The sequence below is a fragment of the Lissotriton helveticus genome, chromosome 9 (genome assembly GCF_964261635.1).
Source record: "Lissotriton helveticus chromosome 9, aLisHel1.1, whole genome shotgun sequence".
NCBI lineage: Eukaryota > Metazoa > Chordata > Amphibia > Caudata > Salamandridae > Lissotriton > Lissotriton helveticus.
The window spans coordinates 668,252,873-668,829,588 of record NC_136070.1 but is presented as its reverse complement, the minus strand read 5'-3'; the positions used below and the strand labels follow the sequence as shown (position 1 = coordinate 668,829,588).

The window sequence follows — 576,716 nt, the reverse complement described above, 5'->3', positions numbered from 1 at the left end:
AGTGACATCACTGATGACATCACTGATGACATCTCAAATGACATCACTGATGACATCACTGATGACATCTCAAATGACATCACTGATGACATCACTGATGACATCTCAAATGACATCACTGATGACATCACTGATGACATCTCAAATGACATCACTGATGACATCACTGATGACATCTCATTTGACATTACTGATCACATCACTGATGACATCATTCATGTGATAATACGATGAACCTCTTCAGACTCTAATATAACCTTAGATACACTCAGTGTAAACAGACACTCACAGACTGTCACTCATCCATGGAGTTACTTACACACCTAGTCAGTCATGCAAAGAATCAATCACACCTCCATTTTCACAACTATACAGTTATACACATCTTACTTATTCAAACATATACTAAAACATATTTACTCACTTATACAATCCTGGATACAAGAGCACAATGATCCATACAGCCACTCACACATTCACTGGCTCTTATGCACAGTTATTTATATATGTCAACTCTCACATGTACTGTATTTTACATATGTACTTACTTTGACATGTAGCACTGAGATATCCATTCACTCACCAATACAGTCATGCACACAGTCAACCGCCCATACAGCTGTTTCCACATGCACTTTTGAACCCATACATCTATGCACAGAGTCATACACCTCCCAGCCACCCACACACACACTCAGTCTCCCATACAAATGCTTGGGCAACCAATCAATAACCCATATAGTTACTCATATAGCTACTGATCAACACATGCAGCAGTTTACAGAACAACTGACATAATGATGCACAAATTAAGACAGTTTAGTCACTAACCCATGCATTCAGTGAGACACATTTAATCACTCACTCATACAGTCAGTCACGCACCTACTAAATCCTTCATCCAGACACTTCTACATCTACTCATTCTTCAATATGTAAAACATATTTAAACTTTACAGAAACACACAGTCACTGGATGATGTCATCAGTGATGTCATCAGTGATGTCATTTGAGATGTCATCAGTGATGTCATCAGTGATGTCATTTGAGATGTCATCAGTGATGTCATCAGTGATGTCACTGACCATGTCATGAATGATGTAATATGTGACATGATCAGCAGTGGATTGCGGGTGCGTGATATATAGTTAGTACAACTAACTATATATGGAATTTCATTGGTTTTGTGTGAGTAAAATAAGGTTTTTTAAATGCTAATTGCTAACTATATATGGTCTATAACCTATGGTTTTTTCAGTGAATATATATATATATATATATATATATATATATACAAGAAGAGCTGGTTACATTCCCAACCGGGTTTCTTCAAGTGCACTAAGTGCAAAGCCTGCCGACATGGGGTCAACACTAAAACAGTCAAGTTCCCATTTAGAAAATCTCCCTTTAAAATCAGACAACACTACACGTGTAAAACAGACTTTGCAGTGTACGTTCTTAAATGCTCCTGCAATATAATCTATGTAGGTGGCACCATACACCCAGATCACGTCAGGATCCTGCAACACCTCAGAGCTATCAACAATGACGATTCCACATACCCTGTGGCTCACCACATCAATGCCCACCACAACGGCAAAACTGAGGAACGCACCTACTTTGTACTGGACAGTGTAGCACCAAACCCCAGGGGAGGGAACAGACAACAAAAACTGAGAAGACTTGAGTCTAAATACATCATAGAGCTCAATAGCAAGATCCCATATGGTCTCAATGCTGATGAAGCACTGAGTGTATACCTGTGACACAGCACTTAGGGCCAGATGTAGGTAATTCATATTTACCGACTCTTAAATACCGAATTTTACCGATTCGGTATTTAAGAGTCGGTAAATATGAAGGGGGGAGATGTAGGTATTACAGATTCTGTAAATACCGAATCGTTAGGATTCGGTATTTACCGATTCTGTAATTACAGATTAGGTATTTCCTATTGATTCCTATGGGCTGTGAAGCCCATTGGAATCAATGAGAAATACCGATTCGGTAATTACCGAATCGGTAAATACCGATTTTTGCAAGGGTGCAGGGGGTGTCACTTTGACACCCTCTAGCACCCCAAATACTGTCATGTGTGCCATGTGGCAGACAGACATGCCCTAAGGGCATGTCTGTCTGCCACATGGCACAGGTGTGCATGCACACATGTGCATGCACACCTGGATTCAGTATTTTACCACCCAATTGGATTGGGTGTTAAAATACCGAATCTGTAATGGCTTTGGGACTCTGAAGAGTCCCACCTACATATGAAAGATTCCGAATCGGTAAAAATACTGATTCGGTATTTTACTGATTCGGTAAATTTACCGATTCGGTAAATTTAAGGAATCGGTAAAATATGCCCCCTACATGCCAAATCTTAAATACCGGTCGGTAACGGCCAAAATCGGCCGTTACCGACCAGTATTTTGGCTCCTACATCTGGCCCATAGTTTGCTGCCTCGACATCCCCTATCACACTTTCAGAAACTTACCCATTCTATTGAAAACATCTTGTTTCACCATCTAGGACTTGATCCTTTTTAATCACATAGTGCACTTTTAATTTTAATTCCACTTTCTTTATCACCTTTTTTCACACACATACAACCATGAAACAGTAGATCAACCACGCGCTCTACACAACCCTGCAAGCCGCTTCCAAACTGAGGTACCATCAATTCGACAATAGTGGCTCTCCTCCATGGCATTCTAAACCAGGAAAGTCACAGGATAATTTAGGCATGAGGCAACTAGGCATTTCTCCAACGAGACACGCTTTCAAAGCCCACTTGGGCTAGACCCCCTACCCCCTTCTGGCTACCCCCATCCATTTTTCTCGCACATGCGTTCAATCCAGCTACCGGTTTTCACCTTTGAACCATGATACTTATCTTGGCTTTGATTTAACTTGAGAAAACGGATGCATAACGTACGCTTAGCAAGACACAGCGGGCTTATCACAAATCACGGGATAATTACTTGCGTTAGCACAACGCTGCGTATCCCGAACAAAGCCCTGCCCGACAACAAACGTGCATCATTCTGTACCTTCCGACATCATCTCAGGATGCGTGTGTCTCTATCAGCCCACCATGTACTTACTTTGAAAACATACTCACACAGGAACACCAAGCACACACGATGTGTCTCGATCGGGCTCCACGAGGTTACAGACCGCAGAGCAGCTGAGAGCTTATATACCTCGGAGAGGAACTCTTCCATGTCTAGAACAGCACGTAACAGGGAGCAGCCTAATTGTAACACAATTATGTTCACTGTTCAGACACAGAGTAGCTACACATCGCAAACATTAGCAACATTATAACAAAAGCGTTTTCTATTAGTTGTAAAGATGTATTTACACTGTTTAGAAATATTTATGCTTTATGTTTTACAATGACTTGCATTTTTTAGCGCAACCAACTTTTCTATGTCTATAGTAACATGGTTACCTATGTCACATGGTTGATCTACCACATGTCATAATGCACTAGTATAAATGAGGCTCACTAACATGGTGTAAGCAGATGTAGTGAACAAGGCGGACTTGTCCGCCGAAATGCGTCTGACCGTTTATATTGGTGAATAAAAGCCTTTGATCTTCATCCACGGAGTCGGTGCCTGTTCTTTTTCATGCCAAGTCAGGACTGGAAGCAAACCCCACGTAAATAATAGATCCCCTTTCCTTGGAAATTTGCACAATGCACTTTATTTTTCTTGCTATTTTGCACAGAGAACTTTATTGTACAGTGATCTATTAAGATTGGTTGTATATAGGTGTATTGCAATTTTGCACATGTATTAATATTTATTTTAAATATTTATTGTATTTATTGCGAAATTTTGCACAAATCCATGAATGGGACTATTGTGATGCCGAAATGGGGTTTTAAAACGTACATGAAATTAATGTAAGTGTTGGTGTGTCAAAAAAATCCGGTCTAGGCTGAAGTATTTTCTTTATCTCTATAGGCCTGGAGTCATGTGACCGATCCAGCACTGATGACCGACACAGTGATGTCATGAGTGATGTCACTGACCACGTCATGAGTGATGTAATATGTGACATCATCAGCAGTGCATTGCACGCGCAAGTTATAGTGAGTCCAACTAACTATAACGTGGAAATTTCAATGGTTTTATGCGAGTAAAATTTCCTGGTAACTATAACTGGTGTAAAACCTATGGTTTTTTCGGTGAATTTCATAGGTTTTTTAAATGCTACTTCCTAACTATAACGTGTGTAAAACCTATGTTTTTTTCAGTGAATTTCATAGGTTTTTTAAATGCTACTTCCTAACTATAACGTGTGTAAAACCTATGGTTTTTTCAGTGAATTTTCAAGGTTTTGTAAATGCTAATTCCTAACTATATATGGTCTATAACCTATGGTTTTTTCAGTGAATTTCAATGTTTTTTTAATAGCAAATATCAAAAGCTTTAAAATGTCAAGTACGTGGTAGGTAAATACGTTTTCGTGTTTATGCACGCTGATGTGCTTTGAACGCTGCCCCCCCCTCTTTTCTTTTAGGAGTATTCTCTCTTTGCAGATAGTGAAGGGTAGGTAACGCAGGCCTTTGCCCCCGTTGTAATCCGTTGTGCCTGCTTCCCTCTCCATTTGATTGATTGTTATCCAAGCATTTACTGTTTTGGAATTGGTTCTCTTTGGTTCATTCTCTATTTACAAACAAGCACAGAGTCGCAATACTCTGTTTAGTCTTTGCAGATAGTGAAGGATAGGTAACGCAGGCTTTAGCCCCCGTTGTAATCCGTTGTGCCTATTTTTATCCCTCATTTGATTGATTGTTTGGCCGAACATTGATCGTTCAGAATTGGTTCTCTTTGGGTGGTTCTCTATTCACAAATAAGCACAGAGTCGCAATACTCTGTTTAGTCTTTGCGGATAGTGAAGGATAGGTAGTGCAGACTTTTGTCCCCTTTGTAATCCGTCATGCCTATCTCTGCCCCGTTTATTGGTAGTTGATTCAGCCCGGACCGTTTATTAGAGGTAGATCATCCGACTCCACCGGAGGACACCCCTAATAAAAAGGACATATATATAAAATGCGGACTAGCCGCTGTATCGTACAAGCAAACTATAACATAAAAATCGTTAGAAAAAACAAAAGGAATCAAGCAAAATCAGTAGGCCACTGATGGGATCTCTTTTTGACCTCGCTAAAATAGAAACATTAGGAACAACCCCTCATGAGAAATATGAAACTAGTGAGAGGAACCGAGCTCGACGCCATGATGTCTGCAAGACAGCTCGGCTCCGCCGCCCACCCCGCCCAAAATAACGACAAACCCTATGCAAATATTATAAATATATACAACACACCAGCAAAGTAACAGGGTAAAACGTTTTATTAAATAACTATTTACATGGCAGCCTGCTGCAACATCGATCCAAATGCATGACGCTGTTCCTGTCCCTCCTTGTGCAGCAGGTCTTTAAAGAGGTCCACAATTTGCTCCTCAGTCACATCACTTGAAAGATTCCCCAAGCCAGGCAGGTCCCACACCACTTGAAAGGACCTGCCTGGCCTCGACCAAAATGGCGCCAGTATGGGAGCGACTTGCAACTCCTTATGACGTTCTAGTTACTTAGCCTTGACGTTATGGGGGATGTATGCGGTCTTTGTGCACATAGCGGGCGGGGAAGGGTACTGACTGGGCATACGGACAACCCTATTGATGTCGGTTTTTCATTATTGATTATTGTATTATTAAAGCTTCGAAGTAATGTTACCCATGATACTCGCCCTTGGTGTGCGTATGGACGATTTTATTGTAACTGATCCTGTTATACTTTCGAATAAAAAATCAACCTTCACTGATCCTGCAACCGTTTGTCACGTTTATTTTTTTCAATTCAATGGCTCGCTTGTTACATACTCCTATACCCCTGGCTTTTGACCCTTTCCTACGCGCGGTCTGTACTACCGCCCTCGGGCGATCTATGTAATGAACAGACTACCATTGCCGAGACACAAGGGAATGCATCTCAGAGAGATAAGTCAAGTACGTGGTAGATAAAAACATTTTCGTGTTTATGCACGCTGATGTGCTTTGAACGCTGCCCCCCCTCTTTTCTTTTTCTGCAGGTTACATTGGTATTTCAGCTAAAGTATGGAGAAGACCTAAACCGCACCGTGTTCCACGCGAGGAAAAATAGGCTAGCTCTGTGAGACGGTACATTATATGTACGAGCTATCTCTGGGAGCGTGAAAGATTGTATGGTATGAATGTGCGCATGGGCCCTGATTTGTACGGTATGAATGCGTATGTGTGGCGCACGACTGGGTCAATAAAAGAATGCTTTTTGTATGACTGAGGCGTTGATCGAACGGTTAATGGAATGAGAAAAATAAGCCCGAACATGGTATCCGCATGTGAAGGACGAAAAAGAATATAGCACTTTCCTTACTTAGAAACGACTCTCTCTGCAGCTAGTGAATGGGAGAGTAGCCTACACCAGAAACTTGAAGGGTTATTTCAGCACGACGAACCCGACCCCAACCGATATTCCAAATGTACACCCAAAATAATGCGCACCAGTAAGTCAATTTATGTGCTGACTAAATAAGAGAAGTTAGCTCGGCTTCGCCGCCCACCCTGCCCAAAATAACGACAAACCCTATGCAAATATTATAAATATATACAACACACCAGCAAAGTAACAGGGTAAAACGTTTTATTAAATAACTATTTACATGGCAGCCTGCTGCAACATCGATCCAAATGCATGACGCTGTTCCTGTCGAGGTAGAAGAATAATGGCATAGATTTTCTGTCAATACACACTCATATATGTCTCCTCAACCAATCATATTTGTTCCCGCACAATTTCATATTCAAATTAACATTTCAGTTGGCTATCCTTTCAATATTTTCAAAGTCACATAACGGTCACCCTTCACCCTCTGCCTTCTCTGGCTGTTACCATGGTAACAGCTCAATCTCCACCTAGCTGAAGGCACAGGTCAAAAGTTCATATCTCAACGTTCTAAATCCAAGCAAAAAGGATAATTTCCCTCCAAACACACCTGCCTATCCACTCTTGTTTTACATTTCTTTATTTTCCACGACCAATAGAAGATTTGTTTATAATAAAACTATAACATACAGCGTAGTCTTCAATCTTGAAGTATATCAATTAACCAATCATGTTCAGTTTTCCTTTAACACCAAACCTCACACACTTTTTTTATCGTGACTTTCACCATCTACTTGCCATTCCACTTCACGAACCCATCGGAGTACTACTGCATTTACCTTGAAAATGAAGGTTTGGCTTGTAGGACACAGTTATATTCACTGGAGTGAAAAATATGCTGCAAACAGACGAATTTCTAACCTTGACTTACCAAATGTGCAGATTACGTGGATTGGCCAAAGAGGATTAAGATGTCACCAATTGATACCATTGGTGAAAACTTTTATGTATCTCCCTGAACCTAACCTGATAATTGTGCACTGTGGTGGCAATGATCTAGGCACATTAACAGGGGTAGGTCTGGAAATGCTTCTAAAAGACACCTTTTGTCAATTGATGTTACTTTTTCCTCGAACTGTCTTGGTGTATTCAAATATATGCCAAAGACAAAAATGGAATTGGTCCAATGAACGTTGTCCACAGATTAAGAAAGCAAGGAAACAAGTAAATAAATCTGTTTCTGCTTTCCTCAGAGAATATAACATGGGTTCTATATACAACAACAACCTACGTTTCAACATGGAAGGCATCTATCGGAGAGATGGTGTTCATTTCACGGATGAGGGAAATAGAATTTTCCTCTGTAACATGAGACTCTGCATCGGAACTGACTTATAAGTTCAGCAAAAACTCAATTAACACAAGGGCTCTTTTAAGAGCCACCTTAGATCTAAACACTCAAACTTGTAATTTATCTCCATCTTTCCTTATGTTTTTTGATTGCCGTGCGCGACCGAGTGCGCGCACCTCGTAACTTATTTGCGAAAAAAATGCTACTTTTACACTTTCGTCATCCTTAATAAACCCCTCAAGAAACCTACGAAATCAAACACTCTCCACCCTGCTCCCTTTCCATTCTCACCACTATAGTTTTTCACAGTCTTGTAAATAGGGGTGCGTGACCGAATGCATGCACCCCGCAAATGTTTTCTCCCCAAAAAAAATTGTATTTTCGCGTTCAGGGTCCATACTGTACCCCCTTAGAAAACCTACCCAGCCAGACAATCTCTACCTTCTCCCCTTTCCATGTACTAACCCTTTGTTCTGTATTATATATTCACTCGCACTAACAAAATGGCAGACAACACTTCCTGATTTCCTCCGAATCGTATGTTGACAGACGTTAAACAGCAAATCACAATGCCGCTCGCGCACACCCGAATAGGTGCGCGCACCCGTGCTCGCTTACAGATATATAACTGATTTCAACTTTAATTTTCTCAGCAACTACTGAACGGATTTACACCATTTAAACAAAAGCGTGATCTGCGACCCACACTCTACCTTTCTACCAAATTTCTTATAAATCCATTCAGCCGTTCGAGCTGTAGCCGTGTCTAAACGTCCTATGGAAAATAACATGGGAAAAACACGTTTTGGGACCCCCCTTTCATCTCAGCCCCCACTTCACCAATCCCCCCAAAACTTTCACAGAATGAGCGCAGCGGACCTAGCCATCTTCTTTGAGAAATTCGCAAACATTCGTCCACCAGGGCCAAAGTTATTCCCAATAGAATGTTGCGGATTTCCTATGGAAACTAGGTCCTAACTATAACTACCTACTGGCGACCGCCAGTAGGTAATATATATATATATATATATATTCCAAAAGTTCGCCCAACATGGAAAGGCCCACACAGGAGTGAAGATTTACCGCTTTGTTTTGCATGGAGGTTGTAGCGTGATACAGGATAAGCAGCCAGACAAGTTCAAATAGTCCCAAACACCCGACGCGTTTCGTGCTGGATAGCACTTAATCATGGGTTGTGCAGGCTCGCAGGTTGATGTGAAAACGGCAAATTTGTAGGCAGCTACTTATAGTTCGTATTTCCCGCCCATCTGGGCGTGGCCACCCCGTGGCCTCATGGTTCTTGTAGTGCTCGTGCTTACTCCAGTGAGTTTGCCGCATCACAGCAATGTAATCCAAATTAAAATTGTTTAGTCCCCAGTGGTTGCGTGTGGCTTCAGATCTGCATCACATCACACGTGATAACCACCATACGCAGTCTCCCATCCGTACTGCTGCAACGATTACCGTCACAGCCGGACTGCATACACAGCGGAGCGCTTTCCGCGACCCAGGCGTGGCCGCTATTATAAATTCCAAAAGTTCGCCCAACATGGAAAGGCCCACACAGGAGTGAAGATTTACCGCTTTGTTTTGCATGGAGGTTGTAGCGTGATACAGGATAAGCAGCCAGACAAGTTCAAATAGTCCCAAACACCCGACGCGTTTCGTGCTGGATAGCACTTAATCATGGGTTGTGCAGGCTCGCAGGTTGATGTGAAAACGGCAAATTTGTAGGCAGCTACTTATAGTTCGTATTTCCCGCCCATCTGGGCGTGGCCACCCCGTGGCCTCATGGTTCTTGTAGTGCTCGTGCTTACTCCAGTGAGTTTGCCGAATCACAGCAATGTAATCCAAATTAAAATTGTTTAGTCCCCAGTGGTTGCGTGTGGCTTCAGATCTGCATCACATCACACGTGATAACCACCATACGCAGTCTCCCATCCATACTGCTGCAACGATTACCGTCACAGCCGGACTGCATACACAGCGGAGCGCTTTCCGCGACCCAGGCGTGGCCGCTATTATAAATTCCAAAAGTTCGCCCAACATGGAAAGGCCCACACAGGAGTGAAGATTTACCGCTTTGTTTTGCATGGAGGTTGTAGCGTGATACAGGATAAGCAGCCAGACAAGTTCAAATAGTCCCAAACACCCGACGCGTTTCGTGCTGGATAGCACTTAATCATGGGTTGTGCAGGCTCGCAGGTTGATGTGAAAACGGCAAATTTGTAGGCAGCTACTTATAGTTCGTATTTCCCGCCCATCTGGGCGTGGCCACCCCGTGGCCTCATGGTTCTTGTAGTGCTCGTGCTTACTCCAGTGAGTTTGCCGCATCACAGCAATGTAATCCAAATTAAAATTGTTTAGTCCCCAGTGGTTGCGTGTGGCTTCAGATCTGCATCACATCACACGTGATAACCACCATACGCAGTCTCCCATCCGTACTGCTGCAACGATTACCGTCACAGCCGGACTGCATACACAGCGGAGCGCTTTCCGCGACCCAGGCGTGGCCGCTATTATAAATTCCAAAAGTTCGCCCAACATGGAAAGGCCCACACAGGAGTGAAGATTTACCGCTTTGTTTTGCATGGAGGTTGTAGCGTGATACAGGATAAGCAGCCAGACAAGTTCAAATAGTCCCAAACACCCGACGCGTTTCGTGCTGGATAGCACTTAATCATGGGTTGTGCAGGCTCGCAGGTTGATGTGAAAACGGCAAATTTGTAGGCAGCTACTTATAGTTCGTATTTCCCGCCCATCTGGGCGTGGCCACCCCGTGGCCTCATGGTTCTTGTAGTGCTCGTGCTTACTCCAGTGAGTTTGCCGCATCACAGCAATGTAATCCAAATTAAAATTGTTTAGTCCCCAGTGGTTGCGTGTGGCTTCAGATCTGCATCACATCACACGTGATAACCACCATACGCAGTCTCCCATCCGTACTGCTGCAACGATTACCGTCACAGCCGGACTGCATACACAGCGGAGCGCTTTCCGCGACCCAGGCGTGGCCGCTATTATAAATTCCAAAAGTTCGCCCAACATGGAAAGGCCCACACAGGAGTGAAGATTTACCGCTTTGTTTTGCATGGAGGTTGTAGCGTGATACAGGATAAGCAGCCAGACAAGTTCAAATAGTCCCAAACACCCGACGCGTTTCGTGCTGGATAGCACTTAATCATGGGTTGTGCAGGCTCGCAGGTTGATGTGAAAACGGCAAATTTGTAGGCAGCTACTTATAGTTCGTATTTCCCGCCCATCTGGGCGTGGCCACCCCGTGGCCTCATGGTTCTTGTAGTGCTCGTGCTTACTCCAGTGAGTTTGCCGCATCACAGCAATGTAATCCAAATTAAAATTGTTTAGTCCCCAGTGGTTGCGTGTGGCTTCAGATCTGCATCACATCACACGTGATAACCACCATACGCAGTCTCCCATCCGTACTGCTGCAACGATTACCGTCACAGCCGGACTGCATACACAGCGGAGCGCTTTCCGCGACCCAGGCGTGGCCGCTATTATAAATTCCAAAAGTTCGCCCAACATGGAAAGGCCCACACAGGAGTGAAGATTTACCGCTTTGTTTTGCATGGAGGTTGTAGCGTGATACAGGATAAGCAGCCAGACAAGTTCAAATAGTCCCAAACACCCGACGCGTTTCGTGCTGGATAGCACTTAATCATGGGTTGTGCAGGCTCGCAGGTTGATGTGAAAACGGCAAATTTGTAGGCAGCTACTTATAGTTCGTATTTCCCGCCCATCTGGGCGTGGCCACCCCGTGGCCTCATGGTTCTTGTAGTGCTCGTGCTTACTCCAGTGAGTTTGCCGCATCACAGCAATGTAATCCAAATTAAAATTGTTTAGTCCCCAGTGGTTGCGTGTGGCTTCAGATCTGCATCACATCACACGTGATAACCACCATACGCAGTCTCCCATCCGTACTGCTGCAACGATTACCGTCACAGCCGGACTGCATACACAGCGGAGCGCTTTCCGCGACCCAGGCGTGGCCGCTATTATAAATTCCAAAAGTTCGCCCAACATGGAAAGGCCCACACAGGAGTGAAGATTTACCGCTTTGTTTTGCATGGAGGTTGTAGCGTGATACAGGATAAGCAGCCAGACAAGTTCAAATAGTCCCAAACACCCGACGCGTTTCGTGCTGGATAGCACTTAATCATGGGTTGTGCAGGCTCGCAGGTTGATGTGAAAACGGCAAATTTGTAGGCAGCTACTTATAGTTCGTATTTCCCGCCCATCTGGGCGTGGCCACCCCGTGGCCTCATGGTTCTTGTAGTGCTCGTGCTTACTCCAGTGAGTTTGCCGCATCACAGCAATGTAATCCAAATTAAAATTGTTTAGTCCCCAGTGGTTGCGTGTGGCTTCAGATCTGCATCACATCACACGTGATAACCACCATACGCAGTCTCCCATCCGTACTGCTGCAACGATTACCGTCACAGCCGGACTGCATACACAGCGGAGCGCTTTCCGCGACCCAGGCGTGGCCGCTATTATAAATTCCAAAAGTTCGCCCAACATGGAAAGGCCCACACAGGAGTGAAGATTTACCGCTTTGTTTTGCATGGAGGTTGTAGCGTGATACAGGATAAGCAGCCAGACAAGTTCAAATAGTCCCAAACACCCGACGCGTTTCGTGCTGGATAGCACTTAATCATGGGTTGTGCAGGCTCGCAGGTTGATGTGAAAACGGCAAATTTGTAGGCAGCTACTTATAGTTCGTATTTCCCGCCCATCTGGGCGTGGCCACCCCGTGGCCTCATGGTTCTTGTAGTGCTCGTGCTTACTCCAGTGAGTTTGCCGCATCACAGCAATGTAATCCAAATTAAAATTGTTTAGTCCCCAGTGGTTGCGTGTGGCTTCAGATCTGCATCACATCACACGTGATAACCACCATACGCAGTCTCCCATCCGTACTGCTGCAACGATTACCGTCACAGCCGGACTGCATACACAGCGGAGCGCTTTCCGCGACCCAGGCGTGGCCGCTATTATAAATTCCAAAAGTTCGCCCAACATGGAAAGGCCTACACAGGAGTGAAGATTTACCGCTTTGTTTTGCATGGAGGTTGTAGCGTGATACAGGATAAGCAGCCAGACAAGTTCAAATAGTCCCAAACACCCGACGCGTTTCGTGCTGGATAGCACTTAATCATGGGTTGTGCAGGCTCGCAGGTTGATGTGAAAACGGCAAATTTGTAGGCAGCTACTTATAGTTCGTATTTCCCGCCCATCTGGGCGTGGCCACCCCGTGGCCTCATGGTTCTTGTAGTGCTCGTGCTTACTCCAGTGAGTTTGCCGCATCACAGCAATGTAATCCAAATTAAAATTGTTTAGTCCCCAGTGGTTGCGTGTGGCTTCAGATCTGCATCACATCACACGTGATAACCACCATACGCAGTCTCCCATCCGTACTGCTGCAACGATTACCGTCACAGCCGGACTGCATACACAGCGGAGCGCTTTCCGCGACCCAGGCGTGGCCGCTATCATAAATCGTTGCAGCAGTACGGAGAACTACAAGAACCATGAGGCCACGGGGTGGCCACGCCCAGATGGGCGGGAAATACGAACTATAAGTAGCTGCCTACAAATTTGCCGTTTTCACATCAACCTGCGAGCCTGCACAACCCATGATTAAGTGCTATCCAGCACGAAACGCGTCGGGTGTTTGGGACTATTTGAACTTGTCTGGCTGCTTATCCTGTATCACGCTACAACCTCCATGCAAAATAAAGCGGTAAATCTTCACTCCTGTGTGGGCCTTTCCATGTTGGGCGAACTTTTGGAATTTATAATAGCGGCCACGCCTGGGTCGCGGAAAGCGCTCCGCTGTGTATGCAGTCCGGCTGTGACGGTAATCGTTGCAGCAGTACGGATGGGAGACTGCGTATGGTGGTTATCACGTGTGATGTGATGCAGATCTGAAGCCACACGCAACCACTGGGGACTAAACAATTTTAATTTGGATTACATTGCTGTGATGCGGCAAACTCACTGGAGTAAGCACGAGCACTACAAGAACCATGAGGCCACGGGGTGGCCACGCCCAGATGGGCGGGAAATACGAACTATAAGTAGCTGCCTACAAATTTGCCGTTTTCACATCAACCTGCGAGCCTGCACAACCCATGATTAAGTGCTATCCAGCACGAAACGCGTCGGGTGTTTGGGACTATTTGAACTTGTCTGGCTGCTTATCCTGTATCACGCTACAACCTCCATGCAAAATAAAGCGGTAAATCTTCACTCCTGTGTGGGCCTTTCCATGTTGGGCGAACTTTTGGAATATATATATATATATATATATATATATATATATATATATATATATATATATATGTATATATATATATATATATATATTCACTGAAAAAACCATAGGTTATAGACCATATATAGTTAGGAATTAGCATTTACAAAACCTTATTTTACTCACACAAAACCATTGAAATTCGCATATATAGTTAGTTGTACTAACTATATATCGCGCACCCGCAATCCACTGCTGATCATGTCACATATTACATCATTCATGACATGGTCAGTGACATCACTGATGACATCACTGACGACATCTCAAATGACACCACTGATGACATCACTGATGACACCTCAAATGAAATCACTGATGACATCACTGATGACATCTCATTTGACATTACTGATCACATCACTGATGACATCATTCATGTGATAATACGATGAACCTCTTCAGACTCTAATATAACCTTAGATACACTCAGTGTAAACAGACACTCACAGACTGTCACTCATCCATGGAGTTATTTACCGAAGAAAAGATGGAAGAGGGTATAATTGTGAAAAACAAAATAGATAAGAAAGTGAAAGAAAAAAAAGAGAGTAGAAGAATAATAAACAAGAGTTTCTTAGAGAATGTGAGTGAATGTTCAAAATAAGAAGAAAAATAGTAAAGGATGTGGAATAAGAGGTAGGGATAGAACCGGACTAAAAGAACAATCCTGAGGGAAAGTGTTAAGAAAACAGTGAGCAAAAGTAAATAGGAATAAAACAAGATGTATGATAGTGACTAAGGTTAAAACATGTGGAATAACAGAGAGAAAAAACAGAAAGCAGAAAAGAAGAAGTGACAGAAAAGGAAGGATTGAAACAGCAAAGAAATGTAAATAACATAGGGGCATATTATCAACACAGGCGATAACATTATCGCTGCTTTTATCGGCAGAAAACTGCCGCTAAAGCCGCTAAAGAGCGGCACAAAAGAGGCGCACGGTCATCATAAATCTGTCCCTAACATTTTAAATGATTGATTCAGGATGACGATAAGGTGTGGCCTATCCAGAGGTTTGTTTGAGGTGAGGCCTACTCAGGTTTACAGATGAAATTTAGGCTTGTTAAACAGTACAGAGGAGATAGTACATGTGCAGGCCTACCAATGAAGTGAGTCATGTCCACTACACTCTTGAACAAAGGCCAGACCACCTCTGTGTCCCTGACCAGGCCTAAACCTCATCTGCACAATGTGATTTGTAATGTTAGGAAACACAGGTGATGTAATTGAAAAATATGCAATTTCTTTTCCTCATTTCACAATCACATCAATTGTCTTTCCTTTGCTTAGGTATCTCATTGTGCAGATGTAGTCTACCATATCAAAGAGTACGCAGAAGGTGACCACAGTATGCATCAATTTTGACACTAACATAAGATTCAGCTTCTCCATGCCCCCTACACAGTCCTAAATGTTTACAGTTTAAACTGACAGTATGTTGTTGCAGATGAAGTGAGGCCTATCTTGCAACATGGTGCATCTTTTGCATCACTGCTGCGTCACAAAACTGACGCAAGAGCGGCACAAAAGAGGCGCACGGCCATCATAAATCTGCCCCTAACATTTTAAATGATTGATTCAGGATGACGATAAGGTGTGGCCTATCCAGAGGTTTGTTTGAGGTGAGGCCTACTCAGGGATGCAGATGAAATTTAGGCTTGTTAAAGAGTACAAAGGAGATAATACATGTGCAGCCCTACCAATGAAGTGAGTCATGTTCACTGCACTCTTGAACAAAGGCCAGACCTCCTCTGTCTCCCTGGACACGCCAAAACCTCATCTGCACAATGTGATTTCTAATGTTAGCAAACACAGGTGATGTAATTGAAAAACGTGCAATTTATTTTGCTCATTTCACAATCACATCACTTGTGTTTCCTTTGCTTAGGTATCTCATTGTGCAGATGTAGTCTAGCATATCCAAGAGTACGCAGAAGATGAGGAATGTATGCAACAGAGCAATGTACATTACTCACCTCCCTTGACACTTACAGAAGCCTCAGATTCTCCATGCCTCCTACACAGTTCTAAATATATATCATTACATTCATAGTGACTATGAAACTCTTGCACAACATATTGTGAAACCTTAATGAGTTCAAGAAACGTGTTTTTAAACCGGCAAACAAGGAATATTATTCTCACAGATTCATGGTGGAAACTGAAATATTTATTTAAAGAAACAGACACCAATATGACATTCTCATAAATGTGAAAAGCGTTTTAAAAAAACAAAAAACGATTTTCTGGTCATAATTTGAAAACACAACACAGGTCCTATGTAGAAGCACACCCTGTCAGTACTTAAATTAGCCAAGCACACATGGGGGCGTATTTACAAGGACCATGCACCACGGGGAGATGACTTAAATTGAAATGAGGAAAATAACATCAAAGGGACTCAAAGGCCTTGTAAATATGCCCCAAGCAGCCTATGAAACTCTAGCAGTACGTATCAAGAAACCTAAATGATTTCAAGAAACGTTTTTAAACACATCAAATAAATTAATTATTCAACCACATTCATGAGGAAGTGACTTAAAATACCCTAACACACATTAAAGCGTATTTTTAAGGCCCTAGCACCATTTTTGCATCACTTTTAACATAGCTATGTAACTCAAAGAAACAAAATCTAAATTTGTCAAGCACACATGGGGGCGTATTTACAAGGACCTTGCACCAAGGGTAAATGTCTTAAATTAAAATGGGGAAAATAACATCAAAGGGACTCAAAAGCCTTGTAAATATGCCCCAAGCAACCTATTAACTCTAGCACTACATATGAAGAAACCTACTTGATTTCAGAAAACGTTTTTAAACACATCAAATAAAACAATTAATTACTCACATTCATGGGGAAGTTACTTAAAATGCCCTAACGCACATGAAAGCATATTTTTAAGGCCCTTGCACCATTTTTGCATCACTTTTAACGTGGCTATGTAACTCAAAGAAACAAAATCTATTTGTAAAACACTTGACACAAAGCAACATTTTAAATACACAACTTTCTTCATAATTTTCTCCCTAAAGCATACTATTCTCTATCTAAATTACATGAATCTTTTCTCACCTTAGCAAATACTTTTTGAGTTTCAAAACAGTCTCAGACACACACCAATTTGTCTTCAGCAGAGCAAAAGGTATGCACTCCAGAGGCGGCAACCAACAATGGCACAGAAATGCTGTAATTCATCACACATATCTCTCATGTCACCCAATCAAAACTCTTCCCTCACTTTTTTCAAATCAACACCCTTCCCCCTTCTGCCCTTTCTGCCTTTTTTCCATAGCAACCACCTCCTGAAAGACCTCTCATGTTTACAAGTTCACACAACAATGTTTCAATTGAACTCTGAACTCTCAGTACACCTGCGTATCCAGTGCAATCTTTCATAAAATGATTTTTTCTTGACCATTCAAATTACATCTTTCAAAGAACTCATCCATGCACCCTAACTTTCTGTTTTCAGCAATCAAAATCCACCAATCACTGCTACTGATTAATTACCACAGAAACTCCACAGTTTTTTTCATTACATACTCCTACTGTTCCAACTGCCATTTCATTCCCACACTTCATCTGACTGCAGCAGAACCTCCTCTCACCATGTTTTCTGTCTGGATTATTGGACATAGTTACATCCACTGGGCTCAAAGGTATGCTGGTAACAGAAATTTACACAACCTCAATTTACAAAATGTGGAAATCAACTGGATTGGCCACAGAGGATTAAGATGTCACCAATTGATACCATTGGTGAAAACCTTTTTGCATTTGCCAAAACCTGACCTGTTAATTGTGCACTGTGGAGGAAATGACTTGGGCACTTTGACTGGGGTAGGTCTGGAAATGCTTTTAAAGGACACCTTTGAGCAATTGATGGCACTTTTTCCTCAAACTGCCTTGGTATATTCAAATATATGCCAAAGACAGAAATGAAAGTGGTCCAACCAATAATGTCCACAAATTGAGAAATCGAGGAAGCATGTAAATAAGTCTGTTTCAGCTTACATGAGAGACCATGGAATGGGCTCCATCTACAACAATAACTTGCGTTACTACATGCAAGATATCTACAGAGCAGATGGAGCTCACTTCTCAGATGAAGGGAACAGAATTTTCATCCTGAATTTAAGACTGTGCATTGGTACCTACTTGTAGGTACCTAAATCAGCCACAGGACCCAAAAGCTCTTTTCAGAGCTACCCTACATCTGATCACTCACAATTATTATTTTACTCTAACTTTTTTCACTAATTTTCACCAAAGTACGCTCCCCGGAGCGCTACCCGGTACGCGCACCGGACGCTAACCGTGCGAAAATTTGAAAAAAATTTTTTTTTTCGCACATATGGGCCTCCTCAGCCACCCTCAGAAAACCTAGGGGGTCAGGATACGTCTACCGTGCCCCCTTCTACCCATTCTCAACATTATTTGCCCTCCATCTTGTATCTCAATTCTACCGAAACACAAAATGGAGGACTCCCGTAACGCTGCCGGTTCGCGTACCGGGGCGCGCACCGGGAAGCGCTCGCTCAAAAAAGGTGGGAAAGTAATATACAGAAAAACCACTGGAGACAATTTCACCAAATCTAGATTAGCTCATACTACATACCAATCCCTACCATTTTCACAAATTTGGTTGGAATTCCATTTAGCCATTTAGCCTGTAGACCTCTCTAAATACCCTGAGGTAAATTACTTCGCAAAACACATCTGAATTGTTGGAATTGACAACCAATTAAAATGTTACTTTCATTTTCTACTTTTTTTACCTGACATTTGATTGTTATGTACCTGAATATATATAAAGAAAGAGAGAGAAACACAGCCATTTTGACTACTACTTCCTGAAGTACATCGCAAGAGCATTTTCACTGACAACTTAAACTTGTTTTTAAAAGGTAAGATGTTATTTTGTAAATTTGAAAGGAGAACTATGTCATGCACTTTAAATTAATTTGGGAAAACATTTTTAGATAGTTATATACTGTCCCTCTGTAAGAGTTAGACATTGAGAAAGGCTTGTTTATTATAATTATGGTTTGATTTAGGTTTCTGTGGTATAATTATGAATTTACTTAGGCTTCTTCACAGGCACTTTTTAATAGTACTACTTCACGCCTGAAACCATACAGTGCCCATAGATTACTTCTCTGTTATAAACTCACAAGTACCTGTCTGAACTTAAACCCAAAAGTGCCCTATCTCTACTGATATATTTATTTTTTATGCAAATTTCAGCACAAAAATGGAAGGAGAACAGAACGTTTCCTTTGAAATTGTCCTAGAGATGAACAATGAGGAAATCATTGAACCCATTGACTTGGAATTCATGGATGAATCACGGGACCATGAACTTCTACAATGTGTAGAATCTGTGGATTTGTTAATTCAATATGAGGACGTTTCTGACAGTCAAATGTTGGAAGTTATGTTCAGTCAAAAAGAAGACATTTCGGACAGTCAAATGTTAGACGTTCTATTAAATTTTGAAAAAGAATCAGAAAAATAAATTTATATTTAATAATCAAAAATTGTTCGAGACTTTAATCATTTTTATATGTAATTCATAAACTAGTACCAAATTGATTATAATGTAAAGTCAGACTTATAGTATACTGTGCAACTTTTTTATGTTACATAGTAATTTTGCTCATAGTTACTTCCTTTCTCCAACTATATTATCTCCAATGTGTATTTAACATCTCTTTATCATCTCCTGCCTCCATATTGTTTCTACTTTCCTGACACACTATGGTATGAATTCCATATTCCACAATAACTTCTGAAACAACATGCAAGATATCTACAAAGGAGACGGTGTATATTAATTTTTTGACTCTGCATTGGTACCTACATATTGCTACTTAAATTAAAAAAAACAAAAAAAAAGAAACAACAAAACGAACAATCAATAAACATACAATATTTGAAAAGTCTATCATTCTTTTTTCCTCATAGTACGCTCCCCGGACCGCTTCCCGGTGCGCGTACCGGGCGCTCCCACCGCAAAAAAACGAAAACATTTTTTTTTTTTGCCCCGCGGGGCCCTTTTAAAGCCTCCACATCAAACCTAGGGGGTCAGGGAGGATCTACTATGCCCCCTTATGGTCATTTCCCCCTTTGTTTTCGCCTCCTCTTGTCACTCGATCCTACCGAGAGACAAGATGGCGGCCGCTCCGGACTGTTTAGAATGTTGACAGACACCGGAGAGCCAATCAGCTTCGCTTCGCGAAGTTCCGTTACGATGTCACCAATTGATACCATTGGTGAAAACCTTTTTGCATTTACCAAAACCTGACCTGTTAATTGTGCACTGTGGAGGAAATGACTTGGGCACTTTGACTGGGGTAGGTCTGGAAATGCTTTTAAAGGACACCTTTGAGCAATTGATGGCACTTTTTCCTCAAACTGCCTTGGTATATTCAAATATATGCCAAAGACAGAAATGGAAGTGGTCCAACCAATTTTGTCCACAAATTGAGAAATCGAGGAAGCATGTAAATAAGTCTATTTCAGCTTACATGAGAGACCATGGAATGGGCTCCATCTACAACAATAACTTGCGTTACTACATGCAAGATATCTACAGAGCAGATGGAGTTCACTTCTCAGATGAAGGGAACAGAATTTTCATCCTGAATTTAAGACTGTGATTTGGTACCTACTTGTAGGTACCTAAATCAGCCACAGGACCCAAAAGCTCTTTTCAGAGCTACCCTACATCTGATCACTCACAATTATTATTTTACTCTAACTTTTTTCACTAATTTTCACCAAAGTACGCTCCCCGGAGCGCTACCCGGTACGCGCACCGGACGCTAACCGTGCGAATTTTTTTTCCCGCACATATGGGCCTCCTCAGCCACCCTCAGAAAACCTAGGGGGTCAGGATACGTCTACCGTGCCCCCTTCTACCCATTCTCAACATTATTTGCCCTCCATCTTGTATCTCAATTCTACTGAAACACAAAATGGAGGACTCCCGTAACGCTGCCGGCTCGCGTACCGGGGCGCGCACCGGGAAGCGCTCGCTCATTGCCCTTGCTATTAAAGTGGTGACTGATAATGCTCTCTCTGAACATGAATATGAGTACCTGAATAACACTCACCCTCGCCTACCAACGATCTACACCTTACCCAAGGTACATAAAAGGCTTCACAATCCACCTGGGAGACCCATTATTTCTGGGTGCGGTTCAATTCTCGAGCCACTTTGTAAATTTATTGACATCTTTATCAAACCCATTGCCGAGAACACAGCCTGTTACCTTAGGGATACCATGCAGGTGATTAAGCTGGTAGATGAGAAATTTTTTGATCCCACCCAAGAGCTGCTGGTTACAATGGATATCACCTCCTTGTATACCAACATCCCGCAACATGCAGCTTTGGAAGTTATAAGAATCGTTCTGGAAGACAGAGCTAGACCACATCAAGTCCCTACCGAGTTCATAATAGAACTTCTGGATATCGCCATGAAACGTAATTTCTTCATCTTTGATGGAGAGTACTTCATGCAGATAAATGGCGTAGCCATGGGGGCGAGCTTTGCCCCAAATTTGGCAATTATCTATATGGATTATTTTGAAAACAACTTAGTTCTCTGCGAGAACAATCCACATAGAGAGAAGATTACTTTATGGCGTCGATATATCGACAACGTTTTGCTTATGTGGAAAGGCTCAAAAGAGGATTTATTCACCTTTCATAACTGGCTTAATGGAAAAGATGACAATATCCAGTTCACTATGGAATGTAGTAACCAAGCTATACATTTCTTAGACATCACAATTAAGGAGGATGAGGGTGTTTTACATACTACCCTGTTTAGAAAACCGACAGAAAAGAATACCCTGTTGAGATATTCTAGCCACCACCCCCGCAACCTCAGGGACAATCTCCCTTATGGTCAGTTCCTGAGGTTGCGGAGAAATTGTAGTTGTAAAGTGGATTATTTTACCGAATCTTCCATTTTGATGAGTAGGTTGGTGGAAAGGGGTTATCCTAGAAGTCTGGTAAAGAAAGCCCGTAAAAGAGCTTGGTTTTGCCATAGAGAGGTATTGTTAGAACCCAAAACAAGAACAGAGAATGAGGATGGGAGACTAATATGTGTCACTACGTTTAATACTAGGAGTACTGAGATCAAAAGGATTATTAATAACCATTGGCATTTGGTGGCAGAAGAAACAGGCCTGCCGGATCCCCCAATGCATGCCTTCCGTAAGGGAAGGAGTGTGAGAGACTATGTTGTGCATTCAATGCTACACAAAAAAAGTGCGGAGAATCAGAGTACTCTATGGAACCTCCCCACTGTAGTAGGCCATTTTAAATGTGGATCTTGCAAGGCCTGCACTATGGCTATGGAAATTAAGGCATGTACATATAATGACTACACTCACACCCTCCAAAGCCATACCAACTGTAATACCATGGGGGTAATATATGCCATCTTTTGCCCTTGTGGGTTCATGTATATAGGGCAAACCACCCAGAAGGTGAAAACCCGCATCCTGCAGCACTGCAGCAGGGTACGGTGTAAGGTGCAGGGAGCCCCCCTTGTTGAACACTTTGTCAAATGTAATCATACCCCGGAAAGTCTCAGATGGTGTGTAATTGAGAAAGTTAACCTAAATCCTAGGGGAGGAAATTTTGCACAGTCCATCAGCATCCGTGAATGCAGATTGATGCATTTCTTTAATACTGTAAATAAGGGTCTGAATGAGCAGGAGGAAGTAATGAGGCAAATGGCATTACTGCCAAATGGCTGATTTCTCTCTACCTGTGCCACCCCCAAACTCCCTTCTGAATGAATTTTCATTGGTATGTACCACACTTTCTATAGGGATTTGTCTATAGCTGTAGCGCTCCCCATGTAACTGTTCCTATTACATGCTGCCGCTTGTGACAATATATTGTACTGTTATGTGTTTATTGTATTGTTGTATTCATTGTACTGTCATTTAACATTAAGTGCGACTGTCGTTTTAGATCTGATGACATTCTTTGAAAATGAACTGATGTTGTGAGGGATTTGCACCTGTCCTTGGCAAATTGATGGTTAATTTTGTTGACCCCCGTTTTGTATGTTTTTCATACTATTTTGTCCAAATTCGTGGCTTGAATAGGTCCTGAATGGCGACAGGATTCGATCCCTTGTGTTCTTACATAGGATTAGCGCTTTGCACCAAGGTAGTCCCTCCTTTACCTTTAGTTGCATGCGCCTAACCATTAGTCCTTTGTTTAGCTTCGCACGCCTTGACACACACTAATACTTGTGATTGGCGGCGCACTATCACGTGGTCTCCTCCCGGATGTGAGAATCGGGACTTGTCGGACTTAGACTGCAGCTACGAGCCACTAATTCTAAATACTAAATTTCCTTTGGAGTTAAATACACAGGGACCCACGAAGGAATATAAGGTACAATTACTATTTTCCCTCTGGCCGGGTCCGTTTGCTGACGCCTTACTAACCTTAGTGGCGTCAATTATTGCTAGTGCCTGTAACTACAAGAACTTCATTAGTAGCGGCGGTTGCTCTGTTGGACTCAAACTCGGTTTGTTTATTCCAACACAGGTCCTTGCATACCAGAGCTATGTTTTTCCTCGCTCTCAACTAACCGGTCACATTTCTACTGTTTGACCAGACTAGGGTGAGTTGCACTTATCTCTATTTACTAGACCTGACTGCTTGCTTCCGCATTGTGTCCGGGAATTGATTAGATCTTCTTTTCCCCCCTTTTAGCACGATTGATATCGCCTGCTTGTTTATATACAAACTCACCATTTTGACTTCCAACTGAATATACTAGTCAGAGGTGAGTCGGAATTGGGCTAAACACTCCGTGGTTGGCGTGTTTACAGTGGGGTGACTGCGCCTTTGGAGATGGGCTAACAGTCTCTTCCCCCCGTGTGCTTATTTTTCTGCAGGTGTACCGCCCAACTGATCTGGCCTTGTTACACCGCCACAGTCTTTTCCGTGGTAAAGTACCCAACACCCCCCCTTTTTTAATTTTTTGGTAATATTGAACCCCTTTAGAAGTAATTATAATATATTTATACTTACCTTACAGGTGCTCCCCTTTCCCCGCCCCCTACTTGTCCTGAAGAAGACCCGCAGCAGAGGTCGCGATTTCCCCGTATTGCGCCAGGGTCGAAACGTCGACGATTATGCCCCCTTTTTAATTCTTAAAGCCTATACCATTTCCCCTGTCCCCCTGTATAATAGTGTGTATATACTTTGTATGAGTAGGCTTTACATATGTGCAATGTAAATTAATTTCTTTTCTGCACTGAATTATTCTAAATCCTGTGCCCTAAGCTTTTCCTTTTCATCACCTGAGCACTAATCTTTTCTATTTTCCTTATTGTCAATTTTTATAAATATGTAAATAAACTGCAGTATAAATTGTCTTGGTACTGTTGTGTTGGGTTGTTTTGCATTGATAGCAGTATTAGCTAATAATACATCTCCTTTTTGTTGTTCAGATTAAATCTGACTATCTGCTTAGTGTGAATAATTAACACTTACATTAATTGTTTCTGCCTTTAAAAAATTGTGTCTAGGACCACTTTTTCCATATACATACAATTACCCAGGTCCTGTTGACTTATTGGGTCTACCCCATTGTTTTTCAATGATATCTTGAGCAGGGATTCCTGCGAGGGTTGTTTTCTGTCTATAATTGTTTGTATTATTATATGTTTGTGCATTTGGAAGCTGTCAGGATATGTCAGAGAACGAGACACTGACCTATAGTGAAGATTACATCAAAAACCTAATAGAGGTACAGGGAAGTGGTAGCTTCTTGGGTCGAATAACAACTCCAATCGACTCTACATTAAATGAAAAGGTTAACAAACTAGAAAGGCTTGAAAAAAAGCTCATTAGAACGAGATTACATGGACACTCCCTCACTCAATATCTACAATCAAATGTTATACCAGTAGGCCTGCAGGTTCGTAATGAGCCTGCGATCTTTGTAGATAACCCTAAATTTAAGGGCAAATTCAGCTTTATCTCAAATAACTGTTCGAGACATTGGATGGTCTTAGGGGTGGAGACTGCTTTGGAGGAGGTTGAGCGTTCAATAAAAGAAATAGGAGATCTAAGAAAAGAGATTATAGAAGACTCAGCTCTACTTAATGCTAAGGAAGCTCTAGAGCGTTTGGAGAAAACATTGAAGGAATTTGACATTTTCACTCAATCGACTAAGTTGGACAAGCTATCTAAGGATATTAAATTCTTTCATAAGAAAACTGTTTATCCATACCTTGCAGAGGGTTATTATAACCAGGAATCCCAGGGTAGATATAGTACTAGGGGTAGGGGTGGATATAGGAGGTACAACACCTTTTCCAACTCCTCTGTTAGTAGTGGATCGGATTCTGAGCTACCAACTACCAGTGCATCTGCACAACAAGACCCCCAATCTGATTTTTTAGAGCAGGATCCATGGCAAGAGCATCGTGGCAGAGGCCGCCCCTGGGGTCGCCCCAGGGGACGGGGTCAGACCAACTGGAATCAGGGCCGAGGGCAAACGAATTGGAACCAGGGTCGATCACGATCAGGGAAACAGGTCCAGTTCCGACAGGAATCGCACGGCGAAATACAAACTCGCAAACAACACTACAGGTGGTAGAGCCCCATATCTTGGCTAATCAGACTAGCCCTTTGATTAACCTTTCCAATCATGTCTTGACCAATGATGAACAAAAAATCCTTGAGAAAGGTTTATCTTTTGTCCCAACTAATCTGCCGAATAGTTTCAATTTAAAATTGGAGCTTTGCCAGTTCTTCCGTAAAGTACGCTTGAAACATTTCTTTAATAAAATACCACACCAGCCGGTATTCAACAATACTGGTCTGAGGCCACCTTCCACTTTTACACCTGCCTCTCAGATGATGCCACACAAATTGTTAGCATATGAACAAATTGTGATGGGTGATATCAGAGTCAGAGTCAAAAACACTTTATTCGATTAAATTAAAATCACAAAAGTATGCTATACATTCATAGTTGCTTATTGAAGTATATAGAGAATTTTTTTTTTTTTTAAAATAGCTTAAAAACAAGACACTTTATATACACATACAAAATTTCATATTTACAAATTCATTTACAAAAGTTATAAAAGAATTAAAATATTTATCCTCATACTGCACTGTCTGTGATTTGCTACTCAATTTCATTTATACATTATATAGAATGGAGTATGTTCAGTAATATATTTACAATAATATTTACAGACCTATAATACAATCCTATTTGCAGTGCTACCCCTACTGGGCATACAGTTTTTAACAAAGGCTAGGACAATTGATCGATACCTTCACTCTGTTTCGACGCGACCTGATGGACATGGTGAGAAAGTTTGCCACCCCGTACATGATTAGGGGTGTTTCCATTAACTGTAAAAACAGAAAGGCTGGTTTCACTTGGGTAAACTTATTATCCTTTAATATGGGCTTAATGTATTTCTCTCTTGCAATTCTGAAAAAAGGACAAAAAAAGAAAAAGTGAAGAGAATCCTGATCTGAGAAATCGTCACACTTACAGGGGGCGTTCTCATGTGGTTTACACCATTTATTGTATTCACCCAACAGAAAATGAGACTGATCAAAGCGAAATTTAGTGAGGAGCCACCGATGGAAAGGTTTATTTACTACCGACAGGTATGGTTCCATAGCTAAAGATGTTATTGTCAGAAAATGGGACCTCACGGTTGGCTTCATAATCTCGCGAGTTTCTCTATCGGCTTCTCTTTTCTTTATATATTCCAGTTTTGCCCAGCTGATATCATCCTTTTGTAGGCCTTCAGGATTGGTATACAACTCAGGGCGGCCCAAATATTGTGCTATTTTCTTAATATAGGAAAGCCACTCGATCTCAGCCACACGATCCCGCCCCATACAGTCTTTTATAATCGTGTGGTTCAAGGTTAAATTAGGATTAAGCCAGGTTTTAATCCATGCCCTCAGCGGTGCAAAAGACAACATATCTTCGATGTAACCCACCCCTAATTCCATATGTACTGAATGAGCAGGTGTGGAGTTAGGTAAACCCAGAACATTTCGCAAGAAAATGTTCTCTGCCCTTTGAATTTGGGTTGTGTTCTTATGTCCCCAGATGGAGGCTCCATATCTTGCTATTGCCAGGGTTTTGGCTTTGTATATGGATAATATAGCTTCAGTTGGTTTACCGCCTAGACGTTTTGCAAACCCCAATATAGCAGCAGAAGATCTTTTTACTGCTGCGGTCTTGTTCTGAATTTGTGGTACCCATGTCCCTTTCTCGTCAAACACCACACCTAGATATGTGAAGGTTTTTACCTTAGTAAGTACAGCACCGTTACAGGTCAGGGTTCTGATATTACTTTTTAAACTACCCACAGCCATGACGTGCGATTTTCCTGCATTAATTACTAAATCCAAGTCTTGCATAAAAGCCCCAAAGGTATTAAGGAGAAGTTGAAGACCCCTCGGGGTCCTTGACATCAGCACCGTGTCGTCGGCATATAAGAGTACCGGCGTCACGGAACCACCCATGCAGGGCGCATCTGCAGAGGCAGTTTTCAGCGAGTCACCAAGGGAGTTAATATAAAGGGAGAAGAGCATAGGTGCCAAAATGCACCCTTGGCGCACTCCCCTTCCCGATTTAAAAAAGGAGGTACAATTCCCTTCTTGGGTCATGCGGATAGTTGCCTTTAGATCACAATGGAGTCGCGCCAAAAAATCCACAAGAGCCCGATCCAGTCCCAATTCTAGGAGTATTGTCCACAGCTTTGACCTATTGACTAGATCAAAGGCTGTGGACAAGTCCATGAAGGCCAGGTACATCATCCCCCTTGATGCTACAGTGTATTTGCTAAGAATAAGGTGCAAATTGAGGCATTGGTCTTCTGTACCTCTTGCAGATCTAAACCCATACTGTGCATCACACAAGATGTTTTTGTCGGTTGACCAGGCTGAGATTCTCTCTAGTATTATTTTACCCAAGATTTTAAATGAGGTATCTAGCAGAGATATGGGTCGATAGCATCTAGGGTCCCCCCTTTGGCCCTTCTTGAATATGGGGATGATGACAGCTTGTGACCAAGTAGTTGGAGGTTTTATCTTATCTATACCAACTACATTAAAAACATTAGCAAGAACCACTGACCACATTACTGAGTCTGTTTTGTACATATCAGCGGGTACGCCATCTGGCCCAGGGGCCTTCTGTGATGACATGCCTTCGATAGCACTCTGTACCTCTTTAATGGTAAAACTTAAAAGAGGGGCTTGAATGTCGATTGATGTTAAATTAACAGGGCCTAAGTCAATATTGCTGCCATAAATTTTTTGGAAGTGGTCAAGCCATTCCTTCTCAGAGATATTTAATTCCAATGGCGCATTTTCTTTCCCATTGAACAGCGGTGTATTAACAATGGTCCAGAACTTTGCGCTGTCCCTCAGGGTAGCTTTTTCATATAAATTATCCCACGCCTGTTTCTTGATTTCCTTCTTCCTAGCAAGGATATCTTGATTGTATTGTTTTCTAAGCCTCGCCACCTCCATTCTATCACGGGGAGCCTTTTTGAGTGCTTTCTGGAGTACTCGGTGTGATTTGGAGCATGCCTTGTTGAACCACCCCTCAGCCTTTCTCTCTCTCTTTGTGGCTTTGCATTTTAGGTCATCTGCCACCTGGCGACAGATGGCTTCAAAAGACTCAATGATGTTCCCTTTAAATCTCAAGGGCTCTCTACAAACATTAATATCACTACCCACTTTCTCCTTAAGAGAGTGAAAGAACTCCTCTGGAATAACTTTGCTCCATTTCACTCGTCTCCCTTGCTCTTTTACAGTTATGTCAACAGCAAGATCTACTTCTGGGTTTTTATTGAACAATGATAAAATATTATCCTCCATATTCAACACAACCGGGTTGTGGTCACTATGTATAGTATGTATAGCATTGTAAAATATCACATTCTGCAACATAGCTGGTGAGATAAAAATATAATCTATAATACTGTTACAATCCCTAGCTCTGTAAGTTGGGACCCTTTCTTTGCAGTCAAAAAACTCTGGTTCATAAAGCTCGTTTTCTAGAAGCAGATTTTCTAGGGTTGATCCTTTAACAGAGTGTTCAAAATGTGGGGGTTGGAACATATCTACATTCAAATTATCTATAAAATGACAGTTTTGCTGGCATAGATGTACATTAAAATCTCCCAACAGAATGAAATATATCGACGCGGTTTGACTCTCTTTAAAATCATTCAAAAACTTATTCAGGGAATTGAGACTTTCGATATCACCAGTGCCTTGGGTGGCGTTATAAAAGTTAACGTAAACGCATTTAGATTGATTAGTCAATGTGACTTCCAAGGCTAAAATATTTTGGGATAGACTGTTTATTACTTTTATGGATCCATTCATTTTAACTGACATTAAAAATTGTAAACCTCCTTTGTTTCGACCTGAATTTGAGGCTTGTGCAGCAAGAAAGTAGGATAAATACCCATCTATCCAAAAATCACAGGCCGTATCCCATGTCTCCTGCAACGCTATCACATCATATTTTTTCAGTATAGTCAACCAATTTAAATCTTCCCTTTTAGAGCGGAGACCTGCAATGTTCCAGCTCATTAGGTTAACTATAGAACCCCTAGCAATGCTATTAATAGATGTAGACACGGGGTCAGTAACACTATCGTCAGGTATTAGTCAATCAATCTCCTCCAAATTTGATAGTGCTGAAAACATATTTGATAGCTCCAAGCCCTTACTTAGTTCATGTCCCCGGTTTACATGAGTTATAGGTAACATACCAGTTGTTTGTGTTGCCCAGGGGCTAATACAGTGAATTTTAGTTGAGGGCACATTGTAACTAGCCCTTTCGGGGAGTTTTTTTGGGAATACAGGTGGGGGATAGAAAAAACCTAAGGGTACTGCTCTTATTCTTTCCTCTCTAATCTCAGTTGCATCCCAAAATAGGCGGGATGCCTCATGGGGTCGATTAAAATTAACAATTAGACAATCCCCAGGGAATTTCTTCTTTGTATATCCCACCCAGTCCACACGTCTACCAGTTTGGATGTATTCAGAAATATTGTTAGGGCCAGTGCAATTAGCATTACACCATGATTTTATATTGGCCAGTACTGAGTCATTTGACTCAGTTTCCCCGGGTTGTAAGATGGGAATATTCACCAAAATTGCTACAAAAGGAGTAGCTTCTGGGGGGAGGTGAACTGGTGGTCTCGGGCGAGGTCTTCTTGACCCTGCTTTGTTATGTCCTTCTTGGGTAGATGTCAGGGGCATTGTCTTTGGAGGGCAAGGTTTGGGCGCGGGGTGTAGTTTAGTGCAAGTTTCGCTATCCCCATTCCTCAATCCTTGACCAATCGTTCCTTGTAATGGTACAGGTGGGAGCTGGGGGTTGGCTCGTACAATATTCCCCTGCTCCATAGGGGATTGGGGTAGCCTCATTGAGTTGGTAGGGGATTGTAGGGTAATATTGGGTGCTAAATACCCCTGATGTTTCTCAAAAGAGGTTACAAAATTATTTATCCTGTCACATTTCTTTAAAATATCGGAAACACAATCCCTTAAAGTGTCAATAATATCTGTGGAGATTTGTACAAGTACCCCTTCAAGTTTGTCAACCAGGACCTTCTCCACCATGTCCTTGATAGATGATTCTAGGGCACTCAGTAGGGTATTTTGTTGCTTGCTACTTTGGGGTTCAAGCTCAGATTTCTGGGTGCAGTCCAGAGAGGAATGTACAATTTGGCAATCAGTCCCATTCCCCTCCTCATTTTCTTGTTCCAGTGTATTGTCTGTGACTGCGCCTGACACCCTGGGAATGGGTGCTTTTTTAATCACAATTACCGGGTCCAAAGGGATTGGGTGTGTAGATAGTGTAGGCAAATATTCACTATCCGATGGTAAGGGTTCCAAGCCTAATTCGCGCTCTTTTTCAGCTATTTCCTGATTTAGCTTACCAACAGCTGTAGTCAGGAACGACATAATGTTAGCAGATGCAGGGGTTTTCCGCGCGATTTTTGCCTTAGTTGTACCCCCATTAGCAGAGGTTTGTAGTTTGCGCTTACCCATAGTCCGGTGTGCAGATCTAAGGGGGGATGCCCGTCCCGTCCCCTTTCGTCCCCTGACGGCCACAGACGGCCCGCCCTCTGCCCGGGCTCCGCCCGGCGCTGCCCGCGCGCGTCCCGCGGTGCGGGAGGAGCTCTGCGTTGTTATAGCGCCAGCCGGCGCTGCAGGAGCGTCACAGGAGCGCCGTGGGTCCGGGGCTGCTGGGGGATGTGGTCCCTGGCCTCCGGCGGTGATATTAAGCTGGCCGTTTCCCTCACGGCGGAATGCCTCGACACGCAGGCCGTTTCCCTCACGGCTGACAGGCAGAGTAAGCAATTGTGAACCCCACCGCCCTGCTGGAGCTCCGCGTTGTTATAGCGCCAGCAGGATGGGTGATATAAACAAACTACTGATGGATAAGAAATATGTTAAATATAATGTATCCAAACAGGAACGGACTGCCCTCCAAAATTTGAAGCAAAATCAAGACATAGTGATCAAGCCCGCCGACAAAGGCGGGGCAATTGTGATTCAGAATAGGGAGGACTATACAAAAGAAATTCGAAATCAACTATCGGTGGCTGGAAATTATATGAAACTACCAACAAATCCTACTAAGGACATTGCCCTTGCTATTAAAGTGGTGACTGATAATGCTCTCTCTGAGGGCTTTATCACTAAACATGAATATGAGTACCTGAATAACACTCACCCTCGCCTACCAACGATCTACACCTTACCCAAGGTACATAAAAGGCTTCACAATCCACCTGGGAGACCCATTATTTCTGGGTGCGGTTCAATTCTCGAGTCACTTTGTAAATTTATTGACATCTTTATCAAACCCATTGCCGAGAACACAGCCTGTTACCTTAGGGATACCATGCAGGTGATTAAGCTGGTAGATGAGAAATTTTTTGATCCCACCCAAGAGCTGCTGGTTACAATGGATATCACCTCCTTGTATACCAACATCCCGCAACATGCAGCTTTGGAAGTTATAAGAATCGTTCTGGAAGACAGAGCTAGACCACATCAAGTCCCTACCGAGTTCATAATAGATCTTCTGGATATCGCCATGAAACGTAATTTCTTCATCTTTGATGGAGAGTACTTCATGCAGATAAATGGCGTAGCCATGGGGGCGAGCTTTGCCCCAAATTTGGCAATTATCTATATGGATTATTTTGAAAACAACTTAGTTCTCTGCGAGAACAATCCACATAGAGAGAAGATTACTTTATGGCGTCGATATATCGACGACGTTTTGCTTATGTGGAAAGGCTCAAAAGAGGATTTACTCACCTTTCATAACTGGCTTAATGGAAAAGATGACAATATCCAGTTCACTATGGAATGTAGTAACCAAGCTATACATTTCTTAGACATCACAATTAAGGAGGATGAGGGTGTTTTACATACTACCCTGTTTAGAAAACCGACAGAAAAGAATACCCTGTTGAGATATTCTAGCCACCACCCCCGCAACCTCAGGGACAATCTCCCTTATGGTCAGTTCCTGAGGTTGCGGAGAAATTGTAGTTGTAAAGTGGATTATTTTACCGAATCTTCCATTTTGATGAGTAGGTTGGTGGAAAGGGGTTATCCTAGAAGTCTGGTAAAGAAAGCCCGTAAAAGAGCTTGGTTTTGCCATAGAGAGGTATTGTTAGAACCCAAAACAAGAACAGAGAATGAGGATGGGAGACTAATATGTGTCACTACGTTTAATACTAGGAGTACTGAGATCAAAAGGATTATTAATAACCATTGGCATTTGATGGCAGAAGATACAGGCCTGCCGGATCCCCCAATGCATGCCTTCCGTAAGGGAAGGAGTGTGAGAGACTATGTTGTGCATTCAATGCTACACAAAAAAAGTGCGGAGAATCAGACTACTCTATGGAACCTCCCCACTGTAGTAGGCCATTTTAAATGTGGATCCTGCAAGGCCTGCACTATGGCTATGGAAATTAAGGCATGTACATATAATGACTACACTCACACCCTCCAAAGCCATACCAACTGTAATACCATGGGGGTAATATATGCCATCTTTTGCCCTTGTGGGTTCATGTATATAGGGCAAACCACCCAGAAGGTGAAAACCCGCATCCTGCAGCACTGCAGCAGGGTACGGTGTAAGGTGCAGGGAGCCCCCCTTGTTGAACACTTTGTCAAATTTAATCATACCCCGGAAAGTCTCAGATGGTGTGTAATTGAGAAAGTTAACCTAAATCCTAGGGGAGGAAATTTTGCACAGTCCATCAGCATCCGTGAATGCAGATGGATGCATTTCTTTAATACTGTAAATAAGGGTCTGAATGAGCAGGAGGAAGTAATGAGGCAAATGGCATTACTGCCAAATGGCTGATTTCTCTCTACCTGTGCCACCCCCAAACTCCCTTCTGAATGAATTTTCATTGGTATGTACCACACTTTCTATAGGGATTTGTCTATAGCTGTAGCGCTCCCCATGTAACTGTTCCTATTACATGCTGCCGCTTGTGACAATATATTGTACTGTTATGTATTTATTGTATTGTTGTATTCATTGTACTGTCATTTAACATTAAGTGCGACTGTCGTTTTAGATCTGATGACATTCTTTGAAAATGAACTGATGTTGTGAGGGATTTGCACCTGTCCTTGGCAAATTGATGGTTAATTTTGTTGACCCCCGTTTTGTATGTTTTTCATACTATTTTGTCCAAATTCGTGGCTTGAATAGGTCCTGAATGGCGACAGGATTCGATCCCTTGTGTTCTTACATAGGATTAGCGCTTTGCACCAAAGTAGTCCCTCCTTTACCTTTAGTTGCATGCGCCTAACCATTAGTCCTTTGTTTAGCTTCGCACGCTTTGACACACACTAATAGTTGTGATTGGCGGCGCACTATCACGTGGTCTCCTCCCGGATGTGAGAATCGGGACTTGTCGGACTTAGACTGCAGCTACGAGCCACTAATTCTAAATACTAAATTTCATTTGGAGTTAAATACACAGGGACCCACGAAGGAATATAAGGTACAATTACTATTTTCCCTCTGGCCGGGTCCGTTTGCTGACGCCTTACTAACCTTAGTGGCGTCAATTATTGCTAGTGCCTGTAACTACAAGAACTTCATTAGTAGCGGCGGTTGCTCTGTTGGACTCAAACTCGGTTTGTTTATTCCAACACAGGTCCTTGCATACCAGAGCTATGTTTTTCCTCGCTCTCAACTAACCGGTCACATTTCTACTGTTTGACCAGACTAGGGTGAGTTGCACTTATCTCTATTTACTAGACCTGACTGCTTGCTTCCGCATTGTGTCCGGGGATTGATTAGATCTTCTTTTCCCCCCTTTTAGCACGATTGATATCGCCTGCTTGTTTATATACAAACTCACCATTTTGACTTCCAACTGAATATACTAGTCAGAGGTGAGTCGGAATTGGGCTAAACACTCCGTGGTTGGCGTGTTTACAGTGGGGTGACTGCGCCTTTGGAGATGGGCTAACAGTCTCTTCCCCCCGTGTGCTTATTTTTCTGCAGGTGTACCGCCCAACTGATCTGGCCTTGTTACACCGCCACAGTCTTTTCCGTGGTAAAGTACCCAACACCCCCCCTTTTTGAATTTTTTGGTAATATTGAACCCCTTTAGAAGTAATTATAATATATTTATACTTACCTTACAGGTGCTCCCCTTTCCCCGCCCCCTACTTGTCCTGAAGAAGACCCGCAGCAGAGGTCGCGATTTCCCCGTATTGCGCCAGGGTCGAAACGTCGACGATTATGCCCCCTTTTTAATTCTTAAAGCCTATACCATTTCCCCTGTCCCCCTGTATAATAGTGTGTATATACTTTGTATGGGTGGGCTTTACATATGTGCAATGTAAATTAATTTCTTTTCTGTACTGAATTATTCTAAATCCTGTGCCCTAAGCTTTTCCTTTTCATCACCTGAGCACTAATCTTTTCTATTTTCCTTATTGTCAATTTTTATAAATATGTAAATAAACTGCAGTATAAATTGTCTTGGTACTGTTGTGTTGGGTTGTTTTGCATTGATAGCAGTATTAGCTAATAATACATCTCCTTTTTGTTGTTCAGATTAAATCTGACTATCTGCTTAGTGTGAATAATTAACACTTACATTAATTGTTTCTGCCTTTAAAAAATTGTGTCTAGGACCACTTTTTCCATATACATACAATTACCCAGGTCCTGTTGACTTATTGGGTCTACCCCATTGTTTTTCAATGAGGCTCGCGTACCGGGGCGCGCACCGGGAAGCGCTCGCTCAAAAAAGGTGGGAAAGTAATATACAGAAAAACCACTGGAGACACTTTCACCAAATATAGATTAGCTCATACTACATACCAATCCCTACCATTTTCACAAACTTGGTTGGAATTCCATTTAGCCATTTAGCCTGTAGACCTCTCTAAATACCCTGAGGTAAATTACTTCGCAAAACACATCTGAATTGTTGGAATTGACAACCAATTAAAATGTTACTTTCATTTTCTACTTTTTTTACCTGACATTTGATTGGTTATGTACCTGAATATATATAAAGAAAGAGAGAGAAACACAGCCATTTTGACTACTACTTCCTGAAGTACATCGCAAGAGCATTTTCACTGACAACTTAAACTTGTTTTTAAAAGGTAAGATGTTATTTTGTAAATTTGAAAGGAGAACTATGTCATGCACTTTAAATTAATTTGGGAAAACATTTTTAGATAGTTATATACTGTCCCTCTGTAAGAGTTAGACATTGAGAAAGGCTTGTTTATTATAATTATGGTTTGATTTAGGTTTCTGTGGTATAATTATGAATTTACTTAGGCTTCTTCACAGGCACTTTTTAATAGTACTACTTCACGCCTGAAACCATACAGTGCCCATAGATTACTTCTCTGTTATAAACTCACAAGTACCTGTCTGAACTTAAACCCAAAAGTGTCCTATCTCTACTGATATATTTATTTTTTATGCAAATTTCAGCACAAAAATGGAAGGAGAACAGAACGTTTCCTTTGAAATTGTCCTAGAGATGAACAATGAGGAAATCATTGAACCCATTGACTTGGAATTCATGGATGAATCACGGGACCATGAACTTCTACAATGTGTAGAATCTGTGGATTTGTTAATTCAATATGAGGACGTTTCTGACAGTCAAATGTTGGAAGTTATGTTCAGTCAAAAAGAAGACATTTCGGACAGTCAAATGTTAGACGTTCTATTAAATTTTGAAAAAGAATCAGAAAAATAAATTTCGTTTTTAATAATCAAAAATTGTTCGAGACTTTAATCATTTTTATATGTAATTCATAAACTAGTACCAAATTGATTATAATGTAAAGTCAGACTTATAGTATACTGTGCAACTTTTTTATGTTACATAGTAATTTTGCTCATAGTTACTTCCTTTCTCCAACTATATTATCTCCAATGTGTATTTAACATCTCTTTATCATCTCCTGCCTCCATATTGTTTCTACTTTCCTGACACACTATGGTATGAATTCCATATTCCACAATAACTTCTGAAACAACATGCAAGATATCTACAAAGGAGACGGTGTATATTAATTTTTTGACTCTGCATTGGTACCTACATATTGCTACTTAAATAAAAAAAACAAAAAAAGAAACAACAAAACGAACAATCAATAAACATACAATATTTGAAAAGTCTATCATTCTTTTTTCCTCATAGTACGCTCCCCGGACCGCTTCCCGGTGCGCGTACCGGGCGCTCCCCACGCAAAAAAACGAAAACGTTTTTTTTTTTTTTGCCCCGCTGGGCCCTTTTAAAGCCTCCACATCAAACCTAGGGGGTCAGGGAGGATCTACTATGCCCCCTTATGGTCATTTCCCCCTTTGTTTTCGCCTCCTCTTGTCACTCGATCCTACCGAGAGACAAGATGGCGGCCGCTCCGGACTGTTTAGAATGTTGACAGACACCGGAGAGCCAATCAGCTTCGCTTCGCGAAGTTCCGTTACGATGTCACCAATTAATACCATTGGTGAAAACCTTTTTGCATTTGCCAAAACCTGACCTGTTAATTGTGCACTGTGGAGGAAATGACTTGGGCACTTTGACTGGGGTAGGTCTGGAAATGCTTTTAAAGGACACCTTTGAGCAATTGATGGCACTTTTTCCTCAAACTGCCTTGGTATATTCAAATATATGCCAAAGACAGAAATGGAAGTGGTCCAACCAATTTTGTCCACAAATTGAGAAATCGAGGAAGCATGTAAATAAGTCTGTTTCAGCTTACATGAGAGACCATGGAATGGGCTCCATCTACAACAATAACTTGCGTTACTACATGCAAGATATCTACAGAGCAGATGGAGTTCACTTCTCAGATGAAGGGAACAGAATTTTCATCCTGAATTTAAGACTGTGTATTGGTACCTACTTGTAGGTACCTAAATCAGCCACAGGACCCAAAAGCTCTTTTCAGAGCTACCCTACATCTGATCACTCACAATTATTATTTTACTCTAACTTTTTTCACTAATTTTCACCAAAGTACGCTCCCCGGAGCGCTACCCGGTACGCGCACCGGACGCTAACCGTGCGAAAATTTGAAAAAAATGTTTTTTTTCGCACATATGGGCCTCCTCAGCCACCCTCAGAAAACCTAGGGGGTCAGGATACGTCTACCGTGCCCCCTTCTACCCATTCTCAACATTATTTGCCCTCCATCTTGTATCTCAATTCTACCGAAACACAAAATGGAGGACTCCCGTAACGCTGCCGGCTCGCGTACCGGGGCGCGCACCGGGAAGCGCTCGCTCAAAAAAGGTGGGAAAGTAATATACAGAAAAACCACTGGAGACACTTTCACCAAATATAGATTAGCTCATACTACATACCAATCCCTACCATTTTCACAAATTTGGTTGGAATTCCATTTAGCCATTTAGCCTGTAGACCTCTCTAAATACCCTGAGGTAAATTACTTCGCAAAACACATCTGAATTGTTGGAATTGACAACCAATTAAAATGTTACTTTCATTTTCTACTTTTTTTACCTGACATTTGATTGGTTATGTACCTGAATATATATAAAGAAAGAGAGAGAAACACAGCCATTTTGACTACTACTTCCTGAAGTACATCGCAAGAGCATTTTCACTGACAACTTAAACTTGTTTTTAAAAGGTAAGATGTTATTTTGTAAATTTGAAAGGAGAACTATGTCATGCACTTTAAATTAATTTGGGAAAACATTTTTAGATAGTTATATACTGTCCCTCTGTAAGAGTTAGACATTGAGAAAGGCTTGTTTATTATAATTATGGTTTGATTTAGGTTTCTGTGGTATAATTATGAATTTACTTAGGCTTCTTCACAGGCACTTTTTAATAGTACTACTTCACGCCTGAAACCATACAGTGCCCATAGATTACTTCTCTGTTATAAACTCACAAGTACCTGTCTGAACTTAAACCCAAAAGTGCACTATCTCTACTGATATATTTATTTTTTATGCAAATTTCAGCACAAAAATGGAAGGAGAACAGAACGTTTCCTTTGAAATTGTCCTAGAGATGAACAATGAGGAAATCATTGAACCCATTGACTTGGAATTCATGGATGAATCACGGGACCATGAACTTCTACAATGTGTAGAATCTGTGGATTTGTTAATTCAATATGAGGACGTTTCTGACAGTCAAATGTTGGAAGTTATGTTCAGTCAAAAAGAAGACATTTCGGACAGTCAAATGTTAGACGTTCTATTAAATTTTGAAAAAGAATCAGAAAAATAAATTTATATTTAATAATCAAAAATTGTTCGAGACTTTAATCATTTTTATATGTAATTCATAAACTAGTACCAAATTGATTATAATGTAAAGTCAGACTTATAGTATACTGTGCAACTTTTTTATGTTACATAGTAATTTTGCTCATAGTTACTTCCTTTCTCCAACTATATTATCTCCAATGTGTATTTAACATCTCTTTATCATCTCCTGCCTCCATATTGTTTCTACTTTCCTGACACACTATGGTATGAATTCCATATTCCACAATAACTTCTGAAACAACATGCAAGATATCTACAAAGGAGACGGTGTATATTAATTTTTTGACTCTGCATTGGTACCTACATATTGCTACTTAAATAAAAAAAAAAAAAAAAGAAACAACAAAACGAACAATCAATAAACATGCAATATTTGAAAAGTCTATCATTCTTTTTTCCTCATAGTACGCTCCCCGGACCGCTTCCCGGTGCGCGTACCGGGCGCTCCCCACGCAAAAAAACGAAAACATTTTTTTTTTTTTTTGCCCCGCGGGGCCCTTTTAAAGCCTCCACATCAAACCTAGGGGGTCAGGGAGGATCTACTATGCCCCCTTATGGTCATTTGCCCCTTTGTTTTCGCCTCCTCTTGTCACTCGATCCTACCGAGAGACAAGATGGCGGCCGCTCCGGACTGTTTAGAATGTTGACAGACACCGGAGAGCCAATCAGCTTCGCTTCGCGAAGTTCCGTTACGATGTCACCAATTGATACCATTGGTGAAAACCTTTTTGCATTTGCCAAAACCTGACCTGTTAATTGTGCACTGTGGAGGAAATGACTTGGGCACTTTGACTGGGGTAGGTCTGGAAATGCTTTTAAAGGACACCTTTGAGCAATTGATGGCACTTTTTCCTCAAACTGCCTTGGTATATTCAAATATATGCCAAAGACAGAAATGGAAGTGGTCCAACCAATTTTGTCCACAAATTGAGAAATCGAGGAAGCATGTAAATAAGTCTGTTTCAGCTTACATGAGAGACCATGGAATGGGCTCCATCTACAACAATAACTTGCGTTACTACATGCAAGATATCTACAGAGCAGATGGAGTTCACTTTCTCAGATGAAGGGAACAGAATTTTCATCCTGAATTTAAGACTGTGCATTGGTACCTACTTGTAGGTACCTAAATCAGCCACAGGACCCAAAAGCTCTTTTCAGAGCTACCCTACATCTGATCACTCACAATTAATTTTTTACTCTAACTTTTTTCACTAATTTTCACCAAAGTACGCTCCCCGGAGCGCTACCCGGTACGCGCACCGGACGCTAACCGTGCGAAAATTTGAAAAAAAATGTTTTTTTTTCGCACATATGGGCCTCCTCAGCCACCCTCAGAAAACCTAGGGGGTCAGGATACGTCTACCGTGCCCCCTTCTACCCATTCTCAACATTATTTGCCCTCCATCTTGTATCTCAATTCTACTGAAACACAAAATGGAGGACTCCCGTAACGCTGCCGGCTCGCGTACCGGGGCGCGCACCGGGAAGCGCTCGCTCAAAAAAGGTGGGAAAGTAATATACAGAAAAACCACTGGAGACACTTTCACCAAATATAGATTAGCTGATACTACATACCAATCCCTACCATTTTCACAAATTTGGTTGGAATTCCATTTTGCCATTTAGCCTGTAGAACTCTCTAAATACCCTGAGGTAAATTACTTCACAAAACACATCTGAATTGTTGGAATTGACAACCAATTAAAATGTTACTTTCATTTTCTACTTTTTTTACCTGACATTTGATTGGTTATGTACCTGAATATATATAAAGAAAGAGAGAGAAACACAGCCATTTTGACTACTACTTCCTGAAGTACATCGCAAGAGCATTTTCACTGACAACTTAAACTTGTTTTTAAAAGGTAAGATGTTATTTTGTAAATTTGAAAGGAGAACTATGTCATGCACTTTAAATTAATTTGGGAAAACATTTTAGATAGGTATATACTGTCCCTCTGTAAGAGTTAGACATTGAGAAAGGCTTGTTTATTATAATTATGGTTTGATTTAGGTTTCTGTGGTATAATTATGAATTTACTTAGGCTTCTTCACAGGCACTTTTTAATAGTACTACTTCACGCCTGAAACCATACAGTGCCCATAGATTACTTCTCTGTTATAAACTCACAAGTACCTGTCTGAACCTAAACCCAACAGTGCCCTATCTCTACTGATATATTTATTTTTTATGCAAATTTCTGCACAAAAATGGAAGGAGAATAGAACGTTTCCTTTGACATTGTCCTAGAGATGAACAATGAGGAAATCATTGAACCCATTGACTTGGAATTCATGGATGAATCACGGGACCATGAACTTCTACAATGTGTAGAATCTGTGGATTTGTTAATTCAATATGAGGACGTTTCTGACAGTCAAATGTTGGAAGTTATGTTCAGTCAAAAAGAAGACATTTTGGACAGTCAAATGTTAGACGTTCTATTAAATTTTGAAAAAGAATCAGAAAAATAAATTTATATTTAATAATCAAAAATTGTTCGAGACTTTAATCATTTTTATATGTAATTCATAAACTAGTACCAAATTGATTATAATGTAAAGTCAGACTTATAGTATACTGTGCAACTTTTTTATGTTACATAGTAATTTTGCTCATAGTTACTTCCTTTCTCCAACTATATTATCTCCAATGTGTATTTAACATCTCTTTATCATCTCCTGCCTCCATATTGTTTCTGCTTTCCTGACACACTATGGTATGAATACCATATTCCACAATAACTTCTGAAACAACAAGCAAGATATCTACAAAGGAGACGGTGTATATTCATTTTTTGACTCTGCATTGGTACCTATATATTGCTACTTAAATAAAAATAAAAAAAAAAAGAAACAACAAAACAAACAATCAATAAACATACAATATTTGAAAAGTCTATCATTCTTTTTTCCTCATAGTACGCTCCCCGGACCACTTCCCGGTGCGTGTACCGGGCGCTCCCCACGCAAAAAAAATTAATTTATTTCTTTTTTTGCCCCGCGGGGCCCTTTTAAAGCCTCCACATCAAACCTAGGGGGTCAGGGAGGATCTACTATGCCCCCTTATGGTCATTTCCCCCTTTGTTTTGGCCTCCTCTTGTCACTCGATCCTACCGAGAGACAAGATGGCGGCCGCTCCGGACTGTTTAGAATGTTGACAGACACCGGAGAGCCAATCAGCTTCGCTTCGCGAAGTTCCGTTACGCGTCAGGTACGCGCACCGGGGCGCTAACCGTGGCGCGCTTACAGATATATATATTTTTTTGAACGTTAATTTCTCAAAATCCACTGGAGCACATATCTTGAGACCTAGCAAAGGCACATCGGGCAAACAATATCTACAATTTTGCCAAGTTTCGTGGAAATCCATTCAGCCGTTCGAGCTAAAAGTGAGTCCAACCGCCCTATGGAAAAATGAATGGGAAAAATGCGTTTTGGGACCCCCTTTTTTCTCGGCCCCCCATTGACGAAACCCCCCCAGCCAATTCCGTCCACAAACGCCAAAGTTATTAGACATAGAATTTTCAAAAATCCCGTAGAGAAAAAATCCTAACTATATATACCTACTGGCGACCGCCAGTAGGTAATATATATATATATATATATATATATATATATATATATATATATATATTCACAGAAAAAAACACAGGTTTCATGGATGTTATAGTTAGTTGGACATTTCACTCGTACAAAACCAGAGAATTTCGGCTGTTTTAGTTAGTTGAGCTAACTATAACTCACTCCCCCGCAATGCACTGCTGATGACGTCATATATTACATCATTCATGACATGGTTAGTGACATCACTGATGACTTCACTGATGACATCTCAAATGACATCACTGATGACATCTCCGGGCACCCCGGGACATTGCAGGAGCTGGCCCTGGGGGGTGGTGGTCCCCAGGGCCATCAAGGGCTCCAGAAGGGGATCCGCGTGGCCCCCCTCCATATCTTTGCATAGCCCCGGGGAGGTAGTGGCTCCCGGGGCTGCAGGGGGCATTTGAGACCCCCTGCCCCTATTAAAACAAAGCCCTGGGGAGGTGGTTGTCCCCGGGGCAGTGTGAGGGCCTGCCGACTTATGCAGAACTGGGTGGTGACATGGAATAGGCTTTATACCCTGGGAATGAACATGCCAGGGAAATTCAGTGTGATTTACTGTGTTTTCACTTCATTATTCCCCTTTGGGGATGTGGGGCCCATGGCTAAAATGACTTCCACAAAGCCTACAGATTCCAGACACACACTACAGTCCAGTGTAGCGGATGTGAAAATGAGTATTCTGCAGAGTCCAAAGTCATATTGGAGCTGGGGAGGCAAGATCGAAATCCTTTAGCTCACCTTGTGGTGTGCCTCAGGGGTCCTCCCTAAGCCCTACCCTTTTCAACCTGTACGTAGCACCTTTAGCGGCAATCATAAGGAAAAGTGGTTTCATTCCAGTTTCTTATGCTGACGACACCCAAATAGTGGTGTCCATTGCCAATGATGCTAAAGAGACGGCTGATAAATTCAGGTTCTGCATGACACAAGTCAAGCATTGGATGCAGAGCAATTGCTTGAAACTGAATGGGGACAAAAGTGAAGTAATGCTGCTACGGTCAGATTCAAACATATGGTCGCCGGAGTGGTGGCCAGACAGTCTGGGCAACTGCCCATCCCATGTAAACAAGGTAAAAGACCTGGGTATGACTCTGGACAACAAACTTTTTTTTGACGCTCAGTCTAGCAAATTGGCATCATCAGTCTGGTACATATTGAAAATGATAAGGAAGCTCTTGCCTTATATCCCGTTTGACACCCGGAAAACTGTGGTAACAGCCCTGGCCTTGTCACGGCTAGATTATGGGAACGCCTTGTATGCCGGTGCCCATGCCCAAATTCTAGCAAAACTTCAACGCTTGCAAAATGCAGCAGCAAGGCTGGTGCTGGACGTCCCTAAGCCTGAGCCAATCTCCCACAGACTAAAGTCCCTCCACTGGCTTCCTATCACCAAAAGAGTGACGTCCAAATCGGTCTGCCTGGCCTATAAGGCGCTTCACGGATCTGGCTCTCAGTTTTTGAAAACCCATCTCAAACTGTACGAACCTCCCAGGACTCTTAGATCGAGTCAAGCCAAATTGCTTCAGGTCCCTAAACACAGATTGGCCAGATGGGGAGGAAGAAGCTTCATATTGCAAACAGCCAAGGCCTGGAACCTTCTCCCAATTTCCATCAAAAACAGTCCATCTTTGCTCTCCTTCAGGAAAGAAGTGAAAACATGGCTTTTTACTGCCAGTTAGACCCAGTCCTGTTGAATCCTGAGTCTCCTGAATCTACCCAGCGCCAAAGACGCCCAAGGGCATTCGCGCGCTCTATAAAATTTTAAATCAAATCATATTTGTACTGCTTTTGGGTCGTCCAGAAATGTAATATTTCTCTGAGTCCCTGGCTGGGGTCTGGCCATGGCAGGTTATATTAATGACCTCTCTTCCCAGAGCGAAGATCTTCCCTCCAAGGAGAAATGATAGGTGGAGCTACAAGCCAGTCCATCAACTGCTGTCGCTGGGTGCCAGGCACCAAGCTGAACTGCCAAGTTGAACTACGTGAAGGCAGTGAGGGGGGAAGGAGTTAAGTTTCCGAGGCCATGTGGCCAGAGACACTGAATGATGCCATTTTGACCAAACCCAGAGGCTGACAAGAAGGAGGGAGCAGGGGCAGGGTAGTGACACACAGAGACTTCCAGCCAGCCCCCAACTCAACTTTTAAAAAGTACCTGCACAGGAAGAGACTCTCTCTCTGGAGAGTGGACTGCTGAGGTGGAAGGTGCTGGAGCCTGGCAATGGGCAGTTGGAAGGAGAGCCCCCCTGACTGTCACCCAGGCCCCTAACAGCACCAGAAGATGAGCCCAGGACCGGTGCACAGAAGCAGAGGCCTCTGCGCAGGGAGAAGAGAGGCACAGGGAGCCAGGGAAGACCGCTCCCTGCAGAATGCATCCTCATGAAGACCCGGGGGACGAAGGAGAGTGCTCCCCGTGGCTGGGGGACACAACAAGGAGTGAGAAGATGCAAAAATGGGGCAGATCGGACCACCAGGGGCTGATATATGGCGCCCGGAAGGTAGGCGACCATTGACCCCTGAGAAGACCGACGACGAAGCGCGTGGGGCTACGCCGCCGGTCTCAGAGATGCCCCCAGGGTGGGTCAGTTCCCGGGACTGCCCCCACGGAGAAGTCCGGGGGCCCAGGACCCCATCCCTGGGCCCCGAAGTGCCCCGCCGATGCAGAGCCATTGGGGAGCGTCGTTTCGCTCCCCGTCAGGAGGAGGAGGGGCCCGGGACCCCATCCCCGGGCCTCGAAGTCAGGCAGAAGTAGGAGGGAGTGCCACTGCACTCCCCCGAGGCCAGCGGGAGCTGTGCTGGTCTCCGTGTCTGCCTGCCGGAGCGGGCAGACCAGAACTGAAGGGCCGGTACCCGCGGTCGCACACAAGGGTGCGGGTCAAGCGGGGAGCCGGCGGGGGCAGCCGGGAGTGGGCTCCCCGGAATGCCCTCCAACGTGGAGAGCCACCCCATGAATGTGCAAGTGCTGGGGGAGCTGCTGGAGAAGCGCAGTCTCCCCCCTGCACCAGAGCAAATTCCCACCCCAAGTGTCTTGGGGATTTAAAGGAATCAACCCCTCCAAGGCTCAACCTGCATTTAACACCTTCTGGGCTGGAACTTTTGTTCTTCAGCCGGAGGTGTTTTGCTAATTGCATCAAGTAGTGAAGGGCTGAGTTGGGGATGTCTAGAGAAGGGCATCCCCTGGAGGTGAAGAGGTGTAATTGAACTGAAATGCAGTTACTAATGGGTATTTCTTTTAGAGGGACTGAATTTTACCTGTTTAATGTGGAGTGCTGGTGCAACGTGATGTCATAAGCAAAGTGGCTACAAGTGGCTAGACCCTCTTGTTAGGGTGTCTGACAGTATCTACAACTTAATCCTGTGATCATCTGTGATGCCTTTAGGGGCTATAATTGCAATGCATTTTTAATGATATCCAAAGCCAAATGTGCTGAGCACTGTCATTCTAAAGTGTGCGTAAACATGTATTCTTGCTGCTGCGCTTAGGTGAAGACCCCAGACTATTAGCCCTTAGGATGTAGAGGTGCATACTGTATGGTCAGTAGGAGATGCCTCGTCAGGGTCATGTGTCACCAAGGCAGGTGTAGTCCGTTTAATGCTTGTTGAGGTAATGGGGGGGTCACCACTGGGATGGTGCCAGTGCGCAGGGCCCTCGCTCCAGGTTAAGACCAATTCACTGCATTGGGGGCAAGATGATGTGCATACATGGGAGTGGTGGTACAAGACCCCACCCCCCCTGTGGGAGGGGTGGAGATGGTATGCAATGTCACAAAGTAATTCCATCAGCTGATGTATATTTGTAAATTGGTGTATAGTATTGAGTGGTGTGTGTGTTTAATAGATGTACTCTTACTTTTATAAAGCAGTACACACTGGACAATCAATTATTGAGTGTTATTTTTGCGCACCTGCAAATGGCGATTACTAGCCCACACCACCTCCCTTGAGTAAGCCTCAGACTGCTCTGCAACGCTACCCTCTGAGAGTCGGGCGCTGCCCTAGGGTGTTTGGTTCCCAGTGAAGGACAAATGTGTCATGTTATTTGTGCAGGCCTCACAGATGCTGCCTCATTTTCCAACAAACCCCATCCCCAGAGGTGGAAAAATGTATTATTAGGGTAGGGACCGTGCTACCCCGTCCCAAGCCCGTAGAGGCCCTGGGGAACCCATCCCCTGGGGCCAAAATCCTTTATATTATGGGAGGTGGGCCTCCCTGAACCTTAAGAGACCCTAGGGCACCCCATCTCTTTGTGCCAACTCTTTCACTGTGACCCAGGGAGTCCACTTCGGGGACACACTAGTTTTCCATACCTGCAGGAGCATGGACAAGGAAAGCAAGTGTACTCTGACCCGGTGGGAACTTTGAAAATGCTCCTGCCAGGTGGAGCCCACTTTTGTTTCTTTGCCCCCACCCTTGTAGACAGGGAAACCAGGATTCAGCCTGCCAGGTGGGAGCAAGCACATAAAGCTGCTCCCACCTGACTAGAGCAATGCCAATTCCCATGCAGGGAACTGGATGGGGCCCCGGGGCTCCTCCTATGGCTCCCAATGATATGTTTACTGGTTACCAAGATAGGCACCTGGGCTCCAACTTATAAAGCCCCTGGGGATGGAGTCCCTGGGGCCAATAGTGGCATGGGGAGGGAGCCGCGCGCCTCCTTCCCCTTTATTAAACAAGCATTTGCAATGCAATAGGTTTCGCATTAGGAAATTTTGAGCTATTGATATTGTAAACGACAAATATTTTATTTATGTGTTGATTTTGAAAATAGCGAAATTAATAGCTTTGTCATTTACAATGCCAATATTTTTGACTTTTGAAAACGTGACACCTATAGCATTTGTAATGCAATGTGTTGTATTGACATGACTTAGATGTATTAATAATATTACTAATAGCAATGGCTTTTATTTTTGTTGATAATTAATACTCAAATAAAAGTTATTGTAATTTATAATGGCAATAGCTTAAACTTTTGTAAATAACTTTTGGGAAGATTATGTTCAGTGTATTTTATTGTGATGAAAATCCAAGAACAGCAGTGAAATAGTAACATCTTTTTGTGACATTTGTAATAAAGCTTGAAACATTGAGAGAACATATTAGAACCAGTTGTTGTTGAATGGTTGCACAGAGTGATGCTGTGGCCTTCAGTGTTGCTGAGTGATGCTGTGGCCTTCAGTGGTGCTGAGTGATGCTGTGGCATTCAGTGGTGCTGAGTGATGCTGTGGCATTCAGTGGTGCTGTGGCGTTGAGTGGTGCTGAGTGATGCTGTGGCGTTGAGGGATGCTGTGGCATTGAGTGATGCTGTGTCATTGAGTGATGCTGTGGCGTTGAGTGATGCTGTGGCATTGAGTGGTGCTGTGGTGTTGAGTGGTGCTGTGGTGTTGAGTGGTGCTGTGGTGTTGAGTGGTGCTGTGGCGTTAAGTGGTGCTGTGGCGTTGAGTGGTGCGGAGTGATGCTGTGGCGTTGCGTGATGCTGTGGCATTGAGTGATGCTGTGGCGTTGAGTAATGCTGTGGCGTTGAGTGATGCTGTGGCATTGAGAGATGGTGTGCGCTGAGTGGTGCTGTGGCGTTGAGTGGTGTTGTGGCATTGAGTGGCTGTGTGGCGTTGAGGGGTGCTGTGGCATTCAGTGGTGCCGAATGATGCTGTGGCGCTGAGTGATGCTGTTGCGTTGAGTGATGCTGTGGCGTTGAGTGGTGCTGTGGTGTTGAGTGGTTCTGTGGCATTGAGTGGTTCTGTGGCATTGAGTGGTGCTGTGGCGTTGAGTGGTGCTGAGTGATGCTGTGGTGTTGAGTGATGCTGTGGGAAGGTAATAAGGAGGATAGATAGAGGGTAGGAAAGAGAAAGGAGGGAAGAGGGGTGAAAGAAGGGTTGGCGTGGAGATGCAGAATGATGAGGTGAAAGATCACTAAAGGGGTGTTGGACAGCACACATACCATCTGATGTACATATACATTTCTCTAAAACGTTGTGCCGATTGTTTTACTAGGATGGCTTAGCATATGGGCACTTGACCCAAGAGAGGGGCGCTCATTAAAATCACCTATTATAAGTTATTGGGTAGACCAGCATGCCATTCACTATACATAAGTTCTTTTGAATATTTGGGTGCTACGATACTGCCAAGGTCACAGGTTAACGTAGCCAAAGATATGTTTGTTCAGACAGAACGACTTTGCCATGCACTGTCAACATTGTTTAGCACTGGGCAGCTGCCCATGAAGAACGTGAAATTACATCAAGTCAAGGTAAACTATAGTGCGTGCTAAGAGTGGTTAAAAAAGTGTTGCCAAATCTCATATTCGCGCCATGAGTGAGATCAAGCGTGACTCTGTGAGCAAACAAGCACTTTGAAGCATAACTCAATGTGTGTCTAAGTCTGCAGCTCCCAATTATTACGAGCTACTTTAACTGTCCAAATGTTGTGCGCAACCATGTTAATAATAAGCAGAATTCCCAACACAATTGCATTGTCTGCTTACCGATTTCTGTGACCCATATGAAGCAATCCTCAAGTATTTGCTACGCCTTGTGCTGGCAACCGTCTTCAAAAAAGCAAGGGGATTCATTTGATCTAATCACTACAACATGTTATTAATGCTAGAGGGACCCGTGAGAGACAGGGCTTACCTAGCAAATAGTGGGGGGCTGCTCCTCCAACGTGCCACTGTCCCTGCAGTCGGTGTCCATAGGAGTGTGTTTGAGCGGCCGATAACAAAACAAGCAATGGTGGAAAGCCCCACAGGGTATTTGACATACAGTCAAGCAGTCTGAAAGATAGTGTCTTACTGTATTAATCCAAGTTGGCAAGATATCTTGCACACAACGAACACTGGGTGGCTCAAGCATCTGGCAGGTAAAGCAAGTCGCGGTATCCATTATCTAGCATAATTAATAAACTCCCCAAAAAAGAAGGTTCGTAGCATTGAAAGGCGAGGTTGAGTGTCGGTGGAAAGAGCTGCACAGCGATGGGAGACAGCCTCTGTCTTAACTGTGTGATTACAGTGAGCTGAGAGCCCCCACATACCCAGCCATAGCCGCGAGCTGAAATTGTCTAACTGGTGAAAAGCATCCGCGGGTGAGGGTTGCTTGGAGCAACACGCATGTGCGCTCCACCCAGTGCCTCACACCCTATTGTTGTGGAATCGGCATGGAGGGGGTTGTGAGGCAGGATCGTAGTGTGTGCACAGATTAAAAGCCTAACAAAAGCAAGACACAGGACCCTATGCTTAAGGCATCCCGCATTGCAAACATAAATTTATATATATTTGTTAAATTAACCCGCATTTTAAAAAGAAGATGCGCTGGCGCTATTACGGATGGGCCGCGCTATAAGATAATAAAAACATACAATGTTAAAAGAAACAGTATGTTGTGCGATCTAAACACATATATATATTTTGCTAAATTAACCCGCATTTAAAGCACATCGTGCATGCTTCTAGAGCTTAACAAACAAGAAATCTGATAGGAAAGATGGAGTGAGGAAGAAGGCAAAGATTGGGGGTGAAAGTCCGGAGGGAAAGAAGTAGAGAGAAACGAAAGTAACAGGGTTAATCTTGTAAAACACGCTCTCGGCATTGCTGTGGGGGAGGTGGGGTGGGTGGGCGGGGGAGCAGCAGCCTTTGATGTCTGGTGGTGTGAGAGACAAATGTTGGTGTGCGAGGCTTCCTTTCAAGTTGGGTGGGGGGGCGGGGGAGCTGGGGAGCAAGCGAGTGGGAGGGAAAGAGCATATGGGGTGTGAGTGAGGCCAAGCGCGCGCACCTGGCGAAGCGTCACGCTTCAGTAGACAACATGCATTGGGAGGAATCCGCTTGTTCAAGAGTGTTGTTTCCCCTACAATAGTTCAGAGCAATAAATAGCTCGACCTAAAAAGTAGGCTCCGGGGGATGGATCTGAAAATGTGTGCGAAAGGTGATATAAGGGGTCAGGGTCGAGGTACTCTGACCCCATGTTTGAGAAATAAAGGTGTTAATGACAGGTTATGTGTCCAGTATGTTTTATTAAATTATGGACTATATTCACGAAGACCACCGGGCCAGCCCCTGAGCCGTGAATATTAGAAATAATAAAAAAGATATATATTTATTCACACACTCACCCTCAGTTTTACTTAAACACTCACACACCCACTCACAGACACTCATGTACCTGCTGACACACCCGTTCAGAGACTTGTACACCCATTTAAAGTTTTACTGCACCACAAACACAGCCACTTACAGACCTACTCAAAGAGTCACCCACCCACTCTTAGACCATTGTAGAGACTCATGCACTCAGTGACTCACAAACCCAAACACTCAGTAAGAAAGTCACTCAGACACTGCTGCACCTACTCAGAGATCCTTTCAGAGACTGATGCAGCCAGTCACAGATTCACTCAGAGAGTCAGACACCCACTCGCATTCCTACTCAGACATTGCCGCGCCCATTTACAGACCCACTCAGGGCCCTATGCAACCACTCGGAGACCTACTCAGAGACTCATACACTAATCTGAGATGTCATGAGTGATGTCACTGACTTTGTCATGAGTGATGTAATATGTGAAGTCGTAAGCAGTGCATTGCAGGGGTGTAAGTTATAGCTAGCTCAGGTAACTATGACTGCTGACTTTCTATGGTATTGTACGAGTGAAATCTGAGCCTAACTATAATGTCCCTGTGACCTTTGTTTTTTTCAGTGTATTATACATATATATATATATATATATATATATATATATATATATATATATATATATATATATATATCGTTCAATCTGTGTTTGGGCAGATATGACCCAGGGACCCCCAGTATGCAAGGGGAATTAGTCTCCCCTCTGCGAACGCGCCAGTGGCCTGCGTTGCTGAGAGGTGTAAAAAGGGGCATAGCCTCATTACACCTCTGTGCAATGCAGCCCCCTGGCGCATACTGGAGGTTCCAGGTGGGCTAGTTGGCCCCCAGGGACCCCTAGTATGCAAGGGGAATTAGTTCCCCCTCTTCAAACATGCACGGGGGCTGCGTTGCAGAGAGGTGTAAAAAAGGGTGTGGCCTCATTACACCTCTCTGCAATGCAGCCCCCTGGCGCATACTGGAGGCTCCTGGTGGGCTAGTTGGCCCCCAGGGACCCCCAGTATGCAAGGGGAATTAGTTTCCGCTCTGCAAACGCGGCAGGGGGCTGCGTTGCAGAGAGGTGTAACAAGGGGCATATCCTCATTACACCTTTGCAATGCAGCCCCCTGGCGCATACTGGAGGTTCCAGGTGGACTAGTTGGCCCCCAGGGGCCCCCAGTATGCAAGGGGAATTAGTTCCTCCTCGTCAAACATGCACGGGGGCTGCGTTGCAGAGAGGTGTAAAAAGGGGCGTGGCTTCATTACACCTCTCTGCAATGCAGTCCCCTGGCGCATACTGGAGATTCCTGGTGGGCTTTCAGGTCTTATATAGTTAGGAATTAGCATTAAAAAAACCTTTGAAATGCATTGAAAAAAACATAGGTTTCAGGCCTTATGTAGTTAGGAATTAGCATTTAAAAAACCTATGAAATTCACTGAAAAAACCATAGGTTTCACACCAGTTATAGTTAGGAATTAGCATTTAAAAAACCTATTAAATTCACTGAAAAAACCATAGGTTTGACACCAGTTATAGTTAGCTGGAAATTTTACTGACATAAAACCATTGAAATTCCCACGTTATAGTTAGTTGGACTCACTATAACTTGCGCGCCTGCAATGCACTGCTGATGATGTCACATATTACATCACTCATGACATGGTCAGTGACATCACTCATGACATCACTGATGACACCATCCAGTGAATGTGTGTCTTTCTGAAAAATAAATATGTTTTATATATGTATATGTAAAGGTCGATGGAAGAATAAATGTTTAAATAAGTGTCTTAATGGATGTTTTTTAAAAAAAAATTGTTCCCCTCCCCCGCAGGCCCAGGGACCGCCAACCCTTCGGGTCGCGCGGCCCCCCTCCTGAAGCCCTTGATGGCCCTGGGGACCACCGCCTCCCAGGGCCGGCTCCTGCAGTGTCTCGGGTACCTACCCCCGGGACACTGCTTTTTGCTATGGTAGGGCGGAGCGTCGAGGTTCCCACTTTACAACAGCAAAACGCTTTCCTATCTACCTACACCCACACTCACACATGCAAATAAACTATCAAACATCCATTACTTGCATATTCAGCTATACACACACCACTATACTTACTTATACAGAAACGTACATATACTTACTCTCTCAAACAATCACTTATAGAAACACATACTTATTTATACAGGAACTCTTCTCAACTCTCACTCTCACATATACTCACTTATATACATCAATACTCACATATACTAGTTTTAAACATATGTAGTTAGTCATAAAGACACTATTGAAACAGTCATTCACTCACTAACACACCCATACACACACTCATTCGCCCATACAGTCCTGCACACAAACAGTGAGTCACTCATTCATGCATCTATACGCTAAGTAATATCCCCCACCGAACTATATAGACACTCATACTGATATTCAAAAAACAAAGTAATAACCCATAAACACACTCATGTAGCTACTCACCAACCCATGCAGCCACTTATACACAAAATGAGACACTGATACAGATATTTAAATATTTAAACATTACTCGTTAATACATGTATTCTCTAAGAAAACTTAATAAGTCAATTATACAATCAATTTTACAAAAAAAACATCCATTTACAGACTTATTTACCCATTTATTCTTCCATCGATATATGTTCTTGATTGAGGACTGGGAGAGGTGGTCAACACAGATTGGAAGAATGAGATAGGGGGTCACCTAGAGTGGTGAGAGGTGAAGGTTTGAGTGAGGCTGGTGTACAATGGTGGAGCGGTAGTTGCTCTACTATCATAGTTTCTGTACTTGCCTTGGTCTCAGATGGCACATGACTGATGGGGTGCTGAAGCCACCATGAGTGCTGGGGATGGGGGAGCCCCTAAGTCAGACTGCTTGATATATGTATCACATAGTGATGAATATGCTATCAGAGACCGCGTAGTTTATTTTGAAGAATACCACGGCAGTGAACCAGGAAATGAATGCCAACAAGTTTTTGAACAAGACTCACTGCTGATAAAAGACAGCGACCAGAACATCACTTCTACCGAGCAACCCAGAAAGCGCACAACTTTGTAGAGTTTGATGAATTTCTGTGCTGATAGTTTCATTAAAAACAGGATTTTATTAAAAACACTGAGGTGCATAATGGTTCTATTTCTACTCTTCAAGCAGTGAATAGGAGTAAGCGTTTCCATAGCAACAGCACAGAAATACCCATAATACTCCAAACCTCAAGAATGCTGCTTCAATTATTCTGTTGAACATCGCATTTTACACATTAAACAAGCACTCCTCAAATTTACCTATTGTAGTTAAGCCCTTAAATAAATAGTGCAACTAAAAATATCTGTTCTCTTTCTACTCCTGCAAGGTTAAACCTGCATTCTTGATAATTGAACCTTGAAATTAATTTCTCTCAAGGTTTCCAAAAAAATGTTTGTTAACTTAAAAAAGAATTAGAATATTTTATAACGTTGCAAAACGTTTGCTAAAAAAGAGAAATTACCATTCCAATCTGAAACAAAATAAATATCCTACACATATCTCAAAGCATGAATAAACACTGAGGTGGGCAACACTGTATGGGATAACTTGAGCATGTGCCTTTAATGAAAACCCAATTATCGTCAAACTGTATGAAAATAATTGTTTAAGTCAAGAAGACCAGAGGCTCAAAGTTCAGCGCAATCCTTGTTAGTAAAGACCAGGGGTGATATGTTCAAGGACTGGCAAAAACTACTGCCAACGTTAGTTAACGTTAGTTAGCGGCAGTTTTCTTACCACTGCGTACCGCTGAAAATTATTGCCATGTTAGCGACATATTTACAAGCCGTCGCTACATGGAGATAGCTTCAGGGATTGGCGGCGAAAACTGCAGCTAACATTAGCTCGATGGCGATAGGAATTCTGGCATTAGTGGTATGAAAATAATTGTTTAAGTCAAGACCAGAGGCTTACAGTTCAGCGCAATCCTTATTAGTAAGGACCAGGTACAAGGACTGGTAAAAACTATCGCTAACGTTAGCTCGATGGCGATAGGAATTCCGGCGTTAGCAGGCGAAAACCACCGAAAGGCCCATTAGCGGCAGAAAAACGCACGTTAGTAAGCCCAACGTGATTTTTATTTCCTCTAATGGAAAAAATAGCCTATCTGTTAACCTCCAATAGAAAAAAGGAAAAACAAAATAATGAAATTCAGAATGGAGCAGCAGGGCCAAGTGAAGCACACATCAACAGTCCCCTCAAGCCACCCAACATCCACGATCACCAGGATGAGAGCCTGGATGCCTTGCTGGACCTGCGCCTGGAGCCTGTATGCCTCGCTGGACCTGAGCCTGGATGCCTCACTGGACCTAAGCCTGGAGCGTGGATGCCTTGCTGGCCCTGCGTCTGGAGCCTGTAGTGGGATGCGTAGGAGCTGTGGAGTCGATGAGCTGTGGCGGTTGACGTTGAGGTGCAGCGATCACCCGTACCTGGTAGTGAAGTCTGGGCGGTCGCATGGAGACACACGTTGCTAACCTGTGTGAGAAGACCGCCTTGCGCCCCTTGGAGCTGTGAATGGTAGAGACGCTCCTGCCCACCAACGTAGGGAGGTTTGCATCGCATACTACGATCTACCACCGGGGTGCACGGAGGGGATTTCCAATGGTGGGCGGTGCCTCTCTGCATCACAGGCCGGATGATGTTGCACTGGCTGGACGCTGTGGAGGGTGAGGCCCCTGAGCTGAGCCAAACTTGTGTGACGAGAGCGCTGCAACTTCATGCCTAAGGGGGCCCTGCTGCATCAACTGCATCGGGAGGTTCATCAGTGAACTTAGCGGCGACTGCTGTACCCAGACTTGTGAAATACCACCTGCTCAGGCTCCTGCTGGCTGAGTCACAGATTTGGAGAGAGTTTAGCGGATTGCGCCACAGTGTCAATGTCCAGGTAAGAAGAAGGTGGGATGCGTAGCGGAGGAGGTCCGATGGTTGAGTCGCCCAGGCCTAGCACCTGTAGATGATGCACCCCCAGTAGCGGCTCATCCGCTATGGCGGAAGAGTGTCACCCCACTGCTTTCAAGCAGTGCAAGAAGAGGAACAATCATCACTTGATGATAACTTCCTGATGTAATCGTGCCATGTTTCCTTTGCTGGCGGGAGGGTGGGTAGGGATGCACAGAGCAGGGCAGGGTGGGAGTGGCATGCCCACTCAAGTGCGCAGGGACAGTTTAGTCGGCCAGCTCAGGCCACCCAATGCAGTCACGTGCACTGTCCTGTTCGCATTGCAGGCTGCATTACAGCCTGCATGGAGAACATGCCCACACCTCCAGCCCCTGGCTGAACGCCTCGTCCCGGCGCCAATGACCAATCCCAATGCCGCATTGCAGTGTTGTGATTGGCTTAGGGAGGGAACCTGGCTGCCTACTTCCTGTTCCTGGAAGCAGACTCAGGAGAGCGGGAGCAATGAAGACACGGGACGCGGCCTCGAGGTAAGATTTCTCTGATTTAAATTTCTACAACACCCTTTTACAGAGGGCGACCTTCCTGTACATTAACAATCTTCTCTCAATGCAGACACCCTTGCACTATGGTGCAAGGGTACCTACATTAGTGCTAGGATGCTAAATTTAGCGCCAGCGCAGGGGGAAATGCAGGGCTGAACCATATTGTTGTAAATATGGCACAGCCCTGCGTTTCAGAAGTGGTGGAACACGGCGTTAAGCCAGGGAGGCTAACCCCGCACTTCGCCACATCATAGTAAATATGCACACTGGTTTAGGACTGATTGTTGGGAGCTTTGCTCCAAGTCCTAGGGCAGCTGGTGATCACTGGACAGTTTTCAAGTAGGTAACTGTTGTTTACCAGCAGTGAACTCTGCCTTGGATGCTACTGTGCTGTTAAAATGTGCCACAGCCTCTTATTGGACCTCAACTCTTTTAGGATTTTGAGGCCGAGAAATCAGTCTCAGGGTTAGGGGTTCAGAGCTCAAAAGAAAACAACACTGCCAAACAATACTGAAAGGAGGTCAGAGTCTAGCTATTACTTTAGTTTCAGATAAAAAAAACAAAACGAGGTAATGTGCTACATGGAGTCAGTTAGTTCTGCAAGGGCATACTAACTGCTTAAGGTGTGCAATACGACACATTACATAACATATGGTTATGTATTTGCACTTTTGAATAATAGAACAACAAAAGCGATAATAGAAAAACATAATTCGAAAAATCCTAGTACCATCTAGGACAAAGATGCTTCCCCAGATTATATTTTTGTATAACCACCTTTAGGCCCAAGTGGCATTTGACTCTTTCTTGTCTGGCAACAATGAGTTCATTTAAGTTGTTTTTCAGTTATATTGTCAGATGTTCCCAGTGCTCAGAAGGCAATATTCAATGAACAGTTTGTTTAGATCGCGTCATGGAGCAGAAAAGACAATTTTTAAGTTCACGGGACAGCACCTTTATTATGTTATTGATTTTACCCTTTGGGTTCTGCTGCATCTTTCTTTTGTCTTTGACAGGTCGGGGCAGTGGATTCCTTTGAAGCATTTTTCCCCCATGTGATAGGATTCAGAAGAAATTGTCAGATGATTTTGTTTCTTCCTTGAGAACAGATCCCATCAACTTAAGATGGGTTATAAACCTAAACGTAAATACACGGTGACGGACCAATCGGATAGCACTTCACTCTCTCCCTGCTGCCTTATCAGGATTGTCGTGCACAACACTCCGGCACCTGTCACCTTTTAGTGCCTCTGGTTACAAATTCTCAAAGCGTTTCAAACAAATGGAGGTGCACCGAAATTTCCAAGTTGTTTTTCTTTCTTTAACACCGTCTACATAAGTTCATTAGTTGAAAAACAATGCACGTTGATACACTCCAGACAAAATACAAAAAAGGGAAAAAGAAATAAATAAATACACGACAGATGACAAATTAAATAAGTACACATATATATTATATTTGCTGGTAGATTTATTTATTATTTAGTGAAACATGTTTTTAAAAAAAAAAAAAGTTAAAAAGATCATTAGAGATAAGAAGATAGAGCACCTCTAAGATAAAGTGCTTTAGAAAACTTAAGATCATAGATAAAGTCTAGACCTTGTATAGGAGAGAGGATATACACAGACAGTTGAAAAAAGGGAGGTTTCAATGTCCACCAAGAGTAGAGGTTGAACCATCAATACTAATTCCTCACCTTAAAAGCTAGTGAAAGAGTATATATATATATATACTTATATATCTCTTGCTATGGTAATAGCACTCAATGATCCCTGAAATACAGAGATCGTCTCCAGACAATGTTTGATAATAGACCTGAGCAAAGAGAAGGATAGCTAATGGGATCACTTGATGATATATATCAATGATTTTCAATAGAAAATTCACAGTGCCAATAAATCTCACCTAATAAATCCTATCATTAACAAATTTCGTAGAAGCAAGTAATATATAATAGCAATCGTTCGTAATCTAGAGTGACCCCGGCTTACGGCAATATCGGCACCTAAAGGAGGAGAGCAAGACTTGCATTCATTGTAACAAACCACAAAATTACACTAACCATGTTATGCAAAATTGAACTTAATAGGCCCAATGATAACATGCCTCACTTTCAATAGTGTAAACCCAGATGTAACTATAGTTAATCCTTGTTTGACGCAAAATTCGTAAATTGGGATTATGTTTCCAGCATCAAGTGTAGCAATCACCTATGTAAGCAAAATTTATAAGTAGATTTTAGAGGGGCATGGTAAGTTGGAACCTAATAACTAATGCCTAATCTTTCCTTCAAATTTTAACTGAATTTCCGATTCACCACTGGCTGCATAATCCTAAATGGTGTGACAAACAACAAATATATATTTAAACAACAATTAAACTTAAGAATTGAACCATCCGATTTGGGACAACATACTTGGATTAACAATAAAATGGCAAAATAAATCACTAGTGAGATAATGTTCACCATAGTTGTACCAGAGAAAATATTACCCCACACAGTTGCACAGATTCAAGTCACTACTTTTAAATAATTATAGATGGGGTTTGAGAAGCTTCAGGCCCATAAGCAGAGGGGATTGCAAGCATTCACACCTATTAGTAGAGTGTTATTCTGCATTGCCAGATATCACAAAGAATTATTTTTTTACACTACACTTACAAACACACAGAATCGAGTCACTGCTTTTTAGTAAACATAGAGGTCGGTTGAAAGGCTTCGAACCCATTAGCAGAGTACTGTAACGGAGTGCTAATCTTCAATGCCAGAAAGGCACCAACAGTCAAACCTGTGTTAAGTGGTACTCTTTATCAGAAGACTGACAACACTCTCTTACTTTATACAAATAAGCTCACCGCTAAATCAAATTATCAGAAGAAATCAAAAGAAATCGAAAAAACAAAGTGGGAAGCAATTTTAACCCCTTGAACGTGTCTGGAATTCCCCCGCGGTGAAAGCAGCTCAGATTCCTGGAGAAACAATGGAGGCAAGTGCCCTCCACCGATAATTTGGCCACGCTTCGTTCAGCAAGATCCAAGTACCACAAGCACATCTTCCTTGGGAAAGCGTCGCACTTCAAAACCCTCCTTGACTAAGCCAAAAATAGACCCAAAAAACTATTCGATTTCATCAAGGTTCCTAACCGCTCTCCCCCAACCTCCATGTTGGAGGATTCTACAAAGAAAGCAGCGGATTTCGCTATATTCTTTGATGAAAAAGTGAAATCACTTGTGTATCAGGTAGCTCATCCTACCCCTCCACAGGAGCGCAAATCCTCAGCCATTTGGCAGAACTTTGACCCCATATCTGAAGATGTCCTTCTCAAGTGCATCCTCGAAACAAAGCCCTCCAACCATTCTCTGGACCACATCCCCAGTGCCATTGCCATTGACTTCTATACCTCTCCCTCTGTCAAGGCTCCCTTCCTGTCTCCTTTAAAATTTGGCAGGTCACCCCTCTGCTTAAAAAATCCACTGCTGATGCGAATGACCTCAACAACTTCCGCCCCATCACTAACCTACCCTTTCTTGCGAAGATCACAGAAAGATGTGTAGCGAAACAACTCTCTCGGCATATCAAGGACAATGATCTTCTTGACAATTGTCAGTCCGGCTTCATCCAAAACTGCAGCACTGAAACAGCCCTACTGCAAGTGGTTGATGACGCGCTGAGGATACTCGATTCGGGGGGGTCCTGTCTTCTAATTCTCCTTGACCTTTCTGCAGCCTTTGACACTGTCAATCACAAGACCCTCCTCAACACTCTTCAACAGAGATTGGGCATGGAGGGCACTGTGCTTAAATGGTTTGCTTCTTCCTCTCAGATAGATCCCAAATGATCAAAATAGCGAACAGTCTTTCATCTCCTGTGGCGGTTGGTCAAGGTGTTCCTCAAGGCTCTATACTTGCACCCACATTGTTCAACCTCTATTTAGAACCACTGGGAAATCTCCTAAGTAAATCCGGGATCCACTATCATCTCTATGCAGATGACATATAAATCTACCTCAAGGTTGCCTCCACTCACGATCTCTCCATCCTAAACTCTACTCTCGACTCCATTCAAAACTGGATGTCAACTCATCCACTGATTCTGAATCCCTCCAAAACTGAATTCCTCCTCCTCTCCTCCTCACTCTCTCCTCCCCTGGTTCAATCATGGATGGGTCAGATGAATCTACTTAACAATAAACCCATCATTTTCAACAGCGCAAAATCCCTTAGTGTCATACTCGACAAAAAACGCAATCTAATCTCCCACATCAATTCCATTGCAAAGTCTGCTCGATACCATCTGCGCCTTCTTTGGGGAATTCGTCGCTTTTTCTCCGGAGCAGGACATTAAAACTCTGGTGTAATCGCTGGTCCTCTCCAGACTGGACAACTGCAATTCTCTTCTTACTGGCCTCCCCAAATCCCACTTGTCCCCCTTAGATCTGTTCTCCATTCAGCAGCTCGTTTCATTTATAGGGCCAAAAGAAGCGACCACATCACACCGATGTTATCCACCCTCCGCTGGCTTCCCATCGAGGCTAGAGCTATCTACAAGACTGCCTGTATCACCCACAAAGCCTTGCACTCCTCCTCTCCTCGCTACCTGATGAATAAACTGAAGCTCTCTGGAGGCTCTAGACCATCACGTAATGCAGAAAATCTACTGCTTGAACCTCCCACTTTCAAGAAGGAAAGATTGATGGTCCAATCCTTTTCAGGCAACGCGGTGAGAATCTGGAACTCACTTCCGCCTCAGCTCCGGACACCACCTCCTCCCAAGCCTTCAAACCGGACCTCAAAGTTCTCCTCCTCCAAAGACACTTCCAAAAGTAATTCACGCCCTCTCAATTATCTGAAGGAAGACTTCCCATTACTGAAAACTCTATTCTCCATGACTATGGAAGTGCCTTCCCAGTGTGTTCTTGTGGTTGGAGTGTTTGCCATTTATTGCAGTATTATCCTTGTACCTGTGTTAAGTACTCTTTTGTAACATGCACACACCACTTTCCTCTTGTAACACACTGTTTGCTACCTCTCACATGTTGTTTGCCTTTGATACTTGCACAAGTGTCAACATTGCCTACGTAACGTTTGTTCTTGTGCCTGAGTGTCTAGTATAAATTGCAGTATTTTACCTCTAATTGTGCGTTGTTTTCTCTCGTAACCTGCACACTTGTCACTTTTTCCTCCTGTAGCACTGTTTGTTACCTCATGTATTTTGTTTGCTCACAATTGTCACTTTTACCTCATGTAACTTAACGTCTGCTTTTGTAAGTTATTCACCTGTAATTTTCTGTTCCTATTGTGAAGCTCTCTGACGCCTTCGGGTAAAGTCCGCGCTATATAAAAACACATAAATAAAACAAGATACACCTGATCTGGGGAGACAGCGTCCCCCTCTGCCTGCGTCATAAAACGGCCGACGATCTAAGTATTAAACCACGTCATGAAACAGAGTTATTTATCCGCCATATTGGAATGTATTTAAACTTATGGGAGTCTTTACTGCTTGTGTCAAAAATCAGCCGACAGTCTAAATGTTTAGCCATATCATGAAACAGAAATGCGTAGCCACTTTAATAGAATGTATTTCAACTTATAGGAGTCTTTACTACTCATGTCATAGATCGGCCGACGATCTAAATGTTAAAACACTTCATGAAACAGAGATGTATAGCTGCCATATTGTAATGTTTTTAAACTTATGGGAGTCTTTACTATTGATGTCACAATCTACACATTAAGACCGTTACGGTAATACAAAGCTGAAATACGTGATTCAAATTTAAATTCCCGACGTGATTACTCATTATTCCAAGCTATTCGACTGCTCGTCAGTCAGCCAAATATCGGAGTGTTATTAACTCCTAGGATTTAATTCCTTTCATAGGTACCTTGTAATCCAATTATTGGGTATGGTAGTTTTCTTGTTGAGGAACAAAATGCGTTGTCTGTTTCTGTGCACCTTTTTTGTCAATTTTGAAATTAAAGACGAAAAGAAAGAAAAACAACTTGGACTTTTTTGTATTATGTTCAGTGCACCTCCATTTGTTTACAAAACTTAAGATGGGTTATTTTACCCAAGAGGATGCCTTTTTTAGGGGTCGCCTGAGCCAATGCGCTTGCGCATTGCTCCGGCGAGATTATAGTAAGCGGAAAAGAAAAGTCTACCAAAACAGCTGCGGATCGCATACAGTTCATGTGATCTATGCACGTGCACACCATCGCCAGCCACATAACACACCACATTTGTCTGTGCCTCGGCATCAGACTTCAAAGGCTGCCGCTCCCCCACCCCCCCCGCGTGCACATCGCGCACTACCATTTGTCTGTGCCTCGGCAGTATGACTTCAAAGGCTGCCTCTCCCCTGCCCCCGCATCAGACTTCAAAGGAATGTGCTTCCGCTCCAGCTCCCCCGCCCCCCCGCCACAGCAATGCCGAGAGCTTGTTTCTGGACGAAAGTAAGAGCCTACTGTGCTTGATTACAGTAGCCTTGCTCCTCAAATGCTGTTGCTGTGTTGCCATCTCTCCAGGGACACTCAGCTTGAAAATACTCGACTTGCTAGCTGCAATGCTACATCCGCTATGCTTTGCCTCTAGACATGTTAAACCCTCGCAGACTGTGCTGACTCTGGCCCTCATGATTCTGAAACTGACCCACGCAGTCTCTTCTCTCTGTCTTATGATGTCTGCCCTGCTACCATTTACTTCCGACCCTCACCCTCACACACCCTCACACACCCTCACACCCTCTCACCCTTACTCACCCTCACAACCTCACCCACCCTCACACATCCTCACTAACCGTCACTCACCCTCACCCACCCTCACTCACCCTCACACCCTCACCCCCCTCAACCTTACATCGCTTTCACCCTCAATCACCCTCACCCCCTCACACCCCCACACCCTCACACACCACCTCACCCTCACACACCCTCACCCTCACCCCATCACCCTCACCCCGTCACCCTCACCCTCCCTCACCCTCACACCCCATCACCCTCACACACCCTCACACACCTTCACTCACCCTCACACCCTCACCCACCCTCACACACCCTCACTCACCCTCACACCCTCACCCTCACAACACTCTCACCCTCACTCACCCTCACCCCCTCACACCCCCACACACCCTCTCACTCACCACCACATCACTGAGGAACACCACCGCATCACTCAGGGACACAACCACATCACTCAGATACACCAATCAGGGGCACCACCACATCACTCAGGGACACCACCACATCACTCAGGAACACCACCACATCACTCAGGGACACCACCACATCACTCAGGAACACCACCACATCACTCAGGGGCACCACTCAGGGGCCCCACCACATCACTCAGTGACACCACCACATCACTCAGGGACACCACCACATCACTCAGGAACACCGCCACATCACTCAGGAACACCACCTCATCCCTAAGGAACACCACCACATCACTCGGGGACACCACCACATCACTCAGGGGCACCGCCACATCACTCAGGGGTACCACCACATCGCTCAGGGACACCGCCACATCACTCAGGGACAACATCACATCACTCGGGACACCACCACATCACTCAGGGACACCACCACATCACTCGGGGACACCACCACATCACTCTGGGACACCACCACATCACTCAGGAACCCCACCACATCACTCAGGGGCACCACCACATCACTCAGGGAAACCCCACATCACTCAGGAACACCACCACATCACTCAGGAACACCACCACATCACTCGGGGACACCACCACATCACTCGGGGACACCACCACATCACTCGGGGACACCAACACATCACCCAGGAACACCACCACATCACTCATGGGCATCACCACATCACTCAAGGGCACCACCACATCACTCAGGGACACCACCACATCACTCAGGAACACCACCACATCACTCAGGAACACCACCACATCACTCAGGGACACCACCACATCACTCGGGGGCACCACTCAGGGACACCAACACATCACTCGGGGACACCACCATATCACTCAGGGGCACCACCACATCACTCAGGGACACCACCACATCACTCAGGGACACCACCACATCACTCGGGGACACCACTACATCACTCGGGAAACACCCACACATCACTCAGGGATACCACCACATCACTCGGGGTCACCACCACATCACTCTGGGACACCACCACATCACTCAGGAACACCACCACATCACTCAGGGGCACCACCACATCACTCAGGGACACCACCACATTACTCAGGGACACCACCACATCACTCAGGAACACCCCCACATCACTCGGTGACACCACCACATCACTCGGGGACACCACCACATCACTCGGGGACACCACCACATCACTCAGGAACCCCACCACATCACTCAAGAACACCACCACATCACTCAGGGGCACTACCACATCACTCAGGGGTACCACCACATCACTCAGGGACACCACCACATCACTCAGGAACACCGCCACATCACTCAGGAACACCACCACATCACTCAGGGACATCACCACATCACTCAGGGGCACCACTCAGGGACACCACCACATCACTCAGGGACACCCCCACACCACTCAGGGACACCACCGCATCACTCAGGGACACCACCACATCACTGGGGGATACCACCACATCACTCGGGGACACCACCGCATAACTCGGGGACACCACCACATCACTCGGGGACACCACCACATCACTCAGGAACACCACCACATCACTCAGGAACACCACCAAATTACTCGGGGACACCACCACACCACTCAGGGACACCACCACATCACTCAGGGACACCACCACATCACTCAGGAACACCACCACATCACTCGGGGACACCACCACATCACTCAGGAACACCGCCACATCACTCAGGGACACCACCACATCACTCAGGGGCACCGCCACATCACTCAGGGGTACCACCACATCGCTCAGGGACACCACCACATCACTCAGGGACACCATCACATCACTCGGGACACCACCACATCACTCAGGGACACCACCACATCACTCGGGGACACCACCACATCACTCTGGGACACCACCACATCACTCAAGAACCCCACCACATCACTCAGGGGCACCACCACATCACTCAGGGAAACCCCACATCACTCAGGAACACCACCACATCACTCAGGAACACCACCACATCACTCGGGGACACCACCACATCACTCGGGGACACCACCACATCACTCGGGGACACCACCACATCACCCAGGAACACCACCATATCACTCATGGGCATCACCACATCACTCAAGGGCACCACCACATCACTCAGGAACACCACCACATCACTCAGGAACACCACCACATCACTCAGGGACACCACCACATCACTCGGGGGCACCACTCAGGGACACCAACACATCACTCGGGGACACCACCACATCACTCAGGGGCACCACCACATCACTCAGGGACACCACCACATCACTCAGGGACACCACCACATCACTCGGGGACACCACTACATCACTCGGGAAACACCCACACATCACTCGGGGACACCACCACATCACTCAGGAACACCACCACATCACTCAGGAACACCACCACATCACTCAGGGGCACCACCACATCACTCAGGAACACCACCACATCATTCAGGGACACCACCACATCACTCAGGAACACCACCACATAACTCAGGGGCACCACCACATCACTCGGGGACACCACCACATCACTCAGGAACACCACCACATCACTCAGGGGCACCACCACATCACTCAGGGGCACCACCACATCGCTCAGGGACACCACCACATCACTCAGGAACACCACCACATCACTCAGGAACACCACCACATCACTCAGGGACACGACCAAATTACTCGGGGACACCACCACACCACTCAGGGACACCACCACATCACTCAGGGACACCACCACATCACTCAGGGACACCACCACATCACTCAGGAACACCACCACATCACTCGGGGACACCACCACATCACTCAGGAACATCGCCACATCACTCAGGGACACCACCACATCACTCAGGAACACCACCACATCACTCGGGGACACCACCACATCACTCGGGGACACCACCACACCACTCAGGGACACCACCACATCACTCGGGGACACCACCACATCACTCAGGAACACCACCACATCACTCGGGGACACCACCACATCACTCAGGGACACCACCACATCACTCGGGAAACACCCACACATCACTCAGGGATACCACCACATCACTCGGGGACACCACCGCATCACTCTGGGACACCACCACATCACTCAGAAAAACCACCACATCACTCAGGGGCACCACCACATCACTCAGGGACACCGCCACATTACTCAGGGACACCACCACATCACTCGGAACACCACCACATCACTCGGGGACGTACCACATCACGCGGGGACACCACCACATCACTCGGGACACCACCACATCACTCAGGAACCCCACCACATCACTCAAGAACACCACCACATCACTCAGGGGCACTACCACATCACTCAGGGGCACCACCACATCACTCAGGGACACCACCACATCACTCAGGAACACCACCACATCACTCAGGAACACCACCACATCACTCTGGGACACCACCACATCACTCAGGGGCAACACTCAGGGACACCACCACATCACTCAGGGACACCCCCACATCACTCAGGGACACCACCACATCACTCAGGGACACCACCACATCACTGGCGGACACCACCACATCACTCGGGGACACCACCGCATAACTCGGGGACACCACCACATCAATCGGGGACACCACCACATCACTCAGGAACACCACCACATCACTCAGGAACACCACCACATCACTCAGGGGCATCACCACATCACTCAGGAACACCACCACATCAATCAGGGACACCACCACATCACTCAGGAAAACCACCACATCACTCAGGGGCACCACCACATCACTCGGGGACACCACCACATCACTCAGGAACACCACCACATCACTCAGGGGCACCACCACATCACTCGGGGGCACCACCACATCGCTCAGGGACACCACCACATCACTCAGAAACACCACCACATCACTCAGGAACACCACCACATCACTCAGGGACACCACCACATCACTCAGGGGCACCACTCAGGGACACCACCACATCACTCAGGGACACCACCACATCACTCAGGAACACCACCACATCACTCGGGGACACCACCACATCACTCGGGGACACCACCACATCACTCAGGGACTCCACCACATCACTCAGGGACACCACCACATCACTCAGGAACACCACCACATCACTCAGGAACACCACCACATCACTCAGGGACACCACCACATCACTCAGGAACACCACCACATCACTCGGGGACACCACCACATCACTCGGGGACACCACCACACCACTCAGGGACACCACCACATCACTCGGGGACACCACCACATCACTCAGGAACCCCACCACATCACTCAAGAACACCACCACATCACTCAGGGGCACTACCACATCACTCAGGGGTACCACCACATCACTCAGGGACACCACCACATCACTCAGGAACACCACCACATCACTCAGGAACACCACCACATCACTCAGGGACATCACCACATCACTCAGGGGCACCACTCAGGGACACCCCCACATCACTCAGGGACACCACCGCATCACTCAGGGACACCACCACATCACTGGGGGATACCACCACATCACTCGGGGACACCACCGCATAACTCGGGGACACCACCACATCACTCGGGGACACCACCACATCACTCAGGAACACCACCAAATTACTCGGGGACACCACCACACCACTCAGGGACACCACCACATCACTCAGGGACACCACCACATCACTCAGGAACACCACCACATCACTCGGGGACACCACCACATCACTCAGGAACACCGCCACATCACTCAGGGACACCACCACATCACTCAGGGGCACCGCCACATCACTCAGGGGTACCACCACATCGCTCAGGGACACCGCCACATCACTCAGGGACACCATCACATCACTCGGGACACCACCACATCACTCAGGGACACCACCACATCACTCGGGGACACCACCACATCACTCTGGGACACCACCACATCACTCAGGAACCCCACCACATCACTCAGGGGCACCACCACATCACTCAGGGAAACCCCACATCACTCAGGAACACCACCACATCACTCAGGAACACCACCACATCACTCGGTGACACCACCACATCACTCGGGGACACCACCACATCACTCGGGGACACCACCACATCACCCAGGAACACCACCACATCACTCATGGGCATCACCACATCACTCAAGGGCACCACCACATCACTCAGGAACACCACCACATCACTCAGGAACACCACCACATCACTCAGGGACACCACCACATCACTCGGGGGCACCACTCAGGGACACCAACTCATCACTCGGGGACACCACCACATCACTCAGGGGCACCACCACATCACTCAGGGACACCACCACATCACTCAGGGACACCACCACATCACTCGGGGACACCACTACATCACTCGGGAAACACCCACACATCACTCAGGGATACCACCACATCACTCGGGGACACCACCACATCACTCTGGGACACCACCACATCACTCAGGAACACCACCACATCACTCAGGGGCACCACCACATCACTCAGGGACACCACCACATTACTCAGGGACACCACCACATCACTCAGGAACACCACCACATCACTCGGGGACACCACCACATCACTCGGGGACACCACCACATCACTCGGGGACACCACCACATCACTCAGGAACCCCACCACATCCCTCAAGAACACCACCACATCACTCAGGGGCACTACCACATCACTCAGGGGTACCACCACATCACTCAGGGACACCACCACATCACTCAGGAACACCACCACATCACTCAGGAACACGACCACATCACTCAGGGACACCACCACATCACTCAGGGGCACCACTCAGGGACACCACCACATCACTCAGGGACACCCCCACATCACTCAGGGACACCACCGCATCACTCAGGGACACCACCACATCACTGGGGGATACCACCACATCACTCGGGGACACCACCGCATAACTCGGGGACACCACCACATCACTCGGGGACACCACCACATCACTCAGGAACACCACCACATCACTCAGGAACACCACCACATCACTCAGGGGCACCACCACATCACTCAGGAACACCACCACATCATTCAGGGACACCACCACATCACTCAGGAACACCACCACATAACTCAGAGGCACCACCACATCACTCGGGGACACCACCACATCACTCAGGAACACCACCACATCACTCAGGGGCACCACCACATCACTCAGGGGTACCACCACATCGCTCAGGGACACCACCACATCACTCAGGAACACCACCACATCACTCAGGAACACCACCACATCACTCAGAGAAACCACCAAATTACTCGGGGACACCACCACACCACTCAGGGACACCACCACATCACTCAGGGACACCACCACATCACTCAGGGACACCACCACATCACTCAGGAACACCACCACATCACTCGGGGACACCACCACATCACTCAGGAACACCGCCACATCACTCAGGGACACCACCACATCACTCAGGAACACCACCACATCACTCGGGGACACCACCACATCACTCGGGGACACCACCACACCACTCAGGGACACCACCACATCACTCGGGGACACCACCACATCACTCAGGAACACCACCACATCACTCGGGGACACCACCACATCACTCAGGGACACCACCACATCACTCGGGAAACACCCACACATCACTCAGGGATACCACCACATCACTCGGGGACACCACCGCATCACTCTGGGACACCACCACATCACTCAGAAAAACCACCACATCACTCAGGGGCACCACCACATCACTCAGGGACACCGCCACATTACTCAGGGACACCACCACATCACTCAGGAACACCACCACATCACTCGGGGACGCAACCACATCACACGGGGACACCACCACATCACTCGGGGACACCACCACATCACTCAGGAACCCCACCACATCACTCAAGAACACCACCACATCACTCAGGGGCACTACCACATCACTCAGGGGCACCACCACATCACTCAGGGACACCACCATATCACTCAGGAACACCACCACATCACTCAGGAACACCACCACATCACTCTGGGACACCACCACATCACTCAGGGGCAACACTCAGGGACACCACCACATCACTCAGGGACACCCCCACATCACTCAGGGACACCACCACATCACTCAGGGACACCACCACATCACTGGCGGACACCACCACATCACTCGGGGACACCACCGCATAACTTGGGGACACCACCACATCAATCGGGGACACCACCACATCACTCAGGAACACCACCACATCACTCAGGAACACCACCACATCACTCAGGGGCATCACCACATCACTCAGGAACACCACCACATCACTCAGGGACACCACCACATCACTCAGGAAAACCACCACATCACTCAGGGGCACCACCACATCACTCGGGGACACCACCACATCACTCAGGAACACCACCACATCACTCAGGGGCACCACCACATCACTCAGGGGCACCACCACATCGCTCAGGGACACCACCACATCACTCAGAAACACCACCACATCACTCAGGAACACCACCACATCACTCAGGGACACCACCACATCACTCAGGGGCACCACTCAGGGACACCACCACATCACTCAGGGACACCACCACATCACTCAGGAACACCAGCACATCACTCGGGGACACCACCACATCACTCGGGGACACCACCACATCACTCAGGGACTCCACCACATCACTCAGGGACACCACCACATCACTCAGGAACACCACCACATCACTCAGGAACACCACCACATCACTCAGGGACACCACCACATCACTCAGGGGCACCACCACATCGCTCAGGGACACCACCACATCACTCAGGGGCACCACCACATCGCTCGGGGACACCACCACATCACTCAGGAACACCACCACATCACTCAGGGGCACCACCACATCACTCAGGGACACCGCCACATTACTCAGGGACACCACCACATCACTCAGGAACACCACCACATCACTCGGGGACGCAACCACATCACACGGGGACACCACCACATCACTCGGGGACACCACCGCATCACTCAGGAACCCCACCACATCACTCAAGAACACCACCACATCACTCAGGGGCACTACCACATCACTCAGGGGCACCACCACATCACTCAGGGACACCACCACATCACTCAGGAACACCACCACATCACTCAGGAACACCACCACATCACTCTGGGACACCACCACATCACTCAGGGGCAACACTCAGGGACACCACCACATCACTCAGGGACACCCCCACATCACTCAGGGACACCACCACATCACTCAGGGACACCACCACATCACTGGCGGACACCACCACATCACTCGGGGACACCACCGCATAACTTGGGGACACCACCACATCAATCGGGGACACCACCACATCACTCAGGAACACCACCACATCACTCAGGAACACCACCACATCACTCATGGGCATCACCACATCACTCAGGAACACCACCACATCACTCAGGGACACCACCACATCACTCAGGAAAACCACCACATCACTCAGGGGCACCACCACATCACTCGGGGACACCACCACATCACTCAGGAACACCACCACATCACTCAGGGGCACCACCACATCACTCAGGGGCACCACCACATCGCTCAGGGACACCACCACATCACTCAGAAACACCACCACATCACTCAGGAACACCACCACATCACTCAGGGACACCACCACATCACTCAGGGGCACCACTCAGGGACACCACCACATCACTCAGGGACACCACCACATCACTCAGGAACACCAGCACATCACTCGGGGACACCACCACATCACTCGGGGACACCACCACATCACTCAGGGACTCCACCACATCACTCAGGGACACCACCACATCACTCAGGAACACCACCACATCACTCAGGAACACCACCACATCACTCAGGGACACCACCACATCACTCAGGGGCACCACCACATCGCTCAGGGACACCACCACATCACTCAGGGGCACCACCACATCGCTCGGGGACACCACCACATCACTCAGGAACACCACCACATCACTCAGGGGCACCACCACATCACTCAGGGGCACCACCACATCGCTCAGGGACACCACCACATCACTCAGAAACACCACCACATCACTCAGGAACACCACCACATCACTCAGGGACACCACCACATCACTCAGGGGCACCACTCAGGGACACCACCACATCACTCAGGGACACCACCACATCACTCAGGAACACCAGCACATCACTCGGGGACACCACCACATCACTCGGGGACACCACCACATCACTCAGGGACTCCACCACATCACTCAGGGACACCACCACATCACTCAGGAACACCACCACATCACTCAGGAACACCACCACATCACTCAGGGACACCACCACATCACTCAGGAACACCACCACATCACTCGGGGACACCACCACATCACTCGGGGACACCACCACACCACTCAGGGACACCACCACATCACTCGGGGACACCACCACATCACTCAGGGACACCACCACATCACTCGGGAAACACCCACACATCACTCAGGGATACCACCACATCACTCGGGGACACCACCGCATCACTCTGGGACACCACCACATCACTCAGAAAAACCACCACATCACTCAGGGGCACCACCACATCACTCAGGGACACCGCCACATTACTCAGGGACACCACCACATCACTCAGGAACACCACCACATCACTCGGGGACGTACCACATCACGCGGGGACACCACCACATCACTCGGGACACCACCACATCACTCAGGAACCCCACCACATCACTCAAGAACACCACCACATCACTCAGGGGCACTACCACATCACTCAGGGGCACCACCACATCACTCAGGGACACCACCACATCACTCAGGAACACCACCACATCACTCAGGAACACCACCACATCACTCTGGGACACCACCACATCACTCAGGGGCAACACTCAGGGACACCACCACATCACTCAGGGACACCCCCACATCACTCAGGGACACCACCACATCACTCAGGGACACCACCACATCACTGGCGGACACCACCACATCACTCGGGGACACCACCGCATAACTCGGGGACACCACCACATCAATCGGGGACACCACCACATCACTCAGGAACACCACCACATCACTCAGGAACACCACCACATCACTCAGGGGCATCACCACATCACTCAGGAACACCACCACATCACTCAGGGACACCACCACATCACTCAGGAAAACCACCACATCACTCAGGGGCACCACCACATCACTCGGGGACACCACCACATCACTCAGGAACACCACCACATCACTCAGGGGCACCACCACATCACTCGGGGGCACCACCACATCGCTCAGGGACACCACCACATCACTCAGAAACACCACCACATCACTCAGGAACACCACCACATCACTCAGGGACACCACCACATCACTCAGGGGCACCACTCAGGGACACCACCACATCACTCAGGGACACCACCACATCACTCAGGAACACCACCACATCACTCGGGGACACCACCACATCACTCGGGGACACCACCACATCACTCAGGGACTCCACCACATCACTCAGGGACACCACCACATCACTCAGGAACACCACCACATCACTCAGGAACACCACCACATCACTCAGGGACACCACCACATCACTCAGGAACACCACCACATCACTCGGGGACACCACCACATCACTCGGGGACACCACCACACCACTCAGGGACACCACCACATCACTCGGGGACACCACCACATCACTCAGGAACCCCACCACATCACTCAAGAACACCACCACATCACTCAGGGGCACTACCACATCACTCAGGGGTACCACCACATCACTCAGGGACACCACCACATCACTCAGGAACACCACCACATCACTCAGGAACACCACCACATCACTCAGGGACATCACCACATCACTCAGGGGCACCACTCAGGGACACCACCACATCACTCAGGGACACCCCCACATCACTCAGGGACACCACCGCATCACTCAGGGACACCACCACATCACTGGGGGATACCACCACATCACTCGGGGACACCACCGCATAACTCGGGGACACCACCACATCACTCGGGGACACCACCACATCACTCAGGAACACCACCAAATTACTCGGGGACACCACCACACCACTCAGGGACACCACCACATCACTCAGGGACACCACCACATCACTCAGGAACACCACCACATCACTCGGGGATACCACCACATCACTCAGGAACACCGCCACATCACTCAGGGACACCACCACATCACTCAGGGGCACCGCCACATCACTCAGGGGTACCACCACATCGCTCAGGGACACCGCCACATCACTCAGGGACACCATCACATCACTCGGGACACCACCACATCACCCAGGGACACCACCACATCACTCGGGGACACCACCACATCACTCTGGGACACCACCACATCACTCAGGAACCCCACCACATCACTCAGGGGCACCACCACATCACTCAGGGAAACCCCACATCACTCAGGAACACCACCACATCACTCAGGAACACCACCACATCACTCAGGGGCACCACCACATCACTCAGGGACACCACCACATTACTCAGGGACACCACCACATCACTCAGGAACACCACCACATCACTCGGGGACACCACCACATCACTCGGGGACACCACCACATCACTCGGGGACACCACCACATCACTCAGGAACCCCACCACATCCCTCAAGAACACCACCACATCACTCAGGGGCACTACCACATCACTCAGGGGTACCACCACATCACTCAGGGACACCACCACATCACTCAGGAACACCACCACATCACTCAGGAACACCACCACATCACTCAGGGACACCACCACATCACTCAGGGGCACCACTCAGGGACACCACCACATCACTCAGGGACACCCCCACATCACTCAGGGACACCACCGCATCACTCAGGGACACCACCACATCACTGGGGGATACCACCACATCACTCGGGGACACCACCGCATAACTCGGGGACACCACCACATCACTCGGGGACACCACCACATCACTCAGGAACACCACCACATCACTCAGGAACACCACCACATCACTCAGGGGCACCACCACATCACTCAGGAACACCACCACATCATTCAGGGACACCACCACATCACTCAGGAACACCACCACATAACTCAGGGGCACCACCACATCACTTGGGGACACCACCACATCACTCAGGAACACCACCACATCACTCAGGGGCACCACCACATCACTCAGGGGTACCACCACATCGCTCAGGGACACCACCACATCACTCAGGAACACCACCACATCACTCAGGAACACCACCACATCACTCAGAGACACCACCAAATTACTCGGGGACACCACCACACCACTCAGGGACACCACCACATCACTCAGGGACACCACCACATCACTCAGGGACACCACCACATCACTCAGGAACACCACCACATCACTCGGGGACACCACCACATCACTCAGGAACACCGCCACATCACTCAGGGACACCACCACATCACTCAGGAACACCACCACATCACTCGGGGACACCACCACATCACTCGGGGACACCACCACACCACTCAGGGACACCACCACATCACTCGGGGACACCACCACATCACTCAGGAACACCACCACATCACTCGGGGACACCACCACATCACTCAGGGACACCACCACATCACTCGGGAAACACCCACACATCACTCAGGGATACCACCACATCACTCGGGGACACCACCGCATCACTCTGGGACACCACCACATCACTCAGAAAAACCACCACATCACTCAGGGGCACCACCACATCACTCAGGGACACCGCCACATTACTCAGGGACACCACCACATCACTCAGGAACACCACCACATCACTCGGGGACGCAACCACATCACACAGGGACACCACCACATCACTCGGGGACACCACCACATCACTCAGGAACCCCACCACATCACTCAAGAACACCACCACATCACTCAGGGGCACTACCACATCACTCAGGGGCACCACCACATCACTCAGGGACACCACCACATCACTCAGGAACACCACCACATCACTCAGGAACACCACCACATCACTCTGGGACACCACCACATCACTCAGGGGCAACACTCAGGGACACCACCACATCACTCAGGGACACCCCCACATCACTCAGGGACACCACCACATCACTCAGGGACACCACCACATCACTGGCGGACACCACCACATCACTCGGGGACACCACCGCATAACTTGGGGACACCACCACATCAATCGGGGACACCACCACATCACTCAGGAACACCACCACATCACTCAGGAACACCGCCACATCACTCAGGGGCATCACCACATCACTCAGGAACACCACCACATCACTCAGGGACACCACCACATCACTCAGGAAAACCACCACATCACTCAGGGGCACCACCACATCACTCGGGGACACCACCACATCACTCAGGAACACCACCACATCACTCAGGGGCACCACCACATCACTCAGGGGCACCACCACATCGCTCAGGGACACCACCACATCACTCAGAAACACCACCACATCACTCAGGAACACCACCACATCACTCAGGGACACCACCACATCACTCAGGGGCACCACTCAGGGACACCACCACATCACTCAGGGACACCACCACATCACTCAGGAACACCAGCACATCACTCGGGGACACCACCACATCACTCGGGGACACCACCACATCACTCAGGGACTCCACCACATCACTCAGGGACACCACCACATCACTCAGGAACACCACCACATCACTCAGGAACACCACCACATCACTCAGGGACACCACCACATCACTCAGGAACACCACCACATCACTCGGGGACACCACCACATCACTCGGGGACACCACCACACCACTCAGGGACACCACCACATCACTCGGGGACACCACCACATCACTCAGGAACACCACCACATCACTCAGGGGCACCACCACATCACTCGGGGGCACCAACACATCACTCAGTGACACCACCACATCACTCGGGGACACTACCACATCACTCGGGGACACCACCACATCACTCAGGGACACCACCACATCACTCAGGGGCACCACCACATCACTCGGGGACACGACCACTACACTCGGGGACACCACCACATCACTCAGGGACACCACCACATCACTCAGGAACACCAGCACATCACTCGGGGACACCACCACATCACTCGGGGACACCACCACATCACTCAGGAACACCACCACATCACTCGGGGACACCACCACATCACTCAGGAAAACCACCACATCACTCAGGGGCACCACCACATCACTCGGGGACACCACCACATCACTCAGGAACACCACCACATCACTCAGGGGCACCACCACATCACTCAGGGGCACCACCACATCGCTCAGGGACACCACCACATCACTCAGGGGCACCACCACATCACTCGGGGGCACCACCACATCGCTCAGGGACACCACCACATCACTCAGAAACACCACCACATCACTCAGGAACACCACCACATCACTCAGGGACACCACCACATCACTCAGGGGCACCACTCAGGGACACCACCACATCACTCAGGGACACCACCACATCACTCAGGAACACCACCACATCACTCGGGGACACCACCACATCACTCGGGGACACCACCACATCACTCAGGGACTCCACCACATCACTCAGGGACACCACCACATCACTCAGGAACACCACCACATCACTCAGGAACACCACCACATCACTCAGGGACACCACCACATCACTCAGGAACACCACCACATCACTCGGGGACACCACCACATCACTCGGGGACACCACCACACCACTCAGGGACACCACCACATCACTCGGGGACACCACCACATCACTCAGGAACCCCACCACATCACTCAAGAACACCACCACATCACTCAGGGGCACTACCACATCACTCAGGGGTACCACCACATCACTCAGGGACACCACCACATCACTCAGGAACACCACCACATCACTCAGGAACACCACCACATCACTCAGGGACATCACCACATCACTCAGGGGCACCACTCAGGGACACCACCACATCACTCAGGGACACCCCCACATCACTCAGGGACACCACCGCATCACTCAGGGACACCACCACATCACTGGGGGATACCACCACATCACTCGGGGACACCACCGCATAACTCGGGGACACCACCACATCACTCGGGGACACCACCACATCACTCAGGAACACCACCAAATTACTCGGGGACACCACCACACCACTCAGGGACACCACCACATCACTCAGGGACACCACCACATCACTCAGGAACACCACCACATCACTCGGGGATACCACCACATCACTCAGGAACACCGCCACATCACTCAGGGACACCACCACATCACTCAGGGGCACCGCCACATCACTCAGGGGTACCACCACATCGCTCAGGGACACCGCCACATCACTCAGGGACACCATCACATCACTCGGGACACCACCACATCACCCAGGGACACCACCACATCACTCGGGGACACCACCACATCACTCTGGGACACCACCACATCACTCAGGAACCCCACCACATCACTCAGGGGCACCACCACATCACTCAGGGAAACCCCACATCACTCAGGAACACCACCACATCACTCAGGAACACCACCACATCACTCAGGGGCACCACCACATCACTCAGGGACACCACCACATTACTCAGGGACACCACCACATCACTCAGGAACACCACCACATCACTCGGGGACACCACCACATCACTCGGGGACACCACCACATCACTCGGGGACACCACCACATCACTCAGGAACCCCACCACATCCCTCAAGAACACCACCACATCACTCAGGGGCACTACCACATCACTCAGGGGTACCACCACATCACTCAGGGACACCACCACATCACTCAGGAACACCACCACATCACTCAGGAACACCACCACATCACTCAGGGACACCACCACATCACTCAGGGGCACCACTCAGGGACACCACCACATCACTCAGGGACACCCCCACATCACTCAGGGACACCACCGCATCACTCAGGGACACCACCACATCACTGGGGGATACCACCACATCACTCGGGGACACCACCGCATAACTCGGGGACACCACCACATCACTCGGGGACACCACCACATCACTCAGGAACACCACCACATCACTCAGGAACACCACCACATCACTCAGGGGCACCACCACATCACTCAGGAACACCACCACATCATTCAGGGACACCACCACATCACTCAGGAACACCACCACATAACTCAGGGGCACCACCACATCACTTGGGGACACCACCACATCACTCAGGAACACCACCACATCACTCAGGGGCACCACCACATCACTCAGGGGTACCACCACATCGCTCAGGGACACCACCACATCACTCAGGAACACCACCACATCACTCAGGAACACCACCACATCACTCAGAGACACCACCAAATTACTCGGGGACACCACCACACCACTCAGGGACACCACCACATCACTCAGGGACACCACCACATCACTCAGGGACACCACCACATCACTCAGGAACACCACCACATCACTCGGGGACACCACCACATCACTCAGGAACACCGCCACATCACTCAGGGACACCACCACATCACTCAGGAACACCACCACATCACTCGGGGACACCACCACATCACTCGGGGACACCACCACACCACTCAGGGACACCACCACATCACTCGGGGACACCACCACATCACTCAGGAACACCACCACATCACTCGGGGACACCACCACATCACTCAGGGACACCACCACATCACTCGGGAAACACCCACACATCACTCAGGGATACCACCACATCACTCGGGGACACCACCGCATCACTCTGGGACACCACCACATCACTCAGAAAAACCACCACATCACTCAGGGGCACCACCACATCACTCAGGGACACCGCCACATTACTCAGGGACACCACCACATCACTCAGGAACACCACCACATCACTCGGGGACGCAACCACATCACACAGGGACACCACCACATCACTCGGGGACACCACCACATCACTCAGGAACCCCACCACATCACTCAAGAACACCACCACATCACTCAGGGGCACTACCACATCACTCAGGGGCACCACCACATCACTCAGGGACACCATCACATCACTCAGGAACACCACCACATCACTCAGGAACACCACCACATCACTCTGGGACACCACCACATCACTCAGGGGCAACACTCAGGGACACCACCACATCACTCAGGGACACCCCCACATCACTCAGGGACACCACCACATCACTCAGGGACACCACCACATCACTGGCGGACACCACCACATCACTCGGGGACACCACCGCATAACTTGGGGACACCACCACATCAATCGGGGACACCACCACATCACTCAGGAACACCACCACATCACTCAGGAACACCGCCACATCACTCAGGGGCATCACCACATCACTCAGGAACACCACCACATCACTCAGGGACACCACCACATCACTCAGGAAAACCACCACATCACTCAGGGGCACCACCACATCACTCGGGGACACCACCACATCACTCAGGAACACCACCACATCACTCAGGGGCACCACCACATCACTCAGGGGCACCACCACATCGCTCAGGGACACCACCACATCACTCAGAAACACCACCACATCACTCAGGAACACCACCACATCACTCAGGGACACCACCACATCACTCAGGGGCACCACTCAGGGACACCACCACATCACTCAGGGACACCACCACATCACTCAGGAACACCAGCACATCACTCGGGGACACCACCACATCACTCGGGGACACCACCACATCACTCAGGGACTCCACCACATCACTCAGGGACACCACCACATCACTCAGGAACACCACCACATCACTCAGGAACACCACCACATCACTCAGGGACACCACCACATCACTCAGGAACACCACCACATCACTCGGGGACACCACCACATCACTCGGGGACACCACCACACCACTCAGGGACACCACCACATCACTCGGGGACACCACCACATCACTCAGGAACACCACCACATCACTCAGGGGCACCACCACGTCACTCGGGGGCACCAACACATCACTCAGTGACACCACCACATCACTCGGGGACACTACCACATCACTCGGGGACACCACCACATCACTCAGGGACACCACCACATCACTCAGGGGCACCACCACATCACTCGGGGACACCACCACTACACTCGGGGACACCACCACATCACTCAGGGACACCACCACATCACTCAGGAACACCAGCACATCACTCGGGGACACCACCACATCACTCGGGGACACCACCACATCACTCAGGAACACCACCACATCACTCGGGGACACCACCACATCACTCAGGAAAACCACCACATCACTCAGGGGCACCACCACATCACTCGGGGACACCACCACATCACTCAGGAACACCACCACATCACTCAGGGGCACCACCACATCACTCAGGGGCACCACCACATCGCTCAGGGACACCACCACATCACTCAGAAACACCACCACATCACTCAGGAACACCACCACATCACTCAGGGACACCACCACATCACTCAGGGGCACCACTCAGGGACACCACCACATCACTCAGGGACACCACCACATCACTCAGGAACACCAGCACATCACTCGGGGACACCACCACATCACTCGGGGACACCACCACATCACTCAGGGACTCCACCACATCACTCAGGGACACCACCACATCACTCAGGAACACCACCACATCACTCAGGAACACCACCACATCACTCAGGGACACCACCACATCACTCAGGAACACCACCACATCACTCGGGGACACCACCACATCACTCGGGGACACCACCACACCACTCAGGGACACCACCACATCACTCGGGGACACCACCACATCACTCAGGAACACCACCACATCACTCAGGGGCACGACCACATCACTCGGGGGCACCAACACATCACTCAGTGACACCACCACATCACTCGGGGACACTACCACATCACTCGGGGACACCACCACATCACTCAGGGACACCACCACATCACTCAGGGGCACCACCACATCACTCGGGGACACCACCACTACACTCGGGGACACCACCACATCACTCAGGGACGGTAAACATCCTTTACAACGCAACTTTTACCACGCAGTGCCTTTACAACGCAACTTTTACAACGCAAACCATTACAACGCATTGCGCTGGGGGGCGCTCTAGGATAGGGAATAGGTTTAATGTACTATCCAACACCTTCCCTACTATCCACGGGGACTGGAGTTGGAATAGTAAATTAAACTATTCACTATCCAGCACCCCAAAGCACTATGCGTTGTAATGGTATGCGTTGTAAAACTTGCGATGTAAAGGTAGGCGTTGTAAAAGTATGCGTTGTAACGTCATACATCCCTCAGGGACACCACCACATCACTCAGGAACACCACCACTTCACTCAGGAACACCACCAAATCACTCAGGGACACCACCACATCACTCAGGAACACCACCACATCACTCGGGGACCCCACCACATCACTCAGGAACACCACCACATCATTCAGGGACACCACCACATCAATCAGGAACACCACCACATAACTCAGGGGCACCACCACATCACTCGGGGACACCACCACATCACTCAGGAACACCACCACATCACTCAGGGGCACCACCACATCACTCAGGGGTACCACCACATCGCTCAGGGACACCACCACATCACTCAGGAACACCACCACATCACTCAGGAACACCACCACATCACTCAGAGACACCACCAAATTACTCGGGGACACCACCACACCACTCAGGGACACCACCACATCACTCAGGGACACCACCACATCACTCAGGGACACCACCACATCACTCAGGAACACCACCACATCACTCGGGGACACCACCACATCACTCAGGAACACCGCCACATCACTCAGGGACACCACCACATCACTCAGGAACACCACCACATCACTCGGGGACACCACCACATCACTCGGGGACACCACCACACCACTCAGGGACACCACCACATCACTCGGGGACACCACCACATCACTCAGGAACACCACCACATCACTCGGGGACACCACCACATCACTCAGGGACACCACCACATCACTCGGGAAACACCCACACATCACTCAGGGATACCACCACATCACTCGGGGACACCACCGCATCACTCTGGGACACCACCACATCACTCAGAAAAACCACCACATCACTCAGGGGCACCACCACATCACTCAGGGACACCGCCACATTACTCAGGGACACCACCACATCACTCAGGAACACCACCACATCACTCGGGGACGCAACCACATCACGCGGGGACACCACCACATCACTCGGGGACACCACCACATCACTCAGGAACCCCACCACATCACTCAAGAACACCACCACATCACTCAGGGGCACTACCACATCACTCAGGGGCACCACCACATCACTCAGGGACACCACCACATCACTCAGGAACACCACCACATCACTCAGGAACACCACCACATCACTCTGGGACACCACCACATCACTCAGGGGCAACACTCAGGGACACCACCACATCACTCAGGGACACCCCCACATCACTCAGGGACACCACCACATCACTCAGGGACACCACCACATCACTGGCGGACACCACCACATCACTCGGGGACACCACCGCATAACTTGGGGACACCACCACATCAATCGGGGACACCACCACATCACTCAGGAACACCACCACATCACTCAGGAACACCACCACATCACTCAGGGGCATCACCACATCACTCAGGAACACCACCACATCACTCAGGGACACCACCACATCACTCAGGAAAACCACCACATCACTCAGGGGCACCACCACATCACTCGGGGACACCACCACATCACTCAGGAACACCACCACATCACTCAGGGGCACCACCACATCACTCAGGGGCACCACCACATCGCTCAGGGACACCACCACATCACTCAGAAACACCACCACATCACTCAGGAACACCACCACATCACTCAGGGACACCACCACATCACTCAGGGGCACCACTCAGGGACACCACCACATCACTCAGGGACACCACCACATCACTCAGGAACACCAGCACATCACTCGGGGACACCACCACATCACTCGGGGACACCACCACATCACTCAGGGACTCCACCACATCACTCAGGGACACCACCACATCACTCAGGAACACCACCACATCACTCAGGAACACCACCACATCACTCAGGGACACCACCACATCACTCAGGAACACCACCACATCACTCGGGGACACCACCACATCACTCGGGGACACCACCACACCACTCAGGGACACCACCACATCACTCAGGGACACCACCACATCACTCAGGAACACCACCACATCACTCAGGGGCACCACCACATCACTCGGGGGCACCAACACATCACTCAGTGACACCACCACATCACTCGGGGACACTACCACATCACTCGGGGACACCACCACATCACTCAGGGACACCACCACATCACTCAGGGGCACCACCACATCACTCGGGGACACCACCACTACACTCGGGGACACCACCACATCACTCAGGGACACCACCACATCACTCAGGAACACCAGCACATCACTCGGGGACACCACCACATCACTCGGGGACACCACCACATCACTCAGGAACACCACCACATCACTCGGGGACATCACCACATCACTCAGGAAAACCACCACATCACTCAGGGGCACCACCACATCACTCGGGGACACCACCACATCACTCAGGAACACCACCACATCACTCAGGGGCACCACCACATCACTCAGGGGCACCACCACATCGCTCAGGGACACAACCACATCACTCAGAAACACCACCACATCACTCAGGAACACCACCACATCACTCAGGGACACCACCACATCACTCAGGGGCACCACTCAGGGACACCACCACATCACTCAGGGACACCACCACATCACTCAGGAACACCAGCACATCACTCGGGGACACCACCACATCACTCGGGGACACCACCACATCACTCAGGGACTCCACCACATCACTCAGGGACACCACCACATCACTCAGGAACACCACCACATCACTCAGGAACACCACCACATCACTCAGGGACACCACCACATCACTCAGGAACACCACCACATCACTCGGGGACACCACCACATCACTCGGGGACACCACCATACCACTCAGGGACACCACCACATCACTCGGGGACACCACCACATCACTCAGGAACACCACCACATCACTCAGGGGCACCACCACATCACTCGGGGGCACCAACACATCACTCAGTGACACCACCACATCACTCGGGGACACTACCACATCACTCGGGGACACCACCACATCACTCAGGGACACCACCACATCACTCAGGGGCACCACCACATCACTCGGGGACACCACCACTACACTCGGGGACACCACCACATCACTCAGGGACGGTAAACATCCTTTACAACGCAACTTTTACCAAGCAGTGCCTTTACAATGCAACTTTTACAACGCAAACCATTACAACGCATTGCGCTGGGGGGCGCTCTAGGATAGGGAATAGGTTTAATGTACTATCCAACACCTTCCCTACTATCCACTGGGACTGGAGTTGGAATAGTAAATTAAACTATTCACTATCCAGCACCCCAAAGCACTATGCGTTGTAATGGTATGCGTTGTAAAACTTGCGATGTAAAGGTAGGCGTTGTAAAAGTATGCGTTGTAACGTCATACATCCCTCAGGGACACCACCACATCACTCAGGAACACCACCACTTCACTCAGGAACACCACCAAATCACTCAGGGACACCACCACATCACTCAGGAACACCACCACATCACTCGGGGACACCACCACATCACTCAGGAACACCACCACATCACTCAGGAACACCACCACATCACTCAGGGGCACCACCACATCACTCAGGAACACCACCACATCATTCAGGGACACCACCACATCAATCAGGAACACCACCACATAACTCAGGGGCACCACCACATCACTCGGGGACACCACCACATCACTCAGGAACACCACCACATCACTCAGGGGCACCACCACATCACTCAGGGGTACCACCACATCGCTCAGGGACACCACCACATCACTCAGGAACACCACCACATCACTCAGGAACACCACCACATCACTCAGAGACACCACCAAATTACTCGGGGACACCACCACACCATTCAGGGACACCACCACATCACTCAGGGACACCACCACATCACTCAGGGACACCACCACATCACTCAGGAACACCACCACATCACTCGGGGACACCACCACATCACTCAGGAACACCGCCACATCACTCAGGGACACCACCACATCACTCAGGAACACCACCACATCACTCGGGGACACCACCACATCACTCGGGGACACCACCACACCACTCAGGGACACCACCACATCACTCGGGGACACCACCACATCACTCAGGAACACCACCACATCACTCGGGGACACCACCACATCACTCAGGGACACCACCACATCACTCGGGAAACACCCACACATCACTCAGGGATACCACCACATCACTCGGGGACACCACCGCATCACTCTGGGACACCACCACATCACTCAGAAAAACCACCACATCACTCAGGGGCACCACCACATCACTCAGGGACACCGCCACATTACTCAGGGACACCACCACATCACTCAGGAACACCACCACATCACTCGGGGACGCAACCACATCACGCGGGGACACCACCACATCACTCGGGGACACCACCACATCACTCAGGAACCCCACCACATCACTCAAGAACACCACCACATCACTCAGGGGCACTACCACATCACTCAGGGGCACCACCACATCACTCAGGGACACCACCACATCAGTCAGGAACACCACCACATCACTCAGGAACACCACCACATCACTCTGGGACACCACCACATCACTCAGGGGCAACACTCAGGGACACCACCACATCACTCAGGGACACCCCCACATCACTCAGGGACACCACCACATCACTCAGGGACACCACCACATCACTGGCGGACACCACCACATCACTCGGGGACACCACCGCATAACTTGGGGACACCACCACATCAATCGGGGACACCACCACATCACTCAGGAACACCACCACATCACTCAGGAACACCACCACATCACTCAGGGGCATCACCACATCACTCAGGAACACCACCACATCACTCAGGGACACCACCACATCACTCAGGAAAACCACCACATCACTCAGGGGCACCACCACATCACTCGGGGACACCACCACATCACTCAGGAACACCACCACATCACTCAGAAACACCACCACATCACTCAGGAACACCACCACATCACTCAGGGACACCACCACATCACTCAGGGGCACCACTCAGGGACACCACCACATCACTCAGGGACACCACCACATCACTCAGGAACACCAGCACATCACTCGGGGACACCACCACATCACTCGGGGACACCACCACATCACTCAGGGACTCCACCACATCACTCAGGGACACCACCACATCACTCAGGAACACCACCACATCACTCAGGGACACCACCACATCACTCAGGAACACCACCACATCACTCGGGGACACCACCACATCACTCGGGGACACCACCACACCACTCAGGGACACCACCACATCACTCGGGGACACCACCACATCACTCAGGAACACCACCACATCACTCAGGGGCACCACCACATCACTCGGGGGCACCAACACATCACTCAGTGACACCACCACATCACTCGGGGACACTACCACATCACTCGGGGACACCACCACATCACTCAGGGACACCACCACATCACTCAGGGGCACCACCACATCACTCGGGGACACCACCACTACACTCGGGGACACCACCACATCACTCAGGGACACCACCACATCACTCAGGAACACCAGCACATCACTCGGGGACACCACCACATCACTCGGGGACACCACCACATCACTCAGGAACACCACCACATCACTCGGGGACACCACCACATCACTCAGGAAAACCACCACATCACTCAGGGGCACCACCACATCACTCGGGGACACCACCACATCACTCAGGAACACCACCACATCACTCAGGGGCACCACCACATCACTCAGGGGCACCACCACATCGCTCAGGGACACCACCACATCACTCAGAAACACCACCACATCACTCAGGAACACCACCACATCACTCAGGGACACCACCACATCACTCAGGGGCACCACTCAGGGACACCACCACATCACTCAGGGACACCACCACATCACTCAGGAACACCAGCACATCACTCGGGGACACCACCACATCACTCGGGGACACCACCACATCACTCAGGGACTCCACCACATCACTCAGTGACACCACCACATCACTCAGGAACACCACCACATCACTCAGGAACACCACCACATCACTCAGGGACACCACCACATCACTCAGGAACACCACCACATCACTCGGGGACACCACCACATCACTCGGGGACACCACCACACCACTCAGGGACACCACCACATCACTCGGGGACACCACCACATCACTCAGGAACACCACCACATCACTCAGGGGCACCACCACATCACTCGGGGGCACCAACACATCACTCAGTGACACCACCACATCACTCGGGGACACTACCACATCACTCGGGGACACCACCACATCACTCAGGGACACCACCACATCACTCAGGGGCACCACCACATCACTCGGGGACACCACCACTACACTCGGGGACACCACCACATCACTCAGGGACGGTAAACATCCTTTACAACGCAACTTTTACCACGCAGTGCCTTTACAACGCAACTTTTACAACATAAACCATTACAACGCATTGCGCTGGGGGGCGCTCTAGGATAGGGAATAGGTTTAATGTACTATCCAACACCTTCCCTACTATCCACGGGGACTGGAGTTGGAATAGTAAATTAAACTATTCACTATCCAGCACCCCAAAGCACTATGCGTTGTAATGGTATGCGTTGTAAAACTTGCGATGTAAAGGTAGGCGTTGTAAAAGTATGCGTTGTAACGTCATACATCCCTCAGGGACACCACCACATCACTCAGGAACACCACCACTTCACTCAGGAACACCACCAAATCACTCAGGGACACCACCACATCACTCGGGGACACCACCACATCACTCTAATACACCACCACATCACTCAGCCCAACCACATCATCACTCAGCACCACAACATCACTGTCCTTGTTTACCACCAACAAGCATTGCCATAGCAAATAGGACTCGCATTAGGAAAGTGTAAGCTATTGGCTTTGTGAATAAAAATGCTATTAATTTATATATTTTCAAAGCCAACACATATAAAAAAAAAATGTAATTTACAATACCAATAGCTCACACTTTCCTAATGCGAGACCTATTGCATTGCAAATGATTGTTTCCTGTGGTGTCCCTCTGTGCTCTTGTCCCTTCAATATTTAACATTTGTTTCTTCCCTGTTTGGTCCGTTCAACCACAACCAGCTATTGGGTCGGTCCACTGCCAACAAGACCCACATTTACACCAGTCAGCAGTATCGCCTTGTAAACATCTAGATGACGGCCAACTCTTTCAACGTAACAACTCGAAAGCAGAATTATTTTCAGACTGAGGGTAGAATAGCATTAGCCTCTCTTACATTTGTCAAACATTTTACCTAAACTTTGATGTGTCTTAGAAGCTGAAAAATCTGCCCATACTTTCTGATTCTCCATCGACCCTCCAACTAGTTTCAATAGTCAGTAGTTGTTTATACTATTGGATTGAATTGAAATATTTCCTTCTCTAACTAATTAACAGTGCAAAGTGGCAGCAAAGTCAGAAGTTAACGTGTGCCTCTACCATTGAAACATCCTTCACTCAAGCCTTACAAAAGATCACATCAGGATGTAAATGTAAATGTAAATGTATTGCGACTTATATAGCGCACGTATCACCCGAAGGTATCAAGGCGCTTGCTTAGGGAACCCGTCCTGGTATTCCCCTGTGAGATACCCCGGCAGGGTATCCACAAGGTGAAAGCCAGGCATCCCGCCGCGAGGGGCCGTAGTGGAGATTAAGCAAGCTATTGCCCAGAGTCGCAGAGTGTGACCCCGTGAGTCGAGTAGGCACCAGAGCGAGAATTGTCGAGTCCGTGGAATTTTGAGCCCGAGACCCGCCGAGGCGGGGAATCGAACCCTGGTCCACGGCTGATCTCAGCTTCCGGGTCTGCCGCCTCTAACCACTGAGCCACGCTTCTCCACCTGCAAAGTTAAAAAAAATGCAGGCCTTATAGGCTACAGAATTGTTGGTACTAGATCATATTATTTTTAAGGTAGGCCGCTTGAACTATAAGTGCCTGCATGACCTTGCTTATATTTATATGCCCCTTAAAATAAGTAGTACCTATCTTCTTGCAACGTACGAAGCAAGAATGAAGACCTTCAGAAAATTCTTTAGTTTGATCTCTGCAGTAAAGGTGGTCAAGCTTTTTTTGTCCAAAACCCCACATTTTGGAACTCTGCCCCAGTGGAAGTTAGACATCCCCCTTTCCTAGAAGGGAAATTAAAAATATAAAAACCGAGATGTTTAAATGACAGCTGCATGTAAGACCAGTGCCAACAGAACCCGTTGAATGGTATGGGGCTTACTAGTGTAATCAGTCTTTTAGTCAATGCTGCAGAATTTGTGTTTGGAAACATCCTAACACTTACCAACACGTGCCAAGCAAATAAAATCACTGGTGCTCTTATTTTATGATCGTAAAGGTGGACAATGGAATTTGGTTAACAGTCGTTTAAAGTCAACGGTTAAAACACTGCCAGTCTACAAGAGTCTTGGTGAGAGAATGCGGCCTAACGGCTAGGGCGGTCGACCTTGGAACTGGGGAGCCGGGTTCCAGTCTCTGCAGGGACAGCAAACATCCTGTGATTCTGGGCAAATGACATAGGGCTCATTTATGAGGCCCCTTGCACTGCCAGAATTTCACTTTTTGTGATGTTCTGTGGCGCAGGAGTCTGCTCCATATTTACGAGGCAGCACTACGCCACTTTTTTTAGCTTAATGCTGTCTCGTAAATATTGTTCCCTTTAACGCAGTTTTCTGCGTTAAAGGGATGTACAATTGGTGGTGCTGGGGGCGTTTCCAGCAACACCCATGGCTTTTTAACACTGCTCTGATTCATGAGAAATTGTAACCCTGAGGCGGCGCCAAAAACTTACGCCTCCCCAAGGATTCTGCAGCACACATAGAAAGAGGAAAAAGCCTCTTGTGAGTGTTATTCCTTCCTACACAAAAATAATCATCCCGCATTTCAGGCACCCTTGCACGATGGTGCAAAGGTGCCTGTGTTGGCGCATGGCAACACATTGTGTGCCGGCGCATGGGAAAAGGGAAAGAATGCGCTGTATCTGATAGATATGATGCATTCCTACTCTTTTCCATTGCCGTAGGGCAGTGCAGCAGGAAGGCCTGCACCAATACCCCATGGCAAAACCTCATAAATGAGGCCCTTAATTTCCCCATGCCAAACAAAAAATTGAATGCGTCCTTCTGTAAAGCAACTGCTGCTCATGTCAAGCGCTCTGATACCCTCAGGTCTAGTTTGCGCTATATAAAACTCCCCCCCAAAAAACAGAGGTGGTAGAGCTGGGAGCTGCCATTGTCCACTGAAGATTGCTCCGCGGACTCTGACCTGATTGTCCAACTTCTCATTTTGGAGTAGCCCTGAATAGTGTGGCAGATGACCTTGGGTGGTCCTTTCTTCTTGAGCAGGCCCTCACACAGGTCTATGTCAGCAATTGCTTTAGGTCTGGTCCTTCAAGTCAGCAGACCTAAAGCCGCTCTTGTCTGCTGTTTTCAGATCAATCGTCTTCATCTTTAATCAGTTCTGCAATCCTATGCATAGTCCTCCCTTGAGGGTCAAGCATGCAGGGTCCTGTAATTTGCAAATGCCTTTCTCAATGCAGTTGTAGAGTGCTGGTTCAGGGATGTAGAGAACATAAAAGAGGCAGAGAAAGAAACCTTAGCTGGGGAAACTGGGTATTTGAGGTTGTAGGCAATGACAACACCTGAGAATTACAGTTTCTAAGGGAGAGAGCAAAAAGGCCTTCTCTCATGTCATAGGAGCATGTCCTTCAGAAAGAAGTCAGACCTACTGGTAACTGAAAACCCAGCCTTCAAACCACACTCAGAGGGAGAAGGGTCCCAGGAATGGGACCTTATTTAATTTTAGCAAAAGAGTCAGGGTGTGCCGTGCGCACAGGCACTGGCATATCTCCCGGGGAGATTTTTCCTTGTTTGTGATAGCCAACATCAAGTTGGCAAGCGCGAGCAAGGAAAATCAACCTCCTGGTGAGATTTCTCAATGCGGGGGGGGTCAGGTTTATCATTGCGAGTGGTCGTGAATGCGCTAGACCGCCTTGCGTTGAGAAACAGCCCGTTTGCGTTGAGAAAGCTGCCGCTCAAGTAAAAATCTACTTGAGCGGCAGAAAAGTAAAGCAGGGACCGCTTCCGCTGTGCATGGTGCCGTTCGCGATGACTGCACAGTGCCGACATGAATCCGGCACTGTGCAATCACCGTGAATGGCCGTTATCTATAGTACTCTGCCGCTTGCAGAGCTCTACGTAGTGCGGCGGAGTTTTTTTGCACTACGCGGAGTACAGCATAGTGCAACTCCGCGGCCCTTCGGTATAACCCTTTAGCCTCCTCTTTCTAATTCTTTCTCCAGTGACGTTGTAGAGCTGCATTTCACTTTCACAGTTCTCAGATTTTCAGAATACCATGAAGCCAACGGTTACACCCAGAAAGATGTTTTAATCTGAAGTGGCGCAACTGTGTCCAGGGAGCTAGATAACCAGTCATTAAATAGAGATATGTAGTCCAAAACAACAATGAAGCATTTAGAGAGGAGTCTGTAAGGAAAATGAGAACTTTGGTTGAGTGACCATATACCAGGGTCTCATGAAATAGTCTGGAGGTTTCTGAGCGGGAAGATTAGATACTGGTTAAATCCTAATACCAAATGGAACCAGAAAATTATCTGCCCAGGTAACCGATACAGGGAGCAGATCAAACAGGAATCAAGAGAGGAGAAAATAGAGTTCAAAATATGTCCTACCCGATGAGTAGGCTGAAAACATTTTGTTTCAGACCTAAAACCTTAAGCGTGTTAGTGAGTTCTAGCATACCTTTAATACTCTTTTATCTAAATGAAAGTTAAAGTCTCCCAGCAAAAGGAAGTTAGAAGATTTCAGAATGAGTTGGGACAAATTGTTGACCACATTGGTCACAAAATTAGTCTCAACTTCAGGGTGTCTTTATATCAGGGCCCCTGTCGTCCAGTTATTGGATTTTGTGCTTTAGTTTGGCCACCAAGGTCCTCCAATGTTGTTGAACGTGTCTAACAGAGTCGGTGATCATCACCCCTTTGGTTGAATCAGACAGGACTTCCGATTCGGGCTCCCATAAAGAAGCTGCATTGGTCCAAGTAGTTAAGCATCCTTGCTATAATGGTGGAGGTGAGGCCCCAGGAGAGAGTTTCTGAGCTGCGGGCTTGTGTGGCTGTACAATGATTAAGCATTTCAAGCGCTCCTCAGCCAGCACCTATGTCAAAAGTAATTTGCAAAAGAATTGTTCTGGGTAGAGTTTCTTCTACCTCTTTCGGGATATCCACTATGCAGATGTTGGTGCCTCATGCTCTTTCTTCTGTATCCTCCACTCTGTTCTCCAGCTACCTCACTCAGTCAACCAGACAGGTCATTGGGGAGTGTGAGCCTACACTGAGTCATCAGCATCCAAAATCCAGACTTCCTCTAAAGCAACCAAATCCACTACATTGTAAAGATTGTGGCACAGTAGGGACACATGCGCTTTTACTTCCCCATTTTCCAGTGATCAACATGTTGCCTAGATAGTATGCAGTATAGCCTGTGGGTAGACCTCTGTTGAGTCTGAAGACGTTTTGCTCTGGGAACACGACAAAGGATTTTTGATGTGAGCCATCAAGCTTATTGGATCTATAAATCAACAGACAGAATACAGCCTAGAAACACAAACACACTCTCCTTCAGCAGCTGGGTCAGCTCGGGCAATGCCTTGGGTAATTGTTTTATTTTGGGCTAAGCTGTTAAGAACTAGGGGCATATTAGCAAGGTCCTGCGATAATTATATATCAGCGCTTTTAGTGCGAGGATAATTATCGCAGGCTAACACTGGATTCTTTATCGAAGATAGCATGCTATCAGCAAGGCTTATCTCCCAAACGATAGGAATCCATGCGTTAGCTGGAAAACAGTGTGATTATTGCTGGAAATCCAGCAATAATCACACTGCTACCAGTGAATCCTTGCTGATAGGGCAGGGTGATCTTAGCCATGTAATCCACCTCCCATTGGATTACATGGCTAAATCAGGTCACAAGCAGGCGTTAGGAAAGTAGCGTTAACTGGTTAGCGCTGCTTTTCTTAACACTATGCTTGTTAGCGTGCAGCTTGATAATTGGAGAAATGACGGTTAGCGACATTTCTCCAGTTATTTTGGTACGGAACGCCCACTTTACATCTCATTAGAGATGCAAAGCTGGGCGTTGTTGAAAGAGGCACTAAATCAGCCAAACACGCGATAGCGTGTCTTTGCTGATAAGGCGATAAAATTATCGCCGCATTTCGGCCTTGGAAATATGCCCCCAAGTGTCCCTGGAAGTTATATAGGTCTGGAGGTGCGGCATCATTGCCTTATCTTTCACCATGCTCTTACCGGGGAAACTAGCAGGGCACCCCACAGGGGGGTTGTGCACAGGGTCATCTGGATGTTCACACGCAGTCAGTTCCACCACATACCACTCCCCTACTGGACATGTTGCAGGAGTACCTCTCATCCCTCCCTGCAGTCTTCTGGAGAAGCGATGCTCAGAATTGCTTGCAAATCTTAGTGAGGTGTGTCTCAGTTTGATCGTCTCATGTCCGGCCCAGTCCTCGCACTGCCACAGTGCACAGTGCTCTATTTGCACCCTCAAACTCTGCCCCCACTCCAGAGGGGAATGGTCACCAGTATCTGTCCAGCATGAGGCACAGTATCCATAGTCCAAGGTCAGTCCCTCAATATGCCACTGTTTTGGACAACCTCAATAGCTGGGAGAGGACACAAGTGGTGGTCCCATCTCCCAGATGCAGTGATCAGGGCACAAGGTCCCAAAGAGCAGTAGGGGAGCCTCCACATTCACCAGTTCCAATCTACCATGTGCCACACAGGACACGTACTATGTGCCTAGCACCACAGGTGACTCCAAGGATGATGTCTCACTTAAGCCTGCTGTTGCGATCTGCACGAGCATCTCCAGCTCCTCTTTGGACAGCAGCAGCACTCTCTGCTCTTTTTGTATGTACAGGCCAGTGCAATGGGCCCGCCTGGTGGTGCAGTCTCAAACATGTTGCATGTCCAGTAGTCTGATAGGCTCGGACATGGCACACACCAGGCTCCATTATTTGGCTCAGGCCCCAGCCTCCACACCTCCCCCGGCCATGCTTCAACAGCCTACCGCATCTTCCTGATCCACTATGGGACACAAGCAGCCAGTGCAGCCTCAATGATCACCAAAGGGTCAGCGGAAGGTGGGGAGACTTGGTCAGTAGTTCCTCCGTTTAGCTGTTCCTGATGTAGTTAGATTGGGTTAATAGACGTAGAATGAGGATATACTTTTTATGAATCTCACTCCCAACACCTTCCAACCCTCAAACCTTCTCTACCAGTCGTTCCTTAATTCTACGTTCAATTTCTTCCCATTCTATACACAATTCCAGTGCTCCATGCTCCAGGCAGACAGTGGAGGATCCTTGAGAAACTCTTCTATTGATTTGGATGGGACCTTTCTAAACCCTGAGTTTGTCAGTATAGTATTGATTAACTGCAAAAACTGTGCTTTGCTTAGCATGTAATTGAGAACATAATTTGAGTAAGACCAGGGCTTTGATACGTTTAATGGAACTCTAGGGGATTCATTTTGTGTGAGATATCAATAACATCGTAAGTTGACATTAGCTCTGGTAAATGAATAATGGTCTGCCTTCTAAATAAGGCCCAAGACCCAGGCATGTCCACATTTGTTCGGGTGAGACTAAATCCCCACAAAAACAACATGCAAGAAATATTCTCTCAGTGTGATTCTTAACTTCATTACATTTTCTGGCTTACTGATTACAGGACCATAGTGTGATAGTACAGAAAATGCCACTTTGTAAGCACACATATGTGAAACAGTCCATCTACCCTTTTCATCTAGGTCACGATCTTCAAACTAGGATGCCTCTTCAAGATGATAAGAGTACCTTGCTCAGTTGTTGAGATGCACAAACGTACACTCTACTCTATCCATTTATATTTCTGTTTCCATTTCAGGCCTACTGGCTCTTCCTTAGCAATGTGGGACACTAATGGAACAATTATTTTGTAATTTGGTGAGTTTTAAACACTGAAAGCAAGGAATTGCATTTTTATTTATTATTAGGCCATTGACATTTAGGGCCAGTTTTATCATTATTTGATACAGCACATCACAGCAAAACTACTTGCTGGGCTGAGGTAAATGGAGAGGGTAGGAATGCACCATATTTACCAAGATATGGCACATTACAGCTCTCTCCCTGCGCTAGTGGGGAAGCTGGGATTTTTATCTAGATTGTTTTACCCATCTCTAGAATCCCAAACCAGGTCGACTGGACCTTTTACCCTGTTCTAGAAGTTTAAAGGGAAGATTTCACAACAATAACTTTGAACAGCTTTACAATCAAATCCAAATTAAACTCAAATGACCACTGACTACGAACTGAAATTTCAAAGATTTATTACAAAGCCAAAAATTGTTGAACATACAAACATCTCAGCAAGAGGTTTTCAGAAAATAGACTGCCACTAATACAAACATAATTCTACGCAGGATTCTTAGACGACTAAAAATAAAAAGCAAAGTCAATATAAGTAACATCAGGCAACCGAGAACAGTGCCTGCTTGAAGTTTAGACTGCATGGTAAGTCTGTCCCTACTCTATTGTAAAGTGGCATCCCTACTTAACATTCCCTTCAGACCAGAGGAAAGGTGTCAGCAGTGAAGACTTCCAAATAAGTACATTCACTTTCTTTAGGCAGATAGTCTAACTATCGAGCTCGTTCTAGGAGGCTCCTTCTTACACCCCACTCTGCCCTAAGTTCCCCAACTCTCTCCACAGTTACCTACATCCTGCTCTGTCAATCTCTTAACAAAATCTGCCCTCCACCCTCGGGTGCTGTCCCTAATACAAAATCCCCAAAACAGTCGACACGCTCAGAGGTACGCCCCTCTGGCAGGTACAGATCTTCAGACTTTTCCAGCATGGCACCTTTCCATCAAGCATCCGTTTGTGTGTCCTTGGGTCACAGGCACCTTCCTCGCTAAATGCTGCACTCCCAAATTCTTTGGCAGCTCCTCTGCACTTGCGCCTACCATCCTAACTCCTAAACAATGGACTCTTCTACCTAATGAGTCTTGTGGCCTTGCACCTGCAAGCTGAAACACATGGGAACATCTCTGCGAACATTCGAAGTTACAATTTAATATTTGCTGAGGACAGCTTCTTTCCCGATGAGAGAAAATCATTCCTTCTCGACTAAAGCTAACAAAAGAATATACAGTTAGGCCTCTACTAGCTTCAACATGTCCCAGGCCCTTGCACGTTTAAAATACATTTCTAACATGACATGACAGTACATTTCATCACTTTTAAACGTTAATTTTGCAAGAAATATCTCTTTCACATTAAACCTATGTTAATCCACTCACTATTAATTCATTAAGGCACATCATTACTGATACGACATTTCACCTATGATTACATTTCTACGTTATGCAAACATTATATTTCTGATTAAGGCACGACATTAGTCTATGATTAATAAACACACCACTTCATATTGCACTGATCCCCGGCCTACTGTTACATTTCTAATTTCATTAGTAAGATCCTCTAAATATGTGGGTGCTGACTACTCGGGATTATGGTGCATCCCTACAATTTTCAAAAATAACTTGGCGCTCTCTTAATCGCGCACTATATGCTGCCTAGCCAAAGCAGGAACCTTTTTGCCATGGTGCAAGGGTGTCTGAGTTGAAAGCAAGATTGTTTTTGTGCAGGAAGAGACACCTTCCTCCACAAAAACAATCCTTAGAGGCTTTTTCCTCTTTCTAAGTGTGCAGCAGAATGCTTCACACTTAGAAAGAGGAAACAATGAGGAGAAGTAAAGATATTTCTCTTTGTTGCTTCTTTATGGGGAAGGTGTACCATTTTGATGCATTCCCAGGTTTACCAGTTTTGGTTAATCTGGGAATGTGCCAAAAAGACTGGGTGGATACTTGGGAACACCCACGCTCTACCTATGTAGCACTTTCCTGGTGCAGAGTAACACAAGGCAGCAACCTGCGTTGCCTTGCATTATTTCAGATTTACCAAGCAACGCAGGGCCATGCAAGGTGGCCTTGCATGCTTTGGTAAATCTGACTTAAGGATTGTATTTCCCTTGCGACCCTCTGAGTGACCCAAGGACAACGCAATTGAAAGGGCCTGGGCCTATTGGTTCAATTCTCCTCCGATGTCAGTCCTTGATGGTTCTTTTAAACTGCATGAAAGCGTAAAGCGGAGAAAGATTTGTGAACCAATTTAAGATACTGTGCAACCCTATTTTGGCCACACACTAACTCAGATCGACAACCAAATAAAGATTAGTCAAGTTTCATTGCAAATTCAAAAATAGTTGGACATATGCAAATCTCAGCATGAGAGTAAAAAAACATAAAGGAAACAAAAGAAATCCAAATCTCCTGAAGAGATTTACTCGGTGCAGCAAGAAAAGAACAACAATTTCTATGACTATTAGGCATGTAATCAGAAGGCAAAAGTTATGGTCCCCCTGCATCTGCACTTTGTGGGAGAAAAGCATTTAATTCTACCTTGCTCTACTTTAACTCTATAAATGAAATCCTAATTTAGTATTTAAGCAAAAGTTCAAAAGTGAAAAGGTGTCAGTGGTTAGAGTCGTCCTAAAAAGTCAATCCATCAGCACATGGGTCAGCAGCATAAAGCCACATGCAGGAAAGTAGTACGCTAGCACTCAGGTGCTTTCTGTTGGACAGGCAAGATGGAAATGGGCAGCTGTCCCTCTCTTCAAAGCATCATATATTTAAAATTGTATTCAGTAAATGTCCTACAATGCTTTTCTCTCACATATTCTACAGTAGGCTCAGCCACAAAAGTTTCCATTACGTTGATTCCTTTCACTGCCTTTTCCATGCACGCCCCTCTGCAACAGTTTGTCCTTGGTCTCTTCCCCTTTCCCCTGCTTGAACGTAGCTCCCTTCACCTTATCTTCACCAGGCCAAGCTAATTGTAACTCCTTCATTCCTCAACTATCTAATAGAAACAATACCCTTACTCTTCACTAACAGAGCATTTGTCCACCTGCAATGCAAAAGCATGGAAACAAATAACATACTACAAATTTTGCATGGGAATCTAAGCATTAGTTTTAGAAATTAGAAAATTTCAAATGTACTGTCGATTCAGGCCTACAACTTAGGCAAAAATAATGAATGTACCATGGTATTTACGGTTAGCATTTCCATTAACTCATTAGCATGTTCAAAAGAAACATTCCCTAAACTATAGTAGTGTGTCTGTTTCAAATACATCATGGGCCAAATAAACACTGAAGATACATTTAGCGGGTCAATGTGTCACATCACTAATGAGCCCAATATAAGTGTATCACATCATTTATACATATTCAGTGCAATTCTGTGAATCATTTGTTAAGCTTCACATTGAATTGTGTTAATTTCCCAAGAACATGTTAATTGGTTCACATTTCCGCTTACATTTAATTAAACCTATTATACTGAATAATATGTGAGTGCACACTACATTACTCTCTTAATAGGTACCCCGTGTAGGATATGTATTTCTGCCCTATCACAGTCCTTCGATAAATCTGGGTCTTGGGGTCATGTTTTGAGGATACCATTGTTGTTTGCTTATATCAACTCTTTATTCCCTATGCTTTTATTGACTCGTCACATTTTCTTAGACTAGTCTTGTTTGCCCCTCCATCCTTGCCTCAAACCTGCCCCCTCTCATGACTCTGTTTCACCCCAGTGGCCCCACTTTCTCTGCAGTTACAGCCAGAGCCTGCTCCCTCATCTGCCCCCTCCCTACTCTGAAAACACTGGAATGCACATTGTGATATTCCTTAAGAGAAGCTACTGTAAGGGATCTGAAGGATGGCGCCCTAGACACACATCCGGCTCCATATCATTACAGCTAGTATTTTGAGAAAGAAACGCAAAGGAAAAAAGTAGTAGAGTCCATTCAGATTAGCTTTACAGGGGGGCATATTATCAAGGACCGGTGTTAAAATGATCGCCGTTTTATCGGCAGGAAACTGCCGATAAAACGTCGATAATGGGCTTGATAATACGCCCTTGTTAATTCCCATAGAAGCTCACACGCCGATAAAACGGCAATATTTTAACACGGGTCCTTGATAATATGCCCCAGAGTTCTTATGAACAAGCTTTCGGTACCTGTATCCAGAAGTCCTGTGTTTCTCTTGTCTCTTGCAGAACACAAGTAGTATGTTTCGATTAGATATTGGGAAGAAGGACCCAGGTACCCCTAGCTTCATAAAGGCAGGAATTAGCATCTTTATTTCATTTAGTAATATGGAGATGCCAAATGCTAATTCAGGGAAAACTGAAAAGGTGTTTCCCTTTGAGGTTGTTATGTGTTGTTTTTAGCCAGGCATCAGCTCTAGTCTGGTGTACAAAAACACACAATAGTAGCCAGCTGTGAATCAAACATGCCAGCTCTTCTTCCACAGGATTTAGCATCAGTGGCTAACAGTGAATCATACACACCCACATCAGCTCTCCTTGGTGTGTTTGATTCATGGCTGGCTATTGGTGCATGTTCTTCCACACAATATTAGAGCTGATGGATGGCCAAAATACAACGTAGGACTCTGCCATTGTGGGGCATATTTAACCAGTGTTAATTAATCAAATCTGGTCCATTTCTCCCCCCACCAGGGAATGAGCTCAGACTTCACAAATGCAATTAGTCCTGTTGCCAGACAACCGCCTAACCTCCGGCGGGTTCAGTCCGGGCCCGTTGCTCTCATCCTGCTTTCCGGCAGTCCGGCCCTGTGCGGGCGGACGCGCTTCTTGGCTCCTGCCGCGCCGGACCGCTCCGGTCGGCCTGCGAGGGTTCCCGACCGACCAGGGGAGCCGCCCGTGAGCACCGGAGACCCGGGGTGCAGCGATCGTTGTTGGATGTTCTTGGGAACCCGGGTGATGCCTTTCGGGGGGTTTCCTCGGCCTTCCGCGGGAGTCGTAGCCTAGATCGCGGTGAGTACTTCTGTCCTTATGATTCCCCCCACTCGTGGTCTCCCGCGGTCGGAGGGGGGTCGCTGGCTGCTGAATCAGGCTCAGTTCGGCCGTGTCCCGCTTCTCCGCCCTTGTTGCTGCGGGGGACACTGTCGGATGGGGTGACCGGCCTTCCCGCGCTTATTCGCTCTTTGTCCCGCCAACCGGGATCTCAGCAGCACGGTGACCGTCCGGGCATGGATTCCCTTCTGTTGCTTGTCCGTCCTCTTCAAAATGCTCTATCGGGTGTTGTGGTGCTCCCCCGCTCCTGAAGACAGAAGCATACCTGGGGAGAGCCCAGCTTATATCCCCCATTGCGCTCTTCACATTGCAGGGGATTGTTCCTCATTGGGCCATTCGTAAGGCACGGGGGCACCCATTGGCTAGGGGGTTGGCGCCGTTCTCGGCTGCTGCGGGGGAGGGGCGGGTGCTTTCTCGCTCTGGGGGCACTTTTGGCACCAAGAGAAAAACTGGTTCTGGGTGGTGCGGGGGCCCAGCGTTGGTTATGGCGCCGGCCTCCTATGCCCCTGTTGGGGGCTGCCTCTGCTAATTAGTCCTGAGGAAGGTCTTGTGACCAAGGAGGTCTCCCTCCGAAACGCGTCGAGTGAACAGGCTGTGAAAATAAACACGCCGGAAAGAATTTAGTGGCTCGGACATCGTTTTTTCTGGAAAGTATATTAACGATTTGTTTATATTTGAAGATGAAGGATCACAAGAAAACAACAGCCAGCCAGGAGATTTGTTTATATATATATATCATTGAAAAAACCATAGGTTTCACACATGTTATAGTTAGCTGGACATTTCACTCATACAAAACCATTGAAATTCCCCCGTTATAGTTAGTTCAGCTAACTATATCTCGCGCGCCCGCAATGCACTGCTGATGACGTCACATATCACATCACTCATGACATTGTCAGTGACATCACTCATGACATCACTGATAACATCTCAAATGACATCACTGATGACAGCTCTGATGACACCATCCTTGTGAAAGAGTGGCAGACCTCCTCTCAGCGTAATATAACCTTTGATACACACATTCGAAAATAGAAACTAAAATGTTCAAAAAAATGGAGATACCAATACCAGTTACAACAACCTATTCAGTAATTCCACCATCTATATACACATCCACTCATTCACCAACAGTTCTATATAGTCACTCATATATGTACTCACTCATCATATGTACTGACACACCTATACATCCTGTTACACACCGACAGTCATCCATAGAGTTACTCCCACACATACTCACACATCCAAATAAACTATCGAATATCTATTTATTTGCATATACAGCTATACACACACTACCACACTTACTTCTACGGAAACTTACACATACTTACTCTCTTAAATAATCACTAGTAGAAACACATACTTATTTAAACAGGAACTCTTCCAATCTTTCACTCTCACATATACTCACTTATATACATCAATACTCACACATACTAGATTAAAACATATGTAGTTACTCATAAATATACTATTGAGACAGTCATTCACTCAGTAACACACCCATACACACACTCATCCACCCATACAGTCCTGCACACACGCTGTCTTCAAACACATACAAACAGTGAGTCAGTCATTCATGCACCTAAGCCCTAAGTAATACCCCCACCAAACCATACAGACACTCATACTGATACTCAAAAAAACAACTAATAACCCATATACACACTCATGTAGCTACTCACCAACCCATGCAGCCACGTATACACAAAGTGAGACACTGATTTACATATTTAAATATTTAAACATTACTCGCTAATATATGTATTCACTAAGATAAACTTAATAAGTCAGTTAACCAATCAATTTTTTTAAAAAAAACCCATCCATTTAGACACTTATTTACCCATTTATTTTTCCATCGACCTTTAGATATACATATATAAAACATATTTATTTTTCAGAAAGACACACATTCACTGGATGGTGTCATCAGTGATGTCATCAGTGATGTCATTTGAGATGTCATCAGTGATGTCATGAGTGATGTCACTGACCATGTCATGAGTGATGTAATATGTGACATCATTAGCAGTGCATTGCGGGCGCGCGAGTTATAGTTAGCTGAACTAACTATAACGGGGGAATTTCAATGGTTTTCTATGAGTGAAATGTCCAGCTAACTATAACATGTGTGAAACCTATGTTTTTTTCAATGAATTTGCAAGGTTTTTTAAATGCTAATTCCTAACTATAACGTGTGTGAAACCTATGTTTTTTTCAGTGAATTTGCAAGGTTTTTTAAATGCTAATTCCTAACTATAACGTGTGTGAAACCTATGGTTTTTTCAGTGAATATATATATATATATATATATATATATCAATCTGCCTTGAAGACTGAGTGGATGTATAAGTGCCTGAATGGAGGGTTTAGTAGCAATGTGATTGATTGTTTCAGTGACTAATTTAAAGTGTCTCATTAAATATATGGGATAGTGATTAAACTGTGTGTATACCTGTATCACTCTATCTCTTGTTGTGTAAACTACTACATAAGTTGGTTACTAGCTATGTGAAAGTCTATATTAGTTATTAATTAATTAAGTGAGTATTTGTATGGGTTAGTGAATGTGTGTGTGGTTGAGTGGGAGGTGTGTGACTGTCCAAAGATGTGAAAATAGTTGATTTACTAGGTATATGAGGGTAAGACTGTATGTGGAAACAGTTGTTTGGGTGAGTGAATCTCTTTATGGGTATGGTGATGAGTAAATATATTTCTCAATGATACATGTCTAACAAACTAGAAATATAAAAGGCAGTGTATGTGACAGTTGTATATAAATAAGTATACATAAGACTCAGTGATTGTATGATTGACTATCAAAAACTGTATACTTGTAATAGTAATTTTATAACACACTAAGTATGAGTTACTATCTATACGAATAAATAAAGTGGTGTTTGTATAAGTGTGTAGCTTAGTAAATGTAAGTATGATCAATTGTTTGCATAAGTGAGTAGAATGACTGCATAAGTGAATAGGATGTATGCTGGTGTGTAATGTCGATGTAGGTGTATAAGTATATTTAATAGTGTTCTATTGATCATTGACAGCATGTATGAGTGAATCTATAGGTAAGTGTTTAGATGTAGGAATCACTTAGTGGGTTTTTAGAAACTGGTATTGGTGTGTAAATGGTTTCAAATATGGTACTCTGTATTTTACAGTGAGTGATGAAAGGTTATACTTGTGTATGATGAGGTGTATCAGATTATCACGTGGATGATGTCATCAGTGATGTCATTTGAGATGTCATCAGTGATGTCACTGACCATGTCATGAATGATGCAATATGTGACATCATCAGCAGTGCATTGCGAGCGCACAAGTTATAGTTAGCAGAACTAAATATAACGGAGGAATTTCTATGGTTTTGTATGAGTAAAATGCCAATTAACTATAACACCCGTGAAACCTATGTTTTTTTCTGTGACTTTCTCAGTTTTTTTAAAATGCTAATTTCTAACTATAACGTCTCTGAAACCTATGGTTTTTTCAGTGACTTTCAAAGGTTTTTTAAATGATAATTATAAGTGTGATAGTAGTTATACCTATTTTTTTGTACTGATTTTCTACAGTTTTTTAGCTGTTTATTTATAAATATTTTATTCATTAAATAACATTATATATTTTTCTGAAAATTGCAAAAAAATATTTTAAAAAAATTCAAACTGAAATATTGATTCATTTTTTTGTTTTCATTTTTTATTTTAATATATTTATATTATTTCCTTTTTTTTAAAAAAGTTCCCAAATTTTTTTCGGAGTCGCGCACTCAAAGCGTACACATCACGGTGGGAGCGTGGATTCTAGACGCCATTTTAGAAAAGTCGTGAAGGATCCGCGTACAGTGTGCGAAGGCTGCGTGTTTTTCAGTTACATCATATGCATTTAATATTAGGTGATGTGCGCGATTGGTATGCGACCAGCCGCGACTCCTGCTACCGCGCATTCGCGACACATGCGCATTACGGTACGAGACGCTTGCACAGTGGCGGGTCCCGCGTGATGTCATATACATGCTGGGGCACGCTGGGTGCGCAACTCCCGCACAAAAAAAATTATGTTTCAAAATTATATGTATGTGTCTTTAATATACATAATAGGGCAAGAGATTATCTAAGATATTCATAAAAATAATATATTTGTACTGAAAATAAAATATTATTTTAAATATATTTTCGAGAAGTCGGGTGCGTGCATCGTGAGCGCAGAGAACCAGGTCAGCAGAGCTGCTGTAGAGCCAGAGAAACCAGATCAGCAGAGCCGCTGTAAAATCAGAGACCCAGGTCAGCAGAGCTGCTGTTGAGCCAGAGAAACCAGGTCAGCAGAGCTGCTTAAGAGGGAGAGAACCAGGTCAGCAGCACTGCTTTAGAGCCAGAGAACCAGGTCAGCAGAGCTGCTCTAGAGCCAGAGAACCAGGTCAGCAGAGCTGCTCTAGAGCCAGAGAACCAGGTCAGCAGAGCTGCTTTAGAGCCATAGAACCAGGTCAGCAGAGCTGCTCTAGAGGCAGAGAACCAGGTCAGTAGAACTGCTTTAGATCCAGAGAACCAGGTCAGCAGAGCTGCTTTAGAGCCAGAGAACCAGGTCAGCAGAGCCGCTCTGGAGCCAGAGAACCAAGTCAGCAGAGCTGCTTTAGAGCCAGAGAACCAGGTCAGCAGAGCTGCTCTAGAGCCAGAGAACCAGGTCAGCAGAGCTGCTTTAGAGCCATAGAACCAGGTCAGCAGAGCTGCTCTAGAGGCAGAGAACCAGGTCAGTAGAACTGCTTTAGATCCAGAGAACCAGGTCAGCAGAGCTGCTTTAGAGCCAGAGAACCAGGTCAGCAGAGCCGCTCTGGAGCCAGAGAACCAAGTCAGCAGAGCTGCTTTAGAGCCAGAGAACCAGGTCAGCAGAGCTGCTCTAGAGGCTGAGAACCAGGTCAACAGAGCTGCTTTAGGGGGAGAAAACCAGCTCAGTAGAGCTGCTTTGGAGCCAGAGAACCAGGTCAGCAGAGCTGCTCTAGAGCCAGAGAAGCCAGGTCAGCAGAGCTGCTTTAGAGGGAGTGAACCAGGTCAGCAGAGCTGCTTTAGAGCCATAGACCAAGGTCAGCAGAGCTGCTCTAGAGGCAGAGAACCAGGTCAGCAGAGCTGATTTAGAGGGAGAGAACCAGGTCAGCAGAGCTGCTCTAGAGCCAGAGAATCAGGTCAGCAGAGCTGCTCTAGAGCCATAGAACCAGGTCAGCAGAGCTGCTTTTGAGCCAGAGAACCAGGTCAGCAGAGATGCTCTAGAGCCTAAGAACCAGGTCATCAGAGCTGCTCTAGAGCCAGAGAACCAGGTCAGCAGAGCTGCTGTAGAGCCAGAGAAACCAGGTCAGTAGAGCTGCTTTAGAGCGAGAGAACCAAGCCAGCAGAGCTGCTTTAGAGGGAGAGAACCAGGTCAGCAGAGCTGCTTTAGAGCCAAGGGACCAAGTCAGCAGAGCTGCTCTAGAGCCAGAGAACAAGTTCAGCAGAACTGCTTTAGAGCCAGAGAACCAGGTCAAAATAATTACAAAAAGGGGGTGGTGATGGACAGAGTATCTGAGTTAATCAGAACACTCCTACCCAGTCAACAGATCAGGGCTTGATCCATCACTGTTTTTTAGCTCACTGCACCATCCCAGTTCAGAACCTGGCTATATGCAAATTAGTCTGTCCCTGGCCCAGTGCATCATGGGAACAGGGCAGACCAAACTACCAAGCCAATTCTTCACTGGAAAGGGAACAAGCTTCCGGGGACCGGTTTCTGGCATTACAGCCATCGTCGGCCCGGCTTGCTTGAATCCTGATGGTGCAATGAGCAAGGGACTCATGTCTGAGCATACCCTTCCACACTCATGGTGGCCAAAATAATTACAAAAAGGGGGTGGTGATGGACAGAGTATCTGAGTTAATCAGAACACTCCTACCCAGTCAACAGATCAGGGCTTGATCCATCACCGTTTTTTAGCTCACTGCACCATCCCAGTTCAGAACCTGGCTATATGCAAATTAGTCTGTCCCTGGCCCAGTGCATCATGGGAACAGGGCAGACCAAACTACCAAGCAAATTCTTCAATGGAAAGGAAACAAGCTTCAGAGAACCAGGTCAGCAGAGCTGCTTTAGAGCCAGAGAACCAGGTCAGCAGAGCTGCTCTAGAGACTACGAACTAGGTCAGCGGAGCTGCTCTAGAGCCAGAGAACCAGGTCAGCAGAGCTGCTGTAGAGCCAGAGAAACCAGGTCAGCAGAGCTGATTTAGAAGGAGAGAACCAGGTCAGCAGAGCTGCTTTAGAGCCATAGACCAAGGTCAGCAGAGCTGCTCTAGAGGCAGAGAACCAGGTCAGCAGAGCTGATTTAGAGGGAGAGAACCAGGTCAGCAGAGCTGCTTTTGAGCCAGAGAACCAGGTCAGCAGAGATGCTCTAGAGCCTAAGAACCAGGTCATCAGAGCTGCTCTAGAGCCAGAGAACCAGGTCAGCAGAGCTGCTGTAGAGCCAGAAAAACCAGGTCAGTAGAGCTGCTTTAGAGCGAGAGAACCAAGCCAGCAGAGCTGCTTTAGAGGGAGAGAACCAGGTCAGCAGAGCTGCTTTAGAGCCAAGGGACCAAGTCAGCAGAGCTGCTCTAGAGCCAGAGAACAAGTTCAGCAGAACTGCTTTAGAGCCAGAGAACCAGGTCAGCAGAGCTGCTTTAGAGCCAGAGAACCAGGTCAGCAGAGCTGCTCTAGAGACTACGAACTAGGTCAGCGGAGCTGCTCTAGAGCCAGAGAATCAGGTCAGCAGAGCTGCTGTAGAGCCAGAGAAACCAGGTCAGCAGAGCTGATTTAGAAGGAGAGAACCAGGTCAGCAGAGCTGCTTTAGAGCCAGAGAACCTGGCCAGCAAATCTGCTTTAGAGCCAGAGAACCAGGTCAGCAGAGCTGCTTTAGAGCCAGAGAACCAGGCCAGCAGAGCTGCTTTAGAGCCAGAGAACCAGATCAGCAGATCTGCTTTAGAGCCAGAGAACCGGGTCAGCAGAGCTGCTTTAGAGCCAGAGAACCAGGTCAGCTGAGCTGTTCTAGAGCTCAGAACCAGGCCAGCAGAGCTGCTCTAGAGCCAGAGAACCAGGTCAGCAGAGCTGCTGTAGAGCCAGAGAAACCAGGTCAGTAGAGCTGCTTTAGAGGGAGAGAACCAGGTCAGCAGAGCTGCTCTAGAGGGAGAGAACCAGGTCAGCAGAGCTGCTCTAGAGCCAGAGAACCATGTCAGCAGAACTGCTTTAGATCCATAGAACCGGGTCAGCAGAGCTGCTTTAGAGCCAGAGAACCAGATCAGCAGAGCTGCTCTATAGCCTAAGAACTGGGTCTGCTGAGCTGCTCTAGAGCCAGAGAACCAGGTCAGCAGACCTGCTGTAGAGCCAGAGAAACCAGGTCAGCAGAGCTGCTTTAGAGGGAGAGAACCAGGTCAGCAGAGCTGCTTTAGAGCCAGAGAAACAGGCTAGCAGAGCTGCTTTAGAGCCAGAGAACCAGGTCCGCAGAGCTGCTCTAGCTGACACTGACTGACTGACTGACTGACACTGACTGATTGACACTGACTGACACTGATTGACTGACACTGACACCGACTGACACTGACTGACACTGATTGACTGACACTGACTAACTGACACTGACTGTCACTGATTGACGGACACTGACTGACTGACACTGACTGACTGACACTGATTGACTGACACTGACTGAATGACACTGACTGACACTGATTGACTGACACTGACACTGACTGACTGACACTGACTGACACTGACTGACACTGACTGACTACTCTTAACTACTCTACTACTCACTCTCTACTACTCTCTACTACTCACTCTCTACTACTCTACTAATCTCTACTACTCACTCTCTACTACTCACTCTTTACTACTTTCTACTACTCACTCTCTACTACTCACTCTCTACTACTCTCTCTCTATTACTCTCTACTATTCACTCTCTACTACTCACTCTCTACTACTCTCTAGTACTCTCTCTCTACTACTCACTCTCTACTACTCTACTACTCACTCTACTACTCTACTACTCTACTACTCACTCTCTACTACTCTCTACTACTCTCTCACTAGTACTCACTCTCTACTACTCACTCTCTACTATATACTCTCTACTACTCACTCTTTACTACTCTCTACTACTCACTCGCTACTACTCTCTACTACTCACTCTCTACTACGCTCTACTACTACTCTCTACTACTCACTCTCTACTACTACTCACAACTACTCTCTACTACTCTACACCACACCACATCTACTACTCTAATACTCACTCTCTACTACTCTCTACTACTCACTCTCTACTACTCTCTTTACCACTCTCTACTACTCGCTCTCTACTATTCACTCTCTACTACTCACTCTCTAATACTCTCTACTACTCACTCTCCACTACTCAATCTCTACTACTCGCTCCCTACTACTCACTCTATAGTACTCTACTGCTCTCTACTACTCTCTCTACTACTCGCTCTCTACTACTAGCTCTCTACTACTAGCTCGCTACTACTCTCTAGTACTCTCTACCACTCACTCTCTTCTACTCTACTACTCACTCTCTACTACTCTCTCTCTACTACTCACTCTACTACTCTCTACTACTCACTCTCTACTACTCTCTCTACTACTCGCTCTCTACTACTCACTCTCTACTACTCACTCTCTACTACTCGCTCTCTACTACTCTCTACTAGTCAGTCTCCACTACACACTCTCTACTACTCGCTCTCTACTACTCTCTACTACTCACTCTCTACTACTCTCTCTACTTCTCACTCTCTACTACTCACTCTCTACTACACATTCTACTACTTACTCTGTACTACTCTCTACTACTCACTCTACTACTCACTCTCTACTACTCCCTACTACTCACTCTACTACTCACTCTCTACTACTCACTCTCTACTACTCCACTACTCTCTACTACTTATTCTCTAATGCTCTACTACTCTCGCTACTACTCACTCTCTACTACTCTCTACTACTCACGCTCTACTACTCTCTCACTCTACTACTCATTCTACTACTTACTCTCTACTACTCACTCTCTACTACTCTCTTCTACTATTCTCTACTACTCACTCTAATATTCACTCTCTACTACTCTACTACTCACTCTACTACTCTCTACTACTCACTCTCTGGTACTCTCTCTACTACTCTCCACTACCCTCTACTACTCACTCTCTACTCTCTAATACTCACTCTATACTCTCTACCTCTCTCTCGACTACTCTCTACCTCTACCTCTCTACCTCTACACCTCTACCTCTACACCTCTACCTCTCTACCTCTACCTCTCTACCTCTCTCTACCTCTCTCTACACGCACACATATGCACATATATATATATGCATATGCATTTACATATATGTATGTGTGTGTATATATATATATATATATATATACACACATATATAAACATATATATAAAATGCATATCTATATAAATACAAATATAAATGCATGCATACATATACATATACGCATACAAATGCATGTTATGTACATGAAAGTTTGAAAAACACTAATACAAGCAAAGCTAAAAAGCCACCTAATTACAAACAGAATTGCTTTAACTTAAACGAGGGCGAAATCTATTGCATTTTCAATGCTTGCTTACTTTGGTACCATCAAGAAGGCATTCAGATGTGTGACACATTTGCCATAAATTCGGAATGTTAGCACTCTAGTTGCTCATTAGATCACTGTAGTAAAGATACTGCTCACCAGGGAAGTCAGCTGCTGGTATTCAAAGTGCATGTTTCAGTCTGCATGTCAGAATTTTTTAATGAAATAGAAGAGGATTTGAGAAGTCAAAATGTGCCCTAATTTTTCTCTCTGCAGCACTAATCATAATTTCTGTGGCAAAATGAACCCCCTCATTTTGTTTCTTTGCAAATTAAATGTTTTAAGTGTTACCACTTTATTCCAATCAAGATGGCTTCAGGTGTGCCATACTTTTGTCATAAGTAAGACTGTTAGCATTCTAGTTATTCTTTAGAACACTCTGGGACATTCTGTCATTGGGCTATATTTGGGCTACATCTGGCTGATATTTGTGCTACATTTGGGCTCTTTTGTCTCTGGTGGCCATCTTGGGAGTCGTATTTGTTATGAAGTTTCCTAATTTCCTCATTTACTACAGTCTCCTCTGTAGGAAATACTTTTTTACTTTGATTCCATCAAGGAGGCATTCAGATGTGTCACACATTTGCCATAAATTCAGAATGTTAGCGCTCTAGTTGCTTATTAGATCACTGTAGTAAAGCTACTGCTCACCAGGGAAGTCTGCTGCTGGTGTTTCAGTCTGCATGTCAGAATTTCTTAATGAAATAGAAGAGGATTTGAGAAGTCACTCAAAATGTGCCCTAATTTTTCTTTCTGCAGCACTAATCATATTTTCCATGGCAAAATGAACCCCCTGATGTTGTTCCTTTTTATATTAAATGTTTTAAGAGTTACCACTTTATTCAAATCAAGATGGCTTCAGGTGTGCCATACCTTTGTCATAAGTAGGACTGTTAGCGCTCTAGTTGCTCTTTAGAACACTCTGGGAAGCTGCAGTAGAACACAAAGGAATCAACTGACAGTCTCTGCTCTTGTTGGATGTACATGTTTTACTGTGAATGTCAGACTTCATTCTCACATGGCTGAGAAATATAATGTGAATTTACAGAAAATATGCTCTCAGTTTAGCTTACAGATCACCTTCCAAACCTCTGTGGGAAAAGCATGAGAAAATAGTTTTCTCTAAAACATGATTCATGATATCCCAGCAGAAGGCTTTTTTACATGTTAAAATCACCTTAGAACACACCACAATTCCTAAAATTAGTATGGTACTATCAACAAATGATTTATAATGTAACTAAAGTCTTAAAACCTTCTATTAACTGCAATGCTTTTTAATGAGGTGCTATCATGTATATTGGTCCCAAGATGGCTGCCAACAATGTCTGGTTTGGAGTGTTGACAGACAGTTGACAGCCAATCAGCATGCAGCTCGTGCTCGGAATGCTAGATATATATATTTTTTTCTTTTGATTTTCTCAGGAACTACTAGAGGGATTTACACCATTTAAGCAAAAGCGTGATCTGCGAATCAGACTCTACCATTTTGCCAAATTTCTTGTAATTCCTTTTAGCAGTTCGGGCTGTAGTCGTGTCTAATCGTCCTATGGAAAATAACATGGGGAAAACACATTTTGAGACCCCCCTTTTTTCTTAGCCCCCACTTGACAAATCCCCTCAAAACTTTCAGGGAAGGAGCGGGCCATCTTCTTTGAGAAATTCGCGAAGATTCGTCCACCGGCGCCAAAGTTATTCCAAATAGAATGTTATGGATTTCCTATGGAAACTAGGTCCTAACTATAACTACCTACTGGCGACCGCCAGTAGGTAATATATATATATATATATATATATATATATATATATATATATATATATATATATATATATATATATATATATACATACATACATACATACATATATTCACTGAAAAAACCATAGGTTTCAGGCCTTATATAGTTAGGAATTAGCATTTAAAAAACCTTTAAAATTCACTCCAAAAACTATAAGTTTTAGGGGTGTTATAGTTAGCTGGACATTTCACTCATACAAAACCATTGAAATTGCTCCTATATAGTTAGTTGTACTAACTATATTTCGCGCACCCGCAATCCACTGCTGATGATGTCACATATTACATCATTCATGACATGATCAGTGACATCACTGATGACATCTCAAATGACATCACTGATGACATCACTGATGACATCATCCAGTGAATGTGGTTTGCTTCGTTATTTAAATATGCAATATATATATAGCAATTTGCATTGAAGAATGAGTGGATATATAAAAATACATATTTGGATGGTGGATTTAGTAGCAGTGTAATTGACTGTTTACTTGACCAATTTATAGTGTCTCACTAAAAATAGTGGATAGTGACTAAACTGTTTGAATATCTGTATCACTTTGCCAGTTGTTGTGTAAACTGGTTCTCCAGTTGGTTACTAGCTATGTGAAAGTCTGTATTAGTTATTGATTAGTTAACTGAGTATTTGTATGGGAGAGTGAATGGGTGTGTGGTTCGGTGGGGGGGGGTGTGACTGCCCAAAGATGTGTGAATAGTTGATTCACAAGATATATGAAGTTAAAACTACATGTTCTAACAGTTGTTTGGGTGAGTGAATAACTTTATGGGTGTGGTGATGAGCAAATATATTTCTCAATGGTACATGTCCAACAAACTAGAAAAATAAAAGGCAGTGTATGTGTCAGTTGTTGTATATTAATAAGTACACATAAGACTCAATGATTGTGTGAGTGACTGTATGGATAACTTTATACTTGTAATAATGATTTTATAATTCACTAAGTATGACTTACTATCTAAATGAATAGATGAAGTTGTGTTTGTATAAGTGTGTAGCTAAGTAAATATGTAAGTATGATCCATTGTTTGCATAAGTGAGTAGGATGACTTCATATGTGAATAGGATGTGTGCTGGTGTGTAATGTCGATTTAGGTGTATAAATATTTTTGATAGTGTTCTATTGTTCATTGACGTTATATATAAAGTGAAATGATGCCTTGGTCGCTAATACTAAATTTTAATTAAATAGGTGAGATAGTTGAGTTATCTGACCTAACAACAAAATCAATTGCCAAGAGAAGCATCTATTTTTGTATTTATAAAATTTCCCACCTCCACAGAGAGAACACCAAATATTATTTTCCTTCTTGTTTTTCACTTTAATTGAAAAAGAAATTAGCATTAAATAGGGGCTTATATAATTTGTAAGGCCACCTACTATAAACAAACACAACAACATATATATTTACATATTACTATTTACATAAACATATACAAAACACATATATATATACATAAATCTGAAAGCTGTATCCTTATTCAAATGTCATAGCCCAATTTTTTACAAAAAAAGGATGTTTGTTATATGTACGAACTCCACATTCCTTTCGAAGTAAGCTCCCCCAGACCTAACACAAGAAGTATAAATAGTCCATATCTATTTTAGGCTATCTCCAATCCTTTTACTCCTTGTAACTGATACTTTTACACAATCAATAATTTGGCTGGGGTCTTCTTCAAACAAAGTGTCGACGCGGTTCAGCCATCATAATTCTGGCCTCATCAGGACTAGGGCTAATAGATAGTTCAGTCTTCGAAGCTATATATTCTTGACCCAGTATGGTCTGGTAATTTTCGTAACTTCAGCACCAAAAGAAACTGTATGTTTAACGGAGGTGAACTCTTCAAAATACAAAACACGACGTCTTTCCTTATTAACGGGGATGGTGCTTAAATAACACTCTTTATTCCAGCCTTTCGGTTTTCCTTCGAGTTTTTGAAGGTCGCCGCCGTTCTATAAAATAGAAACATTATCCGCCAAGAGCAGAATTGCTCGGTTCGTTCACGCTGGCGTCATTCACCCGGCTTGCACCACTCGCATAATGCGGAAGGCCTCTCTCTTTGCTGAACAACTTGTTGTTGTGTTTGTTTATAGTAGGTGGCCTTACAAATTATATAAGCCCCTATTTAATGCTAATTTCTTTTTCAATTAAAGTGAAAAACAAGAAGGAAAATAATATTTGGTGTTCTCTCTGTGGAGGTGGGAAATTTTATAAATACAAAAATAGATGCTTCTCTTGGCAATTGATTTTGTTGTTAGGTCAGATAACTAAACTATCTCACCTATTTAATTAAAATGTAGTATTAGCGACCAAGGCATCATTTCACTTTATATATAACGTTATTTACCCAGATGCCTGCGGCTTACCGGGTTCACCCTGAATTTGAATGCTATTGTTCATTGACAGCATTTATGAGTGAATCTACAGGTAAGTGATTAGATGTGTGTATACATCTATGAATCACTGAGTGTGTTTTTAGATACTTTTATTGCTGTAACAATGGATTCAAATATGATACTCTGTATTTTACAAAGAGTGATGAAAAATTTTACTAGTGTATGAAAAGGTGTATGTGATTGTCACGTGGATGATGTCATCAGTGATGTCATCAGTGATGTCATTTGAGATGTCATCAGTGATGTCACTGACCATGTCATGAATGATGTAATATGTGACATCATCAGCAGTGGATTGCGGGTGCGCGAAATATAGTTAGTACAACTAACTATATAGGAGCAATTTCAATGGTTTTGTATGAGTGAAATGTCCAGCTAACTATAACACCCCTAAAACTTATAGTTTTTTGAGTGAATTTTAAAGGTTTTTTAAATGCTAATTCCTAACTGTATAAGGCCTGAAACCTATGGTTTTTTCAGTGAATTTCAAAGGTTTTTTAAATGCTAATTCCTAACTATATAAGGCCTGAAACCTATGGTTTTTTCAGTGAATTTCAAAGGTTTTTTAAATGCTAATTCCTAACTATATAAGGCCTGAAACCTATGTTTTTTTCAGTGAATTTGCAAGGTTTTTTAAATACTAATTCCTAACTATATAAGGCCTGAAACCTATGTTTTTTTCAGTGAATTTCAAAGGTTTTTTTAATGCTAATTACTAACTATATAAGACCTGAAAGCCCACCAGGAATCTCCAGTATGCGCCAGGTGCATGCACTGCAGAGTGGTGTAATGAAGCCACGCCCCTTTTTACACATCTCTGCAACGCAGCCCCCGTGCATGTTTGAAGAGGGGGAACTAATTCCCCTTGCATACTGGGGGCCCCTGGGGGCCAACTAGCCCACCTTGAACCTCCAGTATGCGCCAGGGGGCTGCATTGCAGTGGTGTAATGAGGCTATGCCCCTTGTTACACCTCTCTGCAACGCAGCCCCCTGGCGCGTTTGCAGAGGGGGAACTAATTCCCCTTGCATACTGGGGGTACCTGGGGGCCAACCAGCCCACCAGGAGCCTCCAGTATGCGCCAGGGGGCTGCATTGCAGAGAGGTGTAATGAGACCACACCCTTTTTTACACCTCTCTGCAACGCAGCCCCCGTGCATGTTTGAAGAGGGGGAACTAGGTGCCCTTGCATACTGGGAGTCCCTGGAGGCCAACTAGCCCACCTGGAACCTCCAGTATGCGCCAGGGGGCTGCATCGCACAGAGGTGTACTGAGGCTATGCCTCTTTTTACACCTCTCTGCAACGCAGGCCACTGGCGCGTTTGCAGAGGGGGGACTAATTCCCCTTGCATACTGGGGGTCCCTGGGTCATATCTACTGCCCTAATGCCGAAATTCCGAACGATTGAAAATGACTTTTCTTGAGAAACATTTGGATTTGGATTATCATGTCTTATACTTTGAAATTTTTGAAAGACTGACGTTGAGGATGCTATCAATTACTCAAGTCTGCCCGAATTGTGTGGGTAAAATTGATACCTAGTCACTTTGAATAAGAATGTACTTACGTCTCGTCTAACATTTGGAAGAAATATCTAGTTATATGACAACAGGATACCGACATAACTTGAAGGAAATAAGAACGCCCTGAAGAAGTTCTGTTGTACAGAACGAAACGCGTCAGCTGGCTGTGGTACATAAACGTAAGGAAAATAAAAGCATTTGAATATACACCAAGATTCAGCGCTTCAATAAGGACTCTAAGTGATATGATTTGATTGGGCTTATTGTGCAAGTGGTGCTGTGCCAAACTTTGGAATATTCTCCACTACTCTCTACTACTTACTCTCTACTACTCCACTACTCTCTAATACTCACTCTCTACTACTCATTCTCTACTACTCTACTACTCTCTACTACTCTCTCTCTGCTACTCACTCGCTACTACTCACTATCTACTACTCTACTACTCACTCTCTACTACTCTCTACTCTCTACTACTCACTCTCTACTACTCTCTCTACTACTCACTCTTTACTACTCACTATCTACTACTCTCTACTACTCACTCTCTATTTCTCACTCTCTACTACTCTCTACTACTCACTCTCTACTACTCACTCTCTACTACTCTCTCTCTACTACTCTCTACTACTCACTCTACAACTCACTCTCTACTACTATCTACTATTCTCTCTCTCTGCTTCTCACTCTCTACTACTCTCTACTACTCACTCTTTACTACTCTCTACTACTCACTCTCTACTGCTCTCTACTACTCACTCTACTACTTACTCTCTACTACTCTCTACTACTACTCTCTACTACTCACTCTCTACTACTCACTCTCTACTACTCTCTACTACTCACTCTACTATTTACTCTACTACTCTCTACTACTCACTCTCTGCTACTCTCTCTACTGCTCTCTACTACTCTCTACTACTCACTCTCTACTCTATTACTCACTCTCTTCTCTCTACCTCTCTCTACTTCTTTCTGTACTAGTCTCTACCTCTCTACCTTTACCTCTCTACCTCTACCTCTCTACCTCTACACCTCTACCTCTCTACCTCTCTCTACACGCACACATATACACATATATATATGCATATATATGCATATGCATTTATGTATGTGTATATATATATATATATATCCAGCTCCTCCAAACGCCATGGGCGGGGCACTACGTGGTCGGGTGCATACATATATAAACATATATAATCTGCATATCTATATAAATACAAATATAAATGCATGCATACATATACATATATGCATACATATGCATGTTATTTACATGAAAGTTTTAAAAACAAATAAAAGCAAAGCTAAAAAGCCACCTCATTACAAACAGAATGGCTTTAACTTAAACGAGGGCGAGATCTATTGCATTGTCACTGCTTGTTTACTTTGGTTCCATCCAGAAGGCATTCAGATGTGTCACACATTTGCCATAAATTCTGAATGTTAGCACTCTAGTTGCTCATTAGATCACTGTAGTAAAGCTACTGCTCACCAGGGAAGTCTGCTGCAAATCATACTTTCTATTTCTATGGCAAAATGAACCCCCTCATTTTGTTCTTTTTTAAATTAAATGTTTTCAGACTTACCACTTCATTCCAATCAAGATGGCTTCTGGTGTGCCATACTTTTGTCATTAGTAAGACTGTTAGTGCTCTAGTTGTTCTTTAGAACACTCTGGGACATTCTGTCATTGGGCTATACTTGGGCTACATCTGGGTGGTATTTGGGCTACATTTGGGCTCTTTTGTCTCTGGTGGCCATCTTGGGAGACTGCATGTCAGAATTTTTTAATGAAATAGAAGAGGATTTGGGAAGTCACTCAAAATGTGCCCTAATTTTTCTTTCTGCAGCACTAATCATACTTTCTATGGCAAAATATACCCCCTCATTTTGTTCCTTTTTAAATTAAATATTTTAAGAGTTACCACTTTATTCCAATCAAGATGGCTTCAGGTGTGCCATACCTTTGTAATAAGTAGGACTGTTAGCGCTCTAGTTGTTCTTTAGAACACTCTAGGAGGCTGCAGTAGAACACAAAGGAATCAACTGACAGTCTCTGTCCTTGTTGGTTGTACATGTTTTACTGAGAATGTCAGACTTCATTCTCACATGACTGAGAAAGATAATGTGAATTTACAGAAAATATGCTTTCAGTTTAGCTTATAGATCCCCTTCCAAACCACTGTGGGAAAAGCATGAGATAATAGTTTTCTTTCAAACATGATTCATGATATCCCAGCAGAAGGCTTTTTCACATGGTAAAATCACCTAAGAATACACCACAATTCCTAAAATGAGTATGGTACAATCAACAAATGATTTATAATGTAACTAAAGTCCTAAAACCCTCTAGTAACTACAATGCTTTTTAATGATGTGCTATCATGTATATTGGTCCCAAGATGGCTGCCAACACTTCTTGGATGAAGTGCTGACAGCCAATCAGATCTCACAATGAGATGTGTGGTTAGGCTCCGCCCATATATATATGTGTTTTTGAAGTTATTTTCATAAAAACCACTGGAGCAATTTTCACCAAATATAGCAAAGGCACTTCTGCGTACCAGTCCCTACAATTTTGCCAAGTTTGGTGTAATTCCGTTCAGCGGTTCGGGCTGTAGCCTTGTCAGAACGTCCTATGAAAATTAACATGGGGAAACACGTTTTGGGACCCCCCTTTTTTCTCAGCCCCCACTTCACCAATCTCCCCGAAACTTTCCGGGAAGGAGCGCAGCGGAGCTGGCCAAAGTTTTGGAAAATTACACGCAAATTCCTCAACCGGCACCAAAGTTATTCCCAATAGAATGTTGCGGATTTCCTATGGTAGCTAGGTCCTAACTATATATACCTACTGGCTATCGCCAGTAGGTAATGTGTATATATATATATATATATATATTCACTGAAAAAACCATAGGTTTTACACCAGTTATAGTTAGGAATTAGCATTTAAAAAACCTATTAAATTCACTGAAAAAACCATAGGTTTCACATCAGTTATAGTTAGCTGGAAGTTTTACTCGCATAAAACCATTGAAATTCCCACGTTATAGTTAGTTGGACTCACTATAACTTGCGCGTGCAATGCACTGCTGATGACGTCACATATTACATCACTCATGACATGGTCAGTGACATCACTCATGACATCACTGATGACACCATCCAGTGAATGTGTGTCTTTCTGAAAAATAAATATTAGTGAGTAATGTTTAAATATTTAAATATATGTATTAATGTTTCACTTTGTGTATAAGTGGCTGCATGGGTTGGTGAGTAGCTACATGTGTAGGTATATGGGTTTTTAGATGTTTTTCTTAGTATCAGTATAAGTGTTTGTATGGTTTGGTGGGGGTATTACTTAGCACATAGATGCATAAATGACTGACTCTCTGTTTTTATGTGTTTTGAATACAGCATATGTGCAGGACTGTATGGGTGGATGAGTGTGTATATGTGTATGTTAGTGAGTGAATGACTGTCTCACTAGTGTCTTTATAAGTAACTACATATGTTTTAATCTAGTATATGTGAATATTGATGTATATAAGTGAGTATATGTGAGAGTGAGGGATTGTAAGAGTTCCTGTTTAAATAAGTATGTGTTTCTATAAGTGATTGTTTAAGAGAGTAAGTATGTGTAAGTTTCCTTAGAAGTAAAGTGGTAGTGTGTGTATAGCTGTATATGCAAATAAATGGATGTTTAATAGTTTATTTGCATGTGTGAATATGTGTGAGAGTATCTTTTGGATGACTGTCGTTGTGTAACAGGATATATAGGTGTATCACTATATATGATAAGTGAGTATATGTATGAGTGACTACATAGAACTGTTGGTGAATGAGTGGATGTGTATATAGATGGTGGAATTACTGAATTGGTTGTTGTAACTGGTATGGGTATCTCCACTTAAAAAAAAAAATTGTTTCTATTTTTGAATATGTGTTTCAAAGTTTACATTCCAGTGAAAGGAGGTCTGTCACTTTGTCACAAGGATGGTGTCATCAGTGATGTCATGAGTGATGTCACTGACCATGTCATGAGTGATGTAATATGTGACGTCATCAGCAGTGCATTGCACGTGCAAGTTATAGTGAGTCCAACTAACTATAACGTGGGAATTTCAATGGTTTTATGCGAGTTAAACTTCCAGCTAACTATAACTGGTGTGAAACCTATGGTTTTTTCAGTGAATTTAATAGGTTTTTTAAATGCTAATTCCTAACTATAACTGGTGTAAAACCTATGGTTTTTTCACTGAATGTCATAGGTTTTTTAAATGCTAATTGCTAACTATAACTGGTGTGAAACCTATGGTTTTTTCAGTGAATTTCAATGGTTTTTTAATAGCAAATCTCTATAGGTATAAAAAGTAAAAAAATTGTAATGAATTTTATATTGTATAATTATGTAATATTTTATTTTTTTGCCCTGGAGCGCTCCCGGGGCGCGTACCGGTGAACGCACTGGTAAGCGCAATGTTGTGGCGCGCCCCGGGGCCCGTACCAGTGAGCGTCCGGTTAGCGCTATTCTCGCGAACGAAAACAACATCGTGACGTTTCGCGGAAACGCGTGATGCGTCATATGACGCACTGCGTAAGCGCACCCGGAAGCACGCGAGTGCATACGATCGCGCATCGTCCTGATGCGCTTACGCTACGCGCCCCCGGGCGCGCCCCGGGGCACGACTACGGGCGCGCCCCGGAGCGCACCCCGGGGCACGTAGCGTAAGCGCGTCGGGTCATGTGACCTGAAAATAAAACTTTTTATTGGTTAATTTTACTTTCAGTTTCCTAATGATGTAAGGCCAGGTCATGTGACCTAAAAATAACACTTTTCATTGGTTCAGAACAGTTGTCTTTTTTCCTCATTCTACTTTTGTGCTTTGAGAGAGGTAGACCTGCAGTTATTTCAGTAGAAAATGGCTACATTAGCTGCAGCTGCTGGAGCTTCTGGACCACCACCACCACCACAAGGACCACCACAACTTCACAGTGGTGGAGATGAAGAAGAGGAGGAAGATGAGGAGGAGGAGGAGAGGAGATTCGTCCGAGAGGACAACATTACATACAAACCTAAAGAGCACATCATCTGGCAGTTTTTTTCAATCCCCAAGGACAAGAAAAAAGTAAATGCGCCTAAGGCAACCTGCTTAATATGTCATCAGGAGCTGTCAAGGGGGAATCCCAACAAAAAATACTCCTTTGGCAACCACACGATGATCAGGCATATGCGACGCAGGCATCCAAATAACTATGCAAGGGCAGAGCTCAGGGAACTGGCTAGAAACCCTGTCCAATCTTCTGCCAGCACCTCCCAAACTAATGTTCCCACCCCATCGGGACCGGAAGTTAGGGAGATATGCTCCACCATACAACCAAAATTTTCCAATTTTAAAATGGTTTGTGTTTTTTGTGGACAAACGATATGCTATGGAGAGCAAAGCATCACACTTATTAACCGTGCTTGGGATAACCACAAGTGCCCAAGAAAATATTAATTTTTTCCGCCTTTTTTTTTGCTCCTGTTGAGCCCTTTAGAATTCCCTGTTTTTTGTTTCTCCCCTTAAAAAATACAAAAAACATATAAAACTGTTCAGAAAAGTAAAAAAAAGTAAAAAATGTTCAAAAAAACAATAAAAAAATATAAAACAACAAAAAGAATAAAAAAACAGTTCTTTTTAGAACTACCTTTAATTTATAAAAATAAATCTATATTTTTGAAGAATCTCTCTCAATCTTTTTTTTCAAGGGTACGCGTACCGGTACGTGCACCGGGGCGCGCACCGCGGCGCGCAACCAAAAAAAAAAATAAAGAAAGAGTGAGCATGAGGGAAGAACACAGAGACAGTAATGTTAATTGAAAAAAGAGCTACAGGGAGCAACACAGAGGGATTGTTTATTACATAGTAAAAAACAGAGAAGATGTAATAGGGTGTAAGTCAGAAAAGGAAAATGAATAAGGGAGCGAAAGAAGGGAAGAGAGAAAAAGAAGACTAAAGTAGAGGTACTGGTAGAATGTGAGTGGGTGTTGAAAATAAAAGGAAGGACAGTAAAGAATGGGGAATGAGGGGTAGTGACGGAACCGGAATAAATGAACAATGGTGAGGGAGGGTGAGAAAAGAGCAGCGAGTGTAAGTAAAGAGGAGTGAAAGAGGGTGGATAAAAGTGAATAAGGTTAAGACATGGGGAGTGACAGAGAGAAAAGAGAGAGAGAGTAAAGGAAGGAGTGACTGAAAGAGGCTGAGTGAAACAGGAAAGAAAGGTAATTAAGGCAGTGAGGGTGACTTATAGGGAGTCAGTGGGTGTAGGTGGGGGTGTGGGTGTGTAAGGTGTGTGTATGGGTGTGTGGGTTGTTTGGGTGTGGGTGGAGGTGTGGGTGTGTGAGATATGTGTGGGGGGGTGTGGGTGTGGGGGGTATATGTGTGGAGTGTGTGTGTGTGTGGGATGTGTGAGTGTGTGTGTGTGTCAGGAGTGTGTGTGTGGCTGTGTGTGTGTGTGTGAGGTGTGTGTGTGGTGTGTGTCTGGGGTGTATGTCAGAGATGTGTGTGTGTGTTGTGGGGGGGAGGTGTGTGTGTAGGAGTGAAGTAAATGATTAAGGGAAAGAGAATGAGTGAGTGAGCAAAGGAAGGGAACAGAGGGTAAAGGAAGTAAAGAATGAGTACTGAAAAAAATTGAATGTAGGAGGGGAATAAGGAAAGGAGAGTAAACATGGAGAATATGAATAAGTAAGGGAAGCAGAGTAAAGAAACAGGACTGAGGTAGGTTGAGAAAATAGTAGTGAGGTTAAAGCAAAGGGTGATGACAAAGTAAATTTTTTTAGTCACACTTACCATATAATAAATGTAACTTTAATTACATTTTTTTACTACATTTTGTATCTGTAAAGAGAGAAGAAAAAATAAGTTACAATTAGTAAAATATGTATTTAAAATTAAAGATACAAATGAAGAGGTTAAAAATCACAACAGTGTATTTAGAAATAAAGTAAGGTAGAAGGACAAAAAGAGAGAAAAAGAAATAGAAGGAGAGCAAATTACTAAGAGTAAGGCATATAGATTCATTGACAGAAAGGAAGAGAAGAAGAGAAAAATGAACTGAAGTTAAGAAAGATACTAAAAGAATATGAGTTAGCAAAACTAAATCAGGAAACAGTAGTAAGTAAAAAGATAATGACTGAGAGGGAAAGGAGTCTAATAAAGGATGCATTTAGAAGAATGAGGAATGGAAGATAACTGAGAGTCAGTGAAGAAGAGTCATAGTGTGAAGGGATGAAGGGAGAGAGGATAATATAGAAGGATTGAGGAAAAATGAGTGAGGAAGTTACTAGACAGAGAGACTAAGGGAAGGACTGAGTGAAGTGGAGTTCAATGAGTGAGGAAAGAAAAATGAGTAAGGGAGCAAAAGAAAGAAAGAGAGGAGAAGAGGACTAAAGCAGTGGTACTGAGAGAAAGTGATTCAGTGATGAAAGTAAAGAGAAGGACACTGAAACATAGGAAATGAGGGGTAGTAATGAAACCGGACTAAAAGATATAGGTTGATGAACGATGAGAGAGGAGCAGTGAAGTTGTTGTAAGAGAAATGATAGAAGGTAGATAAACACAAGTGAACATAACACAAGGAGAGTGAGGGACTGAGGACATAGAGGTAGTGAACGGAAAATAGAGAGAAGAGGTCAAAAGAAAGGAGAAAACAAAGATAAGCGAGGGAGAGTGGATGATTTATAGTGATAGAGTGCGACAATACTGGTGAGTGAGTAAAGAGGAATTACTAAAAGAGCAAAGGAGGAAAACACGGAAAAGGAAAGTAAAGCAGACAGACTGAAAGCTGAATAGTTATGCAAGGGAGAGAGGGAATGCAGACAGTTGAAATGAGAATGAGGGGTTGTGAAAGAAGTGGACTAAAAGAATGGGGTTGAAAGAGAGTGAAAGAAAGACATTATAAGTGAGTAAAAAGAGCTGAAAGAGGGTGGAAAAAGGAAAGTGAGTGTGAGACAATGGGAATATATTTTAAATTACAGAATACAAACTATAGATTAACTTGTACAACATGTTACATAGTTTATTTTTGCTGTTCTCAGAATATATTGAATTTCACTTAAAAAAGTGAGTTCAAACTACTCATCATATGACAGCGGGGAAAAAAACACAATCAAAAAGATTGTGTTTTTAAAAAAAACATCTAAACTTCAAAATAACAAATGTACACTAATCTTTGATTCACTTACTTTTCCTTTAGGCCAAATAGTATATCATGAAGGTCCTTTTCGTTGGAAAGTACTCTGCTGTTCTCTAAAAATTCCATTTCATCGACTTTCTAGAAAAAAACCTTGAAGAACATCTGAAATATTTTAATTATTTTCATATACTCCTTCTGTTCAGTCATAACTATTTGCTCATTCCTTCACCATTCCTTAAGGCCAAATAGTGTCAGATGTATCAGTATATTTTCAAATTAATTAAAACAAACTCTAAAATTACCGTTTTTCCGACGTTCTGAAAGAAAGGCTCAAACAACATTTTCACAATATTTAAATTTTCGTAATTCATCATTTCCTATAATACTGATATCACTTAGTATGAGATCCACTTACAGTACCTATATGACAACTCAATTTTTTATATTATCTTGATCACTTTTACTCAGAATATAATTTTAAACAGCAAACTAACCTTTATTAACTGCTCCCGTCTTCATAGGCCAATTACCTTTACTTAAATTTTAGTTCTAAAAACACTAGAGGCAAAAGGCAAACGTTGTTTGAAAGTCAAATGAGTGTCATTACAAAGGGTCCAACCTTTACAACTTTTTAAATAGCATGTGTAATGCCCTGATGTTGTTGAAGGACCGTCATGATAAATAATAGCTACAGTTGCAAAGGTTCTTCCTGAAATTGATAATTGAGAAGCCACGAAATTTTTAATAGAAGTTGTCAATTTACTTCCATCAGGTCTACATCGTTGGAACATTAAAATCACATATTTACCAGAAGTTTGTAAAAATAATGTGGACAGCATTGCAGACTTACATTGGGTACACACCATATTGTGATCAGCTGCTTTAACTAGATTATTAAAAGGCACTGATTTGCAGTCTGGTAAACTCAAATATATAAATCTTTCAGTGTCTATTCTAGTACTACTTGATAAAGTACAGTTACCACAGTCATGCTGCCATTGATAAGATTTTTATATCTACTCCTTCATCTTCCAATACATCAAACATATACATTAAAAATTCCTGACAATCCTGCTGAATATTCTGTGAAAATTGATTTTGACCAGAACATATGTCTAGAAGATTTCGAATTTCTGAAACACTTTCTATTTTTGCCCTATCACTGCTACATTTCCCAAACACAGAATTCAATAAACAGCAGAATGTTTGATCCCGATTTTCAACAATCTGTTCTTGTAGATTTTGAAGAAAAACAACAACATTAACCACTACATTAGCATAGCAGTTGACACCAGAACTGTTTTCAAACTGAAATCCAACAACATCTTCAACAGAATCCTTTTTATTTCTGCTTACAATTACAGTTTCATCTACTTTTTGTCTTTTTGCTACTACCTCACTGCAATTATTCTCATTTCTTCTTTTTCGGCCTACCACACGTTTTTCAAACAGAGGATATTGAGGCAAATGTGGAGCATACTCTCTTCTTAACCTATTGTATTCTTTAACACAATCTAGATCAGCACAAATCTTTGTTTCATCACACTCAATCAAGTACAATCCTGATAAAGTTCTGACTCGTGATAATGCCACATATGCCATACCCTCTTTAAACACAGAACTTCCAATGTTCACTAAAGCACTATCTACACTTAAACTTTGAGATTTGTGAATTGTCACTGCATATGCCAAACAAACAGGAAACTGTTTTCGGCGAACATATAAGTCTTTCACAAGCAAAAATCTAGCTGAACAACGACAAATTTGTTCTATTTCGTCAATGCCATCAAATTTAATTTTTAAAATTTCAATTCCATCTCTATTTTTGTAATTCACCAAACCAACAACATTACCCATTGATCCATTTACCAGACCTCTTTCAACATTTAAATTCCTTCTCAAAATAATAGGACAATTTAAACACACATTCAGAGTCTTTTCAAAACCAGCAGTTTTAGATATAGTCTTCTCTAATGAATCCAATTTTGATTTTCAAATTTTCTGACAAAATAATTGTTGCTCCCATATGCTCTATTTTATCTATAGCTTCCAGTTTCACTATCTCTTCATTTTCTAACTTTAATATTTTGTTGTTGAACATGGAACATTCTTTCAGAGTTGGCATCAAACATATGCCAGATTTCTTCTCGTTAATTTTCCTAAAAATATTCTCTGGAAGAATCTTTTCATTTGGGTTCAAATTTGAAATTATTCGTCCATGTAAAGCTTCTTTTCCATGCTGACTTATTTTTCAGATTCTTACATCTTGTAGAATATTTTTATAATCTTCATCCTTTGCCTGCCGCATATTTTGCAGTAGTTCTGCATATTTGAAATTTAACCAAATATTAACGTTTCCAATGCTTCCTAGGCACTTCCTGGTATCTTCATGCGTGACCATTTTAAACACTGGGTGTCCTTTCACTGGAGTCAACTGCAGTAGATCACCAAAAACAATATTGTGTTTTCCTCCGAATAACACATCATACTCTGTTCTAAGAATTTCTTGCATTCTCAAATGTACAAAAGCAAGCATTAGATTTGAGACCATGCTTACTTCATTAATGATAAGAAGTTTAATTTTCTTCAGGACTCTGGAAACTTCGGAACACGCATCTCCAGATAGCTTGTGGTATTGCAATTGGTTATCATGCTCCACTGGCAGCATCAGTAAATGATGTAAAGTAATCCCTTTAATATTATGTGCTGCCAGCCCAGTTGGAGCAGTAACAACACAAGACAGCGGTGATTCAGTCCTTTTCTGCAGATAAGTTGCAATTGCTTTAATCAGAAAACTTTTTCCAGTTCCCGCTTCTCCACTCACGTACAGTTGGACAGGCTTAAATTATGTACATGAGCACTCTTTCTTCTCATGACTGAATCCATGTTCAACCTGTTCTGTGACTTCGTCATATATCTGTTTCTGCTCAAGGTTTAATTGTTTCACCAAATCTTCTAAATTAATTACATCCTCTTGAGCTTGCTCCATAGCTCTTTCCACCTCATCCATGGCAGTTACAGCTTCATTTTGGATAATTGGTCCTCCTAGTTGATCCTGACTCAATGAAGCAGAACTCTGACTGTCTTGAGAACTGTCTCTCGCAATCTCTGCAGCAATTGTTGCTTCTTGCTCTATTTCTTCATTCAACATTTGCAGATAATTTGCAAAAACAGGACATTCTATGGTATCCTTCGTTGCATTAAAAGAATCTTCATAACAGAGAAAATCTCCAAGTAGTTCTTCTTGTGTACGCCATGGTTTAAAGAGTTGCAAAAGAGCCAATAGTAAAATTCTCTTTTGTCTGGATTTTCACAACTCAATTTTCGGTGATTAATCAAATGACCTTTTCTCTGTTTCACTAGACATCCTTCACATCCAATGACAGCATATATTCCATTATTGATATCTTCTCTGATGTTCCTCTTATAAATATATCTTTGCAGAACTTCATAGAGACAAGCGTTCTCAAGGTAAGGACTTCTATTTGGATAGTATGTATCCAACATGTTTGTCTTCAAAATATCTGTACTTTCTGGTTCTTTCTCCGCCAAATACTCTATTTCCTGTACAGATTTCAAAACTCGGTTTTGTGTTGCAGCAAGACCTAGACTCACCCAAATGATGGTTCTAGATTTTGCATATAGACTTGCTGATGACAATCGATCGGAACATTCATATGCTCCAATTTCTCGATGTGACAACATCTTTAGACTGTAACTGTATAATTTCTTGCTTAGACTCTTTTCATGTGAAATGTCTTCCCACATTTCCTTCAGTTCTGTCTTTTCTTTTTTTGTGATGTAAGACGTCACATATCGAGCCACAGCAATAGAGTTGTCAGCAACGAACTGCATATCCATGTTAGCATTCCACATGGACAAAATCGCTGGGTTGTAGTCGTTGATGTACTTGGACTCTTCGTTTCTTTTTAAATTGTATGTATTTTTGGGTGATTTCCTCGTAACAGTATGTCGCAGAGAAGACATCAAATTATTTACTCTTCCTTTAGAAATCACTGGTCGTGGAAATGCGAAACGACATTTTGTGTAGAACTTGTCCTTGTTTCTGAATTTTCGACGACAGTACTTTCCACAACGATGTGATTGAAAGCGTAAAACTTGTTGCCTTAAACTGTTTTCTTCGGTAGTTTTCGGAACAGCACATGTTGAATACTCTTCAATGAACCTCATCACTGTCTCATCCGAATCTGTTCTAAATTTGGGGGCATCTTTAATCCACAACAACATATGTACGTGAGGAGCACCTCTCGCTTGATACTCCTTTCTCCAAAAGAAATCCAAAACCTCTCCAAGGGGAGGATTTTTTTTGTTGGTAATAAAAGACATCATAGCTTCAAATCTATGATTGAAATATCTGCATACATTCACTGGATCCAAAGAACACAGTTCTCCAGCAGTTTTGAATTCTATATTTTGTATATTTGCATTTGCCTCTCGTAGAAATTGAAGTAAATCGTCCCATGCATACTCGGCACAGCTAAGAGTGAGGAACCATGTAGGAGTTCCTAAGTTTCTTAGCATACATTTCAATTCCCCATGACGACGGTACCAATACTCATTTGTGCCACGCAGACATGCCATGAGATTGATTAGATGAGATTCCAAAATATTGTCTTGCAGATTGACTTTCTCCATAAAGTCCCTCGCCAAAACATTTTGCAGATGTGCTCCACTTTTCAGTATATGGTTCACTGCATAAGAAAGCCCAGACAAGTCACTTTCATACAGTAGATGAAACAAATATGGGATGCATTGACGAAACCTTGGATCTTCAGCATATAATCTTAAAGTCTGGTATTCAGATGCTGGAATTTGAAGTGGTCGATCATCATATCGTCCACCTCGACCTGTTGGAAATAGCTGTGGAAAACAAGGAGCTTCCAAACTTTCTTCCCATACACTAATGGGACTTCCTTTTGCTGATTTCATTTGAAACAAGTCAATTGCATTCCCCATTACTTCTTTGGAATGCAAAGGATGAACAGTATAATGTTCATATATTTCTTCACTTCTAAACACATCAACTTTTTCAATTTGGCCAGCTGAACAATCACTGTCTTCATCTGCAGCTGTTTCCCCTGCTCCAACACATACATGTTTGTAGTACTCATTGTCTTTTACCAAATACAACGTTGCCTTTTTGACTTTCCTAACATCCACTAAATCTTGCCAGATGTTCTTACTCTTTGTCGGAACCCCATTAACTAGAACAACCAGAGGTTCCTCTTGCACTTTCTCTACACCAATTGTATCAATATTTTTCTTGAAATCTAGAGGCAAATAAACAACTCTTCCCTTTAATCCTCTCTGTAAATCCGAAGGAGGCAATTTCCCTATCTTAGGCTCCATGCGAACAATTGCCTGAAAAGGATGGACACATTGAATCAGAATAGACTCATAGGTATTTAAATCCATAAATTCAGTAGGAATGTCTACCAACTCCAGATTATTAAGAACAGCTCTAGCAGGCATTCTGTTTTGATTTAATTTATCATAACAATACTTACAAATACGCTGATCAGAACTCAAATCAAAAGAATTCTCCACCCACAAATAAGTGGCAAAATCCTTCCACTCATAATTATTTATCTTTTCACTTTTTACGTATAAATCAACTAATCTAATTTGATGCTTATAATGAGTTTGTCGACAACACACACAAGTAAAATTCGGCCTTTCACTTGATTTCACCTTAAACCTGGTAATTTCCTGGTCAAACTTTTCTGTACTTGAAATCTGTACATTGTCTTCCACATTACCTTGAATTTCTGTGTCAATATCTACACTGTCCTCTTTTTCACCAAAATAACAAATCTCAATTTCTTCACAAATCTTCTTCACATCTAATTCAGTTCCATGCAAAAGAGCACTGTTTAATTGTTTAAGCTTAAGTGCTGGACTTTTTGCATAATATAACATTCTCACTAATTTCCTCATTTTGGTATGATGCACTGCTAACATCCTAAAATGATGAAAAACACTCTGACAGACTTTTCTAGAAAGACAAGCCAGTGAATGCCCTTGCAAACCTGTGTTTTCTCACACTCTACAAGGATCTAAGTCTTGCAACATCTTCATTTTCTGTTTTAGAGTTTTCTTACTATATGTACGTAAGAAATTACAAAACAAATCGATTGATTCCTGTCGCACACTACAAATACTACTACACTTCCAAGTGTACACTGGACCCTTAGTACGTCTCCCTAGAACTTCATCAGTTAACACCTCTTCTGGTTCTCCAGGCACACGTTTCTCTTTTTCAATCAGACAACCGTCTTTCACCTCATATGCTCGACCACTGGTGTCAACTGCATGCACTAAATCATTCTCCTGAAAGTAACTTTCCTCATTAAAAATGGCTCACAACTTGAACTGTGCATCCATTCTCCAGAAAAAACTTTACAAAAATTAGTCCGATTAATTACTCTTTTCCATTTACTGTTTGAATTGAAAACATCAATTGTCTTGTTAAGTGTTCTAATTCTATTGATTATTAAAAGAAATAATGTTTTCTTAACTTCAAAAGCCTGATCAACAATCTTCTCTACACTTTTCTTTTTCTTATAAAAAGCAGATCTCTGTTTACCTTTTTTAATATTTTTTAACAAATTTAAAACCACCCTATTGCGAAACATTCGTTTACGAATGTCCCTAAATTGATTTTGCCTTCTATTCCTATACATATTATTGTCTCCTGCTGCAGTAGTAACATTTTTTGGGAATCTCTCCTTCCTCTTCAAAATTGCTCTCTCCTTCTCTTTTTCTACATACTGTCCAACATTTATTTTGGATCTACATATGTTCCGTAAGAAAGACTTAGTTGTCTTACCAGGAGCTTTTTTCCTGTTTTTTGAAGTATTTGTTGAAGGAGACTGCTTTAATTCCGTTGCTGTTTTTTTTTTTCTGCTTACAATCTTTTCGTCTCCTTTCCCTTGAGGGCATTTTTTCTTATTTTTTAAATTTTGATTTAAATCTGTGGAAAACAAAAAAAATAGAAAAATCATTATAGACCACTATTAACAAAGAACAAAACAATGACAATAAGCAAACAATATAAACACTATAATACTTCTACATATGACCTTATCTCTGTTTTTTAAATATAATTCTTAAAAAATATTTCGGGCACATGAATTACTTTTTACGTTATTAACAAGGATTAGATAGTATCTGCGTATTTAAAAAAACATATTTGCACATTTCACAATCATATCACCTGTGTTTCCTCAGATAAGTAAGCAGATTGTACACATGAGGTAAGGACTGTCCTGGGGAACATAGGTGGTGAGGCCGGTGTCTAAGAGTCCACTGGACTGCACTTCATGAAGCCTATCACCTACTGCACTCTTACACACAGCCCTCACCTCCTTTCCACCTCTGGATAGACCTCTCTTCCACTACACTCCTCAACACAGGCATCACCTCCTATGCACCCATGGACAATCCTCACCTTATCTGCAACCCAGAATAGACCTCAACTCATCTGCACCTTTAGACAGGCCTCAGTTCATTTACACCCCTGAACACACCTCATCTCATCTGCACCCTGTTACCATCAATTATACTCAATGTATTGAGGCCTGTCAAAGGGGCACAGATTAGATCATTCTTGTCTAAATTTCAGAGGAGGTAAGTCCTCTCCATTGCACTCATGGACACAGGCCTCAACTCCGTTGCACCCCTGGACATGCCTCACCTCATCTGCACAATCCACTTCCTAATTTGAGGGAACACAGGTGATTAATTGTGAAAGGTTCAAATATTTTTATGTAATCATGCACACACTATTTATTCCTTCTCAAAAATGTAAAAGCCATTCATTTGCCCCAAAATCGTTTTTTGAATAACATTTTAGAAACAGAGCACAGGTCCTATGTACAAGCATTCAACTTCACTACTGAAACCTCACTATTTCACGAAATAAAAATCCTCTATCTTGCAAATGTAGATACCAATCATTATCAAAAAGCATGACACAAACCAACAGCAAAGAAGCTCAGAGCCTCATTTATAAGGCCCTGCGTCAGTTTTGCGCTGGTGATTCGTCACTTTTTGTGTCGCATCGGCAGCATAAAACATGTGCCTTGTTGCGCCATATTTAAAAAATGACACATCTAGGTAGATGCGTCACTTTTTAAACCCCTGCGCCACATTATACCTGCGTCAGGTATAATGTATGCAGAGGTGGCGTTCCCCCGTAAAAAACCTCGTAATAGTGACGCAGTGAAATCTATGAGATTTCACTGCGCCACGTTTAGGACGCTGTTATGTCAAAATCTTGCGCCAGCCTCACAGCAGGCGTAAGACTGACGCAAACCCTTTCACATGGGGCTTTCCCCATTTGAAAAAGACACATTGCTGGAGTTGGGTCACTTTTGTGACACACTCCAGCAATGCGTCACTTTTGCGCTTACAGATACGTCAGAAATACTCACTTATCTATAACTCCTTGCGACATGATGCGTCATATATTAATTATGACGCATCATTGGTGTTGCAAAGAGTGCACAGTGGAAACTGACGCATCTCTGTTTTCATAAATAAGGCCCTCAGTGTGCATCCTAATCTGAGGTAACACAGGTGACATGATTGTGAAAGCTTCAAATATTTTTATGTAATCATGCACACACTATTTATTCCTTCTCAAAAATGTAAAAGCCATTCACTTGCCCCAAAATCGTTTTTTGAATAACATTTTAGAAACACAGCGCAGGTCCTATGTACAAGCATTCCATTTCAGTTCTGAAAACTCACTATTTTACAAAATACATTTCCTCTCTATTGCAAACATTCCTACCAGGCATTACCCAAAAAATTACACAAACCAACAGCAAAACCTCACTATTTCACAAAATAAAAATCCTCTATCTTGCAAATGTAGATACCAAGCATTATCAAAAAGCATGACACAAACCAACAGCAAAGAAGCTCAGAGCCTCATTTATAAGGCCCTGCGTCAGTTTTCGCTGGTGATGCGTCACTTTTTGTGACGCATCGGCAGCATAAAACATGTACTTTGTTGCGCCATAATTAAAAAATGACACATCTAGGTAGATGCGTCACTTTTTAAACCCCTGCGCCACAATATACCTGCGTCAGGTATAATGTATGCAGAGGTGGCGTTCCCCCGTAAAAAACCTCGTAATAGTGACGCAGTGAAATCTATGAGATTTCACTGCGTCACTTTTAGGACGCTGTTATGTCAAAATCTTGCACCTGCCTCACAGCAGGCATAAGACTGACGCAAACCCTTTCACATGGGGCTTTCCCCATTTGAAAAGATGCATTGCTGGAGTTGCGTCACTTTTGTGACACACTCCAGCAATGCGTCACTTTTGCGCTTACAGATACATCAGAAATACTCACTTATCTGTAACTCCTTGCGACATGATGCGTCATATATTAAATATGACGCATCATTGGTGTCGCAAGGAGTGCACAGTGAAAACTGACGCATCGCTGTTTTCATAAATAAGGCCCTCAGTGTGCTTCCTAATCTGAGGTAACACAGGTGACATAATTGTGAAAGCTTCAAATATTTTTATGTTATCATGCACACACTATTTATTCCTTCTCAAAAATGTAAAAGCCATTCATTTGCCCCAAAATCGTTTTTTGAATAACATTTTAGAAACACAGCGCAGGTCCTATGTACAAGCATTCCATTTCAGTTCTGAAAATTCACTATTTTACAAAATACATTTCCTCTCTATTGCAAACATTCCTACCAGGCATTACCCAAAAAATTACACAAACCAACAGCAAAACCTCACTATTTCACAAAATAAAAATCCTCTATCTTGCAAATGTAGATACCAAGCATTATCAAAAAGCATGACACAAACCAACAGCAAAGAAGCTCAGAGCCTCATTTATAAGGCCCTGCGTCAGTTTTGCGCTGGTGATGCGTCACTTTTTGTGACGCATCGGCAGCATAAAACATGTGCCTTGTTGCGCCATATTTAAAAAATGACACATCTAGGTAGATGCGTCACTTTTTAAACCCCTGCGCCACATTATACCTGCGTCAGGTATAATGTATGCAGAGGTGGCGTTCCCCCATAAAAAACCTCGTAATAGTGACGCAGTGAAATCTATGAGATTTCACTGCGTCACTTTTAGGACGCTGTTATGTCAAAATCTTGCACATGCCTCACAGCAGGCATAAGACTGACGCAAACCCTTTCACATGGGGCTTTCCCCATTTGAAAAGACGCATTGCTGGAGTTGCGTCACTTTTGTGACACACTCCAGCAATGCGTCACTTTTGCGCTTACAGATACATCAGAAATACTCACTTATCTGTAACTCCTTGCGACATGATGCGTCATATATTAAATATGATGCATCATTGGTGTCGCAAGGAGTGCACAGTGAAAACTGACGCATCGCTGTTTTCATAAATAAGGCCCTCAGTGTGCATCCTAATCTGATGTAACACAGGTGACATGATTGTGAAAGCTTCAAATATTTTTATGTAATCATGCACACACTATTTATTCCTTCTCAAAAATTTAAAAGCCATTCATTTGCCCCAAAATCGTTTTTTGAATAACATTTTAGAAACACAGCGCAGGTCCTATGTACAAGCATTCCACTTCAGTTCTGAAAACTCACTATTTTACAAAATACATTTCCTCTCTATTGCAAACATTCCTACCAGGCATTACCCAAAAAAATTCACAAACCAACAGCAAAGAAGCTCATTCTGCTTCCTAATCTGAGGTAACACAGGTGATTAATTGTGAAAGGTTCAAATATTTTTATGTAATCATGCACACACTATTTATTCCTTCTCAAAAATGTAAAACCATTAATTTGCTCCAAAATCGTTTTTTGAATAACATTTTAGAAACACAGCGCAGGTCCTATGTACAATCATTCCATTTCAGTTCTGAAAACTCGCTATTTTACAAACATACATTTCCTCTCTATTGCAAACATTCCTACCAGGCATTACCAAAAAATTACACAAACCAACAGCAAAGAAGCTCATTCTGCTTCCTAATCTGAGGTAACACAAGTGACATGATTGTGAAAGGTTCAAATATTTTTATGTAATCATGCACACACTATTTTTTCCTTCTCAAAAATGTAAAACCATAGATTTACCCCAAAATCGTTTTTTGAATAACATTTTAGAAACACAGCGCAGGTCCTATGTACAAGCATTCCATTTCAGTTCTGAAAACTCACTATTTTACAAAATACATTTCCTCTCTATTGCAAACATTCCTACCAGGCATTACCCAAAAAATTACACAAACCAACAGCAAAACCTCACTATTTCACAAAATAAAAATCCTCTATCTTGCAAATGTAGATACCAAGCATTATCAAAAAGCATGACACAAACCAACAGCAAAGAAGCTCAGAGCCTCATTTATAAGGCCCTGCGTCAGTTTTCGCTGGTGATGCGTCACTTTTTGTGACGCATCGGCAGCATAAAACATGTACCTTGTTGCGCCATAATTAAAAAATGACACATCTAGGTAGATGCGTCACTTTTTAAACCCCTGCGCCACATTATACCTGCGTCAGGTATAATGTATGCAGAGGTGGCGTTCCCCCGTAAAAAACCTCGTAATAGTGACGCAGTGAAATCTATGAGATTTCACTGCGTCACTTTTAGGACGCTGTTATGTCAAAATCTGGCACCTGCCTCACAGCAGGCATAAGACTGACGCAAACCCTTTCACATGGGGCTTTCCCCATTTGAAAAGATGCATTGCTCGAGTTGCGTCACTTTTGTGACACACTCCAGCAATGCGTCACTTTTGCGCTTACAGATACATCAGAAATACTCACTTATCTGTAACTCCTTGCGACATGATGCGTCATATATTAAATATGACGCATCATTGGTGTCGCAAGGAGTGCACAGTGAAAACTGACGCATCGCTGTTTTCATAAATAAGGCCCTCAGTGTGCTTCCTAATCTGAGGTAACACAGGTGACATAATTGTGAAAGCTTCAAATATTTTTATGTTATCATGCACACACTATTTATTCCTTCTCAAAAATGTAAAAGCCATTCATTTGCCCCAAAATCGTTTTTTGAATAACATTTTAGAAACACAGCGCAGGTCCTATGTACAAGCATTCCATTTCAGTTCTGAAAATTCACTATTTTACAAAATACATTTCCTCTCTATTGCAAACATTCCTACCAGGCATTACCCAAAAAATGACACAAACCAACAGCAAAACCTCACTATTTCACAAAATAAAAATCCTCTATCTTGCAAATGTAGATACCAAGCATTATCAAAAAGCATGACACAAACCAACAGCAAAGAAGCTCAGAGCCTCATTTATAAGGCCCTGCGTCAGTTTTGCGCTGGTGATGCGTCACTTTTTGTGACGCATCGGCAGCATAAAACATGTGCCTTGTTGCGCCATATTTAAAAAATGACACATCTAGGTAGATGCGTCACTTTTTAAACCCCTGCGCCACATTATACCTGCGTCAGGTATAATGTATGCAGAGGTGGCGTTCCCCCATAAAAAACCTCGTAATAGTGACGCAGTGAAATCTATGAGATTTCACTGCGTCACTTTTAGGACGCTGTTATGTCAAAATCTTGCACATGCCTCACAGCAGGCATAAGACTGACGCAAACCCTTTCACATGGGGCTTTCCCCATTTGAAAAGACGCATTGCTGGAGTTGCGTCACTTTTGTGACACACTCCAGCAATGCGTCACTTTTGCGCTTACAGATACATCAGAAATACTCACTTATCTGTAACTCCTTGCGACATGATGCGTCATATATTAAATATGACGCATCATTGGTGTCGCAAGGAGTGCACAGTGAAAACTGACGCATCGCTGTTTTCATAAATAAGGCCCTCAGTGTGCATCCTAATCTGATGTAACACAGGTGACATGATTGTGAAAGCTTCAAATATTTTTATGTAATCATGCACACACTATTTATTCCTTCTCAAAAATGTAAAAGCCATTCATTTGCCCCAAAATCGTTTTTTGAATAACATTTTAGAAACACAGCGCAGGTCCTATGTACAAGCATTCCACTTCAGTTCTGAAAACTCACTATTTTACAAAATACATTTCCTCTCTATTGCAAACATTCCTACCAGGCATTACCCAAAAAATTTCACAAACCAACAGCAAAGAAGCTTATTCTGCTTCCTAATCTGAGGTAACACAGGTGATTAATTGTGAAAGGTTCAAATATTTTTATGTAATCATGCACACACTATTTTTTCCTTCTCAAAAATGTAAAACCATAGATTTACCCCAAAATCGTTTTTTGAATAACATTTTAGAAACACAGCGCAGGTCCTATGTACAAGCATTCCATTTCAGTTCTGAAAACTCACTATTTTACAAAATACATTTCCTCTCTATTGCAAATATTGATACCATGCATTTTCAAAAAGCATCACACAAACCAACAGCAAAGAAGCTCAATGTGCTTTTTAATCTGAACTCTCTATCTATATTGAATGAATCATAACGCACCTTTACAAATGCTTTAGGAGATTGAGAACAGTGTCAGATACACACACCAATATTTCTTTAGCAGAGCAAAAGGCATGTACTCCATGCACTGCAACCATGAATGGCACAGAAAACCTCTAATTCTACACACATATTCCTCATGGTAACCAATCAAAACTCTTCCCTCTCTATTTTCAAATCAACACCCTTCCCCCCTCAGCCCTTTCTAGCTGTTACCATAGCAACTCCCTCCTCACTGAGCTCTCAGGGTTAAAAGTTTATTCTACAATGTTGCAAATGAACTCAGCAAGGATGTTTGACCTATCAATAAACCAGCTTATCAGGTGCAATCTTTCTTTTAATTACTTTTTCTTGACCATTCAAATGACTTCTTTCACAGAACACAACCATGCACCCTAACTTTCACTTTTCAACTATCTGAATCCACCAATCATTGCTTGTGATTCAAGAGCACTGAAACTCCACATTTTTTTTTGCAAACTCCTACTGTTCCAACTGCCATTTCATTCCTACACTTCATCTGACTACACCAGAACCTCCTCTCACCATGTACTCTGTCTGGATTATTGGACATAGCTGCATTCACTGGGCTCAAAGGTATGCAGCTGTCAGAAATTTTCACAACCTTGATTTACCAAATGTGCACATAAAATGGATTGGCCAAAGAGAATTGAGATGTCATCAATTGATACCATTGGCGAAAACCTTTCACCATCTGCCACACCCTGACCTTATAATTTTGCACTGTGGTGGAAATGACCTAGGCACTTTGACTGGGGTAGGTCTGGAAATGGTTTTAAAGGACACCTTTGGGCAATTGATGACACTTTTTCCACAAACTGCCTTGGTATATTCCAATATATGTCAAAGACAGAAATGGAAGTGGTCCAACCAATTTTGTCCACAGATTGAGAAAGCAAGGAAACATGTGAATAAATCTGTTTCTGCTTACATGAGAGACTATGGAATGGGTTCAATATACAACAACAACTTGCGTTACAACATGCAAGATATCTACAGAGGAGATGGTGAGCACTTCTCAGATGAGGGGAATAGAATATTCCTCCTGAATTTAAGATTGTGCATTGGAACCTACTTGTAGGTACCTAAATCACCCCAGAACCCAAAAGCTCTTTTCAGGGCTACCCTACATCTGATCACTCACAATGATTATTTTACTCTAACTTTTTTCACTAATTTTCACCAAAGTACGCTTCCCGGTACGCTCCCCGGTGCGCGTACCGGGCGCTCCCCCCGCGAATTTTTTTTTTCTTTTTTGGCCTATATGGGCCTCCTAAGCTCCCCTCAGAAAACCTAGGGGGTCAGGGGGTGTCTACTGTGTCCCCTTTTACCCATTCCCAATGTTGTTTGTCCTCCATCTTGTGTCTCAAATCTACGGAAACACAAGATGGAGGACTCCCGTTGCGCTGCCGGTACGCGTACCGGGGCACGCACCGGGAAGCGCTCCCCAAAATTTTTGAATGTTGATTTACATAAAAACCACTGGAGAGACTTTCACCAAATATAGAATAGGCCCTACTACATACCAGTACCTACCATTTCCCCAAATTTGGTGGAATTCCACTGAGCCATTTGCCCTGTAGCCCTGTCTAAATATCCTGAGGTAAATTACATGACAAAAACACATATGAACAGTTAGGATTTACAACCAATTAAAATGTTACTTTCATTTTCAACTTTTTTTTCCTCACATTTGATTGGTTATGTACATAAATATATATGAAAAATGAGAGGGAAACACAGCCATTTTGACTACACCTACCTGAGGTACATCTTGAAACAATTTTCTCCATTTATCTTCATCACCTTTCAATAAGGTAAGTTGTTAATTTGTAAGGGGCACTTTAAGTTAATTTGTAAAAACATTTTCTGATAGTTATTTACTGTCCCTCTGTTATAGTTATAGATTGAGATAGGCTCCTCTGTTATATTTATGGATTGACTTAGGCTTCTCTGTTATAATTATGAATTTACTTAGACTTCTTCACATGCACTTTTTTATATTTCTACTTCCTGCCTGATACCATACACTGCCCAAAGTTAACTTCACTGTTAAAAAATCAGAACTACCTGTCTGAACTTAAAGCCAACAGTGCCCTAACTCTACTGATATAGTTATTTTTTATGCAATTTACAGCAAAAAAATGGAAGGGGAGCAAGAAAACATCAATGTTTCTTTCGAGATTACATATGAGGAGATTCTTAATGAAGATTTTTTTGAAGAAGATTTTATGGATCAGTTTTTGGATCAACAATTTATTGAATGTTTACAAGATATTGAAACATGCATTTTTTGAGGAGATTCCAGATGATCTAATGCTGGAAGTTTTATTGAACTATGAAAATTCTAACCAATACATTTTTATTTAATAATTAAAAATTGTTTGAGACATTATTCATTTTTATATCTAATTCATGAAGTACTACCAAAATGATTATGTTTATATTATAGTATAAAGTGAAACTTACAGTATACTGTGCAATTTTAAAACGTCATAAGGGAGCAGGGTAGACTACCCATGATCCCCTAGGTCTTCTCAGGGAGTACTTAAAGGATCTGTTTCTGCTTTCCTGACAGACTATGGTATGGATTCCATATACCACAATAACTTCTATAACAACATGCAAGATATCTACAGAAAAAAAGGTGTACATTGAATTTAAGACTCTGCATTGGTACCTACATGTTGGTACTTAAATCACCCACACAACACAACAACTCTATTCAGAGCTACCCCACCTCTAAGCACTTTAAATTATTATTTTACTGTTTCACTGAGTTTTCCCCATGTGTGGGGGGGAGGTGTGTGTGGGGGATGTGTGGGTTGTGTCTGTGAGGTGTGTGTGTGTGGGGGGGGGGTGAGGTGTGTAGGTGTGTGTAGGTGTGTGGGGTGTGTGGGTGTGGGTGCGGGTGTGGGTGTGTAAGGTGTATGTGTGGGTGTGGGTGTGTGGGGTGTTTGAGTGTAGGTGGAGGTGTGGGTGTGTGAGGTGTGTGTGGGGGATGTGTGGGTGTGGGGGGTATGTGTGTAGGATGTGTGTGTATGTGTGGGATGTGTGGGTGTGTCTGTGAGGTGTGTGTGTGTGTGTGTGGGGGGGGGAGGGGAGGTGCGTGTGTGGGATGTGTGGGGTGTGTCTGTGAGGTGTCTGTGTGTGTGTGTGTGGGGGGGTGAGGTGTGTGTGACTGTGGGTGTGTGGGGTGTGTGGGTGTGCGTGTGAATGTGTAAGGTGTCGGTGTGGGGGTGTGGGGTGTTTGGGTGTGGGTGGAGGTGTGCGTGTGTGAGGTGTGTGTGGGGAGTGTGTGGGTGTGGGGGTGTGGGGTTGTGTGCATGTGGGTGTGTGTGGGACATACTTGTAGGTACCTAAATCAGCCACAGAACTCAAAAGCTCTTTTGAGCTACCATACCTCTAATCACTCAAAATGATTATTTTACTCTAACTTTTTTCACTAATTTTCACCAAAGTACGCTCCCCGGTACGCTCCCCGGTGCACGTACCGGGCGCTCCCGCGGCGAAAATCACAAAAAAGAAAAATGTGTTTGCCCCGCGGAGCCTTTTATGGCCCCCACATCAAACCTAGAGGGTCAGGGGGGTCTACCCTGCCCCCTTTTGGTCATTTCCCCCTTTGTTTTTTGCCACCTCTTGTGTCTCGATCCTACCGAGACACAAGATGGCGGCTGCTCCGGACTGTTTGGAATGTTGACAGACACCCGAGAGCCAATCAGCTTTCCGCGCGCGAACTCGCGTTACTCGCGGTGCGCGTCCGGAGCGCTCCCCGGTGCGCGTACCAGGGCGCGGCTATAGATATATATATTTTCTAAACCCAAATTACTCAAAATCCACTGGAGCACATATCTTCAGACATAGCAAAGGCACATCGGGCTACCAGTCCCTACAATTTTGCCAAGTTTGGTGAAAATCCATTCAGCCGTTCGAGCTAAAAGTGAGTCCAACCGCCCTATGGAAATTAACATGGGAAAACACGTTTTGGGACCCCCCTTTTATCTCGGCCCCCGCTTAACAAATCCCCCCCAAACTTTCAGGGAAGGACCGGAGCGCCGCGAGGCAAATTTGAGGAAAACTTCAGGCAGATTCCTCAACCGGCGCCAAAGTTATTCCCAATAGAATGTTGCAATTTCCCTATGGAAAACAATCCTAACTATAACTACCTACTGGCGACCAGCAAGTCTGGAGAGAGAGCGTGAAGACGCAGCAGAAGCGCTGTTTAGCAATCTACAGCAGAGCGTTTCAAATGCTACCGCGGTTATCAGCCAGCCCGGCGGTTTGCAACAGGATGCCAAACAGTTACTTAAAATGCTTGAGAAAAAGACCAAATCAGAGATTACGAAGTGGTGGGAACATAAATCGCTCACCAAGTACGTGGAGGCAGGGAGAGTTCCACGTGGTTTACGAATAATGTTGGCGCCAAGTTTCGAAGACCCCAATCCAGCTATGTTAAGGGAATGGGGAGAAGTGAATTTGGATGCTTCAATGAATTTGGTGAAAGTCCTCATCAAATATGCAGTCATCGACCGGGAAAAGCTACTGGAGGAAATAAAAGGTCTGGACGAGCAACTGGAGAAAATTACTGATCCTGACACTAAACAGATGATAACAGCTGTGCGCAAAGAGATAAGTGAACGGCTCCGCAAGCATGAAGAGCGTATAAAAATTAGGAAAGTACACAAGTTTGCAAGAGACTTAAAAGACTATGAAACAGGTCAAGTATATACCTTCTCTCGCAAATTTGATAGAGCCAAGCAATCGAAAATGACACAACAAACTAACGCTACTGGTGTAATGAGCAGAGCTAGTCCACCAGAAGAGAGTAATGAGAACTCCGATGCTGAGGCAATCTCTTTGGCCAGTACATCAAGCACCTCGCTATCTGAGACCGGAAGTACAGATGGAAGACAAGGGGGTAGAATATTAAACCTTGGCGAGGAGATGGATTTTTTAGTGGAGGATCGGCTGCAAACATTGCGCCCCCGATTACGAAAGAATTACAACGCAAAAAGCGGAACGCAAAGCGCCATGCCAGACGCAAGAAACGAAAAGCCTCAACAGCAGCAGCAAAAAAAGAAGAAGCAATGGTACAACAAAAGGAAATAGGGCAGGATTGTACTATAACAAACTTGTCAGATGTTGTGCTATCAACGGCTGAAAAACAATTATTAGCTCTTGGATTGAACTTTTGCCCGGAGAGCACTTTCAATTATACTAACACCAGGGCGGATGTTTTTCGGTTTATTCGTAAATTGAAATTGAAAAAGTTTTTTTCTTCGAAACAAACACCAAAGAATAAGGAAGGCAATGTCAACCCAGCTACTAAACCTGCAGGAAACTCTACAACTCCAGCAGCCCGGGATGCCAGGTTGCTATTAACCCTCTGTGATTTGGGAGAATCTGGGAATCCATTACATAGCGCCAATGATGGAGCAATTATGAACACACAACGTGAGCTGTACAATGTCGATATCTGCCAGAAGGGAGCCGGTGACAGTCCATTTAAACCGGTAAGCACGTTTTTGCCTGTCATGCCCAAAGATGCGGTAGACATTTATCATGAATGTGTTATTGAAGATTTAAAAAAGTTACATTGCTCGGCACAGGCACAAACACATAAAAACAATGCAGTTGTAAATCAGTACAATATGTTAATGAAAAAGTTGAGTCAAAACCATGAAGTGGTGGTCAATAAATCCGACAAAGGCGGAAATATTGTTTTATGGCGGAAGAAAGATTATGTTGGTGAGGCCATGAGACAACTAAACGATGCCAATTGTTATGTGAGATCGAATGGTATGGCATACAAAAAAGCGAAGGATGAACTTAAAAAGATGCTATTATCATACAAAAGAAATAACTTTATTTCACAAACAGAATTTGACTTTTTACATATTGAGCACCCAATGATACCTATATTGTACTTGATTCCAAAAATACATAAACAGAAAGTCCCAACACCGGGCCGACCAATAATATCGGCAATCAATAGTATTGCTGAAAACATCTCCCGTTACATTGATTTCTTTTTACAGGACATTGTTAAAAGCCTACCGAGTTACCTGAAAGACACGGGCGACTTTTTGAACAAATTGGACTCAATCCATTGGCAAGATAATTGGTGTCTGATGACTCTTGACATCCAGTCTTTATATACCTCAATTGACCACTCTAAGGGTCTGGAAGCGATCAGACAATATTTAGGATTAAAATCATGTGAATATTACAGCCATAACAAGATGTTGTGTGAATTAATACACTGGTGCTTGCATAATAATTTTTTCATGTTTGCTAAAGAAGTTTGGAAACAGGTCCGGGGTGTGGCAATGGGATCATGCTTCTCCCCCAGCTACGCGTGTTTACACGTGGGCTGGTGGGAGGGGCATGGTCTCATTGAAACACCAGGATTTGAACATGTTAAATACTGGAAACGATTCATTGATGACGTGTTCTGCATATGGGAGTGGAATGGACAAAGCGCCTTTAAATTTGTTGATGCTCTTAATATGAACCAGGAAAATCTTTTCTTCACCTCCAATGTTAGCACAGTACAGGCAGATTTTTTAGACGTCCATATAACCATTATCAACAATATGGTGACAACATCGCTATTCCGGAAACCTACGGCCGGAAATAGTATATTACATGCCAGTAGTAAACATCCTCAACATGTGATTGCAAATGTTCCTTATGGAGAATTACTGCGTGTTAAAAGAATAAGCAGTACTCCTGAGATTTTTGAACAAGAGGCTAAGAACACCATTTCCAGACTCAAAGCTAGAGGATACAATGATAAAATTTTGAACAGTGCACTGAGACGTAGCCGTGAAAGATCCAGGGAGTCTCTATTAGAATCTCAAGCACTTGATTCAGAAATGAATAGTAACACTCCTCGCTTAATTCTGCCCTATAGCAAACAGGAAAGACAAATCAGGTCTATTGTAAAGAAACATTGGCCTATCCTTATGACCGATGGTTTCTTCAGTGATACATTGCCAACTACACCCACTATTACCTATAAAAAATCTAAGAGCATGCACAACAGTTTGGTGAAAACTAGTCCTGAGCTAGGTGGTGGCAGCATCTGGCTCAAACAAAAAGAAGGTTTTTTCAAATGCTCCTCATGTAGGGCGTGCACATTTGGTATCAATACGACGCACTACAATACACCATTCAGTCCAATCAGTAAAGCTATCCGGGGTAATTACAATTGCCACAGTGATTTTGCGATATATGTCCTGACATGCACCTGTGGTCTACGGTACATAGGGAGTACCAAACTGCAGGTGCATGTCAGGATTTTGCAACACTTACGGGCAATAGTCAATAATTACAATACATACCCGGTAGCTCGCCACTTCAGATCAACACACAACAATGATCTGACCAATTTGACATATTTTGTCATAGATGTGGTGGCCCCTCTCAAACGGGGAGGGGATAGAGAAAAATTACTGAGGAAGAAAGAAACAGAATATATAGTGGGGCTTGATAGCAAATACCCGAATGGACTTAACACCACTGAAGATTTACATAATTTTTTATAAACTGTAATATTGTATTATTCAGCATATATGTGTGTCATCAGTTACATTATTGGTGGATTTAGTACAAACCCATATGTTTTTCTCATTTAATTTTAAAGGACTTCCAGAATCAAATCTACGCATGAAATTTTGAACATCTGATTGGCTCAAGTTGTCCCAACGGGTGAATCAGTAGAAAATTCAACCAAGATGAATTATATAGCTGATATTATTGATCCGTTATTGGCATACTCCCAGATAAGAACGTTGTATATATTGATGAGTAATAACTTTTTGTGAAAAAGAGCTTTTTTCTTCACTTTTTCACAATATCACATATATAATTATTCATGGTAGAAAACAAATTTTCTTTTATTCACTTAGGACTAGGTAGACACTATGGGCACTTAAAGGATTGTTTGCGAAAACATAAATAATCGCATTATCATATACAGTTACTGAAATCATCTATAGATGTTAGTATCTAAGATCTGGTATAAAGTTATGAAATTTATTGTGAGAAAATTTTTGATTAAATTATATATAGCTACATTATATGTAATTATTGTAAATAAGATTTTTGTATATTTATTTGTATATACATTGTTTCATTCTATTGGTTGGATTTGTTCAACAATGATTTCATTCTCAGTACTTTATCGTTCAATACTCTATATGATTGAAGGAAAAGAAAAAAACTGTGCATTCATGCAGTTATATTGTTTTATGTGCCCTTATCATTAATATTGTTTTTATGGGTGTGCACCTATGTGGTGTATAGATGAGTATTTCATCTATGTTTATTCACCATGTGACTCACTAAAGAGGTGGAGCATCACGTAAAGAAAAAAAGTATTTAATTGCTAGCTGACCAGGTGTATGGTGTGTGATCAAGGGCACAAGTTGCTCGTAACGCGTCGCCTGAGAGGTTGAATAAAATCTCCCTTACTGCAGCCTTGGGTCCGTGTCTTCATTACAGGAAGCTGATGGTATGAAGATTGCGTTATATATATATATATATATATATATATATATATATATATATATATATATAGATATATATATATATATATATATATATATATATATATATATATATATATGAAATCACAAAGTTTGCCCTAAAGCTTGGGAGGTCACGCGGCTTGGAATTTCCCATCCGCATACTCGTCATTCTCCCCGCATGGTGCCTCAATTTAGTGTTCTTGCCTGACGCGTTTCGATGCTTTTGCATCTCATCAGAGGCAGCTTCAATTCACAGTCGAGATCGGCCCTCTTTTATTTCCATTTTTGCATGCATGTGTTTTCTATTTACCCAGAGTGGGTTTTGCCGTTCGAGCACATATTCTAATGCATGCTGGGAACTTGAGTCACTTCGTTTCATGCTTAAGTTCTAAAAGAGCTTTCATCGTTATCCCTGAGTGGGTTCCCACTGTGATTTCATGTTAAGCGGCAGCCCCCGTCGCGGGAGGAGCACCATCTCTCAACCGAGAAAAAGAGAGGCTGGGCCAACGAACTTTTCTATGGCCGAACAGCGTTTGGGGTTCGTCTGAATGAAACTCTCCACATCGTGCTGAATTCTACAAAGAATAATATAGAGCTTTAATGACTTCACAGTGGGAACCCACTCAGGGATAACGATGAAAGCTCTCTTAGAACTTAAGCATGAAACGAAGTGACTCAAGTTCCCAGCATGCATTAGAATATGTGCTCGAACGGCAAAACCCACTCTGGGTAAATAGAAAACACATGCATGCAAAAATGGAAATAAAAGAGGGCCGATCTCGACTGTGAATTGAAGCTGCCTCTGATGAGATGCAAAAGCATCGAAACGCGTCAGGCAAGAACACTAAATTGAGGCACCATGCGGGGAGAATGACGAGTATGCCGGATGGGAAATTCCAAGCCGCGTGACCTCCCAAGCTTTAGGGCAAACTTTGTGATTTCATGTTAAGCGGCGGCCCCCGTCGCGGGAGGAGCACCATCTCTCAACCGAGAAAAAGAGAGGCTGGGCCAACGAACTTTTCTATGGCCGAACAGCGTTTGGGGTTCGTCTGAATGAAACTCTCCACATCGTGCTGAATTCTACAAAGAATAATATAGAGATTCAATGACTTCACAGTGGGAACCCACTCAGGGATAACGATGAAAGCCCTCTTAGAACTTAAGCATGAAACGAAGTGACTCAAGTTCCCAGCATGCATTAGAATATGTGCTCGAACGGCAAAACCCACTCTGGGTAAATAGAAAACACATGCATGCAAAAATGGAAATAAAAGAGGGCCGATCTCGACTGTGAATTGAAGCTGCCTCTGATGAGATGCAAAAGCATCGAAACGCGTCAGGCAAGAACACTAAATTGAGGCACCATGCGGGGAGAATGACGAGTATGCCGGATGGGAAATTCCAAGCCGCGTGACCTCCCAAGCTTTAGGGCAAACTTTGTGATTTCATATATATATATATATATATATATATATATATATATATATATATATATATATATATATATATATATATATATATATATATATATACGTATATCTGGACTAAGCATACTTTGTTGTATGGTTTTATGAATGACACCTTTGTTGCCCATTGACTTCAGTTGATTCTCTTACCCAAGCTCACAAGGGGGTACTGGGTTGCTCACTATCTATGGGAGTGCTGGTGTTGAATCCTTCAGTCCCGCCGTGCAGCTAATGTGTAGGTTGACTTGTTTTGACATAGTTTTACATTCTTCAAATTTTCTTCCTATAGATTTTAGCCTGAAGTTGCATTACCAATGTCTTCCAACTGATTTACAAGGCCCTCACCTATCCAAAGGCCTCTGCAACAGATTCAATATGTCTGTCACATAATCTACCTTGTAATTGAGGGGATCAAGGTTTCCATTATGTTTCACCTGTGAGCATTTATCTTCTTCACGTTAATATGGCTCTCAGTAAATCGTTTGTGGAGGACCTGGACTGATTCTTATTTGGGTAAGCAAGTTTACGCTCTTGATTGCTGCTGTATTCACTGTTTCATCAGAATCTCCCTTGCTTACATTTTTTTTCGTTAAGCTCGGACCATTTCCAAAGCTTATCTGTACTAATTCTCTTAAGACTAAGGACTAGGGGTCTCATTTACAAGGAACTGACGCATCTACATTGATGCGTCTGTTTCCTTGCGCCAGCGCCAAATGTCCACCATGGATGTGCCGTATTTACAATATAGTGCTCCATGGCACAAGGATTAACAGATGCGTCAAAAAGTCTGACAGAAAGTCTGACACATCTGTTGGCAGAAAAGTGACGCATTTCTAGAGTTGCTCATGAAAGTGACACAATTGCAGCACTGCGCCACAACAGATAGGTGAGTCCTATTCAAAAAGCCCAGCGTCATTCCTTACACCTGATCTCAGCAGGCGTAGGGATTTTGACACAGTGAAGGCATGGAGTGACGCAGTGAAATGTTGTAATTTTTACTGCATCAGTACTACATGGCTTTTTGCGTTGGAATGGCCACGCTGCATACATTATACCTGACGCAGGTATAATGTTGCGCAAGGCTTTACAACGTGATCCTTCTCCCTAGATTCGTCACGTTGTAAAGGGGCTGCAACGTGGCGCATTGTTTACGCTACCGCTGCATCACAAAAAGGGACACAACAGTGGCGCAAAAGTGTCGGATGGGGCTTGTAAATCTGCCCCTAGGTGCTTTCATGTAGTGGTATGTCATAGTATGAAGTCCACAGGAGGCATGTAGTGGTTCCAGAAAGTATCTTTATTCATGAAGTAGTTACAGAGGTGAAGAAGTTGGTAGCCAAGGTGGTAGGTGGGCCAGTAAGTAAGATGGTATGAAGGCCCCACCAGGAGCAGCTTCCTTCAGCTCAGCCAGGAGTCAACTGACTCAAACGAGTCACCCCTCATTCTGTGACATCATTCAATATTCTAAATGTCCCCAGACTGAACAAAGAGAGAAGACAGGGTGGAAAGGAAGAAGACAACAAAAGACCATACAACATATCTTCTTTCTTTACAAGGAAAAAGAAAAGAAGAAGTAAGATCAAAGTACAATATAAAAAACAATGTAAAACGTAATAATAAATAATACGTAGCATGCAGAAATGCAATAATGCAATAACATTACACAATGAATATGCAAAAACAGTAGCAAATCAGAATAATGAAGAAACACTATAAACAGTCAGAATGCACTACTACAATCAAGGAACAATTGAAGCAAAACAAAGGCACAAACACAATTCCCCTTTATCACGAGGGGAAAGTAAAACCAAGAGAACATGTGCCGAAAACAAGAAGTGACAAAACACACACCGGACTTGTATGCCTGACGTTAAGGCAAACCCCACGTAAAGTGAAATGGAGAAAACAGCGAACCAGCTCTGCAAACAAAAGGGACCATAACACAGAACGAGAAAGAATGTAAGTATGTGTAATGTAGAACATAGGCAATCCGAAAAGAACAGCGTAAAAGCTGAAATGTACACCTACACATCGCAGAGAAATATAATGTGAATGTAAAGAAGAAATAGAATAAAACATATCATGAATGAACACCTGACGTCTCAGGTAAGGCAACAGACCAGTGGCCAGAAGCGCACAGTGAACCAACACTGTAAAAAGAAAAAGTATCTAAATGCAGCTGTAGAAAACTAAGAATGTAGAGCGTAGACAAGTTAATCAGAACATAAAATGAACGCCTACATAACCTCACTCACAGTATATAGAATGTAGGCAAGTTAAAAAGAACGTAAAGAGTGAAAAAAATGACAGGAGAAAACCTGTGAAAGAAAAGGGTAAAAGCCCCACACATGTGAAAATTACGCAAGAAGTCTAAAAAACGTAAAAACTCCATAAACAGCCAGAATACCTATAACTGAAAAGGGTGGAAACCCCACTCATTGTAACATATCCACCCGTAAATAACTATAAATTTAATGCAAATTAACAAAATGAGATGAAAATAATTGCACATGAAATAAATGACAAGAAAAGTACAATATATCACACACAAAAAATAATGTACTGTAGACTACACGCTGTGAAGAATAAAAGAAACAAATTAAAATAAATAAAGTAGTCACCATAGACATTTGAATGAAGGGAGGAAAAAAAACAGCTCTGTAGAAATCTCCATGGAAAATGAAAAGAAGATCACACAGTACCTTGTAGGAGAAAGCCTTTTTTTTTTCAAGGTAAACAAAATAAATAAATCATGAACCAGCAAACACTGATGGGCGAACTCCCACCCGTGTAATAAATCCAGACATAGAGCAATGACAGAAGATAATGATAAGCATCCGAAGTTCCAATTATCGAAGTCAGGAAAGTAAACAGACTCCCAAATGCTGTAGAGCTAAGCACTGGCATGTGAACACAAATATCGAAGTTTGCAGGTTAAAGAAGAAACACTGTGCATGAAATAGAAGTTGAGAAAAGTACACACTCAAAAGTACTCATAGTACTGCTGCCGAGTATGCACAGGACGTGATTGGCAAGAAGACAGGAAGACGGGCGCTTCCAATGCAGTATAGTGCACCCGCCAGCCACAAGATGGTGGCACGCACGATGACGCCGTGCCGGGTAAGCTTGCATAACTTAATGTGCAGCAATAATGACAGAAGGAAAGAACGTCAGAGAAGTAAGAATTTTGGTAACATCAGAAGGAGGCAGAGGAGCTTCACGTGACACAATTCCAAGACAAGGTGAGAGCGCTCTGGCCATGGTCTCGCGAAATGCAGGGAATTCAAATGCCGCAGAAAGAAACGGCAAACGCCCGGCACTTCGCCACATCCCCAAAAGACATCCATCATTGTAAGCGGTGCGCAGCAAATACCACAATAGGCTCCCTCAAAGCGCACGGTCAAACACAGACTTTGACAGTGCCAACACAACATAAAATAAAATTAGCAATGCTCATTAAGCACACAGTCAAATAACACTTCGCTTGAATGAGATGGAAAACTGCACAAATGTCGGTATAAATGTTCAAGCAAGTTAAAAGTTTTGAAATTGAATAACTGTAGTCAGTTCAGTCAAATAAAGCGCTGCTGCTCACGAAATGCTGAAAAAACGCTCAGGCAAAAACTGCAGGATACAGGTTTAAGGTAAAGGAGAATCTGGCATGCCCGAGTAGAGGCTGAAAGGTATCTTTTGATCACAAAAACACAGCTGAAAAAAAAATTGAAGTGTCACACGGTTAGGCTGGAAAAGATACACAACTCACCAAGCTTGAGAAAGAAACTTGCATGCCCAGGTTGAGGCTGACCGGTAGAAATGGTCACTGGTGGGGCTAGGGCTGCTAGGAAGTAAGACGTAGATGTTACAAGCTTGGGTTCTTAGATGAAGTTGCAGTATTGTAGGTTTCTTAGTTGCTGTAGAAGAATTTCTTGAAGAGTAAGTCCAATGAATTTGAAATCACGCAGGGTTTGAAGACCAGATCGTCGCCAAAATATCGTAGTATGAAGTCCACAGGAGGCAAGTAGTGGTTCCAGAAAGTATCTTTATTCATGAAGTAGTTACAGAGGTGAAGAAATTGGAAGCCAAGGTGGTATGTAGGCCAGTAAGTAAGATGGTATGAAGGCCCCACCAGGAGAAGCTTCCTTCAGCTCAGCCAGGAGTCAACTGACTCAAGTGAGTCACCCCACATTCTGTGACATCATTCAACATGTTTTTTTTAACGTAAAGTTTTAGTCTTTCAGACTGTCAGTTTGTCTCACTCTGACTCATTGAGGAGCCATCGTTGCATATGCCAGTAGATCTTGTCTTTCCGTTGATCAAATAGGGAGAAGTGGTAGACTGTTCAGGTGAAGATCAATATCAGTGTTTTTGTTTGCTAGAAATTGTTATTGCTTTATAAGCTGGACCAGTGACCAGCAATGTTGTGGGTTTATTTTGGCTTGTCTCTTGAATTGTCTTCATCCTCTATACTTGCTGCAACATACTATCCACAAAATCAACTGCTTTTCTCAAATTGGGACTATCCCGAATACTTTTTTGCCTCTCTCTTAATTTTTTCCCAATAGTGAGAGGAGTAACTGGCACTAATAAGGTGGAACCGCTTGTAGCCACCCTTCTGGACTTAAATATTGCTTGAGGTCTAGTGGCCTATTGGGCAAAATATGTACTACAGTTTCACTGTATGCATGCATTGGTTCTCTGGGCCAGAATATGTTTTATGAGACTGTTGTCTTTCTAATGCTTTAATAACTGTTATTTCATCCCCATTCAAAGTTATCTGCTTTATGTTTAATAAAATTATATTAACTTGTTATTATTATTTTATTTATTCCTGTCGTGACAGCATGGAGGTGGGGCGGGGCTGCTCTGCTCACAGAGCAGGGCAGAGTAGGAGTGTTGGGCACACTGAAGTGTGTATGATACTATGGCCGGCTGTCTCGTGCTGGCCAGTCATTCTCACTAAGCATGTTCTACACTCAGGCTGCATTACAACCTGTGTGGAGAACATGCCCTGGCCCCCAGTCACAGTCTGAGCGCCGAACTACAGCACTCAGACCAATCACAATGCTGCATTGCAGTGTTGGGATTGGCTCAGGGGGGCCTGGCTGCTTCCTGTTCGGCGGACACAGAGTAGAGACGACGTGGGACAGAGCAGCAAGGAGGTAGGTGTCTTTTTTTTTTTACACTCCCCTTACACCCTCGCCCCCTGCCCCGCCACCTCAGATCCATGCCGGCCAACACTGCCTTGTCTCTGTCTTCTATAGTTCACATCTCCGCCTCACCCCAGCTCTTAACATTTCTTAGCATCACTGTGCCACTTCAGAGCATTACCTCGCTGCTCTGCTCAATTGACACTTCCTTGTTCCGTCATGAGCTTTACTTCCTACTTCTATGTCTCTAGGCCTCTATACCTACTCCTACTCCTAGGTGTAACTATCCACTTTTTGCTAGTTATCATTTTCGAGTGAAGATTTACACCTAGGTGTAAACTCAAGAGTCTCCCACCCCTTCAAATCAGAGACTGCAGCCTCAAGCATTAGCATTTATGAGTGTAAAGGTACTTCTAGTAACTTTTTCACAAGTTGGTGCAGACATCCGCTGCAGAGACTTGGGAAAAGTATACAGAAAATGATTTAATTTTATAAAACCTCCAAAAAAGTTGTTAAAATATTTTAATGTATAATAGAATTGTTAAATTAAAATATTAATCATTAACATAGAACTAGTAAAATAAAATGTTACAGTGCAATGACTTATCAAAACAAATGTGTATTAATTAATAAAACCTTCAGTGTATGTTGAGGAAAATGATACTTGCCCAGTACACATCTGTTTGAGGCATGTAGTGCTGTAGATTCACATGCTGTGCATACTCCTGCCATGTAGTGTTGGGTCTGAATGTGTGCAAATTGTGTTTGTTTGAAGAAGTCTTAGATGACATGAGATTCAGTAATTTTTCCTCTTGCTAGTAATGCACATGGACATTGAGGATATTGTTAAACTGTTTTCCCAGTAAGGTGGGTGAGAATGAAATGTGAAGTGAAGTGATGTATACAGAGATATGCAAAAGAGGATAAGAAACTGCAACAACCACAGGTGTCTGTGGAGGTGGGTAGGTGCATATGAATCTACAGCACTACATGCCACAAACAAATGTCTACTAGGTAAGTAAGATTTGCCATTCGAGGCATGTGTGACTGAAAATGCACATGCTATACATAGACTTTAAAGCAGTCCTCCAAAAGCTGTGACTAACCTGTGGGTGTTGCAGTACTTTGGAAAAGTGTGCAAAGTACTGCCTGGCCAAAGCTGGCTTGTTGGTGGGCTAGGACATCAACACAATAGTGTTTCATAAAGGAGTGTGGTGTGGACCAGGTAGCTATTGTGCAGATGTCAGCTAATTGAGCATTCCCCAAGATGGCCATGAAGGCTCCTTTTTTGCGAGTAGAGTGGGCTCTACGAGGGACAGGTAAGTGTCTTTTGGTTTCTGCGTAACAGGCCTGCATACGTTTGACAGCATTTGTACAGCGCAGCATTGTCACCCCTAGGAGTATCTAGGCGCTGAAGGAAGAAATCTAGGGTTAGTATGAAGGACAACCCTATCCTTGTGTACTTGGAGGAATGTTTCTTCTAGGTTTAGTGCCTGGAGCTTACTGACAAACTGTTAGGAAGTGAAAGCAATGAAAAAGGCCACCTTCTAGGAGAGGAATTGTGAGTACTATATTGAGATTCAATGACAGAGCTGGTGGTGTCTGTTCAGTAGCGGCTCCTCCGCTGAGGTGGAGGGGCTGAGGAGTGCCGCATCACTCCTCACTGAGTGACCAATTAAAAATGGAAAAATAAAATAATAACTTAACATTATTATCATTTTGTTTAAATATTCTGGCTTGTTTGGAAGTGGGGAGGGGCTAGGCTGTGTAGAGGTTGGGGGAGGAGTGGTAGGCACTTCCTAAGTGCTCATGACCTTTTGGCCGGCGTCTCGGGCTAGCTAAATTGTCATGAACACTTTGCATGTTCTCCACCCAGGCTGCATTACACCCTGGGTGGAGAACATGCCCAGGTTCCCATTCCCCTCTGAGGGCAGGCCAATCACACACTGCATTGCAGAATTGTGATTGGCTCAGGGAAGCTTCGGCGCTTCCAGCTTCCGCAGAAGCCAGCAAGAGGACGGAGAAGACTGTTGCATCCAGGTAAGTGTTTTTTTGTAATTTATTTTTTATTCCTTCCCACCTCCACCTCCACTCCCCTCTCCCCCTGCCCCACACGCCCGTTCAGTAGCAGCCACTACTGGGTCCGTGGAGGGTTTATTTTGAAATGGGATATGCCTTTGCTATTCAGTAGGTAAGCAGGAACAGCTGCTAGATGGAGCAGAATGGAAGTGAATGCTAGGCAGCAAGTTTGAAGATGTAACATGTAGCAGACAATGTTTTCTACTGTAGCCGTGAGTGGTTTAATATATTTTGAGTGACAGTAGTGAGAAAATCGTTTCCATTTTTCCGCATAACATGCCTGAGTAGTGGGTATATACACTTTCTTCAGGATGGCTGTGCATTCTGGAGGAAACTTGAGGTACCCGAATTCTAAAGATTCCAGGAGCCAGCTTGCTAGGTTCAGCAACTTGGTGTCTGGGTGCTATATATCTCATGGTTCTGCATAGGAAGGTTCGGCCTGTGCATCTTATGCAGGGCCACCCCAGTGAGAGTTCTGGTAATGCTGTGAACCACAGCTGGTGGGCACAGCTGGGGGCCACTAGAATAAGGGTGGGGGATGTCTGCCACAGCCTCCTAAACACAAATGGAAGAAGTGGGAGAGGCAGAAAAGCATTGACAAATATCCCTGACCCTTACATCCATAGTGAATTGCCTTTAGATTGTGGCTGTGGGAACCGGGACGCATTGTTTAGGCATTTTGCATTTTCTGTGGTTGCGAAGAGGTCTATCTGAGGAAAACCCCATTTCTGGAAGTACTGGTGAAGGACTTGTGGGTGGAGTTCCCACTCGTGGCCTTGTTGCCACATTCTTCTGAGAAGATTGACAAAGTCGTTATAACTCCTGCTAGGTACTCCGCTAGTAGGTGGATTTGGTGTCAGAGAGCTCTGCGCCAGATGTGCTCTGCTAACTGAAAAAGCTGTGGAGAACGAGTACCCCCTCTTTCTGGAGATAAAATGTGACTGTTGTGTTGTTGTCTGGACAACAACGACTTTGCCTATGAAAGGGGAAAGTAAACCTTTCAGTGCATGGTGAATGGCTAGGAGTCCTAACTACTGGATGTGTCGTCCCTGGTGTTTCAACTCCTAGTGGCCTTGGACACATTCTTTAGATGTGCTCCCAATCCTGAGAGGAAGGCATTCATTGTGGTGGTCTCCTGTGTAACTGGGTAGAAAAAAGGCCACCTCTGAAACAGGTTTTTGATGTTCCACTATTGCAGAGTGATAAGTGCGGCGGCTGACCAACACTAGATTTTCCATTGACGTTCCAGGGGACCATTGTTGCCCTAAGCATCCCTGAAAAGGACTCATGTGCAGTCTTGCGTGAGGTAGTATAGCAATACAGGATGCCATCATGCCTACAAGGCGTGTGACGGTCCTGGCCATAACTTGGCTGTTTGGTTGAAAGAGCGAAAGGAGTGTTTTAGTGCACGGTTGGGTTAGGCCATCTGAAGTACTGAGATTAGGATTGCGCCTCAGTAAGGATGAACTTGTTGGAATTGGAGGTGGGATTATTTGACATTGATGGTTAACCGACACCCGTGTAGGAGGTTTAGGGTGGTTTGAGTGTGTTGCGGCATAGTTTGCGAGTGGCACTCTTGATAAGCTAGTTGTCCAGATAAGGAAAGACTGGAATGCCCTGCTCATGTAAGTGTGCAGCTACTACTACTGCTCGACACTTTGTGAACACTCAGGGAGCGGTAGTGATCCCAAATGGGAGTACCTTGAACTGATAATGTTTTCGATTTGATTTAAAACTCAATTTCAGTCACAGATCATAAAAGTAAAAAGTGCAATACATAAGCCCAATTAAGAGTACAGTTAATAACGAGGCACAACATTTAAAATACAATGTGGGCTCACTTAACTGACAAACTGGCACATGCATTAACCAAAATTGCCCTCGGTAAAATAGCGAATTGGTAAAACAGGCCGTTACCGAACTCAAAACATCATTTCCCAATGCATCAACCCCAATACCAAATAAACAAAAGAATCGCAAAATAACCCATGCAGTAAATTACCGAATTGCAAAATAGCAATTTGAAAATACCGATAAATGCAATTGCTCCCGGAAATAGCCATTCACAATTAAATAATCGCAACGGAATGCATCAAATTTCGCAAATACCGAAAATCCCCAAATTCGCGATTTAGCATGAGTAGAATAAGGGGAATCTCAACCAGGAGGTTGTGGAAAAAGGGCAAGCAGGTCAGATCGATTACCCCTTTTCAAGGATTGCCCGGCGATAGCCGCCTCTCACCTTACTCAAGGTTACCAAATGAAGAGGCAGGCGCTGGAGACTGGAAGGCAAGAAACAGGAGTTTATTCCGACGGAGCAGAACACGTCAAATCAGACAACAGGGTATCTTCTCGAGGTGCTCTACCCGCATCTCTGAGGCCTGGCCTCTTATACACAAGTTTATGGCTTTATTACATTCATGACATCCGTGGTATTGCTTTGAAGTACGAAAAAGGCATCTTTGGAATCCCCGGTTCAGGCCCGTTCTCGCACATATCTATAGTAGGGGTCCCCACCCAAATCTCAGCATGATGGCTATCGCGCAGCGGGACATTCCGCTGGGAACAGGAATGCGGGCGATCGGTCTGATCTAGGGGTGTGAAGGCATTGATTAATCCCCGCTCCTTTGATGTGAGGCGAGGTCCTACTGTAGGGGGCAATAAACTGCATCTGTTGGGCTAGGTGATGACCTGGGATCAGGCCGGACAATCGGGCAGGGAGGAAGAGGTTATCAAAAGGGCCTGTTCTATGAATGAGATGAAAGAGTGAGGGGGTTCAGCAAGGGATGTGGCTCGGAGGCAGGGTCTCGCTGGAGGTGCGTTTATGGCCCAGGCAGGAGAGACCGGGGGCTGTCGGTGCGCGGGGGATGCTTGCGAGGCCGGGGGGTGAGGGGGAGAGACGCGCTGGCTATTGGCAGTGGGCAGAGAGAACATGGTTTTCAAAAAAATGGCTGCTGCTGCAAGTGTGCGTGAGTCTGAAAGGGGACAAGATGGTGCCGATAATGTTGACATCGCAAACCAGATTTTAACAGTCCTCCCTTTTCAACATATCTAGCCATTTTGTCTAGTCGATATCGATCTTCATTAAATCCTTAACCTCGACATCGTACAATGCTCTCATGCGTTCCTTGTCAAAGTCCAGAGTCTTTGGGCAGATACAGTTTGCACATAGTGAGCACAAAGGCGGCAGGCATTGAATTCCTAGGCAGAACCCACATAACACAACAATGGGTATCAGTATAATTGTAAACAACCTCCACCCCCAGTTCTTTACAGTACTCCAGAACCATCCGCCAAGCGACCATTCTTCTTGTTCCTGGTGGACTCCTGAGGAAAGTCTGTGGAGATATTCAATGGCTTTGTACACTGAGGGTGAATTGTCCGGTATATAGGTGCAGCAGCTAGACCCTATGATGCGGCATGCCCCTCCACGATCTGCTAGAACCACATCTAGAACAAGGCGGTTCTGAAGGGAAGCTCGGCCGTGTTATTTGTGAGGATGCCAGCTGTAATGTTCATGGTTGTTTCAACTGCCTGGGTCAAATGTCGGATGGCACGGCTGTTTGCCATTGGACCCCAGAGTGGAACAAGTCCCTTCCAGGAACTGTGCTCCGGCAGAGTCGGCTTGTTCAATGTCTCTCTCTCGTTTTTGTCGGTGGTGGTTTGCAGATGCCACATAGGTCGGAGGAAGGATGAAGGCAGTGTAGCAGGTACCTCCCCAGCCTTTTGGGAGCCAGGTGTAGGCGTTCGTACCGCAGACAAAGTACATGTTTGGAGAAGTGACAAAAGAGGGTGGGTCAGTAGTGTCCAAGGTTCTGGTGATATTGCAGGCACTGTGACCTACAAATTGTGTCCCAAGGCCTTCGATGCATACAAGGCCCGAGACATTGACAACAGATAGGGCCACAGTCAGGGTGGCTGCTGTTCGTTTCCGGAGGTAGGAGAAGGTAGGTCTGGCCGGATTGTTGAACACCTGCATTTCGACACGTTCTTTGGCTGGGATGTCCAAGTGAACAGAGGTGTTGGACATCAGTGGGCAAAAGGGTGCAGCCGCTTTTTTTGTTTCGTTCAGCCAGACCCCTTGATAAAAGTGTGACATGGTTTCGCTGGAGATTGTCTTATCTCTGTAGCTCTCTTGCAGGAGAATCAACCAGGCGAGGCAGGAGCCATGAACAGAGAATGGTGAGGGGATAAAAGGGATGGAATGTCCAGTGGCATGCGGAAGCAACCCGCAGATCCAGCAGTTGGTGGCATTGGCGGCAAGGTTGTGCTGGTGCAAAAGTTGTACGAAGGAGTTATTCCAAAACTCCTTACGTCTTTCTCGGAGTTGAGGTGAGAGAGAGATCAGGTGGTGTTCCTTCACGGTGACAGGTAGTACAGTGGCTAGAAGTGTCTCGTGTGCTGGTGAGGTTTCTTCCAAGATCCAGAGGGTGGTCATGAGGAGGAGGCAGAAGAGAAGGGTAACAAAGAAGGCAATAGTCTTTGAACTGTGCATTTTGTCAGTCTTTGGGTTTCTGTAGTGGGTCTTTGGATATCCGGTCGCTTCCACCATCTTCAAGTCGGGTGCTTCCATCATCTTCGTATCGGGCGCTTCCATCATCTTCAAGGGGGCTCGGTAGTGGGCAGAACCACAAACTTCATTTGGCTTCTCTCCTGGCGACCTTAGTAGCGTTAGGCCACCGCTCTGAGAATATAAACTTAGTCAGTGGTCTATTTAGCCGAAGCTCCCTCCTTTCGTTGCAGGTTGTACCCTTCTCTGGATGGCACAGTGGGGTCGGGATATGTTGCCAGTTCAAGCGCGTCTGTTTCCGGGTAGCAGCTCAGGGATGGTCAATCTTTGTTCAGGAGCTCTTCTTGCGTGGTCACGCCTTCGGTTGTTGTCAGATTCGACGAGATCTTCTTGCAGTGGTGTGCGTGCAGCCAATTGCGCTTTCCCTCCACTCGAAGAGCTGTTCGGGTGGTGATCAAAACTTGCCTGGGGCCCGTCCAGCGGGGTTCCAGACTCTTCTCCCGCTGGAAGTTCCGAATTAGGACGAAATCTCCAGGCTGGATGGTATGTCCGGGGCCCCTGGAAGCATCGGGGATGGCCTGCAGCACCTGATGATGAATAACAGACAGCGTTTTAGTTAGGTTATACAGATAGTCAGACATTAGGACGTCCGGGACATCGTGAATAGATGTCGGTTTGGATGCAGACCAGATACTCATGGGTCGGCCAAAAACGACCTCGTAAGGGGTCAAGTGGTGTTTGGTGGGGGTGGAACGCATTGACAGCAATGCCAGGGGAAGAGCGCCCGGCCATTTTAGTCCTGTGGTAGCCACTATTTTTGCCAGTTTTAGTTTCAATGTGGCGTTGTGTCGCTCGACCAGTCCAGCAGATTGGGGGTGAAAGACTGCGTGGAATTTCTGTCGTACCCCCAGCCCCTTTAGGATAAGCTGGATAACCTCGGCTACGAAATGGGGGCCATTGTCACTCCATAAAATACGACAAAGGCCGTAGCGAGGGAAGAACTCTTTCAGTAGTACTTTTGCAGTGGCAGTGTTGTCACGCGTCGGGTAGGCTTCCACCCATTTGCTAAAAGCGCATACAACAACAAGTACATACTTCAGTCCTTGACATCTCTCTAACTGGATATAGTCCATCTGTAGGACTTCAAATGGATGGTTGGGGACCCCAAACCCTCCCCGGGGTACGACAGTTCCTTTCCCAGGGTTGTGTTGCAGGCAGACTAGACATTGCTGGACTAATCGTTTGGCTGAGTCTGCAATTCTATCGTTATGCCAAACTCGGGAGACAAGTTCGGTCATAGGGGCAGATCCTATGTGTGCAGGGGAATGAGCCATAGTCAGTATGGGGATCAGATACGAGTTGGGTAGCAACCATTTGTTTGTGTCTTTTGTCCGCCAGCAGCCTTCATCGTCTTTTAATCCCACCCGTGCCCATTCAGTCAATTCGTGTGGTGAGCTGGCCATTTGGATGTCCCTAATGGTTTCCCTAGCGTCCGTCCATTTTTCTGCTTGTGACCTAGTCACGTACATGTGAGTCGTCGTCCTATTCTCAGCTGTGGTTCGGGCAGTGATGTCGGCCAGTGCATTTCCCTGTCCAATGATGTCTGTCACCTTTTTGTGTGCTTGGCATTTGATTACGGCAAGTCGTTTGGGGAGGAGAACCGCTTCAGTCAGAGCGGAGACTAGATCTCCGTGCAGGATGGGCATGCCATGAGATGTCAGAAATCCCCTCTCCTTCCATAAGAGCCCAAAATGATGAACCACCCCGAAGGCATACTGGCTGTCCGTGTAAATGTTTGCTGTCGTCCCCTTTGCTAGGATACATGCTCGTGTGAGGGCAATCAGTTCTGCTGCCTGTGCGGATCGTTGCGTGATGCGGGCGGTTTCAACTACAGTTCGGGCTGTGGCAACTGCATAGGCAGCTGAGGTGGTGCCATCGGGGAGTTTAATGCAAGAGCCGTCTACCCATAGCTCTCCGTCAGGGTTTGGCAAGGCAGTGTCTCGGAGGTCAACTCTACTCCTAGTCTGTTCGTCCGTGAGGGTCACACAGTCATGTATAGGGGGGACATTTGGGTCATTTTCGGGCAGAGGCAACAAGGTGGCTGGGTTCAGCGTGGTGCATCTTTTCAGCGTGATGTGGGGTGCAAGCAGAGTCAGTTCGTATCCAGTCAGTCGTGCGCTAGTCAGGTGTTGCGTCTTAGTCTGGTTCAGGAGGGTGTCAACAGCATGGGGCACTAATACCGTGAGGGAATTCGAGAGTACGATCCCCTCACTTTGTCGGATAGAGACAGCAGCGGCAGCTACGGCTCGAAGGCAGGCAGGCAAGGCTCTCGCTACGGGGTCAAGAGTGGCAGAGAAATAGGCACATGGTCGTTGCTTGGGGCCGATGGTTTGAGTCAGGACAGACAAAGCGCATCCCTCCCTTTCGTGAGTGTTGAGAGAGAAGGGTTTGGTATAATCGGGGGTTCCTAGGACTGGTGCAGAACAAAGGGCGTCTCGAAGTTCTTTGAAGGAGGATTGACATTCGGGGGTCCAAGGGAGCGGGAAGGGGACATCTTTAGCTAGTAGAGAAAGCAGTGGCTTTACAATGAGGCTGAAGTTTGGCAACCACTGCCGGCAGAAGGAGGTGAGGCCTACCAGGGAGCGTACTTGTTTCTGGGTCTTTGGGACAGGGGTTTTTAGAATGGCCTGAATTCGATCGGGTGTAAGCTTTCTCCCGTCTTTGGACAAGAGGTGGCCTAGGTAGGTGACCTGGGGTTGGCAGAATTGCAACTTCTTCTTGGAGACTTTGTGGCCATTTTCCGCAAGGAAGTGCAGGAGTTGGACAGTGGTAGTGACTGCAAGTGGAGTGGTGTCGGCCGCCAAAAGGATATCATCGACGTATTGTATCAACACCACTCCATCCGGCAGCTGAACGGTGTCCAGCTGTCTCTTGAGGGCCTGGCTATAGATGCTGGGACTTTCTGTGTAACCTTGGGGAGCTCTACAAAATCTATATGAGCGGGATTGTAACGTGAAGCCGAAAAGGTAGCGGCTGTCTGGGTGGATGGGGATGGAGAAGAATGCATTCTTGAGATCGATTACAGTGAAGGTGGTGGCTGTGCGAGGAATCAGGGTCAGAATGGTGGTGATATCCGAGACTACGGGGTACTGAGGTACAACCACTTTGTTGACCTCTCGAAGGTCGATGATGAAGCGGTACGCTTTCTCATCTCCCTCACCCTGCTTCTTTACAATGGGTAGGATAGGGCTGTTGCAAATATTGCTGACTACTTCCTCTACCACTCCTGCCTCTACCAAGGACTGAATTATCTTTACCAATGCCTTCTCACCTTCGGGCGATATCCGATACTGTGGGAGTTTTGGGAGTATCGCATCTTGGCGAACAGTTATGTGCACAGGGTCAATCATCATGCGTCCTACGTCAGCGTCAGTTTTGGCCCACAGATACAGAGGTAGAGAGTTGAGTAAGGATGAGTCAGCATCAGAGATGGAGAACATGTGTCGTAAGGGATAAGGTCTGAGCAGAGTCGAGTTATCGTACAGAATGACTCGAACTCCGTCCTGTGAACACCTAATAGTAGCTCGGAAATGCTTCAGTAAGTCAAGTCCCATAATGGCATCGGGGGTGTTGGAGGAAAGCAGAAACGTCATGTCAGTGGGGTTACTGTCCAAGTCGAAGGAGATCGGCGCGGACAAGGGATTAGTGGAGGGCGTTCCATCAAAACCTATTGATGTTATGTGTGAGCCAGACAAGGGTGCCCTTGGAATCAGTCGTTTAGATAACGCACTACGTGTCGCGCCAGTGTCTACCAGAAATGGAGACTTCGCACCTAGGACCTTAGCGGTGACATAAGGACCTTGCTGGTCAACATAGAGCTCGACTGGATCCCTCCCTTGCCCTTGGCAGTCCTATGCGAAGTCGCGGGCATCGTCACAGTCAGCCTGCTGGCATTGGTTCTGTCGGGGGCGGTCAAAAGTGTTCGGTCTGCCTGGTCTGTCATTGCTAGCTCCGTTTGTGTGCCCTCGTCCCTGTCCTCTATTTTTCGGCCCATCCGCTACGTCTTTTGTGTCTCTATTTTTGTACATTTCTAACAGGACCGGACACTGCGACTTCCAAATCCCTTGCAGAACGCACACTGGTTGTCGTCAATGTCTGTCTGTCCAGCATAGGGCGCGGGGTACGGTCTTTAGGGGGTGGATTTCTAGGGGCAGTCGACTGGTAGTGTCCTTTGTACGGTTCCCTACCTATCGCTCCTTGCAATTGAGCGATCATTACTCGTTCTTTCAAGTCCTTTTTCTTTCTCTCAGTCGCTTTGTCGTTCTCATTCTTTTGTCATTCGTAGTATTGAGCCATCTGAAGGATAGCCGCGGGTTTGGAGGCAGCCCAACTACTTTCACTAGTCTGCAGTTTCTGCGAGACTTCTGGAGTCAGGCCCTTTACGTAATTCTGGACGAATAAGTGATGTCTGGTTGCAAAGGTCATGTCCTGGCCGCTGTAATCGGAGAACACCGTTACGAACCTGGAAAAGTATTCTGATACGTCTTCCTGGGGTTTCTGGCAGCAGGCCGTTACTATCGACCAGTCCACCTTCTTTTTCTGGGACTATGGTTTTGAGTTTTTGTACGATTTTGTCTGGCAGGTCTAGAATTGATTTCAAAGGTTTCTGTCCGGGCTCTCATTGCTTGTCTATGCCATCGAGTTGTAACCAGGTATGTCCGAACAGCTCAAGGTGGTCGACTTTCCGGATTAGCTTCCACACATCAGCTGGTAGACATAGCCCGAAAAACAAGTCGATGTCCGCTAGGGTCATAATCGTCGACCCCAAGGCGGTTCCTAATTCTGTTTAGAAGGCAGTGGGGTTCTTTCGTAGATCAGGCAAGGACTTTCGAAAAGTCAGGATGTCTTGCCGATCCCAGGGTTGGTAGACCCAGTTGTACATTACCCTCCCCCTCGCATCTTGGTGGTTAATATCATCGTGTGTTCCCTGTCCTCGTGAGGGGACCCAATAAGGAGCCGCTTCTCTTATCGGCATCATGGTGTTAGTTCCCTCGGTTTGAGGTACAGTCGCTACAGGGGTCGTGGTGCTAGCTTCTAATCTTTGTTCAGTGAGGTGGCGGGAGACTTCAAGCGTGCGCATGAAGAGGTCCGTCACATCACACTCACTTTCGTCTCCAATGTCGACTTTTCTATACAGAGTCGTTAGGCTTTCAGGACCTTTGGCTTGGTACCGATCTTCATAAGCATTAAGGGTGTGGTAACAGAAACGTGTAACAAAGTGTCGTTTGTGGTTATTGGCATACGAATTGCATATATCTGTTACGTAATCTTCGCTTTCTTTCCGTTCCACTAGCGTCTTTACGATTTTATCAATCCCTGCTCGTTCATTCTTACTCAATCGATTTAATCTAGCGGAGTCTTTCTTCTCAGTGTCGGGGTCATCTACTGTTGCTGCTTGCGCTGCGCTGAGTACAAGGGGCTCGGCCGGCGCGGAGGCCGTGAGGACCGAGGCTCTGGTACCGCTCTCATCTGTGCTTGGGGGTTGCGTGCGTTGCACTAGGGGTTGGGAAGGGGCGTATGGAGGGGGCATGTAGATGATCGGGGGACCTAGCAGTAGATCATCGTTCGCTCGCTGCTTCGAAGGTAGCTCAGGGTAAAGCGTGGCGGGCGTTCTAACGTGACATTGGCTTGATGTTTCAGATTCTTGTTTTAGTTTAGCTTCCTCTCTTTCTTTTATTTCTTCTTTCAACTTGTTCGCAGCTAAATGAGCTGCTATTCGTAATTCTTTTTCTAGTCTGACTCCATTCCTTTTCTTTCGCTGTTCTGTTTCTTTGCACCACATGTCAGAACTATCAAGCATAGTGGGCGTTGTTTTATGGTTACGAAGGGCTGTTTCCAGCATGCTTATTTTAGTATCATCGAAGGATCCTATCAGTGGCCACTGACTTTCCTGATCCTTTTTAGTATATTTATGCCATAACTTACTATAAGCTACGGCGACTAGTCCATACTTTAAAAACATATCCTTATTAGGGGTGCCTTCCAGAGGAGCCGGATGATCCACCTCTAATAAGCGGTCCGGGCTGAACCAACTACTGAACAATGGGGAGAAGATAGGCATGACGGGTTACAACGGGGACAAAAGTCTGCATTACCTATCCTTCACTACTTTGCGAAGACTAGGCAGAATATTTCTATTCTACAGTATTCGCAAATAGGGAATACCCAAAGAGAGAACTAATTCCAAACAGTCAATGTTCGGACAAACAATCAATCAATCAAATGAGGAATAAAATAGGCGCGACGGGTCACAACAGGGGCAAAAGCCTGCGCTACCTACCCTTCACTATCTGCAAAGAGAGAGGGAAATTCCTGTTCCTCCCCGTTTGTAGGCAGAGAAGATCCTTTCAGAGAACCAATTTCGAACAGTTAATGCTCGAACAAACAATCAATCAATGGAGAGGGAAGTAGGCGCGACGGGTTACAACGGGGGCAAAAGCCTGCGCTACCTACCCTTCACTATCTGCAAAGGGAGAATACTCCTATCCTTCCCCTTTTGTAGACAGAGAATCTCTCAGAACCAAACAATCAAATGCGTAATACTAGTATTTTCCAAGACAATCAAACAATCAATTCGCAATTCGTCGTGTTACATGACCTTACCCGGATCGCATGGACAGTTTCTCGTCTTCCGCTTCCAGCGCCTGATCGTCCTCTATTCTCCGTAATTGCTGTGGCACTCCTGATGGTTCCCAGTCAGGACCGTAGATCACTCGAGAGAGGTCTGTTCGGAACCGGTGAAGTTCGGATGATCGGCTGCCAGACGAGGGTCTATCGGGCAGGAGCTCTTTCCCGATCGTTGCAGTCGTTCACACTGTCGTTGGGACCTCTCCCACTGGATCCACGTGTCGCTGATGGGCCCCACGTTTGGGACGCCAATTGTGGAAAAAGGGCAAGCAGGTCAGATCGATTACCCCTTTTCAAGGATTGCCCGGTGATAGCAGCCTCTCACCCAACTCAAGGTTACCAAATGAAGAGGCAGGCGCTGGAGACTGGAAGGCAAGAAACAGGAGTTTATTCCGACGGAGCAGAACACGTCAAATCAGACAACAGGGTATCTTCTCGAGGTGCTCTACCCGCATCTCTGAGGCCTGGCCTCTTATACACAAGTTTATGGCTTTATTACATTCATGACATCCGTGGTATTGCTTTGAAGTACGAAAAAGGCATCTTTGGAATCCCCGGTTCAGGCCCGTTCTCGCACATATCTACAGTAGGGGTCCCCACCCAAATCTCAGCATGATGGCTATCGCGCAGCTGGACATTCCGCTGGGAACAGGAATGCGAGCGATCAGTCGGATCTAGGGGTGTGAAGGCGAGCTCCTACTGTAGGGGGCAATAAACTGCATCTGTTGGGCTAGGTGATGGCCTGGGATCAGGCCGGACAATTGGGCAGGGAGGAAGAGGTTATCAAAAGGGCCTGTTCTATGAATGAGATGAAAGAGTGAGGGGGTTCAGCACGGGATGTGGCTCGGAGGCAGGGTCGCGCTGGAGGTGCGTTTATGGCCCAGGCAGGAGAGACCGGGGGCTGTCGGTGCGCGGGGGATGCTTGCGAGGCCGGGGGGTGAGGGGGAGAGACGCGCTGGCTATTGGTAGTGGGCAGAGAGAACATGGTTTTCAAAAAAATGGCTGCTGCTTCAAGTGTGCGTGAGTCTGAAAGGGGACAAGATGGCGCCGATAATGTTGACATCGCAAACCAGATTTTAACAAGGTAAAGTTGAAGAAAGGAAAAAAAAAAAACATGTGGATACAATCAGAAACCCTTCAAAAATGCCACAGGAGATCCCGTATGTTAACCAAAATGGCTGCCCTCTACGTGCTTGCAAGGAGGATGAGAATTAATGCAGCAGCACAGCGCAAGAGAAGGATCCAGGAGAGGGTATTCAGGGTGCGCATCACATTGCTGGGCCAAAATGAGGACGAAATCTATGACAAGTACAGACTGAATCGTGCCATGATCATGCGCCTAATTGCTGACCTGGAACAACTACTGCAGCAACAGACCCGTAGGACCAATGCCATCCCTGCACATGTACAGGTCCTATGCAGCCTGCACCTGCTGGCGTCTGGAAGTTTCCAGGGGGTCGTAGCGGTTGCCAGTGGCGTATCACAAAGCGCACTTTCACGCTTCTTCAGCAAATTCATTGATGCCATGCTGACAATGATACATACCCACATCACCTTCCCCACAAGCCCACAGCAGTTGAACCGGACCAAACAGGACTTCTACTAGGTGGCACAATTTCCCCATGTCATAGGATGCATTGACTGCACGCATGTCCCCATCTGTCTCACCTCAGCCAACGAGTACATATTCCGCAACCGGAAGTCCTATCAATCGAAAAACATGCAGGTCGTGTTCAATGCCAAGCACATCATTACGGACATTGTAGCGCAATTTCCCGGGAGCACACACAACGCCTACATATTCAGACACAGTGGCATCCACAGTCGTCTGCTCAACAGTGAATTCGGAGAGGGACACCTATTTGGTACATACATATACCTATTTTTTACGCCATCATCACGTATGTAATTGTATTCATGCCGCTAACCCTTTGCTCCCCACCCTGTAGGTGACAGCGCATATGCCTTGCGTGAATATCTCTTCACTCCCTACCTCAACCCAGCAACACCTCTGGAGCAGCGCTACAACGCAGCCCATATCAGTACCAGGAATGTGGTAGAGCGAATATTTGGTATCTTTATAAGTCGCTTCCGGATCCTACACAAGACGGGAGGTGCATTGCAGTATAATCCTGTAACCTGCTGCAGGATAATAGCAGTGTGTGCCATGCTGCACAACATTGCTACAAGAAGGGGGATACCAATAGAGGTGAACAGAGATGACAACTTTCATGATGAACAACCCCCCGCACAACACCGACAGGCACATGTGCCAAACACAGCTGAAGGTCAAAGGAGGCGGACATACATCACACAACATCACTTCAGAGGCAGGTAAGAATGAACCATCACAATATATTCTGGGGTGCCAATGTTTAGTTCACAGGAGCACTTGTCATAGTAAATATAAATATTACGGCAACATGACGGTGACTCAACACATTGTGAAAGATACATATCCGTTGGCATCACGGGTGTACGACCATGATATGTAAGTGGGCCATGGTTACATCACCATATAGCAGGTAGTACATGTCTATTTGCGCTTTCCACATAACCCCAGCCTCCTGTTGCGTGACTGCTCTACATCACCACGATGTGTGTCGGTGGCTGTAGAGCTACGCGAACTGCGCCTCCTGTTACTGGTCTTCGGCACAGAGATGCTGCTCATGCTCGCGGTGGCCTCACTTCCCTCCTCCCCTCCCAAGTTGCTGACACTAAATGTGCCAAACTGCAGATGTTCTACTGCAGTGGTCACCTGGCCTAAGGCCTTCGCTACATCACCGCAGTAATGACCCAGGTCTATCTGCAGTGACACTGATCTGCGTGACAATACAGTAGTGCTGTTGCAGAGCTTGGTGATGGCCCTAGTCGATGCAGAAGAACAGAGCAAGTTCTGATGATGCCTCCTGCGCTCGCTGTGTTGTCCTGCTAGGACGGCATGGGTAAGCTCCTGTAGGCACTGCTTGATGTCACAATTCCCCTCTGCTATAACTGTGGTCAGTTGACGCACAGCGTCTGTCATTGTACACATGTTTTTTGCCAATTTGGAGATGTTCAGGTTCATTGTTCCCATATGTCTCCCCCACAGGCGCTGAACACGCAGCATCTGGGACTCTACCCCATATTAGACGTGTGTAGGCTGTTCGGATCCCCCAGCAAGTCTGCCCATGGGCTTGCGCCGCTTTCTGACTCGGCCACGTGCTGGTGTTGGAGCTGGCGGAGTGACACGTGACTGGCGGGGAACACTTGTGGGTGCTGGGCTCTGCTCCGTCTCCATTACCTACAGGGAGGGGTCATGTGCCCTGCGTCTTGGTGGTGTTGTCGGTAGTGGTGGTGATGGTGTTGATGTCGCGGGTGGCGGTGGTGGTGTGGATTGACGTCCCTGCAGAGTCTCTCCATTGGTGTCTGCGGGTGTTTCGGATATGATGAGGGGTTCGCTGTCATCAGAGTCCACCGGAGATGCATCTGTGTGTGAAACAGTGCATTGTTATTTTATGTTTTACTTTATCTGTTTATCAGTTCGCATACTTTGAATATGATAAATGACATATTTAGATGGACTGTTAGACCTGTGCTGCTGGTCTCATTTCTTGGCATTGGTGATCATACATGCACACTTGGCTGACATGACTACAACTCCCATAATGCACCACTTCTGTGAGGGTATATGTGTTATGCACTTCTTCCTGAACACTGTGATTAGCCTGGGGGGATGGGCATGGATATACAATATGCAGCGTATCAGTACAGGCACGCATCTTACCTTGTTCTATGGTCGCTGAGCCGGAAGTATCCATTTGGGTGACTCCCACAACTGCCTCTGGCTCAATAGTTCCCTCAACGAGGTCCTCTAGGGCTGTGTTGGCAGGTACTCTGGATGGCCCACCTCCTGTGCCAGCTGCTTCCTTCACCCTTTCCGCAATGCGCTCCTTTGTCCTTTTCCTGAGGTCATACCACCTCTTTTTAAGATCGTCAATGCTGCTATGCGTGACTCCTACCGCATTTACCCTCTCCTTGATGCGCAGCCAGATCTTGCTCTTCTCTGCTTCGGGCACATTGAGTGACAGGTTTCCAAAAACGTTGTCATGCTTGCTGCTCACCCCCTCTATCAAATGTTCCAGTTCCCTATCAGAGAACTTTCTCTTCCTCTTTCTGGGCGTGTCTGAGGGTTGGGGTGCATTCTTGTCCATTCTGGATAGCTGTGGTGTCGCTGGGTTGTGAGGGTGAAGTCTCTCAGCTCAGCTCCTGTGCTCTGCCCCCTCCTCTGAGCTCCTCAGGGCACTGAATGAAGCATGGGCTAGATGACTTCCTGGTTGTGATGTCATCAGCCTGCTTCCAAAGCGACCCATTTTTTGCGAATTCGCTAATACAGAAATCCCTAATACCGAATTCGGTAATGGCTAATTCGGTAATTGCTAATCATTATTTTGAGGACTCGCTAGCGTGTTTTCGGTGTTTCTTAGCGATTTTTACCGAATCGCTATTAAATACCGAATCTATGATGCATCCCGGAAAACAAATCCTTATTTGCGATTCCTTATTTATCGCTAATAAGGACTCGTTTTTCCGAATTTTGATGCAAGGCCCCAAAATGACAAATGACATAAAATTATAAAACTATGGGTTAATATAAAAATTAAAATAATCATACGTCAGCTATAAAAATATTCTCAATGTTAAGAATGACACATTAAATTTACATAGGTACTAACATTTAGACACTATGCATGGAGTAAGAAACAATACCCAGATCTGCAAGATTGTGCTACAGAGAGTTATTCTCAGTCAGTAAGGGGTGAGAGCGAGACAGCTTTGCGCCAGATCAGCCTCTCTATACCTCTCTATAAACTTAGCAATCAAAAACACAATGGTGGACGAGGAATAAACCCTGCAAATTCTCAGGGCACCCTTAATCAGGTGCCTATCAAGCATACAGAGAGGACGATCCAGCACTTACTCTGCTTCGACTAGACGGGACAAAAAAGCAGCAGATAACCATGTTTCCATGCACTCATTGCATGCAGGGCAGAAGTTGCTTCCCAGAGCCACTTTTCTACTTGGAAGTGAATTAAGCTAAAGGAAGGGTGCCCAATCTAAACCTTATGTAAAGGGCTATAGTATGGGAGGGTCAATCTGGTCCATGTAGGCCTCAAAAGCCGGAAATGACTTGAACCCAATGAAATGATCACTATAGAATCCTGGGCTTAGCTGGTTTATCATCTTCAACTCCTCGTGATCCCAATAAAGAGACTTCCACTTTTTGGCAGAGAAAGATGTAATGGCTGCAGTTTCTACCCAGAGTTCTTGCATCCCAAGGGAATGGAGTGACTGTTTAATATAACACAGTAATGGCGACAAGACCTCACGTTTTTACCTACCCAAGATGTCACTCAAACACGCCCTGTACTTTGACAACTCGGGAACAGACCAGGCACGTAACCAATACAGTAGGGGCTTACACAGCACCAGGGAGGAGATAGAGTGAATATCTATATCTTGCTTAAAGAGGTGAGGTAGTTTGAGCGTCATCCTAAAAATAAAATGTTCAGCTATGCTCACTGCACTTATTTCACTATGCACCCCGAGTTCTGCACAGTTGGCAAGGCTGCTACAACCTTGGCTCTCCAGACTTCTAGCAGTGGAGAAATGGGATGGAAAAAGGTCTTTCTAGTGAATCTTATGATAGCAGCAGCCCTGTGGTTTAAGCATGAGTGAACTCCAGGAAACTTGACTGTTCCAAGAGTTGGAAGTAGAAAGTCGGATTCCAAGATAATCAAAATTGAGGACTCACTCTAGTTCAAACCCCTCTAGGGTTAGTGCCCCTCTGTAACCCCTATGGTTTTAGATGTATTGATAGTCAGGCCAGAGGTAATACAGAATAATTGAAACCTTAAAATGAGAGCCATTATGCCCACTGTTTTTTTAGATCAGCAACGTATCGTCTGCGAACAATAACGCTAGGATTTTGGTACCCCTGAGGATCGGGGTGTCATTTTCGCAGTCCATAAGGAAATCGACACAGCTGCTGATAAAGAGAAGAAATAGGGTGGGAGCTAGGACACAGCCTGCTAACCCCCCTGTCAACCCCCAAGATGATCAGCATTTTCCCCATGTACTTCCCAACTGATTTCAGTGAAGTTATCGCAATGGAGTCTGGTAATGATGTCATACAAGAGGACAGGTAATCCTAGAGGCTTGAGGGTGAACCAAAGTTGAATCCTATGCTGACCATCTTCCATTTTATAAGCTGAAGCCTGAAAGTCTGTGGTTCAGACATAAGGTCCTTTTTAAAAATAGGACTAATCTCTACACCTTTCCAGGTAGCAGGGATTGCAGCACCCAGCATTATAGCGTTAGCTGGACGATTAAGATAGGGTTCCTAAACAGCTGTTTCAGAGGTGAATAAATCCGACAGAATTCTATCCAACCTTGGGGCCTTGCCAGACTTTTGGGAATGAATAGCTAAAAGGATTTCTTCTAGGGTGAAGAAGCCCGTAGCATCTCCTAAAGCTTGGCTTGTGGAGGTCAAATCATACATTATAGAAAAGACAGTTGATGGGGTAACTATATCAGAGGGAAGTAAAGAAGAAAAGGGACAAGGTCACTGTAAAGGGAATGGAAGTGATTAACCTAATCTTGCGGGAGAATGTTGACTTCAGGCCTTGATCTAGACATCTTAGCTCCATGAGCATTTGCCACACTAGCCCCCCTTTCCCTCCGGCAGTCAAGATGTCCCTCATTCCAAAGGGCTGTATCCCATTAAATTTGTGCAGTTTTATGGTTTGTTTGTAGAAGGCTCTTGCAGGCAGGATGAATTCAGAGGAGCCTGTTTTTAGGGTAACTAGAAACCTTTTAGCCTCCCTACAGTTTTTATTAAACCAAGTAGGATCTACAGCAGGGGGATTACTCTTGCAGGAAAGAGGCTTGGTAAAATAGCAAATTTTTAGTTACTCAAACTGCTTATTGTGTATTTCCATAATATAATCAGGGTCTGACTCAAGAGAGGAAAAGCAAAATTGTGATAACATCTTGAAATAATTGAGCACTAACTCTCTCATTGTTGGCCACTTGTAACCACCTAACCTTCCTCCTATTATTATTGATTGTTAGGTTGCCACTTAACTGTATTTGTTTTTGAGAAACACTATCAGAGTCCCCGCGAAAGGTAAGGGCTAGGGGGAAATGGTTGCTTTTGAAGCGAGATAGAACTTCCATATCTATACTACTATTATAAAGGAAGAACTTTGAACCTTTGAGGCGGGTAAACTCGGGAACCACAGCGCCAATCCACACACCCGATACATCGTTGTAATCATCAGGGTGTGCAGATGGACATAGGCTATATAAACGTAATAAATATAAGTTATTTAAAAAATTTACCGAGAAAAAAAAGTAGTTCCTTGGAAGAAGCGCCGGCCGCGACGTGCGTGCCCGACGTGAGGAGCGCGGGGAGAAGCGGCGTCCAGGAGCGTGAGGAGGACCGGCGGACATGGCGTGGGGAGGAGCGGTGAGGAGCAGTGAGGAGAGGCGGACAGGCGGTGAGGAGCGGCGGACAGGCGGTGAGGAGCGGCGGACAGGCAGGGAGGAGCAGTGAGCGGCAGATGAGGTAGGTTATTTATTTATTTAGGAGCGGTGAGCGGCGGAAAAATGAAGCAAAAATGAAAATCGTGAGCAAGAGGAAGCAAACGGAGCATTACAAAAGTGAACCAAACGCTGCATTACTGGAGGAAAAAGTTACGTGTGCAGGTTACAAAAGCCTACATCGTGAGCAAGAGGAAGCAAACGGAGCGTTATAATAATAATAATAATAAAATTCCTTTATAATAGTAGTATAGATTCCTAGCAGCCCGTCCCGACGTTGTCCGGGGATGAAGTAGAATGTCTGTAATGGTCCTAATAGACAAAGCAAATTTATTTCAAAATTTCACGGTATACCAAATTTTTTGTTTCATGTGAGTCTGGACGGAGAATAAATTGCGTATCTGTGCATGTGTGAAACAGCAGTCTGTTTAATTTGTAGTTTTCCTGTTTTCCCGCTACTACACTGACTCGCTTCAGCACCCGCCTGAGCCCCTAAGCAATATGGAGTCGCGAGCGTGTTTGTGTGGCACAAAGCACACACCTACAACGACGGCCACGCCCACAAGCCAGTACTGTGAATGCTTGGTTTTGTGTGTGTGAAACAGCAGTCTGTTTAATTTTTAGTTTTCCTGTTTTCCCGCTGCTACGCTGACTCGCTTCAGCACCTGCCTGAGCCCCGGAGCGTGTTTGTGTGCTACAAAGCACATGCCCACAACCACAGCCATGCCCATAAGGCAGTACTGTTGCACACGCCCACACTGATGGCCACGCCCACAAGGCAGTACTGTGAACGCTTGCTTTTGACAGATGCCACGCATGCAGCTTGGTTTTGTCGAATGCCGCGCCCCGCCCACAAGGGACTACTTTGCCCCTAACCCTCTTTCACCCTTCTAATGTATATGGTGGGCTTCTGCACAGCCTATGTCCATCTACTGAAACTGTCCTTTCCAATGCTGTATTGGGTGTTGTGATTGGCGCTGTGGTTCCTGAGCGTACCCGCCTCAAAGGTTTGGGTTCTCTTTTTATTATATTAGTATGGATAGTATAGATTTTCTATTGGAATGTTGCAGTACCAATGGTTTGCCATGCGTGGTCCAGTTACATATCTTTTGACACCTTCATGGCTTGAGCTACTTTAGAAGAGTAGCTTGTGAATAGCAATGGTCATACTCATTTCTGAGTGTGTGTTTGTGTATTAGCATGTCCTTCCCTACACCCCACCTTATATTTCCCTAAACTCCGACTAATTGGTGTATGATATTCCCCATTTTTCCACCATCCCCCAGTCTCTCTCACATTTACTAATGAAATATAAATCTACCCGTGTAGAGATATCTGCCACCATGGCAAAGATCTCTGTTCAGAAAAGATAGGAGAGGCAGAGGTTTCTGGCTGCAGTGTTGTGAATTACAGGTGAGTAGTACTACTGTAATACTACTTTACATACTACAAAATGCACTTGGTAAATTGGGCCCATTGTGTCCGACACATTTGTCAAATACACTTCCATATTTGAAAAGAAAGCGTGGTTGCTACCACACAATGCAACTTTGGCCTGTAAAGTATTCAGGTGCTGATATTTACAAACATCCCAGTGAATTATTCTCTATGGGTTGTGAGCATCTAAGTTAGAGTGCAGTTGATAATGTCAAATTTGGAATTACATCTGTAGGGGGATTTGATAATGTGGTTGCTGTGATAAGGTCCTGGGTTAAACAGCTGATGAGGTGGGAGCAGAACAGTTGAAGCGGAAGGACTGGTATTGGTGTTCTGGGAGGCTGCGGTGTGCTGAGCTGGAGAGGGTGAGACTGAGGGGGGTGTCAGTGTCATCTGTAGAGTCCAGAAAGAAGGAAAGGACTGGAGTCAAGCTATCCTGGCTGAAGACGGCTGATAGCCAGAAAACGGTCCTAGGATGCTTGATTCCGGTCCAGGAAAGACATGGCTTGGCAGTTCGGGCTGGACTGTTCCCATGAGGCACAGGGTCAAGACTGATTTGCATATGGCCATGTCTGAACTGGGGTGGCTTGGTGAGCAAAATAACGATGGATTAAACCCAGATCTGTGACTGGGGGTGAATGGTTTGCCATTGTGCAGCATTCCGTCCATCATCTTGTGTGTTTTGCTGTTCACCCTATGTGGGAAGGGTATGCCCAGACGTGGGTCCCTTGCTCACTGAGCCACTGGAGTCAAGCTATCCTGGCTGAAGACGGCTGATAGCCAGAAACCGGTCCTAGGATGCTTGATTCCGGTCCAGGAAAGACATGGCTTGGCAGTTCGGGCTGGATTGTTCCCATGAGGCACAGGGCCCAGACTGATTTGCATATGGCCATGTCTGAACTGGGGTGGCTTGGTGAGCAAAATAACGATGGATTAAACCCAGATCTGTGACTGGGGTGAATGGTTTGCCATTGTGCAACATTCCGTCCATCATCTTGTGTGTTTTGCTGTTCACTCTATGTGGGAAGGGTATGCCCAGAAGTGGGTCCCTTGCTCACTAAGCCACTGGAGTCAAGCTATCCTGGCTGAAGACGGCTGATAGCCAGAAACCGGTCCTAGGATGCTTGATTCCGGTCCAGGAAAGACATGGCTTGGCAGTTCGGGCTGGACTGTTCCCATGAGGCACAGGGTCAAGACTGATTTGCATATGGCCATGGTCGAACTGGGGTGGCTTGGTGAGCAAAATAACGATGGATTAAACCCAGATCTGTTACTGGGGGTGAATGGTTTGCCATTGTGCAACATTCCGTCCATCATCTTGTGTGTTTTGCTGTTCACCCTACGTGAAGGCAGGCATGGTAGACAGGACAATGTTAAGAGTGTTGCTTTTGATGTGTGTCAGGCATAAGATGTGAAGTTTGATGTTGGCTGTGGTTAGAGCTGAGGAGTGTATTATTCAAGATCTTCGTTATGGCATCCACAGGGAGGTTGAAGTCTCTAAGGATATTTGTTTTGAAATAGTGGATTGACACTGAGGTGATGAGATAAAAAATGTAATAAATGAAGTTAGGGCTGGATCCTCCTTCTCTGTTGGAGGCGAAATGTGTCTATTTGAGTTCACAATAGTGAAAAGTGGCATGGGAAACATTTGAGACACTTGATTGGGGATTGTTTCTACCAAATACATGGCCAAGTGGTTTTGTGAGTGACTGCACTGCCACATCTTATCCCGTGTGAATGATCAGCATGGTGGATGCTGCAACTTGATGAGAAACAATGTGCGTGGTGTACAGTGAGTGATCGTAAGGTGGGTGTGAATGTAATTGTTGTGAATAGCTGTGCGAGTAAAATGATGCAGGTGGATGTTTCTGTCTGTTTTAACAGTGGCAATTGTTCAGATGTACGCAAGAGAATGCATGTGGTGCTTATTCATCTAAGATGCGGGATTTTTGTTTTTCTCCCACCTGGCCTGTTAGGCATGTGGGGCAAACAGGAAGTTGCTCTGTCTTAATCTGCCCTTATCTACTAATGCCTGAGTGAGGACACCCTTTGGGTGCAATTTGAAGAGCTGAGACAGTAAGAAGGTTCCTGACTTCTGATTGTCCTGTGGGAGGGCGGAGGGCCTAGGTTAAATGACCTGCCTACTCTGGAGGAGCACTGGGAGTGGATGAGAACATGGGGGTTTTGCTGGGTTTTTCAGTTTTTCTGCTGACAGGAAGAATGTTGTTGGCCCCTGATTTCCTGGCAGATGATTACATGATCCACCTTCTCTGCTGGTATGCTGAAAAAGTGCAAGAGGGTTTTTTAAGTCTCAGCTCTAGACGGCGCACATGAGATGTCTCTAACCGAGACATGCTGTATCGACTCTGTTGAGTTTCATCATTCCACTTGCACACTCTTGCTTTTAATTGGTGCTTTTTTGTGGGTCATTTCAACTCTGTGTCTTTTGGGTGGTAAAACTGTGCCAATTGTCCTGCCTTTGCTGTTTTTGTTTCCGCCAATGGCAACTGGTCCTTTCACATGTTTTCTTTCTCCTGCAAGAATTTATGTTGTTTTCGCCGGACTCCTTTGTTAGTTTGGCTTGGCAGGGGATTTTGGAAGATGTGTTTTAGGGTTGGTGAATCGACTGCAAGCATATGCAGGCTTTACAAGAATTGCAGGCTATAAAGCCCAGGCCATCTAGAAGTGTTCAGCTGATGGGGGTAAGGAGTATCTGTTTGGTACTCATCAGGATGCAGATGAATGTAAACATCGGTCAGCAAACAGTTTTAAAGACAGATATATCCCTGTGTAACTGACAAATGCTCACCATCCTTCTTACTTACGTGGGAATGGAGTTTTGAGACGAAACAAAAGCATCTGTGAACTTTTGATACAATTTATCAATGATTATTTTAAGATAATACATTTCAGTATATTGTTTGTGCAAAGGTCTATTTAAATTATCAATGTCCATGTAAGCTTGTTATTTAGCCTACTACAAAAAGTGCCTTATTTATAAGGGCTCCCAGTTTACGCTTTTACTCCGAGAGACTTTGTTGTTCTGAATGGGAAGGCAGGAGCTCCCAACAGTGCTGCACAATCTGTTCACTTCCCATGAGCCTGCTGCACCTACAGGGAAAGTGTAAAACATTAGCCATTTGGCTAATGTCACGTGGCACTGAAGCTGTTGACAAAAAATTAAACCACCAGTGAAGCAAAATATGACTGAAAACGTACTCCTGATGTATAAGCAACATGTGGCTGCGTGGGGATAGGTTTCAAATGTATTTTGAGGTCAAAGAACCTCTTTAAATTTGTAGAAAAAGTACATTTTAAGTATGTAACGCAGATTTTCCACTATTTATCAAGGATGGGTTCAGAGCCGCCATGGATCTGTGCTATAAATAATTTTTGCATTTAACCAATCATAATTGTGGTGTGAGATGCAGAAAATCCCCAGAGGATTCAAGTGCATCCCAATGCATTACCCATTATGTGCCAGTCATTTTAGAATATGATTGTGTTAATCACACAGAAAGAGAAAAGTGGTTTAGGGTCTAAGGGCCTGATTCTTAAAGTCGTTGGGGACCTTAACTGATCTTGGGCGCACACAAATCTCATTCAACTTACACCACATAACTGACTTGTGCATACCTGCAAACTCCCACATTTTGAAGCCAAAATGGCTTTATTTTAATAGTCTCCCGTTTGAAATCGCCTCTGATTCAATGTATGACAATTAGGAAAATGCATTCCCACAATTGCTTTTTCAAAACCTCCCACTTTTGTCTTGTAAAATCTTGGCATGTGTGTGTTGTGCATTGTGTTGTCTATGACCTGAACACGTTTACTCAGATTTAAATGGATAAAAATCACTCGCAAAGCCAATAGGTCTCGGCAATCCGAGAGCTGTAGGCGTGGGCAATGTTAATGCATTTGTGTATATCAATACCAAGAGCCCCAAAGCCGTACACAAATACATTTACATTGCCCACGCCTATAGCTCTCAGATTGCCGAGACCTATCGGCTTTTCCAATGCTTGGTTAACTTTCTGTTGGTCGGGAAGTGGGTTCCCACCTTTGGTAGGGGTGCAGCAGGAGGGCCTAGGTGACAAATATACTCTCTTGTACAGATTACAGCAGCCAGAGGCCAGCGTAATACAGTAATTCAGAGTACAATGGGAATTTTCCAGAACTTTGCAGGTCAATTAGTAAAATGCTCCACTTGATTACTCGCTGCTTTGCCACACACAAGATCATTATATGGTAATCAATGCACAAAGATGTTACTCTAAAGCCTAAGAACACACTTGTTCAAATTTAGATACTCACTCACATGCATGTAGATACCAACACATATATGAAGTACAATAGTTAAAATAAAGTGCTATAGTGAGGTGAGTGGGGGCTGGGTCTATACTACCATTCAGCCGGCTGTAGGTGGAAGATGTGAATCTTTTACCTGTGTTCAAAAGTGCTTCGTAGCACGGCTGGACTGAGAATGCAAATCAGCCCAAGCCATTAAGTTGAACCGGTCCCAGGTGGGGTTGCTGGTGAGAAACACGGCTACTACTTTTGTTATTTTGTTACAGGGGTCAGATATTGCAGTTTTGCTGCAAAACCGGCCCCCAATAACAAAGCAAGCATTGGCATAGCCAATAGGTCTCGGCAATCCGAGAGTTAATGGCGTTGTTAATGACAATGTCTTTTACCCATGTGTTATTGAGTGGAATGGATGTATGTGGTGTAGAGTAGAATTATGTAGGTTGGATTTGAATTGTTTGTTGTGCAATTGTGTGGCATGGAACTGTGTGGTGTTGAGTGGAGTTACATGTAGTGGGATTATATGGCATGGTGTGCAGTGGAAATATGTGGATAGTAATTATGTGGTACTGAGTGTACAGGAATTATGTGGAGTGGTATTATGTGTCATGGAGTGTAATTATATGTATAGGTATTGAAATGTGAAATGTGAAATGTGTAAAGTATGATGTGCATGCGTGCAAAATATTGTAATTGTAATTGCATTTATATAGCACTTATTTATTTATTTTATTTATTTATTTTATGCGATTTTTAGAGCGCGCAAATACCCGTGAGGGTGTCTCGGCGCTAATGATACTGAACTCACTCTTGAGCTATGGACGGGGTTAAGATGAAAACAGCCAGGTTTTAAGATTCTTTCTGAAATATAGTAGCGAAGGGGCAGTTTTAATATGGAGTGGTAGTGTGTTCCACAGTTTAGCAGTTCCTGTGGTAAAACATCTGTCTCCCCAGTTGGTCCTTCTTGTCCGTGGAACCATCAGTAAGTGGGCTGAAGATGATCGTAAGGTTCTGGCATGTACCAGGGGACGGAGAGCTGTTTTTAAGAACTGTGGGCCAGGGTTATTGATAGCTTTATAGGCTATGCATAGAGCCTTGAATTTGATCCGACTCCGTACGGGGAGCCAGTGTAGCTCTCTGATGTAGGAGGAAGTGGGAGTAAATTTGGGGATGGCCAAAAGGATTCTGGCTGCGGCATTCTGTACCGTCTGTAATTTGCTGAGGACCTTTTCTTGGGCATTCAGAAAAAGGGTGTTACAATAATCTGTTCTTGAGAACACCAAGGAGCTGACTAGGGTTTTGCCCGCAGACGGCGGTAAGTATGGCAGTAGTTTTTTAATCCTTTTTAGTATATAGAAGGAAGAGGATTCCACAGCGTTGGCGTGTTGAGAAAAAGTCATCTTGGTGTCAAAGATTACTCCCAGATTGCGTACCTTGGCTACTGGTTGGGGGGGATTTCCCAGCTGGGATGGCCACCACTGAGGGGACCAGATGGGCTGCAAGTTCCCGAATGTCATCACCTCCGTCTTGTCGGAGTTTAGTTTAAGACAATTTGATGACATCCAGGAACTTATTGCCTTCATTCCCTCCTGGAAGTTGGCTGCGACTAGAATACCATCGTTGTGTACTGATAACACTAGTTGGGTGTCATCTACATAGGTTGTAAGGGCGATTCCATAAGATTTTATTACCCTCGCTAAGTACGATACATAGATGTTAAAAAGCGTCGGACTTAGCGAGGAGCCCTGTGGTACTCCGCAAGGTAGAGAAAAGGTCTGGGAGGTGTAGTTGCCCATCTTAACTGTCTGGGGGCGGTTGGCCAGGAATGAGGTGTTGAAGTTCTTTTTAGCATGTAGCACACTAAATGTTTAAACTTTATAACAAACAATGGCAACACCAAAGTCCCAAGATGAAACAGACAACCACCACCCTAAAGTAAGTACATCATGTGATGCTTTATAGTCAATTTTTGAGAAAAACTCAAAACCACCGAACACACGGAGACATATCAAAAACGTACTGCTGTACTACAGCGCCATACTACTAGCACATGTGTATTATACAAATACTCATAGCACTTCGAAAATGTGCTGTATATAAAAATGTTTGTATGCCTCCTATAAACTGTCCACTGCATATCAATTCAGTGCTGAGGTACCTATTAAGCGAGGAAACAGCCTGGCGCGTCTATGAAAGCATTGAGATGTTCGACTCCCTGTGAAGACCTCCATTACAGGCACAGCCAAACCCTTGTGAGCCCCAGAGGGCGTGGGCAACTGTGAGCAGGCAAACAGCCCAAGCAGAGAGTACGCAACTGGTGCACGCACAGGCAGAAGCAGCACGTGCCACAGCCACTGGGCTGAGGCAGTAGAAATAGAAACAGAACAAGCATTGGCATAGCCAATAGGTCTTGCCTTTGGGACCTTATAAGTATTTAATTCTGGAGCACAATATCCTTGGTGCAACATCAACTGTTGCATGGCTAAACACTTATAATGTCCCAAAAGCGAGACCTATTGGCTATGCCAATTCTTGTTCATTTTTATCTTGCGTTAACTTGTCCCGGCTGCCCCAGGAGGTTGCGCAGACTATGGGCATGACTGTAACTCATATGTAGATACTGCATGTCTTGGTTCGAGATAGTGCAAGCGCACCTTTTAGAGCAGAGACCTAAAAAGGAGGACATTGGATCACCAGACCCTAACACTGAATGGTACTTCTTTTGTAGCAGATCTGTACATTGTGCTCAGGCAAAATGTTGTGACTCAAGAGTTAGGTGGTCCAATGTCTTTATTGGGCTGGCTCATTGCCTTTGCTGTATGAAGTGGTGGGTAGAAATCTAATATAAATAACACTTAAACAGATCAAAATGTTCATAATAAAAAGGGCTGCTTGAAAGATCCTATTTATATTTTTGGAGAACACACGAGGTCTTGGCTAGCACCCGAACTAAAAATTGGTAGAACTGGCATGAATTGTTTCAGTGGTATAACTCTAGATCTCATAGTAGTGCATTTCCCTAAACAAAATTCATAATGTAAACATTGTAAAGCATTAGCACCGTGTGGTAATGGTCTAACAGCGATACCCTGTGATTTGTGTAGTTACAAATAAATCAATAATGATTTTAACTTGTGAACGTTTCTTTTTTTTCAAAGTGGTGGTGAAATGATGTAGATGTTAACATAGGAGTTAAAATGGTTAGACTGCAAAAGGGAAATACGTTGTAAAACTAAAGCCTGTTCAGAGAGTATTATGTGTTGACCTTTTGCACATGTACACACCAAAATAGGAATGCAAATAATGTTCAAATGTAATAACAAATGTGAATGAATGAATGAATGAATGACTTTTATTTGTGCGGTTAATCAAAACCATTACAAAACGCATCATATTTTAAAAGAACGGGATAAAAACCACTTTTAGAAATGTAAAACAATAAATATTTGTTCGAAAAATTATTAAAAACCACCATCTGTTTTTGTTTATAAAATAAGACAGACATTTGAAAAAGACCTGTTATGGGCAAAGCAAGTCAAACGTTCAGTATTGTCCAAGCCTCCACAACCCGGGCCCAGCTTTCTACGGTACTCCAGAGGGTGCTCATGACTCGGCATGTGGAGAGTTGCCCATAGTGTGCGAGTGTGGTACACAAATTTCCCAATGCTCGCCATGTGCTTTACAATGTCCAAAGTATAAAGTTGTTGGACTGCCTCTTTTGCTGTATGGGTGTCCAGTTGAAGAGTGATTGGTCTAAGATAAGTTCTACAAGCTGGCTGAAGGGCTGTACAGCAAAATAGAATGTGGGCCAAGGATTCTCGTTTGTAAGTGCAGAAGCTGCACTCCCTAATACTCGGCCTTGGGTTCACGGTTGGATATAGTTCTTTTAAAGGAAGAGGGTGTAATCTGGCAGCTAAGATCCCGTGTAAGGCTTGCCTCCCCACGGCCTGCCTAAGGTGGTGTTTCTGGCTGGACTGTGTGTGTGGGAGACTTTGGGTCTCATGAAAGCCTCTTGCTGCCAGGGATTCCATGTCCAAAGTGCGAGAGCATAGCCGCAATTGCTTTTTTATTGTCGCCTTAATGATAGCATAGTTGGTTAAACTGGGGTCCCAATTCTCTGTGGCAAGCTGCAGATGCTCTTTGGCTGAGGCAAGACAGGCAGACCATAGGTTGCTGGTTTGTAGGAAAATAAATTTTAAAACAGCCTTCATAGAGTTTATGGGGGCTGCCGTTGTTAAGAAAAAGTATTTCAAGAGAGTCGCCAGCTCCTCTAGGTTTTGTTGTTTGAGATGAAAATCCAAATGAATTAAGGTGTTCCTGGTGCAAGCTGATAGACGGAATATCTTTTTGTAGGCGGTGCATTCAATTTTTTCCAGGTCTTGCACAAATTTCCCTGGAAACGCCTGTTGCGCGTAATTGCAGGACAGTAAACGTTTGGCCCACAGGACTCTTTGTAAGGCCATTGTTGTAGGCTATCCAGAGTCGCGTTTAATTTGCAAAGTGCATAGGTGACCATTTTCCCATTCAGCTGCAGTTTGTTGAGGTGCACCTGTGGGTGGCCTGATTCGCTGATCCAAACCCCCAGGTAGTTATAAGATTGGACACAGTCCAGTATCAGCATGCCCAACAGCCACTTTGCCACCTTTTGTTTTGGGTAATGCCCAAAAATTACTATTTTGGACTTCGTTGAATTAGCGACCAGCTTGTTCTGAGCATTGTATACCGAAAGGGCCGTAAGCGCTTTTTGAAGACCTATTTTAGTATGGTCAAGAAGAACCAGATCATTGGCATACTGCAGCAGCTGTATCTTTGTGAGGCCCATCCTGGGCGTGGCTAGTGAGGCTCCATACAGTGCCCAACCCATATCCGCAATATACAGATTAAAGAGTATCGGGCCAGGACACATCCCTGCTTTAGCCCGCAGGTCCGTAGTAAGTTTCCCTGTAGCGGACTGACTGGTGAGTTTGACCCTTACCCAGGTACGCAAGTATAGTGATTTAATAGCTTGTAATAGGGGTGGACTGATGATCCAGCGAGCCAGTTTCTGCCAAAGGATGGATCGGTCTACACCATCGAAGGCCGCAGAGTAGTCAATGAAGCAAGCAAAAAGCGGCAGGGTGCAATGGGACACCGCTTGATGGGCTAGATATGACAGGGCAACAATGTTATCCACAGTTGAGGCCGCTGGTCTAAACCCAGTCTGATAAAAGGGCAGAAATCCTTGCGCCTTAACCTAATTCCGCCAAAAGTAAGCTTGCATAGGCCTTGCCCTTGATTTCCAGGAGGGCGATTGTAAGAGAGTAGGGTCTGCTTTCCTATGGTCACCCCATTTTTTTGCTTTTTGCTTCACTGGTTTTTTACTTAATGTGGCTGTGGGCCTGCTAATCAGACCCACAGCCCTGCTGTTCTCTCTCTAAATTTCACACCATGTACTTTAGGTACATCACCAATTGGGATTTGGGTCACTCTTGTGAGTCCCTGTACAGTGTACTATAGGTACCCAGGGCATAGGTGCACCCAAGGCTACCAGGGGCTGCAGCATATCTTTTGCCACCCCTGACTGGCCATCCAAACTGACACAACTGGCTGATCACTCAGCTGGGGCAAGGTCGTGTAATCACCCCTTGCTTAGGTATAGTATTCCTATATCTAACCTTATATCTAGACACCTATAAGTCACTCCTATGGCAGGCCTTAACAATCCTGGAGGCAGAGTGCTTGGTGTTATGTGAGATTGTGCTCTAGCATGAGCGGAGCCTGTCTGCAGCTTTCGGAACCATGTCCTTATAGCTGTTCTGGGATAATGCCATACCATATACTCTTAAGTGCATTATGAACCTCTTTGGTTTGGCTTTATCAAAACATGTTGTGTAAGGTGTCATACGCTTTGGAATACTACCCCCTCGCCAGTTCTGGCGACGGGGGTAGCATTCCACCCTTCTAGAGGGAGAAGACATGTTACTTCAATTAATCCCGGTTAAAGTTAACCAGAGCCTCAGCATCACAAAATGGATGCTGCTGCCACAGACACAAGTCTGGCCTCCTGCTGCTGGGAGTCCTTCCAGCGAGGGAGGCTTGGACAATAGGTTTCCTGTCTTGGGAGGTGCTGGCACCACCCCAGACAGGCTATAGTGTATTGGGGCAGGGAGGGCTGAATGAAATGAGACACTGCCTGGGGCACACAAGGTGTCCCATGCATAGTCCAGTTCAAACCGGTGCTGGGGCACCCCAGCCCCAGCTCTGGTGCGAAACTGGACAAAGGGAAAGGGGTGTAACCACCCCCTTCCTGGGTCCCACCCATAGGACGTAGCAGGTAATCCAGCCCCTTAATTTGGTATATAGGTCGGAGCTGAGTCCCAAGACTTTAGATTTATCCTGACTGAAACTCTGATACGAAACTCTGAACCTTCAACATCCTACTCGGCGTAGAAGACTGAAGAATCTCCCTTGTGGTCAAGGAGTGACCACTCTGCACAAGCAGGCACCATCAAGCGATCAACAGTTTGCTTTGTCAACGCTTCTGCCGGTGCCCGAGCACAGAGCCTGACAAGACTCAGACTTCCAGACTTCCTTCAGCCCGATCCACAGCCACAGCAAAGCTGAGACCCGTGGACGCGAAGCGAGACGTGGGACCGGCCATCTTAGAAAGCCAGCGAATTGCTTTCCGTGCAACTTCTGAGGCACCATCGAAGTTGTGCATTGGGGGTTGAGAAGCTCCAGCCCCGAGCACCAACTGCACCGAAGATCAGCCCTCCACACTCCACGAGTTCTGCGTGGGGCCCAACTGCCAAGCCATGCCTTCCCTGGACCGGAAACAAGCTTCCGAGGACCGGTTTCTGGCATTGCAGCTGTCTTCAGCTCGGCTTGCTTGAATCCAGTGGCAAAGTGAGCAAGGGACTCACGTCTGAGCATACCCTGCCACACTTATGGTGGCCAAAAGCGGTACAAAAGGGTGTGGTGATGAACGGAGCATCTGAACCAATCAAACACTCACACCCAGTCAAAAGATCTGGGTTTAATCCATCACCGTTCTTTAGCCCACTCTGCCACCCCAGTTCAGACATGGCTATATGCAAATCAGTCTGACCTTGTGCCTCATGGGAACAGTCCAATCCGGAAGCCGACACCGCCGACAGCTAGACCCTTTGTGGGACAGTCCGTATCCAGCTCCTGGTTGTTGTCGATACCTCCTGGTCCACGCGGCTGCAGAGGCAAGCTATATGACATCACCTGATTGCTTCACAACATCGCCTGGTTCCTTCCTGGTTCCATCCTGGTCACTGGCTAGTGACCCAGACTCTGTACCCTCTGCTTTCAGGTACTCTTCATCCTCGATCCGCCCTTGGATCATCCCGGACACTTCTCTCCTGGTCGCCTGCAGCATCTTTCTCCAAGGCTCCATAGGAATCAGCGACGAAACCTGACACACCTATGCATCCGCTTCCTGTGGGTGAGGTAACACGAGTATTTCGGTACTCCTGTGGGTATTGACTATCCTAGTGTCCTAGTTTCAAGTAGCTTTTCCCTCGTCCATCCGGAAGTGCCCTAAAAGAATTAGTTTCCATTTCTTTCGTTCCCATTCTAATTCTCTGGTAACTTGCGTGCGTGTAAAGACACTGCACACACATCTCGTGGGCCTCCTGCTCTCTAGCCATTGGTAGTACAGTGTAGCCCCAGCGATTCTCCAGGCCCTAGGCCTTTCCTTTGTTCGTGATGTGGTTCTTATACCACTGTTTTAGTATATGGTTCGAAGTGCCCCTAGGGCATTACTGTATTTTGTGCAATCTATTGTATTTTAATTAAGTATCTTGTATTGTGCTGGTGCCTCTGACCTCATAAAGAGTACAGAGGATTGTGTTAGAAATAAATACATATATATTTTGATATACAACCCGTGTGGTGTCCTTTCACTTGGTATTAAGGGGATTGCATAAGGTAAAACAGCTGGCTTCACATGCCCTCTTGAGTTTAGCCTAAGACTGCTTTGTCCATGCTACCACTAGGATAGCTGGTCTATAAGGTTGACTTTACAACCATCACCATAAGGGTTGTTTGGACTGGTGCAAGGTGCTCACTGGAATAGTGAACATCATATACCAGGCCAACTTCTCACAGCGATCATTCGGTAGTTCCCAGGGTCAGTGTTTGGCCCTTTTTTATATATTGGTTGCACCAGTGAACCCCTCCAAGAGTTTGGGACATCCCCCAGTAGCCTACATTCTGCATATAATTGCACCAAGGTGTCTGACCAGAAGTCTGTATCATTCCTAAAAAGGGAACCTGGGAGACCACTAGGGCCGGGGGCTCAGTTCTGTCATATCTTTTTTAGAATTAAACGGACCTCCCCTTTGCTTGGGAAAGTTGAAGCGGCTGGAGGGACTGCTGGCTCTGCTAGGGTGTTTCCATGTCCCTTTCCAGATGTTAACGCACTGTTCTGCGGGGTGCCATTCGAGTCATCGGTATGCAGTCTTTTAACATGGGTTATCCATGTAGCTGCATCAAGAGGATTCTCTCTGTTTGAGGTCCCATGGAATAGTTGATTTAGATATCGCCAGAATTCTTAGGATTTACACAGTACCAATTGTCCAAACATTTTCAGCCATTTTGCCTCAGTATGTTCAGGTTTTGCCTTCCAAACCTGTTGTGAATGATTTTTAGCGGCTGATTTGAGTTTCTTTTTGGCAGTCTCTGACCTAGTTTTTTGATAGTGCCTTCGTTTGGCCTTTAAGTATTTAGCGCATTGCTTTACCACTGGAACTTGACCCAGGACGTATGTTGGATTTCGGGGGTTGCTGTATGTGGTGTTTCCCCGCAGCAGTGTGGCCAGTGCATATGCAAGTTTGTCCCACTTCCCTATACGACCACAATTATTGGGGCTGGTCTTCCATCTGACCCATGATGTTTTCCATAAGGCAAGTTCATTGGTTGTCTTTGCCCCCCATTTAATCCTTCTAAGGAGCCTATACTGGTCTTCACCCTGGGATGCTCCGATGCACGGGACAGTATAGTGGATGTCTGTTCTGGTGGTAAAGTTCAGAGTTAAGGCGGCATGGTCACTTTCTCTCCGTGGAAGCACTTCGAAGTTTAGCATGTATTTTTGTAGCCTCTCACCTAGTAGCACATCGTCTATGGTGGTCTGGTTGCTGTAAGTGGGTGTGTAAGATACCCATGGCTTGACCTTTGTAGCTAGGAAGTGCGTGGTGGCCAGGTTGTATGCCCGCATACAGGCGTTAAATCTCCCAGTGCTCCCAACAGAAATACTTCCCGGCACATCCTCTCCTATTTTATGCATGTTTAGTATCCCCAGGGATGATAGGTTCCATAGAAGCAAACTGTGTGAGCAAAGACTCAATCTGTGCAATCAGTTGAGTAAGCTTGTGCTTTGGGGCCGGCCCATGGGGGTTGTAATATACATTGATTAAGAGAAGGGATAGGGGGCCCTTGCCCAGATTAAGAGACCTTTCAAGATCCCAGACAGGAACATGTCAGAGTCGTTCTTTAACTCGGTGAAGTGGACTTTCAAGGCATGTTTGATGTATATGGAGATGCCCCCGCAGGGCTCCCGAATATAGTGCCTTTGATTGCAGGTTTGAAGTATTCCACATAGCCTCCTATTGGAATGGACGTGGTTGACCACATTTCTAGAGCGCAGAATAGATCAGCCCCTGCAAGTAGCATGATCGCCGAAGTACTTTGCAGAACCTTTGTCATCCCTGCGACATTCCAGGTCATTATGTTTAGTGGTTGGATGTTGGCAGAAAAGGGCCTGGGCTGAGCAAGGCTGTTCCTTGGGACGAGCCAGGCCTTTGTCAAGCCGGACCCCTCACTTGATGGGGCCCTGAGTTTTGTTGGCCAAGTTGCAGCGACCTACCCCCAACAGGCTGAATTTGGAGAGGGTGGGGAGCAAAAGGGGGTGGGGGTTTTCGATGTGGATTGACCTGTCCCCCCCCAAGGCCCATTGACCGTGCACTGAATATTCAAGTTAGCTTGTGCAAGGGAGCCCTCCCCTCCTCGGATCCCCTTCAATATGCTAACCATTGGGGGTTCTTTGTGGGTACCTGAAGGATATATGGATACTTTTCCTGTTCCAACTTCTGCACTTCAATCCCCCATTTGGCAAATTGTTCTTTTTCCATGAGGACTCTGTCAGCAATGTCTGTGTTGGCACAGGTTACAATGGTTTGTTCTTTCCCTGTGTGTGAAGGCAGGGAGGCAAATTGGACCCTGACAATATCCCCGGTTGAGATCTGGGAGAGTGGCTGTGTATGTTGGAGGAGGGTCAAAATATTTGTTCTATTAAGAGAATCATGATTGTCCTTTGGTATAGCTTAGAATCATACTCGTTTTTGAGGAATTGGCCTCTCCCAAGGTTCCCGTGGGGGACCTTGTTGACCCAGTGATGAAAAGAGGACATTGTGTAGTGAGATTTGTGTCCACGTGGGTGGATCTGGGCTGGGGGGCTTGCAGGGAGAATGGGTGGGGGTCAAATTCCATTCCTTGATTTGAGACACAGTTCTGGTGGAATCGACATTAGGCTGATAGAGTTGAACTACTGGTGGTCCTTGAACATTACCCGGGTAGGTTGTTAAAATTCCTCTGTGCCTGGTGTTATTCTGGGTACTAGTGGAGGAGGTTGGAATCAGGCTGTTAGGTTGATGGAAATGTCCCATTGGTTGTTAGACAGCCTCCATGTCTGATGTGATTCTCGCTATTGGTGGGGGAGGTTGGCGTCCAGCCCTTAGGCTGGTGGAAATGTAGTGTTAGTTGGCCTTGTACATTTCCAGGGCGGGTTGTTAAGTGTCCTCCATCCCTAATATAGTTCTGGCTGACATTCAGGGTTGTGGTAGGAGGAATTGAAGTCCTGGTATGGGACCCGATGGTTCCAGAGTTCCCGTTCAACCGTCGTTCTGCTGGATCGGTGCTTTGTGCACCCGGCATCCCATCATTAATGTTGTTTAAGTTGGAGGGGGCTGGCTGTCTGTGCAACTCCAATGTTGGCGCAAGCCTACTGTGTCAGGCACCCCCCCTACGTGTGGCTACTCGACTTCTTAGGACCATCCCCTGCGGCTGCAATCTCTACTAAGGGCTGGTTAATGGTTTGTGTGTTCAATTAAATTAGGGCAGGTGAGGGCTTGCCGTTAGGCTTCTTGCAGAGTATTGGAAAAAGAGGCTGATTTTGTCCCAGCTCAGTTGTCCGATTGACTGCTGGATTTATTTGTTCTGTGGCCATTATATTGTGCTGGCAATTTCTGAGCGCTAGACTCCTGACTTGCTTCTTTTGTTTTTTGAGGCCTTTCTTCTCTCTTCGTGTTATTGGCGGGGCGACCTGGGCAACTTCCGACCGATTAGTGGCACCTTCCTACCGATTAGTGGACCCTAAATTGATGGAGGTGGTGTCCCCTGTAGTTTTGCTCAACCCCGTTGAGCCTTCTAAATATCTCAGAGGGGAGAGCTGAGTGGCCGATGTTGGTCGCTGATGTGATTGTATGGGCTCCGGAATTTTAGGCAACTGGGGTGTGGGTGCTGGTATACTGCTCCGTGTTAGCTGCGACTAGGCGTGTACTAATACTGAGGTTTAGTTCTTCCACCAGCAAGGAGAGTACCGTCGGGAGCGAAGCCAGTTTGTCTATTAGTACGGGACATTGGCAATCGGGGGGAGGAGAGGAAAGAAGAAAGTTGTCCCTATTTGCGGCCAACTTATCTATTTTTTTGTCCATCTCTACCATTTTCGTTGCCATGATTTGCAGGGTGTCCATTTGCAGCTTGAATTTCTCTAACTGCCATGTTAGCACATCGATGGCAGTAGAGAGGGATGTGCTGACTGATCTTAGCAAGTTGTCCTGAGAGCATGAGAGCTCAAAAGGCAGGAGCGGTGGTGATCTGTATAAGGAGTCCCTTGTCCCCGGATCGCACTCAGGACATGATTCTATAGAGATGCGTGATCCACATTTGCTAGTATGGGCTACAATACCTGGAGTTGGGGCGGCATTGGCTGTGTCTTCTTTAGGCATTAGGCAAGTAATCGTCTGGATTTTTTAAATGTTATGCGGACTGCAGTAGCCGGTCAGAGTCATCCCAGATGTTCCCGGGTACAAGCCCTCTTCCTGATTTGCTGCCTGTTTTGCTATGTGTAGATCAAATAAAGCTGGAGAGGCTCCCAAGTTGTGGCAAGACAGAGATCTTTCCGTCCGCCCTATGAGCAGTGTAGATGAAAGACGATGAGAGGATGATTTTGTCCCCATTGATGGGGGGATGGATCTGTTGACCCTTCACCTGTTATTGTACTGACCCTGGGGGATTTGTCTTTTGCAATTATGGCTCCAGGAGATGTTTTAGCTGTAGAAAGCTCTGGGCCCTTAGGAGCATCTTCCTCGTCATATATGAGTATGGAGGATGTTCTGTCAATGGAGAGGTCTACACGCTCTGAGGGCTGATCATTCCAGTGTCCAGCATCCAAGTGTGTCCACTCTAGGCTGCCGCTATTGAGATGGGATCCTTGGTCCTTGCCCAGCTGCTCAGGTCATAAGTATTCCCACTCTTGGTGTGGTCCTTTAGCTGGGCCTTCGGCCAATCGGGGCCCCCCTTAGCGCCCTTGTTGGTGGACATAACCACAGCTGTGGCTACAGCTCTCCTGAAAGGGGGTGGAGGTGAGGCAGAGGGGCAATGAGGTGGGCAAGGGGGCACTCAGATGGAGTCTGCTGGCTATATCTGCGGGGGCCACGTGATTAAGGCCAATGGTTGGGAGGCGGATGGGAGGTGAGGGCCGATAAATGCGAGCGGGGGGATTTGATGTCCCAGGCGGAGAGAAATGAGGCGGAGAGGAGGCAAGCCGCACGGGACCGACACCGTACGGAAAAAGATTCCAGGCCGGGTGGCAGGGAAGCAAGAGCAGGGCTAGCTGGGACACCTCTGCAACACTCCTGGGAACTTCACTATGTGGCTGCCACTAAGGTTGGCCGCCTCTCGCTTGGAAGCTTCACACTAGCCTGTCTCTAGCGTCCTGCCGCACCACTCTCCTGGACTCTCAGGCTCTCAAGCAGGAGGGGCGGCTGGGAGGAGGCAGAGGCAAAACAAGATGAAAGGAGAGAGCCCAGGAACTTCTGGAGCATCAGAATTATGGGGCTTGCAATCAAATCCCCTTACCATTTTGAATGGCGGTAAGGACCCACAAATGGAAGTTCCAGGCTGGGCACAGCAAGGAGGAGAATTCCAGGCAAGCGCAGCGGGTGGGCCAACACAGCGGTCCGCGTCACACGCTGCTGGCCGTTCCCGTTTCTGAAGCCTCCGGCCGCTTCTGCTGGGTGGCGGGCTCGAGCTCGCAGGGAGGCAGATTGGGAGCCGCCGCTCAGACATGAGTCCCTTGCTCATTGCACCATCAGGATTCAAGCAAGCCGGGCCGAAGACGGCTGTAATGCCAGAAACCGGTCCCCGGAAGCTTGTTTCCTTTCCAGTGAAGAATTGGCTTGGTAGTTTGGTCTGCCCTGTTCCCATGATGCACTGGGCCAGGGACAGACTAATTTGCATATAGCCAGGTTCTGAACTGGGATGGTGCAGTGAGCTAAAAAACGGTGATGGATCAAGCCCTGATCTGTTGACTGGGTAGGAGTGTTCTGATTAACTCAGATACTCTGTCCATCACCACCCCCTTTTTGTAATTATTTTGGCCACCATGAGTGTGGAAGGGTATGCTCAGACATGAGTCCCTTGCTCATTGCACCATCAGGATTCAAGCAAGCCGGGCCGAAGACGGCTGTAATGCCAGAAACCGGTCCCCGGAAGCTTGTTTCCTTTCCAGTGAAGAATTGGCTTGGTAGTTTGGTCTGCCCTGTTCCCATGATGCACTGGGCCAGGGACAGACTAATTTGCATATAGCCAGGTTCTGAACTGGGATGGTGCAGTGAGCTAAAAAACGGTGATGGATCAAGCCCTGATCTGTTGACTGGGTAGGAGTGTTCTGATTAACTCAGATACTCTGTCCATCACCACCCCCTTTTTGTAATTATTTTGGCCACCATGAGTGTGGAAGGGTATGCTCAGACATGAGTCCCTTGCTCATTGCACCATCAGGATTCAAGCAAGCCGGGCCGAAGACGGCTGTAATGCCAGAAACCGGTCCCCGGAAGCTTGTTTCCTTTCCAGTGAAGAATTGGCTTGGTAGTTTGGTCTGCCCTGTTCCCATGATGCACTGGGCCAGGGACAGACTAATTTGCATATAGCCAGGTTCTGAACTGGGATGGTGCAGTGAGCTAAAAAACGGTGATGGATCAAGCCCTGATCTGTTGACTGGGTAGGAGTGTTCTGATTAACTCAGATACTCTGTCCATCACCACCCCCTTTTTGTAATTATTTTGGCCACCATGAGTGTGGAAGGGTATGCTCAGACATGAGTCCCTTGCTCATTGCACCATCAGGATTCAAGCAAGCCGGGCCGAAGACGGCTGTAATGCCAGAAACCGGTCCCCGGAAGTTTGTTTCCTTTCCAGTGAAGAATTGGCTTGGTAGTTTGGTCTGCCCTGTTCCCATGATGCACTTGGCCAGGGACAGACTAATTTGCATATAGCCAGGTTCTGAACTGGGATGGTGCAGTGAGCTAAAAAACGGTGATGGATCAAGCCCTGATCTGTTGACTGGGTAGGAGTGTTCTGATTAACTCAGATACTCTGTCCATCACCACCCCCTTTTTGTAATTATTTTGGCCACCATAAGTGTGGAAGGGTATGCTCAGACATGAGTCCCTTGCTCATTGCACCATCAGGATTCAAGCAAGCCGGGCCGAAGACGGCTGTAATGCCAGAAACCGGTCCCCGGAAGCTTGTTTCCTTTCCAGTGAAGAATTGGCTTGGTAGTTTGGTCTGCCCTGTTCCCATGATGCACTGGGCCAGGGACAGACTAATTTGCATGTAGCCAGGTTCTGAACTGGGATGGTGCAGTGAGCTAAAAAACGGTGATGGATCAAGCCCTGATCTGTTGACTGGGTAGGAGTGTTCTGATTAACTCAGATACTCTGTCCATCACCACCCCCTTTTTGTAATTATTTTGGCCACCATGAGTGTGGAAGGGTATGCTCAGACATGAGTCCCTTGCTCATTGCACCATCAGGATTCAAGCAAGCCGGGCCGAAGACGGCTGTAATGCCAGAAACCGGTCCCCAGAAGCTTGTTTCCTTTCCAGTGAAGAATTGGCTTGGTAGTTTGGTCTGCCCTGTTCCCATGATGCACTGGGCCAGGGACAGACTAATTTGCATATAGCCAGGTTCTGAACTGGGATGGTGCAGTGAGCTAAAAAACGGTGATGGATCAAGCCCTGATCTGTTGACTGGGTAGGAGTGTTCTGATTAACTCAGATACTCTGTCCATCACCACCCCCTTTTTGTAATTATTTTGGCCACCATGAGTGTGGAAGGGTATGCTCAGACATGAGTCCCTTGCTCATTGCACCATCAGGATTCAAGCAAGCTGGGCCGAAGACGGCTGTAATGCCAGAAACCGGTCCCCGGAAGCTTGTTTCCTTTCCAGTGAAGAATTGGCTTGGTAGTTTGGTCTGCCCTGTTCCCATGATGCACTGGGCCAGGGACAGACTAATTTGCATATAGCCAGGTTCTGAACTGGGATGTTGCAGTGAGCTAAAAAACGGTGATGGATCAAGCCCTGATCTGTTGACTGGGTAGGAGTGTTCTGATTAACTCAGATACTCTGTCCATCACCACCCCCTTTTTGTAATTATTTTGGCCACCATGAGTGTGGAAGGGTATGCTCAGACATGAGTCCCTTGCTCATTGCACCATCAGGATTCAAGCAAGCCGGGCCGAAGACGGCTGTAATGCCAGAAACCGGTCCCCGGAAGCTTGTTTCCTTTCCAGTGAAGAATTGGCTTGGTAGTTTGGTCTGCCCTGTTCCCATGATGCACTGGGCCAGGGACAGACTAATTTGCATATAGCCAGGTTCTGAACTGGGATGGTGCAGTGAGCTAAAAAACGGTGATGGATCAAGCCCTGATCTGTTGACTGGGTAGGAGTGTTCTGATTAACTCAGATACTCTGTCCATCACCACCCCCTTTTTGCTCCAACTTCACGGCACCCCAGCACCCTATAGTTGGCAGGCTCTGGCTCGCAGGGCAAACAGAACAGGGACTGCCGTCAGTCCAGTCTATGCCGCCCGCACACTCCGTTGGTCCGGGGGCTGTTAGAAGCTGCCTCCGTGGGTGACGGGAGCGGTGAGGAAACCGTCCCGTAAGTCCCGCAAGTCTGTGACACCCCGCGTGCTCCATTGGTTCAGGGGCAGTTTGAAGCTGCCTCTGCGGGTAACAGATGAAGGGGGCGGGGAGGAACAGTCCCGCGAGTCAAAAGACTGCAGCCCGCCGTGCCGCACTCAGAGGCTGCTCTGCTATGAGGGAGCACAGGAAACTCCGTTTTGGATTTGGACACAGCAACAAAACCAGCAGCTGTCATCTCCGTCTGTGAGATGTAGAAACAGTGGCGAAACTAATAAGAAATGTGCAGGTGATGTAAAAAACATATAAAGCAGAGTAGAGCTCAGCTGCACTGACATCTCAGGGGCCATTGCCTTGATATGCTGGTGCATAAAGTCATATACACAGTTGGTTCTGTCGGGTGATTAAAATTTCTACAGAAGATGACTTAATCAAGAGTCTATTCATAAAATAGGCCAATTAATCATACCAACACAAACAAACGACCATTGATGGTATTATATGAGCTTTTATAAAATGCATCACTCATAAATACCCAAAATAAATGTTCATAAGGCTGTCAAAACAACACATGTGAGAAATATAGTGTGCAGAATGGTGACATTTTGTGCTCTGTGACTCAGTGGTGGTGTCAAATATATACAAAGTGATTGGGGGCAGAGGAGCAAAAAATGATAACGGCCAGAAATGCAAGTTTTTTAAAATAGAGATGCGGCCTGAATAAGTGAATTTCATCGCAGGATATTTAGACTGGTCCATGGGATGACGTTTCAACCCTAGTACTGCACTACTGTACGGTCAGTGCGGGTCTTCATCAGGACGGGGGCAATAAGAAGACAGCCTGTAGATATTTAAGGGGACTGGTCAGGTTTGTGTTAGGTAGTATGGTGATAAATTAAATTAAGGAACATCGAGGTGGTCAGCACTCACCTAGAGAATCCCAGACTGATTCTGAGATTGTTATACCATGTGGAAGTCTTCACAATGGTGAGGCTTGCATCCAGAATTGAAGGTCTTCATGTTAAAAAACAACCTTCCATGTATGACTAAAGAAAAAGGCAAGACGAGGTAACATTACTAACCTTTCCGATTTCAGCCATTTCAGTGACTTAATATAACTTGCATGCAGAAAACTCACAGAGGTTGTGGTTGCTTTTGTATTCGATTTGGTTTAGAATCAAGAAATGATTTCTATTGTCGGGTGATTCCACAAGTCGGTTCTGTAAGGGAGAAAAGCAGTTAGCTTTCTCCATGCTGATCTAATACTAATGATCAGTGAGGGCGAAATCGGGGTGTCCCCGAATGATTCTCACCTTATTTGCTGTTTGTAGTTCTTGAAGAGGGCTCAGTGTTAATCAGGCCACTGCTGATAGTTGAATTGCCGAGGTACGGGTGTTTCATTAATACCCGATCGGCTCCGAGACCTGAGCGCGAGGGCATCGTTGCACGTTCTGCGTGTGGGGTTGCTGGGCAACGGGAGGACTAATTACCGCATCCGAGGTTGCTAAGCAAAGCGTGGGTGTTCGCTGCTGCTCTCGTTCACTATAAGCTCTGTAAAAGAACATGTTAAAGAGTAAAAAGATTTCTTTTTTAGTGTATGTAGGTGTTTTCGGCTGTTGTATGCCGAGTACTTCATATGGGATATGGAACCAGCTTTTCAGTGTGCTTGGTTTCAATGCGCATGGTGTTCGCGGCTGCTCTCAGCTAGGTATAACAAAAGAGATGCACAGGATAAGTTAAAGGTGAAGAGATTTCTTTACAGTGCGTGCAGGTGTTACGGCTGTTGTATGCAGAGTACTTCACATTAGATATCTTAAAAGAAGCTTTTCAGTGCGATTGGTTACTTCGCGCATTGGTCTGAAACCACGTCTCTGGGAGAATATTGGAGTAAGCGCTAAACTGAATCACAGCGTGGTCCCTTCCTTTTTAGGTTTGCGCTTTGTGTGATACACCATATGGCTTATTTACATGTGTGCATGTTACCTTTCACATATACAATATGTTAACATCTCGCTGAGCATGACACCTCATTAACCAAATGCATCTCTTACATGTGCATAACTATGGCAACCTACAAAGGCAATTTGGTATTAGAACGCTTGTATCTCTCAATTTGGTACGAGCAAAAATGTAAAATAGTGAACATATTGGATGTACTGACTAAGAATTGTATTTCACTGTCATTACTGTGCACCTTTTATGGGATATCGCCGAATGTTTTTATTCACACTGTATACATCATCTACTCCTACAAAATTCCATGTAATAATTTATCATGTCCCAATTTTTCCACTATAAGTATGGTTATCTACTGATCATAATCAATTGGCTGACAGCAGCCTTGAACTCCAAGCCAGATGTTTCTAGACCATCACACGGTGATGAACTGGAGCGCACACTCAAGCCTTGAACCCCTGGCGAGGTGGTTTCAAACCTATGCGAGTTGTATCACACAAAGCGCAAACCTAAAAAGGAAGGGACCACGCTGTGATTCAGTATAGCGTTACTCCAGTATTCTCTGAGAGACGTGGTTTCAGACCAATGCGCGATGTAACCAAGCGCACTGAAAAGCTTCTTTCAAGAAATCTAATGTGAAGTACTCTGCATCATACAGCCGTAACACCTGCACGGACTGTAAAGAAATCTCTTCACCTGTAAATTATCCTGTGCATCTCTTTTGTTATACTTAGCGGAGAGCAGCCGCAAACACCATGCGCATTGAAACCAAGCGCACTGAAAGTTGGTTCCATATCCCATATGAAGTACTCGGCACTCAGCAGCCAAAAACACCTACATACACTAAAAAAGAAATGTTTTTACTCTTTCAAATTTTCTTTCACACAGCTTATAGTGAACAAATTGGCTGAGAGCAGCCGCGAACACACCCACGTTGCTTAGCAACCTCTGACGAGGTAGTTAGTCCTCCCGTTACCCAGCAACCCCATGTGCCGAACGTGCAACGACGTCCTCGCGCTCAGGTCTCAGAGCTGATCAGGTATTAACCCCTTAACTGCGGGCGTTATTCCCCTCCTGTGCGGGGGGAGGGGGGCCGTACACGGCCCGCGGTGCTCTTGACGAGGCACAATGGAGCTGTGCTCGTCATGACTCCGCCCACTCCCATGGAACGTCCGCACGGGTGTAGAATTCACCCCATGGGGGAGTGGCGCAGCTGTTAGGACGAGCCCAGCTCGTCATGAGCACAGCTCCACTGTGCCTCATGACGACTGGGCTCTTCCTCAACAGGCAAGCGGTTAATGAAACACCCGTACCTCGGCAATTCAACTCTCAGCAGTAGCCTGATTAACACGGAGCGCACTTCAACAACTACAAACAACAAATAAAGTGAGAATCATTCTAGGACACCCCGATTTCGCCTGCACTGGTCATTTGTATTAGATCAGCATGGAGAAAGCTAACTGCTTTTCTCACTTACAGAACCGACTTGTGGAATCACCCGACATTAGAAATCATTTCTTGATTCTAAACCAAATCGAATATAAAAGCAACCACAACCTCGGTGAGTTTTCAGCATGCAAGTTATATGAAGTCACTGAAATGGCTTAAATCGGAAAGGTTAGTAATGTTACCTCGTCTTGCCTTTTTCTTTAGTCATACATGGAAGGTTGTTTTTTAACATGAAGACCTTCAATTCTGTATGCAAGCCTCACCATTGTTAAGATTTCCACATGGTATAACAATCTCAGAATCAGTCTGGGTTTCTCTAGGTGAGTGCTGACCACCTCGATGTTCCTTAATTTAATTTATCACCATACTACCTAACACAAACCTGACCAGTCCCCTTAAATATCTACAGGCTGTCTTCTTATTGCCCCAGTCCTGATGAAGACCCGCACCTTACAGTAGCGCAATACTAGTGTTGAAACATCGACAAATATCCCACGGACCAGTCTAAAGATCCTGCGATGAAATTCAGTTATCCAGGCCGCATCTCTATTTAAAAAAACTTGCATTTCTGGCTGTTATCATTTTTTTGCCCCTCTTCCCCCAATAACTTTATATATATTTGACACCAGCACTGAGTCACAGAGCACAAAAATGTCACCACTCTGCACACTATATTTCTCACATGTGTTGTTTTGACAGTCTTATGAACATTTATTTTGGGTATTTATGAATGATGCAATTTATAAAAGCTCATAAAATACCAACAATGGTTGTTTGTTTGTGTTGTTATGATTAATTGGTCTCTTTTATGAATAGACTCTTGATTAAGTCATCTTCTGAAGAAATATTAATCACTCGACAGAACCAATTGTGTATATTTCTTATGTAACTAACAAAACGGTATCGGAGGGCTTAAGGGACATTTAAAGACCCGTCTAAGTTCTATCCCCTTGAAGGAACAACATGAACAACAAACAAACTTAGAGGTCTAAGTCAGAAACCTGATCTGAATATCTTTCAAAATACCTTCATGTCTAAAAAGTACATCAAGATAAAGAAGTGGCTAACAGTTATGAACAACAGACCAGATCGCCAAGAAAAGGGCCACCTGTAATTGCTAATCAAAACCCATTATGGATTCCCATCAATAACTTGTATGGATCAATGTTTTCATTTGGTAATCCTGCCAGGGTATTCTGTCTCTTGATCATTGAGACATAAACGCAGTTTAAACAAATAGCTGCGAGAGGTCCTCTCGCAGCTATTTGTTTAAACTGCGTTTATGTTGCACTGTTCTTGTTTTTAACAAGGAAGGGGCTTATGCCCAATAAAGTAATTTTTGTTAAAGCTCCCTATCCTGTTTTAACCATCACATTCATCTTCTTTTTTTGCACTGCACTTTCCCATCAGATCATCATCATTTGGTCTAATCTTGTAGGTCATTACCCCATGCCAAAGATGGGGGTATGCCGTATGTCTCAATGATCAAGAGACAGAATACCCTGGCAGGATTACCAAATGAAAACATTGATCCATACAAGTTATTGATGGGAATCCATAATGGGTTTTGATTAGCAATTACAGGTGGCCCTTTTCTTGGCGATCTGGTCTGTTGTTCATAACTGTTAGCCACTTCTTTATCTTGATGTACTTTTTAGACATGAAGGTATTTTGAAAGATATTCAGATCAGGTTTCTGATTTAGACCTCTAAGTTTGTTTGTTGTTCATATATTTCTTATGTAACTGCCCAGGTTCTGAGGGATACTGGGTTCACCCGTTTTTGCTAAACGGTGCATAAAGTCAAGCACATGCAGCAAACATTTGAGTGTGGCCTGCATGCCACTAATTGAAATCCTGGTAAAGTCATGCCAACTCATCCTTTCATTCTTAGGAGGTTGTGGCCCTGAACATCATTAAATTGGATTATAATATAATTTGCAATTTACAGTGCTTAGAAACAGCAGAAATGAGTTAAGCACTCCATCGAAGTCTACTGTTATGTTTCCCAAGATATTGACCACAAATATTTAATCTACCACGCTTATAGTTTGAAGCACCTCGTTCGCATTGCTAAGCAATAACTTATCAGTACAATGGTGAGTGTCTGGCATTCTACCTGCCCAACATTTTCAGTACAAAAAGAAACAATGAATGTATTAATCTTAGGTAGGATTTTCTTGCCAAATATACATGAACACTGTGCCCTGTGAAGCACTAACAATGACGCACGTAATGACTCAGAAAATTCGAGTTGTTTGTTTTCTTTCTTTCCGCTCCTAATCCAGCTACCGGGATATAGGCCCTGAGGCAGGACAGACTGCGTACAAGTTCACTTCAAAGTGCAGCCAACGCAAAATAATTAACTGGGCACCCTGCGCTAGTTTAGAAGAACGCTGCTTCTGTGCAGCCAGGCACGGGATTTTAAAAATCATACACTCTGCATACGGCGCTAGTTTAGTTTAATGCTCCTTATGTGCAGCGAAGCACAGGATTTAAAAAATAACGCAATCAGCACATGGCGCTAGTTTAGAACAGCGCTCATTATGTGTGGCGCTACGAGTCACCTGACCCAGTTTCAAAACATAATAAAGTAGTTAAAAAAGGAATAACAATGGGCGCTGCGAACCATTTAACGTAGTTATGCAGTTCAGGGAGGGTTGAAGACTGGAAGAGGCATGACTATGCATGCCCTTCACAAATGGGAAGAAGAAAAAAGAGTGCCCATGTTGGCAGAAAATGGCAAGCCTACGGGTGTGGCTGTAAGCCAGATGTAGATACAGCATGTTTCGGTTTGAGACAACACATGCGCACGGTCTAGAACCGAGATCTAAAAATGGCTCCCAACGCTCCATAACCAGCCCTCACCCTTCCGGCCCACCAGGAAAATGCCTGGTGGCTGCTACAGCCAGTCCAGCCCTGCTATGTGGTAACCTAGAGCCCTGACCATACAGCCATCTGGTCATGTGAAAGCAATGTTTCTCTCTGAGCCCAAGACCTTCTGCACTAAACGTCTGCAACACCCCAATCAAACACACACCGTGATAGCTATTTCCACCCTCCTTCTCGTGCCAACTTGCTCTTCAAGCAAAAATCAGGACAAAGGAAACAGTCTACTGAACAGCCACACAAAACAGTTTTTCATTTCTCGTTAAAGAGCATCTCAGACAAGCTGCAGGCACGAAACTCCCACTCTCACTCGTTAAAACTAATAAAACTGTCCTACAGAAGATGGAAACAGTGCTTTTTTAGCAGCCTCGCAATTAATCTGTGCCATAGCTGCATGCCTCAGGCAGTTGCATTTATTACATCTTCATTGGATAACAATACTTCTAAGTTAGACTTTAACATTGTTGACACACACACAGTTGTTCTCAAGGGTCTGATGAGTGGGCTTCTACATATCGTGACTTGGTAATGGTGGACTCAATCTGTCTGTCATGAGTTGGTCACTCTGTGAGCCGCCTCAATCCGGAAGACGTTCGTGAATTGCTCCTGTGCAAAATGCTCCAAGCGAGGGGACCCACAATCACAGTTGGCTCCTTCATGACCTGTCCCAGGAGTGGTGTCCAACAGCACATTCCCTATAATAATTTCAACACCAGATGCATTTGAAAGCTATACACCACTGAGTAGAGACTTCTGTGCTGTCCTAAAATGGACTATTGCTCTCTAGACCCTCTTCGCCACAAGGACAATCTTGTTATCTGGTGTCTCAGTCACAAAGGTTTGGTCTGACTTTAGTTTAAAGTGTCTCTCCCATCTACTCCAGGGAGTCACCTATTCTGCTTTTGTAGGAGTCTCTCTCCTGCTCGAATTCGGAATTGTCTGTCTCCTGTTCGATCATTGAAGCATGCCCACCTCGCTTTTAAATCGGTTAGTCCCTCCAGCTGGACGTTAGAACAGTTGTGGTAAGCCTTTGAAAATGTATGTCTCCATCTCTAGCAGAGGAAATTTGGGTTGTGATCTACCCCTGAGAGGGCGGGTCTTTTCCTGTTTCTCTGAAGGTTCCCCGACCCATTCCCTGTTCATATTTAGGAGGGTCTGTATCCCTCTTTTCTATCTTTGAAAAGATCTGTCTTTTTGTCTGCGTTTTGGAGGATATGTCTCTTGATTAATCCTTTGAAGGATGTGTCTCTTAGTTTACCCTATATAGGTTGTATAACTTTAGCTACTCTTCAGAGGATGTCTCCTAACTTACTCGTTGGATGATGTGTCTCTGTCTACCCTTCAGAGGGCTTGTCTCTTATCTTACTCATTGGACGGTGTGTTTCTTTGTTTACCCTTCGGTGGATGTCTCTTTGTTCATCCGTCAGAGGATGTGTCTCTGTGTCTCCTCTTTAGTGGATATGTCTGTCTACAATTTGGAGGATGGGTCTCTTAGTTTACTCTTCAGAGGATGTGTCTCATTGTCTACCCTTCGGAGAATGTGTCTCTTGGTTTACCTTTGTTTTTTTCTCTTCTGCCCTTATTAAGGGCCTGTTTTCTAATCTGTTTTAGGGATGGTCTGTGTCTTGGACTGCCCTCTCATGGGCTGTCCCTTATGTTTACTTTTGGAAGGCTCTGCCCCTGCTCTATACTTGGGTAGCTTTGTCTCATAGCATATCTCGCCTCATCCACCCTTGAATGCTTCTGTTCATTGATCCACCCAAGAAGGAATAGGGGCACTCCACCCTACACTAGAGTGCAGAGATCCTTCTCTAAGTCTACACTGGTAGATTCCATCCATCAAGACTGCCACGAGTCTAGAATTGGAAAAGTCTGTCTCTCTCCTGCCTCCTCCGTGAAGGGTTAGTCTTCCCAGTGAAGACTGTCTCTTAGTCTCTTAGATGTGTCGCTCTTTATTCCCCAGACATGTTGTTCACTTCAAATGTACAGGAAGGGTAAACAACCTTTACAACGAAACTTTTACAACACACTACCATTACAACGCGGTTATTACAACGCAATCTATTACAACACATTGCGCAGGGGGGCGCTCTAGGATAGGGAATAGGTTAATTTACTATCCAATAACCTTCTCTAGTGTCCACGGGGACTGGAGTTGGAATAGTAAATTAAACTATTCACTATCCAACACCCAAAAGCACTATGCGTTGTAATGGATTGCGATGTAAAAAACGCGTTGTAAAGGCAGGCGTTGTAATAGCCTGCGTTGTAACGTCATACATCCTACAGGAAGTCACTGTGTTGTTAATGCCCTCTTTTATATCTGTATGCTCTGCCTTCGCTCGGGCCGCTGTCGATCCTTTCGAGGAAGCCAAGTACATGGAAAACAAATCTAGAGTCTGGCTACAGATCCATGCTTATGGGGGGAACATGAATCCCATTGGAAGATCTCGTCACCAATCGTGAAGAATGTCCACTCAGCAGTACAAGTCCTTTAGGGAACTGTATGGAGCTGCAGGTCCTCGTCCACAGCCACAAATGTGCAGGACCTGCACTTTCAAAGAAATCATCAAGAGGCAGATTCTCTTGGCTGGGCAGTAGAAGAAACTGAAAGGCTCCTTTTGGGAATGTTCTATTGCAGTGACTGGGAAGCACATTCTGTGGCTCTGAAGCAGCACGTGGAATGTAAATATATCCACAGATCCAAGTGTAGCATCACTTGCTCCATGATAGTTAAAGGCTGCGATCTCTTTGATTATGTGCCATTGAGTGATAAGATCTGGTGCTATTCAGCAGAATTGGGGGGGCACAGTTTCTGTGAGCGTCACTGTGAGGAAATGTTTATAGCTCTTTAGAAACTAAGTGGGTGCCGTTTCTGTGGCTCAGCGGCAACAATGGAGCTTCTACGGCACAGTGGCAGTGACAGTGTGGCGACGAGGCTATGCTTTAGGTAGGAGCTCTGTCGTTTTTTTGGCACTCACATACAGCAGGTGTGTGGCATATTTGGGATGCACATTATGTGGCTTCTTGGCAGAAGGTATGATGCAGATCTCGTGGAACTGGATGTAGTTTCAATTCAAATGTGAAGTGGCAGAGATGTGTTAAAGTTTGTGTGGGTGTCTTGTAGCTGCGTGCGCAGTGCAGGCCTTGTAGCAGCGACTGTGCGGCAGGTTCTGCAGGGAGTGTTTATGTGTCTCTGTGGCAGTGATGGGTGTGAAGGCTCCTTGGCTGCATGGAAATGAAGGTGCCACCATAATCCTATCTCCACAACAGCGAAAGTAATGGTGGCTGCAGAACCTCAGCTCCCGGAGAACTTGCAATCTCAAGTGGTTGGATTATAGGTGGACATCGAAAACTCCGTCTTCCACAGACCGCACCTCCTCCTCCTGGATCTCTGTTGAGAAAATAACACCGAGGTTAGAGGCCAAACACACATGGGCACTAAATGTAGCTATCTTTCTGCGCGAACTCATCATGCCTTTATGTAGCTATCTCCCTTCCTAGCTCACCTTCCTTCCGCCACTCGCTCTTTGTTTTTTATCCAACATATTTTATACTTAGGCGATCAGGAAAAGGCAATATTATACAATGATGTCTAGTAAAGGACACAGCTTACAAACAGATACAAAATTAGCAATATTTTCCATTTCTAACCGAATAACTTTTACACTTGTTCCCCCCGTCCTCCTACTCCCTCCCCTCAAAACGTCATCTATCATTCCGAAACAACTCTTGGTCCTACTAGGTGAGTTTGTAGACGAATACATCTCTTTCCAGGCAGAGCATCAACTTTATAAGTTATACCAAGCGCCAGAATGAGGAAAGCTAACGAACACTATTGCCAAATGCCACGTTTACACACTGCTGCAAAATCTGTATTGGGGTAGATGGTATAAAAAGACAGACCCCGTGACAATGCCTGGACTATTTGATCACACAAAGGTGATCTGAGCAATTATAAATGAAGGCACACAATACAGGTAGATTCCATGAACCCATATGGCCTGGAGTTGGGCTGCCCCTTTCTGAAGAGAGCCCTGCCTTTTTAATTTGGAAACGGCCAAATTACATCTTACATGTAGGGTGATAACTGTTGATGCTAGTCATACTAAGGAACTACGATCCAGCTGTAGTATCCATTTTCAGGGTTGCAAACTCTCGGAATCAGAGTTTGGGACGACAAAAATGGATTTTCAAATGTAAAAATCCCATTGTAGGAGTCTGTAAACTTGTAGAAACTCCCATAATGGGATTGGTAATGGGAGCTTGTTGTAGGCACCCTTTTCAGATACCAAATAGGTCTGTGAAATATCAATGCTTTGAGAGCTAATTCCGTTCGCAAAACATTGAAATATTACACCATACCGAGTTGGGGTGGTAAGCTATTGGTCCCCTTGGGATGTGAATGGATATGAATGTTAAAAGATATGTTGGAGAGTAGTCAGTGGTCCAATAGACCTCTGCCAACTTTCATACAAACTTTTAAAAACGTAGTTTTTTAAATGCAGCCCAATTTCCTTAAAAAGTTTATTCTGTTGAAAGGTGATCATAGACATGGCGGGCTGCTGACTCTTGTAGGCCACCCATCCCTGTGGCGGTCACCAATCAGAGTGATGGCAATTTTAGAACTTCCTCACAAGCATTGATGAGGTAGGTCAGATTAAAGCATTTATGAACTTACCTACTAGTAAAATTCAATACTGGTCACAATAATGTTGTTGGCAAACTACAACCAGTATTTAGTACATCTGGCCCCCAAGTTAACTATTACATGAAGTCCAAGCTCATCTACTTCTTAAATCATTGAGTGAAATGTATTTATTGCCTTTGCTTTAAAAGGTAGCATTAGTTGCTCTGTTACCTCAGGCCAGTTTCATGCAGTGCCATTTCATTTGCTTTTTAAGTGGAAAAAGAAAAGCATACATTGAATGTTATTAAATGCAAAGATCAAAAGGTAAGGTTTTCAGACTTTACGCAGACTCCATCATTACTGATACAAGTGATGTGTTCTGATCTACCACTGACACTCTTACAAGCAGATCCACTAGTGCTGCTGGTACTATTTCTGGGATCAGGCGAAATGTAAACATTGCCTGTTTAGTCAAGCGCAGCTGGAAAACCTCACCGTTCACAAAGGCACGTAACGTTTCCCAACTTTACCTGAGGTGAAGTTAGACTTCCTGGTCATCAAAGGTGCCCCTTTCCTGCAGCCACGTGCCCAGCCCTGGCATGGGTAGAACATCTGACTGTAGGGACTCGATAGGTGCACTGACACAGTCACACACAGATGGCATCACTCTGGGTCTCAAGCTGGGAACGTTCTCGCTTATGCTTAGGGCTTCGCTTTGCTGTGGGAGTAGTGCGTAAACAGACACCATGCATGAGCTGAACAGCAATGATTCCCTTCTGCACCCTAGTGTTGTTCCCATTTTTTTTTAATGAAAGCTTTACATGTGTAGACTCGTGAGAATGCTAAACAAGCATTGGTACAAGCAATGGGTCTGACGTCGGCAGGCAGCCTTTTGGCTAGGCCAATGCATGTTTTGTTGTCATTGCATTTGTAAACCTTAAATGTTAGGGTACTGCAAAGTCTTCGCTAATATAAAAAAAAATAGATTTTAGTCTCAAAAAGCACACATTACCATTGTAACTCTACCACAAAGAGAACTATTTTGTATGTGGCTGTGCTCCTTGTGAGAGAGCAGAATGCCGTCACTCATAGTGAAATTAACCAATGGCGTACCAACCCCCCTATTCTGTATGCTTTAGTGGGTAGACACAAATATTTTAACTATATAGCAACAGACCAATTGATGAAGAGGGTTGGCAGAAAGCCTCTCTTAGCAAGTAAATAATACATATACTATTGGTAAAATTAAAGGTTTTGGCTTAGGCCAGGCCTAAAAATATGTGAATTTGCAAAGCATCTGGCTTTGCAAACTCACACACTGCTATTTTCTTCTTTCCAGGCTAATACTACCAACCATACTGTGACTATGATGCCTGGTACTATTAGCAAAATCATTGCAACAATGAAATGTCTATAGCTTCTATTACAATTATAGCTATTATTACTGCTGGTGCCACTGGCCCAGATACTATTTTCTCTAATAATACTGCAGCTGGTATTACTGCTACCTTAATGCCGCACTACAACTATGGTTATAGCTACTGCTACTACTGGCCCTAATATTAACTGTAATAGTTCAAGTATTTATTTTGTGGCAATCAGTGCACAATTTACTACAAGCACGACTGTTATTGATACTATAGGGCTTATTTACAAGCCCCTTGCGCCCCGGTACATCACTTTTATATGGGATAAACTGACATACCGACGGCTCAAGGTGCTTGTAAATAAGCCCCTATATCTATAGCTGTTTACCAGAACCCCTTTCCGAGGCCCAATAGGCAAGCAGGGGTTACTGTGCTCAACAGGGGTGTTCGAGGCCTTTTACGTCTGATGTCCCAGGGCCTGACCTACAATAGACTCCGCACAACTGGGCCAAGTGCCCCTTCCGCACTTGACCTTCAGTTATAGTTGTGGTCGAGCAGTCAAGGCTCCCGGGGGGGGGGGGGGGTTTGGGCGGGCGATGGGTGAAGATACAGGTCAGAGTACACGACTCCTAACAAACTGCAAACAGTAGTATTTTCTTTCTAACTCTACAAATGCAAAGAAATGTGACATTCAAATGCAACAACACAACCGCCTTGCAGGTGGGTTCTAGTAGTTGACACCAACATAAACCAACAGAGAGTCTACAGACGCAAACAGAGTACCCAACTACAATTACACAATATTACAGAGAACTATACTATAAATGAGTTCCCATCAGTACACCATCGAGACCGCCCTTCATCATCTGGGATCTCTTTTAGACACTAGTGCCTGCTGCTGTTAAAGGTGAAAAAACCTGCACTGGCCTGATGACACGCCATGTACCAGGAAATACCACAGCAGTTGTATTTGGTGTGAAGAAGGCGTGTCTGGTGGAGTACTGAATAGCAGTGCTGTGAAAAGGTGTGGGTGAAAAAGAAAGGATAAGAAAAGGAGTCCTAAAATTAGGTAGTGTTCAGGGACAACAAATTTAATAACCACCGTCACACTCCTAAATCAATAAAAACAGTGCAAATAAATGGCATAACAAATAACCACTTAAAAGTTGTATAAGGTCGACATGTTTCTGCAGTCTAAAAGAGTCTCGAGATCTCGTGCTGCTTCCTCAGGACCAAATAATGCTACTGCTACATAAAAGTTAAATAAACCATATCACCTGAATAGTGTAGGTAACTGTGTAACCATCTTCCCATCCCACTCGATGGGAAGGAAAAGCCCCACCTCACCTGGCGCGAGCTCAGGTAGATGGATGCACCGCACTGTCCGTCGGTACACCGGTCGTCCCTCTGAGCTCTATCTGGGGGAGGAGATAGAGCTCAGAGGGACGACCGGTGTGACGGTGGTTATTAAATTTGTTGTCCCTGAACACTACCTAATTTTAACTGATGCCAGCAGGGTATCGGTAAGGGGTCGGTGGGTTAGGGATTCTGTAAGTAGGTCTAAAAACATGTGAAATAAATAAGCAAGTGTTTATTTGCAGGTTTATAAATGCTTGCCCGTTTATTTAAAAAGAAAATCTGAATATTAGTGCTCAGCAACTAAACAGCAGCTGATGCTGCTGTTCATCAGGGGGGCCGCATGTAAAGGTCAAGAGGGCTGCAAGCGGCCTCCGGGCCATACTTTGAGCATCACTGTCTACTTTCATGAAAACCTTTACCTGACAACTGAGCTGAGCTGAGCTCGTCATGAGCAGACCCGTTCCCGTGGAACGCTCAGCACAGCAGGGGAATTATCCCCGCATGCGAGCGTTCCACGGCTCATGACGAGCTGAGCTCGTCATGAGCACCAGAGAGCCGTGCCTCATGACGAGCTCAGCTCATCATGAGCATCGATGTGGTTAACAGAAGACTGAGTGGAGCACAAACACCTAAAAAACAATTCTTCGAAGACTGAATTTTTGATACTATCCCCAAAATCCTAACTGTAACAGGAAGGTTTTCTAGTTCAAAGCCATCAAAAATACTGACAATATTCCAAAACTTGCCCCCATTTAAAAAAATCTTTGGACTAGCCTTCGGTGCAAATATTCCTCAGGGCAAATATTCAAGCTTTGGCTAAAATGGTAAGATTTCAACTCCAAAAGCTCGAGCACTTAAGGTATACTCTTTCTGTGCAAGACTTAAAACAATTGAAGCTCTGGTAATTTCCCCCCAGACGCTGCTCATGCCTCCTCACCAAGCACCCCAAAACACACTGACTCCATGTAGAACTGCCTGCATCCTACTTTGAGAGTTCTCACCATAACAACTCGTTAACATATCTCTTAGTTTTTGCTTTCCTTGAATGTCTACCTATAGATGACAGTTGCACCCTAAAAACTGCTCGCCTTGCCTAATATGCCTCACACTTTAAAACTCCCAGTCTCCTTTTTCAAAACGTATCTGGAGGTTCACGAAACCTGTGATCCAACAGCAAGGAATCTCTCTGCCCCCATATTTCCTGAAGGTGTGCATCATGCACACATCTTCCTTAAACTACAACCAGGAGCACTCTCCCAGTGCATATCTTAAGCGGCCTTCCTTCCGCTGTCTTCAAATACCTTCTGAAGACTATACTCACTGAGAAACATCTTCCTGTGATTGCAGAAGACTCTTTATGTTCTCTACAACAGCCTCAGTTAATTTGTTCTACTAACCACACGGCATATTAAAAAAGCTGCAGCGATAATTATCGCTGGCCGCCCCTAGCGCGAGTTTCCCTATCACCGGCTATCGCTGGAATTCATCGCCAAGTTAGTGCTGTATTTACAATGCTTAGCGCATTGGCAATGGAAATTCCAGCGATAGCAGGGAAGTGTCCCAACATCTCTGGAAAACCAGCGATGTTCCCTGCTAAACAGCGATGACCTTGCTGATACGACCCTGTGGTCGTAACCCCACATTTAACCTCCCATGCAAAGTATGCCTAACACTTGATTTTAGCAGACGTTAAAATACAGCGTTAATGGCCGGTTAGCGCGATTTTGTTTATCGCTATGCTGGCCGGGGCATTGTAAATATCTCAAAGCTGCCTTTGTGAAATTTCCCCACGTAGTCTATTGAGGCACTCCTACTTTGCATCTCATTAACGATGCGATGCGAATCGGGTGATAAATCATGGAAACACATGCTAGCGTGTCCTTGATCATATCGCGATAAAATTATCGCCGCTTTTCGGCTGAAAACGGACGCTAACGCCGCGATAATTTTATCACGCCCCTTGATAATATGCCCCCATGTCTTTCCTGAGGTGTTTACAGGCGATGCTCAGCTTCATTGTATAACTACAATAACTATTTATCTTTTCCTTGATTATATTCTATCAGACACTTTTTGTTCACCCTTTGAGTGCACTCGGTTCGGCAAGAGGACATCTTTCTGGATTAGATTTTTGACTAAACTTCTTCTATTTGTAAATACTTTGTAAATCCCCTGAAACTGTTTCACCATGAGTGTCTTCTATTGATGTTATTACATTTATACAATGCCCTACTCGAACAATAATTATTTCTTGTATACCAGTACTGCCCCTCTAATTCTTGCCGATTGCGGCTTCTTCTATCCTGTTATTTTGATGTACAGTGCTCAATAACTGTGTCACACTAAACCTCAAGAATGTCTAATTTTAGGGGGGCGCTAGAGGGCGCACGAGCTGAATGGCCGCACCTCAGTGAGGCTCCAGCAGCCTGGCATCCCTATCCCACACTAATCCTTCATTTCTGCTCCCACCCGCCTGAAAATCCCCACAGAGGAGCGACAGGTGACACTGCACACTCGGTGCAAGTTTGGGACTTCTACCGCCTGTGGTCGCGGAGATAGCACCGGTTGACTGAGAAGCCGGAGTGCGTGCTGACAGAGTGAAGCCAGGCGGCGGCTACAGAAACCACGCAAGCCCGGGGATCACCACGAGGCGCGCAGGCCGGCAGGGCACAAGCGGACAGCGCTACTCATCTCGGTAGCGGAGACGGACACTGGTTGGCATAGGCGGGAGTACCGGTAAGAGGCGTTAGGCGAGTGTGGATGGCGACGCCTGAGGAGGCTCCTGAACCCCGTTGAAGCTACTCTACCCCAGTGGCCTCTGCACTACACTTTCGACAGGCGCGAGCGCACAGCGCTGCAGTCGGCCTGCTGCTGCCCTCCTTGGGGGTATTCCGAACCCCGGCCTGCCGGCGCTCCTTATCTGTGCAGACCAAATTAAGATCTCTACTCCCGCCTTTCCTCCGGGCTCGCGCTGCGGAGGCAGGTGCTCCCCGCAGTGCCAGTAATCCTGTGAAGGGCCTCGGGGCGCTACCTTTTGCCAGTTCTGGGGACCTAGCGGCGACACGTTTGGCTCGAGTGCCTGGAGCCCTATAAACAATATCCGCCCTGATCCGCGCTTCACTGCCTTTGGGCCCCCACAGTGGCCGTCTGCCGACTCTGCACTGTTATCGTTGAGACCCGCGGGGAGTATTGAACCTACGGGATAGCGCCACATCCACAGTGAGCGGGCCTCTTCACCTCACATTTCGCCGGACACGGTGTGCGTAGCGCTGGGAAGCGCCCCTTCTCCTTGCCACCATGGGGAAACCGGATAACAGACAACCCAAGCTGCAGTTTGAACCTGCTACGCAAAAGAAAACGACTAGACACACTGGCGACAGCAGGCAGCCTCAGAGCCCGGCAGCGGAGGTTTCCACCTCGGGCCACACAGCTCCCGACATCGCCACGATGCTGCAGGAGATGCGCCATGGCTTTGCCACAGTGGTAGACAAGGTGGATAGGTTGTCCGCTATAATGGATGGCATAGCTCAGAAAATAGATGTCCATGAGGAGCGTATTACGGAGCTTGAGCGCCGAATATCAGACAATGATGACTCCACGGCGACGCATACTTCACGACTCTCAAGAATGGATAATGTATTGAGGGTGATTGCCGCCAAAAATGAGGAGTTGGAAGCGAGAAGCCGACGAAACAACATACGCGTCACGGGCATTCCAGAATCGACCAACACCGGGAAGATGGAGCTATACATTGAAAAACTGCTTACAGCAGCAGTAGGGGAGGAAGCTCTCTCCAACCAATTTATTGTGGAACGCGCCCACCGCTCGCTTGGTCCCCGGCCCCAGCCTGGTGCCCCACCAAGGCCCATTATTGCGCGCTTACTTAACTATCGGGATCGAGATGCGGCGCTGCGAGCGGCCAGGGAGAACCAGAACCTCGCATATGATGGAGTGCCCTTCTCTATCTATCCTGATTTCACCCCAGTGGTTCAGGAGCAGCGGCGGAAGTTCATTACTGTTAAGAGAAAACTTCGAGACCTGAACATTGATTATGCACTTTTATACCCGGCCAAACTGCGAATAACCCACCAAGGCACGCAACATTTCTTTCTCAATCCCCAACAGGTTGAAGAGTATATTAAAGCTTTGCCTAAAAGAGGTAGGCGACCTGCGGATGCTGAAGGGCTACATGATTCTGGTTCTGAATGACTGATCAACAGGCCTGTATTGTTTTGAGTTTCTGGTCTGCTGAATTATCAACGCTGTCTTGCTACATGGCGAAGGATATCACTGTGTGCGGTGGTTACGACTGACTCCTAGGGTCCCGGAGGCGGGTGCTGGACTGCAGGTGGTAATGTATGCCAGGCCCCCACCCTCCCTACTCCTTCTCCCTTCCGGAAAAAGACACTAAGTGAGGACTTCCACGGGGCGGGAGGACTGAGGGTGGTAGACAGTGCACCTCTAATGACCCCTATTGGGTATACCCCAAAGACCTTGACTTTTGCTCTTTTGATGTTCAACTGTTTTGGTTACTGTATGGGTGGGGGGTGGTCGTGGGATACTGGCGAGTTGGGGACGCTTCAGTGGGAGGGGGGAGGCGGGCGAGAGACTTTGAGTGGTGGAAATGCAACCGGCACAATGCGGCTCACCTTTGTGACACCGGATGGATGGGGGGTAACTGGTTGGCTGTTGGATGCATCTAGTAGTTCTACACGCAGTGTACTTTCGTTGGGGTTTCTTGAGGGGGAGGGGGGGGAGATCGAGTTGGTAAACCTGTTTGTTTTTGGCTCACAATTTGTGAGATAGGTATCAAACTTGTTTGGTTTCGGTTCGCAACATGTGCACTAGTTCTCGTAAGATTCCTTCGAGGTCACGCTGAGAGGCGGCTGGCTGGCGGCCAAGAGAGTGATGGGACTATTTTGAGATATGTGAAATGTGAGTTACTAACATGCAGTGCAGGTATCGGGGGAGGTGCTCCCGGGAGGCGGCCCCATTCCCCCTGGGTATTGCAAAGTGGGCGAGATTTAAGTTGGTTATGCACCCTATAGACAATGATTACGCCTTGATGGATGTCTTGATTCCTAATATATGTATCCAACTGCACCCATGGGGGACACATACCTGAATGTGCTAACGTGGAACGTGAGAGGGCTCGGGGACCACAGAAAGAGGAGACAGATACTGGGATACCTGGATCGCCATAAAATCCATATTGCTTTCCTACAGGAAACACATTTTGCGTCTAATAGACCACACTCCTTTGGTGGCAGGTGGGCCTCGTATACTGCCTTCTCCTCATATTCCTCCTATGCACATGGTACAGCTATTCTGATCAAAAAGAAAACACCCTTTTACCTAGCAGGCTCACGTACTGACCCTCAGGGGAGATACTGCTTAATGTGGGGTAGACTGTGACGTGTGACGGTGACGCTCGCCTGTTGTTACGGACCTAATGTAGATGATCCGCACTACTTCACCGCCTTATGGGCAGCGATAGTTGAGACGGGGTCGCAACACATAATATGGGGGGTGATTTCAACATTACCTTGAACCCCGCCTTGGACAGATCACACCCCGCCCCACATCATTACACGAATGGGAGGGAAATCCTACGTGCGACTGTTGACGACAACCATCTTATAGATGCGTGGCGCTCTTACTGTGGGACAAAGGGGGAAGGTACTCACTTTACCGCGCAGGCAAAATCATGGGCCAGACTTGACTACATACTCCTAACGTCCCTCCTCTACACGTCACTGATACACGCAGCGCACCTCCCCAGAACATATTCTGATCATTCTCCGGTTCTTATTACATTGAAAGGTGCTGAATTGGGCCCCCCTGTCACAGCATGGCGCATGCAACCCTCGATGCTCCTAGATACGGAATTCCAGGAAGAGCTTAGAGAGGAATGTCTAGACTTCTTTAAACGCAATAAGGACTCCGTTCCAGATGTTGAAACTATATGGGATGCATTTAAAGTCACGCTTAGAGGCTTCTGCATTTCGAAGGGCTCGGGGGTACTCAAGAGCATACTGAACAGATTGAGGGCCCTGGAAACGGACCTCAGGCAAGCGGAAGAGGCCCTCAGAGCGAACCCGGGTGGCGACACCTTGGCTGAGATACGGGAAAAGATATCGGAATATACAGATGAGGCTGCCCGGGAGGTGAAATTCAGACACAAACACTGGGTGGCACGACGGTATGGAGAGGGCGAGAGACCTGGGAAGGCTCTGGCCACTACAGTTAAACTTATGCGCTCGCCCACTGTCATACTTGAGTTAGAGACTGCTGAAGGGTTGTTACTTAGAGATTCCACGCAAATTCTTAATGAGTTTGTACGACACTATAGTGCACTTTACACCTCAACCAGAACGGAGGAGCTGACACTGGAGGATTACCTGGCAGATGTATCGTTGGGATGGCTGAGCGACTCCCAACGGGCGTTCTTAAGTGCCCCATTTGAACTTGAGGAAGTCAGGGAAGCCATCATGCATATGCAATCGGGCAAAGCCACTGGGCTAGATGGCATCCCCATAGAATTTTATAAGACGTATATAGATTTCATGGCGCCGGTCCTGCGTGAAGTATATGAGGATGCGTTAGAGGTTGGTCACCTCCCTGCTTCCATGAGAACTGCTCTCATCACATCCCTGCTTAAGCCTGGGATGCCCGCTTTCCACTGCGATTCCTATAGACCGTTGTCGCTATTAACTTGCGACGTGAAGATCCTCGCTAAATTGATTGCGACGCGCATAAGTCTACTACTACCAAACCTCATACTTCCAGATCAAGCTGGGTTTGTCCCAGGCAGAGCGACGTCGCACAACCTCCGCACCTTCTTCTCGGTCTATGATTCTGTCCATGAAGACTTGCCAATGGCGGCCATTTTCTTGGATGCCACTAAGGCATTTGACTCCCTCGAGTGGGATTATGTATTCCGTGTGCTTGAGCGTATGGGCTTCCCTATTATTTTCATCTCCTGGATCAGATTGCTGTATACACGTCCTGTAGCCAGAGTACTTATTAACGGGCAGCTATCCCCAGAATTCCCTGTCTCCAGGGGGACTAGGCAGGGTTGCCCCCTATCCCCGCTCCTGTTTGCCATAGCCACGGAACCCCTCGCTGCCAAACTTCGTCAACATCATCGGGATCGTGCTCTGCGGTGCTTTCAAAGGCAAATTCTCATCTCAATGTATGCGGATGATATTACACTCTATGTTCGCCACCCGGATGAGAATCTACACCCCATGCTCAGGGAATTCATCCGATTTGGGGCCCTCTCTGGAGTGCAGATTAACTGGAGTAAGTCGTGCATCTTTCCACTCACTGCCTCTACACGTAAATTTCAATTGGAATACCCACTTACCTGGTGCGAGGGGGACTTCAAATACCTGGGTATACATGTAGAAAAAGATAGGGAGGTGCTCATTCGTGCCAATTATGGCACGGTGATGGATAAAATCGGTGACAACATTTCCCGGTGGATAACCCTTCCCCTGTCCATGGCCGGGAGGGCCTCACTAGTCAAGATGGTAATACTCCCTCAACTTCTGTATTTATTTCTGAATATACCATTTCATCCCGGTGCGTTCTTTTTTAAGCTGCTGCGCTCGGAGTTGCTCAGGCTGGTCTGGGGTGGGAAAACGCCCAGGCTTAAATGGGAGGTCCTCACCAGGCCGTACTCACAGGGTGGTTTCGGGGTGCCTGATTTCGAGCTTTACTACCGAACTGCCCAGGCCCACTTCGCCTATTTCTGGGTGAGACAACCTAGATACATGCCACAGTTCGCAGCTGAACACTGGCTAGCGCACCCGACGCCGATCGAGGGAGCACTTTACTCCCCAGTAGGGTAGAGACAAGACCCCAAACACAGTCCTCAGTACAGTAACGGCGTGGAATCATATTAGTTCGAAACTTGATTTACAGCTACTATACGCCCCCCTACTGCCCCTGACGTACCACCCACAACTGCCACTACTACAGGAAGCTGGCTTTCAAAGGCTATTGACAAAAATCCATGTTCAAACATGGGGTGACCTGTACAGAGACGGTACTTTCCGCACCAAAGACCAACTCTATGAAGGGATACAACCGACGCCACTAGAGGTCTTTTACTATGTACGCCTCAGACATGGTTTGCAGGCTATTACACCTGATTTCCCACACGAACCTCCTGTATTACTCCCCTTACAACACATACTTCAACTTGATAACCCCAACAGGCTTATCTCCACGCTTTATAGATCGATCCGTGCCAATGTGGAATACGCTGCGTTGCCTGCTAGAGAGCGGTGGGACCAGGAACTGTCCGTACCCCTTACTGATAAACAATGGACATTTTGTCTGGAGCAAACAGAACGCATTTCCTCCAGCAGTAGGTACAGGGTCATACACTATAAATTCATTCACAGATTATATTATACACCTGCGCGTCTGCACAGATTCCGGCTGCGGTCTACTGACACTTGTGACAGGTGCGGGGCTTCGGGGGCAGATTTCCTGCACCTTGCGTGGGGCTGTGCTCAAGTACACCACTATTGGGATCAGGTCTTTCAGGCGCTCTCCAAGATGATAAATATGACAGTGGAACCGTCACCGGTGTTGGCTCTGCTGGGCTATGTCGAAGCACTCCAGGCAGCCCACCGCAAATATGTAGCGATGGCCATGCTATTGGCCAAACGTAGAGTAGCCTGCAGTTGGGGAAGGGGAAGGGTGCCCAAATTCAAGGAGTGGATGCGGGACATGGTATACTGCCAGGAACAATTACATATTTACGCTGAACTGATACCCCCCACTTCCAGACCCACTGACATATGGGCCCCATTACACTGCTATTTGATAACAGAATCCCCGATGGCTGATGAGGATTAAGGTTTGAATGCTGGGAAGTTGCTCTGATGTTCACTAAACATGGGGAGATGTGGGGATATATCAGGTAGCTGTGAGTTCCGTTGCTGCTGTCGTAGAATGTCTAACTTTAACCTCTTGCACAACTCTCTGAAACCCGATTGAGTCGAGTTTGGTGACTGGAAAACAAAATGGATTTTTTATTTTTATTTTTTTTAAACTACTAGCACCGGTAAAACTGTCCCTCCCTTCTTGCAACTCTCAGGTTAGCCACTGGAGGGTAGCGCAACACTAGAAATAGGGGTGCAAACATCCATTGTTAGCAACTAGTGTTCTGACATGTCGGGGCACATCGATGGGGGCCACTCGTAGGCCTGATTAAGGTAACATCTACAGTTAGTGAAGGGAAGGCTTAAAAGCAGAGGAGAATAATTAGGTGCAAATTCCTCACTCTACGGCCAGTATAATAATACTTTAAAAAAATTATGCCGTTAGATTTTCCCGTTTCTCCACGAAGCCACTGCTTAAATAGAAAAAAAAATGGCAGCGGCGCACACTCTTTAACCACTTCAGCGCTAATGACAAGGGTAACTCGTCATGGACTTTCCATTGATTTCAATGGATAGTCAATGGAAGATCATCAGGTGCCTTAGCAGCCAAGTGGTTAAACCCGACGTTGCCAATGATCACACTCCCTAAACTTGATTCCATCCCAGGCCTTTCTTACTCCACCCTACACTTCCTGTCTCTCCATCTCGCTCTTGCAGGTTCTTCTTCATGCCTGCTTTCTCCAGGGATCACCGGTTTCCTCTCTTTCTCCTCATTTTCCCCTTCTCCGGAACCAGTGATGCTGGAAAGCCTGTATCTATCCATTTCATAACTTGCAATAAACACATTCAGTAGTTTAAGCACATCTAGTTAGTTCCCTTGCTGAAGGCTAGGTGGCAGCCGTGGCATGTGGCTTGAGGCCCAAGATGCCTCACTTCGAATTGCGAACAGTTCCCTGGAGGTAGCGAGAGATTTTATGCAGTGTAAACTACTATTCCCAAAGGGGAGAGTGAAATCGTATCAGAAGAACCCTTGTCGGGGTCTCGTGATATAGGATGGAAGGAGAGACGGGAAATCTGGAGCCTGAAGCCACAACACTGACAGTGTACACTGGAGATTTTGTTCAAAACAAAATCATTTCGAACTTATAAGGTGAAAAAAGCTGGAAGCTGTATCTGCAGACAGAAACTCAGGAGGGACAGAGTTGAGAGGGGTTATCAGGGTGGCAAAGATCTATACGAATCCCGGAAACAAGGCAGGAGTACCTTATGCTCAAAGTATAATGGCCTGTTTGTCTACAACGTATTTTTAAGAGTCTGGCATCGGAAGAGCAGTGCTCTATTTTTTAGCTATGAAAATGCGATGTGGGCAAAATCACAGGCAGCAACTACAACAGAATAACTTCAAAATCACTATGGATCACAATAAGATTTTATTTCAGCCAAAGTAAAGGCAGAAGCGCAACGGCGTCACTTCAGGAGGGAGTTACAATCCCATAATAAATGTATTTTCTGGTACAAAGTTGGGTACAGGTGTTTTCAGTCAGGTATGGTGAGGTTTCTCTTGGATTTCACCAGCAATATTTTTCATAGAGACAGCAAAAAAAGCACACAAACTCTCTCCCGCTCTGTCTTGACAGTCTTCAAAAATGGTGGTTATTTGACCAAATATTGTGTTTTCTCTCACTTAGTACCCCTACCTATCGCATTTCTTTCCCTTTCCACAACCCCCTTAAGCCCTCTTGTGCACCCTTGCTTGCCGTATAATGTATTTTAACATTACATGCCATAGTGATTGTTGGAAAATATGAAGCTCCCACCCCCTCCCTAATCTTACTGACCGAGCTACGCCAAGGGAGGCAGAAGAGAATCTTCAAATGTTGTGCTAGGTAGGGACACGGGTGATGGCCACACTTCAATTAGGCCATGGCCCAGTACGGCCAATTGGGCAAATACTGAAAACTCGTCTCCCGTTTCTGAGCTGAGAAAAGAAAGCAGCATGTCTGCTTGCTGCTACAAGGTCACGCTGCTACCAAAACACAATACCTTTGCTAGGCCTGCCATCTACGCTGTGAATAGCAGCACTAGAGTGCTAACCTAACTCACATAATGTGCAAGCAGTGGGTGCACTCCTGCTGACTGAGGTGGTGACACATGAGAGCACAAGCACACTGCTGCCAGCACACACTATGTGAGGGCTGCACAACACTTCGCCCTTCATGTATTGTACTTCAGGCAATCACACACACCTATCACATGCTTTCCCTGTGCATGCACTGCACAGCAATACATCTCTAAAGTAATGTATTTCTATCAGGTATACATGCATCCAGCACATGTACTACAGGTGCGCACATGTGGTGCAGCTTCGCAACAGTGAGGATACTGGCGTTATGTATGTTGCTGCCTTGGCCTTCATTATTCCCCAAGGCCTAGTAGCTCTGCAGCCCCAAGCCACCATACTCCTCGGAGCTTTCTACACAGACTGTTCTTGGAATTTCTGCCTTCTGATCGCTGAGGTGGCGAACTTGGTTGCGGTGTTGGCTGCTCATGTCAAGAAATCAATGGTCTTGTTCTTGAATGTTATGAGGGTGGGGCAGCCAGCAAGCTGCTTCAGCTGGTAGGTGCAAACACTCTATGACCTCTATGGCTTTGTCTCGGTGCACTGCAGTGAGTTTAGAGGTCACTGCCAGCCCTACTTTGAAGTCTCTGGGGGGCATATTTACAATACCCATGCAGAGCACAGTGTTACTCCAAATTTGGTAATGCCGCTCTCTGACAGTTTAAAAATGCAGGGATGTGCCATATTTGCACAAATGTGGTGCACCCCTGCGTTTCCCCTAGTGCAAAAAAAGCTGCCTAGCGCCAGTGCAGGTCCTTTTGCGCCATGTTGCAAGGGTGTCTGAGCTGCAGGGGCAATTGTTTATGTGCAGGAAAGGACACCTTCCTGCACATAAACAATCTTAACAGGTGACTTGTTCTATTCATGGGTGCTGCAGAATGCAGCACACATGTAAAGACCAAAATACAAGGAGAAATAAACCATTTCTCCTCGTACCTCCTGTTTTCCTGGTCTTATTTTTGGCAGTGCCCCATTCCTTGTAAATATGGGGCAGTGTCAAAAAGCAACGGGTGTTGCGTCGGAATGCCCACTGAAACACCCGTTGCGTGCCCCTTTCACTGTAAGTGCTGTGTGAATAGTGCATTATTTGCAAGGTCGCGGTAAGCCAAGTTAAGTGGCTTAACGTCGCCTTGTAAATAAAGTGAAAGACTTAACATTACCAGAGCGTCAAAATAAGTGATGTTCTGGTGGCATTAACTCCTTGTAAATATGCCCCTGGGTTTGTATGAACCGCCATTACAGTGGTCTATACAGAGCCATTTAAACATTTGGTGTGCATCCTTCATTGCTGATGGATGATTACACCAAACTTTTAAAAGTTTTTTCTTTTTTCTAACACAAACTCCCAAAGAGGGACTTTGTTGGTGGAAATGAAAATGAATGCCCCGGACACCATGGAAGATTCATCCTGTGATGAACAGTAAAAAAAAAAAAAAAAAGAAAAAGACATCCAACTGCCCACTCTAAATAGAGAGGGAGGTCGGGTGGCTTACCTCAGATGGTCTGTACTCCCTCATCCATTAATGGCCCAAGGGCTGTAATAAAAATAAAATAATAGCACATGCAGAGGGACATCATATGGAGTGGGAACAACTGTCTGTTCCCTCAAATGCTCACATATATGAATTAGAAGCAGCCCTTTATGGACAGCTTCTAAACTATTGACACACATGCTTTTCATTTGCAAGATGGGGGAGAAGCCCCTTTTACACTCCTATTCTTTGCCAGTCACAAGAATTCACAACGCGGACCTTGCAAGGTAAATATTCATCTGCGACTCGGCATGCCCACTGGGTACATTGGGACTATGGAGTTTGCACTTGCACAGCCTGTCATTTTGTGCACGACAGGCTTTGTGGATACAAAACCGTTTCATTCATTGAGCCCATAATTCCATAAGTGACTGATAAAAACATCTCTTTTTATTTTCTAAAAAACAAACCTCAAATATGCAACGATAGAAAACAATACCAATAATACCCAATTTTCTTCATTTTATGTGACTTGCTCTATATAAAATATCATGAATTCCATAGCACCTGTTGCTGTGTCACATCCAAATAAGAATCTTTCTTTATCTTGGACTTTCCCTCAGAGGTCCATTTTTGGGTATCATATCATATTTCGACACAACCATCTGCACGTAGCTCAATTGGTTCCGATTTGTCTTTTTAGAAGCCCTATATTTATTCAGTCTTAACACGATGCTTATGATATTACATGTATAGTATGGATTTTTCAATTGTTGTACGCACTGTATGTATTTCAAAATAATGTTTTCCCTTTTAATATTGACTGTTAATATGGTTGACAGTATCTATCCTCTATGATTTTACTGTTCTTTTGTATTAATTTGTGAAGTGTTATAAAGTCCAAAGCCGGGTACACGTTAACTTAAACTTCAAACAAATAAACAAGAAAAAAATGAATGGCACCCATTTGTTCAGACATTCGGATATACGTTCATATTCCAGTTTAATTTTTCAATTCGGAAGAGGTGCGTATCCTCCATTAGGGCATAGGAGTGTTGCCCCACTGCAGAGCAGAGGCAAAAGTGAAAAATAAAATATGAAACTATTTTATTATCATTTTATTTTTCTTACAGAAGCCAGAGCCAGCCAAGTCTAGGGCAAGAAAGGGCCATCCAGATGACAGAAGCAGGGAGGAGGAGTAGGGCACATGCCGGTTTGGCTGTCTGTCTTAGGACAGCCAAACCGACATGCGCACTTAGCATTTCTCCGGTAGTAAAATTGTTGGACAATTGTGGCACTCCTTTTTGTGTTTATTTTTTTATTTGCATTTATGGTTTTCAGAGTAGTTTGACCATTAAGAGGGGAGTGCCTATTATTACTGCTTAATGGGAACAGCACTTGTGCAGCCACATATAGCCAGAACTGCTATTAGTTTGGGATTGTCTGGACTTTACTTCCTCTTCTTGTGTTTGTCCCTCTTCCGGAGCATGGATGCATTACTCGTGTCCTTCCTCTGCTCACTTTGAAGCATTACTCTTTCTTTTTGCTTTAGTACTCCACAAGAATGCATGTGTTTTTCGCCTGTCTGTCTCTCTCATGTACTGCTCATCACCCTTCTACAGTGATCCATGTTGCTCTCTCTTGCCAGTCTGTTTCTCCCCGAACCCAAGCCTTCTGCCCATGTGTCACTTTCTCGTCTTGCAGCTCCCTCCAACAGCTCCATGTTCCTCTATCTAGTCCATGTGCTTCTCACCCCTCACTCCCCATGTTCCTCTCTCTCGCCTATGTTACTGCCACCAGCACTCAATATTGACTCCCACCACCACGATGCTTCTGCTCCCGCCCTCCATCTTGTTTCAGCCACTGTGTTGTTTCAGCCACTGTGTTGCTTCAGCCCTGTATTGCTTCCTTCCCTACCCATGTCCAAGTTTGCTTCTCACCAGCTTATTGTTGGTTACACCCAACTGTGGCTCAAAAAAGAAATAAACACTTTTGTGCTTTTTATTTACCGATAAATAAAGAGAAAAAAAGCACCATCATTATTTTATAGGTGCACGCGCCTACAAAATTAGACAGGCAGACGTGCCTAATGTTTACTTTTTAGCCATGCTGCAGAACATCAGGGATGCTGTGCAGTATCGCTAAAAACCATTAGCAAAATTATAGGATCAAATGGCGAGACCTATTGGCTTTGCCAATGCTTGCTTCAATTCATCTTAAAACACAGGATGACTGAATGCCATGGCAGTCAGTCGGCTATCACTTACTGTAGGTCTAGACAGAGATCTTCCGTCTTATTCCGTGCATAAGATACTAATGAAAGGATTGTATTTTTGGTGTGTTTTAAAGGCATACACAAACATGGTAACGATCTGGCCACACGGTGGCAGCAGTTCCCAACTGTTGCATTTTAGCGAAAGTGTATATGTAGATTTTTAGGTCAGACCTTATGTGTTCAACAGAAAAAGAGCTCCAAGAAGCCCTACTGAGATGAGGGCTTTGGCCCCACTCACATGTTCCTTCACTTGAGTACAGCATTTGATGTGGCAGAAGACGTGGGGTTCCCCTCAAAAAGAATGCTTGTTTTGCACTTTTTGTCTTCTGAAATGCTTGGGTTTAATACAGAAGGACTGTATCTACGCTGTAGCCCTGATTCGTTGATTATGAAAAGCTATGACAAAGGCAGAATGGATAACATATTTATTCTGCAAAGCGTGTGTTAAGTCCAGTAGCCATTTAAGGATGCCTATCGACAGGTTTTGTATGTGATGGAATGTCACATATTACTTTAGTAGGAAAGGTTTTGGTGTTGGAAAAGCCCTGACGCAAACCCTGAAATTAGAAAATTCGGGTTGACCTTCCTTAGGTGAGGTTGTATATTTTTAGCAAAGTGTAAGTTTGTAAATATGTGTAATGCTAGGACTTTATGCTTGACAGCTGTTTAGTGGAAAATGTATGTGTAACAGTGGGTATGCTTTGGTTATGGGGGTGAATGTTTTGCCATTGTGCAACATTCCGTCCATCATCTTGTGTGTTTTGCTGTTCACCCTATGTGGGAAGGGTAAGCCCAGACGTTGGTCCCTTGTTCACTAAGCCACTGGAGTCAAGCTATCCTAGCTGAAGAGGGCTGATAGCCAGAAACCGGTCCTAGGATGCTTGATTCCGGTCCAGGAAAGACATGGCTTGGCAGTTCGGGCTGGACTGTTCCCATGAGGCACAGGGTCAAGGCTGATTTGCATATGGCAATGTCTGAACTGGGGGGGCTTGGTGAGCAAAATAACGATGGATTAAACCCAGATCTGTGACTGGGGGTGAATGTTTTGCCATTGTGCAACATTCCGTCCATCATCTTGTGTGTTTTGGTTATGGTGATAACATAGTCTTAAAGGCTATAGGCCTGACTCGATCTTTAAGAAAAGTTTTGTCAGATGGCATGCATCTAATCTGTTTGATATGATAAGTTGCAACAAAAGCTATAGGCTGAATAATTTATTGTGAAAACCACGTATTAAAGTCAATAGTACTTCAATGGTGGGTTTGTATTACACCATTTAAAAAGCTGTGTATGCAAGGGTGTTGTTGTTGGCCACACCCTCTGACAAACCCTGTTGCTAGAACATTTGATACTTTGAAAATCCTTGCTAACCTCTCTTAGGTAGAGTTGTACATTGTCTTGCCAACTTTAATGTTGTACATATTTGCAGTTTTATGACGACATGCCTGGAGGTTACCTTGTGGAACAATTTACACTCAATAAATGAAGCCTGACTTATGGCGACAAACCAATGATTAAGGGTAAGGCTCAAATTAGGCTCATTGGGGAAAGGTATGTCAGATGTCCTAGGTCTGATCTGTGTACTGTGAAAAGTTATGACAAAGGCAGTAAACATGACATACTTATTGTGAAAAGCATATGACAAAGCCAATTGGTAGTTCACTGTGGATTGTCGATATACAGGGTTAAAGCCCAGGTATTTTGTCACATGAAATGTCACAGATTACCACAGTAGGCAAGAGATCCTCAACACCCATGATTATGAAATGATGCGGGACCCCACCTCTGAGCTGCAGAAAACCATCAAGACCCTGGTGGTGGGTGCCAAGGAGAAGAAGTGGAAGCAGATTTTTTAATCAGCTTGAAACCGCTTGTTCCGGGGTTTTATATTCTGTCGAAGATCCACAAACCTCAGCGCCCACCACCCAGTCGCTCGATTGTTTCGGGTATTCAATCGGTTTTAGAGCCCTTGTCCCAGTTTGCGGACTTTTTCTTAAGGGAAGCAGTCATTACACAGCCATCCTATGTGCAGGATACCACTGATATACTCAACATTCTTAGTACAGTGGTGTTTGACCCCAGGAAGCAATTTTTAGTTAGCATTGATATCGAATCCCTGTATACCAGCATACACCAAGATGCCACGCTGGTGGCAGCAGCGCATGCTCTTGGGGAGCTGGAATGGTTTTACCACACTCCTCAGTCCTTTGTTTTGCAGTGCATTGAATTGGTCCTTACCAGGAATTTTTTTGAGTACAGGAATCAGCTGTACCTCCAAGTGTCAGGTACGTCAATGGGGGCTACATTTGCGCTGAGTCTGGCCTGAATTTATGTGGACCAGTTTGAAAGCAATGTGATCCATCACGCCTCCAACCCCTTCAAAGAGAATATTTCTCTTTGGAGGAGGTATATTGACGACGTGCTCTGCATCTGGACTGGCTCAGAGCACTCATTATTGACCTTCCTGACATGGTTAAACCAGGAGGATGGCTGCCTGAGGTTTACATGGTCTTTTAGTCACTTCTCTGCTGTTTATCTTGACGTGGATATAACAGCAAGGGACGACAAGTTACTTACTTTTGTCCACCAGAAGCCGACGGATAGGAATTCCTTGTTGCACTATCGCTCATTCCATCCTAGAGAGCTCCGTGATAATCTTCCGGAGGGGCAATTTTTGAGATATCACCGGAACTGTTCCTCTTCAGAATTGGAGCAGTCGGAAGAGTTAGCTACCAAACTTGGAGCTAGGGGCTATCCCACCAAGGTTAATAAAAGAGCACGCAAACGTGCACTGAATACCCCCTGTGATGCTCTCCTGGAGAGAAATGTAAAACAAAAGGATGAGTGCTTACATGTGGTCACCACTTTTGATCCTTTATCCACAAGAGTGAGGCAGATTATATGAAAACATTGGTCAATTTTTAGATACGGGGCCAAAAAGATGCTGCCTGCGGTTTGCATTTCGTAGAGGCCCGAACTTAAAGGATAAACTGGTCCACACAAGGTTTAGGCCTTAAATTGTGGATTGTTACTCCACAGTGTTAAAGCATATAAACAGATACTTTGTTACACAGAATCTCACAATTTACATTAGTAGACATGGGTCAACTGCTTCTTGCAAACGCAGGAGGCAGAAGATATGCCTACTCCTTACCATTCTTATGAGGCAACAGTAGAAATGGTGGTAAGTTGGTGTACCTACTGTAATAAATATATAATAGTAAATTAATAAATATATATGTATTAAATATAGTAATAAATGTATGGTTTCCTTATGGAGAAGCGTATGGTCCACACAGCATGCCTGGGTTTCTAACAAGCCAATTTTAAAGACTGTATGCATGATTGGTTCATTGAGACATGCTTTATCAAAGGCCACAGGTTTGATCTGCTTCTTATGAATAGGTACGTTAAAAGCATATATTATGTTATAGCCAATAGGATTTTTAAGGATGGCTTGTAAATACACTTTGCTAAAGACTGTGACAGGTGTTTTATTACATGGTGGAATATTTCAAACTGGCTTAATAAGCAAGGCTTTTGATGCTGGTATTATCCCCCCTTTGACAAACCCTGAGGGCATGAATTGTGCACTGTGATAATCCTTGCCAGGCCAGCAGAGCATGACCTGACAGTTTTATATGTATATGGTTAGCCAACTTCAGTGATTGTCTCTATTGAAAATTAAATGCTGACATTTTGTCTGGTCATATGTTCATATCAGCCAGAAAATGAATGTCTTTCAGTGCCTGGGTTGGTGGGCCAAACATGTAGTTCTCCATTTTCATTTTATAGCTCCTATTTAGATTCTTTCGATCTCCTTTTATTTTGCTTGATTTTTTTAAAGTGTCTTTGAATGTATAGTTTATTGTGTGGTATTATTTTACCCTTACAAGAGTGCAGCCATGTTAAGAAGCGCTATGCCAGAAGTATTAGAACTGTACAGCAATGATACACCATGTACAATATTATTCCAAAATCGCCACTCAGTGTGATGTTTACTGGATGATCCTCTTGGAGTGGTATTGTGCATAGTGTATCAATATTCTACCATTCCAAGGTGGGCAATACATTGCTGCCATGTTGGAACTTTAATATAACAATGCACTATGAACAATACTATTGCAAGGAGGTCACTCACTGCAATATTTAATTTGATTTTTAATTGCACGAGTATGGCAGCCGTGCTTAAGCAGCAGTAATTGTTCTTTCTTTCGTTTAATTTAGCTTGCACGTGCTTGCTGCGTTTGCGTGTGTTTTGTTGTGGATGGGAAGTACATGAATGCAAGAATGAGTTAGTGGGTGGATGAACTGAAGCATGAGTGAAAAAATGATTCACAAAGTGCAAGTATCATGATGGCATACCATGTTCCTAAACTCACAAGTCACTGAGCAGGCAGTTTCGATTATACCCCAGACTGGTATTACCAATGCTTGTTGCTAAATGTTGTAAACAATCTTTTTGGGCATCTAAGCATATTCACAGGTTTTTACGTTTGGTTTTCTCTGTCTGTTCTTGTATTTTCTAAACAATTTAGTGACTGTGTGCCTCACTAAGGTGAAAACAGCAGAGCTCTTAAGAGCTCAATGTAAATTCACTTACTTTTTTTCTGAGCTCTATTGCTTATACAAAGGACCGGGCTGGGAACTAAAAGCCACTCTACCTATATATTTTTAGGACCAGCTCCAGCAGTAGCAGCAGGCTAAGATATAACTATAACCAGAGACAACCTGGCCATGAGGTCAGACAGAGAGAGAGGACCAATCACCACCGCAACCAGCAAAAAGAAAAGAAGGTGCCAGGGCATCAATGCTACCATTGCAAAGAGACCAGAAAAGGGTGAAGACCCCTAGTAGTAACCATACAGCAGCCAGCGGCACAATGAACAGCAGGCTCAACCTGCACTGAAGGGAACATGGGCAATGCAATGCCATGCAATTAACAACCAAAATATACAGATTATTTTTGTTTCTAAACAACAGCAGCTCAGTGCTATACTCCAGCAACAACGGAATTAAAGGGCTACTTTTACCTCTACAGCCCGAAGTCATCGACTTCCCTATGGAGGGGATCTCGAGCTGCGCACCCCCGTCTTCCACCAGTGCATCCTCAGAGCTCAAAGATGGAGGAACGCCAGAAATCATGGAAAATAAAGGATCAACGAAGCAGACCTCAGCACACACTATAACCCACATCAAGAAATCAATGGAAGGAGCTACAAAGGCAGTAGCAGCAGTGTGGGACCCCTCAACTCAACACCCTTCCACTACACAGAGCGGCCGGGAATAGACAGGTGTAAGAACTTCTGGTCACAATTCCTCCAGGACAACAGCACAGAAAGCCCCAAAAATCAATCACCAGCTCCAGAGACCTCCTAGACAGAGCAAGCCTATAACCCAAGCATCCTGCTATCCAGTGCCAGCAACTGCATTATTAGCCAAATCATATTTTTGTAGCCCAGCCCTGCGAACAGAACTTGCAACCAACAACGAACGGAGGAGGCACAAGACTTCACTTATGATATCTCATACTTAGCAAACTTAAGAATGGGAAGAAATACCAGCATCCTAGAGACAGAATTCTCCCAGAGAGAATAACAGGACTGCCCTCAAAACTGATCTTAACTTGGAGAGGGAACAATAGACAGACACTATTTGGTCATCACTTTTAAATGCCATGCAACAATCAGTGAACACCCTATAGTATCAGTCTAACAAAATGGACGATCAGCTATCACTCCTCAACTCCTTAGCATTATTTTTCTCTGGAATAGATGGTAAGCTTGTGGAAGTGAATAGCTTGATCAAGCGAGCCCAAATTGACACTCAGCTGATGCAAGCAGCTGCACCTGCAGCCCAGTTCTGGAAAAACTCACTATCCTGCCTCCAATGCTGCGTGATCTATGAACGGATCTAAAGCAAACTACAAGCTGTGGAAAGACCGTCACCTCAAACCAACAAAGCCTTCACCCCGGGCCTTCAGACGCAGCATATGCAGCATGCCAACCAGGGATCCAAGCAATGGAGCGCACGACTAACCAAGCTCAAGATTTAACTGAGCAAATGAGCCTACGAACATTCAACAACCATCCTCCTCTACAGACAAACAGGAGCCTTCAGAAAATAACCCAGAATCTAGTTAGGAAAGGGAGACTCCGCAAAAAGAACAGCAGAATACTGCTGAGCCTGCTGTAAGCAAAGAAAGAAAGGTAGAAATAGAAAGAATGAAATCAAGGAGTACTTTCAAACACATACTACATCCAGTATCCCCTAAGGGAGCTGCAAGAAGACAACTCCATGAACATATGCACAAAGAAAGCAGAGCCTGAGGAAGGGCCCACTGATAAAGACTCAGTCAAGGGTGACAGGCCCTCTCCCCTCCCAGGGAGTGGCGTCTCGGAACGTGGGCAAAAGCTCTCAAAAGAAGCAACTATAAATGAGATCACCCAAGCTCCCCCGAGGGGAATAAAACCCACACAATTGGGTGATGCCAATCTGCTCGCTAATCCAGGAGCTGACAGGCTGCCAAGGAAATCAGGACTGGACTGTCAATTCTGCCAGTTAGGCATTACCTGTGGGCTGAAGGCTTGGTGGTGTAGGGACTGGTTTCAAAGCAGTATTCCTACCAAGAAACAACCGTGCCCCCGTGGTCTCAATGTAGTTGCAGATTTCTGCTGATTGGGGTTGCTTTGCTGATTTTGGTTTCCAGTCCAGCTCTGCCTAGAATAAATGTTAAACTGGAAACATGTCCTCGGGGTTGGCAGTAATTCTTTTCATAAACTTCCAGTTCACATTTGTCTTACTCCTGGCCACCTAAGTCCCAGAAACATCATACTGCCTGTCTTTTTACTAAGAGACATCTTAGTCAAGCTGAATGTTCTGCTTATTGGGAGTCCTGTAGTATTGTAGTATTCTAGATTATAGAATGTTTATATGAGAATTGTGTTAGGTCATGGGGGAATGTCGGGGATTGGTGAGACGGTTGGGAGCTGACTGGAGGTGTTACCTGGTTGCTCTCTTGTGGAGGTTAAGCTGTACTTCATTTCGGAATAAACCTAACTATTTGGACCTGCGTCATCTTATTGCTTCACAACATAATTACTGGCGACGATCGGGAGGTAGATTTTCCAAAGAAGACAGCGTTCACTGGACATTTTTCTACGATTTCATTTCTTACTTCAAGGAAATGATTCAGGATTCTTGTTTTGGACCATCATTTGGTAACATAGCACTGAGAGTTATATCCTGATTTAATCGTTTTATTTTAACTTAGCGCTTTACTCTATCTGCGCTGACAGTTGAAAGAAGGAACTTCTTGAATGCTCATCGAGGTACGTCTACAACTATTGGCGTTTGGCAGTGCATGTCTGTAGAGCGTGAAATTTTAAGTATTTCTACTTACGTTTGTCAATGTTGTCGACCGCATTGTCGAACGGTGCATTTTTTTAAACTGCGTGCGTGCACCATTTCTTCTCCAAACGTTCGGTGCAAGAATTCTTTTCTGTTCTTCCGTGCATTGCATTTTGGGATTGCAGTTTTTGCGCGTTGCACCTTGGGATTGCAGCTTTGACCTCACGTACTATGTGCGGCCATTTTGGATTAATTTTTCGGCAATTTCAATCGGATTTCACAAGAGTATTACCTAAAAGGTCAGAACTTGCAGTCGAGTTGTTTCTTTTCCTGCGACTACTCAAAGGCACTATTTAAAAAAGAAAATAATAAATATTGTGTTTTGTTTCTTTTCCATCCCGGACACAAGGTATTGTCTATTATTATTATTTTCATCCCAATTATTTTTTTTAAACTATTTTAGATATGTCTAACATTGCTGCACCACCTCATTTTTTTACAAATTGCTGGAGATCCCAAGATAGAGTGGGATTTATGGTTTCCTATGTTTTTGGCCTACGTAGATGTTTTAGAAAAAGATGGGTGTTCAGCCAAAAGGAAACTTGCATTATTAAGGCATTGGTTAGGTGGTGCAGGTATAAAGGAGTTTGATAATTTACCACCCATTGAAGAAGCCGGGGACATGTACGTCTTTGAGAAGGCTGCGAAGCAAATGGAAATTCGTTTTGGAAAGAAAATTAATACAGTGATGGAGAGTTTCAAATTTTATTCACATGTCCAAAAAGCTGAAGAAACTATTGAAGACTATGTTTCTGCCTTACGCTTTCTTGCTTATTCATGTGCTTTCGAAACTATTTCTTACGAACAAGTACTTAGAGACCAGATAATGATGAGAACTAAAAGTAAAACGATTCAGGAAAGACTATGGTTAGGTACAGTATACACTTTAAGTGCAGTTATCAATATTGCGAAGGGGATTGAACAGTCTGAATTATTTGTGTCTGAAATAAGGAATCAATCTACTAAAGTACAAACCATGGAACCTGAAGTTTCTTGGGTAAAAGACAAAACTAATGATCCTCAGAAGAGTTTTGTTAAAAAAGAAATGGAAAGAAAACATGTAGATAATAAGACTTTTGTCAAAAAGAATGCCATTATTTGTTATAGATGTGGTAGTTCCAACCATGTGGGTAATTACAGAGGATGTCCTGCTTGGGATAAAGTTTGCATGAAGTGCAAGAAAAAGGGTCATTTTAGTAGTGCATGTCGTTCTTTTCAAACAGTTAATTACATTTCAGAAGAAGAAGAAGAAGCTTTACAAAGGTTAAATTGTATTTTTTCTGTGGATGAGTCTGAATGTAAAGAATTTCCGTCATGCATCATCAACATAAATAGTAAACCTGCTCAGTTCATGGTAGATTCATGTTCATGGTACACTATCATTGGAAACAAACTTTTTAAAGAGACTTGGGGTGATTGTAAACTATTTCTCCCTGACATACAACCAGGAGGGTATTCGGGTCACAGGATAGAGATGGAAGGATATTTTTGGGCAGAAATTGAATTCATGGGAAGAGTGATCAATGGTAAAGTGTATGTAGCATCTAGGGGTGTTTCAATTCTTGGTTGGCCACACCAACATGAATTGGGAATAAAACTTGACCCAAATGCATCTTCTCCTGTCAGTATAGGGCCCATTTGTAGCTCATATAGAAATTTGGAGGACATTGATACTGTTTGTTTCCAAAGCGAACAAAAAATTAGTGATGAACTATTTGTCACATATATAAAAAGTAGATACCCCAAGGTGTTTGAGAATACTCTAGGAAAGTATGTTGGTTTTCAACATAAAATTATTTTAAATGATAATGCTATTCCCATCAGGCACAAAGTTAGAAATGTTCCATTAACGTATAGATCTAAACTCGAGGAAATGCTAAAGGATTTGGTTTCAAAACAAATTATTGAACCTATTGAATCATCCCCATGGGTTTCTCCCAATTTTTATCGCTTAAGAGCACTGGTGAGCTTCGCTTATGTGGATCTTTGCAGTTTAAATACTGAAATTTGGGTAGACAAGCATCCTCTTCCAAATATTCATGAGCTAATTTCACCCTTAGCCAGTGCTACTGTTTTTTCCACTGTTGATTTAGCAAGTGCTTATCATCAGGTTGAATAGCATAAAGAGTCTAAAAAACTCACTGCTTTTGTTACTCCTGAGGGTATGTTTCAGTTTTTTTGCGAATGCCTTTCGGATTAGCTAGTGCAGCTTCTGTGTTTCAACGTCTTATGAAAGAGTTGTTAGAAGATTGCAAAGGAGCGATCGCCTTTCAAGATGACATTTTAATATTTGGGAAGGATTGCATGGAACATGATAAGAATTTAGAGTCTGTGCTACAGAAAATCCAGATGAAAGGTTTAACGCTGAAATTTGCTAAATGCAAATTTAGCCAGCTCAAAGTAGAATATTTAGGCCATGAAATTTCGTCTGAGGGTATCAAACCTAAAGTCAATTACATAAAGAGTATTACTATGGCACCCATTCCTACTTCTAAAGAACAGCTTTTGTCTTTTTTAGGTTTAACAGAATTTTATGGAAAGTTTGTTAAAGATTATTCTACTATTGTTTACCCATTACGTATTTTGTTAAAAAAAAAATGTGAAATTTGTGTGGGATAAAGACCAACAAGACTCTTGATTTTTTTAAAAACAAAATTTCAGATGCTCCATTTTTAAGACCATTTAATGTGGGCAATAAAGGCATAGTTTGTGTTGATGCTAGCAATGTCGGCCTTGGTGCTGTGATAATGCAAAAAGACAAAGAAGGTGAATATGTGGTGTCCTATGTCTCTAGGTCTCTCCGTGATTCTGAATGTAATTATTCCACCATCGAAAAAGAATTACTTGCATGTAGTTGGGCGGCTCAACATTTTTGCCAATTTCTATGGGATACAAGATTTTTTATTGAGAACCGACCATAAACCTCTTGTTAATATGTTGTCAGAGGGAGGAGGCAGGACGCTTACAGCGTGTTTGGCAAGGTTTGCGGCCAAATTGCAGGAATTTAGGTGTCAGGTGATTTATGTTCCTGGTCGGTCCAATGTTCATGCTGATTGCGTGTCACGTTTGCCTGTTAAAGAGGTTGTTGATTCTTCTGTCAATGAAGAATGTGATGTTGCTTTTACTATGGAAGATGTCAATCTAATTTGTGGAGAAGAGTTTTCTAATCATATTTCTGAGTCCAAATGGTCTGAAGCGATGGAACATGATGACATTTTGAAAGAAATTCAAGTATTTATGAGAAGAGGATGGCCTGAAGAAAGGAAATTAAGTGGTGAATTGGCCTCTTTTTGGAAGGTGAAGGATGAACTTATGTTAAATCAGAGTATGGTAGTGAGATCTGACAAGAATATTCCTCCTAGGGATCTTAGAGAACTTATTTGCAAGTTGGCCCATGAAGGTCACTTTGGAATGTCTACAACAAAGAGAAGAATTAGGGAGTTTTATTGGTGGCCTGGGTTAGATGGTATGGTGGATAGATGGGTCAAGAATTGTTCTCCTTGTTCTCTAAGTGATAAATCTGCAAAAGCACTATCTGTTGAAGTTACTCCTATTGAATTTGCTCAAGGGCCTTGGAGGAAATTAGGCATTGACATTATTGGACTATTCAATTATCAATCAGGCAAGGAATTATTTGCGTTAGTCTTGAATGACTATTTTTCGAAATGGCCCGAATTAAAGATTGTGGAAAAGTCTGTGCTGAAAATGTAATTGAATTTTTGGAGGAAGTGTTTGCTAGAGAGGGTCTACCCGAAGAAATCATCTCCGACAATGGGCCACAATTTGTGAGTAAGGAGTTTGAATCTTTTATTTTGGGTTGCAATATTGTACATACAAGAGTTTCTAATTATTTTACACAAGCTAATGGTCAAACTGAGAGGTTCAACAGAGTAGTGAAAGAGTCTTGCCAATTGGCTATGAGAAGTGGACTTAAGTGGAGGAAGGGTTTGCAAGCTACTTTATTAACATATCGTACCTCTCACAATTCTGTAACTGGTCTTTCTCCTTTAGAAATGTTACGTGGCAGGAAACCTGGATCCAAACTTATGCCATGGTGGTTGAAAACCAAGAATGCTTATGATTCTAAAATAGATTTTGATGAGGTACGAGTGAGGGTTAAACAATATCAAGAGAAAATGACACAAGATAACAATAAAAGAGAGTCTAATGTGTGTAGGTTAAAAGTAGGTGATTTTGTTCGTGTGAAGTTCGGTGGACAGGTCAACAAAAAAACAAGCCAAATGGTCTGATCCTGTAAGAATTACAGAGATTTTTAGCAAAGCAGTTAGAGTGGAGGGTGGTAAAATTTGGAATTTTAGACGAATATCAGTTTGTAATTGACAGGCATCTAATGATTCTACTCTAACTAACTCTAAGTTACAACCTGTTAAAGTCAATATTCCAAGATTTTCGTCTGATAAGTATGTTGATAATACCTCTGGTTTCTCAGGTTTTCATGAAGCTTTTGATTACTTAGAACCAAAAAAGAATGTTGATAGTAAGATTGTCCCTGTTAGTCACAATACTAGTTTTACCAATGTTGATGATGCCAATATTAATCAAGATATGAATGTTACTAGGAAAAGTTCACGTACTAAGCATGTTCCTATCAAGTTCAAGGATTTTGTCCGTTTTTAATTTCTTTTGCTTGTTTTTTATCATTTTTTTTGTTTGTTTTTCAAAAGGGGGAGGTGTGTAGTATTGTAGTATTCGGAGATTCTGGCTTTTGAGAGAGCGGTTTTAACCAGCCTTACTAAGAAACCACAATGCAACCAATTCAATAACCTGACCAAAGCAGAGAGACAGGCCTCCCATGCTCTAGGTAATGACAACACGATCGTCATTAAACAAGCGGACAAAGGGGGCGCCACAGTCATCCAAGATTATGATGAATATGACCTGGAATGTAGACGACAACTATCTAACAGTACCCATTATAGACCCCTCACCTTAGACCCTACCAAACGCCTGACAACTACCATCATGAGTCTTGTGATAGAGGGAGAAACCAATGAATGGCTATCAAAGAAGGAAGCAGAATTCCTCATCACCACCGAACCAGTAACGCCCTATTTCTACACACTGCCAAAAATCCACAAGGGGGTTACCCCGGTACCAGGCAGGCCCATCGTTTCCGGAATAGGATCCCTACTGGAACCACTGTCCCAATTCTGCGACGTCTTCCTGCAACCTATAGTTAAGAAAATTTCTTCTTTTCTTCAGGATACCAGAGACGTCCTGCGCCTGATTGATGATATGGATGGGAGGGAAAATGTCGATCTCATACTGACATTGGACGTAGAAGCCCTCTATACGAACATCCCTCAGCAAGCCACGTTAGAGGCAGTAGAGTCTGCTTTGAGGTCGGAGGAATGGACATCACCCTCCCCCATCTCATTTATTATGGCTCTAGCAAGTATAGCTCTGACAGAGAACTTCTTCAGATATGAATCACAGCTGTACCACCAGATCCGTGGCACGTCCATGGGTTCTACCTTTGCGCCGAGCTTGGCATGCATATACATGGCCACCTTTGAGGAACACTTCATCTACCCCGCCGACATCAATCCATTCCTCGAACACCTGACCCTATGGCGTCGCTATATCGACGACATTTTGATCTTCTGGAAGGGGGACCGGACGAGTTGTGAGGCATTCTGCTCATGGATTAATCTCCAGAACCCGTTTCTCAAATTTACGGGTACCATTTCTGAACAATCACTCCCCTTCCTCGACCTTACCATCAGGTTGGATCCAACAGAGATCACTACTACTCTCTACAGGAAAGAGACCGACAGGAACAGTCTCCTTCTTTACCAGAGCCACCACACCAGGGCCTTGAGGGAGAATCTACCATTCGGGCAATTCCTGCGGATTCGTAGAAACTGCACGTCAGTGACTGATTACAAACGCGAAGCATCTACCTTACAACACAAACTCCAGGAGAGGGGCTACCCGACCAGACTCCTCAAACAATCAGTCAAAAGAGCACTTAACAATAATAGAGAAGCCCTCTTGGAGACACATACAAAGCCTGCAGATGATGTCATCACATGTGTAACTACCTACACCAAGAATTCCACTTTCATCAAAAAGATAATTAATTCCCACTGGGGTACTCTTAATTCTGCTGGACTGGACATCCCACGTCCACGCTTTGCCTTTAAAAGAACTGCCAACCTGAAGGATACTTTGACCCACACTCGACCAAAGAAGTCGAGCACTTTTCACCAGAATACGCTTTGGGACTTACCACCAGTGGTCGGCCATTTCCGATGTGGTAACTGCATCGTCTGCCCCCAGTCCATACAAAGCAAAGAAATCATTCTATCAGCATCTTTCACTTGGCACGTAAACAAACATACCAATTGCAACAGCAGCAGATGTATTTACATGCTCACATGCCCCTGCGGGCTCAAATACATAGGTATGACGATGCGCACTGTGAAAATACGCATAATTGAACATAACAGCAATATTCGCTGTGCAAAGACACATACAAGGCTATATGAACATTGCAAAGAAGCTGGCCACTCAGCAGAAAGCATGAAATGGGTGGTCTTAGAATGGCACCCATCCATCAGTCAACAAGCACTACACAGATTGGAACAGAGGTGGGTGCACCGCCTACAATTAGACACCTGTGGGCTTAATGACTCTGTCCCTTGGAATCAGCTAGCGAGATGATTATCATGACTCTCCATCAACATTCTGCCTAGTTCTTGATGGTGCTGATATTGGACACCACACTATCGAGCAAACATACAAACCCAATAAGTCCCCTTGCACACTCTGGTTTCCTTGCTCCTACCACAACCCCCACCTTACCCAAACTCCCACAGCCCCACCATCATTTCGTAGTATGACACGCACGGGGGGCTTATTACTATCTTGGATGACGCCTACCGGGCGCATTCGGACTATTCGCTCCCTTATGGCTGTGTTAGTTTTGGGACATCCCCTGACCTCGCTGCTTTCATGTGTAATACTACCTCCGGGGACTCCTTGAAATCTTCTAAGAGGGATGGACCAATAACGAGATCCCATAGTATGTGAAAGTGGGACCCTGGGGTCCGAGACGTAAGACATCTCCCTCCCCGCTCTCACTAAGCTCATGACTCCTAATCCCTTACTCTAGAGGCACCTTAGTGGATCCCATTCACTAACACGAGAGGCACCTGATTGGCCGCTCTGTCAGCTACGTCATCATGGACACGCCCCCCGACTGGGACTCGAACGCCCTGCATTTAATGGCGGCAGAGTCACAGCACTCCACCGGCTGTTCCACATGTAGTTACACGCCTGAGTGTGTGGGGGTAGGTTATGAATGGCGCTGGCCTCGCGCCATTAAGGTAAGCCAACAGTGTCTTTTACATTATTCTGACGCTGACTATTGACGGACCCCTCAGCGAGACCGCATGGGTCCTTGCCTTCCGCCGGGCTGCGGACATTGGGGACTGCCCTCGCCTGGTCTTGCGGCTCCGCCTGTAGGGTGATTGGCGCCGTCACACGGGTTCCCATACCTACGGCCATTCACACCGCTGGCCCAATTTACGACCCTGGCGCGTTCGCTCGGCGCCTTCGGGCGGGGCAGCGGATCATGACGGGTGGTATGCCTTACCATGCAATACAACCTGGCGGGGCAGGACTCCGTGTGGGCTACTGGTCGTCCTGAGACTTAGTTCTCCTTGACTCCGATCTGTTTTGACAAGTTGATTCGATCCCTCGCTTATTAACCCTACAGGTAGTTACCGCTAGCGCAGGTCCCACACGAACAAGCCGCGTGGACTGACACAGGGTTTTGCAACGGTAAGCCTTAACACGTGCTGGTTGTCATCCTTTTGCCTCATTGCCTTGAGTCCCCGTCTTCTAATCCGGGGGACACTGGCCGTTCAGAATAAGCTATAATTTCTTGACCAGAGAGGGTTTTGTTATTATAAAGAAACATACCTCGAGTTAAGATTAGTATTTATAAATGTTCCAAAAAATGTTTTGGGTGACATATATTCACGAATGTAATTAAAGTCTCTCTCTCTTCACGAAGTCACATTTGTATTTTCAAGCACTTAGAGGATCACTGATGCCTGGGTGCTATATTTAAACTTGGGATGATTGCGACGCATAATAATTTAGCGTTTTGACATACAGTGTTTTGTTACCTTTATTTTATCCCTAGGTCTGACGGTGATGCAGGACTATTAGCTTGCTCTAGTCATAGACCTACCAGGTTGTATAAAGTATACACCTTAGCCCACTTCCGGGCACCCAATGAGTTTATGAGCATTATCTGGTCCTGAAGAATTGCCTTTAGGGCATGAAACATGTTGACCACATTTGAGGCTTGCACATAGAGTTTGGGGTGACACATCACCCCAAAACCAGTGGCACAGCTATAAGCGATTCGCGCCTTTTTCTTATTTCTTCACGGCACACATATTTTTTTTCATCATCGTTATCCTTCTTTTTAACGTAATTATCACTTCTAGATTCATCTTTTATCTTTTATCTCCACACGTATGGTATCATGCAAATTTCCCATATTTTCTTATGTTCAAAGTCGTCCATCCGGACCTCATTTAAGAACAAGTACAAACGCATCCAGTTCATGTGAAGCAGTGATTTATTAAACCCAATGCATTTCGGGCCCTCTTAGCCCTTCGTCGGGGGAAACTGAAAAAAGCAATGAAACAGGCTTTAATTTACAATACCCATTTGCTTGATACATTCAAAAACATCTGAATCCTAAAATGACACATAACTACAGCCCCTGACTCTCATCCCATTCTTATGTACAACAGTTTTCTGATCTAATTTAAACGTGTCTGTTATCTACTTCTTGCATCGATGTGGTTACATTTAACTGTCTGAGTCGTCATTCCCTGCTATATTCCCAACGAGTTTATCTTGAAACTATCTTCTTTCCCTTGCACTAATACTTTCAACCTATCTATAAGTGTAACAAATTTTCAAAACTGCGCTACATCCAGCTGAAAAGCACTGATTATAGGTCTAACACACTCGTGTTCACCCCTTGCTTGCACTTGATCACCCTTTTTATCATAGACACATGAAACATTATTCATTTCCCCTCTTTATTCCTGTTTAACCATGCCTATATTCCGTTCTTCAAATAACGGTGTTTCTCACTTAAATCTGCCATCCTTAACTTGCATACCTACATGCTCTTATCTTAAAGAAACCTTCCGTTTTACTACCAATGTGCAGAATCAACTAAACAACCGTCATGCCTCCAAAACGTACCTGCTTCATCTCCGTGACATTTCACTTCTACCTCCCTTCGCGCCAAAAAGGTTACATAAACATTGTAGAGCAGGTGCTTTTTAAACTCGCTCTTAATTACTGGCTCCACCTATACCCCATGACTTATGAAACAACGATCACTCCTCCCTGAAACCACATCCTCTCTGCCTAATTCCTACATTACCCATAATGCCTCAGAATTAGTTTTTAACATCCTGAATGAAGTTATCCAACAGCAGAAACCCACAGATACAAGCATATTCTGTTACGTGAACATTCTTTTGCGCTTTTAAAACAGACTGATTTTGTGGATTCATTTAACTTTAAAACATAATTATCGCAAATGCTTAATCATCAAATTCAGTTCATTTCTTGTTCCCCTTTAGTAAAACATTGCTTTATGAACCAGTTCTTCCGCCATACGTGCAGAGTTAAATTATTCGCAGTCTTTTCTTCCTGTTTTATTCATCCTTAGTTTGGGTGCAAGCTCGTGGTAGGGTAAAGTTATGAAACGTTTTTGAATGATACGAGATGCACACCTCTTTATTCATCTTCTTTGCTTCATTATGTACTTTTATCCAATGTTGCGTGCTGCACTGGTGTGGGTGCCATACCCCATAGGCCTTATAGCTGTGCCACTGGTTTTGGGGTGATGTGTCACCCCAAACTCTATGTGCATTGTAACTAGGGGCCTATGGGGTATGGCACCCACACCAGTGCAGCACGCAACATTGGATAAAAGTACATAATGAAGCAAAGAAGATGAATAAAGAGGTGTGCATCTCGTATCATTCAAAAACATTCAAACACATTTGAGGCTTGACATGAGGCCATACTAATGTAAATCTTGGTCCTCAATACCCCTCATTGCACTTTTTAATAAGGTGGCTAGCCACACGAATAAAGGTTACTTTGTGGACTAACCAACTTTTTTTTAAACTCACACTTTGCTCACTTCCCCACTTCTCTAGGTCCCTCACACGCTAGCAAACCACGGCAAGGAACAAAAGATCTCCATAAAAGTGTAACACTTGTTGTTACCCGTCAGGCATTGCAGCGCCGGCTTGACGTTGGAGCAGGAAGCCGATGATGTAAACAACACCATAAAGGCTGAACGAAACATGTCATCCAGCCTACTAGTTGTGTGAGGTTTCTTAGTTCCGACAAGGGACTTGCTGACTTCCCAGACTGTTAATTTCACTAATAAGTTCAGAGAGAGAGACTCTATTATAGGACCATTCCTAGGGGAACTTTGTACACCTTTTTTGTTACATATTCTAGATTATAGAATGTTTATATGAGAATTGTGTTAGGTCATGGGGGAATGTCGGGGATTGGTGAGACGGTTGGGAGCTGACTGGAGGTGTTATCTGGTTGCTGTCTTGTGGATGTTAAGCTGTACTTCATTTCGGAATAAACCTGACTATTTGGACCTGTGTCATCTTATTGCTTCACTACAAGCCCTTTTTCATTTCTCATCCTTTGTTGATTAAAAGAACACTCACTCCCATGCTGCCGGGCAGATTCTCTAAAATCATGCCAGGCAGGGGAGAGAATGCATGTGTTTCTCAAGTCCTATGATGTTGATGTGGTTTAAACCCAAAATGAATCAGTGTCGCTTTTCTGAAAACCCATTGTTCTCAAATCTAGAGGCTTTTCACTGAAGTGGCCAAAAAAAGTCCTAACACTGTTTAGGGAATGGACCCAAAGGCTCCATCTCCTGCAGGAAAATTAACTTTGGATTGCCTTTTGGTTGCCTACCCTTTCCTTTTTACAAATGGTCAGATAATCTTCTCTAAAGGTGATCACGTTGGGCAAAGTATACCAGAAGAGCGATAGGCCGAGACAGTCCTGGAATTCAGTAGGACAAGCAGGGGATAGGAGGAGGTGCTGCTGGACAATGGGGACTAGTGGCCACAAGCATTTAAGACTCCATGGACACAATGCACCGTAAACACTATAAAAAGCGCACAGAGGAGAGCAGGCTCAAAAGTACATTAAAACCGCCACCAGCATCCTCTAGATCCATATTGTGCACCAAAAAAACAGTATGTTGCTTGCTCACCCTAGTTGGAAAGAAACTGGATGCAGCTGCATTAGCACTGAAAACAGGCAGGAAGACAGACGAAATGTGGGCTAATGCTAAGGCCCAGCCACAGTTAGTCTTACTCACTGCTCTTTTGTATATTTTCTATCATTATATGCGAATTGCAGATATAATCAGAAGAAAAGGTTTAGATGTCAAGTTACTGAGGTGTGGAAATTGTGCTTTCTTCCATTCCCTCCCTCAGCTTGTCATCCCTAACATGGATGATTCACGAGCATAGACCAGCTGCAGTCAGTAAAAACTGTAAATGTCGACCAAATATGTTTCTCACACAGTCAGTATCCATTCCAGCTTCAGCATCTAATGCATAGATCTTAAAAACTTGCACTTCGATGTCAGAGAAACAATTAGTAACGAAGGAGAATACTCAAGCAGCAACAACAGAGGGTATTGCAGAGGGACTAGACTGTGATCCTGGCCTGCAGATCTGATCTGGCAGTTATGTGACTTTCAACTTTTCATCTACCACCAGAAAACGGAGAATGATCCACAGCAAATACTGAACGAGTTTGCTAATTTGGTAGACAGGCTTACCATCCGACACAAAATATTTTACGTGTCACCAGGTCATTATGACAAGAGGCGTGGATAGAAATCGCTATTGAGGAATAACATGTCTCAAACTTGAAAGTGCATTTTTTATCCAAACTGGTGGAAATAGGAGCGTCTTGCGATAAGGCCAAAAATCCAGCAATGTAACACGAGCACTAACTTCTTGTGTGAGTTACTACGTGGCGACATCTGCTCAGAGGAAAGTATGGCTTGTGCTCTCCATATCATTCGCATTCCTTTTTTAATATTGTAAAGATGAGGGGTTAGTGTCAACAGCAGGCTATCCCTCATGCTGTGATATCATAATTATGGGCTTTGTTTCAAGGTTGGCGGCCTGGCCACCAACCGTCGTTGTGGTAGAGGCAGTGGTTCTGCCATAATTGCAGAAGCGGGGCTGGCAATTTCAAGTGGCCAGCTGTTGCAGCTGTCATTTTCCCCGTAAAGTTGCTACTTGATTCATGGAACAAAGCACTCCTGGGAAATACGATTGTGGTGTGATGTCTGCCATGTTATGAGGGCCCGGCAGAACTCACATCATGTACAGGAGTCTTGGAGATCAACCCATAATTGGTGGTAAATCTCCAGAACCCACCTAACGAGTGTCCCTGAGGTTCTAGGAGCTTTTACCTTATGTGGAGGACACCAGAACCACCCAGGTGTCCGAATGTCTTGCAGTTGCTTGTTGAACTGCAGCTCCTGTGCAGTGAAGTCTTTGTGGCGGGTTAGGGGGGAGACCAATAACCCACCACAGCAAAATTTCAGTTTTTGAGAAGAGATCTGGATCTTAAATAATCATAATCCTGCACCAATCACAAATGGGAATCGCCACAAAGGAAGAGTCTGGAACAGGAGGCCCAACAATCAGCATAGCCATACCCAAATGGAATTCTCAGAAAAGGCCTGGCTCTAAAGCCAGCTGGAATCATGATGAGTTAATTGTGAAGAATAATGACCAATGGTCCCGACAATGCGCTAACGGCAGGTGGAGTGTACGTCCTCTATGCGTAATATAACTGTGAAAGGAGGTTGATCTCACAATGCAATGCTGAGAAGATCCACTGTTCTAAAAAAATGAGGTAGCTCTGGAGCAACAGGTGGTTTGGTTGACAAGGCACCTTCAGCAGGATCCAGCTGGAAAAAAAGTTTTTCAGTGTCTAGGGAACAAGGGTTGTACAATCTGCTACTTTGGACTACCGAGAGGGCACAATGGGATTCATTTGTGGGAGCATGACAATGACATGGGAGGACAAGGGCGTATAAATAGGGTGACTCATTTACCACCTGGCAGAATAGGTGGTGTCTGAGGCCCCGAACATAACGTTTTAACTCCTGTTTAATGTGCTATGACATGGGGTTTCCCTCACTCAATATGCATACCAGTGGCCATAATATATAAAGATCATAGGGGTGCAACAGTGGGAAACAACCTTTACAACGCAACTTTTACAACGCACTACCATTACAACGAAACTTTTACAATGCAACACTCATTACAACGCATGCCATTACAACGCAACCATTACAACGCATGACACTACAACGCACACCACTACAACGCATGTCTTTACAACGCAGTCATTACAACGCATACCAATACAACGCATAAAATTACCATCCAACACTTACCCTACTGTTGCACCCCCTGGAGTTAGAATAGTAATTTTTACCCCTACACTATCCAACACTTACCCTATTGTTGCATCCCCTGGAGTTAGAATAGTAAATTTTACCCCTACACTATCCAATACGTACCTAAACATGCAATGTAATGTTATGCGTTGTAATGGTATGCATTGTAAAGGTATTATGCGTTGTAATGGAATGCGTTGTAAATGTAGTTTTGTCATTTTCGTTGTAATGGTATACGTTGTAATGGAATGCGTTGTAATGGATGTTGCGTTGTAAAAAATGCGTTGTAAAGGTATGCGTTGTAAAAGTGTGCATTGTAGTGACATACATCCGCAACAGTTGCGTGCGTCAGCTTTAAGCTCCCAGGAGCACTTTGGTGTTACAGTAGGGACAGAGATGCTTGCATGGCCCGCTCTGTAAAATGCATCACGCTCGTGCATTATCACGCATGCGTTCCCCTTTAGCAAGGGGGTATGGCCCCACACAAATTAGGGAATTCTATGGCACAGATGCACAGAAGGTGTCAGCAGTAGCACAAATTGAGCACCACAAAGGGTGGCACAAAGTGAATGCACCCTCACCCCACATGAAGGAGCCACTTGGGCGAAGTGATACAGGAGTCCTAGGGAAATCCCAAGTATCCCAGTGCCATCACTCACTGCACCCACCTGCAGAGGGGTTTCTTCCAGCCCTTTAAAACTGAGGCTCTGTTGCTGCCTGCAGTGAAAAGCAAACTGCTAGCTTAAAAAATCTGTCTGTCTTTTACTAAAATGCTGTTTACAATGAGGGCACAAGTTCAAGCCCCCACTGTGAACGGCACATTTGAGGTGATAGGGCCCATTGTCACGGTGTGCGCCCAGCTCACTGGGACTTTGCATCTCTCTGTAACATAGAAGCTGTGGCATAGAAAGGTTGCCATGGGCTCTAGTGCAAGCAACGAAAATGGGATCCCATGGGCGTATGGGTCCCGCTCATCCTTGTTGGGGAATAAAGGGTCAAACTGGAAGTGCATTGAGCCACACCTGCTGCACCATTGATAGCTGCACCCTTGCTTCAAAGATCTTATTATGAATCCGTCATAAGTAAGGCGACCAAGTCTGGGTGGCTTTCCTGTAGCAAGGCATGCAGGACATATATGGGTCAGCTCCTGAAATCTGCCTATGTTTGAACCAGATGTGCACTGCTGGTTCTCTCCCATTGTCTCTCAGTGACTGCAGTTTGTCCCCTGTGCTAGCTGGGTGTTTTCTTTTGCTGCTTGTTCCCAGTTTGCAGTTGCCAATGCCTACACCCTGTGCCAACTGAACACTGCATATTTCTATCTATTTCTTGTAACAATTGGCATACCCTGCGTATATCTAGGCTTAGTTATCCCTGCATATTCTTAGCTTTACCCCACAAAACATTTTCTAGCTTCAACTTCTGACCCAGCCCTAATAGTAATCTTATTCACATTCAATCCCTGTACATGTTTGTGTTTCCTATTTCAATCAGTTGATACTCTATGTGTGTAATGCACTTTCTGAATTTCTCTTGCATTTTGCTAGTTTATGAGTGTGTGCAATTTCGAGTTCTTCGTGCCATTAAGCACTCAATTTGTATACTGCTCTGTCTAACATTACTTTGTCCTCAAGAATGTACAATTATTTTAATGTGTTGGTGTAAAATGAATTTAAATTAGAGGAATTTCCTTAGCAGCTATTCTTTGCAATTGGTCTCAACTGTAACGGAAAAGCCCAGAGCAAAAATTATATTGCACGAAAGTAATTGGCGAAACATGTGAATTCTGCATTACACGCACTTTTTTAAATTGCACAACATTATTTGGCCCGAGGCAACTAGTTCAAGCACAACATTTCTATAAGAAATATCAATACTGCGCGGGAGATGTTTTCTCCTCAAGCAAGTCCACTTGTCGATGACTGACATCACCTTTGAACGTTTTCACATAAAATACCACAAAGTGAATTTATCAAAATATCCCGAAATTTCATGTATTTTTTCCAACTATGCACACTCAATATATACTAACATTGACAGAACAAACGTCCTTTTTATTCATCTAAGGGGGCCTATTTCTCATTCCATTGTAATTGTTGCTGCGCTCCTGTGATGGGTTTCACCCCATCACAAAGGTCCTGCGCCTTGGTAGTTATTCCTGTTTGTGATCTTACAGGCAGATTTATCATAGTGAAATCGTCTCGCAAAGGGCCAGATTCTGAGAATCTGGCCCTTTGCGAGAGCTATTTTTGCATTTGGGATCCAACATCCCAAATGCAAAAATCGCAAATCTAGAACTCGCTAAATTGCGATGAATTGCATTTAAGGAATCGCAAATTGCGATTCTTTAAATGCAATTCATGAACCAATTGAAAATTGTGAATTCGCAATATGGGGCCACTATTTACCGCGAAGTATAACTATGTGGTAAATAGCGAAAGTGCATTTTTCTAAGTTGTATGTTACACACACACACATGTTCTTTGGACATGTGTGTGCGCAACATCAGTGTACATTATCATTTCAGGGGTGCTACAGGGTGTCCTTTGGACACCCTGGCACCTTTGAAATCGCCTCCTTATTTGCGATTCGCAAATTGCGAATCGCAAATAAGGAATGACTCCCCATTTATTCCTATGGGCCTTTAGGCCCATAGGAATGAATGGGAAAGCCATTCCTTATTTGCGATTCGCAATTTGCGAATCGCAAATAAGGAAGCAGTAGAAATCGCAAAAAATATTGCGATTTCTACATGAATCCCGTTTTGCGAGTCTTTAATAGCGATTCCTTAATAATCGCTATTAAGGACTGGCAAAACATGACAATGATGAATCTGGGGGTTAATTTCCAGCCTCTGCCTGAACCGCTTCACAATCCTCTATTGATCTTTCCACCATTTCCACATCAGTTCTATCTGGGGCCGCCCTAAAACTTTAGTCCCGCCTTCGCGTAGCTTTCTAGTGTCTCGTGCATATTCCTTGCACTTCCGGACGTTTCCTACCCTGTCACAGTCCGTCCTTCCCTAGAGAAGCGCTTGTCTAGATTAAGCTTCCCTGTGTGATCTTGGACATCTCACCGACAGACCGGCCACAAAAAATGACATTTACAGGTAATGGAGATGGATTTCACTGCAGAATGGGCTGCCTTCTTCTTTCATCGGCAGCTGCAGAATCACCATGGAAACAAGACCAATGCTTTGAAATCGGTACAGACCATTTCGAACAACGCACCAGAAACATACAACCTGGATGCTTGAAGAATGCCTCCTCACTTTGGGTTTGCGCAGTGCCCTCACTCAGCCTGCATCTTTAGTAACCCTAAACGCGCCCCCCCCCCCTTTGATGGATTTGTTTCTCTACTCAACCAATGATTAAAATCTCATGGTAGCAAGCTTTAAATGTGAATCTGTCTCAAACCTCCCTCCCACACAATCTGAATACCAAATGCAGGTTATTTTTGTCTGCATTTTTATTCTAATTGACAGATGCCGGATTTAGAAGAGTGGAAAGCAAAGCCCTCTTGTTTCTACAGAGCGGGTACAGCATGGGCAGTGGGATTCCTATCCAATATGGCTGGTAAAACGGGGTGGAAATACCAGGCCTAATCTCTACCTGCTTCAGCCACTACCACCATCCTGTTTACCGGCCATTAAAGTTTGAGACTCGGAATTAGCGGAATAGAGATTGCGGGGCATATGTACAAGAAAGTGGTGACACGTGGTGTTATGCCAAAATTCGTAACCCCACGCTCCGTCAGTTTCAAAACGCAGGAATGCGTCATATTTGCAAGAATACAGTGCACCCCTGCATTACCCCTAGTCACCAGGGCTTTAAGTGGGATGAAAAAACTGAGGGGACTCTCATAGGGGCGTGGCTGCTATAATTAAGGGCGTGGCTTAAAACGCTTCTTTGCTCAGCATTATGTGCCGCGATCGTCAAATCGTCAGCATTATGTGCCGCGATCGTCAAAGCCCTTCAAAAAAAGCCAGGCCAGGACCCTTCAGATTTCTCGAACCTGCGCCCAATCTCTCTCTTACCAGGTGTGAGTAAGATTACAGAGAAACTAGTCAACCAGCAACTATCTAACTATCTTGAAAGCAACAATCTCCTACGCGCTTCACAAACAGGTTTTCGTCCCGGCCAGGGGACAGAGACCGCCCTGTTAAAGGTAGTCGAGGAAGCCAGATGCATCTTGGATTCAGGGGGATCGGTTTTACTGATCCTCCTGGATCTAAGCGCTGCATTTGACACGGTGGACCATAAGATCTTGATCCAGCGACTACTCAACCTGGGAGTGAGAGACAAAGCACTCAGCTGGTTTTCTTCGTTCCTGAAGGACAGAACTTTCCAGGTCTGTGAAGGCAATATAAAATCTGACCCTTTTTTCCTCCAGTGTGGGGTTCCACAGGGCTCTTCATTGAGCCCTACATTGTTTAACACCTACATGGCCCCCCTGGAGGATGTGGTAACCCCCTTTGGGATAAAAACAGTAACATATGCCGACGACACCCAAATGGTGGTGTCTTTTTCCCTTGAAGGCGAGAAAATAAAAAACCTTCATGACTGTCTTGAGGGAATCTACAAGTGGATGTCCAAATCAAGGTTAAAACTCAATGGCTCCAAGACCGAGCTTATGCTGCTGGGTCACCAATCGTCACCTCTTCCGTCCGCCATGTGGCCCTCCTGCCTAGGTCCCCTTCCTCAGCCCAAGACGGAACTAAAGAGTTTAGGCTTCTGGATAGAACAGGACCTATCTATGAAGACACAGGCCAGAAAAACTGCTGGCACCTGTGTCGGCATACTCCGCTCAGCCAGGAAAATCCTCCCTCTACTCCCTGTACAATCTCAAAAACTGCTTATACAGGGACTAATACTATCGAGGTTAGATTATAGCAACACCCTTTTCCTGGCAGCCCCACAGGCCACTTTTAATGTCCTCCAAAGAGCACAAAATGCCGCTGCTCGGATGCTGACAGGAACATCTCGGAGACTCTCGGCCAAACCAGCACTAAAAGTACTCCATTGGCTGCCGATTCGAGAAAGAGTTACATTTAAGGCCCTATGTACCACCCATAAGGCCCTGCAAAACCTAGGTCCACCAATGCTGAAGACCATGATATACCCTTACAAACCAAACAGGTCCCTCCGCTCCTCTCAAAGAAACCTGGCTACGGTCCACAGAGTAAAGAAAGCCCGCACTGGAGGACGCCGATTCTCGGTTACAGCCGCTACCCTTTGGAATGCGCTTCCAACTCAGCTCCGGGCCGAACCCAACCACATGAAGTTCCGAAAATTGCTTAAGACGCACCTCTTCCCACAATAATATTTCCTTTCTTTCTTTCTTTGTACTCCTCTTTTTCCTCACCTCAGGTATAGTTGCAATCTCAGCGCTGGGACGCTTACGGGCAGCCATGCGCTATATAAATCCTGCTTTCATTTCATTTCATTTCATTTCTACTGGTATTTTGCTGCTTCTGTCCATTCATCCAGATATATAACACAACAAGTAACATTACACCTACAACAAGCCAGGACTATTGGCTTTGTCAAAGGTTGTAAATTGCATAAGATAAATAAACAGCAACTATAACTTCGTTGTATATAATATTGAAAATGCTACTCGCTCTTGTAGGCGAAGTTGTGGCGTAAGGCTAGAGCAGCCGACCTTCCAGCTCAGAAAACAGGTGCAAGCCTGATGTCCTGTGATCCAAAAAATGAATATGCAGTTGTGTAATGTAACTGGTGTCCATGTAAAGCGCTCCAAGTTTGCGCTATATAAAACTGGAAGACAAGTGTCTTTGAAGTTACATCAAAGACAGTGACAGATTTTACTATTGCAGAGTTAAGGATTATTTATTTTCCTTCACTCTGGGGGTCAAAATGGGGAGCCCGATAGGGACCCGTCTCAGCACTTGCCTTTATAAACTGCCTGTGTGGAGCACCAACAGGACCTGGCCTACTTAAAGACCTACCTAGCACTAACAAAGCTGTCTAGTGCCAGCACAGGCACCATAGCACCATTTTGCTAGGGTGCCTGCGCTGCAGTGGCAATTGTTTATGTGCAGGAAGGGACAACTTCCTGCACATAAACAATCTTTACAGGCAATTTGCTCTATCTATGTGTGCTGCAGAAAGCCATCCATGTGGAAAGCGTAAAAAAGCAATGGGTGTTGCGGCGGAAAGCCCACCACAGTACCCATTACAGGTCCCTTTCATGCTAAGTGCTGCGTGAATAGGGGCATTATTAACAAGGCAGCTTTAAGCCACGGTAAGTTGAAGTAGTTAACGCCTCCAGAACGTCGGACAAAGTGATGTTATGGTGGTGTTAACTCCTTGTAAATATGTCCCTGAATGGTTTTTGTGAATTTCAAGCCCTTTGCTGCTCTCATTTTCCAAGTGCTTTCAGCAGGTGACTTTACTGCATTGCAGTTCTTCACCCAGTACCATTTGCGAGTGTCTGTGACAGTAATCCAAACTTAATTGTGCAAATGCACAATTCGGAATATCGAAATATACAGCATGGAGAGCAGCAGTCCAGGGGTTACTCATATACAGAAAAGGTACTGGAGAGGCAGCAGCTGTGCAAGCTTCCCTCGTCCACAGAGAACAGGCAGCAGCCCTGCCGGTTTCCCCAAACAACAAATGGATTTGTCACACACATCAGTGCAAGCTTCTCTCAGACACAGAAAAGATTCAGCCTAGAATGCAACAGTACAGACTTACCATCTAGACTGGCCACGTACACCTTGAACACACAGAACAGACATTAGTAGTGCAAGCTTCCCTCCTGCACGTACAATAATCCCAGCACATACAGCAGCAGTGCAGGCTTCCCTCAAACACGGAGTACACATAGCTCCAGTCAGAGCAGGGCCAGCTGCCTCACACACTTAACAGACAGTAAAAACGTTGGTGTTCCTCAAACAATGAACAGATGTAGCACAGCCAGCAGCTGTGCAAGCTTCCCTCACACACAGAATAAGTACAGCTCAGGAAGAGCTGGGTAAGTGTCCCACAGGCAACTCAGGTGTAGGGTCTGTTGAATCTTGTGCATTTTAAGCTGCCAATTCCTCCATCTTAAAGCTTCAATGGCATCTTTTGCACTCTTTCTCAAATCTGTCACTCCACTCTCCGGACACAGGCAGCAGTCGCTCAACGCACTCACCTGACGGCATTTGAGAAACTACATCTTCTGGGTGAACTGTACTATGACAAAGCTTAACGGAAACTTAAATCAGACCCCTGAGAGTAGTGTGATAAAGAATGCACCCAGAGTATATTTCACCCACAATACCTTATCAATTAATCAGGGTTTGTAAAGAACGGCTACTCACCTGTGAGGGTCCCAAGACACTAGGGGAGGGCTACCGGACCATCTGAGCACTGGGGTTCAGTCGAAGAGCCAGGTCTTGAGATACCTTCTGAATTGGGTCAGTGATGGGGATTTTCTGAGGTGGAGAGGCAGGGGGTACCCTATTACCCTATAGCAATTCAATGTTACTCATTTGTACCCTATCATCTGCTTTCTGTAACAGGCTCCTGGTGCAATCCATGCAGCCCCAGTGCTGTGTTTAATCTCACACACAAGGTGAGAAACATAGTGAGTTATGGTGTGAAACACAGAGATAAGAGATATAAGGTATGCAAAGACACTCAGCTACCCCTATGGACCCAAATTCCCATATCAAATATAATGGTGAGGAAACAATGGGACCTTCATGTTGTCCTTGCCATCCTCATTGTGACAGTTAAGATCCCCTACCTAGCCACAGTACAGCACTCATTGTGTCTTTAGATCGTTCTGGGCTCTTGGATTTTAAATCCCACCTCTGGAATCCATTGACCTGCTCTTCTAAGACTAAAGGAAGTCTGGGCGTACCACTGCATTCTATCTTAGGGTGCACCTTCTCCAGGGTAGACCCATGCAACACACACCAGTCTGACCCATCAAGAACTTAAAAACACCAATAGAAGTAATACCGGGTGACTTCCACTTTATAGATCTCCTGTGTAATATAACGTGACATAATAAAATGTAACATACCAGGCACATTCTAGGCACTTTCTTCCCTTGCAAGCTGTTAGTCAGGGGTTGGGATCTCTGAAGACATTCTGACTCAATGGATCTCAGAATCTTGGTGTTTTCTGCAGCTCTATGTCTTTAGAAATTACTCGGAGTTTCTGCTACTTTCAAATCATCACTCCGACACTTTCCGGAGTCAGACAGCTTTGATCTCTCCGAGCCTATTTTTGCTTTCAAGGACTGTCGTCACTATTCCAGAGTAGGTTATTTCTGACTTATCACTCCTTGCCCTTCTTCAGCCATGACACCTTCCTGTTTGCAGAGATGAGATAAGGAGACCCCGGTTTCCTTTCTTCCAAAATTAGGTTTCTCCGGTTAGTGAGTCAGACCACGAGGGCAGGATACAGAAGACGCGTTTCAGCAGGATGCGGAGGCAGCGCTTCAGTAGGATATAGAAGCTGAGCCTCCCTTCATTATATTAGCAGTGGCAAGACTGGATGAACAGGCACTTTGTGCCCTGCTTAGGTTTTAACACATGCACCCTGTCTTGACCTTTATAGGAGGTACAAAATGAGCTTAGTGCCAGAGTTTCGATATGGCCCAGGAAAAGGGCAAGGATTTTCCTTGCTCTTCAGATACTGAAAAAATACTGCTCTTTAGCACTTTAGCAGTAATTATGGAACCACCACCACTGTTGATGCCAGACATTGGCGCCTTACCTTACTTCATGGAGACACCACGCTGTGTTGGTCTTGATCACAGATCACCTGACAAAGTTCAAGAAATGGACACTGTTGACCGATAAATTGGCAGAGCTCTGTGACAGGGGCTTCATGACAGTTCTTTTGACAGTTGTCAGCAACAGAATCTTTGTGAATGATTTCCCCACAGCAAGGCCTTCATGACAGATCACCACACAGCACAGTTACAGGGTCTTGATGACAAATCTTCAGATGGAGGGAGCTCTGGGGAAGGGGTTTGGTCACAGTTCCCCTCAAAGCGTTAGAGGTAACTGATCTGGTAGAACTAAGCACCTTGGCCTCTGTAACAACTCAATGTAAAGAAATGAATGACTGCACTTCAGTGACTGATTACAAGACAGATCTTAGGGACAGGGCGTTGGTTATAGATCATCTGACAACTTTGGTGACATATTACATGACCAAGTTGGGGGTTGGGAGCGTGATGCCAGATCAGCAGTCCAAGTTCATTCACAGAGCCTAGTTGACATAACGTTATGGAGTTGAGAAACAGGAAGATGCTATTTGCGGACAGTTTCTGAGTGTCCAAAGAGGGGCGACTGGATGTTGCATGTGGTCTTTACTTGCCATTTAAGGACATTCAGGCTTGTTTAGAACATAAACCTGCCTTACAAATTCACTACCTAATCTGCCCAAAAAAACGATGTATTTTTGGTGAGAAGCTGGTTTAATTGTTTTGTGTGAGGAAATGTTACACAGAAGCACAGTGGTCTTTAAACACTGGCCTTCTGCATTTAAGAATTTGTTGGTGCTACTATCGGTTACTCTGAAAATTCTTGAAAGAAAGAAGCAAAGTTCTTTGACCTGCAATGTCAATGGTTGAGAGCTGCAATAAAGCGACTGTCAGTCCGTAACCAACGGGACATCACCAGAACAGCCCCAGCCACCAAGGTTTAGGCATAGTGCTGTGGATGCCAAGGCAATGCCAGGAAAAGTGAGCACCAAGGTCTCACTTTCATCAACTAGAGGGAACCTGTCTCTCTAAACCTGACACTTCTGTATTACAGGTGTAACTAGCTACCACCTCGTCAACCTTCATCATTAGCTAGCTGTTCAGCTTAGAGCTCTGGAAGTAGCTGTATAGATAAGGGAGAAAAAGAAGGACCATGAATGGTCTGTCTGATAATACTGTTGTGGCCTTTCTATGAGGGCGGCTACCTCTCTCAATTCCACCCATTTTCTAAATTCCTGTCAACCTCTGAATTCTGTCACTGTCACCAGCTGACTTTTAGCTTGCTGAAAAATCAGTGATGCTTTCCTGGTAACCTCTTCATTTCCCTTCAGTCGTTCTCTTCTCCTATCAGTATGCACTCCTAAATGCCACATAGGGGATGATTCCGTTATTAGTAATTATGGGACAAACAATAAAAATAGAATGCCATAACTGATTATTAGGATATAATTCCTTTCACTGTCAACCAATTATTTTATTTCCAACTTCTTACTCTGCGTGTTATCCCACCAGTTCTACTCTAAGAGAAGATTCAATTCATACAAAGGATATTAGAAACAACTAACATAATATAGCTCACAGGCAGACTCTGTTTTGCCTTCCAAATTGACTCTTGTAGTGAATGAGCCACTTTAGTGGTCTGATGACCTGTGATGACCCTCGATCACCACCATTGTGAACTGACTTTAGTGTGCAATGTTACTTTAGCCTTAATGTAGGATGGTCTTGCATTAGAATAATCTTGCCAAAGAATAGAAGGTGTGGGATGTCGAGGTGCAGAGTTGTTGGTGATGGTGCACACATGTGCTCCATAGTGGATACTGAGGGATTAAGTGCATAGTGTTATTTGAGTTAGGTGAATTATGACTTTAGCCTATTGGCTTTGACGTGGTCTAATATTATTCTGCTTTCCAAGTAGTAGAGGCCTATGCTTGATCAACTCCATATTCTAAACTGCAGCCCTCTTCTGAGCCTCTGTAGGTGAGAGAGGATATTTTTTTAGATTACATGTGTTGTCCACCAGTAGCGAACCAGACAGGACCGGTTCTTATCGGGTGGAATGTGCTCTCTTCGTGCCGAGTCAGAGCAAAAAGCTTGGCCAGCTGCTTGTTGTGCTCTTGGTACGAGGTGGTACAGGAATCCAGTGAGAACTGTGGGCGGAGTTAGCTAGAAACTTCGATGGAGAGCTGCATTCTATATTAGAGAAAGGGGGTCCGTGAGAGATTCAGAGAGAGTTTCTGAGAGGCAGCGACAGAGTTTCTGAGATTCAGAGATTCTGAGATGCTGAGAGCTGGAGAGATGCTGAGATGCTGGTCTGGTGTTTTGGCGGTCTGATGATACATCACGGTGCAGACGTGCAGTCGTGTTTGTGCAACAGAGAGTCCGGAACCAACCAGAGAGAGAGGGAAAGAGAGACGGACCCTTCTTCAGATGACAAGACGCCTAAGATTATGGTGAGGTGTTCGATGTATATCTAACTTTATCTAACTATGCTTTTATTTTCAGGCTCTATGTATATGTATGTGTTGGTGATTGCTATAAATGTTCACTTTCTTTCTTTTGTCATCCTATTATCATATAATAAAGAAACCCTAGAGCATATAATTTGTTTGCATTCCTTGTGAGGGAAGGTCGGGACCCTGTTTTTTTTTACCAAGTACTTACAGAGGGATGGGCGATTCCCCTCTAATGGGTAATTGTTGATACAGGAGGGAAATCGGCTCCCATCAGGGATGTCTAAATTACATTGCTAGGAGGAGCATGCTCTGTGTACCCTCTTAGATTAGGAGGTGTTGTGAATTTCTGCGTACCCTCTTGGATTGGGAGGTGTTGTGACTTGTTGTTATTTGCGAGCTCCTCAGCAATGGTCTTATATGCTGTCAGTGTTTATTCCTTTCTTGGGTAAGTATTGTGAAATGTGGTGTCTTTCTGTAACCTGAGAAAGGATGTGGTAAGTAATGACCTGGTGACTGACAGAAGCACCAAAACATACAGAGAAGTAAGTCATTACAACTCTGCACTCTAAGGTTATTTTCCAAGGGGACTGCAACTAGACACCAAGTAACCAACAGAGTGTAACATCTTCCTGGCAGTGTATAAACAGAGCGATTGTTAATCGGGGGTCAGATAATGCTTACTCTCCTGTTCAACACAAAGGAGAATTGATAAGTCCGGAGACATGGTAACAGCCCTGTGGTGGCAAATTTCATCAGTTTCTATCATCTCCCTTATTCGTGCGCTTGCAAACATACCTGGTGGCTTTGCAGTAGTCCGTGTGGGGCTGTACAGGGAGAAGCTGAGAGAACGGCTCTTCTGCGGGGACACCCCCTCCACACAGACGCTTTTAGAACGCTTGCGGCACTCCACAGATAGACGCTCCTTGCACTGTTTGTGGCAAGTTATTCCGCAGGCTGGAAATAAGGAATAGATAATAGAAGGTATAAGGAGACAATGCTTTCAGCATGCTGGTAGAACAGCCCTAAATTGGCAAAAGCAGAGAAGAAGGAGTAAAGAAAGGGCATATCGGAAAATAACTAAGGTTAGACAGGATCTAAAGACAAATCTGTGACATGAGGAAAAGATGAGGACAGGATATAAGAAAAGACACCAAGGATTGGTTGGATTCTGAAAAGAATTGCTATTTATTGCACTATTATTGTATTAAATATCTGTAATTTGGTTGTGTAAAATAGTATGAGCACTGTCACAAGTATTTGAAACATGTGTATATATCATAACGAAAAAACTACATCTCCCATAAAGCAAAGGGGCACTTGTATCACCAAACAGGAAATAAGGTAATGACTGTTTGAATATATGTATTAGGCGGTGACAAGCGGTGGGTTGATCGTGAGCAAGGTATTTGGAGATACCGAAATGCGTGGATCGTCTCGCCTATATCCATACAAATAAAGATGTAAAGAAAAGAAAACAAAAACTCCAATCTTCGGTATTGTACAACCAAAAGAACCAAGCCCAAATCCTTAATGCGTGGAACGTTTACTTTATTTCAGTCATCGGCAAATCCTTGTCCAACGCGTTTCTTAGCCAGGCTCCTTTGTCACGGGTCAATTTAGTTTGTTTTCAATAAAGTATATATGCAAACATAAAGAAAGAGTGAAAAAGTCACAATAACATGGACATCAAAATAGGACTATTACACCACATCTTAGGCTTAGTGAAAGTGGCAGCCATCTTACAGAGTTGCTTAAAGTTCATATTGGTATTGCTCTATTCACAGTTTTCTTGGATCTGAACCTTATATACATATTTAATATAACTCATTTAGGTATATTTCCTCGTTTTTAACCTATATACAGTTGATATAACATTCTTTATGTTTTATATACAACAATAAACAATTCCGCCCCAGTGGGCAAACAATATTAATATGTCCAAAGTTCCAAACAATGCTCCATATTTTTCTTCATATTGCAATAGTTTCAATATTTTAATATATATATATAAATCCAAAGAATTGCTTCAAAGCAATGAATTGCGCACTCAGGAATCCGTTTCAAAGGTGATTTTATTGTTCACAGTTTACACGCTACGCGTTTCGACACAATTAGTGTCTTGGTCACTATATATACCATAACACCGGAAGGCTGGGAACCCCACACCACGCCTAGCCTTGGTGAGGTGGCCTAGGGTTAGCCTTCGGGCCTTAGGGCCTAAATCTCCTGGGGACAAAACATAAATTTTAAAGGAGGGGGCCGTGCAGTCTCTCCTTCCCAAGCCTAAATAGGCCAGGGCTCCCATCCACTAAAGCCAAGTTCAACAAAAAAGGGGTGGGCTATGCTGCCCCCCTCACCAAGCCTTATCAGGCCCCAGGTACCCCACCCCCCATGGCAGAATTGCGGAAAAAAAGGGGAGGGGTGTGCAGCCCCCTCCTCAAGCCTTATTTGGCTCCGGGGAACCCATCCCCTGGGGCCACATGACATTATAAAGGTGATGAGGGGGGCCACCTGGCCCACCTCCCCAGGCCTCATTAGGCTCAGGGAACCCAATCCCCGGGCGGTAATTTATTAACAAGGGGGGGTGCGTCCCCCCCTTCCCGAGCTTATTATGGCTCTCAGGACCCAATTTCCAGGGGCCTGCCCTAAATATAGGTGGCTCACCCAGAGAACCAACCAAGTACAAAGTTGCGGGCTGAGGAGGGAGGCACAGGGACCCATGGACCCAGCCAGCTACCACCATAGTGCAGGAGCTGGCACTGCTCCCGCCTGGAGGAAGCAGCGGTGTTTTTGCATGCACCCCCAGGGTGGGAGCAATATATCTTCTGTTTCCCACAGGAGTGTGGTGCTTAGAAACCAATCACAATCTGCTCCAAGCCTATGGGAGAATTTTTTAATCTCCTGCCGGCTGGGAGCAGACACGAGTAAACACACGTTTCAATGCCTGCGCTAGTGCAGGCAGGGAAACTATTGTGTCCAGGGTTGGGCTCCTTAGGACACAGTCACTGAGCCGGCCCGGAGGATTGGGTCCCCAGGTGCTTTAAAGGCTCAAGGAGGGTAACTGCAGGGCCTCCCTCCTTTTTAATTAGAATCACGGCCCCAGGGATGGGGTCCCCTCGGACCTTTTCGTGGTTTGGGGAGGGGGACCACCTGCCCCCTCCCATTTTTACATTTCAGCACCGAAGGATGGGGTCCTGGGGCATTATTAGGCTCTGGGAGGGAGGTTGTGCCCCCTCCGCCCTTTTTAAAGCATTTCGGCCCCGGGGACTTATTAGGCTTGGGGAGGGTGGCCGCTCATCTCCCCTCCAATTTATTAAAATGGCTGCCCCCGTGGAAGAGGGCTCTGTGGACTCTTAGAGGTTAGGGGTTAACTACTATCTGCCCCACCGTCTTGGGCACTGTCTTACCCTGGAGGGTATGTTTTTAGAAAGATGTGGGAGCTCACACTCTTTTTTAAAATTTTGCAGGAGATCCTCTGCAAATTTGTGCCAACATTTAAAAAAAAAAAATGTTTTTGACTCTATCAACAGGTCTAGGGATTCAGGGTATCCCTACCCTGCTCACTATTTTTTCAGACATTTTGTAGGACTCGGGACTGAGTGCTAAGTCCTAAGATGGCTACCACCACTTCCTTGTTGATATGTGTGATTGCAGCCGATCAGATCTCAGCCGGAGATCTGTTGGATCCGCGGAGGCTCTGCGTCCCTAGATATATATATTTTTTAAACATTAATTGCTCAACAACTATTGAACAGATTTACACCAAATCACAAAAAAAACACTTTCTGGACCAAGATCAGGTTTTCAGCAAAATTTGGTGTAAAACCAAAAGTTTGCCCTGTAGCTGTCTAAAAGATCCTATAGAAAAATGAATGGGGAAAATGCATTTTTTTAGAAACCGCTTGACGGATCCCCCCAAAACTTTCCTGATAGGAGTGGAGGTAAAAAAACATGTTTTTGGGAAAGTTTTGTGAAGCCAAAGCTATTAGGAAAACAAAAAATTATTTTCCTATGGAAACGTGGTTCTCACTATAATTACCCAGTGGCTGTGTGTGTATATATACATTAAGGTGAGCCTGCGCCAATGCAGAATGGCGTTCGCTTTGCTCACAATGACAGCCACAAAGCAGGGCAGCGGACTGAAGTCTGGGTGAACTCAACCCACTTGGGATTTTATTTTATGGTTTATATGCTGACAAGGAAGCGCACTCACTGGGGACTTCATCATCCATAAGGCCGTGCTGTAGGCCACGCCCCACAGGCAGGTGATGTTTATTAAATGTGCTTCACTGCAGTTTTACCACAAGCCACTGAGGAAGAGAGCATGTTGCTCTCGAAACGCGTTTGGCAAAAGAACTGTTTGAATCATTCAGCCTTCAGAAAAATGCCAGCAGGCTGCCATTAAACAGCCTGATGTATTTACTTCCAATGGCAGTTCTTTATATATATATATATATATCCAAAGACTCCCAATCACGAAAGAAAGGGCGGAGGCCAGAGGGGGTTCAAAGGTAAGACCAGCTTTATTCGGCAGGTTAAGCACAGCAGTGTTTTAGGTGGATGCATTTCGGCTAGATGCCTTCTTCAGCGCCCTGCGTTGCGTGGCCAGCTTCACCAAATAGTTCCAAGGCTGCACCCCTAAATAATGGTCCACAGGCTCCTCCCCAAGCTCATCGCGCTCACCTGTTGTTCGTAGCAGAATGAAGCGAACTACAACTCCCAGAATGCACGGAGTCAGTGCATCAGGGTCGGTGGTGTGGGGGATGCTGATTGTAAAGCAGGAACACAGTCTGGATGGTGCAGGTGGAAAGTGAGGCTGTGCACAAGAGTCTGCCAACGTCCACGAGTCACTCCCTTTGTCCCCTCGGTCCGCTGCTACCTCCGAGTCCAGGCAGGCAAATAGGGCGGGGACAGCCATGCAGCATAGCGTCCTGTTGGAGGTAAAATACCTCACACCACCCGTGCTGTGCCCGGCTTGAAGGTGGACACTGGAGCTCCCTGTCCCCCGGGCCGTTACTTCGCTGCGCGCAGCGATGGTGTGCCAGTGTATGTCCAGGTCGCTTTTGCAGCAGGGCCATCTGGATACTCCTCTGGCTGGAGCAAACAATATCCAAAGACTCCCAATCACGAAAGAAAGGGCGGAGGCCAGAGGGGGTTCAAAGGTAAGACCAGCTTTATTCGGCAGGTTAAGCAAAGCAGTGTTTTAGGCGGATGCATTTCGGCTAGATGCCTTCTTTAGCGCCCTGCGTTGCGTGGCCAGCTTCACCAAATAGTTCCAAGGCTGCACCCCTAAATAATGGTCCACAGGCTCCTCCCCAAGCTCATCGCGCTCACCTGTTGTTCGTAGCAGAATGAAGCGAACTACAACTCCCAGAATGCACGGAGTCAGTGCATCAGGGTCGGTGGTGTGGGGGATGCTGATTGTAAAGCAGGAACACAGTCTGGATGGTGCAGGTGGAAAGTGAGGCTGTGCACAAGAGTCTGCCAACGTCCACAAGTCACTCCCTTTGTCCCCTCGGTCCGCTGCTACCTCCGAGTCCAGGCAGGCAAATAGGGCGGGGACAGCCATGCAGCATAGCGTCCTGTTGGAGGTAAAATACCTCACACCACCCATGCTGTGCCCGGCTTGAAGGTGGACACTGGAGCTCCCGGTCCCCCGGGCCGTTACTTCGCTGCGCGCAGCGATGGTGTGCCAGTGTATGTCCAGGTCGCTTTTGCAGCAGGGCCATCCGGATACTCCTCTGGCTGGAGCAAACAATATCCAAAGACTCCCAAACACGAAAGAAAGGGCGGAGGCCAGAGGGGGTTCAAAGGTAAGACCAGTAGGTATATATAGTTAGGATTTTTTCTCTATGGGATTTTTGAAACTTCTATGTCTAATAACTTTGGCGGTTGTGGACGGAATTGGCTGAAATTTTCAGGAAAATGGAACATTTTGTTTCTGAGCAGTCCCTAAAAATTTGGGGGGGTTTCGTCAAGGGGGGGCCGAGAAAAAGGGGGGTCCCAAAACGCGTTTTTCCCATGTTAATTTCCATAGGGCGGTTGGCCTCACTTTTATGTCATCAGGGATGTCATTTGAGATGTCATCAGTGATGTCATCAGTGATGTCACTGACCATGTCATGAATGATGTAATATGTGACATCATCAGCAGTGGATTGCGGGTGCGCGATATATAGTTAGTGCAACTAACTATATATGGAATTTCATTGGTTTTATGTCAATAAAATGTCCAGCTAACTATATATGGTCTCTAACCTATGGTTTTTTCAGTGAATTTTCAAGGTTTTGTAAATGCTAATTCCTAACTATATATGGTCTATAACCTATGGTTTTTTCAGTGAATATATATATATATATATATATACCTGTGGTTTGTTGAGCTGACAATAAAGACAATTTACGGCATGAATTTGTGGTCCGAGCTCCTGTCTTCGGCAAGTCAATTGGAATGCGAGACGAGTTGCTGTCATATATATATATATTTCACATGTACCATGGTCGTGAAAATAAATGTGCCCCAATGATATGTAATTGAGAGTAACTGCTCTAATAAACACACATTCACACATTTGTTACTACAGTGCAAAGGTCAAATTCGAGTTTATTGCCACAACACAGCAACATTGGCAGGTGAAAAACACTATAGACACAATTTATTGCTTCTCAGATTGAATGTAACAATTACTTTACACAGGGTAACAGTTCTCCTGATAGCCATGATATTGCTTGTGTGTGATTTTACCTTGTTGCCGGGGCTGGACCTGGAACCAAAAGCAGCCCAGGCAGCTTGGTCAGACCAGCCCTGTGAGGGAGTGGGGGCATGGGGTTGAGTGGGTGCAAGTCTGCTTTTGTTACTGAGGGACGATATTACAGCACCGCTGCAAAACTGGCCCTCAGTAACAAAACTGGTCCCCACCCCTCCAGCCTCCCGAGGAAAAGCCTGATGACAGGCATGGCCAGTCCGGCCCTGCTTGTTGCACAAATTTAATCGCTTGCATCCTGATTTTAGTTAAACACATTTATTAAAGTGACAAATAGGATCCTCTTCTCTATTCGCAGCCAATGTCATTGTCTCCAGTAATCATAAACTTGTGCCTACCCTGTAAGCCTGAAAATTATGCAAATATCTGTATTCTGTAAAACCTATAGTTTAGATAAACGGGCTTTAGGAACGCCTACATAATGGATTTGGCAGGTTGTCAATTGTCGACAGGATTAATGCTTAAGCAGACAATTTTCATCCCTTTAATGGCAAGAATAAGTACATTTTCTTTAGCACCTTCAGATAAAAACTCAGTTGACATTGTTTTACTTATTTGGTGGCTGAATGATAATCTATAATTGCGGTATACCCCAAGTTCTTTACAACTGAGCAGGGTACCAGAGGGCCTCCAGCAGTCAGACCGAACTGACAAGTTTCGAACAAAGATACATCCTCCGGTCTTGTACGAATTCAATTGTAGTGCATTGAATGCATTTAGTTTGCTGGGGCGGAAAGACAATCCTTAAATCTTTAAATTGAGTACTACTCTGTGTGGGGTCTCCATGCAACCTAAGAATATGCTGGGTATCACCAGAATACATCGGACAGTTGTACCCAAAGGTTGCAATCCGCTTGCCCAACGGGGTAAAATAAATATTATAAAGAGTTGGACTCAGAGAAGATCCTATTTATTTTGGATAGCAGGGAAACTATTTAGTGGCAGTAGTTAGTCTCACATAGGCTGTGATTGGAAAGTATCCAGGTTAAGTCAAGCTGTCACTTTATAAGGCGAGGCAGCTGTTAGCAATAATAAAATTGGGGCATAAAACTAATGCTACAGTTGCATAGGAGTCTGTTGTTTTGTTGAATATTAGAGGGAGCTTGACTGGTTCTTCAATATCAATACAGGAACACTAACAATCTGTGCAATGGTAAAGTAAAGTTTACAATGAATGTTCACAGCCAACCAACAGTATGCTCGGAGTGGGCAAACCTGGTGTGAGGGCAAGTCAGCTATAAGGCAATAATGACAGGACCAGATGGAATATTCACAATAGCTATGACTGGACATTGCAAGCAGCAGAATGTCTAGTAAATTAAATTAACATGACGCATCCAGTGTGGTTGCAGTTTAAAAGACACAAAATGTGTATCGTGTTACCTGTGATAGGACTTTTGACAAGAAAAAGTTAGCTTTTGACAAGAAAAAGTTATCTTTAATTGCATAGCAATAGACAATGTAGTCTTTGACTGATTAGTAACAGATAAAGTTGTATTTGATTTGACAGAGACAAAGTAGCTAGTTTGATTGACAGGTTATGTTCTAAATAATATTTGAATGAATAGCAATGGAAGAAATCGATGTCTCTGAGCACATAATGGCAGGGTTGTGTTTGAATGCATAATGATAGAGTGCTCTTTGATTAGAGACTGATCAAAACAGCTATCATTGATTGAAGTGAGAGACAACATTCTCTTACATTGCATGGTCACATACCTTTGCACTTTAGTCCTTTTTTGTAAATTCCAAGGATCTGCAATGAAACATGAACAAGTGAATGGCACATAAGGGGTGGGGGCAAGAAGAAAACAAGGTAATTGTCCACAAAGTAGGGTTGTATTATGGTCTGTATGACTAATTATTAATCTCTGCACTAGAAGATGGCACATGGAATACAACAGTAAGTCTCTGATTTCAGCGACAAGTCTGTGAAAGAAGCCTTGGGCTGAGACGATGAATCAGAGGATAGTATGATGGGTGCACAGATGATGTTTATCAGGATAGGATAATTAGCTTAAGGTTCGAAAGACAAGTTTGATGATGGGCTGGCAAGTGGGGATGGGATAGGGATATGGATAGTTTGATAGTTCAGGCGACTAGAAGACAAAATCATAAAACAGGAAGATCAAAAGAGCTGGACTGGCCATTCTGCCACGTGGACATTTTCAAAGTGAACAGAGGCCAAGTGAACGAATTCTCCTTTGGCCCTATTGTGATTGCAGCCTCCTGCAGTGTGGGGCTTTTTGACCATTCGTTTTGCTTGGGGTGATTTTGGTTTCCAGTCTGGCTTTGATGTTTTCCATGGAAAAATGGCAGGCTATGATGACGAAATTGAGATTCATAGGATGTACAAGATGAATTTTAAGTTATGGGTTTGAATAAATAGATGGTATACCAGATAATATGGTGAAAGGTCTAGGTTTAGCAAGTTCACTATTTTATTTGTAAATGCTTCATTTGTGGAGCACACCAATGCCCTTTAGGTCTCGTCCATGCTACAGGAGTATTTTTAGAAATGGGATTTGATACCATGTCTCATTTTGGGATGACAAGTTTATGGATTGGATGACGCGTGCCAGGATTGAATGACTTACATGTAATGAATAACTGGTCTTGTGGGTGGATTATAAGATAGTAAATTAAAGAGAAAGACCAGGGCCATGAGAATCACAGGGGCAGGATGATGAGTTGGGAAACAGTATGACAGGTCTAAGGCTATGGTAATAAACTCAGAGACGGTATTAATCTGGGAATAGAATGATGGTGCAGGCCACAGACTGCACTGTCCTTGGGCCACAGAATGCACTGCCCTGGGGTACGATAACACGTCTGAGGCTTGGAAGAGCACCCATGCTTAGGATGGTAAAACCCTAGTTATACCATGACAGGCCTCTGGGTAGTATAACCTGGACAGGGATAATATAATTCATGCTGTAACAGGATGACAGGTTTCTGGAATAGGATTATGAATCTGGTATTAGGAAGCCAGGCAAAGTGTAGAATAGTCTTGCCACAAGGCAACAGGCTGGGAATAGGTATGCAAATATTTAGGGATTAATAATGATCCCAGGATGGGAAGCTCAGTCTGGTAGAATGGTAGATCAGGATATAGAATGACAAGACTCAGGATTGAGGGTCTGGGATTGGAAAAAAAGATCCACGAATAATATGACGAGTGTCAGGACATGATAACTTTGTAACATGCCTGTGAATTGGATGAGAGACCCTGTAATAGGATGACTAGACTGTGGATCATATGGTTGGCCCTGGCATAAGATGATGGCCAGAAGATATGATGTTACAAACAAAGCTAAATGTAGAAAGATGAACCCGGGAGTTGGATGGCAAGCAACATTACATCAAATCAACAATCAGTTCACAAGCTCAAACTTGTGTGAGAAGAGTTAAGGTGGAGCTTAAGATCTCTCAAACTCAATGTCATGGAGAAATGTCAAAGTGTGGGGTTAGGTCTTCCTCCAGTTACTCACCAAGTTCTTACAGTGCTCGCAGGATGTTGGCCGAAGATAGGTGGTTTCAGAGAAGTTGTGGATGAAGCCCATCTTGCAGTCTAATACAGAGCTGGCCTTCAGGAAGTAAGATGTCATCTCTTCCTTACTGATCCAGCCATCCCTAAGGGTACCAAGGAGCAGACATCAGTCAGTGGCCAGTGGAACCAAATCAGGAAACACAAAGTGCGGAACACCACAGAGGACAGGAGTGGGCCACAGGAACAAGAGATGGCCACAATGAAAAGGAATCACCAGCACAGGAAGCCAGAGCATATATAACTGGCACAACAGAGAGAAAAGACAGGGGACGACAGGTGAAAACTGCAATATTTGTAAAGCAACCACTAAAGAATTAAACAGAATATAGTCCACAACAGACAGAGTTGACCTTTGACAAGGATGTACACTGAGGTTACGGATGGTGGAAATTTAGACCACCCGCAAGAGGATACGGTGGGTGGAGCGCCACACTCACTGATTTTCATCCACGTCCCCAAAGTTGCACAGGTAAGGGAAGTTATTTCTGATGCTCTTGAACTCCTCTTGAGAGATGTGTCCATCGCCATCCACGTCAAAGTTCCTAAAAACGGACTGTTGGAGCAGGAGGGACACACATTCAGGATCTACGGGAGCATGTGTCCACAATTCATATTTCAGCATTCCAATTAACAAAGAAGAGCCTCCTTCACTCTAATGGCCCTCTGAGTGCCCAGGTTCGTCAGCAGATCTCAACATGTGCCGTGTTCTGCCCTCTGATAACCATTCTTTCCCTTGTGCGTTCTGAAAGATAATTTCTTATGCTAGAGTGGTCTGAAGACACGCATCTTTAACTCAAGCTGTGAGCGGAACATCTCGAAATAGAAGAGGACAAAGCTCTGGCTCAAAGAACCTCCACTGTCAAAAATCCCCTTTACCCATCCGCTAGACAGAATCCCAATAGAAACGTCACCACCTGCAAATTCTCCACTTAATAACTGGATGCTGAGGCCTGCTATATTTAAGACTATTCAATGAAATGTTCTACTTGTTATTTTCAACAAATGCACTCATTTTGTGCTGAGAGACATCTAAAGTATGCACAAAGTACACAATGAGCCACCTTCAATCCTTATGTGGTGTAGTGGACTTGGACGCCTCCCTTGTGTCTTGCCATTCCCTTTTCAAAGAGCTCCCAGGCAGCAGAGTGTGCCATGCTGCATTTTACAAAAGATCAAATTAATAAGCAGCAATTTAATTGTAAAAGTAAAATGTGCATGTGGGCAACACACCTACGCGAGACGCAGAAAAATGACATGGCCTTCCCAAGGTTACACAATGTAGAGCCATGGCTCAAGGACTTATTATGACAGCTCCAAGCTCCACCACTAGACTCTTTACCATGGATGACACCTCACTGACAAAGCTTGCACCTTACCTCAACCATCTTTTCTATGTGTTTGATGACAAGGGCCTGGTCAGGCTTGGGCTTCACTGCTGAGGTCCACTCATCAAGGCCAGCTGGCCGGGCAGGCATCGCTGAAGTGGGACTGGAAGGCTGCAGGAGACCAAGAGACAGAAGAGAGGGATGAAAAGAATCTCACAAACAACCCATACCACTAAGCCATTTATCCTAGGTACCCCATGTACTCAGGTTTGGCATGCCAATAAAGTATTTTTGATTTCACTGCTTTGGGCTGAAAAACTAAGCTCTCCCACCATTATGCCGAGATCTTGTTAGTCAGACAGCACAAGTCTGAAAATCGGTCTTCTTACGGCAACAGGACAGGACTTTGTGGCCTGCATCCTGCACATACGGAATGCTTCCCCAAAAGGAGCTCGAATCTTTGTGGGATAAAAGAAACAATGGTCTTACCAGAGCCCCCAGCTAGGGAGCCTAGGGTTCAGGCTAGGGCACTGAAATCCCCCTGCAGGCCACACAAAACTATGCATGTGCTAGAATCACTCCGCCAACAGCTAGTTTTGGGCTCCTACTTAAACCTTGATGCCACTACTTAGGGAAATAAGTCCCAAACCCAAAATCTCTCCCTCAAACAACTTTTTCAATGAAAGGCACACGTAAATGCATCTATTAGAAACATGTTCCACAAGAGATATGACTGTACATAGTGTAGGGGAGGGGTGGTAGTTTGTTGACTGCAAAGAGATCTCTCGTCTGGTGTAGTACCACTCTAAAAAAGCAACACGATTTCGAAAGGCCAGGCCCTGATTCGTCTCGCTGTCATACCTCATCGCTGTCCTGGCCTTCTGCTTCCTTTCCTCTACCATTGCATTCATCTATCTATAGTCTTCTTCTCTCTCCCTGCCTTCTGTTGTGCTGATGACATACAAGTACGACTACTCAAGAAGTACACCTGCTCCATCCAGAGAGTCAAGCGTTTTGAGGGAAACTACTCTATCGGAAGCCTCCTTCCTCATTCCCTTTATCTTGAATTCCTTTACTGTCTCCTAGTCCCTCTTTACAGCTCTTTCCCTCTTTTATGTCCTCTCTTAGCATTTGGGAAGGTGCGGTTAATGAAGGATGGCAAAGAAGATAATACGGACAATCAATTTAACATCACGTGCCTATCCCGCACCCGATCCGCCAACCTCCCTTGTTCTTCTGCATTAAGTGCCTGTCCTCTAAATAACCCTTTCAGCTTCTCGTCACATCTATGGCACAGAGTCTGGTCCCAAGAGTAGACAAGGCCCCCTCACCGTGGACGTCTTGCGTGGCTCGCGCTGCAAGGAAAGCTGGTAGATCTCTTCTTCAGTCCGGTACTGATCCAACGACACCTGTAAAGGTGGAGACACCAACCGTCACTCTGACACTGTTGATCCATCCCTATCAGCCCTTGAGATTCAATTATGTAAGGCTCCACATTCCAGTTGGTCAGTGGTCTCTTATCCCAGAAACACTCTCAGTAACACGCAGCACCCACAGTGGCATGGCAATAGTAACATGGACCCTAACAGAAATAAGTATCAATTCAATTAAGCTTTATTTCGATTTTAAGTTGCAAAATCATAAAAGCATACAATAAGGCAATTTTATACAGTGAAAAAGCATACTTTAAGATAAAAAATACAATATTTACAATTTAAAAGATGAGACCAATCTCAGAGGTGTCATTTCATAGAAGTACGTTTTATATAACCTCAAATCGTTTGTGAAAAAACTGGAATTGTGTAAATGTACCTTCGAGGTTTAAAAACACTATTATACAATTAAAAACATTGTTTTAGGAGCTTTCGGTTTTTAGAAGATAAAAATAAAAGCTTTTTCCTTTGCAACTTACAGTCGCTTAAATAAGACACTTAGCGACATCCAGAAAAAATAAATTAAAACTTACAAATTTATAACATTGTAGAGCGGAGAACCGCCTTTTATATTTAAAATTACAACGACCCCAAGGTGGGCAAGTTCAGTCTAAGTTCATTTGATGACGAACAATGCACTTCAAAAAATTAACTATTGTGAGGACCAGCCGTTCGCACTCCAAGAGCTGTAAGAAAAGAAATGCCGGACTACATTTTCTGTGACCTGTTTGGTGTAACAATCGAATAAGCCATTTTTTCCTAAAATCATTGTGAAACTTACAGAAGAGAATGGTATGCAGAGTGGACTGTGTAGAGGCGTCGTCACAAGGACAAGGCGGAAGATCTTTAGCCCAGTTGTTACAAGTTGGGCATGCAACCAGTCGGTGGAAAAGGTTCATCCTGAACCTAACCAGAAGAAAGCGATCATAGCTCGTAATGTTATAAGTGAGGTAGGGCTGAATGGCGACTGTCGTTTGGATCATCAGGCTGTGTACAACTGATGGTTTCGTAACCTCACTCATTAGTCGCAGTTCTTCAAGGTGTGCGAGACATTTCGCCTGTAGAACCTTCCTTGGAATCTCACGTATTGAGGGGGGGTCGTAATAATATTTTTCCCAGCCTAGATCGTGAAAGAACCTTTATACGTATGACAACCACTTGGATTTATGCACGTTCTCCATGGCTATACAATCGGAAATTATTGACTGTGTGAAGGTTGCTTTTTCCGATGTCCAAATTTGACGCCACAATAAAAGAGGTTCGGCCTTTGCTAAGTCCGTCACGTGGCAAAGTCCCAACTCCGTGTGGCAGGAAAAAGTGCTTGTGCTCTTAGGGACCGAGAGAAGGTACCTCACAAAGGTGTTTTCCACCCTCTTTAAGTATCCTCCCGCCCCCTTGCTAGTCCAATGCCCGAAGCCCTCCTCCTCGACGTCCCTGGGTGAAATCCAAATATTTTCAAAAAAGGGCACCAAATGTTTCATTAAGCAGATTAATGCTCTAAAGAAATTGCCAAAGAGTCATAGAAACGATAGGCAGTCTTAAAGGGGAAATCATAGCATATTTTAATACTTCAGGACCTTTAAGTAACCCAGATTTCCCCCAGGATAGTTTGAGGCCAGAGGTATCCTTTTAAGAAAATATGTTTTAAAAATGGGAGCACATTATGTATTATACAATACTATGTCCAAATAAACTGTCTAAAAAGCATAGGTTTTACAAGCTGTCTGCATAATACGAGCATTCTATTTTGCATAGCCTATAATAATGGTATGATCATGTATACAAGATCTTTCATTACATCTATCTCCAGTTTCAATTTTAGGTCTCGCGTGCGTTGCAGGGCAGAGCCTTTCTCCGCCTCCGCGAGAGATTTTGTAAGAGAGGACTTTGAGAAGAGGGCTTTAAGCCCCGCCCCTCATTTCCATTGGCTGGCGTCACCGTTTATGCTAAACTGTGGCCTGCCATTTGAAATGAGGGTTTTCTGTTCACTCCCTTTCTCTCCGAGCCGGACTGGCTCGCCTGGTGCCTGGTTTGCGTCTGTAGTGAAGACATTTCTTATCGGATTGTTTATTTAACAAGCTGATAAGAAATGTCTTCACAAGAGCCGTGAAGGAGCATGCACCAGGCGTCCTGGTTCACGCCTGGAGCACCGCCAGTCAGCTCTCTCATTGGTCTGTCGCTGTCCAGCTGGCTATCTGTCTCAAAGGAGGATGCTCTGAGAAGGCGGGGCAGAGATCGCCGTGTAGTGGAGCTGTGGGTCTGTGCTGAGAGACCCACTTTGTGAGACCCAGCTGATCTGCAGGCAAAGACAGAAAACACCGGCTTGTTCTTTTCTGCTCGTTTCTTTCCTTTTGTTTTTGCTCCGTCTCCCCTTCTTTCCTCTCTCCTTCTCTTCATTCATCCCTTTCCTCTTGATTTTCTTTCTTTTTACCACTTCCGTTGTGCACGCCTAGCTTTTATAGACACCACATGTTATCATTTTGTGATAGGGCTATAGTAACAGTGCTATATGCTCCAAGCATGACCGAGGCACCGACCAGATCGTACATGCCGCACACGGGGGCACAGGATGGCTGCTAAGGCAACTCCCACAAGCATTTATCTTTCACAAACACAACTTTCAAATTCTGCAGGGACAACCCCGGCGTATGGCAGGAAAAGCGTCAAGAAGCTTGCAAGCGTCAGAAAGCTTGTGCCTTTGACAGGGTCATAGGAGGGAGCCTGGCGCATGATGCGGCGGGCGGACACTAGAACCTGTAAAACCACATGTGCTGTAAGTAAACCATGGACACAAAGCACCACGGAATGGAAATCAAGAGGGGGAGAAGAGAGGGAGGGAAAGAGAGAGAGAAGGAAAGTGAGGATGGAGACAAGGTCAGGAGAAGCGACAAAAACCCTGAGCGAGGAGGCGCATTCCTGGTGGACGGTGCAGTCCACAAGCCACGGAAACAGACAATATATTCAAATCAAAAGAAGCGACACAAGGAAAGAGTGGCAGTGCTTAATTTGAGCCGGTGGTTCGGGTTGGTTGGTGGGCTAGATTAAGGTGAGAAGGGACAGAGTGTGATCAAACCCTGCCAAGCCTGGTCCTGATCGCCTACAAATGTCCCCTCTCGTCGCAGGGTGCCAGCACCCTGTTGTCCGAGGCTACGTACAGCTTCATAAACTGTCCCCATGCCAATGCTTCCGTGCTCTCTCTGATGCCATGCCCCGCACCAATCTCTTCCGCGAACGGCTGTTCACCTCTGGAGCCTTCAGGGTGAACCGGAAGCGCAAAGCTTAGCGAGGAGCGGTGTGCCCTACGGGCCAAGCCTCAAGCCTAGCACCCTGCCAGCCTCCCTCCTCCACCGCAGCCCGGGGCCTTGTTTTATTGCAGCTTTAAGGTGCATAGTTCCGCCTGAACAGACCCACGCTGCACAGGGTGCACAGAACCATGTCCATACGATGCTGTCCGCATAAGGGTCATCACGTTCACTCCTCTGATCTGGGTCACATTTAACGTCAGGTGACTGTCGAGCCAAAGGCGGTGAGATGTTACTTCCAGTGAAGTCACTGGGATGTTAATTAACAGGTTTATAACCTCAAAGTCCTACTTGTGGTTGGCGAAAAAAGTTGCTTGGTATGCATGGTCAATGCCCAGTGGGACGCTACATTGGAGGCCTCGTTGGGCCCTCGCTGCGCGGGCTCACGTGTGTAGGACTCCTCCTTTGATGCACATCCTGACTCCTAGCCGGCCATATAAACAAAAGCTGGGCCCCGCCACATTAAAACATTTTCTTCCCATCACACCTCAGAATTACTGCACAAAAAATGTGCTTCATTTGTGCTTTCCATGCTCTGAGATATCAGCACAGTTCATTTACAGACATTTAAATTTTGTGTTAGAAAAGAAATTAACATTGGACAACACACCCTGAGTAGCAATCCAGGAAAAAAACAAGCATTTGCAAACCAATAAGTCTCACATTTACGTGAGTTTAAGCTATTGGCATTGTAAATGACAATGCCTTTTATTTGTTTTAAAAATGAAACAAAAATAAAAGGCGTTATTTGCAATGTCAATAGCTCAAACTCGCGTAAATGCGAGACCTATTGCATTGCAAATGCTTATTTTGACTCCTCTTACCCTTTCAATGAAAGTTAGGATGCCCATATCATAACCCAGAATCTACCTAAAAGATGTGAGTTGAAAAAATGAAAATTAAACAGAACTCACTGTCTAAGGCACTGGAGGTTAAAGTCATCCTTCGAATTGACAAATGTTACCAGCTCAGACATTACTCTGTTTAACACCTTAAAAGGACCAATAGCAGATACACTTGGATTAGATTTAAATATTAGCTGAGCTATTTTGGAACTACATTATTTTTATCGCAAATTATCAGCTTGTGATTTTCTGTCAATACACTCAATCTGTCCCCAAATTACATGTTTTTCCTTTTAAGCAAATAACTAAATTTGTCACCAAATGTGAGCTTAAAATTTCCTGAAAGTACACGACTGATGTTGCTAAATATCCTCTTGTCGCTTGCGACCAAATCCTGTAATATCTCCTAAAATATCAGTTTTTCATTTTCATTAAGTATTCTCATTTCAGACTGGCCGTCGAGGACGGAGAATCACTGGTGTCTGTGCACACCAACACCCAAGAGATACCCACACAGCACTGGACGCCTGGGGCTAACAGTTTTATACACTGTTTTACCTTCTCGTGACCATGCACCTTCTCGTATACCCAGGTTTAACTTCTAAATAGACAGGTATGTAAAGGTATTATTTGGTATACATCCAAGGCAACCCCCCCATTGAGTTTTCACGCAAATTTAGTAAACCGCCTTAAATTTGGAATCCCTGTTTCTTCACAACACCTCAGAGGACAGCCCTTCCAACATAAACCTCTCCTCCTACAGTGCTACTAAGACAGACCCTCTTACTGACTCCTTTCTGCTACCTGGAGGGCAGCCACTGTCCAAGACAAGAGTTCATCCCATCCCCTCTAATTCAAAGTCTACCTTCTTTCCCTCTGCACCTTAGTACACTCTTCCAAAGACAGGGCCCACATTCACCCTTGTAAATTCGTGTTTGCTTATCATTTCCTGCACTTCCAGAACAAACTCCCTCTATGCCACCATCCACCATAACCCTCCTACACCCACAAACTATCTTGGTGCATTTCAGCACCTCTGCCTTCATTTCAACTTCCCTGTAGCTTCCAACAAACCCTCACGCACAGACAATTACTACTCTATGGATAAGAGGCATACGGTACGCATTTCCCTTTTCTTACACATTCTCGAACATGGAACTACTGGGAGAGCCTCTGTCCTGCAAACAGCCCGTGTTCTTCAATGTTGAAAACTACTCTCATCGGGGCCACCAGAACAGTGAAATCCATATCTGACCAGCCCCATAGCAGTGAGTGAAGATGGTGTCACTCCTTTAGCCCTAGAGAGTTTCCAGAGTAAGTGAGCAGGGCAGCAGCCCAACAGAATGCTGCATCGTATGTGGCACAGTGAGCTGTTCCATTGGCCGTAACCCTGCTCTGACTGCTATTATTGTTTCTAGTAGGAAAAGAGAGGCAAATGCGTATGTTAGAAATTCGGGCTCTACCACTGTTTCTACTTGAGCGGGTCACCCTCACCATCAGTATTGATGTGCATGGTCATTACACTCATAAGCTCTGCTTCCTGTACCCCAACTCTTTTTCCATACCATTAATGATTTACCGTGGCCAGCATTAGTTATCCCTTCCTTGAAACCACAATCCCTCTTCTCTGTATCTTTTAGTTCCTCCCAAGGTCCAACCCCTTCACCATTTGTCAATCAAATTGTAGCCTTTGACTCTTTCCAGCACCATCAATTGCTTCTTGGAGACATGCAATCAACAAGTCTCCCCCATTTTCCCACAATTAACACTTTGTTTATCCTGTGTTGCTGCTCCTTCCCTTTTTACCCCTGCGTCATTCTGCCTACCGTCAGCAGGTTCAGTAGATCGTTGTTGGCCTCAAATGGAGGTTTCATAGCCTGCACCAACACCAACTCATTCAGGATGGTATAGAGCTGTTGCATCTTCACCACGTTCACAAGTGTCTTAGCTTTGTCAAGCCAGTCAGGAAGAGCCACGTGCACTGCAATGAGGTCCTTCAGGTGTACTCCCAGGATAGGGAACTTAAAGCCGGGGCAATCAGCAAAACATCGGCGGTACTGGCTGTAATTCCCACAGGACGTCACAAGCTCAATTAGGTTCTCAAAGACCTGCGAGGATGAAAGGGGCATGAGTCAGCAATGATCAGACATGCAGCCAGACATAGTCATTTAGATACAATTTCTACTCCCAAGCACACGTTTTACGTAAAACAAGGTTTCCCTATTAGTGATAAGCATATACAGTGATTCAATGACACATTAAACAGTATTTCTTTGTGATTATCCTTGTCACGCTTTATTCAGATCTTTCCAGCAACAGCCAACCCGTTTCGTCGCAACAGGGTGTAATCCCGCGACTTCCTCAAGGCTGTGTATGGCATGTTTGTCGCTTTGAACATTTTGCAGCACTCTGCAAGATAAGTTAAGAGAGATGAACTAATTGAAGGATATTTTGGACCGGAATACCAGAGGATTTGCACATGTAAAGTGACAACAACAATCTACAGAACCCCTGTGTGGGTTGGAATTAACACCACATATACAAATCTCATACTCGGACATCATAGCCTTGAGGAATCGCGGGATCACACCCTTGTTTTACGTAAAACGTGTGCTTGGGAGTAGAAATTGTATTTTGAGAGTTGTTCTCTTGCCTTGTGGAGTTAGGTGGTTCTCCACACCTTAGAGCACCGTTGATTTAATTTTGAACCAATATTGATTTAGTGTGAATCCAACCTTAAGGCGCTGAAATCCCTATACACACAACCACGCCATTAGCATTCTATAGTCATTTAGATATTCCAGGCCTATGCAGATCAGTGAATTTAAAGCGAGCAGAAGAAGTCCACAAAAGTTTTAGTACTATTGTAACCAGTACCACCAGTCCAGGGGCAGTCTCATACAAGTATATATTTCAAGGACATCCCCAGAATATCCCACCATCAGGGCTCATCAGCCAACAATGTAAATGTAAATTGATACTTGTATAGCGCACTACTCACCCACAAGGGTCTCAAGGCGCTTGTACGAATACCGCTGTGGAACCCATCCTGGCTTTCCCTGTAAGGGCGTCCACTCCTGGGCACCCCCAGGGTGGAAGCCAGGCATCCTTAGCGTTGTGGGGGCCGTTGTGGAGATTAAGCAAGCTATTGCCCAGAGTTGCAGAGTGGGACTCCATGATTGGAATAGGCACCGAGGCGAGAATTATCAGGTCCGTGGAATTTTGAGCCCAAGACCCGCCGAGGCGGGGAATTGAACCCTGGTCCCGGGCCAGACCTCTGCATCAGGGTCTGCCGCTCTAACCATCGAGCCACACTTCTCCTGCGGGAGACAAACATTCTCCTGCCAGGAAGATATATTGCCTAACCCTATAGTCCACCCACTGGACAGTATTGAAACCAGTGCTTAATTTGCAAAACAATAAGTACCAGTGCCCTTGTCAGAAGGCCATTACAGCTTGACCATCCATTGCCGTGCCAACGAGAGAACCAACACAAATACTAACCATCACACTCCTACAAGTGCGACAATTCAGACTATTCCAAGCCCTCAAAGCCATAAGAAGCATTTGGGAGGCAGATATTGGTAATGTTCCATGTATTTTGAATTAATAAACAACTGTTGTTTGCACATTTCTAAATAGGAGAAACAGCGCAACCATGTGCCACCAACTTCCACCCCAACAACCTCAGCGATCGCAACTCTGCCACCCTCCTGGACAACCTTGCCAACCTCAGACTAAAACAGCTCGTCACAACCACCACCCACAAGGCAGGACACACCCTCGACCCCATCTTCACAGGAGGTAACATCCACTTCAGCCACACAACGCAACGCTCCCTGGACAGACCACCACTGCCCACACTTCCATGTCGACATACCCACCGCCCTCAAACCGGCACCCCACCCCGCAAAGGAACTGGAGCAAGGTCACTGAGGAGCAGCTCAACTTTACCCTCAATCGCGATTCCCCCTCCACCCTGACCGACACCAACCTCGCAGCCACAGAACTTCACAGATGCATCACCCACTGCGCAGACGAGCTGGCGCCCATACGTAAACCCGACAAACAGCACCCAAGAAAGGCCACCTAATTCACCGCCGACCTCCAAGAACCCAGAAGCACCTGCAGACGTATCAAGAAGAAATGGAGGAACAGCAAACCCTCTAAAGACCGCAGCACCTACAAGAATGCCATGACAGAATACCACCAATGCATAAGATCCACTGAAAAGGACCTTCACCCTGAACAAGATTAACGCCAACTCCAGCAACTCAAAGGAACTCTTCAGCATCAACCAGTAATTAACCAAATCCCTCAGCGAAACCATGGACATCACCCCCTACCAAGACCTCTGCAACAAGCTTGGCTCTTACTTCCATCTGAAAATCAAGGACCTCTACGACAACCTCAATGACCAGACACCTCCCTCCGAAACCACTCCCTCCTCCAGTAACCCCAGCCAGCCCACTATCCCCTCCTGGACCCCAGTCACCACCGAAGACACCACATTGACAAAGAAAATCCACTCAGGAGCCCCACACAGACCCCTGCCCCCGCACATCTTCCACAGAGCCGCAGCCACCATCGCACCGGAATTACGATGCACCATCACCGCCACCTTCGAAACCGGCACTTTCCCTGATGACTGGAAATGCGCAGAAGTCAAGCCCCTACTCAAGAAGCCCTCAGCAGATCCTACAGACCTCAAGAACTACCAGCTCATCTCCCTCCTCCCCTTCATGGCCAAAGTCACAGAGAAGACCGTCACTGAAGAAAACTCCATCCTCGACCCCTCCCAATTGGGATTCCGCAGCAACTACAGCACTGAGACTGCTCTACTCGCCACTACAGAAGACATCTGCACCCTCCTCAACCATGGGCACACCGCAGCCCTGTTCCTACTTGACCTCTTTGCAGCCTTCAACACCGTCTAACACCACAGACTCGCCACTCGATTTCACGAAGCCGGTATACAGGGAACCACCCTCGAATGGCACTGCTCCTTCCTCACCGGCAGACCCCAAAGAATCAGACTTCCTCTCTGAACCAGCAGAGATCAACTGCGGAGTACCCCGAGGATCATCATTCAGCCTCACGCTCTTCAACATCTACATGGCCCCCCTCGCCGCCATCGTCAGACATCCATACTCAGCAAAGTATTCTACGCCGACGACACCCAGCTCATCCTCTCCCTCACCAAGGACCTCATCATCACCAGACTCTACTTCCAAAAAGGAATGAAGGAAGTCACATCCTGGATGAGCAGCAGCAGCTTGAAGCTCAACTCTGAGAAAACAGAGGTCCTCGTCCTCGGACCGTACCCCTCTGCTTGGGACAACACCTGGTGGTCCTTCACCCATGGCAGCCCCCCCACCCCGACAGACCACGCCCGGAACCCCGGCATCCTACTCTACTCCTCCCCCTCCATGACCGGACAGGTCAACACCGTCGCCTCCACCTGCTTCAATACCCTCCACATCCTCCGGAAGACCGTCAAATGGATACCACCCCGAATCAAGGAAGACCGTCGCCCATGCACTTATAACCAGCTGAGTGGACAATAGAAACGCCTTCTACGCTGGGATCAACAAGTCTCTTCTCCGCAAACTCCAGACTCCAAACTCCATACTATACAGAACACTGCAGCCAGACCTGTTCTCGGCATCCCTCGACACAATCACATCACCCAACACCTGCAAAACCTCCAATGGCTCCAAGTCGATAAGACAGTAACTTTCAAGCTACTCACCCACGCCTACAAATGCCTCCACACACAGGACCCCAATACCTCAATGATACAATCTCCTTCCACGTACCCGAGAGAAACCTCTGATCCGCCGACCTCGCCCTCGCCAAAACCATGCGCATATGCAGAGCTAGAATGGGTGGAAGAACCTTCTCCTGAATTGTGGCCAAGATCTGGAATGATCTCCCTATCGACATAAGACGTGCCTCCACCCTGCACATCTTCAAGAAGACCCTCAAGACCTGGCTCTTTGATTGACCGGAGCTGCTTCCCCCACCCCAGCATCTTGAGGCCCTCACAGGAGAGTAGCGCGCTTAAAATCTCCTGATTGATTGATTGTAGCAGACTGTCAAAAGTGCTGATATTAAAAATTAAGTGCCAGTGTTGGCAATTAAGTGCCTGTGGCGGGCACCAGAAACCATTGTTTCAAATTAACCGCTGAGTGAAACACTAGATATGAGCTAGTATCAACATTTAGAGGAGCACTTGTAGCCATGCTTTGATTCCATCTTTAACAGACCTAGTACCATATATCAGAGAGTTGTGGAGAGGTTGAGGAAGCCTGTTTTACTCTTGAAACCATGCCACAATGTGTTGCTCTCGACAAAAAGTGAGACAGGGTGGGTATGAATCACTGCCGTCAGCAGTCCACATCTTGAAAATCAGGAGAAGAGGCACGTTACTTCTCTCTCTTCTTTTCTCCCATTCAGACCATAATTTCTTCTGCTGCCACTGCTATTCCCATGGGCCTTCATAAAATCTGAACAAACTAAGTCCAGGACACTGCTTTCAATAACCAATAAATAATGTTCTACTGCTATGTGTGAAAGTGGGATTCAGAAAGACGTAGGAGAAAAACAGACGGCCTTGATCAACAACCAACTTCCCCGAGGAGTAAGAGAGACCTGGACTACATTGAGGCCACCATACTTGCATATGAAATGCTTAATTATTTTGCGTGGTGCTGATAAAAAATGGCTGGTTCGTCGAGCTCATTTAAAAAAAAATCTTGAACTAAACCGAGGGGTGTTGGGAGGAAAAAGAGTAGTGATTGGGCTGGAGGACTGAGTGTACTAACAACAAGAGGTTGATGGAGTACTAGATATGGTCTCCAAACAGGCCTTGGCAAAAATGAGGAGCCATGTAAAAGCTTCATGAATCTTAGCTCTGCAGCTAGAACCATATGGGTAGGATAATGTCAACAGAGTCTAGCCTTCTTGTTCTAGAAATGCTAGTAAGAAGTGAAAAATAATAGGGGATGACCAAGGATTATTCCCAGAGATGGCTTTTCATTTTTGGTATACGGTGACAGGTCGTGAGGCACGATCGAGGATAGTTCACACATGGAGAGAGTTAACCCAAGACTGACTTTTGCAGTCTCCAGTTTTTGAAGCGAGATGGGACTAAGGGAGGAAGTGGCTTTCACGGAGAGGAGAGGTTGCGCCCCACTTACCTTGGTGGTCTCTGAGCTGACATGCACTTGTGTTTCTTTGAGCCGGGATATGGAACTGTGGCTCAGACCGCCAACCACGGCCATGAGAGTGTTGAAATTCTGCAGCTGAAGAAGTCTCTGTTAATGAGAAAGAAACATGAGAGCAAGAGAATATAAGAGGAAACAGAAAGAGCTCCAAGAACTGTGAAAGACAGAATAGAGAGGGGGAAACTCACGCAGGGACTAACCAACGAAATGGTGATAGAATCAATGGGAAATGAGAGAGAAAATTGCTGTATATAAGAAGGCAGTGATCTAATTTAAGAGAATTAGAAAAGCGGTGGAGGAAGACCAAGAGAACAGTCTTCATGGAGTGATGAAGAAATAACAGAAAGAGGAAAAACAGAATATTCTTCAAATAGGAAAACATTTTTTACTGAGGCCACTGAAATTATGCCATTCTGGTGCTACATTTTCTGTAAAATATTAAAGCTACTAAAGGCCATGGCATGCGGGATGAAATCCAGTGCTAGTGCATCAAAAAAAGTAAACTGGTCACTTTTCCGCTTATAATTGCGGAATTAAGGAACTAAAATGGGAGCATTTTGTCCAGATGGTGTTATTAACACAAAATGATGAACAGACCGAAGAGATGTTGTCTGCAGCAGGAAACAACACTCACATACTTGAACATATTTCAGTGTGGAAACAATAATGTCTCTATCATGACATTGTTATTTGGGTAATTTATGCAAAATCATGTTTACATTACACTGTTCTCGGAGCAGCGTTTGGCACATGTGAGTACTCCGAGTTTAGTAATAATCCAAATATTAAGCATCTTCTTTTAATGTTTGACTATTGAAGTGCCTCCTACGTAACGTATGCATATAAAACATAAAATGCACAGCATTGTTCTTTGGGATGGTTTCTTAATGGATAAAGGTGCTTCGAAAGGACCTATATTGTAAACACAGATTAAAGCAAAACATGTATTAAAACATAGCTCTGGCGTGCAGAGTAAAATACATTTGCATGTTCTTATAATAAGAAAAGTATATATATCCAGGCAAGTTTTTTCATGTGAGAGCAACGCTTTATATGCTATGCACATACTGTTTCTCTGACAATTAGAACATTCAAGGTGAATAAACCGTGTTCCTCTGCTCACTAATTAATTGCAAGTGCATACCATCTATAAGATCTCCTGATTGGGAATATCCTGAATATGAAACACGTATATTTACTATATGGCTAGGATTCCTTTTATATCAATGTGTATCAAGCTACAGAATAAGGCCGCAAAATATGGCTCCTAATTTGCCTTTGTTTGCAGCATAACTGGCAATCTTTGCTGCACAGTTTATTGAATCTTGATGAATTTGGTTGTTCACTGTCGCCTGCGTCCAGTCCTATTGTCCTTGGCACAGAGACAGATGGAAGAGTGGTCATAGAGCGAGAAAGAGAGCGGGATGTAGGATCTACTGAGAAATGTCAAAATGGCAGTGTAAAAGACGTGATACGGAGGGCAATGGGTGGATAGAGGGAGGAAGCTGTTTGTTGGAAGACCTACAGGAGAGAAACGCTTTTATGAAAAAACTAGAAGCAGATTAGCGATTGGGCTTTTATAATTTCTGACATTTGCAGGTCTCACCAGGGGAATATTCCCAGGACGTCTGCCCACATCTGTCACAATGACAGTCATCACCCCTGACGAAAAAAAGGGGGAAAATCACTATAGATCTTTATGCCTGGCCTTATTGATAGCTAAAAGAACACTAATGAGTCACTGGTTGCAGCAATCGGGCTGCTCCCTGAATATGTAGAGAAATGATAAGAAAAAATTACTTGAGGCCGAGGAGATTCGAATGACTATGATGAGAATAGACGAGACTTCCTGACGTGATCAGTGAGTGGCGAGAATTGACAGATAAACTGAACAAGCAGGAAGCGGGCTCCATATCTCTACATGACTCCCCTGATTGATGTAGAGTACTCAGCAGAAGGAAACTGACAGACCTGTGCTGGCTACACCAGAGAAAACGTACTCACGGCCTCTTTATAGTTAAGAAACTTCATTTTTGCAAAATGTAGGACAAATACGACATCTAAGTGCTTTATATTGTTGATAGTGTTAATAATACGCAAACTCCTCATGTGAGTTTGAAGTGTTTATTTCTTCCAACACACCAAGCACCAGAAACAGCTCCTCTACTCTCAGAGCTCGCCTACAACTGGCACTGCACCGAATTTTACCATTGCTCATTTCCACGCTAAACATTCCCATTAGGAAGGTTTAATCCCTTGCATGCTCGTGACGGAACCACTCTGTCACGAGCCACGGACGAGCTGTGTTGGTGACGGAGTGGTTCCGTCACGGCGCGGCCGCCCCGCCCACGCTAATAGAATTCCACGCCTGCACGGCGCGTTCTATTGAGCGGGCTTGGCCGTGACGGAACCACTCCGTCAGAAGCACAGCACGACCGTGGCTCGTGACGGAGTGGTTCCGTCATGAGCATGGTGGCGCCGCGCGGCCCCCCTCCCCCATAGTGCCGCGACAGAATTACCACCACGGCCAAGGGGTTAAGAAACATTCTAATACAACTACTAGACTGGTAACAAGAAAGGTCACAACAGATACCCTCTTGCCGGTAAATGCTAAGATACGTTTGTTCATAAAAGCACACAAAATTGTGTTTCGAAAACATAAAGCAACAAGCATTTGCAATGCAATAGGCCTCGCAATTGCGAGGTTTTGAACTATTGGCATTGTAAATGACAATGCCTTTTACATATGTGTTTAAAAAACCTGCAGTAATGAAAGGCATTGTCATTTACAATAGCAATAGGTCAAAGTTTCTAAAATGTGAGCCCTATTGCATTGCAAATGCTTGTTGTTTACAAGTGCCCCATGCTGCGCTTTCATGTTAATGGAGGCCAGGCCCCTTTCTTTAGACTAGCCATGTCTAAAGAAAGGTCTAGTCTAAAGAAAGGTCCGCTGCTGCTATTAAAGTGTTTGTCAAGTTCACAAGCAAATGCTTTTTTTGTAAAAGTGTCCCATGAAAGTGTGTATGGCGTGCTGAATGTTGCAGGAAAGCATGTTGTGCCTGCAGTAGGAGAAACTCATTAACGAAAATAGTGCTTCTGAACATACCGTGGAACAATCGAAGTAATAGGGCCAGTCCTTACGGGAGGTTACGAATGAAGACAAGGCGGTACTAAGGAGGGACTAACAAGCCTATTAACGATTGAGAAGCCAGACAATGGCACAAGGGCTTCAAGTCCATACTCCAAAACAGCTTGCCTCGCAAAGCAGCCCATGCGCTGCCACGCTCGACCTAAAAAGTGTTTGTACAGCAGTAAAGCCTTTAATACTGAAAGCACTTGATCTCCGCAAGTCAAGGGCCAGTGGAAGGGAAAAGGACCGACAGTTCAACCAGACTCCTTAGGACGATGATTCTATTGTGCTGCTGGCTCTTCTTCAATACTGCAAGCACGGCCAGAAGTAATTACCTTGGCTTGGGTTACGCTGAATGCTGTGTCAGCACAACCCTTCTCAAAGAATCATACAAAGAAATACTTTTGGAAGCAGATCACCATTTTCGGCTGCGAGAGGCATGTATGGCCAGATTCAGAGAGCAGTGCAGGTTCTCTATCGACTACATTTCCTCACAGAGACACTCTTTAACGGCTTGGATTTCCTGTGTTTGTCAGAGAATCTGTGCAGGAAAAGCTGGATCAGCCAGCACCATTTGTTAAGAGGCCAAATAAAACCGTATATAGCAGAATGAGCACTCTACTCCTATTTAATACTAGAACGAGGGCATGTATGGAATTTCAAAGAAGTAATCAAGCATATTATTTTAGGTCCCTTGGTCTATACACAATCACATTTTAAATCATATTTTAAATCACAATTTCAATTTTTGTATATGTATAATAATTAAACCAAGCAAAACCTTTTTAATTTAATAAGCTGGGCTGCACAGAGGTGAGCTACTCAGTAGCTCGAGAGCTACAGTAGCTCACAAGCTACTGGTTGGAGACCCCTAATTTAGAGTTCTAACTCTTTTGACAGCCTTCAATGAGTGAGTTTTCATACTCAAAGAAATAAATCTCATCCTTGCTATCACCATGATGTAGATTGAGATAAAAAGTGTTGTTTTGGCTCATAGGCCTTCATCGATCTCCCAGCCGTTAGTGGGCTGGTACCAAGCACCATAGATACGCAGATTTGCTGTGGGCACGGAGACTTTAATTGACTTCATTTTTTCAAACCTGTCACAAACATCATCCACCACATAAATAGGTCTGAGCAGGTGTTTAACGCAAAACAAGCTTTGAAAGAAAACAAGAGGGAGGAATACATTTCAGGAGCTGGTATACGCAAAAAAGCAAAAAGCAAACAGGTGCACCCAAATTTCATCTGCTTCTGAGTGAAAAACAGAAACTGTTTTGGGAGAAGAGTGTATCCAGGAGAACACCAGCAGGTCCAGACAACTGCTGTGTAAGCATCCTTCCAAAGATTAGGACTATTGAAGGGCCTGGGTGTGTAGAGATGGATCAGTTGGAATCACGAGCAACAAATGGAGCTAGACACAACGCGACAGAGACAAAGAGCCACATACCTCGGTTCTCTCACGCCCTGCAAAGGTGTGCTGGGGCCAACAATCTGCGCACTGTCACAGAGAGACACATTACATACCTAAGCAGTGAGTGGTAGGGTGATGTGTGGTGTGAATGCAATGGCCCATTTCATGTAGCATTAGTGGCCCACTTGGAATTTGGCAGAGTAAGATCCATTTCTCTATCCACTGATTAGAACAGATACCCAATTCTGGCACTAATAGGTCTGATTTAGCAATGTGCATTAATGGGTACATGGGGATAAATAAATGGATCCAAAACACAGCTTTCATAAGCCATCTTGGGTCATACATACAAACACACACTCACACTCGGTGCGTGTGACGCATCCACACATAAGCATGCAGAGAGTGGTACAAGAGCCCACTCTTCTTTTCCTTTTGCTGTTCTCATGCTAGGACTCCTTTGTTATCCTCTTCTAATTTATAGCAGCTCTCCTTAGCAGGGACTGCTTTGGAACCACAGTGAGTGACAGGAGCATTTAGAGTGTGAGACGCAGAGGTTGGGGATGTGGTTTGAGGGTGGGCTTTCGTTTTCTAACCCATAACTAGGGAGGCAACTCAGGACTCGACTGTCATTACTTCCGGGGTAGGAACCTGTCTAACTGTTGCCTTACTGCTGGTTCGAGGGCCAGCGCCGATCCTTGGCACAGACCAGGTGCTAGACGTCCCCTAATGAAGCCCCTTGCATGCCTGACAACCTAATGTTCTCTATTTGGACTCCATTGCACTATGTCACCATATAGATCCAGGATACACTATCAGAGAGCTTAGGGAGGCAGGCTACCCCAGGAGTTAATGCCCCAGCAAACTAGGATGAACCAAGTGTCCACCTATTTGGTTCCTGGGGGACCATGACACTGATAAAAGAAAATAATGAGAGTTGATCAGTTTTATGCTAATTCTGATATCTTAAGAAAGGATGAAAAGTGAAAAGAGAATGTTCAAACTGAAATAACGAAATTGGGCAACCACCTTTTTTGTCCATTTTGGAGACAACTGTGACGGGCACCCAGCAGAGCTCAAATGGTAACGTCTGCCAATGTCACCATCGTTGTAAGACAACATTCTAGACAATTTCACTGGCACCCTGTAAATCTTGGCCTTCAATGCCTGGCCATAACAGAGGCCAATTCCAGTGCCAACACATTGCCAAGAGCTAAGGTTATGAATTTCCTTACTTGGGATTCCATTGCACTATGTCACCATATAGATCCAGGATACACTATCAGAGAGCTTAGGGAGGCAGGCTACCCCAGGAGTTAATGCCCCAGCAAACTAGGATGAACCAAGTGTCCACCTATTTGGTTCCTGGGGGACCATGACACTGATAAAAGAAAATAATGAGAGTTGATCAGTTTTATGCTAATTCTGATATCTTAAGAAAGGATGAAAAGTGAAAAGAGAATGTTCAAACTGAAATAACGAAATTGGGCAACCACCTTTTTTGTCCATTTTGGAGACAACTGTGACGGGCACCCAGCAGAGCTCAAATGGTAACGTCTGCCAATGTCACCATCGTTGTAAGACAACATTCTAGACAATTTCACTGGCACCCTGTAAATCTTGGCCTTCAATGCCTGGCCATAACAGAGGCCAATTCCAGTGCCAACACATTGCCAAGAGCTAAGGTTATGAATTTCCTTACTTGGGATTCCATAACTGGTCTGACTTCACACATCTCATTGCTCACACATTCTGGTCTTTGCCACCCACTCACCTGTGCTACCTTCACAAACTGGGTAAGGACTTGGGCACGCTGCTGAGGGGTGGGTTTGCTGAGAATCATGAGCTGGATCCACTGAGAGACGCTGTTGAAGAGGGTGATGAAGCGCTCTAGAATTGGGTTGTCCACAGTACATCCATGCATGACGAAACTGTGGTAGTCCTGAAACTGGATATGGGGGTAGAGAAGTGTAAGAAGTTCAAAAAGGAAAGATTTAATGTTTACAAGTTACATTTCGCATCCAGATTAGGCATGATGTCACTTCCTGCTAGATATTGCATAATTTCCTGTGTTTAACATGATGTCACTTACCCCAAAGCAATGCATCAACTCCTACTGAAATCATGCAATGCCCTTTTGAAAATCATACGGATTTTACCCTCATTATTGTAATTGTAATTGCATTTATATAGCGCTTACTACCCCTGGCGAGGCGTCAAAGCACTTTTTTTCAGCAAGTAGCATGCTACTCCAGAACCCGAAAAGAACTAGTGGCGAATTCGGATAGGGAGATATTAAATTAATTTGAGCGGTGGATATGTAAATTTAGGTTGAAAAAGACTATTGGAGGGATAGAAGAGGGAAGGGTTTGTATTTATATAGCACTTGCTACCTCTGATGAGGCATTGGAAGGCTTTTCGGTGGGTAGCTCGCTACACCGGGACCCAAAACAGGATTAGTGGGAAATTCGTAATTAATTTGAGCGGTGGACATGTTAGTCTGCTATTCGAATTGAAAAGGATAGTCGAGGGATAGAAGAGGGAAGGGTGTAGAAAGTGTTTTTGGAGCTCAGAGTATTAGGAGGTGGTTTGGGATGAGTAAAGAGGAGGTGAAGGGAGGAAGTGTCAGTGGGAAAAGTTTAGAAAGGCTTGTATGGGAGATTTGAATAGTAAAATAGGTATGAGACAAATGCAAGGAGGGGTAGAATAAAGAAGAGTCTAGAAAGGGTTATTTTGTGGATCATAGTACTAGAAGAGGGTTTAGGGATGAGTCAGCGAGTGTGAGTAGAGGATACATTGAGAGAGGTATAGGGTGAGAAATAGGGTAGTGCATTGGAGATAGAAGTAGAATAAGGTTTGGGATGAGCCAGAGAGTGGGGGTAGAAAATATATTACTTTGCAGGATATTACCTCTGACAAACCACAGATTTCTCCTAGTTTTTACATACATCCGCCTGCAGGTGGTAATCAGGGAACTATACTCGTCCTTTCCTTTGGAACCTCAAGCCCTGGGGTCTCTACAGATTTTGCTTGCTAGCCCTTCTCAAGAGCCCCTCATTAGCAAACTATATACTGCAGCACAAAGGGAGAAGCACATTGACTCACACCAGTCCTTTGATAAATCGAATTCCACACTTGACACACCGCTGTTCACAGAGGAATGGAATTTCTGTTGCACGCTCACTGGCAGGCTAACAACAAATAATCATTTACATATTATTCATTTTAAGTTTTTGCAACAAATGTATTGTATGCCTGCTCAACTGTAGATGCAAAGCGTACACGATGTGGGAATCTGCGGGCAGACTTCTTACATGTGGCCTGGTCGTGCCCACTGGTCACTCAATTTTGGACTGAGGTAATAGACGCCCTAGGGATCATGGTGTTGGAGTCTATTACCAAGACCCGCAGCTCTGTCTACACAACCTTGAGAGATCGTTGCAGACGCCCAATACAGATTTATAGCAGTAGCTGTACTGCTTACTAAGAGAAGAGTAGCGATGAATTGGGGGAGGGTGCGGGCTCCTACACTACAACAATGGATAGAGGACATGGGGGCATATTACCAACGATGAGCGATATTTATCGCTAACGATGCTTAGCAACTCATTTTTTAACGCTAAGCATCGCCGGAAATTATCGCAGAGATAACTTGCTATTAGCAAGGTTTATCTCAGAAGTGATAAAAATCCTCGCGCTAACTGCCAAATTAGAGATTATGGCTGGAAAACCAACGATAATCTCTCAAAGTTTGGCGTTAGCTTGATGATAGGGGCTCACAAACTTAGCCATGATATCCACCTTCCATAGGATATGATGGCTTAGTCAGGAAAATACCAGGTGTAAAAAAAGCAGTGCTAACCGTGGTTAGCGCTGCTTTTTTTTATCACTAACAGGGTTAGCGAAATCCTTGATAATAGGAGAAATGTCGCTTAACAACATTTCTCCTATTATTTTTCTCTGGAACGCCCCCTTTGCATCTCATTAGAGATGCAACGGAAGCGTAGAGAAAAAGGGTGCTAACATGCGAATTTGCGTGTTAGCACCCTGTTGCTGATAGGGAGATAATTTTATCTCCGCTTTCTTGGCTTTTAAAGCCAAAAAAGCGGAGATAAATCCCTTGAAAATATGCCCCATGGTGTACTATAAAGAGCAATTGGAGATATATGCGGAGAGTTGCCTGTGTCTTCCCGCCCAGAAGACATGAGGGGTCCCCTTGTTGTTTATTTAATGCCTCAGACTGCTACACCATGATGCGCGGTGTTTCACCCGTGTTAAGCTACAATCACAAAGAGGTGCTAATGTCATGTAGATGTATTAAGTTATCTTGCCATGCCATACTATTCTACTGTGTGTGGCATGAGATGCAGCAGCATTTAAGATACTACTATGCTTTTCTTTTCCTTGATGATCTATGAACAAAACTCAATAAATAAAAATAAAAAAGAAAGGTGGTTGAGTTGGAAGAGCCTCAAACTTAGTTGTCAGGTAAGTCATAAGAAGTGTGAGAACGAATGCACTAGGAGCATGGATAGACTGAATGCTGAAAGAGCCTAAAAGGCCATAATGCTGTGGTATTCTCAGAGAGAGGAGGGAGCTCTACAGTAGCTGGAGTGCTGTGAGGTAGCACCGCAGCAGGGGGGTTCCTGGGACCAGAAACAGTCCTTTTATTGACTGGAGAGCGAGAGGAGGTGTGCATTATCACGAAGAGTGCTACGTGAATGCAGTCAGTGCTGCAGAAACCTGGACGGAATGAGTGCTTCAGGGGTTTGAAGGTGTGGCATTTTGAAGCAAGGTGGAGGACAGACTGTTTCCATAGCTGAATGGAAGAAAGTGCCTACAGCTGGTCTGGCATGCTAGCCCAGGAGTCCTGATTCAATGAAAGGCTGCATCGTTGTTAATTACTGCTGGGACACTTACGCCACAACAGTGTCATCCATACTCCTCGGGTACTAATTATACCAGCATCCCATCCAGTCCGGGTTTTTAAATGAGGTTCTGGTACCTGTACTGCTTTTTTCCATCATAAATGAAGTACTCCAGGTACAAAAATTGCAAAGAAAAAAAACAGTATGGATGAGATTCATTGGTAAACTATAGCAGGGGTGCAACTAGCTTCGAACTTCGGTTGGGGGGGGGGATAAGGAGGGGCTAACACTTCCGCCAATAGGGCAGGACAAGCATTTCAAGAAATAGGGTCAGAGCTATCCTTATTTATTTATTTATTTATGAATATCGTACAATATGAAAGAAGTGACAAACGGTGCAATTTAAATATATTGGACAAACTTGATAGTATAACAAACATGTTTTTGAAGATTTGACACTGTTCGTAGGTTGCTCACAGTCCTCTTTAGAAAGCATATTAACAACACTCCTTTTACCAATTCACTGATTCATTTTGTGGCAGGACTATCTGCGTGTGAAATATTTATCATTCCAAGTGCATAAAATGCTCATGACTCATTGTCGACTAAAGTTACAATTTTAGTTTATGCAATGGGTGTTGCAAAATATTCATGTGTGAGCCTGCTCTTATATACAGGTCTCAACATATTAGGCTTAGTGGCAGTGCTTAATTTGAGCTGTGGTTGTAAGTGGAACTCACTTGCACTCATTTTTGGTGTCCTGCACTTATTTTTCCTCATTAGACTTTGTTTCAGAAAAAAAGTCAGAAAAACACAAAAGGGGAAGAGAAATATGGAGAGATTGTGACAAAGGGAGAAAGCAAATAATGAAAAAAATCTGCAAGAGTGAGATAAAGAGCTTTAAAGAAGCACACCACCTGAAAGAGTGGCTTTGTCGCCTCCAAAATGTTGGTTACCCTGAATACAGTGTTTTATTTAGCATGTGGTGTGTGTTGCAGTCAAGAAATAGTGCTTGTCATACTTCTATTGGCTTTTGAGGGGAGTTCGGTCATCTAAAAATATGGAATTATGTGGCAGTTTGCAATGGGAGGACTCCTCTACCATGCTGTAATGGTATTGGCTAATAATATTGCTAAAGTGTCATGAAATGCTCCCTGTGTGCATTAATTACAGCATGGACTTAGGGGCATATTAACAAAGACTTTATCTCCGCTTTTTTGGCTTTAAAAGCCAAAGAAGCGGAGATAAAAATATCACCCTATCAACAACAGGGTGCTAACATGCAAAATCGCGTGTTAGCACCCTTTTTCACTACGCTTCCCTTTGCATCTGTAATGAGATGCAAAGTGGGTGCTCCAGAGCAAAATAATAGGAGAAATGTTGCTAAGCGACATTTCTCCTTTTATCTAGCTTCACCCTAACCCTGTTAGAGACAAAAAAAGCAGCGCTAACCACAGTTAACGCTGCTTTTTTACGTCTGCTAATTTTCAGATTTAGCCACGTAATCCAATGGGAGGTGGATTACAAGGCTAAATCCACCATGGGCTATCAACAAGGCTATCCCTATCCTTGTAGTTTTATCGTTGCATTACCAGTGATAACCTCCCAAAATGCCGCTATCGCTGGATTTTTTATCGCCTAGGTGGTTAGCGTTGTTAATAACGCGATAACCAGGCGATATTATCCAGCGATAGCGGGCGTTAAAAAAATTAACGCTAAGCGCCCTTAGCATTAATTTATTATAGGCTAATTGTATTGGCAAATAGAGCTTCTCAATAAGAATGTTCCCATATTCAAAATAACTGTGACATTCACCATAATGCCGCAAAGGCTTCTGTTTACATTTGTGCTGTGCAGAATAAGCAGTTGTTCTACCCTACCGTACCGGGGCGCCGATGGACAGGCCAATTGCTGAAGCTCCAAGAGCGTCCTGCCCATACTTCCTCCCACACCAACCCATTGTCTTAGTTCCCTCTCCTCTACGGCAGCAGCCCGCACAAAACCTTCTTCTTTCAGCCATAGAAGCAAGACTCAAAGAGTTATTGGTATAGCCCGGACAACATGGCTCAATTTTGACTTTAAATCAGGAGCAAGGGGGCGTGGCCAAGATGGCGGCGTGAGCGGACGGATGACTCTGGAGCTCCCACCAACGGCCCTTTCCAGTACCGACATTTGGGTCATTCTAGCATCAGTCGGCCTGTGCACGGGTGGCGGACTTGGCCAGAGTCCCTGTGGGCCACTTTCCAGGCCGGAGTGAGCAGTTGCAGTGCCGTTTGGGGCCAGCGGCCTGCGGAGATCCGGAGCAGTGGCTCCGATAGATGGAGGGAGGTGTGGACGCTGAGCTCGATAGCAGAGCACTTGAGAATCGGAGTGGTGGCCTGGGCAGTCTGGAGAACGGTGGTGTGGGAGCCAGAGAGCAGGGGTCAGCGGTAAGGGCCCGGAGGACTGGTATCTGGTGGCCCCCGATGGCAGGGACTGGCGGTGGAGCTGAGACGACGGTCCAGGCCACCATCAAGTGAGGAGGGTGACCCACTTGGCCCGGAGGTAGTGGCTGAGGAGCGTGCCGGAGCCCTCAAGAACCTGTGGCCGGGCTTGCAGCAACGGGAGCTGGACTGCCTTGTTCGACTGCTCTGCCCGCGAGTGATGTGACGAAGGTGGGGGCCTGAGGTACCGGAGAGAGGAGCGAGGCCATGAGGCCGAGTGGTGTGCCTGGTGCATGTGTTTACCCAGCCTGCTGCCGTGAATAACCTAAGGTCGCGGCTGCCGCCTTCCCCATGCAGAAAGGAGAGAGGCAGCAGCAGAGTCACGGAAGCAGCGCGGGAGATGCATTGACTGAGCAGAGGTGAGGGGCAGCAAGAGGCTGCCATCTTGGGTCGCTGAGCAAACCAGACTACAGGCCCTGGTGAGCGAGACTGCGGCTGGGGTACAGGCCCCCCTAGGGAGCTGGAGGCGGTGAGCAGGCTCAGCTGGAGTACTGACGGCGGCCCCGAGGAGCAGCAGTGGCGCATCTCGACAGCCTGGCCCCACCAAATCAGGAACTGCGGGAGAGCGGGGGACCTCCGCACCTGGATGTGAAGAGGCAGAGCCGACTGGCGGGGGGTCGGATGGCCTACCTCGACCTGCGTTAGCCTGAGCGGGTGATTGAAAGGACGCTCCCTGCGGACTTGAGGTGAGACTCTGGACCTGGGGGGCAGTGCTGTCTTCCCTGGCTGGGGCACGGTGGGATCGGCCCTCGAGTGTAACCAGCTCTATATACTGCATGGGAGATTCAGCCGGCTTATGGAATGCTGCGGGAGGGTCCTCTGGGCATAGCGAGTCGCTGCGTGGTTCGGACTGTCCTGGGAGTGGAACTCCGAGGTGTGACATTCGGAGGAGGTAGGGAGCCTGAGAACAGCGGTCCACTGGTGTCAGGATAACCTGCCAAGGGGAGGATATACTTGCCTTCACCATGAACTCAGAAGGCAAGCAAGCGTTTCAGCCTTTGGGTCTGTTGGGGCGGAGCGGACCGGAGTGGCCCCTGACCTGGGAGCTGAGGTGGTGCCTGGAGTGGGCGATGTCCACCACCAGAGGACGTAGAGACAAAACGGTGAAGCACCTATTTGCCAAGGTCCAGGCGAGTCAGCAGCTCAATGCCATGGCCTCCACCTCGAAGCCGGCCCCCAAGGCGCAGGAAGCGGGATCTGAGCCCATCACTAAAGCCTTTCTGGGTTCGCTGTTCACGTCCTTACGAGAGGATATCCACACTCTGAAGGAGTTCGCAGGGGAAATCAGGGAGGTCCGTAGGGACGTAGATGGAATTGGCGAGCGCATGGCCGAACTTGAGCGTAAGAGTGACGGAAAGGACACGGAAATAGAGTTTTAGCAACAAGAACTTATCCGGATGCACGACCAACAGGTGAATCTTCAGACTCACCTTGAGGATCTAGAGAACCATTCCTGACGGCACAATGTCAGGGTTTGGAATGTGCAGCTGACAGATGAGACAAAGGACCTGTGAGACAAGAGAGCTTTTCAATCACATTTTGGGACGGCCACTAGAGTCGGAGCTTCGACTTGACAGAGCACACAGGGTGGGGCCACTGCAGGCCCTCTCAGCGCCACCGCCGGACATCTTAGTCTGCGTGCAAGACTTTCGCACTAAAGAAGAGATCCTCCAGAAAGCCAGGCAGATGCATCCATTGTCCTTCCAGGGTCAGTCGCCGGTCCTATTCCAAGACTTGTCGGCTCTTACATTGCAAAAACGCAGAACTTTCAAACCGGTCACGACCCACCTGCAACAGCACTGCTTTTCTTATAGCTGGGGCCATCCGTTTCGCCTGGTGTTTAAACTGGACAATAAGCTCTATCAACTGCGATCAGTGTTGGAAACCTGCCATCTGCTGGGCATTGATCCACCTGCTGAGGAGGAGGAGGGAAAAAACCAAACTGCTGCTGAGGACGCTTCTAGGCCCCAGTGGCGGCAGCAGCGCAGACGGCGACGAGTAAAGAAACCCCCGGTGGCGGTGATCGTGGAGGGTCAGTGGGCCGCAGTGGAGGCGTTCGCAACTCCCAGGAATCTTTCCCCAACCGGCTGATTTCTATGTTCTTCCAGTTTACCTGCTATGTTTATTGGGTCGTGGGCGGGAGGGGGTCTGTTTGGAGTTAGTTGGATTACCCCTACTCACTCTTCTTCCAGTCATCTTGGGATGATGGACATTGTGACTGTGCTTGTTTTATTTCTTTTTGGGGGTTTTCTTTGGGGTCGGGAGACTAGGGGGAGGGTCGGGGTGTTCCAAGTCCACCGGATATCTGTGGTCATGACAGGTGCTCTAGTGTGCGTCAACTATGGCAGCGAGATATTCATGGCCCGATCCATTCCCCTGCGGGTGGATCTATTTCGCCTTTTCCGTTCTTGACCGACTGAATGCCAGCTACAGAGTTTAAAATCCTTACACTAAATGTGAGGGGGTTAAATAATCCAGTAAAGCGCAAGGCAGTCTGCCCACTCCTAGAGCATTCCCAAGCTGACATCTGTCTCTTGCAGGAGACGCACCTGCAACAGAGGGTCTGCCATCGTCTCCGGTCCCGGAAATTCCCATCACAGTTCTTCTCTTCTAATGCTACGAAGACCATGGGGGTTGCAATTCTGGTGGCCCAGAGCTTCAAGGGTAGGGTGCTGCACAAAGGGGCGGAGATTAAGGGACGGTTGCTGACCTATAGGTTTTCTTTGGGTGCCTCCACGTTCACGATTGGGTCTGTTTATGCTCCCAACGAGGGTCCGGAGAGATTTTTTAATTTAGCCATTACTGAAGCTTCCAACACTGCTGACCGTCATGTCTTGCTGGGGGGGATCTAAGGTTAGTCTTCGATAACACATTGGACAGGTCATGTCAACGCACCTCGCAATCATGTACTCTCACTGACGAGGGGTTGTCCCATCTCGGTGAGTTGGGCTTAGTGGACTTGTGGCGCTGTTTTCACCCTCGAAGCCGGGAATACTCCTATTACTCCAATGCACACAAAACATACACCCGCTTAGATTATTTATTAGCTTCGACTTCCGTACAGGCGCTTGCGACCGCAATAGAAATTGGGACCGCATCGCTATCGGATCACGCACCGGTGACAGTTGTTGTCTCCCTTCCCCCTGCTGCGCGCGCGTCCCGCTGCTGGCGCCTCCGGGGCACACTATTGTGTCGCAAAGATGTGGTTGCGTGGATACAATGAGTTATTGCTGACTACCTTCTACATAATAGTAATATGGATACCACACTTGTGGCGCAGTGGGCGGCATTGAAAGCTGTGGTCAGAGGCGAGTTAAAAGCGGTCTCTGCGGCAGATAATGTTGAGCGCCCGTAAGCGGGAGGAACTCACTCAGCAGACTCGGGAGTTGGAGCAAATGCATCAAAGGATGGGGGACCCCCGAGTTTGGAGGAAGCTTAAGGCAGCGCGGCAACAGCTAGCAGCTATAGACGAGGATTGGGTGGAATTTGCAGCACTAAGACGGAAACATGCATACTACACGGGTGGAGACCGGTGCGGGTGTCTCCTTCCTCACAAGCTATGTGAAGTTAGACAACGCCATAATGTGCAGGAGATTCTCCGGCAGGACGGCAGGCGCGTCACGTACGCCACCGATATTGCCTGTGACTTTAGCGAATTTTAGGCCGATCTATACGCTGGGAACCCTCCAGGGGCCCCAGCTGGAAAGAGGCTTTTCTAGATTCTGTTTCACTTCCAGCTCTCACGAGGGATAAGGCAGATCACTTGAACCGCGATGTTCGACTGGAGGAGGTAATTGCTGCCATCACTCGCTTGAAGTTGGCGAAGACGCAGGGGCCGGATGGCTTCCCTGCGAGCTTTTATAAGACGTTCTGTGCACAGGTGGCCCCCCTTCTTACGAATCTTTTTAATTCCTTTTCGGAACCGGGAATGATCTCAGGAGACCTCCTAGAGGCTACTATACCGGTCATTCCTAAGTCAGGGAAGGATCGTTCGCAATGTGGGGCGTATAGTCCGATTTCCCTCCTTAATGTTGATCTTAAAATATATTCGGGAATTCTAGCTGCCCGTCTGGCACCTCATATGGGCGACTTATTCAACCCGGATCAGGCGGGCTTTATCCCGGAGTGCCAAACCTCGGACAATACCAAGAGGGCCTTGCATCTGGTGGAAAAAGCTACGCGTATACAGGGGGAATTCATGATGCTTGCCATCGACGCCAATCAAGCGTTCGATCGGGTCCATTGGGCCTATTTGGAAAGAGTTCTGGAGAAGGCGGGGTTGGGGAAAAGTTCCGTACTTATGTTTTGAACTGCTACAAATTTCCAACTGCAGCGGTTGCACTTCCCCTTGGTTCGCTATCGAACGGGGCATGAGGCAGGGGTGCCCACTGTCACCTTTGCTTTTCGCCCTCTACTTGGAGCCGCTGGTGCAGAGGCTGAGGCTTAACCAGAGGGTGTGGGGAATCAAGTTCGGAGGCTATGTTCATACCATCAGCCTTTATACAGACGACGTTCTGCTTACGTTGTCCCATCCACGAGAGTCGCTGCCTGCATGCCTCTAAGACCTGCATTCTTTTGCCCAGGCGGCCGGCTTTAAGGTCAATATGAGCAAGTCCATGGCACTTGACCTGTCTTTGGAGAAGTCGACTAGAGAGTTCCTGCAGGGCTCGTTTCCCTTCCAATGGGCGACAGATGCGATTCCCTATCTGGGGATCCAGTTGGCCCCCTCGCTCCCGGCCACAGTTAGCATTAATTATACTCTGCTTCGACAGAAAATTAGGCAAGAGTTGGGACGGTGGAAGCACTATCCTTTGACCTGGCTGGGTAAAGTTGCGACAGTCACGATGACGATTTTGCCCCAGATCCTGTATCTGTTCCACACTATTCCGTTGCGCCCACCAGTGGGCTGAATACAACAGACACAGTAGAAGTTAGCTCAGTTTATCTGGAAAGGCAGAAAGTCGCGCCTAAAACTGCGTTTGACCACACTTCCCCCTGAATCTGGGGGACTTGGCTTCCTGTTGCTCTACTTTCAGGCGGCACAGCTGCACCTTCTTGTGGAGTGGAGCAGATGGGAGTCTAGCAAACACTGGCTCGTCCAGGACCAGGCGGTAGCGGGTCGCCCATTACAGGAAATCCCCTTCCTTCGAAAGCAGCATAGACCCTCTAATTTATATGCTTAGTATATCACCAGGGTCCCCACGGAGGTTTGGGACCATACAAATATCAAACATGAACTTACCACCTTCCTGTCCCCATTTACCCCTTTAATGGATAACCCTGACTTCAACTCAAGCATGGATTCAGTGGCCTACGCGAGGTGGAGGCTGGCCGGGTGCAGGTACCTTTTTCACTTGTACACTGCGGAGGGTGTTATGTCTTTTCCCCTTTTCCGTCAAGAGTATGGGTTGTCAGAGTCAGAGAGGCTCCGCTATGTACAAGCACAGCACTAGGCGCTTAGCGGGCAGGTACGTTCTAGGGCTGACAGGCGGCTTCTACCGTATGAACACTAGTTAATCACACGCAAATCCGACAAAAAACTCATTTCAGATTTGTATAAGATGTTGCAGGTTAAATGCACTCATACCTATAGCTCGGAGAAGGCGCGCTGGGAAAGGGAACTGGGGAGGACACTTAGCCATAAGGAATGGGAGGGCATTTTTTATAGAGCCAGGCACTCTGCATACCACATGGGCCTTACAGATACACTCACCATGGTTGCTACTTATTGCTATTCTACTCCTGAACGGTTGCATGAGATGGATCATTCTAGAGAGACGACATGCTGGGGTGGGTTGTGGTCAGGTAGGCACACTGGTACACTTGCTTTGGGACTGTGTTCATGTTCAGGGATATTGGAAGCAAATTTTGGATGAGGTGGACGCAAACTTTGAAACAGAGATCCCATGATTTCCTTTGTATGTATTGTTGGGCCTACCAAACCCACTCACATATCCACTGCGCTCCCGCAGGAGTTGCCTGATTGCGATTGCGTTAGGTTCTGCCATGCAGAATATCATTACCCACTGGCGCACTACACACATCCCTACATCCCAAGGCTGACTACACAGCTTGTGGTTTGTGTTGGGTATGGAGAAGCTTTCATTGACTGGCTGGGGAGGGGGCCAAATATGCTGAGCTGTGGCAACCGTTTCTGTCCTTGTTGGCCTCGGAGTTTCGGGAGGTCATCTGTCCTCGCTTCTTACGATTGTTGCGCCTCTCTGATGTGGAGCACCTGGCGACAGGCTAGTGGAGAGAAGTTTTTGGATGACTGGATTGGTGGACTTGGAACATGGGAGGAGGGTGGGGAGGGGTGGGTTAGGGTGGGTGGCTGGGGGCTTTGTTTGACTGCTTTTTTTCTTTTATCCAATGTTGATCGTTTGCACATACAAAGCGCCCTTATACGGACCTTAACCCGCACTTTGGAATGGTCCTATTTGTTTCTTTTGAGCTTTGGATTTTGCTATGCAATGGATGAAGGGGGTGATATTGATAAATGCTTTCTGTGTATGTGCCTTGATCTTTCAATAAAAAGATTTAATACTAAATCAGGAACAATTACAGATAGGAGAAGAGAGTGACAAGCTTGGCCACTTGTGAAATACAAGCAATTATGTCCATTTCAAGATTAGACAATGTTGTTACTTCATTGCCAAATTCCTGTTCCTGTCTTTTCTGCAAACACAGTGCACACTTTACTCTTACACTGTCCACTCTGCACTCTGGAAATTCTCCTCATCAGTGGCAGCTAAATATCTTTGTAAGAAGTGAGGTGTGATATTTCCCATGAATTCCAGCAAGCAAAACGAATAAACAGACTTCTTGTAGGCGGTTTCAGGGAGAGTGGATTCCTCCCCCAAGAATTAATTGAAAAAGTTTGGGTCAATTATACTACAACACCTTGCGAGTTCTGGCAGATCACTGTGGCTGTGTGCAGGTATAGTGAGCTGTGTGAAAGATGGGTAAATGGAGCCTGTTTGAGTACAGGCTGAGCACTGTGCCTGTGTGAGTGCAGGGTGAGAAGGAGTGCAGGGTAAGCGGTGCAAGTCCAGGGTGAGTGATGTGCCTGTTTGAGAAGTGTGAGTGCAAGGAAAGTGGTGTACCTATATGAGTGACAGGAGTGCATGTGAGTGCAGGGCGAGCGATGTGCCTATGTAAGAGTAAAGTGAGAGGAATGATTGCAGGGTGAGTGATGTGCGTGCAGGGTATTGATGTGCTCATTTAAGTTTGAGTACAGGTGAAAGTGCTGAGGAGGAGAAGTGAATCATGGTGAGCCATGTGCTTGTTTGTGATTGAGTGCAGGGTGAGCAGTGAGAGAGACATGTGAGTAGAGTGTCATGTGAGTGCATGGTGAGTGGTGTGCTCATGTGAGTGCAGAGTAAGTGCAGGGGGAACGGAGTGAGTGCAGTGTGATCGCTGTGAGTGGAGGGTGAGTATGAAAGTGAAGGGTGAGCAGTGAAAGGGATAGGTGAATTGTCTGGATGCAGGATGTATTCCCAGACACTCTGAGCAACTCAGCATGCTATTGGAGCATTAGCCCCAGCGCCCCCTCTGGGCCAGTGTGGGGGGGACTGAGCTCTAGTTGGCACCTTCAGGACAGTACACTGACTAGGTTGGCACTGTGATATGGCGGGGGCCTCTGGCAGATGAAAATCGAAGATGTCGTCAATGATATGGAGAGGTGTGCCAACTAGGATGATAACACAGCCCAATCCAGAAGAATGTTTGAGAAGGTTGTTTTGGGGTAGAAGGATAGACAATGAAAATGGGCAGGTTTGATAATGAAAGAGTGTGTTAATGAGGCACTGCTCCATGCGTTAAGATTGAAGAAAAGAAAGCCAGTTTACTGAGCTTTGGGCCAGGTTTGCGTGGATAGGCTACGAATATTTTTTCAGGCACTTGGCGTGAACGCACAGAAATGGGTGGTTTCAGGTGTACTGACTTCCCAACGCCACAGAACTGACATGGGGAGCTGCATCATAAGCTATGTTCCAATGGTATCAATGATACTAATTTTGTTATTCTGTGAAATGCCGCAAAAATGATAGACTATAAAGTGCATGATCTAAATGTACACTCTGTTATCGACACACATACTGTTGAAGTGCTGTTTTATCACACCCTGGAAAGAAGTGGAAAGGTGAGAAGCAAACTGATTTATAAATCAGTGGTTAAGTATTGTGTCAACTCCTAATCAAAAACAGTGTAACTTTCTCAAAGATTATGTTATTGCTTTCTCACAGTGTGTGGGTTTCCTTCCTGTTGCACATTTCTGCTTCTGCAAAAGAGTTACACCAATTCCTTATTTGTCCAGATGGCACATCTCCAAATCAGGGTATTTCTTCCTGACAATATGATATCCCTCCAATATAAGCAACTGCTAATTCCTTGAAACGTGAATGCTACCTATGGAATGTTGTTGCACATGCTAGACAGAGAGGTGTGGAGTGCATCAGTGGCCACGTGCGGCCTGGGCTCTGGCGGGATGCACAGATAGTATAGTCACACCAAACACTCAACCTCTTGATTTTTGTACTGCAGTTGGAGCGAAACCCAAAGTGGCAGCAGCCAAGAAGTTTATTCTTCGTCATAAACTTGCCACTTGATTGGTCATTCAATACAAAATGGCTTTCCCTCAAGAAAGGTGCAAGGTGTTACGATGATAACTGAAAAAGATTATAGGGTTCACAGAGGCTTTATTCAACAAATATAAAAGCTACTGTCAGGCTCTTTCTTCAAGTCCATTAGATGCACAAGTAAAACACACATCCATGAGGGTGTACAGGTTGTGCTCTGGGTACTCTATGACATAGTAAACACACTCAGTGAAGGCCAGTGTCCAGTCAGGGAGACTTTTAATTCCTTGAAACGTGAATGATACCTATGGAATGTTGTTGTGCATGCTAGACAGAGAGGTAGTTATAGTTAGGGCCTAGAGCATTTTTTGATTTGCCAATAACTTTGACGCTGTTTAACAAATCTTCGCAAAATTTTAAAAGCTAATTGGTCAGTCACGTCAGCTGCTGTTTTGAAAATTTCAGAGTGATCCGTCAAGTGGGGGCTGAGAAAAAGGGTGGTCCCTAAACGCCTTTTCTCCATCTTAAGTACCGTAGGGAAATTTGTTCATAAAATTGAATCTGGAAAACTGATTTTTTTAAACTGTTTTTAAAAAGTATTTGCTGCTAAAATTTAAAATCTTTGCCGCCAAGACTTACAAGTGATTGTTGAGTATTTGCTGGTTCAGCTTCTGTCCCGCTGACCACGGTGCCAGTCTGTCAGAGCGGACCCGTGTAGCGGTCTAGTCTTTCCCTCTCCACACTCCCCTTCCGGCTATAAATATCCGGATGCTGCAACCGCGCTTCGGTACAGAGATTGAGGCACGGCGCTGACTACTAGCGTTGTTGCCTACTGTTGTTCGTAAAACTGAATCTGGGAGAAAAAAATTAAAACAGTTTTTAAAAAGTATTTACTGCTAAAATTTTAAATCTTTGCTGCCAAGACTTACAAGTGATTGTTGAGTATTTGTTGGTTCAGCTTCTGTCCCACTGACCACGGTGCCCGTCTGTCAGAGCGGACTCGTTTAGCAGTCTAGTCTTTCCCTCTCCACACTCCCCTTCTGGCTATAAATTTCCGGATGCTACGACCGCGCAACGGGCACGCCGAAGGCAAGCCCGTCTGCGTCCGTTGGCGCCCGGAGCGCGACCAGCCCCAGAACCCCTACCCAAATCCCCAAACTGTCCTATTCGCGTGACGAACTCCTGAGCCTTAACTGCAGTGAGTGCCCGGCTTTGAACATAAAAATATACCCTAATAATATCTTTCAGGTGTCCTGCAACCAGTGAAAAACCAAGTTAAGTTCTTCTAACATGACCTGGCCTGGTGAAGTTACACAGTTTAATAACACTAGGCTGCTTAAGGTCATGCAGGACGGCTCGACACAACCTCTGAAAGCTTATTCTAAAAACTCATCTACTAATAGCTCCAAGCTTATTAATTATGTCTTGATTAATGCCAGGTCAATAATTAAACATACGAATGACCTAGAGTGTTTTATTCAAGCCAAAAATCCTGATCTGATTTTCTTAACTGAAACCTGAGCTTTAGACACGAGTAATCCCGACTGTAACTCATGTTGTGCCACCTGATTATCTTGTTACCAATATGGACAGGACGGGGAAAAAAGGGGGAGAAATCGCCCTAATCTATCGAGCATGTTTTAAGGTGAGAATGTTACCAGAGCCACTACTGGCAGAGGCTATTTTTTAAAGCATAAAATTAAACAATATGGAATGCTTCCAAGGAATCCTAGCATACAGACCCCCTGGTTTTAGGTCATCTTTTATTACAACTTTACAAATCCGTATGGAGTCCTGTCTTAATGAGGACTCCTTTACATTACTGGGGGATTTTAATATTCATCTCGAGTTAATGAACAACTCGGACACTTCAAATCTAATAGATATCATGGCTAGCTTTGGAATGAAGCAAATTGTAAAAGAACCTACACATCGGGCAGGACACATGATGGAAGGCATTTTCACTATTAGTGCCCATATTGAGGTGACCAGTGCGCTACCCCAGCTTTGGTCAGATCACAATGCTGTCAATTTTATCATAAACGTTCCCAATTATAAAGTGTATGTAGAAGTCAACCCGCTCTGAGTAAGGTGCATGCCTGAAAGAAAGTCTCTCAACAGGAGCTAATTAGGGCCTTGAAAGAGAATCTAACCTGTAGTGCAGACCCCAATCAGGCCGGCCCGGATTTTAACAACTGAATAACCCAGGCAATCTATCCATTGGCACCTGAAGTCACAAAGACAGGTAAGAAAAGACTGATATCCTCCCCTTGGTATTCAGCAGAGTTAAAAACAATAAATACTAAACGCAGATTTAAGGAACGCATCTGGCGATCCTCATACAGCTTAGCATATAAAATCGAATACAGCGCTGCAGTAAAAGAATACAAGGAAGCAATAATATCAGCTAAAACAGCCTATTATACTTCAAAAATTTTAGAAGCTACAAACTCCCCCAAAGAACTGTTTAAAACAGTTACAGCGCTGTCTCGCCGTCCGAGAGACATTGTCTTTGCCCCTGACCAAGCCTTCGTGGATAACCTTGCGGTTTTCTTCCAGACCAAGGTCACAATGGTTTATGAGGAGCTCTTGAATTCAGTGGAGGCTAACAGTACGAATCTATCACAGACTTGGGAAAGCCACCCTGGCCAAAGTAGTCTAACACATTTCACCAGTTTGGACGAAAAGCAAGTAGTAGATATACTCTCACTAACAAAGTCAGGATCCCCACTTGACCCCTGTCCCCCATACATCTCATATCTAGCTACAGATGAAGTTGGCACATCACTGACCCCTCTACTTAACTTAATCATTAGAACAGGGATTTTTCCAGCAGGATGGAAAATGGCCTGTATAAGGACTATTCTAAAGAAACCTTCATCTGAACCTTTGTAGGCTAAAAACTACCGCCCCATCTCCTGTCTACCTCTCCCCTCTAAGGCCCTGGAGAAAGCCATTAATGCGTAGCTGACCACTTATCTTGAAGAGAATGACATCCTCGATTCCACCCAGCATGGATTCAGAGCATGGCATTCTACTGAATCCGCTCTGATTATGGCTACAGGGGAGATTAGAAGGGTGATGGATGAGGGTGGTAGGACGGCCCTAATTCTGCTAGACCTCACGGCAGCATTTGACACTGTAAATCATACAGTGTTAATCAATAGGCTGCAGTCCCCTTTCTCTTTTTCCTTTCTTTTTCTTCAAATTTTTTAAGTATGGGTGACTTTTTGCACCACGATGCATGGGTGACTTTTTGCACCCTGGCATAGGAACTTTGTCCTCTTTGTTGTTTAAATATTGATTTTCGGAGCACGGACACTGGACCTTTATAAGCTCCTTGGTCCCTCCCTCTCTTTTTGATACATATATTTAGCACGGCTGTTTAGCCGTGGGACCGTTAATTTTATTCTGTCCTTTCTTTCTTTTCTTTTCGTGAGGCACACGAGACAGGATTACTTTATCAGTGGGACTTGGTTTCACAGTATACCTGGACTTCATTGCCATTGCGATGCAGTGGTTATTTGCCCCACTTTCGTAACTGTCGATGTGCGCAAGGTACGTAATGGATAACCCTTTAAGATAGCAATTTAACAAATTGTAATTTAAGAAAGTGCTGGAGTCCATTTGAGTGTTCACGATTAGGTAGCAGTATCATAGGGCTATATTACTTACAGGACGAAGTGCGGTCCAGATATGACATTAAGATAACTCCTTTATGGTAAATTATGTGGCTATGGAGGGCATTGTACGTAAATTATTTCATGTTGCAAATTGCCTGTACGTTTCTGAGCAATTTTTTCGACAATTCCCGTTCCTTGATTGTGTAGTGAGCCATTGCGCATGAGCAGGGGAGTAGTGTGCCCGATTAAAGCTCATGCGCGTTTATCTCCGGTGCTCACACATGCGCATTTAGTTGCTTCTCACTAGGATTCCTTTCCTTCCCGGAAAAGGATACCGCCTGACACCTGACCCGGCCTGTGCATTTAAACCGGCGGTTTTGCCGATGTGAGTCTCCTTTCGGCAGAAGCGTGGGCTTGGGTAGGTTGCAAGAAGGCAGCACCCGCACTCATTTGTAAGTACTTCAAAGATGTAATATCCTGCACTGTGAGCACTCGGCCCAGCACTTCAGATGATTGGCTAATGTGCCTGTATGCTGCTGTCTCTGTGTTTGTTTTTAGAGCCCGGTTACTTGCGGGCGCCCATAATTCTGACCACGTAGGATTACTACACGCAGTGCTTGGTGAGCATACTCTTTGAGCACTTATAATTTTACAGTTTGTACGCTCGTTTTAAGTAAACAAACCAGGACAGATTGCTTTGTTGTATGGAACATATATTTTAAACTTTACTAGGTTGAGGACCACTTAAACTCCTCCCCACCTTTTTTCAATATTGATGCTATGTAGGGTAGGGGCCAAAACCACATTAAACAAAGCCCCCCCCCCTCTTTTTGACCAGTTACGATCAACCTGTCCTGTGTGCCTTTCTACTTTATTGCTTAAGTGTAATTGATGTACACACATGTGGTACATTTTGCGGCATCAAGTTGCCATCGATGCTGTCTTATTACTTTGTTTTGTTCTTTTTCAATTTCCTAGGCTTCATTCAGGAGTGGCCTCCACCTATTAGCTGTGATCATGATAAGGGTACACAGGCTCTACTCCACCCTGATTGAGATAAGAGGGTAATTTTTATACTCACTAAATCACGTGCACTTTACATATTCTTTATGGTCCTGACGAAGCGCTAACGACCTATGGGCAACGGAAGCGCAAAACATGTTGACCTTGGCAATTGACACCTAGGCATAATAGGCCTCTTGGGTCAATAATTTTTAGCAGTATTGACTGCCAAGGGTATACTTTTAAACATATCGCTGCATGTTTACCCTTGTTTTAATTTCAATCTATCACACTGGCACGATTTTTCTTTACCCTCCTCTTGACTCATTACCCGCACACCCGCATGCATCATCCGGCATTCCTCTAAAAGATCTCCGATAAAGTGACCCTTCGGGGGACCCGTAGGGAATTGCAGCGCCGGCCCTACGAGGAGCAAACGCCCGATGATGAAGCATGACACTCTTCGGGGTGTGTGAGGGCAACAGAGGAAACACAATGTCTTTCCCTCTCATAATTTTGGGTCTTTTATACTTAGGAATCCCCCTTTCTCTTTTTCCTTTCTTTTTCTTCAAATTTTTTAAGTATGGGTGACTTTTTGCACCACGATGCATGGGTGACTTTTAGCACCCTGGCATAGGAACTTTGTCCTCTTTGTTGTTTAAATATTGATTTTCGGAGCACGGACACTGGACCTTTATAAGCTCCTTGGTCCCTCCCTCTCTTTTTGATACATATATTTAGCACGGCTGTTTAGCCGTGGGACCGTTAATTTTATTCTATCCTTTCTTTCTTTTCTTTTCGTGAGGCACACGAGACAGGATTACTTTATCAGTGGGACTTGGTTTCACAGTATACCTGGACTTCATTGCCATTGCGATGCAGTGGTTATTTGCCCCACTTTCGTAACTGTCGATGTGCGCAAGGTACGTAATGGATAACCCTTTAAGATAGCAATTTAACAAATTGTAATTTAAGAAAGTGCTGGAGTCCATTTGAGTGTTCACGATTAGGTAGCAGTATCATAGGGCTATATTACTTACAGGACGAAGTGCGGTCCAGATATGACATTAAGATAACTCCTTTATGGTAAATTATGTGGCTATGGAGGGCATTGTACGTAAATTATTTCATGTTGCAAATTGCCTGTACGTTTCTGAGCAATTTTTTCGACAATTCCCGTTCCTTGATTATGTAGTGAGCCATTGCGCATGAGCAGGGGAGTAGTGTGCCCGATTAAAGCTCATGCGCGTTTATCTCCGGTGCTCACACATGCGCATTTAGTTGCTTCTCACTAGGATTCCTTTCCTTCCCGGAAAAGGATACCGCCTGACACCTGACCCGGCCTGTGCATTTAAACCGGCGGTTTTGCCGATGTGAGTCTCCTTTCGGCAGAAGCGTGGGCTTGGGTAGGTTGCAAGAAGGCAGCACCCGCACTCATTTGTAAGTACTTCAAAGATGTAATATCCTGCACTGTGAGCACTCGGCCCAGCACTTCAGATGATTGGCTAATGTGCCTGTATGCTGCTGTCTCTGTGTTTGTTTTTAGAGCCCGGTTACTTGCGGGCGCCCATAATTCTGACCACGTAGGATTACTACACGCAGTGCTTGGTGAGCATACTCTTTGAGCACTTATAATTTTACAGTTTGTACGCTCGTTTTAAGTAAACAAACCAGGACAGATTGCTTTGTTGTATGGAACATATATTTTAAACTTTACTAGGTTGAGGACCACTTAAACTCCTCCCCACCTTTTTTCAATATTGATGCTATGTAGGGTAGGGGCCAAAACCACATTAAACAAAGCCCCCCCCCCTCTTTTTGACCAGTTACGATCAACCTGTCCTGTGTGCCTTTCTACTTTATTGCTTAAGTGCAATTGATGTACACACATGTGGTACATTTTGCGGCATCAAGTTGCCATCGATGCTGTCTTATTACTTTGTTTTGTTCTTTTTCAATTTCCTAGGCTTCATTCAGGAGTGGCCTCCACCTATTAGCTGTGATCATGATAAGGGTACACAGGCTCTACTCCACCCTGATTGAGATAAGAGGGTAATTTTTATACTCACTAAATCACGTGCATTTTACATATTCTTTATGGTCCTGACGAAGCGCTAACGACCTATGGGCAACGGAAGCGCGAAACATGTTGACCTTGGCAATTGACACCTAGGCATAATAGGCCTCTTGGGTCAATAATTTTTAGCAGTATTTACTGCCAAGGGTATACTTTTAAACATATCGCTGCATGTTTACCCTTGTTTTAATTTCAATCTATCACACTGGCACGATTTTTCTTTACCCTCCTCTTGACTCATTACCCGCACACCCGCATGCATCATCCGGCATTCCTCTAAAAGATCTCCGATAAAGTGACCCTTCGGGGGACCCGTAGGGAATTGCAGCGCCGGCCCTACGAGGAGCAAACGCCCGATGATGAAGCATGACACTCTTCGGGGTGTGTGAGGGCAACAGAGGAAACACAATGTCTTTCCCTCTCATAATTTTGGGTCTTTTATACTTAGGAATCCCCCTTTCTCTTTTTCCTTTCTTTTTCTTCAAATTTTTTAAGTATGGGTGACTTTTTGCACCACGATGCATGGGTGACTTTTTGCACCCTGGCATAGGAACTTTGTCCTCTTTGTTGTTTAAATATTGATTTTCGGAGCACGGACACTGGACCTTTATAAGCTCCTTGGTCCCTCCCTCTCTTTTTGATACATATATTTAGCACGGCTGTTTAGCCGTGGGACCGTTAATTTTATTCTGTCCTTTCTTTCTTTTCTTTTCGTGAGGCACACGAGACAGGATTACTTTATCAGTGGGACTTGGTTTCACAGTATACCTGGACTTCATTGCCATTGCGATGCAGTGGTTATTTGCCCCACTTTCGTAACTGTCGATGTGCGCAAGGTACGTAATGGATAACCCTTTAAGATAGCAATTTAACAAATTGTAATTTAAGAAAGTGCTGGAGTCCATTTGAGTGTTCACGATTAGGTAGCAGTATCATAGGGCTATATTACTTACAGGACGAAGTGCGGTCCAGATATGACATTAAGATAACTCCTTTATGGTAAATTATGTGGCTATGGAGGGCATTGTACGTAAATTATTTCATGTTGCAAATTGCCTGTACGTTTCTGAGCAATTTTTTCGACAATTCCCGTTCCTTGATTATGTAGTGAGCCATTGCGCATGAGCAGGGGAGTAGTGTGCCCGATTAAAGCTCATGCGCGTTTATCTCCGGTGCTCACACATGCGCATTTAGTTGCTTCTCACTAGGATTCCTTTCCTTCCCGGAAAAGGATACCGCCTGACACCTGACCCGGCCTGTGCATTTAAACCGGCGGTTTTGCCGATGTGAGTCTCCTTTCGGCAGAAGCGTGGGCTTGGGTAGGTTGCAAGAAGGCAGCACCCGCACTCATTTGTAAGTACTTCAAAGATGTAATATCCTGCACTGTGAGCACTCGGCCCAGCACTTCAGATGATTGGCTAATGTGCCTGTATGCTGCTGTCTCTGTGTTTGTTTTTAGAGCCCGGTTACTTGCGGGCGCCCATAATTCTGACCACGTAGGATTACTACACGCAGTGCTTGGTGAGCATACTCTTTGAGCACTTATAATTTTACAGTTTGTACGCTCGTTTTAAGTAAACAAACCAGGACAGATTGCTTTGTTGTATGGAACATATATTTTAAACTTTACTAGGTTGAGGACCACTTAAACTCCTCCCCACCTTTTTTCAATATTGATGCTATGTAGGGTAGGGGCCAAAACCACATTAAACAAAGCCCCCCCCCCTCTTTTTGACCAGTTACGATCAACCTGTCCTGTGTGCCTTTCTACTTTATTGCTTAAGTGTAATTGATGTACACACATGTGGTACATTTTGCGGCATCAAGTTGCCATCGATGCTGTCTTATTACTTTGTTTTGTTCTTTTTCAATTTCCTAGGCTTCATTCAGGAGTGGCCTCCACCTATTAGCTGTGATCATGATAAGGGTACACAGGCTCTACTCCACCCTGATTGAGATAAGAGGGTAATTTTTATACTCACTAAATCACGTGCACTTTACATATTCTTTATGGTCCTGACGAAGCGCTAACGACCTATGGGCAACGGAAGCGCGAAACATGTTGACCTTGGCAATTGACACCTAGGCATAATAGGCCTCTTGGGTCAATAATTTTTAGCAGTATTGACTGCCAAGGGTATACTTTTAAACATATCGCTGCATGTTTACCCTTGTTTTAATTTCAATCTATCACACTGGCACGATTTTTCTTTACCCTCCTCTTGACTCATTACCCGCACACCCGCATGCATCATCCGGCATTCCTCTAAAAGATCTCCGATAAAGTGACCCTTCGGGGGACCCGTAGGGAATTGCAGCGCCGGCCCTACGAGGAGCAAACGCCCGATGATGAAGCATGACACTCTTCGGGGTGTGTGAGGGCAACAGAGGAAACACAATGTCTTTCCCTCTCATAATTTTGGGTCTTTTATACTTAGGAATCCCCCTTTCTCTTTTTCCTTTCTTTTTCTTCAAATTTTTTAAGTATGGGTGACTTTTTGCACCACGATGCATGGGTGACTTTTTGCACCCTGGCATAGGAACTTTGTCCTCTTTGTTGTTTAAATATTGATTTTCGGAGCACGGACACTGGACCTTTATAAGCTCCTTGGTCCCTCCCTCTCTTTTTGATACATATATTTAGCACGGCTGTTTAGCCGTGGGACCGTTAATTTTATTCTGTCCTTTCTTTCTTTTCTTTTCGTGAGGCACACGAGACAGGATTACTTTATCAGTGGGACTTGGTTTCACAGTATACCTGGACTTCATTGCCATTGCGATGCAGTGGTTATTTGCCCCACTTTCGTAACTGTCGATGTGCGCAAGGTACGTAATGGATAACCCTTTAAGATAGCAATTTAACAAATTGTAATTTAAGAAAGTGCTGGAGTCCATTTGAGTGTTCACGATTAGGTAGCAGTATCATAGGGCTATATTACTTACAGGACGAAGTGCGGTCCAGATATGACATTAAGATAACTCCTTTATGGTAAATTATGTGGCTATGGAGGGCATTGTACGTAAATTATTTCATGTTGCAAATTGCCTGTACGTTTCTGAGCAATTTTTTCGACAATTCCCGTTCCTTGATTATGTAGTGAGCCATTGCGCATGAGCAGGGGAGTAGTGTGCCCGATTAAAGCTCATGCGCGTTTATCTCCGGTGCTCACACATGCGCATTTAGTTGCTTCTCACTAGGATTCCTTTCCTTCCCGGAAAAGGATACCGCCTGACACCTGACCCGGCCTGTGCATTTAAACCGGCGGTTTTGCCGATGTGAGTCTCCTTTCGGCAGAAGCGTGGGCTTGGGTAGGTTGCAAGAAGGCAGCACCCGCACTCATTTGTAAGTACTTCAAAGATGTAATATCCTGCACTGTGAGCACTCGGCCCAGCACTTCAGATGATTGGCTAATGTGCCTGTATGCTGCTGTCTCTGTGTTTGTTTTTAGAGCCCGGTTACTTGCGGGCGCCCATAATTCTGACCACGTAGGATTACTACACGCAGTGCTTGGTGAGCATACTCTTTGAGCACTTATAATTTTACAGTTTGTACGCTCGTTTTAAGTAAACAAACCAGGACAGATTGCTTTGTTGTATGGAACATATATTTTAAACTTTACTAGGTTGAGGACCACTTAAACTCCTCCCCACCTTTTTTCAATATTGATGCTATGTAGGGTAGGGGCCAAAACCACATTAAACAAAGCCCCTCCCCCTCTTTTTGACCAGTTACGATCAACCTGTCCTGTGTGCCTTTCTACTTTATTGCTTAAGTGCAATTGATGTACACACATGTGGTACATTTTGCGGCATCAAGTTGCCATCGATGCTGTCTTATTACTTTGTTTTGTTCTTTTTCAATTTCCTAGGCTTCATTCAGGAGTGGCCTCCACCTATTAGCTGTGATCATGATAAGGGTACACAGGCTCTACTCCACCCTGATTGAGATAAGAGGGTAATTTTTATACTCACTAAATCACGTGCATTTTACATATTCTTTATGGTCCTGACGAAGCGCTAACGACCTATGGGCAACGGAAGCGCGAAACATGTTGACCTTGGCAATTGACACCTAGGCATAATAGGCCTCTTGGGTCAATAATTTTTAGCAGTATTTACTGCCAAGGGTATACTTTTAAACATATCGCTGCATGTTTACCCTTGTTTTAATTTCAATCTATCACACTGGCACGATTTTTCTTTACCCTCCTCTTGACTCATTACCCGCACACCCGCATGCATCATCCGGCATTCCTCTAAAAGATCTCCGATAAAGTGACCCTTCGGGGGACCCGTAGGGAATTGCAGCGCCGGCCCTACGAGGAGCAAACGCCCGATGATGAAGCATGACACTCTTCGGGGTGTGTGAGGGCAACAGAGGAAACACAATGTCTTTCCCTCTCATAATTTTGGGTCTTTTATACTTAGGAATCCCCCTTTCTCTTTTTCCTTTCTTTTTCTTCAAATTTTTTAAGTATGGGTGACTTTTTGCACCACGATGCATGGGTGACTTTTTGCACCCTGGCATAGGAACTTTGTCCTCTTTGTTGTTTAAATATTGATTTTCGGAGCACGGACACTGGACCTTTATAAGCTCCTTGGTCCCTCCCTCTCTTTTTGATACATATATTTAGCACGGCTGTTTAGCCGTGGGACCGTTAATTTTATTCTGTCCTTTCTTTCTTTTCTTTTCGTGAGGCACACGAGACAGGATTACTTTATCAGTGGGACTTGGTTTCACAGTATACCTGGACTTCATTGCCATTGCGATGCAGTGGTTATTTGCCCCACTTTCGTAACTGTCGATGTGCGCAAGGTACGTAATGGATAACCCTTTAAGATAGCAATTTAACAAATTGTAATTTAAGAAAGTGCTGGAGTCCATTTGAGTGTTCACGATTAGGTAGCAGTATCATAGGGCTATATTACTTACAGGACGAAGTGCGGTCCAGATATGACATTAAGATAACTCCTTTATGGTAAATTATGTGGCTATGGAGGGCATTGTACGTAAATTATTTCATGTTGCAAATTGCCTGTACGTTTCTGAGCAATTTTTTCGACAATTCCCGTTCCTTGATTATGTAGTGAGCCATTGCGCATGAGCAGGGGAGTAGTGTGCCCGATTAAAGCTCATGCGCGTTTATCTCCGGTGCTCACACATGCGCATTTAGTTGCTTCTCACTAGGATTCCTTTCCTTCCCGGAAAAGGATACCGCCTGACACCTGACCCGGCCTGTGCATTTAAACCGGCGGTTTTGCCGATGTGAGTCTCCTTTCGGCAGAAGCGTGGGCTTGGGTAGGTTGCAAGAAGGCAGCACCCGCACTCATTTGTAAGTACTTCAAAGATGTAATATCCTGCACTGTGAGCACTCGGCCCAGCACTTCAGATGATTGGCTAATGTGCCTGTATGCTGCTGTCTCTGTGTTTGTTTTTAGAGCCCGGTTACTTGCGGGCGCCCATAATTCTGACCACGTAGGATTACTACACGCAGTGCTTGGTGAGCATACTCTTTGAGCACTTATAATTTTACAGTTTGTACGCTCGTTTTAAGTAAACAAACCAGGACAGATTGCTTTGTTGTATGGAACATATATTTTAAACTTTACTAGGTTGAGGACCACTTAAACTCCTCCCCACCTTTTTTCAATATTGATGCTATGTAGGGTAGGGGCCAAAACCACATTAAACAAAGCCCCCCCCCCCTCTTTTTGACCAGTTACGATCAACCTGTCCTGTGTGCCTTTCTACTTTATTGCTTAAGTGTAATTGATGTACACACATGTGGTACATTTTGCGGCATCAAGTTGCCATCGATGCTGTCTTATTACTTTGTTTTGTTCTTTTTCAATTTCCTAGGCTTCATTCAGGAGTGGCCTCCACCTATTAGCTGTGATCATGATAAGGGTACACAGGCTCTACTCCACCCTGATTGAGATAAGAGGGTAATTTTTATACTCACTAAATCACGTGCACTTTACATATTCTTTATGGTCCTGACGAAGCGCTAACGACCTATGGGCAACGGAAGCGCGAAACATGTTGACCTTGGCAATTGACACCTAGGCATAATAGGCCTCTTGGGTCAATAATTTTTAGCAGTATTGACTGCCAAGGGTATACTTTTAAACATATCGCTGCATGTTTACCCTTGTTTTAATTTCAATCTATCACACTGGCACGATTTTTCTTTACCCTCCTCTTGACTCATTACCCGCACACCCGCATGCATCATCCGGCATTCCTCTAAAGATCTCCGATAAAGTGACCCTTCGGGGGACCAGTAGGGAATTGCAGCGCCGGCCCTACGAGGAGCAAACGCCCGATGATGAAGCATGACACTCTTCGGGGTGTGTGAGGGCAACAGAGGAAACACAATGTCTTTCCCTCTCATAATTTTGGGTCTTTTATACTTAGGAATCCCCCTTTCTCTTTTTCCTTTCTTTTTCTTCAAATTTTTTAAGTATGGGTGACTTTTTGCACCACGATGCATGGGTGACTTTTTGCACCCTGGCATAGGAACTTTGTCCTCTTTGTTGTTTAAATATTGATTTTCGGAGCACGGACACTGGACCTTTATAAGCTCCTTGGTCCCTCCCTCTCTTTTTGATACATATATTTAGCACGGCTGTTTAGCCGTGGGACCGTTAATTTTATTCTGTCCTTTCTTTCTTTTCTTTTCGTGAGGCACACGAGACAGGATTACTTTATCAGTGGGACTTGGTTTCACAGTATACCTGGACTTCATTGCCATTGCGATGCAGTGGTTATTTGCCCCACTTTCGTAACTGTCGATGTGCGCAAGGTACGTAATGGATAACCCTTTAAGATAGCAATTTAACAAATTGTAATTTAAGAAAGTGCTGGAGTCCATTTGAGTGTTCACGATTAGGTAGCAGTATCATAGGGCTATATTACTTACAGGACGAAGTGCGGTCCAGATATGACATTAAGATAACTCCTTTATGGTAAATTATGTGGCTATGGAGGGCATTGTACGTAAATTATTTCATGTTGCAAATTGCCTGTACGTTTCTGAGCAATTTTTTCGACAATTCCCGTTCCTTGATTATGTAGTGAGCCATTGCGCATGAGCAGGGGAGTAGTGTGCCCGATTAAAGCTCATGCGCGTTTATCTCCGGTGCTCACACATGCGCATTTAGTTGCTTCTCACTAGGATTCCTTTCCTTCCCGGAAAAGGATACCGCCTGACACCTGACCCGGCCTGTGCATTTAAACCGGCGGTTTTGCCGATGTGAGTCTCCTTTCGGCAGAAGCGTGGGCTTGGGTAGGTTGCAAGAAGGCAGCACCCGCACTCATTTGTAAGTACTTCAAAGATGTAATATCCTGCACTGTGAGCACTCGGCCCAGCACTTCAGATGATTGGCTAATGTGCCTGTATGCTGCTGTCTCTGTGTTTGTTTTTAGAGCCCGGTTACTTGCGGGCGCCCATAATTCTGACCACGTAGGATTACTACACGCATTGCTTGGTGAGCATACTCTTTGAGCACTTATAATTTTACAGTTTGTACGCTCGTTTTAAGTAAACAAACCAGGACAGATTGCTTTGTTGTATGGAACATATATTTTAAACTTTACTAGGTTGAGGACCACTTAAACTCCTCCCCACCTTTTTTCAATATTGATGCTATGTAGGGTAGGGGCCAAAACCACATTAAACAAAGCCCCCCCCCCTCTTTTTGACCAGTTACGATCAACCTGTCCTGTGTGCCTTTCTACTTTATTGCTTAAGTCTAATTCATGTACACACATGTGGTACATTTTGCGGCATCAAGTTGCCATCGATGCTGTCTTATTACTTTGTTTTGTTCTTTTTCAATTTCCTAGGCTTCATTCAGGAGTGGCCTCCACCTATTAGCTGTGATCATGATAAGGGTACACAGGCTCTACTCCACCCTGATTGAGATAAGAGGGTAATTTTTATACTCACTAAATCACGTGCACTTTACATATTCTTTATGGTCCTGACGACGCGCTAACGACCTATGGGCAACGGAAGCGCGAAACATGTTGACCTTGGCAATTGACACCTAGGCATAATAGGCCTCTTGGGTCAATAATTTTTAGCAGTATTTACTGCCAAGGGTATACTTTTAAACATATCGCTGCATGTTTACCCTTGTTTTAATTTCAATCTATCACACTGGCACGATTTTTCTTTACCCTCCTCTTGACTCATTACCCGCACACCCGCATGCATCATCCGGCATTCCTCTAAAAGATCTCCGATAAAGTGACCCTTCGGGGGACCCGTAGGGAATTGCAGCGCCGGCCCTACGAGGAGCAAACGCCCGATGATGAAGCATGACACTCTTCGGGGTGTGTGAGGGCAACAGAGGAAACACAATGTCTTTCCCTCTCATAATTTTGGGTCTTTTATACTTAGGAATCCCCCTTTCTCTTTTTCCTTTCTTTTTCTTCGAATTTTTTAAGTATGGGTGACTTTTTGCACCACGATGCATGGGTGACTTTTTGCACCCTGGCATAGGAACTTTGTCCTCTTTGTTGTTTAAATATTGATTTTCGGAGCACGGACACTGGACCTTTATAAGCTCCTTGGTCCCTCCCTCTCTTTTTGATACATATATTTAGCACGGCTGTTTAGCCGTGGGACCGTTAATTTTATTCTGTCCTTTCTTTCTTTTCTTTTCGTGAGGCACACGAGACAGGATTACTTTATCAGTGGGACTTGGTTTCACAGTATACCTGGACTTCATTGCCATTGCGATGCAGTGGTTATTTGCCCCACTTTCGTAACTGTCGATGTGCGCAAGGTACGTAATGGATAACCCTTTAAGATAGCAATTTAACAAATTGTAATTTAAGAAAGTGCTGGAGTCCATTTGAGTGTTCACGATTAGGTAGCAGTATCATAGGGCTATATTACTTACAGGACGAAGTGCGGTCCAGATATGACATTAAGATAACTCCTTTATGGTAAATTATGTGGCTATGGAGGGCATTGTACGTAAATTATTTCATGTTGCAAATTGCCTGTACGTTTCTGAGCAATTTTTTCGACAATTCCCGTTCCTTGATTATGTAGTGAGCCATTGCGCATGAGCAGGGGAGTAGTGTGCCCGATTAAAGCTCATGCGCGTTTATCTCCGGTGCTCACACATGCGCATTTAGTTGCTTCTCACTAGGATTCCTTTCCTTCCCGGAAAAGGATACCGCCTGACACCTGACCCGGCCTGTGCATTTAAACCGGCGGTTTTGCCGATGTGAGTCTCCTTTCGGCAGAAGCGTGGGCTTGGGTAGGTTGCAAGAAGGCAGCACCCGCACTCATTTGTAAGTACTTCAAAGATGTAATATCCTGCACTGTGAGCACTCGGCCCAGCACTTCAGATGATTGGCTAATGTGCCTGTATGCTGCTGTCTCTGTGTTTGTTTTTAGAGCCCGGTTACTTGCGGGCGCCCATAATTCTGACCACGTAGGATTACTACACGCAGTGCTTGGTGAGCATACTCTTTGAGCACTTATAATTTTACAGTTTGTACGCTCGTTTTAAGTAAACAAACCAGGACAGATTGCTTTGTTGTATGGAACATATATTTTAAACTTTACTAGGTTGAGGACCACTTAAACTCCTCCCCACCTTTTTTCAATATTGATGCTATGTAGGGTAGGGGCCAAAACCACATTAAACAAAGCCCCCCCCCCCTCTTTTTGACCAGTTACGATCAACCTGTCCTGTGTGCCTTTCTACTTTATTGCTTAAGTGTAATTGATGTACACACATGTGGTACATTTTGCGGCATCAAGTTGCCATCGATGCTGTCTTATTACTTTGTTTTGTTCTTTTTCAATTTCCTAGGCTTCATTCAGGAGTGGCCTCCACCTATTAGCTGTGATCATGATAAGGGTACACAGGCTCTACTCCACCCTGATTGAGATAAGAGGGTAATTTTTATACTCACTAAATCACGTGCACTTTACATATTCTTTATGGTCCTGACGAAGCGCTAACGACCTATGGGCAACGGAAGCGCGAAACATGTTGACCTTGGCAATTGACACCTAGGCATAATAGGCCTCTTGGGTCAATAATTTTTAGCAGTATTGACTGCCAAGGGTATACTTTTAAACATATCGCTGCATGTTTACCCTTGTTTTAATTTCAATCTATCACACTGGCACGATTTTTCTTTACCCTCCTCTTGACTCATTACCCGCACACCCGCATGCATCATCCGGCATTCCTCTAAAGATCTCCGATAAAGTGACCCTTCGGGGGACCAGTAGGGAATTGCAGCGCCGGCCCTACGAGGAGCAAACGCCCGATGATGAAGCATGACACTCTTCGGGGTGTGTGAGGGCAACAGAGGAAACACAATGTCTTTCCCTCTCATAATTTTGGGTCTTTTATACTTAGGAATCCCCCTTTCTCTTTTTCCTTTCTTTTTCTTCGAATTTTTTAAGTATGGGTGACTTTTTGCACCACGATGCATGGGTGACTTTTTGCACCCTGGCATAGGAACTTTGTCCTCTTTGTTGTTTAAATATTGATTTTCGGAGCACGGACACTGGACCTTTATAAGCTCCTTGGTCCCTCCCTCTCTTTTTGATACATATATTTAGCACGGCTGTTTAGCCGTGGGACCGTTAATTTTATTCTGTCCTTTCTTTCTTTTCTTTTCGTGAGGCACACGAGACAGGATTACTTTATCAGTGGGACTTGGTTTCACAGTATACCTGGACTTCATTGCCATTGCGATGCAGTGGTTATTTGCCCCACTTTCGTAACTGTCGATGTGCGCAAGGTACGTAATGGATAACCCTTTAAGATAGCAATTTAACAAATTGTAATTTAAGAAAGTGCTGGAGTCCATTTGAGTGTTCACGATTAGGTAGCAGTATCATAGGGCTATATTACTTACAGGACGAAGTGCGGTCCAGATATGACATTAAGATAACTCCTTTATGGTAAATTATGTGGCTATGGAGGGCATTGTACGTAAATTATTTCATGTTGCAAATTGCCTGTACGTTTCTGAGCAATTTTTTCGAACAATTCCCGTTCCTTGATTATGTAGTGAGCCATTGCGCATGAGCAGGGGAGTAGTGTGCCCGATTAAAGCTCATGCGCGTTTATCTCCGGTGCTCACACATGCGCATTTAGTTGCTTCTCACTAGGATTCCTTTCCTTCCCGGAAAAGGATACCGCCTGACACCTGACCCGGCCTGTGCATTTAAACCGGCGGTTTTGCCGATGTGAGTCTCCTTTCGGCAGAAGCGTGGGCTTGGGTAGGTTGCAAGAAGGCAGCACCCGCACTCATTTGTAAGTACTTCAAAGATGTAATATCCTGCACTGTGAGCACTCGGCCCAGCACTTCAGATGATTGGCTAATGTGCCTGTATGCTGCTGTCTCTGTGTTTGTTTTTAGAGCCCGGTTACTTGCGGGCGCCCATAATTCTGACCACGTAGGATTACTACACGCAGTGCTTGGTGAGCATACTCTTTGAGCACTTATAATTTTACAGTTTGTACGCTCGTTTTAAGTAAACAAACCAGGACAGATTGCTTTGTTGTATGGAACATATATTTTAAACTTTACTAGGTTGAGGACCACTTAAATCCTCCCCACCTTTTTTCAATATTGATGCTATGTAGGGTAGGGGCCAAAACCACATTAAACAAAGCCCCCCCCCCTCTTTTTGACCAGTTACGATCAACCTGTCCTGTGTGCCTTTCTACTTTATTGCTTAAGTGTAATTGATGTACACACATGTGGTACATTTTGCGGCATCAAGTTGCCATCGATGCTGTCTTATTACTTTGTTTTGTTCTTTTTCAATTTCCTAGGCTTCATTCAGGAGTGGCCTCCACCTATTAGCTGTGATCATGATAAGGGTACACAGGCTCTACTCCACCTTGATTGAGATAAGAGGGTAATTTTTATACTCACTAAATCACGTGCACTTTACATATTCTTTATGGTCCTGACGAAGCGCTAACGACCTATGGGCAACGGAAGCGCGAAACATGTTGACCTTGGCAATTGACACCTAGGCATAATAGGCCTCTTGGGTCAATAATTTTTAGCAGTATTGACTGCCATGGGTATACTTTTAAACATATCGCTGCATGTTTACCCTTGTTTTAATTTCAATCTATCACACTGGCACAATTTTTCTTTACCCTCCTCTTGACTCATTACCCGCACACCCGCATGCATCATCCGGCATTCCTCTAAAAGATCTCCGATAAAGTGACCCTTCGGGGGACCCGTAGGGAATTGCAGCGCCGGCCCTATGAGGAGCAAACGCCCGATGATGAAGCATGACACTCTTCGGGGTGTGTGAGGGCAACAGAGGAAACACAATGTCTTTCCCTCTCATAATTTTGGGTCTTTTATACTTAGGAATCCCCCTTTCTCTTTTTCCTTTCTTTTTCTTCAAATTTTTTAAGTATGGGTGACTTTTTGCACCACGATGCATGGGTGACTTTTTGCACCCTGGCATAGGAACTTTGTCCTCTTTGTTGTTTAAATAAAGTCAGCGGTAAGGCCCTGTCCCTTCTCTCTTCTTTTCTCGAGTCAAGAGAACAAATTATATACTGGGAAGGTCTGAGATCGGAACAGTTCATCCTTCCGGGCGGAGTCCCTCAGGATTCGGCACTTTCACCCACCCTGTTCAACATCTATGTAACACCATTGGCAAGACAAATTAAAAGTCACGGCCTAGCGCTTGTGTCTTACGCTGACGAACACGATTGGTAGTGTCAGTCACTCAAAACGACAGTATGTCAGCTGAGCGGTTTTGTGATTGTCTTTCCTCTGTGATGTCCTGGATGAATTCTAATTTTTTTAAACTAAACACTGAAAAAAACGAGATTCTGGAATTTGGTAAAAAAAACCTTCATCCTGGAGGCACTGCTGGTGGCCCCCTGAAGCCGGCATCTGCCCATCACCGGTGGTTAAACCCAGAATTCTCGGTTTTCTCATTGATAAAAAATCTTACCTGTGCTCCGCAAATTAACCAAGTGGTCTCTGCCTGTTTTTTTACACTTAAGATACTGCGCAAAATTCTTCTATTAATTCCGTTTCCCCTTAGGAGGACGGTGGTCGAAGCCCTTATCCTAGCAAGGATAGATTACTGTAATGCCCTTTGCTTGGGTGCTAGAGTGAAACAGCTGAAGAAGCTTCAGTTACTTCAAAATGCTGCAGCAAGAATATTGTTTGGTATACCTAAGTATCATTCCACCTCAGCCAGTATTAAACAACTACATTGGCTGCCGGTAAGACGACGGGTGGACTTCAAAGCCCTATGCCTAGTGCATAAAGCACTCTATGGAGGTGGGGTGGAAGGTGTACAACGACTATTCCCCCAATGCATTCCATCAAATTGCCTAAGGTCTTTGGACACTGGGCTGGTTCTCCCTCCCCTGACAAAAAGGGTCAGTTGGGGGGGGAACGTTTCTCATTCTTAGCAGCCAAATTATAGAACGCTCTCCCCGTCTCTCTCTGACTACAGCCCTCACATACCATCTTTAGGAAACCTATCAAAACCAGGCTCTTTACACAATGCTAATGACTGTGTGCTCCTCAGATCCCTCCACCCAGCGCCAAGACGCCTCGGCATAAGTGCGCTATACAAGTACCCTCAGTCAGTCAGTCAGTCAGTCTACAGCCCAAACTGCTGAATGGAATTACACCAAATTTGGCCAAAAGGCAACTCTTGGTCCAGAAAGCACTCATTTTGTTAAATGGTGAAAATCCATTCAGTAGTTCCTGAGATATTTTAAGATTTCTCAGATACACAACTGTGGCTGCGGTGGATTCCCGACCTCTACCGCTCTCATGCCTGAGATCTTACTGGCAGCCTACATTTCACACCAGGAAGGGTTGGCAGCCATCTTGTGATTCGGTTGAACCGAGTCACACGCAAAAGCGTTTTAAAAAAAACAAAAGGGGGCAGAGTAGAAACACCCTGACCCCCTCGGCCTGTTCAAGGGGTCCCACACAGTGGTTCTGCGTATCTGGGAGAATACCTAAAAAGAAATTAAGCGGGCTCCCGCGCTTCATTTACTTTGGTCCCCAGGTTGGCCAGGTCGCGCCAGCAATTATAAATAAAGATGCAAGGGCTCCCACAGCCCCGGGACTACCACCTCCCCGGGGCTATGTTTTATTATAATACATGGGGGGATCCAGCCCCCCCCATGCAACTCCACCTCTCTGGGGCTATATTAGAATAAGATATGGGGGGCCACGTGGCCCTCCGTAGCTCTTAGAACCATCACTTCCCTGGGGCTATTTTCAAAATGGGAGGGGGGCCACACAGCCCCCTTCCTGGAGCCTAAATGGCCCTGTGGACCGCCATAGTGTGGCTCATTGGTTAAAGGCGGCAGGCCCGAGAGCAGATGTCGGCCCGGGACCAGGGTTCAATTCCCGACGCGGCAGGGTTGTGGACCTTGGTCAGCTGACTCGATAATTCTCGCTTCGGTGCTTACTCTAATCAGGGGTTCCACTCGGCAACTCTGGGCATTAGGTTGCCTAATCTCCACAACGGCCCCACCAATTCCGGGGATGCCTGGCTCCACCTTGGGGACTCCCAGCAAGGGACCATCCCACAGGGAAAGCCAGGACGGGTTCCCCAGAGTTATACAGCGCCAGGAGACCTATGGACGGGTAGCAGTGCGCTTTACAAGCTCAAAAAAAAAAAAAAAAAAAAACCAGGGCCGGCTCCAGCAATGTCCCAGGGTGCCCGCTCCCAGGACATTGCAATTTGCTGTGGGATGGCGCGAGCACAGCTTCTGCCATCCCCTAGCAAAGCGGAGCACACTTTGCTTTTTACACCCAAGGAGCAGCATGTCAGCAGCTCCCTGGGTATGAAAAGCAATACAGGCGCCTTCAGACTCCCCCCCCCCCGGTCCCCAACCAGTTTGCCATGCCCCGGGGATGGGTCCCTGGGGCTGAAATCGGCCTGGGGAGTGGGGCCATGTGGCCCCCCTCCCTTTGAAAAAAGAAATGGCCAGGCACAGGGGGAGGGTGTCCCCGGGTCGAAATAGGTCTGGGAAGGGGGCAACGCTGCCCCTCCTTCCCTTTTTATAACATAAATGAATAAAAGCCTAGCCCCTGGGGATGGGATCCCCGGGGCAGATATCAGCCTTGGGAGGGGGACGCGTGGCCCCTCGCCTGTTTTAATGTATTGAAATGCAAAAAAAAAGGGTCAGGCTCTGGGGGATGGGGTACCCGGGGCACTAAGGGGTAAAGGGAAAGGGGGCACACAGCCCCCTTCCTATAATACAAAAAAAAACGAAGCTGGCAGTTCACCAGAGGCTTCAGCCCCTTTCTCCACCACTCTGCAAATGCACCTCCTGAAGCGCTCTTGGTTGGGGGATGAACTCCCCTTCGCTGCTGAGGGTCCTTAGGGGCCAACTAGCCTACCTGTTACCTCCCGTAAGTCCCACACAGTGAAATTGCTGAGAGATAGTTGGAGGCCACGCCCCTTTTTACACCACTCTGCAAACACGCCTCTCAGCGCACTGCTGGTGGGGCGATGACGTCCCTTTGCCTCCTGAGAGTCTCAGGACTAAAGTGGACTTCACCCCCCCAAGCAGCAGTGCATCAGGAGGCGCGTTTGCAGAGTGTTAGAAAAAGGGGGCATGGCATCTGACCACCTCTCAACAATCCAGCTGTGTGGGGCTTACTAGAGGTAACAGGAGGGCTTGTTGCCCCCCCGCCCCCCCCCCCCGGGTCCCTCGAGAGCCATTCCTCTAATAGTAGTGCACCAGCAGGCTAGTTTGCAGAGTGAAGGAGAAAGAGGGTGTGGCCACTGAAAATCTCTCAGTAAACCCACTGTGTGGGACTTGCTGAAGGTAACGAGAGAGGTAGTTGGCCCCCATGTACCCTCAATAGCCAAGAACACTTCATCCACCTACTAGTAGTGCATCAGGAGGTGTGTGTGCAGTGTGGTGGAGAAAGGGGGTGTGCCTGCTATCAGATCTCAAAAATCCTGCAGTATGGCACTTACTAGACGTAATAGGCGGGGTAGTTGGCCTCCAAGGACGTCCTTGGGGGCCAACTACCCCTCTTGTTACCTCCAGTAAGTCCCACACAGCAGGATTGCTGAGAAGTTGTCGTAGGCCACACCCCTTGCTCCACCACTCTGCAAATGTGCCTACCAGCACACTACTAGTTGGGGGATAAAGTACCCTTGGCTCCAGAGGGATACAGGGTTGTTATAGTTAGGAATTAGCATTTAAAAAACCTTGGAAATTCACAAAAAAAAACCAATGGTTACAAGGAAGTTATAGTTAGCAAATAACATTTTAAAAATCTTAGAAATTCACCCAAAAAAACAAAGGTTACAGGGTGGATGTTATAGTTAGGGTCAGATTTTACTCATACAAAACCAGAGAAATTCAGCCGTTATAAATAGCTGAGTTAACTATAACTCTCTCTCCCGCAATGCACTGCTTATGACCTCACACACACATAATACATCATTCATAACATGGTCAGTGACATCACTGATGACATCTCAAATGACCACTGATGACATCAGTGATGACATCTTCCACATCATCTCTGACACACCCACTCACACCCCTATAGTATCTTTTATGCACCCACTGCAACTCCCTCACAACTATTCTCAAACTCATTCACAAAGCCATACCAGTACTTACACACCCATTCCCTGATTCATGGATCTAAATACACATCCACTTGCTCACCCATACAGCCACTCATACACCCACTCACTCACTAATACAGCCATTGACATATCCACTCAAACACCCATACAAGTACTCACACACTGAGTGAGTCACCCATAGAACTACTCACACACCTTGACACTCACCCATGCAGTCAATCACACAGCCACTTACTTACCCAAACAGTTACACCATCCACTTACTTACTCATACAAACAGTAACACATAGTCACTCACCTATACAGTCACTGACAGAAGCATGCACTCCTCTATATAGCCACTCTCACATTCACTAACTCACGCATATAGTCACTCATGTACCCAGTCACTCACCTTTACTGCCTTTCACATACCCAGTTACTCACCCATACTGACACAAGCACTCTAACGCCAACCCAGCCATACAGCCACTCACCCGTACAGCTTCTCACATATGCATACAGTACCCCACATAGCCACTGACTCACCCACTCACTCATCCATACAGGCAGTCACAGACCTCCTCAAGCACACACAGACACCCGGCCAACCATAGAGATAGTCAGACAACCAATCAATCACCCATATGGCCATTCACGTGCCCACTAACACATTCATGCATCCACTTAGACATCAACTGACAGACAGATACACACATTCACACAACCAGTCACTCACCCATACATTCTTTGAGACAGCTAATCACTCACTTATACAGTCAGTCACACACCCACTCAGTCATCTATGCAGTCACTCACACACCCACTGATTCATCAATACAATACACCTTGGTATATATATTTAACACTCAATACTTTTTAAAATCACTAAGTCACTGGATGATGTAATCAGTGATGTCATTTGAGATGTCATCAGTGATGTCACTGACCATGTCATGAGTGATGTAATATCTAAGGTCATAAGCAGAGCATTGTGGGGGTGCGAGTTATAGTTAACTCTATTAGCTTTAACAGCTGAATTTCTCTGGTGAGTAAAATCTGATCCTAATTATAACCGTCCCTCTTACATGTTTTTTTGTGTGAATGTTTAAGTTTTCGTTTTAATTATATTTGCTAAATATAACGTCCTTGTAACCTTTGGGCTTCTTCGGTGCGTCCTTGTAACCTTTGTTTTTTTTTCAGTGAATATATATATATATATATATATATATATATATATATATATATATATACGTATATGTATATATTACCTACTGGCGGTCGCCAGTAGGTATATATAGTTAGGATTTTTTCTCTATGGGATTTTTGAAAATTCTATGTCTAATAACTTTGGCGTTTGTGGACGGAATTGGCTGAAATTTTCAGGAAAATGGAACATTTTGTTTCTGAGCAGCCCCTGAAAATGTGGGGGGGTTTCGTCAAGGGGGGGCCGAGAAAAAAGGGGGGTCCCAAAACGTGTTTTTAACATTGAGTTTTCCATAGGGCGGTTGGCCTCACTTTTAGCCCGAACGGCTGAATGGATTTCCACGAAACTTGGCAAAATTGTAGATATTGTTTGCCCGATGTGCCTTTGCTAGGTCTCAAGATATGTGGTTCTGTGAATTTTGAGTAAATTAGGTTTAAAAAAAGATATATATCTAGAGCCGCACCCGGTACGCGTACCGGGGAGCGCTTCAGGCGCGCCACGCGACTTGCGCACGGCAAGCTGATTGGTTCTCGGGTGTCTGTAAACATTCGAAACAGTCCGCAGCGGCCGCCATCTTGTGTCTCGGTGGGATTGAGACACAAGAGGTGGCAAGAATCAAAGGGGGGAAATGAGCAAAAGGGGGCAGGGTACACCCCCCTGACCCCCTACTTTTGATGTGGGGGCCATAAAAGGCTCCCGCGGGTGAAAAATGTTTTTAAAAAAATTCGATTTTCGCGGGGGGGAGCGCCCGCCGGTACGCGCACCGGGGAGCTTACGGGGGAGCGTACCATGGAGATTAAAAATGACAGACTTTTTTTTTTTAAAAAAGCTTCTTTTTATAAATTGGAGGTAGTTCTGAAAAGAACTTTTTTTTTGATTTTGTTGTTTTATATATTTTTTTTTGTTTTTGTTGTTTTAAATTTTTTTTAGACTTTTTAAAACAATTTTATATTTTTTTTGGATTTTTGTCAAGGGAAAAACAAAAACAGGGATTCCAAAACTGCTCAACAGGAGCAAAAAAATTTGAAAATTTAGGGACTGGCAGAGCAGTGGTGTTGCTGTTTCTTTAGGGCAATGAGTTCAACACTCTGCTCCCCATAGCAGAGCAGTTCGTCACACTCCGTGCACAAAAATTTGATGCCTGCAAACACCGGCTGAATGTTAGGGACCATTCTTCCACGGGGTGGTCTCGAAGGTGTTGCTCCACCAGTGGAGGTGCTGCCGCCATCTGTTGGTACATTCCGTGCCAGCTCTCTGACACTCTCCCTGGCAAAGTTGTTAGGGTGTCTTCTTTTCACATGCCTGATCAAATTAGCATTCCCAAAACTATATTTTTTCAGAGGATTGCCTCTGGATAAACTACTCCCACATATTTTGCAGGTTACTTTGGGAGCGTTGACTTTTTTCTGTCCTTCAGGGATGTCGTAAAATTTCCAGATGAAATGGGTTTTTTTCTTTTTCTGAGGAGGGTCCTCATCTAAAAATCCATCTGAATCACTGCTGGATGACTCTCTTGCAGCCATTGCTGGAGATCAGAAAAGTAGGAGATAGAGTAGACAGAACAGCTCTTGCTCTCTCCAAGTACAAAGCAATAGTGAGAGAAATGGGTGGGTTTCACACAATTTGGAAAAAAAAGTTCTGAACCAATGAAAAGTGTTATTTTAAAGTCACATGGTTTGACGCGCTTACGCTACGCGCCCCGGGGCGCGTCCCGGGCGTGTATCGTAAGCGCATCGGGGCGCTTACGTTGCGCGATCGTATGCGCTTCCGGGTGCGCTTACGCGGTGCGTCATAAGACGCATCTCGCGGCTACGCGATACGTGTCTTATGACGCAAGGCGTGGCGGCTACGCGATACGTCACGATGTTGTTTTCGTTCGCGGCAATAGCGCTTCCGGGACGCGTATTAGTACGCGCCCCGGGGCGCGCCGCAAGATTGCGCTTACCCGTGCGTTCACCTGTCCGCGCCCCGGGAGCTTACAAAAAAAAAGTATTAAAAAATAATTATTAATAAACATATAAAATATATGTTTGGATTTAAAGAAGAATACATTTTACAGCTACATATATTAGCTTTTAAAAAACCAATGAAATTCACTGAAAAAAACCATAGGTTATAGACCATATATAGTTAGGAATTAGCATTTACAAAACCTTGAAAATTCACTGAAAAAACCATAGGTTATAGACCATATATAGTTAGGAATTAGCATTTAAAAAACCTTATTTTACTCACACAAAACCATTGAAATTCCATATATAGTTAGTTGTACTAACTATATATCGCGCACCCGCAATCCACTGCTGATGATGTCACATATTACATCATTCATGACATGGTCAGTGACATCACTGATGACATCACTGATGACATCTCAAATGACATCACTGATGACATCACTGATGACATCTCATTTGACATTACTCATGACATCATTCATGTGATGATACGATGAACCTCTTCAGACTCTAATATAACCTTAGATACACTCAGTGTAAACAGACACTCACAGACTGTCACTCATCCATGGAGTTACTCACACACCTAATCAGTCTTGCAAAGAATCAATCACACCTCCATTTCCTCAACTATATAGTTAAACGCACCTTACTTATTGAAACATATAATAACACATATTTACTCTGTTATACAATCCCTGATACAAGTTCACAATAATCCATACAGCCACTCACACATTCACTGGCTGTTATGCACAGTTATTTATATATGTCAACTACCACATGTACTGTGTTTTACATATGTACTTACTTTGACATGTAGCACTGAGATATCCATTCACTCACCAATACACTCATGCACACAGTAAACCGCCCATACAGCTGTTTCCACATGCACTTTTGAACCCATACATCTAGTGAATCAACTGCTCACACATCTATGCACAGAGTCATACACCTCCCAGACACCCACACACACACTCAGTCTCCCATACAAATACTTGGCCAACTAATCAATAACCCATATAGTTAGTCATATAGCTAATGATCAACAATTGCATCAGATTACAAAACAACAGACACAATGGTGCACAATTTAAAACAGTTTAGTCACTAACCCATGCACTCAGTGAGACACATTTAATCACTCACTTATACAGTCAGTCATGCACCTACTAAATACATCATCCAGACACTTATACATCCACTCATTCTTCAATATATAAGACATATTTTAACTTTACAGAAACATACAGTCACTGGATGTTATCATCAGTGATGTCATCAGTGATGTCATCAGTGATGTCATTTGAGATGTCATCAGTGATGTCATCAGTGATGTCACTGACCATGTCATGAATGATGTAATATGTGACATCATCAGCAGTGGATTGCGGGTGCGCGATATATAGTTAGTACAACTAACTATATATGGAATTTCAATGGTTTTGTGTGAGTAAAATAAGGTTTTTTAAATGCTAATTCCTAACTATATATGGTCTATAACCTATGTTTTTTTCAGTGAATATATATATATATATATATATACACACACACACACATTTATATGGCGACTAGATGTAGAGGGGCTCCTGCCAGCAATGTATTTTTAACCCTCACTGTTCCCAGGTCAGAAGGTCGACTGATTTATACCCACATGCGTCCAGTATTGGGCATGGAATGGGTCATTTATTAGTGCAGCCTGATCACAGACCAAGTTGAAGAGTGTTAAATCTTCGGTTCACCCTGGTGGGAGGAATACTCAGAAACCTGACAGTATAAGATTCTCACTAGTCTGCCTTGCCTTTCCAACTCAGCCCACATACCAGTTTCTGATCATTTTGATCTCCAACCAGTCTTTAGAGGCCAGTCACACAAAGGAGGGACTGTAAGATCTGCGACCTTTTTTCACTCTGGTGTTGGAATGGCACAGGGATGTGGAATCCTGACAGATGCTTGTCCAGTCACAAAGGGGAGGATGTAAAAGTGGAAACGCTTGGCTCTAAAGACTATTTGACAAGGTTTTACGGTTGTGATCTTTACTTCCTAGGAACTGCTTGAGATGTCACACATCCTAGCAATGAATTGCCTTTTGGGAATATTTTTTTACACCCTGCTAGTAGTCATTACAGCGAAATACTGATGTGCAGCAAACTTTCTAAACTTCCAGACAGGCTAGATCCTCTGTGAGGCCCAACATGCTTTATCCTTCTGAGGCACGGGACCAATTCTCTATTTGTCAGCTTGGTTCCTCCTGCCTAGAACCATACACCCAAGGTGCTTGGTAGCGCACTGAAGGATTCCTCTCCTGCCACTACAGTGATCACTGTCTTCAGCTGTGACGTGGCCTCATCACTTCGTCAGGTCACTGACCCAAGTACTAGCATGCTGAGCCCTGGAGGCACACAGATGATAAATTAGCGATGCACCTTGTCCAAACAGCACTGTCCTCCTCAATGCTTCAGCTGTGGTAAAGACACCGCAGCCAGCAGGCAAGTACACCAACATACACCAACCTTCAGGGAGCGATTCTAGGATGCGTTCTGGGGGCTATTTCCAGGAACTGACTGTATTTCAACACACTTCAGTAGAGACAAGTATACAGTTACAGTTAATATATGAGCATATTGTTTACAGTGACCTACTTGCCTTGACGTATAAGCATTATAAATCCCTTTTCAACTAGTTGGAAAAATAAATAGCTGATATTATTCCTATACTACAAGGTGTTTCTTAGAGGTAACATAGATTGCCGTATATTCTTGCTTTGATGTGTTATAAATTTGCTAGTGCCTGGCATGATCTAATACATCTTTGCAGATCCCTCTCCAGAGCTGTTGCCCTTTTGCCAAGCACCTCTCACTTTCGCATCTGCCTGTAAGCTCCCTGTGGGGGGGTGGGACGTGGGGAGGGAGCTCTAGTTAGCCACATGTCTTGGAGGTGCCATGTTATACTTGTCTACAACTAAACTGTAGCTACATGAACCCTCCGTATGCCAACCATGCACTACGGGGAACAGCCATGAGGCTCATCATATCACCCACGTCCCTTCATAAAGCCAACCACCTCCACACTATCGCAAAAAATACACACAAGGTGAAAACCTGGTGAACAAAACAGTCATACATGATTGAGATGTGACCAAAAAGATTTCTTCAAAACTCAAAATATCTGGGCCAATGTTACCAGTCTTTTAAGAATTGAAAGGATGCTTTCAGCATCAGGGACTTGTACTTATCGTCAGGGAGGTGACATACAGTCTTGTGGTGGTTTTAAGCTCACCAGCATCTGGTGGTATGCTAAGAGGTGCTTCATTAAGCTCCTGTTGAGATACTAAACATAAAAGGTAGAGGTGTAGTAGATTAAAACATTTCCTCCTGCTGGCTGTAGGAACTGGCTGGACCAAAGTGACACAATAGCTGCTTTAACGGACACTAATGCTGGCCAATGCACAGAACCCTTGAGGCATTTAGAGCACAGCGCACAGGAAGTCCTCTAAACAGAATGATTTCCACTGCGGGACATTTTGTTTTGACTTCTGGGCAACCCCTGGTGACTGGGTCTGCCTGTGAGAAGCAGGGTGTATTCTTCGACTTCCTTTACCTGTTGTCTCCATCCATGCTACAGCTTCGCCGCAGTAAAACGCGTACCAGGACGAGATGAGGAGATGCGTTACAGGTAGGGACTCGGGTATTCTGCTGGACTCGCGCTGCCGTGTAGGGTAAGCCAGACACCGGGCATATCAAGTTAACATCGAGTTCATGAAAAGGCCGACCTTGCTGTGCAATGAAGTACCAGGCACCAGAAGATCAAACTCTGGGACTGTTTGTAGCTTTACCTATTTTGCAGGATTTTGTGGTGTTCAAAATGCCCATTCTTCCTAACGGTAGTCATCCTAAGGCCTCAATAAAACCTCCACTGCAGAGCCCTAGCAGGACACACAAACAGGGCTCGTGAAGCACATTATTCATAGTGTTGAATGCTCTTTTTGCCGTTCTCCGATACACAGGTCCAGTTCTGGGCTTCAGAAGAGACACTTATTTATATTTTTTCTAATGAACTCTCCAACAGCTCATAGATACTATATATTTGAAATATCCCTGCCTCTGGGTGTGAGCCTCTGAACGTTTGCTCACTCACGGGCAGTGTGAGGAGTGGTACTGATCACAGGAACATTAGTTCTGCATCCATGACTTGTGCACCAATTTTACTGCCATGGAGTTGTGGTCACTCATGCAGCGATTAACATATGTCGGAGTAAGGGCACACAGGAGGTCTGAAATGCATAATTCACAGGATGTATATTAGGTTGGTGAAAAGCTCTGGTGACTCTGGCTGCCTTGTACTTCCAGTGCAGTGGTGCACAGTCCTATCTATACAGTGGAGGGACTGCAAACAAACACGCGTGTTCATCGGCTTTGTCCCTGTGCTTTTCTGGCTTACTTTAATCTCTGCATTTTCCTCTTCACTTCGGTTTCCTGTTTAAATTGGCACTTTCTGAACCGGAAGGCACAAACGAGGCTGTTACAACAAACAGGAAGGACGTGAGGTTTCACTCCTGGGGCGGATCATCTCTCAACAGCTGTTCTGAAAATGAAGGCTCTGTACACGGTGACGGGGCAAAAAAGGCCTTGGGTTAAATCGGGGGCACACTGGAGGAGACGTTCTGGGGCAGTGAGGAGACAAACACCGTGGCCTCCTCTCACCTTAATAATAGGTCTGGGGGCGGTTCACGTGGAGGGCTATGCACAAAAAGGCCTCAGATTTCAGTGCGGCCTTAACGTGGAGGCTGGCGTTTACAATGACAGTGCATGGATTCACGTGAGAGGCCAGCAATTGTTTGTGCGTCTCGTGAAAACTATGCATAAGGACAGGGTTCTAGGGATTAGCCATGGTTCCTGCAGGTCTGGCTCCAGAAGTCAATATTGGAGAATGGGAAAGCAATGGTGGTCTAACAAGATGCATGGACTGGCTGTACAACATAAATAGTGCTGATACGTTTTAAGGTGTGGATAAAGTGGGCAATTGCCTAGGGCCCACACTTTCCAGGGAGCCGCCTAGTAAAGGGATCGTTTTACTCTATCATACCTTTGTCGATTTCTCTATCAAAAGCTCTCTCCACACACTCTACCTCTTACTTTCTTTACCCTGTGTGCTTTTTAGCAATGGTGGGGTCGCAGGAAAGACATTCAGCTGTTTTTGTGCAAAAGTTAAAGTATAATTCAATATTGTTTGGCAACATGTATGCTTGAATGAGCAGGAACAAGGTAATAATTAAACCTGGGCGTAGGACTACGCTACGCTCGCGTAGTTTGCGCAACTACGCGCTACGCGAATTGCATGTAGCACAGTGCAAAAAAGCATAGCATAGCGGGCATTTTTTGCTTGCTCGCGGTCCTCAACGTCAAGTTGACGACCGCGAGCGAGCAAAATAACATCGCGGCGAGACTTTTTCCTCATTCGCGATCAGCAACATCAAGTTGCCGATCGCGAGCGTGGAAAATAAACCTCCCGGCGAGGTTCTCAAAGCGGGGAGGTCATGTTTCTCATTGCGAGTGGTCGCATATGCTTGCGACTGCTCGCGATGAGAAACTAACAGTCCGCGTTGAGAAAACTGCCGCTCGAGTACAAATCTACTCGAGCGGCAGAAAATGACCACTTGCACTGTGCAAGATGCCGTTTGAAATTATTGCACAGTGCGGATAAGCATCCGGCACTGTGCAATCAGTGCAAACAGCATTTTTCCTACGGCACTACGCAGTTCGCGTATCTACACGTAGCTTGCGTAGTGCGAAGTGCACTTCGCGTAGCTAAGTGTAGCGTGACTACGCAAACTATGCCCAGGGTTAGTAATAATCAAATATGTTCTGAACAGGATGCCCCAAACTTTTCCTTGCCTAAGACCTCGAAAATCCTTAAGATAACACTGAAATAGGCTCTCAAGACTTCCATAATTTTTAATACTAAGAACAGCTGTCCAGTTCTGGGCTTCAGAAGAGACACTTATTTATATTTTTTCTAATGAACTCTCCAACAGCTCATAGATTCTATATATTTGAAATATCCCTGCCTCTGGGTGTGAGCCTCTGAACGTTTGCTCACTCACGGGCAGTGTGAGGAGTGGTACTGATCACAGGAACATTAGTTCTGCATCCATGACTTGTGCACCAATTGAACTGCCATGGACTTGTGGTCACTCATGCAGCGATTAACATATGTCGGAGTAAGGGCACACGAGAGGTCTGAAATGCATAATTGGTGAATCTGGTGGCAGAGGATATTATGGTTGTGAGACTAACCCTAACCATTAACTGGTGAAGTTAAATAGTTTTCGTTTTTAGATTTTGGATCATAACCATACCATCCTGTCAACATAACCATACCATCCTGTCAATGTTATGTTAATTGAGTTTATAAGCAGCGCAGCTACCCCAAGGGGTTTTCCGGCACCAGCCTGAAAGGAAAAGATAGGCCGAAAAAGGGGATTACTGGTTAAACAACCAAGTTTTCAGACATCTGTGAAAGTTCTCATAAACTGTTTCTTTCCATAGTGACATGGGAAGAGAGTTCCACAGGGATGGTCCTAGGTAGGCAAAGGATTGCCCGCCTATGTACGTCAATCTGATTCCAGGGACTGCAAATTTCATCTGAGTTGTAGAACAGAGGGGGCGTGACGGAGTGTAGGTTTGTACTAAAGATTGCAGGTATTGAGGGGCTGAGACGATTTTGATTTTAAACATGTAGCTCAAGGCTTTGAATTTAGATACGATTCTCCACCTTGAGCCAGTGAAGGTGGCGAAGAGAACCAGAAGTAGAGGCAGCCCTTGGAACCTGGCAGAGCAGTCTAGTGGCTGCATTCTGTACCATCTGCAGTCTTTGTAACACATCCTTGTTTGCGCCCAAGTATAGAATGTTACCGTAGTCCAGCCTACAAGTAACAAGGGCCTGGACGACAGTTCTCTGAGTAGAGAAGGGCAGCATCCAAAGAATCTTCATTTAAGGATGGTAAATCAGGTTGAGGCCACCTTTACGACTTGCTGTTTCATAATAGCTGATCATCAATGATAAAGCCTAGGTTACAGACTTGATGAGTGGGCTGGGGTAAGAAACCCATTTCTGAAGGCCAGTGCAGTGGACCCCAGAGATCTTGTTTTGTCCCCAAAATCAGGACTTCCGTTTTTTTCTGTTTAGTTTGAGTAAGTTCGCTTGCATCCAAGATGCAATTTTCCTCAAACCAACCTGGAGAGTGGATGGCTCGGATTCCTTCACTTCAGAGAGGGAAGAAAATTATCTGGGTGTCATCTGCATAGGAAAATAAGGACAGCCCTGCCTCTTCGGCAATCACCGCTAGGGGCGAACATAGAAATTAAACAGTAGAGGGCTTAATACAGAGCCTTGAGGTACTCCATACGGGAATGGGTGGATTTTAGAGCTGGCCGTGGAAGAAAAAATCTGAAACGTACGGTTAACCACGAAGGAGCCAAGCCATTTGAGTGCAGGGCCATCAATGCCCAAAGATTGCAAAGCTTTTAGTAACACAGTGTGTGACACCATGTGAAATTCCGCGCTTAAATCAAGTAAAATAAGGGTCACCGTGTTCCCAATGTCCAAACGGTGCTGTAGCATTTATGTGACTCCAAAAAGAGTTGTTTTGGTGGATAATCCTGCCCTTAAACCAGATTGTGAAGGGTGTAGAACGTTTTGGGACTCAACAAAGTGGGACAACTGTAAGTTTATATGTTTTTCCAAAATTTTGGAAAAAGCCGGAAGCAGTGAGATTGGCTGGAAATTAGAGAGCTGGGAGGGATCAGCATTGGCCTTTTTTAAAAGTGGAAGAACCATAGCATGTTTTCATTCATGCGGAACTATTGCCTCATGTAAGTATGCATTAAGTAGATCCATAATTAACATTTAATAATAATTAATAATATATATATATATAGATATACACACACACACCTGTATGTATATATATATATATATATATATATATATATATATATATATTACCTACTGGCGGTCGCCAGTAGGTATATATAGTTAGGATTTTTTCCCTATGGGATTTTTGAAAATTCTATGTCTAATAACTTTGGCGTTTGTGGACGGAATTGGCTGAAATTTTCTGGAAAATGGAACATTTTGTTTCTGAGCAGCCCCTGGAAATTTGGGGGGGGTTCGTCCAGGGGGGGCCGAGAAAAAAGGGGGGTCCCAAAACGTGTTTTTAACATTGAGTTTTCCATAGGGCGGTTGGCCTCACTTTTAGCCCGAACGGCTAAATGGATTTCCATGAAACTTGGCAAAATTGTAGGGACTGGTAGCCCGATGTGCCTTTTCTAGGTCTCAATATATGTGCTCCAGTGGATTTTGAGAAATTAACGTTTAAAAAAAGATATATATCTGTAAGCGCGCTCTGGGCAGCGCTCCGGTCCGCGGACCTTAAGCGTACCGGAACTTCGCGTAGCTAAGCTGATTGGCTCTCCGGTGTCTGTCAACATTCTAAACAGTCCGGAGCGGCCGCCATCTTGTCTCTCGGTAGGATTGAGAGACAAGAGGAGGCCAAAACAAAGGCGAAAATGACCATAAGGGGGCATACTAGATCCTCCCTGACCCCCTAGGTTTAATGTGGAGGTTTTAAAAGGGCCCCGCGGGGCCAAAAAAAACAAAAAAAATTTTTTTTTTTTTTTGCGTGGGGAGCGCCCGGTCCGCGAACCGGGAAGCGTTCTGGGCAGCGTACTGCAATGAAAAATGAATGATAAACTTTTCAAATGCTGTATGTTAATTGATTGTTGTTTTTGTTGATTATTTTTTATTTTCTTTATTTTTTAAGCATTTTTTTTAATGTGATTGTGTTTCATAATTTATTAAACTTTCTAACATTTCATTGTCAGAAATTTCATAATTATCATGGAATATACATTGTAGTCTCTGAGGGTGTAAAATGTCCTCATTTGCAAGGAGGTTATCTACTGCTTGTACACATTGCAGTAGTTCATTGTCCCAAGTTTCATCGAAAAATTCAATGTCAATTTGATCAATTGTATCAATCAATTCTTGGCTGCTGTCTTGCAGGTCCATTTCAAAAGAAACTTGGTTTTCGCCTTCCATTTTGCCTGAAATTTGAATTAAAAAAATATATATTAGTAGAGATAGGGCAATATTGGGAATAATTTTAGATAGGCATTTTTTTTCAGTGAATTTATCTTTGGGCAGTGTATAGTATCAGAGTGGAAGTAGGAATATAAAAATGTGTATGTGATTTAACGTAAGTAAATTCATAATTATACAAGAGAAGCCTAACTCCATCCTTAACTATAACAGAGAAGTCTCTCTAAATCTATAACCACTACAGAGGGATAGTATATATCTATCAGAAAAAGTTTACCATATTAACTTATAGTGCACAATATACTTCAGTTTTAAAAATAAAAACTTACCTTTAGAAAGAAGTTGAAGGAATTAGTGAAAATACTATTGAAATGTACAGCAAGAAGTAGTAGTCAAAATGGCTGTGTTTTCTTCTCTTCCTTTATATATATTCAGGTATATAACCAATGAAATGTCAGGTAAAAAAAATAGAAAATGAAAGTAACATTTTCATTGGTTGTCAATTCCAACACTTCAGATGTGTTTTGTGAAGTAATTTACCTCAGGGTATTTAGAGAGGTCTACAGGCTAAATGACTAAATGGAATTCCAATCAAATTTGTGAAAATGGTAGGGATTGGTATGTAGTATGAGCTAATCTATATTTGGTGAAATTGTCTCCAGTGGCTTTTCTGTGAACTACTTTCCCACCTTTTTTGATGGTGCGCTTCCCAGGGAGCGACCCGGTACGCGAACCGTTTAGCGCCCCGGTTCGCGAACTTTAAGCGTTCCGGGAGTCCACCATTTTGTGTTTCGGTCGATTTTAGATACAAGATGGAGGGCAAATAATGTTCAGAATGGGTAGAAGGGGGCACGGTAGACTTATCTTGACCCCCTAGGTTTTGTGAGGGTGGCTGAGGAGGCCCATATGTGCGAAAAAAAAACATTTTTTTTAAAAAATTCGCGAGGTTAGCTCCCGGTTCGCGTACCGGGTAGCGCCCCGGGGAGCGTACTTTGTTGAAAATTAGTGAAAATGTTAGAGTAAAATAATAATTGTGAGTGATTAGATGTAGGGTAGCTCTGAGAAGAGCTTTTGGTTTTATGGTACATTTAGGTACTTATAAGTAGGTACCAATGCACATTCTTAAATTCAGAGTGAAAACTCTGTTGCCCTCATCTGAGAAGTGAACTCCATCTCCTCTGTAGATATCTTGCATGTAGTATCGCAAGTTATTGTTGTACAGGGAGCCCATTCCATGGTCTCTCATGTAAGCTGAAACAGATTTGTTTACATGCTTCCTCGACTTCTCAATTTGTGGACAAAATTGGTTTGACCACCTCCATTTCTGTCTTTGGCATATATTTGAATATACCAAGGCAGTCTGAGGAAAAAGTGCCATTAATTGCTCAAAGGTGTCCTTTAAAAGCATTTCCAGACCTACACCAGTCAAAGTGCCCAAGTCATTACCTCCACAGTGCACAATTAACAGGTCAGGTTTGGGCAAATGCATAAAGGTTTTCACCAATGGTATCAATTGGTGACATTTTAATCCTCTGTGGCCAAACCACTTAATTTCCACATCTTGTAAATTGAGGTTAGGTAATTTCCTGTTTTCAACGTACCTTTGAGCCCAGTGAATATAACTATGTCCAACAATCCAGACAGAAAACATGGTGAGAGAAGGTTCTCCTGCAGTCAGATGAAGTGTGGCAATGAAATGGCAGTTGAAAAAATGAGAGTTTAAAATGAAAAAAACTGTGGAGTTTCTGTGTTCATGAAGCAGTAACAGTGATTGGTGGATTTTGATTGCTGAAAACAGAAAGTTAGGGTGCACGGATGTGTTCTTTGAAAGATGTATTTTGAATGGTCAATAAAAAATCATTAAATGAAAGAATGCACTGGATATGCAGGTGCACTGAGAGTTCAGAGTTCAATTGCAACAAAGTTGTGTGAACTTGCAAACACCAGAAGTCTTCCAATGAGGTGGTTGCCATGCAGAAAAGACAGAAAGGGCAGAGGGGGGAAGGGTTTTCATTTGAAAAAAAGTGAGGGAAGAGTTTTGATTGGGTGACATGAGAAATATGTGTGAAGAATTACAGCATTTCTGTGCTTTTGATAGCTGCAGACTCTGGAGTGCATACCTTTTGCTCTGCTGAAGACAAATTGGTGTGTTTCTGAGACTGTTTTCAAACTCAAAGTATTTGCTAAGGTGAGAAAATATTTCTTTAAGTTAGATAGAGAATAGTGTGCTTTAAGGAGAAAATTATGAATTATGTGGCGCAAATTGCTTGTAAATATGCTCCCACCTGTGCATGGAAAATTTAGATTTTGAATGTTTGTGTTACATAGCCATGTTAAAAGTGACCCAACAATGCAGGAAAGGCAATCAAAAAACGCTTTTATGTGTCTTAAGGACATTTTAAGTAATTTTCCCATGTGCAGTGTTTTGAAATTATGAATTGAAAATCGTTTTTGAGGTAAAGGAATTGTTTTTAAATTTATGACAAGGACATAATGGTGTATGCTTCTTTATAAGGCAATTGACTGTCCCTGATGTTATTTTTCCCATTTTAATGTAAGACTTTTCTCTGTGGCGCAAATTGCTTGTAAATATGCTCCCACCTGTGCATGGTAATTTTAAATTTTAAATGTTTGTGTTACATAGCCATGTTAAAAGTGACCCAACCATGCTGGAAAGGCAATCAAAAAACGCTTTCATGTGTCTTAATGACATTTTAAGTCATTTTCCCATGTGCAGTGTTTTGAAATTATGATTTGAAAATCGTTTTTGGGGTAAAGGAATTGTTTTTAAATTCATGACAAGGACATAATGGTGTATGCTTCTTTATAAGGCAATTGACTGTCCCTGATGTTATTTTTCTCATTTTAGTGTAAGACCTTTCTCTGTGGCGCAAATTGCTTGTAAACATGCTCCCACATGTGAATGGAAAATTTAGATTTTGAATGTTTGTGTTACATAGCCATGTTAAAGGTGACCCAACCATGCAGGAAAGGCAATCAAAAAACGCTTTTATGTGTCTTAAGGACATTTTAAGTAATTTTCCCATGTGTAGTGTTTTGAAATTATGATTTGAAAATCGTTTTTGAGGTAAAGGAATGTTGTTAAAATTTATGTGCGCCATATGCCCCCAAATTTCTTTTTCAGGGGTGCAGCAGGGTGTTATTGAGACACCCCTGCAGCTTTGGAAAAATTCCTAATTTGTGATGAGCACATTGTTAATCGCAAATTGCACCTTCATTTATATGAGCCTCCTAGCCCATGGAAATGAATGGGTAATTTGCAATTAGCAATTTTCTCATCGCAAATTTGGAATGGTAAAGAATCGCTATTTATTCCTTAAAATTCGCTTTTTTGGAAATGCAATATAGTTATATGATACATATGGCGGTTGATGTCTAACAAGATAAGAAGCTTAGGCATACATTTATGATGACTGGCGCAATGAAGTAGAAATCACTTACTTCATTGGTAGAGCTTTACATGTATTATCTCCTCTTTATTCTTCATCAAGCGTAACTTTAATCTGCAATCCTGAGTAGGCCTCACTTTAAACAAACCTCTGGATAGGCCACATCTTGTTGTTATCTTGATTTAATCATTTAAAATGCTAGGGACAGATTTATGATAGGTGTATGCCTCTTTTGCGCCACTTAGAAAACATTGTCCATGGGGAAATGACTTAAAATGTCCTTAAGACACATGAATGTGTTTTTTTAAAACGTTTGCAATTTTTTTGGGTCACTTTTAACATGGCTATGTGACTCAAACAGTCAAAATCTAAATTCGCCATGCACAGGTGGGAGCATATTTACAAGGAATGTGCTCCATGGGGAAAGGTCTTATAATGTAATATGGGAAAAATGACATCAGAGACACTGAAATGCCTTATAGAGAAGCATACACCATTATGTCCTTGTCATAAATTTGCAAACCATTACTTTTCCCCAAAAACGATTTTCAAATCATAATTTGAAAACACTGCACATGTGGAAATGACTTAAAATGTCCTTAATTCAAAATGTGCGATTCCTTAAATGCAATGTATCAAACAAAAAATATGTAAAAAATGATATTAAGGATTTGGAAACTACCACCAACTTCTAGTTTGTGGTAATTTGCGAATTCTTTTCAAAAAGCATTTTTTTCCAAAAAACAAAAGGTCCCATATGACGCCCATACATGCCCTTAGGGCATGTAGGTGTGCCATATGCCCCCAAATTTATTTTTCAGGGGTGCAGCAGGGTGTTCTTGAGATACCCCTGCACGCTTGAAAAAATTCCTATTTTGTGATGAGCTAATTGCTAATCGCAAATTGCAACCTTCATTCCTATGAGCCTCCTAGCCCATGGAAATGAATGGGTAATTTGCAATTAGCAATTTGCTCATTGCAAATTAGGAATAGTAAAGAATTCCTATTTATTCCTTAAAATTTGCTATTTAGGAAATGCAAAATAGTTTGATGGTAGATATGGTGGTTGATCTGTAACAAGATAAGAAGCTTAGGGATACATTTATGATGACTGGCGCAATAAAGTGCACATTACTTACTTCATTGGTAGGCCTTTACATGTATTATCTCCTCTGTATTCTTCATCAAGCGTAACTTTAATCTGCAATCCTGAGTAGGCCTCACCTTAAACAAACCTCTGGATAGGCCACACTTTATCGTCATCCTGGATTAATCATTTAAAATGCTAGGGACAGATTTATGATAGGTTTATGCCTCTTTTGTGCCACTGTGCGTCACTTTTATGATGCAGCGGTGGTGCAAAAGATTTGCTATGAGGCGACAACATTACAAATTGATGCATTTAGGCAGATATGTCATGGTGTAAAAAAAACGTACCACATGAAACCGATGCAGCAGTGATGCAAAAGATGCACCATGTCGTAAGACAGGCCTCACTTGGGGCCATATGTATCAAGCTAATTAGCATTCGCAAAGATCGAAATTCTACGAATTTTGGCCTTTGCGAATGTTAATTAGACAAATGGTATGTATCAAACAAGTTTGATGCAAAATAAGGAGTAGCAAAATTTGCTATTCCTTATTTTGCAATTGCACTGAAGGATTTGCAAATTTTGTGACTACTTAAATGCAATGTATCAAACAAAAAATATGTAAAAAATGACATTAAGGATTTGGAAACTATTGTGGTAAATTGGTGGTAATTTGTGAATTCTTTTCAAAAAGCTTTTTTTTAAAAAAACAAAAGGTCCCATATGACGCCAACACATGCCCTTAGTGCATGTATGTGTGCCATATGCCCCCAAATTTCTTTTTCAGGGGTGCAGCAGGGTGTTCTTGAGACACCCCTGCACCCTTGGAAAAATTCCTAATTTGTGATGAGCAAATTGCTAATCGCAAATTAAACCTTCATTCCTATGAGCCTCCTAGCCCATGGAAATGAATGGGTAACTTGCAATTAGCAATTTGCTCATCGCAAATTAGGAATGGTAAAGAATCGCTATTTATTCCTTAAAATTCGCTATTTAGGAAATGCAAAATATTTTGATGATACATATGGCAGTTCATATCTAACAAGATAAGAAGCTTAGGGATAGATTTATGATGACTGGTGCATCACCAGGGATGTGCCAGTCATCTTGCGCCGCTGTTCCGCCACCCATGGTGTGCTGCATTTACAATGCGGCGCAGCATGGGGCAAAAACGGCACAGATGCTTGACGCATCTGTGCCGTTAAGGTGGCGCATTGCTGGAGTTGTATCGCAAGTGCGATGCAGCTCCAGCAAGGCTCAGGGGTGCACCATCTCCACAATGTTGCGTCAAGACCTATGCCTGCTTCAAGCAGGTGCAGGGTTTTGACACAGTTTTCTCCTATCTGATTGTAAATGCGGCACACCATGGGTGGCAGAGCAGTGGTGCACGTTAACTGGTGCATGCCTGGGGATGTGCCATTTAACATAAATCTGCCCCTTTACATTTAAGTATGTGCAGGGGACACAGAGTTGGTGAGGCTTATCCAAGGTTAAGAACAGATGAGTCCTGTTCAGTGAAAAATTAGACATAGGCTTCACCTGCTCAGCATCGCTGGACATGGCTAAATAATAGCTGCAAAATGTTACTCTTGTTAAACAATTTTACTATTATAATCTGTGAGATTTGTCTCTTACTCTGCAACATCTCATTGTTGTTATCTTTCTTTAAAGATAAAGACAACCTCAACATGAGCGACAATCTGCAATCAGTTGATTTTGACCTCATCATTGAACTTGTAATTGAAACATCAGTGGATGTTGATCCATTGGATGATTTAAATCCTGAGGATGAAGAAGAGCGTGATGAGGATGCAGATTTGTCCGAATTATATGATATAGGATGGGAAGCTGACCTGCTTGAGCCTTTGGAAATATAAACATTTATTTTTAAAATTTATAATTAATAAAAAGTAAAAAGGAAACCGTTTAATTTAAAAATAAAGACACCTTCAAAAGCAGGTTATGTGTAGTGTCTTCAATAAAATATTAAAATATGCTCATAAAATTAGATCAGATTCACATATAAAATAGCATAGGTAACATAAATATAAATGTCATTTCTTTTCTGGTATTTCTGTATTGTAAATTTGCCAACGACTAAAAAATCTTCTAATTAAAATGTCAAGTAGTGTGTTAAGTTTTTTATCACTGTTACTGATTTACTGTTTGGTAATAATGGTTAATAACATTATTTATTATATTTTTCCACAGATTCAACTGCAGATCATTTCAAGATTTCACCATGCCTACAATAGAAAGACAGAGAAAGGCTGCAAAACGTCAAAGACAGCAGGTGAAAAATAATACGCAGCAGTCCTCTAACAAAAAGATTTGTCAAGTCACAAAGAAAGCACCGGGTAAGAGCACAAAACATTTTATAAGAAATATGTGTAATAAAAAAAATATTACTACAGAAAATGTTTCAGTCCATAAAACGAGAAGGAAATCAAATGGAAAAGAAAGGCCAATGAAAAATGTTACTGCTAGAGCAAGAGATAACTCTGTGCATGATAGTAGAAGGAAACAACAGTTTAGGGAGATTCGTAAACAAATGTTCCGGAACAGGATAATTGGCAATTTGTTAAAAAATATTAAGAAAGGTCAACATAAACTAGTTTTTTATAAGACAAAAAAAAAAGTTGAGAAAGTTATTGATCAGGCATTTGAAATTAAACGTAAGTTATTTATTTTGATAATCAATAGAATTAGGAAGCTAAACAAGGCAATTTTTGATTTCAAAAGAAATAGTAGATGGAAGAGAATAGTTAATCGTAGTAATTTTTGTGAAGTTTTTTCTGGAGAATGGATGCATAGTTCAAGCTGTGAGGCATTTTTTAATGAGGAGAGTTATTTCCAGGATAATGATTTGTTGCATGCAGTTGACACCAGTGGTCGTGCTTATGAAGTGAAAGATGGTTGTCCAGTTGAAAAAGAAAAACTTGTGACAACAGAGGCAGAAGAGGTGTTAGGTAATGAGGTTTTAGGAAGACGTGCTAAGGGTCCTGTGTACACCTGGAAGTGTAGTAGTATTTGCAGTGTGCGACAGGATTCCATCAATTTGCTTTGTGATTTTGTACGGTCATTTAATAAGAAAAGTTTGAAGCAGAAAATGATGTTGTTGCAAGAATTAGATCCTTGCAGAGTAAGAGAAGTGACAGGTTTGCATGGACATTCACTGGCTTGTCTTTCCAGGAGAGTATGCCAGAGTGTTTTTCATCATTTCAGGATGCTAGCAGTGCATCATAACAAAGTGAGGAAATTAGTTAGAATGTTGTATTATGCTAAGAGTCCAGCAATTATGCTTAAACAATTATGCGCTGCTCTTTTGCATGGTTCTGAAATAGATGTGAAGAATATATGTGAAGAAATTGAGTTTTGTTACTTTGGAAGTAAAGAGGAGAATGTTGAAATTGACCAAGAAGAAGAGGGTCTTGTGGAAGATAGTGTACATGTTTCCAGTACAGATAATTTCCAGAGGGAAATTGCGACGTTTGAGGTGAAATCAAGTGAGAGGCCGAATTTCACTTGTGTGTGTTGTCGACGCACTTATTATAAGAATCAGACTAAGTTAGTGGATTTATATGCAAAAAGTGAAAGGGAAAATAATAGTGAATGGAAGGATTTTGCAACATACTTGATGGTAGAAAATTGTTTTGATTTGGGATTGGATCAACGTGTGTGTACTTATTGTTCTTGCAAATTAAATCAAAACCAGATGCCTGCTAGAGCAGTTCATAATAATCTGGAATTGGTTGAGATTCCTTCTGAATTGAAGGATTTAAATACTTATGAATCTATTTTGATTCAAAGTATCCATCCCTTTCAGGCTATTGTAAGAATGGAGCCGAAGACAGGGAAATTGCCTCCATCAGATTTACAGAGAGGATTAAAGGGAAGAGTTGTTTATTTGCCTCTAGATTTGAAGAAAAACATTAACACAATTGGAGTAGAAAAAGTGGAAGAGGAACCTCTGGTTATCTTAGTTAATGGGGTTCCGACAAAGAATAAGAAAATATGGCAAGATTTAGTAGATGTTAGGAAAGTTAAAAAGGCAACATTGTATTTGAAAAAAAATAATAAATACTATAAGAATGTATATGTTGCAGAAGAGGAAGTAAGTGAGGAAGAGGATAGCGATTTGTGTGCTGGTCAAATTGAGAAAGTAGAACCCTCTACTAGTGAAGAAATATATGAACATTATAGTGTTCATCCTTTGCATTCCACGGAAGTCATGGGGAATGCTATTGAGTTGTTTCAAATGAAACAAGCCAAAGGGAGTCCCATTAGTGTTTGGTAGGAAAGTTTGGAAGCTCGGTGTTTCCCACAGCTTTTTCCAACAGGTCAGGGAGGAAGATATGATGAGCGACCTCATCAAATTCCTGCTTCTGAATACCGGACTTTGCGATTGTATGCAGGAGATGCTAGGTTTCGACAATGCATTCCTTATTTGTTTCATCTCCTGTTTGAAAGCGATCTGTCTGGACTGTCATATGCAGTGAACCACATCTTGAAAAGTGGTATACACATGCAAAACATCTCGGCAAGTGACTTTATGGATAAAGTCAATGTCCAAGACAGTATTTTGGATTCTCACCTGATTAATCTCATGGCGTGTCAGCGTGGTACTAATGAGTACTGGTACCGTCGTCATGGTGATTTAAAATGTATGCTGAGGAACTTAGGTACTCCCACATGGTTCCTCACTCTGAGCTGTGCCGAGTATGGCTGGGAAGACTTACTTGAATTTCTACGAGAGGCAAATGCTAACGTAGATAACATCGAATTCAAGACACCCGGAGAACTGTGCTCTTTGGATCCAGTCAATGTATGTAGGTACTTCAATCATAGATTTGAAGCTATGATGTCTTTCATCATGAATAAGAAGAATCCACCTCTTGGAGAGGTGTTGGATTTCTTCTGGAGAAAAGAGTACCAAGCAAGAGGTGCTCCTCATATACATATGTTGCTGTGGATCAAGGATGCACCTAAATTTGGAACGGATCCAGAAGACTCAGTGATGAGTTTCATCCAACAGTATTCTACGTGTGCTGTTCCAAATGCAAAGGAGAAGAAAAGCCTAAGAGAAAAAGTTCTGCGTTTCCAAAGCCATCGATGTGGAAAGTACTGCCGTCGTAAATTCCGAAACAAGGACAAGTTCTACACTAAATGTCGTTTCGGCTTTCCACGACCGGTGATTTATAAAGGAAGAGTAAACAGTTTGATGTCTTCGCTGCGACACAATGTCATGAAGAAATCACCTAAAAACACTTACAATTTGAAGAGGAACGAAGAGTCCAAGTACATCAACGACTACAACCCGGTGATTTTGTCCATGTGGAATGCTAACATGGATATACAGTTTGTGGCTGATAACTGTATGGCTGTGGCTCGGTATGTGACGTCTTACATCACCAAAAAAAGAGAAGACAGAATTGAAGGATATGTGGGAGGACATTTCCCATGAAAAGAGCCTCAGCAAGAAGTTGTACAGTTTCAGTCTGAAGATGTTGTCGCATCGAGAAATCGGAGCGTACGAATGTTCTGACCGGTTGTCTTCAGCAAGTCTCTATGCCAAGTCCAGGAGTATCGTTTGGGCGAGTCTTGGTCTTGCTGCAACGCGTAATCGAGTTCTCAAACCTGTGCGGGAAATTGAGTATTTGGCGGAAAAGGAGCCAAACAGTACCGACATTTTGAAGACAAACATGTTGGATACATATTATCCAAATCGAAGCAGTCACCTCGAGAATGTTTGTCTGTATGAGGTTCTGCAAAATTACATATTCAAGAGGAACATCAAAGAAGATACTGAGAAAGGAGTGTATGCTGTAATAGGAAGTGAGGGATGTCTGGTCAAGCAAAGAAAATGCCACTTGGTAAACCATCGAAAATTGAGTGGCGAATCTCCTGAAAAAAAGGAGTTTTTCTATTTAGCACTTTTGCAACTTTTCAAGCCTTGGCGTGCAGAAGAGGAACTGCTTGGAGATTTCCTCTGTTACGAAGACTCTTTCAATGCCGCCAAGGAGACCATAGAATGTCCTGCTTTTCCCAAATATGTAGAAATGTTGAATGCGGAAATTGAGCAGGAAGCAACGATTGCAGCCGAGATTGCCAGAGACAGTTCTCAGGACAGTCAGAGTTCTGCTTCATTGAGTCAGGATCCACTAGGAGGACCTGTTATTGAAAATGAAGCTGCCACTGCTATGAATGAAGTGGAAAGAGCCATGGCACATGCTCAGGAGGATGCGGTTAACTTAGAAGAGTTGGAAAGACAACTTAACGTTGAGCAGAGGAAAATATATGACGAAGTTACCATGCAAATTGATCATGGATTAAGTCATGATAAGAAAGAGTGCTCATGTACGTCGTTGAAGCCTGTCCGACTGTACGTGAGTGGAGAAGCGGGAACTGGAAAAAGTTTCCTCATTAAAGCAATTTCATGCTATTTGCAGGAAAGGACAGAGTCATCGCTGTCTTGTGTTGTCACTGCTCCAACTGGACTGGCAGCACATAATATTAAAGGGATTACTTTACATCGTTTACTGATGCTGCCAGTGGAGCATGACAACAAATTACAATATCACAAGCTATCTGGAGATGCTTGTTTTGAAGTTTCAAGAATCTTGAGGAAAATGAAACTTCTTATCATTGACGAAGTAAGCATGGTTTCCAATGTCATGCTTGCTTTTGTGCATTTGAGGATGCAAGAAGTTCTCAAAACAGAGTATGATGTGTTATTTGGTGGCAAACACATCATTGTTTTCGGAGATCTTTTGCAGCTGACACCAGTGAAAGGGCAACCTGTGTTCAAAATGCTCACGCATGAAGATACCAGGAAGTGCCTAGGCAGCATTGGCAACGTTAATATATGGTTAAACTTCAATTATGCTGAACTGCATGAAAATATGCGTCAGGCGAAGGATGAAGTTTACACGACTATTCTACAAGATGTTAGAATTGGAAAAGTGACCGAGCATGGGAAAGAAGCTTTACATGCACGATTACTGTCAAATTTATATCCAGAACAAGATGTTGTGCCTGAGAATATTTTTCAAAAAATTACTGAGAAGAAATCTGGAATATGTTTGATGCCAACTCTTGCAGAATGTGGCAAATTTAACAACAAAATGTTGCATTTAGAAAAGCAAGAGATTGTGAAACTGGAAGCTATTGATAGAGTAGAGCATATGGGATCAACAATTATTTTGTCTGAGAATCTGAAAACAAAATTGGATTCATTAGAGAAGAGTGTATCTAAAACTGCAGGTTTTGAAAAGACTCTGAATGTGTGCTTGAACTGCCGTATAATTTTAAGAAGGAATTTACATGTTGAAAGAGGTCTGGTAAATGGATCAATGGGTAATGTTGTTGATTTTGTGAAATACAGAAATAGAGATGGAATTGAATTTTTAAAAATTAAATTTGATGGCATTGAGGAAGTACAGCTAATTGCTCGTTGTTCTGCTAGATTTTTGCTTGTAAAAGACTTATATGTTCGCCGTAAGCAGTTTCCTGTTTGCTTGGCATATGCGGTGACAATTCATAAATCGCAAGGTTTAAGCGTAGACAGTGCATTGGTGAATATTGGCAGTTCTGTGTTCAAGGAGGGTATGGCATATGTGGCATTGTCACGAGTTAGAACTTTATCGGGATTGTACTTGATTGAGTGTGATGTCACAAACATTTGTGCGGATCTAGATTGTGTTAAGGAATACAATAGGTTAAGAAGAGAGTATGCGCCACATTTGCCTCAGTATCCTTTGTTTGAGAAACGTGTGGTAGGCCGGAAACGAAGAAATGAGAACAATACTGGGGAGGTTGTAGCAAAAAGACAAAAAGTCAATGAACCTAAAATTACAAGCAGAAACAAAAAGGATTCTGTTGAAGATGTTGTTGGTTTTCAGTTTGAAAACAGTTCTGGTGTCAACTGCTATGCTAATGTAGTGGTAAATGTTTTATTTTCTCTAAAAAATGTAAAAGAAGAGATTGTGGTCAATTCTGATCAAAGATTTTGCAGTTTGTTAAATTCTGTGTTAGAGAAATGTACCACTGATAGAAGAAACATAGAAAGTGTGTCTGAAATTCGAAATCTGTTAGACAGATGTTCAGGCCAAACACAATTCTCTCAAAATATTCAGCAAGATTGTCAGGAGTTTTTAATGTATATGCTTGATGTATTACATGCTGAAGGTGTAGATGTAGATCAGCTGTTTGGGCTTTCTTATCAATGGCAGCATGACTGCGAGAACTGTATGGTATCAAGTACTACTAGTGTAGACTCAGAAAGATTTATATATTTAACTTTGCCAGACAGTAAATCAGTCTCTTTTAATAAGCTAGTAAAAGCAGCTGATCACAACATGGAGTGTAGCCAATGTAAATCTGAAATGATGTCCACATTATTTATACGAACATATGGCCAGTATGTCATTTTAATGTTCCAACGATGTAGGCCTGATGGAACAAAATTGACAACTTTAATTAAAAATGTTGTGGCTTCACAGTTGTCAATATCAGGAAGGACTTTTGTAACTGCAGCAATTATATATCATGACGGTCCTTCAACAACATCAGGACATTACACAGCTTATTTAAAGTCTAGAAATGGCTGGTCATTTTGCAATGATTCTGTTTTAATTTTCAAAAAAAAATTGCCGTATGACCTTAAAAACTCTTACCTGGTGTTTTTAAAACCAAAATTTTAGGGAAAGAATCTCGGGATGTGCTCTGTGGAGTTTCAAGAAGTTCTAATGGCTCCTACACAATTTGGCCTTGAGGATAAGTGTAGTTCAGAGACATAACTTCTAACCATAGGACTGGACATTATGGAGAAATACGTGCACTTTGAATGAGTTCAGAAAAACTGTTTCTTTTTATAAACTAATTGAAGCAGCCAATCAAAACATGGAGTAGAGGGAATGTAAGTCTACAATGCTGTCTACTGTTTTACATTGCTTTGTGATTAAAAGTGATGTAGAGAATTAAATAATTGTAGTAGTCATAGGGGTAGTGTAAGTCTGCTTGTATCAGTGTCATAGGAAAAGTAGAACATGACTGAGCAAGAAGGGGAAGATATTACTATTCCAGGATTGTGAAAATGATCTTCAACATTTTAATTCTGAAAGTTGCGGAAATGCCAAATGACGGGATTGGCTTACAAGAAATCCAAGAGTTATCAATGGCTCTGACAAGATTTGGCCTTGTGGAAAATTGTGGTAGAGAGCAAGAAGTCATTTATTGCATGTAACGTGTTTTTAAAAACGATGGAGATTTTCTTTCAGAAAGTGGTGGGCTGAAAGTAATAACAGCACAAAAGAGTGTAAGCTGTTCATAGGACATCCTTGGACGTCATGGAAAGTAAGTTAACTTTAAGGAGTTCTGAATTTTGATTTCTGATGTTGTATGGGTTTTTTAAACACAATCATTTTGATTGTGTTTTTTTTCCCCCGCTGTTACATGATGAATACCTTCAAGTCACTGTATTTAGTGAATTTTGATACATTCTGAGAACAGCAAAAATAAACCATTTAACATGTATAATTAATTCTGTACTGTTTGCATTTATGATGTATATGTAAAACTGAGTAGGAGGCATGGAGAAGGTGAGGCTTCTGTAAGTGTCAAAGTTGTTGCATTCAGTGCTGCACTTCTGCGTATTCTTTCATATGCTAGACTACATCTGCACAATGAGATACCTAAGCAAAAGAAACGCAAGTGATGTGATTGAGAAATGAGCAAAATAAATTGCACGTATTTCAATTACATCACCTGTGTTTCCTATCATTACGAATCACATTGTGCAGATCAAGTTTAGGTCTGTCCAGGGAAACATAGGAGGTTTCTACTTTGTTGAAGAGTGCAGTGGACATGACTCACTTCATTGGTAGACTTTCACAGATATTATCTCCTCTGTACACTTCAACAAGTGTAAATCTCATCTTGAACTCTGAGTAGGCCTCACCTCAAACAAACCTCTGGATAGGAGACATGTTATTGGAATCCTGAAGCGACACTTTTCTGAAACAAGAGCAATGAAAAAGATGCACCATGTTTTAAGATAGGCCTCACTTCATCTGTATCAAGATACTGTTAGTTTAAAATGTATATCTTTAGGACTGTGTAGGGGACCTGGAGAAGCAGAAGCTTCTGTCAGTGTCAAAGTTGTTGAAAAACTATTTGTCCTTCAATCTTTTCCCTTGTCTTTTGTAATTTTTAAATACATGTTTTAATATTTTTCAAATGTTGGTTCTCTCTTTCACAGATTGAAAGTATAAAAATAAAAAGTGAGTAATTTAACGGCAATTATAAGGTAAATAGCTGTACTCTTTTCGTTACATTTCTATCACATTCACCTACTATTAGATCCACTGCTTCACTTCTTTAACCCTCAGTTTCCTGCTTTTGCTACTTTCCTCATTCCTTTCTCTATTACCTACTTACTCAACTCCTTCCACTCTTTTTCTCAGTCCCTCTGTTCTCATAGTTCCTCAGTCTTGTTCACTCACTCCGTCTCTATTACTCTTAGTGTCTGTGAATTACTTTCCCACCTTTTTTTTTGGACCGCTTCCCGGGAAGTGGCCCGGTTCGCAAACCAGCAGCGTTACGGGAGTCCACCATTTTGTGTTTCGGTCGAATTAAGATACAAGATGGAGGACAAATAATGTTCAGAATGGGTAGAAGGGGGCACGGTAGATGTATCTTGACCCCCTTGGTTTTCTGAGGGTGGCTGAGGAGGACCATAGTTCTTCACTCTTGTTCACTCTCTCTGTTTCTATTAATGTCACTGTTTCTGACTGATCAAAAAAATTTTTTACAAAAAGAACAGTAACTATAAGGGAAGGAAACAGACAGTTATGTTAAAAGAAAGACAGCTATAGGGAGTAAACTAAGGATACTGTTACCCGCAATCCACTGCTGATGATGTTACTGACCATGTCATGAATGATGTAATATGTGACATCATCAGCAGTGGATTGTAGGTAACAGTATCTCTTGTTTACTCCCTAGAGCTGTCTTTCTTTTCACATAACTGTCTGTTTGCTTACCTTATACTTACTGTTCTTTTTTTTTTAAAATATTTTTTTTGGTTAGCTTCCGGTACGCGTACCGGGTAGCGCTCCGGGGAGCGAACTAAGAGAAATAGAGGTTGGCAGAGTTCCAAATATTCTACCAATTTTTTTATAACGGGGAGGTAGTTCTGAAAAGAACTTTTTTTTTTATGTTTTTGTTGTTTTATATTTTTTTTAGTATTTTTTGAACATTTTTTTACTTTTTTTGTATTTTCTGAACGTTTTTATTTTTTTTTTGGTTTTTTTTGGGGGGGGGGGAAACAAAAACGATCCATTGTAAAGGGCTCAACAGGAGCAACAAAAAAAAAAGAATTTATTTTTTGGGGCGTCTCGGACAAACATTAACATGATTCTGAATAGCTCTCATAATCAAAATGATGCTACTTTCCCTGTAGCAGATGAAATCGCCGCAGTGCACGCACACTTGCTTCACGTGCCCAAACAACATTTGAATGTTTGGGATCATCTCCCTCGCCTCTGGTCCCGACACCTCTGGAACAACCGATCTTCTTGCCATTGGGAGGGGATTTTGTTGCTCATCACGTAGCTGGGCAGCACTATAATTATTTGGGTGCCACCTACTCATATGCCGATGCATAGTGTGATTGCCGTAACTGTATTTTTTTTCAGTTCCCCTTGACAATCTATCACCGCATATACGGCAAAACACGTAGCGTGCATTCACTTTTTTTTGCCCCTCAGGAAATCTATAGAATTGCCAAATGTAATTCTCTTTTCGATTGTACCTCCTGGGCTCCTCTGGCAAAAACCTTGGCTCTTCCTCCTCTTCCTCCTCTTCCTGTTCTTCCTCTTCTTGCAAAATTACTTCAGCAGGTGGTCCTCTCTTATTTGGATTTGGTGGAGGTGGTGGGTTAGAACCAGCTGAAGCTACTAATGAAGCCATGTCAAAGTGTAAATAAAGGGTCTTTCTCTCACCAAGATGAAAGTCAGAGTGAGGAAAGAAGGAGGGGTTTTCATCATTTGGGAAAAGCAAAAGTTCTAAACCAATGAAAAGTGTTCATTTTAGATCACATGACCTAGTATTACATCATTAGGAAACCAAAAGTGAAATGAACCAATGAAAAGTGTTATTACCGAGTCACATGACCTGCTGTGTTTACGTTACGCGGTCGGCGCCGCGCCTCGGATCGCTTCCGGTTCGCGTACCGCTGCGCTTCCGGGTACGCGAACGTAGCACGTCATATGACGTATCACGCGAGAACGCGAAACGTCATGCTGACGCGACGCGTCACGATGTTGTTTTCTAACGCGAGAGGTGCGCAAACGGAACGTTTACCGGTTCGCGAACCGGGTCGCGGCTCCGAATTGAGCTAACGGGAAGCTAACCGGTTCGCGTACCGGGAGCGAAACAATAAAAATAATTTTAAAAAAAATTGTATTAAAAACATGTAAAAAATATTTTTCGATTTAAAGAAGAATACATTGTAAAGGTTTTGATATTTGCTATTAAAAAACCATTGAAATTCACTGAAAAAACCATAGGTTATAGACCATATATAGTTAGGAATTAGCATTTACAAAACCTTGAAAATTCACTGAAAAAACCATAGGTTATAGACCATATATAGTTAGGAATTAGCATTTACAAAACCTTATTTTACTCACACAAAACCATTGAAATTCCATATATAGTTAGTTGTACTAACTATATATCGCGCACCCGCAATCCACTGCTGATCATGTCACATATTACATCATTCATGACATGGTCAGTGACATCACTGATGACATCACTGATGACATCTCAAATGACATCACTGATGACATCACTGATGACATCTCAAATGACATCACTGATGACATCTCAAATGTCTTACATATTGAAGAATGAGTGGATGTATAAGTGTCTGGATGAAGGATTTAGTAGGTGTGTGACTGACTGTATGAGTGAGTGATTAAATGTGTGTCACTGAGTGCATGGGTTAGTCAGTAAACTGTCTTAATTTGTGCATCATTATGTCTGTTGTTCTGTAAACTGCTGCATGTGTTGATCAGTAGCTATATGAGTAAGTATATGGGTTATTGATTGGTTGCCCAAGTATTTGTATGGGAGACTGAGTGTGTGTGTGGGTGGCTGGGAGGTGTATGACTCTGTGCATAGATGTGTAAGCAGTTGATTCACTAGATATATGGATTCAAAAGTGCATGTGGAAACAGGTGTATGGGCGGTTGACTGAGTGCATTGGTGAGTGAATGGATATCTGAGTGCTACATGTCAAAGTAAGAACATATGTAAAACACAGTACATGTGAGAGTTGACATATATAAATAACTGTGCATAAGAGTCCGTGAATGTGTGAGTGGCTGTATTGATCATTGTGAACTTGTATCAGGGATTGTAAAAGAGAGTAAATATGTGTTAGTATATGTTTGAATAAGTAAGGTATGTATAACTGTATAGTTGAGGAAATGGAGGTGTAATTGATTCTTTGCATGACTGAGTAGGTGTGTGAGTAACTCCATGGATGAGTGACAGTCTGTGAGTGTCTGTTTACACTGAGTGTATCTAAGGTTATTTTAGAGTCTGAAGAAGTTCATCGTATTATCACATGAATGATGTCATCAGTGATGTCATCAGTAATGTCAAATGAGATGTCATCAGTGATGTCATCAGTGATGTCATTTGAGATGTCATCAGTGATGTCATCAGTCATGTCATTTGAGATGTCATCAGTGATGTCATCAGTGATGTCATTTGAGATGTCATCAGTGATGTCATTAGTGATGTCACTGACCATGTCATGAATGATGTAATATGTGACATGATCAGCAGTGGATTGCGGGTGCGCGATATATAGTTAGTACAACTAACTATATATGGAATTTCAATGGTTTTGTGTGAGTAAAATAAGGTTTTGTAAATGCTAATTCCTAACTATATATGGTCTATAACCTATGGTTTTTTCAGTGAATTTTCAAGGTTTTGTAAATGCTAATTCCTAACTATATATGGTCTATAACCTATGGTTTTTTCAGTGAATATATATATATATATATATATATATATATATATATATATATATATATATATATATATATATATATATATATATATATATATATATATATACATCTACATATCACTGAAAAAAACGATGGTTAAACCAACGTTATAGTTAGGTGAAAATCTCAGTGACAACGTAATGTTTTAAACTCACAAAGCACTAAAATTCACCAGTTACAGTTATCTCAAGTAACTATACCTTGTGCCGTGAAGTAACTATAACTCTTGCCCCTGCCATGCAGAGTGTTGCCATCAATGATGTCATTTCAAACGTTGCATTGTTGTTATCAGTGACATTATAGATCATGCCATGAGTAATGTAATATGTGGTTTAATTAGCATTGCGTGGCTAGAGCCATAGTTACTTTAGGGCATATGTTATAGTTATTTGAGATAATTATAACTGGTGAATGTAGGTGTAAATGTAGGTGAAAACATAACGTTTTAAAAACATTAACTATAACTTTACTTTAACCTTTGTTTATTTTCAGTGAGTTTTAAACTTGTTTTAATGTAAATGAAGATAGCATTGCAATTCCTAACTATAACGCTAGGGTTTTTAAAGTAAAGTAAGATTTTTTTTACCATATATAAAGCCAACCCCACAATGAGCACAGTGTTTAGCTGTGGGCTGCATGGGACTGGCCACAGGACCACACCTGCGGCTAGGCCCTGTGTCCAACCTATGCAGGCACCAAAGGGTCCGCCACTCTCAGGGCAGCAATGCACTTTGAAAGTAGCAATGGGCGTGGTGGACACTAAACTCAAATTTATTAGTCTGAATCCAGTTGTAGAATATTTGGGGAAAGAGCAACTTTCTATTCCAGGAGGCTTCTTTACTATTCTAATTGCCGTCCTGATGTATTTTGAGGAAAGTTATAATTTCCCTAAGTATTTTTAGGAATCGTTGAAAAGTATTAATTTTGAATTGCAGAAAGTGCTACCCTGATGGCACAGCTTAGGGCAAAAAATAGAAATACCTTAAATCCATGACTCAAGGAGAGATTACCATGGTTTTTAAAAGCATTATTAGCTGGATTTTTACGTTCTTCAGCTGCAGTGCAGAGCCCCCATTGTGGTGTGTTTTATGGCTGCATTTTTGTAGCCTGAAAACTGTTTAAAAAATAGGTAAAGATATGTAGATTATTTTTTAAATAAAACTTATTGCAATTTTTTTATGTCTATCACTTTTATTAAACATTGAAACGTGCAAATTAATGAAATTTACATTTCATTATAATTATTTGTCCTTTCTGTTAGAGACAATACATATGCTTTACATATGTTGATATTCTCATTCCTTCATACAACCAATTGGCATTCTTTTTATATTTTGGTGTTCTGATCCTTTAACAAAGTAAGTAGCTCTGCCTTACTTAAAATGACACCCCTTATATTCAGCGATGTTCGCCCACTGGAGATTGGGAGCCAACACTGCATCCAAACCTCTGCTGTGCACAAGTGATGTGTAGTGAAGGGTTGGTCACAAGGCCTGGCTTGCAGCCAACCTCATGCCACTCAAAGGCAAAGGCTGTGTGTGGCAGTCTCTTGGCTACTCGCGGGTTGGATGCAGGGCCTTTCCACAGTCCAGGCCCTGCGGCTAACCCCACACTGTGCATGGCCGATGGCTGTGCGTGGTGTGCAGCTAGCCTTATATATGGAAATAAAATATTACTTTACATTAAAAAACACCCAAGAAGTTCACTGAAAAAAATGGTTAAAGTGACATTTTAGTTAGGAATTGTAATTATATTACTTTACATTTTAAAAAAACCTTTGAAATTCGAGGAAAAAAACAAAGGTTAAAACAACTTTATTGTTAGGTGCAAATGTCAGTGATAATGTAATGTTTTAAAGAAATTCACCAGCTACTGAAGTTACTGAACTGACATTATTGATGACAACAGTGTGCATGGCGGGGCTCGAGTTACAGTAACTGGTTAACTTCAGAAGTTTTTTTGAGTTTTAAACCTTACGTTGTCACTCAAATCTTCCCCTAACTAAAATGTTGCATTAACTTTGTTTTTTTGAATCATGTATAACACAGCAGCAGTCATCACTCTGTAGTTATAGTTATTATCTATTTACTATAGGGAGAGCGTTTTTTACACATAGTTAATAACTGTGGCGGCATTTCACGAATCTTCACCAAAATCTCCCAAAAAGATTCATACATCTCACCTCCTTCCATGAAAGTTTCGGATGAACTGTCAAACTGGTACTAGGAAAAAAGAGGGGGTCCCAAAATGCAATTACCCCATGCAATCCCTAATGGGATTTTTGACCAGCATTACAGCCCAAACAGCTTGAAAAGAATTAAAACAAATCCAGCACAAACTTCGATCTTACCTCGTTAAGCGTGCTTTTGTGATATGATGTTAATCCATTCAGTAGTTTTTAATAAATTAAGGTTTAAAATGTATGTATATCCGGATGGGTGGGCTTGCGGTACTCTCGCAAGAGTCCCACGGGAATGCAACTTCACAAATAATAGAGCAGTCTGATTGGCTCAGAGGGCCCCTTTTCCTGTAGACTGTCTCACTCCAGCAGGAAACTACTGCAAGTTCTGCGGGAGCTTGTGCTTTGATTTATTGGCTGCAAAATTAGGAGAAATGTGAAAATTGAAATAAATAGGGTATGGGGGTTGGGTAGTTTTACCCTGAACCCATGGACCTTTTCTGAGGTCTCAGAGGGACCCACTCCACTGCAGACCTAAATTACAAAACACAATTTTGGGTTGCCATGATCCTGCGGCACTCCTGCAGTAGCCAGGGGTACCCCCTGCTCCCGGAGAGTTACACAGAAGTGCTGGGGTCACACAGGCTCCCACGAGAGTCTCACAGGATTAGAAGAGCATTTTTTAATAAAAGGGTAGGCCACATATGGACTTTTTGGACCTGCAGCCAACCTGACACTGCGCACAGCAAAAGGCAATGCAACATGCAAGGTGGGGGGTTGATTGAAGGGCCTAGCCTGCGGCCACCCCATACAGGCCCAAATGATGTACACAGCAGGGGGTTGGCTTCCCACGGGAGGTAGGGAACATGCCCTATCACAACCCAATGAAGAGGACAGCCAAAGGCTGTGCATGGTGGGCGAATAGCTGCTATCGAGGGATTGACATACTTACGTATGGTAATAAAATATTATTTTATGTTAAAAAAACATATAAATTCAATGAAAAAAACAAAGATTAAAGAGACATTATAGTTAGGTATGATAATATCTTACTTAGCATCAAAAAACATTCTCATAAATTCACTGAAAAATACAAAGATTAAATTGACGTTACTGTTAGGTGAAGAAATCAGTTTAAATGTAACATTTCAAACTAAACAATTCACCAGTTGTAGTTACTTTAAGTGACTAAAACTTGCACCCTCGCCATGCACTGGTTATGGCCTCACATATAACATCACTCATGGCATTCTAAGGCATCATTATTAGCATTGATGATGACATCTGAAATGACATTATAGATGACAACAACGGGGACTATTAAGAGACATACCTTAACATCAAGTGACATACCTTAACTTCAACATGGCTATTACATCGACTGACATTACCTCAAGATAGCTCAACTACCAAAAGTGAAAGCAGTGGAGTTAGAACAGTTAATTTAGTGGTAACCCAGATGTGGGTGATAGCAGGAGCTATCAACTGAGTCACAGTTACAAGTAATACAGGAAAGAATGCACATTGCTAAGTGAGCTATTCAGGTTTCACAAGATAAAACCTGTATTTGGGGAAAAAAGGCAGAAATCGGTCAGGAAACACAGATTTCCCCAGTTGTTCCACCTTTATGCCTTCTGAACTCGTATGCAGGAGGAATTCTGCCCCCAGGTATTTCTGATCCTCGTGGGATCACTAATTACCTGGTGATAGACTTCCGACGCAGTTAACACAGCACTCATAATAATGGCCTAAATCTCCCAAGACGAGGTCATGACAAGCCGAGATAATAGTCAAATCGGAGTTAAGGTTTTGTCTATGTGTTGGAACTGTGAGCAACTGCGAGGGGATTTAGTTCATTCCTCATGATAGACCAACATTGTATGCCTTGGAGCCCTAAACACAAGGACATACTTCACATTTCCATGCCAAGATAGCTAACCCTGCCCCCCCGCTTCCCCTGTGCATTTGTACAGGGGCCTCAGTTTGCTGTTGCTGGCTTGGATTCCTGCACCAAGATCACTCAGAAAAAAAGCACCTTGTTTCCCAATGGCAAGTTAGGTGGCCCACACGGTGCGAAGCCCAAACAAGGGCCTTCATTACAGTTTAGCCGTCCTCCTCAGCTGCCTACTAGTATGAAAAAGAGCTATATCTCAAGCCAACCAACAATGCTAGACATTTAAAGTGACCAAACTGTAGTATTTCCTTATCCTGGGTGTTAGACCCAGCGGTTTCTGGCTGGCTGGGGTGCATCAAAGCCAGGCAGGATCCATCGTCCTTGATAGGATGAGTATGAAACACTTGTCCAATAACCTGTGCTCACCCTTGGGTAGCTTGGCACTGAGCAGTCAGGCTTATCCTCAGGGTCAAAATGTGAAGTATTGGCACTACCCTACCCTCACAACACAAGGTACACTACAAAGAGGCTGCACAACATATGTTGTGCAGATTCCACACAGTTTGGTTTCCGAGCCGAACACAATACCGAACTGGCACTGATCAAGTCCACGGAGGAGATTAGAGAGGCCTTGGACCAGGGGGGTGCTGCTATTCTAATTATGCTGGACCTTTCGGCCGCATTCGATACGGTCCATCATGAAGTTTTGATGGACTGTTTATCTGCAGACGGGGTCCATGGCAAGGCCTGGGACCTCCTCAAATCCTTCTTGACCAGTAGGACACAACGATGGATCTTGGCAATGATAGATCTAGGCCCTTCTCCCTCCCGTGTGGCGTGCCGCAAGGGTCTTCACTTAGTCCGACGCTGTTTAATGTCTATGTGGCACCACTGGCAGCTCTGATTAGATCGTTTGGGTTCCAGCTGACCTCTTATGCGGACGACACACAAAATGTGTTGTCCGTTCAGAAGGGGTCAGAGGCCGAGACTGGCTCAAGATGCCACGACTGTATGCAGGCGAATGCAGCCTGGAAGGCATCTAATTGCCTCAAACCTCAATGTGGGTAAAACTGAGGTGATTGTGTTCGGGAACATCTCTCAGCTCTGGACCCCGGATTGGTGGCCAATAGCAATGGGTACAACTCCAGCCCCTGTGACCCGGGCAAAGAACTTGGGAGTGATTTTGGATTCGAAACTCTCTTTTAGTGATCATATTAGTAGGGTCGTTTCATCTTGCTTTTTCATTTTTATAACCCTGAGGAAAATTAAGTTCCTCCTTCCGGAAGATAGCAGTCACGGCGCACATTCTGTCACGACTGGATTACTGCAATAGTCTCCATGGAAACATCCAGAAGAGACATTTGGCCAGACTCCGGATCGTACAGAATGTGGCAGCCAGGTTGCTAACAGGGACACCCAGGTTTGTCTTGGTGAAGCCGGGTCTTAAAACTCTTCATTGGCTCCCCGTCAAGCAACGGGTAGAGTTTAAGGCCCTGTGCATAGTTTTCAAGGCTCTCAATGGCATCGGCCCGGAGTTTTTGAAGCACAAAACTGAGTGGTATGTTCCTGGAAGAGCTTTGTCCCCCTCAACAGCTAAACAAGTGATCCTTCCTGGCTATAATAAGGCCAGTTGGGGTGGTAGGAGTTTTCTTCACGGTGCCACTAAAGCATGGAATAGCCTACCTTTCCATCTTAGAAACTCGTCAGAGCTTCTATCTTTCTAGAAAGAACTTAAAACATGGCTATTCACAAAAATGTATCCTATCATATGGCCACAGTTTCTCCTAGGTAGGTAGCGTATAGCGCCAGGACACCTCAGGGTAACAGAGCGTTCTAAAAATCTCATTAACATAACATAACATATAAAACACTGGCGTTTGTACCTTGTGGCATGTGTGCAAGGAGAGAGAGCCGGGGACCACGGACTGAGTCTGAGATGTCAGGCACCATTGTCCTCCCGATTTAAAGCTCAGAGACAGTCTAGGCTGCCAGCTTGGGACCCGCGGACTCTGCAAACTTCCCCCAACACCCCTCGGACACCACACGCTATGGAGTGAAAGCTAGCACAGCTTTCCGGTTGTAAGCTCAGATACCTCAGAGTCAGCAAACGTGCCCTGCACTCCTCGAACTCCTCACTCTATGGCAACCCCAGGTTGCCCACTGATCGTTACGAGCACATTCCTCGGCACAGTGTGATTACCACACTGGTCGGGATGGTCCTGTCCCAACCAACGATCACTTCCACCCATTTCCGCCGCACCCTGTGCAGTCCTTACGATCTCGTGGAAAAGGGGAGATCCTGTCTGTCCCTGGGAAGGTCCTTTCTGTTCTGTGATCTCATGGACAGGAGGCCAGCCAACCAGCCCTTGGAGAGAGCTTAGGTACCCGGGCCACCACAGTTGCCAATTAGCTGCAGGCCAGCAACATCTAGGCAAAAAACACCAGTGATAGTCCCTATCCTAGAGCACGACAAGTCCCAGGCCACCACAAGTCTGTGGATAATTCAGTTGCAGTTTCTCCTGCCCCAACAGTTCCTCTTGTCAATGTCTCAACATCGAACCAGCGTAGTATGGTTCCAATCCCACAAGTGTCTCTAACTCCTGAGGGCAGAGGCCCAGTAGTTATACCCACAATGGCCTTTGAAGATGAGATCAGTTCAAAATGCTGCCTTTGAAATACACAGGCCCTCTCTAAATGATGTCCTGTATGCCATCCTAACCTAGGAGAAGAGGTTTAAGCAATATCTTTAGTGGGGCCAAGACCTGTCCCCTTCGATTGCAGTTGCTAATTCCAACCCTTCTTTTCCATCCCAAGAAGGACCCTCGTAGTCAGAGGCCTGCAGTTTCTCACGAGCCCCTAGTTTATTGGTCTTATCAGGAATGCACAGCACCCATTTGTGGATTGGAGACAGGCTGACAGGCACACGGAGCCACAAGCACAGAAATGTCCACTTTTTTAAAGTGGTATTTCCACATTAGTAATGTTGAATCTATTTGCACCACCAAAGAGGCTTTGCCATTACTAATTCATCTATACCAAAACTATACTGCCACTCTACTGCATGCAGGAAATACAGCTCAATAGCCTTTCAACAGATCCCTCATGTCAATCCAATGCAAGAAGCAAGCCCTACCATATGGAACAGACCATCTGGTGCCATTCACTACCAGTGCATGTAGCGTACCCGCGCACATGCCCTACCTCTTCCTGGCACTGTACAGTGTCCCCAGGGAGTTCTCCTATGTAGCGAGAGACATGCATAACCTTGGCTTTATAAATGCCAAGCCCAGTAACAGTAACCTGCACACACAGGCCCTGCCATGGCAAACCTGTGGCACGTTTGAAGAGCTACCTCTCCGTGAGTCGCACAACTACTGCTGCAGGCCCACAGAGGAGCATTTGAGTTACATGTCCTAGGTATATATCTTACTAATAGACAAGGAACTTAGAGCTAACTCAAATCAGCCAAATATGTATGCACTAATCACCAGTATGTATATGACAAGCATGGAGCTTTTGGAACTGAATGGCAGTGTCAAAAGTGTTCAAAGTTCTAAGGCTAGCACACACATCAGCGGAAAATACAAATAGGTAAGAACAAACGCAAAAAAAGTTTAGAGAAAGCACTTTATAAAGGGCCATTTCCAACAGTGAGTACATACATACCTGACATGCCATCTAGAAAGTATTGTTTGTGTTAACATTAGATTCTCTGTATCTAGTTTAGTTCCTCTTCTTTTAAAAAAAAATGTTTTTCTTTTTTGTTGCATCAGTGATTTGCCGAGGAGAGGTTCTGCTTCGGCTCTCCAGGGCTGATTCTGGAGAGTGGGCCAGGCCCTCCCAAGAACGCTCCGAGGCCCATCCAAGCCCAATGACAAGCAGAAAAAGTTTTTTTTTTCTTGATGAAACAATCGTATGTGTCTACAGCCTAGCTATCAAAACCCTAATTGTGTAACTTTCATGTACAAAGCCAATGCCTTGGGCTATTTTAAATGCATGAGGGTAGGGTTGAGGTCACATCGAACCTTGCTATTACTGTGAATGTGTAAACGGAAGGAATACTTGAGACACCCCCACTATATCGAGACGACAAGCTCCAGTTACACAGTAATTAAGAAATGAAAGCAGTTTATGTCAAAAACAGTGTGAAGAATATTGCCCTTGCCAGAAAAGTAATGAAAAATCCCCATGCAATCAGGAAATACAGCTTAATCATGTTTGGTTTTATTTTCTTTCTGCTGTGATGCTATTCCTTACTTATGACTGGGATCATTGGAATTATGCAGCTGGGTAAAACCAAATAATGTGGCAGGGTTGACTAAATTATGTGGCAAGAAAAGGCAAATTACGCAGTTTAATGGGGCACATTTTGTCATATTATTAATGCATTATTTATACACATTAACACTATCTTGGCTAAGGTTATACCTCGTTTGTACCAGTTTAACACTAAAATGCAGCAAAAGGCAACTGAAAGGTTACCCGTCAGCTTTTGCGAAGGGTCTCCACGGCTAAGCAACACTTGTCACTGGGTTTTTAGGAACATTTTATCCGTTTGAAGCAGAAACATTTTTTTTCTTAAAACTGCAAATTATGTAGTAGATGATGGATTATGTGACAATTGTGGAAAACCAATAATTATGCGGCATACTCTGTAGCCTCAGAATAGCATATTTCCAAGGGCACTAGTTATGGCACTATATTAACCCCTTCCGTGCTCCTGTCGGCCACTTCCTCCCCAGTGCTGCGAACGGCCGACGCAGCCCCGCCCATTTATTAGAACGCCCGCACCGCGGTGGAATTGCCGCCGCGGTTAAGGCGTTAAGTAAGAACAATTCTGACAATGGCAAAGGTTTGATTCGTAAGTGAAAAGAGTTGTCAAATTTCACTAATGCAACACAGAAACAGAATGGAAAGGAGCAGTGCTGAAGAAAAGCACTGCCAACATGTGCTGCCACTGTTCTGCCTACTCTCATTCTCCCGAGTGCGGAGCTCTCTAATATAAATAGAAGGAACTTAACATACACCCCACTTTGGGGCACTGGTGTCAGCATTTATTCTCTCCAAACAAATTCTCTCATTTTGTCAAAATAATTAACCTCTATCCTCCACTCCTGCAAATCTTCAAAATACTAGTCACCAAGGATAACTCTTCCTCGAAGCTGAGGACATGGGTCTAAGGTTTACGAGGAGATGCATGCCGCACTCATGACCTTGCTGTGCAACTGTCCAGGTCAGACCACTGACCCTCTCACCCCTTCGACAACCTTGGGATTATCCCATTTTGGTGGCAGTGGGATTACATTCTCCAGATTAGAGTTCGGGGAGAATATGTTGGTGTGGAGGTTCGCCTAACTCATTTTGCAAGGTAGGCAGGTTTATGATTACTTATATCACACCTTTTCAGTGGTTGCTGGTCGTTTTAGCCTTGCTGGAAGTCAACTGATCTTGATTTTTTCCCCAGAGATAGAGTTTTTGGGAGGCATTCAAATTCATGTGGATTTGGCATGCCTGAACATAGAGCTTATTGGCGGTTTTTCCCCTCCCGTTTTCCTCTCTAAGCTTCCCAGGTTTTTCTGAGGCGTCAGCTGTCTGCCACTCTCTTCCCTATTTAGATTCAACATTTTGTCTGCGCAGAAGGCTTTTGCAGACTGTGTATGAGAGCAGGCCCCCTGTGCCCTGCACATGTTGGATAATCCTAAACTTGTTAAGGAAATTGCTCTATTCCCGCCTCTATTATTAATATTCATAAACCTCTCAGTAATCACGGTAGTATTTGGACAGGGCTGATCTATAAAGTTGCAGATAGAGTGACATGAGCTCGTCTGAGGCTGGTCGCCTCAAATCAGAGAAGCATGTTTCAGTCTATTCACCCTGGAATGGAACATTTTGTGAGAGTTTGGCCTAAGGGGGAACATTTTAATGGATTTATCCCAGATGGGTAGTTTTCTCCTATATTTTTATTTTATCTGCGCAATAGTTTGTTTTCGAAGAAGTGTTAGCCCAAAGGGTTGAGCAACTGCGGCCCAGATAGCCCCGAGAACTACATCTCCAACTCGAGCCCCGACTAGGACAATTCAGAATTTCATGCTAAACATGTTGACTGCATACATTCCCTTGCCTTGTGATTACCCTAACAGTACTGCTATTCACAGGTTGGTTTTGGCTGTGATCTGTGTGATGAGTCATTTCAGACAAGCATAGACGATAATATATTATGACCTGACAGTGCACAGATCACTGAAGAGCAACAAAAAAGGGACTGAGTGATACATTAAATTCAAGTACCTCCTTAAATCTCATTTACTTAGCCTGGACAAAGCTCGGCAGTGAAATATATCCGCTCACCCCACTTGCAGTACTCCGGAAATGCAATTATTTTTACATCTGCATATAAACCTTAAATCACGTATATGTTAACTGCTAACTTCATGTTTTATTAACTCATTATGCAATTTATCTGATTCTCACTCGACAAATCACCATTCACCATTTGTATATTGCTATATAGACAACTCGGCTGTTCTTGTGTAGCTTGTAATGTCATGTAAAGTATCAAGGGGCTGATTTACAAGCCCCTTGCGCCACTGGTACGTCACTTTTTATCCAAATTAAAAGTGACGCACCAGAGGCGCAAGGGGCTTGTTAATAATGCACAAAGTGTTTTTCAAACCGACGATGGACCACCCCTTATCTTTCTTTTATTCACATACTAACCGACCACACCCTTTGACTCCCTTCATCATACATTGTACAGACACTCTCATTCATCTCTTTGATTCCTGCTGTGGGTTCCTTCAACCCTCACCCTGTCACATACTCAATCCCACCCAAGAGCCGCCCTTATTTCTCCACCCTAAGAGATTCCTATCCATCCCTTTAGCACATCAACCCAAAGAGCCACCATTGTTATGAAATCCTAATTCCCCACAACTGTTCACTATAGTTGCCAGCTTCCTGCTCGGTCTCACACTGCTCGATACCAGTTCCTCTTGTGACCCAACTTCTGCGTCTGCCCTAAATGCGGCTCAGAGGAGCCAGCACAGCATTTCTTGCCCTCTCTCGCATTAAAGATACAGTAAAGCTACAGACACTTGCCACCCCCTGTAATCCTAAGGGGGCCCAAAGTGGCCATTAAAGCAAGGAACTGCAGAGTACCTCAGAACCCACCCACTCAACCTCAGGCTTGAATGCATTCTCCTCCAAACCAGATACTTTATTACAGAAAATTAGCTTGATCTCAGAGGACCTGAAAGACACTGTGATAACATTATGTTCTTTTGAAAACACTATAAAATTGAGCTACCTAGCTCCCGACTCTACCCACACAAAGTTCAGGAAGCACCTCGCCATACTGTGTGGTAATAAAGATCCTACAACCGTAGAGAGTTTCGTAACACCTATCATACAGACATTATTCCACTGTACGCTATTCCACTCTATGTCCCTTGAATGTATTCCACTCTACACTATTCACTCCACTCTAAGCAATTACACTGTACGGAACTTTAATCTTCGCCGCTCTACTGTATGGTATTCCCCTCTAAGCTATTCCACTGTACACCATTTAAGTGTATGCTATTACACTCTACCTCCTGTACTGAACACCACTTCACTGTATGCTACACTATACCCTACTCCACTGTACAACACTCTACGCCACTCCACTGTATGCTATTCATTGTAAGCCACTCCACTCTACTCTACTCCACTCTATGGTACTTACTTCAGTGTACTCTCCTTCACTCTAAATAACTCGACAAAACTCTACTACATCAATGCCACTCTACTAGGCTCTACTCCACTCTGTCCCCAGTTCACTCTACTGTCCAAATGTGTACTCAACTTCATGCCTGTATCTCTATTGTACAACACTTTACTCCATTCTACAACAGTTTCCAACAATGTATGAGACAACACTTCAGTCTACTGTATAAGACACGACTCCAATTATAACAGCTTCCTCAACTCTATGCTACACCACTTCAATGTATGCCACTCCAAGCTAATCCACTACACCCTTCTCCACTCTAAGCCACTCCACTGTACACCACTCCACTCTACACCATTCCACTCTATACCATTCCACTCTTCTGAATTCCACTGAACACTATTCTACTGTATGCTACTCCACTTTTCAGTGATCCACTCTACGCCACTCCACTCTTAGCCGCTCTACTGTATAACACGCTCCTTCACTCTGTAAAAGTTCACTACACTTTATGGCACTCTATGACACTCTACTCCTCTCTATCACTGAACACTCCACTGTCTAACTCTATACCCCACTCTATGCCCGTACTCTCTATGTACAACACTGTAGTCCACTATGCAACACTTTTCTATACTCTTCAACACAGCACTGCACTCTAAGAGACTCTACTCCAATTTGTAACGATTTACTACCTGCGCTATGCCACTACTACCACTCCATGTCACTCTACTCTACGACACAGCAATATACTATATTATACTTTACTCCACACTATGTTACACCACTGCACTCGACTCTACTCCACTGTATGAGACTTTACCTCACTCCATGCTACTGTACAACAATCCACTCTACACAGCTCCCCTTTTTGACACTCTACTGCTATGCACCTCCACTCTACAACACTCTACTACACTGTATGCCACACTCCGACACTTTATTCGTGCCTTTTCGCTTCACGGCCCCCGGCCATCCTCCGCACTTGCCCACCCCGACGTCGGACGGACGGCCGGAAAAGGTTATACCCCTACACTCCACTGTACAACACTGTACTGTATGACACTGTACAACACTCTACTCCACTTTATGCCACTCTAGGATATTCTAGTCCACTATACAATACTGTATGCAACTCTTTGTGTATCAGTGCACCCCACTCTACTTCAATCTACTCTGACACAATACTCCACTCTCCACCACTACTTCCCTTTATGTCACTCCACTCTATGTCACTCTACGTCATTGTACTCTATAACACTATGCCAATCCACTATACCACACTCTACAAACCTGTACTGTCCACCATTCCAGTATACACAAGTCATTTAGACTGCATGCCACTCTACTCTTCAGTAGTTTACAGCCCTTTCCAATACAGTACCACATGCAACTACACTCTACTGTACAACATGGTAGTCCAATTTATGACACTTTACTCAACTGTATGTTATGCCATTCCACTCTACTGCACTTCATGCCACTATAGTCGTGACACACCACTATGACAATTTAATCCACTCTACGCTACCCCACTCCAGTGTACTCCACTATACTCCACTCTACCACACTTTATCTCAGTCTATGCCACTGTACCATACTCTGCTCTATACCACTCCACTGCCCAACACTCTACTCCATTGAAGATTCAAAAGGCACAGCAGCAGACCAAGGTCAAGCACATTAATTCTGTCTGTTTCAAATATATGCTGGTGCAACTTCTCCCAACACCTGCTGCCAAAAGGTGTATAAAAAACCAAATGTTCATAGAAAAAGGAAGGTGCACTCCAATAAAGTCAGTTGCGCAAAAAGAGTTTTTTGAAAGTTCTTTTCTGTTTTCATTTTCCATCTTTTCATAAAAACGGCACAGCCAGCGTGTTTCGTTCCCCTAGTGCCACGGGAACTTCGTACGCAACTTCCCGCTACAACACTGTACTACACTCTTTGCCACTGTATGACACTCTACTCCACTCTATGCTCATCCACTCTATGCCGTTGTACTATATGGTGTGGTGCTCAACGACACACCACTCCATTCTACTAAATGCCACTCCACTCCACTATATGACACAGAACTCCACTCTATGACATTCTCCTCTGTACTCTAGGACACTCTCCTTCACTGTACTCTATGACACTCCATTCGATGATATTCCACTCTATGACACTTACTTCACACAACTCAACTCTAAAACACTTTGCTCAACTCTATGGCAGACTATGACACCGACCAACTCTATTATACGACATGCCAGTCCACTGTGTAACTCAACGCTCCAGTTCACAATACTTGACTCCACTATATGAGACACCATACACTACACTATGTAACACTACACTGCACGCTACGCCACTCTACTCCACTCTATTCCACTCTACGACAATATTCTCTAAAACACTCTCCTCCACTGTACTGAGGACCGTCCACATACCGACACTCTACTCAACACTGGACTCTATGATTTGAAACACATTTGTATTAAAACATTTTCTTAAAATATTGAAATTCAATGAAAAAAACAAAGGTCAAAGCTTAGTAATAGTTAGGAAAACCTTTTTCCCTATACAAACCAAACTTTAACTACACACACTTTAAAAATTCTAAAGTTATAGTTATAGCTTTCATTTACAATTTATCCACCACCTTAAAATTATTATAAGTAGTGCACCTCACTGCACACACTTTTCATCACAAATAAGGGCACTGTACTGTACGAGACTTCCTACCACTATACTGTATTACTCTGCACTTGACAACACTGGACTGTACAACACTCTATTCCACTCTATGCCACTACACTCTACAACACTCCACTACATTCTATGGCACTCTACTAAATGACAGTCCACTCCACCACACTCCATTTCACGACACTCTAGTCGACGATACTCCACTGCACATCACTCAACTCTACTGTTCGATATGACACTACACTGTACAACACACCACTCCACTCTACGATACTCCACTGCACTATACGACACAGCATGCCACTCTACTGCATAACACTTTACTCCACTGTACACTACGCCACTCCACTCTACTCGACTCCATTCTATTCGACTGTACAACTCTCTCCTTCACTATACAGTACTGTACAATTCTCCACTTTACAACACTCGAATGAACTGCACCCCACATTAAGATTTAAAGCAAATCTTTATTAAAAAACAAAAACCATTAACATACAATGAAAAAAACGAAGGTTAAGGATAATTTATAGTAAGAAATAATGTACTTTTTCTTTCTATACAAATCCAACTTAAAATAAACAAATGTTAAAAGCTGTAAAGTTATAATTCTAACTTAAAATTATAATACGTATAATTATAGCTTAAAATTACTATAAATTGCACTCCTCCAAACAGTCTTCTTGACACACGTGTCACACTATGTTAACTGTAACTCATGCCTTTTCCATGCACTGGTAATACCCTTGCATACTACATCTATTATAGCAAGTGAAATCATGTCATTCATAACAAAACGTATAACTTCTCATATTACATAATTTGTCACACCATAGTGCATGGTAGAGTGACAAATTATACTTAGTGTTGTTTGGTGAGCGAGCTAAAAATTGTTTGTAACAAGTTGCACTACTTATCATAATTTGAAGGTCGTGGAGAAATTGTTAATGAAAGGTATAACTATAGCTTTAGAATTTTTAAAGTTCGTAAACAGCTTAACGAAGGATAACAAATTGACTACCCACATGCAAACAATGGCTGTGGGAATATGCGAGATGGGTATGTGCTAAATTGAGGGTGCGACACAGTTTCGCGTACACTGGAATGGGACAAGGGGGTAAGATGGAATGAGATATGGCAGAGATAAGTCTGCAGTGGGAAATAGAGGGTCCTGGGGAGGGGGAGGTCGAAGAGCATGTAACAGGGTAATCACGTCATTGAAATTGGTATTGTTGAAGTGAAGACTATCTGCGCTCTGAATTTACAAATATGACTGAACTGTCTGGATACTATGTATTACTGGATAACAATATGTGACTGCTGTGGCATACTCCTTCTCATGGTTGGGGGATGGGGACATGGGACAGGTCTACTGTTGTGTTCCTAACAACATAATGAAAGAAATATGAAAAATATATATTTTGTTTGTTTAGTTTAAGTTTGGTTTGTATAGGAAAAAACGTTTTCCTAACTATAACCTAGCTTTAACCTTTGTTTTTTTCATTGAATATATTTATGGTTGTTTTCAAAGGGTTCAATTGTTGTTGTATATGAACACAGCATCCAGTGGATGGTATAGCAACTATTACTGTTAGAGAATGAACAAGTGACAATCACTTATCAGCCTATTAGACCCACATTTGATGCTTTATATACAGTAACATAGAGAATGTACTTTTGGGCTGAGTGATTGTTACACTATCTAAGGCCTTCAATGGACTGATAGACTTAGCAACTGCTGTTGACTTTTTGTGGTGTGTGCTTTTTATTTGTCCCTCCATCTATTGAAAGAACATTTTTCACTGTGTGATTTAGTTCAGAAAAAAAACTAATTGTGTTGTGATACATTTATTTCTGTGTTATATACATGACAAGATTACACCTTCGTATTTTTTTATGTTTCTCTCCTTATAAATTAATTTAGTATTGACTGGATTCAGCTAAGACCAAACCTTTAAATGACTAATCAATCACTGTAAGATTATTCCTCCAGGATCCTCTTTGTATATGTTTTGCTCATATTTAAAATGCACAATATTCATGTAATTCTTTAACAAGCAGAGATAGGAAGGATCTACTGCAGTAGCTATTACTTAAACCACTCTAACTACAATATGGTGTCATGTATAAACTGCATAATTAGCTGTTGTTTATCCTACATAATGGCATTTGGCATGTAAAGGTAAAGAACTCTTATTTGATTTTATGTTCTCCTTCTCTTTCAAGGCATCATTGCTGTTGGTGCACCTTTGTCTGATAGTACTAGCATTCTGGCAGCTTAGCTTGTGGCCTTCGAGGCCAATGCTTTGATTTAGAAGACATGGACAAGCAGACCTCCTTTTCCAGCAGCTAAGTCCTTCCTGAGTAGGGTTTTTGGGACGATGTGTTTCATTGCTGTCACTGTTCTGGTTTGTATGAGATAATAGTACCTACATAAAGGGTTAATTGGCACTGTTTCTGTGTCATTACTTTTTAATAGGACAGAGAAAGGTTGGACTATTCTTGCCTGAGCAGACTGGACTGCAGTGGTTGGTTAGGTTTTTGAGACCTTAGTCGTTTGAAGAAGATAATGCTATGGCTGCCTCCGTCACATAAGATAAATCATCGATTATTCCTACTATTATTATGTTACACTAGTGTTCTGTAACAATGTTTTCCCTTTGCAAACTATTTCTCCAAGTTATTCGCCATAGGTGTTGGTCCACAGTAGGCGAAATTCTGTATCATAATGTCAGATCAAATGCTCAGGCTCTTGAGCTTGGTTCCTCTTGTCTATGGTTTAGTAAACCTCTAGAGGGTTGAACATATTTCTGTTCAAGTTCCTTACTTGCTTTTGAAGGTCCCCAATCACTCTCCAAATCCTTTGATATATAAGATGAGCACGGAGTTTTGGTGGCACAGAGCTGTAAGCAGGGCCGGCTTTAAGGCAGTGAGACCGGTGCAGCTGCACTGGGCACTGACCTGTGGAAGGGACACTGACCACAGCGGTGAGCGCTGAATTAAGCAATAAATTATGATTGGAGTGATAAAGGGCACTTTTGCCCAGAGGTATTGCGAGAATCCGAGGAGGCGGTCATGGGGTGTGAGGGCACCAAAAATGATTGTCACACGTCTTAGTTGCATGCATGCTTGCGTCTGAGTACTTTTTACATGCATGTGTCCTGGTGACGATTGCTCTGCTTTGGTTCAACCATTCCTGTATACCACTGTATATCCTCCATTGGCCTATGTGCACGTGAGTTATTGTAATTCTTCTGTTAGGTAAACTGGTCCAGACCAGAGCCAGTAGAAAAATGGGATTCTGCTGCTATGGCATTTCCAGTGTACATTTTCATATGCTGACATGCCAATGTATTCTCCTTCTGTTGCATAATTCGGAAAGTTTAACAGAGGCATTTTTGTTTCTAGCTCAAATGCATAACAAGCATTTACAATGCAATGGTCTCGGCAATATTATAGGTAGAGCTATTGGTATTGTTTTTTTTTTTACCCTAAATAAATGCCATTGTAATTTCTGTTGGCATTAGCGTAATATTTTGGATATGTGTTACCTATTGCATTAGCAGAGAGACCTATGTGTAAACTACACCAAATAGTGAAAAAAGGGCTTAGCATTCTAGGAGTGGGGGGGGGGAAGCTTTTCAGACAAGGTGTTAAGAGAACCACATGTGGTAACTACAAGGTTAAGTCCCAGCCAATGCTTGTTTTATTATTACTTTCCAGATGAGCACCACCTGGCAATGTCCTTTGAAATGAATGCCTCTAATAAGCACTGAATGCTAATGATGCAAGGTAACTCATTCATCGTAGCATTTTGAATCTGCAGGGAAAAAAAAAAGACAGCTGAAAAAACAAAATAGCATACCTATGGATCCAAGAACCTTGCATGTTTATATGTTCTGGCATTCAGTACTATTGCATCAGAATAACGAGTATGCATCTTTAATTCCATTAATTCTATTCTATTAAAATTATTTATAACGCGCACTATCACCATAGGTTTCTTGGCGCTCAATGACATAGAACAGTGACCTAAACAGGAGAGATTAGTCGAATGCAGCTTGGAAGAGCAGAGTTTTAAAAAATTTGCGGAAACAGTCGTATTTAGGACAAAGACGGAGAGAAGGAGGCAAAGAGTTCCAGGTAAAAGGGGCCAGAACCGAAAAGCTCAAGCCGCCGTGCTTTTTCCTTTTGTAGCGGGGGACATCAAGAAGATTTAGTGACGCTGAGCGGAGAGCTCTAGAGGGAATGTGACGGGACAAGGTTGAAGATATGAACAGGGGGGCTGCGTCCGAAAGTGCCTTAAAAGTGGTGCATGCCAGTTTAAAGGTGCAGCGTTTAGAGACAGGGAGCCAATGAAGAGTGCGAAGAAGGGGGGTGACGTGTTCGTGTTTGGGCTGGCGGAAAATCAGCCGGGCAGCCTGATTCTGCACCAGCTGGAGTCGGTGAAGGTGACAAGCGGGGATTCCAGCATACAGAATGTTGGCATAGTCAAGCCTGGAGGTTATGAGCGCGATGACCACTTGGATTAGGGCTTCTTTGGTAAGGAACCTGCTGATCTTACGGATTCATCTCAGATGGAAAAAACAGGCAGATGTCACCGCGTTGATGTGCGGTTTCATGGATAGATCATCGGAAATGATCACCCCCAGGCTTTTGACCGAGCTCACTGGGGTGGGTGCTAACCCAAGGGTTGTGGGCCAGAAGGTGGTATTCCATGGATGAGTGGGTCCTCCTACCAGAACGAGCTCTGTTTTTGTAGGATTCAGCTTTAGGTGGCTGTGGTACATCCACTCCGCAATGGACAGCATGGTGGACTGGAAATCACTACGGGAGGACGGATGAGAAGTTATGGGAAAGATTAACTGAAGATCGTCAGCGTAATTGAAAATTGTGACCGGGGAGTTACGGAGGGAGGCTAGAAGTGGTTGGAGGTACAAATTAAAAAGAAGAGGGGAAAGTGCAGAACCCTGAGGGACACCGCAGGGGAGGGGAGTGTATGAAGCAGAAAAAGAGGAGAGATGAACAGATTGAGAGCGCTGGTAGAGGAAAGATCTGAGCCAGTCAAGGGCCACTCCCTGAATGCCAGCATTTTGGACACGGTCGATCAAGATGGTATGATCGACCGTGTCGAATGCCGCCAAAAGATCTAATAGGACAAGGGCTTGTGAGATGTTTTTATCAGCACCTTTCCTAAGGGTGTCCATGACTGCTACTATGACCGCCTCGGTGGAGTGGAGGGGTCTGAATCCCGCTTGTTGAGAGTCTAAGAAAGAGGATTTCTCTATAAAAGAGCTCAAGCAGCGGGTGACGTAGGTCTCCAAGATCTTTCCTAAATAAGGGAGAAGAGAGATGGGTCTGTAGTTACTTAGTAAAGAGGGATCTGCATTGTTTTTTTTTAGAATTGGTAGGACTGCGGCTTGCTTGAAAGAAGATGGAACCTCCCCAATAGCAAGGGAGTTGTTTAACAATGCTTGAGGGGGACCTGGGCATGCTAAAAAAGCTTCTTTCAAGACATGTGGAGGACAGCAGTCACTGGGGGAGCCCGAGCTGACTTTATGGAGAAGAGAGACAAACTCTTGACGTGATATGGGTGGAAACTCCGTCAAGGTACTAGTGTTGGTAGGGGGAAGGAGAGGAGGGATGGGAGAGGCCGGGGTCGGAATATTGTTTTTTATAGTTGTTATTTTTTCTGTGAAATAGAGGTTGAGCGAATCACAGAGAGTTTGGGTAGGTAAAGGTTGAGGAGTGAGTCTGTCTGGACGGGAAAGCTCATTCACGATTGTGAAGATATCTTTCGATTTATTTTTTGAATTCAGAATTTTTTGAGAAAAAAATGCCGTCTTGGCTTCCAAAATGGATAGTTTATAAGATTTTAGAGTCTCCATGTATTCAAGCTTGAGCTGGGGATCATAGTGGCGTCGCCAGCGGCGCTCCGTTTGCCGTAGTGCAAGTTTGGCCGCTTTAAGTTGGTCAGAAAACCAACATTGAGCGTCATGGGGGCGCTTAGTTTTTAATCTTTTGAAGGGGGCGACTTTATCGCTGGCCTGACATAGCCAATCGTTAAGAATATCAGCCTGGTTCTCTAGTGAAGTCTGCAACTTGGGTGCAGTAGAGATCAGTGAATCATGAAATTCGAGCAAGTTGACCCTTTTCCAGTTGCGGGCCATAAGATTCTTAGTGCGGAGAGGAAGGCACGAAGTGTGCAGGGGTAAATGAAAAGAGATAAAGTAATGGTCTGACCAGGAGCAAGGGACAACTAAGGGAGGTGAAATGTCCAAATTGGAGGTCCAAACTTGGTCAAGGATATGACCCTTCCGATGGGTGGGGGTATGGATATGTTGGGAAAGGTTCATGGTTTGTAGAAATTCGGTGAATTCTACCGATGAATTGCTTTCTTGGGCATTAAAAGACCAATAATTAAAATCACCGATAACCATGATATTGGCATGGTTAATTACCAACTGAGCGATAGCGTCGCTAAAAAGTTGGGGAAAAAGAGGCATGGGGTGAGGGGGCCTATAAACGAGCACACAAGTAAAAGACGATTTAGGGGAAGTGAATTTTAACGCCAAATAGTCAATTTTAGGGATAGGGATTACCGTGATTTCGGAGAAAATATATCCGGAGCGGATGATGGCCGCCACCCCGCCACCGATCTTCCCAGCAGGACGGTTAGCGTGCATAATATAGTATCCCATAGGGATAGCGGCCAGGATATCAGGGGCGGAATCTTCGTTGATCCATGTTTCTGTTAAAAGAAGAACATCAATAGTACTCTGATGCAGTAGTTGGAAAATCTCAAGCTGATGGCAAATGAGGGAGCGGGTGTTGAGATAGCAGATCGATAGGGAAGTGGAGATCTGAGGAACTGGGGGGGAGAGGTCATGGGAACAAACCTGTCCCGAAAAATCAGATGGAACAAGAATGTCACAAGCCAGAGCTGCTTTGACGGCACGGGCGGGAATGGGTCCTAATGAGTTGAGTCTCAAGAGATCAGGCGAGGAATAAAAATAAGATTGGGCATTATGACAGGGCCCTGGGCCCGTCCGGCCGCGGACGGGCGCAGACGGGCTTGACTTGTGCGCGACTTCGGCGCGAAGTCGGCGCTCCCGCTGCGCTCGTCCGCTGCGCTTCCTCCACACCGCCATTAAGTACTAGAGGGGGGAGGGAGCACTAGACCGCTAACCTGCGGGGCTTCTGTGCAGGGCGGAAGTGGTGTCACGAACACGAAGTGACCGCTCCTCAGACTGACCCTCCGTGCAAACGGCACAAGCCGGGGCGGAACGGGGCCACGAGGGGAGTAGGTACAGGTAAGAGTGAACGTGGAAGCAATAAATGCGATGTGCAAAATACAATTTTAAAAATAAAGTCTGCGTGCTTTTAAAATCAGCAACAAGATCAAATTACAGTTATGCAGTTTTAAAAATGCTTTCCATGCGTGCTATTCGATCAGCAACAAGATTACAACAGCCTACTATCGCAGCCTAAGTCGCCGCGTATGTCAAGGAGGCTGGGAGCAGGGGCGGAATTTATGTAGACAATGGGCTCGGCAGCACTAGACCGCTAACCTGCGGGGCTTCTGTGCAGGGCGGAAGTGGTGTCACGAACACGAAGTGACCGCTCCTCAGACTGACCCTCCGCGCAAACGGCACAAGCCGGGGCGGAACGGGGCCACGAGGGGAGTAGGTACAGGTAAGAGTGAACGTGGAAGCAATAAATGCGATGTGCAAAATACAATTTTAAAAATAAAGTCTGCGTGCTTTTAAAATCAGCAACAAGATCAAATTACAGTTATGCAGTTTTAAAAATGCTTTCCATGCGGGCTATTCGATCAGCAACAAGATTACAACAGCCTACTATCGCAGCCTAAGTCGCCGCGTATGTCAAGGAGGCTGGGAGCAGAGGCGGAAGTTATGTAGACAATGGGCTCGGCAGCACTAGACCGCTAACCTGCGGGGCTTCTGTGCAGGGCAGAAGTGGTGTCACGAACACGAAGTGACCGCTCCTCAGACTGACCCTCCGCGCAAACGGCACAAGCCGGGGCGGAACGGGGCCACGAGGGGAGTAGGTACCGGTAAGAGTGAACGTGGAAGCAATAAATGCGATGTGCAAAATACAATTTTAAAAATAAAGTCTGCGTGCTTTTAAAATCAGCAACAAGATCAAATTACAGTTATGCAGTTTTAAAAATGCTTTCCATGCGTGCTATTCGATCAGCAACAAGATTAAATTACGTCACACGTTATGTTTAAATGCTCCATTGTGCTTGGTAGCCTCCCGGGCTGTGGGTTTTGCAAGGTCTGCGGTCTGATGCCGAACTGCACAGTGACAATGTGTCTTCTCTCGACGTTCCCAGAGCAGCTTCGATAAATCCTACAAGTTTTACTTATGCCATATTCACCACGAGAATGGGGCTAAAATGGGGGAGGGCGAATCTTGGGGGGGTTGTTTTCACTGTTTTAGAAGTCAGCCCCCAAGCTAGAGCGTGCGGCAGACTGAAACTGCTTTAAGTGAACGTGTGGTTTATATATATAGGAATTTGTAAAGTGCTTTACTGCATGAGATTGTATCATCAAAAAAAGTGTTTGCAAAATAGAAGCACCGCTTTCACAACGTGATTGAAAAGAAATAAAGGAGTGTGTACACAACGCGATTCCAAGGCTGTGACACTTTCTGTAATTCTGTCTTTTCCTGCCAAGTCAGCGTAGAGAACGCTACTCGGACCAAGCTCTCTTTGAATCCCGAGTCCACGATCTAAGGCAAGGAGTTTCTCCTTCAGGGAGAGAGTGGAAAGAGATTTCCATGACATGTTGTAGCGACGCCGCGGGCAGCGTGCCGCTCCAGGGAAAGAGCGGAGCAGAAGTACCTTATGAGGTGTAGAGACGCCTCGAGCACGGCACCACTCCCGGTAAGGAGCGAGAGGGATCTTTCCTCGATGGGGCGTGGAGATGTCTCGGTCAGAGTGCTGCTCCGCATCCAATTACCGGTAACAGAATGGCAGCCGTCTAATTGTAGACGCTGCTAGAATCCCAAACAAACCAGGCTTGAGGAGAGATAAAAACGGGTCTTGCTCTCCTTCCAGGTAGGTTCCGTGACCTCCAGTAAACTTTTCTCCCTGACCTCGCGGGATGGCCACTCACACAGCACATATGCACCGCTCTCATTGCTAATGAAAATAGTTGGCCTGGTGTGGGAGGGGGTGGGGGGGAGCGGGACGAAGGAGAGCTGCGGGCGGAGGGAGTGGGGAGGGGGGGAGCGGGACGAAGGAGAGCTGCGGGCGGAGGGAGGGGGGTGGGAGCGGGACGAAGGAGAGCTGCGGGCGGAGGGAGGGGGGTGGGAGCGGGATGAAGGAGAGCTGCGGAGGGAGGGGGGACGAGCAGAGCAGCTCTGGAAACCACCACCGTCTTTCTCCGAGGCAAAGCCTGACCACAGAGCTCCGGTCTGGTATCGTAGCCTTCCAGAAGTAGCGCTTTGAACTAATATAGCGCCGAGCATCAGAGAGCCTCGCCTTGTGCTCTGACTAGTAGCGCGACATTGATTAAGTTAATTGCGTGCTCTGACTAGTTGCTTTGACTTGATTAGGATAATTGCGTGCTGCTGCATTTATTGTGAATATTTTATCTCTTGTTGCCTCTGCCCCCGTTTCGCTTTCCATTCCGACCTCCATCTTACTTGTTGTCCATTCCCCTGACCCGCCTCCCCGCTACCGCCTCCCAGCTGCCCCTCCCACCCACGAACAGAGTGCTCACCATCTCCTTGGACGAGCTGTGACCGTCTGGACCTCATCCAAAGCGGTCGCTCCCCCACGCTCCCTGACCACAGAGCTCCGGTCTGGTATCGTAGCCTTCCAGAAGTAGCGCTTTGAACTAATATAGCGCCGAGCATCAGAGAGCCTCGCCTTGTGCTCTGACTAGTAGCGCGACATTGATTAAGTTAATTGCGTGCTCTGACTAGTTGCTTTGACTTGATTAGGATAATTGCGTGCTGCTGCATTTATTGTGAATATTTTATCTCTTGTTGCCTCTGCCCCTGTTTCGCTTTCCATTCCGACCTCCATCTTACTTGTTGTCCATTCCCCTGACCCGCCTCCCCGCTACCGCCTCCCAGCTGCCCCTCCCACCCACGAACAGAGTGCTCACCACCTCCTTGGACGAGCTGTGACCGTCTGGACCTCATCCAAAGCGGTCGCTCCCCCACGATCCCTGACCACAGAGCTCCGGTCTGGTATCGTAGCCTTCCAGAAGTAGCGCTTTGAACTAATATAGCGCCGAGCATCAGAGAGCCTCGCCTTGTGCTCTGACTAGTAGCGCGACATTGAATAAGTTAATTGCATGCTCTGACTAGTTGCTTTGACTTGATTAGGATAATTGCGTGCTGCTGCATTTATTGTGAATATTTTATCTCTTGTTGCCTCTGCCCCGTTTCGCTTTCCATTCCGACCTCCATCTTACTTGTTGTCCATTCCCCTGACCCGCCTCCCCGCTACCGCCTCCCAGCTGCCCCTCCCACCCACGAACAGAGTGCTCACCACCTCCTTGGACGAGCTGTGACCGTCTGGACCTCATCCAAAGTGGTCGCTCCCCCACGCTCCCTGACCACAGAGCTCCGGTCTGGTATCGTAGCCTTCCAGAAGTAGCGCTTTGAACTAATATAGCGCCGAGCATCAGAGAGCCTCGCCTTGTGCTCTGACTAGTAGCGCGACATTGATTAAGTTAATTGCGTGCTCTGACTAGTTGCTTTGACTTGATTAGGATAATTGCGTGCTGCTGCATTTATTGTGAATATTTTATCTCTTGTTGCCTCTGCCCCCGTTTCGCTTTCCATTCCGACCTCCATCTTACTTGTTGTCCATTCCCCTGACCCGCCTCCCCGCTACCGCCTCCCAGCTGCCCCTCCCACGCTCCGCCCCCTCCACTCCCTATTTTAATCAGATGAATCAACGCGCAGCGTCCACGCCCTGCGGCCGCGCCAAAGGTGCGCCAAAGGTAAGCCCGTCTACGCCCGTCCGCGCCTGGACCGCGCCCAGCACGAGACCCCCTGGTCCCCACCACACCCAACACACTAGAGCCTCTTATGATGCCGCAACTCTCCTCGCGCTCAACCCCGGACGCACACCACAATGCTGCGTAGCCTTCCCAGGACGAACCCACGGCCCATTCGCCTGCCTCTCCTGCAAGTTCAACTGCTTCAGAACTCTCACCACATCCACTTCATCCATTCACAGCTCCGACCCCAACTGCCTGAAGTGCATCCTGCTCAACACCCGCTCGGTCCACAAACACGCTACCGAACTCTGGGACCTACTCGACACGTCGTCACCGGACATCGCCTTCCTAACAGAAACATGGATGAACACTTCATCAGCACCAGACATCGCCATAGCCATACCGGACGACTACAAGATTATCCGCAAAGACCGCCCCAATCAAACTGGAGGAGGCATCGCCATCATCCATAGGAGCTCCATCAAAATCACGACCAGCCCCGACGACAAACTTGCACCCGCCGAACTTCTCCACTTTCAGATCCACACCGACCCTAGGACCACACTTAGAGGCACCCTCATCTACAGACCCCCAGGAACCTGCACTCATTTCAGCGAGGACATCACCGACTTCGTCAGCCCACTTGCCCTCGCCTCCGAGAACTACATTCTTCTAGGAGACCTCAACTACCACCTTGAAAACAAACTCGACAGAAACACCACTACCCTTCTTGACAACATGGCCAATCTCGGACTCAAACAACTCGTTGACACCCCCACTCATGTAGCCGGACACACGCTCAACCCTATCTTCACCTCCAGCAAGCACATTTCCTTCAATCGCACCACAGCGCTTCATTGGACGGACCACAGCTGTGTTCACTTCAGCTACAAAACAACCCTGAACAACAACCACCCACAACCCATTCCTCGGAGAAACTGGAACAAAATAACCTCCGACCAACTCCTCTCATCACTCAACAAAAATCCTCCCACCCACTCATTGGACCCAAACCAAGCGGCCACCAATCTCAAGCAATGGATCACACACTGTGCTGACGAATTAGCACCCCTGAAAAAGCACAAAATCAAAACAACCAGCAAAAAGGCTTCCTGGTTCAATGATGACCTTAAAAAATCCAAGAAACTATGCCGCACCCAGGAGAAAATATGGAGAAAAAACCCAACAACCGACAACATGACCACCCTCAAGGCAGTCACCCGCATCCACCACCAACTAATCCGATCCTCCAAGAAATCAGCTTTCAAGGACCGTCTCGACAACAACAACCACAACAGCAAGGAACTCTTCAACATCGTCAAAGAATTCACCAACCCCACCGCTGCATCTAACGACATCACTCCCTCCCAAGACCTTTGTGACGCGCTATCTTCCTTCTTCTACAACAAAATAGCCAACATCCACAACAGCTTCGAGAACACTCCTAACGATCAACCCTCCCCACACCCCTCAGACACCACCCCGCAAACTAACCACCTTAGCGCCTGGAACACAATAACCACTGAAGACACCATCCGCCTAATGAACTCAATCCACTCTGGCTCACCCACCGACCCCTGCCCACACCACATCTTCAACAAAGCTAACTCCATCATCGCACCCCATCTTCGCGATGTCATCAACTGCTCGTTTAACTCTGCCACCTTCCCAGAAAGCTGGAAACACGCCGAACTCAGTGCCCTCTTGAATAAACCCACAGCAGACCCATCTGAACTTAAGAACTACCGTCCCATCTCCCTCCTCCCTTTCCCCGCCAAAGTCATTGAAAAAGCCGTCAACAACCAGCTCGCCACCTTCCTTGAATGCAACAACTGCCTCGATCCATCTCAATCCGGATTTAGAGCCAAACACAGCACCGAGACCGCCCTCATTGCAGCGACAGACGACATCCGAACACTACTGGACAACGGAGAAACTGCGGCCCTCATTCTACTCGACCTCTCCGCCGCTTTCGACACAGTCTGCCACAGCACCCTTATAAAACGCCTCAGCAACATCGGCATACAGGGAAAAGCCCTGTACTGGATCATCTCGTTCCTCGCCGGAAGAACTCAAAGAGTCCGACTTCCCCCATTCAACTCAGAAGCCACAGAAGTTATCTGTGGAGTACCACAAGGGTCATCACTCAGTCCCACCCTCTTCAACGTTTACATGAGCCCACTCGCATCCATCGCGCGCCAACACAACCTCAACATCATCTCTTACGCCGACGACACCCAATTAATCCTCTCCCTCACCAAAGACCCTAACACCGCCAAAAACAATCTTCACGAAGGCATGAAAGAAGTAGCCGAATGGATGAAACAGAGCCGCCTAAAACTCAATTCAGACAAAACAGAAGTGCTCATCCTAGGATCCACACCCTCTGCCTGGGACGATTCATGGTGGCCTTCCGCTCTAGGCACAGCACCCACACCCACCGACCACGCACGTAACCTTGGCTTCATCCTAGACTCTTTTCTCTCGATGTCCAGACAAGTTAACGCAGTATCTTCCTCCTGCTTCAACGTACTCCGCATCCTCAAAAAGATCTTCCGCTGGATCCCCCTCGAAACAAGAAAGACTGTGACCCACGCACTAGTCACAAGTCGTTTGGATTATGGTAACACTCTGTACGCCGGAATCACTGCAAAATTGCAGAAAAAACTCCAACGCATCCAAAACTCATCAGCGAGACTCATATTGGACATCCCTCGCCATGATCACATCACTGGACACCTTAAGGACCTCCACTGGCTCCCGGTCAACAAAAGAATTACGTTCCGTCTTCTCACCCACGCACACAAGGCCCTCTACAACCTTGGACCCGAATGCCTCAACACTCGATTATCCTTCTACAAACCCACGCGCGAACTAAGATCTTCCAATCAAGCCCTCGCCGCAGTCCCGCGCATCCGAAAATCCACCATGGGGGGCAGATCCTTCTCCTTCTTGGCTGCCAAGAACTGGAACTCACTTCCCTCTCACCTCCGCCTTACTCAAAACCAAAACCACATCTCCTTCAGAAAAGAACTTAAAACCTGGCTATTCGACAAATAATACACCCCCTCCCCAAGCGCCTTGAGACCCTCTGGGTGAGTAGTGCGCTATATAAATACCTGAACTTGAACTTGAACTTGAAAGCAGAACTGCCTCGGAGAAAGCATGGTAATTTTCGCATTCGGGGCGTGTGTTTTGTTGTTCTGAGTGACGGGTGACGTCACTGGCGAAAGAACAGCAAAATGTACGCCCCCCAAATCCGAAAAAGACGGAGCTTCTTTGGAGGGACGGCTCAATCCTCCAATGGCTGGCCTCCATTTAGGAAGCCAGCCAATGGAGGAGAGACGAAAAGAGAGGCGGGATGTTGCTGCACTCTAAGTAACAATAAATCTCCGGACTTCCGGTCTTGGCCTACGGCCAATCCTACGGTCCCGAGACCATGAGTTCACGTCCTATTTGACCACGAGTAATTCCAAGGAAGTTTTGATCGGACTATTGGCATTGGTGTCACCAGGGAGTAAACAATGTTATTCCCCAAGTCAACATGTTTAAATGTGTTGCAGGCAGATCAGTTGACATGCCATGAGACTGTTTTAAAGGGTTTGAATATTTCAAGACTACATGTTCAAAATTGCTTCATAAACATTTTTGCTTTCTCAAATTTACATATTTACCACTTTTTCCCCCAAAAGTTTCTTGGAAGGAAACTCCTCCTCCCACCGACCACCCTTTTCTCTGTCAGGCTTGTTTGCTTTGCTCTTCCCCAACTTTTATGTCCCATTCACCAGATGCCACTTCACCCACAGGGTGTAGCGTGCTACCAATGTGGATAAGTGCTTCAGCACTAAACAATGCTGTAATAAAATACTAGTTCACCTGTACATATGTACTAAGTGCTTTAAATATAATGTATTTAACTTCGCTCTGAGTGACATAGGCCACACCTATTCAAAAGGGTTCTTGTTAGGCTTGTTAGACTATATCCCTTTTACAGGCCCTCATTTTTTTCAATCCACTTAAAGCGCTATTTGAGGGAGAGCGTGCATTGTGGCAGCTTGTGTCCTCTGCACTTTGTGTATTTTTAAGTTTGCGCCACTCCTGCCTGTGCTGTGGTTACTAAATGTATGTGAGGGAAGCATTGTATACTGCTGCTGCTAGTGCTGTAACACTGAGTGATTTGGGCAGCGTTTGGTTTGCGCACCCCTGAATATAAAGTTTATTCAACGGTCTTTGATGTTTTTTTAGCTCCGTTGTTTTTCTTTTTAGCTCGAATGGTCCCAGGTATAAAAAGGTTGTAGACCGTTGACCTAGAGGAATGCGCTTTTAGTGAGGGATGCGGATGCACAGGCTGTGAGGTCTTTTATATAGTGCTTACTATCCCTGATGAGGGGTAGGAGCGCTTTCGGACGAGAAGCCCTCCACTTTCGAACTCCAGGACAGTGGTTAATCCTGGGGTTCTTGTTTGTTATTTGGGTTGGTCTTGTGCTCTCGAGGACCCCTTCCATGGAAATACTCTGCCTTCTTTGTGGTGCTTGTGTAGTTGGTGGGGGTGTTGGCAGCTTGCCCTAAAAACACAGGGAGAGGATGTTGAAATCGGAAAGCAATTCGGAACAAAGGGCTGCTTCTGTAATTATGTGCTTTACCTTGCCCATGCTTTGCTGCTCCAATAATAGAATATACGAATACAGAAGTGATGCTCGCAGGAGAGTGACAAAAGGGTTAAAGATCCGTTGTTCAGCCTTGAGCGTGAATGGAGGAGGCGTGTCTGAAAGTAATTCAAGTGTGTATTGACAATCCGAATATGGTCTTGATCCTGTGTGAAAGTTATCCCGCTTTGCAGGAAATGGAAACTTATTTGCGTAGTGGCAGCATCGTTTTTAAACGCGGGTTGCATCCTATAAAGTGCTTTCAGAAAGTGAGGAAACCGCGCGCACGACGAACTGTAGTTTGCAGACAAGCAGGAGCGTAGTGCAAACAGCAACGCTTCCGTTGCAGCCATGAGTCGGAGAATGCCCATCAACCTCAAAATTATCTACTGTGCAGGGGCGGGCAAGGAGCCGTTTGTGCAGGTATGCCTGGCACGTATTTACTTCGCTTCACACGTTTCCTGTAGTAAATCTGAAGCTTACTGTTAAGGCGTGTTTCAGCCAGGGCACCGTTGCGTTTGTGTAGGTCGAGAGCATGTGGCAGGTGGAAGCGCAGCATTCCGCTTTGCACATAGTGTTTGATTGAAACTCAGCAGTCACGTTTGTGGATACCAAATACGAAGCGGTTGTGAGCAATACCATCATTAAGTTTTAGTTCTTACTGAATACAATGGTTTCTAAAGTTGGTGGCTGAGGCTGCTTTTGTCCGGTCAGTGAGTGCTGTCAGGCGTCTCTCTGTTTACACTACTTTAAGAAGTACACATGGTTTCATTTCAGGCGTTGGACGTTTTAATGCTGTGTTTCGCGGGAAGCAGCATCCGTCGGTCCCAGTGAGTATAGCCTGGCTTGAGGAGAGATAAAAACGGGTCTTGCTCTCTTTCCAGGTAGGTTCCGTGACCTCCAGTAAACTTTTCTCCCTGACCTCGCGGGATGGCCACTCACACAGCACATCTGCACCGCTCTCATTGCTAATGAAAATAGTTGGCCTGGTGTGGGAGGGGGTGGGGGGGAGCGGGACGAAGGAGAGCTGCGGGCGGAGGGAGGGGGGAGCGGGACGAAGGAGAGCTGCGGGCGGAGGGGGGGGGTGGGAGCGGGACGAAGGAGAGCTGCGGACGGAGGGAGGGGGGTGGGAGCGGGACGAAGGAGAGCTGCGGAGGGAGGGGGGACCAGCAGAGCAGCTCTGGAAACCACCACCGTCTTTCTCCGAGGCAAAGCAGAAATGCCTCGGAGAAAGCACGGTAATTTTCGCATTCGGGGGCATGTGTTTTGTTGTTCTGAGTGAGGGGTGACGTCACTGGCGAAAGAACAGCAAAATGTACGCCCCCAAATCCGAAAAAGACAGAGCTTCTTTGGAGGGACGGCTCTCTCCTCCAATGGCTGGCCTCCATTTAGGAAGCCAGCCAATGGAGGAGAGACTAAAAGAGAGGCGGGATGTTGCTGCACTCTAAGTAACAATAAATCTCCGGACTTCCGGTCTTGGCCTACGGTCCCGAGACCTAAAAACGTTTTAAATTGCGGCACATGGGCCGCAACACCATGCGTACAACTCTCCCAAACGTAACTTCACTTGTCAGCAAATTATTGCTGTATTTAGACATAAGGCCTCATGTACCAAGTTGCTGTGCGGGGGCAAAGTGTGTGGTCTGCAAAATCACATGCTTTGCAACTGCAAAACAGTGTGTTGCAATATCCTGCGGACACACTGAGTCGAACAAGTCCTTCCTACTTGGAAAGTGCCTTTTTCGACCCACGCCAACTTGTCCAGGATACAAGGCATGCAATGGGTGCTCACACCTTTGTGCGTGGATATGCTATGAATCAATGATCTGCAATTGCATTTGCAAAACATCAGCTATCAAGAATCAAAAGAGAGTGGCAGAAGGTTAACAAAGTGGAAGCTGTCCCTCAGTCTGTGTTTTCACAGACTGGTCAGAGCGCGAGACAGCTTCCACTTTGTGAAGACACAGACTGGATTGTAAACTCACCTTGCTACACCATGCTCTTCAAGAGGTAACAATTTTGGCCAGGTAATATGAACATCCCCACACTGTGGACGAGGGAATGGCTGTTGTCTGCAGCAGAAACCAAATACTTTAAATACTTAGAAGTAATGTAGACAGGGAGAAAAGAATGATTCCTTTTTTTGTAATAAAAAGGTTTTATTATTTTTAAATTGCAAATTCATAGGTACATGACACACACGGTTCTAAAATCAGAAGTTAGTTCATACACTGTTCTCAGAGCAGCCGTTATTTCATGAGCTTACTCCGAGTTTGGAAGATTCCAAACATTTTTCATTTATTTTTAAGGTTTGAACTGTATCTTATTGGCATATTTGCGTTTTAAATATGTAAAGAACTATATTGTCCAGCAACGCATTTTTTAATAGAAAAAGGTGCTTCCAGAGGCCCTATAGTAAAAACCTGTTTAAGCCAATACTGAAGAGAAATTTTGAAATAAATGTGATGCGTTCAATAAAAAAGCACATCTTTATTCATTACAACAATGTATTTGTTTTTCATTGTGGAACAGTTTTACACAATGTCTTTTACTTTGGAAGGTGAGAAGGAATTAATAAATTACAGTCTCGGACAAGACCAAGCCAAGAGTTGTAGGTGAATAACATTTTGAATAGGATCTGCTTAATGTGTGCTTTTAATGTTCAATTAGCCTATGTAATTTTCTAGTATTAGATTCCCTTTTGAGCCGAAGTGTATTCAAGTGTCAATATATCTAGAAATAAAGCCGAAGAATGTAAAACTTAAGCTGGCTTTAATTGAATAAAATGTTGCATAGCAGCATAATTTGCCTTTGCCTGCAACGTAACAGTCAACCTTGACACTTTGGGGCCTATTATGATTGCGGTGAATCCGCATCCTCGGGGCCGGCGGAAGCCACCGCCGGCCCCGAGGATGCGGATTCACCGCTGCAGTGATTCACAAGACCCCCCGCCAGATTAGGATGGCAGGGGGGTCGGGAAGTCCGTACTCAGCTTTTCCGCCGCGGTCCGGTGGCGGAAAAGCTCTAATATGGTGGCAGTGTCTCTCAGACACCGTCCACCATATTAGGAAATGCCTGAAAAGATGCTTTTCCGCGGCGGATTTTCTGCCGTGGAAAAGCATGTGGTACTTCACTGCGGGGGCCCGTTGCGGGCCCCCTAGGTGAAGGGGGGGTGGAGGGTGCACATGGGGGGTACCTATGGTACCCCCCTGCATTTGTATGCAGAGATCGGCAGGCACCGCGCAGTGCCTGCCGCTTTCTGCATACAAATGCAAAGTATGCATTTTTAACATTGCGGCGGGTGCAGCTTGAAGCTGCACCCGCCGCAATGTTAAGGATAGAGGATGTGACTGCCACCCTGGCGGTCACATCCTAATCTTCACGGGGGGAACGACGCTGCCCATGCGGACGTTACCCCCTACTCTATGGTGGCGGACGGACTCAGGTCCGTCCGCCATCATAATCGGCCCCATAATTTGGTCCTCTATATATGCCGGATTCCTGAGTCAGGGGTCTAGGCTGCTTTGCTTGCTGAGAGCTTTTGTTCTTGAATTTTGGTATTGCTTCACGTTCCCGCCCGATGCTCTTGGTGCTTAGAAGGTTCCCTGCTTGTTTGTTCATTCGGGTCAGTAACTCTGCAGCTAAACTTTAATAGGTGATCACTTTTGCTAATTGCATGGTTGCCCTACATACACTATTCTGCAGGTTTTCCTTGAGAAGGAAAGTGGTTGTGCGCTAGCTTCTCTGGAGCATTTTAGGTTCCACGTGATGTTTGAAAATTGTTCTTGGATAAGCCATCCGCTATACTGGATATACAATCACCCTGGCTTGTGGGTCTGGTGTGTGTTACTCTCCCCAGATTAGGGTACTGCAGTGTTACATGATCATCATTTTGTTATGTACTCATACGCCTTCATTTTTTCTCTGTTGCACCAATGTTATGGAAAGTATCAATACACTACTGGTGTTCAATATGGCCCTTTAGGTAACAGTTGAGCATTTGGCTGTCCCGCTCTTTACTAATATGTCTTTAGAGTCTTCAAGCAGGTCAGCAATTTTACTAAAGCGAAATATCAGGTTAGGGCAGGTGACAGACTTCTGTCACATGTCATTTAATGGTTCATAGAGAAGTGTCTTACCTTCCTGAGCAGTGCTCAGGGTCGGAATGGGTCAGAAATTAGGCTAGGCACCAAAATAAGAGTGGCCTTCATTAGTGAATCAGATAGTTATAAACATTGAACCGCATTTGCAAATCTGGATAGCTTTGAAAGTGTACATATGTTTTGCAAGTTATGGATAACTGCATGGATTTGTGCTTGTGGCAGACAATGTTACTAGTAATACCAGAAAAAAAGCACTGTCCGGACAAGACCACTAGAAAACAGACCCACAAGCACCCCCAAAACAGCCCTCTCCCAGCCCCGCATTGACATCAGACCAGCCCTACTAGCACTGCCAGGCCAGTCCACCCAGGCAGCATTTTGGAACCAACCCATTCACAATAGTCATAAATTGCGCTGCACTTTTGTATGACTGTTGAAGGAGGGGGGTTTAAGACCTGACACTGTATTCCATGAGCTAGAATGTGTGAGAGGAATGAGGCAGTAATCACAGTCCGAGGTTCCCTCCCTCCTGGGCGGACTTGATAGTTGTATTGATTTGTACATACAGTAATGATAGCAAAACATACAGGGATTCCAGGTGAAAGGTCAGGTGTTTACGTTCTCGGTTAAAGAGAACAGCTAAAACTGGTTGTGGTAAATTTAAAGGACAAGCAGGGGTGTCTGGACATGCCTCGCCCTCTTGCTTTCAGGACAGAGTGGACGAAGCTTGGGACAATAATTCGAAATAATCCACAGTAATTCACGTGGTGTGAGGCCAGGAACCCCGCGCCTACACAACGTGACCCCGCAACATTGAAGGGCGCGCGCCTCGGAAGACGCATCGGAAAGGGCTGCACCAATGGCGCACTGTGCTTGCACTCTGCCGCCGACAGGAAGCTCTGTAACCTTTCAAGAGGTCAAAAATAGCACAGCCAGAGAAAGACTTTTTGTTTGGAGGGAGGAACTCGAATATGGGCAAATGTGCCTTTTTAGAGCTTTTCCTTTAAAGAGATGACATACGGGACTTCTCTTTCAGTAAACCCGGCAGCATTTCATTGTTCAGTACTTCTTTCTTTTTTATGTGAATTTAAACCTATAAATTTCCCTTCGTGTCTGCCATGTTCCTATTAGGGCAGCTGCTGAGTACCTATGCATTTAATACCAAAGAGCTGGCGACGACCAACTTGTAATTAACTTAGAAATTCATCTCCTTACTTTCATGCCAGAAGAAATGTTCCTTTATGTTTAACACCGACTCATGCCCCATAAAACGCGAGCCAGTTGTCTTCCAATTCACATTAGCTTGAAAGATAACACACTATACTGAAGTGGCGTAGGTAGCCCCCCCCATCCCCCTCCCGTGGAGGTGGGTGGCCCAGCACCGGGTGGCACAGTCATCTGTGTCCCAGGCAACGTTGATTCGTATTATATTTGTCCTATTCTGTCTGCAGGCCTGCAGACAGCTTGCCAAAAAACATTTCAAGGAGGTAAGAGCAGGGCAAGGCTTAGAGGTGTGTGTGGGGGGTTAAGTGCTGTTCAGTGAGCCCCAGGAAAGGAACAAGAAACGCATTTAAAAAGAACAGATAGAGCAGCAATTAGAGTGAGAGAGTGATGAAATACTGTGAGAAAAAATACGAGAAAATAAAAAAAATGGTAGATAGAATTGGAAAACAAAAGGGAAAGAGAGGAAGATTGAAAACAACAAAGGAAGGTTGTAAGGATGGAGGACTGGAAAGACGAACGTTTAGATGGAAAGGTCAAATAATCAATTAGTGAAAGGTTGGAAGGAAAGGTGAATGAAAGGTTGGACAAAAGAGTGTAAGGAAAAATGAGTGGAAGTGTGAAAGATTGCATCAGTGTGTGAAGGAAATGGCCATTGGATGGATTGATTGACAAAAGGATGTATAAATAGATGGATGGAAAGGTGAAAGGGTGGGTTTATGAGTGAAAGGATAGATGAATGAATCTGTGATATGATGGATGGATGGAATTTCAATGGATTAATGGAATAACAAAAGGACGGGCGAAGGATCAAAGCATTGATGAATGGAAGTGTGGGGCACTGAAAGGATAGCTAGGAGGGTGTACATATGAAGAGAACAATTCTAGGATGTGTCAGGCTTACTCACTTCACTTACTCAGTGTCATTAAATATTTGTTTGAAACTGGGGGATATCATAACTTTCTGACTACTCTCTTGCACTACGGGTCCTAGAAGGGTCCCCCCATATGTAACTCTGACAATGCACCCCAATCCTGCAACACTTCATACTATTACGGCAAAATAACCAACTGTGGATGCAGGTGACCTGGATCTCAGCTTCCCCTACAGCCACGCTGTTTGATCCTAGGTAAATCACATTATCTCCCAGAACCTCAAGTCTCATACCTGTTCATATATGCAAGCATTTAGAACCTAACGGTGGGCGAGCCATCAAAATAACAGGAAAAGTAGAGCAAAGTCAAGGGTCTGGGTTGGATCTTAAATTCCGTGCACAAGCCAAGTCCTGGATATACTTGCTATGTAAATCATACAACAAACATCACATAAAATATGATACAATCTGTTCAAAATTGTTAAAAGTGTATTAATTTCACATGTGGAAACTTTGACATTAATGGGGCACAGTATTAGCATTGCACTGAGAAGTACTTATTGAAAGTGATAGTTTTGTACAACTGGTAGTCTGAGAAAGTGCTTGAATATGCGATAGTGAAGAAAAAAGAGTTTTGGTTAAATTAAATATATGCCCCTAATATCACACAATTTTAAGAAGGAAAGCTGCAGTTTGTCCAGGTTTCCTGGTTTCACTTTGATCAAATCAGCCTGTAAACGACATTCATTGTCTTTCCTTATGTAAATGCTTTGGGCTTCATCTTCAAGATCATGACTCAGCGCTGTGCCGCAAGTCATTTAGCTGCACAGTGCTGCGTCATTTTCAAAGCACAAAGATGTGTCAAATTAATAAAAATACGATGCACCCCTCTGCTTTACCCTGCGCTGGCACACAACTGGGTGCCATGTGCCAGCACAGGCACTCTTGCGCCATTTTGCAAGGGTGCCTGCGCTATGGGTAGGATTGCGTTTGTGCAGAAAGGGACACCTTCCTCCACAAAAGCAATAATTAATGGCATTTCCCTCTTTCTATGTGTGCTGCAGAATATAGCACAAATAGAAAGAGGAAAAAAATATAAAAGTATCTCTCCTCGTTGCACCATTCCTATGCCTTCCCTGGGGAGACGTAGTCATTCCTAGGCCTTCCCTGGGGAGGCATAAGCATTTATATGCCTTCCCTGAGGAGGCGTTGGATTCTGACGCATTCTTAGTTTTACAAAATGTTATAAGAGGACCGCCAGACTATGCTTACCTACCTGAGGATAATCAGCTTTTGTGGCCAAAAGGGCCTTCTCTAGGGAATTAATATATAGGTTAAAAAGAAAGGGTGCTAATATGCCTTAATGTCAAACTGACTGACACTTTCAGGTATTTTGCTTAATGGACAGCCGCCGTGGATTCTCGATGAAGGTCCCTCAGAAATAAAATAATGTTACTGTCAATGCTAATGGAGGACATCAACTGCCACAGCTTCGACCTATTGACACAGTTGAACGATGAGGAAAGGTCCATGAAGGCTAGGTATATGGTGCTGGAATGAGCCACAGTGTACTTAGTCAGAACCATGTACAGACTTAAACACTGTTCCACGGTGGAGCGACCTGAGCGATAGCCATATTTTATCTTGGCTAAAGAGTTGTTTTCATCAGCCCAGGATACAAGTCTGTCCAGTACCATGCGACCCACCACCTTCACCACAGAGTCTAAAAGAGAGATGGCAGCCAATTGTGCGCCGTCACAGCACAGGGATGCGTCATATTGTTGTTAATACTACCCGTTCCTGTGCTTTGAAAATGGTGCAGCATGGAGGAGCTAAATATCTTGCGGCGCCACATCATTTTCTTGCCGATGAGTCCATTTGTTTTTACATTTCAGTGCATTTTTCTGCAGTTCTTAAAATATAGTGCTAACTCGCCCCGAAGGGCGCTGCGTCATTTTGATATAGATAAGGCATTTTGTTTTTACCTTTTCAGTCCCGAAGGTATAGAAGTGCTTTACACGAGTGCCAGTTGCATGGTATTGGCGCGCCTTACTTGAAAACCAGTTGCATTACACACGGTCACATGCATTGTTTATACATAGGGAGTTTAAGTGAATTGCCCAGAATTACGGGATGTATAGCCGACACTGAGACTCGAACCTGTTCCCTCAATTCCACAGTCATCCGCTTTGACTGTAATGACACGTAATGACATGTCGCGGGTAGCGGGAGGAAAAGAGTCAGGCAGAAACCACATGAAATTTCTGCTTTTTATGGGCTTGGGTTTCCAACAGGACCTCGAGCTGAGCCAGAGCCATGCTCCAGGATGGAGGGTTCGCCCACCTCTATTAGAACATAGCTAAATGTTTGCATTAAACGCTTTTGTAATAACCAAACCATTTACTCATACCAAAAACCATGCACACACTTTTGCAAGAACACCCAAGGCCTACCTCGCAGTAACTCCAGCTGTTCCTGCACTGGCTCCAGCACACTGAATTATTAATCCAGATCCCACTCTGCAGCACCCTATATTTCTTGCATAAAATGTAAGTAATGAGGTTTGGAACTTCTGCAATGACGGTAACACAATATTTTTCCTCAGTGAGTGCCAGTCCGTTTGTTAGCTTTCCACCTAGCACACTGCATGCTAATAAGAACACAGGCACCCAAACAGCCAACAGGCTGCATCTTTCCAGTCTGGTAATCCTCAACAGCAAACATCCAAAAGACCCCTGAAACATATCTTCCTAGTCGACTAAATACACAGGTACACAGACAATAATACCATCGTCACTCCATACCAGCACCCTGAATGACAATTTGCCAACCAGCAATCCACTGGCACATGAACAACTGAACACCATCACTCTAAATGCCCTTTTGTTACCCAGTAACCCACAGGCACACAAGACATGAAAAGCAAAAAAGCACCTTGGATGGAGTTAGTAATCCATTGTCAAGTACAAGAACCATTCAACATGTAGTTCTGTACTGCACACAACAGAAAGAGACAAAATAATTTGCACAACGTTCCATACTCTACCCGCTCACAAAGCAATGCACAAAATGAAACACACGGCCACAATGAAAAAACAGATATGTACGTTGAACAACGGTATTATGCACACTGCGCAGGCACATTATGTGGCATGTATTCTCAATTCTAATCCAAATTGCAACATGGGATGACTGGGGCTTGGATCGATATGAAGCAAAGAAACACAAAAAGAAAACAAATGCTGCACAAGACGTGGATTTGCTAACTGTAGTACTAGAAAATAATGTTACATTTCACTGGATTGTATAATAACAATTCTGCATCCATAGAACTAGAATCTGCTCGGTGTTGTGTACTAGTCGCACTACCTCTAAAACTGCATGTGTAACATTCATATCCTACCCTGTAATGCTGTACTTGTTGGTGTCTTCCCCTGCAGAATTAGTATCCTGGGGTATACTTTCACAGGGTCGCAGGAGAAAGTGCCACTGATTGGAGGGTGAATGACTTAGGTACATGCTTCTGTAGTCACTTGGCCAGCAATCCCGTGCGTGACAGAACAGGGGGAGGGAAAACTCTAGGTTTCCCTGACAACAGGATAGTGGTGTAATAGGCTGCTAAGAGGCCCTGGTGGCAGTGTGCACAGGATGAGACTGCTATTAGCCAGCTCGATTAAGTCGGCCTGGATGAGAATGGTCCTGGATACAGGCCGAGACAGTGCCTCAAAGGAGAAGTCTTGACGGTAGCTGCTTCTTAGTGCCTACAGGGGAGCACATCTCTTAGGGGTCTTAGGGGGACGGTGTGGAACTGGCTTAAGTCATTTCTAGCCAGCCGTCGGCAAACGATCTGGGCGCCACCTCACTCCGCAGCTATGTCAGCCCTGGAAGTGGGGGTCCCTCAGGGGTCTATTCTTAGTCCCCTGCTTTTCAACATCTTTATGGCCCCCCTTGCAGAGGTTGCGGAGTCGTTTGGCGCTCAGATCGTGGCTTACGCTGATGACACCCAGCTCTTGTTCACTCAGAACAAGAATGAGATGTTTGATGGGACACGTATCAGAGGCTGCTTAGAAGCAGTCTTTGATTGGTTCAAGAGACACGGCCTGAAATGCAACTCCGACAAATCGGAGCTGCTTTTTTTCGGGTGTGTCTCTGAACCAAACTGGAAAAGTTGGTGGCCCCAGGACCTTTTTCCCCCTGCCAATGCTAGTACCAAGGCTAAAAATCTTGGCATTATTGTCGACAATGAGCTGACTTTCGGACCCCAAATAGCCTGTCTTGCTGGGAAATGCTTCGGTATCCTGAGGATGCTCAGGAAATTCCTTCCTTTGATTTCCGTGAACCATCGCAGGGTTATCGTCCAAGCATTGGTAGGGTCTCGCATGGATTATGTTAACGTCCTTTATCTAGGTCTTCCTAAATATCTAGTAAGGAGACTTCAGGTTGTGCAAAACTCAGCCGCTCGGGCTATCTATGGTCTTCCTAGAAGAGCTAGTGCCTCTAATTTGCTGAAGGAATTGCACTGGCTCCCTATAGCCAAAAGGGTGCTGTTTAAGAGCTTGACGTTAACTTACAAGGCTCTTCACGACTTGGGTCCCAGGTATATTAAAAAGCGTCTTGTTTTGTATAAACCGAGCAGAGCTCTTCGCTCTGCCTCCTTGTTTTTAATGTCCGTTCCTTCCATCAAACGAACTAGACAAGGGGGGCGCTCCTTCCACTACCTGGCCCCACACGCTTGGAATAAATTGCCTCTTGCTCTTAGACAAGCCCCCAGCCTGATGTCCTTTAGAAAGGCATTAAAAACCTGGCTTTTTACTTATGAATTGTGAAGTCTTTTAATTTCAGTTATGTTTCCTTTCCAATAAAGGCCCTCTTCGCTAAAGCGCCGGGACACTCCATTGCGAGTAGCCGTTGCGCTATAGAAGAGCCCAATTAACATAACATAACATCTGCTGGGACGCTGTCTGAAAATAGTCCAACAAGATATACAGGAACTGGGGGATGCACAAGAGAAGAAAAGGCAGGTACTAGGGCCACCCTGAGCTGCAGACTGGGGATGCCAGGGGTGGACTTTCCTGCTATTGCTCCAAATGATGAAATGTCCCAGAATCCCTGGAAACATATTAATTTGGACTGATGATAAGAAAAACTAATTTGACAGACATGCAAGGTCACCACTTTAGGGACACGCACTGGCAGAGCCAATAGGTCTCGCCTATGCATGAGCTCTGCCAATATGTGTTAGCAATGTTGTACACGAGAGTGGCTTCTGTTCAGCATGCTAAAAGCTTGTAGGGTAAAGGAGAGTGCTACAGGGTGGAGCATTATAAAGTTGAGTAGAGTGGACTGGAGTGGCATACAGCAGAGTTGAGTGGCATGGAGAGGAGTGAAGAGGGGTGTCACGGAGTAGTGTACAGTGTTGTGGAGAGAGTAGAGTGTGGTAGAGAGAAAGGGTGCAGAGTTCAGTGTCGTTGAGTGGGGCACGGTGTCAGAGTTGAGTGGAATGTCATAAAGTGGAGTGGCAGAGTGTCCTGGAGTGGTGTAGAGCTGAATCGAGTGATCTAAAGTGTTGTGTAGAGTGGAGTAGAGTGTTGTAGTTTAAAGTGGCGTACAGCAGAGTAAATTGTCATAGAGTAGAGTAGTGTGTCATAGAATAGCATGGAGTGGCATGGAGTGGTATAGGGAGCTGCATAGAGCTTCGTAGAGTGGGGTAGTGTCATAGAACAGCATAGAGTGGAGAAGATTGATGTAAAATGGAGTGATATAGAGTGGAGTAGAGTGTCAATGGAGCAGTGTTTAATGGAGTAGAGCATTATAAAGTGCAGTATTGTGGAGTGGGGTTTCATAGAGTAGAGAGGCCTAGAGTGAAGTGGCGTAAAGTACAGTGGTGTCAGTAGATTGGCGTAGAGTGCACCGGCACAGAGTGGACTAGTGTTGAATAAAGAAGTGTAGATTGCATTGGTGTAGAGTGCAGTGAGGTAGAGCAGCGCAGAATGCAGTGGCATAGAGTACAGCGGTGCAGAGAAGATTGCAGTGGCATAGAGTGCAATGGCGTACAGTGGAGAAGTGCAGAGTGGAGTAGAGTGGTGAAGAGTAGAGTAGCATGGAGAGACGTGGCATAGAGTGGAGAGGTGCAAGGTAGAGTGCTGAGGGGTAGAGTAGAGTAGCATTGAGTGCAGTGATGTAGAGTGCAGTGGAGTGGTGTAGAGTTGAGTTGTGTAGAGTGCAGTGGCATAGAGTGCAGTCGGGCAGAGTAAAATTTCAGAGTGCATCGTTGTAGAGTGGTGCATAGTAGAGTGGTGCAGAGAACAGTGACGTATAGTACAGTGGTGCAGAGTAGGATAGAATGCAATAGACTGCAGTGAGAGTAGAGTGCAGTGGTATAGAGAGACGTAGCGCAAAGTGGCATAGAGTGCAGTGGCATAGAGTAGAATGTTGTCGAGTTGCAGTAGCCCAAAGTGCACTGGTACAGAGTGATTGGCATAGGGTGCATTGGATTTGAGAAAAGCAGTAGAGTGCATTGGCATAGAGTGGCATAGAGTGCAGGGATAGAGTGCCATGGAGTAGATTGGTGTGCAGTACAGCGGCACAGCATTGAGTATAGGGGCATAGAGTTGAGTGGCGCAGAGTGGAGGAGAGTGGTAAAGAGTGTAGTGGAGTACAGTAGATTGTTAAAGAGTAAAATTAAGTGGTGTAAAGTGGAGTGGTGCAAGGTAGAGTAGAGTGGTATAGAGTAGTGGTGTAGAGTGCAGTGTTGCAGAGTGGTGTGGTATGGAGTGGTGCAGAGTGGAGTGATCTAGACTGGAATGGTGTAGAGTGCAGGGTCACATAGTGCAATGGTGTACAGTAGATTAGAGTGGCGTGGAGTGCATTGGCATAGAGTGCAGTAGAGTGGAGCAGAGTAGAGTGCAGTGGCATGGAGTAATGTTGAGTAGAGTGCAGTGCTGCAGAACAAAGTGGTGCAACGCGCATTGGTGTAGAGTGCAGTGGAATAGAGTTGTGCAGAGTGAAGGTGAAAGAGTGCAATGGTGTATAGTGGCACAGAGGGCAGTGTTGTAGAGTAGAGTGGCATACAGTGCAGTGGTTCAAAGTAAATTAGTAAAGAGTGCAGTGGCATAGACTGTATTAGTTTTGAGTAAAGTGGCGTAGAGGGCATTGGTGTAGAGTGCAGTGGCATAGAGTGCAGCGGTATAAAATTAAGTGGCATAGTGTGGACTGGCAGAGAGTGGATGGCGAATAGTGCAATAGAGTGACGTAGACTGCAGTGGCGCAGAATAGATTGTTTCAAAGTACAGTGGAGTGGTAGAGAGTGCAGTCGTATAGAGTATAGTGGCATAGAGTGCTGTGGTGCAGAGTAGATTAGAGTGGATTGGCGTAGAGTGCAGTGGCATAAAGTGGAGTGATGCAGAGTAGAGTGGCGTAGAGTTCAGTGGTATAGAGTGGAGTGGTGCACAGTAGAGTTGATTGGTGCAGGGTAGAGTGCAGTGCCATAAGAGTAGAGTGATGTAGATTAGAGTGGTTGAGAGTGCATTGGCTTAGAGGAGAATGGTGCAGTGGCATAGAGGTCAGAGGCGTAGTGTGCAGTAGAGTGGCATAGAATGCAGTAGTGTAGAGTGCTGTAAAGTGACGTAGAGTGCAGTGGTGTAGAGTACAGTAGTGTAGAGCGCTGTAAAATGACATAGAGCAGTGTGGCGTTGAGTAGAGTGCTGCAGCATTGATTGCAGTGGCATAGAGTGGTGAATACTGCAGTGGCATAGAATGCAGTGGAATAGAGGAGATTGTTTCAGAGTAGAGTGAAGTGGCGTGGAGTGGTGAAGGGTAAAGTGGAGTGGTTTAGCATAGTGGCGTAAAGTGCATTGGCGTAGAATGCAATGTTGTGGAGTGGCGTGGTGTTGAGTGCAATGGCAAAGAGTGCAGGGGTACATAGTAGAGTGAAGTAGAGTGAAGTAGAGTGCACTGGCACAGAGTAGAGTGGTGCAGAGTAGAGAGGCGTAGAGTGAAGTGGGGTAGAGTGCAGTGTCAGAGTTCAGTGGTGCACAGTAGATCAGAGTGGCATAGAGTGCATTGGCGCAGAGTGTAGAAGAGTAGCGCAGAGTAGAGTGGCATAGAGTTCAGTGGCAGAGAGAGCAGTGCTGCAGAGTAGAGTAAAGTAGAGTGTATTGGTGTAGAGTGAAGTGGCATACAGTGGTGCAAAGAAAAGTGATGTAGAGTGCAATGGTGTAGAGTGGAGTGGCGTAGAGTACAGTGGCATAGAGTAGATTATAGTGGCGTACAGTGCAGTGGTGCAGAGTAGATTGGCATAGAGTGCCGTGGCATAGAGTGTATTCATTTTGCGTAAAGTGGTATAGAGTGCAGTGGCGTGCAGAGTGCAATAGAGTGGTGTAGACTGCAGTGGCAGAGTAGATTGTTTAAGTAAAGAGAGAAGTGGTTCATTGTGCAGAGGTATAGAGTAGAGTATCGTAGAGTGCAGTGGTGCAGAGGAGATTAGAGTGCCTTAGGCCCAGATGTATGAAGCCATTTAGCATTTCTTAACAAGCCTAATTGCTGTTTCTGCCCGTTAAGTAATGCTAAATGGCCTTTTCATATATGCAAAGGGCCAAAACCGGTTGCAATTTGCATTTTCAACCGGGTAGAAATCGCATATTGCGAACGTGATTTAGGAATCGCAAATAGGGATTAGCTATTTGCGATTCCTAAAGCACATGTACATAGCCTTTCCTAAATGCAAATCGGGCATTTAGGCAATGCTATAACCATCGACTTGAAGTCAATGGTAACCATGTCAAAATTCAAAAATGCATTAAAAAATTCATTTTTTAATGTGACATGAAGCGCACATATGCCCCTAGTATATGAATTTACCTTGTTATCACGCAGACTTTTTCCCCGCAGGGTATTACAACGCGGTTGTTACAATGACCGCATTGTAATTCCGCATACCATTACCCCGCAAGTGGTAACAACGACTTGCGGAGGGGGCTGCTGGATGTTAGAATAGTATAATTTACTATTCCAACTCCAGTCTGTGCGGACAGTAGGGAAGGTGTTGGATTTTAAATCCAACACCTTCTCCCCCCTCCGCAAGTCGTTGTTCCGACTTGCGGAGTAATGGTATGCGGAATTACAATGCAGTTGTTGTAACGACTGTGTTGTAATTACCTGCGGGCAAAACGTTTTGTGGTAAACGTTGTTTACCCTAGGACATATGTGCACTCACATGTGCATTAGGAAATTCAGGGTGCCTCCAGAGGGGGTTTAAGCCCAGAGGCACCCTTGGTTTGGCATTTCTTAAATTGCACTCTCCTATTAGGAAATCACAATTTAGGAAGTGCAAACCATTTCTTATTTTACCCATAGGCCAAATGCAATGGCATTTCCAATCAGCGATTCCCTAATAGCGATTACTATTTTGGATGAATAGCTATTAGGGAATTTGATATTTAGTACATACCCTTTTGCATTTCTTAAATAGCGTTTTTCTATGGAGTCGCAATTTAAGAAATGCAAACAGGAGCCTTTGTACATCTGGGCCTTAGAGTGGATAGACATAGAGTGCAGTGGCATAGAGCTCAGTGGAGTACAGTAGAGTGCCAGAGAGTGCAGTGTTACAGAGTATACTGTCATAGAGTGTAGTGGTGTAGAGTGACGTGGAGTGTATTAGTGTAGTGTGCAGTGGCGCAGATTAGAATGGCGTAGAATGCAGTGGATCAGAGTAAAGTGGTGTAGAGCACAATTGTGCACAGTAGAACAGAGTGGCACAGACTGCAGTGACGCAGAGTAAAATAAAGTGTCATAGAGTGCAGTGGTATAGAGTATAGTGGCATAGAGTGATTTGGTGCAGAGTAGATTGGCGTAGAGTGGATTGGTTTTGGGTAAGGTGGTGTAGAGTGCAATGGCATAGATTGCATGGCATAGAGTGCAGTGTCGCAGAGTAGGATGGCATAGGGTGGAGTGGCGCAGAGTGGTGTAGAGTGCAGTGGTGCATAGTAGAGTAGTGTAGGGTAAGGGTGCACTGGCATAGAGTAGAGTGTAGTGGTGTAGAGCAGAGCGGCATAGTGACCCAGTGTGGTGTGGTGCAGAGTAGAGTGGGAGGCGTGGAGTGGTGCAGAGTAGATTGAAGAGGTGTAACTTGGAGTGTGAATGGAAAGTAGCATACGCTCCTAATGGACAACACAACTTCAGTTGAAATGACCATTACATTTGCACTTGCATACAGTGTTACTGATAAAAAGTATACAACACACAAACGATAATGTGTAGAAATGCCATCACCTAATATTTTGATTTGATCGTCAGCACAGTTAATTTACAGACATTTACTTTTTCTTGTGCTAGAAAAAATCTGTACAGCTTTCCTCAAGCAGTCCCCCACTAGCCAGCATGATTGTCATGTAAATCCTCTCACTCTGAAGTCAGAGAAAGAAAATAAAGATCAACCTTCCTGAAAGACACAGCCTGACATTTGACCTCTGCCTTTGAATGCACAGCAAATGGGAGAAGATAAGAATACGATTTAAAGGTCTGTTTACAGAAAGCAAGTTTGTAGAAGAATACAGTAAACAATGTTTGGGCAACAGGAGGGACGAACTCGAGCTAGACAGCCTAAAGCAAATAAAGGCAGCATATAGAAAGCCAGAAAATGTGAGTTCCAAACCGCAAAGCCAATTGTAAGCAACAGGTGGAATGAATTCCTAGGTCAACTTTCTAAAAGTCCCTAAGATGTCTGGAGCAAACCAGTCAGCTGCGCTGCCTTGTAGGCTGCTACCTAATATCAACGGTGCCGCGATCTGAGTACAGAGTAGTGCCCTAACTACTACTAATAGCCAGTTCCAGCAGCAGACCAGCTCTAAGCCAAGACAGATCCTGGTATAGGTCTCTAAGCAACCCAATGGCATATTGATTTCCATAGAGATGGAGGGGGCTAGTTCTCTCAGTGTCAATCCACAATACTCATCCCATGATAATTTTCTTTCCGCCCACAGTAATGCAGGACGACAAAAAGGATGGTGCAGAGATCAAGAGTTACGCAGCCTAGTTGACCCAGTGTGATTAAAGACAAGGGAGCTCAGGATCAGTGGCCAGTTTCACCTATTCTACATCTATGGTTGCAGACGGCACTTGGGCAAGTATGAATATATATATTTCCCATATAGAGGCATCATTTTCCTATGACCCAGGACTGGAAGGTTTGGGTGCTTATCATCCCAGCTAGAGGAATCATCTCATGCTCTCCCGTGACTGTAGCACATTCCAATTTGTGTAACCCAAATAAAGGAGATTGACATATTGTGCCTATGTCTCACCTCTACTGCCCTATTTTTGGGATGAGATGCAGCGGTATAGTTACTAAAGTTTGCACAGATGCTCGTGTGGTACAGCACAATGCTAAAAGTGTGGCAATTTAATACACATTATAAAAGCCTGCACTGCTTTACAAACAATAGTAGGTATCCCCTGCAGTTCTGGAAATACCAATATCTATGTGGAGCCACAGGAGCCATCTTTTGTTCATAGGGGCAAGCCATTAGGGATATTGCACATTGCTACCATCAACTTCAGGCAAGGGAAGCCCTCTCCTCCAACTCAGCACAGGTTGTGGCACCTTCGGCCTCACCTACGAAGACTAGTTATGTGCACCAGGAGGTAATAATGATCTACACGACTGTAGCACTGAGGATAAGCCCTCAGTCAATCAATCAATCAGGGTTCTTATAGAGCGTGGCTAATCACCCGTGAGGGACTCAAGGCACTGCATGAACAGTCTCTAGAAATAAAGTTTGGAAACACACTGGTACTAGGCCTGGTGCCTGGTCTACAGGAAGAAAAAGATTTACTTATGTTGCTGTACCAAATCATCCGAAAATAGTTACACCTCGGCCCTTTCTTAAGTCAGAATGAATGTCCATTAGACTGGCAGGGCCTAACTGCCAGCTCCAAAGGACAACTGCTGTTTCACAGCAAAAAATACGAGGCTGGGATTAAATGCACCTCAGTCCATGTTCATCTTTGAAAATTCTTCCCCTGGAAAGAGACGTGGACTTATTTTGCCTCTTGATGCACCCTTTTAAACAAATGAAGTGGCTAGATGACCATCAAATCAGATTACAGAATGCTAGGATCTAAAAAGTATACTGTAACTACAAAAGGTGAGTAAGGCAAGGCCTGAAATGGAATGGGAGTCATTTTAGATCTGGCCTAGAGACAGCTAAAGATGGTGAGACAGTTGCAGCGGTCTTGCCGCCTCTTATTTTCCCAAAACAAATCATTATAAAATAACATACATATAGACCTACATATGAGGGTTTTTTGTTAGCCCTATTCATTCATTGGCCTGTTCAATTGTAATTTGATTATTGCTACTAGCCCCCCACATCACAGAACATAGGGCTCTCGCTACTCACTTCCTCCTGTTGCTGTATTCCAGTGTGAATAACTGTGTTTTTTGCATGCTCACGTGATCACAGTCGTCTGAAAAGAAGTGTACTTCAGTAGACAGGTTGCTGTGCCTGGCCGTCTCTGTTATTTTTATTTTTTTCCAATATTTTTCATACTTGTCATTTCGCACACAGCCCGATAGAAAAGCTGGGGCAAGGTGCAGATATAAACACATCAAAGCAACCAATAAAACGTAAGGATGCATGCAAAAACAAAGCCTAGGTATGCACTATTTATGGGTGTCACACAAGGATACGCAGTCATATAAGATGTCTGGTAACCCAATAGGCTAAACACCTGCAGATGGCTCCATAAGTAAAAAGTGCAGTTACTTGCAGATGGATGTATTAGTATTTTATACACAAACATAGCTGAACAGTAACACGGCACTGTGGGTTAATAGGGGAACATGAAGTAGACCCAAAGTAATTTCATTTACGCCGGTGTATCTTACATAATTTCCAGAATTTCGTAATTCTTCTTATGTGAACTGCCGGAATTTACACCAAGTCGCGTATTCGAGATGTTTTTCGGATAACAGTATCATTGTGAACAAACAAAAAGTCAACAATGGTTGTTTGTTTCAGTGCAATGTTGTGCTTTTTTTAGTGTGAACGCGTCTGCGTCAAAAACTAGAAGCGAGGGAGAATTTTCATGCAATAAAATAGCACAAAATATTGGACCATACTTTAATGTAATTTTTTGGGCATTTCTTGTAATTTCTGTAAAGGAAACTGCGCGAATTTTCCCCAAATCTAATAAGACTATACAAGGGCATGTACATTAGGTAGAAATTTACGTTAGAACCTCACAACCACATTTTGCATTACATTTGGCACATATTTACATTGCTTATGTAAATGGCGATTAGGTGATTAAGCCAGATTGATGTTATTTTCAGGCAAGTGCTAGAGCCACAATTACAACTACTGTCCCCTGAGTTCAAAGCTTAGCCAAAAGACAACATATCCTGTACTGAGTGGTGGCAATCTTAAGAATCAGTTATTGGTTTGTTCATTTTTTGGTTTTGTAATGCACTACGTGTTACTGTTAAACCACCTTGCAAGAATGTCACGGCATGGGAATTATGAAGACCTGCACTCATGAGATGGTATCTGGGATCCTCACGCGGGCGCCTTATCTTCCAGAGGAACTTCCAATCATTGCCCAGCTGCTAGCTCCATCTTCCTCTACTTTTAGTTGCTGCCTTCAGGTTGCTGCATGGGAGTGTCACAACTAATAAAGGTTCACTAACCTTATACCGGATACAGCAGGAGCGGTGAAAGGGGAAGGGGAGTGATTAGATAGCAGTGGAGATGAAAGAGAGGAAGGACTGCCATACAGGTTTTCTGGGATATGTAGTCCCCCTTACATTCCTCCTTATCTCAGCCTATCGCCTAGGTGTGACAGGGAGGCACTAGACAGCTTCCACATAGCCTTGGGCAGGTTAAGGGACAGGGACAAATCCTTCTCAATGATGCAAGCATCCCCATCCACATGGCTGGCTCGAAGGCCAGAGGTCTGCTCCTACACAAAAGGAATGTTGTTAGGGTCAAAAAGATTAGCTCATGCTGTAAAGTTTACCAGCTCTCGGATGAAGCTCTATTCTCCTTAAAAATTCGGGAATGGGTCCAGTTGCCTGGCAGGGAAGTTCCTCAGGTGAGCAGGACTTCTTGATGCTTCAGTCTCGGAAAGAGTCATACCCAGGATAGGGATGGCGTAGAAAAACATGGAAAAGGAATTGGAACACATAAGCTAAAGTCTGCTCAAGTACTGTTATTCAGAGTACTATTTGGAGACCACTACTATGCATGTCGCTCTGCTTTAGTCTTTCCGTTATCCTAGATCCCTAAATGCCGCATGGGACTAGCCAGCCAGCTTCTTACTCCCTCGTGTGATTGCCAGCTTGCTCACCCTGCTGCCACTGGCCCACACCTCACCAAATGGCAGCACTATTTCCAGAAATCACCATCTGTCTCATCTGCCAGTGCAGGGACTGCAGGCCCAACCACATTGACATATACATCGCAGCCTCCCAGAATGCAATCGCCCCTTGTGTGTCAACAGACCTAGAGATTTGGGCTGGGGTTCTGGGTATGGTCCCACTACTAACACTGCACATAGTGATAGTTTGTTTGCTTGATCAAGCCATTCTTTTGACCCTAAGGGTATGAAATAAAGACTTCGTTGTTTCTATTTTCAGAGGTTCTAATGGTAAAGAACTACTCCTTGAGATAATGTGTGTTACCAGAACTGTGTCTATTTCTTCCATTGAAGATACAGCACCAGGTATTATTCCAGCTACTTCTCAAACAGTGCTTTTCATACCCAGGGTGCGGGACATTACCAACATAAGAGTGGGAGAGCTTCCAGTGTGGCTATTGCTGGCTTAACATCTATCGATGCTTGACATTTTTAAAAAACTGCACTTCCCACATCTGCTAAGGCTAGAGCTGTGATTGTGATGTGGCAGCTGAACTTAATTAGGGAGTCCAACATATCTAGACTTGGAATAAAAGTGGTTGTAACAGGATGCGTTGTAAGCTCCATTGTTCTTGAAATGGAGGGACCACTTAACTGGCAACTAGTTGCATCTAAGCCCCTATGATTGCTACACAGGACCATCTACTGTAGAAGAATGGTTTTAGTCACAAGTATTCTTTTTCAACCAGCCATCAGACCTCTAAATTGTGCAGATTTTCTCTGTCTGATCATCCCTATCATCCAAATGAGCAAATTCGGAGGTATAGTCTTTTTGATATTAATCTGTCTTTTTCTGTGCTAAGAGTGCAACTGTGGCAAACAGAGCGCTTGAAGAAATGCCCGTAAAACTGCTTACCATAACTGTGAAACATTAATAGGGAGGATGTAACACTAAAGATTTGTTGGTGCTTGCTAAATGCAGTAGCCAGTGGCAGTCGGTGGCATTTGACTGGGCAGGATTAGAAGAGGTTGAGGTTGTCAACAAGCCAATGGTACAGGAGTAAGCACGAGGTGGAACAGTAGAAGTGTAGAAGAGTAGTTTCCACTTGTCTAGGTGTAACCAGAACTTTTTTAATTGGCTGATCTGTTGAGGGCAGCCTGAAGACCTATGTTATCATTGATTCTGAATACAACATTCCATTTGGGTACAGCAACAAATGTATTGGGTTGTAAACAGTGTTTGTGTCGGATTAAATCTTAATATAGGTTTGCTCTGGTCTGGCATGAGTAAATTCTGATAACTCTTGAGAATTGTGACTTACCAAGATCTTGTTGAAGGAGCGGTACTCCAGGTAGGTGAGATGCTCTGCCAGTTCGGAGGACTCCAGGTGATCAAACAGCAGAGACATCTTACGCTTTTTCTGAGCCACCGTGCTCCGCTGGGTCACCTGGCGCTTCCACTCATACGAAGGGCTAGAGAAGTAAAAGGTAAAGAGTCTGTTGATACACATACAAAGTGTGGCTCTTTACTTTGCTCGCCAATATATACCATAATGTGCATACACAAGTATGTACATGTCACCAAGTGTTGTTCACAGAGATAGGCCTTACGCTGACCATTCCACAAACCACTCATTCCTGCATTGCTTTATGTAATCCCTTCTCGCAGGTTAAACTCTCATATGACTTGTGACAAACTCAGAGACATACACAGAGCAAGTCCACATAGATACAACATCTACACACATATAAAACAAGTATCAATCATCCAAAGTAAAGCATAGATATTTGATAACGTGACTAGCATTCTACAATGGCTCTCCAGAGACAGTTTCTCCTAAAGATTCGCTGGCTTGAGTGAATAGTTGCTCACTGATTCTACCCTCCTTGAGGGGAATTGTTAAACTGTGCATGTACATCCTATGCAGATACAACGTTAGAGAATTGTACAGAAAGGTAAAGCTCAAAATAAAATAACACACTGAAAAAGATTTTCACACAGAAGAAACCAGTAAAGACATGGCTGCTTGCAGGAACATGCAAAGATAGCTGTAGAACCATATACACTGACGAACAAAAGTCTACACTGACAAATATATACAGGAGAAGTCCTGCGCTATTGCCTAATCAGAGTCACATGCACATAAGTACACCGCTAAAGATAAAACTGGAGAGTAACAAACAGAAAAAACATAAAGGCATACAACCTATCGAACAGAAAATTACATACAGACAAACACAGATCAAACAAGAGAAATTCCCACAAATGTAGACAAAACACAAAGAGACATACAACCACACACAAGATGCGGGAACAAAGAAAACAGCAGAACAACTCAAACTTAAAAGCAGAACCACAAACAGGCACAAACACACACCTGCACAAATTAATCAAAAAAAGAGAGACACATTGACAAGCACGCAGTTGGGAATGCACCTGAACATTACTACACACATGCAAACACAACCGGAGAAAGATACCCACATATTAAGAAACTCTACGGGCCAGATATAAAACCCTGCAGACTGATAACGATCCTCATAGGCACACGCTTGCACAGTAACATCAATGGCACCAAAGAACAGCAGCATGACAAAATAAGCAAACACCAACACTGACTCATATGGACCCCAGCACATAGCCAAGATCATGCCCACATCCAAGGAAGATGAAGAACACAGGTACTGTGTGAGACAAGATTACAATGAGCACACCACACATCTGGATAAGAACCTACCCACTGACTTTTGTCGGGTTAAGAAGCAACTATACCACTTCAACGCATAGCAACCACAAAAAGTGGCCAAAGCTAATTACCAGCATGGCCAGACAGAAAAGACAAATACAGGTGAAAGAACCAGGAGAATCTTCTTCTAGGTATACGTGGTGATATCTTGATGTGACAAAGTCGCCTCCGAACTATAAACATGAGTTTATTAGAAAAGATGAGAAGAGAAGCCCCATAGGCAATCAGCCCTGTCAACACCACCAGTCAATTGCCTCCTTTGGAGCACCCAGTATATTAGCAAGAAAACATTTTACACATGAATACAACAGGAACCAGCATGGGGGTGCGGAAAGATACCATATCATTCATTTCCCGAACTCAAGACACTAGACTTATTCATGCCTAGGGCCTAGTTTGGAATCCAACATCCCAAGAGAGACTCTGCACAGTAAACACATAAATGCTGAAACAGAGTCACAGGTCGAAACACACAGACAGACATCCATCTATGGAAAGATAAAATAAAAGATACACACACTGTGCTGAAAGAACGATTTCCTCTCGGGTCAGTGGAGGACAACGCATGATTTTCCATTTTTTTCTTAATTTGTGATTGTGTGCTGGAAAAATCCCTCGCGGCCTAGGGCTGTAGGAGGAGGGAGGAAGCCTTTGAGAGAATTCGTGTCAAAACTCCACGCAACTTTACTCTGTATACTGGGTAATTTGGGATGGGAGGGCTGTCAGAAAAAGTAAAAGCTTTCGTGCTGAGAAATGTTGACAGCTTTTCCCTTCAAGTTTCCCGTATAAACATGAATTTAATTGGCTTGATAAAGGCGACAGGAAATGAGGTACTGAAATTGCTCTTCTCATTTCCCTGAGAGCAACAACAAAGGGATGTGCTTGGTGTTGCCTGCACTGTTTATTGGGAAATGATGTTGTCATTAAATTCTCTTAAACGCATCAAGCAAGACAGCTGTCTAAAACGAATCCCAAATGGGCCAACTTGTAACTCAGCCAAAGTCAAAACAATGCCAAGGCAACCTGTCACCTGCATGTGAAGGAAAGCCAGCACCGACACTGTGTGAGACCAGCACACAGGGGCGTGTCCTGTCATTTTATAGTATTAGGAAGTGTCCGTCAACTCCCTAGTAATGCTTCGAACCCACGGCTGCAAACCCAAAGAATGTTACCCACTGCGTGGGCACAGGCCGCTTTAAGAACAACGCACTTGGTTTGTTAAAGCTGGGAGAACACCGGAAATAGAAACTGGCACCACGTCTGTCCCTTGGCAGAGGAACACCGTGGATTACTTTTCAAGACACTGGTCGGTTTCAGAGGCTGACATTGTATTCTTTACTTCTTATATTGTGTGTTTGCCATCCCACCTCTTTTACTTTCTATTCGAGATGACTTTGGCGCTTGAAATAAACATTAGCCCTTTTAATGTTATCCTGTGTGTAGTGGCTGTGATTAGGGGTGGTGAGCACGCCCTGGCTCCCGACCGCGGATTACAGTTACAGAATGGGGAAACGTGCCACCTTCGATGGGTTTCTGTGCCACGTGTCTTTTTTGTACAGTTCAATGTCAAGTGAACTATGCATGCGGTTCAGCTGGGCCAAACGACCAATTATCCACATGCAGTGTCAGTTGTTCTTGGCACTGCTCTTGCTCAGTGGCCATGAAGATAGCGGCAGAAACTGACCGTATGCGAGGCAACGTAAAAAAGAATTCGAACAGCCTTGTTTAATCGTGGTGGTGTCTGTCTTTGCTTTTCTCCTACAATAAGAGCAGCAAATGAAAGTTTTTGAGGAGCTAAACATGGTACTAAGGGTCAACCCTGTCATGTGGTCTGGAGCCAAGAAGGGTGTGAGGTCCCTTCTCCTTTTTTAGTGCATCACCGCCCATGTCCATATGCGGCATACAGGAGGAGCAGCATGGAAATGAAGTCAAAGTATTCCCTTCAGAATGGAAGCCACATGGAATGTGGTAGTGAAGCCTGCGATTCGCAAAATCACAGGGTTTGCAACCACAAAATCCCTTTTTAGGTCTTGCCTACTAGGCAGCTCATGCACCGTCAATTTGTGGACTTATCAAGAACATACTGAGCTTTGAAGCCTGTCCATTGCTTACCATTGGTTGACAAATATACACAAAACCACCTAAATGAATACATAACTATGTGTACAAACATACTCAGACTCCTGGAAAGCTAGGTCAGTGGAACAAAGCATGCAAACTCGATGCACGGACACAGAAACAGAAGTGTAGAACTGTACAAATACATCAAGGGAATATCATATGCTCGCACTTATAGGACTGAGTGATCTCAGGTACACACTCACTACACACCTAGACACATGAATTGTAAAGCAGCTGTGCAACCAACAAGCTCCCGTTGTAGGCAACCAGAACTTGCTCTGTGTGTTAGTATGCTGTCCTGGCTTAGACCCACTGCCTCCCTGCATTTGGCACCAGCTTACCCCGGGCCCGGTTCCCCATTGACCCAGTACATACACACTCTCGATGTCGATGAGGCTGCTTTGCCTTCGGCTTCCTTCGCGGTTCAGCAGTCCTTTCAGCTCCTTGATCTGCTCTGCCAGCTCCGGGTTCAGGTCAAACTCCGCTGGGAACTGGGAGATCCAGTAACTGTTCAGGTGTTGGGCAACAAAGTATAGCATGTTAAATCAGTGTCTATCCCTCCATTGGCTTCATAGCTAGCATTTTCTGTCCCAAAGACCCTGGTGCATGTTGAAAGCTCTATCAAAAGTCTACTATAAGCAGGACCTGAGAGTCCAGACAGGGCTCAGATTACAGCCTGTACTAGTGCCAACCTTTTGGAACAAACCTCGGCATTAACCTTGGTGTTGTTTGACATCATTCAATATAGTTGCCAACTGTACTTTCCAAATCATTATTTTATTGCCCCTTTTGGTGATTGTTTTACTTTTTGATCTGTTGCTGTGCACTAATTTTCAGGGACTGGAATGGCCATAGGTCACTAAGAGAAACCTACTGGAATGCTGAAGAGAGAACACTCCTTCTGGAACTGCATTCCTGAGATTGATAGAATCCTCAACACACCCTGGTCTGGAGCCATAACATAATGGTGGGAGGACACACTGATAGGCAATTGTATGATTGCTCCTGCTGAAAAATACGGCTACTGAGTACTGCATTAGATCCTGAATTGCTAAAAAAAAAAGTAAATAAGGTTCCTTGCGAACTGCTCCTACATACTATGGCATTCTAGCCAATCTATTTGTTAAATTGTTCTGTAAAATGAATTCCTCTCCTCGGAAACATTTTACTGGGGAAGATCCTCCCAATTAAACCCACCTGGAGAAGGCCAGTATTGTTCTTGCAGGTAAGCACTATTACAAATCCCCCTAGTGGTACCATACAGTAAGCATTGTTACAATCCTCTAATAATACAAAACAGGAGCACCTTTACAGATCCGATCCTTTCAGAACCATCACATAATAAACTCTGCGACAGGTCCTCCACTGGCACAAAACAGTAAGAACTTTTACAGGATCTCTTAATAGCACCACAGAGTAAGCACAGCTCGAGACATAGTGAGAACAGTTAAATAATGAATTTTGGTAATGGTCATGGATGCACGTTCCTTCCACAGGTTCCTCACCACCCTCCCACACTCCTGCTTCTGAGGATCTATTACTTTTTGGGTAATCGCTTTATGATTATGTTGAGTCTTGACTCTGTCTTTTTGTTCTTTCCTCTGTGGATTTATTTTTCAGTCATTCGCCTGTCCAACACCAGGTGGTTCCATTATAGTGACAGTCGTGGATTAACCCTACATTATCGAAGAAAGTGCCATACTGGCTCGTAAAAGGCTCCAACCCCCAGGCAAGTGACTTCAGTTCAAAATAATTTACACCCACCACAGATGGCAGGATGAAAGAGTGATGGGGATCATGCGGAAACATCAAGTAGCCCTCAAAACCAAGTGTTCCAGAAGGCAAATAACTCGTTCAACTAATGAAAACTTTTTCTCACAGAGTACTCAACTTTGAAGAATCCGACAGAAATTATCATGACTGGAGGAGGGCTAGCGGGTCACAGAAAATTTCATTAAGACTCACAAGTTATATAGAATCACTCTGTGGAATCAAGTTTCACTCCTAGCAAGAGAATCAAATCAGTTGTGCCTGGTGAACATATGAAAAGAACAGAGTTACTGCCTGACAGATATCCCAAATGTTGGCTAGAGGTCGATGAGTCTGATAAGTCAATTTTTAAGTATCAGAGAAATCCACAAAAGCTGACTGACAATATGGTGCTCTAAGGTAGCCCCACTGATAAGCTAAACATCATCTTAAGTACAAGTTGATGGAAGCCCGGCTATCAATTCTGATAAATCCTAAACTTCAAGACCACAACAGTGGACTATAGATACTGCACCTCAGATCAAAAGATCCTGTGCACATCAATTCCTGTACCTGCCATTATTTGGTACTGCTGCTCGGCAGAATAATAATTATACTTGTAGTGGAATGGTGCACCAGGATGGTCCTTATCCAAATGATGATTCAAACAGTCTTTATAAATATTCCTTTTAATTTCGTTTTGATCTTCTCTCATGTTTATCATTAATTCCGTGCATGAAATCCATATACATAAAACATCTAGCCAGCGCGTTTTGTTCAAAGTATCCCACTTGAACTTCGTCAGGGTTTCTATATCTCCAATATGGAATGAATTTCCAGAATTGATACCTATTAATCAGTATGTGGCTTAACTACAGAGATAATACTCCTCCTCCTTGTAATGAAACATGTGTATCCTTTATGTCCTTGGGGTTTATTTAATACATAAGTAAAGCAGCAGGTTTTATTTACTGGTCATTGGTACCTCAGAAAGTCAAATACCGTCCTCACGCCGAAAACTGAACATTGGTATCATTTTTGGAAATTCATTTCGGATTGGATATATAGAAGCCCTGACGAAGTTCAAGTGGGATACTTTGAATGAAACGCGTTGGCTGGATGTTTTATGTATATGAATTCATATAAGGAATTAATGATAAACATGAATGAAGATCAAAAACGAAATAAAAAAGAATTTTTTATTAAAACTGTTTGAATGATCATTTGGATAAGGACCATCAAGGTGCACCATTCCACTACAAGTATAATTTTGATAAATCCCTTGCCTTCCCTGTTCGGAAAATGCCCTACCCGGAACAGTCCAATTTGGAAGAGAGGAGCTGGAGGTAGCACCGGACTCGTTCAAATACCTAGGGGTGCGAATACATAGAACGCAACAGGATATGCTGGATGGGAAGGTGCAGAGCACGATCGCTTCGCTGTGTCCCAGACAGCATTCTGGATAATAATCCTGCTATCATTGACAGGCCGGGTGGCGATAGCAAAAATGGTCATGCTGCCACGCGTGCTATACTATTTCACCACTTTCCCAATAGTGATCTCCCCAGAGTTTTTATGCTATTGAATTCCATTCTGGTGGAACTAATATGGGACACAAGGAGGCGTAGGGTTAGACTGAGAAAGATTCAACTACCAACCAACTCGGGTGGAATGGAGACCCCTGACTTTAAGGCCTACTGTATGGCTAGTCAGCTGCAGTGGCTTGCATACTGATTGGTGGGACGTAATTTACAAGAGACTGCATTCACACCTAGCATGATCGCGCAAGGGGCCATGCACACCTTATCGTACCCTGGACGGTCTGACATAGTCACACCATCACCATTGCAGAAGTGGCACCACACTTCTGGAAACAGGCACTAAAATACACCAAACTAACAATACACTATGCCACCAATATTCCCCTACTGGTACTCCCTATTCCAGCAGGAGTCATATCAGGACGCCAGATGATTAATTGGGAAAGGGAGGAAGTGACCAACGTCAGAGCATTATTCAGTGAAGGTACTCTACTAAATCATGCCGACTTCATTCATGTACAAGGCCTCACCAACGTACTGTTTCTGCTGCATGCCAGCATAACCCATCAAGTTAGGAGGGAATGGCCCCCCAAGGGAATAGAGTCACCAACGCATGAACTGGTACACCTGTTTCACTTGATGAGCACAGGGAGACACTTGACAAAGTGGCTCTATCTTGGCATAAGGGCACATATACCTTCACCGCTAAACAAGCTGCAGACGAAATGGGATGCCGATTTAGGGGAAATTCTCACAGACAAAGCATGCAAATCCCTCCTTGCCTACCCAAAAGCAGTTTTACGCAATTTATGTTTTAAATTCATCCAATTCATGATTACAAGGAGGGCTTACCTTGCACCACACTGGTTACACGAGATGTTTCCCACAGTGACAGCAAATTGTCCGTGGTGTACAGCCAGATGCCGATTTCACCCATATGATGTGGGCTTCTCCTGATCTGGCACTTATACTCCCAAAGCGTCTCATAACGAGATGATGGAAATCAGCAAGACCACCATCACTAACTACCTGGAGGGAGGAAGTAGAACACTGGGGTCTGGCTGAAAGCGGGCGATACGTACAGAAGAAAAACGAGGGTTATGAAAAATACCCATTGCCATGTCCTGGGACACTTTATTGGAGGCCTTCAAAGCCCTGGATAGGGAGGAACCCCGCAAGAATATGGTCGATGCACACGTAGTAACACCAGATAATTAGACAAGCTCCAGAACATGCATACAGCGGGGAAGACTGGCAGGGATAAGTGTAGAGCAGGCATAGACAGAATACCGATAGAACAACCTGACCACCTTACAACAATCCAATATTTTAAGTGAATGTTTGCATGAAGCGTACAATCAACACCAAGATAGGAAGAATCTGTCCACGAGAGAGACGCTGCCCCATTAGTTAACTCTTAGGGGAGGTGGATTTTCTAATGACATGGGTGTTAGTAAGAAGGAGGCATCACAGTAGTCAGTGACCCTAGGACATGTACTAAGATCTACTGTTCAATTAAAAAGCTGATATCTGTAATATGTTCGCTTTCGTACGTTAACACAAGTACAATGTACACAGTACCAAAGTGTTCCAAACTGTACTTCAATACTATGCATCTTTGCATGACGTCTTATGTATGACTTATGCTGGCCTTGCAAAAAACTCAATAAAATGTGTTACAAAAAAAAGTACAAGATAATGGAACTGCTTTTCTGTTTTCTTAGGCCATAAAGACTGAAAAAGGTAGGAAGATCCATTTTATTTTTAGTGAAAATGAACTTCGAGAAAACATTTCCAGGAGAAGAGATGACCCCTCAGAACTAGCATAAAAGGAAGAAGGACATGTATATGTGGGCTTTAGTGACGGTGCCTTAGGTGCCCACACTTCAAGCAGATGTAGTGATGTAGTGGCAATGAGGAACATTGTTTTCAATGTCAATAAACGCAGAATACACTAGGGCATGGGTTCAAAGAGGACCTCATCAAAAAGGGATGACGTAGTAAAGTTCTCAAAACGGTGCAAAACTAGATGCTGGAGAGTATGAGCTCCAAACCATTCCGGAATCTAGTCACAATAGGAATACTGAAATATAGCCTCTGCTCACGGGGACACGGATATACAGAGATGGCAACAGGGTTTTCATGGTTCGCACATTCCAGACTAATGAAAAGGCAGTCTGGCCAGCTTTAATAATTTTGGACATCTGAGGGAATGGTTCTAAAAATCACAGATCATCAATGCCAGAAGGTAATATTACATTGCAGCAAAAAAAAAACATTGATCTCTTAGTACTTGTTTTGAAATGGCTTAACATCAGAAATAATAGACGCTGTCCTCTTCTTGGCTCTTTGCTGTATTACATCAATGGAAGGTATTGCAGGTATAGTGGTAGCCAGCTCCCCTGGCGCCAACACCACCGATAACATCTTCCACGTTAGACGCAGTGCCAAACCCAGAGGCAAACCATGTTCCGTGCTCAAAGAAGTACAGACATACAGTGGCGCCTAGCAGGCACAGAGCCTGGTAGCACAGGATTCACTCTCAGTTATGGCTCAATACCAAGTCTGCCTAGTCTTGAATCAACCTCATGAATTTTGTCTTCCACCATCTTCTACTTCTTTTCTCTTTATTCCGACCTTTGACCCTGCTCTCAGGCAGGTCGCTCCCCACGCTGCTGTATTGCTTTGGTTGTACCTGTCTTCTTTGCATTGCTGCTGTATTGCTTTTGGTTGTACTGTCTTGTTTTGCATTGCCTTATTTCTTTTTCTCCCTCCTGCATTGCCTAATTTCCTTTTTTCTCTCTCCTGCTAATCTTCTGTATCCTGTTTTGCCTTCTGTTCCCCGCCATCCTTCACTCGTTTTTTCCTGCCACTGTGTCCCTGCGGCCCTCCCCCCCTGCTCGTCCATTCGCCGCCCCGCTCCCGCCTCCCAGCTGCTCCTCCCTTCCACCACAGCGTATATGGAGGCCGCGCAATGAGCGCGTGCAGCGGGCCCGCGCAGCAGGCCCACCGCTGCCGCGCCGAACGCACGCCTAAGGCAAGCCCATCTCCGCCCGTCTGCTCCTGGACCGCCCCCCAGCGCCAGACACCCTGGCCCCCAAGAATGCCACGATGCCCGCCTCCACTATGATGCCAGCACCCTCCACGCACTCAAGGCTGGACGAGCTAATACCTACTTCCTGGCCGCCCCGAAATGCATCCAAGGACTCTCTCCTGCCGGAACTGCAGCTTCACCAGCACCATACCCTCCAATCCACCCGCCAGGAAAGAACCCAACTACCTCAGATGCATTCTTCTCAACACCCTCTCTGCCCTCAAACACACCGTTGAACTCTGGGACCTATTCGACTCAACCTCCCCAGGCGTCGCCTTCCTGACGGAGACTATGCTGAACCCCTCCTCGGCACGCGACACTGCCATAGCCTTTCCGGAAGGCTACAAGATCACCCTCACGGACCACATCAAAGGAGTAGAAGGAGGAATTGCCATCGTCCACAGGAACACTCTCAGAGTCTCGACCAACACCGACGACACCCTCAGCACCGCCGAACACCTGCACTTCCAGATCCACACCGACCCAACAGCATCCTGAGAGGAACCCTCGTCTACCGACCCCCGGGACCCCGACCACAGTTCAGCGACTACATTGCTGACTTCAACAGCTAACAAGCCCTCACCTCCACTGACTACATCCTCCTCGGGGACGTGAACTTCCACCTCGAGAACAACAATGACACCAACTCCACCACCCTGATCAACAACCTCGCCAATCTCGGACTCAGAAAACGCATCACAACACCCACCCACTCCGCCGACCACACGCTTGACCCCATCTTCTCCGCAAGCCCCCATGTTGCCTGCAACCACACCACCGAACTCCACTGGACCGACCATCGCTGCATTCACTTCACCTTTCGGAAACCCACCACGCACCACCGCACCCAACAAATGCCTCGCCGCTGCTGGAGCAAAGTCACAGAAAACCAGCTAAACACCACCCTCGCCCAGAGCCCACCTGCCGACCCCAGCAACCCTGACTCAGCCGCCGGCAACCTCAGACAGTGGATCGACGACTGCGCCAACACCCTCGCCCCACTCAAGAAACCCTCCAACAGCTACTCCAGCAAAAAAGCCAGTTGGTTCACTGAAGACCTCCAAGCCTCCAAGCAAACCTGCCAAAAGCTAGAGAAGAACTGGCACCGTGAACGAAAAGCGGACAGCTACGCAGCCCACAAGGACGCCACCCACAGACACCATCACCTCATCAGATCCGCCAAAAGGGCCTCCTTCAAAGACTGCCTAGACAACAACGCACACAACAGCAAAGAGCTCTTCAACATCGTGAAGGAACTCTCCAACCCCAGCTCCAACACCAATGACATCCCACCCTTGCAAGACCTGTGCGACTCGCTGGCCACCTTCTTCCATCGCAAGATCGCAGACATCCACAACAGCTTCAACACCGCGACTGCCCCGACAACCACTGAGACCTCTGCCCCCACGACCACCATCCGCACCAACCACATGCTCTCCTGGACCAACATAAACAACGATGACGACACCATCAAGATCATGAACACCGTCCACTCTAGTTCTCCGTCAGACCCATGCCCGCACCACATCTTCAAGAAAGTCAGCACAGCCATCGCACCCCATCTCTGAAAGGCCATCAACATTTCCTTCGAGACAGCAACCTTCTCGGAGAGCTGGAAGCATGCCGAGATCAACGCCTTACTCAAGAAACCCAAGGTGGAACCAATGATCTCAAGAACTTCCGGCCCATCTCCCTGCTCCCATTCCTGGTGAAGGTCATCGAGAAGACCGTCAACAAACAACTGACCCGCTACCTCGAGGAAAACAGCATCCTGGACCCGTCCCAGTCCGGGTTAAGCAGCAACCACAGCACCGAAACCGCCCTCATAGCCACCACCGATGACATCAGGACCCTGCTAGACAACGGAGAAACCGCGGCCCTCTTCCTCTTGGACCTGTCAGCTGCCTTCAACACTGTCAGCCACCGCACACTACCCACAAGCCTCCACAACGCCGGGATCAAAGAGAAGGCCCTGGACTGGACCACCTAATTCCTCTCCGGCAGAACTCAGAGCGTCTGCCTCCCCCTCCTTCCACTCTGAAGCCACCGAGATCATCTGTGGCGTTCCCCAGGGCTCATCCCTCAGCCCAATGCTGTTTAACATCTACATAGCACCACTCTCCCACGTCGCCCGACTGCACAACCTCAACATCATCTCCTACGTTGATGACACCCAGCTGATCCTCTCCCTCACCAAGGACCCCCACACTGCCAAAGCCAACCTCCACGAAGGAATGAAGGCCGTCCCCGATTGGATGAGGAACAGCCGGCTGAAGCTGAACTCAGACAAGACGGAGGTCCTCATCCTCGGATCCACCCCCTCGGTCTGGGATGACTCCTGGTGGCCGACTGCACTGAGAACAGCTCCAACACCCACCGATCACGCACGCAACCTAGGGGTCATCCTCGACTCCACCCTATCCATGACTAACCAGGTCAATGCCATCTCTTCCTCCTGCTTCAACACCCTCGGCATGCTCCGCAAGATCTACAAGTGGATCCCCACCAAAACGAGAACGGTCACCCAGGCACTCGTCAGCAGCAGGTTGGACTACGGAAACACCCTCTACACTGGAGCCTCGGTCAGTCTCCTGAAACGGCTGCAACGCATACAGAATGCCTCTGCATGCCTGATCCTCGACATCCCTCGCTGCAGCCACATCACACCCCACCTGAGAGAGACTTGCACTAGCTCCCTGTCAACAAGAGGATAACCTTCAAGCTCCTCACCCATGCACACAAGGCACTCCACAACACCGGACCAGCGTACCTCAACAGACGACTCAGCTTCTACGCCCCCACCCGCCAGCTAAGCTCCGCCGACCTCACCCTCGCCACAGACCCCTGCATCTGACGAGCGACCTCCGGTGGCAGATCGTTCTCCCACCTCGCCGCCAAGACCTGGAACACTGGACCTGGAACACCCTCCCTATCCACCTACGGCAGACCCAAGACCTACTGACCTTCAGAAGACTCCTCAAGACCTGGCTTTTTGAGCAGTAGCAGCATTCATCCCCCTCCCCGCGCGACTTGAGACCCTCACGGGTGAGTAGTGCACTTTATAAATGCTATGATTGATCAATCTTGCAGTTTTTTCATTCCTACATTTTCCCTTTGTCATCTCTCCTATATTTCTCGCCCTTCTTTCTTGCTTTACTGCCTTTTTCCCTCTTGCTTTGGACCCAAATCTGATGAATTACAAGCTTTGGTCCGCAAAAATGAGTACCCCAGCCCACCATCTGAAACCACAGCACAAATTAAGCACTGGCTGCACAATCAACAAATTCCACCAACTACTTAAACAGCCCAGAGTGTTTTTTTAGAAAGCTGTGTCAACATTCTTTCACTAAGATTAAAAACCAATAGGCTTAGAATAGCCAGGTGAAATGCTGGTGACTGGTAAAAAAGACTGAATCGACAGGCAGTCGTGGGACCACGCCAAGCAAATAAAAAAAACTAAAAATTAAGAACAGACTTAGAATAACCTTTGGTAGCTTAGAGCAATACTGAGGATGCCTGACAATTTGTGAACGCCAAAAACATTTCTAATTCTGTTATTTGCTGCATTTTAAATGTTATCACTGTATCCCTTGTTTTCTGAGGTTGAAAGATTAAAGTACCTCAAAAGTACATCTTGTTAAAATAAGGTGACAATTATGGCGCTGGAAACCCCAAGTGTGTTCCCCAAAGGGTGCACTATGCACTGATATCAGTATATATTGGTGAGCTGTCGATGAGGATCAGTCTGCATTGAAGGGCTAGTAGACAATCCACAGGGCATATTATCAAGGACAGGCGATACATTATTGCCGCTTTTATCGGCAGGAAACTGCAGATAAAGCGGCGATAATGTCCTTGATAATATGCTCTATGAATTCCAATCGAAGCCCATGTTAGATGTGTTCACATCTAACATGGGCTTCGATTGGAATTCATAGAGCATATTATCAAGCCCATTATCGCCGTTTTATCGGCAGTTTCCTGCTGATAAAAGCGGCGATAATGTATCGCCTGTCCTTGATAATATGCCCCATAATATATGCTAAGAGACGGTTTTGCACATCTGGCAGACACAAGCTAGTGCAGGTCCGCTGCATGATAGACTGGGACAAATCAACACATGCAAATCAGTCTTGGCCTCCCCCAAAAGACTTAACCTGGCTCGAACCGAAAATCTGCATCATTTCTGAAAGGGGGGATCACAAGCAACCCCGGGTGCATTTTGCCCTACTTGGACCTCACAGATGAGGAACAGCGTAAGTTCCAATAGCTCTGCGTTCCCTGGACCTCTGCCTATATGTCTGTCCCAGTGCCGCGTAGGACAATTCACTCTTTAAAAGGTGATAGATAAGAAATCCTTGCAATAGTATGAACCACTTTTAATCCCTCCGAGCCCCTTCCGAAATTGCACTCCAGTTTTATCCGGTCAGTCCCTTGACTGACAAATACCAACCATGTGCTAATTAGTCTTAGGATGTCCCAAAACAGGCAGTCCAGGCTTAATCATAGGACTCTTCTGAAAAGGTGGTGATGCAGTGTTTCTATTATGTATATGTGTTTAATGAACAGTTAATCTGTAACACATGATTTTTTCCTTATTTCACGCAAGATTTCATACACTATTCTGTGTTGTCTCATATTTAGGTTTGGTGAATAGAATAAAGCACATGTTTTTGATTGACTTTACTTGGCACATGGGCATCTTAACATTAACCGTGTGTAGGCTTAGGTGCCTTACTCCATTTGAAATTAACACTGTATTTCTACTTGTTGTGCATAAAGCCTTTTCTGTTTCAGGCACCAGAGTCACCAAGTTCTCATTTAAAAGTGCTATTGCTCGATTGTTTGTTAGCTTTAAGTAGGAAGGTCGTAGAGTAGAAATTTAGTTTGGAGGATGATTTTTAGCACCTGCATGAGATGAAAACCTGATGGGGTGAATACTCCTTTGTGAGATATTGCGAAGGTCGCAGTCATGGAAGAAGATGTCATTGTATGTATGATCTGTGCGAAGGAGGCCAACACGAAGTACAGGAGTAGTACTGGATTGTGATTGGTTCCTGCCTGATGGGAATCTGAATAATATATAACTTGGATGGAACTCATGTTTTAACTGTGTAAAGCTTGCTAATTAGAACCCTTGCCCCGTCCACCTTGGAAGTCATGTTCCTTCTCTTCAGACCAATGCCTTTTATTTTCCTGCTCTTACATTTACTCTTGAGAGCAAGCACGTTCCTTCTCATTCTCATCAGACCCTTTTTTGGTTCATCTTTCAATACTATATTTGCTGACACCTGCTGCTTCTTAATTTCCCCGACCTACCCACAACATAGCTTCTTTTATGGAAACAAGACTAGGCTTTGATGTGCATATGTGCCTTTAATAACACAGTACCTGCAGTAAGTAATTAGAATTATTTAGAGCATATTCATGTAAGCTATGTTGAGGTGAATTTCGATTTATGTGTAACTGATCTAATTGGAGCCTTACACTTGCTAATAAACCTTTACGGTTTGCAAACTCACTCTTCTCTGTTGTTACTATGGGAAAAAATGTACTTGACAGCCAACGCAATGTTATTGTATTTGTGATTTCAGCATCAGTCCGAGATAAAGGTTTCCCAGTGGCGGCTCCTCCACTATGGTGCATCAGCACCCCCAGCCAGCATTTTGAAAATTTTGAAAAATAAAACAATAATAAAACGGGTTTAAAACCTGTTTTATTTATCTTGTTTCAAGGCTTGGGGCAGGGGCCAGGGTGGTACCAGGCAGGAGGGGGAGTGTTGGGCACTGCCTCCACTGCACATGTGGGTTTGGCAGGATGTCTCAGGCCAGCCAAACCCACATGCGCAGTGAAGTTCTCTCCAACCCCAGAGAGAGCAGGCACAGACTCCCAATCTGTCCTGGAGAGCAAATCATCGACACTCAGGCCAATCCTGAAGCTGCTCTCATTCAGGGGAGCAGCTTCAGGATCGGCCACAAGGAGACTGTGCCTGTCTGCAGTAAAGAGGAGTGGAAGAGCACGACGGGATGCTGGAGGACAGCAGGTACGTTTTAAAACATTTTTTCATATTTGTCTCGTCGTCCCCTGTCCCCCCTATCCATGATACCTCCCCTGCCCGCCTCCTTTCCCCAATACGAACCGCTGCGGAGTAGACATAGCTGAGTTTAGGTTTGCACCAAGTTTGTGCAGTGCAAATACCATCTTTATTTGTCCACTGTCAAGGAAACACAAGTAATCCATGCATTTTGCCCTTAGTAGGCCTTGTAGTGGAGGTGGTACCTCAACTCGTATGGCACAACGAACTCCAGACCCAGGACTGGTCATACAGTGCCACTAAAGGTAACTTGCTCAGACAGGAAATGTGATGGAATCAATCCATTTCATAATCTGAATCACTCATAGTACAATAGACACATTTCATTCAATCATATTTTTAGCTTGTCTGTATACTTACAGATCAACAAAATACAAATTCAAAGAGACAGTTCAGTCTGAACTATTGTGGCAGGTTTGGGGTAGGATCAACATTGATTGTTCATAAGGTTGGGACCAATTCATGTAATTTACAGACTCAAGCAATAAAGAGGAATGGAACACTTCCCAGAATAACTGCCAGTGGTTTAAATGAATTTAGTTATTACTCTACATCACTTTTCGTTATTTAGGGTCAAAACACACATAACATACTGAAGTACTTTCTAGGGCATGAAAAGCACCACTAGGCAGAACGAGAACTTTTCTGCATCTACCTTTATTTTATTACAGGAGGACTTCGGTGTCGTGTACATTCCAGTAAATCTGGGGTCAGGAGATAAATACTTTGGAGACAGCTGATCAACCATTAAAATGACTGTATTGGTCCAGGAGGAATCCCAACAGCTCATAAGAGGATGGTTTATCATAACACCTGTTGCTGCCAAAGAAAACCAAACTCTTCAAAACAGTATAGAGCTGTAAACCCAATGAAGTGGGCAAAAGAAGTCTGCCATCATCAGAAGTGTTGGAAGTGACCCCCCGTTAGCATCACAGAACTAAGTGGTCAATTTGACACATCTACTCTGGGAGGTAGGTGGATAATCATATGAATGCTGGCCTCCTGAAAAGGCTAGAATCATGGGTCTCCTGCCTTTGCATATTTGCCTGAACTATTTAAGTGCCAGGATTGAGAAGGGCTGTAGCATAGACTTCCCTGTGTGGTCACGAGAGATAGCCCTGGCTAGTAAATCCTCCTCCTCTTATGCCCTTTGGTACTCGTCTTATGCCCTTTGCTACCCTAGTCTCAGGGGTCATGAAAGTAAAGGCAGCAACAGAAGGTAGATAGGACTCCTAGAGTCATGTTTCCTTTCTGTAGTTTATATTATTTGCCTTTTACACAACCCCAAAGCAGTAAATAGAAGGATATTTAATTATACAGATTTACAATGCGCATGGTCACCAAAGGTATAGTTGTGCTTTGCAGAATGTAAATGTAATGCAAGGTCTTACATAAAGGCATTAACAAACTGGAGTAAGGAAACGGAGGAGGCAGCATGGTTAGATAGAAGAAAGTTAAGGTGGACATTGAACGCAGGGGTTGGCGGGACCCAGAGGGTGGAGAGGGTGGGGAGGCATTTATTTATTCATATGTCATTTATATTTACATTATTTATACATTTAGTGAACAATAGATGTGGAATATATCGACAAACGAGAGCTATTGAGGGCCTCTTTTCCATGAAAGAGTAACCTATCCAGCCCAGACGTTTTCTAGGCGTTCTGGTATTTGTAGTTCTGATGATTCCACTATAACAGTAGTCCAACAAGTCACAGAATGCAGAGAAAAACTTGAGACTGGATGAGCTACTCACTTGTAGACTGGGCAAACCCCCTCCTCTGTGAGGAGAATGACAAAGACCCCGAGGGTCTAGAAATCCAGGAATCACCAGAACATAAACAACGTGGGTGCCCCCTGTCTGTCCGTCTGTCCCCAATTCATTTACAAATATATGGTGGCCCTAGAATCAAGGAAGGGGGGGGATATAAATATTGGACTCAGAAGGAAATTAAACGGGCTCTAAACTTTTTATCACTGGTTTCTAAGAAGAGTCTAGTCAAAGATTGTGTATTTTCTCCGAATTGTACTCACTACCCAAATCTAGGCCTTCTGCTTGATCTATAGCTTTATTCACATGAGGGTATAGCTGGGCTTTTTAGGGATCACCAGGAGAGCTCCCGAATTTACCATGGACAGAGAATGCATAACCTCTCAGAATATACCCTTAGACATATGATGCTGTCTGGCTAGATCTCTGTTTTGGCAATCTGTATGCTTAGTGTGTCTCTCGGCACTCTGCAGTGCCCATGAAACACAGATAAACAAAAGCTGTTTTATAAAACTGCCTTGAATGTTGTCTTTTCTACTTGACAACTCTGGGCATTGCTAATTTTTGAACCATTGAAGGGTCTTTATTCATGAATTGCCTGTGGGAAGCAATACAGAGGCCACATTTCCAAAGCAGCCAAAGCAAGGTTGTGGGCAAACATATGTCCTATACATAGAGGGAGAGTCGGACTAGCAGGAGTCCATGGTGCAACTAATGCCGTTTTATATGAATGTCAGGTCACCGATGTGAGGCAAACATGGCTGGCAGGTGAAGAATTTGCAGGCCACCATTTCCTAAAGTCAGTAGCAGTATCAACTGAATACAATGTCCACCTCCACCACCCAGCTAGTACCCCTTCCCTGCCTGCCCATACAAGCTGAAGAAGAAAAACACTGTTGTAACTGCTACAGGACAGTGAGAGACTCACCTGACCAGGTGACAGGTCTTGGCTCTCTGGCTGTTCGCTTCAGCCCCGGGTGTCTCCTGGGAGGTACACAGAGGAATTAAGGAAGATTCCCAACAAATAATTTGTATCGAACTTTAGAGTCTACAGAGTGACTGGGTAAAGCTCCCAGGGAGCACTTCTACCAGTTGCACATGCCAACTTGTGATTCAAGTAAACCTTTAGTCCTGGGGCAAGGAATGCACAGCTTCCAGCACTTACACATCCATGGAGTTTAAAGAGGGGTAAAGAATTCAAATATACAGAGCTGCCCTAGACACTCCGAGAATTAAAAGGCACGAGCAGGGGCTTAACCATATCCCCTAACTTCTTCCAAGCTGAAATGGGATCAGTAAAGACGTGTGACTCTCAATAAATGCTTTCTGCAGAAAATTGTTCCGTTATTCTCAAAACAAGGTACAGCAGACCTAAACCTATAAAGAGAGAGGAATGCTGCACCTTCCTTTAGGATAGGTCGGAGTTTGCTGCACAGGGTATCTGGGCAGGGAGGTGGTGGATGTGGTAGAACAGAGGATTGCAGCAGGTACACTCTCTCTGGAGATGTCATACCTCTTTTCGTTTGGTCTCCTAAAACAGGTTACAAGCACAATCGAGACTGACTCCTCCCACATGGCTTGTGCACTGGGCAGCCACACGCCGCCTGCGGGCAATGTCGGCCGAAGGGGATACTAATGTATATGGCTTTCTTTTGTCAATATTGTACATGTCATCTCATATCTTTTCCACCTGCAGATGTTGTGGAAGGTCCTATTCTATTAATATTTGCCATAAAGCACCCTGTCTCTCTATGCCATGGGTTTTTAGCAGTGCCACAAAAAAAAGAGGTGGAATCCCATGGCTTTGGCTCATAGGATAACAACAGGGCCACTGAAATTCTGCAATTCTGCAGCTGCAACTTTTTTCGCATAGTTATGGATTCGCCACATTTGCCATATAATCCCTCATCTGCTGCATAATTAGTTTCTAGCTCAAATGGATCAAAAGTTACAAGAACGTTGCAGTATGTGTTTGAACACAGTGTAGTAGACCTTTCGCAAAAGTTAACTGGTCATCTTTCAGTTGCTTATTTCTGTATTTGTTTGTTACACTTGTACTAATGAGGTGAAATCTTTTTCAAGACAGTATTGCCAAGTTTAAATATGAGAAAATAATGAGTACTTTAAATAATGTGCCGCATTTTGCCACATAATTTGGTTTTTCTTGCTGCACAATTTGGTCAACCCTGCAGCATAAAATGGTGCTCCCATGCTGCACAATTCCAGTGGCCCTGGACAATAATGTGAAAGGTTGGCGGACTTGGATGTTTGACAAAAAAAGTACATAAATCCTTCTTGATGGGGCAACTAAATATTGGTTTAAATCCTAAAACAGAATTAAAAAGGGCATTAATTATGACTAGGAATTGGGGAGAGAGATTATCAACTCCAATCCTGTATTTGGACTTCTAGTTATTGGCATATATATATTCGGTGCTGGTGGGATTATTAGCAGGGAGAAGCCATGCGCAAAGAGAAAGGGTTGCAGGCCGAATTGACTATATGCGGCATATGATAAAATACTGGATGCAAGGCATTGACTGCAACTACATATCAAGGTAAGTGGATGTGGAGTTAAAAACAGTACAAAGATACCTAACTGACAATTCAGTGGAAGCAATATTTTTGTAGGTCGATATTAACGACCTCTATATATTGACATACAACCTCAGTGTGGCCTAATTACATGCATTTTAAATGCACTTGCGGGGCACTATTACGGAGATAACGGCTGGAGGCTTGATTTCTAGCAAGAGAGCATTGTTAGTGGAATCATTACTTCTGATGGACATGATCTCTGGCTCTGTAATTGGGAAGGCCACGTTGAACAGATGATTTAGTGTGATGGGTTCCATCAACTGGCTAATCTTTCTTGATGGAAAAAATGTCTCCTTTGGCACAGACAGCCTTCTGTCTTGCCTGCACTGTTTCTATTGACATCAGATTAATTCAGAAGGCCAAACACTGTAGGGCAACAGTGTTTCAAAGCAGTGTGGGGAATTTCAGAGAAGTGTGTCCTCCATTTATTAGCATTTCACTGGCGTACAAAAATGTGAGCGTCATTTTTTTGTGCGCTAAAATAGAAAAGCTTTTTATTGAATAACGTCTCTTTAAACGTACGCAATTATTAAACCGCAATAGCTCTCCGAGGTTTTCATAACAAAGTCGCACAGAAAGGCGCCTGATTTAGTTTCAGATAAAAGAATTAGGCCTGTGAAGTGGCCACAACTAAGCGAACACTCTAATATATAAAAGCACTATTGTGGCACAAGTCTTAACTTGAATTTTTGATGGGTGTCTAAATTTGATAAATTGAAAAGATTTGCTGATTTATTTCCTTTAAACTTCAACAATGGCTCGTGCATTTCATGTTTTTAAGTGGACGACTCTTTACGTGTAGCCTAGAGACAACTTCAGCTGCCTTGCCTGCCTTATAGTTGCCATACATTCATTAAAAAGCTATACATGGTTAGATATATACATGGGGTTTAAGTAACCCTCTTCATTCAAGTGTGTTCAAGTGTCTTTCTCACTTAGCGTCTGCCAATCACAGCATGCAACAATGGATCAGCCCTCTTCATGCACAGGCTGTCTTGAGCAGTGAGTGACATAATTTTGCCTCATCAAATGTGCTCAGCCCTCTGAAAAAGAGTACACTCCATTGGAAGAACTGCTGGCTCACTCCTTTATTTTGTATGTCTTTCATTTTGTTTTTACATATTGCATGTTTGGAAAAAAATCAAATTATCAAAATCAGTGCACGCTTGTCAAGGCTGGACGTGTTAGCTTTACCAGTGTTTGAATATTGAACGTAACCCACATCGCCCTTGAGAGAAACCTGAAGGATGCAGAAGAAAATCTGGAGTTGAATAAACCAGAGGTGAATGTTCTTAGACCCATGATTGTGTTGTGCTCTGAATTAACAAACATGAAACTGAACAGGAGGAGATATATACATTGAGGTGGTTAAACCTTATCATTACATGCAAAATTGACTGCAGGTAAAAATGAGGCTCACAAGCAACACACGAAGGTGAAAAGCTAAGCTTCAGTAAGGAGTCGCAGATCTTACCAGGGATTAGATAGGAAAATTATATGGAAATGTCTAAAGCTTTTTTAGGATCAGATTACAGATCATATTGATGAATGGATTCCAGTAAACTATCACCAAAGCCTTTTAGGGGTGTATCGTATCTTTAATATCCCCGATCCCATCTTATTCGGGGCTCATATGGCATTTGGTCTTTGCCGCTGTGTATTTGCAGGTAGCAATTACATCACAATTGCAGGTTTTAATAGACTGAGATTTCACTACTCCAGTGATTCCGATCATTGTAGTTATATACGTTGCAATATATTTCCTCGCATTATCCACTAGGCAGCAACTGTATGCAGATTCATTGGCTAGTGATCTAGCTCTAATACCGAGTGAGTTTCTGTAAAAGCTCTAGGCCTCACTTGCAAGACCTTTGCATGGCTGATGAGGCTGGGAGCATCAATTCTACATTAGACACAGTATGAGCTGTAGACCTTTTATTTATAATCTAGTCATGCAGACAGTTAGTGTTCTTAATTTATTCTGTTCTACATAATAATTCGCAGATTTCAATAAAAAAGAATAAATAAAAAATATAATTCTCATACACATCAAACTTTGGTGCAACAGTGTTCAGTGGGTACTGCGTTTGATAGTGCAAGACTGGTTGACTTTCATAACATTGAAGAGGTAGACAGACTTCCATAATTTAGAAACTGCCTCCCTGCTGCCTGTACATAAAAGGAATAGTAGGTATTTGCCTAGGGTGGCACCACAAAGGGGCACCACAAAGGGGCACCAGATAGCAACAAAGGCATTAAAAATGTGTCCCTGATGTAAGAGGTGGATCGTCAAAATAGCACATGTCAATTTTCATGGGGCTCCAAAGTGTTTTGCACCAGAATGAACCAGCATTCTAATTTTTGCTACAATATGGTTGGGAAACACACCTTACCATGACCCTCACAACACCATCAGCAGAATACAAGGTTAACTTGCAGGGTGCCATTATAAAATGGTAGAATGTTAACGCAAGGCCCTCAATCTTCAAAAGAAACTAGTCTATTGAATAAAGCCAAAAACTACCTTGTGAACCACTTATTCAAAATGAATGGCCTTATTTAGAGTTTGGCGGACGCAGTGGTTATTTGAGCCAGTGGTTGGCGGTGAGGGCCATCAGCACTCATTTTTGGAAACCGGGTCTTATTTTTCAGCATCAGACATTAACCGGGGGAAGGGGGGAGGGGGGGGGTCAGTTGTTTCCTGAAGTGCTGCAGAGGAATGAAGAGCCCACTTCAGTTTCCTAGGGGCCTCGGCAGAGAAGGACAGATTACAAATGTGTTTCTACTTTTAAATCTAGATTTCAAGGATAAAAAGCCCCAGCAAATAATTCCTTCCCCACTTGGTATCAAAACCCACAGCCATCTCCTGAAGGAGGTTCGGAAAAGACTTGGAGGTGGTTCTGTTTTAGAATCAACTGTGTGCTGATTGCAGCAACGTTCTATCACATCTGCCTCTAAACAGGTTGCTAGGAGGAAGAACACGACTACCAATATTGCTGGACACGAGGCTCAAGATTCAGAAGGATATAGCGTGAGCAGCTTAGCCGCCAGTTCAGATGATGGGATGTACCAAGGATGCATCATCAGGAACATACGCACCAGCTCCGGGTCTGTTACCTTGCCCTCCGAGTCTGAAACAACAAAGAAGACTGGATGAGGAACCACGTGTAGTCTGTCACTCTCCGCAGCCTACAGTTTCAGCTCTCAAATCCTGACCTCCTTTGTACGAGACAGTCCTCATCTCCAATCACCCTGACACACCTCCAGAAGAGATACCCCCCCCCAAAAATTAATAGGGCCTCTTTCCACTAAAGCCACAAAAGCAGACGCTTGGTCCCAGAGTATTCCTCCCCATTCCTCCGCCCTGCATGACCACCAGGTTAAAAGGACAGATATCTCTGAAGAAAGAAAACCGTCCTTACCAAATGCCTCGATACACATCCTCAGCAGAACATCCACGGTGCAGCCCTTTTCCAAGTAGGAGCGATCCATTTTCAACACCCTGCTGTGGGCCTAGACCAGAGAATTTTTGAGCTTCAGGTAGTCAGTCTGGTGGATGAGGGTTCTTCTCAATGTTTTTGGTGCACAGCTTCAAAAAAGAAAAAACCACCATTAAAAACAGCCAAAAGTAATTTACCTCTGCATGCTGCACCGCAGAGCTGACCTCTTCTTTTTTTATTTCAGTACATTTTTTATTGAAATTATATATACACGGTGCATTACACTTACATGGGTAGCAATTGACGAGAGTCGGAAAAAGACGCCCGGGGGGGGGGGGCACAAAGGTTACAGTATCACATAATATAACATTGGCTTTTGGCATTTATGACTGGCTGCATAGTCTTGGCATTGTGTCCAGTTGTTCGTGTCTTCTTGTGGGTTACGTCTCGGCTCTTGCCCCGTCTTCCCCGCCCTCCCCGCATTTGCGGTCGGGCTGTGTATACATTCGTGTAGCCGGTGAGATTGTTCCTTTCGCGGCCATTGAGTTGTCCACCCCCTCAGTGGCAGGAAAGAGAAAGAGAAGGAGCAAAAGGTGGGAGGTATAGGGAGAGTTTAGTTTGGTTGTGGTCCTGGAGGGCATGCGTAACTATACTAGGCCGGATTATGACTCCTGCAGGAGCTTCGCAGAGCTGACCTCTTCAAAGTTTAGGATGACTGTCACTTTCTCTGAATATCAAGTACCCGGGTTCAGAGGTGGTAACCGCTGAGGTGCTTTTCTGAAGATAAATAGAACAGATTTCATTTGAGCTCTCTGGTTTAAGCAAGCGCACCAACCATTTTCAGGTTGCAACACAGTGTCATCTCTAGAAGTGAATTGTTAGCTAGAAAGGTCAATATAAAGCGTGTGTCTCCATTAATGTATATATAATATATATATATATATATCGATATATATATATTTATATATATATATATATATATATATATATATATATATATATATATATATATATTTATTTATATATATATATATGAAATCACTCACTCCTCGTTCAAGAAGATCACGAGGGACACCGCAGGGTTTTAGCAGGTATTCTTTAATCAGGAACGTTTGGCATGACCGGTTTCGGCTTGTGCCTTTCTCAAATGCCGCAGTCCTTAAGCCGTGTAAGCACCCACCTATCAATTTATACATATATATGGAGTGCGTCTCCATTGATATATATAAATATATATAATTTTAACAGACTCTCAAACCAAGTTACTCAATAAGGGATTGTCTTATTGCCCCAATAAAGAATTGGACTACGCGAACACACAAATTGACCTCTATAAATTCTGCAGAAAAGTTAAACTAAAGAAATACTTCCTAGAAAAGAAAACCCAACCCGGGAACCGGCAAAAAGAAAAAATTGATCTATCACCCATTTTGCAAAAAGATCTTCCAGCTTTAAAAACCTTAACCTCCCTAGACACAGATGTGTCCCACAACATAGAAGACACACAAGATTCCACAGTATCGGATATGGAATTCTGCAAAACAATTGGGGTGTCAACAAATAGAGGAGGAGAGAGCGGACTCAAAAAACAGTCCAGATACTGCCCACAACTACCATGTGGCAACAAAGTTGATCTGTTCCAAGAGATCATGGTAGAGGAAATAACAAAAATGGCATCAAGATCAGCCAACAATTCGATGCAAAACAAGAACAGAACGTACAAAAAAAAGAACTGGAACCTGACTCCAAATGAATATAAAGCTATGTCAGAATTAAAAAATGACCCGACCATATTCATCAAAGCCTCAGACAAAGGGGGTAACGTTGTAATTCAAAACACCTCGGATTATGTGGAGGAAGCAAATCGTCAGTTAGGAGTCAGGGAACATTATCAACTGATGGAAGAGAACCCCATTGACAAATGGAAGGAAGAATATCACAACCTCCTGCTAACATGGAGAGACAGAGAACTGATCGACTTTGAAGAACTCATATACCTAAAAACAGAGAATCCCATCACGGCAACAATTTACTTTCTGCCGAAAGTGCACAAGTCGATAAACAGACCACCCGGAAGACCTATTGTTAGCTCAATTGGATCTCTCTTAGAATCAACTTCAAGATTCATAGACATCTTTCTGATGAATTACGTAATGAAATTGCCCTCCTATCTACGTGATACAATGGACTTTGTTAACAAACTGAAAAATATAAAGTGGGAGACGGGCTTTCTCATGGCAACCATCGACGTTTCCTCACTCTACACATCCATACGACATCAGGATGGTGTAGATGCTGTAAATTCCTTTTTGAAAGAAAGATCAATAAACTTCCTGGAACATTCGGCCATGTTGATTGAGATGCTGACCTTCTGCTTGAGACATAACAACTTTCTCTTCCAAGGCAATCTCTACCTACAACAACAGGGGACGGCAATGGGTACATCTTTTGCCCCCACATATGCGAATCTACTGATGGCTGTCTGGGAAAAAGAGGTTCTAATAGAAGAGAACAAAAAACATCAGAAAATAAAAAGTTGGTATCGATATATCGACGACCTCTTTCTAGTATGGGACGGAAACCAGACAGATCTACAGATCTTCATAGATTCCTTAGAAAGTAATCGGTACAATCTACACTTCACATCAACCATCAGCAACATCAGTGTGATTTACTTGGATGTAGAAGTTGAGATACGCAACAACAAACTATGCACTAAAATGTACCGTAAACCTACATCCTGCAATAGCATTCTCCATGCCAACAGTGGTCATCCCTCAAACTTAAAATGGAGTATACCCTATGGAGAAATGCTAAGGGCCAAAAGGAACTGTTCTGAAGAAAAAGACCTGAACACAGAAATAGAAAGAATGTTTGGTCCTTTCCTATCTAGAGGATACCCATTGGAAGTTCTGATGACAGCAAAATCTCGCATGCAACTAAAGGATAGAGCGGATCTCCTGATCTCTCGGAAAGAACAAGCACAAACAACTAAAGATCTGGGAAAACCGGAGAAAAGAAAACAGGAGGTGTCAGGGAACAAAACACGTCTCATCATGGACTTTAACAATCAGAGTCAGAATCTCAAAAGGGTGATAAAGAAAAACTGGGAAATTCTCCTGCTGGATGAAACACTTAGGGAACACTTAACACCCTATCCGAGTATCACCTATAGGAAAACAGCGTCCCTAGGAGACATCCTGACGAAAAGCCACTTTGAGATTAAGCCGAAGGAAAAAACATCTTGGCTGGACACACCAGGGTTCTGGAAGTGTGTAAAATGTAAAGCCTGTGAGCATGGTCAGAACATCAAAGAATACACACTCCAAAGTGGCAAAATTGAAAAAATCACGGATCATATAACATGCGATTCAAAATTTGTAATCTACAGACTCAGATGCCCGTGTGGAAGAGACTATATCGGGAGCACAATTAACAAACTTAAACTGCGAATCCTACAACACCTGCATGCGATCAAAAACAATGATCCAAACTACCCCATGGCGAAACACTTTAATGAACAACACCAAGCAGACTGCAGCAAACTAACATACTCAGGACTAAAAATCGCCAAAATATCTGAAAGAGGAGGAGATCGCATTTCAAAACTAAGAAAAATGGAAAGCAGAATGATTCTCGGAATGGGCACAGAATACCCATATGGACATAACTTGGACGCTGAGCTTCACGTCCATCTGGAGAAGTGATTAAACAAATGTGATTATTGACTAATTCCAATGTTCCAATCTCTCAATGTGCATTGTCTGGAGATGAACTCATAATTGTAAATAAAACTGTAAGCCCTAGAAAATATAGATATCCAAAGGAGGGAATAACTGAACCTGAGGGAATAAACTGATTCACTCAGCCAAAAAAATAGGACTGGTAAGATAAAGTAAACAACAGATGAATTGTACTTAACGGAATCGATTAACTTTGTGCAGGAATAGACTGCCCCGTACTGAAAAGGGGTAAAAAATTATCTATTACAGGAGGGAGAATCTACTTTAGAATACAAACCTTGGATGAAAAAAGACAATGTAACAAACAGGAGGAAATATACAAAAAGAGAGAAGTTAACTCAGTATCCATAAAAATTGCCCTCCCCTTTCTTTTGTCTTTCTTTTGTCCCTCTCGCACATAGTGGATCGATAAATCACTACAATTTGAATAAGTCTTACTTGGAATGAATTGTAACAGTCCTTTAGCAACTTTTGCAAATATTGCACTTTACAAATAACCTTGCCCGAATGAATCACTCATTTTGTTTGATATGAACTCCTCAAAATGAACTTCTAAAAAAAGAATTCTAAAAAAAGAACTCTCAAATTTACCTTGGAAATCAAATATGAATCACACCTTGGTCTATGTAAAATGTCAATGTGGAAAACAGAATTTTATTTGAGTACTTTACATTACATATATTACTTATTCACAAATTAAGTTTATTTCAGTAATTCACTGGAAAATTAAGTGAATAGACTCAAGGGGTAAGAAATGGCGAATACAAGAAGCCGTGGTTTCTGACTCAGAATTGGTAGTCTAGTTGTTTTTTTAAACGTATGGAAACTGATAAGGTGACTTAACACTGAGCACAACATAAATTGTCTAGACACAGGGGACTCTATGGTCCAGTTGAAGACTAAGTATAGTCGAAACGCGTAGACCGTCCTGTTGCTTAATGCACGTGGTGTTTGTGAAATAAAGAATATTTGAAATCTGAGTTAACTGCTGTGGTGCCGTGACTTCTGTGGTGAACACATGCCCAGGGGATCCGAGGTGATATATATATATATATATATATATATATATATATATATATATATATATATATATATATATATATCGAATGAAAAGCACCACAAAACCTCCAGCAAGCAACCAAGCAACGCAGCGAAAAAGGAGACGTACCACAGGCTCAGGTACGATGATTTATTTCACACAGCAGAGAGCAGCTACGCGTTTCAGGCTACAAGAACCCTTGTTCACACTGCAAGTGTCAATAAAGTTCGTCACTTTTTTATATGCATAGTAGAGCTCACCCTAATGAGTGACACATGATCGTAAAAAGTGAAAACATACTATATATATATATATATATATATATGTATATATATATATATATATATATATGCACAATCGTTCACAAAGTTGTTCATGCGCTCTCAGGAAGAAAGGAACAAATCCAAAATGAAGTTCACAGGTTTAATCCACACAACCCGTTTCGCCTTGCGGCTTGTTCACGAACTTCATTTTGGATTTGTTACTTTCTTCCTGAGAGTGCATGAACAACTTTGTGAACGATTGTGCATTTGGAAACTACCGGCTTGCTCCGCTGGAATATGCGCCAACCCTCACGGGTCCCAGTATCTCAGAAGGAGCGTCTTGGGGACTCATATATATATATACATATATATATATATATATAATATCAAAATTTGTCTCGGTTTCAACCTCTGTTTTTTGAGTCTCTTCACATCAAGGTAAAGACACAGCAGCACAGCCAGGGACTCACTTTTACTTGCTTCCTGGATTAATCGGACCACAGGACTTCGTGCTGCGACCAACCTGCTCTGCTTTGCTTCCTGAGCCCCTGGACACTGTTCGCCGGACCCGCTCCGCGGGACCCGCATCACAAGGGCACTCAGTGGGGTCCGTGGCAGTGAAACAGGGCTGCGAGCGTGACGTCAGGGACTCAATCTACCAGGAGTCCCTGCGTGGCCAATAGTTGTCACCTGGCCCGCTCTCCCTGTAAGCCACGCCCCCAGCGTACACGTATACAACCAGTCCTACACCCGCGCACGCGGGACTAGCGCGGAACAAAGCGCGGAGCGCGGAGCGAAGCCCGGGCAAAGGGCGGGCTGTTTGAGGCCGTTCGAGGACGGGAGAGACCGGGACCGGGCCACCCCCCTTGGCTGGATCCTTCGTACTATCCCATCTCTCCACATAGACCGGATTATACAGACGTCGGAATGAGTACCAGGGAAACAAGGAGTAAATCTTCGCTGGCTGCGGCAGGAGCCGCCAAAGGTACCATTGACAATTATTTTGTTAAAGCTGGATCACTTCTGATTGAGGACATTGCTGTCCTTGAGAGACGTATCTCCCAGGAAATTGATTGGGTAAGGAGATCATCAATGGGCCCATTGGCTCTAGCCAAGACTCCTGATGGAAGGTTAGAGGCCAGTGACCACACGAACGAGGGAGCGGGGGTCAATCAGTCACTTACTAACCTAGACCTTACAAAGGAGGTTTTAAGTGACTTAGAGGACATGAGCTTAATGACCCTTCCGACGGGCCAAATACCAAAAACCCCACTTCAACCATCTGGCCATGAACCGGCAAAAGCTACCATTAGTGAGAAAGTTTCCAATCTTTTAAGGGGAGCTAGGGAAGGAGCTATCCAAAAAAAAAAAGAAAGGGGGCCAAAGCAAGGGAGGGAGTAGGGCAAAAACACCTAAATTTAACCCCGCACCGGACACTACTAGCCCTAGCAATATCAGTTTGGACCACTTATCAGAGGACAGAGTAGTGGTCCCACCAATTGTTATTGTATCCATGGATACACCATCTCACTCCAATACATCACTAGAATCTTCTAGCGAGGACATTACACTCGCAGACATAGGTGCACTCCTTAGGTCCTTTATAAGCCCTTTATAAGCCTGCCTGATAAAGATTGAAGCTAGGCTGGTCAATATTGAAAAATCCACAGTCCAGCTAGCAGATCGCTTGAAACCAGCAAGCAAGGGAGTCAAAGGGGGGGCAGATCCAAAGCTTAAAAAGGGCGTCGACCTAACAATCACGACGAAGAAAAACGGCCCAACTACCCCTCAACAAACGCAACACAAACTTAATCAGAATAAGATCCTTCAACTCTTGGCTAACGTAAACACAAACAACCCACCTATACAAACCCAGGCATCATTATTACTTCCACCTCAAAACATAATCACACAACCTAAAGATAGTGCTATTCCCTCTAACAAGTCACAGAGAGAGCTGCAACCACCTGATAATACGCAAAATAATGCCCGCAAAGCTAAATCTGTGAACTTACCACCTGAGGCGTCTCCCTATACAGTAATTTTAGAGGGGGTACCCGAGCTAAATTCCACCGCCAGAGAGACGACTGCCTCCCTCAAGTATAAAGTTATCAACTGGTTGTCAACATATAGTCCTCTCCCACAAGGCACAATTAGTGATATTCTTATGGTAAGACGGGCAACCTGGGTGGGAAACATGAGAAAAACAATCAGTGGCGATTGCGTCCTGGTTAGTTTCAGAGAACCCAGTACGGCCTCTTACATTTGCAGTTGGGCCCCCGACGATCAAGGGACCTACATCCAGCCCCTCCCCCTCTCATTCTTCTATCCATTAAGTACGTATACAATAGAAGAACAGAGACGGGGAATTATCAAGAAATGGCGGGAGCATGGGAGAGTAACAGTGGAGGGAGGAGGGACCCCTACTACTATAGCAGAATGGCGACAGAGCATTTACCCTCATACGGCGACGAGGAGACCTGGGAGTTTAGCACCAGGAGGGGGTGGATGGGGGGGAAGATTGAGAGGAGCTCCTAGGCCCTTTAGAATCCACCAGCCAATCTACCCGCCCACCTTCAATAGGTATAGTAGCCTTGAAATGGCTGATTGACAGCTCAGGTCCAAAGGCAGGAACAAGTACCATTCCTATTCCTATTTTAAAGATGATAGTGAGGATAGAACGATCCCCCCTGACCAAGCCCTGGCTCCAGAGGAACAGATAGTTGCGCCCAATGAGCTCGTATACTACGGAGATCCCGCCCACTCTATAACAGAAAAACCTGGTATTGGCAGGAATTCAGGGGCGGCTCAGGGAGAACCGCTACAACATCAAATGGCAAATCTGGGTACAAGCGAGAACAATAACTCTGCCACCCAGCTACCTCCCATAAGGCCTCCAACACTGAACTTGATTTGATGGAATGTAGCTGGGTTAGGTAACAAAATGGATTGCCGGGAATGGGCTTCCTTTATCAATTCTAAAAGCATCTGCCTGTTTCAGGAAACCTGGGCAAGAGAGGAGTATACGTGCCAGGGGTTTGCAGTATTTACTAAACCTGCCAAATGGGGGGGCAGGGATCGACCGTCGGGAGGGCTTGCAATTTGGGTAGCTTCCCAATTGGGCTGCCAGGCCAGATGCCTAACCGTGGACTCTAACGATATATTAGCCGTCTTGTTAGAATGGCCAAATTCCTCCAAACTGGCGATAATAAATGTATATTCGAGACCAGTAGCCATAGCACGAGAATCGAATACTATCGAGGAACTCTCCGCTTTCCTAAGCGAAATTCCAAAGGAGCTCCAATATGTGGTTGGAGGGGACCTAAACTTGCACTATGAGCCACTGCCTGACCTTCTTGATGGACCCTCCCTAGAGGAGGATTCAAGATGGTTGGTACCTGCTACGGTGGCAACCCCACCAAGAGCTTGGACCCCCTCGCTCTCCAGATAACTGCCCTCACTCTTAATCATGGCCTTAGGGCCTGTAATGGGCATACTAAATCAGATACGCCAAGCAAATGTACCTTTAATAAGGCAGGAAGTGAATCCAGACTGGATTACGTCCTAGTCAAATTGTCATCCTGGTCACGAATTATCGATTTTAGGGTAATTGCAAGATTGGACAGTGACCACAATGCCCTGGAACTTGAATACGCGATGCCAGGGAATGTGGACAAGGGACAGGACGAACAAAGGGCAAGCACAGGGTTACTCCTGGAAAACAACAGAAGGAGAGTAAGATGGGGAAAATTGGCAACATGTGGCGTCCAGAATTATCCCAGTGCTCGAAAAGGCATTCGCCCTCGGGGGGGAACTTAGCAACGGGAAAAGTAGAGAGCAGTTATGGTGAACGCATGAAGATCTAATAAATACTATGGAATTGGATCTTTTTGTAAAGGATGTAGGTGGAAACAGTGGGAAACATAAGAAGACCTGGTATAATGCCACATGCCGGAACTCCAAACGAGAACTTCTAATCGCGATTAAGACGTGTAGAAGCCGGGAGGAGATACAAGTCAGAAGACGGGCATATAAGAAATTGCTGGCAAACGCAAAGGCCGAATGGGACCAACAACATTGGGAGGAACTCTCTGGAGCATTAGCTACCAGAGACTCCCGTAAGTTTTGGAGGGTAGTTAATAGCGGATCAGAAGATCTCCCCTCGGCAATTGAACCCAATATTGCCCCGAGCATATGGCAGAACCATTTCCAGTTCTTATATGCACCAGAGGATGAGGCTTCGAGTCCCCCCCCCTGCATCTTAGCGAGTGACCCAGAGGGTGAACCTTTTACTGAAAAAGAAGTTCAGGCAGCTATTGCAGGGTTGTCAACAGATAAAGCCCCTGGGCTGGACAGGGTGCCAGGTGACCTATACAAATAGGAGCCAGGGGTATGGGCCCCCTATCTCCTGTTGATATTCAATGCGATTCTCAGGGGAATGGAGGTCCCGGATACTTGGCTGGGTGCAGAGGTTGTCCCAATATTTAAAAAGGGATCTCCTCTGCGCCCAGCCAACTATCGGCCAATAAGCCTTATCGACGTATCACAGAAGCTTTTCGGTAGGATAATATTGGACCGGCTGCAGAATTGGTTGGAGGAGACAGATATCCTGAGTCCATACCAGGCGGGATTTAGGAGGGGGGTGTCCACAGTTGATCAAATATTCCGACTAAATCTTATTTACTGGAGGACTGCACAGATCGAGGGTGGCACCGAATACACGGTTTTTGTGGATCTACGTGCCGCCTTCGATCTGGTGCCAAGATCAAAATTGTGGAAGGTAATGGAGGAGTTAGGCGTCCCGCAAGACATACTCGCAATCCTGATGAAGTTACACCAAAATAATTTCGCACGGGTCAGGTGCGGGAGAAGTGGCAACCTAACTGATAGATTCCCCGTTCGCAGAGGAGTGAGACAGGGTTGTGTGCTGGCACCGACCCTGTTCTGCCTCTTTGTGAACGGGGTAGTCACGCACCTGACAAGGATTGCCAATACTGACGCTCCAAAACTGAGCGGCAGCAGGGTGCCTGCAATTATGTTTGCGGACGAAACCCTGCTGCTGTCGAAATCCCCGATGGGCATTCAGCGGGTGCTGGACGGTTTTCTGGAGTTTTGCACAGATAGGGGACTTGAAATCAACCCCCAGAAAACTAAATTTATGATTCTAAACCCCATGCCCTCTAATCGCCACAACCCCTTGCTTGGTACAGTGCGCCTGGAAAGGGTTTACACATTTGAGTACCTGGGGATAACACTAAATCAAAATTTAACGTGGGGGGCACACCGGACAAAAGCAAATATGAAACTGGCCCAGAGGGTGGGAGGTATTTCAAGAATTGCGAGTAAGTCACCATACCGCCCGCTTGGCCCTGCAATCCAAATTTATAAAGTCCAGGCACGGGGGGGAGTCACCTATGGGGGAGAATTATGGGGCCACATCCCGCCATATAACTTGCTGACCACAGAAAACAAATTGCTTAGGCAGCTGACAGCCCTTCCCCCAAGCACTCCACTCCTGCCCTTGAGACTGGACTTGGGTCTGAGGCCCATTACGGAGGAACTTGGGCTCAAACCACTTACTTTTTGACGCCGTCTTTGGAGCAGCCAAGATCTCATTAATTATAGAACCGAGCTACAGGAATTCTTATCCCTGCCCAACGCCACCAAGACGCCCTGGTTAAATTACATCAAGAGCACTTGCGAGACCCTTGGACTATCAGAATTATGGTCAGACCCGGAAAGCACAAGTAAGAGGACTCCAAGGAAGGCGCTGTGCAGAATGTACTATGACCACATGCTTCTTCGAGCTCTGGACAGCAGTCGTGAAGGTTCTCTAACGCACCAATTTATCAAAACTAAAGATTCATATAACCTTGAAGGCGTTCTGGATGGCATGACTCCTGTTCTAACAAGAAAGCTATTCCTGCAGTGGAGGTATGGGACTCTTCCTCTAAAATCCTTCACCAAAGCATGGTCATGTCGGTCTGCTACAGAGAAATGTCCCGCATGCGATCACATAAAGGAGAACGATGTGCATGCAGTTTTCTTTTGCCGAGGCTACAAGAAAAGTAGGAAACACTGGCTTGTCCCCCTCCTAATAAACCTGGGATTTAGAACACTCCTACCGGCATACAGAGTTTTAAAGACTGATTTATCCCCGCCAATTGTGTTTGCTATGGCAAAATTTTTAACTGCAAAGTGGTATGCTCGCACCCGATTGATGAGGGGGGTCGGAGACTCGTGACAAACCTCCATCTCTTGACTAACTGGCATTGTTTCTCTCTTTCTTCATTTCTCGCAATTTTAATGTATTTTATATTAATCTCATATTGATGTTCCGGTTTCTTTCTTTTTTTAATTGACTTGGTAAATTTTGTATATCTTTTATGATCTTGTGATCGAAATAAAGATTTGGAATTGGATTAATTAAATCCTTAGTTTTATTAAATAAATATCACCATTTGGTGCAGAGACACACAAGACCACCGCGCTTCAATCATAGTCTTCAACAGGGTCCTAGAGTTACACACGTGCAGAGAGTGCTTTTAAAGGGACAGCTCCCCTCTCCTCCACCATTGACTAAATACTGACTAGACTGCTCTTTTCTTTCCGTTCTAACAACAAACATTGTGATCTTTCAGTTTTCATATATTTGTACAATTGATCACTTATGCAATTATGAGTAGATATTTTCTTTTCTTTTCATTTTCCACTTTTATCTACATGTTTCTTTTCTCTTTATTTCAGGTAAAGTACCCAATTTCAATTGAAAGAGATTAATTTATATAGCCAAGAAGACGAGTGAAGTCAGATTGAAATTAATATGCAATTAATGTTTGGAAGGTAAAAGTAAGGAGTTTAAGAGAATTCGAAATTTAGAATTGGGAAAGGGAATCCAAAAGGGGTGGTTGGTGAGGATTTAGAGAGGTTGAGATCTACTTTTTAAATCCATATCCCCATCAATTTTATGTTTTTTTATTACTATTTTATCTTTATATTCTATAGTGCCATATAGATGTCTCTTCATTTGGAATCATTATATATATGGACATTAAGGGGCCGATTCCGATTCGGGAAACGAATACTTATGACGATTCGTAGTCGTAGCCGTTTCTGTACGAATCGTACGAATCCGTCTGAATCGCGTAGTACGATCCGTTGTGAGAAAATACGTCTGAATCATTGCGAACCGTACGAAAATGAAGTGTAAATCTGTACGACATCGACCCGCACAGTGAACCGTACGATTCGTAAACATGCCATACGACCCGCCAAGTACGATCCGGACCAGGGAATGTGTACGAGAATCGTACGGTAAACGTCGCGTATGAGCAATTCGTACGGAGGGCAACACTATCACATACGCACCGTACCCCTAAAATCAAGGAGTGTACGCACGGGGTGTACGCACCGTACACCTATGACCTTGGGGTGTATGAACCGTACCCCTACGGTCCGTACATCTATGATCATGGGGTGTACGCACGGGGACATACGCACGTACCCCTGAAATCCAGGGGTGTACGCACCGTACTCCCATGCACCTTACCCCTGCAATCATGGGGTGTACACACCGTACCCGTCGGTGTCCGTTTCGTACGCATTTCGAGGTGAAATCTGCTTTTACGGACGTTTTAGGCTCCCGTAGCAAAAGAGTCGTACGGAGTGTTGTCGATACGATTCGTACTTGCTGGGTTGGAAAATGCAGCTTCGATCCATATGCACATCGCGTACTGCGCGTTCCGAATGCGATTCGTACAGATTTGTGAGTTGTACGGTCTTCGGTACGATTCGTACGGAGAACTGGTTTGGGTACACATCATACTACATCGTACGTACGGGTACGGTTCTACATACAATTTGTATGGGAAAAAAAGCTCCGTACGGCTATTCGGAGGGCATTTTACCAAATCGGAATCAACCCCTTGGAGTAACCTCTTCCCCCCAATATCTGTCCCTATTTCATCATTTCATATATCACTTAGAACTTCCATTCTATTTTCCTTTTTCATGTTCCCATTCCATATTTGCTTTCATAAGAGATATACAATACAATAATATATAACTTTATGCTTAATCAGATTTAACTTCTAAAGTGCAATTTAATTGTACATGTTCACTCTTTTGTGCAAAAAGCATGTAGATATTGGTATACAGTTCTATATCTATTAATAAAGTGCATTTTGATTGTAAACAGTATTGTTCTTCTCTACAGAACCACAGATAATGTTCCTTTTCAAAAAAGGTCCTTTGTATAAATATTCCCAAAGTTCTAATCTTTGTAAAAACTCCTATGTGCAAAATATGCATTTGAAGTTGTGCAAATAATAATAAATAAATATATCTTAGGAAAAAGTCTCAAAGCACAATATTTTCTCATTATGGATTAAATAGTCTTCTAAAGTAGAATTAAAAATCCTCTGGGCAAATTCACATACATTTCAATATATATATATTGATTCATTGTCAACCCTCCACGATGTGCTTCCTCCCACCAGATTGATACATACACTTAAATTATGCTACAAGCAGAATTTATTGATGTTTTATATAAACACACACACATATATATCAAACCAATGCCGTTTTCCTCACAGAATTGTTGCCACAAACGGATACGGACCACAATGTCAAGTGCAAATGAATCTTTAATGGTGCAAGTCACCATAACGTGTTTCAGCCCCTCCTCGGCCTTGATCACACACACACATATATTTATATATATATATATATATATTCACTGAAAAACCATAGGTTTCACACACGTTATAGTTAGGAATTAGCATTTAAAAAAACCTTAGAAATTCACTGAAAAAACCATAGGTTTCACACGTTATAGTTAGCTGGACATTTCAGTCATACAAAACCATTGAAATTCCCCCGTTATAGTAAGTTCAGCTAATTATAACTCGCGCGCCCGCAATGCACTGCTGATGACGTCACATATTACATCACTCATGACATGGTCAGTGACATCACTCATGACATCACTGATGACATCTCAAATGACATCACTCATGACATCACTGATGACATCATCCAGTGAAAGTGGTTTGGTTCGTTATTTAAATATGTAATATTTATATATATAGCAATCTGCCTTGAAGACTGAGTGGAAGTATAAGTGTGTGAATGGAGAATTTATTACCAATGTGATTGACTGTCTAAGTGAGGAATTTTAAGTGTTTCATTAAATATATGGGATATTGATTAAACTGTATGAATACCTGTATCACTCTATCTCTTGCTGTGTAAACTACTACATAAGTTGGTTGCTACCTATGTGAAAGTCTACGTTAGTTAATAATTAGTTAAATGAGTATTTGTATGGAATAGTGAATGAATGTGTGAGTGGTTGGGTGGGACATGTGTGACTGTGAAAAGTTGTGTAAATAGTTGATTTAGTAAGTATATGAGGTTAAGACTGTATGTGGAAACAGTTGTTTGGATGAGTGAATCTCTTTATGGGTGTGGTGATGAGTAAATATATTTCTCAATGATATATGTCCAACAATCTAAAAATATAAAAGGCAGTGTGTGTGACAGTTATTGTATATAAATAAGTATACATAATACTCAGTGATTGTATGATTGATGTATAAATAACTGTATACTTGTAATACTGATTTTTATAAAGTACTAAGTATGAGTTACTAGCCATATGAATAAATAAAGTGGTGTTTGTGTAAGTGAGTAGCTTAGTAAATATAAGTATGATCAATTGTTTGCATAAGTGAGTAGGATGTCTGCATAAAGGAATAGGATATGTGCTGGTGTGTAATGTTGATGTAGGTATATAAGTATATTTAATAGTGTTCTATTGATCTTTGTTAGCATGTATGAGTAAATCTATAGGTAAGTGTTTAGATGTGAGTGTAGATGTAGGAATCACTGAGTGGGTTGTTAGAAACTTGTACTGGTGTGTCAATGGTTTCAAATATGGTACTTCATATTTTATAATGAGTGTTAAAAGATTAGGCTACTGTATGATCAGCTTGTCATATGGATGATGTCATCAGTGATGTCATTTGAGATGTCATCAGTGATGTCATGAGTGATGTCACTGACCATGTCATGAGTGGTGTAATATGTGACGTCATCAGCAGTGCATTGAGGGCACGCGAGTTATAGTTAGCTGAACTAACTATAACGGGGGAATTTCAATGGTTTTGTATGAGTGAAATGTCCAGCTAACTATAACATGTGTGAAACCTATGGTTTTTTCAGTGAATTTCTAAGGTTTTTTAAATGCTAATTCCTAACTATAACGTGTGTGAAACCTATGGTTTTTTCAGTGAATTTCAAAGGTTTTGTAAATGATAATTTTAAAATGTATTAATTATTATATTTCTTTCTTTTTATAGTAATTTCCTACATTTTTATTATAAATATTTTTTATTTTTTTATTTTTTAAGTTATATTTCATACTCTTTATGTAAAATAATTACTAAAGAAAATATTTTTTTAATACATCAAAATTATATATATATATATATATGTTCACACCAATTGCCCTTCAGCTCGGAGAGGGCACACAGAGCAGTCCCTACCATCCGGTCTGCACCTCGAGGCTGCTTGCATTTTTTTGGATCCATTTCACAAATCCTTAAAATCCTTATTGCCGACGCGTTTCGAGGCAAACACCTCTTCTTCATGGGCTACTGCACAGGAACAATGACGGCTCACCAGTGTTGTCTTGACTTTAATCTTTATTTTGTTGACAACTCCGCCCCCAGTGGGCGTGGCACACCAGAAAATGCCTGATGGCATGCTGGTACTTGTGGTTCCGATGGTGACCATTTGTTGAAATACCTATAGTAGGTTCATTGTATCTGTGTCCTTTAAGAGCATTGGTCATCCTATAGTAGGTAGGATCAAGAGACTGCAAGCTGTTTGAGCCATGGGACTGCACGCTTGAGGAACGAAGACAGTTTACATTCCAAGCCTTTCCAAGCCACATACCATCCGGTCTGCAACTCGACCTTCGGAAATGGTGCTCCTCTCCCACGGCAAGGACTGCAGTTCTATTAATGTTCACACCAATTGCCCTTCAGCTCGGAGAGGGCACACAGAGCAGTCCCTACCATCCGGTCTGCACCTCGAGGCTGCTGGCAGTTTTTTGGATCCATTTCACAAATCCTTAAAATCCTTATTGCCGACGCGTTTCGAGGCAAACGCCTCTTCTTCATGGGCTACTGCACAGGAACAATGACGGCTCACCAGTGTTGTCTTGATTTTAATCTTTATTTTGTTGACAACTCCGCCCCCAGTGGGCGTGGCACACCAGAAAATGCCTGATGGCATGCTGGTACTTGTGGTTCCGATGGTGACCATTTCTTGAAATACCTATAGTAGGCTCATTGTATCTGTGTCCTTTAAGAGCATTGTTCATCCTATAGTAGGTAGGATCAAGAGACTGCAAGCTATTTGAGCCATGGGACCTCTCCGAGCTGAAGGGCAATTGGTGTGAACATATATATATATATATATATATATATATATATATATATATATATATGCAGCAGCTGCAGCCTCCCAAAGCTCCGTGTAACAACGACCAAGGAAAACCACACAAATCCAATATAGATGAAGGCACGAAGTTTTATTTAAAAGTTGAGCTTAACGAATCTGACGCGTTTCGGGCATCCGCCCTTGCTCACAGACAGATATGTATTGTATATGTGCCCGTTAGTGTTTTACTGTAGTGAATGGATTACGACATACCGATGAAAGAGTCACTACAAAACTAAAACAGCAGTGACAGAGTGTTTGGTGGAAGTGTAAGGATACAAACTGGTGCATAAAAATAACCTTCAGGATTTAAGTTACTTTGTAATTGACGCTGTTCCTAAATCTATTAGAACAGAGAGAGAAATTTGCGACAATTGGAAAGTCAATATAATATACCCTTAGACACAAAGATGCCAAATGGGCTTAATACTGGGGAGCACCTTTACAACTTTCTTTAATACATTGACTATCAGCCAGATTCATCATTGCAAATTGCGCTCGCAAACGGGACAGATTCTGAGAATCTGGCCATTTGCGAGCGCAATTTTTGCATTTGGGATTCATCATCGGAAATGCAAAAATCGCTAATAGCAAAATCTCAAAATTGGATGGAATTGCATTTAAGGAATCTCTATTTGAGATTCCTTAAATGCAATTCATTAACCGTTTTTAAATTGCGAATTCGCAATTTTTGGCCGTTATTTACCGCGAAGTCTGACTTTGTGGTAAATAGCGAAAAATTAGAAAAATGCACTTTAGTGCATTTTTCTAAGTAGCATGTTACACACACACATGTCCTTTGGACATGTGTGTGCGCAACACCTGTGTACATTTGCTTTTCAGGGGTGCTACAGGGTGTCCTTTGGACACCCCTGGCACCCTTGAAATCGCATCCTTATTTGCGATTAGCAAATTGCTAATCGCAATTAAGGAATAACTCCCCATTCATTCCTATATGCCTTTAGGCCCATAGGAATGAATGGGGAGTTATTCCCTATTTGCGATTAGCAATTTGCTAATCGCAAATAAGGAAGATGTAGGAATCGCAATATTTTTTGCTATACCTACATGAATCCCGTTTTGCAAGTCCTTAATAGCGATTCCTTAATAATCGCTATTAAGGACTCGCAAAACGGGACAATGATGAATTTGGCTGTTAGTTACTTAAAATGAATTGCATTGTTACATGATTGTGATTTCCAAACGTAATGTTTTTAACATGGGGTTTGTTTGTTCATATCTGTAATTCCAAGCACTTTATATACTCTTTAGTGCTTGCTGCTGCTATTAGGAATATGAATTTAATTCAATGATCTATCCCAAAAATTGGGGATCATTTTTTTATCTATTTGAAATCTTATGTAAATCTGGTGTACATATATATATTTTTTATATAGTTGTTTTTAGTGTGTTAGTAGACATAATATTTATGAAATTGTATCTGCACTTTTACTGTGATTTTAATTGGTTTAACCTGATCCCTGGTTTTACTGGTTTCTATCTGGTATTGGTGTAGTATTAAAATCATGAAATATCTTATGCGTTTTTTGCACACTATTATGACTATATGATTTAATGAACTTCCACATTACTGTTATTTATTTGCTCTCAGGATCTGTGTATTGTTGATCATACTTGATGTATCAATTGATTTCAAATCATTTTTGGCATCTTTCTGTTTTGTAAAGATTGTTCTGCATCCGTCAAAATCTTAATAATTATTCTTTTTAATTTTTTCGTATTTGCTGGGTTTGCCTAGCAGCGCAATACACTTTTTTGCACTTGGGGGAAATGCTCTAGTCTCCATTGCGCCCATAGAAATAGATGATTTTATGACTGATCTTGTGGGGTCGAATTCGGGCACTTGCCCTTGATTGTACATGTATTTGTATATTTTTTTGCACCTTGTTTTTCAAATATAAACACTGATGTTTTTTTTAAATCTATGGCGAGTATTTGTACCTTGATAGTCTGTCTTTGCACTCTATGATTTTATTGGGCGGGACTGTATTGGAGAAATGGAGTATTTAAATCACGCGGGAATCTGTGCATGTCATGTGATCAAGGCCGGGGTGACCCGGCTGAAACGCGTCATGATGGAGGAAAAGGAGGAATAAACTGCACACTATTTTCAATTGAACCTGAGTTGTGGTCCGTTCCTGGTCTGAAAGCGTCGCTGGTTTTGTGCTGCAGCATTTGGTTTTCGACAGGACTTTGGTGATTCATATAAATATATATATATATATATATATATATATATATATATATATATATATATATATATATATATATATATATATATATATATATATATATATATAGATATGCCAGTTATTGTATATGTGCCCATTAGTGTTTTAATGTAGTGAATGGATTACTACATACCGATGAATGAGTCACTACAAAACTAAAACAGCAGTGACAGAGTGTTTGGTGGAAGTGTAAGGATACAAACTGGGGAATTGAAGGTATAAAAGACAAGTTTGCAAATACATAGAAGACTGCATGCATAGTCTATAGGGGTTTGAAACAGTCTATGGCCTAAGGCCTATTTTAATGCATGCGTACTTAGGTAGTGAGTGGAAGATTACAGTTCTGCAAGGAAAGTGCCTGATTGAATTTATAACAACCTCAGTTTTACCACAGTATATAGATAAAAACATACTGCTGAATGGCTCACTACAATATTGAAACAGTAGTGTGAGAGTGTTTGGTAAAAGTGTAAAGATACAGACTGGGGAATTGAAGGTATAAAAGACAAGTCTGCCGGTGCATAGAACACTGCATGCATAGTCTATAGGTGTTTGAAGCAGTCCATGCCCTAAGGCACACTTTCCACCATGAGTACTTGGTTACTGGCTGAATGATTACAATTCTGCAAGGAGAGTGTGTGGCAGAATGTATAGCAGCTTTACTTTTACAACAGTGTATAGATAAGTATATACTGCTGTATGGTTCACTAAAATACTGAAACAGTAGTGAAAGAGTGTTTGGTGAAAGTGTAACGGTACACACTGGGTAATTGAAGATATAAAAGGAAAGTTTGCTGCTGTATACAACAGTAAATGCATAGTCTATAATGATTTGAAGCGGGGGGATGGGAGGGTGTTCCGGAGCAGAAACACTCCTAAAAGTGGCTGAGTGAAATATACAAGATTTCACTTTGTCACTTTTGAACTCATGCTGCGTCAAAACCCTGCACTTGCTCGAAGCAGGTGAAAGGATTGACTCAGCATTGTCAGCATAGATCCCCGAGCATTGCTAGAGATGCATTGCACTTGCAACGCAACTTAAGCAATGCGCCCCCTTCACGGCACAGATACATCACATATCTGTACCGTTTTTGCCCCATAGTGCTCCACATTCTAAATACGGCACATCCATAGTGATGATGTCACAGTGCACAATAACTGGCATATCCCTGGGGATATGGCAGTTATTGTACATCTACCCATTAGTGTTTTAATATAGTGAATGGATTACTACAACCTGATCAATGAGTCACTACAAAACTATAACAGGAGTGACAGAGTGTTTGCTGGAAGTGTAAGGATAGAGACTGGGGAATTGAACATATACAATGCAAGTTTGCAGGTGCATAGAAGACTGCAAGCATAGTCTATAAGAGTTTAAAACAGTCCATGGCCTAGGGCCTACTTTGCTCCATGACTACTTGGATACTGACTGGAATGATTACAGTTGTCCAAGGAGAGTGTCGAGCTGAATGTATAACTGCTTCAGTTTTAAAACAGTGTATAGATAAACACATACTGCTGTATGGCTCACTACAATACTAAAATAGCAGTAGCAGAATGTTTGGAGGAAGTGTAAAGATACAGACTGGGCAATTGAAAGTTTAAAAACCAAGTTTGAAGGTGCATAGAAAAGGGCAATATTATTTATTAATCTTCCCAACGCCCCAAGCACCAGCACACATTTCCGAGGGGAGGTTTACGATTTACAAATGCTAGCATTTTTTAAATTAAGAAGCATAATAATAACAAATATGAATCCTTTTTTTTTCTTCTAGTGATAACGATATTTTTTTTAATGTCTTCTATTTAGATGTTTTTATTCATGAAAATGCAAAGAACACAGTTTACCGAGTAACACTTTTTAAACTCTCCAACGTATGTAGATAATAATATAGCCTTATAGCCTGCTGTAGAGGGCTATACCGGCTATTAAAGGCCCTCTCCAGCGTTAAAGGCCCCGAGCCGAAGGCGAGGGCCTTTAACAAAGGAGAGGGACTTTAATAGCCGGTATAGCCCAGCTACGAAAGGCTATAAGGCAATTAGAACATTCTGCCACTAGAGGGCAGAATGTTCTAGCAAAAAAGAACTAAGCCTTATGGGAGCGTGAGGGGATTGGAATCCCCTCAGGGTCCTTGAAGCCTTTGTTTACAGCCAGAGCTGTGAACAAAGAATCATTGGAATGTTGGAGCTCCAGGCTCATACCAGGCATTATAAGCCCGGAGCACTTCATTGTTTTCAATGGAGCTACCAACATTCCAATGTTCTAATACCTTATACGTGTTACGATCTAAATCGAAACCTTTACAGCTTCACAGTTTGTAACTTTTCCGAACACGTGCAGAAGAAAAACAGTTAAAACCTGAGCACGTGTAAACTTCAAAATGTGCCATCTAAATAGGCGGACCCACAGCTTCCTTCCGTAGACTACTAAACAACCAAAAACTATATAAACCACACCTACTGTGCAATTAGTTTCGTTTTCGCAAGTTATTTCTGAGTCGCCAATCTATGTTGCAAGTTCCGTTTTCTAGCATCGGATTCTCTTTTTGTGTCAACAAACATATTCCGGAGTTGTAAGTTGTTTCAATATGGCATAGGCATAGTACTTAGTTATAATTTGTGGCTATTTGTCAATATTTAAACATTTATATCTAGAAAAAAATGTTATTGCATATTTTTTGCTTTTTCTCTGTAACGTCAGCAGCTTGTTTTTAGAAACAGATAGATTATAACAAACATTGCTCCTTTTTTGGCTCCTTTCACGTTATATATAGTGACATTTTATATTATAATATTGACACTGTACTTAGCTTGAGAGGTGTTGGTGACCCGTCGATGCAAACCCTAAACATTTACAATCAATGTCACCATCTTCCACTTGCTATTGTGTTTTCCCCTAGAGATCACATACTGTTAATATGTATATTATAACATTAACACTCTTGGTGATCTTAGTGGAGTTCACGATCCGTCACAAAGAGTAACGATACCGGCTTGCGGTTTTCAGTCTATTTTCCCCTTGTGATTATGTGCTGTGAGAATATATACATATTATTATTCTCACCATCATGATCTCAGAGGAGTTTATGACGTGTCACCACGAAGATCAAACTTTTTCACCTCCCGGAGAAAAGAAGTTCAGTAAATAATTACCGCTTGAAAGTATTTCATTATGGATGTTCTGTTAAATACATAACTTTATTTTCCTTTGCTTTTTACTGTAACAATGGTACTAATCGTTATATTATAATAGATTGTCCTATTGCTACAGAAGAGGAATGGGAGATTTTTCAGCGCCATCTGATCCTCGGTTCTTCTCCTGTTCCCTCTTCTATGGTCAAGACCCTTGGCATAAAAATTAACAACCAACTCACCCTTCACTCACAAATTAGTTCTGTTGTTTCTTCTTGTTTTCTGATGCTCCGTACTATCCGCACTGTTTCCCGTTTTTTTTCCCCTCTGGCACTTAAACTTATCATGTCTGCCTTAGTGATCTCCCGGCTAGACTATGCCAACGCCCTTTACAACGGCATTCCGGCATATAGTCTACGCAAACTCCAGCTTGTGCAGAACCAAGCAGCCAGACTAGTGTATGGCCTTCCCCGTTTTCACCACTCTACACCATTGTTGAAGGCGCTGCACTGGTTGCCTGTTCTGCAACGATCTCTCTTCAAGATTGGGTGCATGGCTTATCAGGCGCGACAGGGATCGGCCCCTGCCTTTATTTCTTCCCTCTTAACAGACTATGTCCCTGTTAGACACCTCCGATCTTCTTCTCAGTCCCTTCTGCAGGTTACTCGCTTCACCAGGAAAAAATGGGGAGGTTCCAATTTCTCAGTTTTGGCCCCCGCATTCTGGAACTCCCTGCCTAACCATTTACGAGCGACAAAACAATATTCTCTTTTTCGCAAGGGCCTGAAAGCTTTCTTGTTTGTTCAGGCCTTCCCAAACTAATGATTCCCTTCATTTTCTGTTCTGCTAGCCGCTAAAAGCGCCAAGAAACCGTCATGGTGTATGATGCGCTATACAAGCTTTTTAAATTCAAATTCATCTATAATATAACTTTCAAATATTAAAAAGTACTTGATCAGATATTTTTTCAAAAAACATATTTTACAAAACAGCAGAACAAAAAAATTATAGCTATCATGCATACTTTGTTACTTTAAATATTTTAATAAACCCTCCATTTCTGAATGTTATTTTCTAATTTCTATTCTTATTTGTGGTTCCTATTCACTTTCTCCCAAAAGAATATATAGGACCTGTACTTTATATTATAAGGGTACCATCCTATATATTCTTTAGTGAGTATGTGATTTATTAGCGGAACAGTCTACAACCGCTAAGCACGTTCCTGAATTGTACAGAATACAAATTTGAAAAATAATAATGCATGCATTTCTATGTAATATGGAATCACTTGTATTTAACTGTTTTTTACTCGTTCTCTTGATCTGAGATAATGTAGTGCGGGGGTGTTTGTTGTAGCACTTCTATTCTACTTTATCTAAAAGTAACTGATGCCCTCTTACATCATCAAGAATGTGGGGCAACACTTTTACAAACTGTAGCACAAAAAAGAAGTGTATAGCCACGCTTAAATGATATTTTATGAAATTCAATTTTTAATTGTCACCCCTTTCATATATACAGCGACAGTTTCTGAAGAAAGTTTATTTGTATTTGCTTAATAAAAACTGTTTCAAACCTAGACTGATTTTTTTGCTGCACAACCACACCTCCCCATCAGGAAAGTAAACACCACATTATAAGTAAATAGTACTCCTAAGAAGTATGTCACCTACAAACTTGATTAAAAAAAAAATGCGCAAGACATTATTATTTTTCAGCCGTGATTTATACACCACACGGCAATTATATAAATGGCCCTTGAAACATATAAAAAAATTGTTTCCCTCATAATCCCTCTCCACCACCTTATGGGCACTGTACATAGTTAATAGTGTTCCTAACCTGGCCTCTACTACTTTCTTTCTCCATACTCCTTTGGAAAATGCATCACAATATATCATTGATAACAGTGAACCGTTCCCACCCAATAAGGAGCAAACTTGTGCTCGGAACACTTTAGCCAATAAAATGTCCATGTTGTTCCACAGACGAGCAAGGAATGACTGCCAAACCTTCTACTTTCAATACTTCACAGCCAATGAACATTAAGCTTGGTAAAGTCCCGCTTGGAGCACATACCCTAATACTCCCCGAACAGGAAGGAATCCCTAACAAAACGTTTCCACTGATTTCTTGTACGACTAACTGTTCCTATGAAAAAAAAATATATAAATCTCCAGCACAGTAACTATTTCAATTAGCAACATATTGTGGTGAACTTCTAACCTCTGTGCTCACGCAAGTGATCCATGAACTGTTACTATGGTAACAGGCAGAAAGGTACTGGCTGTAGAAAAAAAACGTTATAGTTACCCTGGATCCTCTACAAGACAGAAAGGAAAGCAAAATACCACATTTACAACCACCTTGCACAGTTTTTTTAACAAAAAGTGGCCCCGGGGGGGGGGGATGCGGTCCCCGGAGAGCCCCCGCATACATATAGTTAAAGCCCCGGGGGGTAGCGATCCCCGCGCAGGGGGGAACCTCTGGGCCCCCCATTATGAGAAAAAAAATTGCCCCCCAGATTTGGCCCCCCCGAGGCTAATTAACAATCAAGCGGGCTTCGTGTTTTTTTCCTACTTTTTACCCAAAACCCGCCCCGCGATTTAAAAAAAAAAATCAAAAAATCCGCGTGACGTCATGTACGGTGCCGCGTACGGCGCGAAAGTTTCTAATTGTTCAAAAACATATATTTATGTATTTAATATACATATTAAGGGAAGTCATTATCTGGGATAATCATGAAAATAGTTTTTTAAAACTTTAAATAAGCGTATATTACTTTTAAAAGCAATTACGGAAATTGCGGCTGTACGTCGTAAGAGCAAAGATGGTTTGAAGAGTTATACATTTTATAAAACAATATTGTACTGCACGCTAAAGGAGAAAAGTCAGCACAATTATTGACCACTTTCCCAACATTTAAAAGCCCCTGGGGGAGGTGGTAAATTAATCGAGATTGAATACGTTAGTACAGCCTACTGTGCTTACGCTACCAGGAAAACACAACAACAGTACATGGCCCAGATTTCCATTGTAGTGATTTCTTAGTTCCATGTCTAGTTGTCAGATCGGCACACACACTCCCTCATGGATGTACATCGTATACAACCACACCACACCCATCCAGCGCATTCGTCACTACACACGTGACCCTATGTTTGAAAAAGACAAAAAGCACGTGTTGTACGCCATTTTAGAGTTGTTCCCAAAGTACCGAACAAGGGGCCCACTACTACATGCGAGACCTCTTTGGTCACTGAGTTAGTGGTGCTCGAAGCACTGAGCAGGTGAAGAACCTGCGATGATGATGATGGGAGCACGAGTATGTCATTAGCCATAGAGATATCAAGACTCTGCACCATATATGAGACTTCTTTGTTCGGGACTACATCATGCAGAAGGTGTCTTTTCCACAAAAAGGTGAGCAGTGAGGCTTGAGTACGCATCGGAGGGAATCAGGGTTGTAGCAGACTAGATACAAAAACGCGAATTAGTATTTTAGACGAACGCACTCATATATAGTGTATTAATTTACATGTATACATTTTTTTCCCAATAGCAGGAACGTTTTTATAATCGCTGAAATGTCCGGAATATTACCAATACAAACAGTTCGTAGAAATGTGAGAAAGAACGTGCATAAAAGCGCAATGTTATCTAACTCCAAATTAATATAGTAACAGTTACCAACCATAACATCTTTCTTTTATTATCTTTTAGATGTAGAGCTTCAGGATGGATTATGTCCGGCACGTGGTGAAAAACGCCGGTGACAAAAAGGTGAGCTGCGAGTATTGTTTTCAATCACTCTCTTATTTCCTCTCTCGTTTCATAAAAAAATGACACACAGTGTTAACTTCCTTTTTATCTTACAGGTTGTATTTTACAAATTGACGACACCCCCCCAAAAGAAACTTACAAAGCTCTACATTTGTGTATACTGCGATGATGCGTGGCCATTGTAACAAGGACTGAGAAGCCTGCTTCGACAAGTAGTGCTCCCTGTTTGAATGACGGCAATGGTACAAGGTGAGCAAAGAAGCTTGTTTCCGAAAGAACGACAAGTTATCTGTGAAAGGAGAGAAAGTGTAGTATGCAGCAAGCGCACAAAAAACACATTTTGGTTGTCAATGAGGCTTTGATGTCCCCCCCGCTTACAGCCCCTGCAGCTCCACTCTTCTTTTTGCTTGAAGTTAAGCCCCCCCTGAAAAAAAAATCTAGCCCCCCCCCGATATTTTTGACTGTTGTTGCGCCTCTGGCTTCAAGCACCCCCCCCCCGTCGTGTGTGTCTCTCCGCCGTTTTTTTATTTATTTATTTATTTATAAGATTTCTAAAGCGCATAGCTGCCCGTAAGCGTCCCAGCGCTGACCCATTACTGATGAGATAGGAAGAGGGGGCTCATGGGAACAGCCATGTCTTCAGTGCTTTCCGGAATGCAAGCAGATTGGGTTGTGCCCGAAGGTCAGAGGGCAGGGAGTACCACAATTTGGGCGCATTATACGAAAAACAACGGCCTCCTGTTCGTGCTCTGTTGATCTTAGGAACTCGTGTGAGGTGGGCGTTAGAGGATCGGAGGGGTCTGGAGGTGATATAAGGAGTGACCAGATCTTTGAGTATGGGGGGAGCTTTTCCATTGAGAATTTTGTGCGTGAGGCAGAGCGCTTTGAACTGTACTCTTTCTATGATGGGTAACCAGTGTAGTTCGCGGATAGCTGGTTTGGCCGAACAGCGGGTCTTAGTGTTGGTCAAAATCCTAGCAGCAGCGTTTTGTACTACTTGTAATTTAGTTATAACCTTCTGGGGGACACCCAGGTACAGTGCGTTGCCGTAGTCCAGTCTTGATAGGACGAGACCTTGGATCAAGAGTTTCCTTGATTGGAAAGGGAGCAATGGCAGAATGTTTCGGGTGGACCGTAGGATACCGAAGCAAACTCCAGCCGTTTTCCTGGCTTGGGTTTGCATGGTGAGGTTTTTGTCAAGCCATATACCGAGGCTTTTAATCTCAGGCTTGGGAGTTGGGGGTTTACCCATACAGGGGGGCCAGAGGGAGTCTGGATGGAAGTGGGCTTGGTTCGCCATCACCATGATCTCGGTCTTGTCGCTATTCAGCTTCAAGTGAGATCTGTCCATCCAGCTGACTATGTCTTTTAAGCAGGAGTAGATGTCTATGGTGGAATTTTCCTGCTGGGAGAGGGAAACCACCAGCTGCGTATCATCTGTGTATGTCAGGAGTTTTATCCCGTGTGGGGTAACTATCTTTTCATGGGGGGACATATATACGTTGAAGAGTGTAGGGCTCAAGGAGGAGCCCTGAGGCACTCCGCAACGTATAGGGGTCTCTTTCGATGTAAAATTGCCCTCTATGACCTGGAATGAGCGGTCCTGCAGAAATGATTTCAGCCAAGACAGGGCGATGCCTGTGATCCCAAGGTCTCTGAGTCGCTGGGCCATGATCTGGTGGTTGACCGTGTCGAAGGCCGCGCTTAGGTCCAGGAGGATCACTGCCACTGATCCTCCTGTGTCCATGATCCTCCTGGCTTCCTCGACCACCGTCACCATCGCTGTTTCAGTGCCCTGGCCTGGGCGAAAGCCTGTCTGTGATGATTTAAGTAATTCGTTGGATTCAAGATACTTAGACAGCTGAGAGTTGATAAATTTTTCTGTGATCTTGCTGGTGCATGGAAGGAGGGAGATCGGTCTAAAGTTGGAAAGGTTGAGGGGGTCTAGGTTAGGTTTTTTCAGTAAGGCCCTCACCTTTGCCTTTTTCCAGCTGGGGGGAACCAATCCGTTGGTCAGCGAGGCATTGATCACATTTGCCCATGGTTCAAGAATAGTAGGTGCAACCAGCTTTAAGATTCTGACTGGGGCGGGGTCCGAAGGTGAGCCACTTTTAAGTGATTGGAGGATAGGGAACAGAGTATCAGGACTTATCGGGGTAAATGAATCAAATCCCGTGTTGAGATCGTTGCCCTGCGGTACCAATGGCAATGTCTGGTCAGTCGGGGGAAGGGGTGGGAGTGACTGTAAAATATTTAAGATCTTTTGGTCAAAAACATGGCCAGTTCATCACAATGGTTGTTTGATGGGTCGATAGAGCTGGTGGGTTCTGGTGTTTTGAGAAGTTGTTTAACGATTAGGAAAGTCTCCCTAGATGAGCATGATGCCGAGCTGATTTTATCTTGGAAAAAAGCGGTTTGGGCATTTTTCAGGGCTTTTTTATACGTAAGAATGGACAATCTGTAGTCCTTCTTGCGGCTAGGGTCGAAGTCTTTCCTCCATTCTCTTTCGGCTTTTTTGCAGAGTTTCTTTAGCTGGCGGGTCTCTTGTGAGAACCAAGGAGCGGATGTTTTTTTATGGGAGGTAGGATGAGATTTATTTGGGAGAGTCATGTTAAGGGAGTTTTCAATCCAGGAGAAAAACTTCCTATCTGCTTTGATAGGATCTGTTTCCAGGGGAGGTTTGTGGGATTCCAAAACCTGCTTCCAATTCTCAGTATCTAACTTGGCCCATGGACGCGTGAGTTTATCTGAGGGTTTATTAGGCGGAAGGATATGGGGTATTTCCCACCTAAAAGGGATGAGTAAGTGGTCCGACCATGGCAACGGGATCGGGGCCTTAGTTTTAAAATTGCTCATGTTACTTATGATGGGGTCAAGTAGATGTCCGAGCCTGTGCGTGGGCTCATTGCTCTGTAAGTGGAGCTGAAGGGTAGCTAGGTCTGAAAGCAATTCTGAGGCGGTGTTAACCTCGCTGATGTCAAAATGAATATTAAGGTCCCCTAGGACTATCATGTTGGGCGAGGTGCTGGACAGTATAGTTGAAAATTCCACCAGGGAACTACAGAATTGACCCAGTGACCCTGGTGGGCGGTAGATGAGGAGTCCTGAGAGGGATTTGCATGGGGATAGTTGGATGTTAAAGTGCACATTTTCACAGTTTCATAGGGGACTGTCGTGAAAACGACATGTGAATCGGTCCCTGTAGATGATAGCAATCCCTCCTCCCTTTCCCTTTGCTCGGTCTAAATGTTGCAGGAGGTAACCCTTAGGTAACGCCCGTACAATGTTATGGTCCGAGTCTGGTGTGAGCCATGTCTCTGTAAGAAACAGGATCTCCAAATTCTCCTCTTCTAGTAACATATATATTTCCTGGGAGTGTTTGGGTAGAGATCTACAATTTAGTAGAGCCATATTAATAATTGTCGGGGGAAGTTGGTTCTTAAATGTAGGAGAAAGTTTAAATGGGCAATATAGACATTTGTTGCAGCGGTCCTCACCTTTAAGGGAGTTGGCGCAGGGGGCCTGTAAAGGCTGGTTCAACTGTAGCAGAGAGTCCCTAGAGTACGATAGCCTGGATTGAGGGGAAAGGTCCAGAGTGCCTGGCCCTAGGCACGGTCTGGCGCGGACGGCGCGCAAACGACACTCCCGCTGCGCTCGTCCGCTGCGCTTCCTCCAGTGGCACATTTTATGTTGAGGGAGAAGAAGAGGCGGGGGGCGTGGCCAAAAAAGGGGGCGTGGCCTCGTTGCACGCCGTCAATGGCGTCAGCCAGAGGGCGTTGTCGGTGTTTGGGAGGCGCTGCTCGCTTTCAGCAGGGTCCCAGATCGTGAGCAAAGGACTTTGTCAAGGTAGGATCGTATTTTTAAAAACACAGTAAAGTGACACTCAAATGGTTTAAAAGTTAATACAGGCAACACAAATGCAGCTCCCGGCTTTCCGCCTCAGGAGTAGTGAACCTAAAAGCGCGCTAGTATTCAGCGCCTTTTAAGCTGGGCGGGGGGGGGGCGTGGCCAAAAAAGGGGCGTGGCCTCGGTAAAAGGGGGCGTGGCCTCGGTGCACGCCGTCAATGGCGTCAGCCAGAGGGCGTTGTCGGTGTTTGGGAGGCGCTGCTCGCTTTCAGCAGGGTCCCAGATCGTGAGCAAAGGACTTTGTCAAGGTAGGATCGTATTTTTAAAAACACAGTAAAGTGACACTCAAATGGTTTAAAAGTTAATACAGGCAACACAAATGCAGCTCCCGGCTTTCCGCCTCAGGAGTAGTGAATCTAAAAGCGCGCTAGTATTCAGCGCCTTTTAAGCTGGGCGGGGGGGCGTGGCCAAAAAGGGTGTGTGTCCTCGGTAAAAAGGGGGCGTGGCCTCGGTGCACGCCGTCAATGGCGTCAGCCAGAGGGCGTTGTCGGTGTTTGGGAGGCGCTGCTCGCTTTCAGCAGGGTCCCAGATCGTGAGCAAAGGACTTTGTCAAGGTAGGATCGTATTTTTAAAAACACAGTAAAGTGACACTCAAGTGGTTTAAAAGTTAATACAGGCAACACAAATGCAGCTCCCGGCTTTCCGCCTCAGGAGTAGTGTTTTAATGTTTTAATGTCGTTTTTTCTCTCTTTCTCTTTCTTACTCTCTCACATTGTTTCACTTTCTTTTTTAAAGTTTTGGACACTGCTATCTCCAGTCTGCTGTATAGAACCTTATCTGAGTTGAAGTGGTGAACTCTCTTGGTTACAGTGAAGGCTTCTTCGACACGTAGAGCACCCTCTTTGTATCGCGCCAATGGCACTAGGTGAGTAAAACATTTAGTTTCCGAAACAACAACAAATTATTTGTGAAAGGAGAGAGTGGGTAATGTGCAGCAGCTTGACTGTGTAGAAATGAACAATAGTTACTTACCTGTAATCTGTGGTTCTCCAGTATTGGTGTCTTTCATAGATTCACATGCCTGAATCATTCCCCGTCGTCGGAGTAGGAGTCCCACGGTACATAAAAAAGCAGTAATATGCCATTTGTACATAGCAAATAACAGTAATACTAAACCAGGAAGTAAAGTAGCCCCAGCTACCAAGGAAAAAACTTCCACATTAGTGACTATCCAAGTCATTATGTTTAGACCAAACTGCAGCCAATCAGGCCACAGCTCCCAACAGAATACTCTCCCCAGAGACCCAGGCTGTCAGATTTTGTAGCACCGGAGTGTACCTGAGTATATATATGTATATCTAACAGTCTGGGTGAGACTCTGAGGGGAGGTGGGTGGGTGCATGTGAATCTATGAAAGACACCAATACTGGAGAACCACAGATTACAGGTAAGTAACTATTGTTCTTCTCCAGTATTAGGGGTGTCTTTCATAGATTCACATGCCAGAATCCGAGTAGTTAGCAGTAATACAATGTAACGCTCTTAGATGCTAAGGTAACAGTTTTCATGCATGAACAAAAAGTAATGCAATAACATATGAAAGCGTCAAAAGAGCAATAGGAGGTGGGAGAGATCATCAGAGGCTCACCTTATTGAAAAAGATTACGCAGGACTGCTCTCCCCACCGAGGCATCGGTATCACTTGAAGAATCCAGACAGTAATGCCTCGTGAATGTGTGCCTGCTGGACCATGTTGCAGCTCTGCAAATCTGCAGGAGAGGCACACCAGCAAACAAAGCAGTTGAAGAGGAGACTGCTCTCGTAGAGTGCGCTTTAGGTAAGGTCTGTAAGGGTTTACCTGCTTGTTGATGGCAGAGCCCTATCGTGGTTGAGACCCACCTGGCGATAGTCTGTTTTGTGACTGCACAGCCTTGTCTCGGCCTGCCATGCGCCACAAATAGCTGATCCGTCTTTCTGATGGCAGCTGTCCTTGAAAGGTAAAACTTAAGGCATCTCTTAATGTCTAATGTGTGTAAAGTCCGCTCAGCTGGTGACTGCGGATTGGGAAAAAATGTCTTAAGTATCACTGGCTCATTTAAATGAAAATCCGATGGCACCTTGGGCATGTACTTCGGGTTGGTGCGTAGTATCACAGAGTCATTTGTGAACTGCAAGAACGGTGGCTTAGACGAGAACGCCTGCATGTCACTCACCCTTCTGGCTGATGTCAACGCCAGTAGTAATGCAACCTTCCAAGTGATGAACTTGAGATCAACTTTATGGATTGGCTCAAAGGGATGGCGCATGAGCTAGTACTATATTCAAGTGCCAGGATGGGGGTGGCCGACGTATTGGAGGAAACATACGGAATAAGCCTTTAAAGAATTGCTGGATTATTCTGGAGGAATATAGAGAATTCGTACCATCCTGACGGTATGGGGATATGGCCGCTAAAAACACTTTAAGTGTTGAGTGTGCTAAACCCGATTTAGCCAACTGTAGAAAGAAGGGTAAGATCTTTTCCGGTTCTGCAGTTATGGGATGTAAATTCATAGTTTGGCACCAAACACAAAAGCGCTTCCATTTAAGTTTATAAGCTTTGTTCGTTGAAGGTGCTCTAGCATTGGCTAGGACTTCTTGACAGTCATGCGGAATGTTCAAGTGCGCAAACTCATGGTGTTGAGGAGCCAAGCCGATAATTTCAGAGAATGAGGATCTGGATGATACACCCTGCCTCCTTGAATTGTCAGAAGATTTGGAATTTGAGGCAGTTTGACTGGTTCGCGTTCTGATAGAAGAAGAAGCTGTGTGAACCAATACTGTCGTGGCCACCGTGGAGCAATCAATATTATTCGACACGGTTGTCCCCTCATTTTCTTGATGACTTTGGGAATTAATGGAATTGGCGGGAAGGCGTAGGCAAATATCCGCTCCCAATTCATTGACAGAGCATCCCCGCAAGATTCTCTGTGGGGAATCCAGCTCGCAAAGTGTGTACATTTATTGTTCTGATATGTTGCGAAAAGATCCAGATCGGGGTGACCCCATCTCTGGAAGATCCGATCCAGCGCTGGCTGATGCAGTTCCCACTCGTGAGTGCTGCTCTTGGATCTGCTCAGTGAATCTGCCAGCACATTGGCTACTCCTGGAACATGCACCGCTGACAAGTTGATGTCGTGAGTCAGAGCCCAATTCCAGATCTCTTGAGCCTGCTGGGACAACCGGGCTGATCTTGTGCCCCCCTGCTTGTTCAGGTAATGCATGCTCGTTGTATTGTCTGTTCGAATTAACACTGTTGCGCCTTCCAGTATCGCTTGAAATGATTTCATGGTGAGGAAAATGGCCCTCAATTCCAACAGATTGATGTGCCATTTCTTTTGATGTCTGTCCCATTTTCCACTGATCGTCATCCCTTGAAGGTGAGCGCCCCAACCTTCTAGCGAGGCATCCGTGGTTACGATGAATCTGGGGACTTCTGCGTGGAAAGCACAACCCACCTGCAAGTTGTGTGTCTGACTCCACCACAGGATTGTATTCTTCATTCGAGGTGTTAAGGTGATGATATCCTCGAAGGAACCTGATACCTGCACCCATTGGTGACTGAGTTCCTCTTGTAAGGGTCTCATCCTCAGACGACAGTTTGGAGTGAGAGGGATGCATGATGAGATCATCCCTAGGAAAGATTTGAATTTCCGAACAGAAACGCACTCTTTTCTGAGGAGTATAGTCGCCATCCTTTGGATCTTCTCCTGTCTTTCGCTTGAAATGAAGACCTGAGCGAGCTTGGAATCCAGTGTTGCTCCTAGGAAAAACTTCCTTTGTGATGGTATCAGATCTGATTTCTCGAAGTTCACTGAGAAACCCAGGCTTTGAAGCAGGCAAAGGCATTTCTGGACATGTCTGCTTGTAGTGGCGTAGGAATTGGCCTTGATAAGGCAATCGTCCAGATATGGGTATATCTGAATACCCTGTAATCGTAAGTGGGCCGCTACAGGTGCTAACATCTTTGTGAATACCCTCGGGGCTGAACGTAGTCCAAAGGGAAGCACCTTGAATTGGAAATCCCTGCCAGCCACTCTGAACCTCAGGAACTTCCTGTGTCTGGGGAAAATGGGTACGTGGAAGTAAGCGTCCTGAAGGTCGAGTGTTGCCAAATGGTCTCCTTCTGCCAAGAACTGGAGGATCTCTTGGAGCGTTAACATTCTGAACGTAAATTTTTTGATGTATTTGTTGAGGGCACGCAAATCGAGGATTGGGCGCCATTCCCCTGATTTTTTGCGTATCAAGAAAAAACGAGAGTAAAAGCCTTTTCCTCTCTGATGTTGAGGTACTCTCTCGATTGCCCCCTTTCGTATCATTGTATTGATTTGGATGAATAGCTCTTTGAGATGTGCTGGGGGCGGCCCTTTTGGGGGTGAATTTGGAGGGGTTTTTACAAATTCTAATATGTGGCCTTTGGAAACCACATCCAGCACCCATTTGTCTGTGGTAATTTTCGACCATTTTGAGTAATGTAGGGATATTCTTCCTCCAATTTGTTTTTGGCTGGGACAAAGTGGCGGCAGGAAACGATTCTCACTTTTTGCTGGTGTTGTCTCTACCCCGATATGTTGTTTTCCCTCGGGGCTGTGAATAATTATTTCTTCTCTGGCCATAAGGTTGTTGTTTATATGGCTGGTACCTTTGGGTATTTTGGGTGTTTGTATAGGAACGCTGTTGGTAATAACCTCCTCTATTGGTGAAGTTCCCTCTTCCTCTTGCACCACGAAAGGAAGATTTCCGATACTGCAGAGTGCCCAACGATCGTGCAGTTTCTGTATCCTTCTTGATGGCCTGCAAAGCCTCATCCACATGCGAGCCGAATAGGTACTCGCCATCATAGGCCATGTTTAACACCTTGGCTTGCACCTCCTGTCTAAAGGATGTAGATTTCAACCATCCCTCTCTTCTAAGGACAGCAGCTCCTGCCAACTGTCTGAATCCTGTAGCTGCTACATCCACCGCAGCATCAATGATCTCCGACGAAGCACACTCCCCTTCCTGCAGAATTTTTATGGCTTCGGTCCGGTCCGGTTCAGGCAGTTTCTTAATGTATGGCGATATGTCTGACCACATTTGCCTATCATACCTGCCGAGAATCGCCATCGAATTAGCAACCCTAACTGTGGTCGCTGCAATCGTCGATACCTTTTTCCCAATGGTATCGAGTCGTCTCCCGTCTCTGTCCGTTGGAGTGGAGATTTGAGACGACGGGTTCTTTGCTCTCTTTTGAGCTGCTTGCGAAATGACTGACTCCGTCTTGGCCTGGCCGATCAGGCAAGCAGGTGAAGAGGCTGGTGCTCTGTACTTTTTATCCACTCGTGGTAAAACTGCAGGTAAAGAGTTTGGCGTGGCCATGATCTTTAGACCTTCTTTCCAAATAAAGTCTATAATTGGAATAGACCAACTTTGCCTCAGAGCCAAACTTTTAAAGTCATACAGGAAACAATCATCCTGCTTAGTCTCCATGGTAATGAGAAATCTCTTGGTTGCATTGTCCATAATCCTATGGAAATTCGCAATATCCACCGGTGGTGACTCGGCCTTTGGTTGTTCATCTGGAGAAGGTGTGTCAGCCTGATAATCTTCATACTCCGACGAGTCCGTTTTATCTAATTCACCTTCTTCCTGAGCCTCCTCCTCAGTATTCTCATCCTCCATTTGGTTATAGGGCACCGGCATTGATGGGTTATGCCCCGCTTCCTCTGTCATAGTAGGCATTGGATTCGGGGTCACTCGAGGCTGTGGAGAAGAGATTTGTGATTCGCCAGACTCTGAAGGCGGAAAACGGCGATAGTAATCGCTCAACATGTACTGCAAATTTTGGAAAAGTTCCATAGGCATTTGCATCCCTGGTGGTGGTGCAGTATCCAACCTGGGCGGTTGCGTCACTTGCTCCTCTTCCTCCTGATCTTTTACTAGTATAAGCAAGTCAGATGGACTCTTGGCTGCTTGAAATAAATCATCACCAGAGTCCTCTTCCTCAGAATCCAAGAGCCTGTCTGGCAGCGTTAGTGGCGACATAGATGCAGACTGGGATGGGCGCTTTTGTAAAAGTGCCGCAGTGGTGGCTGGAGATGGCAGCGATATCACGTTGCTTCTTGCTGACCAGACTTGGAGATCTGTGCAAGATGACTGCTTTGGTGTTGATGGATTCTCTTGAGCCACTGGAAAGTCTGTGTCTTGCGGCTTAGACTTTGTTGAGATCGATGCACTCGTCGACAATGATTGCTCCGTCGACGACTGTGGCTGTTTAGGCTTCATCGACGAGACGTTTTTCGTCGTCGACGACGAACTCGTCGACTGGACCATTTTCTTCGTCGACGGGGCCGTCGACGGGGTCTTCTTCGTCGACGATGGGATCGTCGACGGGGTCGTCGACGGGGTCTTCCTCGTCGACGACGGTTGCTTCGTCGACGGTGTCGCCGTCGACGGTAAGGTCTTCTTCGTCGACGGTAAGACTGTCGTCGACGGCAAACTTTTCGTCGACACTGGAATGTGTTTCGTCGATGGAGGCTCGTCGACGGGAGGTGAAACTTTCTGCGTCGACGAGATGGGACGAATCTGGACATGAACCAAAGTTGGAGAGGACGCTGAGGACATCACCAAAGAGGGTTTTGGTGAGGAAAAAGTCATAGTAGAAGTCACTGTAGTGGCTGTCTGACAGGAAACCGGCAGAGAAGTTGCTGCCATGGTTACGGGCCTCTGAGGTGACAATAAAGACACAGTCTTTTTTGATTCTGGTGGCCTCACAGATTTTTCAGAGGATTTTTTCATTTTTGAGGTAGAAGGCTCATCAGCGTCCTGAGTGAGCTGGGCCTGCCTCGCCACCTTCGCCTTAGGAGTAGTCACCTTACCCTCAGCCATCCTTTTCCTAGATCCCATAGAAGACACTGAGGCCAAACTTCCTACCTCAGAGAGGGGGACATCCTTGTCTTTAATCCGCTGTATCCACAGCAGCAAGCGACCCTCTCTGTCCCTGAGGGTCTTTGAAGGGAAGGTGCGACAAATCTTGCACTCCTTAGCGTGGTGATCAGGGTACAAGCAGTAGATGCAGAGAGTATGCGGATACTCCTTGAACAGCCTTGCCTTTCCACAGGATTCACAAGCCCTGAACAGGGACTTTGATTTAGACATGTTTGAAAGTGAGAACTTTCAAAAGTAGAGAAAAAACTGAGCAGAGCTCAGAGAGACTCCCTATCACACGACGTGCGGTAAAAAATCTGACAGCCTGGGTCTCTGGGGAGAGTATTCTGGTGGGAGCTGTGGCCTGATTGGCTGCAGTTTGGTCTAAACATAATGACTTGGATAGTCACTAATGTGGAAGTTTTTTCCTTGGTAGCTGGGGCTACTTTACTTCCTGGTTTAGTATTACTGTTATTTGCTATGTACAAATGGCATATTACTTCTTTTTTATGTACCGTGGGACTCCTACTCCGACGACGGGGAATGATTCAGGCATGTGAATCTATGAAAGACACCCCTAATACTGGAGAAGTATAATTACCTCAGAGCAGTGACAACAGATAGGTTACAACAGTCTGAGAAACAGATCTACAAGCTTATTACGCCACTTTTGTGTCACTTTTAACATGGGAAAAGTGGTGCAAGGAGCTTGTCAATCTGCGTCTGACTTTTCATGAAAAAATCTCAACTCCAGACTCTGCGAGTCAATGCGGTGCAACAGTCTAGGTACGCAATATTAAGAACTCACAATAAAATTCCCTTTTGTCAGGAGTTTCGCAACTCAGTTTACGGTGATTAATCAAATGTCCTTTCCTACTTAGACTCTTGTTGTGGGAAATCTCTTCCCACATTTCTTTCAATTCCATCTTTTCTGATTTTGTTATGTAGGATGTTACATATCCAGCAAGTTGAGGGTGCACTCTGAAGCAGCACATCCGTGGACACACAACGGAGTGAAAAGGTGAGCTATGAGTATTTTCTCCTGTATTAACTGCTCCATCTATAACTTTCTCTCACAGTTTTAATGTTGTTTTCTCTCTCTTTCTCTCTCTCACTCTCTGTGACATCATTTCTCTTTCTCTTTTAAAGTTATAGACACTGCTGTCTACTTTGACGTGTAGAAGCAGAGTTAAATTGAAGTTGTGAACTCTGGTGGCCACATTGTTTATAGAAGGTAAGCACAGCGGTCTAGATATACAATGCCTTCATTGCAATGCATTAGAAATAAATCGGCGTATTTACAATCCCGTTGTGCCACTTTTGTGTCAGTAACGCAGTAGGCACTTCCATATAGACACCACTTGAAAGCGGGACTATAACACAAGTGAAATGTACTAGGCACACTGCACACGTAAAATCATAGTGTTACCTTCACTTGTAATGCTTCACCTTATTTAGTCACATCTACATAACTTTAAACTCTAATTTTCTTTTTTGTTTTGCAGATTACCTATCCTACATCTTTTGGAGTCCACATCACAATTTGTTCATAATACTGTTTTATTAAAGTTATTTTTCTAGTTGTTTATTATATTACCTTTAAGTTACGTTTACAGTTTTTGTTGTTTTAATAAAAGTTAATAAAGAAAACAATATATTTGTTTTTTTTTGGGGGGGTTGACGGTCCACCACAAAAATAATATTTATAATTTGAAGTACTATAGTAAGATGTTTGACAGTAGGGTTGAAAAGTAGTGGCTGTACAATAAGTTATATTTTCTCTGGATGGACTACAACATAGAAGTAAAACAAAACAATGTGTACCACATTTACAAACCTCTTGCGACATTTTCGCGTGCAAACCTACGCCCCTACAAAATTAACTGTGTGGGCCTCAATGACGCCCCTCAAACCACGAAAACGACCACCCACGGAGATTTCTATATTGTGTGAGGGAGGCTGCGTGGCCCACCGCCTGATGCCCTGGAGTCCGCCACGCCCAGACCCGGTTCCAGTAGTGTCCTGGGGGGAAACAGCCATTACAACGCGGTCATAACCACGCGTGACCGGCACCACAAATTCATTAGCACGCATATGGCTTTACCACGCATGCCTTTACCACGCATGCTTTTACAACTACTATACATTTACCACACATGATAAAGGCATACGCACGGTAATGGCTTTGTGGTGACGGTCACGCGTTGTAATGGCTGTGCCTTTTGTGCTTTAAATTAGTTTTTAGGTATGTGTGTGACCAAGTCTGATAAGATCGGAGGCCAAGGACAAACACCATGGTGTCTGTGGCAGGAAATCTCATGGATCACAGAGAAGATAGGCGGGGGTAAAATGACAGTAGCAGGTATAATAAAAATAACGGAGGAAAACTATTAAAATGGTGGTGGACGGAGTATGTATTTAACGTTTGGCACCTCGGCAATACGTTTCAAACAAATATAGATAGAATATGATTATGGCGATCCCTGGGGCAGAGGGACCACTCTGGGCCCCCATTATGAAAAAAAAATTGCCCCCGATATTTGAGCCCCGGGGGCTAATTAACAATAAAGCGGTCTTTTTTTCCCCCAAAACGCGTGCCATACGTGCGATTTTTTTTATTTTTTTATTTGGGGCCTAACGATCCATGTGGGACCCCCTGAGCAGGCATAGAGGGTCAGGATGTTTCTACTCTGCCCCCTTTCCTTATTTTTCAACTTTGTTTTACTGTTTTCTTGTGCCTCGGTTCTACCGAGGCACAAGATGGCTGCCAACACTTCCTAGTTTGGAGTGTTGACAAACAGTTGACATCCAATTAACATGCAGCTCGTGCTCGTAATTGTACGGATTTCCGTACGTTTACAGTACTTGGTCTCTAGATATCACTATGATTTTACTTTTGATTTTCTCAGGAACTACTGAACAGATTTACACCAAAAAGCACAATCTGCGAACCGAACTCTACCTCTCTGCCAAATTTGGTTTAATTCCGTTCAGCCATTCGGGCTGTAGCCCTGGCTAAAGGTCCCTATGGAAAATTGCATGGGGAAAACACGTTTTGGGACCCCCTTTTTTCTCGGCCCCCACTTGACAAATCACCCCCAAAATTTCAGGGAAGGAGCGGAGCAGGCCATTTACTTGGAGAAATTTGCGAAGATGCGTCCACCGGCGCCAAAGTTTTTCCAACTAGAATGTTGTGAATTTCCTATGGAAACTAGGTCCTAACTATAACTACCTACTGCCGACCGCCAGTAGGTAATATATATATGTATATATATATATACTGTTCAAATACGACTTTGTATATATGTGTGCATGTATCTATAGCTATACACATTTTTTTTTTTAAACAGATTTTTATTAACTTTTCTTCAGACATCTTACAATCATACAGTTCAATTTGGACCATCACTGTAATAGGCCTATCTTCAGAATGCAAATCAACGGTACTCAAAATCCCGTATCTCTACCTGACTCCCCCTCCCGCCTCCCCCTCCACCCCCACCCCCCCTTGTCAGTGTGCCCTCCTCTGTTACCCCATTGAAACGGCATAAACCCCTTGCACTCCGGTACCCAACTCCCTTCCGAGGGTATGTGCGACCACCTCCAAATCAGGAATCCAGTGGCCCCAACTAAATGTACAGGCGTGCTCCATGCCTTCATGCCAGGTTTGCCTCTCCTCTCGGCCTAAAAAGCAGTAACCGTCACTTGGAGCGAGGTTCTAGGTTCTAGTTGACTCCATCTCCAGTGCGTTCCCCGGTATCCCCCGCCCCAGTCGCTAGTCCCTGACTCGCTGGCGCATCCCCCCCATCCCCTTCATCTACCTCTGCTGTAGACTGAAGTTCTACTACAAACGCGCCCCATGCCCTGGCCGCTTCTAGCGCCTTGTCATTGGAGGCGCGTCTGGCTAATTGTAGTCTGAGCATAACTTCGCTACTCGCCCATTGTTGGAAACTCCCTCGCCATCTCAGAAAGCTAGGTCCCATTCTTGACTTCCAGTGAATGGTAAGCTCCCTTTTGGCCAAAATCAACCCCAGATCAAAAAATTTACTTGTGATTTTTGTGGCGGGTGTGTGTGGGAACCAAAGTAAAAGGCAAGTCCCCATTCCTACTTCACCCTGTTCAGACATGCCACGACATTGGTCCAATATGTACCCAGCCCCGCGCAAGACCAAAACATATGACCAAAATTAGCCCCCTCCGTATTACATCGGGGACACATTGAGTGAGTACACCCAAAAACGTGTTGAATTTTGACCGGCGTCAGATAAGCCCTGTGTAGCGTGAAATATTGAACCAATTGAAACCGGACATTGCCCGTGCCCTTCCAGGCCCTCCGCACTAGCTGCGGCAGGTCGTCTCAGGTATCGACTGGCCGAGGTCCTCCTCCCAGTGCCCCTTTAACCTATCCAGGGGCGGTGGACCCTCCAGTGCCAATCTCCTGTATAAGGAGGTGATAGCCTTGAAGGTGCCAGCAGCCATCGTGACATATTGACAGCCCAACAACGTGGAAGGTTCCACCAGGCCCATTCTCCACTGTTTCTGGATTCCCGACACTAGGGCGGCATGCAGCAAAAAGTCTCCCCTTGGCAAATCAAAGGCACTCTGCAGCTCTCGGAATGGCAACAAGGCACCATCCCTATACAAGTCCCCTATCACGTGGACTCCACATCTTCCCAGCCCGCTAGCGCCGACCAATCCCCGCCATGCGGAATGGCGGTACACATGCCCAGAGGGATCTCCGGCGCGTACGGGAAGGGGATTCCCACCCGTTTCTGGCTAAGCAGCCAGCATTCTCGGATAGTACGCTCTTCGAGAGTGAGTTGATCCAGCCTGAGTTTCTGCTGGAGCACTATAAAGGACAAGACGTGGCGCGGAATAACTCTGCCCTGTGGCCCATCAGGGCCTCTAAACTCACGTGCCACCGCCTGTGTAAGCCACTGCAGCTGTGCCGCCAGATAGTACCATTCGAAATCGGGCTCCGCTAGCCCCCTTCCTCCCGTGTTCGTGACAGGGTGTTCAATGCCACTCGCCTTCTGCCTGAGCCCCAGATGAACCCTATCACCATCGATCCTAGCGTCCTGAAAAAGGAAGTCGGGATCCCCACCGGTAATGTGCGAAGGAAATATAGCAACCGCGGAAGAACCACCATCTTTAGCAACGCTATTCGTCCAGCTTCCGACAGCGGGAGGGTGCGCGAAAACCCCATACTGCCTCTGATTCCCCTCATCGCTCCGCCTACGTTTCCCTCGTAAAGGTCCGAGTGGGTATGATAGATGCGGACACCCAGATATGGTAGGCACTCCGATTCCCAGCGCAGGCCCTCCAGTGTCGAGGGCCGAGGGCAATCCGGAACCAATGGAAATAGACAGGTCTTAGTCCAGTTAACCTGCAGCCCCGATAGCCAGCCAAACTCCTGGAGGAGGGTTCGGGTCCCTTGCACTGAATCCTCCACGTCAGCCAAGTATAGCAAAAGGTCATCGGCATATAGGGAAATATAATGCATTTCACCGCGCAACAGCACCCCCTCATAGTGTCGTCCCTGCCGGGCCCATGCTGCTAGCGGTTCGATCACCAGTGCGAATAAGAGCGGAGACAGGGAACAGCCCTGTCAAGTACCTCTCTCCACCGGGCACGTCGTCGACACAGAACGGCCCGTACGAACACTGGCCGTAGCGGAGTTGTACAGCAGCTGCGTCCAACGGATGAAATTATCCCCCAGTCCGAAACTGCGAAGCACACGGAACAGGTACGACCACTCCACGCTATCAAACGCCTTTTCAATATCTACCGATAGCACAGCCGCGCCCGATGGACCTCTCCTTCCACCCCCATGATCCGCACCAGCCGCCGTATAAACGACGCCGTGTTCCGCGCGGGGATGAAGCCCGACTGATCTGGGTGTACTAATGTACTCATGTGATCGGAGAGTCGCGTGGCCAAGATTCTGCTTAGCACCTTATAATCCACCGTGAGCATTGAGAGCGGGCGATAAGCTGTCCTTGCAGTGGGAAACCTGCCCTTCTTCAGCAGCGGCACTATAATCGCCTCTCTGGCCGATGGCGGCAACCTACCCAGTTCCCAAGCCTCTCCGTACACCAGGTGTAACTGTGGTGCAAGGAGGTCAATATATGTTGCGTAAAATTCCACCGGCAAGCCGTCCGCCCCCGGTGTCATTTTCCTGGCCATGTGCTTAATCGCCGCTCTAACCTCCCCCAGGGAAATAACAGCACCCAACGCGTCTCTCTGTTCTGTTATTTATAGCTATACACATATATGTAAACGTTTTAAGCAAAACAACGCTGCTTGGTAGTAAAAGGACAAACTAAAATGTCTGGCAAGGTGAAGTGTCTGTTTTATTTTGTTTGTTGCCTACTGCAACATTTAACAGATGGGGAGATGGATGGCCAAGGGGGGCAGGACAAATAGAGCTAAGACAAGGTCACTATTTGCGTCACCCCACTCTAGAGACGCTAACGTTGCAACATGCACAAGTCATACAAATACCAGACATGCATGCAAGTGTGCCGTGTACTGGGTCAGATTGGCAGGGCGAGCAACCGCCTATTGCCTGAGGGGCCTGTGGCAAAGGCCAGCTGGTGGGCCATTTTTCTTTAAACTGCAAATAAACCCCCAACATTTTCCTGCGCCACCTTGGCCTCTGGCAAACAACCATAAAGGCTGATGAAGGCCTAGAGCAGAGGTCAGACCTCAGTATGACCAAGTACAGTCCATTGGTGGCTCATTGTCATGCACACTAGAACAATGGACCAAACTGAGGAGGCACAGCATGTTGTGGGTCACCTCCTAGCCTGAGTCACTGAGCACAATAATGAGGCCTCGCGGAGTATCGATGCAGTTTTTGAACTACGTGGGGCTGGAGTGAAAGTGGTTGTGCAAGGAGTCAGATTACAAGTGGAGGTTATTTAGGAGCTTCTACTTTTGTCTCCAGCAGCAGAAAGATAAGCCTCAGGTATCTGCTGCCACCATGCCATCTACAAAACTGCGAGGGGCTGCCATTTTCTAATTAGAGAAAATAACAAAAATATGGTTAACAACCAAATTAAACAAAAAGAAAACTTCTTTGAAAACTCAAAACAATTGTTTTTTTACAACATTACTATGAAAAACATTCATCCTGGGGCAAAATGACAAAGGAGAGGGAGAATAGACATGGCGGAGAGTAACAAAATGGATGAAGCGAGGGGCACAGTGTGGAAACAAAAGGAAAAGTGAGATGTGCAGAGAGGAGAAGAATGACAAAAGAGTGGATGAGAAAAGGAAATTAAGAGAGAGGAAAATAACTCCCCTGATACTAACTAACCAACATTTTATGAAACGTCATTTTGAACAAGCGTGGGCCACTTTTTCGTTTGGTGCTCAAGTCTAATTTTGATCTCAATTAGACCCAGGCTGTGTATGTCCACATTAGACCAGCACCTCCATGGGGTCTGTAGCCTATGACAGGATTGAAAACCACATCAAACCTGCTAAAACTATTCAACAAAGCCACACAGTGCAGGAAGCAATGACTAGAATGAGGCCATGGTGGCTTTCATTGGTGGGCATCGGCAGCCCAACTAGCACTGAAAGCAGCCCCCTAGCCTGCAGCCTCATGTAAATGTTGCAGAGTAGCCAGTCGTACCTTGTTGTAGCCTACAATGGAGCTAAATATTTTGCTAACAATACTTCCAGCGGGGTGTTTGCAGACCCAACTTCTCACAGGGCACTGAGACCCTGACAACACACTACTATTTCAGACAGAGAAGTGAATGATGAGAGCTGATGAAAACAATGACCTGTGCCTCATGAAGACCACATTCCACGCATGTTCCCATTTGTGAGGATAAGTGTTTACTCTACCTTCTTGATAAATAGACAGATGTTTACCTCACACATCAAGGGTCTTCAAATCCCCTGAGCATCTCAGTTGGACGATGAGTCTTCCCTCTGAACAGCCAACCTCTCCACCATCAGCAAGGACCTAAAGGTGGACTGACTATCCAGTTTGTGCACCTTTGTCAATTCATCCATGCGGAATAATTGATCAGTCCCAGCAAAAAGAAATCACAATATGATGCATTCCATGAAGCCAGTGGTCACCCTCGTTCTTGCCTGCCCATTTGTCTCAGGTCCAAGGAGAATTACTGACATTCATCTTTCTGTAGTAGCACTTGGACCATATCCTTCAGAAAGAAGTGCCAATCAGCACCTAAGTCTCAGTTTATAGTACAGATGATCAAGCAAGGAATTTAATAGGGAGGACTGAGACCGGAGTCTGGCTTGGTTCTAACAGGGAAAGAGTGAGCCGAACCATCAAAAGATTTGACATGTTCATGATTTGAGATATACCATGTAAACCTATGATAAAGACTCTCTCAGGTTAAAAATAGGTTATTTCTTGAATGCTTGTGTTTCACTTTAGTAAATCAGATGATATCACTGCATTGACTTCTGTTAAATAAATACTTTTAGCATGAATTTTTCTCCACTTGAAATCGTTTTTAAAAAATGGGACTTAAAAGTTAAGGAGTGGGTACCTCCCAAGGTAACTGACTGAAAACGCACCTGGATTGCAGACGCTTGGCAGAGCGGGTGGCATACGAGAGCAGGGGATGCCCCAATAAGTGGGAAAATATATGGGGCCCCTGGGAGAAGTACAGATCCTTGATTGAGCAGTGGCCAAGAAGGTGTGAATCCGGGTATATACAGGGAAACTCGTTTGCTACGTGAGACTTTTTGAAATTCTTGGCCCCCACTGTCTGGGTCTACCTACACTACTGTCATGCTGACATATGTAGACTGCATGACGAATTGTACTGTACTATGTATCTACCTGGAACTGTTGAATTGTTAAATAAAAAGATTTTCACAAAAAAAAGTTAAGGGTTGGGTAAGAGTTCAGGGAGGTAAGGGAAGGTAGAGGTAAATGGAGGTAAGGGATTTTTAGGGTTCAGGGATGGATAGTGGTAAGGGAAGATAAGGCACTTTTAGGGTTCAAATGTGCATACATGTAAAGGGAGGTAAGTGGTTTTAAGGGTTGATACCCGTAGTAGTAAAGGGAGGTAAAGGTTTTTTTTAGAGTTCAGTAGTAGGTAGAGGTAAATGTAAAGGGAGGTAAGGACTTTTTAATGTTCGGGGGTAGGTAGAGGCAATGGGATGTAAGGAATTTTTAGGGATCAGGAGTCAGTAGTAGTTAAGGGGGTAAAAGGTTTTTAGGGCTCAGGGGTGGGTAGAGATAAAGGAAGGTACATTTTTTTGGTTAGACGGTGAGTATAGGTAAAGGGAGGTAATGGTTTGGCAGGGTTCAGAGCCCTCGCAAAACATTCTAACATTCTATATGGCCAGTGGGTAGTTATAGTTAGGTCTGCGTTTCCCTTGCTTTCCTAATAACTCTGGCTCCGTTTGACCAATCTGCACAAAACTTTCCACAAAAATAGTTTCTATCTCAGCTACTTCCTGGAAAGTTTTGAGGTGATCCGTCAAGTGGTGGCCAAGAAAAAGTGGGATCCCAAACTATGTTTTCTCCATTCATTTTTCAATACAAAAATTGAACAGCAATACCGCAGAAACTGCTGAAAGGAATTACACCAAATTTGGCAAAAAACTAGATCTTGGTCCAGAAAGCCTGCATTTTTTGAATTGGAGTAAATCTGTTCAGCAGCTTTTGAGCAATTAAGTCTCAAAAACTTTGTATATTTCATGCCATTGAGGATCTGTGGAGCTGACAGATCTCCAGAGGAGAGAGGATTGGCTGCCACCACACCAACAAGGCCCAATAAAAAATGTTAAAAATAGATATAAATGGACAGGGTTGGGAATCCTTGCCACCCTAGGCCTGTTGGGGCCCTGGCCCCCTAGAACCTCCATTTCCCAGGATGGGCCACTATTATACATTTTGGGAAGGGGGTACGCTGCCCTCCCCAAGCCTCTAGGTCGCCCTGGGGACCACATCTCCTGGGACCGACATTATAACAAAGGGGAGGGAGGCACTTGGCCCCCTCCCCAAGCCTGAAATGGCCAAGAGACCCCATCCTCTGGGCCATATAGAAAATATGTGAGAAGGGGGACGTGCCTACATCCCTGCCCACCTCCCCAAGCACCCCTGTCACCAAGCCTGAAAAGTCTCCATCCCCTTGGGGCTATATAGACAATGAGAAGAAGGGAAGCACACTGCTACCTGAGTCTCAGTAGCCCCAGGGAGCCCCCGAGTAGGATTTTTTTTAAGAGGTGAGCCGCATGCCCTCCTCTCTGTGCCAATACCAGCCCCAGGGACCACTATTCTACAATGTTCCAAGGGAGCCCACACCAGGGACACTGCTGTTCCCTGCGCAAACTCACTCGGGTAGGGTGAGTAGCCAAAATATCGAAATTACAATTTCGATATACAATAATATCAATGTTTTAATTTCGATGGTACAAAATATCGATGTCAATAATTTCGATGGACGGAATATCGACCTTAAGGTAAGTAATATCGATGTTTTTAATATCGAAGTTAGTACTATCGATATCAAATATATTGATGTTACTAATATCGATATTTGTATTATTTTCATGTATTTTGTTAATAATTTTATATGTATATTTTAATTTTGTGTTTTAGTACCGTAGCGGGTTGTGGGCTTATAGGGGAATAGGGTGGGAAGTTATTTATTATAGTAAATTAATTATTCATTTTTATTAATTATAAATACAGTTAATTAATGTTATTGTTTAAGTTCTGTAGCGGGTTGTGGGTTTATAGGGGAATAGGGTGGGAAGTAATTTAAATGTAATTAATTAATAATTTATTTGTATTAATTGGTATTGATAATTATATTATTGTTAATTATTATTAATTGGAAAGTAATTTTTATTAATTGGTAATTCATTTTTACTAATTGGTAATTAATTGTTATTCATTGTTAATTAATTTGTATTCATTGTTAATTAATTTTTATTAATTGCTAACTATTTATTATTAATTGGTGATTAATTGTAATTATTAATTGTTTTGGTATACAACATTATTTAATTGTTAATATTTGCTAATTGGTAAATATTTGTTATAATTAATATGTTCTTGTTATGTTATTTTATATTTTTTTAATTGTAAATTAATATTAATTAATTTTTATTTATTGGTATTTATTATTAATTTATTGTTAATTAATTATTCATTGGTAATTATGTTTTTAATTATTTTTGGGTATTTTTAATTAGTTTATAGTTATTTAATAATTCATTCATTAATATGTTTTAATATTTTAATTATTTTTAAGTATGTTGTTTTTAACTTCTACACTATCCAACACTTTCCCTACTGTTGCACTCTCTGGAGTTAGAATAGTAATTTTTACCCCTACGCTATCCAACACTTTCCCTACTGTTGCACTCTCTGGAGTTGGAATAGTAATTTTTACCCCTACGCTATCCAACACTTTTCCTACTGTTGCACTCTTTGAGTTGGAATAGTAATTTTTACCCCTACGCTATTCAACATTCTCCTTACTTTTTAAAATTTGTTTTACATTTTTATTTATTTTTTATTTATATTATCATTTTATGTGAATAGATGTATTTGTAATTTATAATATTTTTAATTATTTATAAGTTGTTAAAATAATTATTAAAAGTTATTATAAAGTAAGTATATATTATGTATTATATGTATATGTTTAATTAATTTTTTATTAAATTACTAGCTGTACCCGGCCGCGCGTTACTGTGGCTCAGTCTGGTTAAATGGAAGAGAAAGAAAAGAGTAAGCGCACGTTTCTAATATGTTTAATTTCACAATGCTTATGGGTACACAATATGTTTTTGTGACTATTGTCTCTATGCGTCCGTCCCTTGTAGTTGTTGCGCAGCAAGCAAATCGATAGGGTCTGTTCGGCCTTTCGATTAAAAACACACGCGTATTGTACACGGGCATATTCGAATCCAACGTTGTGTATATATAAACACGCGCTAATGTTGCAAAGTGAACCAACTCCTCCTCCCTCCCTCCACCCACTTCCCTTTACGGCCATCCTGACACCAACTGTCCATCCTAATATATGTAGACTATTGTCTCAATGCGTCCCTTGTAGTTGTTGCTCAGAAACCAAATCGATAGGGTCTGTTCGGCCTTTCGATTAAAAACACGTGCATATTGGACACGAGCGTATTCGAATCCAACGTTGTGTATACATAAACACGTGCTAATGTTGCAAAGTGAACCAACTCCTCCCTGCTCCCTCCACCCACTTCCCGGTCTGCCATCCTGACACCAATGGTCCATCATAATATAAGTAGACTACTGCCTCTATGCGTCCTTTCTTAATGTTACAAAGTGAACCAACTACTCCCCCCTCCCTCCATCCACTTTCCTTTTCTGCCATCCTGTCAGCAACTGTCCATCCTAATATATGTAGACTATTGTCTCAATGTGTCCCTTGTAGTTGTTGCGCAGCAACCAAATCGATAGGGTCCGTTCGGCCTTTCGATTAAAAACACGCGCATATTGGACACGCGCGAATTCGAATCCAACATTGTGTATATATAAACACGCGCTTAATCGAATCCAACGTAGTTTCAAAATTTCAAAGCAATCGCCGAAGAACTTAAGGAGATTTAAGATTTTGAACAAACGAACATTGACATTTTTATGTGTTTGTTCAGGCTTTCGATGAAAAACACGCGCGTATTCGACGCACACGTATTGGAATCCAACGTTGTGTATATAAAACCGCACACGTATTCGAATCCAACGTTGTGTCAAAATTTCAAAGTAATCGGTGAAGATCTTTCGGAGGTTTGCGATTTTGAACAAACGAACATTTACATTTGTATTTATAAAGATGTATATTAATTATTAAATTTAAATATTATAAAATATTTCAACTATGTTTATTATTTATAAGTATTATTTAATTTATTTTACATAATATTTTTATTACAAAAAACAACATTCTTTAATTACGATATTTTTGACATTCAATATTTTTTCTCTCGATATTTTTGTACTTACCTTGTTGGAGAAAGGATGCCGATATTGTTGACATCGATATTTTTGTTGCGATATTTTTGTATGTCGATATTTTTTGTATCGACATTTTGTCAGACATTCCTCGGGTAGGGAACTCAACTTTACTCTCGCCAGGGAGGAGCAGTAAAATGACAAGCATTTGCAATGCAATAGGTCTCGCATTTACGAGGGTTTGAGCTATTGGCATTATAAATGACAATGCCTTTTATTTATGTGTTCTGGAAACAGATAAATAAAAGGCATTGCCATTTACAATGCCAATAGCTCAAACTCTTCAAATGCGAGACCTATTGCATTGCAAATGCATTCGTGCTATACATTTTTTTTTAAAGCATTAGGCGAGAGCACATCATGTTGAATGTATGCGTGTTTTTTTATGGTTGGGACAGAGAGTGAATGTAAAACCGAATCAGTTAATGGATGGAGGAATCGATGCATGAGTGCAAAGATGAGTGGGGGAGTGCATGTATGATGATTTATGGAGACCCCAAATCCATCAATGATGCAAAAAGCACTTTGATTCCTAAGCCAGACCTATTGACATTTCCAACACTTGTAGGTTATTTAACTTAAATGGCTGTATTTCATATTTTAATTATCCATGAGAGGCAGGCCTACCTTACTCAATGCTGATTTCATGCAACACCAAGATCATGCCAAGATGAATGTCTGAAACCTCAAGACTCTGTTGCAGATGTTTGAAAAAGGTGTGGTGAGAGTGGGAGCCAAAGGTACCCCCCAATCCATCATTTGCTGTAGAAGATTTAAATGCCACTGCTGTCATGTGGAACTTAAACCAGTGTCAAATGTGCTGACAGGTTTAGAACCTCCCTGAGTGCCGAGTGATACTGCTTGAATTGTAGTGACGTCCAACCGTGCTCTTGTGTCATAGACTGGTAGAAACTCCTGTAGGAGGCGCTGTGTACCAGTGGCTAGAGCTGTAGACTTTGGAACCTGGGGATATGGGTACGAATCCGGCCTCAGTGCTTGGTTCAACGTTGTGTGATTCTGGATAAATATATGAAATGTATGTATGTGATCCCCACTTGATGTTCAGAGTGAGTCAAATGTCTTTATTCAGCTGAAACAGCCATAAAAGTATGAAGTAGTTATAGAGATTTAGAGAGAGAGAGAGATTTAGAGAGAGAAAGAGTTAGAGAGAGATTCAGAGAGAGAGAGATTTAAAGAGAGCGAGAGAGATTTAGAGAGAGAGAGAGATTTAGAGAGAGATATATATATATATAGAGAGAGAGATTTAGAGAGAGCAATTAAGAGAGAGAGATATTTAGAGAGAGAGAGAGAGGGAGATTTAGAGAGAGAGAGAGAGAGGGAGATTGAGAGAGATTCAGAGAGAGAGAGATTTAGAGACAGAGAGAGATTTAGAGAGAGAGAGATTTAGAGGGAGAGAGATTTAGAGAGAGAGAGAGATTTAGCGAGATTTAGAGAGAGAGAGATATTTAGAGAGAGATTTAGAGAGGGATTCAGAGAGAGAGATTTATATAGAGAGTGAGAGATTTAGAGAGAGATTTAGAAAGAGAGATATTTAGAGATAGAGAGATTTCGAAAGAGAGATTTAGAGAGAATTAGAGAGAGAGAGAGAGAGAGAGAGAGAGAGAAATTTAGAGAGAGAGATTTAGAGAGAGAGGGCCCGATTCACAGAATTAACTTAAGACAAAATCTTAAACGTACTACTTTTGGTATTCACAGAATGCACTTACTACTTTTGGTATTCACAGAATGCACTTACTACTTTTGGTATTCACAGAATGGATTTACGACTACTAACTTTACGTCCGCGCTCGGGCCGGAGATTCCGGCCCGGAAGCGGAGCTTCCAGCTTGGAGGCGGAGCTTCCGGCCCAGAGATGGAGATTTCGGCCATGGCTATATCTCCACCACAGGCCGGAATCCCCACCTCTGGGCCGGAAGCTCCGCCTCCAAGTCAGAAGCTCCGCCTCCGGGCCGTGCAGACGTAACGTTAGTAGTCGTAAATCCATTCTGTGAATACCAAAAGTAGTAAGTGAATACTAAAGCTCAACTACATTTACATTTACAGTATGTGCATTCTGTGAATACCATAAGTAGGATTTTGTCTTAAGTTAATTGTATGAATCGGGCCCCTTGAGACTGAGAGATTTAGAGAAAGAGCAATTTAGAAAGAGAGAGAGAGATTTAGAGAGTGATACTGCTTGAATTGTAGTGACGTCCAGTCGTGCTCTTGTGTCATAGACTGGTAGAAACTCCTGTAGAAGGCGCTGTGTACCAGTGGCTAGAGCTGTAGACTTTGGAACCTGGGGATATGGGTACGAATCCGGGCTCAGTGCTTGGTTCAACATTGTGATATTCTGGATAGATATATTAAATGTATGTATGTGATCCCCACTTGATGTTCAGAGTGAGTCAAATATCTTTATTCAGCTGAAACAGCCATAAAAGTATAAAGTAGTTATAGAGATTCAGAGACAGAGAGATTTAAAGATAGCGAGAGAGATTTAGATAGAGAGAGAGAGATTTAGAGACAGAGATATAGAGAGAGAGAGAGAGATTTAGAGAGAGAGATTTAGAGAGAGAGATATTTAGAGAGAGAGATTAAGAGAGAGAGAGAGGGAGATTTAGAGAGAGAGAGAGAGAGAGATTCAGAGAGAGAGAGATTTAGAGACAGAGAGAGATTTAGAGAGAGAGATATTTAGAGAGAGAGAGATATTTAGAGAGAGAGATTTAGAGAGGGATTCAGAGAGAGATTTATATAGAGAGTGAGAGATTTAGAGAGAGATTTAGAAAGAGAGATATTTAGAGATAGAGATTTCGAGAGAGAGATTTCGAGAGAGAGAGATTTCGAGAGAGAGGGCCCGATTCTCAGAATTAACTTAAAATAAAATCCTAAACGTACTACTTTTGGTTTTCACAGAATGCACTTACTACTTTTGGTATTCACAGAATGCACTTACTACTTTTGGTATTCTCAGAATGGATTTATGACTACTAACTTTACGTCCGCACTCGGGCCGGAGATTCCGGCCCGGAGGCGGAGCTTCTGGCTTGGAGGCGGAGCTTCTGGCCCGGAGGTGGAGCTTCCGGCTTAGAGGCGGAGCTTCCAGCCCAGAGGTGGAGATTTCGGCCATGGCTATATCTCCACCACAGGCCGGAATCCCCACCTCTGGGCCGGAAGCTCCGCCTCTGGGCCAGAAGCTCCGCCTCCGGGTCGGAATCTCCGGCCCGAGTGCGGACGTAAAGTTAGTAGTCGTAAATCCATTCTGTGAATACCAAAAGTAGTAAGTGCATTCTGTGAATACCAAAAGTAGTACGTGCATTCTGTGAATACCAATCGAAATGTAGATGCATTTAGGAAGGGACTTGGAAGTCCAAATATTCAAGCAGTAGTGGCCACGAACAGGTCCAAACACATGCTGACATTCAATAGAGCATCCTGGTTCAATGAGGCGTTTCAGGGAGTAATGGGAGGAGGTTTGGGGACAGAGCGAAAAGTGAGAAGAGGAGGTACTAAAATTAAGAATCCCGTTTTTGTGAAGCTTAGATTACAATGGGCAGGAATGTGAAAACGAGAGAATCTAAGTTTTTGAGAAAATCCGTCTGAGTACCGTCCAGAGAAGGACAGTTAACAAATATTCTGCAAATTAAACTGTAGATTTGTGCTGGAAATAGGGAAGGAAGAAAATATATGTGTATCATTGACACGAGGTGCTAAGGAAAAACTTTGAAGCTCTTACAAAAAGTCTGGCTGGCGCTGGTTGAAGCCCGGGAGTGGTGCGTGCGTGCACGCGCAGTCTGATCATTTTGAAGCACTGCACTCGTGCTTGTGGCGCGCCCCTGATCGCTCCCGCAAGGTGGATGCCGCCACAAGCACAAGTGTGTGCTTGAAAATGAGCAGAGCGACGGCTAAAGACCCTCCTATGCAGCAAGTGCGCGCTGCGTAGGCAAGACCTAAAAAATGCTGTCCCCACTGGGTGAAGAAAAAGTGCCAGCTCCCACCAGCACCCAGTATGGTGGCAGTTAGAAAGACAGCTGAGGCCCTGGGGCTTCCCAACAGAGTGAGCAGAATGAGTGCCCCTGGTGGACATCGGACACCCAACAACATTTGTTTTCAAGTCTGGATCCTGAAAGGGAAGTAAGCTGCGGGAGCCTTAGTGGTCTCACCACGTCCCACAATGGAGCCAGCGGAGTGGGTGCCCCTCTGTGGGCACTGGGCCAGTCATCTACATTTTAAAAAAAGGCCACACTTATGTTTTTTAATAAAACCTTATTAAACATTTTTACAATATTTATTATTATTAAAGATTGCATTGTGTGAATTACTGAAATATACTTTAGATTACAAATATATTGGTGATTTTGGGTGAAAAATTATGGATCTGCCTTATGTATATTTATATGTTCACCCCTTGAAACAGCCAATAGGTTCACTTTTTAGGTCTCGCCTAGGCAGCACTTGCACTGTCTGTTGGAGACATGCTGTATTCAAGTATTGCCTTGAAGCTCTGCTTATTTTCCACAAATCTTTTCAATTGGCTCCTCTTACTGTCTTTTGTGAATGATGGCTTTTGGTTTGTGAATAGGCTTAGTAGTCCCTCCTTAGTACCGCCTTTCTCTTTTTGTAACTTCCATAGTTTTATTTACCGTCTGTGAGCATTGTCTTCTTAACCCCTTCCATGCTGATGACAGCCCCCAGCCGCCATGCACTCCGGCGCTCATGTGCTGATGACGGCTGGGGGCCGTCATGAACCCGCCCACTTGCGATTTTGCCGCACAGGCGCAGAATCGCGGCCGCATGCAAGGGGTTAAATTACTTTCAGACATGCCCTCCTGCAACCGCTTGCTTTTAAGCAGTGCAGCACACCTGGCTTTATCTTATCTAGTGCTTTCACTTCAACAATGCCGGCCACGCCATTAACTCTGCACACGCACCCTACTATATTTTGTTGAAAGCAGAGAGCATGCTGTGCTTTAACGTCAACAATGGCATCCTATGCTGCTCAATATTATTCCTCCTCTCACAGCAGGGTGCCCACTTTCATATTATAAACGCAGCGTTATGTCCTCCGCTTCTCCTCCTGTGACTTGCTGGGGCACATCTGGTTCACATTCTGCACGTAGCCTTACAGCGAGGCATCTCCCTGTCCCTCTTCTGGGTTTCCTCAAGTACCAAGGGGCGTTGGTCAGGCAGCGCACGGAGAGCCTGTACCTTTTTTCATGCACAACATTCCGTACCGAAGAAGCCTTCTAGACGAAGGATGCTTTAAAGCATGGGTACTCATAGTACGGCCCGCGGGCCAGGGGCGGCCCGGCAAGCCTTCCTCGGCGGCCCGCGGACCTTGCAAACATCAGTACCCATGTTTTGTTTTTTTAAAGAGTGTCCGCTGCAGTGCGACTTAGAGAGTATCTACTGCTCTGTGGGGGCTGGGCGATTCTCACATAGCCAGAGTGGAGCTGCAGGGGCCTAAGATGAGGTGAAATACAACAAAGCCTAATTAGCATGTAAATGGCCTTTAACGACCTGTGAAGTGTTGGGTGCGGCTGTGTGAGTGCGTGTGTGTGTGTGTGTGTGTGTGCACCTGGAAGCCTTCTCAGCAGCCCCAGCTGACACACAGGAAGGGTGAGATGACAGAGGGTGACAGAGGGATGTAGAGAGAGGGAGGGAGGGAGAGAGGGAGGGGGAGAGCGAGGGAGTGAGGGAGGGGAGAGCGAGGAAGAGAGGGAGACGGGGAGTTAGAAAGGGAGGGGGAGTGAGAGAGGGGGGAGTGAGAGAGGGAGGGAGTGAGAGAGGGAGGGAGTGAGAGAGAGACAGAGGGAAGGAGACAGAGAGAGACAGACAGAGAGGGAGGGATGGAGAGGGAGTGAGGGAGAGGGAGCGAGAGAGGTAGAGGTAGAGGGAGCGAGAGAGGGAGCGAGAGAGGGAGGGAGAGAGGGAGAGGGAGCGAGAGAGGGAGCGGGTGAGAGAGCAAGAGAGGGAGGGAGGGAGCGAGAGAGGGGGAGTGAGTGAGAGAGGGAGGGAGTGAGTGAGGGAGGGAGAGAGAGAGAGACAGAGGGAAGGAGACAGAGAGAGACAGACAGAGGGAGGGAGGGAGAGAGGGAGCGAGGGAGAGAGGGAGGGAGAGAGGGAGGGAGAGAGAGACAGAGGGAAGGAGACAGAGAGAGACAGACAGAGGGAGGGATGGAGAGAGGGAGCGAGGGAGAGAGGGAGGGAGAGAGGGAGGGAGAGAGGGATAGGGAGCGAGAGAGGGAGGGAGAGAGAGCGAGAGAGGGAGGGAGAGAGGGAGAGGGAGCAAGAGAGGGAGCAGGAGAGGGAGTGAGAGAGGGAGTGAGAGAGGGAGTGAGAGAGGGAGCGAGGGAGAGAGAGAGCAAGGGAGAGAGAGGGAGTGAGAGAGAGGGCGTGAGAGAGAGGGAGTGAGAGAGAGAGGGAGTGAGAGAGAGGGAGAGGGAGAGAGGGGGGTGAGAGAGACAGACAGAGGGAGGGAGAGGGAAGGAGCAAGGGAGGGAAGGAGAGAGAGAGGGAGCGAGGGAGTGAGAGAGGGAGAGAGGGAACAAGGGAGGAAGTGAGAGAGAGGGAGTGAGAGAGGGAGGGAAGGAGAGGGAGGGAGGGGGAGGGAGGAAATGAGAGAGGGAGGGAGGGGGAGGGAGGGACTGAGAGGGAGGGAGGGAGAGAGAGAGAGAGAGAGAGAGGGGAGAGGGAGGGAGGGAGAGAGGGAGGGAGAGAGGGAGGGAAAGAGGGAACAAGGGAGGGAGTGAGAGAGGAGTGAGAGGGAGTGAGGGAGGGAGGGAGGGAGAGAGAGAGGGAGTGAGAGAGGGAGAGGGAGAGAGGGAGTGAGAGAGAGAGGGATTGAGAGAGAGAGAGAGGGAGTGAGAGAGAGAGGGAGTGAGAGAGAGGGAGTGAGAGAGAGAGAGAGAGAGAGACAGACAGAGGGAGGGAGATGGAGGGTGGGAGTGAGGGAGAGAGAGGGGGAGGGGGAGGGAGAGGGAGCGAGACAGGGAGCGAGGGAGCGAGAGAGGGAGAGAGGGGGCGAGCGAGGGAGCGAGAGAGGGAGGGAGGGAGAGAGAGCGAGAGAGGGAGCGAGGGAGGGAGAGAGATGTGTGTATGCCGGGTCTGGTGGCTCAGTGGATGAAGGCATCTGCTGCAGGGACCTGTGATCAACCTCATGGTCATAGTTTTTTTGTTGTTGATCTAGCCCGCCCCCTCTGACACCGCCCCCACCGGTGCGGCCCTCGGACACAAACCACACTGTAAATTTGGCCCTCGAGAGAAAGTTTGTGAGTACCCATGCTTTAAAGGTTCACTAGAGTAGATGAAAGCTTCTCGTGCTGGTGCGCTGCTCGGATCAGTGGGAAATTAGATTTTTCCTGCCTCACAGCTGTGAGCTTGTTCTGTTTATCCTCCCTCTGTTAGTTGTTGGCCACTGCTCTTGCCGGAAGTCCTCCCTGAATCCAGGATGGGTGTAGGAGTACACTTAGAGTTCACGTTTTATTTGGAAGCATTCCGCTGCAGATCTTTTCATTCAAGTCTCAGGCTGGGTAAGAGATTGGGGAGAGGTAAGCATTTTCATTACATTTGTGTGAGCTGATGTGGAGAAGTAGAATGGGGTGCCTGGTATCCACATCAAAACAGAAGACCGGCGGCTCAGTCTTTGTAGTTGTAGGCATATGATGCAGGTGCATGCCTGAACAATAAGTCTTGCTAACTTTTAGAACAATGTTGACTTTTAGTGCAAAAAAAACCACACCAAAATTAGTAAATATGGATATGTTTTCTCTCCTACTGCAGAGTGATGAAAAACAAACCTTCTAAACATCTGCAAAATGTCTGTTCAGACTAGACATCCATGAAAAGTATGTGCGCCAGCAGCAAAGATTAGGTTACCTTTCTTGTTTATTTTTTAACCAATCAGTAGAAAGCGACGAATAACATACAGTTCTTATGAATAGATAAGGTGCTGACCTTCTCACCGGATGGCAATACTGTATTTCCATATGATGTCGCATCCGTGTGTATGGACTTGTCGTAGACCATAAAAGTAATCACCCCCTTGGAAAACTGATCAAATTCGCGCAGTGATTAGTTATCTACCATTCTGCGGTGCGAGGGGTTTGTGTCTCCTGTAGCACAAATGGGACTTGTTAGAGGACGCAGTAAAGCAGGAAAGTAGCCCTTTACTGTCCTCGAAGCTCTTTCATTCAGCTTTGAAAATTCATACATTACAGTTATATTCTAGGAACAGATTTGCAACCATGTAACCAAACGTTGCTTCCTAAGGTGGTTTCCTGGTTTCTGTTTGGCCTAAGCTTCTCAACATCATGGTTTTAACACCTGTCATCGGATCACTGACATAACCTCGACAGACCGAATATCGACTGGACAAAATATCGATGACTAATTATCGACAACAAAATTATCGATTTACTATACTTACACAACAAACATCAAAAATATCGACTACACAATATCGACTACTAAAAACAACGACTACAACAATATCGACTCACAACATTATCGATTTCTAAAACACCGATTATTAAATATTTATATAACAACAGTCAAAATATCGATTACACAAACATAGATAGCAAATTTATCGATTGTAAAAAAATCGACATTAATAGATCCTAAAATAAATGACTTTATTATTTAATAATTAAGTCATACTGATCATAAAAAACCAGATTTAGTTAATATAAATAGATGACATATATTATTTATTTTCATAACATTTACAATACACAATAAATACTAACATACATTTTATAATACATAAACAATGTTTCAACCTTCTACACATTTTTTACAACTAATTATATATATTCCTCCACTTTACAAATATCAAAATAACATTACCTAGAACATTACCTATACAAAATAAATCCTTACACATTCAATAAACGTTAATTGGCGTCACCCATATAAGGAAAACAATTAGCATAACAGAAAAAAAAAATCAAATCAACAAATAAAAACAGACTATCCATTTAAACAACCAATCCTATTTCTGAAACAATTAACCTAATACTATATAAATGAAATAATAAGTAACTAAAAACGCAGTATACATCTCCTAAGTAAAGGAAGACGAAACTCTGCTGGATTTCTGGAAGAAAACTGATGGACTTCAACAGAAAGAGACCTACACATATCTAAAGTAAGTACTACTACATTATTAGTCAGCGAAAATGTAAATCTCAAAGCTCACACCTATATTTTAAAGCAAAACACATCAAATATATCTTTTTTTTTTAGCACTCATCCTACAGATGAAAAAAAATAACAGAAGACCTACACAACACCTGGACATCAAAAGTTACATATAAAAAAGTAAGTATATATTAGAAATGTAAAATCGAGAATTAATAGATAGGTAACTAAATCTAAACTAGCAAAAAACGTCGAACAAATTATCATAAATAGTAATAAAATATATCTACACATTTTCTCAACTTCCACAGGTACAAAAAGATATACACAGAAAATAACAGTTTGAAGAACATCAACAGCTGAAAATAACGACTTGAAAGCATCAAAACATTTACAGGTAAAATACAAATGTGTGAAACTGTATAATGTGATTAGAACATTTTTTTTCCTTAAAAAATATTTACATTCTCTTTTAATTACCTCCTAGCACTACAATACTATCATAACTGAAGGAGCTAAATTCATTTATTCACAAAAAGGGAAAATGCTTCTTTGTTACATGGGATATGTCTACACTCAAGAGAAACAAAAAGATTTGAAAGTGTTTTGGAAGTGTACGAAATATTATGCCAACAAATGTTATGGTAGAGCTATAACTCAGGAAACTACTGTTACTTATACTAAAGAACATAATCACCCACCCAATGTAACAGAAATAGAGATTAGACAAATGCTAGATTCCCTTAAAGAAGCTAGTACTAGCACTGATCAACCAACAACTGCTATTCTGAAACACCATTTAAGTGTACTTCCCCAACATGCTTCTAGCCAATTACCATCTATAGAATCCCTTAAAAGAACAGTAGCTAGACAAAAAAGAGCAACATGCACTACTCCTCCCACACCAAAAACTTTAGAAGAAGTCCAAATTCCACCTGAACTCTCTGTAACTCACAATAAAGAACATTTTATACTCTATGACAACAAATCTAAAGATAAAAGAATTATACTGTTTGCCACAGCAAACAACATGACAAAACTTACCCAATGCCAAACTTGGATGATGGACGGTACTTTTTCTGTATGCCCCAAACCTTTTTATCAATTATACACCATCCATGGTCATTTCCAAAATGCAAATATTCCATTCCTTTATGCCCTTCTACCAAACAAACAGCAAACTACCTATCAAGAAATACTAACTGAAGTCAAGCAACATACTAACAACTATTTTCCACAAAAAATTATCATTGACTTTGAAAAAGCTATGATAAACAGCATCCTTAAAACATACCCACACACAGCAATACAAGGTTGCTATTACCACTTTAATCAATGTATCTGGCGACATCTACAAAAATCAACCTTGAGTATCCAATACGCCACTGATAGCACATTTGCTTATCAAATCAAAAAACTCATCGCCCTAGCCTATGTTCCACTAACAGATGTAACTGAGCACTATAACTTATTAATAGACAGCCCCTACTATAAAAGAAACGAAGATAAACTAAGCCCTATGCTTGACTACTTCGAAGACACATGGGTAGGAAGGCTACACAGATCAGGCCACAGAAGACAACCCAAATACCAAATAGCTTGGTGGAAGGTCTACCTTAGCACACTAAATAAGGAAGCAAAAACAAACAATGCAGTTGAAGGATGGCACAATGCCTTCCAAGCAACTACAGGCCGAGGAACGCCTACCCTTCACAAATTAATACAATCCTTACAAAAAGAACAAAGTTACCAGGAGCTCCGAATGGAGCAATCAGTAACTTTGATTGGACCTAAACTCACCAAAGAAACTAAAAAAATGTATAACACACTCCAAAGTCAAGTTACCCTCTATCCAACTAGCAAAGGACTAGAATATCTATCAATGATTGCCAAAACTATTCTTTAAAACATTACATAACTATACACGTAAAACTAAACATATTTTCCCTAAAATTCTTCATTATAATATGTAACAAATTGCAATTAAATTATCAAATACATAATATTAACATATATAAAATGTATTTAGATAATGTATTTACAAAATGTTACATACAACGTAAGTAAAGCAAAATTAAAAACAGTTTTCCCACCCATTAAAAATCCAGAAAATACTTATATTTCTGATGCAGCTTCAAACGTAATCCAATTCCAAGCAATCCATAGGACACCATTCCAAAAACCCATACAATCCATGAAAGCCCAAAAAAAATGCAAAAATACAAGCAAATGCATAGCGACTCCTTTCCACTTCAGTAGACACCAGATACCATAGAAAACCCAAAAATCCGTAATAGCGAAAAATAAACGCTCCAAGAAAATGTAAAAACCCAAAAAATAGTGTGCAAAAATAAGAGTATATAATACTCGTTACACAGCTGTGATCAAAAAAGAAGGGAGTCCTCCAAAACAGCGAAACGCGACGATAACCTAGAAAAAATAAATAACATACCCACCCACATAAAAACACCCATACATATATAAAAACACATATTTATACATCAAACATATTATCTTAGTAACATTTAAACATATTACCTCACCTCACACACCTACAACAAAAACGCGGTAAAAATCCAATATCGTACACTCTACCTAACACCGAACACACAATCTTCTCTAATTAACTCTACCTACATAAACATAAACACAGCACACATACACTAGCAATAAGTTCAGAAACTTATAAAACACAATTAAAACAAACGTACCCTCTCTAACGCGAAGCAGCACCCAACCGCGATCTGTTGAAGCACCAAATACGCCTAAGTAACATTACGCGGTTAAAAAGTAGTCCCTGTATACAGCTAAATGCTATTTAATTTCTATATTCCAACACTTTAAAAAATACACAGAGTATTATATTAAGTGTAAATATTTTTTTAAAGTGTATAAAATTATTTCATAAATATTCATAAGTTTGAAATAATTATTCAACTGTTATGTTATAGTTAAAAAATTAATTTTTGATTTATAAATACATTTAGTAAATAATGTTAATGTAAAAATAAATTGCATATATAAGTTTGTTACAAGAAATGTTTTTTTTAAATTTGCAAATATTATGTAAAACATTATGTATGTATATAATAAATGTTTTTGGTGTTTATGTATTTAAAAATGAATATTATAAATATGTTCAATATTCATAATAATTATTTCCAAAAATATAACATGACTTGGTAATAAACAAAAATGTTACAATTACAAAAAAATGTACATAATTTGCAATCACAATAAATTCAATGTGTATCTGAATAAATATTTTGTTATTAAATAAAAAGTACATATTACCAATTTGTTTCAGAAACTATTTAAATGTTAATATATGTAAAAGATAAAAAAATTATGTTAATATAATTTATGTGTTAAAAACATATACATGTACTTCATATTTTTGTTATGTTAATAAAAACATTGAATGAAATTTTTTGATTATAAATAAAAAATGATTCTCTATATAAATAAATAATACCGGATCTATTTTTGAATGAATGAATGAATAACAGATAGCTCAATAAATAAGAGTCAAGATTCGAGGTAGTAGGAGTTTCTGCAGGTTTATTACAGCATAAGGACAGGATCAGGACAACCTGCATAGGAACAGAGTGACAGGGCCCAGCAGGACAACTGGGGCCCAGCAGCTGCCGGGGCTTGATCTGGGATGAGCGCGCTAACTTTTAATAACAACACGTGGACTTATATACATAGCGCAAACACATAGCATTACATTGCAGTAGGCGTAGCAGTGGGTGGAGCAGAAGGCGTGACGCGCAGCAGTCGCGAGAGATAACAGTAAAAGTAGGTGTAACTGGGAGTATACATAGACATGTGATGCAAACGTAACAGAATATGTCATGAATGGGCGGAAACATTGGAGGGGGCTACCTAATGGAGCCAGGACCTCTAACCTAATGGTGCGCGTAAACTGGCAATGACGTATTACTAGGAGAAGCTGGGGGCTATGAACTCTGTGCTAGGAGTAGAGACTTGAGTCTGGAGGGTCGGAGCGACATGTACCTAAACCCTATCTGGTATCTGATGTTTAGGGAACATGTTGATATAAACTAGAAGTCATGAGGGGAAAAGCTAACTTGACTCTAAGACTGGACCATGCATTATTCTACATGTAGTGCGTGATGAAGAATATTAAATGACCATTTAAATACAGTATTTCTCTAACGTGGAGCCGAATAGGCTAGACAATGACGGAAACTATTGATGCAGTTCAGTAGCTTAGGAATGCAGAGAAGGAGGACTGAACTGATAGCTGGAACCATAACATACTCTTGGCAGACTCAGAGGCAGAGCCAAGCTGCACCGGGCACTGCGAGGCAGGAAGTAAGTGAAGGGTCGAGGATACAGGTGGGGGCTGTATCGCTCCTCAGCGAGGCTTTCAGGAGACAGGAGCTGAATCTGATGTCCGGGCCCTGTTGAGGCCTGGAAACGGGGACTTTATAATGGAATAACGTGCACACTGAGAAAACGTGGCAACGTAACTTTACATAGGCCTGATATTCGTAGTATTCACGAGGACTGGAAACTGACATACCAGAGGTGGACACAACTGTAATTGCGTCATTAATCAGACATGGGGAATAACATATGCATATTGGTCATGCACACATAACATATGATGGATGAGGCGTAGGGACACAGAACATGGCAAAATTTACTTTTCCACATTCCCTCCTTGTCACTACGTTTCCATCAGGAAACATCAATATTCATGATACCATCTATTATTTCATACAGTACCATTTGCTCGTCTCGAATTGTCTTGGAACGGGATTTAGAACGGGGCTTAGGACTAGGAATACAAGAGGTAGCACACATGCTGCAAATCGCAGGGCCACATTGTATACAGAGGCAGCAGCTAAATATGATCGCTACTGCTATACTTAGAAAGGACAGGACTTTCCATCCCCATGCGGAAATTATATTCCAGAACCAACCGGACCATGTCCAGGTGCCTGGATCTTGGTGTAACAGATGGGCAATTTTATGAAGTCTGGTTATAGCTGAATAAACAGACGGCGCGTTATTTGGAATGAAAATGCAGCAACTAGATCCGAGAACTCTACAGGCCCCGCCCCTATCGGCCAGTATGACGTCAAGGACGAGACGATTCTGTAAAACGACAATTCTCATAAAGGATTGCTCTTCGGTTAGGTTACCTAAAGCGGAGGCAGTCTCATCTACTACTGCTTCAAGGGTTCTTGTTAACCTACGGATTAGTTTACTATTTACAACTGTACCTAAATAAGGGAAAACACCTTTATCTATATCAATGAATTGTTCTGCGGCGGTTTCAGTATAATCGACAATCGGGAGATTTCTCTTGTGTCTAGTATGTACTAGGAAGGAATTCCTATGGTAGTCAGGTGGGGCTAGGAAAACAGGTGGCAGTAGGAAAGCAATGTAACAGGTTCCCTCCCAATCGAGGGGCAGACGAACATATGCAGTTTGACCACAAACAAAATAAGAATGATGTGAAGCTTTAAAAATAGATTTCCCACTGTCACTATACTTGATAACAGTAGTACATTCACTATGTCCTACGTGTACAGAACCATAACTACGGACACATAATTCGCCTTTGACTGGTAGTACTGAAATAGCAGGTAAGTCTGGAGTAGTATCAGACTGAACATTCAGGACCATGAAATTCGACGAATAATTACCTAAATTATAAACTTCATTTTCTAGATCTAAACCTGTTCTGTGGGGGAAACCTTGCTTATCTGGAAAACATGTACTGTTAAGAAAAGACATATCTGTTGCGGATGACGTTAACGTGGACCATGCTCCACACGAACCATTATGTGAAAAAGGATAAGGAAAGAGTGGCAGAACTCCCTTCGGTGTCTGGAAAGGGGGGAGTCGACCACACACCCAACAATTAGTGGCATTGCTGGTCTGGTGTGAGTAATGTAACATACGGATAAATGAGTTGTTGCGCATAGCGAGGCGATAAGAATATTCGTGAGGAGGCAGATCACTAAACGTGTGCTCTACTGTAGCATTAGCAGACATATTTACATGAGGAACTAGAAAATACAGATAGAACGCATAGCTGATGCAGGAAATCATAATGCTGATGAATAATATGAAACTTAGAAAAACGATACATCTGATTGAACTTTGACTGACTCTCTCACTATGGGGGTCTATTTTATACATGTCAGAAACAGTCTAACCGTTTCACCTAGGGGAGGACTTATACAATCAAACTGACTGACTTATTTTACTAGACCTGAGCTTTAACTTATACTCCTGCTGCGGAGTTTTCTCTAACAAGGGAGGGGTTGTAGTAATGTCTTTTGCGGGACAGTCCTTTAAAACAATGTTTTGGCAGTCTTTAGAATCTTGGGAATCCTTGGAAATGTTCTTGGAGACTGGTTTCAATCCATTGAAAAGTTTTACATGAGAAAGGTGGACCCACCCCTTCCTGCCTTCCAGCTTGACGGCAGTACGGGTGGTCAAGAGGACCTGACGTGGCTCCTTCCAACGTGGTTCCAGCGGACTTGATCTGTCAAAATTTCTGATCATCACCAAGGAGCCTGGAACGATCTCGTGCGGTGCCACCTCGGTATTGTCTGGAAATGCGGCGGCAACCTGTGAACGACATGAGTTGAGGGCAGACATCAAGGAAGCTAGGTAATCTGTCAGCATATTACATGAAACATCGGTAATACTTCGGGGTCTAGGAGTACCCCACATGTTAGGGGGGCGGCCGAATACGACCTCATACGGGGACAGACCTGATCTGGAATGTGCGACCATGCGCATATAAAACAAAGCGACTGGCAGAGCTACTAGCCAGTCCACACCTTTTTCTTTACAAACTTTGGCAATACGGATTTTCAGGGTCTGATTATGTCTCTCAACGAGACCGGCTGCTTCAGGATGGCGTACACAATGGAACTTCCACTGGTACCCTAACAAAAGGGAAACGTGCTTCATGAGTTCAGATGAGAATGGCTGACCGTTATCAGAATATACGACTCTAGGGAGTCCATATCTAGGGAAAAATTCACGAACCAACTGCTTGGCAGTGGTCGCGGCTGTGTAATCTGGGACTGGATATGCTTCTGTCCACCTGGACAAAGCGCATACAACTACAAGGACATACTTGAAACCTCGACATCGCTCCATCTGAATATAATCCATCTGGAGGACCTCAAAAGGGTGGTCAGGAGGCTGGAAACCACCTTGTTCCACCGGGACACTTTTACCTGGATTAAACTGACAACATATCATACAGGTACGGACTTTCTGTTTGGCTGCAGCTCGTAAATGCTTGTTGAACCAAATGTTCTGGATACTGTCTAACATAGCTTTTTCTCCTAAATGTGCTGGACTATGTGCGGTATTGATAATGACTTGAACCATAGAGTCGGGGAGAAACCATGTGGCTCTACCCTTCGTTAACCATCCTTGATCTGTCTGGACCCCTCCTTGTTCAGACCATTTCTTGATTTCTTCGGGAGTAGCATGTAACTGGATATCTATGACATCTTGTGTAGGGTCCTTAACTGTCATGCATGTAGTCGGATCTGGAGTGTGTGTCTGATTAACTGGAATGTCTAGAGTCTGTGCTGTAAGCTTGGCTGTGCGATCTGCTAGATCGTTACCTTGAGAAATAATGTCAGTAACTTTCGTATGTGCTTTACATTTCATGATGGCAATGGATGTCGGTAAATGTATGGCATCTAACAGAGCTTGGATAAGGAGACCATGCTGAATCTTGGTTCCATGAGAAGTCATAAAACCTCTCTCCTGCCAGAGCACTCCGAAGTCGTGTACAACTCCGAATGCGTAACGTGAATCTGTGTAAACATTAACTTTCAGGTTCTTGGCATGTATACAGGCTTGTGTCAGAGCGACTAGCTCTGCTGCTTGAGCAGACAGGGTATCAATACGGTGTGTTTCAATAACTTCGGTGTCAGCAGTCACTGCATACGCGGCGACTAGTTCTCCTGTACTAGTTCTCATACATGAACCATCCACATAAAGTGTCAGGTCAGGATCTGGTAACGGAATGTCTGTCAGATCTTGTCTTGGCTTTGTCGTAATGTTAACTACTTCCACACAGTCATGTGGGTCAGGATTTGAACTAACTGATGGTAACAGTGTAGCAGGATTCAGAACGTTGCAGCGTCTAATTTCTATGTGTGGCTGGAACAGTGTCAATTCATAACCTGTTAAACGTGCAATTGTCAAGTGCTGAGTTTGTGTTCGATTTAAAAGAACCTCCACGGAATGTGGAACTTGTACTGTCAGGGAATGTCCTAAAACTATGGAATCACTTTGTCTGATGGCTAGTGCTGTGGCTGCAACTGACTTGAGGCATGCAGGCAACGCCTGGGCGACTGGATCTAGTGTGCTCGAAAAATAAGCACAGGGCTTGTATTGTCCTGCTTGATCTTGTGTGAGAACAGATAATGCTGTACCTTCACGTTCAGTAACGAAAAGTGTAAAAGGCTTACTGTAGTTCGGTGTAGCTAGAACTGGAGCTTGGCATAGGGCTTTCTTTAACTCGTTGAAACTAAGTGTATGTTCAGATGTCCAAGGGAGGACAGTCGATACGGCTGCCTCCTGCGTCGTTAACTGTATCAGTGGCTTGGCTAGAAATGCATACTGGGGAATCCATTGTCTACAATAAGAAGTAAGGCCGATAAAGGCACGTACCTCCTTCTGGGTTCTGGGCTGGGGAAGACTCGCTATTAACTGGATACGGTCTGGTGTCAACTGCCTACCCCTCTTGGACAGCAAGTGTCCTAAGTATACCACTTGCTGGACACAGAATTGAAGCTTCGAAGGTGACACCTTGTGCCCCATCTCGGCTAGGAAATACAAGACTGTAAGTGACGCTCGCTCGCAATCACGTTCAGAACGGGCTGTGATCAGTAGATCATCGACATACTGGAGCAGGGCAGTGTCAGTTGGCATGTGAATATTGTCTAGTTGTCTCTTAAGTGCTTGACTGTAAATACTAGGGCTTTCTGTGAAACCTTGAGGAGCGCGTGTGAACATATAGCTCCTTCCATTTAAACAAAATCCGAAAAGAAACTGGCTGTCTGGATGAATTGGAACACTAAAAAATGCATTCTTGAGGTCTATGACAGTGAAGAACGTGGCTTCAGAATCAATGGCTGTTAATAGGGAAGAGATATCTGGGACTACTGGGTACTGAGGAATAATACATTTATTAAGTTCTCGTAAATCAATCACTAATCGATATACTGGGGGTGCATTTGGATCAGTACGTTTCATGACTGGAATGATCGGAGAATTGCATACATTGGAGTCAGTTTCTACAACTACTCCTTGAGCCATGAGCTCGTCAATAATTTTGGATAAGGCTGCTACAGCCTCAGGTGGCAATCTGTACTGTCTGATTCGGGGTAACACTACACCTGGTTTGAGAGTCACACGATAGGGTGTGATTTGCATATAACCTACATCAGTTGGACCTTGCGCCCATAAATACTGCGGAACATTAGACAATCTCGAATCAAAATCTCGTAGTACATAGTGACCCTTGAAGTCACGTAGGAACAGACGTATTCCCTCTGGGGAACAGCAAATGACTGCACCTAACTCTTTCAGTGTCTTAATGCCTAACAGATTTTCTGGACATGACTTAGTAAGTAACAGATCAGTAGTGCGGGACAATGGACCTACTTCTAGAGTAACTGGCTTAGATATCTCATTAACTATTGGCTTTCCTGAAAATCCAAGGGAAACATTTCTTGAGCCTGAGAGCGGAGCCCCTGGAACTTCGGCATGACTAATTGTGGTCCTACTTGCCCCTGTATCGATTAAAAACTTTCTGTCTTTCCCTAATACTTGACTGTGAACATAGGGACCTTCTTGATCTACAGGTATCTCGATGAGAGGCAAGCCTACCTCCCTCTCTAGGCTGTTTCATGAATATGGCTGGTACTCTGGATACTCAGACTGTGCATACTGATACATCTGTGATGTGACATGCTGTGTTGCAGCAATAGGCTGCGGTACTGTAACTGTCTGTTGTGCATTCTGTAACTGAGGAGTCTGTGAAACTTGTTCTTGTCTAGGCGGACGTGGTCTTTCTTTAGTCTTACCAGTAGCTATGTTGTGTTTCAGAACTGCACACTCGTTTATAAAATGACCTGGCTGTTTACAATAATTGCAGTTCCCTTTAACGGGAGCTGCAGGATGACTGGCTTGATTCGGACCCCTCTTCTGACTGTCTTGAGGAACAGATTGTGCAACTAGCACTTTCATTTTCGTATCTTTCATACGTTTTCTCTCGTGTTCTTGCTCTTCTCTGATTCTATTCTGGTGGTATTGGAGCATCTGGAGCATCTGGGACGGAGTGTTTGCTTGCCAGGTGCTTTCGACTTTCAGAACTCGGTTTTTAATTTGTGGACTTGAATTCTCGACTAATTTAGTAACGAAAAGGTGAGGGTATGACTCACTACTTGTCTTGAGACCACTGTTAATACTGAAACATTTTTCAAACCTAGAATAAAAATCACTAATATCTTCATCTTGTTTCTGTTTACAGGCTGAGATTGCATCCCAGTCTTCTTTTCTCGTTGTCAATAATCTGGGTAAAACTTGAATCAATAATTCTGGTAATTCTTTACATTTATCTCCAAGACCGGTACCTGGTACTCGTGCCTTGTCTTCAGCTTCTAGAGCTGTCCAATCGATCTTTTCTCTCCCACCTCCCATTCTTTTTCCTTTAACTTTTCATACACCCCTGCGGGTAACAGGACTTTCAACATTTTAATGATATCTGGGTAAGTGTATTCTCCCATACGGAGCATGTCTTTTAATTCTCGATGGAACCCCGCTGGATCTTTGTCATGACAGGGAATTAATTTCTTCATTTCAAGAAGTTCCATCTTTGATATTGGAGTGTATACAAACACTCGTTGCATTTCGCCACCCGTCCCTCTGACTGGGTGGACTTCTCGTAACGGGTTCTGTCTGTCTATGTAAAACGGTTTACTTTCTGGGGGTGAGACATGAACAAAATGCGGGTTCAGAAACGTTCTATATTTGTGACGCTGTTCTAGAATGACACTAATTAAATCGGTACCTAGACCTCTCCACTTATACTGGAGTAACTCGTTCAGGACATCATGTAACGGACCTGGATCAGAGTGCTGACCCTCATACAGAGTAATGAGGTGCTGGATCATATACATACCCACCAGTCGTTGCTCGGCTGGGGGCAGTTTCAGGAACATTTGTGCCACTATTTCGTCTGGAAAAGTGGTAGAATCAGTAATCCATCGGACTGCTGACCGGGCTAGTTCTTGTTCATGCATGGTACTTAACTCACTATAACCGATTCGTGATTTCAGAATGTGATCGGTAGCTTGAAATACTTGTTCTAGAGAACCTTGTTCTGGTGCTGAATGACGGAAAATAGACTTGGGTTCTAGACGTAAATGGCGATCTGGAAATCTAGATTTTCCTACATACGCTATTCTGGCGGGATTCTCGTCTTCCTCTTCTTCAGGATCAGAGATACTTTCTTTCTCGCTTACTTGTGCTGCTTTACGCTGTTCGTGTATCTTTATTATCTCTTTACGGATTTTCTTGTACATACTTTCCATAGCACCGACGGTCTTGTGCTTACCCTCGGCTATATTATCACTCCACCTTGTCAGGATTCTCATTTCGGCGGAATCTTTAGACGGGTAATCTTGTTCTCTTATTAGACAATTAATCAGGAACTTTAATATCATGAGCTGGATCTCGGCTTTCCTTTGAGACATGGCTTCGTGAATACTTTCTGGATCATCCCCTGTACGGATGAAACGATATATTCTGTCTAGATCTTCCTTCATATTCGGTAAGGTGACTAGATACTCGGCCACCTTTCTTACGCGGAATGAATATAAAACCATATTATCCTCGCCTGTAACTGGATCATAGCAACATTCGGCAAGGGATTTTCTTATTTCTGCAACAGACTGATATCTAGGCGTACGCTGTAACGCTTGTGCATGTAATTCGGCTAACGTTAAACGCTTGTGTGGCGGCGGGGTTTGAGGAGGACCTCCTCCTGCGGCCCCTAAACTGGAATCGTCGACGGACATTCTTCGTGGCGGAGCGGGAAGTTGAAATGGTGGCTGGACCGGGGGTACCGTAGCAGGTACTCCGGTGTCTGGAGGAGCGGGAAGTGCCTGATTTACAGGGACTGGCGGAGCGCGAACAGGATTTGCATATTCTGGGACTGTGTCGTCCAAGTAGGACGAAATAAAAATATCAGCTGCGGTCGGTTTGTGACGTAGCTTGGTCGGAACTAATGGTGGCGGGAAATTACTGGATGCCTCTGGGGTCGCTTTTGGCAGGCCCTCGGCAAGAAGAGGATACATACCCCTAATGAGGGCATGCCTCTGTCTGTCTGACGGTTCGGCTTTGACTTGTTCACCTATCTCGATTAATTCTCTTTCTTGGGCTCGTTCTTGGGATTCTCTACTTAACTCTGACTTTCTGACTTCCTTTTCGGTTCTTCTATGCGCTTCTTTACGCCATAACTCGATGGCATCTTTCTGTGACTGTCTGGCTTTCTTTTTCCATAATGCTTCTTCTACTCGCATGATACATTCGGCATCCCATGTACCCGATACGGGCCATCTATACTTTTCTTCTAACTGTTTGGTATACTCTACCCATAAATCTAGATATAATATGGCGCTTATGCCATGTTTCTGATACATAAAGTGACCTGGACTGTCCCTAGGCGGAACAGGAACTGCTGCTTCCAGCAGACCCTTTCTAGTTTTTAACTGACGTAACTTGGAAAATATAGGCATGACTGAACTGTAATCTGGACACAATACAATATACAATGAAAACACGAAATCACATCACACTCATACCACAACATTAAAATACATAAAGAACATTATAAATAACAGTTCGAACAGAATATTACCTGAAATACTGAGAACAGAAATACAAGAATTTTCTCGAGAACGGAACAGACTAGAGTTACTAGATGCACTGCTATAACAGTACGGAACATACCGGTCCCATAAAGGGACACATCAAGACCCGTATCCACCTAGGTGAACACTTCGTTTGTGAGTCTGGGCACCACCAACCCACGGACCAGGAGTCAATTTAGATTGGTCCTGTCTAGATACTACCCCAGCAATGGTACTCACCGGGCAGCACGGAACGGAAGGCCTCGGACTGGACTGGATTTCTTCGACGACGAACTTCGGACTTCAGTTACGGGTGGGCCTCCGGATACCTCGGACCTTGGACTCTCGGCTTGGGCTCTGGTCGGGACTCGCCGCGTTCCTCCACCGTCTCGTTCGGATGCTGGACCGCCTCCTCCGTCTCCTCCGTGGGCCTGAGGGATACTTGGAGCAGAAATATCTGCCAGTGCACGGTATGGTTCCGTCACGACTGCAGAGGGTCAGGGGGTCGGCGTGGCTTCACCGACGCGTGGGGAAAGGGCAAGTCCCTATTCGGGCGCCATTATGTGGTATATAAATAAATAATACCGGATCTATTTTTGAATGAATGAATGAATAACAGATAGCTCAATAAATAAGAGTCAAGATTCGAGGTAGTAGGAGTTTCTGCAGGTTTATTACAGCATAAGGACAGGATCAGGACAACCTGCATAGGAACAGAGTGACAGGGCCCAGCAGGACAACTGGGGCCCAGCAGCTGCCGGGGCTTGATCTGGGATGAGCGCGCTAACTTTTAATAACAACACGTGGACTTATATACATAGCGCAAACACATAGCATTACATTGCAGTAGGCGTAGCAGTGGGTGGAGCAGAAGGCGTGACGCGCAGCAGTCGCGAGAGATAACAGTAAAAGTAGGTGTAACTGGGAGTATACATAGACATGTGATGCAAACGTAACAGAATATGTCATGAATGGGCGGAAACATTGGAGGGGGCTACCTAATGGAGCCAGGACCTCTAACCTAATGGTGCGCGTAAACTGGCAATGACGTATTACTAGGAGAAGCTGGGGGCTATGAACTCTGTGCTAGGAGTAGAGACTTGAGTCTGGAGGGTCGGAGCGACATGTACCTAAACCCTATCTGGTATCTGATGTTTAGGGAACATGTTGATATAAACTAGAAGTCATGAGGGGAAAAGCTAACTTGACTCTAAGACTGGACCATGCATTATTCTACATGTAGTGCGTGATGAAGAATATTAAATGACCATTTAAATACAGTATTTCTCTAACGTGGAGCCGAATAGGCTAGACAATGACGGAAACTATTGATGCAGTTCAGTAGCTTAGGAATGCAGAGAAGGAGGACTGAACTGATAGCTGGAACCATAACATACTCTTGGCAGACTCAGAGGCAGAGCCAAGCTGCACCGGGCACTGCGAGGCAGGAAGTAAGTGAAGGGTCGAGGATACAGGTGGGGGCTGTATCGCTCCTCAGCGAGGCTTTCAGGAGACAGGAGCTGAATCTGATGTCCGGGCCCTGTTGAGGCCTGGAAACGGGGACTTTATAATGGAATAACGTGCACACTGAGAAAACGTGGCAACGTAACTTTACATAGGCCTGATATTCGTAGTATTCACGAGGACTGGAAACTGACATACCAGAGGTGGACACAACTGTAATTGCGTCATTAATCAGACATGGGGAATAACATATGCATATTGGTCATGCACACATAACATATGATGGATGAGGCGTAGGGACACAGAACATGGCAAAATTTACTTTTCCACAATGTGAATAAACAATTTTTCATTTATGGCATTTAACCCTGTCTATGTTTCCTTCTTTATTATTGTATATAAATATTATTTGCATATTAAATAATCTATTAAAAAATACCTTATACATTTAAATATGTTTAAAAAGTTATTAATATTTAAAGTCCTACAATACCAATAATTGTTTTAATGTATATTAATTCAAATATTTTATATAAAATATATGAAAAAGTAACTAATTTAATAGACATTTAAATTGACCATATTTTTACCCTGTATCCCTCTAACCTAAAACCCTAAACTGACCCAAAGCCCTAAAAACACCCCTTTACCCACAAACTAAAAACTGACCCAGAACCCACAAAATACCCCTTTACCCACTAACTGAAAACTGACCCTGACCCCTAACAATAACCCTTTACCCACTAACTGAAAACTGACCCTGACCCCTAAAAATACCCCTTTACCCACTAACTGAAAACTGACACTGACCCCTAAAAATACCCCTTTACCCAAAAACTGAAAACTGACCCTGACCTCTAAAAATACCCCTTTTCCCACAAACTGAAAACTAACCCTGCAACCAAAAAAATACCCTTTACCCAAATACTGAAAACTGACCCTTAACCCTAAAAACAGCCCTTTACCCACTAACTGAAAACTGACCCTGACCCCTAAAAATACCCCTTTACCCACTAACTGAAAACTGACCCTGACCCCTACAAATACCCCTTACCCACTAACTAAAAACTGACCCTGACCTCTAAAAATACCCCTTTACCCACAAACTGAAAACTAACCCTGCAACCAAAGAAAGACCCTTTACCCAAATACTGAAAACTGACCCTTAACCCTAAAAATAACCCTTTACCCACTAACTGAAAACTGACCCTAACCCCTAAAAATACCCCTTTACCCACTAACTGAAAACTGACACTGACCCCTACTAATACCCCTTTACCCACTAACTGAAAACTGACCCTAACCCCTAAAAATACCCCTTTACCCAAAAACTGAAAACTGACCCTGACCTCTAAAAATACCCCTTTACCCACTAACTGAAAACTGACCCTGCAACCAAAAAAATACCCTGTTGTAATCTCACTCTCATCCCACTCCCCGCTCTCCCCCTCCTCTTGCTGCCCAATTGGTATGGTCCGCGCTCCTCTGGGAGTGCAGGTTAGAACGTTGGGAGAAGGGTTTATGCCGCCAAGCTGGGAGCACCTGTTGAACAAGACTGAATAAAAGTACCTTCAAGTAAACTTCATTTGAGTAGTGTTTCATTACTACATTTTGGCGACGAGGACCGGGAGCTGAGCCGGGGTCAGTGTGGTGCTTTCCCTCCCCGGGATGAACTTAATGCTTGTGCGGACATTGCGGATCGAGTGAACTGTGGATTTCCCAGCACCAGATATAATACCGAAGAGCGTCTCTGCTGGACGTCAGGCTCTCGCTTCGAAAAGTCGGAAGTGGTTTTAGCCGGGGAGTCGGTGAGCTGGTGCTGAGGGGAGGAGAGGAAGTTTGCCTTCTCGTTTGAAGTCACAGGCGTTGGTGGAGCCGGTGTGTACAGTCCCGTTGGTGTGACGGAGGACTTACCAAGAATCAGCGGCAGGCTGAGCGGAAGAGGCTGGGCACAACGCGTTAATTAATGAGACGATCTGAAGAGGTGAAAGGAACCGTAATTGGCTGTGGCACGTTGATCTGAGGCTACGGGGCGCATCGAGCGATTTGGTGAGTGGTCCAGAAGAGGTGCACGGACCCGTAATTAAGCAGCGGCATGTTGAGCTGAAGCCGCCCGGCACAACGCGTAAAGGCTGTGTGTGAACCGGAAGAGGTGTAAGGATCTGCCAGTAAAGCGAGTGAAGACGTCGAGCGGCGGTGCGTGTGAAGAAAAAATTGCGGCTGAATTAAGCAATAATCTAACTCAACTGTCGGAGCAGTGTGAGGAGTGTCGTCATACTTTGGGGCTCATTAAGTAGAAGACAGGACCTCAGTTGTAGTCCCCTTTGAGGAACGGAAGGCTGTCCGGCTGTCAGTGATAGCAGGGAACTCCAGTGTGTAACAAGACGTATCTGGTCTTGCCCAGAAGCGCCGCGGAGTCGTTGACAGGAAGTTCCTGTCCTGCCATTGGGAGTGAGAAGTAAATTTATAAGCACATTCGCATCTTACGCGAGAGTGTGCAAGTCGAGTGTCACGCCGGGCACAGGAGGCGAAGAGGTGGAGCGAGAAGGCAAGGACGGAGTCAGTGAGGTGAATTTAACCCTCTCAGGTCGCAACGGCTCAGGAGGTAGAAATCTTCAGGAGAAAGTGACGTGCAGCAATCAGCACACAGTGATACCGGAGCCAGCGGTGCAAAAGAACCTGAGGAAAGGAAAAAAGGCTGTGGGCTCCGTTGGTCAATGAACTGCGCAAATTTATGGCGCGAGACATTTATACAGCGTGAGGTGAAGTGAGTGGAGTGTGCATTCCAGGCGCTCTTGTAGCAACGTGAAAGGAGCTGTGTTGAGGTGAGCGAGAAATTAAGGGAGCGGATCGTGCATTAAGGTCGCATTGGAAGCAACGTGAAAGGAACTGATTTGAGGTGAGCGTTAACCATTTGTGGCATGAGCGAATGACAGCGTGGGGAAGACGTCTTTCCCTGACTCCCAGAAGTATAGGAGGTGTGTAACTGAAAGCCTCGGAGAATCCAGCTGGATTCACATGTTCTTTCGGGGGAAGGAGATTAACCGTGGGGGACACAGGCTGGACTGCATTATTGAGTTGGTCCTCTGAAAATTTGAGAGGTGCGCAGAGCGTAACTTATGGTGCATATGTCTCAAGACACTGAATGGAGGTCGTGAAGGGCAGATGTGTGAAGAGAAATAAAATATAAAACCAGAATTACAGATTGTATAGCTTGACTCTCTTCCAGGGATTGAAGATCACTGGTGGCAGCATATTGAGTGACATTACCGTCTGAACTTAACCTGGGAATTGGTACTATAGCAGCGCGTAGAAGATTCAGGCGAGGTGAACTCAGTCGTAACGCTATGTAGAAGCGGCACAAGGACATCTTAAATTTGAGGCAGCGCTGGCTAGTTGATGAGAAGGCATAGAAGGAGCTGAGAGAACGAGATTAATATATGGGTCCTGTGAAGTAAATCACCACTGCGGGGTTGAAGCAGCGTAAGGGAAATTTAGAACTGACGCAGCATCCCTAAGCGATGTGTGGAGATTTTTGGGACTGTGACTAAACATCAGGGTTATGCGTTGTAGACCCATCCACGGTAGGTGTTGAAGCAGCGGGAGGCCAAGCTTAGGATCTCGACAGTGCGTGGGAACAGCTTGAAGATATTTCCAGAGGAACATATGGTGAGGTATCTCCCGAAGTCCAGAATTGAAAATCTCATAGTGGCTGTGAAGTGAGGCGGTGTGTGGGAACCAAAGAGGGGCATATAGTGCAAGTACACCTTGAGGAATATTCATTACAGTTCAGAAGCAGCTCGTCGGGTAAGGGTTAAGCATCCCTTGGCACAAGTGAATTAGGATTTCCAAGGGTTCCCAACCCATAGACGGTGTGAGCTAAGCAGACTTAAGGATCATTGAAAGTCAAGCCAGAAACATATATACTATTCGGAAACAGTGTTTTTCAAAGCAAAATCCTAGTGGCTGTTCTTGGCACGTCTCCAGTTGCTGGTCTGGGGACGCTCGTGTTACCCTCCAAGCTCACCTTGATCACATCTTCCTGCTTAGGAAGTTAAGCATTCTCAAGTGATTTTCCAAAATCAGTTATACATTTAACATGGAGTGGGGCCAGAAGTATGATTTTCTGCCTCCAGTGTCGTTTATGGAGAGGGATGATGAAACCATGGCAGAATGGAATGAATGGAAAGCATACAGTACAGCACTGGAGGAAGGGGCAGAATCCTTGGTGTCTAAGGAAAAGTTTGAAGTATTGCTGTACAGCTTAGGAACAGGAGGGCGTAAAATGTACCTCAAAATGAAAAAAACATTCATGAAAGGAACGGCCTGTAATATTTGCGTGGATATCTTGAGAGTGAGGAATGAACATGTTGCACATGCCTCGTTGGAGAAGGTACAAAGGGTAGAAGTTTTCAAGAATGAAATGAGTAGCAACGAGCATCGAAAGCAATGCAAAGTATACCAGGGGTGGACCATCTGCATAGGAGGAGTGATGACAGATATGTTATTAGATTCAGGATCGCCGCATAGTGGGATAAGCAGGAGTGACTGGAACTCAAAAACTAAAAAATATGGAAACGAATTGAAAGAAGCTAACATATTTCTGGAGACTTGCACAGGGGAGGACGTCAAGGTTATAGGATACCTAGTCATGGAGTTAACGTACAAGGGAAAGTATACCAGGAGTACCGTATACGTAACAGAAAGAGGACCCACCATGTTGGGGTGGGAGGATCAAAAGGTTTTGAGAATATCCCTCGAGGGAAGAAGAAGAGAACAAATGAAGGAGAAGGCACTGGAAAAAAACACGTGTGTAAAAGTGGCAGGAGGTTGTGAGGGTGCAGCAAGTTTTGAAGAACGTGAGGAAAATACTGCCAAGTGCGAACTGAGAGAAAAACGCGGATGTAAAGGCGCAGCAAGTTTGAAAGAACGTGTGGAGAATACAGCCATGGGCAAACTGAGAGGAGTATTAGAATCTTATCAGGGTTTGGTGGATGAGAGAGAAATACGTAAGAAACATAAAAAAGAAAAACAAAGGAGAGAAAAAGAAAACTGTGAAGGAATAGGTGGAGAAGAAAGAGATTTCGAAAGAAAGGAAGAAGGCATCAGTGCCACTGTTAAGAAGTGGAAAAGTATAAAATGTAAAGAGCAACATTACAGCCAGTATCAATCTTCCGGAGGGAAAGGGTAATATTAGCAGGAGAATTGCGGATTCCAAGGGAGAAATAAACTGTGGGCGAGTTCTGACTAAAGGGAACAAAGGGTGGTGTTTTACCCAGGACAGGATGCCTAAAGTACATACTCGTGAATCCCTCAATTGCACTGCCCACATCATAGAGGTGCACATCCATGGTGCACCAGACATTCACAAGTGTCATTTGCGGTGATTGATTTCAAGGGTGGAAAGGATGTGATACCAACACCTGTGATCTACCCAGGTCAGGACGCCTAGAACGCAACCGTGCATCCATTGAACTGAACAGCCTACATCTTAATTGGGCACACCCTTGTGGCACCATAATGTTACCGTCGTTATGCGTTGGTCGATAGTATCTCATAACTCTAATTGCTGCAACCTGAAGTAAGCACATAACCGTGCATCCTTTGAATTGAACAGCCTATATCTTAACTGGGCACACCCTAGTGGCACCATAATGTTACAGTTGTTTATGCGTGGGTTGATTGTATCCCATAACTTTAATTGCTGAAACCTGAATTCTTAAGAGTTTTGTTCTGTTTGCTGCAGACACACATTTGGACAATGGGTGTCTCATTGCAATCCTTCCATATATGCCAGGAGACCGAATAACTATACCCTCAGTCACGTCAAGTAAAACCTACCCTTCACATCGCATGTACCATAGTCAACTGTAGTCTCATGAGTTTTTTCCATTTAGACTTTGGCATGGGGTCACCTGTTCCCGACCCGGTTGTTTTGTGACACATATATCCCTCCCTCTCCCCATCTCTCTCTCACTCTCTCTCTCTCTCTACCTCTCTCTCTCCCCATCTTTCCAGCACCTATTTCTGCTGGGAGCTCTCACGCTTTCCTTCTCTCCATTTTCCTTAGGGAGGATGGTGTGTTGTAATCTCACTCTCATCCCACTCCCCGCTCTCCCCCTCCTCTTGCTGCCCAATTGGTATGGTCCGCGCTCCTCTGGGAGTGCAGGTTAGAACGTTGGGAGAAGGGTTTATGCCGCCAAGCTGGGAGCACCTGTTGAACAAGACTGAATAAAAGTACCTTCAAGTAAACTTCATTTGAGTAGTGTTTCATTACTACATACCCTTTACCCAAATACTGAAAACTGACCCTTAACCCTAAAAATACCCCTTTACCCACTAACTGAAAACTGACCCTGACCCCTAAAAATACCCCTTTACCCACTAACTGAAAACTGACCCTGACCCCTACAAATACCCCTTTACCCACTAACTGAAAACTGACCCTCACCCCTACAAATACCCCTTTACCCAAAAACTGAAAACTGACCCTGACCCCTAAAAACACCTTTATCCACAAACTGAAAACTGACTCTGAAAGAAAAAAATTACCCTTTACCCAAATACTGAAAACTGACCCTGAACCCTACAAATACCCCTTTACCCACTAACTGAAAACTGACCCTGACCCCTAAAAATACCCCTTTACAACTGACTCTGCACACAACATATACCCCTTAATAACCAAACAGAAAAGTAACCCAGAAGACTAAACCAACCTCTTTCCCCAAATACAAAATAATATATATATGAGAATATCTATAATTATATATATATGTTATATATATCTTTATATATCTAATTATAAATATATTATATATATGTAATTAAATGTAATTAGACAATTATATTTCATATATATATATTTTATATTTAATTATTATAATATTAGTTATATCTATTTATATCTATATAATTAACATATTTTAAGTCTTTAACAATTATTTCATTATGAATACCAATTAATTAATTAACATATGTCATTACTTATAATTAATTAACTTCCCACCCTATACCCCTATTAACACACAACCCACTACATAACATAAAAATGTGATATGTAACATAATTTACTATAATAGCATTAATGTTAATAAATTTACAATTACATAAAATATAATTTACATATTTAATTTATTTTACAAATATTTAATTATTCATAACAATTAACTAATTAACATAATTAATTACTTACAATTAAATTACTTCCCACCCTATTCCCCTATAATCCCACAACCCACTACATATCCTAAAAAAGTTTGATTTTACATATTCAACAATAATTCCATTTATTTAAATAAATTAACAATTAAATTATATATAATTAACATATTTTAGATAAATAACAAGTATTTACTTATTCTTACCAATTAATTAATTAACAGATTTAATTACTTACTATTAAATTACTTCCCACCCTAATCCCCTATAATCCCACAACCGGCTACATGAAAAATAATTATTTAAATAAGCATAATTCTCAAATAAGCTATTAAAATAACATATTTACCAATTACATATTATATATTTAATTAAATAGTATTTTAACAATTAATTACATATTAATACTAATAATTATATTAACATATTTAATTAATTAATACCAATTAATATATTTACATATTTAATTAATTAATACCAATTAATATATTTACATATTTAATTAATTAATACCAATTAATATATTTACATAATTAATTAATACCAAATAATATATTTACATAATTAATTAATTATATTTAAAATACTTCCCACCCTATTCCCCTAAAAACCCACTACCCGCTCCTAGAAATTATTATAGTAATATAATTTTTTTTTTATTTATTAATTATTTTTAACATTAATTCTATATAAATAAATAAATAAAATTAATACATTTTAACACAAAATGCTATTATAAAACATTAAAACAATGTACATTGAACTATTACATATTATATATATACATATTAAAATTCGATATCATGAGAGTCGATATTGTGACAGTCGATAACACAACTTTCGATATTTTTAAACTAATACACATATCGATATTTTTTACTGACGATATTACTTACTCGATATTTTTTATGTCGATATTTTTTACATACATAACAATCGATAAAAAAAAAATCGATATTACTTACCTCGATATTAATGCCATCTCGATATTCTCTAGTCGATATTATGTCCAGTCGAAATAAATGACTCGATATTAAGACTGTACACCCCTGTCATCATCGCTGTACAATAGTTGTATAAATTGGTTCATTTTGTCAGCTTACTGAATTGGCATAATCGGCTGTCACTGGTTTTAGACGTTTGCTTTCTTTGGTTGCTGGGGAATGTAGAGAGCACAATATGTTGAATTAACCACTTAGCTGCGGCGGCTATTCGGCCTCAGCGCTAAGGGGGAGGCGGGGCCGCGCGGCACTCCCGTACTCATGACGGAACCGCTCCGTCACGGCCCTCGGGTGAGCTGTGCTTGTGACGGAACGGTTCCGTCACGGCCCCGCCCGCTCTTTAGAACGTCAGCGCAGGCGCGGAATTCGCGCCGCGCAGGCGCGGCGAGCGGGCCGTGACGGAACCGTTCCATCACCAGCACAGCCCATCCGAGGCTCGTGACGGAACGGTTCCGTCACGAGCACACAAAGGGCTAAACTTTGCACCAGAGAGGTTGTAACTGAGATTTACTGTGTCCTTTATTTTTTCTCACTGCTGTACCCCAGTGCTGACCTGGGGAACCACTTCACTGTCTCCAAACAGTAAGGAATCCCATCAGCACTGCATTTTTTCCGCTTTCTTTGGACACTTGGGGGGTCATTAGGATGGCGGTACTTGGAACCGCCCGCCATAAGGGCTGGGGTCCCGTGGGGGGTATTAGGATGTGCCCGCCACTGTGGCGGGCGCATTCTGCATTTTTAGCATTGTGGCGGGCGGTGCTCTCAGCACCGCCTGCCACAATGCTAAAAATGCACGTATGCATTTGCATAAACAAAGCGGCAGGCACCGCGAGGTGCCTGCCGCTTTGTTTATGCAAATGCAGGTGCACCCCCACCTCTCCTTCACTCTGGGGGCCCGCAGGGGGCCCCCAAAGTGAAGACCACATGCCTTTCCGTGGTGGCATCGCCGCCACGGAAAGGCATCTAAAAAAGCCCATGCTAATATGGCTGGCGGTGTCTATTAGACACCGCCACCATATTAGACCTTTTCAGCCCCGGTCGCAAGGCGACCGGGGCGGAAAAGCGGCGGACGGTCTTTGCGTCCGCCGCGGTCTCCCCGCCATATTAATATGGCGGGGGGTCATTTAGGTGAGGATGGCGGGCGGATTGCCCCCGCCAGGCCGGCGGTGGCTACCGCCAGTCTGGCGGGGGCAATCCGCCCGCCATCATAATGGGCCCCTTGCCTTCCTCTTTGGTTTTGTATTTTGAATGCCCTGAAGCCAAACATGCTGCAGTCACAGGCTTTTTTAATGGTACTTTAGTACAGCTGCTGTAATTTGGGGCTGGTTGGCTGTGTCTGACAGGTCAGGAAAGTGGCACTGAAAGGTGTAAAAAACTCCTGGCTAAACGGTTGTAGGTAACAGTAGGAAGACCAGTGGCCTGCTTACTGATGCACATGGTAGCGGCGTTTAATAATTGAACTTTTGCTGTAACACTAGTAGTTTAGACTGCAGCCATTTCTATCAATGTGACATAATTATTTCGTACAATTATTCTTTGATGCTGGTTGCTAATGATAATTGGTTCATGTACAGATTAGAATGTGACGAGAAGACTGAAGCAAAACAAACATCTTTTTAGACGTCCCTCGAGATGTTAGAAAACATTTACCTAATTTTCCAGTTTGAATGAATTAAAGTGGATTCCCTTTTTCACGTTTGTGCCAGAGGAAAGAAATTGAATTCAAGAATGCAAAAGCATTAAGTGGACAATTTGGCCTCTCCCAGGAAGAACTATTGATACTAATCACCAGTCAGAGAATGTTGGAGAGACGCAGTAAGTGGTCTGCTTACTGTACACATCAGGTTTGTCTTTCCTGCCAGCTCCTTGCTGATGGCCCAGCCATCAAATCTCCAGCACAGTATAGGTCCTGGTAGTAGCTGTCAGGCAATTTTGGGAATCCTTTGTCCTTTGGGGTTGAAATGAGCAAATATGAGGCAGGGAATGGTGCCTTGAAAGTGCTCATAGCCGAGGAGCTTTTCTGCTGCCCTGTTGGCTTTTCTCAGTACAAATGCCCATGGGAGATTTTCAATCACAAGGTCCCGGGCCCTCTTTTGACTGCATATGGTACTGCACCCTGCAACATGGGTAGGTAAAAAACATTGGCTTTTATAAGATCAATACCTTCAACTTCAACAAATGCGAGACCTATTGCATTTTTAAGGCTTGTTATATCTTGGTGTTGTGACTCTTTGACATAGTCAATAACTCCGTCTTGAGTATGGCTAGTACCTGCATGACCGACTTCATCCTACACATGCCAGAAGAATGTGTGTGGCATGGGTTTAACTGCTTTCAAGGGCTTGGATGCAGGTCCTGCTCACAGGCCAGGCCCTGCGGCCAACCCCACACCACGCATGGCTACTTGCCTGCCAGGGGCTGGATGCAGGACCAGGCCATAGGCCAGGCCCTCTGGCCAATCCCACGTTGAAAACGGCGAGGTGTTGGCTTTACGTATAGTAAACAAATATTACTTTATGTTACAAAAAATCTAGAAACCACAGAAAAAAACAAAGGTCATAGTGACGTTATTGTTAGGAATTGTAATTACCCTACATATTACATAATTCATGACATGTTCTATGACATCATTGATAATAACACTAAAATTTGCATTGGCATGATTGATGATAAAACTGTGCATAGCGGAGGCACAAGTTATGCTTACTCTAGAGCATGATATATATATTACACAGTGGTGGTTGCCACTGTTCAGTTGCTGTTACATTAGACTTTCCATAGGAAGATCGCTTTTGTTTTGCCAATAACTTTGCAGACGTTTGATGAATCTCCACGAAAGCTTCCAAAACAAGTGTTCATCCACCTCAGCTCCTTCTTAGAAAAGTTAGGAGTGATTTGTCGAGCAGGGGCCAAGAAAAGAGATGGTGGGGTTCCCAAAACTTTGTTTCCTTGTGCAATGTCCACAAGGAATTTTAGACAAGGCTAAAGCCAAAACAGCTACACAGAATTACAGCAAATTTTACAGAAAGCTAGATCTTTATTCAGAAAGGATGCTTTTCATGATTTAGTGTAATTCTGTTTAGTAGAGTTTGAGAAATTAAGGTTGAAAATGTATAGCTATATGTTGCCTGGGATTCTCACAAGAGTCTTGTAGGAAATATGCACATTCTATTTGGTCTGGCCTAGAAGACTCTTGCAGGTATGAGCAATGAAACTGAATGCCTCTACATGAAGAAAAATGCTGCGGTCGCCATTTTAGAACATCTGTCCCCACGTAGTCAAAAATATTAGTACAACATATAATAGGGACAGTGTATGGGTGCACCAACCCTCTTGCATTTATTGTGGAGGTCCCAGAGGCACCCTCTTGGGGTCAATTTTTTCTAAAAAGACACAATCCTGCGGGAGTTTCATTGGCGCAAGTGTAGCCACTTTGTGGTCTTGAGAACTCATGTGAGACTATTACCAGTGTTACGTGGAGCAAAAAAAATGTTTGCAAAAAACTACAATGCACAGCCATCGCCATGTACAGAAGTATTCACGCAGAAGCCAGTCCCTCACCAAAATCTACTATGCACAGCTTTCACTGTGTACAGGGGTCTTCATGGAGAGGCCAATTCCTCACCAAACCCTATACTCACAGCCTTCGCCCTGTGCAGGCGTGCTCGTAGAGAGACAGGTCGTTCGTCAAACCCTACAATGCATAACCTTCGCCCTGTACCGTGGACTTTGCTCAAAGGCCAGTCTATCACCAGACCCTACTTAACACAGCCTTCGCCCTGTACAGCGGTCTTCACAGAGATGCCGGTCCCTCACCAAATCCTACCTTTGCACAGCCTTTGCCCTCTGCAGCGGTTTTGTGGAGAGGCCAGTCCCTCACCAAATCCTACTATGCACAGCCTCCGTCCTCTACCGGTGTCTTCACAGAGAGGCCAGTCTCTCACCAAATCCTACTAAGCATAGGCTTTTCCCTGCACAATGGTCTTCACGGAGAGGCCAGTCCCTCACCAAGCCCTACTATGAACAACCTTCGCTCTGTACAGTTGTCTTCGCATTGAGGCTAGGCCCTCATCACTCCCTACTACGCACAGCCTTCACCCTGTACAGAGGTCTTCGTGAAGACGCAGTCCCTCACCAAACCCTACTAAGAACAGTGTGTACTATGTTTGCAGAGTGTGTGTACAGCACACTGTTCCAGATATCTAAGCCCCATTTTGTGGAAGCCCTTGCTACCCACAGCGGGAAACAACCTTTACAACACAACTTTTACAACGCACTACCATTACAATGCATTCAGTACAACGCAACATCCCTTACAGCGCATGCCATTACAACGCAATCATTACCACGCATGACACTACAACGCATACAATTACAACTCATGTCATTACAACGCAGTCATTACAACGCATACCATTACAACGCATACCATTACAACGCATAGTACCCTTACACTATCCAACACTTACCCTACTGTTGCACCCCCTGGAGTTAGAATAGTAAATTTTACCCCTACACCATCCAACACTTACCCTACTGTTGCACCCCCTGGAGTTAGAATAGTAAATTTTACCCCTACACTATCCAACACTTACCCTACTGTTGCACCCCCTAGAGTTAGAATAGTAATTTTTACCCCTACACTATCCAATACTTACCATACATGCAATGTAATGGTATGCGTTGTAATGGTATGCGTTGTAAGGGTAGTATGCGTTGTAATGGAATGCGTTGTTAAGGTAGATTTAAAAATTTGTTGTAATGGCATGCGTTGTAATGGAATGCATTGTAATGGATGTTCCGGTGTAAAAAAGGCGTTGTAAAGGCATGCGTTGTAAAAGTATGCGTAGTAACGTCATACAACCCACACAGCCTGCGCTCTCTGTGCAGCTCCTTCAGAGACATCAGGCTCCCTTCATACATTCAAGGTTCCTTACGTAGCCAAGGGCCTACTAAGTACAGTAGGTATGGTAGAAATATTTTACTTAACATTAGAAATTCACTGAAAAAACCCAAATGTTAAAGTGGCTTTATGGTTAGTGGTCATAACAATTAGCTACTTTATGTTACAAAAACTCTAGAAATTCACAGAAAAAAATAAAGTTTAAAGTAATTTTATAGTTAGTTATGGTAATATTTTGCTTGTCATTAAAACTCACTGAAAAAAACAAAGGTTAAAGTGACGTTACAGTTAAGTGAAAATGTCATTTAAAACAGATCAATTTAAACAAAAAAAATGAAATTCACCAGTTATATTTTAATGAGTTAACTATAACTTAAACTACGGCTATGCACAGATTATGACCTCACATTTTGCAGTATTTGTGACATGTTCAATGACCTCATTGATGACATCACTGATGACATCTCAAATGACATCATTGATGACATCATTCCCCATACTGATGTCCGATTTACTCTACGAACCAGTACAGCCTTTGAAATATGGAAAGAAGTGCTAAATGGAGCAGAAGGACATAAAGCATAAATTGCATAAACATATGTGCCTATATTAAATAATTAGACAGTTGTATGCTCCCTCTAGAGACAAAGAACCTATTAGGCGGCTATGCCTCTACTACGCTCATCCTTCTCAATGTGCACAGATTTTTAAAGGAGAGTCCACTACCTCGAGATGCCCTAGCCCCAAATACACACAGACTTCATCATGTGCAAAACTATTCACAGAGAGCCTACGTCTTCCAGACACCCAATCCCCTTCAGATGGCCCAGATCCTAAATTGTATATACAGCCTTCGCCCTAGGCAGAGCTCTTCACAGAGAGGTCACTCCTTCCAGACAACCAAGCCCCATAAAGTCGCTAAGCTCCTACTGTAAACGACCGTCAGTCAACCCGTGCACAATTTTCCACAGAGTCCACTGCCTACACTATCTGAAATTGCTAGGTGCCGAAGGCTCCACTATGCACAGCTTTTTCCTGTGGACAGCTCTTTATGGAGAGCCACATCATCCACACACGCAAACCCTATTAGGAGGTCAAGCATGTTTCAAATGCATACAATCATAAGCAGTACTAAAGCCTTAGAAAATGTCCTCTATATGTAGCTCAATAATTACCTTTCATTGTCAGAAGCATAAAGCAAACTCTCACACTCTTTGGATGATGTCATTGGATAATAAAGAAAGACTCAAACATGTGTATGGTTATTTTTACTATAAGTTCTGTCTTTTAAATATTTTGTGACAATTACTATTAATGAACCTTGCAATTTGTGTATTAATAGTGAATGCATTGGATCATGTTTAATGATTAAATTCGTTGTATTGTAAACGTGACATATGAATGATTTATTAATGTGGTGACCCCCATGACAAAGTTAATTATAATCTTTATATTTGACTAAGCCAGTATGTCTGCCTTATTTAAAATAACACCTCCTTACATTATAATGGCCAGGCAACGAGCCAACCCCTTACTGCGGGGCTTTACATTAAAAAACACATAGAATGTCACTGAACAAACCAAAGGTAAACATGACCTTATAGTTAGGTATAGTAATAATGTGCTGCATCATATTTTTAAAAAATTCCGAAATTCACTACAAAAACAAAGATTTAAGTGTTGTAAGTGTTTTAATCATTACGTGAAAATGTAAATTAAAACTTAAGATTTTAAACTAAAACATTATGGAAATTCACCAGTTATAGTTAACTAACGTAACTGTAACTGCACCCTTGTCATGCACTGCTTAAGACCTCACATGTTACAGCACTCAAGGCATGTTCTGTAACATCATTGATAACATCACAGAAGACAAGTGATAGGATTTCATTGATGACATCACTGTGCACGGAGGAGGTGCATGTTATATTTACTCAGTTAACTATAAACGGCGTATTTCAGTGTTTTTTTAGTTTTCATTTTTTTTACTGACATTTTCACATAATTATAACCTCATAACGTCACTTTAAACTTTCTTTTTAGTGAATAAACATATACACATACACAAACACATGTATGTGTGTGTATATATATATATATATATATATATATATATATATATATATATATATATATATATATATATATATATATATATATATATATATATATATATAAAAAATCAGGCAATACCAATAAATTGTGTTATTAAGGCGTGCACGGTAAGGCCCTGCAGGTAGTACAACGCTTTGTAAAGGGCAACGCGCTTTAGTGCTTGCGGGGTACATACATGGAGCGGAGCAACATTCCAGTCGAATAAACCATACATTAGGATTTTTTTTTTTTACATAGTACACATTCTGAACTGAAATTCTTCGAGGTCGTCTCAGATCAGACGCTCAATTAAATTGAGGCACATTGAAGTCAAATGATGTGAATAAGATTGCTTAATTGGCTGACGTGGGGATGCCGGGATATAGAACCAAGATTCCCAGTCAACCATGGCGCATTTCAGCCACTGGATTCATGCCTCCTTCTCTGTCTCCTTTTTACCACTAACGGATAATGCTGTGTGTTTCATGGCCTACATTAGTACACTATATTCAAGGACAACTTGTATGCGGATTTACGCTGACATTATCTATGTATAAAATGTCTTCCATGAAGAAAGTAGAGAGTTAAGGAGACTATTTTGATGCCACTCTAACTGCCTTTCATGGCACTCTCACTGCCTTCCACCGATTTAACAAACAGTAAATTTGCAGAGGGTCAGCATGTTGGGAGCAACAATTACACGGATTAGCAAGAAAAGAGGACCCCGACAACCTGCAGGCAGGTCCTCAATGACACATGTGAATTGCAGCGCTGCTCGGCTGCAGAAACCACAGAAGAAAAGCACCTTTTTAGATTTTGTAATGTGTCTAGTGGTTTTTGTCTTTGAAATTTCACTCCAACTCTTCCCGCCTTCCCTACACATTCGCATCAGGTCCATTACCGCATCATCAGAGCAAGGATTATAATTAGGAGAGGCTGCCAAAGTGCACAGCGCATGCTTCCCTCCTGGGATTCCCTGCTTCCATTTTGTTTACTATTCAGTTTTGACATCACTCCAACCAGTGGGTGGCGAGACTTGGGCCTCTTCCCAACAGCTGTGAGTCTCTGTGGGCGAAGCTCTGTGGGACCACTGGTCCCCCATGGTGAACCCCGGCTTTCTGTGGAGGCGCATACGTCTGTGAGTCAGAACAGTGGCAGCGGATGTGGGCACCAGATTAACTCCTCACTTTCAGGCCTTGTTTATGATTTACTCCAGGAGCAAATCTGGATAACAACCACTAGGGAACAGATGCCATGCAACCTGCGTGAGAGGGTAACTATCCCTCAATCCGGTGCGTGAGAGGGTAAATACCTTCACAAATTATGTGGTAAAGGCACGCGTGGTTTAGCCATGCATGCCTCTGTCATACAACCCTGCGAGCCACCTAAAAGTATTTTTGGATGGGTAGCCCACTATGCCTTGGGGAGGTGCTCGAGTGTTGTACTTGCAATGAGGCCTTGGTGGTGTTTTTGCTGAACACAACAATTAAGGCTTCAGCTCTGTAAATCATGTATGGTCTAGAGCATGGAGACAGAGATCTGCCTGAATGGCCTACATTAGAGCCATACCTTATGCAAGTGGCAGTACTGAAATAATGTGTAATACTTTAGAGTGTCCAGTCCTCAAATCAGTGAGAGTCGAGAGAGGAGCCTGCAGGGATGGACAATATCGAAGCCATCATAGATGCGGGTCACTCTGCGGCAGATCTCTTTTTGCATTTGGTAGATGTGTTTGTCAGTACTGTGTGGACTGCTATAGGGGGGTTGACGGTGGCTCCCGGGAAGTATAGGCAGGCTGCCCTGGTTTTATGTTTCTATGGGCCCAGCCCTAGGTTACAGAAGCAAGATCCAGCCTGTTCTGAGTCCACCCCCTTTTGTACCACTTTGTTCACCATAAGTTGGCAGGGTATGCTCAGACGTGAGTCCCTTGCTCACTTTGCCACTGGATTCAAGCAAGCCTGGCTGAAGACGCATGAAATGCCAGAAACCGGTCCTCGCAAGCTTGTTTCCGGTCCAGGGAAGGCATGGCTTGGCAGTTCGGGCTGGACTGTTCCCATGAGGCACAGGGTCAGACTGATTTGCATATAGCCATGTCTGAACTGGGGTGGCAGAGTGGGCTAAAGAACGGTGATGGATCAAACCCAGATCTTTTGACTGGGTGTGAGTGTTTAATTGGTTCAGATGCTCCATCCATCACCACCCCCTTTTGTACCGCTTTGGCCACCATAAGTGTGGCAGGGTATGCTCAGACGTGAGTCCCTTGCTTACTTTGCCACTGGATTCAAGCAAGCTGGGCTGAAGACGGCTGTAATGCCAGAAACCGGTCCTCGGAGGCTTGTTTCCGGTCCAGGGAAGGCATGGCTTGGCACTTCGGGCTGGACTGTTCCCATGAGGCACAGGGTCAGACTGATTTGCATATGGCCATGTCTGAACTGGGGTGGCAGAGTGGGCTAAAGAACGGTGATGGACTAAACCCAGATCTTTTGACTGGGGGTGAGTGTTTGATTGGTTCAAATGCTCCGTCCATCACCACCCCCTTTTGTACCGCTTTGTTCGCCATAAGTTGGCAGGGTATGCTCAGACGTGAGTCCCTTGCTCACTTTGCCACTGGATTCAAGCAAGCCTGGCTGAAGACGGCTGTAATGCCAGAAACCAGTCCTAGGGAGCTTGTTTCCGGTCCAGGGAAGGCATGGCTTGGCAGTTCGGGCTGGACTGTTCCCATGAGGCACAGGGTCAGACTGATTTGCATATGGCCATGTATGAACTGGGGTGGCAGAGTGGGCTAAAGAACGGTGATGGATTAAACCCAGATCTTTTGACTGGGTGTGAGTGTTTGATTGGTTCAGATGCTCTGTCCATCACCACCCCCTTTTGTACCGCTTTGTTCTGAGTCCAGGCATTCGGGATGGTGAACCCTGTGCTACTGCGATTGTATAGAGTGCGCCGAGGAGCAGAGTTAGCGGAGATAAGTGTGATTTTTCTTGTGACATTGGAAGGCAGGTTGGCGATGGGTGGGGGAATAGAGAAGAACAGGCGTGTCCCCTAGCTGTAACAATGAAAAATCTTTCACAATTACAGGCTGCCTGTGTGCAACTATAGAGCGGAAGCCATTGTGGCTGTGCTCAGGAAGTGACTGACAACTCGCCTGAGGAAGCACACCTTGTGCACAGCAACAGTTCCTCCACCCACAATGTTACTCGGGAGATGTTATAGTAGTAGGGTTGAGAAGCACTCAAGCTGTTGTCTGTGTCGATAACGAGCTTTGTGTCTTGTGAGGCAAGTGTCTGAGATGTAAGACCTGGTGAGATCTCAGGACCATGATAATCTGGGCGTGAAGGGGGTTGGCAGTTGACTCCCAGGGGTATATTCAAGCTAGAACATAGCTCATGTTTTCTGTTGTGTTCACAGGGCCAACATGATGTACAGTCTGTCGAAGCCCCCACTGGTGTGTTAATCTGGGTCCTATTTCTTGTAGTAGAGCAAGGGCTGGTGAGTGAGTTCAAGGAGTGAAATCATTCTGCATTTCTTACTTTCATGCGTGGTGGCAGGCTCGGTGAGATGTGCGCCATGGCCCAAGGTTATAATTTGCAAGGCGATGACATGCTCAGTTGCCTGTTGTGGTAAGCTGGGTACTAACAGAGTAGTCCTCGTTAAAATTTCTAGTCGTCTTGCTTCCTGCGTTGCTGGTTCTGGCAACTTGAGTGTCCGTGATACACCCCCTAGGAATCCCAGGCAGAATTCTATGCTGTTCATGGACTGCTGCTATGTCCAAGTTGTGTGTTCCCTATGGAGGGCTATGCCTGGTCTGTGTAACAGTGTTGTCTGCTGGTGGAAAGAGTTCAGGGGTGTGTTCCCTCTGGCATGGTTACTTATGCTGCTGCAGGGTGTGTTTAGAAGTACTGCCCTGGCCTCTTCCCTTTAAATACAAGGTCCTATCTTTTGTAATTATTCAGGAACTAGTTTCAGGTAAGCAAATCGACTCACCGAAATACCTGTGGTAGTGCAAACAATATCATGCACCCTATGACCCCCAATGACATCACACTATTAATTGCCTGCCCCGCCCATAGGCCAGCGACAGTCTCTGATTTGCTGGTACAAGCCTAGTGGAAGAACATGGAGTGGTAACTGCTGACAGGACTTTCAGATCGCTATTTTCTTTCTGTTACTGCCATTGACTTCAAAACCCCGAGACCAGGGATTGCAAAACCACTGCCACGGGTAACCCCGGCCAAGACATGGGAAGTATCTGATACCCTGGCTACACCCAAACCATTGTCATTGTTGAGGAGTTCAGACCCTTGGCAGGTCCTACAATGGGTTTTGTTGTGGTGTAAGGTCTGGTGAAGCGAGTTACTGGGGTGTACTCAAGGTTTCGCACCAACTGTATAAACGTCAAAGTTCTGAAACGTGAGTTCTCTAAATCTACATCTTTAAATCTCAGGTCAAAAGACACTATATACTACACTTTCAATTACACACTCACTCCACCAACACAGAACCCAGTTACAAATGGAACTATGATGCTTTTTAACAGCACTACAAATCTCCAAAAACATCAATATCTACATTACAACGCAAAGAAATGAAATTCACCCCTGTACCTTACTTCGGCACCCAGGGCTACAGCTTCAGTACTTCAGCATCAGTGCTGAACACAATCCGAATTTGCACCCACCAGTTACAGATATCAACATCACTGACACAGCACAACACACTATATGCACTATCATTACACTCGCATGCAACCTACACTGCACTAAGGGCAATGCAGATGGACAATGTATCGATGTCCAACAGCACTAAACACAACTTCTTGTACTCAGGACCAAGCACAGAAGACAGCCACAACCTACAAAAACACAGGCGGCATGCTACACTACAATGGGTACAATCCACCACCTCCTAAGCATGCATCCGCACCAGCATCAAAGCCAACCTCCTTGGGAGGGTGTCCTCTCAGCACAACAGTTAACATCGGAGTGCCCCGCCAACAACCCCAGGCACACCACCACCGGAGTAATAAAAGACAAACAATGCAACATGACTCCCTCAAACCTACAACTACATCTCACTGCCCTAGGCATGTCTTCCTCCAACAATTCTACCCCCACTAACCCATGACCATCTACATGCACATACAACAGTATCCCGTGCACATTCACATACGTATGTATTAACCGTGTTATGCGCTGGCAGCACCATGCAATGGTACAGCCTAGAACACGTGGAAACATACTCCCGACAGCCCACGGCAGGTGAGGCCAGACACTCCCAGACAAACCACACCAAATGGATGAGAGCGGCAGACGTTTTATATACGGGCGCGGGAAACACAGCTCTTGCAAGCCGAGCTATTCAGGAATTCAACTAAATCCAAGGTCCTCTTGGGAGCCCGAAGAATGTAAGCTCCAAGTCCATCCTACGCATCTGGTTGCATTCTAACTTTCAAGTGCTCAGAAATGTTCATTGCTTTGTGCGTTTTCTTTCTGTTCTAACGGGCCGAAGAGGCCTGGGCGACCTGTGGTGCTCTGTGAAACTCAAGTAAATAGTATGGCCCCAGGCCCTGGTCCCTGTGATGCTGAAGAGGCTTTTGAGGTGGTTCTCCGCAGCGCAGCTCTCCCTATAGAGCTGCCTTCCTTTATGTTGAGATGCAGAGGCTGGTGCCGGAAACCAGCAGTGTGTTTTTTTGCTCTTATCGACCGCTGGCCGGGTTGCTTATTGTTGTGCAGAAGGCAGGCGAGTGAGTCCAGGGCTTGTGTACTCCAGATGGAGTTCCTTGGCCATCTTCCCGGCTATATTTCCCTCAGATCCCAGGCCCTGTTTGCTGTATGTTAAAGAGTTTTGTCCAGGGGTGTGAATGAGCTATATGGAGAACATGTGACACATTTCCTGTTTGCAGGGATAAGGCCTACTAGTCTATTCCTTGTGGACCCCAGACCCTGCTTCCTGTGGTATTTCATGGGTTCACGAGCAGAGATTCAGTTTGTTTCTTCTGAGGTCTCACGTCCATTCTTCCTGTTGTGAGGAGTGTTGTGTTTTTTTCACGAGGGTATGCACCCCACAGATCTATTCCTGGCTACGACCGGGTTGGCAGCAGGGGCCTCTGGGTATATTCGTGCCACGGCCATTCTCAGGCACGGAGTGACCTTGAGCGGTTTAACTTGGCAGGGATGGGCATCGAGACACTGGCAGCAGTGCCAATACCGCCCTCTCCCGTGACAGCCTGGGAAACTCTGCTCTAAGAAAAGGGTCGGATACAGGGTAGTCACCGGCACCTGCTCTGGTCCATCTGAGCGTAGGAGCCTCGTACACCCCAGCACCCGATGCCCACTTACCAACAGGCACGCTGCCCCAAAAGTCATATGCATACAGTACCCCTAAAAAACCCAAACCTAGCAGAGATGAAGCCCACATTCTCACACGATCTCCGTGCAGCACTACTACAATTAATACACTACCACCAATCTACACTGTCGGTCACAACATTGCCTCACTAAACAAAGAACCCCCTCATACGATAGAGCCCGATTTCGTAAACTAACGTTATGACAACACCAATCCCATGTGCAAAAATAGCTCAGGACACACCGTTACAGAATACACACATAAACACACTCTAATAACACACACAGAGCCCAGCACAGTTCACGGATTTAAATTCTACCTCGATTTCAAACGGTACCCGTGTAACATGCAATCCAGTTACAAATCATACCCTGAAACACACACATCCACAAAAAAATGACACATTGCCGCAAAATGCAGAGTCCCCAGTACACAAACTGCCACTTATGAATACACTAGCATAAAGCACACAGCCAACAATTCACTCATGGCAAGCACAACAGCCTTCGTGCGCTGTAGCCAATATATACCATTATCTCAATATACACACCATCGCAACATAAACATCATCGCAAAGTGCACATGATAACCAAATACACGCAGGGGCATACTTAGACTAAAACACAAATTAGCCGAACACACAACCTCACCACTGGCAGAACAGATGCCCAACACTTCCCAAATTGCTGGCTCACCTCTGGTGCCCATCCGCGGTCTCTCGCTCTCTCCGCACACTGCCCGCTGCCGTCTCGCGACAGGCGCGGTCTCTCTGCCGGTGCAACTTCACCGAGGGCACAGCGGCTCCACTAGTGCCGACTCCCAGTCGGATCAGTGCCGCAACTGGTGGAGTCTCCCACAGCACAGGCGCTACCTTTGAACTGGCCCAGTGTTTCTACTCAGCTCGTGCAGCCTCTGCTCTGTGGGCGCTGTCTCTCTCCCGATGCAGTCAGTCTCTTCACTTGCGCAACGTTTCCACTTATTTAGTCTCTTTGCAGGCGCGCTGTCTCTCTGCGAGTATAGTCTCACGTGTTGTAGGTCTCTAAACGCGCTCTCTACGGGTGCAGTTTTTATTTGACAGCACCTTCTCCATGGGTGTTTTCGGTGCGCGGTCTCGCAACCTCATACAGGAAGCCACATCTACAAACATCTGAGGACAGAGCAGAAATATTTCAGAGAGCTCCGCTCGGAGGGGGGCGAAGGAGTGAGCACCAACCACACTGGGAGAGCCGATAAGCGCCCACAGCTGCATGTTTCCTGTCAGCTCTTTAGTCACAGACACTGACTGTATGGTCTGCACTTTTACCCTCCTTCTCTCATTACAACAGTTCCTCTGTGTCTGCCACTAGCAGTGTTTCACTTCACTATTGTCGCCTTCACTTCAGCTAGAAAATTGTTCATTGCAGCCAATTCCCTTTCTGTGGGGAAAATGTGTTCTAATGTGAGCCCTCACATGCTCAGCTCTTATAAGGAGGGCAGTGCTATCCTCACAAGTTACACATATTTCACATGCACAAGTCACGAGCAGCAGAGCTAGCTCTCAGGCTACCCATAGTCCACAGGTAATGAGGTCAGACTGTCAGGCTAAACGTTACACACATATTTCGCAGGTTCTGCTCTAGTATGAGACATCAGAGCTTTCCATAGGATGAGACACACTTTCAGAGATCAGAGGTGTCTGTGAACGTTCACACACACACACAACCATAACTGCCAATTCACATGGCACCACCGTGTGTCATACGAGTTCGGCTCCCTTCACACAGTCACCTGGAGAGGATTCAAAATCACACAGTGACAGGAGAACGAACTGAAAACAACTGTAAACAGTGATTTTCCAGTTCCTTTTTGGAGGATGTAAGTGCAAGCAGGGATGTCCATTAGAAGGTGTGAAAACACCCCTGGACATGGTAACAGCCTCTATTATCCTTTTTTTGGGGGGGGGGGAGAGGGTGGGGAGCTTGCTGAAGGGCAGAGCGCCTCTAGATAGCTCTTGGCACCAGATCCCGCCCCCTCCAAGGCCCTGTAAGGCCTGACAAGTTCAAGTTATTTTGTTCGTTGGCAGGTATGCACATCAGAGCTATACTTCAGGTAACTGAACACACAGAAGGAGAAGGCAGCACCATCCTGTGGGTTAAACAGATCTTACAGGGTCAGTTGTCAGACAGCAGAGCTGTACGTAAGGTTACACAGACATTACTGTTTCACTAAGATGTGCTGTGCTGTGTCATCACAGGTCTCAGTTTTAGCACACCACTCAACCTCTACTGAACCACTCGCATATACCACACCAATCCACATGAACCTCACGATTGACCTAAGGGTCGGACAGGGAAGGAAAAATAAGCCCAGGCACCAAATTAAAAGTGGCCCACATTAGTGAACTAGATAGCTAAAAAGTGGGCATATTTGCAAATGTGGAAAGTTTTGAACTTTTTGCAAGTTATGGGGGATTGCATGCATTTGTGTTTGTTACAGGCAATGCTGGTGGGAATAGCAGGGAAATCAACGGTAAAAACGGACCCACCTGATGATAAATCAGGCCTACAAACAGCTAAAAAACTAGGCTACACTAGTGCTTTAAACGGGAAAAATGAGTTCATATACTCATTAAAATGAGATAGAGGTGTGGTGAGTGGGCGGGGCTAGGGGCAAGACATGATGATACTTAATGATTTTCATAATAGTTGCAGCACACACCAAAACACATGAGAAATGTGTTTCTATAAGCAAAACAGGTTAACTCATTACCCAAAATGAAAGCCAAATGTGTTGACATGTTAACGATTCCTTGTTTTGCAATAGTTGCAACTTCTAAATGCCATACTGTTAATTGCTGTTGTTTGGCACAATACTATATATTTCAGAACACAGGAGTAGTCACAAAATGAAAACACCACCACTTCAAACCAAAGCACTTATGGCACCAAGCAAATGAAGCAACTCATCACAACGCTCCACAGAAGAGATCTCTTGGCTCTTACGTCAACGTATCCATTCATCCTTTCATCCTACTATTTACCTGCTGATTTCCACCATTTAACCTTTACATTCTTTCATCAATTCGGTCTTTCATTCATCATTCAGTTTTTCACCATTCCGTCTGTCCACATCTATAGCAAAACCTATCCATCCATCCATTCTTTCACTTGTCCATCTCTTTATCCACTCTTTCACTCTTCAATCAATCCTTTTGCTCATCCATCTATCAACCCTTTCACTCCTTCATTCCATCCACCCTTTCATCCATCCTACCTCCCTTTCACCCATCCATTTTTTCACCTATCCACCCATCTGCCCTTTTATCAATCCATCCACCCTCTTTCACTCATCCATCCATTCTTTCACTGACTGATTCATCCTTCATTCATTCATTCATCCACCCTTTCACTCATCCATCAATCCATCCTTTCACTCACTCACCCACCAACACTCCCTTTTACGTTATTTATGAACCTTTGTCATGGAACAGACTTGCACACACAAAGCACCACACATTTTCTTTAAAATACCTCCTGAGAGTATCTCGATTCCCTTCCTCTTTCTCTAGCTTTACTCACTAAAAACAGGCATACACATGCAGTCAGACACACAGACATAAGAAGACACACAAAAGACTCAGGTATGATTAAAAGCCATTTTGAACTCTTAACCTCCCATGGCTTTCTTAATTGCCACTGTCAGCAGACTGCCTTGATTCGAATGATTGCACAAACGCACACGATAGTGTGAATGTGATTGAAAGCACAGGGCCTCAATGGACCCTGCTCTATCAAACACAGCATGATGGTGAGCATACGGACATTATGCAAATGAGCCCTGCTGAATAGTTCAGCTGGGGCTCAGATCAGGGTAACAGAAGCGGTGCCTTGGCTGCCAGAGACAGCTTCCACTCCTGCTCACCAGCACTCCCAGCAAATGAGCCTACCCTTTCATGAGTACCCGTACTCTCCTTGGCAGCAGAGGCGTACTGGTACTCAGAGTGATAAAGCTAAGAAGTGCTGGTACTTAGTACAGGTGAGTACCGGCCAATTTAAAGCACTGCCCCACACAGTGATCTGCCAGACTAGCCCATTAGGCACTGCCGGATTGCCCTATAGACCAGTCCGACCCTGACTGACCTATAACATATGGTTTACCACCACACCAATCACTTAGACCAACTTACCTACCGAGCAAAACATTCCACACTTAACACAGTGCTTGGATCCATCACACAACTATCCTCCACCACACCACGGTCAGACACTATAGCACTCACATACACCACAACAATCTCCACCTTCATATATTTTATCAACTCTACACCACTCCACTGAATCACACAACTGAACGCTTCAACACGTCTGATGTTCTGTTATTTATACTTGATATATAGCTCAAATCACCAATAGGTATCTTGGCGCTACTGGATAGTAACAGACTTCTACCAACGGAGGTCACCATTAGAAGAGGGAGGCTTTCACTCATTTGCTGTATTGGCTGTAGTTCAGACAGATGGGAAAGTGCATAGGAAGCCCGTTCCAATAGACAGGGGCCAGGTAAGCCTTACCTGCATCGCACTGCTAAGCTTCATCATTCACCTGAACAAAATGCTAAAGTTCACTTCACCACTCACGTGCAACGGATGTATGACGTTACAACGCATACTTTTACATCGCATGCCTTTACAACGCGGTTTTTACATCGCATACCATTACAACGCATAGTGCTTTTAGGCGCTGGATAGTGATTTATTTAATTTAATATTCCAACTCCAGTCCCCGTGGATAGTAGGGAAGGTGTTGGATAGTATATTAAATACATTCTCTATCCTAGAGCGCCCCCCAGCGCTATGCGTTGTAATGGTTTGCGTTGTAAAAGTTGCGTCGTAATGGTAGTGCGTTGTAAAAGTTTTGTTGTAAAGGGTGTTTCCCACGTGCAACACACGGCTAAAATGCCCCACAGCACTCACCTGCGACACACTGCTCACCTCTACCACACCACTCAGCTGAATCCCAAAGCTAAGCTCTCACCCATGCATCACCTGCATCCCTCTGCTCAACTCCACCACACCACTCAGCTTCACACGGCTCAACTGTCCACCATACCTCACACCGCTCAACTCCATCTGCATGACAGTGCTCAAAAGCGCCACACCACTCACCTGCATCACGCAGCTCAACACTACCACACAACTACCCTGCAGCTCACAGCTTAAACCCACCACACCACTCACATGCATCACAGTGCTCAACACCACCACACAACCACCTTTCAACACACAGCTCAACCCCACCACACCACTCACCTGCATCATGCTACTCAACACCACCACACCACTACCCTGCAGCACACAGTTCAACCCCAGCACACCACTCACATGCATCACAGTGCTCAACACCACCACACAACCACCCTGCAGCACACAGCTCAACCCCACCACACCACTCACATGCATCACAGTGCTCAAACCTACAGACCAGTCACCTGCATCACACGGTTCTACGTCAGCACCCTACTCACCTACATACCACTGCTCAACTCTCCCTCGCACCTCGCCTGCATCACACTGCTCAGCACCACCACAGCACTCTCCTGCGCCACACATCTCAACGCTCCACGACACCTGCCCTGCATCACTCTACTCGGCTCTCTAGTAAGCCAAACTCCGCACCACACACTTTCTTCCGCTCACCTTTATTTAGTACACCGTTCACCTCCACAGCTCTAACCGAGCCCTCAACTCTACATCTCTTATTTCTACCACGCGAAACCTCCGCGCCAAAGAGGTTGACCTCTACAGCACTGCGCCCAAACTCTTGCATTCTACAACTTGCCTTTACCATAAAACATCCCCACAAAAGTCGCACGCACCACAACACTCACCTGGGCTCAGTGCACCAAGGAGCTCACCTGGACTCACTGTCAGTCCTGTCGCAGAGAGAGAGAGAGAGAGAGAGAGAGAGAGAGAATGGAGGGGGCGGCATAGAGAGAGAGTATCATAGAAGGAGTGTGTGGGGTGATCTGCCGCTGGAGGGTAAGGGGGCGACTGCTGGCAGTGCTCTCTCTGCAAGAAAAGAGAGGAATGACAGCCCCTACAAGTGAGTGAGCGACAGCCACACCAAGGGGAGAGAGACTGACAGCTGCTGCAGAGGGAGAGGTGGGGGGAGCATCTGCAGTGGGAGAGGGGGAGTAACAGTCCCAGTGGCGAGAGAGGCCGGGTGAAAGCCGTTGTAGGAGCAGAGGGGTGGCAGCCCTCACAGTAAGAGGCAGGGTGCTGGGAGCTCTTGCGGGCGGTGGGTAACCGGTGTCAGCCAGCTCCTGCCGCAGAGGAGGGGGCAGCAGCAGCCCCTGCAGGAGAAGGAGGGGGTGGGGGACTACAGAGGTCTCCAGGCTGAAACTTCCTGTCCCCGGAAATGCAGACACCCCCCAAAAGTAAAACGCGTGTCCCTGGGATCCTGCGCTCTTCAGACGGCTCTCTCCACGAATTCTCGACCCCCCCTCCTCCCCCCCCCCCCCCCCCCCGGTTGGCGCGCTTCCGCTCCCCTCCTCGCTGTGATCGTTGTCCTGCAATTACTCCCGGCTCAGTCAATGGATGCTCTCCCCCCTCTGGCACTCTCTTGCCCTCCTTCCTTCCTTCGGTCTCTATCCCCGTCTCTTGAAATCTCTATCTCCGTTATTTCTCCTCCTCCCAGTTGGCCTTGATGCCTCTTTCCCCCGACTCTTTAACCCCTGCCCGGCTGCCCCTGCCACACCTTTCTACCCTCACCTACCTGTCCACTAGCTTTCACGTCCACCTGTGTCGCCCCCTTTCACCTTGTCGTGTTTTTCTTCTCCCTGTCACTGGCGGCTCCCTTTCTTGTCCTTAGCTTCCACTTACCTCCGCATTCTCTTCTCACAGTCTCTTTGCCCTTCTTCTGCCCCCCCGTCTCTCTGACCCTTCTTCTCCCGCTAATTTGGTTCTTCTTTGCTCATCCCTCGCATTTCTGATCATCATCTCTTCTCTCCCTTCACGCCCGTACCCTCTGCCCTTCCCCGCCCCTGTCCCCCTCCTCTGTCTGCCGCATTCCATCTGTTCCCCAGTATCTCCCTTTCCACTTCTGTCACCCTGTATGTCCTTCCCAACCACAGTGTCGAATCTTATCCTCCACACCAACTCATGTCTCTTCTGACTTCTCTCTCTTGTCTTTGTACCCAGCTATCTACCTTTATTCATCTTCTTCCCGTGCCTTTTCGCTTCTTTCTCCCATTTTATAATTTCATTTTTCTTTTTCACCCCAATTCCCTTTCTCGTCACCTCTTTTCTTTCTCCAACCTGTAACCCCTTTTTCTCCACATTCTCTATTTTTTTCCATCTTTTAGCTCCTTTTGTTTCTCAGTATCTCTCCACTTCTCCTTACCCGTTCCTTCCCGTTTAACCTATTCCCGACCCCCACCTCTTTATTCCACCCCCTGCACCAGTCTTCCGTTCCCTCGTTTCCTTCTTTGACTCACTGGCCCTCTTCTCTCCATCATCATCTCTCCTCCCCCACCTCTCCCTGCCCTATCCTCATCTCTCCCCTCCATTATCTCCACGCATCCTCCCTTCCGTTGCTTCCCCTCCCACTTCGCCGCTATTTCGGGCTCCTCATTATTTTCTAAAAAAAGAGCAGTTCCTCAGTGTAGAGGATCCTCGGTGCGGCAGGGCGCGCGCACCCGCCCCCTCAGCACTCTCACACACCTGTGCGGGCTTCTCACCCTGGTGAGGTGAGCGCGGCTGAGGCACGGGGCCGGAAGTCGCACCTCACGCACGGGACGTACAGAGGCGCGAGGGAAGGGCTCGAGGAGCCAAGATTACGCCTTGGGCGCACGTGGCCTCCTTTCCAGAGTGTTCCACCGCACACCTGTTTATGCCGACGACCGGTTCCCTCCCAGGGCGACCGAAGAGGATTCAGGACACTGGGGTGCATACACAAATCAGTGCTTAATTTGTGCCCGAGGTGGGTATCGGTACAATTTTTTTTTCTGGAACGGGGACTTATTTTTCATCATCACATTTTGCACCAGAGGAAGAGAGAAGAGGGAGGGCGGTTGAAAAGAAAGCTAGGAAGAGAGAGTGACTGGGAGAAAGTAGATATGAAAAGAAGCTGCAAGAATGGGGCAAAGAAAAAGGAAGTGTAGGATGGAGATGGGGTCAAGGCTACGCGGCCTCAGCATTGGGCAACCCAAGCATTAGGCACCACAGACTGTATGCTCCCACGAAAACCTTTGAGCCCTGGAGGTATTTATTTATTTTACAACTTAAGCAGAGTCCACTTCGCTTTTTAGGCTGGATTCACAAAATCATTAAAGTGTGCATGGCTAGCACGAGCAACTGTCTGGATTTAGGAATGCAGGTTATTCATTAAAGGGATTTTGAGTCCACAACTACTTCAGGATAGTGTGATATAGGCAGCAGGGCCACATGAATTATGTGGCAGGAGAGGGACATATTATGCTGCAGAGTAAGGTAAGTTATGCAGCAAGAAAAATCCACATTATGTGACATAATGCGGCACATTTTGTAATAGTATTACTTCATTATTTTATCATTTTTAAGCTTTGTAACACTGTCTGAGAATTGGCTGACCTCATTTGTACTAGCTTATCACCCAAGTATGGCAATAAGCAACAGTAAGGTGACCAGTTCCGCTTTGTTAAGGGCCTTCCACTGCGCAGCTACACATTTCATTGCATTTTTAGTAACTTTTGAACCATTTAAGATAGAAAGAATTTTTTGGGTTAAAATCTGCAGTTTATGCGGCAGATGGTGGATTATGTGGCAAATGAAGCAAATCTATAATCAAGTGAAAATCGCCACAGCTGCACAATTGCATAAATCCAGTGGCCCTGGTAGGGGAGATGACACAGCGTTCGTGGGTAACCAGCCTGGAATTGGTTGGAGAATTACTGCTGCGACGGGTAGAAATAAAAGTGGCATATTAAACACCCTCAAAACCTGCCCGGTGAAGATTTCCAGAAGGTATGAAATATGTCTAGAAACGCCCAGCCGTGGCTGCGCCACTAGTAAATAGTAAATCTTCAAGTATTTCAGCACAAATCTTACTGTGAACTGCATATACCATAATGTACTTGAAGAAAATGGTGTTAACATGCCAGTGGTGTGCTCCCACCCACTGAAACTATTGTAGGTTTCTTTTAGAGGGAGTTGACATGGCCCCTAGGATGCACCTGAGCTCCGGAACTACTTCGCCTGAGAAACTAATGGCAGTATATTAAGTTCCCCTAAAACAAAAGCCTGCTCATTGCTGAAAAATGCCAAAGGTCATGAAACTCAAGCTGAGAAATACCAGCACTAGTGTCACCAATACTGGATGGCGGATCCTTATGAGTATGAATGAATATAACACTGAACTGCATATATCATGATGCCCAGGGACTGGAGCTAACACACCAGGAGTATGCTCCCACCCATTGGAACCACCTTGGAAATAGCCGAAGATTTAGTCCTGCCACTAGCAGGCATAATAATGTCAATATCAGCAACACTCCGCGAAGCATAGTGAGGTACTTAGTACAGGCTGTAATAAATAAATCACTCCACACAAGGTTTGTTGGAAAAACAGTTTGCTGCAGGTTTATTTCATACATAAAGTATGCCAACGTGGTGGGTTAACTTACTGGCGATCCAAGGGCTGGCTGCAGTGATTAACCTATGCTGGCCGCCCGCCCGATGAGCCAAAGGGCACCTTGGCCAACCCAATTGGTGCTACCATTTATCTGGGGGATGGCCTTCATCAGGATCCAGTAAGCCCTATCCATTATATAGCTGAACCCAGTTGTAGTTCATTACTAACAATAATAACACTCCAGCATGGGCACACTCACGCATGCGTACGTTCCACTTAAGCATAACCCAGGTTGTTTTCGGTAGGGCAGATAAGAGACAGACAACTTCAGTAATAATGTTTATACATTTAAATGTTCTCTTAACAACGGGGAAGGGGGGGGGTCGCAGGGACGAACAATTATTTAAAGACCACTCCTAGTACAGGTCCCAAGCTACAACATATAATAAACACAAAGGAACAAAGGGGGTCTGCAAAACCACCTCGTGTGGCTGGCTACCCTGAACTCCAATGAAGATCAGGAGTAGGTACCCTAGTCACCATGGATAGCCTATTTAATAACATACATTATAATGAAGGGTATGCATGCATAGAAATAAGTACATACAGTGCCAGTTTACTGAATCCCAATAGCTCAGAAGTGGATTACCATCAAATGAACTTAGTGATCAGTCCTATCATTTGGTTCACCCGTATCAAGGGGTTGGTCCTTTGATCATCGAAACCATTTAACCACGAGCTCAATATTAGAGCAGGATCAAGTCCACAGGCACTTATGACAGCCGATCATTGATGGTTGTGGAGATAGTGAACTCGCAGTCCAAATAAAGAATATAGTGGTGAATTAAAAAAGAGTGGGATGTCCTAAAGAGAGATAATTTTATTAAGCTAAGGACATCTCCCCTTGTTAAAACCAGAACAGTGCAAACGACAGTGAAAACAAATGTCTGTCGTGAAAAAAGGCCAACATGTTTCTGCCTAGCGGGGCAAAAAGTGTTGCCCCGGCTATCGTCAGGGTCTCTGCTCTTGAAATATTGCTACTGCTGAAAGTGATAAACTAATTATAATCAATGTACGAACAAAAGAAAATGTGTTAAAGGTTGGAACAAATACAACCTGTCAAATTTACTAATCTTCCGTTTCAGTGGATGCATGAACACATCCAGCTTGACCCCCGGTCAAGCTGGATGTGTTCATGCATCCACTGAAACGGAGGATTAGTAAATTTGACAGGTTGTATTTGTTCCAACCTTTAACACATTTTCTTTTGTTCGTACATTGATTATAATTAGTTTATCACTTTCAGCAGTAGCAATATTCCAAGAGCAGAGGCCCTGACGAAAGCCGGGGGACGCTTTTTGCCCCGCTAGCCAGAAACATGTAGGCCTTTTTTCACGACAGACATTTGTTTTCACTGTCGTTTGCACTGTTCTTGTTTTAACAAGGGGAGATGTCCTTAGCTTAATAAAAATTATCCCTCTTTAGGACATCCCACTCTTTTTAATTCACCACTATATTCTTTATTTGCACTGCGAGTTCACTATCCCCACAACCATCAATGATCAGCTGTCATAAGTGCCTGTGGACTTGATCCTGCTCTAACATTGAGCTCGTGGTTAAATGGTTTTGATGATCAAAGGACCAACCACTTGATACGAGTGAACCAAATGATAGGACTGATCACTAAGTTCATTTAATGGTAATCCACTTCTGAGCTATTGGGATTCAGTAAACTGGCACTGTATGTACTTATTTCTATGCACGCATACCCTTCATTATAATGTATGTTATTAAATAGGCTATCCATGGTGACTAGGGTACCTACTCCTGATCTTCATTGGAGTTCAGGGTAGCCAGCCACACGAGGTGGTTTTGCAGACCCCCCTTCGTTCCTTTATACATTTAAATGCACATAATGCAAATGGAATACACGTGTTGGCTAAACCATTCCTTGTGACTTCATGGCAAATCACACCTAGTGGTGTGCAAAAAACATACCACACAAGACACTTGATTAGAAACCAAGACGATCAAAAACAGAGTACTAGGGTCCTCCTAATCCTTCCTGGTGACCTGAGGACATTCCTTGTGGACCTGCTGCCGTGCTACGGGGGAAAAGACGCCTGTTCTTACCCGTCTAACGCCCTGGTGGGACTCGTAGTCCCAGGGTGCACCGCACTGCCCTTGCTGCTGTTAGAGTGCCCAATTGACTACAGCTGCTGCTGCTGGGGGAGGCGCTGTCATCCCGCTTAAAGCGCCGCCTTCCCCCACGCAGGGCAGGGCCCTCCTAATCCTTCCTGCTGACCTGAGGACATTTCTTGTGGACCTGCTGCCATGCTACGAGGGAAAAGACGCCCGTTCTTACCCGTCTGACGCCCTGGTGGGACTCGTGGCCCAGGGTGCACCTCACTGCCCTTGCTGCTGCTCGAGTGCCCGAATGACTACAGCTGCTGCTGCTGGGGGAGGCGCTGTCATCGCGCTTAAAGCGCCGCCTTCCCCCACGCAACACGGGACGCGCGCGGGCGGGCGGCGCCGGGAGAAGCCCGGGACAAGGGCGGGGCCATCTTAGGCAGTCAGAGGTCGTTTGAGGCCGGGCTGGGCCCCCCCTCTAAACTTTTACTCCTGATCACTCCATATGGTTCTGTGAGTAAGCCTAGGGGCATTTTGAACTCTTGAAACAGTGCATGGGTCTGCAATATATGTTCTGCTAAAAAATGATAATCATGGATACTCTGTAAATATTGAAACGGATTATTAGCTGACCACTGTCTCAAATTTTTTCTAAAGATATAATTGTGGAAATGTAGTTATTTATTTGTATTTATTACTCTAAGTATCTTGCTTGGTTCTCTTGAACTGACTGTATTTTAAAATGAGCAAACGGAAAGTAGGAGTGGGCTTAGGAGTGGTTGGAACTCTAGATGCCTATTTGACTAGGACAGAGTCAGTTCTCAACAAAGAAATCATAATGACTGAGCATAGGTTATCCCTGGACCACTCATTTAGTAGGCTCTCTACTACCCCTGCCTTCCCAGATACTTTGATTACCCTTAATCACACTACCTCACCCCCAGATCAACAAAGGATTCCCCAGACGGAGGGTGATACATCTATATTAAATGGAACTAGGCTCTCTGGGACTCTGGAATCGGTACCTAGCCCCGCTAACTATAAACTACGGGGAAGGGCAAAGAAACAAAAAGTAGTAACTACCCGCCCTAAGAAAGCTAGTACCATAGCTAAGAAAACCCCAGGAACCAGACACCTAGGACACACAGCGTCAGGCAATAAGGGGTTGACAGTGGGAGAAATATATGACATGGGTAACGTGACACAGAGAGATTTAATTAATAATGTTCAGAGTGATGGAGGGATACCTACTGACGGCCCGCTGTTGGGGATTTTTGGGGAAAATTAGAGACTATGGTAAACACCTTGTTAGAACCCATAGTACAAAAATTATGTGGGGTAGAATCAAGGTTATTGAACTTAGAATCATTGCTGGTTAACCTTCCAAAAGTCACAGTTATAGCGGACTACCATAAGTCTAAAACCGAAGCATCGACTGTGAATGTCAGAGTAGGTGATGATCCAGTTTTAGCTAATAGAAGGCCCCATGCTGCAGGAGGCCCAAGTAATCACAGGGTGAACACGAGAGATAAAACGGATTTAATACAATCCGCCAATACCAGAAGGACCTCTCCCTTACCAGAGCTAAATCAGAGGATAGAGGACCGGCCTTCCGTGCCCCGGAGATCTTCAATTATTGATCTACCGCCAGAAGCCACCCCGTATGAAGTTATATTTGAGCATGTTCCCGCCCTCCCACCAGGAAAGAATGAAAACTATGGGCAATTGTTGAATAAAATAGTGCATTGGTTCTCCCAGAATACCCTAGTCGGGGCCAATTTAATTAATCATATAATCATGGCACGCAGAGTTAACTGGATTGGTAGATCCAGTAAACAAGGGACGGGTGACTGCATTATTATTAATTTTGATAATCCCCATACTGCAGGTCGTTTACTCTCAAGGGGTCTTAGACTACAGCCAACAATGGGTACCGTAATACAACTATTACCTCTGGGGTTCTTCTACAGGCCACTACCGCGGAGGGATCCGGTGAGACTTGGCCTGGAGGAAGAACTTCAGGGGGATGGCTGGTCTAGGCCGAGACCCTTATATCACCCTGCTCTTCTCATGCCACCACAGTTACCATCAAATAGACAAAATAATACCGGGTACAGACTACCAGTACACAATAGATACAAAACTTTGTCTGGCATGGAGGCTTGCGATTGACTTAGGGAAACTGGTATCTCAGGAGGGGGGAGGGCCACCTTAGGAGTTGAAGAGGCCAAGCAACAAAGGGGGAGTCTGAATAACCTTATCTCTTGGAATATAGCAAGGTTGGCTGCCAAGTTAGGGGACCCCATGTGGATAACCTATGTTAAGCAATGTTAAGCAATTTTTGATAATCTGCTTACAAGAAACTTGGTCGGCAGAATGTGACCTCTTCTTGGAAGGTTACAAGGCTTATTTTGTTCCAGCCACTGTATCCAACAGGGGGAGACCAAGGGGGGGAATGGTCATCTATGTCTCCGTAGCTGTGGCATGTAAAATCTGTGTAGTACCCACCTCACACTTAGGCATCCTTGCATTAACAATACGTAGTGGGACCTGTACATTGGGTTTAGTAAACTTTTATAACTCATTCTCATCCTGTCCTGATCAAAGTAATATATCTGCTCTGAATGATTGTATCAATAACTCCATGAGTCAAGGCCTACATAGCCTTATGGTTGTAGGTGATTTTAATATTCATTCATGCGGTAACCCCTTACTGTCATGTATCTCCAAGTTGAGTTGTCCACGAATGCATAGATTTCGTTTCGAGCATTCGGTCGAAGGGGATCAGCTAAATTACACGATTATTGACTTAGATCTGACATCTACCATGGCCATGTCGGATCCACATACCAGATTTATGGTGCCTACGTTTAAGGGCCATGGGAAAGGGACCTTTATTGTCTTTTTCTTAATTTCATCTTAAATTCAATCATTTTTACATTCCTTTTTAATTCTTGAGAGCGAATTTAGCGAACACAATCCTTTATCTCTACATCTAACTGGCCCCTGGGTAGCTAAAACAGGGGAAAGCACTAAATTGGGTCTATTGCGCCCAACCGATGGAAAACCCAGACTAAGATGGTCGCAAGTAACTCCAGAACTGATCTTTAACAATATTAAAGTTGCATGTGCGGATGAAATAGCCTTTTGCACACAGCTGGGGCACCTATCCACAAAGGTGTTAGTGGCCTTCCAGACTATTACAGAAAAGGTTACTGAGTTGTTATCTGCACCATCTAAGAAATAAACAAATGTGGGCCCCAGATGGTTTGATCAGCACTGCTCAAAGACAGCAAAAAGGCTGAGGGAAGTTCTAGCTATCATCCCCAGAGTGCAAGCTGACGTAATAGTATGTCGTAGGGATTACAAAGTAGCGTTACCTACATGAAAGGGAGCCTTAAGGGATGAAGCTTGTGGGGAGCTATTGGACCCTGAAACCCTTAAGAATAGCTCCAAGTTCTGGAGCGTACTAAAAAAAAACATTCTTTGATCAGGAGGCAGGAGGAGGCCTTGAATGTTATATATCTAAGGAGGAATGGGAGGCTCATTTTGAGCAGATGTATGCCTGTTCCTCTGAACAGAATCATAGGCTGGAATCCGGCCTCAATGTTGCAGAAGTTAAGTTTGGGAGGGGTGAAATATTGGAAGGAATTGTAGGCTTAACAGCTGGTAAAGCCCCTAGTCCCGATGGGATCCCCCAGATCTTTTTAAGTCTGACCCCTCCTTTTGGGCCCCAATACTGGAGTCCGTTTTCAACGCTGCGGCACAACATGGCTGCCCACAGTCATGGGCGACTTCTACTATAGTCCCCGTTTTTACAAAAGCAGTCCGCACTGTTACAGACCCATATCACTCATAGATTCCATGGTGAAAGTAGTAGGGAGGGTTCTCCTGCAAAGGCTCACATCGTGGGCAGAGGACAATAAGATCATGTCCGACACTCAGTATGGGTTCTGCAGGGGGCGATCTACCACTGCCCAGTGCCTCACATTTTTTTTTATATTAAGCAAGTACACAGTGGCACACCAGGGGACTATTCACCTTGCCTTCATGGACTTGTCCTCAGCTTTTGACTGTGTGAACAGAAAGAAGCTTTGGCAGTCATGAGGGCAAAGGGTGTTGAATGCGGTATTGTAGATTTTTTAGAAGATATACATAGGTCCACCAGAGCAAATGTTCGGTTTTCCCAGGACCTGAGTGTGACAAAGGATTTTAACATCAAAAAGGGAGTCCGTCAAGGATGTATTTTGGCTTCCTTTTTGTTTAATTTTTATATTAATGACTTAGATAGCGTCTTGAGGGAGGTGGGGGCTGATTGTCCCAGAGTGGGACGCCGGGGAATCCCGGTCCTGCTATATGCGGACGATGCGGTCCTCATATCCAGGACAGAAAGGGGTCTACAAGCACTTTTAACTGCCTTTGATGCTTTTATGACAGACAGGGATTTAACAATAAATAATTCCAAATCATATATTATGCAGGTAGGGCAGTCACCAAAAAAGAACTTTCAATTTAAAGTGGGAGATGCTAAAATTCCCCTCACTAGCACGTTCTCGTATCTTGGAATCCTTTTTGATAACAAGCTGAAATGGGACCCTCATGTTCTGAAAAAGAAAGGGGACGTTGCTAGGGTGAATGCAGCAATTTTTAATTTCGCATCCAAATTGGGGAAAAAGCCTACTGGCGCAATGTTGCAAGTATATAAGGCCAAATCAGTGGCTACCGCAACTTACGGCAGCGAAATATGGAAGTATATCACGAGAGACTGTTTACAAATTGTGGAGAATGTTTTTCTGAAACGCTTACTGTGTCTCCCACGAGGAACATCAAACCTAGCTGCTCACGAGGAACTGGGGATCCAGAATGTTAGTGATGCATTCTCCCTGCGCCCTCTGACCTGCTGGTTAAAAACGTGGTTAAACCCTGATATTCCCTTGACCCACATGATTTTAAAAGACTGCCTGTCAGTGGATAATTCATCTGCAGTACTGTGGCTGAACTATATTAGGAAAGTAACAAAGAAAATATAGGAGGCCCCCTGTTAAAAGGTCTGGGACCAGGGGAAAGGTTAGAAAATGAGAGTGTCCCTAAAGTCAAGTCCTGCCGTTGATATGGTCTTAACGAATTAGGTACCCACTGCAACTAATTGATAACACAGTCACCACAAATACCTATGGTAACCACCTCATGTGTGTCAGAAGCTTCAACTGACTGGCTACTGTTCTCATGAACAATTTTAAATTTATTGTGTAAACCAATTGTATTTGTTAAAAACATCATGTATGCATTGTATAACAACTGTATGTTCAGAGCTCTTTTTAACTTGTGAAGTGTAATAAATGTATGTCTTATTTTACATTACAGTTTTTGCTATCTTTTAAGAAATTAATTGTTGTAGTGCCGTTATAGATTGTCAAAAGTATAAAGAGCACGATTTCCTAGGGAGTGTTTTTTTAAATTGCACGCTGCTAGTCAGTTGAAGCTTCTGACACACATGATATTTACTTTATTTGGTGGTTACCATAGGTGCATGTGGTGACTGTGTTATCAATTAATTGCAGTGGGTACCTAATTCGTTAAGACCATATCAACGGCAGGACTTGACTTTAGGGACACTCTAATTTTTCTATATTAGGAAAGGCCTTGTAAGTCTAGGGCGGGGTGAGTTATTTGATAACCCTGAATGTATCAACAAGGCGGATGTGGAGGCAATAAAAATGGCTTTCCTCCTAGAAAGAAAATTGACAAGGGAAGCTAAAGAGGTACAGAAAACTAGCGTTCGGACATACATTATGTTAAAAACAACACCAAATACTGAGCCGTATCTTTTGGGTACTTTGTCCACGCACGAGAAATTTTTATTAACCAGGTTTGTATGAACTTGTTTCATCATTTGCTTGTAAGGCCAAAACTCTCTGTTTTTAACAAAGAGGCAGCTCCCTGCAGCTGCGACGGAAAGTCTCCACAGGACATGCTGCATTTTTTGTTTTTATGTAAATTGTACGAATTCCCCCGCAAACGCTATTTGGTACCTCTTTTAAAAAAACTTAATTTTTGTCAGGTTAGGCCAGCTATGATGTATTTACAACTTGCGAATGGCGATTTTATACTTTTTATACTAGAATTCTTAAAATCAGTTGTTAAGTATAGGAAATCTATGGACTTATAATGAGTTCTGTCTAGAAATTTTAAAGTATTTTTATTAACTGTATGCTGCTATAGAGATCATTTAAGAACACACTGTCACTTTCTTCCTTTTATATATTGCCGTCTCAATGTATCGTAACAATTATTATTTAGTGTTTTAAATTAATCATTGATTATACTCTGTTGTTGATATTATCTTCCACAATGAAATTTTATCCTGATGTATTTGTTTGTGCAACTTTTATGGTTTGTAATTCAAAACCGAAATAAAGTTTCTTGAATTGAATTGAGTACTAGAATCAATTCTTTGTGTCCGACTTAACCCTGGAACAGCTTTTTATTGACCATATGGGAAGAGGATGAGCCATCCTTGTAGACAAACTCCTCATCATAATGAAAAGAAGTGTTTATGACGTAAAGCAAAGAACAGGGTGGGGACTCAGGAGACCCAAGCATCACCAAAGTTCTTCAAATCGCTCTGAACCAGTCCCATTCCTTACCACTGGTCATATGGCCAAGGTTAATGAAAAGGTAAAGCCTAGTTCTAAAGAAGCACAATCACATTTGCCAACCCTTCCTGATTTTTGTATGTATATTAGGTTTTCCCTATCGTTTTATAAAGTCCTTTTCATTTCAATCGTAATGCTCAGAGATTTGTAGCAATTATGTTGTTTTTCAGATTAATTCTTATTTATACTATTCTTTATTGCTGTAATGTAAAAAACATTTATAACATTAATAATTATATTTCTTTTTCATAGTATTTACGCTATTAATATTTATGCGTTATATACTATGTCATGCTAAATCAGAATTTCAAACTACCCTCTCTTGAAGTAAGACTTGCCTGCTTGTCCTCAGTACATTGATGGAGTGAAGAGTCTAAAAGGAGCCACTTTGATGTCCAACTACAATGCAGCTGTACTTAGGAAATGGAACGTCAGTATATATGACACTAAAGACACATCATCCTACACCTCAGTAACCCTTACCTGCCTCAGAACTCAAGGACAAGGCTTCATAAGGTGCAGGGTCTCTGCCTCAGCACAGTGAGAAGGTCTCCTCCGCAAACCCTAGCACTACTGCCCCCCCAGAAGTCCGAGCACATTGGAAAATGAAGGGATGCCTACTTCATAGCTCCCATTCCCCCCAAGTTCTGCCTCCCTCAACTCCCTCTTCAGCAATGGGCCCACAAGGGAACATAATAAGGAGGACAGCAGCATGAAAGGTTTGATTGCAAACACTTTGGGGTTTGTGGCAGGGGGAGGGTTGTCTTCTGCCCTGAGCTTTCTCTTCCTCCACTATGTAACACTCTTTCCTGCTTTTTACATCCTAACCAGATGCTTCCTTTGTTTAGGATTAATGCATAATCACTCCAGAAGATTGACACAAGACCATTCCATTCATTAGGCTCCCGCATTCCATCTTCCGTCCACCGTTCCCCTCTCTGTGCCCATTGATACTGGCATGGGGGTGCATCAAGCCCCTAAATAACACAAGTGCGCCAAGAATCTGCCTTGTCTATTTGAATTCCATTTCACTGCTTTGTACTCATTGTGCCATTTCAGACTACCAGTGCTTAACTTGAGCCACTGCTTGCTAATGGGGCTCACCAGCACTCATTTTTGGGACTGGTGGGGCCTACCGGCACTTAAGTGGATCAAAGAGGCCTGAGGTGGATTCTGGTCTATGGAGCCTTGGAATTCGACATGGGGACATTTAATAGCAACTGCCACTGTCTTTCGAACAGATAGACAGCTTTCGGCACCAACGCTCATTATGTTACAAATTAAACACTAAATAGGACCAGCCATGGAATTTCGTCTTAGCTCTGTCCCAAAAATGTTAGCTCAGAGCAGCCATGCTCTTAGGATGACAAAAGAGGCATTGCATGCTTGAATTATTTATAACTACTAATAATTATTCTGATTGCATTCTTTTCAACCTTTTCAGTGCGTGATATGTCGTTACAATGGCAAACAATATGCAAATCAGACTTTACCTCAATATTTGACCATATTATTCTTCTTCTTCTTCTTTTTATTATTATTATTATTGAGTGCTTGTATCGTGAATAGCTACTCAGCAGGCTTTTCCAGCTCTTCGGGTATACGTAGCCCAGTCCGAAAGAGCCAAAAGAGCATACAGGCACATGCATCAAGGTAGGATTTTGCGAGTCCTTAATTGAGATAATTACGTAATCGCAATTTAGGACTCGCAAAAGCCTTTGCATGGAGGAATCGCTACATTCCTTATTTGCGACTCGCAAATTGCGAGTCGCAAATAAGGAATGGCTTCTCATTCATTCCTACGGGCCTACAGGCCCATAGGAATGAATGGGAAAGTGCACGCGCAATTTGCGAGTACCAATACGTCCTCGCAAATTGCGCATGCAATTTCAGGGTGCATGGGTGTCAAAAGGACACCCTGTTGCACCCCTGAAATTGATCTGTGCACATATGTTGCGTACACACATGCCTTAAGGGCATGTGTGTGTGCAACATGAAGCTTTGAAAAATGCACAAAAGTGCATTTTTCAAAGTTTTAGCAAATTACCATAAAGTTCAACTTCATGGTAATTTGCGCCCTCTATTAACGAAATCGCACATTTTTTTACTTTAATGCTTTGCAATTAAGGAATCTCAATTTGCGATTCCTTAACTTCAATCGCAATTTAAGTAATTGCAATTTAGAGATTACCTAAATTGTGATTTTTGCATTTGGGATGATGCACCCCAAAAGCAAAATAACTGGTTGCAAAGGGGAAGATTCTGAGAATCTGCCCGTTTGTGACCATTTTTTCTTTTGATGCATGGGCCTGATAGTCTTTAATTCTTTGCGGAAATTGAAAAAGGAGGTGCAACATCTCAGGGACTCGAGAAGGGAGCTCCATAGTTTAGGGTCAAGGAAGGAAAAGGATCGGCCACCCATTCAGATGAGTTCGACTCTCGGAACTACAAAAAGAGATTGATTGCTTGAGCGCAAAGTACGAGCCGGATGGTAAGGAGACGCCAAGTTTTGCAAATATTGCGTTCCTGGGCAGGCACATATTTTGTGCATGTAGCAGAGAGCTTTGAATTGTATTCGCTTATCCACTGGAACTCAATGTAGTTGGTAAAGAAGCCCAGATGCTGAGGAATTTTTAGGGAGGCGAAACAAGAGCCTGGCGGTGGAATTCTGGACCACCTGCAAGCATGCCTTTCTCATTACTCTCGATGGGGCTAGCTTTGTTCTCTAGGAAAGCAACATAGATTTTTAGGAAGGGGCATTTTGATCTAATTGGCTGCTGTTGAAATCATTCCATCAGATGCATGTAGTACATGGACATCTCATTAGTTGGGGTCAAGCTCCACCTGGTTGCTAAGGAAGCTTAATGAGACAACCAGTCGCCAATCACTTCAACTGTATTTTAGAGTGCTGTAACAGGTAATCACTAAAAGGTATGCAGGATGGGACTGGGACTCCAAACCTGCCCTGGCAATTATGTCTGACAGGCCCCGGGGGAGGGGGGAGGCTGATGGGAACACTGCTGCTGCGCTTTTGTTACAAGGTTCCGATTTTTCAGCACTGCTGCAAAATTGGCCCCCAGTAACAAAACCGGCCCCACTAGTCCAAAACCAGACCCCCACCCTTCCAGCCCACTGGGGAAACGCCCGGTGCTCGCTACGGTCACTCCGGCCCTGAAAGTATGTAAGTATTTAACTTTACACCCCACATTGGGGTGGGGCTCTGGGAAGAAGTGCTCTCCAGAGAGATATACATTATTCACAAAAACGGGAGACCGATTCCCAGGGCCTTCAGTTATACCGGAAGCCACCCCATTAGCTCCTGCTGCCCTAGCAGGAAAGCAGGCCTGACAGGGCCACTGCAACCCACTGGATGACATGTCAGGGCTGCTGCAATGAGAAAAGCTCATAATGGCTATTCTGAGTAGACTTGGGGTCCTCCAAGAACCCAATGTGCACCTTTTGGATATGAAAAAAGGACAGGATTCCAATATGTTGAACACTTGGCTGGAGTATGCAGGAGAGGCACACCGCAAGTGTCCCCACCTCTTTCTCTCGGGCCAGGTTCAAGGCTCCCTTTATCTGAAGCATCAGGATAAATAAAGATGGGCCAGAAAAGGTATGATAAAATATTTATTAGGAATGTAATGCTTTGTCTGTAGTAGCTAACCACAGCAATTGACTGGGAGCTAAGTGGTAAGCATAAATGCAGCAGATACAATACTTCGCTCCGTTTGAGAATACGATAGGTCAGACTGAAAACAGCCACTGTGTTCAGAATCTGGATAATTTCCTAGAAACACCTATTTTCTGCACCTATTGTCTGCAGATAGGGAGCCTGTAATATCTATGCAGGAGTCTATAAGTTTCGAATGAGAGACTTGGGTTATTGCAGTAGAACCATGTGCACCTTAGCAGGAAATATCATCACCTTGGTAACATAATTATTGGACCTCATAAGCCCTTCCACTCAAAACATCTCAACATTCATACAATCTATCATCAGCGTTCAGAATTTCTTTCTTCTGACAATGAAAACTCTGTTCAAATTCTACATTATTAATCTGTTCACAGATATCCTCCCCCAAGGCATATTTAAGTTCCAGTAAACATTTCTCTACATCCTGTCACCCACTTCATTAAACCCTCTGGTCAAATTGCTCGATTTGCCAACCTTCGAATTATCAACATGTTTTGTTATTGATTGTTCTAGGCATGAGGTTAAAAATGCAGACACACGTTTTTTTTTTTATTCTTACCTACTCATCAGCTTTAACTTTATTTTCTTGAACGCTATACTTGCTACTAAAATATTGTTAGACTATCTTTAAATTATTGTATCCTCATAAAAATGTCATGAGCCAGAGGAACTTTGGGGCATATGAGCAAGGGGAAGTATCGCCGCTTTTTCGGCGAACTGTGCCGAGAAAGCGGCGCTACTTCTAGAGCCCTATCCACAAGGGCATTTTAACGCCTGGCTCAAGCCCACTTTGCATGTCGGCGACAAACAACGCTAATGGCATGCACAGTGGGCGTTCCCACGTCCAACCACATGTAAAATGTGGTTGGAGGTGGGAACACCCTATTACCAAGGCAGGCGTTGAGAGAGGGAGACCTGCGCTAAACTAGTTTATCGCAGGTCTCCCAACACCTGCTCTGACCAGGTGTTAGGCATTGATAACATGGGGGTGTGGATCATAAAGCTGAATCCACCCCCCATATTATCAATGCACACATTAGCGCATGAAAACAACATTTGTTTTCATGCGCTAATGTGCCATATCACCGACTATCGCCGGATTTCATTTCGCCTACGTGATGCGCATTGATAATTGCGCGCTATCACGGCAAAAAAATCCGGTGATAGCCGGCGATATGAAGATGTGTGATGTGCGTTTATTAATCCACTTCTAGGTAATATGCCCCTTTATCTCCATCCAAAGCTTTTTGTTCAGAGCACAAAAGTTTCTAACCCACGCACAATGACACCGAATAGTACTAGAAATGCAAGTTTTAAATATAGTACTACAAACATATAGCCAAAATATCAACTACCAAAATATCAGGAAGGAAAATGTATTTATAGATAAATACAGATGTACTATACTTAATTCCACATATGTGTGTGTGTGATGTTATACTGGATTTTAGAGAGCGCTCCTTTAACAGAGCTTCTTGGAGGAACATAACTAGAATACCATATTCAAATACACACTTGTAATAAGGAAGCTTAAAAGGGAAATCCTTAAATGACTTATGAAAAGTGAGTAATAGAAAGGCGGAACAGAGATAGCTTGTGAGATTGTTTTGTCCCCTGGCTACTGCTATATTGAAAGATCTGGTGCATAATGTGACTGTTCAGAGTTTTGGCGTGTCCAATAGAAAGTGGGCATCAGATTGCAGGTAGCAGTTTGGAGTGTAACGTTAGATTTTGATGGATACTTCTAACTGCAGATTCCTCTCCTTTAGACTATCTCCAGGCACCAGACTGGATTTGGAAAATGTATTCGGCAAGTTTCTGGAGTGTCGCTGGATGGCGCCATATAGCTCTGTGGTGCCTTCATGCTTCCCTGGAAATTATGTAGCACTGAAACATATAATCATTACCCTGCGATCTGATGTTAGTAGCTTTCTTTATGTGCCCTTCGATGTGGGACAAAAGCAATACTCTCAACTTTGTCGGTCTTCCACCAACTCCAAAAAGATTTCACAATATGCTAGGGATTGATATCCCCACCAAAAACAAAAGGATTCAAGCAATGATAATACTGTAAAAAAGCATCTGTATGTCACAGGCCCATACAAGGTAGACCTGTGGTAATGGGGCTTGGCCCACTACTCTTAGTTGAGCGACAAATGAGCCCAAATGCACGCTAAGGCAATTCAAAACCAGGAACCTAAACTCTAGGTCACTGAGTATAAGAAGAGACAGCAGTTGAAACATAGGTCAAGTTTCTTTTCCAGGCCACGGCATCCGATGCAGTCACGGGGCCACTCCTGCAAAAAATTCATTTACCACTTGAATTCTTCCTGAAAGTCAAAGTCAACGACTAGGCATCAAAGTATGAAGGTCAGGTGGGGCTCAATCTCATCCCACCACTTAAAGTCTAGCAAGAAGGTGCAGGAGGTCACGAAAAAATTGCAACCTTCGATGTCTTCAGAGACTGAACCAATCACACAGTTGGTCCCAGCGCTCCCGAGTTTCCGAGGACAGATTTGTCAACCCTGCAACAAAGATTGACTTTCAAGGAGGTCACGCTGAAGATTTCTGGTGTGATTCTGGCGTTTTCTATTGCAACTTCTAGCCCTACAGAGCCAGAGGCATTTACAGCCAGACTTATGTCAGCAGGTCTGCCTCAGCGCCATCTGCCCACTCAAGAACCAATCAGGTACTGACTTTTAACCAGGTGCCAAGGTCCACGCTGGTTGCTTCCATACCGATACCAACACTGACCTTGCCAGTTGATGATCCTACACTGAACCGAAGTCTGGCCACCCCAGGCTTACATTACAATACAATCATGAAAGGTCAGTCAGTGATTATGCAACCAGATTCCAATTCCACACCTTGCCTCAAAGCCAATGTCAGATGAGGATCCATGATACGTTTGGCTTTGATTCAGACCGAGTGCAAGTAACCAATGTCACCCAACACATAATGAAAATAAGGAAAGGGACAGATTGCTGCCTCCTGATTATATTGATGAGGTATTGTATTTAGACTTAGAAAACACTTGTTGGCTAAACACATCTTCTGAAACATAGCTAGACTCTCAATTTTGGCCACCAATTGAGGAAAGTGCTTTGTTTGGAATGGTGGTTCAGAGGGCACCTGAGAAATCCGTTGCCTGAGATGAAAACACATGTGTTGGCTGAGATTATTCAACAAGGGCCAGATTGATTCTAGCCATTATTGCCAATAATGATGCCTTTACTGGTGGCCTTTGGGCTACCTGGTCGGAGCCATGTTTATGCCCGCCAGTCAACCCATGGCTAGGTGACAGGCTCTTCAGAGAAAAAAATGTGATTTGCCGCAGAATCGATTCAAGGACAGTCACACTGTTGGAATTTGGCAGCAATTAGGTTAAGCATTAGCAGAAGACATCCTGTGTTTAGAGACTATCTTGTCCGTTTTGTGGAATCCATTTTGTATTTCTGTCAGCCATTTTGTTTGCCATGTGCTCTGTCCTACCTTTCTGTTAACTGCTCTTGAAATCTGCCTAAAGATGAGATATATTTAGCATCTTCCACCTTCGCACATGCTCAGTTGAGCTTGCAGCTGCTGCAGTCTGTAACCGTCAGGATGTGTCCACCAGAATTAGCAAACTGTTAGCTCCTCCCACTTGTTGCCTGTACACTTTCTGTATGACCTTATATGAACCTAAAACCAGCATTTTGTACTTGTACCACCTTCATTTGAGCCCCTTTGTGGGTATAAAAGGACCAAGCTCCTTCCATTCAGTGTGCTACTTCATACATTACCGAAGGGTGCTGTGTGAATGTTGTTCCACCTCGTGAGGTTTAATAAACTCTGTCTTTTCTATTCCAGTTTCTGTGCCAACTTCTTCCTATTGGTCTAAGGACTCTGTGCAGAGAAGGGTGAATCCCTTGCACTGGTAGGCCTTGCTGAAGCTCACAACCACAACACCACAGCACAGTCTCTGAGGCTACTGACACCAGATCAACAATTCTCTGACCAATATTGAGAGCTAACTTACAGACAACACCAGCTCTCCCAGCCTGTTTTGGTGGAACAATCAAGCCAATCCTTTCGAGGTTGTGGTCATGGAAGTAGAAAAAGGTTCAAATCAGCGGGGGCAGCAATCCTCACATTCTTCTTTCCCTGATGGTGCAACCACCAAGGTGCTTTGGTTTGCTCTCTCAGGCTAATGCCTGGTGGGACACATACTTCCACATACCCATACAGCAGTTTCACGGGCGTTACCTGAGGTTCAAGGTAAGCCAGAAATACTTTCAATTTACAGTGTAAAAACGTTTTGACTTTACCGCATCCCCTCAGGTGTTTTAAAAAATATATTGTGGTGGTCACCACCCATCTTGAGAAGTTGGGAGTACATGCACTCCTGTACTTTGACAGCAGGCTGCTCACCAAAATCAGTTGTAGACAATGTCGTAACAACAGCCAACTCCTGACATAATTTGGTTTTAACACCAACAAGCTAAGGTCTCACCTAAGCCCCGTGCAGAAAATGGTATTCAACTGGGCAATTCTGGATACAGTAGCCTTTTACCTGTTGCTGCAATGTTGGAATATTCAGGATATGATCCTGATGTTTTAGGCGCAGTCTGTAAATTTAGTGAGGATGACTTTGAGGCTTCTTGATTTTCTGGCCTTGTGCATCCTCCTGCTACTCAAAGCCACATAGCACATACGGGTCCTGCAATTGACCCTTAGATCTAAAAGGGCTCAGGATCAGGGCTGCCTCTCGAACTGCATTCAGATCCCAAAGGAGACGGGCAGGATATGGAGTAGTGGCTGGCTCATACCAGCCTGAACTGTGGAAGGTCAGTCCCAGTTTCCCACCCAGAGTTCACTGTGCTGATAGACTCATTGCTGCTGGGTTGGATAGTGATCATTACCAAAAGGTGGAAGTCAGGGGTGTTTTGTCTCCAGCAGAGAGACAGAGCCACATCATCCTTCGAGAGCTTTGAGTGATCATTCTCCCCTAAAAGCCTTTTTAGCATCTTTCAAAGGGAGAGCGGATGCAGGTCCACATAGACAAAACCTCTGCCATGTGGTACTGCAACAAGTAGGGGGGAGAGAGATCCTAGATTCAGTGTTGGGAGGTGCTACACCTCTGGAGGTTACTGGACTAGCAGACAATGTTCCTGGTTGCCAACCACCTTGCGGGTATTCCTAAATGCCAATCCTAATTAGTTGAACTGAGCAGGTGTCATCTGGCAGACCACAAGTGTTTCCTCCATTTGAATGTGGCGCAGGACATCTTCGAACAATGGTCCAACCCCTGGCTAGATCTATTCTCCTCTATCGAAAATGAACAGTGTCAACCATTCTGCCAGTGTCCTGTAAGGTACTTGTTAGGAGAGGAATTCCAGGTGAAATGGGTGGAATGGAAGGACAGACGCATGTATCTCTTTCCAACACTACCTTACTGCCTCAGAGTTTGAGGAAGATCAAGACAGACCAGGCCCAAGTCATCTTCCTTGGAGTAGGGAAAGAAAGAGTGGTGCCCACAGCGACTGAGGCTTAGTGTATGCCCCTGATCAGGCTACCCATTTTAGGGGGACCCACTACCTGGGCAGGGCCCAGCATCTGAGTGTCTACATCTCCATGTGCAGGGAGACTGAGCAACACCAACTGAATGCATCTGACTTGCCAACAAAGGTGGTTGATGTCATTCCAGTGGCCAGACACCTTCAAATGAAGACAAGCTACTCTGTAACAAATGTGTTGCTTGGTGTGGTGCTCGAAACACTTATTCCTGTCAAACCAAACATTCTGATTATGTTCTCTCACAGTCCTGCGGTGGGCACAGTGAAATATTATTTATTGCCCTTTCAGCATTTACACGACCAACTGTCTTTGTAAGACACCAGATGTGATAAGCTTTGAAAAGGTTTGTTGCATGTGTTCTCCCACGCACAAACTGTTTGTTATGCCTCAGTGCAACATGAATCTGGTCTTGAAATTTCTCATATGCACAGACTTTGATATGATGCACAGCTATTTCTTAGGGCTGTTGAGACTAAAAACTGTCTACCTCGTTGTGTTTAGTGAGAATGGCATATGAGCGAACTACAGGCCTGTTCTAAACATCTGCCAGGCTGCGAGAAAGGTATCAGAACATACGTTCATGAAACACTACTGCCTAGACAGCCAGATATGGCTTGAAGGACATTTTTCCTGCTCGGTTCTCCAGGACCCTTTGGTCTGAGTCCAAATTTTAAACCCTGAGCATTTGGAGGCAGTACTATGGCATCTTTTCTAAAGGGAAGGAATCTGAGGTCAAAAGAATCAATCAGGACAAGAAGTTAGTTACCTTTGGTAACACTTGTTCTGGTGGATACTTTAACGACAGATTGCTCCCTGTCCTACCTTCCGGTTCTGTGAAGTGGCCTCTGTGCCATACAAGGTGGTCGCAAGTTAGGCATGCAGCACACTGTCTCAGACAATTTGTTCTATGCTTCACATATGCAGGAGCACAGTGAGAAAGATACAAGAAACTGACGTGAGCACACAATGGTGGCACTTATATGTGGTTCTCCTCCGTCACTTCCAGGACAGTGTGGTGGCAATGCAGAATCATACAACACTACCTACCGTCGCACTGAAGCATTCCTGGAAGAATTTTCTAGATGCAGTTGAGTGCCTGGGTATATTCCAAAGGTGAGGAACCTGCTGTTAGAATATCCACCAAAAAATAGCTTTTGAAGGTAAGTAATTTGTTAATTGTAAGCTTTGAAGTGAGGATCAAGCCCATGAATATACCAGTGCATGACCGTTAGTCCCTTGAACTGAACCTTCTTCTTTAATGGCAACCAGTGAAGGTGCACAAGAATGGGGAAGATGTGTTATCACCATAGGATGTCTGCAATTAGCTGAGCAGGGACATTCTACAACAACTAAAGCCGTTTAATTAGCTTGTCAGGAAGTCCCAGGTAACAGGATTTGACTGAAACAGAGCCCGGTCAACTGTAATATGTATGTATGTATGTATAAACCATTTTGTAACGCGCTCTGTTACTTGGGAGTGTCTTGGCGCGATGGGGAAAGGCAGAGGAAGACTTAGCAGAAACCAACTTACACCAAACTAGTGAAAAAATGCGTTTTAAAGTTTTTCTTAAACTGGGCTACACACTGAGCAGAGCGCAGATGGAAGGGAAGGGCATTCCAGGCCCGGGCAGCCACCACAGATATAGATTGGCCCCCTAGTCTGGATCGCCTAAAGCGGGGGAGAGTCATCCTATGCTGAGAGGACGATCTAAGATCTCGAGAAGGAACATATAGAATGAATCGTTTCTTCAAATAGGCAGGCCCTTAGTCATGCGTTGCTCTAAACAGGAGTAAAAGGGATTTAAACAAAATGCGCAGTGACACTGGAAGCCAGTGAAGACAGCACATGTGAGAGCGATTGCTCTTCCATCTCGGCACGTTGAACAGAAGCCGGACAGCGGCATTCTGGATAACCTGCAGGCGGTTAACCAAATAAGCAGGAATGCCACTAAACAGAGCGTTAGCATAATCCAGCCTTTCCAGAATGAGAGCTCGGGCAACCGTCTCCTTTGCTTCCCTGGGAAGCAACGGGAAAAATCTACGTAGCATTCTCAGGGTAGCAAAACAAGTCCCAGATAGCTTTTTAATATGGTCCTCGAATCTTAGGTCCTCCCCAAACCAAATGCCAAGATTTTTCGCAGGACCTCCCATCACCTTGGGGCTAGGAGTGTTGGGTGGCCACAGCGAGTTTTTAAAGCAGGGGGGGAAAGAACCATAGAAAAGGACCTCAGACTTGTCCTCATTACATTTCAGCTGGGCCAAAGTCAACCAGCGGAAGACAGAGGACAAACAGAGTTGGACTGCTGAGGTGTCAAGTTGGTCATCTGGCCAGGTGAATAGCAGCTGGGTGTCATCAGCATATCCGATAATCTTATATATGTCGTACTGATGTACTGTAAGATTTTCTAAAGCAGTTTGAGCTGCCAGAAGCACACACTGGCCATCTTGGAGATCTGTTATTCGAAAGAAAGTTCTGGGACAAGGTAGATACTAGATTACAGACAACTCTTGGTTGCACTGGAGGGCTGCCAATGACCTCTGGCCAACTGAAGGAGTACAGTTTGTTAAAGTCATTTTTGTGATGAGAAGTTCTGATTTTTATGGTTCAAGTTTAAGAAATTAGTATCCAGCCAATGAAAAACTGTAATTACAGTAGAGAAGAGAGTTGTAGGCGAAGGTAGAATTCGACTGCAAAGACAGAGTCTTGGAAAGCTTGAATCTCAACTCCATATCATGTGCGCACATGTTGGAGCAATGGTGACATGCAAATACTAATAGTTGAGGGGAAAGGACGGAGCTCTGCGGCACCCACAGATGGTGGTTTGAGTCCTCCACCACCTCCCAATCTGAAAGATGGCAGTAAGATTGTTTGTATTCAGGAGGTAAGGAGGGGCTCAATCCATCTAACCGACTGAGGATCACAGTCTAGGATCTTCATCTTGGGAAGAAGTGTGGTACAGTCAACACTATTAGGGGCTGCTAACAGAACCAACAGCAATAATATACTGATGCCTTCATTATCTACGACTCATCGTAGGTTGTCCTGGGCAGATGTGATTACCAGCTCCGTGTTGTGTCCTCGTCTGAAACCCACTTGAAAAGGGTGGAGTAAATTGCTGGATTCGACAAATGGTTGTAGTTGCTTACAAGCCCAGTTTTACCAGGATTCTGTGGATGTGGATAGCAAATCTACATATACATACTAACATTTATAATATTTCGGTTGTCAATGTCCTGGCTGTGATACAAAAGGGGATGATGGACGGAGCGTTTGAGCAAATCAAACACTCACCCCCAGTCAACTGATCTGGGTTTAATCCATCACCATTCTTTAGCCCACTCAGCCACCCCATTTCAGACATGGCTATATGCAAATCAGTCTGACCCTGTGCCTCATGGGAACAGTCCAGCCCGAACTGCCAAGCCATGTCTTCCATGGACCGGAAACAAGCATCCCGGGACCGGTTTCGGATTCATAATCCTCATCAGCCAGGCTATCTTGAATCCAGTGGCCAAGTGAGCAAGGGACTCACGTCTGAGCATACCCTGCCACACTTAGGGCGAACAAAGCGATACAAAAGGGGATGATGGATTAAAACCATGATCTATTGACTTGGTAAGAGTATTCTGCATCATTCAGAAACTCTGTCCATCACCACCCCCTTTTTCCAAAATCGGTTTTATCCACACTATGTGTGGGAGGGTATACTCAGACGTGAGTCCCTTGCTCATTGCACCATCAGGATTCAAGCAAGCCGGGCCGAAGAAGGCTGTGATGCCAGAAACCGGTCCCTGGAAGCTTGTTTCCTTCCCAGTATAAGAATTGGCTTGGTAGTTTGGTTTGCCCTGTTCCCATCATGCACTGGGACAGGAACAGACTAATTTGCATATAGCCAGGTTCTGAGCAGGGATGGTGCAGTGAGCTAAAAAACGGTGATGGATTAAAACCATGATCTATTGACTTGGTAAGAGTATTCTGCATCATTCAGAAACTCTGTCCATCACCACCCCCTTTTTCCAAAATCGGTTTTATCCACACTATGTGTGGGAGGGTATACTCAGACGTGAGTCCCTTGCTCATTGCACCATCAGGATTCAAGCAAGCCGGGCCGACGAAGGCTGTGATGCCAGAAACCGGTCCCTGGAAGCTTGTTTCCTTCCCAGTATAAGAATTGGCTTGGTAGTTTGGTTTGCCCTGTTCCCATCATGCACTGGGACAGGAACAGACTAATTTGCATACAGCCAGGTTCTGAGCTGGGATGGTGCAGTGAGCTAAAAAACAGTGATGGATTAAAACCATGATCTATTGACTTGGTAAGAGTATTCTGCATCATTCAGAAACTCTGTCCATCACCACCCCCTTTTCCAAAATCGGTTTTATCCACACTATGTGTGGGAGGGTATACTCAGACGTGAGTCCCTTGCTCATTGCACCATCAGGATTCAAGCAAGCCGGGCCGAAGAAGGCTGTGATGCCAGAAACCGGTCCCTGAAAGCTTGTTTCCTTCCCAGTATAAGAATTGGCTTGGTAGTTTGGTTTGCCCTGTTCCCATCATGCACTGGGACAGGAACAGACTAATTTGCATATAGCCAGGTTCTGAGCTGGGATGGTGCAGTGAGCTAAAAAACGGTGATGGATTAAATCCATGATCTATTGACTTGGTAAGAGTATTCTACATCATTCAGAAACTCTGTCCATCACCACCCCCTTTTTCCAAAATCAATGTCCTGGCTGTGCCATTTGTACATCACAATATTTTTTTAACTCTATATTCTGACACACAGTCCAATGACGCAGCCTCTCAGTTAAAGGAAATACCGTATTGGGAATCTTACCATTAACTGCTCACTGCATACAGGCTTTTACAACAGATGTGTCCTTTCAGCCAATCCAATCACCTGTGAATAATATAAAGCAGAACAAAACGTGGATAAACAGGCATCCTTAACAATGCCGTCAACTCAACAGAGGTAAATTAAATGTAATTGCAACTAATTAAAGTTCTAGAATTGGCTGAATAATTGAGGAACTAAAACCGTGTGATAAATGCGAAAAGGTTTGTTGGTGCTGAATAATGGCAAATAGTTAATTAACAGTAGGCAGCTCAGCCTGAAAACATTTGAAAAATACGGCTCCTTGATGTTCTGCAGTTGAAGAAGGACCGAGCTCCAGAGCTTGGGTCATATTTTATCAATATTAATCTCACAACTGTGAGCTTCTTTAAAACTAGGCACACACAGAACAGAAATTTGACCTGAAAGTAGGGATCTAGAAGGCACACACACCAAGATGATCTTCTTAAGAAAGAAAGTCCTGTGCCATAGAAACGTGATGCATAATATTCTGAGTCCCAGGCTCTCCACACCACTGGAGTCAAGCTATCCAGGCTGATGAAGGCTAGTAGCCAGAAACCGGTCCTTGGATGCTTGATTCCGGTCTGGAAAAGACATGGCTTGGTAGTTCGGACTGGACTGTTCCCATGAGGCACAGGGTCAGAGCTGATTTGCATATAGCCAGTGTCTAACCCAGGGTGGTGTGGAGTGCAAAAAAACGATGGATTTAGGCCCAGATCCTTGTACTGGGGTGAATGTATGACATTGTTCTACATTCTGTCCATCACCTGTGTTTTTTGCAATTTCACCCTGAGTGTGCTGGGGATGCTCAGACGTGAGTCCCAGGCTCTCCACACTACTGGAGTCAAGCTATCCAGGCTGATGAAGGCTGATAGCCAGAAACCGGTCCTTGGATGCTTGATTCCGGTCTGGGAAAGACATGGCTTGGTAGTTCGGACTGGACTGTTCCCATGAGGCACAGGGTCAGAGCTGATTTGCATATAGCCAGTGTCTAACCCAGGGTGGTGTGGAGTGCAAAAAAACGATGGATTTAGGCCCAGATCCTTGTACTGGGGTGAATGTATGACATTGTTCTACATTCTGTCCATCACCTGTGTTTTTTGCAATTTCACCCTGAGTGTGCTGGGGATGCTCAGACGTGAGTCCCAGGCTCTCCACACCACTGGAGTCAAGCTATCCAGGCTGATGAAGGCTGATAGCCAGAAACCGGTCCTTGGATGCTTGATTCCGGTCTGGGAAAGACATGGCTTGGTAGTTCGGACTGGACTGTTCCCATGAGGCACAGGGTCAGAGCTGATTTGCATATAGCCAGTGTCTAACCCAGGGTGGTGTGGAGTGCAAAAAAACGATGGATTTAGGCCCAGATCCTTGTACTGGGGTGAATGTATGACATTGTTCTACATTCTGTCCATCACCTGTGTTTTTTGCAATTTCACCCTGAGTGTGCTGGGGATGCTCAGACGTGAGTCCCAGGCTCTCCACACCACTGGAGTCAAGCTATCCAGGCTGATGAAGGCTGATAGCCAGAAACCTGTCCTTGGATGCTTGATTCCGGTCTGGGAAAGACATGGCTTGGTAGTTCGGACTGGACTGTTCCCATAAGGCACAGGGTCAGAGCTGATTTGCATATAGCCAGTGTCTAACCCAGGGTGGTGTGGAGTGCAAAAAAACGATGTATTTAGGCCCAGATCCTTGTACTGGGGTGAATGTATGACATTGTTCTACATTCTGTCCATCACCTGTGTTTTTTGCAATTTCACCCTGAGTGTGCTGGGGATGCTCAGACGTGAGTCCCAGGCTCTCCACACCACTGGAGCCAAGCTATCCAGGCTGATGAAGGCTGATAGCCAGAAACCGGTCCTTGGATGCTTGATTCCGGTCTGGGAAAGACATGGCTTGGTAGTTCGGACTGGACTGTTCCCATGAGGCACAGGGTCAGAGCTGATTTGCATATAGCCAGTGTCTAGGTCCTTGGATGCTTGATTCCGGTCTGGGAAAGACATGGCTTGGTAGTTCGGACTGGACTGTTCCCATGAGGCACAGGGTCAGAGCTGATTTGCATATAGCCAGTGTCTAACCCAGGGTGGTGTGGAGTGCAAAAAAACGATGGATTTAGGCCCAGATCCTTGTACTGGGGTGAATGTATGACATTGTTCTACATTCTGTCCATCACCTGTGTTTTTTGCAATTTCACCCTGAGTGTGCTGGGGATGCTCAGACGTGAGTCCCAGGCTCTCCACACCACTAGAGTCAAGCTATCCAGGCTGATGAAGGCTGATAGCCAGAAACCGGTCCTTGGATGCTTGATTCCGGTCTGGGAAAGACATGGCTTGGTAGTTCGGACTGGACTGTTCCCATGAGGCACAGGGTCAGAGCTGATTTGCATATAGCCAGTGTCTAACCCAGGGTGGTGTGGAGTGCAAACAAACGATGGATTTAGGCCCAGATCCTTGTACTGGGGTGAATGTATGACATTGTTCTACATTCTGTCCATCACCTGTGTTTTTTGCAATTTCACCCTGAGTGTGCTGGGGATGCTCAGACGTGAGTCCCAGGCTCTACACACCACTGGAGTCAAGCTATCCAGGCTGATGAAGGCTGATAGCCAGAAACCGGTCCTTGGATGCTTGATTCCGGTCTGGGAAAGACATGGCTTGTTAGTTCGGACTGGACTGTTCCCATGAGGCACAGGGTCAGAGCTGATTTGCATATAGCCAGTGTCTAACCCAGGGTGGTGTGGAGTGCAAAAAAACGATGGATTTAGGCCCAGATCCTTGTACTGGGGTGAATGTATGACATTGTTCTACATTCTGTCCATCACCTGTGTTTTTTGCAATTTCACCCTGAGTGTGCTGGGGATGCTCAGACGTGAGTCCCAGGCTCTCCACACCACTGGAGTCAAGCTATCCAGGCTGATGAAGGCTGATAGCCAGAAACCGGTCCTTGGATGCTTGATTCCGTTCTGGGAAAGACATGGCTTGGTAGTTCGGACTGGACTGTTCCCATGAGGCACAGGGTCAGAGCTGATTTGCATATAGCCAGTGTCTAACCCAGGGTGGTGTGGAGTGCAAAAAAACGATGGATTTAGGCCCAGATCCTTGTACTGGGGTGAATGTATGACATTGTTCTACATTCTGTCCATCACCTGTGTTTTTTGCAATTTCACCCTGAGTGTGCTGGGGATGCTCAGACGTGAGTCCCAGGCTCTCCACACCACTGGAGTCAAGCTATCCAGGCTGATGAAGGCTGATAGCCAGAAACCGGTCCTTGGATGCTTGATTCCGGTCTGGGAAAGACATGGCTTGGTAGTTCGGACTGGACTGTTCCCATGAGGCACAGGGTCAGAGCTGATTTGCATATAGCCAGTGTCTAACTCAGGGTGGTGTGGAGTGCAAAAAAACGATGGATTTAGGCCCAGATCCTTGTACTGGGGTGAATGTATGACATTGTTCTACATTCTGTCCATCACCTGTGTTTTTTGCAATTTCACCCTGAGTGTGCTGGGGATGCTCAGACGTGAGTCCCAGGCTCTCCACACCACTGGAGTCAAGCTATCCAGGCTGATGAAGGCTGATAGCCAGAAACCGGTCCTTGGATGCTTGATTCCGGTCTGGGAAAGACATGGCTTGGTAGTTCGGACTGGACTGTTCCCATGAGGCACAGGGTCAGAGCTGATTTGCATATAGCCAGTGTCTAACCCAGGGTGGTGTGGAGTGCAAAAAAACGATGGATTTAGGCCCAGATCCTTGTACTGGGATGAATGTATGACATTGTTCTACATTCTGTCCATCACCTGTGTTTTTTGCAATTTCACCCTGAGTGTGCTGGGGATGCTCAGACGTGAGTCCCAGGCTCTCCACACCACTGGAGTCAAGCTATCCAGGCTGATGAAGGCTGATAGCCAGAAACCGGTCCTTGGATGCTTGATTCCGGTCTGGGAAAGACATGGCTTGGTAGTTCGGACTGGACTGTTCCCATGAGGCACAGGGTCAGAGCTGATTTGCATATAGCCAGTGTCTAACCCAGGGTGGTGTGGAGTGCAAAAAAACGATGGATTTAGGCCCAGATCCTTGTACTGGGGTGAATGTATGACATTGTTCTACATTCTGTCCATCACCTGTGTTTTTTGCAATTTCACCCTGAGTGTGCTGGGGATGCTCAGACGTGAGTCCCAGGCTCTCCACACCACTGGAGTCAAGCTATCCAGGCTGATGAAGGCTGATAGCCAGAAACCGGTCCTTGGATGCTTGATTCCGGTCTGGGAAAGACATGGCTTGGTAGTTCGGACTGGACTGTTCCCATGAGGCACAGGGTCAGAGCTGATTTGCATATAGCCAGTGTCTAACCCAGGGTGGTGTGGAGTGCAAAAAAACGATGGATTTAGGCCCAGATCCTTGTACTGGGGTGAATGTATGACATTGTTCTACATTCTGTCCATCACCTGTGTTTTTTGCAATTTCACCCTGAGTGTGCTGGGGATGCTCAGACGTGAGTCCCAGGCTCTCCACACCACTGGAGTCAAGCTATCCAGGCTGATGAAGGCTGATAGCCAGAAACCGGTCCTTGGATGCTTGATTCCGGTCTGGGAAAGACATGGCTTGGTAGTTCGGACTGGACTGTTCCCATGAGGCACAGGGTCAGAGCTGATTTGCATATAGCCAGTGTCTAACCCAGGGTGGTGTGGAGTGCAAAAAAAAACCGATGGATTTAGGCCCAGATCCTTGTACTGGGGTGAATGTATGACATTTGTCTACATTCTGTCCATCACCTGTGTTTTTTGCAATTTCACCCTGAGTGTGCTGGGGATGCTCAGACGTGAGTCCCAGGCTCTCCACACCACTGGAGTCAAGCTATCCAGGCTGATGAAGGCTGATAGCCAGAAACCGGTCCTTGGATGCTTGATTCCGGTCTGGGAAAGACATGGCTTGGTAGTTCGGACTGGACTGTTCCCATGAGGCACAGGGTCAGAGCTGATTTGCATATAGCCAGTGTCTAACCCAGGGTGGTGTGGAGTGCAAAAAAACGATGGATTTAGGCCCAGATCCTTGTACTGGGGTGAATGTATGACATTGTTCTACATTCTGTCCATCACCTGTGTTTTTTGCATAATATTCTGGAGCGTGAAATAAACATATTGAGGAAATTAAAACCAATTACATCTTGAAAAGAAAGCCAATAACATTTGAATGTGCTGAAGTCTCATTAACGCTGAAGCAGGAAGAGCAAAACCAAGAACCCTCTGTTCTGAAAACCTTTCGAAAAAACCTTACAACATCTTCCATTGTGGGAAACTCTACAGTTTTAGCATTAATTGATTTAGAAAAGTAATCCATTTGGGCGACATAATATATGATAATGATAATTGAAGGAAAAGTAAACGCTTCAAGTCAGATTAGTTCCTTTATTGCAACCCTTGGCAACAACTAATTTCAGCTGGAAGCAGCAATCTCCCAGATACAACTGCCACCCAGTTCATACCTATTCAACATGCATCACAAGTTCTTTATCAGAACAAATAATCTTTTCAAAAGACCATTCTATGCTGTATAAAGCGTGTAGGATTACCCACACCTTGTCTCTTAACGACTAAGTTATCAAAAATAATATAAAACACCAACACATTACCATTTGTATGCACTTAACCCAACACATAATTTTAAATCTAGGAGGTACATTCAGTTAATGTGTACTTTTGTACACATTCTTCCCGTGAATTCCAGTTTCAATGGGTCCCTATGTGGTCGCTGCCATTCCGTTCTCAAAGTCACCTCCCAGTCCTTCCCTTATACCTTAATTCCCTCTGTTCTCTCCACCATCTTCCAAGACAAAGTCCTTTCTCTCCTCCAACCACCAATTTTCTAGTGTCCATCATATGTTCCTCAGCAATTCCCTCTGAAGACACATTGTATCTAGCCAACATACTCGTATGCTAAACCAAGACCTTGCCATCACAGAGTTCAGCGGAACTTATGAACAACCTCGCAACCTTTAAGGGTCTTGAAGACCTACTCTTGCGTTTATCCCGAACCCTCTCTGAATCTCCCGCTGTGAAACTTACCTTCTTTACCCCTTGTTTTTGATCATAGCAAAGCTTGTATGAAATTTAGCTTTATGTATGTTCTCCTTGACAATGTCTGAAGATCGTTCCTACTGGGGACCCCTCTGTTCTCCAACTAACACTGCATTCACTAAAAGCAACCTTTCTTCTCATAACAACAAAGGGTCTTTACCCTGTGATAAGTTACGCCCAAATCAACCTCTTAACCTCCATTTCCCAGCACTTCTTGATATTGTGTATCACTCCTTTTGTGACTCTAATGAAACTTCACACAAAATTGCGGTTGAACGACATTAACACGCGTGGTTTTACCACGTACGTCTTTACCACGCATATTCAACCACGCATACCATTACAACTCTTGTACATCCATTAACTCTGAAAAAGCACACTTACCACGCAAACAACAAGCACACACACTTTCACCACGCATATTTATTCATTTATCGTAAAGATATATAAAGCGCACAGCTACCCAACAGGGTTTTTCCGGCGCTGAGCAGCATGAGTGAGGTTGCGGCAGGATTGGACGAGGGAGTTAAACCTGACTATAAAAGAAGGTCTGTAGCTTTTTATGGAAGTTTAAGCGAGACCGACAGATCCTAAGTTCCGGAGGAAGAGAATTCCACAATTTAGGTCCAATATAAGAGAACGAGCGACCTACCATACAGGTCAGCCGTACTCTAGGAACTGAAAAAATAGAAAGGCTAGCCGATCTCAATAGGCGGGAGGGTAGGTAAGGGTGGACAAGGCTTTGAATGCATGAGGGTGCCAAGCCATACTGAACTCAAAATGTATAACAAAGGGCTTTGAACTAAATACGTTTGTTAACCTTGAGTCAGTTGAGTTGATGGAGCAGAGGAGAGATAGGTCTGACGGGGCAGCGGAAAAAGTAGGCTTTCTGCCGTATTTTGAATGAGTTGAAGACAACAAACAGAAGCCTTGTCCGCACCTAAATAAAGTACATTGCCATAGTCAAGTGTAGGAATCACCAAAGACTGCAGTGCGGTTCTTTGGGCGGCAGGTGGAATTACCATTTCTGTTTCTTGTTATAGAATGTAAAGTAAACTTACTTACCTGCATGCAGTATTCTATTTTCTGATCGTCCATCCTGCTTCAAAATGCTCTATTATCTGTAAAAAGAGATGTTCAAGCCCCTACGTCCTTGTATTTTTATTAAAAGTGAAAAAAGACAATTGAAGTGAGCCAGAAGAAGGAAGAGTCAAGAAATTTCTGCACCTGGAGTTTATTTAAACTGCAAGCTTAATTACATTTTTTCCTGCTGACACTTTTTATGTTTCATTGCTGCATATTATATCTTAACAAAATATGATGTGCGCGTGGGAACCTGAGACTGTAAAATGAGACCGTATTTTACTATTTACTAATATTTTATTATTCAAAAAAAGGACAAAAAAAATTAGGAAATTCTTGGATCTTACAAGTCAAATTAACCTAAAAACGCACCAAAACACACCCAAATTAAGACAAGTCCTATATGAAAACAAACACATGCCCTGCGCCCTAAAAAACAGGAACCTTAGCCCACACCAATTCTAACCCTTAAAAACGTTCCACAGCCACCTACTGATCGATTGAGTGATAAATTCTTGCGTTCTTAAGTCTTGCTTTGTAACAGCCTTTTCAGAGTAAAAAATGTGTGGTAAATGTAATCCGAAGTAAAAATTACAGAGTAAAGTCCCAAAATTGCCTGAAGGGTGGTAAAGAATAGTTGTTCAGTGTGTAATCTTAATACGTGTAAATTATTCTGCTAAAACCATGGGCTTGAATTGGGTACTATGGTCTATAAAAACACTTCTTGGAAGGCCTTTGGTCTATAAAAATTAAGCCATGCGTTCTAAAACACTAGCTGTATCTGTCCTCTTCACAAATTCAGCCTCCAGCAATTTGGAAAACACAACAATGTTTTTTTAACAAAAACATAATTTTCTTTCCCATCATCATCCAATACTGTGAGCGTGGATTGCTTACAAATCAATGTTTAGAATGTGTGTGGGGGGAATGGCTGCTGCGCAACCTAAGATGGTCACCTAGTGGAGAAGCTCCGCTACACTCTGGATCTCTTAAAGCTTTTTCAGGGACCTCCTGATGAGCTGTTGGAGGAATTCTTCGCTGCAGGACTGCTGAAGGTAGCGCAACGCTAATGTGCCATTTTCTTCAAATCTCTGGTGCCTTGTTCAGTGTTTTTTGGGCACCGTGAAAGCTTCCTCCGCTGCGGCCGTCATTTTGTATTTTTCTTCCGGAGACAAAGGAGTATTAAACTCATGTACAGCGCTCTCTCAGGTTGCCTAGATATATAATGGCATTTGCCTAGGATGAAGTGCATCCGTTAGGCCTATATTCTTTTCAGAGGTAGTGTACACTGGGACTTGAGGAGGTTTTTCTATTTCTGGTGGCTGTGTAACTTGATTCTTCATTGGTCTCTGCATGGATATTATATACAGCGATGTTCGCAGCGTAGGTTCTTAAAAATATATCTTCAAAGAAGTGCCTGATGAGCTTTTTTTTATATTTTCCTTTTTTTATGGGAAATTAAAGAAGCCACAGTTTGTTTATTTCTCCCAAGGTACATTCCAGGTCAAAATTGTGTGCTGGGCCTCCTCCTGCTCTCTTACCCACAGATATTTTGGGCTCTAAAGACATGGCTACTTCCATTGCTACTCGTACGGCCCACTGCCATCTACAAGTAAAGTTAAGTCACCGTCTTCTGCTTCCAAGAGATTGAAGCAAGATCCGCCTTCACCTTAGAAAGCTATGTCTCCTATTTTTTCAGAAATGTTGCTGGAGGAAATTCGGGGATACGCACATTTGTGAAAGAGATTAATAATCGATTACAGCATTTGGATGATAATTGGTCAGCAAGGGAGAATCATGTTTCTGTGGTGGAGCAGCAGCATGTGGACTTACATAATGAGGCTCAAAAAATTTCTTGTCTGGAAAAGAAGGTCTTTAGACTTGAACAGGTCTTTAGACATACAGAGAATTTAGGAAAAAAGGAACCAGTGTAATAATCTAAGAATTTATGGTGTTCCTGAGTCATTGGAGGGGAATGACCGTGTTTCTTTTTTCAGCTCCTTTCTTCCAAAATTGCTTGACTTGCCTTCCTCAACCTTGTTGAATATTCAAAGAGCTTATAGGCTTGGTCCTCATTATGCATAATCTACAGCTCCTGTCAAACCCAGAGGAGTCATAATTCTCTTTTTGAAATGTACTGATCTATTGACATTAATTTCTGCAGCTAAGGCAAAATGGCAAGTTATTTGGATGGCTCAACACATTTTTTTTCTCAAGATGTCTCCAATGCTACTGCAGCCAGAAGGAAGGAATTCCTTAATCTTCGCGATCTTCTTCGTTCTTTGGGTGCCAGTTATGGTCTTTTTCATCCTGCCTCTTTAAAGTGACCTTACAAAATAAAACTACTACTTTTGAAGATCCAGCTGTGCTTAAAACGTTTATTGAATCCCATACTTTGATTAACATGGACACAGCTGGTCCTTCTACTGGTTGACTCTTTTTTTTGTTGTTTGCTGGAGTTGTTTGCATAGTTCATAATGATTGTCCTGCATTGTTTAATATAGCCTCTCAGTCATCATTGGTTATGTTTTAATTTGATAATTTATTTGTTGTTTCTCCTTACAAATCCGCCTTATGTGTTTTGATTATTCGGGTTTTCCTCCTGAGTGCTTATGGCCTGGATGTGCGGTGGATACCTTCCCTTTTAGGTGTGTCATTATTTCATGTGTCATCTCCACCCCGTGTATCTCTTTTTTGTGTGTGTCATATTCAGGTATGTTTTTGCAGTCGTCCTTTTTGGATATTTACTGTCCCTTCTTTTTGTCTCTCATCTTTCTTTTCCCCTTTCGCCTACCTTGTTGCTTTATTCTTTGCTGGTTGCTCTTCTCTTTTCTCTCTCTATATATCTCTGCTTCTCACTCATTGGTCTTCATATGTCCTTTCCTTAATTATTCCAATGTTATCAAGATATGTACTTCTGACCACCTATGTAATTATGGGTAATCTCTTGAAATATTATTAATCCGGGGAAATGACAGAGAATTTGATCTCAACTTGGTAAATATTGTCCAGATCTTGTTATCCTTCAGGAAATTCACCTATCTGAATTGGAAGCTCTTAAGTTCAGGAGAACCTGGGTGGGAAATGTGTTTGTATCTCCTTCACTGAACAAAAAGAATGGGGTTGTTATATTGTCTAACAAATCACTGATTGTTACATTGACCTCACAAGAAATAGAAGATATGGGCAGATGCATTCTTGTTAACATTCTTATTGATAGTGTACCACTTACTGTCTTAAATGTATATGCCCCTACACTCCCTAACTACAATGTTTGGCCCGTTATAGCCATGAAATGTATACATTATCAAAAATGTACATTTTATTTTGGGTGGAGATTGTAATCAAATTATAGAACCTTTTTTAGATAGAAGTTATTCTGCCTGATTTTTGTCCCAGCAAATTCATAAAGAATTCCTTTCTACAGTTAATAACAGTGCCCTAGTGGACACATGGTGACTTTCCGACCCTACCTCAAGGGATTATACTTACTACTCATACTCTCATGGTACACTTTCAGGATTAGACCTTATTTTCTTTCCAAAATCTCTTTCCCAACCTTTTATACAATCTCAGATTTCTCCTATTAAAATTTCGGATCACGCTATGGTTATTATTGACTTGGATTTGGTTCCTCCCTGTTCTCTCATAGAGGAAGGTTTAATAACTTTATTCTACAACATGTTCAATTTTCTAGCTCCTTTATATCCTTTACTTTTGATTTTTTTTCTTTTAATGATAATCCTACTATTACTCCTTCTCTACTTTGGGATACATTTAAAGTGTCAGCAAGGGAATTTATTTTTAAATTATGTTTCTCAGTTGAAAACGAGTCATGCTATGAAGTATATCTCTTTGGTTTCTCCGATTAAATTTTAGAGCATCAATATTTTTCTTCTAAATTGCCTTCTGATCTTCACAACTTATTGCAAGCGAAATTAATATTTAATTCTCTTTCCACTAATAAAGATACTTCTGTACTTCTTCGGAAAAGTGCTAGATATTACTTACTTACTTACTAATCACAAGGATATTTTAGAGGAATTTGTTAACTTTTATATCACTTATGTACACCTGAGTCTTCTGCACAATCTTATACTGTTTCAGATTACCTAAGTCAAATTTCCCATCATATTTCCCCTCATTTGGATTTTTCTTTCCTTAGAGACGGATCTTATTCTAGATGAAGTTTCTCAAGCATGACGTATTAAAATTGGGGAAAACACTGGGACCTGATGATTCTACGGTGGAATTTTATTTCCACTTTTCTACTATTCTTCTTCCCTATTTATTTCGCTTGTTTGATCATTTTGTTAATTCCTCATCTATGGGTCATACCTTGAAGGACGGTTTAGTATGGTTCATTCATAAAGATGTCAAAGATCCCCATGATTATAAAAACTATAGCCCTGTCTCTTTGTTGAATGTGGACTATAAGATTCTTGCTAAACTCCATGCTGTTTGTGTAGAGCTCCTCCTCCCGTATCTTATAGGGAAAGAACAATCTGGATCCATTAAGGGTAAGCCTATATTTGATAATTCTTGCTTATTATTTAATGTTTTTAGTAGAGCCCCTCTATTAACATCCTCACGTGTGGCTATCAATAAAGATGCAGAAAAAGCATTTGATAGGATTAGTTGGGACTTTATGCTTTGGTCATTAAATTGGCATGGTTTTAGTCCTAAATTGATAGCGGCGGTTTTGCTAAATGGTAAAGTTTCATCCTACTTTCCTCTATAGAGGTAAGGATGTCTTTATTTCCTTTATTGTTTGTTTTGGAGCTTGAGTCCTTATTTCTTGTTTTATTTCTTGGGATCATCATTTAAAATTTGCTGCATATGTGGATGATATGTGGATGATATTCCCATGTTTATATCTACTCCGGAGAGATCTCTACCTGCTATTTTACAAGAACTTTCTTTATTTTTAGAAGTCTTTGGATATAAAATTATATAAAATTGGGGAGAGGATGTAGCCTAACGGCGGTCAACCTCAAGTCTGGGGAACCAGGTTTGAGTCTCAGCAAGGGTGTGCAACATCCTGTGATTCTGGGCAAATCACTTAATCTCCCAGTGCCTAACAAAAATTAATATTCCATCATGTAACCCAACTAGTGCTCTTGTACAGCCCTCTGATTCCTTCGGGTCAAGTTTGTGCTATATAAAACCCCATAAAAAAAGAAATAAATAGATAAAAATAAATAAATAAATAAATACAAGTAAAACAGAAAGCCTTCCTCTTACTAAATTCAGCTTTAGTCAGCCTTACCTCATTATGGGTTTTTAAGGGTCTTCCTCTGGGTTACGAATTCTATTTCAGAAACTATACAACTTAATTTTAAAGAATTAATAACGAAAGTTACCAATATTTTATCCTCTTGGAATCCTCTACTTTTTATCCTTTTGTGGTTGTTTAGATGCAATTAATATGAGGATCTCTCCTATCTTTTTATTTATTTTTTCCATGTTACCAATTCATATCCCCAAATCCATTTTTAAACAGTTTAACTCATTACTCCAAACATTTGTATGGACTAATAAAATATCACAAATTGCTCTGAGTACTTTGCAATGTCCTAAAATGGCTGGGGGAGTTAAGTTTTGTGATTTCTTTTCCTATCATAGAGCTTTTATTTTGAGACAAGCTGGGAATTAACTTCTGAAATGGTTTTACCTTTTTCTCCATTATGGCTGGATCTTGAAAGAACTTTTCTTCTTCCCTCTACTTTTAAAGAAGTCTTGTCCCTTTCTTCCTTTAAGTCATTTCTTCACTCTCTGGTCTTAAAGCGTACAGTTTCATTGATAAAATCTACGTCCCTTCCTAATTCAATTATCTCCATCAATATTTCTTAAAATGCTGTTATGGCATAATTCCTTAGTAAAGAATAAAAAGGGATCCCTTTTTCTGGTTTTTATAGCAGCTGGGACTAAATGAATAGTCCCCCTACTCAGCCTTATTCTATGGTGATTGTGTCAAAGAGGTCAAAGTCAGGAGTGTTACCACACAGAATAACAAATAATAATTGTTATTCTGTGTGGTAACACTCCTGACTTTGACCTCTTTGACACAATCACCATAGAATAAGGCTGAGTAGGGGGACTATTCATTTAGTCCCAGCTGCTATAAAAACCAGAAAAAGGGATCCCTTTTTATTCTTTGATTATCGACCCATTCCCTTTTTCCACAGAGGGTGCCTCCCAATACAACTTGTTTATGATAATTCCTTAGTACAAATTAACAATAGGCCTATTTTGAGGCGTGCTTGGTAAAATGAGGGTCTTATGTGGGTGTATCAATTCTTTCAGGATAATGCTCCTCTTTTCTTTTCTCAATGTTGTCATGTGTATCATTGTCTCAAGTATTTCTATTCTTGTTTTAGTTTATTGATGAATTTGATCTTGGACCAGTATTTCTCCATTCAATCCTCTCTGTCTTGGTTAGTCCCTTTCTCTTCTGGTTTTACTAAGCTCCTTAGCTCATACCCTAAAGTGTCTGTTATTTATAAATATCTTTTGAAACCTGACCCTGGTAGAACCAAATCCAAGGTCAATCTTTAATGAGTAAAAGACTTAGGGGTGTGTTGGGATGTTGCTTTTTGGGATAAAATATGGAACGTTATTTTATAATTTTCTCCTTTATTGTGAAGTGGATGATGACGTCTTTATATGACATTGTAATACTAATTTATAGTTTATATCTCAGAATTGTTATTCCCTTCTACCCTCTGCTCTTCCCACCCCCTCCTTTTAAATTTATAAAGACTTTTATGTTTTACTGTTTCATGCATTTAGCAAATCTGGTTTACTTTTCATGTGTTGATGTATACTACTGTGCTACATTAAGGGCCCCATTAAGATGGCAGGCGGATCCCCCCCGCCGGGCCGGTGAGGTCAATCAGCCCGCCATCCGTGCAGACATAAACCCCCGCTATATTACAATGGCTGGGGGGTCCACGGCGGACGGAAAGACCGTCCGCTGCTTTTCCGCCCGGTCGACATGTCGACCGGGCGGAAAAGGGTTCAATATGGTGGCGATGTCTGAAAGACACCGCCAGCCATATTAGTAAGTGGCCTTGGAAATGCCTTCCGTGGTGGCATTGCCGCCACTGAAAAGCATGCAGAGTCTGCTTGGGGGGCCCGTTGGGGGACCCCAGGGACTTCGGGGGTGGGGGGTGAACATGGGGGGTACCTCTGGTACCCCTGCATTTCAGTGTACAACATGTTAGGCACCGCGCGGTGCCTGTCATGTTGTGCTTTGAAAAGCACAACATGCATTTTAGGCATTGCGGGGGGCGGTGCTTTCAGCACCGCCCGCCGCAAGGTTAAAAATGCAGGATGCGCCCGCCAGTGTGGCGGGCGCATCCTAATGGGATGTGCGGGACCGCCGCACCCTTAGTGGGCGGTCCCATTTCCCACTGGTATGGCGGGCGGACAAAGTACGGCCGCCATACTAATGTGCCCCTAAGTCTTTTAAACACAAAAAAGAATGTAAGTGTGAGGAAATGGTGTGTATTATATAGGGTGGTTTTGTGCCTTCACTGTGTAGAATACTTACCACCTATTTAAGGATCAGTAGATTTTGTTTGTTAAACCCTCTAGCTCAACCATGGGTAGCGGTGCATCTGAGCAGCAAGGCTTGCACAAGGAACAGTCGCACATCATTTAAACAGCACCAAAACAATTGAAGAAGAAATACACAAGACCCTCAAGAAATCCAACAACAATTTATAAAAAAAGACTGTATTTTTAGACACTACAATGAAAAAAGATCCACCAGAGGGTTCCGGAGATGCAGCAATTTCAAGTTATAGTAAATATATATTTTTTTCACTTAACAGGAACCATCATTTACATATTTAATGAATATGACACTGACATTTTTTCAGGAAGCACTTAGGTAAGTATCAATGCTGTTACTTTTATTTGCTTTAGGCGACCAGCTCCAGCAAGCAGCCAATCAAGGGTCCTCAGGAAAAGTTAGCTGGTGGAAAAAGCAGTCTTCAGAAAGTACTCGGCCATTTTTAACCTTTTCAATAGGTTCCTATAGATACAGAAATGGTCCTGATGCAAGTGATACAGGATGTTGAATATGCTCAAGGATCATGTGGATGCGATGTGTTCGATGGGGGTGTTTCTGAAGTTACTACTCAGTCCACAAACTTGGTTGAGGCGTTCCTGGCCAAAGGGATTGACGTCCCTTGAAGTCCTCTCATTCTTCTTAAAAGTCCGTTCACCATTGGGCTACCAGTCACCCAGTATTGTGGTTACAGCCATTACCTTTCCCGGGCGATAACTCGGCTCCCGGGTGACCAAGATGCACTCTGATGACTTTCCCGGGTCCAATGGATTTGGGAGCACCTTTGAGTGGTGGGTCATGGTCTTGGGTGCTGATGGTGACACAAAATAGCAGCTTGAAGATTTGGGCTACCAACCCGCCCAAGCAGGCTTCTTCAACTGCTATTACCCTCTGTTGTGAACAGGAGGTCAGTCAAACGACCCTTGGAGTCTATTGCTTATGCTGGGATCTAGAGACTATTTATCCACAAGCAGGACACAGCAGGCACAATCCCTTTTCATTTGCTAGCTGCCAGGTTCAGCAGGTGCAGTTCACGCTGGTGCAGTTTCTCTTTGATGGATCCTTGGTGCTCTTGGTCCTCTTCTCCAGTCTCCCTAGCCCAATCAAGAGGTGTGGCTACCAAGGGATATGCACACCCCCGGAATACCAGTATGGGTACTGGTTTACACTTGCCTGCTTGAGTGTTACCCTGTCTACCTAAACAATAGGGTAGACCCGTTCCCACATGTTCCCCATTCGTTCTTCAAAGGCAGCTCCTCCTTTGAAGCTTGACTTTTGGGCCAACACATATATGGCTTTCCGTAGGGGAGTAGTAACAGCTCTTCCCAAATCAGGCCTTTATTGTCTTTTTTCCTGGGAGTCGTTTACACATCTTCCCAAGAGGGCAGAAAGCTGTCTTGGGGTAGACTCCCTGGGCTGATACTTTGGGCAACAAAATGGCAACTTTGAAAAAGTTGAACATTGCAACAAGCTACATTACTTTCAACTTGCATATCAATTTGGGCTTTATGTAACAAGTTGTTTGATACCTGGCGCATCAACTTTGCTCACACCATTCAGGAGTGAGCACAGTTGAGAGGTAATTGGGCAACCAAGTCCTTCCATAGTTAAAACAACAGTTTCATATTTTTACTTTCAGAACACTTAAAACACTTGTTCTACCCATGAAATATGCTGCTCTCTGCCTTAAGGCTTGTTAGGCCTACCATAAGAGTGACTTAAAAATATTGCAGAGGGAGGTTTGGCTTTGCAATGGTTTTAAATGGCAAAGTCAGGCCAGCAGTTTAAAACTGCTCTTCCAGTCTACAGTGGCAGACTGTGAGACATGTGTTACCCCTGTCACACCCAGAGTTGCACAACCAGTGCTCAATCCTTGGGTGGAGTGACCCTCTAACTTACATGCCCTGAGCACCATGAGTACCATACACTAGGGACTTACAAGTATGTTAGCCTATGCCAATTGGATATAAACCAATTCAACATACTTGTTTTAGGGTAAGGGTACTGAGACTGAGGTCTGGATAGCTGGTCTCAGTGCACTCTCAGAGTCAAAATCCTGCAGCATCAATCCCAAAACTTGAGGGTGACCATACAAAAAGAGCCATTTCCTTATAAGAATTTAGGATAACTTGGGCATTGTAGTCCATTATTACAACCAAGCTACTGATTATTCTTTGCCATAATAAATAAATTAAATTAGATGAGAAAGTGATTTTCCGTAGCTAACTACACACAGTGTATTTTTCCAAGGACAGACCAACTTTCCCAGACTGAACAGCATACTCTCTAGCATTTTGGGTGCTAAGAACATATGTTGGGTACACCAGAACTCCATGTAGTAGAATAATGAGAAATTCTTCAAACTTATTTTGTTTCAACTCTTGCTCTTTTGCTTGATTTCTACTGGCTAAAAGCATGTAAACCACTTAATAAATGTATGAAGTTTTTGTCTAAAGCACTAAAAATGCGGTGTGATTTCTCCATGCTAGGAGGAGACTCCCCACTTTTGAAGGCAAATCTTTGCTACATTTTCACTA

The 576,716-nt window shown here is 44.4% G+C and overlaps 1 protein-coding gene across 2 annotated transcripts; it reads right to left on the bottom strand.

Annotated features, from left to right (window-relative positions):
- Positions 1 to 204,817: 204,817 nt before the first annotated feature.
- On the bottom strand, positions 204,818 to 533,937 carry RASGRP2 (RAS guanyl releasing protein 2). Of its 2 annotated transcripts, none has more exons than XM_078660760.1 (16): positions 533,830 to 533,937; positions 432,377 to 432,543; positions 431,983 to 432,085; positions 427,285 to 427,347; positions 412,486 to 412,617; positions 408,565 to 408,715; positions 288,260 to 288,433; positions 281,915 to 282,031; positions 276,539 to 276,820; positions 270,464 to 270,541; positions 269,184 to 269,303; positions 268,245 to 268,360; positions 267,749 to 267,890; positions 265,977 to 266,013; positions 258,290 to 258,448; positions 204,818 to 206,618 (listed from the first exon to the last, which is right to left on the bottom strand). In XM_078660760.1, the coding sequence occupies exons 2-16, from the start codon at positions 432,444 to 432,446 to the stop codon at positions 206,560 to 206,562; spliced, it is 1,803 nt and encodes a 600-aa protein (XP_078516886.1). In that variant the 5' UTR covers positions 432,447 to 432,543; positions 533,830 to 533,937; the 3' UTR covers positions 204,818 to 206,559. The 2 variants fall into 2 exon arrangements, with proteins under 2 accessions (XP_078516886.1, XP_078516885.1); XM_078660759.1 differs by lacking the exon at positions 533,830 to 533,937 and adding an exon at positions 527,666 to 528,250.
- Positions 533,938 to 576,716: the final 42,779 nt, after the last annotated feature.

Bases quoted from the DNA above. Each gene is read 5' to 3' on its own strand.
- RASGRP2 (XM_078660760.1), bottom strand. From the start codon at position 432,446: ATGGATCGCTCCTACTTGGAAAAGGGCTGCACCGTGGATGTTCTGCTG. The intron at 268,361-269,183 runs GTAAGGTGCAAG...CTGCTCCAACAG, and splicing joins ACATAGAAAAGATGGTTGAG to TCCGTTTTTAGGAACTTTGA. The intron at 266,014-267,748 runs GTGAGTAACTGG...GTTTCATTGCAG, and splicing joins GCGAGCACTGTAAGAACTTG to ATCCTTGGAATTTACAAAAA.